Genomic DNA, 498,364 nt, shown 5'->3' with positions numbered 1-498,364 from the left:
ACCTAAATATACCCAGAAGTAATAGGAAGTAGTGATGAAAGCACTCCAGTTGATTGTGCAGTGCTTGCCTGTAGGCATCGGTGCCGCTTAAGTCCTTTTGCATAATATTATCTCAGTGCTTTAGAGGTTGTAGTGCAGACTTTTAAGAAACATTATCCCGAATCATAGATAATGATAAAAGGCAAAAACACACCAACAGGAAACATATTTCCTTATAAATATAATCACTGTATGGGTTCCCTCTAAACAGGCACTAATAATAAACAGTTAAATGAGAATAAATGCTCCCTCTGACTCGCTCCTCCTGCTGCATCAAATTAACAAAATTCCCATTAACAGAATCACATAAAAACAACACAAATACAAATGAGGACTATTAATGTGCCTGCTGCTACTATTGACATCCTGCATTCGACAATGTCTCACTTGCTGTTCCTTCCCCTTGATGTTTGTGTTTGTGCAGAATAATAGCGTTTAGCCATGACTGTGAGTTGACCTGAAGACTCTTTTGTGTCTCTTTTCTCATCTTAAATCAGACTTTATGATGTGTGAGTGTAAATAAAATCATTTCAGAAGGCTTGTGTAAGTTTTTCTGAGGACTTGGCACAAAAGGTGTTTGAAGCATCTTGGAGAATTTACTGCAGTTTTTGTGGGTTTAGTTTGTTTCACAGACTTCTGTCCATCGAATCCCAGATTGAGACCCACATGCAGGCACTGGGAAAACATGCAAACTCCACGCATCAACATCCCGACAGCCTGAGGGTGAAACCAGAAACCTTCTTGCTGTCAGGCAACGCTGCACTGCGCTACCACCGTTTTCCACTTTTATGCTGTCTATACTTAAACTTAGTTATTCTGCATAGAGCTACTGGGTGTGTACAGCATGAATAAGTGTGCTGCAACTTTGAGGAAACCACTCTGTTGGATAAACTCAGTTCTGCTGTATTGAAAAGCCCTCTAGACTCAGTTTATAATTCCAATTCGATCAGACCACCAAACAAAGGCCTAAATGAACACAGATTTTTCTAGAATATCTTAAAGACTACTCGACAACATGAGGAATACTTTCTTTTTCAGTTGTTCTTCTCATTTACAAAGAGACCCATTTATAAAACAAATGAGAATAAAGAAGATAAATAAGCACAATTTTAAGAAAATGCATCAGTTTTACCACATTGATTGAATCTATTACATTATAGTTTATAACAGTGGAAAACCACAACACCTGCACATGTGGAGTTTTTGGAATGAAGTATTACTATTTTATATTTTTATCATTTAAATAAGTTGTCTAGCTCTGGAAATACTTTTAACTTTCTATGCGCTTCCACTCCTGTGTAGCAGGCACATGGAAGCTCCACCACATGGGAATAGCAGTTCATTTTATTAGAAAATTAGAGTAATTTTGAACTTCAATTCAATTTTCACACTTTGCAAAGCCAGCGGGCTGAACTGGATTCGTCGGCAGGGCAGTTCTGGCAGGCCGTTGTCATCCGCTGGGATGGCTGTGGCTCAGAGCGGGTCATCCACTAGCAGGAAGGTTGGTGGTTTAATTGCCGGCTGCTCCAGTCTGCATGCCAAAGTATCTTTGGGTAGAATACTGAACCCTGAGTTGTGCTTATTGGAGTGCGGATGTTAAATATAGAGTTTAAACGTAGAAAAAGTGCTTGTATTAGTGTGCATGTATATGGGTGAATGAGATATAATGTATAAAGTGCTTCATCTCATTCATGCTATAAAGTGCACATAAGCTGAGTCCATAAGTGCTTTAGAGACAAACACATTTTCATTTCAGGTTTTTACAGAACCCTGTTTCAAAATACAAGAAAATGTCAAAATCATAGTGTGGTTATTAAAATGTGTTCAGAATTTGCAAATTGACAATGAATCGTCTCATTAATTATGACACTGCTCTTATTAATAACCTCTGGCCCTCTTCCACAGTGTGTGTTTTTTATCCTGTCTTTCTGCCATCACCCCCAAATGGTCGAAGCAGACGGCTGCCCCTCCCTGATCCTGGTTCATCCTGTTAAATAGGAGTTTTTCTTTGCCACTGTCATCAAGTGCTTGCTTGAAGGGAATTGTTTAATTATTGGAGTTTTCTCTGTTCTTGTTGGGTCTTCACCTTGCAATAAAGCACCCTGAGGTGACCGCTGTAGCGATCTGGCGCTATATAACTAAACTTATTAAGTTTATATTATTGCTTGTACAGGCATACACAGTATATTGCTACAGCGCTCAGTTATTATACAGCTTTACTTAGATTTAGTAATCAGATCTATACCAAACTTTGTAGTGCTGCACAGCACCAGCATCTACCGCTCTAACAGTATTTTCCTCGCTTTTTCTTAACTTCAGGTCCTGTTCACAGCTCTTTGTGAGAACAGTTTAAGCTGCTTTTAAATATGTTGCTTTGTTGTTTGCCCTGTGTTTGAGTTTAACCCTTATTTGTCTGTTAAACTTCTGTAAACTACTTTTACTGCTCACTGTGCGGCAGTTTGGCCTGCTGAGCTTGAGTAAAGTGGCTAGCCCAGCTGTGACACTTGCGTCGGGCCTCCTCCTCCGGCCGGGCCGCTCCTGCTCCCGCTGAAGGCGCCCTGGCCCGCAGCCAATCGGGGCGGGGCAGGACGTGACGTCGCTTCTCGCACAAGGAAGCTCCCGGAGTGGCGCGCCAAATTTCAAAGGACTTCCTCCTGGGAGGAAAGACGGCGAGAAGACCCACCGAAGTCCGGCAAACAGCGGCGACAGAATACCGCAGAAAAATAAAGTTAAGCCGGTGTTTTATGGGTGAAACGCCCCCGCTGAGCCGTGGAGTGAGTCAATCTGCGTGGATCTGAGGATTTAAAGACATGAAGTCGGTGCGCAGCTTTGTCATTGTTGTAAGTGGCTGCTTTGACTTTCACTCCACCTACAAGGAACTAACGTCAGCTAGCTTCAGCCTGCTTCTGATCGGCAACCACTGCTTATCTTAAACCTCATTTTAACGCCAGGCAATCAGGGCTTCGTCAAATATGCGCATTTAAACGAGAATATATTGAGTTTTTATTTGAAAAAGCGAGTTTTTTGTGTGAATTTGTTTCGGTTTGTGTGCTTTGCTTTGTGTGCTGATCCCGTGATTGTCAAGGAGTCTGCAGGCAACTGATGCACGATGCAGCCACCTCTTAAAAAAGTGCAGCTGACAGGGTTTTTCTGCTCTGCTGTACAGTTAACACAAGTGTGATATCCTCTTACTTCACCTGCTGCACCGTGTGATGTGACAAAAGGGGTTTTAAGCTTTTCTGTCCTCTCTAAGTGTCAGATAAGTTGTATTTCTCAGCTGTTTTTTTTCCTCCTTCAGACACGAAGTGGAGCAATTAAGAAAAAGCACCTTACATCTGAGTGACTTTTCTCTTGTTTTCTTTCAGATTAGACAGTCCCCAGCTGGTGCACCCTGTCAGGCTTCCCACATGTGAGTCGGCTCATGTCAATTGATGTCAGCGAGCCTGGGATTTTAATCTCCTCCACACACACAAACGCACACGCACAGAGATCAGGCCTCTGCTGACAGCTGCTCAAACCTGAAAAATATTAGTTTTCCAGCTAAAAGTCACACCTGTTACCACCAGGTTTACTTTTCCGGGGTTTAATATTTGCGGTACATTAGCGTGGGCTCGGTCCGCATCACAGCAGCTCTTTATTCTTGGGCCCACCGTCTTCTAGCCTCCACTCCACGGGGGATTTAGTCTGTTTAAACTGGGCCTCATAACAGAGTGTGGGAGCTCATTTCCACACTTCACCGGCTTATATGCTACTCTATATCCTCATTACTTATTCATGTATGCACAGGAGGACACAAGAAGACATCAGCTTTCCATACTAATGCAAACACCTGTTGCTCAAAGCGGCTGCACCTGTCTGTAACTTTCACACTCGCTGCTTTCTGGTGCATGTCAGGAATATTTTATCGTCAAGTATAGATCGCTGGTAGCTGTCAGTGCTCTTGGGTCGAACGCAAATGGCTTCATTTTAGCTCTTCTTCACTAGCACAGGTTTGTTCAAAAATGGATCGTAACTTGCTCTAACTCAGGGCCTGTCACAGATCAGGGGTGGCCTCTGGGTGGGGCAGGTTGGGGGGGGTTTCGTGGTGGCAGACAATCGCAGGCTTCAGCCATGCTGGCTGGGGTGCAGCCGTGCTTCCAGCTGCTTCGGATCGGGTCGTCGGCAGGCGAATCTGCGCGGGACCTGTACACCTTCAGGCCGGCGCAGAACCACTCGGTGTTCCGCCTGGGTCGAGCGGCGGAGCTGTGCGACGTCACACTGGACTCGCCGTCGGTGTCCCGCATCCACGCTGAGCTCGAAGCCGAGAGGGAGACGGGCGAAGGAGTCGAAGCTCAAGAGGAGGAAGGATGGAGGGTCCACATTAAGGACAGGAGCAGCCATGGTGAGACACGAGGGCTGAATCACACACAGCATCACAGTCAACCTGAGATTCTCACACTTTCACACCCTCCCTCAGTCATTGTGGAAGAGAATGAGGTAAAAACACACCTGTTTACAGGAATAACACCACTTCTACTGAGAACGGAAGAAGTATTTTATTAAAGTCAGGTTGAAATGAGTGTGAAAACACATTTCAGTGAACTGACATGAAAAACAGTCCTCAAAAAATTCTAAGAATACAGTAAAAAATGTCCTTTAGTTTGAAACTTTGACAATTTATTCAAAGTTATCAATGAGGCTTCAGCACGTCTGCAGGACTCTCACTCAGCAGCCTTCAAAATGTGTCGCATCTTCTCTGGAAATATAAAAATCAAACTAAAAAAAATGAAACTAAACTGAAACAGAAATCTTAATTAACCCTCCCCTAAAGCTCTGTTGTGCACTCGAGCAGTGAAAACATTCTTCTTCTTATTTACCGACCGAATTATCAAAACGAAGTGAGCCATTACGCTCCTGAACACAGCTGTAGGCGTGCAGGTAAAGACTCGCGTGCATCACGAACAAAGAGCATCTCTGGAACCTCAACTTCAAAAACTTTTCTTATCGCTGCCCCCAGAACTTTTATTTTATCGGAACCGTTACAGTTACAGAATTTTTCAGCCCACCGAGAAGCATTTTAGTTTGATTTGTTTAAAAACAAACAAACAATCAAACTCAAATTAAAGCGTGTTGGTGATAAGGAATTAATTAAACTCAGTTGTTCCTGATCTTTGACCCTGATTTTACCATCCATGCAAGTGTGAGCACGAAGCATGACGTTAGCTTCAAATGGATTGTGTACACGTTTTATTTGTAATTATAAATTTGAATGCATGTATTTCTCCTCTGCAGTGCTGCAATTCCATCTGTTTTAAAGATGCTGCTTATTTCTGTGCTGTAACTGATCTAAATGGCAGTCCCACTGTTTGGTTTCAAAACACCAAAAAATTTGATAAAAAAAAACAAATCAGCAGCCGTGTCCTTCTTACACAAATCCTCACCTGGTTCCTCAAAAACATCCACAAACCTTGTTGTGAGCAGTTTCGTGTAGGAACTGTTTACTACTCTGTTACACCTGCTAGCGTATCATTCTGAAGGAAGTAAATGGGCATTTAGTCGTGACGAGGGGCTCCTGCTAATGACAACGTGACAGGATGTAAACACTGACGGGGTTGCCCCTCAGCTGTGCTGTAATGTTGGTGCCATGGTTTGTTGTTGTAGTTTTTAGAAAGCAAATTGTCCTAATATGAAATGATTTAAAACAAGCTCACGATTTTTGCAGATGTATTTATTTCTTTTTGGGGTAACTGTGCATTCTGGGAAGAGACTTGGCTCCACTTTTGGTACTGCAAGACAAGTTGCCATCTGGTTCAGTTAAATTCAAGTGAAAGCAGCATCTCTACAGCAAACCAGCAGAAGATAAAATATGCATTTAATATAGGGGAAAGTTCCTCTTTACATCTTAAACGAAGCATAACGTGTATCAGCTTTGAGGTGCGCAGTGTAAGACACCTGACCTGTGAGTGTATGTTTCAACACCTGTTATAGGTGTTGATTAAAGAGCACAGGCTTGGACTCTTTCATCCAGAGAGCTTTCTTCCAGAACCTCAGAGCAGTCCAGCGTTTGGAGGAGTTTCTGGATTTCTTCTTAGCAGCTGCTCTCTTTAAGCATCGTTTGTTCAGTCGTCTGCTCAGGTCTATCTGGAGATCTATGAATATGATCTAGAAGCAATTACCTGTAAAGGTCAGAGGTAAATGAGCATCCTTCTGTCTGGTCTTCTTCCTTCTAGCACTGACTTTTAGCCTGACATTCTCTTCAGCCAGCTTTCGTTTTCTTCTTCCTTGACGTATTTTTGTAAGTACGGCTCCCGGCAATCAACTCCGAGGCATACTTGACCACACTGCAAGAACACTTTTTACCCCATTTGTTTCAAAGGCCGGCCTGCATCACAAAGTGGTTTAATACAGCCTCTTTCCTGTTCGGCACGTTCTCTGCATTTTAGACACTTTACTGTTTTTGAACAGGAGAGAGAAATTTCTAACTGAAGTCGTGTTTTTGTAGCAAAATTCGAGCCAAAAACACAGAATCTCTCTGAGAAGTCAGAAATCAAACAAGCATAAAATTCAACCACTGAAACAAATGTATCTGCTCAGGAATGCAATTAAATAGTTTGGAATTTGACATCTTAACTAAAAAAATAATGATGCGTGTTACTTTTTTGTAAAGCAGTATATTTGAAAATTCATGGATAACAGTAACAACAATGATGTTTTAGCATTGAAATGATGAACTGACCAGTACAGAAACATGGAGTGATTTTGGTAATTACCAATACTGTGGTATAAACCTGACACTGGGTAGTGATAAATATGATAAATTTGTCAAGCTTCTGGTTGTCAACTCAAATATCTAACGAGCCAATCACACGGCAGCAATTTATTTAGTCACATACATGTGATCAAGTTGATCTGCTGAAGTTCAAGCTGAGCTTCGGGTGAAAGGTGATTTAAGTCAGCGGTCCCCAACCCCCGGGCCTCGGACCGGTACCGGTCTGTGAGTCGTTTGGTACCAGGCCGCGAGAGTTGAGGCTCAGGTGTGAAACGTATGGTTTTCAGGGTTATTTTATTATCGGTTTTTATCGTTTACCGTTTTCCTGGGTCTTTTCACGTGTGTTATGAATAAATTTTCTTTTTTTCGGTACCGGTACTAGTTTTATTTTGTTGTATTTATCCGCGACACCTTAAAGGCCGGTCCATGAAAATGTTTTCGGGCATAAACCGGTGCGTGGCGCAAAAAAAGGTTGGGGACCGCTGGTTTAAGTGACTTTGATGATGTTGGACATCAGAGGACACCAGACTGCTTCATACAAAGGAAACGGTAGCTTAAATAACCGTTTGTTACTAGCAGTGTCTGCAGAAGAGCATCTCTGAATGCATAACATATCAAAGCAGATGGGCCGCAGCAGCAGAAGACCGCACCACCTGGGACGCCACTATAAACAGGAAACTGAGGACACAGATCCAATGGGCTGTATCCTCAGAACTGCACTACAGAAGAGACTAGAAAGGGAAAGGATGACTCTATCCTGGCTCGTATCAGTCGTTGAGGCTGCTGGTGGAGATCTAACGGTGTAAAGGATATTTTCTCTGTACACTTTGGGCTCCTTAGTACCCACCGAGCCTTCATTAAACACTACAGCTTACCTCAGTGTTGTTGCTGAACATGTCTATTCCTTTATGACAGCAGTGTGCCCATCATTTGATGGCTGCTTCCAGCAGAGTAATGCACCGTGTCACAAAGCTCAAACTGGTTTCTTGAACATGACAATGAGTTCACTTTACTTGAATGGCCTCCACAATCACCAGCTCACCTTCAGGATGTGGTGGAACTGGAAATTCACAGTGATGCGCAGCAGCTGTGTGAAGCTGTCCTGTCAACATTGACCAATATGTCTGATTAATGTTTCAGCACCTTGTTGAATTTGAACCAAAAAGAAGGCAATTACTGGTATTAACAAGGTGTACCTAATAAAGTGGCCACTGAATGTGTGTATGCATTGCTTCACACCATCCAGTGAGGTCGCAACACGTGATTCTATATTATTAACAGGATATATATCTGATCAAAAGATTACCTTTGTTATTAAAATGTCAGAGTCTATGAATATCTGTGGCGGCGTTATCAGATGATGCCGACCGGTGTCAATGCGAGAATGCGCGCGGCTGCTCTGTGCAGCTGAACGGGCCGCAGGCTCACCGTATAAAAGAAATGTTACGCTTAAGAATAGAGCTGACAGAAAATATTTGATTAATTGTTCAGTTTTCAGACGGAAAATAAATTAAATGTCAGGCGTTTCATAAATGGATTAATCAGCGATGTCAGTTTACAAGCAAACATGCCAAACATGTCTCCGTTCCACATCTTTTTCTACTTACAAATCACATTTGGTTTGATTACAGCTGTTGGTCATGCAAATAAAAAGAAAAAAAGTTTATAAAATCCTGGCTGATTCTTATAGCCCGGTAAAATAAAAGCTTTAACTATTGCGTATCCGAACAGTCGGGGCTGACACGAACAGATAGATGCGTAGATTTCTGTCAGATGCCGTAATGCAGAAGCATCATCTGTCACTGAAAATGGACCGACTGTGTTTGCTGCAGGACCCCAAAAAGCCCATTCAGAGCCTGCAGGAAAGAAAAGAGCCATCAGCTTCAGCCTTAGTTAGAAATAATAGGACAGCCTGATGGATACAAAATTGTGCAAAAAAGGCACCACAAAAACAGGAGTTTAAGACATTTGGTTTGAAACTTAATACCTGCCGCCAGGTGCATTCTGCTGTGAATGAAGACAACATGTTACGCGTTCACACGCCGGCTTTGAAAAGCAGTCGCACCGAGGAGGTCCATTTCATTCGGTCTCAACGGGTCGTTCACAGCTGAGAGTGTGAAATGGACCAGTAAACTCAACTTTCAGGAGAACAAATAAAAGCAAATGTACAAACAGAAGAACCAAACAAAAAAATTCATGAGTAATTCAGGACACAAGATAGAGTCTGAACCTCAGGTTGCTGAGAGTCGTCAGTGCAGTCTGAAGTAGACAGGAAGATGCACGGAGTGAGGAAGGGGGAGATTAAGAGTGAGCGTTGCGTCTTCATTCAGTCGCTGTCCGACAGGCTCAGAATCTAAACTGCACCCTTACTGCCTAATTTTTCAAGTAATTTCACAGTCTGTTTCCCACATTTTTCATTTTTGCTATTAAAGTTACATTTTAGTATTCGCCCCGCATTTCTCATTTTGTGCTGTGCTGTCATGGCCGTGTGATTGCCTTGTAGCCTTCCAGCTCCTCAGTTCTGGGTCCATCTCGCAGACTGTTGTACATTTCTCCTAGATTCTGGAAGCTGTAAACACACAGTCACCGAATGACTTTATTTCAGGGCTCTGCTCTCATGATTTATTCTTTTTTTTTGCCCCTGTCAGATTCATATATTAAAAAGCTCTGTGAATATCTAGCCTCCGGTAACGTCGGCCTTCAGTTGTAAAACTGTTGCTCGTTTGTGTCTTCAGAGAGTTTCCCACTACTTTACATGTCAGTGTGACCTCCTAGAAACCTCTAAAACGTTTTATTTTGAGGGCTGATCTGTGCCCGGCAGTGTGTAGTTTAACATTTCTTCAAATCTTCTTGGTCTTGTGTTTCTAGGCACATGGGTCAATGAAGTCCGCCTCCAGCCGGGCATACAGTGGGAGCTCTCGGACGGCGACACGCTGATCTTCGGAGGCCAGACTGATCCAGGGAACCCGGAGTTCTACTTCCTCTTCCAGAAGGTTAAAGTTCGCCCGCTGGACTTCGATGCAATCACGCTTCCAAAAGTAAGTTCGTGGTTTGGAATCAACTATTTACATTCAGTATGAAGCCAGACTCATGGTGACACTTTTCTTAAAAAATAAAGATATCGAAGGTTCGTGTTTCTCACCAAGTCTGGGGTCAAAGGATAAATCTGGACATGTTCTGTCTGCTGCATGAGTAAATGCACCATGTGACACTGCTAATGTCCATATGTCAACATTACACAGTTCAGACATTCCTCAATATTATTTTTAGCAGTCTGCATTGATTATACAGGAGGGAGAAACTTACTAATCGACAAGTCTAAAAGTATGAAAATTTAAAAACTCAAGCCAAGTTCAACAGACGAGGTTAAACAGTGAGTTTACAGATATTTTGTGTCTATTTCAGTCATTTTAAACCTTTCTTAAAAAGTTAAATTGTTCTGTTGAGTAAATCTCTAGCCTACAGAGCCACTGTTAACAATTCACTCCTGCATTAGATTAACGGGTGCTTGTAAATCAGCTGTAGGTGTGTATAGTCGTGTGGCAGCCAGTCCAGAGTGTGCCGTCCTGATACTCTGTGACAGACGGGCTCCAGCTCCTCTGCAACCCTGAACTGGAAAAGCTTTAAAGAAAATGGGCGGATAGATTCGGGTAGTGGGCTCAAAGTCTTTTTCCAGCCTCTGTACTATGTTTGCTAATGTCTGCAAATGTTAGAGGATTTCTGAATGAATAGTTTGCAGTAACATTAACGGTAGAATGACGGCCTCAGAATTGTGGTGCCCATGGATCTGTAAGCTTGTGTGCTTGCTCTGATTCTCCTTTATGCTAAAAATACAACAAATATTCCTGAAAGTTACATCTGAGTCTCGTTTTCTTAATGCACGTAAGAGTCAGATTCTGTAGCACCAGCAGCCTTCTTTGCTTGCAGGCTAACGTATATGGGGGAAGAAAACGAATATTCCCCAGTTGCGATAAGGACATTAATTTTAGATGCTTGTCAGAGACTGTTATTATAGCTTCTTGATTTGGTCCCTCACAGCCCTGCTGCTCTAAATACTCACTAGGAAACCAAATGTCTTTCAACAAATGCACTTTATGTGTTTCTGTTTGAAGGATTTGTTAGAAATTACAGTGACAGCTTAAGATGGGATTTCTTACAAAGATGAAAGATGTCAGTGGTTTTTAAATTGTTGTCTTTGGTCTGAGTGCCACAGACAGGTGAGTCGATACAGAAACTAATGAAAGGACTAACATGCCTTCTTCTACCTTCTTTTTTTTCCTGTAATATGTTGACAGTAATGAAAATGTTGATGTCGACTCTACCCTGTAATTTTCATCCCACTCCTGTGTCAAAGTGTGTGCAGCCATCGTTCATTAGGTGGTGCTGGGCACTATTTGTATTCAGAATGCCAATAAAAATGTACCACAATGTCTGGTAAACAATAACAAGCCCACAGAAAATCCCCAAAGCATTTTATCTATGAAGACATGGAGGCATACTCTCACTAAATGAAATTTGAAGATTAAATCATGTGCAATCGTACTTTTCTACTTCAATTAAAAAAGTGCTGATGCATGGAGTTGATTTGCAGCAAGAGGCAGAAGCAGATTTATTATCTCAAAGGTGCCATGACTTTTCTGGAAAGAAATGCATCAGCCAGACAAATTAGACTCGCACCTCTGGATATTGACATTTGGCCTACGCTTCGTGAAGGTTTAAATGAAATATTTATATCTGGTTTCCTAGGCGGGAACCTTCTCGTCCGACTTGCAGAACAGGATTAGGACCAGCTTGGACCGCAAGGTAGCTGCCAACCTGGACCTTTCGAAGCTGTCCATCAACAGAGCCACGGTCATCCTCAACTCCATCGGCAGCCTGAGCAAGATGAAGGGCAGCGCCTGGACCTTCAAGAGGAGCCACAGCCACGAGGGAACCGTCTCTGACCCCGGCACCTCGACCTCGCCGCCTCTTGCCGTGGGCTTTTCCTCCCTGCTCCCACACTCCACTCCTCCATCATTCACCTCTGCAGCTTCACTGCCTCAGACGAAGGCCCTCCCGCAGACCTCCAGGAGCAGGAGGAAGTCGGCTCACACGGTGCTGCTGGAGGACGACAGCTCTGACGAGCCCAGAAGTCGAGGAGGTAAAGCACAGCGGCGTGCTGCAGAATGACACTGCTCACTTTCTGGAGCTTTTTGACATGAAGCTGCAGATTTTTACCATGAAATTGTTTTTGGCAGCTTTTAAAAAGACTTAATATTAGTTTATGAAGTTACTGCTTTCTTTTCAAGGATTTTACTTGCAAAAAAAGGAGGGAAAAGAACAAATTAGTGGTGTGATTAGCTTCTGTCTCCACTTACATTACCTTGCTCTCTTTCCGTTGATCTTAGTTTTGGCAGGAGTTGTGGAGGATGGACAGAGAGCACGGGGGAAGAAGAGGCGGAGGCTCTACAAGTCTGAATCTGAAGGTTTCAGCTCGCTGCCTCCTCCTCAGCTGCAGCCCAAAACTCACAGCGACATCCGCAGGCCGCTGGAGGCCAAGCCCTTCCCCGTCGGTATCAGGACCATCGGCAGCTTCCACGGAGCCATGACAAACAGCAGACTCAACGAGCACCTCTTCCAGGCATCCTTCACAAGCAAACAAGAGGCGGAGAAGGTGAACAGAGTCAAGACGGTGGTGCACGGAAACATCGCGGCCTTCCGCCAGCAGAAGCCTGCCCATTGCTCCCCGACCGCAGCGAGAGGGAGGCGGAGAGCCAACAGCTCCCCCGTATTCTCCCCATTGGTGGTGGGAGGGGAGAACTACAACCTGGCCTCGCCGTCGGTGAGGATCCGCGCAGACGAGAGAGTTAGCGTGCAGTTCAACCGATTTCATCATCCAACAGGGTGAGTTTGGAAGGTTTTTCTAAAAATTCTCTACAAAGCACAGCCCTGTATGATTTTCTGTCATATATACAAACTGTACAATGTTGGAGCTTCATATTAAACAAGGCCTGAAGCTCCTCTGTGAGGCATGGAGTGGCAACAGTTTAAAAAAAACAAATGTATTTGTTCCTCCTTTTTTTTTGTGATGTCACCTCCAAGCCTTCTCATTTCTTCCTGTTTATATTTTCCTTCCTTGAAGTAAGCGACGCGGCCGCCCCAGGAAACACCCCCTCCCCCCACGGCCTTCCCTGCCCTCTCCGTCCTCCTCGTCTTCATCCTCTACCTCCTCGGCCTCCTCCTCCTCCTCCGGCTCCTCCTCTTCCTCCTCGGACGAGGACGAAGACGACGAGGAAGAGGACGACGTGATGGTTGGCACGGTGGAGCCGTGCGCGGCGCCGCGGTGCCGGCTGCCCCAGCAGGACACGGTGCAGTGGATCCAGTGTGACGTGTGCGACGCCTGGTACCACATAGACTGTCTGCACGTCGACCGCAAGAAACTCCTGATGGACCCCAACGCTGACTTCCACTGCGGCTGTCGCTGACGGCAGGGAAGCCAAATTCTGGATGATTAAATGAAATCAAAAGCCTCACTTTGAACTTTAAAGCTGACACTTTCCCTCCTTAAACGCTTCTTTTCCTTCAGTCATAAAGTGGAAATTAAGATTTTTGCCTTTGAAGACAGGCTGCGACTTCATCTAATGACCGCTGAGCCGCTCTGCACGAGCACGCGGCGCTTTTCTCTCGCCTCAAACACGGCTGTTAATTCAAGAAAAGAATTTCCTTTGATATTTTTTACATCCTGATTTTACAAAGTTTGAGCATTTGTGACCCGACAGTAACAGAGTTACTCCACGAACCTGCAGCCCACTCAGCCTCAGAGCTTAGGCTTTTGGAGGAGGAGGCAAAACTCTAATGAAATGTCTCAGTTTGGATTTCATTATGGCTTTGACTGCCTGGAGAGGCGCAATCAGAGCAGGAAAACACAATGTTTGAGCACATCTCCAGCGTGGCTGTCCAGGGAGCAAATTGCATTCAGGAAAATTCAGGCCATTGCTGGACTCTATAAAAAGCTCTTTAACGTCCTAAATCTTGTTCCGCTGCCACCTTCACAATTTCAAAGCCATTAAAAACAATGTTGCTAGGTAATCAGACTTCATTGGAGATTTGAGTGCGGCTTTCTTGAGTGGTAGCTGCTGTGTAGGAGTAGATCTGTAATCATTCGACGTGAAATGCCAAGAAATGTGTCAGCAGACTCGTGTTGACGCTGCTGATGAGAAGTGCTCCTGGGATGCTAATCAAATGTTTGAAGGCACTTCTGTAGCAGCAGCTGCTGGTTTCTGGGATGTGTTTGTGACTGAGTGCAGGCTGGCAGTGTGGCTGCTGCTGAAGGCAGGACTCATTACCAGTCAGATGTCATGTCGTATAATCCGCTGATGTAACAGGAAAAAACAGACTCTGACTGGTGGGATGAGTTTTGATGTCACAGATGATTTTTAGGGTCGTCTCTTCAGCTGTGCTTCCACTTTCAAGAGACTCTTCACACTACTGAACTCTGTGGCCAAAATGGGTGCTTCAGTCCTGAGTGAAAAGTGCTGGACCTGACTGAACTGTCTCTGAACAGCAGACATCTTCACTTCGGTGCTGCGTGTGAGTATGAAATCAAAGTGTGGAACGCCAAAATCTTTCTCAAGCACCTTGCTTTTTATTTAATTCCAAATTTCTACATGTTCTGGCTCATCTGGAGTGGAAACGTCCTCTTTTTCCCACTCAAATCTGCTCCACTCTTACAGTCTTTATAATGGCTCCATCTCTGTTCACATGCGATATGATAGTGTTGTAATGAAAAGTCTGTGCTGGTGTTTTATGTGTTTTTTCCCCCTTTTATTGTACCACAAATGGGAGCGCTGCAGCGAGCTTAAACTGGGAAAATTTCATTTTTTTGAGCAATAACATCAAAAACAGGATGATAAAAATACAGAAATATATATATATTACATGCTAAAGTCGATAAAGGTTGATGTGGAGTGCAACATTGATTGCTTGCAGTTCACTTAACCTGGATTTAGTCAGTTTCACTGGTGCTTGGACGCTGACACAGCCTCTCTTGCTGCTTTGCTAATTGTCAGAAATCCAGCAGATGGTTGAGGGAAAAATATATTTGTGTGTGTATATATTAAAAAAATCTGTGCACTGATTTATCACTTCATTCTCAATTCAGTGGATTAGTTAAAAAAGAAATCCAAGCATCTTAATGTGCGCAAACTGTTTTTAGTAGTTTGAGTATTTTTGTCCGTTTTAATGTTCAACAACATATCACAATAAAATGAGTTTCTGAAAGACCTGAGGTTTTTTCACGCTGCTGCAATAATACAATATTAGTTATACACAGATTAACAATATGACCTCGTGTGAAATGCAAGGTTTTTGTTTAACAGTCTTAAAAATAAAAGGTTTGTTCTTTCTCTGCAGATCTTCAGGCAGTTTTGCTTTCTGGGGTCTTAAATTGAGTTTGTTTGCAGTTTTCTCTCTCTCTCGATATTTAAACGTCTGTTTACGCCTTCATGGCTTCTCTTACACGTGTGTCGTCTCCACCTGTTCGGCGTCGTGCTGCTCTGATAACGGCACCTTGGCTTGCACCTGTTTTTCCGCTTTCATGTGGCTCACCAGACAGTTAGAGGTGTCTTTAAAAGGATGCTTGTGTGACCCTCGCAGTTACAACTGTTTTAAAATGAGCCGTCAGTGAGGGCGTGAAATGTTTTAATTGCTGAGAAGTTAAAACGGGCAGCGTGACACAGACTGTAAGTTTTAAATGACATAAATAGAGACTCAAAATGTGGCAACGATGAAAGTGTCGACTGAAGACACTTTTAATCTTTCTCTTCTTCTTTGAAAGCAGCTCATGGAAAAGGTGAAAATGAAGCAGACACAATTCCCCTCATAGATGTTAAAATTTACTCTAATGTATGACGGATGTGCTGTTGTACTGTAACTAATGTAACTAATTGCTGCCTTTACAGCGAAACCTTCCTGATGTAAGTTTGTTGCAAATTTTGTGCAAAAATTGCACTTTTAGGTTTATTTTTAGGAAAATCTGTTTCCTTTGACTTGCAGTGCTTTTTACGGCTGTTACTGCGCAAGTTTTCACGGTGAAGCAGCTTTAGAGACGAGTGCCTTCTCTTTAATATAATGGGCCTAGATGGCCTTTGCCTCGCAGTTCTCACTGCAGCGAAAATTCAATCCGAAAAACTCCGCGTGAAATCATAAACCAGTTACTCTGGGAAAAATCCACAGACGTTGTCACGAGCCGTTTCATGTAGAACTTATTTTCTCCTGCTGAGCTGCATCCAAGCATGTGGCTGACTGTCATTACGGCCCACAACACGGGGATACCTCTAATATTTACATCCTGTTGAGCCATCTCAAGGACGAGCCTTTTGTTGTGCCTATTTTTTGTACAGTCATGGTCAGCGGATGTATTTCTATAGAAAGAAAATAGTTCCCGTATCAAGCTGCTCACAGCACAGAGTGTGGATTTGTTTGAAGGAGCTGTAAAGGGACGTTGGCGTATTTTGGTGCTGTGAGCCATCAATAACTGACGCTACAGGCCAGAGGAGAGGTGCTTAAACCTGCTCGGATTCATCGCATCTTTCAGATCCGCAGCAAAATGCTCTGATTCAGTTTCTGAGTGACGTTTATAAGAAAAAACTAAAGGATGAAAGATGAATTCTTGATTTGACTGATTTGGGAATCCTTTTTAGACAAGCAGAATAAAAAGGGAATAGGAGATAACATCAAGTACAATTAGGAGCTCAGCTCTTTGCCACCGAGGATATTTTAGCACAATCAAAATATGAGTTCTTTAAATATTCAGTGTTTACTTCCAACATTATTCTTTTTTTTTTGTTAGCGTCTCTTCAACAACAACAATCGCCTTCATACATGTTTAATGTGAAAATAAAACTTCCTCGGTTTCTTCTCTGTGGTCAGGAAGCAAACATCATCGAAGCCACGAGGGAGCCGCATAAGTGGCTGTTTTAATAAATTAGCCTCGCGTATGCTAAACACATCAGAATCAGTCCTTTATTTTTTCCATTTGTGGTGCTTCGCAGATAAACACGTCGCTCGTATCGCCTTTCGCAGATTAAATGAAGTTTGTAGCAGGCAGACTTTCTGATCATTACGCCGCTGTGGTCGCCTCATTGTGCTCAGTGTTTCCTTCGTGCCATCTGCTAAAACTGCAGCACAATCAGGCGCTGGCTTTTCCCCCCTTTTCTTTAAATTGAGTTAATTCTGGACGGGACTCTTGAGGTGAAGCTCCATTAGCAGCGAGTGCAGATGTACTCAATCAAAAGCATTGTTTTGCATTACACAAACTGGTTCGTATGAGAGCTTCATAGCCCTGTTTTACGCTTTTACCCTGCCTTCACTTTAATGATCACATTAAAATACGGAAACGGTTTGACTTTATTTGTTTTCTGTCGGTCTACAGAGTTAAACCATTCGTCATTATTCTCTGAGATGCCGTTGACATCAAAGTTAGCTGGAAAGAAATAAAGAAAATTCACAAAATCCTGTTTGCATTGTCTGTTTTATCCTAACAGGCTCGACTTTTTTCATGTTCTCACAGAAATCGTTCCCCTTTCTTTTGGGAAGAAAGAGGCTGTGATCTGAAACACATTTGGTTTATTATAAATTCTTATGCATCCGGCTCAAGTCGTGACTGATGAAACATTGATATTAGGAATTTACATTTTGTTTTCCTCCGGTCTTTTGTGTTGTTAGAAGGAAAAAGGAAAAACTTCTGATCTCAAGCAGAGATGTGAAATATGTGGTTATTATTTTCATTGTTGTTGTTTCCTCTGAAACAATAATAGAGTGCGATTCAACACACAAAGGAAACATCCTCATAATTGAAGCCCATTATCTCACATATTTTAATTTTTTTTGTTGCTTTGCTTCATAATGGAGGGGGTCTTATCTGAGCTACCCATGCATGAAGTTACATTTATTCGCAGAATTACTGCTTACAGTGACGCCGGTTTGGTGGCTCAGATGAGATGAACGTGAAACGTATTTGTGATGTACAGCACAAGGATCCAGAGTGTTTGGCACCATCACAGGAAGTTGGCTCTGGATTTCAGCCTCCAGGTCCTCAGGCTTCCTCCCGCTGTAAGGTTATTGGTGAATCTGGGGAGGCTGGGGATCCATTTACTCCTAAAGACCAAGGATGAGCTAAAGGACAGACCAGTGTGAAGTGTTGGGTCAACATGTATTATCAGTGCTCTGTATCGGTGATTGTCCACTGGATGGGTCGTGAACCTTTTCCCCCAAAGAATATTCCCTCACACTTGATGGTGGTGGAATGCCAAACTCATTTTACCTCGCAGGCCACGTGCAGACAACACTCCCCTCTCTGTCTGTGTAAATGCCTTTAAGTAAACATTTAACTCCCAATTTTCTGAATATATAAAAAAAAAAAAGTGCAATTTTAACACAATGTCTCAGATTTTCTACATGATAAATGTGTAAAATTACAGAAAAAGTCCTGATAGCTCATTGCCCGGGCTTTTCTGTTCTGGTTAATTTACTTAATTTATTTGAAATTAAAAACCTTCAAAATCTACGTCCTCTTTCACATTTTCCAAAAATTTTCAGTTGGCCAGTTCAGAGTCTTTGCCTGGCTGATTCTGGCCTCAGGGCCTTATGTTTGACACCCAAGGTGTAACACATTGATTCTACAATGGCCATGACCCACACCGACTCTCCAAAAAATATTTCACCAGTCAGCCTTTAGCCTTGAGGATTCGCCATGGTATCGTTTCGACAACTTTATGCAATATCACAAGTTTTATTTCTGTCCAGAGTTGCATAAATTTTTCACCAAGGTCTTCTATTGATGGTGGACGAGTCAGACCGCTGTCCAAAGCCTTCCCCAGCACATCGCAAAGCTCCTCACTGGAGTTAAATTCTGGACTCTGTGGCGGCCAATCTGTGCATGAAAATAATGTATCATCCTCCTTGAACCACTCAGGGAAGGAAGAAAATCCACTGAAGCAAAAACCTGGTCATTTAGTAGCATCGCTGAAGCCAGACCTCCAATCCAGTGGAAATGGGATTGGAGGCTTATTTAAATTGAGGTGGTGAATGTTGATTTTTTTCCCCCTTTTGTGAGGATTTTGTGATTAACAGCATTTCCATATATTCAGTGTGCATATAGAGACATTGCCATAATAGAAAAAAAATGCTTCCAGCTGGAAAGAGTTGGCCATTACATGTCTTTGAAGGAAGAAGTGAACCCAAACCATAGCAGACAGAAAAATGTCCCCTCAAAGCGTAACCTTCCACATGTCCCCTTTTGTGGTATCCTACAGAAACATGTTTAAGGAGGAGTTCAACATATAAAATCCCTCTAAGAGTCAGTGAGTGGCAATCACCACAACCTCAAGCATGTAGGACCAAGACTGTGGTTTGGGGAAGTCCTTACTGAGGATCGACGGTGGTTTCCGGGTCAGGCAGATCCTCTTGGTGCCACCGAGACGGGCCGATAAACCGAGAAAGGAGGAGGGAAGCTGGGGCATGGAAACGACAACAAACTGGCATGTAGGGCAGGAAGGGCATTCATAAATAATACAATCACAAGCAGAGGTTATAAGCTGTGGTCCGACTCCTGAAATTGAAGTAAACTATCTCCATATGAATCCTCATCAAACAGTAGAGAAACAAATGCACACCTGCTATACATGACTGCATGATTATGCAGTCAGCCAGTTGTGCAGCCGGAGTGACACAGATATAATCGTGCATTATTGCAGCTGGAGTGACACAGATATAATCGTGCATTATTGCAGCTGGAGTGACACAGATATAATCGTGCATTATTGCAGCCGGAGTGACACAGATATAATCGTGCATTATTGCAGAATTGTTTTGTCACAAGTTTATCCATCCAGTCAGCTAAGAGCAGAGTGTGGGGCTGCAGTGGCTACACTCACACCAAACACTCACAGTGGAAGTCTGGAAATAAAGCCAAGCCTGATGAATGTTTGCTTCAACAGCATTAATCCACGGATCCAACCTGTCTCGTGTCAACAGTCCAGACTGGCGGTGTAATGATGTGGGGAAGGTTTTCCTGGCATGCTTTGTGCCCGTTGAGACCAATAAATCATCATTTTAAACCCACAGCCAATTCTGAGGATTGCTGCTGACCAGGTGCATCCCTTTATGGCTCCGGTCCCATCTCCTGAAGGATGCTTTCAGCATAATGATGCGCCATGTCACACAGGAAAGTTCAATGGCCTCGTCAGTCTCCAGATCAGAATCCATTAGAACACCTCAGGGGGATGGGAGAAATTGGATTCTCCAGTGGGTCACACAAAATGAATTCACAGATGCCACAAAGAGGTGCGGCAGCTTTGAAAGCAGTGGGAGGCCCTGCACGGTTTGATGTTCCTACTAAAAGAGCTCAGTGAGTCTAAATTTGCTTGGGGGAGTTGAAATAAATGTAAATCATCAATATATGTAAACAGCCTTTCAATATACTGCGTGATCCACTTCAATAGACTACTCCCAAAGTTCAGCCTCACCATTCACACAAAGATGGACTCAGCAGAGCGACCTCAGTAGCTTGTAAACAAACGCATCAATCAGTGTAGCTGCAAAACTCCACTGCAAACTGTCACAAGGACACACACAGCGCAGAAAGTCGTGAGAAACGGTTTGCAGTTACAGCTTTGGAGCCAGAGACATCTTTTCCATTTTACATGACTTTGTGTGGAACAGTGGTGAGCCTTAAACATAAACTGCGTGTTGTTTCCCCGTATCAGTCAACACATCAGGAACCAGGATACTTTTGAGCAAAATGAGCTGTCACACCCGCCTGCTGGTGTTTTGTTGTGACAATCCACGTAACAAGGACATGAAAGATTAGTTATGTCCTCTTCTCCGGTACGGCTGCAGGAGAGGCTGCTCAGATTTGTTTGCATTTTTCATTGGTCACAAAGCTTTTTGTAATCTCTTCTCATTCCAGGTGTTGACTCTTCACTCGTTAACCTCAAACTAATTGGATTTGCTGCACAAGCTGACTTTAGGAACACTTAAAGTCTGTTGTTTCACCATTAGTCTGTGTTGTTTGTCAGTTATAAAGCTCTTCTAAGACCGCAGTTTCTGTCTGAGTTATCAAAAACACCTGCTGGTTTGAGAGTTTGACTATTGCTCTGTAAAGAGCCATCATATGGTGCCAACTTGAATTCACATAATCCATCATTTTACAAAAGAAACCATGCGCTGATTTTCAAATAGAACTGAAAATAATGACCTCATCTATATTTGAAGCTAATAAGAGACATTAACAAGGACATGCAATGATGTAATGCAAAAACTGAGTCAGCTAATGGGGTCATTTCTAATAAAATGTCCTTCAGTATCTTTAAGATTGTGATAAGTAGATGATGAAAATAAAAATGAAAGTTTTCCTGTTTAACGGAAGTGAAAGGTTTCTTCTAATGTCACCATGCAAAGAGGCAGTAATAGAGCACGCACACATGCACACGCACACATTATGAAATCACCTTATGCATCACTCAGCTTATTTGTAGCTCACGACTCCAAAAACCCTATTATGTGCTCATAGGCCAGTGGGCAGATGGAGAGGCGATGGAAAGATTATGGAGCTGAAATGTCCACTGCCTTGACCTGCAAAGATGGAGGGAGACAATTACATTTGTCTGAACTGTTTCCATAGCAACATTTTCCCTCTCTCTCCCTGTCTTTCTCTCCATTCCTTCTTATTTATTTATTTATTGGAAATTGAAGAGTTGCAGGAAATCAGTCAGCCTTCCATCCTTTAATAAGCGCCGACACCTTCTTTGCCTCGATGATGCATGGCGCGAGGCAGAGGGCGCACAGCTGATCTGCTCATTTGAAACTGTGGTAGAGGGAGTGGAGGCGCATGTGTGTGCGCTGGATCCAAATCAGTAATAAGCGAGTGCGCTCCCATTGTGTTTTGAAGCTGGCAAAAAGGAGAGGTCACGTCGAGATGAAAGCAGAAGCAGAAACTGTAAAGTCCATATTCCTCTTCCAGCAGTTTTCCAGCCTGTCTTTCATGCTCACTCACACGGTCATTTTCCCTCTCTCGGTCATCAGAGCACAGCAGAAACAAGCCAGCACTCCTGGGCTCTGGGTTGAATGTAATGCTGGCATTGTGAGATTCTGCTCCTACACTGATAGTGCAGTGTCACTCTGACTTGTAGTGCAGGTAGATTGCACCATTTCTACTGGATTCAAATCAAATCCATGAAAGAAAAGTGCTGAAAATGTAAAAGTTTTCAGCCTTTTTTTGTTCGCCAAGAGTCAGAAACTGCTGCTTTTCAAAGTCACCGGTGTTTCTAAATTATGAAGGTGTCCCTTGGCATCAGCGTGTAAGCACTCCAGGTTCAGACAATAATGAGATGGGTGTCTCACTCTCAAAACATCCTGTGTGCTTGTAAAAGACCCCACTGTTTCACACTAAAAAGCAGTGAGTAAGCATTGTTTTTCAAAGTGCAACTAACATCTATACTTCAATTCAGACTGTGTTTTAGCCTAAACTCTGATCTTTTCTTAAACTTTTTTGGTTTTTGCTTCCTAATTCTAACCAGCGAGTGAAAGCGACAATGTTGATTGGCTGACTTGACTAACGTCTGACACCCCCAGTTTTCTAAAGCCACAAGTTATTTCTGGCCAGGTGTGAAAACAGTCATGCTGAAGCAAATCATGTGTGTAATTTGAAGACAATCAGAGTGGTGGTTTTTGATGCTGTGGGATGAGAATGTTTTGGATTTTAATAAACATTTACATTTGCAACATTAATGCAAAAATGGACACGAAGTACATTAGTCTAAAGATTTTTTGTAACTCTGATTAGTCTCAGAATATATAAAACTGGCTACACATACACTTACTTTTACAATATAGATGTACTGAATCCAAAGAAATGCCAGAATGTTGCAGATTTTATTTATACAGAAGAGATGTGAGAGCAATGAATAAAGAGGGAAGTTATCATATAGGTACAGAGCTTAAGAGGTACTTCACTGATTTTGTTTTGTATGGGGAATCTTTGAGAGGCTTTTTTTAATGCCTCGTCTGAGTACGCCAACTGTATGGATGTGGAAAAAACATCACAGAAGCCCCTTTGAAGCTCTCAAATGCAGCAGAGATAAAATATAATCCTTTCTGCTTATAAGCAAAGCATCTCGCAGCAGTCGTTTAAAACACTGCTTCGTTCAAACACCACACCTTCAGTTTTGCATGCAGGCTTTCAGTCAAAAAGCAAACTACTCTGATGGCATCATCTTTATGATTTTTCATATTATAGCCTACAGCTACTGTCTCGATTTGAGTGGCAGAGCAAAACCAGCTTCAGTGTGTAAAATCAGTGAAAAGCTCCAGGCGTTTGAATTTTTTAAAAGTGAGCTTGAATTTTTTAAAAGTGAGCTTCATAAAAAACACAGCCAGACCAGCTAACAAATACCAAACTGGTGCAACTCCAAGGCAGCCTCTTCTTCTTAGATTTTCATTGTCGTTTCCTTGCAGACCAGCAGGGGGCAGTGCTGTCCTGGCGCGCTCCAGCGGACACCCACAGAGGAGCGTTAAAGCAGGCAGCAGAGGACGAACACAGAGAAACAATGTGTGGAGCCACTCCCTGCACATTACACCCAGAATGGAAATCATAGTTTTCATTATTCCTCTCAGAGAGTGCAACTGATGGCATTTTGAACGTTTGTGAGTGTGGGTGGAGTGAGCAGTGGGAGGTGTTGGGAGGGAGGGAGGTGGGTGAAGGTTGTATCTAAATGGTTTTAATGGATCACAGAGTTCAACTTACTGCCATTGTCTCTTCATTCAGATGATGCTAAACAGACGCTGCTGGAGCCGCTTTAGCTCACCTGCGTGTTTTCATTTGGTTTATATCGGAGCTGATTTGTGTGTGTGCGTCCTCCTGAGTCTGATGATGATGATGATGCAGTGTGTCCTTTTGGATGCTGCAAAGCTGAAGGCTTGCCTGCATCATGCTAGTGTGTGTGTGTGCATGCCTGCAGCATCTCTGTGTGAAACGTGTGACTGTGTGTGAGTTTCCCATTTATGCCTATAGTATGCAGCCAGTTGAAAAGCAATGAGGCGTATTTGTGTGTGCACTGGTGCTGAATGTCTGCGCTGTGTAGTTAAATGTGTGTGTGTGTGTGTGTGTTACAAGCAGTCTTTCTCCAGACTGAGCCCTAACAGGATCTCAGGAGCAGCTGTCGATTTGTCCCAATAGCCTCTCACTTTCACATTTTGCTCTCTTCTCTTCTTTCATCTCCTGCTTTCTCTCCTCTCATTGTCTCTTTTCATCACCACTCTCCTCTTCCCTTTTTACTTTATTTTTTCCTCCTCCGCTTTCATCTCCTGCCACCCCTTTTCATATTGTTGTTTCCTTTCACCTTCTCTCTCCATGTCTCCCCTCTTCTTTCCTTTCATCTGATCTTTTCCCCATTCCTCTCCTGCTGATGTTTTCTTTCGCTCCTCTCCTTTCCTTTACATTCCTCTCTTTTTATCACTTCACTTCCTCTTTTATCTCAAATCTCCCTCTTCTCTCATTACCCCCTCACTCTCATTGTTTTCTCTCTCTTTTCCTCTTCTTTTGTCTCCTCCTGTCATCTGCCTTTCTGTCTTCCTTGTTTGCATCCTCTCTTCCTTTTATTTTGCAGATTTTCCCTCTCCTCTCCTCTCCTCTCCTCTCCTCTCCTCTCCTCTCCTCTCCTCTCCTCTCCTCTCCTCTCCTCTCCTCTCTCCCCCCTAACATTTCGATATTGTCTCACTTTCACTGTGCCTTTTTGCTCACCTCTTCTATTCTGCTTCCCGCTTCCTTTATGCCAAATTCGATCGATGACATTCTTCTTTCTCTCTTTTTCGCTCCCCCCTCCCCCTTCTCCCCTCCATCTCTCACTCTTTCTCCCTTTCAAGTGACAGGAAATGAGATTCTAGCTTACTGGCTTATTTCCACCTGTCCCCAGTTTGACCTTTGCATGTGCCTTTCTCTGTTTCTAACACACACACCTATCCACCCCCTGACACACACTCATGCATATACCTTCCTCAACTTTCCCCGCACGTACGCTTCCCTCAGCGGAGACAGTCGGGAACGTCGGCTCACACACTCGCGTGTCTGTGCACACACATTCGCAAAGCAACAACCATTTTACTTCGACACTTTTCCACCCACATTCGCGAACACATGGTTCACTTCATTCCACTACATTGTATCACCTCACAAATCGCTCTCAATTGGCTCCAGCTAGAAGAACACACAACCTCTCTAAACTGTTTAATAACATCATTAATCATTTTGCTTTGACTTCGCGTTGGCACAGCCGGCTCCATAAGTGGTCTGAAAGTGGGTTACCATTTAAGGGGCCCCCGAGCTATGACAGGGTCTCCTAAAAGTTCTGAATTAATTGGTCTTTCATCTTGTGCTACATGGTCTTATGTATCGCTATATACACGGACACAGACTGTGCGGAGAGAGGAATGAGAACCAATCGCAGCAGATATCCCAGTTTTTAAAATTTGGTTTTAAAGGCTGTTTTGCACGCTTGAAAAGTGCAACTCAGTCATGTATTTTTAATAGTCAAAGATGGAGAGAGATATTCACCACGTCCTGCAAATTATATCCACCAAATTGTTGTGATTTAACCCACTGATGTCCACTCTGCAGCACCAGTGCAATGAAAATATATCAGACACAACAGAGTTTTGCCACTATTCACGAGGGATTGTCAATTTAATCAATTCCATTTATGTTATATCATTCCAAATCACAATAATAGTGGAGAAGCAACAAGACAAACCCTGAAAAGGGAGAGATTTTTCCTTGGTTTTGCTTTCTGCTATTATCCTTGTTTCTGCTGGTGACATGAAACAGTATCTGCAACCCATTCAGATACTGGTCTCCCAGGGAGGCACATCCGGAGGAGATACCAGGACATGTGTGTTACAGGAGGAGAGCCGGACAAGTACCAGCGTCTGCTCCGTTGTGTGAGAAAAAGCAGCAGGAGGACTACGTCCTACTAAATGAACTCACGTAGATAGCTTAAGTTTAAGTTTCTAACTGTTAGAAACAAACTCCGTGAGGCTAGTGTGACAGTCAGACATCCTTTAGTGGCAGCTGTGCTGACAGCACCTGTGCAGGTGAAACAAACACACAGTGGTTTATGCTTCCATTAGAAACACTGATATCCCTGAAGTTTAACTGGCTTTATATTTCACTAGCCTGGCCCACGTCCTCATTTAAGATTTGACAGTGTTTTAGTAGGTAAAAGTGAATGCTTTGACATAAATTGAGCTGCGGTTTGGGGAAGGCCACGAAGGGGATTGGCGATGGCTCCCGGGCCTGGCAGATCCCCATACTCTAAATAGAAATGAAAAAGTTAAAGAATTGAGAACAAGGAGGGAGGGAGGGTGGGGCACGTAAATGAGAATGAACATCTTGCAGAACTGGGGGAAGCTATGTAGATGACAACTGGAAGGAGCGTGTTTGGAGGCGTGGTCCTGCTCCTGAAATTCCGATACATAATCTCCAATATATGGAGGATCAGTTGTTCCCTTAGTTGAGCAGTCTATGTTGATATATGAAGCACATTTGCTTTCTCATAGCTGTATTTATAGTTAAACTTAATTTCACAGAATTACATTTCTTTTAATTTTCTGCTATGAAAGTGCTTTGAAACTTTTTTTCATAACAAGTCTTTATGATTTAAATCATACATTTTCCTGAACATGAGATCATGGGATCTAGAAGTCCTTGTGCTTTTAACATATCATTGCTGTGTTATGGTTATAATTATTGGTTTTGTGATGTCTCTAGTTTCCCGTACATTATTTCTTCTGCTGTCTCTGTGGTAATTATTTGCCTAATTTCCCATTTTGATTTGTTTAGTTTGGTTTCTCATGTGTCTTGTTCTTGCTTTTCAGCTCTTTCCGCTTCACTGTGATCACCTGTCCCACCCTCATTAGTCTCACCTGTGTTTGGTCACCACTCGGTCTTGTATTTTGGCCCCTACCACCAGCAGAGATGCAGAAAAGAACATCAACCACAGAGGAACCCAGTGTCCTGTAAGTGGCAGGATTGACTGAGTTTTATCCAAGTGTGGCATCTCCATGAACTTCAGATCCAACATCGCCCTCACACAAAAACCGATTTGACCCTAAACACCGAAGCACAAGCTGAACAACATCTTGTACCTGTGCAATGCAGTAAGAATTGCTCTGACCTTTCAGAGGAGACCAAATAACTACTTATAGGAGGGCCAGCTCTCCAGGACAAGCCTCAGCTGTATATTTCCACTTAAAAGAGACAGCAAACTGTTTTCAGGCTACAAATGTTCACATTTTGCAGAGGAAATAGAAGAGTTAAGGAGGCCATTCATGTAACCATCACTGAACAGAGGTGATGGGCTACAACACAAATTGTAAACCACCCAAGCTCAAGATCCTAGCCCAAGGTGCTTTTTGCATATTTCAACCGACACGATCACACAACGAACCAGCTCATGAGCATGTCGTGGTGGGTCAGAACCATCTGCGGTTAAATACCTGAGAGTCGCCATCAGCATTTAGAACTGAAGAAGCCTTCTGGATGAGGTGAAACATCTTCATGAACCTAAAAGAAGTCCAACTGCCTTCAGCTCAAGCACCCACGCAGACATATTTTTACCGCAACCTCCCACACAGCAGCAAGTGTGAAAAAATGGGTAATTCCTTTTTGACTAATGACTGAGAAATAATTCCAGTGCTGAATAGCCAAAGGTTAAAATGCAGCAGTGCCACAAAACTTTTTACTTTGTTTCCTATAGATTTGAGAAGGATGCACAGTTAAACGATATTACTTTGTAATGCCAAACCAAAGTTATGTATAGTTTGCATGTTCCAAACATCAGCAGGTAGCTTTGCTTTGTTTTGTGAATGCATTTTCTCTGTTTAAAAAAACAAAAATCAGATTAGTCGTCAGTGATTTTGTCACAGCAGCATGCTTGACATTTTCTACAGTGGATTTTGTGTTCCCACCTAAGGGGGGGGGAAATCTGTGTTTTTTTTTCTCGGCATACTAAATATAGTCGTTACTCATTAATCAGTAAAGGGAAAATGGGTCACGTATCACATTTCCTACCAATTAAATTTATACAGTCCAACAGTTTTGATCTGTGGGAAGTTCTAAATTTGCTTTTTTTCCCCACTGTGACGTGTGACTTTATTTATTTTTTTTGTTTTGGGGAACAGAAAGCTGAACAGATGGGTTCTACTTGTCATTTTTGTGCAATAAGAGGGTATTAGGCTCATTCTCTCCACTGACTACTGTTGGGCTACAAGAAAGTCACCATGCTTGATGCCAAGTTGTCGTGATTCCTGTACATCCAGCGCAGAGCCTCTAGTTTGTCCTAAAAACCTCCGTTGCCTCTCTCTGTTAGGGTGTCTGTATGTGAGTTCCCTGTTTGTGTGGAGCCCCACTGCTTCTCAACAGATTCAAATGCACACCTGACACTCATCAGCTAATCAAGCTCGTCTGTAAATGTACACCGGCTCATCCATCCGCTCTCACACTGATTTTTTTATTTTTGTCAAACAGCAAGTTTGATGAGATGTTTTGGCTCCATATTTAGTTCTCTAGTGCTTCTTAGCTGTTTGCTTCTTTGACTTTGCTCATCCTGTCTTCATTTGCTCGAGATAACAGCATGTCAGGCTTACAGCTCTTTGTTAAGCCTGTCAACTCCCTGTTGACAAATCCTACCTGCCCACTGTCAACCAGCTCCTGTTCATTTGGACGTAGCATTCTCAGTGGGAGAAAAGTTTCGTCTCTCATCCAAATGACTTCAGTCTCAGCTGACTGCAGGTTTCTCCAACCTTATAAACTGTACATTTTACAATGTACAATGACTGAAACTAGCCCACTGAATGACCAATGGGCTGTGAGGTCAGTTCGTTGATCATTAATATGCAAATTGTCATGACCAGTAATCAACAACCACTCATCTAAGCCCACTGATTCATCTGGAAAACCCTAAACTTCCTGCTTGGACTCACACTGAGGTTGAATCTAGACTTTCCTAAACAAAGCCCTGCTGCACCCTGGTTTTATAAAATGAAGAAACAAACCCAGGTATCTTTGTTATCAATGGGTGGGTTTATTCACCTCAACAGTGGAAACCGGGCTAAGGGGCTAAGCTGGTTATTAACCCAAGCTTTATCAGCGTAGCTATGAGCACATTCACATGAAAGAGGTGAGGATGGCTGCACCTGAACAATCACAAATATGGATAAGTCTGCTGACAGCAGAGAAGCTGATCGTATGAAGGAGGATAAAACTATAATTTCAGAAAAATAGGAACAATTTAAATGGACCACAGACCGAAAGCAGCAGTATGAGTGTATACAAGTATTGAATTAAAGTGGCGTATGAATATGTGTGTGTTTGTGTGCATGCTTTAAACACTTTGGTCCGTCCAGACTGGAAAACACTACATCAAAACATTTAAAGCCACAAAGTATATCTTGCAAAAATTCTCCCTTTTATGCAACTTTAGTGAAATAAAGTCACATTTAAGAATCTGCAGGAGAAGACAGAGACACTCATAAAAACTTTTGACCTCTGCAACATCAGAGTGATGTTGGGGACGTTGACCGAACTGCTGATGTGTAACCTGGAACATAACGTGTTCTGGAGCAGGTTATGTACCAGGATTAACCCTGAAGCCCAAATCCTACTTCACAGCTGCCAGCTCTTTGTGTCTTACACTTTTTCAGATTTGCTGTTCTCTGACTGCTCCCAAGACGATTTATTGAATAAATCACTTGTTTGAGGAAACCTTAAACAGTTTACACTCAGTTAGACACAGTTTGCAGAGCTCATTTAATCTTTTCGAAAAACTCCAAACACATGGTTACTCACTAAAACACATTTTTGCACAGTTATTCACATGAGGCAGAAGTTAAACGTGATTACACAAAATTGTTCACACTTGTAACAGATGTGATGAAACTCAATTTTGCAGGGGTGAGTTGGAGGACGAAATCAACAACGGATGGAAACAATGAGAGACACGAAGAAGAAAGATGGGGGAACACAAAATCCAGTAAATTTAACTGTGTTAGACCATGTTTACCATGTTTGTTTATGGAGCAACAACCCATATGAGATAAATCAGAGGAATGTGCAACATGAGACTCGAGTGTGTCCCAGGCTACGATTTACTCATGAAAGTTTTTCCCCACATTGTGTTTACTTGATTCATACTATAATTATGTTGGATGAATTTAAAAAAGAGTTGAAATCTCCTACTTTCACAAGTAATCTGTAGTTTGATAAAGGTATAGCGGTGTTATACAGACACAGCAAATACAAAACATACACACGTTACTCAGGAAAGCCCAAAGTAAACAGTTCAGTTCACATGATTTTGAATTGTTCTAGTGACACTTCTGCACATCATGTTGTAAATAAAAGACGTTTAGGGCCCTACTTTCATTTTGTACTCCATGCTTTGTAACTTTAAGCGTAGAGGTTTGGTGTAGCTGCCAAAAAAAAAGCAGAAGATCTGAGTTTGATCCTTGAAGTTGCATCAGGAAGGATATCAGGGGTAAAAAATCTGCCAAGTCAAACATGGAGGTACACACTGTTTTTCTGTGTAACTTTTATAGAAATGCACAATGGCCAGCGGAAACTGTCAAGACTTTGGTTGCATGTTGTGAACATTGCTTTTAACTTATTGTTGCATTGCGTAACATGTGCTCGGTAGTGTTTGTATTTTGACTGGCTGTGTGTGCGTGACCTGATGCTATGGTGTAGGTTTTGGGTTCAGATAAAAATGTTTTGATGTGTTTGCAAAGTTTTGCCAAGTCAGAGTTTACAGACTGCAGTTTAAAAATTGGATTTTTGTGCTTACAGTGTTGAGAAAAAAGGTGAAAGGTTTCAAGAGATGTGTCTTAGAAACTGTGAAATGTTTTAATAAGATAAGATAAGATAAGATAACCTTTATTAGTTCCACACGTGGGAAATTTGTTTTGTCACAGCAGGAGTGGACAGTGCAAAAGTTATGAGGCAAAAATTAGAATACAATAAGAATAAATACAGTACACAACTGTACAGAATAGAATAAAATAAAATACTATATACAGTAGAATAAAATAAAATAAATATACAATAAGATAAAAATAGAATACAAATACAAATACTATATACAACTGAGTAAAATACAACGATGACAGAAAGGATTATTGCACTTAGTATTATTGCATATGTATGGATGTGTGTGCTTGATCAGTTAAAGTCTTTATTATGGAGTCTGACAGCAGTGGGGAGGAAAGACCTGCGAAATCTCTCCGTCCCACACCGTGGGTGCCGCAGTCTCCCACTGAAGGAGCTGCTCAGTGCTGTCACAGTCTGCTGCATGGGGTGGGAGATGTTGTCCATCAGGGATGACAGCTTAGCCGCCGTTCTCCTGTCACTCACCACCTCCACTGGGTCCAGAGGGCATCCTAGAACAGAGCTGGCCCTTCGGATCACCCTGTTCAGTCTCTTCCTGTCCCCAGCAGAGATGCTGCCGCCCCAGCAGACCACGCCATAAAAGATAGCAGAAGCCACAACAGAGTCATAGAAGGTCTTCAGGAGTGGGCCCTCCACTCCAAATGACCTGAGTCTCCGCAGCAGGTACAGCCTGCTCTGCCCTTTCCTGTAGAGGGCGTCTGAGTTATGAGTTATAATTTAACTTCTGATACTTCTGATATCTCAGTACTGCAATAAGAAAAACACCTCTGGTATTTTTAGGAAACTTCTTTTGGAATGACACCTTTTAATTCCTGCTTTTATCACTTCTAGTACAAAAACTGCATTTTTTCCAAAGTGCCTTGCAAGGATCTTAATAGAACTTTTGTCTTTGCAAAAAATATTTATAAATTTATTGTACATAATCTCCTGGTTTTATAAACTGTTTAAATAGTTATCATCTTCACTTTTAAGTTAAGATAAATTAAAGAACATGTGATGCACTTGAAAGCAGGAACTAAGTTTCAAAATTGTCTCCTGTTCAGATAAGATTATACAGTGGGGCAAAAAAGTATTTAGTCAGCCACCGATTGTGCAAGTTCGCCCACTTAAAATGATGACAGAGGTCAGTAATTTGCACCAGAGGTACACTTCAACTGTGAGAGACAGAATGTGAAAAAAAAATCCATGAATCCACATGGTAGGATTTGTAAAGAATTTATTCGTAAATCAGGGTGGAAAATAAGTATTTGGTCACCTCAAACAAGGAAAATCTCTGGCTCTCACAGACCTGTAACGTCTTCTGTAAGAAGCTTTTCTGTCCCCCACTCGTTACCTGTATGAATGGCACCTGTTTGAACTCATCATCTGTATAAAAGACACCTGTCCACAGCCTCAAACAGTCAGACTCCAAACTCCGCCATGGCCAAGACCAAAGAGCTTTCGAAGGACACCAGGAAAAGTATTGTAGACCTGCACCAGACTGGGAAGAGTGAATCTACAATAGGCAAGCAGCTTGGTGTGAAAAAATCAACTGTGGGAGCAATCATCAGAAAATGGAAGACATACAAGACCACTGATAATCTCCCTCAATCTGGGGCTCCACGCAAGATCTCATCCCGTGGGGTCAAAATGATCATGAGAACGGTGAGCAAAGATCCCAGAACCACACGGGGGGACCTGGTGAATGACCTGCAGAGAGCTGGGACCAAAGTAACAAAGGTCACCATCAGTAACACACTACAACGGCAGGGAATCAAATCCCGCAGTGCCAGACGTGTTCCGCTGCTGAAGCCAGTGCATGTCCAGGCCCGTCTGAAGTTTGCCAGAGAGCACATGGATGATACAGCAGAGGATTGGGAGAATGTCATGTGGTCAGATGAAACCAAAGTAGAACTTTTTGGTATAAACTCAACTCGTCGTGTTTGGAGGAAGAAGAATACTGAGTTGCATCCCAAGAACACCATACCTACTGTGAAGCATGGGGGTGGAAACATCATGCTATGGGGCTGTTTTTCTGCCAAGGGGACAGGACGACTGATCCGTGTTAAGGACAGAATGAATGGGGCCATGTATCGTGAGATTTTGAGCCAAAACCTCCTTCCATCAGTGAGAACTTTGAAGATGAAACGAGGCTGGGTCTTCCAACATGACAATGATCCAAAACACACCGCCCGGGCAACAAAGGAGTGGCTCCGTAAGAAGCATTTGAAAGTCCTGGAGTGGCCTAGCCAGTCTCCAGACCTCAACCCCATAGAAAATCTGTGGCGGGAGTTGAAAGTCCGTGTTGCTCGGCGACAGCCCCAAAACATCACTGCTCTCGAGAAGATCTGCATGGAGGAATGGGCCAAAATACCAGCTACTGTGTGTGCAAACCTGGTAAAGACCTATAGTAAACATTTGACCTCTGTTATTGCCAACAAAGGTTATGTTACAAAGTATTGAGTTGTATTTTTGTTATTGACCAAATACTTATTTTCCACCCAGATTTACGAATAAATTCTTTACAAATCCTACCATGTGGATTCATGGATTTTTTTTTTCACATTCTGTCTCTCACAGTTGAAGTGTACCTCTGGTGCAAATTACTGACCTCTGTCATCATTTTAGGTGGGGGAACTTGCACAATCGGTGGCTGACTAAATACTTTTTTGCCCCACTGTATATATTTACAGCAAATTTGCAACAATTACATGTTTGAAGAGGAATGTATTGCTGCTGGAAATATTTTACATAACGAGGAAAGTCTTTAATGAACAACAAGACAAGTGCCCTTGCAAAAAAAAAAAAAAATCCACCAAAGGCAATTAACCTTGTTTATGCTAATGGTTTGCCACTCGGTTCTTGGTTAACGATGGACAAAGAAAAGAAAAAAGTGGAGGCACGTAAACATTTAACCCACGCTTCAGTTTTTCACCATCCTTTAGCAAAGTGTTCTCGATGCTTAAACCTAAACGGTGGATTGTGCATAAAAGATAGAGCCTCCTACTTTCAAACAGCTTAGTCACTGAGTGTAATCAATAAAGCAATTATGCTTCCTTACATTTACTATTATAAAAAAGTAATTTGTAGGCGTCAGTGTTTATCAACTTAATAACTGCACAGGCTCCAAATGACTCCAGCTGTACAGACGAGTTGACAAAACATCCAAGCTGTCTGGAAGTGATTAAGTTTTAACCAAAATAATTTATCGTCTCAAGGGCTGTAATTTCACTCCTTTTAATTAGTGTCTGGTTTGAATCCTAATAGTATAATTTAATTATATATGTGTATGATATTATATTAAAATTTATTATTGAGATATTGAAATTTTAGCTGGTTTAAGTGTCACACCCTTCACTTTTGCTGCCTCCTAGAAAGTAACTCTTTCCCTGTATATCTCTGTGCTTCTGCGTGTGTGTGTGTGGCTGCCAATCTTCTGCACTGTTATATACCATAAATACCAGTCTTCAACTCCACCATGTCACAAGATTGTTGACTCGGCTTCCCAGTTAGTCACAGTCAGGCCATTCTCGCTTGCTTGGTAAACTGTTTGCTAATCCTCATCCCTCTTTTCTGGCAGTTTTTTTCCAGCCTGACTCGAGCTATTGTTTCTTTTCTGCTCCAGACTCGCACACTTCCTGCACTCTGGATTCTCCTCAGCTAATGTCTGCCTTCGCTCATTCTCTGGCCCGTCTAATCTCAGCTCCCCCGTCTCAACATCAGCCTCGGCCACAAACTGCCTGCTCCAAGCCTCGTTGCTGGCTCCACGCGTCCCTACCTCAGCTCACTCCAGGACTTAAAGAGACTCTATAATTCATTCTACCAAATCCATTGCTAGTTTCTAATAAATTATTCCTTTGCCTCTACTTCCTGCCTTAGATCCCATGATCTGCATCTGGGTTTGCCTTGACTGACAGCTGCGGTCAAGTCCTGGATCAGACTCCATGCTGTCCCCCCAATTCACATTTTCAGGCTCCAAATCTGATAAAACGACAGTTTAATACCACACCAAGTTTAAGCTTGGAGAGATCTCTGAAGGATATCACACACAGTCTCTTGCTTATTCACAGTGCAGTAAAACACTGAGGAAAACACTGTGTTGCAAAAGATGTAATTAATTTCCAATTACCGGCAGTGAGAACCACAACTGTTTCCAGTAAACACAACAGTACTGTTTGTTTAAGCACTGATAGCTAGAACGGAAAAAACACAAAATTATGCATCCCAGTACGTGAGCCACAACCATCTGCACTTGACTTCAGACTAGATGAATAAGGCATGTTTGGATTAACTGAAAATTAGCTTTATTTTGCTAAAACTGGATGATATAACTTGTTTATCTCTTGCAGTCCCATGTGTCCTACAATTAATCCTCTCAATAGCTGAAAAAATGGTGACAGTGTAAATGATAACTGGTTACTATTAAAGACGCATATTCAAAAACAGTTTGATTTAATGTTCAGAAATATCTGAGCTCGATTTGATATTTCTCATAATAACAGAGAAAGTTTGGGACATTACACAAAAACACTTCCTGACTAGGGCTTGTAACATGCTCAGAGACCCCACTGCTTACTGTTTTACTGTTCTCACTGCCTCTTAGCAAGAGGCTTAGCAGCATTTAAAGAACAACAGTTAAATTGTGCCCCTTCTTTCCCAAGCCATTAGACTTCTAAACTTATGCTATCTATCTATCTATCTATCTATCTATCTATCTATCTATCTACCTACCTACCTACCTACCTACCTAGCTAACTAGCTAACTGGCTAGCTACCTATGCACAGAAACTTACCTACCCAGCTGCTACACCAGTGAAGCAGTCTGGGAAGGTCAGCTGCTTCTGTATGTGAGAAAGATGAGAGAGATCCAGTTCAGAAGAAAGAAGACCTACATGGCCCATGTCTATCGTGGGACAGGATGTGATGTGGTTGGGTAGTGCAAGTACCTGGACATCCACATCAATTCAGGCTGAGCTGACCAACACAGAGGCTGTACACAAGAAGTAGATGAGTAGGCTCTATTTCCTAAGGAAACAGGAGTTCTTCAATATATGCAGTAAATGGAAGATTATCTATCAGCCAGTTGTCGTGAGTGTGGTGAAATTAGCTGTGGTTTTTTGGCACTAACGTACTCAATTAACTGATCCGGAAGGCTGGCTCTGTGATTGTTGTGATCTGTGATTATTTCAGTATTGCTTGAGCCTCTGCAACAAAATAATTTCCTAAATATGAGATAAAGTATTTCTCATTTATTCTCATTAATGAGCATTCACATAAAGGGAAACTTAAAATTAGAGTGTGGATACAAAACAAATAAGAATTAATAGTTTCAATAATTATCACTGACACATTGTAAATTTAAAGAAAAGCAATAAATGATTAGGAGGAAGTGATTTTCTGGCTTAAATCATAAAATGTTAATTTCATTTCGGAAGAAAATGCTAGAAAATCCTCGCGGCCAAATTTCAGCTCGTGACCTTTACTTATTGTCCCTCTTATTTCCCTTTCTTCCTGACATTTTGCTACTTTCACTATCAAACAGATGCAAAAACACCTAAAAAATTAGTAAAAAAAAGTGTGTCAGTATGGATGAGACCGACTTTTTACATCAGTATGCTGATCCTAGGGAGGGCTCCGGCAGAAGCAGATCCTCAAGAGATTTAGCAGTTCAGCTCGGTACATCCCGAGAGTCTTTCACTACAGGCTCAGATTTTTAAAACTACTTTCCTGAGAGGCAGAAACATGGCTTTCCACTGCAGAGGGACAGGAGCAAATTAGTAAGACAAAGAAACCCAAGGCTAAATGTGTTAAAAAGAATTAATAATTTAAAGGGCAAGTCCTTCCTCTGATATGCTCAATCTGTGATGCTCGGCTCAACCCACAGGTTATTTTGTAATGAAATGTTATTATTTTATTGAGATCGCTAGATAGAGAGACAGAGGCAGAGAAAAAGTGGTTTAACATAATAGAACAATCCTAGTTTGTGTCCAGTGTACCCTGCTCTGGTTGGTTAACGGTGTCTGTTTCGGGCCTGTTAAAGTGCAGCCTGATAGCTGTGGGGACACACGAGTCTCTGTGGCAATTATCTGTCAGTCTGCAGCAGAATGAGTTCCTGCAGAATGTTTGCAGTAAAGTGGTTTAGAGCCGCAAACTCAGGAATAACTCATCTTGGGGAGAGACAATATGCATTTAGTATGCACAGAGCTACCCACAATGCATCTCCAAATTGTACTCTTTAGGAGGATTGAGATAGAGAACTTTTGTTTCTGCACAATCTTCTTGTAGCGGCATCAGTTTGGAGCGCATTAAATGTTTTCTATCAGCCAAGGCAGACAGATATTTAGCATAAAAAGCGATTTGAATCAGGATTTGCTTCTGCAGCAAGTCAGTTTTTATAGAAATCTGATTAATTTTGCTAGTTTTGTTACTTTTCACCATAAAAAGAGATGTGAATTCTTCTAAAACTAATCATGTGAGGTGTATGTCATCATCAGATGAAGGAATCTAATCCTGTGCATTGAGAATATTTCTTAAATTTGTTTTTTGGCTTTTCGGAATTGTTTTCCTAACTCTTAGCAATTACTAGACAACAAATAAGTTTATCCAATTTGTGAATGCACGGGAGGCTGGTGCCTATCCCAGCTGTCATGGGACGAGAGGCAGGGTACACCCGGGACAGGCCACCAGTCTGTTACACAGTTAACACAGAGAGCAAACAGGAAAGAAAGAGATATTCAATTAGAAATTTTAGATTTACTAATTAACTTAACCCATGCATGAAGGAAGTACCCAGAGAGAGTCCATAGAGACACAGGGAACGTGCAAACACACAGAAAAGCTTAATCCTTGGACTTTCTTACTGTGAGGAAACAATGCTAACCACTACAGCACTGTGCTCTTTTAATTTCATTACAGGGGGTTGCTACTTTTTTAGAGCAGCAATAATGCTGAGAGAAATGAAATTCATGAACTTGGAATCTTGGATCTTATTGTTTTCACCTAAAATCGGTTACTATTTGATTTGTTTGTTTTTTTTAGAGCTCATTGGTTTTTATTTCTTCAGCCTTAAGTTTAATGGTGGACCGTTTTGAAGAAGAGGAGGATGCAGATGTAGCTTCTTACCAGGGTGCCCTGGTTCCTTAACAGCTGACACAGAGCTTGTTAATCCAGGTAAACTCCAAGGTGGTATGATATCAGTTCCAGATCTTTTGCAAATACTCCGAGGTCAGCAGCACAGGAACCCCCAACTGATGTTTGGAAGACCTGTAGTGTTACCATTGTGCCTTTTTGTCCCGGGAGGCTTCAATACCGTGATTGCAACTTTGTGTCCAAACCTTGAACTTATCACAAGGCTGAGAAAGAAAAAGGATATGTTAATGGTGTAAGCAGACGGTGGGATTTCATCTTGCTTTTCTCTCTCCTGTCGCTAGTGAACAAGACCCTGATATACTTGAACTCCACTCAGGACAGTAACTGGTCCTTGACTTGAAGTGGGCACTCCCCCCTATTGGCTGAGAACTATGGTCTCAGACTTGGAGGTACTAATTCTCTTTCTTGACACTTAAGAAGGTCAACACCACATCATCTGCAAAAAGCAAAGATGAAATGCTGAGGCCAGCGAAGTGGAGACCCTCAACCAACGTGGCTAAGCTGAGACATTCTGTCCAAAAACTATGAATGGATGACGGTGACAGCAGAGTCCAACACCCACCGAGTCTGAGAGACAGAAAAGAGATAACAACAGCCATCTGTTTGCGTATCCTTGTGTGTAACAGTTACATTAGATATCCTTGTAAAAATAGATTCATTTGACAGATCAGGCAACTTTGTGATGATTACTTTTTGCTGCTATTTAAAACTCTTCTGTGCGCCAATTCATGTAAGATAGGTCCAACAAACCAACTTTATTATATGAATTTTAACAACACAATTTTTGTAGAAAGGAAATAAAGCCTGAACATGAGAACAAGCTGGTCAGGTTTAACCAGACGTTTACACTCAGGGGTCTGTAACCTGATGGGGCGTGGCTGGTATACAGATTTGCCACAAAGATTTTTAGCTGTTGTCTCCAGCTGTATATCCTTTATTATGCAGCCCGCATACAGTTGGTGAACCGACTCCATCTGCAGAAATTTTGACAAAGAAAACAAAAAAAAACCCAGACAAAGCACACTGTCATTCTCAAGTAATATATGCATACCGCAGATTTCATCGTTATACTTGCACAATCTGTTCGTGTCTAGGTGTGCAATTAAAATAGGCTCCACTCAGTCTCAACCACCTGAGCGTTCTCACTAAGTTTCAGTGCACCTCGGCCATACTTTGTATTGTTTGCACAGTAAATATAAACCTTCCTATAATACCTATCCATATTTGATAAGTATGATCATCAATATTTCCTCCAGGTGAGTGGTATTTTCCACAGGAGCAATAACCACACAAGTATTCGAAGGCAGACGCTAACATTTTTGCTAGACAAAGATGATCAGTTCAGATTAGCTGCCTGTTTATCTTGGACGAGATCTCAGCATCCTCCTCACATTTGAGCCATTTTGCTGACACTTTCAGCACTGGAGGCAGTCGCAACAAATGCTGAAATCAATCTTGCAAACCCGGTGAGTCGATAAAGATCCACAGTCTTTCAAAATAAAGTCAGATGATAACATCTTTGTTGAGGGCCGTCACATTCCTGGGAGAAAAAAAAAATTGGTTCTGTAGATATATAACAATAAATGGCACTCAAATCTACTTTATCCACTGTGATGGAACAATATACCTGAAACATCCCTATGCCCCCAGGGATCACGTAAGACAGATAAAAGCCACGCAAACAGAGCACGAGGCAGGGATAAAAGGCAGGTGCAGCTATTTTTAAATAAACAAACCAGACAGGAGCGTGATCAAGTCCTTTCCAGTTAGTGGACACTCTGCAGTCTGCTGTCCCTTATCCTCCAGCATCACATTAAAGCAGAAGAGAAGCACGGAGGAGAGAAGCACCGGCAGCGCAATTTTATGCCAACGAACAATCAAGTGAGCTGGCACTTGGAGATCACTCATGCAGATGAAATAGGGACCTTTCAACAATACTTGGTTGTTTTCCTCAAATTTGGTCTGTTTTCAACGATTCACGTGGGAAGTTTAAGTTCCCTCTAATGGGGCACTTGCGGCAAACAAAGGCTGTGCTGTTCCCCGAAAGCTTTTGTGCGTGTGAAGTAAGGCATCAATTACTGTCAAAGCAATTCAATGGTAGGTGAGCAGCAGTGTCTGATTGATATGACTATTATGATAGTATTGTACGGTTGGGCTAACTTTTTATGCAGTGATAGCTCAATAATATTCTCGTGGAAGAAGTCAAGCAGAGAGAAGAAGAAAGAAAGGAAGACAGAAGACGGGGAGAAAAACAGAGCGGGCTGATGGGTTAATTGAATGGATTCAAATTCCCATTTACTCAGAGGAAGTTTGTAGGGGACAGCCTGCCATTGGAGAGTAAAGAGCGAGAGGGATAAAAAGAGAGGAGAGTCGATGAAATTGAGAAAATGAGACGGAAAAGACAGAGAGGCTCAATTTAAACGAACAGAACAAGGAAGAGCGAAAAATATGAAGATGGAGACAGAAATGTGGGGACATAAAAATTGTTATGCGTGTGCGAGACATAAAGCCTCCTTTCAGACACGCTTCAGTCTGTAAATCGGCTTTTAAGAGTACAGTAAGTGAGATCATTTTGAGTAAAAACTGAAGTCAAGCACTTTTCATGTGTGATCAGGTATTTCCTTAAGGGTTTTTCTCCCTTTGCTAAATAGGTTTTTTTCATATCATCATCTGTCTTTTCTATATTAAGCGTAACGAAAACGAGGCGTTTACGAAGCGTGGCAGTTTATTTAAACTCTCTTATGTGTTCCCTTTGGGAGGGAAAAACAAACGATGCATCATCAAATCATGTATCCATGTATAAATAATTACATTTTCAAGAACAAAACAAAATGAATATATAGTGGTTTGAAATGATATTACTGGATCAGATGTGCCTCGTGTAAGTAAAAAACCCAAACACGAAACACAAGAGGCTCCTTCTAGACTAACACAGGCACAGACAAGATTTTTCTTCTTTTCTTTTTGTTTTGACTGACATGTTTGCTTACTAAATCTGCCCATCTTCATGTTTTACTGTCTGAATCTTACATATCTTTGTTTGACTCTGTGCGTTTTCTTTTCTTCTTGTGAATCATAGCCACTCAAACTTAGTTCTCTTTCACATTTTGAGCAGTTCCAGAAAAATCGATGTTTAAAACGTAACATTGCACTAATTTAAAAAGGTTTTGTGGAAGAAGTATTTAGATCCTAAAAAATACACAGCAGTGTAAAAATAGAAATCAGTAATAATGCTTCATTTAAACATCCTGCTTATCATCTTCAGATTCATATATACGTACTGTTGGATCATAATTATTGATTCAGTAATTAGTACATCACTCTCATCAGTGCTGTAGGTGTAGATAATTATAATGACTGTGTTTTCTCTTAGTTAGATTGATCTATAATAACAAAGTATAATTATCCCCCTGGAAGTAGGAGATGGGTACACAACAATCATAAAGGGATGAACATAGCAACAATACTCAGGTAGGCTGTAGCATTTAAACGATGCTCAGTTGTGCTAAGGGACTGAAGTCTGTGCCAACAACATCTCCCCACACCATTACACCACCAACAGCCTGAGCCGCTGATGCAGTGAAGGATAGATTGATGCTTTATGCTTTATGGCTTCATGGTTTATGCCAAATTCTGACGTTACCGTCCCCGCATCACAGAAATTGAGACAAGATACTTTTTTTGGCCCGTGTGAACTGTAGCCTCAGCTTCCTACTCTCAGATGGGAGGAGTTGCAGCTGGTGTTGTCTTCTGCTTTTGTACCATATCATCTTAAAAGCTTGATTTGTTGTGCTTTCATAGATGCTTTTCTGCATACCTTGGTTGTAATGAATGGTTATTTGAGATGCTATGGCCTCCAGCTTGAAGCTGTTCCATTCTCCTCTGGCCTCTGGCATGAACAAGGCATTTTTGCCCAGAGAACTACTACTTACTGTATGTTTTCTCTTTTTTGGACCATTCTCTTTAAACATTAGAGATGGTTTGCGTGGAATATCCCAGTAGATTACAGGTTTGTGAAATAGACCAACTTATCTGGGCAAATATACACCCCTGGTCTGGTTCATATTTAAGGGTAGCAGTGCCACCCTGTACCACTCGTGTACATACGACCCTGCTCACCTTTTACGGCTCTGTGCCCTCAGGGTGGCCTAACACTTGCCTGTGTCTTCTGCACTCATATACACATAAATGATGTATGACACATTAGCTCTGCCACGTTTTTAAAAGGGTTTGTGTCAGACTATATAAAAGGTGGAAGTAGCCACAGTGACATTAGCCATCGATGAGTGAAATAAAACCGTCAGCTACAGATTCTGCAGGATCTGACTGAGGATCTGAGACACAGGATGCTCACACTGTAGCAACACGTCAATCACATGGTAGTTCCACCTTAAAACACACCATAATTTTACATCCTTTGACCGTTCTGGGGAACGCAGTTTACAAAGTTAGCTTAATATCGTATTCAGTAAAACTTGAGACTACTAATTAAGACCATAACTGTTTACAGTGGTCACATGATAAGGGAAAAGGTGCCTTTGCAAAGGTTTGTATACAACTAAACTTCTTTGTGTACTCAGATGGGGGCCCCCTATTGGCATTTAGAAAGAATGCATGAGTACCGACTTCACTTTTGAAATTACTGTTGTTTACAGACTTTACAAACTTATGTTTACTGTCTACTATAAAATACTGCAAGACTCCCAGTATGTCATTTATGTATAATGAAATGCGACTGTGACAACAGCCTTAAAAATATTCCGACTGCTTTGCCGTAGAGTGATTTTAGTTGATCAAATTAATGGAAAAACACACAACACAAAGTTTTCTTTTTCCTCTTCTCTTTGGTGGTTCAAGGAACAACCAGAATCATATTAGGAATATTTCAGTGGATTTCAGCTTCAATCAAGCTATATTGTATGAAACTAAAGTAAATTGAATTGAAGCAACTTGAACGGAGCCGAGACAGACATCAGCTCAGACTTGATTTAGAAGCCAAGAGCAAAGAAAGAGAACAAGAACATTTGATAGAGAGGGAAAAAAAATGCAAACGGCGCACATGTATACGTTCAGTGTCCTGTATAAAATAGTCCAGCTGTACAGTGGCTCACAGGAACACGGGAACGCCCAGGGTCACGCTGGCTTTGTCTTCCTACTTTACATGATGGTTAACCGAGGTGGGGGGTTTGGAAGGACATTAAAGTTTTATGATAGCTTCTGGTAAGGGAGAATCACAGTGTGCTAATACATCACCGAATGACTTTGTGGGGCTGAATATGGCTGTGCGTGTCAGATTAAGTGGCTCTGTAATTGGACGAGACAGTTTAATGGCTTCGTTTCAGCCATTCTGGAGTCAGCCGGTGAGAGGGGTTAGTTTGAGTTCGCCACAGGTTTGGAGATTAAAACACCGGCAGAGCTGAAATGACATGACCCACTGTGACATGGCAGGTGAACAGGGTTGATGCACAAATTCAATTTCAGACCCATAAACTACAAAGATTGCGCTGTTATTGTTTTTGTCCTTTTTTGAAGGCTTTCTATCTCCTTCTCGCCCACCTGACTGTGATGAAAGATTTCTGCTGCTCACCCACACAACTGTAAAAGCTTGTACGCACACACCTACACAAATTAAAAACACACCAAAAGAAATAAATAAAATAAAATAAACAGTTTCCCAGCACACACACACACACACACACACACACACACACACACACTCGCAGCTTTTAGAGCTAAACTGAATATTCCTCACATGCACTTTAACCCTTTAATCCTTAAACACCTTTTTTTTCTTGCATACTCATCCACGTAGCTTGACTTCCTCACATCTTTTCTGATGCACACACATGCACTGAGCCATCACTCACTCAGCAGCGCTTCACAGCAGGTATATGGCAATCTTCTTCAGGCTTCAGACCGCAGGTGGTAAACCAAACAATCAGCAGTTCTCACCATGATATCAGAGCAAACTGTCCTCATGCAGCTCAATTGACTTTCCCGTGACAGTGTAGGAAAGACAGTTTTCTACTTTTTCTTTCAGTGACAACTTGAAAACAGAATAATAACAATAGCACCAGTGGTCAGTTTTATCTGGAGTTTGAAAACAGTGATCTATTCATCTTTGTGACTGGGAGACAGAAACTTTGTTTTGACCCAAAAACTTCTGGCTTCTCCAAAAAAAAATCGTTATCCATGACACCAGTGACCTGCAGTCTGCAACCCTTTTCTTCCATTTATATATGCTGCTTACGCTATCACATGTTCCATGTATGTGCTGCATGTCACATGGTGGATGTGTTGTGATCACATTACATGTTTCATACTTTGCAGCTTTATTCCTGTGAATTTCTCATCTCATGCTCCTTGTCCTCCAGCTGTTTTCGTCAATGTCATATATCCCATTTAAACACTTTGGAAAGCTGTGCCCTTTCCTTCTCTGACACTATTATTTAAGTTTCTTCAAGCATACTTTTCCTTTTTTTTTTTTTTAGCTTAGTGGTGCAGGCTCATATTTTATAACATTGCTACCGTTTTCTCCAGTTCACCTTATGATAAACTTGCTACCTGATAGTATGAAGATTTCAGGCAGTGAGCGCAAGCCAGTGGGTTTGAAATGAGTTTGACTCACTATGACACCCATAGCGGTAAGAACGTGTCATGACTCTGACGGTGATTTTGTGTGCAAGTTCATTTTTTGTGCAGGGTAAGAGCATTTTCATGCCAATATACTGAATGTGGTCCATCATCTTCTGTGCCATATGAAGTATCATAAATTCTAATAAGCCAATTTCCATAAACTTCAAGAAAAGGAAAACCTGATAGCACATAAAGAGCGCTCAGTCTGTTGCATTACTCTTTCTTATACCAAAGTAGGCGTTTCACTTATCTGTATTCATCCAAAGAGCTTTATACATGAAAGAAATATGAAGCTGCAATTGACTTTTTCCTGTGTTACAGCTGTAACCCTGCTAGCAGTTTTCTTTTTCACTAGTTATATTGGTTTGAGTTTAGCTGACACAAAAAAGGCCAACATGTGCAACTCCGATGCCGATAATGTCAGGGTTTGCACTGGCAGCCTGTGCAGAAGGAGGAGGAGGACCCAAATGCAGACGCTTGGAACGAAACTATAATTTAACAATAATATATATCATTTAACAAAAGGCGAGCTGTTTGTGGCTCGGAAAAGGTACAAAACAAAAGGCAGATGCACAATGACGCAAACTTAACTAGAGCTAAACTAAATGCTAAACACAAGCGACAACGAAAACCTTGAGCTTAGAAAATCCTGGAAACAGACAACCTGACACTGCAGAAAGGAAGACAGAGGACTTAAATACACAGAACGGCAATGAGGGAAGTGGAAACACATGAGGAACACAGCTGACACAAAGGAACATAATGACAGCACAGAGGAAGTGAAACTAAACACTGAACATGGAACACCAGACCTCTTCAAAGTAAAACAGGAAACATAATGGGATGCAGACATGACAACACATGATTGACGACGTAGTTCATGCAGACACGGAACACATGACAGACCAGGACACGCGGACTTAACATAACAAACTGACGAGGAGCACGCACACTAAAAATACACACGGAGGAAAAAGGGAACTGGAGACATCACAAACACATGAAGGGCGAGGGAGACTTAAACACAGGGGGCAATGGCACAAAAGGGATCCAAAAAACAATGAACTAACACTGCAGCATGGCAAAATAGAATGAGCTGAACTTAAACATAAACCATAAACCATCAAAATATAAGACAAATTAAAAACTGGGTCACACGACCCAGGATGGTGACAGTAATGGTGTGGTGAAAATAAAGCAAAGCACTAACATCTAAATCAGGGGTCTCAAACTCCAGTCCTCAAGGGCCGGTGTCCTGCAACTTTTCCATGTGTCCCTGTTGCAACACACCTGAACAAAATTAGTAGGTCATTAGCAAGACTATAGAACGTGACTGAGTTTTGATTCATGTTATAGCAGCTCATGAGTGAATGAACATGGTGCAATAAAAGTACTTTTAGAAGTACATTACTTTACTTAAACTCACTTGAGTAGGGTTAGGGGTTGCCACTTCAGCATGCAGTCTTGGTAATGACCTACTAATTATATCCAAGTGTGTTGCATCAGGGAGACATGGAAAAGTTGCAGGGCACCGGCCCTCGAGGACTGGAGTTCGAGACCTCTGATCTAAATAGATGCACCCCAGGCAGTGTAAACACATTTACAATTAGCTTTGTTTTTCTTGTAAAGTCACTCATGACTAACTGTAATCACACAATTGTTGGTCACCACTCAGATTTAGATTGTTTAAATTGCACTCGATTGGAGTTGTAGCTTGTCAAAACCCTGCACCTTGTTTATGTTAACCAAATGTTTATTTACAGCTACAAACTCCCGTGGAGCAGCCGAACAATTCAAAATTGTTTTCTCATGCAAATATGACAGAGCCTCAGAAATACAGGCGCTCTATGCGTGCTTTTAAATGCCGCCTATAAAATGACAGTTTTTGAATTTCTAATTAATCAGAGCGCTGCCCCGCATGGATATTAAAACTGGCATGAAGCTTTGTTCATGTGTCACATGTACACTTTAAATAGGGAGCTTTTCTGAGGTACAGATTTACATAAAAATAATTAATGTTCCTCTTTATGCTTTTATGTAGGTCTGTGCTAGAGCTGGAACAAGCACCTGAGGAGGATGAATGCACACAGAACCTGATGAATTTTTACTCCGGTCTTCTTAAGGTTGGCCGCACTGAAGGCTTTGTTTTGGACAATAACATCTTCTTGGCATAGACTATAATAGAATTATGAGAAACATTAAATTCTTTGTCCCCATGCAAATAAATCCAATCAAACAAGTTCAAGTGTTAAACGCAAGCAGCTTTGAAGTGTAAAAACACAAAATCCTAAGAGTGAACAGGGAACAAACCACCACATTAACCCTGAGCAGGGACGCTGCAGCCTGAATTAGACAGACCCAAGAAAAATAATGGTGCATTTCTCTCGAGAGAACAGGTAAAAAAAAGAGATTCGATTTGAATTCCCTGAAAAGCGGTGGCATGGTGGAGCGCACTGTTGCCTTACAGGAAGAAAGTCCTGGGAGATTTCAGGGTTCCCTTTGATTGGGTCCTCTCCCCTCAGGGGGTTGTCAGATGGCTTTCTGGATTCCTCTCATAGTCCAGAGACATGGATGTTAGATTAGCTTCCAATTCTAAATTAACCGTATGTGAGTATAAATGATTGTCTCTGTGTATTAACCCTTTGAAAGAAAGCTGATCTATCCAGGATGTATCCTGCTTCCCGATCCATGGCAGCTGGGATGGGTTCCCCTGGATGGATGGATGGATGGTCCATTTCTTTCAGCTTCCAACAGTCCTGATTGGAAACTGCATGTTTTCCTTTTTGCTTCCAACTGCAACAGAGGTTTTTCAAAAACAGGTAGTTTTTTATTACACCTTTCCTTCACAAATTCATTGATCGATCAAGATTCTTTCTTGTGAAAAAATGATAGGTGATTCTCCATTTAAAGGTCGCACTTCTTTAAAGAACAAGCACAGCAGGTTAAACCTCTTTAGTGCCTCACCAGTGCTCACTTTTCTTGGTACACGTGATATTTTAGATCCAGACAGGCGTCCTCAGCGATGGGTCACTGTTCCCATGGCTTCACATTCATAAAGCTCTCTCTTCACAGCATGTCCTGGCTTCTTTTACAGAAAAGACCACTAATGAGTTCTTTATAATAAATAGGTCTAAAAAGCTCTCCGATCCTACACCTTTTCTTCTAAATTTCCTCTCAGTGAAAGGTTTTACTGTTTGCCTTGTTATCATTCAGACAAAGGATCTTTTCTTTTTCTGCTTTTCTTTAGAGATTTAAGCGACGTGTCTACAGCAGAGCAGGTCATTGCATTTAAAAACTGGAGCCATGGTAGCAAAAGCAGGAAAAATGTGCTTTTAGACTTTGTTTTTTCACAAATGAGAAACATGTAAGTAATCTCATGAAAAGTGATGCACAAAGACCATAGGTGAAGGTATTAGAAAAAGACTTCTGTTTTCTCAGGCTACCTTTATTGCTCTCTTTGTGAACAAGAAAAATCCATAGCTAAATAAAAAAGGTTCTTGTCTGTCCTCAGGGTGTTGTCAGATGGCTTTCTGGGCAAATGTAGGTACAAGCAGCAGTGAATTAGGCAGGCTGTTGGGGAGCAGATAGACCGAAAAGAGAAAAAAAACATTACAACACTAAAAATCTCCTGGACTGCAGTGCGGTGTTCCAGATTGATTATTCTCTACATAAGAGTTTTTAGTATCTGAGAAGAAATTTCTCCTTTATCTCCTTTCAGCATTTAAAACAAAAGCAGATGTCTGTTTTAGCTCCGTATTCTCACTGGTGGATTGTGTAGCCTCAGGAGTGCTGCAAGCCTCTAAACACAAAACCAGTTAATTGGCCATGTGCTCTAATACTGTTACAAAGGCTATTTTTACCTCTCAGTGGCTTTGTATATAGCAGTGTGGAAGAGTTTGCTTGTGTTTCCAAGTATACATGAAAGTGTGCTGACAATCAAGAGCTCATTTTCTCTTCATCTCCTCTTCTTTTTTTTGTCAGTTCGTGCGTGTGTGTGCGTGTGTGCGTGTGTGTGCGTGCGCGCAGTGTCAATAGAAGACAAATATGTTCCGCTGTTACTCCCACGTCAGTTCCAAGGATGATAACAAATCATTATGTGATAATGAAATCCGATCACATGAATTACTGAACTTGCTTTCCTTCATTATAGTCTGTGGGATGAGACGCCAAATCTTTAATCCAAGTTGAAGCAGCCTGCAAATAACTACAAGAAACAAAATGCTTTTTAAATAGAGAGACGTGACAGGAGGATGAATACATGCATCTGTTCGTCAAAGTTTTGTTATTAAAGATAAAATAATAGGAAATAATGTAAATAATCTAATCATATGATGATTAAAATGATTAAAATAATGATGTTAGTTGTGGTGACACTGAAGCCTCAGCGTTAGCATTTTGGTTACCACCATGTTGTTTTTGGGAAGTTACAGTAATCAACAAATCTGGTTCTAAGTTATCTGCTAGCAGACTTCTTAAGCTTGGTTAGCAGCATGAATCCATAATCTGTACTGATGCAACGAGCACCAAGTGGGCTGCATCACACAGTATTCTGGATTATTGGTCAGATAATTCCCTTAAAAACGCTTCAGAAGTCACTGACACAGTCAAGAGGTCCAATTTGGTGAATTAATGGACATTTGGCTTTACAGACAGCTGCTGGTTACACCTCCCTGTGTCAACACTCTTGTCATTCAGAGACATCCATCTAGACTTCGAGCAAGCAAAATCCAACTTGGCGAGTTATAAATATTTAGCCCATATTCAGTTGTTAAATAAGTGGGAAGTAGTCCATAGAAACCCAATTCAAGCTTATAAACAAGGTTAGGAAAACCTGCAGGCAGCTGAGTCTGAAGAAGTCACTTGGATGAGTGAGAAAAGGTTTCTTCCTCTGAAATTTCTACATCCAGATGAATATAACTTCCTGGGATTTTCTTATCTGGGTGATTGAGCATGCATCAAGACACCTTCAAGTAGCCATTTAGGGAGTCACAGTTGAACTTGTTGTGATGCTAAAATTGTTTAAATATTTGCTCATTACAGTCATTGTGCATAGAATAGAACCACAGTTAGCTGCTATTCCACCTGCATGTATCCAATACCTTATATTACTGACACGCAGGTAGGGGCGTGAGGTGTTGGTGGTGGTATAGGCAGCGGTGACAGCAGATTAGATTGTGATGGAGGAGGTGAGGATAGATACAGTGATGGAGGAGTAGAAATGTACCATCATTAACTTCAGCAGGTTGAATTTCTTCAGCTGCTGCAGGAAGCACATCCTCTGCTGTGCTTTTTTTGATGAGGGAGTTGATGTTGTTGTTTGGGAGACGACACTTCCCAGGAAACGCGAAGACTTCATAGATTCAACTCGGCAGTCATGCAGGTACCTGGGATCTTGTGGGGAGGGTTTCATCTTGAAGTCTACAGTTATCTCCACTGGAGTGAGCTTCAGGCATAAGTCCATACACAAGGTCACCAGACTGTCAGTTTGCCTCCTGTAGGCAGACTCATTCCTATCTAAGAGGAACCCGATGAACTGGCACCATCTGACAACTTCAGGAGTTAGTTGCACCGATGACTGCAGGTGTCAATGTTAGTGTGCAGAGACGAAAGTATGAGATTTGAGGACTGAGCCTTTCACAGACAATCATATTTCCTTTTATTTGAGTGAAATTCAAGCGTTCATCTTGTGAAGTTAGTACAACTTCTGTTACTATAAAGTCATACTCTAATACTATGTAGCTTCTCCTTATTAACTGATTTGTTAGAGTCAGATGAGATTTCATTATTGTGTGGAACATGGTGGTATAGCACTTTTTGATAGGTCATTTCACTTCTGTAGGTGCGATCCAGAAAAGATTCATGTTAAGTTGGATTCACAGTAGCTATAAATCGACTTGCTGTTAGCTCTGATCATAAGGTGTGTGATAAAGTCACAAGGAAAAAGTATGCTTCTTGAGGTGAGATGGAGAGTGAGAACTGTGAAACATGGGAAAAGTGCTTGTTAATTGGCGGCACTTATGCTGCTGCCAGCATTTCTGCTCCCTGTCAAATGCATTTTGTCTGTGGTCTAATTATCCTTTTAATATGTTTGAAACCTGGTCATTTGAGTAACTCTGTGATGTAGCTGCATTACAGGCACAGTCCAGAAACAGCAGTTAATTACATTGTTATTGAATGCATGCACAGAACCTCTTGAAACTGAAGACAAGGCGAGACTTTATTGGAAACGGATACTTGTTTGAATGGCTTTTTTGTTAGCTCCCCAGCTCCTACTCGTTCCATTGATTGGGAAAGCTTTCTGAATTCACTGGTGCATTTTGTACATTTTGGAGATAACCATTGTATTGCCCTTGATATGATACAGTTTTTCTCCTGAATATTATGCTTGAAGAAGTCATCTTACATCCACCGACAGGACTAGAGACATTATGTGTTGACAGCCTGAGTTGTTTATGAATGCAGGAAGAACGACTGTAACACAATCTTCTACAAAGAGTGTTGCATTATCAGCTGTTTTATAGCCTTAATGCTGGCTGTCAGGCTCTAGCCTCAGCTGTAGCTGCTCATACACAAGTCTGTGCTGCAGCAGTTACAAAGATTACTAGAGGAGCTAGTTCATCCGGCTCCTGCATCAGCTGCTCCCGAGGCTGATCGAGACAGGCGGTAGCTGTGATTATAACTATATCCATGGGTCGACGTGCTGCAGCTGATGATATGGCTGTAGCATTGGTTTTGTTTTGGTTGTTATGATTATGGCTATGATACATTAGCTTAGATGTGCCAAATGGCTAACTGCATGCACGTAGTACAGTGGGGCAAAAAAGTATTTAGTCAGCCACCGATTGTGCAAGTTCCCCCACCTAAAATGATGACAGAGGTCAGTAATTTGCACCAGAGGTACACTTCAACTGTGAGAGACAGAATGTGAAAAAAAAAAATCCATGAATTCACATGGTAGGATTTGTAAAGAATTTATTCGTAAATCAGGGTGGAAAATAAGTATTTGGTCAATAACAAAAATACAACTCAATACTTTGTAACATAACCTTTGTTGGCAATAACAGAGGTCAAACGTTTACTATAGGTCTTTACCAGGTTTGCACACACAGTAGCTGGTATTTTGGCCCATTCCTCCATGGAGATCTTCTCGAGAGCAGTGATGTTTTGGGGCTGTCGCCGAGCAACACGGACTTTCAACTCCCGCCACAGATTTTCTATGGGGTTGAGGTCTGGAGACTGGCTAGGCCACTCCAGGACTTTCAAATGCTTCTTACGGAGCCACTCCTTTGTTGCCCGGGCGGTGTGTTTTGGATCATTGTCATGTTGGAAGACCCAGCCTCGTTTCATCTTCAAAGTTCTCACTGATGGAAGGAGGTTTTGGCTCAAAATCTCACGATACATGGCCCCATTCATTCTGTCCTTAACACGGATCAGTCGTCCTGTCCCCTTGGCAGAAAAACAGCCCCATAGCATGATGTTTCCACCCCCATGCTTCACAGTAGGTATGGTGTTCTTGGGATGCAACTCAGTATTCTTCTTCCTCCAAACACGACGAGTTGAGTTTATACCAAAAAGTTCTACTTTGGTTTCATCTGACCACATGACATTCTCCCAATCCTCTGCTGTATCATCCATGTGCTCTCTGGCAAACTTCAGACGGGCCTGGACATGCACTGGCTTCAGCAGCGGAACACGTCTGGCACTGCGGGATTTGATTCCCTGCCGTTGTAGTGTGTTACTGATGGTGACCTTTGTTACTTTGGTCCCAGCTCTCTGCAGGTCATTCACCAGGTCCCCCCGTGTGGTTCTGGGATCTTTGCTCACCGTTCTCATGATCATTTTGACCCCACGGGATGAGATCTTGCGTGGAGCCCCAGATCGAGGGAGATTATCAGTGGTCTTGTATGTCTTCCATTTTCTGATGATTGCTCCCACAGTTGATTTTTTCACACCAAGCTGCTTGCCTATTGTAGATTCACTCTTCCCAGTCTGGTGCAGGTCTACAATACTTTTCCTGGTGTCCTTCGGAAGCTCTTTGGTCTTGGCCATGGCGGAGTTTGGAGTCTGACTGTTTGAGGCTGTGGACAGGTGTCTTTTATACAGATGATGAGTTCAAACAGGTGCCATTCATACAGGTAACGAGTGGGGGACAGAAAAGCTTCTTACAGAAGACGTTACAGGTCTGTGAGAGCCAGAGATTTTCCTTGTTTGAGGTGACCAAATACTTATTTTCCACCCTAATTTACGAATAAATTCTTTACAAATCCTACCATGTGAATTCATGGATTTTTTTTTCACATTCTGTCTCTCACAGTTGAAGTGTACCTCTGGTGCAAATTACTGACCTCTGTCATCATTTTAAGTGGGGGAACTTGCACAATCGGTGGCTGACTAAATACTTTTTTGCCCCACTGTATGTGTATGTGTGCAGTAGATTAACTTGGCTGTGTGGACTGAATGTTGTATTGAGTTACTTGTAAATTTATTGCTGTACTCTCCTGACTTCTGCAGTGTGCTGGTAACACATCTGATTAAAAGCACCGCAGATTCAAATCCTGGGTGGCTTAGTGTTGCCGCCTTGCTAATGTTCGATACTGCACAGACATACTAATAGCACCCGGGATTCAACCACAAATGCAGCCAATGTCCAAGCAATCACCATATTACAACCTCAGCCATTAGAGCCAGGCAGAACAGCAGCAGTGCAGCGTGTGCTTCCACATTATCCATCCTGACTGTAGTATCTGATTTAACCGAACAAGTCCAACACACCAATTATTCATATGAATGAGGGAGAATAAAGCTTAATGTGAGGTAATGCAAAATGCATGTACAGAAAAGAGAAATTGTGTACTGGGAAAGAAAAGTTAATTTAAGGGGATGTAAAGTAGTACGAAGGAAAATATGCAGGATTTTCTAAAGGGTAGAGTCCCGTGTTTTGCTTCCAGGGAGAGATTTTTCATGACAGCCAAATACAGGTTAATAGCATTTGCCAAAGGTCTTTATTCCAAAAATGAACCAGGGAGTCACTCTGATCTATAAGCGCAAAAAGTACAAATAAAAAAGTCACATTTTTCCAGAAGTTTCTGTTCTATTTTGATGCTTTTTTGCTGTGAACCCGGGGCCCCGTTGGAATTCATTGTACCCACTATGAATACAAGATGACCGTAGCCACCTCCTCCAGCGAAGGAGAAAGCTAGAACCTTTTAAAGGCACCTTTCAAATCCACAGGGAACCACTGTTTGTCTCAAAATAGGGAGTATTACTTCAACATATTTTTCTTCCCAATAACGCTTTCATCTCAAAAGACTGCTGAAAACCATGAGTGGATGTATTGATGCTTAAACTTGTGAAATTTTTTCTCCATTCTGGCTCACTGTGATCTCCTTGGGCCTCTAAAGTATAAATTTCTTGTCTTTTTAACTTAGGTCATTGCTTTTCACATCACAGGTTCCCCGGGGACACCTTAATACAAGCATGAGCTCAGTCTCCACGTGTATTTAATGTTGGCTTTTAATGGAAAGAAGTGGTGATTATTAAATTATATTATACCAAAACAAGCACGTGTTTGCCAAGTTTCAAGTCATTATAAATGCTGAAACAGAAAAAACATGGCACTTAATGCTTTGCGCATAATTTGTATTCCCATCAAAAGAGATACACATCTGCTCACTTTACCTAGAGCACAGGCTCTGAATCATCAAGTATTCATGCTAAACGTTCTCATCTGTTTTTGTCGGCAGAGTCCTCAGTTGCTGCAGACAGCAGATAAATCCTATTTATTTAGGCTCTGTTTTATAATATTATATTGTTTCCCAACACTTCTTTTGCTGAATGCTAATAAAGAGTACAAAAAGATGAAAAATAGACTAGACTAGTAACATTAAAGTGACAGGAAGAGGAATCGATATGATATAGCACGTGTTATGGCATTTTAAATGACTGTAGTCCTTTCAGTGTTTCAAAATATGGTTTCATTTTATTCTTAAGACACTGAACACACTTTCTTTTAGACCATTTGCATTTATAAATGGTCTAAATGGTCCATTTGCATGTAAAATGGTAAGATCACTGCCTGATTTTAAAATATTTGCTACAAAATCCTAATTGCCAAAGCATCTATTGAAGGGCAATAAATAAAAGTGGAATATATATTGTTTATAAAAAGTAAAGAAGCACATAGATTCACAATCTCTTTCTAAGACATGATGTTTTTGAATAGCATTTCTGGTGTATTGATGTGCAGGCATGAATGCACCAAATGATGTCCCTGAAAATTCTGTATTTTTATGTAAGTAACCTTTCATATTATTGAAATATAAGGTTAATATAAGTTTTCATATCAACAAAATGTGACTTTTAACCCATTTAGCACAGAAGATGCACCATCACATATTGCACCAGTCTTCTGCTTTTATAGTGTCTGCATAACTACTGTACTATAACAACCTGCTGCACACTGCTCTGTGTCTGCTCATGATATCTGGATCCGATTTTTATTCACACTCGCATTTTATTTGGTCTTATTATGACAGGCTGTAAACCTATTGCTGAGTGTGTTTAAGAAAAAAACCCCCATAAACTTGGATAAAAATTCTTTTTTAATTAGACCGGCCTCTGCTTGAGACGCTGCAGTATCAAATGAAAGATAATTAAAATATAAGACCTGTTTGTGTTTCACAGTTGTTGACAGGGAAAGTGTAATCAGTGCTTTTGTTTTCTCGCACTTTCTCCACACTTGTCTTTATCACGTCTCGACTTGAATATGAAGAGTGCTGCTGCACTACTTTCTTCAGGGAATATTAATTATGGATACTGGCTTATATACTACTGTACATGATTGTGTGCCTGCGGTCTGCTATCGTTCTCAACTGCTGCAGTGTAGAACTTATTTATATGAATATGAGGAAACACCGAGGGCAGAGAGAAGAATACACGAGTCGGGTACTAAAAGGACATCTCTGGATATCTGCAGCCAGCATCACAACAAGATAACAAGATGAATAGCAGCACGATGGAGCATATGTGCATAAATTACAACTAATAGAGAAGATCAATTAAATAATGATTAAAGATAAAGTGCATAAATATTTCAGGCTGGTAACATGACATCATTAATTTCAGTTGTCATGCAAGTTTAATAAACATTCAGATGTAATTAAATGGACAAGACTGGCAGACTGATGAGCATTCCTGTTTTCACAGGGAGTCACGTTTGTTTTTAAAGTGAAAGGATCATAAACGTCGTATATTCTTCCTGATTTGAGCAAAAACACATTTATTCTGCTTGTCTGCTTTCAAGAACCAGCTCTGAGACAATTAGATGATTTGCTTCCTTTTGATCAACTACACACTTAGCGGGTGCATGACATTTGCTACTTCTATACTGCGGTTTCAGAGTTTCCTGCTTTTATTTCTCATGAATTAAACGGGGCTGGGTTTTGGACAAAAAATAGAAATTTATTACTCTGGGAAATTGTTATGGCCCTTTTTTCACCCCCTTTTTCAAATACCAGTAAATGAAAAAAAAAAAATAGATACATGAATTGGTTATGAAAATTAGCTGCAATTATATCTAAATATCAGTTGTGAACCCTCTGCAGCTTTTTTAAAAAGACCAGCATCATCAACACCTCTGCACGTGTGAGTTGCAGACAGTTGTCTCCTCTGTGGTCTCATCTGCTAATGGTAATTACACCAAGTGTTTGTAATTACCCTGACAGTGATCTATTGATGTTTAAAATGCTCTTTTACCATGCTACTCACCAGGGAAAGTTTTTTGAGGTGCACATGTTTTCTATCAGCCACGGTCTGGTACACACTCACACAGCCACTTCACATTCATTCACACCTGGCCACTGCAACCAGCGCTGCACAGCTGGCCGCGGGGACAGCGAGGCAGTTAAGATGCACCTCTGTGGTAACTGCTGAAAGGGAAGGTGACCTTGATGTGTCTCCTCACGTTATTCTTCCAGTGCATTACCTGCAAAGCGTGCGACAACGCCATAACAGAATCAGCAGACACCTGTTTACAAGTCCCAGCACCAGCGGAGATGAATGAAATCAATACCCCGGCTCCTGTGCAATTTCTCCGTCGCATCGCCAGCCACAAGTTTATATTATCGTGGATCTTTACAGTGCAGAACTGATTATGAGGCACAGTGCAGATCTGCTTACTTGAAAGATTGGTAATTATGGGCGGCAGAGTGCGGTATTGGTGGAGTGCAGATACTGTAAGCCGTTAACCATCCTTTGAAACTGTTACAGTAAGCATAGAGGAAGCACCATGCCTCAGAATCAATGCTCATCATAAAAGCTGGTAATGGCGGGGAGGTGCTTAGTAGAAACATCTTCAGATCAACTTAATCGAGGCTTGAATCAAATCCACAGCATAAAGGAAAAGAACGGCAAGAGTAATACATTTTACTTGGCTTCTATAGTGCTCTTTACAGCACTCAAGCACTTTACATACTCTGTAAGATCTTATATAACGGAAAAACCGGCTTACTCTCATGTCTCCATTAAAATGTTGCAGGGCTGAGCAAAAATTTGAAACCATCAGCAAAACAAAGCATGAATAATTTGGCCTTTTAACAGCATTTCCTTATAAATATATTTATCTGATGTGATCGGTCATGTTTTTCATCCCCTTCAATGTTAAAATTTGAGAGGAACTGCATCATGATTTGAACTTTAACCCACGTTTAAAGCCCCATAGAGTTTTCGGTCTTCCTTCTGAAGTGAAGATGTAATCTTGAGCAACTGGACTGCTTTGTGTACAGTAGACCACTACTGCACAAGCAACCACTTGTTTCTTCACCCCTTTTGAAGTCGTCATTTCTCCAGTGAAAAAGTGGCTTTCCTGTTGCTTGCTGTTCATTTTGGGATGTTGTCTTCCTTATCCGTGGATTCCTGGAACTGTACCTTGCAAGATGAAGCCTGAGGAATTGGAGACATGGCTGTACTATCTCAACTTCCACTTTGTGAGAACTCTGAGATTAGCGTGACATCAGGATTGTTTACATCCCGTCTTTTGCCATCTTTTCAAAAACAAACATTACTGAATGATTTTAAGCTTTGTTGCTTTTCTGCACAGATGATTTTATGCAAAAACCTATGTGTGGAGGTGTAATATATAACAATAATTTCTGTCTAGTCATTGTTTAGTCTTGCTTTATCTTGTCCTGTTATCACTACAATCTGCCACTTGGGAGTGTGGGTGGGAATGAGTCTCTATTCCCTCTAAATTATGTTTTTAATGAAGCAAATCCTCAGTGACTCCTCTAGTCTAGGCACTGACAGAGACTTTTAGAGATAGAAATGTCAGCTTGGTAATGTTATCGGTCATTGATAATGAACTAAATAAACACCCCGTCCCCTCCCCGGTGACGTTAAAGTCTGTCTGCTCGCGAAAACTTTTATGAAGAAACAAAGAGCTACAAATCATTAAGGCTTGTATGGCGGCTCTTGGAACTCGATGATGATGTTGATGAGAGGGAGAGTCTGTTTATGGTTGTGCCAAAGTAACGCACTAGCTGGGAGACAGAGAAGCACAAAAAGCAGACTAATGAGACAACAAATGGCAGCTGAACTCCACGAGCACTCTTGTTATACTGTATATTCCTCTTAGGTCATGTCAGGAGGCAGCCGAGTGCTCAGAGATGAAGGAGCAGAAACTGAGGTGCCACAGTAACACCGCCTAAAGAGTCTCTTTGTATTATAAGTCGGCTGTAACTTTTAAAAGCGAAAAGGAAGACACCGCCTGAACTGAACTCTTGCTTCCCTTTGAGTTCCTCGGTTAAATTTTCTGTAGCAGTGATCATATTTCTTTGCATTGCGAGTGAGGTCCTGTTATTTCGGCACTGTGTCTATGAATTATGTAAATTGTTACGATAGCTCTGCATCAGTGCTGCTGAGACAGATTTTTGTGCGTGTTTGGATACAGCACTTACAATTCTGCACACTTCTTTTGAGAACCGACACCTGTGCCAACATGTTTTGATAATTGGAAACAATTAAGCTGTCTTGCAGAGGTGAGTTTTGAAATGGTCTTCCTGACGTGCGGTATTCATAGACGTTAATAACTCCTGTTCTTGGATTGACTGGGACACACCTGAATGGCAATTTGCTGTGGATAAAAAGCTCTGCGTGCATATGCTGACAGGTGGCATCAATGTAAAAGACTGATGAAATACACATTTCTCCTACTAAACTACTAGCTACATTCAAAAATATGTTATTATGAATATGTCATGCTGCCTCTCATGTTCACTTTACCCACCTTCAGCTTGTTCGTGTCCACTGTTGCTTCTCTCTCCTGCATTATTTTTCTCTTAATCCCTCTCAGGACAGCATTAGTATTACTGCATGAGCTCAGCTGATTTGGTCTTTTTACCTTCAGACCCTGAAATTCTGATTTATTCCGGAACACATATATTAGGGACTTTCTCTGGCAAATGTGCCAGAAAATTCTGTCCATCGTACCCTGACTTCACAGAGAATGAGATTCTGCCCTTAACATCATCCGGTGTTTCAGACGTCTGACATTTCCCTTACAAGACTCATACAGCTAGTGCTGTAGAATGGCTGTATCAGGTGGGGTGCCCCCGGCCTCTCGGCCTGGGGCTCGGTCACTCAGGCGCAGCTGGCTGCCGGCGGAGCTCACGGGCGCGTCACTGCAACTCCCCCTGGCTTCTGCTCCGCGGCTGCTGAGTGAGCCCTCATCTGGGACTCTCCTCAGCTCTTTCCGGGACAGTGGCGCGGCTGCCCCTCTGTTGGTCTTCCTTGGTCTCTTGTGTTCTGGGGGCCTCTGGATGTCTGGAGTTTTGATCTCCTCCACACCTGCTTCAAGCCCTGGAGGACGGGGCTGTGGCCCCCCCACACCCTCTAGCAGATTATTACATGAAGGAACCTTTTAAAAAAACAAAAAACAAGCGCGTCCATGCTCACAGGTGTACACACGGGTGATCACACCCACAAACTACACCCTTTTTGGCTCCTACCTCAAAGCACACTGTGTTCTGTTGATCTTATGTGCTGCACAATAATGTTTAACATTTAGTATTTACTGTCATATTCCCATATATCATTGTGATGTTGTTTATTCTATTACTCTTGTTCTCTTCTGCTTGCTTTCTTTTTTCTTTCTCAGCAGGTGATCCAGGTGATTGATATATGCATTTTTTTTTCTCTGCCCGTTCTGTTGGTTTTTGTCTTTTGCCCTTCTCCCCCGTCCCTCTTCTCAGCTGTTTCTCTTTCCCTCTTTCTTTCTCCCCTTCTTTCCCCCAGTCAAGTCTGTCCCGTATTCAGTAAGTGAAAATAAAATAAACAATAAAAGGTGAATCAAATGGACCATTACGGCAAGGCTGGGATGGTCAGTTTGGTAAAGTAAATCCGTTGGGCATCTTTCTTTGCCTTTAGACAACAATTCTGATGGCAAAAGAGCCAAACGGGACAGGCCAAAAAAAAAAAAAAAAAAAAAAAAAAAAGAATGGCTGTATCAGTCTTTAGGGTAGATAAAACTCAGAATATCTCAGCTCGGAAATTATGTTGCTGCTGCACCAAAAGCTGGAGTATATAGGCATGTTTGTCTTTCTGTTTTTGTGAGGACATTCATTGACACTGATGCATTCACAAGCCAAGTTTAACCATCACAACTAACTGTCAGACCCTTATCATAACTTTAATATAAGCCTGCTTCTAACTTTCTAGCGTTCATAACCCTCAAACAGGCCCTGAGTGGGTGTGAAAAAATTAGAGCCAGCCGAGAAGTTTTACCTTTTACAATATTTGGTGACTCAGATGGTCTAAAACTCCATGAAGATGGCTGTACATACACTATTTTCATTTATCTATTTAACTGATATCATTTCTTTGTTTATGGTTCTCAAGAAAGCTTCGCAGCCAAGGCACAATCACACATCTGTAAACTGTGGCTATAAAAAAAAAGGCTACACACTCCCACAGATGAGCATTGCATGTGTTAATATAATCAAATTAATTGTATTGTGAGATATATACGTAGAAAATGAAAGGCCTAAATTAAGTCATTTTTTCCTCATGTAGTGTTTCTAAGTGTAGGTTAGTTAGAATCTGTATAGGCTCAAAGTCATTAATTTCTTGCAGCAGCTCATTAACCAACGTATTTTTAGGCTCAAAAGCAGAAGCGAGACATCAATAATCAGTTTTAAAAGGTTTAATGAACTATCACAGAAATTCAATAGGGCGAAGGCTTGGAGCAGGTAAGTGATTGCAGGTGAGAGGGTTTTAGGCCAGAAGAAGTTAGTGCTTGGCCAATGTGACGACAGGGAATTATCTGTAGATCAAGCTGTGGCTGCTGGATCGGAGCTGGAGTTTCAATTAGTGATTCGAATGCTCTTTTGTTTCTGTTTTGGTAGCAGGTGGTGGGGTGGGGGCTGGATGCTTGGAGAATACAGAAGTGGTGTAGGGTGGGCAGACATGCCAGGAAAATAAAAACGGTTCTGTTAAAGCCTTTTGTGTTGACCAGCTCAGGTGTGCTCAGTGTCCAGGGAGGAGTTGGAGGAGCTTTTTTTGCAGGATTCAGTTTAATTTACGTTAATTTACACAGCGCTAAAATTACAACAACAGTTGCCTTGAGGTGCTTTATACTGTAAGGCAGGCGTGTCCAACTCCAGTCCTTGAGAGCTACTGTCCTGCAGCTTTTAAATGCATTCCTACTCCAACACAGCTGAATCAGATGATTGGATTACCTCTCCAGCATGCCATCAAGTTTGGCAAAGGCCTGGTAACAAGCCATTCATTTGATTCAGGTGTGTCGGAACAAGAATGCATCTAGAAGCTGCAGGACAGTAGCCCTCAAGGACTGGAGTTGGACACCCCTGCTAAAGGCCCTAAAACCCAAACAGCTCTCTGTGAGCCTTCACAACCGTGGGAAGGAAAAACTCCCTTTTAATAGGAAGAAACCTGGAGCATAAACAGGCTCAGGGTGAGGCAGCCATCTGTTACAGCTGATGAGGGGAAAGAGAAAAGAGAAAGCAGGGGGAAAAGATAACAGTCTTTCTCCCAGCTCATGGTATTACTGGCTTGTGCTGCTACTCTCTGCTAGTCACCACGACGGTGGTAATTAAGCCTGTTGTGTCTTATACTTCTTTTATTTTTCATCCTGTAACCCTTCTTTGTTCTCCAGTTGTCTACCAGAAACCTGTGTGTTTCCTCTGTGTTTGCAATTCTAAGTTTAATGGTCACTTCGCATTTTCTAACGCAGACCCTCCAGCTGGATGCTGCACCAATAAAATAAGAACAGACTTACCTGAAAGCTGCCTGCTCGCTGTTTGCCGAATCTCCCTCTGCTCCCTGGGATCCTTGCCTTTCTGCCAGTTCGTCCTCCAATTGTCCTGCTTAAGATGCCAACAAATAAGAGTATTACATTGTGATGCAGAATTCTCGGCCAGTATCAGCATAATAAAGGGATGGCTCAGGACCATATGATCCAGCCTTAAATATAACATTTATCACAAAGTGCCTTCAAAAAGTCTTGGCTCTAATTTTAAAAGTAGAGAAGATCTCTGCATCTTGAATTCAAACTGGGAGCTGGCTCCAAATGAGAGAGGCCTGATGGCTGAAGGCTCTGCCTCCCATTTTATCTTTATAAACACAAAGAACCACAATGAAACCAGCAGAATGAATGCTGCGGAGGCTTCAGCTTACAATGTGCAAGGGATTTCACACTAAATAAGGGATAACAATCAGGTAGGAAGTGAAAGGATGAGCTGGTCCATGTATACTGCAAATAAGTTAGATGATGGTGAACATGTATGACAGCTGACGCACAGTTATCCAACAAACTCTGCCTGTGGGTGGGGGTGAAAGATGAGCTGGCCCAAAACCAGGCCTGTCCTGACAATGGCAAACTCTCAGAACCTCTGATGTCACTGATTCCAGTCTTGGGCCGAGCACCAGCACTGAGTCTGTGGAAAAGATATAAGAGCATAGTCAGATATTAACTCTGAGTTGGTTCACTCAGTGAAATTTCAATTTAGGCTCATTTTCAGTCAGCTTAGATTCTGCTCTTGGTTGGATGGATTTCTGGTGTGTCTAAATTATTGTCTGGCTGTGCAGCAATTCGTGCAGATTCGAGATCAGATTATGAATGATAAGGTTGCTTTGATTTTATTTGATATAGCTCAATGCAGCTTTGACTCTATTTTGCTTTAAACAGGCAGATTGTGTCTTTTTTTTTTAATTCACCCCAAATTCTGTTAACTTACACTAATCAGCAACACTGCATTCATATTATTTAACCTCCTGAGAAATGGAAAAAAGAATCTTCCCATTGAACTAAAAGAGGCCGCCGAACACATGAGATATCAATGGAAAGCCCAGGATGTCCTCTATTTAGTACATCAGGACTTAGGGCAGCTCAAATAAGTCAAAAGATAAAGACCAAAAACAAATGTCCAATACAGAGGATATAAATGAATAGGCCTGTTTGCGCTTTGTGTAAGCTAGTGTAAAGAGTGACTGTGAGCAAAGATCAGACAGAAACTAATAATAATTAGAATCTGAATTTTTTTTCATGTGGGATTCAGCAGTTCACTCTAGCATTCATAAATTTGTTGCTGTTTGCATTAAGTAGACTTGTTAAAATAATAAAACAGCAGTACACGTAAGAGCTCTTTTAAAATCAGTCAAAACCAGAAACCAACACGTAGCACTCTGAGAGCACAGACCCGCCGAGGCAGCTCACGCTCTGTGTAGGACTTACTTTCAGTGTGAATAGTGCTGTATTTTCTGTATGTTTGTTTGTTCTTTTTAATTGTACTATAAGAAAATTGTAGTGCAATAGAAATAGGTGCAAATTGCAGGCTTTTGTTATTTGCCCTGTTGAAACCCATTTGAATACACTGTCAAGGTTTTCCTGGCCGACTCACTCAGTTTCTCTTTTTCTGTTGTAGAATAGAATTGAATAGCCCTTTATTTTCATTGCACATGTATGCACATAATGGGTGCTCCATGCCAACTGTGGCAGAATAAAACATAAATAGTAAGACAGCAGGAATAAATAAGAAAAAGGAAAAATATATTCATTCAAGATGAATATATACAAAACAGGAGGGAGGCACACATTTGAGAACAGGTTGCAAAGTGCTTCAATGTATAAAAGACTTGGTCTGAAAGAGTCTGTGTGTGAGTGGCCTGAGCGATGAAGGTTACTAAGACCATGGCTCAGATTGGTGAGGTGGGGGGTAGTGTTTGTTAACAGTGCGAATGGCCCAGGGGAAGAAGGTGTTTGTGAGTCTGGAGGTGTGGGACCTGACTGACCTGAGGCACTCACCAGAGGGCAGCGGGTCAAACAGGCAGCCAGGGTGCAAGGGATCACCTGTGACCGCCCTGGTTTTCCTGAGACAGGAGGATTTGGTGATGGCTTCCAGGGGTGGCAGAGGGCAGCCAGTGATTTATTTTTTTATAAAGGTGGTGTTAATTACCCTCTGTGCAACCTTTCAGTTCTCGGTTGTGGTCCCTGCGTAGCAAACACCCAGGCAGTAGGAGAGCACACTCTCCACTGAGGACCGATAGAAAGCCAGCAGCAGCTTCTGGTCCAGGTTCTTCCTCCTCAGGACTTCTTTATGGTGTTGTGGATCCAGGTGAGATCCATGGAAATGTAGGTGCCCAGAAACCTGAAGGTGGATTCCACCTGTTCTCCATTTAAAATGAAAGGGGAGTGGACCACTCTGTGCCTCCTCAAGTCCATGACGAGTTCTTTAGTTAAATCAACAATTTAGCAGAAGCTGAGAGTAGTCAAATCATGAAAATCATCTGATACGGTTAAAACAAACACCAACAGGACAAATTCTCTACTTCTGTTACCCCCGTCATACCTGACAATGACGTTGGTTGGATGGATTGGTGTACAGTCAACAATGTGTGTTGTATATATGTGCATGTGAGGTAACCATGCCTTGTGCTCCAGGGATGGGTCTTTCTGCTGCTTCCCCACCTTTCAGCTCCATGCACCTGGGATGATTAACTCACCTGTGAGTAATTTTGTGATCAGCTGTCTGATTGTTAGACTGGAAACAGTTGGTGGAATTGTTGCTTCTGAAATCTGCATGTTTGACTCTGTGACCTCAACTTACTTTCAGTTTGTCTCTGCGCAGGAAACCTGGAGCTCGTGAGAAAGTATTCCTGTGGAGAGACGAAAATATGGATCTGTCTGAGTTAATAACAACATATTTCATGTACCTATATGTTGTTAATTAAAAAAAAGACTTGTAAGAATCCTAGTTTCTAAGTTACAAGAGTAATAGTAAAATAGTATTTCTATTCTTGTATGAAACACAGCTCTAGATACCACAATTATGACCTTCATATCAATCTACTGACCAAATGTGACACATTTGAAATCTTTACACAATACGTTATGTGTTAACCATACACAACACACTTGTAAAAATCATAGTTTGGAGGTAGAAGCATTTTTTTCCGTTTTAAACCAATAAATTATTTACCTGACCTTGGAGACTTTGGTAGATGTAAACCAAGTTTCAATGGACCGTCAACATGACCCCACTCTACACCCCTACACAGTTTTATTGGAATTCATTTAAAACACGCAAACACTACCAAAGACCTACCACAACCTTCTTGGAAGAAGTAAAAAAAAAAACATTAAATGAAATTCAAAGCATTGCACTGAAATAACCGAATAACTTTCACTGGACATCTGAAGTGGTGTGTCAAGTTCAGAGCTGTTAAACTCTTGTTTACAGAGTTTGAAAATAACTTTTTAAAAGATTCTTGTTTGTTTAAAACTCTGCTCTGTTTACTTTAGCCTGCCTTCTTAGATGCTTCTCCTGTGGAGCAGTTGATTGTCTGATGATCTGCTTTTTATCATTTTTTTGTTTCTGTGTTTTGAAGCCTCGGGTGGAAATGCTCAGTTGGCTCCTTGCTCTTGCCTTGGATGGAGTTCCCCCATTTGAGCAGTCCTTCCCACTCCCACCTTTTATCTGGAAATAATATGTGTGGACTGTGTCAGGCTGGAGGTTCCAACTGTTCTTTCCCATATTGTTGTTGCAGCTATGTTAACAGTTCTGAACCTCCTCACACACCTTACCTGGAAACCTGTTCACTTGTTGCCTCCAGAAACTCCCAGAACTACTCACCAGCCCCATGTAGTCTGTCAAAGAAAGTACTTAGCCGCTCACCTGCCTGCCCGCTCTTCAAGCGCTTTCTTCCGCCACCTGTCTGATACTCGCCAGCTACCTTCACACTCCCTCTGAGCCTCCCCTCACTTCCAATGCAACCAAGACCTCTGGTTCACTCTCATTATTCTCATCATCCTCTTGGGTTCCAGGTAATCGCTTGTCTTCTGTCTAACAGAGCTTCCGTGTACCAGTCCAAAGTGTCTCTGAATTTGTCCACCAACTGTCTGAACCCATTAACAATTCATTCTTTCACCGCAAACAGTACAAACCTTTCTGCCGTTGTCCGAGTCTGCTCTTTGGGCCCGCTTTTTGCCATAATACAACATTGTTGCTGTGTGGACTGCCTCTATAGTGATGAGCATGTAAAGTCATTATGTTGCGTGAACCTGGTCTTTATTTCCTCTTTGTGCGCAGCAATGCACAACATTCAGAAAGCACTATGGCGGGGGAAACAAGCGTGTCAGTACACCCTACTGGTCCCCTTGTGTTTTCAGTTAACTACCAGTGCAGCACATGCGGTTATGCGAGTGAACAAATACTAGTCTGCTGTTGAACTGATGCTTCAAAGCCCCGGCCAATTTTTAGTTGTGTTATGTTATGTTCAAGGAGTGTCCTGGCAAATTGCAAACCCCGTTAACTCTATCACACATTCTGTGTAAAGATAATTATGGAAAGAGGATTAGAGGGTTTGTTACTCAGAAGACCATTTACAGAGTTGCAGGTGTTCATTGCAAAATGTAGCTCTGAGGAACATTTGTGTTTGCATGCAAATAATTGTAACGACTTCTGTATTTTTTACCTTTTCCCATGAGCACCTTTATGGCTCCAAATATAGCAAAGTGGTGTGTGACCATGTGACGGTACTCAGAATATATTAAATTTGCTTTCTGAGCATTTGGCTTAAACCACTGAACATATTTCTAAGTGTGCTTACTTTCTTTCCATCTCTTTTATATCCCTCTTTTAACCTTTCTTTATTTACTCCCTTGATCCCTTCTCCAATTCCACCTAAACTCCAAGGCTCCCCTCATTGCTCCTTTCTCTGTCAAAGTTAATTGTTTTCTGTGTGTTTTTTTTCTTTTTTCTTTGGTTTTCCCTTCATGTTGTTTGATTGAATTGAGAGGACTTCTCATCGTCACTGCTGCAGGGCTAAACAGAGAAAGGGGTGCCAGGGATAAAGATGGCAAGCCAGAGGGTGACTCAGTCTTCCTTATTCCAAGACACTCACTCACTCCCTCTCTCTCTGTCTCTCTCTCTCACACACACACACACACACACACACACACACACACACACACACACACACACACACACACACAAGATAACACTGATACAAGTAGTTTAACACATCCAGACATGCGTTTGCAGGCCGACACAAAATGTAAAGTGCATTGAGGAAAGAAAAAGTTTCATCCTCATATGACCCATGAGCCTCACTAGAATGTCCTTACGCAATGTAATACACAATATATAAAACAACGCCACACATGTGCTCATGTGCTCACCTCCACGCTCAGAAACCCCCACTTTAATCTGTTCTCCAAATGTTGTTTTCTTCCCTGCGGTGCTGAGCCAGTTTTTCTATTTATGGGGGGGTGTTGAGCTGATGTGAGATGATCGGAAAGTGCCTCGCTCCCATTGTGATTCTCCTTGAGGTGTGTGTGTATGCAAATGCATGTGCGTCCATGTAGATGTTGACATGCATGAGTTCGCTTCTGGGATTGTCTGTGTGTGTACTTGCATTCGCGCCTGTTTCCAGATCTGCCAAGGTGTTGTATGTCCCTGTGTGTTTGTGTGTGTGTATTTGCATTGTGTATGATGGGGATATAAACAGGACTCGGCTCATAGAGAGCAGATGTGCCTCCAATAATGGCTAAATGGAGATGCAGGGAAGCACCAACAGCCAGACTAATCAATGCCTTGAAGTGCACAACTTTCCCTATAAAGGGGTGTGTGCATGTGGATGTGTGCACGTGGCTCTATGTGTGTGTGAGATACAGTTGCTATTAGTTTGTAGCTGAATGTCCACGTCTTCTATTAATACAAGCACACGCACGCAGAAATTTGAAGGAGGTAGCATTAAAGCACACAATGCTGCTCCATGTATTGTATGAATAGCATGCACTAAAGCTAGCAGGCACTCTGGAAATGAAATTTAACCAGCTGAGATGGTGAATTTGTGGAGATACTTTAATCCAGTCTGAGGTCCTGAGTAGTTTTTTATTTTCAGCACTATATTTGAGAGCTTTGGGAGAACTAACTTGAAGCTATTTGGTTTGGATTATAAATGCATTAGGAAATCCAGGTAATCCAGACACGAAGACATGCACAAACAAACAAAATCTACAGAAGTCACGCAGTACCTGTGCTGTGTTTTTAAATTTAAGGTATCAGTGCTCGCCTTCTGACAAGACCATGGAGCCGTACTGGTTTCTTGAAAATCGACAACAGTCTTGTGATGTGAACCAAACTCACAAGGAAAACACTAATTACCGGTAAACAACGTCCTAAGCATCAACGCTAATGAAGCCATCTACGAGCTGTGTGCCAAGAGCGTGCTGCAGGTAGTCAAGGGAAGAAAGACATGAAAAGGTAAAGATGGCGAGGAAAAAAGGACTTAATGGAAGAGAAGCAAAGGGATACTGGGAAGAAGGGAAAGTAAAATGAATGAACAGCAGAAGAAACTGAAACAGGAAGGAAGAGATAGTAGCTGTAGGGGAAATGAGGGAGCTCGAGATTCAGCGCAAAAATAAAAGAATCAAATGAGCAATAGCAAAGGAAAGAGAAGAAAAAAGTGATGGAGAAGAGAAGAGAGAAGTATTTCGGGAGGTGTGAGAACAGAACATATCATCCCGGGGGCTCTGTGACTTTCCAGGCCTTTAATGTCTTTAATTAAAGCCAACAGTATTATCGCCGTGCTCCCTTGGAGTGCCATTAGCAAAGCAACAGCTACAGAGCCAACTAATAGAGGAGGAGAAGGGATTGGGTTAAAATGCCTAATGATGGGAAGAAGCAGCAAGAGGGGGGTGGATGGAGGAGGTGTGGGGAGTCATCGAGGCCGCAGGAACGCTGGAGGTCAGGATAGACAGGGTGAGAGTAGTTATTAAGGGTGAAGGGGAGCTGGAAGCCACGATGGACAGAGGGACACACAGGGTGAAGATGATGGAGGAGGATGAATGGAGGAATGGAAGAGGAGGAGGAGGAAGAGGAGAAGGCTTGGTGAGGAGGAGGGGGTGGATTTGTGAAACTTCAAAAGGCCAAAGCTGGAGAGGAGACAGGCTGCCATGGAGAAAGAATTATGGAGCTAAACGTGTGGGCTGACTGATACATGATCACATTATCCCGGCAGCTTGTTTAATCAATCTGACTTCCCGGTCTCTCACATGACCCTGCATCAGAGTGGGGAGGCATGGCAACCACTGCAGGGGCAGAAGGCTGCAGAAGGGGTTTGTCTTGTGACATTTTAATGGGAAGAAATGTGATGGCTTTGGGTAAATTTCACCAAAATGAAATGCGTTTCAGTGCCACTGTATATAAAGATTAATGTAGCGAGCTTTGACATCACCCATTGGTCTGTATTCAGGAAATGTTTTGTCTCGCATGGCCTGGAAACCTGGATCATAACCCATTATCGTTTACTGTCAGTTCAAAGCGAGGATCCAAATGCAAGACAACACAGAGGCAAGGAGGGAGGTTGCAAAAAAACAGGTTCTTTAATGAACTTGCTAGTGGGTGTAAACAACAAAGGGCGCTGCTGAGGAAGAGCGGGCTGAGTCCAAAATATAGTCCAAAGACTAAGTGCAGCCAGAAAGCAGGAACACAACAGAGGAAACTAAAGCTCAAGGAAAAACTCAGGGGAAGAGGAGGAAGCAACTGGAGAGTAAACAAAGACAAGACGAGACACATGTGAGAAGAGTTAAAAAAATAGCAGAGATGGAGAGACAAAGAAAGCAAAACAACAAGGAAACAAGGAAGATCAGTTGTCAAAACAAAGGAGGAAGTCACTACATCTGGGACATGAGAATCACTCAGACACAGACTCGTAGACAGAGAGACGAGCAGACAGGGAAACATAGGGGCAGAGCTCTTACTTACACATGATCTAACAGGTTAACGACTTTACCTTCATTGTCTGCAATAACATTAAAATCAGGTGAGAAACCAATATCACTGACCTTTTGTCCCTCTTTGGGGGGACACTCCCACTGGGTATAAATCTGGGACTCGCCGCCATTTGACCTTAGAACTGAAGAAGCTTCTCGGATGAGAGGTGAAACGTCTTCAAGCAACTTAAAGTAGTCCAGACGCTTTTCTTTGCAAGCTCCTTTGACTACGATGACCTGGATGACTGAGAACCTTCACAGACACAATATCACTGACATGTTTTTGATTCTTCTCAATGAAGCATATCATACGAAATGACCAGCAGTAAAACTTATCAGAGGTCTGCAGAGCAGCGAGCTAATCTTACAGAGCAGCTGAGGGGGGATAACATTAATGTTTTTATCCTGCCGTGCCATCCTAAGGCCCATTTCTCATTTATCACTTTGTACATCCTCGATTCTTATCCTCGCCTCTTTGCCTTGCCTCTTAGTTCCTACCGTTAGAGATGCACAACAAGTTATCATTTTATTCAAGGAGGACAATCTCGAAATTCCAGAGAGCTGCCACTATAAAGTGGTGTCAGTTAAATATGACATTTGGCACAGCTGGATCATAAAGAGTTATTACTGCTGTATTTTATGATCTCAGAGGTAACAAGGTTCTCTTTTTTAATCACACACACACAAAAGGGTGAAGAGTAGAAGGGAATATTCCCCTTTAACTGAAGCTAAAAAACTCCTCAATCCTTCTCTCTCTTCTCTCCTCCTGCTTTTGTCCTCCAGATTAATTTTAGACACTGGTAAATCCTTCAGTGTGACGTACTGAGATTGATTTCAGCGTCACAGAAAGAGAAAGAGATGAGGAAGCTTAGATTAGAGACACGAGGCAAGCCTTTCATCCTGGGTAGATGCTGACTGAGGGATAGATTTGGGGGGTGTAGTTCAGACTGACTGGATTGTTCCCTTTCTGGCCTGCATCCTGCAAACCTCTGGGAAAACTGTTCTTTGATCCTGGTAAAACTTTATTCAACTTTTTACTGTTGAAACACTGTTTTGTTCTATGTGTGGCGCACGTTTCTTTTAACCTGAAGTTTGAATAACTTGGACAACTGTTTTTTTAAATAATAATAAATGATTTAATTGCAGGACAAAGGTGGTGCATCATGCATGAAATCTTAATTTGTATTAGGAACAAGCCCATTTGAGATTTTCTAATGCTTTTAATTTTTTTGTGTTAATCTGACAGCTGTGATAAACATGCACTATGGCTAGTTTTACACACACACACACACACACACACACACACACACACACACACACACACACACACACACACATATATGTATGTAAGCAATTCCATCACTAGTCATGTTTCCTGTATTTTCTATTGTTGTTTCCCACTGCTCTGGTTTTTAAATTTGAGCACTGTGAGATGAGCAGAATATTAAACAAATATTTTTTATGGTTGACTGATGAGCAGGCTTAAAACACATGAAAGCCAAATGAAATCTTTTCCCACACGCCTTCAAAACCAGAATATCGGGGAGGTTTTAAGCTCCCTTGTGAACTCTCTCGCAAGGAAGATGTTTCTTTCCTGCCACAACACAGAGTAGGTAACAACTCAGCCTTCACATCGTAGCTTTAATTGTGTCGCTGTATTTAAACAGCTGCTGAATCAACATCTGTTTGCCATCAGATTGTATGCTTGGGGAGATGCAACTGCAGTGGAGTCACAAAGTGCAACTTGGAAAACAGTCTAGAAAGTAAAATGAAGGAAAAGTAAGTGACCGAGCGAGTGTGTGGGTGGGTGGGTTATAGGTTTTTTTTTAAAATGACTTCCAGTAGGTGCCAGTAATCCACTGTCAGCTGCTGAAAGTGTTCCAGGTCACATATGAGATACCAAGTCGCAAAGTAAATAATGCATTGGGCATAACACTGCCACACCCTTTAAAAGGTTGGCCTGAGGCATTACTGAAAAACATAATATTAAAAAAGCTTTAGTATTCCCGAGTCTAGCCTGAGACTCACTTAAACCAGTAGGGCCTTAAGGTTTTCAAACTCAAGATGCCAGATCTTTGAAGGATTTTTCTGTTAGTGCTAGCGTTAGCGCTGTGATGGTGACAACCTTTTTTCTTAGTTTGCAAAAACGTCTATAGTCACCTCTCAGAGTGAGGAGCCACTGCAGTTTAAGCTGAGAAGAAAGAGCAGGGAGCGGTTTAAATTCATGGTAGGTCGTGCCTTACCTCCAAAGGACAACCCGGAGCTTAGAGAGTGACTGAAGCTGCAGCCTAAAGAAGAGACAACAGGGTTGAAACTGGGGGCCCTCTGTGCTCATGCCAAAACACATTGTGCAAATATGTGTGACTTTAATCAAAACCAAAGGCTGGGCTGTGAGACGGCAGATGTTGGTCTGGTAATATTGGTTGTGTTGGTTTGGCATAGAGCTGTTTAACTGGGTGTTCTTTAAAGCAAAACAGGAAAAGGGGATGGGATTTGCAGAAGTGCAGAAATAAGAGGTTACAGAAACAATTACGAGAGGGCAGAAATGGATGATTCATAACCTTTTTCATTGGTGATTGCATATTGAGTCCAGAAAACAAGACTTTAACTGAGAAATTATGTGTTCACCGCAGTTTAATCATCGGTTCGTCACAGAGGACAGTAACCTTTTCTGGGAATGGAAAAATCATTCTTTGCTTTTCAGCTCAATTGAACTGCTTAGTTGTGTCAGTGAGGTTTTGCTATTTTTACAGCAGCTTGTTATACGTTACCAAATTATTTCAACTCTGATAACACTGTCCGATTTTTATTCTAATTACTTCATCCAGTTCTACACCAGTGAACTACAACACAGAAACCACTGAAAGGTGAAGTGAGCAACAGAGATGTAACAATAGCAACTGTCAAGGATGGGATGTATGAGACAGCGAGTGAACAACAAGTTCTTGAAGTTGGACAGTGAGAGATGGCACTGTGGGAGGAAGAAGGCGGTACAGTGCTGTCCACGGTGTTTTGCTGGGAAACCGTAGACTCTGGCACTTATGTGAATGTTATTTTGGCGCATATCACCAACCTAAACACTGCTGCAGACAGTTTACATCCCGTCATGGCAGCAGTATGTTCTTTTTTCAACAGACTAATGCTCCCTGCCACAATCCAGAGTTAAGACAATTTCAGGGTGTTGGCGCCAAAGCATCAGTACACTAGAAAAACAATGAAGGCACACAATGCAACCAATAAGACCTAAAGAACCTACACAAAACACTTTCAGATGACTCGTGGAGTTGATTCTTTGACAGGTCAGGGTTGTTTGACATCAACTCCAAGTCTGTGTAATGCTTTTTATGCACATAAAGCGGGTTCCAGTGATTCATCTGGGACACTTTTAGAGTTCAGTATCTCACTAAAAGACATATCATCTCCTGCAGAACCCAGAATGAAGTCACATGAAATAAGCAAACCACTTTCCGCACTGCCTGGGAATTGAACCCAGGTCACAAGAATGGGAATCTTGTATGATGCCACTACACCAGCAGTGCTGCATGACTGGCTGTTGTGATGAATCATTAACCATTTAGCATACGTGACATTTTATTTTTCCAGGTCCACAGCAGGTGCATATAATTTCGTGAAAGTGGTAACCACTACTAAAAGGGAGCTCAAACACCACTAAAGTCAACATATATAGTAAAGTCTTGGATGGCATGTGCTTGGACTATCTAAATAAGGGGTGCTATAGGAGACGTCATCAAATCCAGAACCAAAGAAATCTAAAAGAGACTTGTACTTAGACACTGAACAGTGACTTTCTGAGGACGTTGGGCATTTGGCATGCATCAGATATGGTCTATGGATCAGTGGCTCACTCCCATGAATCACTTTTTTATTATACACATACAGAGCAGCTGATCTGTTTGAAGGATAGTGGTGGACTCTTAAACACCACATGAGGAAATCAGGAACTAAAGGCATCACTTACTGCCTGCCTTGGAATTGAGCACAGGTCATTCGAATGGGACTTTTGTGTCTATATTGGACCATAGACCAGGTAACAAGATAGTCTGGTAAAGACAGTATGTTGCAGTATTATGCAGCATAAAGCTCTCTGCAATTTTTTGCTTGGAAACCTTGGCTCCAAACATTCATGTGAATGTTACTTTGACATGTGGCACCCAGCTAAATGCTTCTGCAGCGCACCCCAAGCAAATGCATTTCTAGCCTTCTTTTAGAAAGGGACTACACCTTTTAGAGGAGACCAACATTTCCCAGGTGATTGTAGCCTCCAAATTCTCTGTTCTCAGTCTGGCCAAGTGATTGTAGTATGTGCTGGAAAAAAAAGTCTGACTGATGGAGGCCATTTTGCAACCTAAAGGTCTTAAGACATCTGCTGCCAAGGCCGTGTTGCCTTGTACCACCTTTGTGAGGATGTGAGGCATAAAGTCTAGAGAATAGTGTCTCAGCCACATTAATAACCTTTGACTTTACAGATGCATAGCAGCTGTGTATGCTGAACTCTTAAATGCATTTGAAGAAGCGTAAAATGTAACTTAAAGCACTGCCAGGGAATTAAACCCAGGTCACAGGAATGGGAGTCTTGTATGATATCATTACACTAGCAATGCAGACTGACGCACAAGTATATGCAGTAGTAGTAGACAAAGGTCTAAAGATTTCTGAAGTTTTGGGAATAAAACCCAGGTCACAATAATGGGATTTTTGGATGCATTCACTAACAGTCTTAAGCTTGAAAGAAGGAAATTGGACTTCTTTGAGTTTTTTAAGACGTTTCACCTCTTATCCAAGATACTCCTTTAGTTTTTTGTTTTTTTTAAACTATAAGAACTCCCATAATCCCAGAAGGTTGATTCTGATCATCTGGATGTTGCATTTTCAGGGACAAACGTTTCAACACTCATCCAAGTGTCTCATTCAGTCTCAGCTGCCTGCATGTATCCCAGGTTATAAATAGTATGCTTGCATAATGAGTTAAAATGGCAACACTGACTAATAATGGGTCGTGAGGTCAATTTCATGATCATTAATATGCAAACTGTCATGACCATTGATCAATGGCCATGAGTACCATTCACAGAGTTGCAGAATGGCTACCGTCAAAGAGGTGTAAGATGGTCTCTTTAAAGTTGAAGACTGATCAATGGTGAACTTTCTTTAACTTTAGAGACAGCTAATTTAGCAACCCAAACGTCCTGTTGCTATGTGATGCATTTGGCATGGCCCACTGAGCAGTCTTAGAACTCATAGTTTACTTTATGATGTAAGTCTGAAGTAGAGGACACATAAGATTTATGTGCACTGCCTGGGAATTGAACCCAGGTCACAAGAATGGGAGTCTTGCATGATACCACTACACTAGCAGTGCTGTTGCAAGCTGGCCACATATGTAGTTGCATTTTTCTGTTACCTAAAGGTCTTAAAGCATCTTTTGCTCAGGCCTTGGTAACTAGTGCCACAGCAGAGTCTTGTCTTTTTCCTTTTATAAATCTACTTACAGTTTTTATTTCTGTGACATTATCTCGCTAGATGATCAGTTAGGATAGAATTATTAAAGACACGAGCTGCAGAGAAGGGCTAGAGGTGAGATATAGCACACTGCCTGAGAATCTTATATGATACCACTACACTAACAGTGCACCAATCAGCTAAAGGTCTCAGCATACAATGGTCACTGCACACGGCTGGTAACATCATCATATACCCACATCCACTTATATTTGCTATTACGGCTCAAGTAGCCACTGCAGTATTCTCCTGAACAATTGAAGCAGCCAGTCAGACAAAAACTCTACATCAGCACCGATGCAGGAGGAGGAGAGCGAAAACGTGAAGCAAAGTAACCTGGTCATGTACTGTACTTGGACATCAACACGAGACTTTCTGAGGATGTGACGCACTTGACATGATTTAGTCTTAGAAATCATAGTTTACTTCAGGATGTTAGTCTAAATTAGAGGTGGCATAACAGTCTTTGCACTGCCTGGAAATTAAACACAGGTCACAAGAACGGAAAGCTTGTATGATATCACTACACTAACAGTGCGGTCCTGGGTTAGCCACATATCTTGCCTTTCGGGTTATGTGCTGTAGAAACAAGTCAGCGAGGTGGAGGGCAATTCTGTCAAATGAAGGTCCTAAATGATCTTTTCCCAAGGCCTTGGCAACTAGTGCCAAAGAAGAGTGTTACTGGTCTATTTCCTTTTATAAATCTGCAGTATTCTCCTGAACAGCTGGAGCAGCCAGTCAGACAAAAGCTCTACATCAGCACTAATGCAGGAGGAGGAGAGTGAAAATGTGAATCAAAGAACATCGTCAACTGTATCAGACATGGATGGTACTTAGACAATAACATGAGATTTTCTGAGGATGTGATGCATTTTGCGTGGACACTGCATGCATTCAGTCTTAGAAATCATAGTTTACTTTATACTGTTTGTCTAAAGTAGTAGGACACATGAACTGCATGATACCACTACACCAGCAGTGCTGTTAGAGGCTGGCTGAACATGCAGTTCCATTTTGGGTTGTGGATGACAACAAGTCAGCGAGGTGGAGGGCAATTCTGTCACCTAAAGGTCTTAAAGGATCTTTTGCTAAGGCTTTGGTAACTAATACCACAAAAGAGTCTAAATCTACTTGCACATGCAGCATTTTTTAATGACATTGTATTTACCAGAATATACATGATTTGGGATGGAACCTGCTACTTTGGCCAATTCTTTTCTTCCCATTGTTCCATGTAAACACTCATCATGTTTGAACTATGCCTGGTTTAACTTTTCTACACACATGTGAGTTTATTTATCTAAATATAAAAAGTTTTAGTTTACTACAATGTATCCATAAGAAACCCTCCCTTATGTGTCTTTCAACGCGGACTTTGGTTTTGGTGTAGCTTCAGTTGTTTACCTCAAACCCTAATTTGGCCGTTGAAGTGTTCTCCTAAGTCTTGACAATCAGAAAAAAATACTGGATCACTTCACAAACCATTAACATTTTTCCACAGAAGTCTCTTTGTTTTTCTTCCAAATTTCAGGGCTTTCATCATCATTAAATCATTGTTGACTAAATGTTTATCTCTGGATGTGTGCAAATGTATGTGCATTCATGTGTGCCTGCGTGGAGATCTGAGGTTGGCTGGTAGGGTGGACCTCTGCGCATAATCACATGTGTGTGCAATCAGAGCCACGTCTGGATTTCTTGGAATGTGGATTGTTTGGGGTGAGTTTATCTCTGGATGTGTACAAATGTATGTGCATTCATGTGTGCCTGCGTGGAGATCTGAGGTTGGCTGGTAGGGATAATACCAATTGGGATTATGTGCATACAGTGGTATGATAACAATATAAGATATAATAACTTTGTCTAATGCCTTTAATTGATTTTTTTCTGTCTACTTCTTGTACTTTTAAAAGGTTCACAAACTTTCAGGCAACAATGTTACCCTACAAACTTTTGCTTTTTGTTTAACCCCATCTTTGACCTTAAGAGTTGAGCAGACTTTAGGGACAGAAACTTGTGCTTATAAAGCTGTACATTAGGGAAGTTTAGTTTTTCTTTGAAAACAAAACAAAATAAAGAAATAAAGAAAAAAAAATTCTCATTGTAGAACCCACAATGTCCCAGGAGCCATATTTCTACTGTCTCTTTTTTAACTTGGAATTGATTTGGATGTTTATGAACAGGCTTTTGTTTCTTAAAGTTTTATGACTCTTTACAAAAAGAGATATCTAGTGCTCATTTTTTGATTCTTAAGCATTTAAATTAGATTATGAAAATGTAAAATTGCTGACGTTTTGTCTGGTAACACTTTTACTTTTTTAGTGAACATACTATACATAGTTTAGGAGCAGGGTTGGACCTTTTTAAAAAAAAATACACAGCAGTTTAGAAACTGTGAAGGTAAATAGAGTAAGCAGTACATAACTTTGATTTTTAAGAAAAAAAATAAACATTGTCCAAACACCAGAATAGTATATGATGTCAGAGTTTACAGGTCAGCCAGCACGAACCCATTTCTCAGAAGGGTGACATTTTACAACAGAGCCTAGAGGAAGGTAATCACTTGTTTCTGGTGTTTTGCTCACTCATTCGGTCTCTGAAGGACTCCCTCCTCTCCCTCCACCCTCAGACATCCACATCACCACCATCACACATGCGAGCTGCACACATTCACCCTAATCTAAGTAGCTTGACCCTAACCCAAGGCAGAAGTAAAACATAATTTCAGAATGAATTTCCTTTTAACCCCTGTACCACCGGGTGAGATGCTGTGCCACCATAAGCCTGGCCCTCCACTTCACCCTAGGCTGAGTTGTACTGATGCAGCAACAGTTTCCATTCTGTTTAGTCTGAACACATCAGCTATAACTTGTGACTGAGAACTTTACAAAGTATCTTTTAAGTTTGGTTTGGAAATAGCATTAAACCCAGTTGATAAGATTTTATAAAAGCCCACAGACTTATAAATGCTGCTACTTGTTTGTCTCAGGACCCTTCAGTATTGCATATTCTCTCACTGGTGCCTGGTGTTGAATTTCACTGTGCAGCACATATTCCCCAAGTGACTAAAAAGTTTGTGCTCAACCAACCGCCGCGGAGGTGCAGCTTTTAATAAACAAAATCCTACAGGGATTGTAGCACTTGGCTATTTCTCAAGAAACTTTTTTTTAAAGTTTTAAAAGTGAGACACCTCTCTCTGACTTTTGCACAAAACACCCACAAAGCTTTTCTCTTTGCACAAAGCCTAACTCAGTTTCTTTCCACATAGTGGAGTTTCCACATCGGGATCTTCTTTTTCTCCAATTTTCTCTCTATTTCCTGATCATTCAGAAGGTTGTCACCTCTGCAAGAAGGTATTCAGCTATTATTGTATGAGTGGTTGTATACAAGCTTGTGGATAATGTAAACTATCACTCAAACTCTGTCAGTAAACAATTGTAATATATCATGTAACTGCATAACAAATTTAAGTTTAATTTACAAGATGTAATCAAACTTTAACGTGAAAATTAATTTTCTGTCCAAAAAAAGCATAAAAAGCTATGTAGTCAGTTTTTAAATATATATCTTTTTGGCATCATTGCTGAAAAGAACTAAAAGCTAATATCCATCCATCCATCCATTCGCTTCCGCTTATCCTTTTCAGGGTCGCGGGGGGCGCTGGAGCCTATCCCAGCTGTCATAGGGCGAGAGGCGGGGTACACCCTGGACAGGTCGCCAGTCTGTCGCAGGGCCAAAAGCTAATATATTTTTTTAATTGATTTTCCCAGGTGATAACATCATACATTCAGCTTTTTTAGAGGGACTCATAGCCAGCTAAAAGATATAATCTTTCTCGCATATTCTGAGTCTGCCTCAGGGTCTCCTCCCAGTTCACCATGTTTGAAACACCTACAAAATGACAGCAGGCATCCTGGTCAGATTCCCAAACTGCCTCAACTGTTTCCTTTTCAGAGTAGAGCAACAGCAGCTCTCTGAGCCACTCCCAAATAACTAAATTCCTCACCCCATCTCTAACACTGAGCACAGACACTTTTGGGTGGAAGCCTGTTTACCTTCGCTTGCATCTATGATCTTGTTCTCACTTTGCACAGCTTGCAACCATAAGGTGGAATGTAGTTTGGCAAACGTGGCACAGGGTCAGCATTACTGCAAACCATGTGCCCATACTTCTGTCCAAAGTTAAGCCCGATTAATAGTTCTGCTATGTTTGCTTTGGCCTAACACACAACCAAAACACTAGATACACAGTAAGAAAGCAGAATATTGGCTATTTCATTTCCTTGTCACCGTCCAAATACAATTAAAGGCTTCACAGAAGCTCTGTAATATATTACAAGCTTCATTAGTACTAAGTTGACTGATCACAAGTAACTGCATCACCCCGGCATATACAGCTCGAGGGAGATGTATGTCAGGCTATGGTGTAGATTTAAAACAGTGCTATGAATAAAGGTTTACATACAAAGCCATTCAACTGATTTGAACACCCCCCCACGACTTCAACCACCCCCACTCCCAATTAATTTCTATTTTAATTTGCATTCTGACTTGTGATCGTGAGATAACTGATTCAGTTCTTGTAGCTTATCCTTGTGCAAATCACGCTTATGAAGAGGAAGCTTGAGCACATGGTTAATGGAATATTCAACTATTTATGCATCTGAGAAAAACAGAAAATCTGTAGATAAATTCAGAAAACTAGCAAATATTCACAAAAGCACAGGGATGACTATTTAAATATATATTATATATTTCTTGGTTGCTATGTGTAATTTCCCTTAATTATTGCTATGATAAAATTTCACTTAACTCATCACTTGTCATGCTTTTGGGCATGGATGTCGCCCTGCTTCTGTTGAGAAAAGACTTCCAGTTTACTAATGCTACTTGAGAAGCTGTCCTTCTGACTAAGTGCACTTGAATGCATGGAACGTCATATTTACCACTTCAGGAGCCTTGATGAGGGGCTTACCAGCATGACTGGAAGGCAGCATTAAATCAGGAAAGAGCTCTCTCTCTCTTCAGCTCCCTGAAAAAGAAAAGCCACAGAACTACCACAAAACCTTGGCACAGAAAAATCTCTTACATAGAGTTTTGCATTTGATCTACATCATCTGCCATATGCAAATGCACCATGGTCTCCTATCTGGACATATAAGAACAGGTTTCCTCAAAATGAAAACAAAGTATCCCACCTTGTGCCTTAGTTAAAACAACCCCTAATGTTTGCAGGATGACTGAAGGCACAGTTGTAAGCCTGCATAGCTCCATGTCCTGCTGCCAAGCTATCAGAGTTGGCACTGCGTTCTTTCCTTGCTTCCAAAAAAATACAGAAATGTCCATCAAATTTCTCCATGTTTCTCTGGTGGATGTCAGCAAGTCTGTGCATTTCTGAACTCCAACTTGGCTACAAACATTGGGAACGTAGAGTACAAGCTGTTTGTAGAGCTGTGATGTATATGTTTGGCCTGTGTTTTGGAACTGTAAAAAGATGGCTCATTTGGAAAACAGCTGAGATGCAATTAGAGGGCCAAACTCACGCTGTGTTTTGGTTTTTTGCAGAAGGGCTCTGTGTAAATTAACTTGCATTTCAAATGGGCTGCAGGGATATGAATAGTGGGCATGGGTGGACTTGAAGCTATCACTGAAAAGATTTTTTTAAAAAGTGGGGTGGGTGGAGGTTTCACCAACAACCCAACTTATTAACATATTAACAGACCAATTTCAGTGCGTATAGACACAATCTACTTAAATTTGGATTTTGTATAATAACAATGCAATTTTAAAAAGCTCTGCAGTGTTTTGAGCAAAATGCTAAACACTAATTGAGCATAGCGTTAGTTTTTGCATGCCATCGAGTCAGACACAGGCAGCAATCCTGACAGATCGTCTGCTGATGATGACACTGACATTAGTTGATGGTTCAGCTGCATCTTAATGGTATACAAATGGGGCATGTTATTTGGCAGCTTGCATACTGCCTGCATATAGCTGCTGCTGAAAAATCCCCTCTGCCCCATCTTCTTCGTTTCTTACGTTCATGCCTGTTTGTTGTTTCTGCTCCTTTTGGCACCTTCCATCTTCCATATATGTGTAGAGAAGGAAAGGGGGTCCCAGTACAGTGACATGCTGCCAAATATAAATTCTCTGAAATGAAACAACTTTTGAATAAGAAAATACTCACATATCGTTAAGGGCAGACATACTGAGACTGATAGGAGTCCCAGCTGTTCTGCAAGTGTTCGACACACATTTTGTCCTTGTGTTGTCATTAACATTAAATATTTAGAGATTCTACTTTAATCTGGAGGTTGGGACATTACACACTCACACACACCCACACACACCTATACAAACACAGACATTATTAGGTGTCATGTGTTTCATATCTGTTTCTACCATTTTCTTCCATCACCCCTTGTTCTTTTGTGGTCTCCTTCTCTTTTTGTTTCCTGTTTATTTTTTCTGTCTGTGCTATGACCTCCCTGGGCTTTGCCTTATTTCTCTGTTTTGTGCCTCCTCGTCTCCTCTCCCTTTTGTCCTCCAGCCTGTTACCCGGAAATTCATCTCAGTGTACCTTTAAGGATGTCTTATTTCTTTAAAAAGCCATCTGGAGGAGAGAGAAAGCTTACTCGAGGAACCATAAGTCAAGAAGTACTTGCACTGGTACCTCAGTTCCCACGCAGCTAGAATATAGAAACCATGGATACGACTCTACAATACTTGTTCCCTAAAATATTTACGAGTTGTTAGTTATTAAAGATGATGAACTGTGGAAGGAAACAAGCTATCCTTCTCTTTCTCTACTACTGCAAAGCTCATGTGCCTAGCCATCAGTGGCCCATCTGTCTGCCTGCCAGCTCTTCTACCCTGGCTCTGATTTCTTCATCCATCTCAGCCTGTTCACTTCATCTCCATCGACTCACTTCATCCTCAACCATACATTTGAGAATTTAGCAATAAAATCCTTCGTTTAAATCTTTTCCAGCTTCCAGTTAGGGTTAGAAATTCTGCGGTACCATTGAGCACTGAGGTCTTCTGGTTATCTCCCCTGGGCCTCTGGTTAGCTCGTGCATCTACTTTGTTGTAACATAAACCCTAACCTTCTGCATTTTCATGTCTTTGCTCTCGCCCTTCAAACAGCTCCATCACTGCAGTGTTATTGGATGAATTTTCATTTAGGGATAATCTGTTTGTCCTAGAAGTCCCCTCTCAGAGTGTATTGGTTTCCACTGACCCTCCTCATGTAACAAACCCATCCCTCAACAAACCTGGGTTACCTCAGTGGGGACTCCATGCAGTGACTGACAGGCACCTCTAACCCTCTGTTCCACTGTGTTTAGAGACTGAAGGATTATCTACCCAGCGGCAGCTCCCCTTCCTTGCCTCTTCAGAGTACCATGCTCATATCCATCTGTCCCCTCCCCCATCACCTTCTCTTCCACTACGAAAACATACCAATCTATAACCACACAAATAAAAACCACCAGCTGTGTGTGAGCACAGGCACGCATGGATGCGCGAGTGCCTGTGTGTGCAAGTCCTTGTTGGCTTATAGCTTCAAGAATGAGGTGACGATACAAGAGCAATGGGACTGTGCATATAAAATTCATGGGCTGGTTGTGGTGAAAATAATAAGGGAGAAAACTGCTCCCAGTTCCTTTAATGCAACTAAATAGATTGTGTGTGTGCGCGCGCATGTGCATTTGTGTGTTAGCTCTTAAGTGTTCTGTGCTGATATGTGAATATGTAAAGTTGACTTTGTGAGAGTTAACGCAAGTTCACTTAGATCAAACAGTGGATCAGAGGCATGCTAAAGTAAATAACACAGTAGGTGTCCGGGCTGGCCAGCTGTCACTGAAGTAGGTTTTGATTTATATTGGTCCCTAGAATGACAGAGGGAGGGGTGGAAAGGCAAAAGAGAGAGATCAAAGAATGGATAGATGGAGCATTGGAGGGATGGATGTGGCAGAGGTGATGGCAGGAAGAGAGACGAGATGATTGATCTTTATTAATCTTTATACGAGGCAAAAGCATGAATATAGAGCGGTGGATGAAGAGATGATGATGGTTTGTGTGTGACGGGAAGGAAGCAGCTTAGTAAACCAAAACGTCTGCAGCCAGAGGACGGCCGACAGATCTGTTTCTTTTAAGTGTTTCTTAAAGAACAGACACTTAAACATTCCCAGATCTGCAGTGCATCTGCAGCCTGACATGAGTTGAGTGCCTCAGTACAATATCATGAGGGGGTTCAAACGCTCTGTTCAAAGCTTATCAGCACAATCTATGATGGAGAAGAGAGGGACTGTGTTGCCTCTAGTGATATTCCCAGTCAGACGCCCATTTTTGTAATCTTTAAACCATTGGCTCCCGACTGTTTTGACTTCTGAGCACATATTTAAAAGTACAGAATGCACTTTTGACCTCACTGTTTGAATTGGGAGTAGTTCAAAAAAGTGAAATTGTCTTCGATGATTGTTTCATTTTAATACATTTTTAAGCCTCCAGAGGCTAAACTGCAAACTATTTCAGAAAAGAAATAGAAAAACATGAGACAAGACAAGAAAGTTCAGGAGAAAATATTGTTGTGAGTTGCAGAAATGTTTTTTTCCTTCTCTTTTCTGCTAATCATTTTGTGGCCTCTGATTTGATTCACAGTCCCTTGAGAGTAGCAATCTTGAACCCCATGCAGTGAACCTCTGGTTTAACACAAGCTCCTGGGAGACTGAATGGATCTAGTAAAGCATGTTTTTAGTTTTCTCTGCTCTTGAAAATACTGTTTTTACTAACTTTGCCAGTGCACTCTTTGTTTATGTAACAGTAATTACGGTATGTTTGAGTAACAAGTAAAGGATGAATCTTTGCATCAACGTGCCTGAGATAAATCCACGTACCGCACTTGGCATATGAGTTGACATAAAGTTGTTCTGATTTTGTTTACGACATCGTTATAGCAGGGGGAATTAATTTACTCTGCTTTCTCCACAGGGCCACACAGGCCTGGAGCCAGGGCTTACTCATTATTTATGTCACACAAATTCCCCCCAAATTGCATTTATGTGGCCTTTTTGCATTTTGTTGCCAAAAGAGATTATCTGTCAGCCACGTGATGGTTTTGAATATAAAAAATGTGTTTTTTTTTTCTCAAGGTTGAGCATTCACACTAATAATATTAGCACACAGCTGTAGTAAATCTTAAGTACTGGTTTTAAAAGCTGAACTACAATGTCCCAACTGGAAAGGAGACATAACCACTACTGAAAATAATAATAAGTGTTTATGTATTTGCAGATTCTGATCTGACTTTAAATCCAGATGCCTGTTGTTATGTAAGTCTTCCTCGTGCCACTAAAACAGATCTGCAAAAACTCAGACGTTGTGGGTTTGGTGCTCAGCCTCTGGGTGATCACTTGAGATTGCATGGATATTGTCTCCAAACAATCACTATCTGACTTGGACTATAATCACTCACAGACAGATTGGTGAAGGTTTGCCAATCATTGCCATCTAATGACTGATTTCTAACATGTTGCAATCGATCTGAGTCAGCCTGCACCAGTTAGTGCAACTGGTCTGTGATGCATCTCTTTGCAATAGAGAGCTTGATTCAACTGGTTGCCAACTGGTTGTAGTTTGGTTTTATATAAAACAAGTTAATTTATCAGCATTCTGCAGCAATGATATCCAGAGGAATTTCTGAATTGTTACATGTTTGGAGCTGGACTCTGTATGCTAGTAGTGCATGTAAATTTCTATTTATTGTACATTTCTATGTATGTAAACAATATTCATAGAGTGATCACAGTTAATTGCTGCATTATTAAAAACAGATTCTATTTAATTGTCAAGCTGACCCCATTCAATTGCAATTAAAAACACAATTTATGCTTAATGCAGTTTTATTTCCACCTCCATACACCAAAGATGCTCTGAAGCTGGGCTTTTTTATGGTGCATCTCATGGATGCTGAGTCATACTGGCGTTTAGAGAGTTTGGGGGATGAGGCAATACTTTGGGCTTTTTCTCATGTTTCATGAGCTGCAGGAGGATTGAGCTGTAGGGGATTACTGTGGCCAAGGGGGTGGGCTTTGTTTTCAAAAACATTAAAGTTGATTTTGGGTTTCAGAGAAACACCCACCAGCAGTACTGTACTGTAAAATATTGCCATCCATCCATCCATCATTGCTCTGTCTGGATCACAGTTTTCCTTCAAAAAAAGATAATGGACTATTCCACACCCTACATGTGACTTTCACTTTAAGTTCACTGACTTTTTTAGTCTGTACCTGCCTACAATAATGTCATTCTATATTAAGGACTTGGGTCCAGTTGTAGTGTAACATATTTTTAGTACTTTGAAAGTTCAAGCAGAATAATATAAAGACAATCTTTCCATGCCCTTTTGTAAAAGGTAGTTGGCTCAAAATGATGAATTCTTCAACCACATTGATAGTTCGTGCAAACACTCTCAGGAGCTGAATTTGGACTAACAACAACCACTTTGTTATTTAATTATGAAGACTTGCAGTCATTGCGTGCTATATTCCATCTGTTCTTTTGCTGAGATAAACCTTGGATCACGTAATTATGTGTTTAGATAAAGATGAAAAGACAGACAGAAAACATCATGAACTTTGTGTATGTCAGTGTAGAAGCATTACTTTTAGCAGTCAACAGATGGCAGGATATAGCTGGATCATTTGTATGCTGCAGCAGGACCATACACACACACAGACACACACACACAGCAGGGGCCAGCAGAATACATTGCGAGTCTTCAGAGGACAGAAGGTTTCCCTGCTCTGCTGTGATTAATGGGCTGATTGAGGCTGGAGCCAAAATGGAGGGTGGGCCAGTTTGCAGCCCGCTAATGAGTTGATAATGGAGAGGTGGGCGGCTGGGTACGCCACCCAGCAAAATGGTGGGAGCTTAGTGGGGATGGTTTTAGAGGTATGCAGGGAGGTGAGCTTCTCAGAGGGCAGTTGTGCATGCTATTTTTCAGTAAAATGTTTTGAATAGTGAAGGTACAGGGAGACCTATATTCATTTTCCACTATAAAAGAGGTGGTTATTTGGTTTTCTTGAAGCAAAAATCATGGTGCTCAAGCAGAGAGTGCATTACACTGTAACACTGCAGCTGGAAAAGACAGGTGGGTGCTGTGACTGGGTGATGAAGAGTTGTTTTCACTGTGACAGTGATTGCTGGTTTTGGAATAAGTGGGATTGTTGTGATACTGCAGATGGTGTGGGAGCACGACGGCATCATTGTTACTGTAAGCTGCAAAACAAGATCTTTCATCATATTGATATCAGTATGGGGAGGCAAAGCATAACTTACTCAATGTTTTATTTAAGCCTTTAAATACGTTTTCACCACAGGCAAGACTCTCAGTGTTTAGAGTATAAAAAAAAATATGTCTTATTTTATTTGTTTGGTGTTGCACTAGAAGGCAGCTGCAGCTCAGATGGAGCTGGATGACCGTTATTTGTGAGGCTGGAGGTTTGACTCCTGGGTGACCTTCCAAAAAATGCTTTCCAAATGTGACTTGCTGAGCAAAAACCATTTACCAAATAAATATTTTAAAAGCGATAAGTACATCCTCGTTAAATCTGTTTTCCTTTTATTTTCTGTCAGACTGTGAGACTCATTCTAAGAAAGACTGTCTGCTGTAAGTCCAGATTCTAATTATGTGGGTGAACAGGTAATTAGTTATGATAAAACACATACAGCCTGATTACATGAACATAGTTTTTGGTCACCACACCTACAACTACAACATAAGCACTGCTCAGTGACCCTAAAACAGGAGCATGCAACACCTTCAGCCACTTTCACCGGTCACCTGCAGGGAGACTCTGGGTAACTGACTGCCAGTGTTAACAGATCTGGTCCCTGTTTTTAAACTAGTTAACTATTTAACTACTATTTCATAATTGTGAACTCTGATTTACCTCTTGTAAATCAAAACCCTGATTATTTAGAGGTAGCTGCTTTCATTTACGTCATATGAAAAACACTGATTTGGTGGGTACGTACAAATGTTACCTGATATTTGAACAGCATTTTAAAAGTACACTTAAGGGATCAGACAAACACAAAGACATCAAAGGCAAATCTGATTACTAACCTACCCCACTTGTGCGTTTTACAGAAAACCAGTTCTCACATTACCTGCAAAACTTTCAGCATGTCCTGTCTGGGTGCCACATGAATCACTTTCAACGTGCTAGGGTTGCAAATCCAAGAGGTAGACTTTTATTTACAAGTTTATTTACAACTTTTAAATAATTTAGTCGAACTGTCTGTTTGTGAAACGACTGAATTGATGTTACCATTATTCCATCTAGCCATCCAATGTGTGAATAAACAGTCACCTGTATTATTCACTGGCATAAACTAAAGATTTTATATTGGATAGTGTTTTATTTTAAATCACTATAAAACACAAACAGCATTAGAAATATTTCCCACTGCAGTATTTTGGAGTTATGACTCAATCACACAGTTAATTGAGCTTCGCCTCTACAGTGTGTTGCTGTGAACAGAGTAACTTTCTCAGTCAATCTGCTGGTACAACTTATTTCAGCAGAAACTTTAAAAAGCACTGCAGTGGATTTCAAAGATGGTCCTTATCGTCTTAAACAGACAGGCAAACGTCCTCTGTGTGTGGAGGAGAACCATTTCTGTCTTTAAAAAAACCCGCAGCATCACTGTTTCTGTGGAAGGGACAACAAAGTAAATGACGGCATCCATCTAGAGAGACTTAACCCCCACCACTGCAATCCCTTACGACTTTTTCGCGTGTGTTGCAAACCTGAATTTATGTGTGCAATTTCTTTTGTAGTTCTTTTGGACAAAGAAACAAAATACATCATATAAAGTGGAAATCTGAATGTTTATGCAGACGATGGAGCTTTGAGTTGTCTCCAAAGCTTTTCTAGAAGTCAAATTGTTGCTGTGCAGTACTTTGGGACTTACTTACACTACGACAACCAAAAAAGAAGCTAAATGAATATGTTTAACATCAGATATCATTAAAAATACACCTGAGAAAATAAAACAGCAAAAATCTGGATTCTATAAATTGAAATCTGGATTTGAAAGTTTAGTTTTCTCCATTTGATGGTTTGCATTTGCATTAATAGTAGCTCATAATCTCTTTGATGTTTCCTTGAGATGTTTCTTTTAATATTTTTGTCTTCTTTTGAGCCATAATGATGGGATATCACACTTATATACATTTCACATTCTCTTTAATCTTCTGGAATATTGGATTTGTGCTGCATTAGTATTATTATTTTAACATATCAATATCTGTTTACATTTTTTTTTTTGGGGGGGGGGGGGGGGGGGTCACCTTGTGTAGTTGTAGAAGGATGACTATTCCAACTACAGAAGGGTTTGTCTCTCTTTGGAATGCCTTCAACAAGGCTTCCCCTGTGAGCTGAGCACCTGCTTCCGCTCAGTTCTTAGAAAACTTTGGCTAGAAAACCATTACAATAAGCATTATGTGAAGTCCACGGAGACATCACATCTGATGTGAACAATATGACCTTTATTGATTCATAGCAGGCACACTAAACCCCCCTCGGTGATGTCTACTGTTTACTATATTCCTCACTCACATAGTCAGATGATTTATCACTAAATCGAAGGGCAGAAGTCAATAATGACTTTGATCCATGATAACCAGCTTCAGTTACCATTTGCTGACAAAGCTTCTCGGTGATTTTAATAAATTACTTTGATGATTTCTTGGCTGCTGGTCAGACAGAGTAACCAATGTGAAGACACTGCTTTCATTGCAAACATTTTCATCATTTCATTTGTTTCTACATGATGAACAAACTGTGATTAATCTGTAGTAGAAAATGTGGCAATAGAGGTGGTCTGTTAAAATTAGTATAACAAAAGCTATTATCATAGATCATGTAATTATTAATATAATCCAAAAAGCAACAATTAAATGTTATAGATGGTCTCTTCCATAAAGGGAAATTTGCTATCAAAGATTTACCTTGAGTGCACGAGAGCTCAAACTTCTGATGGTTGAGTGCATGAAGTATGTTACAGAGAGTTGGGGAAACGCAGACCTAAAACTCTCACAGTTTGTAGGACATTTGTTCAGAAAATAACAAGAACTGTGGATGAAATAAATGTACAGTAATGTAACCTCCACACGATTAAGGGTTGCAGAAAATATTACCCAGAAGCCTGGGGACTTCAATTTAAGGACTCTGCTTGTAGAGTATGAAAGGCTACTTGTTTTTGCTTGCCCTAAATAAAAAGGTGCGATTGGATTATAAGTAGTTCCCCAACACTAGTTTATATAGTCATATGTGGGAAATCCGGAAATAACCAGTAACCGTGTGAATAAGCGGCAGCTCCGGGGAAAGTACGGAATCTTCGCTGAAAAGTGAAACAGAAACAAATAAAAAAAATATTATAAGCATGAAATTAAAATACTTAACTGCTTAAAAGATTCTATGTCGTTACTCTGTATCACGACGATGCTCCATCTCCAACAGTGAAAATCTGCTCCAACACACGCACGCACACGTGCGCGCGCACATATACACAAACAAGCGGCAGGTGTCAGCAGAACACACCCGGAGCTCACAGTACAGGTATGCAGATGCGTCCCTTCTGTATTTCTAACCTTTTAAACTGCACCGCGCTCGGATTGTGCGTCTGTGGCTGTGAGGGTTCAGTATTGCGGCTGAAGTCCTCTTGGTGACGCTCTGCTGACATCACTTTGATATTCCCCCACTCAGCTCTCCGCATCAGACACACGGAGCTCCAGCACTCTCACACACACTCCGTCCACACTTTGTTTCCATTTCGCTCCGCTCGCCTTGTACAAGACGCACCGGCACAAAAACACAGCCACCGGCTGCCTGCGCACTGCGGCCGGTCCACGTGGGGAGGGCTCTGACTCTTCCTGTCATTAACAGAATTAAAGCAAAGGACAGAGAAACTAATCACGGTCCAGACTGAGGAGAGGCGCGCTCAGAGCGGCAGGAGGAGAGAGAAGCTGTAACTTGGCTGCTTTCAGCGCAGGCGGTCTGAACTGAGCTCGAAGTTTCTTGGCTGATCGGAGAAGGAATAATTTGGAGCCCAGCTGAAACACACGGCGCTGTTGTGGATATTACGTCCACCTTATCTCCTGTGTATAAGAATGGCGAGAGATTACGCAGCGCGCTGCCCGGTGTATCCGATGAGAAACGCTTGGCTGGTGGCAGTAGCGGTCCTGCTTGCAGCCCAAGGTAAGTGTGAACGAGCCCAGCTGTGTTTCTTACAATGGAAGTCCCGTCAGTTCTTCGCCTCCTGTAGCCTCTTGTTCTCTGAATGTAGCAACCCCCGGCACTTTTCCAGCAGGGCAGCCCGCGTTCCCGGAGTGCTGGATGTTTGACGGTGTCACGTCTCCGCGTCCTCTCTGGCTGCTGCTCAGAGCGCCGAGACCTATTGTAAAAGTTTATTGTCCGAGCTCTACATCAGATCTGTGTGTGCATGTGTGTGTGTTGAGTTTCGGTAAGCCACGACGCGAGGTGTGGCTCTCCTGGTTTGCGGTGTTTGTCCTAATTCCTCGCCGCTTTCGTCGGCAGGTGACTGTTCAGGAAACCTAATCCTCCCTGAGCCGCTACAAACCCTTACAGCACGGCTGACCTGAAATCTGTGTTTACCTGTCGGGAAGCGTGGCCGTGAAATGGGGCGCTATCACAACTGCCGGTCCGTTTACTAACCATTAGAGTAATGGCAAAAATTGGTCCTCGTCGTGTGGAGCAACAGGGTGTTGATGGGGAAACGCGTTCTCTGCGGGGGATGAGAATGGCTCGGCCCCTGCTCTTGAGGTGGCCCTTCAGGAATAAATACCTTGTCAAGAGGGCTGCATGAATATCGACTACACGAACTGTATGAAAAATACACGAACTCCAGAATCATGGCAGAAGAAGCAGCCTTGCGAACACGCAGTGCATACAAATTTAAGAAGATAAAATGACGTAAATGTTAATATTATGATAAAAGGCACCCTGTAGTCAATTAAGAGACCAATACCAGAACATTTAGAGTAAAATATCTGAAAAAATTAATTCAGTGCTTTTCTTTTTTCAAATTAGACATCTTAAACACAAATAAAACACATGTAAAACACTCAGAGTTGAATAAAGTGAGATAGGGGTCATAAAAACTTTAACTCCACTTTCTATATATCTACCTCTGTGCAGTGATGCATGTAACTGTGGCCAATATTGACTGATGGTATCAGCAAGTATCAGCCGAATGGTGCTGTGAACTTACTGTTAAGTGATGTAAGCACAATGCAAGACACTGTGTGAGTGTTTTATAAAACCTATAAGAAATAAGTTAGAGCAATATCCTGTGTTTGGGTATAGGAGGATTTACAATGATTGTACGCGAAGTCCCGGATGCAGCACAGTGAGCCACAAAGAGCAGCTTGTTTGATGGATTTCATCTATAAACTAAAAAGCTTCCTGATCAGCACCTTTGACACTCAGCGAATAAACATGTGCCAAAAATAACGTCCCTGTGAAGTTGTTGAGTGGCGCAGAGACATAATGGGATTATTAAGGAAACGGTGACAACGTTTTCCATAAAATAAAAGCAGGTATAAATAAACCTGCTCATGAATAACAGAAACACTTTGCTGTCACTATAAAACACACCTTTGATGGATAGAAATAACAGTAATCGCGTACGGGAAAGGTCACTAAAAGACAAGGTTATCGCTGCATTTATGAGGTTTTTTCATGATTCTGTTTCCCTGTACTGGAATGTCTTTACTCTGATTTTGTTGTATTTGTGATTTTAAGTTGAGATGTTAAAACAACACAGATTAGGTGTTGTAGTTTATTGCTGTTTAGATGGCATATTGACGTACCTGACTTGTTATCAGCACTGTTGCACTTGAATGGCTTTTCTAACTAGTCAAAGTCAGTCTGCACACTGGAACTCTCAGTTATGTCCTTTTACCATGTTACAGATTAAACATTAGTGAAACAAACAATGCTATGTGTCACATGAATATGCACGGTTTCTCAAAAGTACCTTAGATTCAACTAAATATTTACTTTAATGTGCACACTCGTGTACTTTCTTGGGACTTTCCAAAGTCTTTACCGACTTCAGCGGCTGTTTATGGGAATTTTCACAGTTGTAAACCAGTGTTTCAGATTATTCAGACAAGAAGAACCACAAGAATTTACAAATATGCTGTAATCCCCAACAGAAACTACTTTGAAAGTTTTTTCCCCCCACTGGAACCAGCTCCAATATTTATAACAGCAGGTAGTCGGGCTATAGTGATCGGCGTTAGCCTGCTCTGTCAGCATGAATCTGTCAGCCTGTTGTTTGCACCTGGGTATAACTAATATCATCTGTCAGAGCTCTCCAAAATTTTCACTGAGGAAAAAGAAGATGGGTCATTATGGAGCTGGAAGATATGTCATCTTGTGCCTTGACGTGCCTTGACGCACCTTGGAGACATGCCTGTGAGATCAAAGCAAACGGGAGGGCAAGTTATTTCGAGCCGGGGAGCCACAGAATCCTTCTTTGCATTTCGCTGTAGCATCTGTTGCATAACCGGTGATGGCGTGAACTGTTATTGGCGCCGAGTTTACAAGGCAGGAGGAAGATTTAATCTCGATTAGAACTAGCTGTGTAATGACATCCTTTCTCTTCCTGCGTTTTTGGAGCAATGTAAGAACGAGAAAACCCCAGTGAAGGAGAGCGTTCTGCTTTAGACCCCATGCTGTAAGCTCTCTAACACAGGTTGGAGAGAGGATGACAGATATTCAGCTGAGACTCTGCTACATTGGGTCTGTATTGTTAAAAAGCTGTCAGATTGTCATGACAGTATCCCCACAGGTTATGAATTCATTTTAACATGCAACAACACAACTGTCTCGTCTGAGGAAGAACATCTACACTCACGCTGCAGCTGCTTAGAAAGCGAGCTGCTGACAGAGGTTTGATTTTTCCAAGATTGCCCTGGCATATGAGGAAACAATTCAAAAGCGAGTTGTGTGCATAGATGATCGTTGTATGTTTACATGGCAAATGCAATTGCGTAATTATGTGGAAAATTAACAAGCACTTTGCAAAAGGGGTCAACGGCAGCCGTGAAACCTTGACTGTAATATTGAAAGAGGAATGTTAACCTTCATAAAAAAGGCAAAATAGAGTTAAGAGGATATCATTGTGCAGCAATGATAATTAAGTCTCTTCAGGTAACCACCCCCTCCCCTTCGTGTCTCAATAGGCCCGATCCTGTGCTGAAATGTCAATGATGATGAGTCCCCTCGACGGCTCTGCAGAGACGGAGGGCTGATTAGCTTATCACTTGGAGAGCAGGCGGACGATGATTATCGCCCTCAGAGCAGCACAGCCTGATTATCGAGAGCTCTTATTAATGACTCATCTTTAGCTTTGCATTGCGCTATGTTGTTGTTTGCATATTTGTGTAGCGAGTGCTACACAAGCTCCAGTATCCATCTGTGATGGCTTTACTCCATGTGGGAATCACTGCAGAGGATCTCAGGGATGAAAAAGTCTTAAACGTTCATGTTGACCTACCTTCTTGCCTTAAAGGGCAAAACCCAAAACATACATCTGCATTTCTTTTTACATCGTCACGCCTTCAATTAAAAAAAACAAAAAAACAACATTTTAGATGTAGCTCTGTAATTTTTAAATTAACATCCTGATATGCACTAGAGACACTATATAGAGCATCTCATCTGGCCTGGGAATGGCTCTGGATCCCCCAGGAGGAGCTAAAAATTGAAGCTGTAGACAGCGACAGCTGGACAACCTCGCTTTGCATGCAACCGCTGCAGTCCGACTCTGGATAAACGGCAAAGGGTAGAGGGACGCGCAGCCAGTTTTAGTGCTGTAATTAAAATTCAGAAACAACATAAAATTGAAAAAAGCAAGAGTTCAAGACGTTCATCTGTGAGCTGCACATTACAGCCGATTGTGCGCTCTTGGCCTTTGGGATAGGCGCACAGTTATTTTAATTTTTCTCCATGCAGGATATTTTCATTTATTAATAACTGGAATAAGCCTAGAGGCTTTAAAAAAATCCAAATTTTTTTGAAAGCAAAGGGCAGTTTGTATAAAATATTCCAGCAATTTTCTCAGTTTAAAAAACATATTTTGCTTCTTTGCATAAATCCTGGTTGAATACTATGTAGCAACCTGACCCTGGAGCCTCTGTTAGCTTTAAAAAGTGGTCTGTAGCGCAAAGGTCCCAGGCCCACTGTGGTCGATGATGTCAGACAGACAAAATGTCAAGAAGTGTATCTGGGGAGAACTGATGCTCTGTGTGTTTGTGGAGAGGTTTGAGGCAGTGGTTGTCATTGTTGCCATGAGAGTTGATCATAGGTATCGTTGCTGGGTTAAAATGTCAACGACCGTGCAAAGCAGCTGGATGCTCTGCAAGTTCCTACTCGGAAGGGCTTAATGATGTGTTTTTAGCATGTGATATTTCCCCCATAACTGTTAAAAACCTTCATATTCATAACACTAATGACCTTGCTGAACAGAATAGTTAAGGACGCACCAGTCGGGAAAGTCTAGGCTGATGCCGATGTTTAAAAATGACAATTTAGCAGATGTGCAATGTGAATGGTTTTTAAATGTCGTTGTTATTTATTTCCCCATTTGTCACGGGAAAAAGAGAAATCAAAAAGCAACTGCACTGTTTTCAGTCTTCCAACTCTTCGTCACACAATCACGCATTGAGTGATTGATGTGACACAATGGTTTAGCATCAGCCGCTGCCATATTTAAATGTCTTATTTGCTGAAGAGCCAATGGCTGCTAAAGAAGCCATTATTATCCAGGGCATGACTACAGACTCGGTAATCAAAACTACTGAAACGTAAGAAAAATCAGTTGCAAAGTCATACAGTAAACTTATTTTCACACATGCGTTGGGGTCCAAAACATTTCAAACATAATTTAACCATCTGACATCTTTAGCCTGTCAGCTTCTTTTTACTAAGCCTGTGTGATATTTGATCGAGAACTGAGTCGGTATTTTCCTGGAGATTTTACAGAAAGCTGGTGGACTTTGCATCCTGCCTCTTGCATGTTTTACCTAGCCAGCACTCTTGCCAGGACTAGACTATTTACAGCTGTTGAGAGTGTGTCCTGTTGTCTGCTAAATGTGAGAAAGAGAAACGCTGTCCTGAGTTTGTCTGTGAAAACAGCTTAAGTCAAGTTTAATCTGACACCCGCCACAATACAGGCTGCTCTCACATTGGGACCTGCAGTTAAAAGGCTCAAGACTCAAATGCCAAAGGCTCTTCCTGCTGAGGGTGAAAATCATCAGGAGCAGATCGCTGATGCCCGTTGAGAGCTTGTGAAAGATTCGCACACTACACACGCTGTTTAGTAATATGGACTGCTGTTTGTGTTTGCACGACTTTGTTTTTGTCTGTGTCAGAATCGATACATGCGGCGATGATTATCACCCAGCATAAAATGAAGTCTTATTGCTTATAAAAAAACTTTTCCTTTTAATTGCAGCTTTTCACTTCTTAATTGGTTCGAGTTGCATCACACTGTGATTTGTTTGTTTGCATTTCTGGTAAAGTTGGACTCTTAATTTTTGGCTCTAGGTTTTGTTATTGATCAAAGATTAAAATCTTAATGACTTCCCACGACTCTTTGTGGGCCAGTGAATGATGAACTATTGAGTTTGTATTGCGGGATCTTGCATAATACGTTTGGCTTGTGTTTGTGCCATCAAAGAAGTAGTTTCAAAAATCTCTAGTGCAGCTCTTACAGCCAGGGGTAGACTTTGGCTTGGTAGGTCACTCTCAGAAATTTTAAACTTGTTGCCATGGATACAGCTTTTGTGTCCGAGACAATATCACAAGCCTGTGTTGTGTGTGTGTCTTTGCATGTCCTAAAAAAGAAGGTGTGCAGTTATAATTAGTGGGAATATTTCGGAGTTTGGGTTGATGTAAGAAGCTCAATCCGCCCAGCTTACTACAGGAAGCAGGTTTTACTTCATCACCGTGGGTGCCAAAGAGCCAGCAAGCATGTGTCTGCACTTGGTCAGCAATTTTCCTTTTTCTTTTTTCTTCTTTTTTTTCCACCTCTGAGGAAACGGGTTACTAAGCAAATTCCAGATCACATTTCTAGACATAAAGCGTATCATGGCTAACACCTTGGCATTCCTTTGTGATTCTACAGCAAACAGGTGTCAGTGGGAAGAGGGATTACAGAGCGTAGCAACAGGAAGAGGGCCATGAATCACAATGGAGCTGATCCAAGGATGGTCGGAGCACGGTTTATTCTTACAGGGTCCAGTCAGGTTTCACAGCATCACGAATGCCTTTGCAGATGACGTTAAAATGCACACACAAAGTCTCTTGCATACATACTCACACGATCAGTGTGGCCTCCTTTGCTAGTTTGACTTTTACCTGCATGCAGAGTAAAAAAATGGCCTTTCATACCCTGCTCAGTTTTCATTTTCCCATTCTTTTATTCAGGCATTCTTCCTCCCTGTCTTATTCTCGCTCCCTCTCTTTCACACTCATTCTTTTGCTCACGACCCTATTTTCAGTCGGCCTGGCTGGCTGCTGCTCCGTGGCGGCTCCCAAGCGGGGGCCCTTTTGTTGGAACAGCTTTGGTGGAATTAAAAAGGGTGCCAGGACAACCCCCCCACCCCAACTCTACTCTTCCTCTCTCAATCCACTCTTCTGCTTTCAGTTCTTCTAGGCCTCATTGTTTAGAAAGGGAGGGAGGGAGCTAGAGGGGAAATTCAAAAGTGTGAAAGTGTTTAGACAAGCGTCCCTGTTCTCTGTCCTAGTCTGTCCTCAGCATTCCGGTTACACAGACCACACCGACCTGCGTCCTTCCTTTCCTCCTGTTTATTCACCTCTCCAGATATAGCCTGCTGGTGACAAAATGGAAATTGCTTTTTACCATTTGTGTGCGAGTGCAGCGACCGGTCAGGCTGCGGCGTGACTTTGTGACATTTGCAGTTGTACCCATGTGGGCGATTAATAATTACAGTAACATTGTTTGCTTCACTTACATCATTATGGAGCTCCTGCAATGACTTTTTCCAATTGAGAAATTTAAGGCAGCGGTCTTGCTTTCCAAAATTGGACCATGTTGGCAGTCACTAAATCACTACTGGCACATTGCTAATCGTTGGTGAAAAGAGCCATTCTGGACAATGTGCAAGATGATTAAAGTGTCCATGTCTTTAATGAACAAAACATCAGAATACATTTTAAAACAGGAGTAACTGAATCATCTGACATTTACGATCCTCATAAAATAAAAAATTACCTTCTTAAACCAGATTGCAGTAACTGGAAAAAAGGGTCTATTTCTCTTCCATTACCTTTTACCACTCTGTCAACAGGTCACATGATACCATTTATTTAAGCAATGAAATGCATGGTTTTAGATATACTTCTTTTTATTTGACCACTAAATAAATCCTTTTTACCATATTATTAGAGATCCATAAGGTTTTATGAGACATGGTCAAGGACACGCTGTAGCCTCAAAGGATTCTGGGGGTACTGGACTGAAATGGGATCTGGGGAGGCCGGAGACCGTCTCAGTGCTTTGGGCTCTTGGTGGTGCTTCCTACACAGTTTTTGTGGTTTGGTGGGATACATAGTTATATAGTGATGTGACCTGCTATTGGAGTGCTTTTGCTATAGTTTCATTTGCCTGCATCCAAGTAGCATCCAGATCAATGCCAGGACCATTTGTTTCCCTGCTGAACACTGGATTATAACAAGACGATCAATGTTATCCCCATCACCTCTCCGTGGTTCTAATACTGTGGTATATTGGTGTAAAAATACAGTATATTTTCTTATTAAGTGAAAGAGAGGAATCTTATATCATAGCAGAAAGACTTCTTTCTCAGCGCAAGTGAGAAAATGAAATGGCTTCAGCCTTAATGCAGTCTTTGGCCTTGATCACAGATTGCTTTTTATCTCAAATAACAGAGTGAAATTTATTTGCTAAAAAAAGACATTGAACATAACATCACCTACTATCAATCTTTTCGTGTCTGCCAGTTTCAGAATTGGTCATGTCCATTCTTCTAGTTGATTGAATCGAAATTGAAACCTACTTCACTGTTGTGGATTTTTATTCCTGCAAACCAGTATGATATATATATAAAAAAAGAAGTTCATTTCCTGTTATAGTTCAAGTGCAAGCTCTAGAAAGGGCAGGGCATTTCGGTGTTGTTCCTGGATCCTCTTCTTTTTTTTCTCTTATTTGTAATAGCAAATATTCATTTTCAGTTCTTCATTCAGTGTGGCATAATGTTGACCTCCTAAAACTGTTGAACTCACTGTTGAACTTCAAGAGTTTTACAACTCCTGGAATTTCCTGACATTTGGTGAAAAAAAGCATGGAAAGGAAAATCTGTGTCTTAGGGGAATGAAGAACGCTAACATCTCACTAAAGTAATCGATTTGATTTGGAAGATTATAAAAAGCGGTTTTATCTTGGCTTTTCAGCCTGGAGACTGTTCTAGCAACAAGTTCTAGAGGTCAGTGGCTAACCAGCCAGTAGAGAGTGAGCAAATGAGCAAAAGAGAGAGAGATAAAGAGATAGAAAGGGTGGGTCGGTGATGGTGGTGGGAGATCTGTTTGTACTGATGAAATGTTAAAATGAAACTGGGCTGAAGACAAGGATTTGTGCACCTCTAACACTCTGGCTCGTCTCTCACCTCTGTTAACATCTTCAATATCACTGCCTGAACCAAATGCATCCCCGATGCACGCACATGCATGTGCACGTCTGTCGATGGGAGCCATCCTGATCAGCTGCGTCTGCTCTGACAGTGTTGTTTCTTATTTGCATAATACAAGCTAACATCTCTTCCCCTTTCCATGTTCACAAGTGACTACTGTTTAAACAGCCCATTTGTATTCAAGTCACATGCACATTAAAAGAGAATACCAGTGTCATTTAGAGTTACAGCCCATTTACTACCTTCTCTTTCTAGTGTATGTTTCCCCCCGATCATTCTGCAATGCATGCCATATGTAATTAAATCATTTTTAGGTCATTTTTCAATATATAGCCTGTGGTTATTTCAAACCTGGCTGCAAATGAATTGGCTGTCCTGGCAGACAAAGCAGTTGCATGCAAAAGAAGCCATGGATATGACAATTAAGTTTGTCAGGCTGCATATATTTCAGGGATTATTTCCTGGCAGAGACTGTCATGCCTTATGTGGCTGTCAGTCACCTGACAGGAAACAGTCTACATTTATATTAACAACAGGACTTGGTTTCCTGTCAGGCTTCAGTGAGAGACATTGAAATATTCTCTTTGCTAGGAGAGGTCACTGAATGTGCAGAACGATAAGCAAACGGATGCTTGAATGTGCAAACAGTAATCTAGAAAAACAATAGAAACATCCGCCTGCATATAAGTGTACCCTTTAAGAAAGTTAATAGTTGTCTTCCTATAGTGCATTACTTCTGTTACCTTCGTGCATGCCTTTATCCTCACAGCACACTTTAAAACATTTTAAGGCTTTTCTTTAATGTTAAGATGTCATCCAGAGATTGAAATATCTGCATAGCTTGATGCCTCTAAGTGCATTTCTATATATAGTCTTTTTATAGCAAGAGTTGTAGAAAGGGTTCAATAGAGCCTTTTGTGGCTTAAGTGGAAACTGTGAAAGATGTGTGTGTGTGTGTTTGGTGTCTGAAGTTTAAAATCTGTATGGATGGAATTAAGGGAGCCCGCTAAAGCTCTGTAACTCTCGCCTCATCTGCTCTTGTGGCGAGGGGCTCAAGGCTACATTAGCTACTGCTAAGACTAAGCTGAGTGTTTGACCGAGCTGTTGGAAATTACGTTTGGGTAAATTTGGCTCTGTGTTTTGACGGGGCAGCACGCATGTAATAAGATCTGTTGTGTTGATTTTAATCTAAAAAACGGTATGATTATAGGAGTGCTATAGGAATGTAGCATTCAAGTAGTGAAGTCTAGCAAAAGTACAGATGATGGGTCCGTTATCCTCAGGTGGCATAGTCGATACCTTCCCATGTCTATTAGCACAACTCTAAATATTATGTATATGATAAAAATGTTGTAATCTGAGGACTGTATAAAGCCACAATATGATATTTCTATATGTATACTGAATTCTGTCCACGTGACCCAAAAATAACTGCTTCATCTCACATCCAAACAGTATATCCCGATGTGGAATCAGGCTTCCTCATTCCTTGTCTTTTCCTTGGGGTTGCTTCCCAGTCTCATTACGTGCTCCTGCATCTATGCTTCTGCACCTCCCCAAGTCAGATGTTGGTGGAAAGTTTTAGTTTGACAGCTGCAGAACAATGTTTTGCCTTTCTTAGTTTCTCAGTTTCTTCTCCATCCCACTCCCCGCCTAGAGCAAACTAATTCTTGACTTTCCTATCTCAGATCTAAATCTGAGGGTCAACTCTTTAAATACACAATTCACTGAGCTGAATTTCTCCCGTGAATCCAAAACTGAGTTTTTCTCTTTTTGCACAGAAAAAGGTTGATGTTCTTTTGACATTAAACTAATCAGTATTCCAGACAGAAGCAGACATCCGGTCTTTTGGTGGCCGCCAATAAAGGTTTTCTTTTGCATGATAGAATTACCGGGTTTATTCAAAAGGAGGGTTTTCCTTCTTTAATGATATATTATTGTCAAATGACTCGATATTGCCCGGTGCTTTTCTACAGGCCCTGTGGGCTTTCTTCTCATAGCTCATTTCATTATTTCTCCTCCCTGCTGCTTTTGATGCTTACACTTACCTGTCAGTTAGTCAGTTTAAAGTATGTTTGGCTATTTCTTTCTGTCTTTCTGTCTTTCTTTCTTTTATCTAAGAGAGGATTCTGTCCAAGTCCTGCTTAATTAGACCAAATGAAAGTGCAAAACAGATTAGTGAGGCTAGTGCTTGTAAATAGCTTCTGCTGAACATCTGTCACCCTTGTAACCACTGTGTCCTTGTCGGCATCATGGGGCTCAGGATATACGTGGTGGTCAGATGGCTCTGCACAAATGTCTGTGTGTGTGTGTGTCTGTGAGAGAGAGAGAGAGTGTGAGTGTACTTGTAAGATTTTCTCTTAGGATCTGTATAACTTTTGTAACCTGAGAGTGAAGCCTGTTTTTGAAAATTTGGGCTATTTTTGCCTACTTGAAATTTAGAATAAGATTCTGTTCGAGGGTTCAGGTTAGATTTACTGAAGTTTTAAGTTTGCAGATTTTTGGCCAAGCACTTAGTTGCAATTCTTTGGATAAAGTGGTAACAAAGAGAACATTGCTATGATAGCGTGCAAGTGCATGTCTGCTATTTCTCTGTGTGTGTGTGTGCGTGCGCTTGTGACAAAGGCCCTCTGTTAGCTGCACTGATACAGCCACTGTGAACTATGTGATGGGTGAGGATGTGAGTCAATGTGACACACAGAGGCATGCACACACATCTTTAACCATCTTTTCTTCCTCTACCCCTGAGATCGTTCTTTTCTCATCTCCTAATATATATTGGAAATGGATCATAGCACATGGACTTAAATAATACTGCAATTGTCAAAACCCAAAACTCATTAATGACATAAAGCGCTTCACTGTGGCTCAAAAGACTTGTACACTCTAGTCACACATGAACTGCTTCCATGGGAGAAAACATTTATATTTCACAGGTTTTCACATTTTTTTTAAAAAGCACAGAAGGTTCTGATTTAAATTAGGAGACTCTCATTCCCTGAATGTTTTCTCCTATTTTAAGAAGCCTGGTTCATTTTCAATGCATTTATTAGTGCAGATGCATGCTCATTATAGAAAAAGAACAATAACTAAAGAGTTTAAACTGAGCAGTGTAAATCTGAAGCTATGGTTGATAAATGGTTTTAAATAAGGTTGGGGACAATGAAGGATAGTATAGCTGACTAGCAAAAATGAATAATGTGCTATTGTGAGCCAGGCAATTATGGCAATAATCTGCTAATCTGCCTGCCACATTGAAATTGGAATATCCTACCATCCATTTTCTAATACGCTTATGCTGTTTGATGCTGTGGGGAATGCAGCACATTTAAAGTAATGCACTGACTGAGAAGCGGTGCGCGCCCTTAAACCAGGTTGTGATATTTTACCTCAAGTCTGCCAAAAGTCTTAAAATTGAAAAATTTGAATAAAAACAACACCTTTATTTAAAAATGCTGGCATACACATATTTACCTGCTGTACTTAAAAAATACAGTGCCATGTTTATTAAAACATTTTATGTTCTTCTGTATTTGTTTGCATTGTTGCAAGCTAGCAGTCTTAGCAACACTAATAGATGGTCAAAACCTGCATAGGGTCATTTTAAATAAGAAATAATTGCAACCACAATAGGCCCTGCAGTCCATGGCGGGCAGTTCTTAACCTCTGCATCTTATTTTATTTAGTAACCGCACATCAGAGTGGATTAGCCAGCTGTCACAAATGAAGATTTTAGTGTTATTCTGGGGGGAATAACTCTTTGAATCTAAATTCTGAGTTTGTATTTTTTGTATAAATTTAAGTTGAGATATGAACCATGTTGTTTCCCAAAAATATGACATTTTCAAATAATTTAAAACCCTAAATAATACTCCAGGTTAGCAATATATTTGAGAAAAGGTAGTTAGCGCTAAAGATACCTGAAAGAAGAACTCCCAAAATTTTAGCTTTATTAGTAAAATGTTCGGTATAAAAAGAGAATCTGAAAGAAACAAGAAGTAAAATTAAGTGGGGCTCAGCATTGTGTGAAAGCCTGTGTGTTACGCCCCAGTCTAGGCAGCCGGAACGCAACACAAGATTGAAAGAATTGCCCCGCCCTGGTCCCCAAAACCATACACAAAGGGAAACCAATTTCTTAGTGAATCGTGATTTATTTTTCTCCACTGCAAAAATGAAGCTCCGGGGTGAACAAAGGCCAAAATAACAAACAAAACCAGCTAAGTCAGGAGAAGGTGTTATCTAAAACCCTATGTGAAATCAAACAACAAACAAAAGACAAGCGCTACACCTAACTCCCTAACTGAAATAAACAGGAGAAAACAGTGCAAGGAAAAACAATAAGGCAGCTCACCCCTTCTGTTGCAGTGCTAATTACAAGGTGCTATTTACAATGAAAACTAATGTACACACTATATACAAAACTCCAAAAAAGTCGCACAAAGTCACAGGCACAAAAGTCTCAGGTTTTGGAGGCCAGGGTCAGGTCTGCTGCTGCTGTCAGTGGCTGCCCCGGGACAACTGCTGGTGAGGGATTTGAAGAAGATCACATGGCCAGGGGACCAATCAGCAGCCGTCAGCTCATCCACTCCGGGACCTGCAAAGACTTAAAGGAACAGACAACAACAGCCACCAAAACAGATTATGGACAGGGCCATAACACTGTGGCTAAATACTTTAACAATGTAGGGATAAACAAAGTGTAACCTTTGAAAAATCAGAATCAGAAATTGACTTTTTGTTGTGAGCTTACTGACAGGAGCTGTACATGAATTTGATGAGGTTTTGTAAAACTGTAACTTTAATTTCTAATTACTGTCAACTAAAGCCAACAATAGGTGTCAAGGTGACAAAGGAGCGACTAAAGCATTGATACTGTTACTGCTTAAAGTTATAAAAACAGTTTGGAAAGTTGTATTGCTGTTTTATAAGTACAGTTTTAGCCATCGCCACAGCATGTAATTTTTTGAGATGGTCTCTCCTTTCATATTCGAGAAAGTGAATTTCACTGAGCCAGCGACTCTCCTCCTCCCTGCCATGGTGTTTGTGCTTACCTCAAAAAACTCCATTAACTAAGGAGCTTGGATTGGAAAATAGAAATGACTTGTGTGCCTGGGTTTCTGACCTCTCCACCCCCTCATCCCAGAGTCTATTTCCAGGTAGTGGGCTTTTCGAAATGTGAGGATGATTTCTTAATCCCCAGGGGTGCATCTGAGGATGGAAGCGAAATGCTTCAGCTGTTCTCGTTTCCCACCATGCAAGCGGCCTGATGGGTGGTAGACTGCCGACTGCCCAGTTAGCTGGACGGAGAGAAAAGTGTGCTAATGAGATGTGTGCTGCTCTTTCATGTGTGTCCTCTCCTCTTCGCAGCATGCCATTTCTCTGTGGGTGTCTAAGCTATAAGCTTCTAGGTTTCTGACTGTTAATGTACAAAGTGACCGTGCCTGAACTGAAAGTTAAATACGGTTGGAATTGAATCAGGCGTTTTTCAATATGAAAGGGAGTGTAAAGGGCCGTGTGCTAATGAGAGGGTTTGGATCATCATTCGTTCCTTACAGTCATCAGTGGCATAAAACCGGCCAACAGGAACAGAAGATAGAACAAGGACCGGGATGACAGCGCTCGCTAAAAGCTTAAACAAAATCAGTCGACAGCCAAAGTAATTTATTAATGAGTAAAAGGAATTATGGCACATCTCTATAAAAGTCTTCTTTGGAGGATTACACCTTTAAAAACAAATTACTAAATTGCAGGTCACTCGTATATTAGGTTTATGTGTTCAATCAGGGAGATCTGTAAGGACTCATCTGCCTGCTTCCTTGAATCTTTGGCTTTCCCACGCTGTCAAACATTACACTCGACTAATCATCTTCTCGCCCGCCTGCTTTGAGCTAATCAGCCTCTACTCTGCGTGGTTTAAATCTTTGGTTTAAGCCATGATGGTGCATCGAAGTCTAATTTACAAATAGATTATATAAGGTCTCATTTACAGATGTCCCATGATAACTCCTTATTTAAGTTACATAATAAGCTCAGTTATATTGTTGTTGATATAAAAGTGACTGATACAGGCTACCTCTTTATCTCCACACCATATAGTATGATATTCAAGATGCACAAAAATCCCTCACAGATAAGAAGAATGTTGATACAAATCCTTAAAAACACCCCCAAAAGTCAAGATTTACTCCAGGTTGGGGATTTTGTGGAGCAGCAGACAGAGTGGAGAGCCTGCTTACTGAAGGGTTTTAAAGTAAGTATTGCGTAGGATTTTATCCTAGTTCACTTTCACAAAGTGAGTCCATGATTTCATTTTGGTGAGGCTGTTGGTGAAAGTGGATTGAGTTTCATGGACGATGGATTTAGTGGTAATGTAGAGCTACGTGTCACTGGTATAGCAGTGGAAAAGACCATGTTGATGGATGATGCTGGTTCCAAGTAGAGAATGAGCAGAAGATGACCAAGACCCAAACTCTGAGGATGTCTCGGCACATAATGGCGAGGAAGTTATTTGTTCTGATCTCTATCAGATGGAATTTCAACCAGAAGTTGCTGGTATCTGCAGTATTTTCTATTAATTTTTTTATCACAACATCCAGTCAGAGACTGTGCAGAGGCTTAAGATTGCAGAATCAAAGGAATCATTGTTTTTTTTGTTTGTTTTTTTTAATACCGTTTTTTCCCCCCCAGACTCTCCTGAGTACCTAAAGCACCTAATTCTGGCATTTGAGTTAATGTCTGCCTTCTGCATTTTTAATGCAGGAGGCAAAAAGTTCAAAATGAAATTTCACAGCATCTGTGTTTACTTGTTGGCTTTGACTTCTTCTTCTTTTTTGTTTTTTTTTGTTTTTTACTAGACAGCACTTTTTTTCTTAGCTTTGTGAATCCTCTGCTTTTTGCAGCAAATGAAGGATGTTTATTATCTCTCATAAGTTTTAAGCGTCTACAACCTCTGTGATATGCCGGTATTGGTATATTATCCAATATCTCTACCTGAATCTAATTTCAAACTGGCATGAAGCAGACTTAATAAAAAGTTTGGTCCTTTAAATTTTCCTGTTGTATCATTTGCAGATTTGAGAGTTGGTTGGCAGTCCTGGCATGTTCCCATCAGGCGATGGGGAGGCCTGGCATACATGAGACTGCGCACGAGATTCTACTCCATAATCGTCACAGTGGGATCAGCCTTCCAAGGACAGTGGATATAATGATAAACATTGTGTGTCTGTTTTACTTAAATACATAGTACCACAGTAAAGCATATGTTGTGTTCATCACAACATGTGTAAGAGAAAGAAATTCTCTTACACAGCGATTGGTGTTATAAAACTAAACAGACTTTTATGGGCAGCCATGCAAACCTTTCGCATACTAAACATTATTAACACCGCAGAGAATAGAGTTGTCCGTCAATGAAACGGTGTCGTGATGAAATCAAATTTGCTTGTAAATGAAAGTACATTGGTTAACTTTCCAGCTGATTTTCTTTGCCGTGGTTGCACAGAAGGTGCCATCAAGCTTGTAATTGCTCCATAAGATCTCATATGGTTTCAGATGATAGTACGTCAGATGTAATTGCTTGTTAGAACCAAATGGGCAACGGCCACGAGGGGTTAAATGCCAATTAACACAGTATGAGCGTGAGTCCGGATGCAGCCAGTTGGCGCAGAGGGATAGCCATTTGCTCACTATTACTTAGGGCTCTGGGTTGACTCTGTGTTTGACTTGACAGGTCTGTCTGACCCGTCATCCTGTTGATTCTATTCTTGGTTCCTTTTTAAAAAAAATAATAAATTTCTGGGATCTTGAGGTTAGTACGCTGTGACAACTCTCACACTGTCTGTTGAGTGTCAGTTTGCTGGCTCCTTTCTTTCTGAAATGACAGGGAGTGAGCGAGGACAGGAGGACTGCAACACGTCGAAGAGGAGAGTGAGGGTCCTAACCTTCCCCCACACTGTCCTCTCATCCTCGCCTTATTCTTGCTCTCTTTCACTGTCGCTCTCATGTTTTATTCTGAGAGTGTGGCTGCTGGTGCGTTTAGACTGGCTGATAGAAGGCCGTCATACATGTGAATACTCTTTCACGTGCAGCATTGCATGCATAACTGACTTCGGGCGCATGCGCCAACCAGCGTGCAGCCTGTTACAGTCGCTCCTGCTTTTCTCTTAGTTTAGCTCTTTTTTCTTACGTATTCTTTTTTTTTCTGACTTGTATTTTCCTCCGTTTTCTATCTCTTACTCAATCATGTGGATTGAGAGAGTTTTTGTTCTTCTGGTGGCCGTGGAACTGTTACTTTTATCATGGAACGGGACCGCGGCACATCTCCTACACGCACGGACTGTTTACTCCAGAGATCAGCTGATCGCCCTGATGCCGGCCGGCTCGCTGGCCAGGCCCGCAGAAGTACCAGCTGAAATTTGGAGGAAAACACATCGGGGATGCAGAGGTCAAGGACAGAAGAGAAGAAAAAAGGTGACGGTGAGACAGCGGAGGCTCGAAGCGAGGAGGAGGTTTAAACCGTGTCTGCCGTCTATCGTGATGGGAAATGTGCGATCGTTGGCAAGTAAAATCGACGAGCTCTCAGCACTGGTACGGAGTCAGTGGGAATACCGAGAGTGTAGCCTGATGTGTTTCACCGAATCATGGCTGCACCAGGTCATTCCCGATGAGAATGCTTCCGTGGAAGGCTTCCACACTGTTCGGGCGGACAGGGACAGCATCGCTAGCGGTAAGCGTAAAGGAGGTGGGCTTGCTGTTTTAGTTAACAACCGGTGGTGTAACCCTGCCAACATAACAATCAAAGAAAGGATTTGTTGCCCGGACACTGAACTGTGTGCTGTTGGACTCAGGCCGTATTATTTACCCAGGGAATTCTCTCACGTCATCTTGGTGGCTGTTTATGTTCCCCCCTCTGCTAACCCCACAGCTGCATGTGACACTATCCACTCTGCCATAGCTCGGCTACAGACTCAGCACCCGAGTGCCTTTATTGTGATCTCGGGTGACTTCAACCATGTATCACTGGACAATACACTACCAACATTCAAACAATATGTGGACTGTCCCACCAGGGGAGAGAAAACTTTAGACTTACTGTATGCTAACGTCAAGGATGCATACAGCTCCTCCTCCCTCCCCCCACTTGGTAGGTCAGATCATAACCTGATTCACCTCACCCCCTGCTATGTGCCAATTGTGAGGAGGGAACCTGTGACCACCAGGACTGTTAGGAGGTGGTCAGAGGAGGCAATAGCGGAACTACAGGGCTGTTTCGAGGTGACCGACTGGGAAACACTCTGTGAGCCTCACGCCGAGGACATCAATGGGCTTACTGAGTGTATCACAGACTACATAACTTTCTGCACCGACTCCATTGTTCCAGCTCAGACTGTTCATTGTTACCCAAATAACAAGCCGTGGGTGACTAAGGACATCAAAGCCCTCCTCAACAACAAGAAGAGGGCTTTCAGAGGGGGCAACAAAGAGGAGGTGAGGAAGGTCCAGGTGTTACTAAAGGACAAGATCAGAGAGGCTAAGGACAATTACAGGAGGAAGCTGGAGTGGAAACTCCAGCAGAACAGCATGAGAGAGGTGTGGAGGGGCATGAAGACCATCACTGGATTCAGGCCAACCAACAGCAGGGGAGCTGAGGGAGGTGAGAATAGAGCCGACGAGTTGAATCTGTTTTTCAATAGATTCGACACCACAGTGTCTGCTCCCACCCCCACAACCTCACCTGCAGTCAGCCTGGAATCCAGAGCCACACCACTGTGCCAGCCTCTCTCTTCACATGTTGCCTCCTGTGAGATTCCTGACACCCCTCCCCCACCCATCACCTTCACTCAATACCAGGTTGAGATGCAAATGAGGAGACTTCACTCAGGCAAGTCTGCTGGACCAGACGGAGTGAGTCCCCTTGTCCTCAAGGCCTGTGCCCCCCAGCTGTGTGGAGTCTTTCATAAACTGTTTATGCTGAGTCTGAGTCTGCAGAGGGTCCCGGTGATGTGGAAGACATCATGCCTCGTCCCTGTACCAAAGACGCCTCGTCCCAGTGGCCCCCAGGATTACAGGCCCGTGGCACTGACCTCCCACATCATGAAGACCCTGGAAAGGCTCATCCTGAACCAGCTGCGACCCATAGTAAGACCACATCTGGATCCCCTTCAGTTCGCTTATCAGCCTCGTCTCGGAACAGAGGACGCCATCATCTACCTGCTCAATCGTGTCTACACCCATCTGGACCAGCCGGCGAGCACTGTGAGGGTCATGTTTTTTGACCTTTCCAGTGCTTTCAACACCATCAGGCCGACCCTCCTGGGTGATAAGTTAGCAGCGATGCAGGTGGATGCTTCTCTGGTGTCCTGGATTGTTGATTACCTGACAGGAAGACCACAATATGTACGTCTCCCACAGTGTGTGTCTGACAAGGTGATTAGCAACACAGGGGCACCACAGGGGACTGTCCTCTCCCCCTTCCTCTTCACCCTCTACACCACAGACTTCAGCCACTGCACAGAGACCTGCCATCTTCAGAAGTTTTCTGATGACTCTGCGGTGGTTGGATGCATCAGCAGGGATGATGAGACAGAGTACCGGGCTGTGGTCGACTCCTTTGTCACGTGGTGTGAGCAGAATCATCTGCAGCTCAACGTGGCAAAGACCAAGGAACTGATCGTGGACTTCAGGAAGACCAGGAAACACTTGACCCCTGTTTCAATCCAGGGGGTCAGTGTTGACATTGTGGAGGACTATAAATACCTTGGAGTACACATTGACAATAAACTGGACTGGGCTAAAAACACCACAGCACTTTACAGGAAGGGCCAGAGTCGTCTCTATTTTTTGAGGCGACTGAGGTCCTTCAACATCTGCCAGAAAATGCTGAGGATTTTCTATGAGTCTGTGGTGGCCAGTGCGATCCTCTATGCTGTTGCATGCTGGGGGAGCAGGCTGAGGGTCGCAGATGCCAACAGACTTAATAAACTGATCCGTAAGGCCAGCAATGTTGTGGGGATGGAGCTGGACTCCCTCAAGGTGGTGTCGGAGAGGCGGATGCTGTCCAAGATAAAGACAATGTTGGATAACACCTCCCACCCACTCCATGACATGTTGGTCAGTCACAGGAGCTCGTTCAGTGAGAGACTGAGATTACCGAAAAGCACCACTGAACGACACAGGAAATCATTCCTGCCTGTGGCCATCTCCCTGTACAACGCATCCACTTAACACACTGTTTGCTGCTACAACTACACATGTTTCTTTCCAAATATTTATTTATAAGTGACTTATGTATGTATGTATGTATATATATGTATATATTGTACTATTCTTAGTTAGCGTATTGTCTGTCTTGTCTTAATGTTGGTTTATAATGGAGCACTGTAACAAAAAATAATTTCCCCCAGGGATCAATAAAGTATTCTGATTCTGATTCTGATTCTGATAACTGCTTGTGCACAGACACGACAATGGTCCCCACGCCGTTCAGCACACAGATTCAATGCCACATACATGAAGTAATTACAGGCACAGATACACACATACTCGCTCTCAGTCTGGTGGAACCACTCAATGGCGTCCCCCTGACAGCTATCCAGTCGCAGTCTCTTCTTGCAAAAAACAGATAAAAGCTGTTTTTTAAAGTCTTTTCCCATGTCATCTCTCTCAACTCCTGTCTCTTTTCTCTCTGCTGGCAGTGAAGTGTGGGCGTTGGCAGGATGTGCGTGTGTGTGTGCCTCGGTGTCTGCGTGGATTTGTGTATTTTGTTATACGTGTTTGCACGCATGCTGGGAATCATCTTTTTATGTCTGTGCAGATGTGTGGATGATGGATTGAGAGAGAAAGCGCCAAGTACTGACTAAAGCATCCCATGTACTTGCGTAAGTCACGAGTAGAAGCAGTAAGACAGCTGAATACCATTTGTCCACTGATACACACACATGTGCATTAAAACTGGAGCAAATTCCAGCTCTCAAAGGGTGAAAGGTGATGCATGCTCTGGATAGGTTGCTAATCTATCACAGACAACCAATCATGCTCATATTCACACCTACAGTAATTTTAGAATCAGCAATAAACCCAACATGCACGTCTTTGGAGACTGTTAAAGTACCAGGAGAGAACCCATGCAGGCATGGGGGCAACAGCTGGCCAGTGGTTTCGAACATAAGAGGTGACAGTGCAAAAACCCTGCATGCGCCTGTTTGTAGTCATCCTACAAAGTTATTAATACTGGTACTGTGCCTGAAGAAACAACTGGATACCCAGATGGACTAGTTCAAAATGTTTCATCTGAGTCATTCTGTGATTTCTATGGACTAGTCAACTGTGAACTTCTCAGTTGGATGCTGACCATACCATAATATCCAGTGAAAGAAAATGATCTCTAAAAACAAATATTGGAGCTGCGCAGCCGTAGCTTTTTGTTTTGGGGAAAAGTCAGAGTGAATGTCATGGATTCCTTTTCGTCTGTTGTGCTGGCTTGTTAGTTTAATGGCACGACTACTGCCAGTGAAAGAATTACTGTCACACAGATGTCGACTCACCCACCCCTAGTATCATCTGCACGGCGTAACAAACACATACACAGAATAAGAAAGGGTGCCATTTTCTGATATACAACCACAGATGGATTAATTACGAGCTTTAATCATCCCGTTATCACCAGTGTAAGCCATACAAGTGTAGACACACTACTGTGCAGACCTTAATAAACACTTGCTTAAATGATACCATAAATTATTACACTTGTCTTCACAGATTGTATCTTAAAAAAGGCTGTACATAGATGGTTTCAATTTTTTTCCAGCATTAGAAATATTTACAGACTGTCCTTTACAGACATGTTCAGCCAATCGCAAGACAAACACAGCTGTCATCACAGAATTTAAATAGATCTTGATAATTTAAAGCTTAATCATTTTCACAAGAAAGGCGAAGGTGCTGCGACATACGCCTTCGAGCGACAGCGAACGGGTCGTGGATATCAAGAAGATGTGACGCTCAGAATGGCATTCGCATTCAGAGTTAATTAGCCTGGTGCCATATTTGGAACGAGGCGGGACAAAGAGGAAGAATTAAACAAGAATGGCACAGACAGCAGCTGGTACCTAATCCAATGAATGATTGTGTGTTATTAAAAAGCTCGCACCAGCAGTGAGATTAAAGCTTGAGCTTCAAGTCAGTTTTGATTAATAAGAAGCATGATTAATCAAGTCTGTCTCCAAAATGCACACAGAGATGGAGGGAACTTGGATACAGGCATGTATACAAACCCGCATCCACACATGCACATATATATGTACAATAACTTAGTTTGATCGTGACATTGGATGATATCCTTGACTACTGTAGCATGTGAAAGTGGGTCATCTGTGGCTCTGCCAGCAGGAGGTAATCTGTTCACCTCCTGAGATGTGAAATACTTCCTGTTTGGAGCACAGTTTCATATTTGGGTTTATGTCCTTTTGCTTTTGCAGGTCAGGTGTGGTTGTACAGGTGTTGATGTGGGTAAAGACTGTAAGGTTTTGTTTTTGTTTTCTTTGAGTAGGAAAATAAAAATAGAGGAAATATTTGATTTGAAATTGTTTATGGAGAAGGCCTATACTTTTTATATTTTGTAACTGTAGCTGAGTATCAGTCAATATTCCCTGTGATTCAAAAGCTTAGCCTTCAGATTGCTGTAAATCAGGGGTCGGCAACCTTTCTGATGATGAGTGCCATCTAAAATTTCCTCAGAAGTCAATGTGCCATATCAACCATTGCATTAGGAATAAATTTAATAACACTCTATATCAACAGTTACACACTACATAGAACAACTTTACAGAACTATATTTGCTCCCAGATGTTGGCAAAGTGCAGTATTGTATTTGTGTATTTCCGCAGTGCTGATGCTGTGCTGAGAGGAAAGCTCCTGAAGCATTTAAAGTGTCGTAATATGGCAATTTCAACATCGCTTGAAAAAACTGTCAGCTAACAACGTCCCTCTCACCAGTAGGCTAAGTGATTTTTAACCAATTACAAGTTGAATCTGGTAGTTGGGGTTGTTAGCTAAGATATCGTCATTAAGAAGTGAAGCAGCTAATGTGTCTATGCGAGCTAATTTGCGATGTGCACCGGTGGCCCAGCCATTTTTTTTTTTAATGCACCTTCTCAGATTAATTCACTGTGTGTCATGCCATCAGTTAACCCCTCGTGTGCCAGCTGTGGCACGACTGCCCAGGGTTGCTGACTAGGGATGGGTATCGTTTAGGTTTCATCCGATACCGGTGCCGAATTGGTACTTTTGAAACGGTGCCGGTGCTCAAACCGGTGCTTAAAGAATGGAGAACACAAACTTTGTCCAAAAACCTCTTATGTTTTTATTTTTAGCAGTCTCTTTTTTTCTGGAAAATGATAAGCACCGTCCAGCCCCATGCACGGGGCTATCCGTGCTAACTTGCTAATGGAGATTTACCACACCCGCAGTAGATGTGCTCGGTGTGAGGTCTTACAGCAAGCTATCAAATACGGTGCATTTCTCTGCTTTTAAAAAAACGCTATGCATCGCCAGGTGTTTCATCAGATTCGAGCTGTTACCTCCTTTGCACAGTATCACCTTAAAGGACTTGTTGCAGGCTGCTGAGTTTGCATCTTTTGCTGTGAAGTACAGCCAGACTTTTGACCGCTTCGCCTTGGGCATTTTTAATCTGTAGCTCTGCTCTAAAAGAATGTACGTACCTGGGCCCGCCTACTATCCTTGGAAAGGTAAAATGATTGGCTAGAATCCAAAGTGTATCACAGCTCAGGGAAAAAAAAAGGCAATGAAATAAAGCACTGAAATGTGCGCTGCTTTTCGGTCTGGTTACTACCGTTTATGTCAGAACCGATACCGGTACCCATCCCTATTGCTGACTCCTGCTGTAAATGCTTCTTTTTTCTACTCTTTGATCTTTATGATGTCGCAGACAAGGATTTTTCCTAACATGGTGATCTTAGGCACACAGATCTGGCTGTTAACCGGTTAATTATGAGGGGCAGCCAATCAGATGATAGTTGATTTAAAACAAAAACAAAGCTATAATAAATTGTATTTGGAGAGCGTATGATCTAAGAGGATGCACAAAGGCACAGAATAAGTTAGATTGGTAAACTTACCTGTGAACATACAAGCTTTTCATAGAATAGCTTTAAGTAAATAATGCTTTAATCTCTAAGTATATCAGCCCTTTTTTACAACCACATCCTGTTTGATATCTAAGGCTCTGACTACTTTAGATGCTATTCCAGTGTGGAAGTGCACAGTGACAGTTGCAGAAGCATGCACATTTTGTGCCCTTTTGGTGTTTTGTTTTGTTTTTTTTTTGTTTTGGACAAGTATGTGCAGTCACAGCAAATTGGAGGGTAAGAGGATGTCCGCTTAGAGTCAGCACCTTGAATCCACCTTCTAATGATAACATCTAGATCAGTTGGATGGTGCTGTAAAAGTTCCACATTAGCATCCTATAACGCTAATGTGGCTTTCTGATCCCACTTTTATATCTGTTTAATGAATTTTTTAAAAACCAGAATGAGAAGTTTTTCATTTTGCCCCAGAGGTAACTCATCCGATACCTCAGCGCATTTGTCTCTGCCCTTGATTTCACCGTGTGAGCTCATTTGCTTTTGTCAGCCTGTCTGTCCTTGATTTGATCACAGGTTAGCCTCTATGTGTCTTTGTGCACAGAGTTCGTTCTCAGACACTGCAGGCCAAGCTTGTGTGTATTTGTGCGGGTGTTTTTGTCTGCCAACAGCAGCGGTCTGATCTTAGATCAATGCGTTTTACCACAGTAGCTGCATTCACACATTCCATTTCCATAAATGGGCAACAGTGCACAACGCAAATTACTGTCAGGCTGCAGGCTAGTTTAGTGTAATTACTCCCTTCTCCTTTTCTCTCCTCATAAAGCTATCCCTCTTCTCCTCTGCAGCTCACCTTCTCCTCCCCTTGTCATTTTGTCATTTCATTTCCTCCTTTTTTCCTGTTGAGTCATCTTTGCGTTTTTTCTCCGGTTATGCCATCCGTCACCTTCATCTGCGTTATGTCACTCCCACTTTTTTCTCATGATATTTCCTCATCTTTAATCTTCTCCCTTCTGTTTGTCTCTTCTCTTCTCCTACTTGGCATGCATTTCTTTCCCCCTCCTTCTCTTTGTTATTCTTCTCCTTTCCTCTCACCTTTCCTCCCCATCATTGCGCTTCTCTCTTTTTATTTGCCATTCATCACCCCCACTCTCCTCTTAGCAGTATTCTCTTCCTCGGTTTGCCAGTCATTCTCTGTTCTCCTCCTGTCACTCCGTTTCTCCTCACATCCTGCCATCCATGTCCTCTCATCTCCTTTCCTTTCCTGACTCCACTTCTTCAATCTTCCATTTAATCAATTCATCATACCAGCTTTCCTTACTGCCCCCACACTTGAATTTTCCATCTTATTTTCATTTCCATTTTCCTTCTAAATGTTTTCAGTTACTTGCCTAAATCGTCCGTAACAAATAAGTCAATTTTGCAGTAAAAATCAAAAGAAACTTTGTCTTTCCCTTCATCCCAGGCTGGCATCAACAAACATTTACTCTTTTGTTCAGAGACTTCCAGGGATCTCCATTTGTGTCAAGTTTAACTGAGTCTTGTTGACAAACCGCGTCCGTCAACTGACCAAAGCTTCTGGCCAGCTAAGAATTACTGATGCTTTCCTTCTAGCTTTGTTTTTGCACTTATCAGCTATTAAAGAGAATGTGTCAAGCTCCGCAGCCACTAAATGCAACAACCAGCCATTTACTTTGTCCCCCTTTTAAGTGCTCAATGTTTAATGAAGCGTATCACAGTCATTCTTTGTTTTTTTCCTTCTGCCAGAAGAATACCAAAACAAGACGTCTGATAGTTAAAATGAAACCAAGATCCGAATGATACTAAAAGACTGCAGAGTCGCAGTTCTGAGACACTTTAGAGTACGTGAGCTCGACAGTCATTCAGCTCCTTTCACATTCACAGTCTTTTGATCGATTGCCAGTGAAAATTGACTGAAGCAGCCTTAAAGAGTGAATGAAATACCAACTTCTTCAATATGTCAAAACAACACTTTAAAGGAAAGGTTTGGATGGGAACTCATTGAGGCATAATTTTAAACAAAAAGCTTTGTCATCCATAAAATTAAACTTACAGAAAAGTGTAATATTGTGTATATCGCACGGACTGTGTATAAAAGATGGATATTGCAAACAGAAGTGGCCTAAACCTTCTATTGGTTGTAAAAGAAATCCAGCTGTATAGAAGTCAATAAGAGAAGGGGAAACCTAAACCAAGGAGAACAAACACACTACTCACTTGTTTTTAATCCCTCAGTGAATTCCTAATTCTAATTAGCTTAGTGTTCCCGTGGCCAAGATTCAAGTCTTATTCAGCAAACCACAGGATATTTTTGCTATTATGATCCAATTTATGGTAAAATACACAAAAAGAGCAAAGTGAGAATTAGGGGCTGACCATCTTTTGATTGACAGGTTGTATTATCACATGACGGTCAGTTGATGCATTAGTCCAGACCTCGTCGTCTTTTAAATGCAGACTGTGGTGGGTCCTGTTTGTTCTGCTGAAACCACTCTGACCTTCTACGGCACGTCGTTCAGAAGATCTTTGAAGGTATCCCGAGCCTAGACATTATGAGCAGATGTTTATTTTGAGTTCCGAGCCATGGATTGGACTTGTTTTTCTTTCATATCCCACACATGTTCGATTGGATTGAAGTCTGGGGAATTTAAAGGCCAGAACAACAACCTTAAACCAAAGAATCCACTTCACCTGCCAGTAATTTTAATCTTGGACTCATATTTCATATTTTTTTGCTCCGATTAGTAAAACTTGTAGTTCTATCGTGGAGTTTGCCAGCCGCTGTATAGACAAAGACATCCACACACTTGTTACTCTGTTAGGATTTAGCTGTCATTGATCTGTGTTGCTCGTGATATTCCCCACAGCAGCAGATATAACTGTGGCATCTTATTGGTGGGTTTGAAGGGAGGGGGTGGGGGGTGGCAACTGGCTGTGAAACATGGCAAGAATTACCCAGACTGAGAAAAGAAAGGAAGGAAAAAATGAGGGGAAAAGAAATGGAGGGCGAATGCATCTCCTGCTCTGCTGTAAGAAAGGCTTAGCGGGAATGATTACTGGTGAAAGCTAAATTGGCAATGTGCCCTTTCTTGTCTTTTGTGCCTCTGGTTTTCTTGGCCTGTCCTCTTTTTTTTCTTCTGTTGCTTCCCTCTATGTTTTACTGTCTCAGTCTACCTCACTTTGTCACTCTGCTTCTCTTGTTTTTTTTTTCACGTGTATTTTTCTTACTTCCATTGTCTGTTTTTTCCTTTTGTGGTCTTCTCTGCCCGGTCTGCTTGTTTTTCCTTTTGCCGTTTTTGCTCTGTCGTCATCATCTTCTTTGGCCCCTCGGTATCCCGATACCGTAAGCTCCAGTTTAGCAGATAACGTTTTTATATCAAAAAGTGTTGATGTTGTGAACAACAGTCATTTCACTTACAGGCCTATTGTGTTCTGCCGAAAGGTAAAAACATTTAATCAAAAGCAATTATTTGGGCTGGTCGGCTGCATTTAAAGACGTAAGCCTGTTATAGGGAGGGATGATGAGATCGAGCTGATGAGATCGAGCAGAGTAACTGGGCTGATTGTTCTTTTCTTGACGAGATGCCTTTTCTGTACACATTTACAGAGCAAAGGAACTCTTTATATTTGTATATTTTGGTACGAATGAAGACATCAGCCTCTCGCTTTCCTGCACGTGGTTTATTTTTTTTCTCTTTCCTCCATCACCTTTAAACTTCCTTTCTTTTCCGTCTTGCTTCCTATTCGCATCATCTCAGACCTGATTCTGATTCTGATTCTGATTAAAGGGTCAACAAGGTTAACCCGATCTCTGTTATGGATCTGCCTCTCTCTTCTATATTTCTTACTCCGCTCTCTGTTTTGTATCCTGTTTTCTTTTCACCTTTTTTCTGTGAACTTACTCCATCTCCAGCTGACCTTATTCCTGCAGTGTAGTGCAGGTTGGGTCATGTTTATTTTAGTGGCTGTCTGTAGCTGAGACCCTTCACCCCTTACCTCACACCCCTGTCTCTTCTCATTCCTCTTCCCGATGCCACTTAAGCCTCCATTTATCTCTGGTTCTTGGTGTCTCTCTGCGGCTTTTTGCTGCTGTTTTGTCAGCCACTCCCCCTCTTTTTTTTTTTCTCTTTTTTTTAACTTCAGGTTTTAGCTTGACCCTTAATGCTTTTGTGTTTTCTGGTTAATCTCCAGCCTTGCTCTCTAGTCGTTAAGAGCACATATTGGTACTGAAAGGAACAAATTTTTAAGCTTTTGAATTAAAATGACTGAAATTCCTTTATAAAAGGAAGCATGGCAGCATGCATATTTTCATACTATCATTTCATAGGTAATTGTATTTCAATCTGTAATGATGGTAGATTACAAATTACACATACCCCTCTTTTGTCTGATGGTTTTTTGACCTCTGGGCTCAAGTTTCCTACACCATGGAGTCTGTTTAAGGCAGATCTAATTCTGTTACAGAAATGACGCTGAATAATGAATTTAATATGTCGTGTTGAAGAGCTCATGATGAAGTATTCTTGGGCTATTGGCGTTCAATTAACAGGCTATTTTGAATTAACAGTGATGTAAAAGACTAAAAAGCAGCAAATCTTCACATCTGAGAGGCTTCAGCTTGTAAAATGGTTACTTTTATCCAATAAAGGACACATTTTTCTGTATATTACAGTTTTTCTTGATCACCTTGATGCAATTTTCACATGACGAATGTTTTTCTCTTTATTCTTAAAGCAGTTATCAAATCAGTAATGAACATTAGCATTTCAGATTCTCTTTGTATCCACTGCTATTACCCGACTAGAGATGTTTTGTCATTGTGTCGATGTACTTTTAATCTAAACCTCACAACTCACCAAAACAGTTTGTACTTTTGCCAGTCAGAACCGCAGAGCTCTCACTTACCGTAATGCTGTCCAGCATTGTGTTAGCGTTTTCAATCAAATCAGTTTGAACTCTTCTTTCAAATATGTATGAAAGACCAAGGCCAGTCAAACACTGAGAGCGGTGAAAGGGAAATTTCCCTTCACCTGAAAGCGAACACTAAACCTATGCTCAGAAGAAGAGCGAGTATGTGCTTCTGTAATTAAACATTATAGAAACACATACTCTCTCTGTGTCAGTCAGAGATGGATGCCATGACATCACTAATTTCACACGTGCATATACTGTACATATTCATGGTGTGACTATACTGTACAGTAATTATGCTCCAAGTTTTCATTCTTGTGTCTGAACTCTCTTTACACGGCATTATTTCTATATTCTACTGCAGTACTCTTTTCAAAGTAAGTTTTTTAAAAAAAGTTTAAAAGGTGTCTAAGTCTTAAAAGTTATGGAAGGTTTTTATTCATTGGTCACAGCGTTGAAAGGATTGAATGACTTTGTATGTTTTGACATGTGGAAAAGGCTTTGATCATTTTAGTGCCTTTGGCACAGGTGAGTCTGTGTTAAGAGAAACTGTTTTGAGAACTGCATTAAGAGTGGTGAGAATCATATTCCTGATCAAATCTGTTGAGATAAACTGTAAATGGATGAAGACGGCATTCTGCACAATTTAGATTCATGTTTGGGTTCATCATTACACAGAATTGGCCAAAGTAACAGAAACCAGCAGCTATTTTTGAGTGAATGTCTGGAGGGAAAACAGAATGTTTTATGGCTCAGTTGACTTCATCCACCTGTCATCATTTACATGTGCAACTGAATAAAAAAAAGCACTTAAAAACCTAAATTAAAACTCAATCATATCTGATGGGTTTGAGATTTTTGGCAAATGTAGTCCATCGTTTGCTCTCCACATACTGTGTTTACCTGTATGCAGCCAAAGCTACTTAAACATGGTTTGCCAATAAAATGTGTACTACGAGTGGACGCCAAAGGAACACCAGAAAGCTTCCAGTACCAAATATCTTGTCAATTGCCAACAGATTCTGAAAACGTTTGTAGAGAAGTGAAGTCGCCTGGTTTCTTAGCTTGTTTTAAGTATAGATTTTAATTAATTTGATGTTAATTAGTTTTTTATTAAAATTATTAATATTTCAGGTTCAGGTTTATCCGTCCGTCCATCCATTCGTTTATCCATCCACTTTTTGTACATTTGTGGAAAAAATTGGATTTCCCTGGTCCCGTGATACCAAAGCTTTCCAGAGCCAAATCTCTCCAGCGTGTCTTTGTCTGCCCTAGGGCTTCCTCCCAGTGGGACATGCCCAGACATCTAACCTAGAAGGCACCCAGGAGGCATCCTGGTCAGATACCTGAAGCACATGAACTGGCTCTTTTCAATGTATAGGATTAGCGGCTCCCCTCTAAGTCAGCCCCTCTCCCTGTCTCCAAGGCTGAGCCCAGCCACCCTTGAGAGGAAGCTCATTTCCGCCGCTTATATCTGCAATCTCATTCTTTTGGTTACCATCCCAAGCTCATGACTATAAGTGAGGGCAGGAAGGCATATCAACTGAGAATGAAATTGCTGGGATGTAAGTTAGTGACTCAAAGTCTAAGAGCTTTGTCTAAGTTGGAAAAGCGTAGAGTGTCCTCTTCTATTTATTACGGTGTGTTCAGTGAAAGTTGGGCATCTGAATGTTAAAATGTTATCATCTTTGGTGAGTGTTAGAGCTGCATGTATTTGTGCATTTATTTTTGTTATTGGAAGTCGGTTTCTATAAATCTGGAAGTGCCTTGCATGATTTTTTTTGACACGTTCTAGTGTTTTCTGAGGTGCATAATGTGATGCGTTTCATTAGAGAACATCATAAGCTGTCGATTTACATCTCACGGACTTTAACCACATTCACTTTACTTCTGCTATTCTCCTGTTTATCTGCCTCTATTTCATTTTTCCCCATCTCTCAGCTTGAACCCCCCCCCCCACCCTTCTCTTTTAACTTGATTAACTTCCTGTTCACTCACTCTCATTCCCCCTGAAGTCTCTGATTTCATCTCTGTTCTTCTCTTACTGTTGTGCACTTTGTAAATCTGCTCCTCCATCAATTCCTCTTCTTTCTTCTCAATCAAAGAGCTGCTAGCTGCTCCACACATGCACAAAGAGATACACGTCAACATGCAAAACAAGCATGAAAAATAGTTGGTTTCAAAGAGTAAAACTTGAGACAAGATGGCAAGCAGACAGCGGCTGACGGTTAACACCACATCCACATGAAAACATAACAGCACTCAGACTAACTCAAATGGGAACATGCACATAAACACAGAAAATCAGACACCTAATCATAAATTTACACACAAATAGTCATGCACAGGACAATTGCATGACAATCTGTTTCGTCCCCTCGTTCTCATTCTTTCTCACTCTTGCTCTCTTTTTCTCTCCGTCTTTTTTTGCTCATGCATTCAATTTAGTTCGATTTACCATCCTGTCAGGCCTGTGATGCCCTCATTTCAGGCTAGCTATGTAAATATTATTGTTGAATCTAGGATGAGATGCAGTTCCCCGGCGAATCTCCTGCTGCTGTTTCTCCCAACAGTCTGTCACATGGGCCGACGTATAATCTATCACACTGACAAGCTATACCCCCTCCCACCAGCCCCTGCACCGGCGTCTCTTTCCTCCTCAACTTGATGCCAGCTGGGAGGGAGCAGACATGTCAGCACCTAGCTAATGCACCTGTAGATTTTCTCATTCCTAATTTAGGATTTTTGCAATCTGTCTTCTCCTTTTATTCCCCCAAGAGAGATTCTCTCAGTCTGGGATATTTTGCTCTGCTGATGTGCACTCATGTGTGGGATTATGTGCCTCAGGTTTGCAAAGCCTGGTCTTTATTTTAAGAGTGTGATTGTTTTTAATGCTATGTGTGCTTGAGTTTGGAAATGAGTGTCTAATGAATCTAGCTGAGATCAGATCTCAGGCTCAAAGGGAGAGAGTTCCGCAATCTGGGGGCCACACTTCCAAAAGCTTTGTCGCCTTTTGTTTTCAGCCTCATGTGTTGGACAGCAAGCAAGCCCTGGTCACATGACCTCAGGGACCTGCTGGGAATGTATGGATGTAATAGTTCACTTATATATGTTGGTGCTTGTCCATGCAGAGCCCTGAAAGTCAAGGTCAAAACCTTAAACTGGATTCTGAATTTAACGGGGAGCCAGTGCAGCTGAATCAGCAGACATGGGAAAACTTGGAGGACTTGGTCAGAAGCTTTGCAGCAGCGTTCTGAACAACTTGCAGATGCTCCAAAGAGGCTTTACATAAACAAGTAAACAAAGAATTACAATAGTCCAGACGAGATGAAACAAATGCATGAATGACAATTTCTAATTCGGAGCGCGATACAATGGGACTCAGCTTAGCAATGTTTCTCAAGTGATAAAAACAGGAGCGAACCAAAGATTTTACATGGGCATCCAAAGTCAGAGCTGAGTCAATACTAACACCAAGGCTCCTGATAGACGGTTTTGCAAATGTAGCAAGTGGACCCAAGTTTTCCATAACACTAGGTACAAAATTTTTAGGAGCACAAACAAGAACTTCAGTCATTCTCCTCATTTAGTTGAAGAAAGTTTCCAGCCATCCAACATCTAATGGAGTCTATGCAGGAACTGGTGTATCATTGAAATTTGGTTGGCTTTTAATGAAAACTTGTGTTTAAAGCTGATGTCTACAGCAAAAATGTAAACACTGGCATATTTAAATATGTTTGGTACAATAATTATTTAAAAACGGCAGATTGTCTCCCAGTAGCAGGAGGTGCAGCAGACCAACCTGTGTGAATCCTTCTCTCTCATCAGAACAGAAAAAAATAAAATCACCGAAGCGTTTGTTGCTCGTTGCTCCCCTTGCGTCGTTCCTTAGTGGCTCTTGTGCTGGGATCACCAGATATAGTTCTGTGTATTTGGACAGGTGCACGCTGGACAGCCCTAAGCCTGCTGTTTTTTTTTTTTATTTTTTTATTTTTTTTTTATTTCAGTATGAACTAACAAGATTAAAATGATTTATTATGCTGCCAATACCAGCTTTTCATGTTTATTTATAATTCATTTGGGTTAATAAGGCTGCATGTAGAGTTCACTCAGTGCACTATAGCTGTTTTAATTAATCTAGAGATGACGTGCAGTAGTTTTCGCCCCCCTGTGATCAATCGCGACCAAGACTCTTTGGTTGACTACAGCCTCTGTTACTTAGTGAGATTTAGAAGTGCTGGAAGGTAGGTTTCTTTAGCCGTTTAACCCGACTTTTAGTTTTCATTCATGCTGAGCTAATCTAATCCACTGTTGGACATGGCTTCATGTTTAACATACACATATTGATATCACATGTTTCATTTAGCCCATTGCAAGGAAATGTTTTTTCTTTTAAGTAATATATTGGTTTAATCTCATCTCTCTAGGTTTGCATCCCTTGACAGATTGTAAAGTCGTGTGCGCGTGTGTGTGCGTGCATACGTGCTAAGAAAGGGCCTCTATTGATGTCATCTGCTCAGAAAATGGTTCCAGGAACTGAGAGCAATGAGAAAATGGGGAGAAAGCTGATTGAGTTCCAAAGTCAGTCAGAGCAGGAACAAATTAGAGTACATTAATGTTGGAAATGTCATTTTTGAAAGCTCAATTTATTTGTAATATTTGTAATTTTTCTTTTCAAATCCATTTTTGTCACGTAAATAAATAAACATATTCAATGATTAAAATGCTGCAAATTCTTTACAGCATGAATATCTGGAATATATATGAGTGTGTAATTGCATAGCACTACCTCTAATCCATGTGTGTTTGCATGTGTCTGTGTGTGCGTGTGTGCATGTGTGTGCATGTGTGCGCATGTGTGCTTGCCATGTGCACCACTAAGGGACATGAGTACATTAAGATAATGTATCTTTCCTGACCTCATCTCTTTCTAGCCCAGCCCTGGCTGTGATCAATAACCTGCTGTGTGTTTGTGTGTTTGGTCTTTTTGTTTTTAATTATATATATTTGTGCGTCACCAGCACGGTTACAACAGCTACGCGTGCGTCTACTTGCCAGGTCGTTGTCATGCCAATCACAATGTGTTGAATAGATGAGCAGAACTTCCCATTTGTTTTAATGGGGCCTGTCTGTTTAGCAGCCGCTCGTTCTGTTTGTTTTCTTAGATTTCAATTAGAAGACAACACCTCAGGACTTGCAGTGGTGCAACTACACACGCATAAGCACACTTGCGCACACGTTATTGATAAAACGCCTCTCGGATAGAAATAAAGGAGCACAGATTACGTGCTTTCTTCCCTTCTATCTGTATATGAATCTATATGCATTGTGTGTGTTGCAGCTGAGTGATTGCATTCCTGTCTGCTATCAATCAGACGCAACGCAGCGTGTCCTAATTACAGTGTTGTATGATGATTTATAAGCAAAGCAGCAGCAGCTTAGTCACAAACCGCACTGTCAAGCACCACATGTATTTGTGTGTGTGTTTTCCTTGTCACCATTTAAGACCATTTTCAACATGGTGATTAACCTTTTCTTTTACTGTGAATATACAAACCATAACACAGCATTTGTGCTAACAGCTGTATCCTTTTAAGTTTGTGGCCACGTGCACAAACACAGAATAGATCACGTGCAATTTTTGTCATTAGGAGGCAAACTTGGAGTCAAATTACAGAATTTAACACTTGATCACAGTTAACAGCACTTTCTCTGCTATTCTACTCCTTTGTCTCCCCTATTCATTACCTGGAGTGGTGCCTAATTAACACTGAGCGAAAAATGTTTATCTAGGAACAGAAGATTAGCAGTTCTGCACCAAGGGCGTATTATTCAACGGTATAGAGGTATATACCTCTGAATATACTGCATGAATATCCCTTCTAACAAAAGACTATACGTCCTCTCAAATGCTTTCATTGCATTAGCTAATGTCGATTATAAAATGGAAATTACCCCTTCTGTGAACACATATCTGCAGGAACACAGGTTTTACAGGAAATTCTTATGTTAATTCAATTATCATGTGTTGATTTAATTTTCAGTGAGAGCCATTTATGGTTTTGATTCTCCAGCTGAAACACCAGCAGCGTGTGCATCTTATATCACTGTTCTTGATCATGTCTGCTGAGCAGCTGTTTTGCAAAGAAGAACAAGTTCTGTGTTTTTGATCAGCGATTCTGCCAAATGGGAAGTTCTGCTTACTCTGGCCTCACGCCGCCATTCGTTAGTGTTTTGAGTCACTCCTTTAACACCAGGGGAGCAGACTTTAAATTGCAACAATAAGCCTGTCTGCATAGCCATAGTCAACACTGCTGATATGCATCAAAGTTATTTAATCTTTCGCAAACTCTTTTGAGGTAATTTGAGTGCTATAGGAGTTCAGGTCAGAACATTTCACGTCTCATCTGGGGAATGAGAGCGAGTCTTGTTTGTTCTAAATTTAAATGCTTTGCCAAAATTGGATGTAAAAGAGAGATGCGTTTGAGTAAATGCTTACATTGGAACAAGCCATAGTTCAGCTGGAGACAGGAAAGAAGGATTGAAGCTGTATGAAGGCCAATATAACAATGTTTGCTTTTGCCTCTAATCAGACAAGTATTTCCACTTAATTAAAATACAGTTTTACACATGTGACTTGAATATCGGTCTGGTTTGGGTGTTAAGGCCCTGAGTGAAAACCAGTTCTTTCTTTTCTGGGATATGTTATTTTTGTTTAGATTTTTTTTTTAACCTGACTGCTTTGCTGGGGGTCTGTTTGCTGCATGTCTTCCCATGTAGATTATTCAGTGCAGTGACTTGCAGAAAAATCTTTCTGAAACCCATTTTTGAAATGTGGAAAGTTATACTGTGAACTATACTGTGAACTGTTTCAGACTCATTTTATAATCCATTTTCTAAAGGTTTCACTGTAGGGAAAAATGACTCTGCTGAAGTTTTTTAGAAACTATATTCACCTCTTTCTGCTGAGTTGTGGCTTTTTATCAGGCTTCATGGTTATCATCACTTTCTTGGCCTTATCAATGCCAAGCACGAGCACACCAAAAGTTTCTGCTGGTGTTAATATCTGTTTTGTTATGAAGTGCTATAAAGATTGGTATTCTTAATGGTTTGCCCAGTAAACAATCTCTATCTGTAGATCAGTATGCATATAATGGGTTTGACTGGTAAACAGGTTCAAAGTAAAATAGGTTATAATGCACGAATTTGCAAAGACCAGAGAGCTTAAAAACACAGTTTGACGCCACAAATAGTGGAGACGTTTTTGATCATCGTCAGCACCATCTGTGCCATCAACGGCTACATTTTGATGACGTTTGGTAATCTTCAGGTCTGTTTTCATTTATGCAGCTGCAATGGAGCAGTTGTGGTGGCTCAGAAAGCTTCTGGATGTGACAGTGCTCTTGCCAGGGTGGCTGGTTTTCATTCTGAGCTGCAAAACGCTGTATGTCAAGCATTGTCATCATCAAACCTACTCAGATTAAACAAACAAGTAGCGCAAATGTCAAGCATACCAAATCATCTGAAAACTCAATATTAAAAATTCTTCCTAAAGTTCAAAGACCAGACGTCGTTTGAAATGCAAATAACTAAGTTAATGTTTAGTGGAAGTGGTCATATTTCTGCTACTTTAACCACCAAGGCATCGGCAGTCTTTATGATGTTTCATTCATAGTCACATCAGGTGAAATATTCAAAATTACTGTGATCTTGTTGCCTTTGAAATCTTTGATTGAAAATCGGAGACCAGGTCTGCAACCACTCGCAGTCGTTACTATCTTCAAAGTGAATTTGATTCATCAAGATGGTGATTAAATTGCAATAAGACAATCAGTCTATTAGTGATCTAGCATCCATCCATCCATCCATTCACTTCCGCTTATCCTTTTCAGGGTCGTGGGGGGCGCTGGAGCCTATCCCAGCTGTCATGGGGCGAGAGGCGGGGTACACCCTGGACAGGTCGCCAGTCTGTCGCAAGGCTAACACACAGGGACAAACAACCATTCGCACTCACATTCATTTGCACATTCACACCTAGTGACAATTTGGGTTATCCAATTAACCTATCCCCACAAGCTGCATGTCTTTGGACGGTGGGAGGAAGCCGGAGTACCCGGAGAGAACCCACGCAAACACGGGGAGAACATGCAAACTCCACACAGAAAGACCCCGGCCTGATGTTGGAATTGAACTCAGGACCTTCTTGCTGTGCGGCAACAGTGCTAACCACCATGCCACCGTGCTGTGATCTAGCATTTTATAATTAAATCTTTGTTCCAGATCTGTTACGATCTATATGTACAGTAAGTGACATTAACTTCATGCATCCAGTTTCTGGCCAGAACCTCACAGAATTTCAGAAAGTCCTCCACAAATAATGATCTAGGTGCTGCAGGATGGTGATACAACTGCAAAATTACATAGGTTATCAGCAGCCTTGCTTTTATATAGGAACAGAGCCCAACCAGATGGCAACCAATTGACTCGAATTCCCAGTTGCAAAGGGGTGCATTGTATACGAGTTGCGCTCATCTGCACAGATTGACTGAGATTGATTGCAACATGTTGGCAATCTGTCTGTGTTCATATACAGTTTTAGACTGCAAAACCTGAAGTCGCTCCAAGTCGGACTGCTGTTGCTTTGAAACAGTTTGCCTCCTACCACTTGGCTGGTGGTCACCTGTTTCCAACAGCAAAAGGAAGTTTCAGTGCAATCACCAGTTGGTGGTAAGGAGCTTCCCATCCTATTTGTACTCTTGAATGTGGGTAAGAGGAGGTATAAAGACTAAAGTTATGGTTCAGTCACACAAATCTGACACTGTCTTTATTCCTAATACCGATGTAATTTCCCATTCCTAACCTTTGGTTGGTTTCATACTGTACACTGCAGGCGTAGTTCACTGACTGTGCGAATATGAATGACATAATGGGTAATGCGCTGTTGACATTGTTGGTATGAAATGAACAAATTAGTTCCTGCTTAGCATTTAGACATGCCATCTGCTTTTCTAAATAGTATCAGGCCATGCTCAATTGATTTCCATAGAAGCGAGACAGGGCCGGCAGTGCACTAAGTGCGCTGAAGGTTGTGTGTTAAGGCACCGATTCTCATTACGTTGAATGCAGCGGCATACTTTTACAAGCCAAAATATCACAATAAAACTAATTACGCGGTGCTTGGAAATGTCACACAAAGGCTTGTTTGTCCATACAAGAGCAGGAGTGAAATTTAAAAAGCTGCCACCTAGAAGAGCAAATTGCAACTGCTCTGAAGGTGCTGTGGTAATTAAGTATCAGGGTTTTTAAATGGACAAATTATCATATAAAATACATTTTGACCTTTTATTTATTCTGAAAAGCTTGATTGAACATGGGTGGTTTTTCACTGTGGCTAAAAACACATTTAACACATTCACACCTGCAAGCCCTGCCGCAGTGTGATAGTATAATTATGTGGTAATAACACATAAAAAGTGAGTCTGTACCTGCAGAATTGATAGTTGTTTCGTACATGATCCACTTTCTGAAGTGCAGTAAAAACAAAAGAACAAAAGAATCATTCAGATTTTATAGAGCTGTTTTTAAGGCTGCGGCAATTCTGACATTAGCTCAAGTACCCACAAGTATGCGAGTACTTGAGAAAACAGTTTTGTTTAGTTTTTATACCATTAACAGATCATGTGACAAACATGTTGTTTCCATACTGCAGCTCTTAAACAATAGGCAGTTTGTCTCCAGCACTGAATGGACTCCAAAACAAGTGCATTGTTTGCAAAAGGTCACTTCACCCAAATAACTGGAGAGTTGTATCCTTTCACAGTAGTAGTTACAATATAGTTACATATATATTTATTGTTATTACATCATTGTAACCGGTTTGAGATGAATTAATCTTTGTGACATGTTGGATGAAACCAAATGAAGATACACACTGTGGTCATAAGGGGATGGTACTGTTCGCAGTACTGTGATAAATTAAATAAAACATTTTTTATGTGATATAAAAGTTTCATATTGTGATATTACTGATATAGCAATACCGTGCATTTATTTTCCTACAGCGAAACAAGCCCAGGCATGTCTGAGAGGAGGAGCTGCATGTCAGCCTCTGATGAAGTGTCAGTAAAAAGGAACTTACTCAAACAACTTCCAGTGAAACACAGTCAGTTAGAAAATGTGCCAGAAAACTGTTCCAGCTATAGGTGCAAACTATAAACTTGTTTCACCACTTGAGACAAAAAACACCGAGTACACAGACCAGGAAGCCACGGAGGAGACTGGAGAAGCTGGTGATGTGTGACCCAAAAGTAAACAAATGACTCAACTGAGCATGGGTGGGGCACTCGCTAGTTACACTCCTTATAACAGGAAGACTAAATGGTGGGTGGAAATTACTGATGCAGTTACATGGTGGAAAGGCAGCATCTGGTTAAAGACCTTGACTGAAGATACAGCATCCAAAGTGTAAAATATTTGTATTATGTGCCAATACAGTGGAACCCCAACTTACGGAATTAAAAAAATAGTAAATGGGTTTCAGAAAGATTTTTCTGCAAGTCACTGCACTGAATAATCTACATGGGAAGACATGCAGCAAACAGACCCCCAGCAAAGCAGTCAGGTTAAAAAAAAAATCTAAACAAAGTCTTTCGTAAGTCAAAATTTTCGTAAGTCGAAGCACCTTTTTCCATCGCCTTTTGAGTGAGGCGATAATGGCTGAAGACACGCTAAAAGTAAAATTTACATTTACGTTAATTAATGTACGGGCATTTTCGTTATGCGGGCATTTTGCCGTACCATGGGCAGAAATATTGCCGTTAAGTGCCTTTGTAACTTGAATTTTTCGTTAAATGGGGTCTTCATAAGCCGCGGTTCCACTGTATCATTCTGCTCCAGAGGAGGCAGAAGGTTAAGTTACATTTTTGTTAAAGTGTTAAGCAGTTAGGGCTGCTCGATTATGGCAAAAATGATAATCACGATTATTTTCACTGAAATTGAGATCGCGATTATTTGACGATATTTATTTAACCCTTTAAGACCTACCATAGAACCAAGTCCGCCAGAGCTTATATTATTTTTTTACATGTTGTAGTGCCATTTGTGGGAGCATTTCAAGTTGCTATACAACTGTTATAGCCCATATTTTAATAATATGTATGCATTAAGTCCATAGTAACTACATTAATTGCAAAAAAGTGCAATAAACTACAAAAAAATTGAAAATTGTTTTTGTTTTTTAACATATATTTCTACTTGGAGAAATTTAAGAGGTTTATCCCTCAAAACTTTAAATACAAAAAAGTTTATTTTGAGTGTCTTCATAGTTTTATTTTGGAGATACAGCAATTTTTATATACTGCAGGAAAAACAAAAACAATCCTATGATGCAAATTTGCAAAGAAAACAGCAGGTGCATCAAAATAAACTATTTCCAGCAGTGCAATTCGAGTTCTAAGCATCCCAGAAACTATTCAGAAAAGTCAAACATGACCAGTATAGGCTTTTAAGGCCTACAAGTAAAAAAAACTACATTTTCCGCAAAAATGACATCACTTCCGGTTTCGGGCAGGAAATGGCGGACATGTGATAGTTAGCGGTGACGTCTGTTTCAATGTGCGAAGTGTTACGAACAGCTGATCGGATCGGCAAAGCGTGTTTCTGGAATATTATGTTTTTGTTCCTGCAAGCGCTTTTTATGCAATTTATGTGGAAGGAAACCGTGACCGAGGACAAGCTGATGGCATAAGATGTAAGTTTCATATTGTAACGTTCACAAGAACCAGACGGTTGGGGTCTCAGTTTGTCCGTTTATTCGGCACATAAGCCAGCGGGTTGTTAACTCAGGGGGAAGCGCTCTCGAACTACACCTCTCTTCAGCCTGGCACACACACAGAACAACCAGGTCCCCCCACCCCTTCCTGTACACCACCCTCACTACTTCCTGCAGCCCAACCAAACATGAATCTTAAAGGAACAACAACAGTGTGCAGAGAAAACCAACATGTCACTGTCCAGTAACACTTAACCATCGTTACACTGCCCCCCCAGCAATAAGTTCCTCGTCCCCGAGGGAACGACACAGTCTCTGAGGCGTTCCCTCCTTGACCTCCTGAGCCCCTGAGGAGGACGCGGAGCTTCGGGGCTTTGGGGTGAAGAGTCCGAGGGGGGGGAACGCAGCCCTGGTCGGGGGCCCCTCTGAGCAGGGTCATGGACGCTCTGTACACGTCCCTCTGGAAAGGAGGGGAGGGACTGTCCTCTGTAGGGGGCCATCCGGTCTCTGTGCAGCGCTACTATCCTCCCCCTAGGGGGCAACTGCACCCTGTAAACAACCTCCCCCACTCGCTCTAGGACGCTGCAAGGCCCCACCCAGCTGCTATCCAGTTTAGGACACCGTCCCTTCTTCCTCTTTGGGCTGTAGACCCACACCAGCTCCCCAGCACGGAAGTGCCTCCCTTTAGTGGTGATGTCGTAATTCCTCTTTTGGCGCAGGCCTGCCTTCGCCAGCTGCTCTCGGGCGTAGGAATGTGCAGAATCCAGCCGGTCCTGCAGCTTCCTTGCGTAGTCCCGGCCCGGTGGTGCCTCTGGCGCGTCCGGGGGTTTCCCAAAAGCCAACTCTGCAGGAGTTCTCAGCTCTCTCCCTAACATGAGCAGGGCAGGCGTACATTGGGTGGAGTCCTGCACTGCCGACCTGTAGGCCATGAGGGTAAGGGGAAGATGGTAATCCCAGTCCCGTTGGTGTTCTGAGGTAAGGATGGCTAGCTGCTGGGCCAGCGTCCTGTTAAACCTTTCCACCAGCCCATCGCTTTGGGGGTGAAGTGGGGTGGTGCGGGTTTTCTTAGTCCCAAGGCGTTCACACATGGCAGCAAATACCTTGGACTCAAAGTTACGCCCCTGGTCACTGTGGAGGGTCTCTGCTGTTCCAAAGCGGCTGAACATCCCCTCCACTAATACATCAGCGACCGTCTCAGCCTCCTGATCTGGGATGGCGTATGCTTCCGGCCACTTGGTAAAATAGTCCATGGCCACAAGAACATAGCGGTTTCCTCTGTCTGTGCGAGGAAATGGGCCCATGACGTCCACAGCTACTCGCTCCATTGGGGCTCCTGCTGGTTGCTGCTGAAGCTGAGCCCGGGACTGGTCTTGTGGCCCTTTGTGTGAGGAACATGCATCACAGCTGCGGCAAAAGTCCTCCACATCCCTCCGCTGTTGACCCCAGTAATAGCCCTGGCGGAGGCGGCGAAGAGTCTTGGAGACCCCAAAGTGGCCAGAGCCAGTGCTCCCATGGCAGGCTCCCAGCACAGCTGACCTCAGCGACCTTGGCACCACAACCTGCCACCTCTCCTCCCCCGTGGCAGGATCCTTCCAGGCACGCTCCAACACCCCCTCCTTCAGCCTGAGAGCTGCAAACTTGGCCCACAGCCCCCTGGTACAGATGGAAAACCCAGTGACCTCATCCCAAAGGGGTTGCTCCCCCTTCTCCAGCCACTGCAGGACCGGCAGCAGGTCTGTGTCTTGTTCCTGCCGTGCCCTCCACTCCGCTGCATCCACCACCAGAAGAACCCTGCAGGCGAGCTGTGCTGCTCCGTCTATTGTCGTGAGTTCCCGCTCTATTTCCTCTCGCTTCTCACAGTAACGGCAGCCAGCTGCAGCACATGGGCGGCGAGAGAGGGCGTCTGCGTTAGAATGGTGCGTCCCTGCTCTGTGCTCCACGGTGAAATTGAAGGCTTGGAGCTCCTCCAGCCAGCGAGCCACCTGTCCCTCTGGCTCCCTGAAAGACATCAGCCACTGAAGGGCAGCATGATCAGTTCTGACAACAAATGCTGTGCCGCACAGGTAGTATTTAAAGTGTCTCACCCCCGCCACCACAGCCAACAGCTCTCGTCGTGTGACACAGTAGCGCCGCTCGCTCCTGTTCAGGACCCGGCTGAAGTACGCCACCACCTTCTCCCCTTCCGGTCCAACCTGCGACAACACCGCTCCCAGCCCCACATTACTTGCGTCAGTGTCCAGGACAAAAGGCAGGGCGGGGTCAGGGGGGGCAAGGACTGGGGACTCTGTCAGCGATCTGCGGAGGGTGTCGAACGCCTGCTGACAGTCCTGGGTCCAGATGAAGTCACGGTCCTTCTGCAGCAGGTGGAAGAGTGGTGCGGCTATGGAGGAAAAGCCCTTCACAAACCTCCTGTAATAAGACGCCAGTCCTAGGAAGCTTTTGAGCTGTTTCTGGTCTGCTGGTGTGGGCCACTCGGTAATGGTGTGAATTTTTTCCTCCAAAGTGCTGATGCCCTCACGACCCAGCTTGTGGCCCAGAAACTCCACCTCCCTCCTCATGAAGTGGCACTTGTCGGGATGCAGCTTCAGGCCTGCAGCCGCCACCCTCTCCAACACTTGTCTCAGGGCATCCAGGGCAGCATCAAAGGAGCTCCCGTGCACTAGAAGATCATCCAGGTAAACCAGACACCGTTGCCGTGGGACGCCAGCCAGCACACTGTCCATGAGCCTCTCGAAGGTCGCAGGAGCGTTGCAAAGGCCAAAACTCAGGACTTTGAACTGCCATAGTCCCCTGTTAGTGCAGAAGGCTGTCTTCGGTCTGGATTCCGGGGACAGTGGCACCTGCCAGTAGCCACTCCGCAGGTCCAGGGTGGAAAACCAGGAGGACCCGGCTACTAAGTCGAGGGACTCATCAATCCTGGGAAGGGGGTAAGAGTCTTTCTTCGTCACTTTGTTGAGTGGTCTGTAGTCCACACAGAAACGCATCCTAGGACTTTTTTTCTTAGGCACCATCACCACCGCGGAGGCCCACGGGCTATCAGATGGTTCTATGATGCCCGCCTTCATCATTTCACACAGCTCCCTGTCTGCAGCCTCCTGATGAGCCAGGGGCAGGCGGCGGGGGCGCACTTTAATAGGCTGGGCATCCCCGGTCTCAATGACGTGCTCTACCAAGTGTGTCAAGCCAACATCACTTTCTTTCAGGGCAAAAATGTCACTAAACTCTTTTAGTACCTGCCATAGACTCTCTTGCTGCTGTGGAGTCAGCCCCTCACAGTTCTTTGACCAGATACTCCTCACTGCTGAGAGCCTCTCCTCCTCCTCCGCTCGCTGTTCTGCTGGCGGGTCTGCAGGGGTCTCTGCGGTGGAGGTGGACGCCGCGGCAGATGCTGTGCAGACCGGGGGAGGAATAAGCGGCACCTTCTTCCCATCAGGGAGTACGAGGAGGCCTTTGCCTAAGTCCAGTACACCACCAATGGCTCGTAAAAAATCCAGCCCAAGGATGCAGGCGTCCTGCACGTTAGCCACCCAGGCAGCATAAGACACACCGAGGTCCCCCACCTTGAACTGGAACACTCCCTTCCCTCTCATTGGGGCCAGATCACCGGTCACAGTCTTAAGTTGCACGTTAGTCGGTTGTACAGCAGCTCCGGTTGGGACAATATCGGGTCGGACCAGCGTTGCATTGGATCCCGTGTCCAGCAGGGCCGTACAGGACACCCCCGCAATCGTCACTGGAACATGGCAAAAGCCGCCAACCTGGGTCCAGCCCACAGTGATGGCCGCACCGGGTGGAGGTGGCGGTGGTGTGGGGATGTCGTTCTCCCAGGCCCGTGTACTCCCGCCTACACGGGCCCGTGGGCGTTTCCCTGAACCGCTGCAAGCTTGGGGCACTGCCTGATGAGGTGTCCGACTTGTCCACATCCCCAGCAGCTCTGAGGTCGGCGGTGTGGGCCAGCCCGAGGGGAAGGCGACTGCAGCGAAGCTGTCTGCACCAAACTGCACAGGCCCGCTGGCGTCTCCATCTGTTCCACAGGTGCTGACACAGCCCTCACCACGTGTGCGTCGTCAGCGCCCCCAGAGGATCCTGCAAGCATCTCCCTCTCCAACGCTAGCTCCAGGGCTGCACTGAGTGTGGCCGGCCGAGCAAGCTGAGTTTGCATGTGTCACGGGGTGGAAAGGGACAAGTTATTTAAGTTTTGCATGTTTTGTTGTTTTACCTTTTTAATATTTTAATATGAAGTGTATTTACTTGGTTTTTATATTGCATGTATTGGTCATGTTTTGTGCAGTGGTTATGTTGTTGCATGTTTTCGTTATACTGTCAAATTGTCCTGGAAAGACTCCGCCCCTACCTGATAGTAAATTGATCACACCTGCGAGAGATCCCAGAGAGGCCAATAAGAGGGCCTGGCAGACCATAGAGCACAGGGGGAGAAAAAGCTTGAGAGAAGGCTTGAGAGGAGGAGAGACATGGCATGGTAACCGGTGTGGGCGACGGCCGCGCAGAGCGGCACAGAGGCCCGGCTATAGGCAGCTGGCCAAGGCGTGCGGCAAAGGAGAACGAGACCAGAGATCGCAGACGACCGCGCACTGGAGGGAGTGATCGGAGCTGAGCGGAGAGGTCTGTGTTGGTGTTGACGGGAGGTATCTCCTCGCCGAGAGAGGCCCACGGCAGGGGATAGAGAGGCAGCGGGATGGCGCCTTATGTCCCCGGGACGGCGAGTCTATGGCTACGCGTGTGAAGCACAACACAGTGGTGGGCGGAGTTAGGAGCTCTGCCCATCTGGGGTAAGTCCCGATTCATCCCGTCTAAGACGAACCTCCAGTGGAATTTAAGAATGGTGACTGCCGCTGGCCCTCTCTCCTTTTTCTAGTTGGCATCAGAATGAAGAGGCCGACAGGACGGCGACAATCCTGTTGGTTTCTGCACCGTTTGGACTTTTATATCGTGGCGGATGCCACTGGACTTTTAATGTTGTGTTTTATTGATTTTTATTGTGTTACCCCTTGGCCAAGGTTGTTTTAATTCATTTTGCATTTTTAACTATTTAAATATAATAAATTATATTTTAATTATACAGTTTTTTAATCGTGTGCTTTCCCTTGGCGGCTCCACTGCTCTGTCCGTTTGGAGGAAGGTTTCCTTCCTTTAAAAAAACGACACTGTGGGAATAAAATCAGCCCTTTCCGCTCCGTTACACATGCGGAGCTCTTTAGGGCTCAGGGCCTGCAGGAACTGGTCCCGAGCTAACTCCGCCTGCACTGATGGTGGCATGCTGTCATACGCCCTCCGGCAAAGGCACTCGACTTCATGGGCCAAAATGCGGAGGGGCTCACCTGGCAATCTGCGTCTGTTGTGGAACTCCGACCTCAGCAGCACTGGTTGGTTATACTGCCCGAAGCGCCTCTGAAGTGCTCCGACCAGAGCATTATAATCTCCCCTCTGCTCCTCGGTCAGCAGCAGCAGGCATGCAGCTGCATCCTCACACAGGCACAAAGCCAATTGGAGAGCTTTATGTTCCTCAGACCAGCCAGCTGCAACAGCTAACAGCTCGAACTGTGCGATAAACACTTCCCATGGCGTCTTGCCGCTGAACTTAGGCGTTTTTATATTCGCTGCAGCTTGCTGGGCGCCGCCATGTTTGTTTACATCACGTGACGGCGCGCCAAGCGAGGTCGACTCCTTCCCGCCGGAATCGCGGCCGCTGTGCGAACAGTTCCCGAGCCTAGTCAAACCTGGAGAAAATCCAGCCTCGGCAGACAGCCGCAGCGCCGCTTCCCTCACTCCATGGGCGGGCGAGCGCGGACGAACCTCCCTCTCCTCCGTCTCCTTCTTAATCCTGCCCGGCAACATCCTCGTCTCGTAACGGCAAGCGTCGCCGGCAACAGGGTCTCGGGCGTTCTGGGGTTCTTTTTTCTTTCTTCACTTCTGACACCAATGTAACGTTCACAAGAACCAGACGGTTGGGGTCTCAGTTTGTCCGTTTATTCGACACATAAGCCAGCGGGTTGTTAACTCAGGGGGAAGCGCTCTCGAACTACACCTCTCTTCAGCCTGGCACACACACAGAACAACCAGGTCCCCCCACCCCTTCCTGTACACCACCCTCACTACTTCCTGCAGCCCAACCAAACATGAATCTTAAAGGAACAACAACAGTGTGCAGAGAAAACCAACATGTCACTGTCCAGTAACACTTAACCATCGTTACAATATGCAAAACAAATTATTGCGCTAGCTTACACGGTTCAGGTTCTACAGGGATTTAAAAATAGTTACACAAAACAGAGCGTGCTGCTCTGACCGGCTTTAAAGGGTTAACAATAACAATGTATTGAATAATGACTTTAAAAAATAATATAAAATAGTGTGCAACACCACTGAAGTTTTTTTTACCTCTCTTTTCAACCAATGGCAGTCACTCTCCTCTCCAAATAACTTCTGCTTAGCTTTCCGAGCTTCCCTCGGGTCCTCTTAATCAGCGGTCTCCAACCTTTTTTGCGCCACGGATGGTTTATGCCCGACAATATTTTCACGGACCGGTCTTTAAGGTGTCGCGGATAAATGAGGGAGGGGCTAATAATCGGCTCAGTCATTTTTAATGATCGTTGAAAGCCCAGATCGTAATCGTGATTAAAATTCGATTAATTGAGCAACCCTATAAGCAGTTGTGTTATATTTAAAATTTCCAGGAAAAACACTATCTAGGCTACTTTTATGCTTACACTGGGCTTATGCTCTGTCACTATTGCAGTATAATGCTGATGCTGCTGGCATCTTGTAGCTGTAGATTCACACTTTGTATTAGGTAGCCTGTCATCAGTGACAGTAACTCATTGGAAAGGAAGGATGGAAAATGCCCTTATTTTTTTCATGCAATAACAAACTGCATGCAGGCTGCTGCCTGCAAACTGCAAGCTGCGATCACTGATAAAACCTTCAGGTTTTTTTCCTGTATTGTCACGAATATCATTATCTCAGATTCCCTTGAAATGTTGGGAAATAGCTTTGAGGCTATATTGTCCACCCTTAGTGTGGGAGGATGCGCAACAGAGACCCAAAGTGTCTGTTACATCATCAGCAGCAGCCTAAGCTGCTGATACAAGGTAGGATGGATCTATGCTTTCATGTTGTTTACACCAAATTCTGACTCTATCATCCGAATGCAGCAGAAATCAAGACTTTGCAGACCTGAAAATGTTTTTCCAATCCTCTATTTTTTCATTTTTGGTGAGCCTCTGCCATCTCAAATACCATGTAATTGGCTTATTAGATAGCTGTGTTAACAAGTAGTTGAAAAGGTGTACCTATTAAAGTTAGTGAGTGTACATTGTTACCTTAGTAGTAGCTAAGATCAAAGAGGGCGATGTGCTCACAGATTGTCCTCAGCTTGACCCTTGAGTTTGCCTTATAATGAAAAACCACAAAAATGGTTAATATTCGTGGTAAATTGATGCAAAATCATAGAGTAGCAGCCGTGCTGCTGACAACCATCCATTTTCTACCCATTCCCTTTTAGTTTGAATATGTGAGTGGCACCTGTTATAGACTGTACCCTCTCCAGTGCGTAGCCTGTCTCTCGGCCAAAGTCTGGGACAAGCTCGAGACATCTACCATCCTGAAAATGGATGGATGTCAGCTGCCTGTAGATACTGCAGCAGAGTTCCTTTATGTTATGAAAAAGTTAAACTTGTCAAATCTGCAGAGTGCTTTTCTTTACATTAAGTGGCACTGAGCTCAGAATATGACTAAAGCTAAGTCTTTCCAGCCACCTCTTGGCTGCATCTAATTGACTTGAAAGTTTAAAAAGGCACTGGCAGTTTGACAAAAGCATGCCCTCACCAATTACCATCAAATTACCTTAGAGCAAAGCACTCAACTCTCTGCAGCTGGGTAGAAGGAAGCTGTGGTCGCAGTGGGCAGCATCCAGGTGTGAAGTGGATGTTAGATTGAATAAGAAAGCTTGGCTGAAAATGGGCAAAGATGCACGGCAAATCCTTTGTGGAGTAATTACAGATAAATAATTCACGGTAAATAATTGAGACATCAATTTACTTCTCATCTGAGCAAATCTCCTGCCAGTTGAACCGTGGAAGAGAAGCCAGCACTTACACTCGCTAAGAACTATAAGGCGGATCAGGACATAATGGACGGGCAGTGGAGCAACTCTGCCCGGGCTATCAAACCTCGCCAGACTCATCTGACAGGTGGGCGCATATGTCATTCCTCCGCAGAGCCCCGGCCATCACAGGTGCGTTTGTTTTCTGCCAGACAACTGCCCTCTAGGGTGGATATTTAATTGTAGCCTCGAGCCAGTGTTGGCGCCGGTTGAGATAGTCGAGGGTCATGCAGGTCGATGAGGCCAGTGTGGCTTCTGACAAACACACATGACCAGACACAGACATACTAATCTGTGTATACACACACATCTGTGTATTTATCTGCTTTAGAAAAGCACACAACCACATACAGTAGAGGCACGTAACACAACTTGGCACACACACACCAGCTGGGAGGTTGTGACAGGTCACAGAAGAGCCATTTATCATATGCTACGATAAGAGAGAGGAGTAATAGGGAAATAAAAAGGTGGTGCGGGATGAACAGAAAACAGAAGAAACTGATGGAGAACCCTGCTAAATGTGGATAGAAATTCAGCAAGAAAACAAAGATGGAGGTACCGATAGGAAAGGGGTAGAAGAAACGAGGAGATTGGGAGCAGAAAGACTAGAGTGTGCACAGGTAAAGAGCAGGAGAGTCACAGAGTGAAAGAGGACCTGCAGTAAAGAGAGAGCAGGTGGACAAAAAAGCTCAAATGAGAAAAAGACTGTGTGAATGATTATTGTTAGACGCACACGATGACAGATAAACAGTGTTGTCTCACTTTACTGTGAGGGACATTTCTGCACAGAGCTGTCAATAGGAGACTTGCTTAAGATGGTAGTGTACCTCACACACAGTTGGCTCCCAGCCCTGCATCTTGTGTGCTGCTGTTGTTGGTGGAGATGTGGCGACATCTAATAACAGGGATGTTATGCTTCTTTGTTGAGATAAGCTTTACTCTACTGTTGGTCCTCTTGGACAGAAAGCTGAGCTACTTTCTTTATTTACTAGAGAGCAGAAAATAAAACTCAACAGGAAAAAAGAAATCACAAGATAATGGTAAGGGCAGGGAGAGATGGGGATGGGAAGAGCCATGTATGATATTTAAAGTGCCGTGGTAATGAATGAAAATAAGCAAGGCAATAACAGCAAAGCTTTGCCAGTGGGATAGTCACGAGTAAAGTGCCTTGTGTCCTTCTCTTTCTTTCCTCCGCTTCATGTGAGTAAGGAGTCTTCTGTTACTTCAAGCGGATTGTTTTTGCTTTGCATTTTTGAGACAGAATACCCTCTAGATTTCCTGACATTTTCCTCCAGCTTTTTATAAACACTCTGGAATCTGTGCAGGGCGCAGTGTTTTGTTTTTTTTGTTTTTCCTGCCATAATGAAGGACAAACATGACTGTTAGTCATAACCTTTCTCTTTGTAATGGAACCAGTGGCACATCAGAATATACTAACTAGGAAACAATTGAGCTCCAAGGCGATTGAACAATAGCTGGTATTTAACGATTCATGGGCAGATTTTAGTCTTTCATCCATTTATTCTCCTTTTTTTTTTTCCTGTTAAGAAATGCCAACATACTTTCTTTACTTCACCATTTCCCCCCCATTAAAAATGTCCTGAAGACTGTAAATTCACACTTAATTATTGACTACTAATTTGATTAGAATGTACTTAATGATTAACATTTAACCATCACAGCTACCATCAAATTACCATGGCTTTTTAGTACGCTGCTTCGGCATTTCATTGAGGTATCTGATGTAGTTTTTGTGCATTCATGTTGCCAAAATTTCAAAAAGCATGCAATTTGTTTTTATTAAATAAATAAAACAATCGCAATTTGGAAAATTGTGGCTACAACATCACTAAATAGAATGCTCAACACATTTATTAAACCAGCTGCCATTAAGACAAACAAATATTTTAGAAAACAGTTGAAAAGTTGTTTTGAACTAAAATTAATGTAATTTATCGGACAAATAATAATAAACTGAATCTGAATTTGATTGGGCAAATGAATCAAGTACAGCATTTATCACCAAAATGAATTTTTCTGTTCAGGAACCCAAACAACTTACTGTAATTTGGCATCTTAATCAAAAAATAGTGCTTTTTTTTTTTACAGCTTTTTTGTTAAACGGTAAAATTGGAGAATTCATCAATAACAACAATAATTATATTTTAGCATTAAAAATATAATTTTGTTTAAAGCGCTTGTGCATGCTGGTGGATAAACCTTTACATAAACGTTTCGTTGGACAGTACCTAATAAATTTGTTAACCTATAGTCATATAATTTCTTAAATAATGTTCATTCTCAACAAGTTTAAGGTCAATATTTTTATGATGTTCAAACTTATTAGGCTAAATTTGATCCCTTTATTACCTTTTTTATTGCCCTTCGTGCACAGCCACTACTGTTTCACCATCAGCTCCATATATAGTTCCTGTGTGATCATAAAGCTTACAATGGCATTTACTGGCAGATGATAATGACACACGATGAAGGAATCACACATGAAAAAATGTGACCTTCCCACTGGGTTTTTTGAAGAATGCAGCATGTGTTTCAACAAGACCAGACAGATCCTGACATTACAATCTCTTTGCAGAACCCAACAGTGCTACTGGGTATCTGCATTCTATGTATTCATTATTTCAATAATAAGAGTTTCCTTTCATTCCAGACTTGGTGGCAGTCTGTAGATTGCAAATAGCCGTTTTAACCAAAGTCTTATCAACTTGTGGTTGAAAAATATTACCTGGCTGCACATATGGCACCTCAGGCTGATCCACAATGGCATTTTTCACTATTTTAACGAATGATAGATGAACCCATCAAGCGCCAAGAAGTGTGCGTAGGGGGGCTGTGGTGGTACACTATATCAAAAGAATTGTCTGAGCTGAGAGGTCTTGTGTGTTACTTTGTGTAAAAATGCCATCCGACTCTGCGCACTTTATTCCTCACTGTAGTGTCGTTCTCTGCTGCTTTTCCGCTGGCTTCACCTAAACAGGTGCGACATAGCATGCGCTTGATCAGCAAGGTCACTCGTGGGCTGTGATGGACCTCTCTTTCTGTCGCTATTTAGTTGAGAAATTCAGTGTGGGCGACCCTTTATGCACTTTCAAGTAGCACTTCATTGACATTTGGACCTTTTCAGAGAGGATTTATGGGAGGTGTGGGTTTGCTTTTCTGAGTTGCTCTGGAAGATTTAAAACAGGGAGATGACAATATCAAGCAAATAGGGGTCAAGGCAGGTCAAAACTAGGTCAGACATGTGCGTGAAGTGGATTAAAGAGAGTATGTAGGCACAGGGGGTAGTAGCTGATAGTAATTTCTTTATACAGAAGCATTCAGAGCTTACAGGGCACATGAAAATGAGCTGTTTTATTTTATTATTTTTTTAAATGCACAAATGCTTTAGCTTTGTCAGACAAAGAAAATAGCAAAAAGACATGCAAAGTGAAAACTGCTGACACCTGCTTCAGTTTGTGGCCTGCATTCAAACCTATGGATAGGCCAGCGTGCTGAGAGCTTAACCAGGACTTCAGTCTTGCTTATGAGTCAACTCAGCGCACATTTGAGAAACCCCTCAGCTAGTGTGGTGGACAAAACCCAGGAAAGGCAAACACAGGCAGCTCAGTTAGAGCAGATAAAACGAAAAAGGGAGGAAGTGAGGATGGAATAAGAGAGGGATAGATGGGAGGAGGAGAGGAGAGAGCAGCGGCTTGCAGAATGAAAACAGCATGTAACGACAAACAGATATGTAGTAATGATTGTGTGCGAGTTTTTGTGTGTGCGTGCGTGTGCAGCCTGTTTGTCCTTGCTTGCCTGGTTTATCATTAGACTGCACATTGCAGCTGTGCATGGAGAGCATTGGTGCATGTTTTAGAGACGATAGAGGGGAGTGATATGAGGAGGCGGGTGAAGAGATCCAGCGAGGACCTCAGTCTCCAGACCTTTGCCTTTATATCTCCCCAGTTTCCTCTGTAGTTCTCTCTCTGCCTCTCAGTATTCCTGCATCCCTAGCTGTGCATTTTGGTGAGCTGTGTTTGTCATGGCTAAATGGGAGCTTGGCAGCAACACATGCCAGCTTTGTTGTTCTTTTCTGGAAGCTGCAGGGGGAAACGAGGAGCGGGGGAAGCAACTGAGGGGGAGAAGAAAGGCAGGATTGCAGGAGACCTCAGGACATGGTGTGCGCCACAATGTGCAGGCCATGGTAACAATAGAATTACAAGCATTGGCATAAACTCATAAACTCTTTCAGTGTTTCGGGATTGTAATTCTCACCGCACACATGGAACTGTGATGCTAAGTGAGTGGAAAAACACACGAGCAGGGTTTGAGATGTTTCCCGTGCAAGGCTGAATCAGTACAGCAAGGTGCTAATGTGGCATTCAGCATCTTATTGGATGTACTTTAAGATATCTTAGGTTGAGAAATTCATCTAACTTGACATCTATGTCTTTATTGGTAAGAAATGAAACCAATGTAGAGTGATGATGCATTTTATTTCAGCACACAGACACAATAAAAGGAGTTCCTGTTGTCTGTAAATCTTCCTTTGCTACATTGTTTTTCATTGTTTCACTGTGGATGAAGCAGAAAAGTGATTTCCTGTTAATTATTCTCATAATAGTCTAATTACTGGGTCTGACCATGCAACAGTGTTGCAGTCATTTCTGAGCCCATAGTGAAGATGCTGCTTTACAGTTTACTAACTCTGTTGGTTCAAACTGAGAACACACTATACAATATGCAAGCAGTTACCACAAGGCTCGGGCTAGCTGAAGCTATAGTTTCAATTCAGATGTCTGACTATATCAACATGTCTGAATGGTGACCAAGAACACATTAAAGACTGTAATTTGTAGGAGTTTGAGACCAAATACACCATAAGCCCCTTCAAAGTTGGTCAAATTCCAGTTCGCGTGTGTCGCAAAGCTGCCGAGAAACAACTTGGAGGAAAACCGATGCAGTATGAGAAGGATTACTACAAATGGCAGCGATTCATGCAGTTTGGGAGCATATGTATTCCAAATGTGGGAAACACAGAAGACGTATGATAATTTAAAGTTAGTATTGTGCTGGGCTACCGTGATCCACCAGAACAGCACGTGATTCTCCAAGTTTTTGAAACGGCATTTTTCTATAAATGTTTTCCTTATTTGGTGTTTTGGTGATGGTGCAGGGTAGCACTGTCCGATATGTTGACCACAAATCTCCTATAGATGTTTAACTAGGTTGAGATCAGGATATTGCAGTGGCTGCGGCACATAATTTGCATCATTGTCTCCTTTCTCAAACCATTGAGTGATCATTCATCCCCTATGTATGGGAACCTTTCATTTTGGAAAAGACCCTTCCCACAGGGATACAGATGTTTCCTCACACGATAAAGGTGGTCACTCAGAACAACTTTGCACTGATGTGCGGAGCCAAATCATTTTTCCAGATCCACTCCCTGTAAAGGTCGGAGGTTTGGGTTTTCTTTTCTTTTCATTTTGTCACCAGTCTTTAGGACAGCGATATCAAATTCATGTGTGTTTGAGAAGTAAAGTCTGCATTTGACATCTGAGACAAAAGCAGCTCTGAAAGCTATCACCAGGGAGGAAAATGTGGTGCATAATAATTGCTTAGTTTTGTCTTGGCAGTTGTCTAGGTTACCCCTGTTTCCTGTCAGGGGTTAATCACGGATATGCAGCTCTTACCCTGACTTGAATGTGGTGAGTTTGACTCATGTTTTTAGCTAAATAATACACTTAATAAACAAGAAAATGGCAAAGCTTGCCTAGAAAGAGCTAAGTTCTACATTTAACATTTTGCCATAAGACCGAGTTTATGCTAACATTATCCATGAATAAAAAAAATACATACTCGATGATTTGCTTCAGGCGCTTTGGTGAAGCAAAGTTTTGGTGTAAAAATCAACTTTAACAAGAATTCAAGGCAGCACCGCGTGGCAAGAGGCGACACCAGACGAACACAAACATGTCTGCGAGCTCAGATAAATCACTTGGCAACAAAAACGCCATATGTATTCCTTGTTATTGTTGAGATGAAAGATAGTCTTTCTTCTATTGTGAAGTCCCATAGCAGTGGAACGGAGTGCAGTGCTTGGAATCTCAGATTCATCAATCCCTGTGTCTCAACCTCCTGTGTAGCATGTTTTATGATCTGAGCAAACTGTTAACTTCATTTGTTGGATACACTGGGTTTGACTTTTATGTAAAACAGCACTATTACCAGCTTTGAAAGAAAATAGAATTTTCTACAGCTTTGAATGTATTTGCTGAAAAAAACTGATTTTGAACATGTCCTCAAGGGCTCAAGACTTGACTTGTGGTAGCCTTAAACAGCCTTAACAGCTAAAACTACTCTGTCAGTAAGTAAACTATTTATGATCCACATCTTTGAGTTCATGTTGACAGTGTAGAAATGTGGTGTTGAAGCGATATTTATTTTTTAGTGGGTGAAAAATAAACACTTGGCTGTTTTCATTTATAGATAGGCGTATAATTAGTTTGACGATAAAAATCGACAAATAAAGGATCGTGTTCAAACTTATGAAACTGCTTTCCTCTTCAGTTGTGATGCTACTCTGCTAAATGTAATGTAAACAAGAGCCTGTACCAAGTATGTGAGTCTACCATTGCTGCATTGCTCCAGACGGTTTAAAGGAATTCTGAAGCACAGCTGCGTTGGTAAAAAAAAAATGTCTTTATCACAAAGGTAAAGGAATTTGAATACATGATGAAAATACTCAAATACAGTGAAGATGCTGCTGTTTGATGTAAATAAAATCTACTTTTCAGATGCCATTTTAGCATGCTGAGTCTGCCTAAACACGTTTACAATCATTAAAATGTTGAAGGATTTCTGGGCGAGGGATGGAATAAACCGAAGAGAGGAAGGGTAGCTGTGCACGAGCCCACAGACTACTTTCAGTGTCACAGCAAATGCACTTTCCTGACTGTAAAGTCGCTGCACACACACTCACGCAAGCACATACAGACAATGGCATTGCCTCTGGGAACGCCTGGCTGACTTAGGCCCCCGACTCTGTTCCTCCTCATTCTATATGCCACTTTTTTCCCCTTTTTTCTTTTGCCTGTCACATCCACTTTCTCTTTTTATCCGTCTCCATCTATTTCTTACTGTCTTGTGGGCCGTTTCTGCCTTTTGACCCTGTTTACTGGCTTTTCCCCTATTATTTCTTACTCTTTAGAGCCCTTATTTAGTCTCTTTTTGTTTCATTGATTCCCGTGTTTTTCATCCATCTCTGTTAATCTGCTTCATTCAGATTCTCCCCATTTTTCCCCTCCCTTTCTTGTCCCTCATTAATTACCCATCCCATGTGTTTTATCTTTCTGTCTCTCTGTCCCCTGCCTTCCTCCCGGGCCCTTGTGCTTCCTTTTTCGCTTTCCTTTCATTTTCAGGCTTCTCCATCTCTTTTTCTCTCGCTACCTTTTTTTGCCTCATTCTCATTTGGCCTCTCATCTTTGCCCCTTCCGTGTCATCTTGCTCATTAATTTTCTCATCTTTAGCTGTCTGTCTTTCTGTTTCTCTACTGCCTAGGCCTCTGTCTGCTTCTGGCTTACCACACAATGATTTCATTAATTCATTATGATACCCAGTCAAAGAGCTTTACGTGAATATTTCCTCCATTCTCCCTGCCTGACTTTATATGGTGGCCTTCATGTGGAAAAAATCAAACTATGAAACAAAACCAAAAAAACCCATAATAAATACGTTTCCTGTGGAAATGCATTTGTTACACAATGAAGTTGAATGCTTGATATTATCATGTGTGCTCAGTGTTCCATCTCATATTATCACTGTACCGACATGCCACCTGTCAATCAAAGTTAGGCTGCGCTGTGGCTTTTTAATCCTCACATAGTTTTACTGTTGAAATGTCAGCCTCTGTGGTTGGAGCTTCTTCCTCTGAGGCACTCTTATGTTACAAAATAACAACTTTACCTTTTTGGAAAAAAAAAACCATGGTAACATTGAAAAACACATTATTCTGTGGAAAAGCTGCAGACATGCTAATGTCACGTGTAAATATAACACAGGTAAAGGTCAGAAACATGCCTTATATTAGGTTCTATGACAGGTATATACTGTATAGTGCATTTTATTTTTTGCAACATTTCACAAGCCTGCATCTGTCCTCTGATTCACTTTCTTTCACAATACTTTTTCCTCTATTTTCGAGTTTGCCCCACTCATTTATCTTACTCTGCTTCCATTGTTATTTTCCTTTTCCAGTCATTCTTTACTCTTTGCTTCTCCTTTTCACCTCTCAGACTCTCTCTTTCTCTGCGTTGAAGCAGAGCAGCATAAAGGGCATTAATGGACAAAGACAATCACTGTGAGAAGAAAGAGAAGAGAAACGAGTTAGTGTAGGAAGTCCAAAATCTAGAGAAAAGGGTGAAACGACAGATTTTCACACTGTGGTTAGCTCTTCAGCTCACAAACTAAAAGGACAAACAACTGCCGAAACTGTTGTTTCTCATGTTGTTTTACCAACAGCAATTTTGAAGGTCAAGAAAAAAAGTCTTTTAAAAAGCTCAGAATACTGGAAAAATCTAGGTCTGCTGAGGACGATCATAATGGAGCTTTCAGCTTTCAACAGACACTTTAATGCAGGATCTAATGACACTGAATGATGCATACATCTTGCCATAAATACAGAGAAAAAAATTGCATTGAGACTCACACAATGAGGATGAGGCGTGGAGAAAGCTTTGTTGAGTACAAAACATGTAATACAAGTTGATGATTTATGAATGTGTGTGCGTTTTTTGGTGTAAAATCATGTATTTATCATACAACATGCCAGGATATTGATATGGTGCATTCTGTCACAGATTGGAACTGCGATTTTATTAGAGCCATTTCGCTCAGCGTGGAATGCAATGAACCAGCGAGATTGCTGTTATCGCGCAGTGTGTAGGGGCCATAAGAGAGAGATTTACTGTCACATTCGAAGCAAAAGAACAACTCAATAACAACTTGTGCCACAAAGACACAGCAAACAAAAGACACCATATTTAAAAGCAGTTGAGGGAATGAAGGGGGGAAAAGAGGAAGTGAGAGGAGGGAGGATGAGCGTGTTGGCTGCTTTCAAGGCTCACAGGAGCGATTTTCTCCCTCAATAGGAGTACTTAAGGCTCCATGGATTATTAATGGTCTATCTCTGAGGAGCAACCCCCCCATCCTCCTCTTTCTGTTCACGTCACTGTTCTCTTTTTTCCCTTTTCCCTCTCCTTCCTTCTTTGGCACTCTCCTGTGTGTGTTTTCATTTATCTCCTCTTCTATTCTGCTCATTGTCTCTCTTTCTGCCGCCTCCTCCCAAGTTCATTTCTGCCTTCTTCCTCCTCAATTCCCACTTCAGTTTCCTCTTCTCACGTGCTCTTGACCCACCGCTGCCTCCCAAGTTCATCAGTTTTTCACTTATTCCCCTATTTTCAATCTCCTCTTCCATCTAATCTCCATCCCCTCTCCCCTAGTCCATTCCAGCCTCGGTTCATCTTTTTTTTTTATCATTCTCTTTGTCTCCCCTTTTCAATACCTACCTCAATTTCATCTTCCTGTCCAGCTCCTTCTCCTTTCGCTCCTTATGCAGCCTATTCTGCAGTTGATCTTTATTCCTCCCACCCCACATTTCATTGTCAGTGGGCTACATTTCAGACTTCTATTGTAAATTTGCCTGTGTCACATTCCTGATGGATCTCGCAGAAACTCTGGCTAATAAAGTACCTTACACAGTCAGTGTGATTGGCCAGTGGGGTTCTCACTGCATGTTTAAACAAATTGACATTTTGACACCAAGTAGCTCAGGCTGGTGCTCCTTATTATCCACCCTGGCCTTCCAAGTTCATCACATTATCTGTGAGTGACTAAGGGATGTTCAATGACTTTTTACTCCTTCCACTTTGTTAGAGGATACTACTTTTCTTTTCAAAGCTCTCCGTTAGTCTTTTATGGTCCGTCTCCACGGTGTCTTTTTAAAAAAAAAAAAAAAAACTTGTACCACTGTCATAGACTGTATATAAAAGATGGAAAAGGCCAACATGGTGGCACTTATTTGGTTTGCAAAGTGTGACAAAGGTGTGACATGGTGACAATGATTTACAACGAGCCAAGAACTCATCAGGGAAGAGTTTACTGAGGTCACAGAGTAAGGGACCTGAAGGCTGTTTTCCTATAACTTTTATACAACTGAGAGTCTCTTTGCAAGCGGAGAAGTTTCCTCCTACTGGCCGGTGAAGACACTTAAACATTCGTTTCATTTTTCAGGTCGAACGTTACCTCCACTGTCTTTTCTAGATAGTCTCATTGGTTTCTTATCAGTTGAGTAACTGCAAAAGATGCCTGTTAGGTGCTCTTCCTCCTCTATTCAGTTTAACTCAATTCAATTAAATAGAATTTTATTTACATAGTGACGAATCACAACAACAGTCACCTCAAAGTGTTTTATGTTTCCCACCAAACAGTGGGAAAGAAACTCCCTTTTAACAGGAAGGAACCTCTGGCAGAATTGTGCTGCGACCAGCTGGGGGTCTCACAGCTTCTTCCATGCATGCACTCACTCAGTCTGTTGGACGAAGGCCTCTTGTGTGTTGTCTACTCCAGCATTTCAAACTAAAATCAACAGAGTGGCTCATTTGCAAACTTTCTGCAGATGTTTCTGAGTCACGCAGGACAACCTAATTTGCATAAACCAGCCTAGTTTACAAAAATGAGGTTTGAGAAAATCATCGTCCTGTCGCTCAAAATGCGACACATTACCAGAGTGCGTTGCATCATGGCTGTTTACATAAACAATGAAAAAAGTGTGTGATTGAAATGACAGGTTCTGTGGGCAAGTTCTGCACCAGCTGTCTCTTCCTTAAGTATGTGTGTCACTTTAAAATAATAATAGTAGTGCTGAGCACTGCATTGTTAACAAATTGCTCATGACCTTGAGTCTGCTAAGGCGCCACTGTAAGCACACAGTTTATTAGGTTGAAAGCTACTTAAGAGCATTTTCCAACATGCTCTATAATGTTTGTTTATGTTTCCAGACCAGACCTCTGCTCCTCTTATTCACTAACTCTTGTTTTCACATTTGTTTCCATCAGTTTCGACTATACATGCAAAAAGACATTAAAAATGTTTCATTGCACGAGTTTTGGTAAAGTTTATATCAGTATTTCTGGAGTTCTGTCATTCCGGTATCACACTGTGTAATGTCGGCTCAGTAACGGCCTGATATGAGGTGTGAGGAATGAAAATGAGCTTTGGGACTGACAATTTATTTTGTTATCTAGTCTAGTGTTTAATAGCCAAGACAACCAATTTTGCTTCAGTGGCACCTTCCCAAGGCCCCGGTGGAGAGGCTGCAGCAGGTCAGAACTTTTTCTCCTCTCTTGCCTCGTTTAACAAGTATATGCTGACACTGCTGATCCCAGAAGTCTGCCCGAGCCGCCTCCTCTTTGTTAACTTGCTAAAGACTTTAAGCTGTGATTGGATGAGGTTCAGTGTGCGGATGGGCCCGTTCGTGTCATAATGACCTAAAATGAGATCTTAAAACATATATTCTGTGGTATTAGTCGTCTCATGTTGCTTTAATAATCATGAATCTTAGGTTTGAATCCTCGCTGATATTTGCCATCTCACTGGAATGTTTTGTGTTTGAAATGAAGCTTGTAGATGATGATTATTCTCATTATAGATTAACCTCTTTATTGTTATTATTATTTTTAATTGCCGGTTAAACTCTTAAGTCTCTTAAATTGTTAAAAATGCTGAAAATGACTTCACGGTATCAGGAAGCCCCGGGTCACTTCTTTATATTGTTTGTTTTGTCCGGACAACAGTCCCAGAGAAAGGAATTCAATTTACAAAGAAAAGAAAAGCACAATCGAGAAGCTGGAACCTGCAGCTATTTGCTGTTTGTTCTTACTTTCTTTGTGTTTAAGTCATTTACAGAAATTATTAAAAAACACTGAATTAATTTTCTGCATCCTAGCGACTTAATGTGTTCAGGTTGAAATGCAAAGGCACACAGAAAAGGAAAGATGACAAAACAAACTATTTTCAGCTTTCAGTGTTTTTCTCTGTTAAGCAACCATTTAGTTTTTCAGTAAAGAGCTAAATTGGGGGTTGTGGTCGCGGCCTCTCTCTCTCTCTGTCACTTGGTGGTCCAATTTTCTACCCTTGCCTCTCCCTCTCCCACCTTGCTCTGTCCATTTTGTCATTTTACCAGCACTCTGTCCTTCTCTCACTTTGCTTGCTCTCTTTCCATCCCTCTCAGTGGCTCAGCTTGTCAGTCCATTTTGCTTGTTTTCTCTAAGCCATCCCCTCTTTAGTAGAGATGCTCTTAAGCTCCTTGTTTTCCTCCTCCTCTGTGCCGCACTCTCCATCTGAGCAAATTGCTTTGGACGATGCATCCAGGTTGGAGTGTCCTAGTTTCTTCTTCCCTCTCTTTCTTCCTCTGCCCATCTTTGCATTTATTTATTCAGAGAGGAGAAAAGACAAGGAAGAGGGAGACGAAGAAGAGGAGTGAATGAGAAAAAATACAAGCGAAGGTCAAGCGAGAGGATGAGGGTGAGACTAAAACAAATAAGAGGATAAGAGGAGTGAAAATAGTCTTAAGGGGCTATAAATTGAGTTTCTGTCAATATCCCTTCCTGCTTGCTGAAAGAGGATTGGTAGCAGTTTCATCTTGATGTCCAGCAAGCAGCGGCACTGCTAAGCTTTACAAAGTGGATGCCTGCTGTTCATGTACTGATCGCAAGATATTTAATTCCTCTAATTTAGATTATTAAAAAAGGAGTTAAATAATGAAACTTTTTTGGAATAAATGCTTATTAACTACCCAGGATTTAAGAAGATTAATGCCATTGTCAATTACCCCCCAAAATACAATCAGCTGTATCCAAATGTGTCACTGACTGCTTTCTACATGCATACAAGGATGACTATAATTGGATTGCTCGGCTTTTTTCAGTCAACAAATTGTTCAGCACATGACCTCACCAACATAAACCCAGTCACTTTTAAGCTGTGAGCTTCAATAGTTAGCAGGCCCAACGGATCAGCGGGTTTCCAGTCTTCATGGTGATATTTTGCAAATTTATCTGTGGACTCCCTCTTTCTGTTAACCTTGTAGCAAGAAACACATTAGCCAGCAATGTCAGTGGTATGCTTCTTAGGAAGTTAGAGATGTTTTTGTTCAGCCAAAATCTTTCTAGTCTCCCAAAAAGAGGAGACTGTAGCCCACTTGGTATCTTTCTGGAAAAGAAACCGAATTAAAGGAAAACACAAACGAGTGAAATGACAAACAGAAAAGCAAATTTATCTGTTTTTTTTGTTTGTTCCAGTTTTACTTTTGGATTGAAAATAGCGGGAGAGAAAAACAAGATTCTAGTAAAACATGGTGTTGATGTTTCACTGTGTAGTTATCAGATCTGATTAAATATAAACGTTTGATCGTTATGGCCCATGTTAACCCATTCATCACTTTAATATAGGTATTGGAGACTGTGCCTGACAAAAACTTGAGGAGTGATTCCTCTGAGACTGCTTGGTGTAAAATTGCATCTCTTCCCAAGTTAATATCCTGAAGTACGTATTCAGTCAAAGGTCATTTATCATTTTCTACTGTGGTGTGACATTTTGTTATCATCATATCAAAGAAGACTTGAGTCTGATTTTGATAAAAAGTCTTTTTTTCCGTATCACTGCGGACCATCTTTTTTTATTTCTGTTGACTTAAAAAAGAAAGTCTATTATACATAAGCAAATGAAATCTAACTTAAGATAAGCCACTGAAAACTTGCTTTTTATAATGCTGATGATTTTCCTGTTGGTCTGGTTAAAACCTCTCTGGAAATATGCCAAATATTTCTCTCTGCAGTAAAAACCCTGAAAACTTCAGATCCAGCTACTGCAGCAGAGCATAATCTCAGACCGTAAGGAGATTGTACTGTTAAGTTATTAGTCTGCAGACCTTTCTATAGAGAATTAGTAGTAAAGGAAGTAAAACCGTAACCTTACACAGTTGTATGGCTTCTGGGGCGCTTGCAATTTCATTATCCCGTGTGAGTATGTTTAATGAAACACAAAGGTTGGAGAGTAATTCATTAACACTGCACCAGGCAAGGTTTTTATGTAAGGAAGCATTTTGCTTATCAGTCTAAATCCCAAATTGGGGCCACGACAGAGAATAGCTTCCCATTTCCACTAATTGGGATGCCGTAGACTCAAACAGTGAAAGCATAAGGAGAGACAGCATGGCAGTTGAAGAAAAGGTGCCAGTTATGAAAAGAGAGAGTTTGAAGAGGAGAAGGTTGAGTTCATCAAATGAAGACAGAAGGGGAAAAATGATTTGGCTGATTGGCAGAGAGGTGGATCTGCTGTCTAAAGCTGATGAAGGCAAATGATTCTGTCGTGTCATTTTTTGCTAGGAGCAGTAAGCACTCTCCCTGTGAGGCTGGCCACAAAGAGTTAAAAAGATTATTGCAGGTATTAGCGCTGTGCAGGGCTTGCACTCATTCGTTCATAGAAGGGGAAGGGATAGAAACCTCATTTTGCAGGGACAAAAACTGTAGAGAATAATGGAGGTCCACTGTGTACAATTAGTGCTTTTATCATGACACTACCTGCTGCTAACTGGGAGCAGAATAGCGACAGATCTGGACCCAGAGTGAAAATGTTCTCGGACTACTGCTGGAACAATACAGTATCACTGCACAGTTGAATGAGAAAAACCCCAGAAATTGGAAAATCCTGACGAGTGATCTATTCTTTTTTATCAGAAAGTACGGAGCTTGCCTCTGCAGATTTTCATCTGTTTGAGCACTATTTTAGTAGCACATATCCGCCTCTGTGTGGACATAAAACCCTCTTTGAGATTTGATTGTCACTTTTGATTCTGCAGCAGATGTGATGGAAAGACTCTCTGGTGTTTGTGTGAAGTGTGCATTTCGCTGTTTGGAGACTGCAGGGATGACACCGCTCAGTTACAAGGTCCTGAAGTGGATTTGTACTTTCAGGGGAAGTCTGGGAAGTGCTCTCCAAATTCTGTAGTAAATGAATATGCATGAATATTGTAAAAGCTGATGCCTGTGAAGGGATAATCTATACTATACTTTTCTGGCAAACGTCAAGACTGGTGGGAATATAAATGTTAAAGTTGAATTTATTAGTGTTGTGATGTTATTTTAATGTTTTGTGTTTATATAGCAATTGTGTGGTCTGTGTTGTGGTTTAACTAGCAATGGTCCACCGAGATGAAATCTCCTGCAGCCATTAATCACATTGGCCAGCAGTCAGTGTTTAATACAGCAGCAGTGCCATGCTGTAACTGTGTGCTGCCAGGAGGAGCGTAATCACATCAAGAGATAGTATTTTGTCAAAATGACAAATCTGAATTCAGGGTACAGGGACGGTGCTTTGACAGTTTTATGTGACAGTTTATGGAGATTTTGTTGAGAACACTAACATCACAGTATAATTATAGTGTTTTATTTTTTCACATAGAGAAACCGCAGTTACCGTAGATTGCAGGAGGTGCACTGTTAGAACACATGCATACTTCCTAACCTTTTTTTTCCCCCCTCCGAAAGTTTTTCAGTGCATGGGTTCAAACTTTGTTGCCAGTAATCATCTCCAGTCTAGTCGTACTAAAACATTTCAGACGCACTAATTGTCTGGGCTTCATTGCAGGACCAGCCAAAGCTTAATTATTAGCACAGAGGAGCTCTTGTGTCCAGCGGTCCTCTCTGGTCATAACTGGCATCACCTAAACAGAAACACAAAACGTAGGTGCTGCTGTTGCTATGCAACTGTTGAAAAGTCATTTGAAGTGCAGGGCTCTTTTGGCTAAAGTTAAAATTTGTCATAACTTCATCCTCTTAAAGCATGCTTAGCCGTGAGGACCATACTTCGAAAAATAATGAGGTAAATTAAGGCAGAGCACTGTAAAGAGAAGTCCCTAAACACCCGGCCCTCACTCATTATCACTCTTGTCCTCGTAACAACATTCCTGTGGTTATTTTGTGAATCCTATTGCCAAAGAAAATAGCAGGTCAGTCGGGTTGAGGTTTAGAAAAACACACATTGTGCTTCACACACTTTGATGTGGCCCAGGCTCCAGCTAATTCCTCCTGAGCCTCTCCGTGGGCTCGAGGCCATTGTATTATACAGTGTGCTGTATTCTACCAGAGTATGAAAGACCCCCATTTCACAGGCTTTTTCCTAGTCAATCTGTCCTGGCCAGAGGCTGCTGCAATGTTATGTTAGTGACCTTGGGGTGCATTTGCATTGGCATGGATTAAAGGCTGCCTCAAGCGGCCTCATCACCCCATTAATATTTCAAAGCTTCACTCAAAAGTGTCCATTTGTAAAAGCAATGTCTGATTATCTCTACCTCTCCTGATTCCAGTAAACCAAGGGCACACACCATGAACGTTATACGCCTCTGAATGTTTTGCATGCAATGTCCGTCTGACGCTGTTCAAACTGTTTGTGAGGTGGCTGCAGGGCTTAAAGATAGCACTAAACCAGTGCCTCGGAACAATTTTCTACCTTCAGGGGCTCAGAAACCCAGATCACAAATGATAAAATCCGAATGTCTCGCTTACAGTTTATTTTGTGTTTTTATTTTTGGTTTCATGGCTTATTCATTATCGAGAAAATGGTCATCCACTTTTCTTTCCTAAAGCTGATTTACAATGTCAAGGCAAAGCCAATCTTTATTAAACTGTTCTGTAATATATGATATTGTAAATATTCATTGGTTCCTAATTTTAGAAAATTTGAAAATGAGGATTGTTGCTGTTTTGTGTTTTTTTTGGACACTTTAAATCTCATACTTTTTCATTGTAGTAGCGTCGCCACATCATAAACTGTAGTTGTGCAGTTTAAGGAAAACTCTGTATTTGCCTTCTTTTTGCCTTTTTTCCCCTCATTGTTCTCAACGACAGCCGCATGTTTGATAATTAAAGCACAAATGCAACACTTTGCCCATGTGTAACACTGATGTAGCGCTAATGAGTTAATACAGGCTAGGGATTGAGTGTGATTATTATTAATCAGAAGAGTTAGGAATGCTACTGGAGCTGATGGGCAGTAATTAAATACACACAACACAAAATGCTTTTGCAGGTACCATGTATTTAACCGAAAGCAAAGAAAATTAAGAAAAGAAAATGAAAGCTTAAATAATCATTCCTGCTGTAGCTATTTAATTAATAGAAAAACCCAGTGGGGGTGCACAAAAACAACTAAGCAAATTCTTCTGGCTTATACCAAGCAATATAGATTCTCAAAAAAAGTTCCCCATAAATAACACATGTTAACATCGAAAACACTGATCCACACTGAAGTCCATGAGTTTTATCTGAATATCCATGAGAGATGTCCAAGCGCTATTGTCCATAAACGGGGGAACTGGTGTGTATGATTGTGGAAATCAGTGTATTCGGAAATTACGGGACAGAGCGTCGCCTTTGATAGCTTCCTACCAGTCCAGTGGAAGCTTCAATGCAGAATGAGTCCTGCTCCTAGCCGTTCATTGGCTCGCCATCCTTTTCCATACCCAAAAAAGGTTCACCTGGCCTGCATTAAATAAACAAGGCCAATAAGAAATCACAAGAATAACATACAAAAATGTCAGCCAATTAAGCTAAATACATTAAGTTATTCTTGTTCCTGTGTACACAATTTATAAAAATAAACAAACAATATATTGGTTAAATATAATATTTCTAACCAATAAGGAGTTAACTGAAAACATTTCAACTGCTACATACATACATACTATGTAGCTCCACAACATTTGTTATTCAACAACTATCAGTCAAATCAAAATCAAATTGTTTGGACCGGCAGCAGCCGATTAGGGTCAGCTGGTAGCAATACAAACAGTCAATTAAAAGTTCAAACTCACCAATTCCGTTCTGTTCAGTGCACAACAACATTATGGCTCTGGCTCACAGTAATCAGCATCTAAGTTGCATAAGTTAGTTGGTGTTAAAAAAAATGCATTAAAACGGGAAAAGCAAATGTTTGCCAATACACACCTGCAACAGCTCTGTCACCTGGCTTGCCTCCACGCATCTGACGGGAGGAAGCCGGGACAGGCTTACTATGACCTACATGCCATTCGATTGGCTGAGCAAAGTCATGTGGTTGGAGTCATGCATTTGTGATGCGTTCAATGGCAGGAAATAAGTGCAGGAAATTACTCTGGGTTACACCTGTTTTTGTCTTCTGCAGGCAAAAAGGACAAAAAGTATCCAAACTCTTTAATCAAAGTTATTTTCTGATGCAATAATGTAATAAATGTTGTCATCTATGAAGTTTAAATGTTTCTGTTTTATACAAAAGCAGAAAAAACACAAATGGACAATATAATTTTGATAAAATTACAGTCGTTTAGCTGCATTCCTTAACACACAAAAAAGTTTTCCATAGATAGATAAATAGATACTTTATTGATCCCAGATGAAATTCCAGATTCTCTGGAACTCACATAAACACATACGCTAACATAAAGCAAATTAGCAAGAGATCTAAAAACTCATGTTATAAGTAGTTGAATGTTATACTTGTTGTTCAACTAACAGTTGACCAACTAACTGCTAACTAACAAGTATAACATTCATTTTGCAGTTAAATGTTACACTTGATTAATTTCTGACTACTTGAAATCTAGTGTGGTGGCTCAAATTTGGGTATAAAAACATGAATTCAGTGTATTTTCCTAATCAACAACAATATCACTAATTTTTGGTGGTCTAATAACTTTACTGAGCACTGTAGTAGCAAGGACATTTGATTTTCTATTAGTTAGTCGCACAGGCTCTCATTCTGCAGTCAAATGCATGTGTTGGCTGTTTATAGCTAAGTGTTCTTACCAAATTAGTGTGAATTAACATTGAAGGGTTTAGAAAGCATTTTCATGTTTGGCCTCTAGAAGAGAAGAAGCCACTTCTAAGCTGTAAGAGTGGCAACTTGAACCACATGTTTGTGCTGCTCTTGTTTAACTACTACAGTCTAACTATTGGGTGGCGTTGTGGTGCAGTGGTTATGGCCACTGGTTGGATCTCTCTGCGTGCGCTAAAGCTCTGCTAGCATTAGCTGCTAATGCTAATGTAACTATGCTGCTAACCTTGCTAACTGAAGATTTGAAAACTGAAGATTTTATTACAAAGTCTAGGCATGGATATATACTTATGGCATCTACTTATAGCTGAAGATAGAGGGAGGTATGTTAATACTTAAAAATGGCAAAAATATTGACTCCTCTCTCTCTTACTTTCTCTAAAACTGAAGATTTTTCCCTTCCTTACCAGAGCCCATTCGTTTCTCTACTTTCATATTTATACATGCAATGGCTTAAATCTGTTATTTTTTTTCAGCTTCACATTTTCTAAGAGGTTGAAACTGAACTGCAGTTATATGCTCTGAATTGAAGGAAGGGACATATTTGAATGTTTAAACTTATGACATATGGTGAAGACAGGGTGCATCCATTTTTAATACTTGCAGCTTCTGGCAAAGTGCGACCTCAAAAAATAGAAGAATATAGATATTAAATTAAATGTTTGCAATGTTTTAGCAGCTTATACAAATCACAAACTTTTATATTGTTATTGATTATACTCTAGCTTGATTCCACCTAAAGCTATAAAAATGTAAAATGTAAAAAAAATTATTTCCATCACCAAGTATGACCAGAAGCCAGAAGAACTGAAATTGAATTTTAATGTTATGCGGTAAAAAGAAACAAATGTGTCAATTTACAAGAATGTTTTGACAACATAAATCAGTGTTTGCATTTGTTTTTGTGATGGGTGTGACTGGGACGGACATGTCTTCCTCAGATTAGCTTTGTTTTTGCTCTGTGTTTTTGTCTTGTGTTGCCAGTTCTCTACTGGGTAATTTACTATTTTATTAAATGACTGTTTTATTTTGAACATGAAAATATATAAAAAGAAACAGAAAATCACTGTAAACGGGAAAAAAAGTGAAAAGAAAAATATGGAGTTGCCATGAATAACTCTACATATCACAATTCATGCTTGAAAAGGAGAAATACTAACTAATAATTTAAAAATCAGTGTTTATCAGTATATAATCAGACAATATACATGAATAACTATAGACAAGTCCACACACATAAAACAGTACAAACATCACAAAACAAAACAGCAAACTACGTTTTGACATGAAATGCTACACCCTGTAATTAACATCCCTCTAAAGTTTGGGGAACTATTCCTAGCCAAATTAATCTCTTTATGTTTGTTTGTAAACTGAGACTAAGTTTGGACATTGTTGTAATTCCACAATCAAACTGTTTCACAATTTTACACCACATAAGGATAGAAAAATGTCTTCTGGTCACCTGGAAACTGTGCGTCTTTTTATTTAATTCATTTATTTAAATGGTTACAATGGCAACAAATTGCTTCTTACATTATACATTATTAATGCTGTTTTTAGATCTACAAGATCAGAGAATGGTGTTTAAACGTGTTTAGTCATTTGAAATTCATGTTTAGGGGCGATGCAGACATTTGCTCAGGAGAGCAGAAGTCTCCTTAAGCTGTCATTACAAGAAGTCCTCTGGAATGCACTCAATATTACAAATCAGTGGTGCAGCATATGACTGATAGATGACTTTGTAAATTTGTGTAAATGTAATTTGCATTTTTCAAGATCACTTTACTAAATTTTGTAATTAGACAAACAGTTACAGCGGTGTACAAATAACAGACCTAGTGAAGGAGAGAGCATAAGTTGTCTATAGAGTAACAAAACCAGAGGAATTAAAATGCTAATTTTTATTTAGCGAACTTTTATTTTTTATTCAATACAAATGTATCTTTAGAAAATAATGCAGGAAGAATCAGTCAAGTAATTTATATATGTATAAATGGTGCAATAGTTACAGTTACCTTGCTTTCAATGTGCTATTTCACTTCTGCTTGAGATGGAAAAATAGAAATGCATTTGGTCATTTTTAATAAACACTGACTAATAAATTTCAGGTCATTATAAATTCAGATGATGATTCAAATTGAAATATAATTTCAATTTGAATGTTTTATTCCATTTCAAGCTGTTCCAAATAGGCAACATTATCCCCGATGCCCTTCATTTTTTCAGTTCTTTTGAAAAGGACGAGTCATTTTAAAAAGCATTTTACTGTTCATAATTTAGAAGCAACATTTCACTGGTATTGATTTGCTTTCAGACAGTGACTCCACCAGACTTGACTCACTGCATTACAACTTGGGCCTCCTCTTGAGACCTGACCCCTTTGGCTTAATATTACTGAGACCTACACCCTGTGACATTTCAAGTTTAAATCTTTATGGTGGAATGAAAGAAAAAGTAAAGATGTGCTAAAATTGAGGTTACGGGGAAACCACATCAGTAATTTTAAATGGGGGCCAAAGGCGCACCAGGTGCATTTGTCTTTATTGAACATCTGCAGAAGGGGTACATGTGAAGGTTGCAGAGATTAGAAAAACTTTATGTGTTGGTAAGTGGCTGAGTCACTCTAGAGTAAAATTCAGTTTGCAACCTTATGGCTGGGAAGATGAAAGGTGTCAGGGGCTGACCGCAAACGGTGACCAACAGGTCATCCAGAGGTTGAATACCCTCAAACTCTGGGTGATGCCAATAAACTTGTATGAGTGAATCTAATTGCATCTAATGGCATTATAAGCTTTACCCTCCATTCTTGAAAGCATTAGTCAAATATAATTTTCTCTTGGTTACACCTTTTAGAGAAAAGGTCAAGCTGGATACTTGTTTGTTTTACATCTGTTATCAACAGCCTCTGTTGATTTCTTCTCAACAATGAAGGTCACTTTCATGATCTTTCCCTGACCTTATTGTAATGGCATTAACGATAGGAGTCACAAAGTAGAAAATGTTATAGAGTAATCTTGGCGACAGTCCTAAGAGTCTTTATTAACAAAAACAAATAACAAAAAAACAGGTTGCATTTCTAACTTCCCCAAAGAAGCAAAGATTTTATTTATAGATGCAATGAGAGATTTATACTGTGTAGTATGGCTGTAAACAAGTATTTCTGACATCCAAGAAGGAAATTTTTAAATTTAATTTAAAGGATTTCCAAAGTCTTCCATCCATCTGTCTCTTTTGCATTAAAAAATACTGGTTAAGTATAATAATTATGACATAACAGCTGGGAATCCCTGTGTTTTGAAATCAGTGAAGCGTATGCAGCTGCAGTGAAAATGCATCAGCACGTCTGCATTGTCTGCTGGGTGGTTTGACACCCTGCAGTCGAAAGCAGCGCAAAGTGTTCAGTGAGTGAGGCAGCTCAGACAGACCTCAGACACTGGAGGAATAACACACTGTGACTGTTCTATTAAGCCTGGTGACTATACCGCACCTCATTAGACGCGCTGTATGTGCCAACTGGAGGTTTGTCGTGTGTGTGTGTGTTTCTTATATTTCACCTGTTGGTAAGACGGAATTCTGTTAATACAGCACATTGTGGGGCTTGCTGTCCTTTTGGGAAGGACAATGGAAAAGGCCCTGTGTGATAATTATTACAGTTTAACATGAACACTTGGAATTGAGGTCAATTTTAGATTTTTGGGGAACTCAATCTAATTTCCTCTGAAGTGATGGAATCACGTGTGTGTGTGTTCATTGTTTTGCTGTTTCTTTCTGTAGTGTGTTCATTTGTTCATAATTTAAACAATGAATGCTAATTCGGCGAGTCGCCCAAGTATATTCACAGCTGCCAATGTATAGGTGGTGTCTCATTTTGCAGTATTTCTTACTTTATTTTTTCCTTTGTTTGAGAGCAGACAGCCATCTAGTATTGATTTAATAGTTGGCTGTCTGCTCAGTCATATTTTCAGTTCCCTTCAGCTCTTATGTTTACCTAAAGGCTGGCTTGCTGGCTACATGACTGTTATGAATTTACTTATAACATTTAGCTGCTTCTCCAGTGAGTCGACTTTAACTCTGCTGTTGGGGCTGGTAGTCTGTCTTCTGCTTCAGAGATACGCTGGAAGCTGGAGGGCAAGTCTAACTAGAGTCTGCCGCAGGTGTAGAACCAGCTCGAGTGCTGCTACATTGAGTTCACTGATATTGCAGAGCAGAGGAAGGACTACAGTCAGCAGGTGCAGTCCATTGGAAACAGTGGGGTGCAGCTCTATGGTCCCCAAGAAATATTCTTAGGAGACAGACATATTATTTTATTATATATTTGTCAAAAATAACTTATTGTTTTGATTGTAGTTCAGTTAGGGAGGGTGGACGTGACATTTTGCAGCTGTCACCTGAACGCAGTGATCAGGACATCAAAAACATGTGCATACAAATAAATGAAGCAGTAACATACATATGTACAGACAGTCCATAAACACTACTATATGTTTACAACCCCTCCAGGGCTTTTTTGCATATTTGTGTCCATCTTGCAAACTGTGCTGATGTAGATGGGAGAGCACACACGAATGACTGTTGACAAATAGCTAATTAGCAATCAGAACAAGATGCCTGGGCTGGAAAAGAGATCTCTGTTTCTCAGTGACACACACACACACACACACACACACACACTTGCGCTCTGTCTGTTTTCCCATGTCGCTAAGCGCTTCCTGAGCTCTTTGGGGACCTGCTGTCACTGATGTGGAATCTGTATTTAGAGTGTCACACTAAGCGAAAGGTTAAGGAACGCACACATATGCAGACACACATGCTCTGTGTAGGCAGTGATGATGATTTTGATCATGGCTGGCGGATGCTGGAACTGTTTAAAGAGGCCTGTCATTTGGTTTCTGCTGTGATAATGACATCCAGGTGCTTATTCTAATGAGGTGTGAGTGTTTTTATTTATTATTTATTTCCTGTGTGGTGAAAGTGCGCGCAGTAATCATGACATTTTTAAGCTAAAATTAAACACCACTGCCTTTACGGCTAAAAACTATGGTTTGTTAAACTATAATTAGTTGATATATTCAGATTGTATTGATTTCGTTTATGGATGGTGGTGGTAGGGGTGGGGGGGCGGTTGTCATGGAGAGTTCAGCCTGGTTCAGTGATACGTTTTCATTACAGCATTTCTGCTTTTCTCAAGCTTGTTGTTCTCATTGGGTACAGGTAAAAAACTGAACTGAAACAGAACTAAATTCAACAAAAGACATGAAAACTGAACTGAAACAGAACATAATTAGGATGTTTTTATGCCTCAGTGTCAGAGACAATCATAGCCTGAGGTATTGTGATTTTGGCTCGTCTGTCTGTCCTATTTTCGTGAACATCCCAAGAATTTTTCAAGAGAATTTTCTTCAAATTAAGCACAAATGTCTACCTGGACTCCAGGAGGGAGTGATAATAAGCTGGTGGCCAAAGGCCAAGGTCATGGTGACCTCACAAAATACATTTGTTGGGTAAGAATTCAGCTCTAACAAGCAAATCTTTAATAGGGTAAAAAATGAATGCATGACAAGCAAGAACACTTGCTTCTCATTCGGTGCATTGACTAAATGCAGCATTAAAACACAAGCCAATAATTCTTGTTTAATTTTCTGAACATTTCCAGAAACATGGAAAGTTTAAACATCTGCCAAAGTGGAACAATTCTCACAGATGCACCAAGAGACACCGCTCATGTTAAACTCACCACTCAACACTGCAAACAAACATGCCCTCAACACATGTTGCCGTTTCTGTTTGTGGCTTGGGTTTATAATTCAAATTTATTTTTGGCAGAAGAATAAATAAAATTAAATGAGGGTAGTTGGGCAGAATTTAAAAGACAACAGAGCTTGGACTTTGATGAAAAAAAGAAATCGAAATCTCGTTGTTGGTACGCTGCTGTCGTTTATTTCAAAATCTCTGCATGTAAAGCTCAGTGACAGTGTAGCTCCCAAGGGGTGGATTTTAGGCTGCAAGTTATTTTTTATCATTTCTTGTGTAACAGATAATCTAATATGAAAAGTTCAAAGAAGCTATTTATGCCGGCGGGTCAGGCTCGAGGAGGCCAGATGCAGTTGCAGAAAACCCTTAAAATAAGAAGAGAATCTGCATAATTTATTCAAATGTTAAATTACTCGAGCTTCTAAATAGAAATGTAATCTTCATCAGTTTGCAGAGTCAATGTGAGCATCTCCCATCTGTATTACTACAATACAAAAAGGCTGCAGTGAAGAAGCTTGAACCCAACTGGCAGCTTTGTCAGTAATATGTGGCCTTGGCTTTCAGCCTTTAGAAACAGTTGAGAGCTTCCTGATTGTTGAGCTCTCTCCAGTAGGCACCTGCTAAATGTGTGGCTGAAGGTGATGAGTAGTATCCAGAAAAGGTTACTGTTTGCAGGACACAGGACAGGAGCCATGGACAGTTTAAATGCCCATCCATTTACCCTGTAATTCTCTCTGACACTCTGTGTGTCAGTACAAGGAACATCACTACTGCACCACTCAAGGTGAAAACCAGCTGTAAACAAACAAGCATTTTCGTTTTTTTTCTTCCTGTTTTTCAAAAGATCGCTTCAGCATGCGAGTTATCAGAATACTAAAGCGACTATGAGGACAAATATGAACGTCTCAATTACATTTGGTTTAAAGTCTTTGTGCATCACTGAGTGGTCACTGCAGACGAGATAGATGGATCTGACATTGAGATGCAAAGAGAATTACAAACTAAACAAGGAAACATAAAAGCATAAATCACTTTTACAAGGTCAGCCAGGCATAGGAAGGTTTCATCTGTACAACTTTCACTTGATCTTCAAAGCAGAGATTTGTCTCTGATACGAGTATCAGCTTTGAAGCGGCTTTCAGTCTTTGACGGCGATCTTGTGTCATTTAGCTTCACCGCCCATTTCTTCTTTCTTAGATTCAGGTTTTATTTTCCCACATTTTTATAGCTGATGTCATTTAGATACATCATTCAGTCAGTTTTGTGCTTTAGCAATACAGATTACTGTTAACTGGGCAATCTCATACAGATTCGTGGATGTGGCAAATGTTTTGGAGGTGGCTTTGATTGTTGTTTTTAGTTGTTATGTAATTAATATTAAGTAATATGACATATTGATATTAAAAACTCAAATGTGCCAGATCGAGTTTGTTTTGACTATGATGCACAAACATCAGACCATGTAAGGAACTCGTTATTGTTGCTCCTTCTTATGTTGCCAGTGTGAAGTACTGTACCTCAGTCATTTCAGCACCAAACTGTAAACGGAACTTCATATATGAAACAAGGAGATATATTATTGAAACTAAAATCAGGAAATATTGTAAGCAGTAGGAAAAGAAATGGAAGAATCTAAATAAACCCGACAGCCAAGCGAGTCAGAGAGTACCAAAGCCACCTGGCTGAAGGTTACAGCAACTGAAGGGCGAGTTCAGTGTTAACGAAGAGACGTGCTGTCGCTGAGTTAGAGGGAGGAAAAGAAGACATTTGGGGCCAGTGTGGAAAACTGTAAGGATGTGGAGCAAGGAGGGAATTTGTGTGGCCTGAAGAGATGAGATGAGGGAGACATGAAGTGACAGAAGGAGGAAAAGAGGCACAGAACGCGCCGAAGTCTCAATGAAATGAAAAATGACTGTCCTTTTCACCTTGTCAGCTAATCCTCCACGAAACAGCATGCAGCCCCCTATGTTATATCATTCTTGTAATGAAATACTATTTCATTATTCATCATAGGCCACACATTTGAATTAGCTATTTAATAGCAGACCAAATGTGTAAATTAAATGAAAAGCAATATATAATATAATAGAGATGTTATGGACTCTTGGACATCTTGGTTATTTCTAATGCCTGGAATTCAGAAACATTTAGGATTCATGATAACGCTAGTTTGGTTTGGATACGGGTCTACTCATGACATTCAGGCTTTATTACTGTCTCAGTACAGAGTGCTGATAAATGAATGTGCAGCTCATCCCAACTGAGCTCTTATCAAATCCTATGTAAACTTACACATTGTGGATACGGTAGCCAAGACAAACAACAGTACACTCACCTACATACACTCATGGCCTCTTTAGTATTGGGTTAAACCCACTTTTGCCTTCAGAGCTACTTTGATACTTCACAGTATAGATTCAGGAAGGTGTGTGAAATATTCTTCAGAGATTTTGATCAGTCAGTTGCTGCAGATTTGTCAGCTGCACAACTATGATTTAAATTTCTTATTTGGCCACATAACAAAGTTCTCTATTGGATTAAGATCTGATGACAGTGGAAAAAAACCCAAAACATTTTGAGATGATTTGAGGTTGGAGACATGACACGTTATCCCAACCATGTAACAGGAGAATGCATAACCACCAACGATTATTGATACAAGGCAGAATAAATCCTTGCTTGTTTACACCAACTCTGACCCGTAAAGTCCCAGCAGAAACTGATCTTCTGCTGTCCAACAGTTCTTAGCTGACAGGAGTGAGAACCTAGTTTATTAGAGAGAGATGCTCTTCTCCATACCTTAGTTGTAACGAGTGATTACCTATCTATGTAAACCCTAGAGATAGTTGTGTGGGAAAAGATTACCCAGTAGATCACTTACTAAAATACTCAAGCCAGTGCATCTGACACCAGTTGCAGTGCCTTCACCTTTCTTCTCCATTCTGATGCTCATTTTGAGCTTCAACGGATCATTTTGACTGTGTTTATATGAATAAATGCATTAAGTTGCTGCCATGTGTGGCTGATTTTTAAGAGATTTAAAGCAAAAAATGGGTACAGGTCGATAAAATTATAAAAAATAATTCCCGTTCTAAGTTAACTAAAGTGCCATAGCAGCATAGACTGTTGTTTAGCTTAAGGCAAAATATTAATTAAGAAAGAACGACTACCCTGTAACAAACTACAATATTTTCAAAAGGTTTAAAAAGTCTTTTTTTTCACCTTTAAGACACATTCGCTATCAAACTAATTTCTGAGCAGAACAATTGAGCTAATCAGTTTTGTAAATCTGATTTGGGACCCTCAATTTTTCAAGAAAGCAAATTGAAAAATTAGGAGTGAAACGTTAAATCCTGCTAAACATTTAATATTCAACTCATCTAATTTTAACTTCTGCCTGGAGTCAGTTTAAGAATCGCTAATGAATATGGTTCATATATCAGTTACATCTCTTAATTTACTTAAAAATCCGCAGAGCTGGGTTTAAATTGATTTAAGAGGGTATCCACATGGATTTCAATCTAACCCTTTGCTTAATTCTTTCCCCCAGATACTGTATGCCAAACAGCAGAACTCAAACACAACCAAAATCCTTTTCTTGGTAACTTTATGAAAGTTGCTGTGGCTGAAATTAAGAGAGAAAAATGAGAATAGGTGAATGAGAAAGATGGAGAAAGCAAAGCTGAGAGATTAGCAAAAGGGAACGAAGTGAAATGAAATGAATCCGTGTCTTACTATTGGAAGGAATGTCTGCCTTATGGGAAGAGAATGGAAAAGCAGTGACTTGGGTAGGGAGGTTAGATATGTAATGTTGTTAATGAGCGAGGGGCTGGTGGTTGCGGGTGGTGAGAGGGGAAAAACAGAGCTATTGCGAGAGAAGAGAAAACCATAAATGACAGCAGTGCTGATACAAAGGTATCACATGGCAGGAGGAGAAAACATAAACGAGAAGTCACAAAAGACTCAACAAGAGTTGAGATCAACAACTTAGAAAGAAAAGAAAAATGATTTAGAAACAAAAGAGATGTTTGTAAATGATACCAGAGATTCCCTCCGCATAATAGGAATGTGTCTCATTGTGTCTCTGAAATACTGAATAGATGCAGGAAAGAAAGGAAAAAATGACGACAAAATTCTCCAATAGTGTCTTAGAGAAAGGGCACACGGAACGTGGCATGTCAGTTCTCATTCCACAACATTATTAGATCTCGATATCTGCACTGTAATTGTTCTTTTATACGCATCTCTAAATATTTCAGAAGTACAGGTGTATGGGCATCCTTGAGATTGTGGCTATTTCTGTACCCAAAAGGAGCCTGATGATAGCTAATGGCTTCAATTTCAATAATATAGCCTAAATAGGTTTCACTTTCTTGTCTGCAGTCATTTAGTAATAGTAGTCATTATCCTGTCAGCTTGCCAGCTCCTACCTGGCTCCACAAAGCCCCAGTTGTGCCTCACAGTTTGCACGAGTACAGAAAGTTCAAACATGCTTGACTGTATTGCAGTCGATGTTGGTTTATGATGGCCTAGAATCAGTCGTTGGACTCTGGTACGCAGGAAATGGATTTTGATACGTTTTTTTGCATCAATTTTTGTTTTTCATTCGATATCTCCTCCAGGTGTACATGTCGTTTCAGGTTAATGGATTCTTCCAGGCTTCAACTAAGTCTGGCAACAGCTCACATGATGGCTTAATCCGTAAGATTCAGACGTGATCCCTCATATACGAGAGCCCCTTAAAGTGCACTCAGATGTCTGAAAAGTTGGATTATGAGCCATGGAAGATGAGTTTGTTTTCTTTATATGCATAATTGATTTCTGTGCTGAGAGATTTCGCTTCGGCTCTTCACTCTCCTGATATAATCAAATGAAATGTGGAATAAAGTGGGTGATATTGAGTTGCTGAACCTGTTGAAAAAGAAAATATATGGCATTATTGTTTGTTGGCCCAAACATTGTGATACAATATTGTGATTGTATTGTTTAGGGAGGTCTCTGATGAAGTCAGCCAGAGTGGGTTTCACAGGTCTGAGATTGATTTCACTCCTATTTCACTCAATAAGTGTGTTTTTAATAATAGAAAAAATTATACAAATGGAGAAAAATATTTGAGATCAAATAATGGACTGTTTTCTCACTTATGCTGAAATGCTAATGCTAAACAGTATCTCTAAATAGAGATAGGCATAATAAAACTCTTAATTAGCAGCAAATGCATAAACAACAAGGCAGCTTTATGCAATGCGTGAGGCCACCTGCTCAGACGTTCATGTGTAGCCCCAAAACTCTGACTATTCAGATTGTGTGCATGGAAAAATGACTGCACACGCGGCAGGGAAACAAAAATATTTTTTGTTTTAAGAAGAGGTAATGCATTATCATGTTGATGTCACTGAGCAATACAGTGCCATATACTGGAGCCTTAATCGGTACCTTATGTTCAAATTCCCATCCATGACGTCCAGTGACAGGAGGAAGCCCAAAACTCTTGTAACATGTTCTTGAACCAGCTCAATCTTTAAGATGTTAAAAACAAAACAAAAAAGGTTACAAAGTTACAGCTAGCCATATAGGAATTCACACAGGAGCTGTGTGTGTGTGTGTGTGTGTGTGTGTGTGTGTGTGTGTGTGTGTGTGTGTGTGTGTGTGTGTGTGTGTGTGTGTGTGTGTGTGTGTTGTATGGGGTAATGGGACTAATCCACATTGCAGACTAAGATTATCCTAATTCTATTTCATCAGACCTGTTGGTTCTAGAGCAGAGGTCATCATAGTGCCAAAGTCTTCAGGAGTTGACTCATTAGGACATCGTGGATGCTTTATAAAAAGTAATGGGAGTACATCTAGTAATTAGAAAACTCTTTCACTAAAAGCCAGAAAACGTCAAGATGAGCATCACAGTCAGCTGCAGCTGAGATATTGCACCAAAGTGCCAGAGTGACACAGGACTTGCCATCCCAAGAGCTACACTTGAGGTTTGGCTAAAAAAGAACAATCATAATTAAAGTGGCACAAGTCCAAATATCCTGACATTTCGTGGCAAAAACGTCAGCCTCAATAATGCGGCTAGATCCAGTGTAGTCACAAGCTAATTATGGTGCACTTTGTGTTTAAACAAACGCACTTTTACCAACCACACACGGGTACAATGAATTATTTTAGTATTCAAATTAAGACAATACCTAAGATTACCTGTAAATTTTTGCTTTACAGTAAGTGTGATGAATTAACATTGAGAGGCAAGGTTCCAGTTAGTGCAGGCAGAGATTTAGTTCAGGATTTAGTGAACACAAAGTTTTATTATTTTTCTTTATCAAACCTTAATTTTACAAGCCTAACATGGCAAATCTGTGGCATCTACCAGCAGTAAAGAAAACCAAACCCTTCTCTTTACTCCATAATAATCAGTTACATTTGTGGTTAGTAATGTCTCTTCATCTTACATCATCTGTCCACTCAGTAGCTGCTCAAGTGCCTGGAAGACAGAATGACACAAATACTTAATAAATAATCTGTAAATATTTATAAGTTCTCATTTGTAAGCATCTTTCTAAATGTTTTGCTAAAGTGCAGACTGCTTCGTGCAAATGTGCCCAGAAAAGTGCACACCATTACCTAAAACAAATGACTCTACACAAGTAAGGAAACGCCTCTTATTTACAGTATGAATTCCACTATAAATGAAGCCTCAAGTACATTGGAGTCAGATATAGCTGTCTTCTCTTATAAACTGAAACTGAAACTGAATCTAACTGAAACACATCAGACTCCCTGAGTGTGTTTCTTAACTGTGGATGGCTTTACACTCAGAGAATATGAATAGAATTTCAGCAGAGATTCAGATCTAATGCACTCCGGCAGCGGTGTATCAAATTGACGATCAATAAGTTCAAGTTGCACATCGCTCGGAGCCCGGCCATATCACAAGTAAGGGGAAATAAGATCCAAAAGCATGTTACATTCTGACGCTTTTAAAGTCTTCAATTCACCTTGGAAAACGTCCCATGCAGGGTGTGCATTTTCCATGTTTGTCTCCAGCAGTGGTGAGAAAAAAGCTCAACAGAGAAGCTTTTACATGAAGCTGTCAAAAAGTGAATTCTGTGATTTTTCTATCATTGAATAAGGGCAGTAATTCGACTTCCCTGATGCGGATGCAGCTGTGCGATGAGCCCTGTTTGCATGTTTACCATCTTTCAGCAATGCTACACACTGCTCTCCTCTTAATGAAATTTAAAAATATCAATCACATGGTTAATTTAATTTTCAGCAAAAATGAATTGCTGCATATAACAGAAAGTGAAAACAATTCTGTTTTTGGTTAATTTGAGCTATTTAATAAAGCCACTTTCACAGAGCGAGAGAAAGACATAAAGAAGCGGCACATTTTTGTTAAAGAGAAAACGTTGCAAAAATAATTTTCATGTGAAGTGTCCTATTTTCACTGTCCACCTGGCAACCACTGATTCTGCTTTATGCTTTCAAAATAAGTCATCATTTATTTCAACACGAGCAGGTACTTCATAGTTTATAAAGCCTTTTTTCTGGCATTCTGTCTATAAAGGACACACATGGACTAATTTTGATTTTGATTTGTTTCGACCTTGTTCAGCAGATAAGATGTGTCCTCCAGCCAGATGTGGCCTGGGAGCTGTTCATTGTCCAGGACACTGCAGAATGTGCTCAACAGCAAAAATATAAACCAAAACTCAACACTTCCCAGAGTGTGATCACAGGGGAAGTGCCTCTCTCCTATTCAGCTGCAAAGCCAAACTGTGTGAGCAACATGGCAGAGAGCTCAAAGGGTGTGAGGAGCATTACATCAGATAATTCTGGGGAAACTCTGCCTGCAGCTATTTATGTCATTCACTGTAAAATTTCAGGCATGTTAAACAAAGACAGCCCATGCTTGCTTTGTCCTAAACTCAAACTTATTCGGAGATGTGTTTTCAGCAGCAAAACTGTGAATTATTTTCCAGCTAACTCTTAGCATTTAGCATCAGCTAACTTAGCTTAGCATAAGCTAACTTTCTGCTTGTGCAAGAGGCAATAGCAGGATTTAAAGAGAGCAGTAATTGGCACATTTCACTTTTTGTACTGGGAAAGGCCCTCGCATTTATCAGGTATATCTTTCTAGTACTGGGCCGGACTCTCTTTTGCCTTCAGAACAGTCCTTCAGTCTTAATTCACAGATTTAACAAGGTGCTGGAAACGATCCTCAGAGATTTTAGTCCATATTGACACCATGACATCACACAATTACTGCAGATTTGTTGGTGCGAATCTTCCATTGTACCACATCCCAAAAGTTGACTATTGGATTGAGATCTGGTGACTGTGGAGACCATTTGAGTACAATGAACAAATCAGTTTGAGATGATTTGTGACAAGGAGCGTTATCTTGCTTGAAGCAGCCATCAGAAGATGGTACTCTGGAGTCATAAAACAGTGAAGATAGTCAGCAATAATACTCATGCAGGCTGTGGTTTTGATGCTGTGTTAGTATTAAGGGGATCAATGTGTGCCAAGAAAATATCCCCAACACCACCCTGAACTGGCATTATGGAGCCTGCTTTCATGTGCTTTACTCCAGAATCTGACCCTGCCAACTGAATGTCACAGCCAAAAATCGAGACTCCTCAGACCATGCAACATTTTTCCAATCTCTTTATTGTCCAGTTATGGTGAGCCAGTGCAAACTATAGCCTCGGTTTCCTGTTCTTGGCTGACATGAGTTGAAGACTCTGGCTGTTCTCCTCTGACCTCTGGCATCGACAAGACATTTTCACCAAGAGATCTGTGGCTCACTGGATGTTTTCTCTATTTAACTCCATTCTCTACAAGCCCTAGAGATAGTTGTTTGGAAAAAGCCTAGTATATCAGCAGTTTGTGAAATGTTCAGATCAGCTTGTCTTTCACCAAAAACCATGCCACGTTCAAAGACATTTAAATCACCTTGAATCACCATTCTGATTCTCAGTTTGGACATTTTGACCATGTCTGCGCTCCTAGATGCACTGAACTGCTGCCATGTGATTGTCTGAGTTGATATTGATGCTAAAGAAGTATTTATACATGTCTAAAATGTATAGAATTCAGATTTTGGTCTTCTGAATGTCTCTCTGTGTTCGTGTTCGCGACTTTGGTTGATGATGATGATGAGGAGTCTGTGTGAACTGTTGAGACCTCCAGCAGACTTACATATTTGTTGTTCCTTGAAAACGAATGGACTATCTAACACTTTATCTAACTCTATGGTTCCTTATCAACAAATGCACTGATGGCTTTAACCAAAATATTCATAAGCTTGATAAGAATGAAGCTGTAACTGTACAGATCCCTAATCCTATACCATAGAAATGGATTGGCAGAAGCCCCAGTTATTCTCCAATCGACCAAAGTCTCTGAGATCGACACTGAGTCAAATCAAATGTGCATATAAACTCACCAAGTGCGGAGCAACTGCACACCTCCTTTTTCTTGGTTTTATTCAATCAGCCGCTCATGTGGCAACAGTGAAATGCAGGCAAACATAAGAACCGAGAAGAAATGCACACTCTGGGAATATGGCTAGAAACATGAGAAAAATGAAAAACTGGTAGTAACTCAGATCACCACGCTGTACGTCTGCGAACAGAAAAATATCTCAGAATTCATATCACGTCCAGCCTTGAGGCAGATTGGCTACAATATCATAAGACTACGTCATGTTCCGCTTCTTTCAGCCAAGAACAGAAATCTGAAGCTGTATCGGGCACAGGCTCACCAACGCTGGACAGTTGAAGGCTGGAAAAATGTTCTCAATTTCTGCTGAGGCACAGAGGTAGCATGTTCATAATTCAGGCCCCTTTGATACAAATCAATCATTGATTGAGTGTTGTAGCCTTTCTGTTAGCATTGCTTTATGGCCACAACATATCAAATATCTAATAAACTTTTCCAGCCTAATAAATGACCATGCCACAAACCTCTATTTCACGTGGAATTATATGGACTTCAATGGCCATCCTGCTCTCCAGATCTGAATCCGGTAACGTAGGTAAATTATTCCATTGTTATAGGAGCAGTACAGACATGTGGAGAACTATTAGGTCAGCCATGACCTATTAGTTGGCTGGTGTATAGTCCTCAACCTTATGGTGACGTTCCAAATCTGTTTTACATTTCCAAATGAATAATATTGCTTAGAGTGTGTAGCAGTGTAATAATGTCTAGATTCTGTGTATGTGGGTGTGTGGCCAGGATGGATGACCTCAGTTGTTTTAGGAGGACAGGGGGTGATGCCGGGCACACACACACACAGACACACACGTCCTGACAGAATCTCACACCACAGCTGCCCAGTTAGTTTTGGCTGATGTGACAGGAATTAGGGAGGGGGGGCGAAGAGTTTGGCTAAGCAGTAGCAGCTTTAAAATAGTGCCAGACTTGCAGTTTATGTGTATGTGCACCCACACACATATACACACTTTGAACAAAGTAGGTCAGGGCTAATTTGTGTGACATGTACAAGGTTGAGATACACACATTTATAGCCCATCACTCTATCAGTTTCAGTTTTTCTGTTTTTGCCATGTGTAAGTTAACACAGGGTCTGTCATTGTGTTCAATGGGATGAAAAATTCACTCAACATCTTAAAATTTGATTAGATAAAAATATGATATGATATAAATAAGATAAATAAGTAATAAATAAGTAAACATTCTTGAATTTGCATGGGGTCTCTCACATTATTTCACTTTTTCTCTCTATTTCAAACTTGATTTCTTGTATGTTTTTCTACTGTTTCCCCTCTCGTGGGCTCTTGTGAATGTGCCACAGATGGTATTTGCACGGTAATCTGCACTCTTTTTTGTTTTTGCCGATAATCAAATAGAGGGTATTGTTTAGGGTATTCCGTTAGTACTCTGAGGATGCTGAAGTATAAGAGTCCTGTAGCAAAAACTGTGTGATACAGAGCAGTTAAAAATGCTGTGGAAAGCTTAGCAGAAGAAAATCTCACTAATCTGTGTTGTTAGATCAACAGGAAGAAGACGTGGACTTCCTTGTTCTTTTGAAAATGTGAAAAACACATTGTTTCAATCTCAAACATGTAAATCATGCATACAGTCAATAGTATAAGAGCTATAAAAACATCCAGCTGAAGAACTCAGGTTTGGGACTCATTGAACTGTCACATTCATCATTTCTGTGGTCAGTAGTTTGCATACATTCATCATGAGCATAAATGTCATGGTAATTTTTGGATTTTATGATTTTTTTTTAAACTAATATTCTCTACATACCAGCTCAAATCCACTCGGTTGAACCGTTTAATGAGCAGTTCTCAATGTTCTACAATGTATTTTAACTTGACAAAGCCAAGGCCCAATGACTTCTAGTTAGTGATTATGACTGACTACAAATTCTTTAACTCCAACAAGGATCATTGTCCTGTTGAAACACTCAGTTGTGTCCAAGTTTCAACAGCTACAGTAGCCAGTTGAAACTTGGACATAACTGGTGTTTCAACAGGACAATGATTCCAAACATGCATCAAAATTGGTTGTGGAATGGATAAAACTGCTAACATGAAGATTATGGAATGGACTTTCCAAAGTCCTGACCTCTACCCTATTGAGAATTTGTGGACTATCCTTAAAAGCTGGGTCCCTACCAGCAAACCAATACATTTAAATAAAGTCTACCAATTCTGCAAAGAGGAGTCGTTAAATATCCAGCCAGAATTATGCCAGAAGCTTGTTAATGGCTCCCAAAAGCATCTGGTCAAAGTGCAACCAGCTCAAGGATATTTAACCAAACATTAATGGGCCGCATGCATGTGTTTGAATCTGTATATATACTTTTGAGCTGCACTGATTAGGGAAAATCCAAAATAAGTCTTTTGTGCCCGATTCTTGTTTTTTTTTTTTTTTTTTTTTTTAAATGGTATTAAAATGTATGCTGTACAATCATTTCACCATGGAAAAAACAACAGTTTAAAGAAATCATTAAAAGTTATGAAATCATGATGAGTGTATGCAAACTTCTGACAGCATCTTCATAAAGTAGCCAGTTATGAACATATTAATTGTATTCTTTTTTGCTTTGGTTGAGTACTTTATCTCTTTTCTTTTTTCTTAGGAGCACAATGACATACTTCTTGTTGCAACAATATTTCTTTCCGCTTTCTACTCCTCACATTTTTTTCTTCTGATGCCTTAGGGAAGTCCTGACCTTCAGTGGTATGCATGGATGCTAGCAAATTTATTATTGTTAAAGCAAGTGACAAGCTCATTTATTGTGCATGTTACAATGCTGAGAGAATGTTAATAAAAGGAAATGATAATAATGTTTATTTTAAAGAAACCACAACTGGTCTCTACACTTGTGGCCACAAACACGTTTCCCATCATCATTCCTGTCAGCCTCTTCCTCGCTTTAACATTAGGACCACTGACCGCAGATTTCAGCTTTCAGAGTAAAGGAAGAAGCTGTTGAAATGTTAATCAGGTTTTTCCTTTGACTCAAACCACAACCTGCCTGCAGAAAACACCACACCAGCCAAGTGTAGGTTGTGATGTGGTTCCAGTAAGTTAGCTCCTTCTCTCATATTTCAAGCCAGCTTATTGTGATGCACACTCTGTAAGAGATTTCACCCTGAAAATGGTTTAGGCTCTTATGTTTCATAAAGCCGTAATGATCGAGTACAGGGGATTTATTTGTACCCTCTTACCTTCAGCCTACCTCTTGTACTTTAATTATTGAGCCTCTACACCAGAATTACATTTGAGAGTGTGCCAGAACGGAGACATGCAGGTAGCTTAATAGCAGAGTCTTTTTTTTTTTTTTTTTAAAGGAATCAAATAGTAAAAAGACTTGTTTCCATCACTCCAAACACATCACAGTTTCTTCCACGATTATAATCTGGTCTATTGAGGCTGTTGTTAGTACAGAAATTGCTATCTTTCCCTTTTCTATGATGGATTTTGCTCCCTCTGTGTCTTTTGATTGCTGCTAAAAGAAGAGAGTGCTTGCTTTCCCTTTGCTTTGGAGGGGATGACACCAAAAAGAAATGCTTATCATCAACGTTCAAGATAAACAATGAAAATGCTGCCTTTAGATTTTATGATCTGGTTCACATTGTGTGTGTGTTTTTGTCATTTATCCATGAGCAAGAAGTGAAATAAAACATCATCAAATACTGTTTTTTTTCTGTTTATGCACTGTCATACTGTCAGACTGCTTTTGGTAGATGTTTTCTTTCTTTTAGACTGACATGGAGCTTTTTCCAAAAAGAGGGCAGATGTCACAAGATGAATTGAGTGTATAAGGCATGTCTTTAAGCCTTTAAATAAGCCCCGAGCCTTTTAGATCTCCACAGTTCTTCACTCTGAGTGAGTGAGTGAGTGGATTGGCTTGGTATCATTTCAGGCTCTGTGACCTTTGGAAGTTTTCCAGTTTACACAAACCACCATGTTTCTTTCGTGTGTGTATGAGGGCTTCGCGGTTAGCTGCTTAGCATGTGTTCAGATAACGGTGTTTGACACTTTAAGCTGATGTTATGCGCCGCCTCCACAATCTATCATGTTATATAAACAGTTATTAAAAATGGCTAACAACAGTGTTGCATTTATTGAGTCAATCTAACAATAACAATATTGTTAGATGCTGTCAAACAGCAGTTTCCGTTACCGTTACCACTCAATAGAGTGCGTGCATGTTTTAACAGTGTAATAATCTGATCAGCTCAAGAACTTTTTTAGCACTTTTTCATTTTGTTTTAAGTGTAGGTTGTTGAAAATAAGTTGACGTCTTATTTTCTTTTAAAATATCTCTTTTGAGAAATCTTAAAGGAAGAGGAGTATGATAGAAACGGACAGCGATGCTCGCAAACATTTCTTTGCTTTTGTTTTCGAGGAGTAGAGTGATGTATTGCAGAGAAGAAAGGGGAGATGAAAGACAGAAAAAGATGAGAGGCTGCAGCGGCAGGAGACGACTTGGTTAACAGAGAAGATGGGAGAGGAGAGGATAATATTGTGGAAGATGGAGATGGGAAGTGGCAGATGATGAGAAAGAAGAAAGTAGCAGGACTCTGAAGTGATGGAATGACAGAAACCCACAAGAGATGATGAGGGAGATGCTATAAGAGGATGAGAAATAGATGTGAGAAAAATGAAAGAACAAAGAGCTATAAGAGCATCACGGATATGAAAATGGAAATTGAGTGTAAAAAATAAAAAAAGGATGTGAGGATATGTGATGACAATGGAGAGAAGATTACATTTGTTGAGAAAGAAAATGTCCAGATGAAGAAATTGAAGATAAATTAAGAAAAGAATGAATACATGTACTGTAAGAGAACAGCAAACTTAAGAGAAAGTGAAAAATTATTCATAAGAGAGGACCTAACCGAATATGTCAGAGAAGTGGAAAATACAGAAACCAAGTACTGCAGTAGTTCAGGCAGGCCAAAAAGTCAAGCTTAAGCTAATCCTGCATTGATATCAGCTGAGCTCAGTGGCAGCCCACATGAGCTGATGACTCAGCCAATGCGCTTCTAATCATACAATTGGCAAGTATCTCATAAGGCACTTTGTTTAAGCTGCTTTAACCTAACAACAGTTGCTGCACATCTGCAAGCAACTCCGCTGTAGCTCCTCCCCTCACTCTGCGTTCGACTTAATGTCGTGTCTGTTAAGAGCTATATCACAGGAAAAACAGCTGCTGGAAAACACAAATAACTATGCAAGCCTCAGAGGTTTTAATGTCGATAAACATAACTTTAAAACAGGCAACACACATTAGAGGAAAACGGAGATGTAATGAAACAATACACTGGAATGTGAAACAATAGAATAAAAGTAAGTAAGATTTGGCTGAGTAAACCAAACGAGATGATAAGAGAGCGAAATGAAAGCTGTTTCATTTGAGCATAATAAACGACACCTATGGATGACAACACTACAAAATGAGAAACGGCAAATGAGGTAGAAACTTAATTTTAAAAAATTCCATAAAGGGAGAAATTCTGGAGGGAAAAAATAAAAAAGCACCAGAATCAACAAACTTAAATCGTAGTAAAGATAAGAAATGAGTGTGTGGAGAAAAATGGGGTCACTGGAAATATGCAGATCCATTATATAAGAGAAACCTGTTTAGAGAGCAGGTGTTCTTCCCACCCCTGAGATATTATGGAATGTTGTGTTGTATTGAAGTGCACCTTGCAGCTGTGGACTATTGATTCTTGTGCTTAAGTCCAACAGCAGGTCCTCACACACAGTGTTTGACTAGACTTGGTTTGCTCAGACACACTTATCTCTCAGCTGCTGCTCCCCGAATGAAAACATGCCTCATCGCTCTCCGGCTTTCTGCAGCTTGCCGCCAACCAAGTGTGTAAATGGATGTTTTACATAATTATACTTTTCATCTGGGGCGAGAGGAGGGTAAAACAATAAAATGGGAGTCATATTTCTGAAAATGAAATTGATGCACCACGCGTAGGTTGTCCGGGAAGGTGAGAAGACACTCCTATGACTCTTGCCCAGTACTTTATTATATGCGCACTAACACTGACACAGACACACACACACCAACATGCCTCTTTTTCTCCGGAGACCCTTCCTCGGCTGTTGGCATGTGTGTACGTGGACTGAGAGGAGATATTGCCAGATGTGGCTGCAAATGAACAGCTGTTACTCTCTAAAGCTGCCTGTTTTGTTGCTGTGACACCCTTGCTGTTGCCTTGGTGACCAGAACTATGTGTAACATACGTTTTACATTCGGGAAATCCTGCCCTGTGGAATTTGAGTTCACGTCCTGCATACTAATGTCAGACCACGTACCTCAGGGAGTCAGTTTGATTGGCGAGTGCTGAAATTTTCTATGCCGGTCATGTTTTGTGTGTGTTTGTGGAAGTGTGTAAACTTGCCCGCGATGTAATTAAGTGCATGTTCCGACAGTGAAAGTGTGAAATTGGAAGCATTATAGATGGATTGGAGGGAGAGGCGGCCACATCATGAGGGAGAAAGAGGAAGAAATGAAATAATGAACATTCTGGCGGGGAAGCAGACTAACTTACTGAGTGAATGACTGGCTGATGAACTGGCAGATGGACTAAGAGCCACACGAGAAGACAGAGAATAAGAAATGCTGTGCACTTTGGAGTGATGTGTTTTTCTGCAATAAGTGATAATCAGATCTTCATCAGTGACAAATAAAGACAAGCATCAAACACAATGCTCTTAAGCATGTGAAGGATTTTGGATACTTATTCTTTACTGAACTGCCGAAAAACACAAGTAATGTTAGAAAGTTGCAGTATCTGCATTTCAACTCTCTTTTGCAAAAGATGGAGTTTGAATAGTTTTAGATAACAGGTTTACTTTGACGATTGGGGTAATTTTCCTGCAGTATTATCCAGATTATACTGATGCCGTTCCACAAGATAACCCCAGGAAATAATCTCCACCTGATGATAGCAAGTTGTCCAGGTCCATTGGATTCAAAGCAGCACAAGTAATCACTATGGCTTATATTTTGTAGGTATGCATTTTCCTTTTCATTGCTCATTTTGGTCATGCACCATAGTTTTCATTTGATATACTAATGAAAGAGTTTCATTCACTCCATTGCAGCCTTTAGCGGTTTCTTTTATTTTCACCTTCTTGATCATGCACACATAATACTCGTGCATTTAAATGTATATACAGCTTTTCTAACTGTCAATTGAGAAATGTCTAAATTCTCTGAACAGGGTTCATCTAATTACAGATATGGCTTTGTAGCATAACTATATGAGTGTTTTGATGTAAGTCATTTTATGTAATTTTGACCAAGGTCACTTTTAGGTCAATGTTTTTAATACCATCATTCAGCTATTCCCAAAACAGAGATGGCCAGAAGATGTACTGATGCATACAACCTGAACATGAGCACTCTTTGAATTTCTAGTTATCTTCACTTTTCACTAAACTGTATCTGTATGTGTGCTGCACGGTGCTGCAGAGCTGCTCCTGTGTCACAGTGTCTGAGAGGGCTTTTTCTCAGACACCCTGGACAAAGATCTTTATTTTAATGCACATTAGATATCACAGTGGTGATATAAAATGTTATTATTCACATGTAATTACTGCTAAGGCTATCTTCTAGTGAGCTGGCCTGTTTACAAACACACACTAGAGACATGCACAGTTTTGCAACTGAATGCAGCTCACATCTGTGCAGTATTGAAGGTGACTGATCTTACTAGATTTTTTGTTTCTTTTAGTTTTGATCCAAATAAAAGTTCTTTTGTTTTCAGAGGGCATGGATTCCATAAGCAGATGGAAACTGTGACTAGAAAAGTCAATATGTGCCTGTGTTTTGCCAGTCAGAAAAGCTCGGACTTCTGTCTTCAATCTTGTCATTGATTAGAGTTGAACATTGCAAACTCTTGACTGCAATTAGCTTTTCTAAATGTTATTAACCTATGGGTTCACTTACTGTATTTTTTCTGACCTTAACTGTGGATGTTTGTACCATGATTCCAATTATGGGCAATGTAGGCTTCCAATCTTTGATGTACCCAGTGAGATACAAAAGAAGGTAAAAAAAAAAACAGAAAAAAGAAGGTCAGAGCAAAGACAGATGCCAGAATGAAACAGAATGAATGGGGTTTGTTTGATTGTCTGGTTCGGTTAAATCCCTTGGAAGGACGTGCTGTCGCCCGGCAGATCAGCACAATGATGCTGTGATTGAACGGTGTCCCATCTTCCAACATGCTTCACAAAAGTTGCATGCACAAAGGATGGATCGAGTGTTCACGCGGTACTGAAGACGTGCTGGAAAAATGCGATACAAAACCTTGCATGTGATCACACGCTCAGACGCCTCAACGATGCACCTGGGTGCTAAAGTGTTTGCATATACACAGACGTGCGTGCCCACAACAGGCAGATTGGGAGCATATTGTCATGATTGGAGGGTGACGCATTCCTCTGCAAGGTGTACATTTGATAGGCTAGGATTAGGCAGATGGAGATGGGGGCTAGAGGAGGTGCTGGGCAGAGAGAACAGAAAGCAGAGAAAAACAAAGCCCAGTGCATTATGTGTCCTCAACAGGACACAGAAAAGCTCCAACCCTGCAAAATCAGAATCCAGCATTCAGCGGAGATGGCATAGAAAAATGCAAAATGTGCCTGAAAAGGAGGAGGCTTGCACAGAAACAAAGGAGGGATGCATACATTTATCGATTGATTTTCAGTTATTTTGTTTATGTTAAAAGCAAACACATTTGACCTTTTTACTTTATCAAGCCGAAACCTCAGTTTTACTGTTTTATTGCCTGAACAGATCGTTTTTGTCTGACGTGACCGTCGACTCGTTTTATTATTTACTGGCTACCAAGAGTTTTATGAGGATAAACTGTCAAACATCATACTAATGAAGATGTTTTTATAGCGTCAAATCAAACTGCACACCTCTGCCTGTACAACTGTCTGCGGCACAGCTGGAAACAGGCGATAGTATTGGTGACACAAGGCTGAAGTTACACTTGTTGTGAAAGCTACAAAGCAAACAGACAGACAACTCCAGATTAGATCTTGACTTTGTGGGACTCTAAGCCACACACAACCAGGAGGGATTAAAAACCTGATTTCCCAGGACTACTGCTAAAGGTGGAGTATTAAGTGAAAATAGATTCCAATCCTTTCATGTCTGTATCGCAGGACATTAAAATACACCTTGCAGCTTTAGAAAATAGGCTACTGATGCAATGTGGAGGTGTCTGTTGTTCACCAGCTTTCTCTGGGAACATTTAGGTATAGCAGGGTCACATCCCTGCAGCTCAGTCTGCAATCTAGACACACCCCGGCTTCTCCAGAAGCAGTGACATGCATTAAACACAGATAGAAAACACAATCCTGTTGAGATTCTCACACATTATAGACAAATGTCTAAAATGCAACAAACATCTGACAACCACCACAATTCTCAGAGGAGTCGATAAATCGCAAATTCACTGAAAGAAAATTAATCACCAACAATTCGCCACAGTTTCTCAAACTATAAAGCACTTCTAATTTCCATCGTGCACTCTCCCTTTGTGCATAAAATTAAATAATTTGCCTGTAAAATCATAATTTATGGGCAGAAAACTGTTAAGTGTGTGTTGCACGCATCTGCTTCTGAAAGCAGTGAACTCGCCTCACTATAATTTGTGATTTCTGTCAATTTAATTCCTGTTTTGCCTGAAGATAGAAAAACAAGACCATTTTAAGTAACACCCTAAAACCTTCATGTATCACGTATTTGGTTTTTAGTTATTATCAGTGAACAAACATCACTTAGATGTTCCTAATACATTCCAGGCTGCTCTTCACCATCTATTCTTAATTGCGCTAATTTTTATTATCTGGAAATTTGAGGATGGGTGGGGTGAATTTGTTGCGTTTACTCAAGCACAGGGATGCATCATCAGTGTGTGTACTTGCGCCTATTAAGACTATAAAGACTGAGGCCCATCGTCACAATTTGTTTCCTGATTAAACCATCGCCTTTTACAGATCTGGCGACAGTTTACAGGCCTGCACAGAACAAAAAATGTCATATTTGACAAACATGGAACAATAGGCGTCTTATTTCATATTGTTGTACAGCCTAGAAGCATCCTGTGACTTCACTGATCATGTCTGGCCGATGATGAATACAGTCGAGATGTAAATTCTCAAGGATTGTCACGGTGTCTCATTTATTGTTTATTCGCCACCAATGTTCTGTCTCTTTGATGCAGCTGGTGCTCACAGAAAAAGCCTCCAGGAAGTGTTTGGGGCGGAAAACATCTCTGCAGTGAAAAGATAAGGTCAAATTAGATTTACTGGATAGTTCTAGCATACACGGACAAATGTGTGCTTTTATCGTGGACGCCTGAGTCCGCGTATGTGTGTGCAGGATAGAATATATTCCGGTTCAGTAGCCCTTGCTGTCCAAAAAAAAGAAAAAAGAGTATCCTTGGCTTTTCTGAAGTGTCCAGTTGTGTTTCACCTTTTACGACAGTGGAGGTGACTGCATTGGGATTATTGTCCAATCACACAGTGGTTATTTTTATGGTGGTAAAGGTTGCAGAGGACAGGGATAACCCATCCTTCACTGAATATGTGTAGCAACAGTGCCGTGTGAGTGTCTGCCTGTGAGACAGAAAGAAACATAGGTGTTGTGTGTGTGTGTGTGTGTGTATGCCTTAGCCCAAGGACCTTCTGTTCTGTAATTAGTTTTTCCTGTGGTATGTTTTCCATCCCTCCCTTCCTCCCTCCCTCCCTTCCTCCCTCCATCCATCCATCCATGCAACAGATTGCAAGGGTGATTCTGGAAATCCGGAGGATCAGGCCACACACGCACAGGCGCACGCATACAGCCATATGAATGCAATCAAGTCTGCAGTAGCACATGCCAGGAGAGTGGCAAGGCAGGGACAATAGTAAGAGAACATTGAGGCGTCTGTATAATTTGTGTGTATGCGTGCGCACACACGTGTGTGTTTTTCTGTCATCCCTCAATAGGGCAAAAATGGCGGCAAGCTATCTAATTTTCAGGACTTATAGTCACAAAGCCAGCTTGATTTCACCAGCCGGGAAATCTGAGTGAGCGTGTGTGAGTGTGTGTGTGTTACTTATTGACACATGGTGTAGATAAGCCTGTAGGCTCAGGTTGGCCGTGATTCCTCTCTGATTTGTCCCTATATGTGTGGGTGCACATTTAATAAGTGCGACTAGATGTGTCTGTACGCGTGTTTTTGTGTGTGCGTTTGTCCCAAGAGTTTGCTTCACATTACACATCGCTGCCTTGCAACACACTTTGGACTCCCAGCTGTAAACTCCCACTCCTGCTCTTTGAGAGATGTTTTCTCATGTGTCTGATTTTGGTGTAAAGCAGTTTGTCGTCACAGTGCGCAGACTGAACGATAAGTATCGCTAATCAGTAGGGCACTCTGCTCATATCTTCCTTCTCTCATGATTATTTTTTGTCTCTTATGTTTCATTTGTCATTAAATATTCATGTCCACTCTTAGTTTCTAAAGCACTTTGTGATAAACCTTTTCTGTTAAAAGCTCTTTATGAATAACATCACCATCAATATTTAGCATTCTCCGCTCACCCCTCTTTGCCTCCTTTGCTCACCCAAATGATCCTCTCCTGTACCTCAACCCAGCTCTCAGCGCATTTAAAATTCAGAATTTGTGCCTTCTGATTTCTCGAGGGCATTGATTGCATTAAATTTCATTCTTTTCAATCAGCGTTGTTACGGAAACAATGAATTGTATAAACCCACACCTAGCATCGTTTTCAAGCGGCGCTCCAGAGGCAACAGTTACAGATTAAATGAATTTATGGAACCTGCGCAATTATCTGATAAGGAAGATTAAAAGTAAAAATGTATTTCTGGCGGTTGATAAAAGCAAGAATGGGGGCAGCTGAGGATGTTGAACTGCAGAAATTCTCTTAATGAAAGTCAAATGGAGCACTTGTTGATAAACCAGCCTGCTGATAGTCATCACAGAGGTTTTGTACTGTGACTTTTCTGCTCGCTAACTCTAATTCAGTTTCCATTTCAAGACTCATTCATTACATTTTCATGCAAAGCATTTTTATTATGACTCACGTAACTATCTCACTTTTCATCTGCTCAACACTCTTCTGGTCAGAGAAGTTTTCCAAACGATCTCAAATGAGTTTCAAATGAGGCTCATTGACAGGATACTCCACATGTCGGAGTGAGAGTGAGATGCAAAATGAGGAGTTTAAGTTTGACCCTCACCCCTTTGTCCTTCCTGCTCTCATCCCTCTCCCCTGTTCTTATCCTTGGACAAAGAAGATGAATACAGATGAGGGTTAATGCGAAGTCTTGTGGCTCGTCGCTCAATCATTTATGCTTAACATGAATATTTTATATCTAAAACAAAGCGGTACACACCTTAATCTCCTTTTAATCTCTTACCTTCATGCATAATTTTAACATCGCCTTCTCATCCCGGCCTGAATTGGTCTGCCGTGACCACACCCTTGAGTATTTGTCTCCCCATCTCGCTCTCATTCAGCGCTGTTGCATTATTCTTCCGGGCAAGGTCTGCACGTTAAACGTCTACGCTGTAATTGTACGACGGCGCCTGCTAGTTGAAATGCTGTCGCCCCACTGGCAGCTATGCTCTGATTTATTTGGTTGAAGACATTTTATGCACTCTAAGTGATTGAAGGAGCCCTTGGGGCCTTTCAGAATTGAATGCTTATGACGGAGAAACTAAAGACTTAGTGTTCATGTACATTTGAGGCTGTAATTGGTTTGTTTACATGAAACAGATGAAATAGGAACACATCATTTATGCGTAGTGAAAACCTCAACTCTTGTGTGTGTGCGTGTGCTTGTTTTAGGTCAAACAGAGGATCGTGGTTTTCTAAAAATCCAGTTTTGCATTTACTTTTTTAGCCTTGTTGAACAGAACCTCCTCAGATAGATTTAACTGCATTTTTGAGGATGATGGGTTCAGGAAAAAGATTTTTGGATCAAGTGGTACATTTATTTTTGATAGCAGAGCACTGGCTGGCAAAGGGAACAAAGACCGTGCTCACTGCTACACAAATGCCCCAACAAATATAAATAACAGTGGGTGGGAGGCCAATGAGGAACTAGTTCTTGGTCCTTCACTTACAATGGATTGTCAGATAGAGGGGTGATACAGTGAGTGTGCATGAACCTCTATTTGTGTTTTCAGGAGAGAACACAATTAAGTCAGTGACTGCAAGTGTTGTGCAGACTTCCTTTTCCCTCTCATCTCTGCCTAACATGTGAGCAGCAAGGACTTCATTTTCACATGAAAGACACAATTTCTTACCATTTAATAGAGCAGAAGAATGATTTCGGAAATCAAGATGACATCCTGAACCCAAGTCTGTATCGCTGACTGTGGTGCATGTTTTTTTTTTGTTTTTTTCACATTCAAGCCCAACTTCTCAGTAGCCTTTATTCCCCTGATATTCCTCTTTCCAAATAAGATGCAGAGCAGTTTTTTCTTAAGGTCAGATGATGTTAATTGGTATTTTAAAACCGAACACGAGCCCCGTTTACTTGCTTTTGCATCATGCTTCGGTTTATCGGGGTGTCAGAAAGAACAAGTGCTGTCTCCTTGTTACTCAGGTGACAACGTGACGTCACTGCTATTGAACACCTCTGGCATATCAATGTCTGTGTAGGGCATGTATGTGTAATAATGCACTGTGTGTGCTTGCAGTTCTACATGCGTGTGTGTGTGTGTGTGTGTGTGCAAACTGTATGCATGTCATGGTTTCCTGTCCGAGCACAAACTTGGGCCTGGGCTACAGCTGACCTTTTATGGCATTTGAGCAAAGTCAGGGCACACATACAGACACACTAACACATGGATGACCTATAATCTGCATAAGTCACTCTCACTTGCTCTCTCTCTCTTACACACACACACACTCACATCATAGTTCATCCAAGTCCTCCATAACTCTGCAACAGCAGGTAAAGTTTAATTTCCAGGTGAGACCTGTAGGGTGCCAACCTTCAGGTTTGCTGCAGCTTTTATACACACAATGTTTTTTTTCCTTATAAGCTTGTGAAGAAGAGATAACTACAATTGCTTATATGGGAGGGTACATTTATGCCTGTGTGTGAGTGTGTCAGTGGAGGGTTAACTGGACTAAATCAGGTGGAGGAGTTATGTGCTATCTTCTCTGCAGGCCAGCCTTGACACCCTGCTGCCTGTGTGTGTAACTGTATGTCAGCCTGGAGTGATTCACCTGCTGTCTGAGTCATCCTCCCACATACTCACATATGCACACAAACGTACATGTTGGACACAAACCGATACAAATACACAAACAGACACAGTTTGTTTCCACCTACACGGCACATACGTAATGTACACAGAGTGTCTGCAACCTTGGTCCCTTGTGTTTTAAAAGACAGAAAGACGATATTATATAATCTGCAGAGGAGTTTTTTTCCCCCAGTTTCACTTTAATATAAACTCAGCAGCAGTGATGAAAAACATCTGCTGTATGTGAGGTCAGATTAGAGGTCAAACCCTTTTTAGAAATGCCTTCGCTCTTTCATTGTTGTGCTGCACTCTGCACGTCTTACATCTACCACACAGTCCATTTCTGCTTGACCTGATTAAGTCTTACTAAGGTCTTTTTATAAGAGGATACATTCAAAATTCCTTTTCATGCTTCATCTCTGTCCAAACTCAGAAATGTGTTTGGGTGGTAAATCATTTCTTGAGCCTGTTAAATATCAGATAATCAACATATGTGTTAACATTTGTGAATGCTAAACTAAGCTAGTCAGTGTTTGCATCCCCTTTCTGAAGGCTGAAGGTTGAAAAATTGTCATAAAATAATAAAATATTTAAAAACTATCAATGTTTAGATCGTTTCTTTGGTTCCCTGCTCTAAAGAAACAAACGAACAAAAAGTCTATCAGCTGAAATGATATTTTACGGATACTGATACTTACTGATTCATTTGTGGTGCATCTCTATTGAATCAAAAACAGCCTTTTGTCTTATGACGTTGCCATGTGGCCTATCGGGGTTGGTTTGATGGTGTTTTAAAACATGAACACAGTCTACCCAATGAGAGACAGCTTCTCATCAATGGTTTTGCAATGAAATTTGTAATAAACATTAATATATTCATGAATGAAAATTGCATTTCTTTTGTAACTTAATTGTATATCACTACACGCAACAAGCCAGACGCTGCTTTACATATTTCTTCCTCTAATGTAGGACTAAATGGAGGCACCGAGTAGAGTTATTCATGCTACAAGCTGACATTTTTCTCATACTGTGTGATCTAAATTCACCAGGGTGCTCTGTTCAAGGAAGTCTTGAACATGAACTGTATCACATTTGTTTAAATTATGACTGAAAGTGGTCGATTGTGCGGTAGCTTCGAGTCCTGCTGTGCAAGGTACTAATGTTTGCATGTAAGCATGGCAGCATTAACCACCACAAGTCACAGTGAAGTTTGACATGGCTTTCATTTGCTTGCAGACGATATTAGAATGCACTTGAGCTTCCATCTGCTTTATGCACTGATGGATTTCCAATGTTCTCTCATCCATGCTTTTGGCACTTAGGGTACACACCCTGCCTCCCTCCTGCTATCCATCCATCACTCTTTCAGCTCTGTCTAATAATTACGAAAAAAAAGGGCTTCAAACAGATTAAAGATGGAATTGACATAAAGAAATTGAAATAATACTACTTTGGAGACGATAATGTCATTTCTTTCAGCGGACTGTGTTCCCGGCTGCGGCAGAGCAGGTAATTGAAGCAAGAAGCCCGGCCCTTTCAACCCTTCCCTCGGTGTCTCAAATGCAGATCAGTTACACTGTGAATCCCCGAGGACCAGTATCAGGCTATAGTCATAATGACACAAATCCTGGATGGATAGATTGTAATCAGGAGGCACAAAGAAGTGCAAATCCGCATGTAAATATATGCGGTAGGCACTGAACTTCTCTCATCTAAAGGTGGACAGAGATGTGCTTGATCACAGCTGAAACATTTGCAGCTGCGTGAGCAGAAAGACAACTTTTATGTGCTGATCAAACCACAGCACATATACATATCAACCAGGTGTCGGCCAGGAAGCGACATACTAATCAAAAATGGAATATTAGGACACCGTGCATATGGAAATGAGTAGATGGGTAATGGTTACTTTAATGCAAGCCAAAATCACAAGATGAAGCACCTGTAATAACGTGAGTTTCTGCAAGAGGGAACAGAAATGCAGAGGCTGTTCTGCCTTATATGTGGGCACAGCCCTCTGGTAGACAAATTTAAAACTAGCCACAGTTTCTGGCATCGTCATGTATGTTATTTATTATTTAGGAATATGTATGAATCTCAGTAAACTCTTTCCTCCTTCATCTTGCTGTCGATTGTTTGCTGGTATTTCTTTTGAGACAAAAACTCCACCGCAGAAACCTTTACTTGTAAAAACCCCACATTAGAGCCATATATCATTCCCTTTGTAATGGAAAGTAAGTGCTTTCTAAATGAGAAGCTAAAGGTTCCCATATTGCCACTCCACACTGCCTGACTGACAGATGATCTCAGGGTGAAAAACTGTAGTGAGGAATACAAAGTTAGAGGTCTTCACCTGCTCACTCAGCTTATCTGAGCTTTTCCCGAAGGGTGTGAGGCTGTAAATATTAAAGATTTCCTTTCTGTGTGATCTAGAAATTAGCTGTGATTTCCAAACTCCTGGTAATGCCATGGTATAACTGGAAAATTATATTGTTTGTCCTAAGGGATTAATTACAGCAAAATCTTCTAATATGCCCTAAATGCTTTGATTGACAACACAAAAACCCTGTAAAGTTGACCTAATTTCTGTGATTGCTTCACTCCTTCCTGCAGTGTCTTCCTTCTGACTGTGCGTGCTAACTGTCTAACCACTGTGTGTTGGGACAGACTTTGTTTTGAGTCCATTTACTAATGCTCCAGCAAAGCACAGAATTTTAACATGTTCAAACCTACAGGTCAAACCTATGCATACACTAATGGAAAGTACTCGCAAGCAGAGCCTGAAGACATGAAAGCTTACTTTTTCAGTTACTCTCTCTTCCCTTTTTGCCCTGTGCTTGTCAGGGAGGATTATCCCCCCCCCCCCTTTTACATTAAAGATCCAACCCCACATACTTCTTATTGTTACTCTGTTTTCTGCTCTTCAGTCTCCTTTAAGCCCTGCCCCCCAGCTCTAATGTTGTATTTCTCATTGTCCTGTTTTTCACAGGTACCGTTGTGAGCTATTACCCATCTCTTTCACAGATAATGCGATTAACCTCCTGATTCGGGAAAAGGAAAATAGCCTTTACTAAGACCACAACATTAATCCTCTGCACATAAGATTTACACCTCTCTGTCTGTCTACCTCTCTCTCTCTGCGTGTCTCTCTCTCACCTGTCCTCTCTGTCTGCCCTATACCTCCACTTCCTCCTCCAGCTTTGGCACATGTCAGCCCTGCCTGAACGAGCAAGCCAGTAATGAAACACACACAGTACAAATGTACATACATACAGTACAAGATAGACTACTCGTAAGGATCGCCAACCACTCTCTCAAACACACAAACTCATAGTCACATAAAATTCAGACTACATGGTACACAAACAAGTCATTCACAAAAGTAATGTCCTGCCAGAGGGGACTGTGGGAAAATGAGTTTTTGGATGGATTATTATTATGTTGTGTAGTCTGGCCCTCTGCCCTGGTCTCTGTGCATCTTGTCCTCTGAAGTGGTCCACAGTACATACACACAGTGCTCTAAACCTCCCGCGGTGGGTGTAAGAACATAGGATTAGTGGAAACACAGGCTTTCATGCCTATCCTAAATGTTTTGAAATCCATGCAGGGATTTGGTGATCTGACTTACTGTGGGCATGTAATTATGGGTTGTGATTTGCGCAGCTCAGTGGGGAATCGTGGGGTTTGCAATTAAGTTGATATACAGGACACACATCACAGTGTCGTGGTCTTCAGAGGCGCTCTGTCTCTAAAGGCAAATAAGGTTAGAAAATATCCAGGCTTATAGGACAAGAAGTTTTGTCAGGGTAACACATTAGCTTTAGTATGAATGCATCATCAAGTCCTTCTGAGATTTTTCCAAAAAAATATCTGAAGATTTGCTACAACTAGTCTAGAAATGAAGGCCAGATTAAAAAAATAAAAACTTGTCTTTATTGATGTATAAAAGAAAACTTGCGAAGCAACATGGGAATCTCAGTTTTCCTTGATGTGTCCTTGCAGCTCTATGTGCTGGATGTTTTTGTGAGGGAATGTTTCTCTTGGTATGTGTTGTCATGTTCACCACCATGGAAGCCTTTTATGGGTGCTGGACTGTAATTGCAGTGGTGTGGCTGCTACTTCTGCTTACACATGGGAATAAAGAAAATAAAAAACACTGTCTCCCTCTGCCATTTCTGACTTTTTCCTCTCCCCTTCTTCCTTCTTCTTTGGGTTTTTTCAACATAATAAATCTCTACAGAATCATTTCTGTTCCTTGCACATCTTTCTCATCATCTGCCTCCATGTTCTCCTATGCATTTATTGCAAGAACATATGAAATCATTGTTTTGCTGGGCAGCCTATTAAAAGTGACAGCCTGTTGACGAGCATATACTTTTACATTTTGAAGGACACAAGTTGCTGAATACCTTTAATTCCGACAATTTGTTTCAAAACCAAGTAAATGTATCTTTAATTAAGGATAAGTGCTTTCTTGATTTCTCTTTAGTGTTGCTTTTTGTTTTTTGTTTTTCAGACAGCAGATGTGCAGATGTCTGTTTTGCCATGTGCCAGATTGGTGGAGTCTATTACAGCATTTTAATGGAACTATTTCCTTAATTTTCTAAACAGACATAAGCTGAGTAATCTGAACCACTGTCTGTTAAGTGAAATATTTAAACCATAAAGAGTAAATATTTTTACCCGAGTAAAAAAAAGTGAATTTTCTTCACGCACAAATGTTTTTTTTTTAAATGTACACTGAAAACTGAATTTCTGCTTTGTTTGTATTAAGTCAGTTTTCATGAGACGCTTTAAAAATGAAATTTTTAACAACCCATCAGGACAAATCAGACTAAGTTTATTTAAAGAGATTATGTTATGGTGAGAAAAAAATATAGCATTCATTTTGGAGAAATAGTTTGACAGCCTAGCAGTCAGACTGCCTCCTATCCCCTTTTAAGTGTATTGAGTAGTGTCAACAGCAATTCCTTCTGACTGTGTGAAGCCAAAAGCAAAATGGAAACCACCCAGAAATGCAGAACTCCAGCACGGTGCAGTAGAAAACATTCAAAGTCCTTAAGCAGTAATGGGCCCTAAACTGTAAGTCATCACTTTGGACAAATTTTTCCTGGCTTTGATGTAAACAGCAGCGAGCTCTGAGTGAAAGCTTTCTGGGGAGAACGTACATGCACAAACTGCAGAATTACTACAGCAGGGTCAGTGTGGAGCAGGGGCACCAGGAACGACTGGACAAATGCACAGATAATCCAATGCTACTGAATGACCGTACCACAGATCAGCTTAATAGCTTCACAGGCAGCCTGTGAGGTTGACAGATCAATAACACCAGTGCAACAGCACTTTCTAGGCTCTCGAAGGCGGTATGTGTGCCTGCTGGCTATCCGTGAAAGGCATGATGAAACTCTGCTGACTTGTTAAAATAATCTGTTAATGTCGGTGCTGCTGGAAAACTCAGCTTTTCAAAGAGAGGTGAAGAAACATAAATGTTAGGAGTTTTAAAATATCCACTGTGCTCTCAATGTAAAAAAACAAAAATGAGATGACTGATTAAAAAAGACAAATCTTGAAAAAGATGTTTGCATTTTGCAGTCTTTAAGTTCAAATTTGCCAGTTTTGGTTGCATGAAGAAAAGTACAACCTTTTTTTTTTTTTTTGCATCTATATCAGTGTTTGGAAAGTTAGGTAGTACCAAATGAATAGCCAGTCTGAATAAACACCATGTGGGCAGCATGGTGTTTATTCAGTGGTACAAGAAGGTCCTGGGTTTGAATCCACTATCTCATCAAGACCCTTCTCTGTGGAGATAGCGTTACTCTCCCACAGTCCAAAGACACTCAGTTAGTCGGGTTAGGATAACTGGCCATTCTAAATTGCCCAAAGGTGTGAATGTGAGTGCAAATGGTTGTCTGTTTCCACCTGTTAACCTCATAAGCCTAAATTGGATAAGCGGGAAAGAAATGGATGAATGGATGGATCGATATAAATTTATAAAAAGCAAAACTGCAAGTCTTAATAGGGTCCAAATAACTAAATCAAGCCCTTGTAACTCAGGTATGTGTTCTATTCTGAGTGTGAGTAATAAATGTGGACAATGACTTCTGCAATACTCAAAAGTTATTATCAATTGAAGCCCATTGAAAATGACATGTTACATCTCAAAGGTTTTATCCAGATATAAAAGCTATAAGGGCAAGAATGCAATGTCCAGTCTGTCTCTCATTAATAAAGGGCAAATATGCTGCTGGTTAATATTGACAGCATACAACACTGAATGTATTCATGTGGCATGTTTATGCACAGAAGTCCTAATTTTAATGTAGTTCTAATGCAAAATATTTTATGTTCCTTATTGAAAGGATTTACCTTAATTTACCAAGAGAAAAAATATTTATTTATTTAATTTATTTTTTAAATTCCATGCACTTCAGCGACAGATGGACAGATATGCAGGTAAAGTGACAGGCTGCCATCCATTACTTCCAGACAAGGGAGTGGGGCAGCGACAAGCTGTAATTGCTCTGAAATGAATACTGTGTGAACCAACAGCTCTGCAGCCCTTGGCAACAAAGAGGCAGGCAGGCTGGTAAATAAAGCATAAATACAGTATAGAGCTGCTGCAGCTTTGACCTCACTCCATCTCTCTCACTCCGTCTCTCTCACTTCTATTTAAATTCCAATTTAAAGGCTTTCAGGATTTATTTAGAGTGCACTTGTGTTCTCCTGCTTTTCTGTGATATCATGCAGCCATTGTCTCTTGTTTAACTCTCTCCCATGTTTATTTCTGCATTCCCTTCTTCCACAGCCATTTTCCCTCTCTCCTCTCCCACCCATATGTTTCTCGTCCTGCTCCTCCTTCCTCTTGGTCTCCTTTCTTCCCTCGCTGCCGGCCTTCCCTCAAGTCTGCAGCAGAGTCTAGATGTTGCTTGTCAATAATTTAATAAGGAAGGAACGCTCCCCTCTTAACCAGGGCTTTGAATTATTAACCTGCGTGTCCGTGTGAACCACACGTTTTGGGGCGCACGCTACCCCTTATATCAGATGTGATTGTACATTAGCCCATGCATATGTTTTGGCTACCCTGCTTCCATATGAAGTGTGATATAATGATTGCCTGTCCAAGAATGATGGAGCATGCTGGTCGAGCACAAATCGGTACTTTCTGCTGTTGTGTTCGGACTGTTTTGAGTGTGTATGTGGAGGTAGATAGCTGAGGAAAACATGGCATGCATGTTTTATAAGGGTCTGTCTGCACTGCCTAGTAAATGAGGTGCAATCTTCATTTGTCTATTTGAGTATCAAAAAAACATGTGTATTATTATGAACATACGTTCACTTTTGAAACAAGGCTATCTATTTTATTTTGCATCTCTGCAGGACTGGAGACATGGAGCTTAATTCAGTTTTATTGGTCACTGCAGAGTTTAAGTGAGTGTAGGTGTAGCATTGCTTATTAATGCTAATGTGTGCGAATATGTCTATGTGTAGGTTGTGTATACTTGTCTCTTTACTTACTATGGCAGAAGAGTGGGAGTGTGTGTGAGTTCCTGTGCTGGAGGCCAATGGCTACATACAGTTCATCTCAATGAAAGGCGCTGCATCCATCATAGAAATAGCAGAGCTGTGCTGAGAAGGCCTTAGTGGGTTTGACAGAGCTCACTCAGGCAGATGGATGTTGTTTATGGCTGCCAAAATGTTTTAAATGTTTTTATTTATTTATGCATTTAATTGTGGGTGAGAGCACTTAGTTACATGTTAATGCTGGAGCTGGCCTTGTAAGTTGAATGCAAATCATCTGTGTGCAGGAATTGTGGCGATTTATAGACACAGAATGCAATTCGACCATGCCCACACTGTAGGGTAAACAATTTACGGCTCTTCTTTGAGCTGGTAATGGTACCTCCTTGTTTATTCCCTCTACTGGCAAAAGCAGCCTTAGAGCTGCTGTATGAGGCACAACCAGCTGATTAAAGAACCCAGAATTAAGTTTTCATAAGCTGCCAAACAGGAAAGCATCACTTTTGATGAGAATTGTCAGTGATGATTCAAACAGCAAAATATCCATTTTAGGTTACTGTATAAAGCATTTTGCTAATTGTGGATCATTCAAGAAGCTATGAGTGACGAGCTCATGCTGGCCTTAGGCCTCAGTCACACAGGCCTAGTGACTGGTCAACAACCCCCTGGAAACTTCTCATTGCTGGGGAAAAATGTGCAAACAGATTTGTGTAGTTTGCATTTAAGACACTAACTTGTCTGCAAACTATCACTGAGCAGTAGAGAAACCTTTTTCTTCTTCACTCACTGTGTTTATACAACACTGTGCATTTAATTATAAGTTATTGTAAACTCTGTCTCTCTTCCACAATGTGTCTCCCTTCCTGTCCCTCTCCTCTCACCCCCATCTGGTTGCAGCAGATAGCTCACCCTCCCTGAACCTGGTTCTGCTGGAGGTTTTTTTTCCTGTTAAAAAGGAGTTTTTCCTTCCCACTGTCACCAAATGCTTAAGGTTTTCTCTCTTTTATTGAAGGGTCTTTACCTTCAATTAGGTGATTGTTGTCATGGCTTGGTGCTACAGATGGAAAATAAAAACACTGAATTGACTTACATTTCAGAAAGTGTAAATTTTACTTTGAAACTAGTCTCAATTTGCATTTGTTAATTCATTTATTTAATCACAGTATCGCTCCCACTCTGGAAGGAGTTGGTGAGCATTTACAGACAATTTGGCATTTTCAATGCAAACTATAGCCAACTGTGGCAACCGTGTTAGCGACCAAAGCAAGAAAGTTTACAGTGGTGCACCATATACCGCCTTTGTGACGAATTTCACTTGGCAACTGCCAGCAACTTTCAGCAAAAACTGGCCAACCAATCAGGGAATAGAAATTTTTTTCCCCATTGAACTATCGTCACTGGGTTGCTAACCAGTCTGCAGGCCTATGTGACTGGGATCAGTGTCTTTATCCAAGGATACTTTGACACACAGAATGGGACTGAATCACTGACCTTCTGGTTAGTAGATGACCCGCTCTCACTTGTGAGAGACAGCCACCCACTCACTATGTACATCTATACTATTTTTCAGGTTAATTTGTTTAAAGAGCTGATTTATAGTGCTAATAACAGTTCTGGTACCTTCCTTCCTGTGTTGTCGCCTTAAGGTCGGCCTTTTTTGTTAGTGTAGAGTGTGCTGATGGATTCTGCATCACAGTTTGACACCTCTCAGACACAACAAAGAAATTTGTGCAGGAATGTGTTTACATCCTGCAGGACCACACAACCTGCCTTGCTATGAATTTTAATTGGCTGCATTTGTAGGATTTCACAGAGGTGTTGCTGCTAAGTGAGGGGGAAAAGGCTTATTAGCACTCCACCTTTAGTGAGTCAACATGATACAGTGAACGGATCACTAGTTAGTTATATTTTCAGCGACTAGCTTTCCTTTGAAGCTTCTTGTAAAGATGGATACATGGAAAACTTTTTTTTACATTTAGATAGGTAGTAATTGATCACTTGGGTACAGATTAACCATAATGAACCTGAAGATTTACGATAATGCTTTTATAATGTCAGTGGGGGATTAATGTGCATAATGTGCCTGAGGTCTCCTTAAACAAGCAAACACAGAAAATTCAACACGCTGTCAGCTATTTACTGCAAAGAAAAGAAAAATCAGCATGTGCAGGGAAGTGATCTCGTTGGCTTTTCCTTTGAGTTCTCAGGGCTTTGCTGTAGAAGCTAATTAGCGTTATGTTTAGCACTCTGGGAGATGTGACAAGTTGAATGTGGAGGTAACTAGATGTGGAAGTGGCGGGAATCCTTCCTTCTTGGTTGGATAATTTTTCACATGCTTCAAACATGTTAATTCTTGATTTTGTGGAGAACTTTAAAGGAATGCTATGATTTACTTGTTAAGTGTGGACAGATTGTGTGCAACCTGCTCTCCAAGCTTTGATGTGCTCACTTTTATATCAAAGCTGTGAATATTGCTGCGCTCATTTGAGGAGTTTTAAAGATCCAGTGCTATTATTACACTCAGCATCTCAACCGAAGTTGCATTTTCAAGCTATTTTGGTGATTACACATCTACAGAATATGGACATAGCCAGATCAGACATTAAAATCCGTCTGAATAAGGCAGTGACAGTGAGCTATCTACTTGTTTTTGCATTTTGCATTTTGTTCAGACATTTATAAGTCAGTGGGAGACGCTACATAGTTAATGGACTGCACTTATTTAGGAGGTGACACTGAGAGATGTAGACAGAAAGAGCCACCACCATCAAGCCAGCACCTACACCAGGCTAACATGAATAAACTACACATGTAAAGAGTAGAAGAGTTTTATCTGCAGCCAGATCCAAGCTTACATTTTTACATGGGGAGGTGTTTATTTTGCATAGATAAACTTACTGCAGTGTACATTCACACCGCATGGATAATTTAGTCTCTTTAAATCAGCTTTGATTAACATTTTCATATAACCCTGAGCTCCATGAGTAAGTGAATATGTGGTAGGTGTTAGTGGTACGCTGGTACTGAACCTTGCAGAGAGTTTTGAGGTAATCACAATTAATATAATCTGGTTTCACAATCAGCAACTGCCATTTACTCTCACGGCATGTGATATAATTTCTATCCACAGCAGGCTGCTCTAAAGAAACAACAAACACAACAAATCACAGATGCGAAGAGTGCTTAACCTCCAAAGCGGAAGTGCTTCTCCTCAAAGTACAAATGAAGATTGCAGGTTCAACATTTAGGAGGGATGAGCATTCGAGGGTTTCAAGAGCTCTGAGCTCTAAGTTTTACCTTCACATATCTGATGCTGGTGAATCACATAATGATGGTGACTAGACAGAGCCAGATAACATTAACAATTACCAGAAAGCAGCCCCTGTTTCTCAGAATGGTGTGTGTTCACCTCACGACTGGGCTAAGGAAATAAATGAAATGATAGTAACACATGCAGAACAGAAAATATGGTCCGATTACGTAAAACTAGGCTTTCAGTTTTGGATTGATTTCAGTGGATGTGGATCAGTGGATATGATGTTCAACTATAGATCAAAACCTTGGCCAGTGGCATAGCAGGCTGGCACACCCAAACTGCCTTCAACCTCTAAAGTTAAACTAACTAAAAAACATGAAATGAAATTTTTTGAAACTGATTTGATGAATCGTATTGAGCAACTATTTTCTTCCAGTTTCACTTCAGTTTGCTCCCAAGTGGGAGCAGTGTGTTGTTTTTCCCTGTGCTGTGTTAGGCGCTACAAGTGCAAGTCAGAGGCCACACGTTTCACACGATTCATAACGTTCTGGAAAAGCAAAAGTACTTGTATGTACTGCTTAATGATGCCGATGTCCACATTGTACTCCAATCATTCATGCTCCATCGTGCTCGAGGCATTATAACTCTCTCGTTTACCAACGGAGTTTGTTTTTGTTTATTTTTATGCCAATTATTTATTTGAAACTCAGTCATTATTTCAGTGTCTGCTTTCATTTGGTAATTTGAAGTGTGGTGCAAAAAACTACATTCGACATGGGTTTAAAAAGCACAAGCAAGACAGATTATTGTACTTGCTTATCCCAGCATACATTTCTGAAGAGGCTCTTGCTGAGGAGCTGCACTCTGCAAAGACATCCCTCAAGCCTGCTTTGAGCACATCTCTCTACTCACAATTAGGTAACAGCATGCAGAGCTGAGATATTATTACTTCTCGGGATTATAATGACTACTTGCTGAATTCCCACCTCTAACCTGAACCTAATCCTAACCTTTAATCTCTGAATTATTTAAGCTGCTGGGAGCCGCTGACTTCATAAACAAATGTATGTCCCCCGACGTGAGAAATACGAGCGTACACACACACTGCTGTAACCTACATGCAAGTACACATGTCAAACCAATTTGTGCAGTCGCGTCTGCGCTCATGCATGCATTGGCTGTACTTTACTCTCTGTCATGCTCAAATCCCTGCATTGATGTTATTTCCTCTTTCTCTCTCAATCACACAATTTCTTTCCTGCTCTTGCTGCTAATCTTTGTCAATGACACACACGCGAGCACAAATATAATACTTTGAATTTGTTTTTACGCATCAGCATGCACTTCATTTTCCATCTGTCACACAAAAACCGTTAAATCTCTTTTTAATTTTCTCAGTATGCTGCTTTTATATAGCTTAGGCTCACAACCAGTCGCATGCACGCATAGACACACAGACACACACACAGACATACAAGCAGTGTTGGCCTCAAAGGAGACCAATGATGAGAATGAAGTGGCATAAAGGTAGAGATAAAAAAAAAAAAAATAGGGGGGAAGAGGGAGATGGGACCAAACAGTGCAAAAGCAACTAGGAGTGACATGGAGTGAGAAAAAAGAATGACACCATAAACAATAAAAAGGAATGAAAGACATAAAACTGAGGGAGGAGAAGACAGAGAAACTCCAAAAACAAGAGCGACTAAGAGGAAAGAAAGTGATAGCTGTGGAGTGAAAGGATTCACAGAGACTTAGGGACAGACGGATTAAAAAAATACTGGCATGAAAATGGAGTGACAGAGGGGAAAAATGAGAGCGACAGTTGCAAATAAAAGACTGACTGAGAGTGAGACAGAAATAGTTAAAAAGCTAACAGTGACAGATTGTAAGAAAGAATGACATGGTGAAAGAGCCGTGAGTGATGGAGAAAAGACAAGCGTGTTATAAATATATAAGTCTAAATATCTGTCTCTAAAAATCCAACTATATATAAGTAAGACTGTGATATGAAGCAAGATATTACTTACAAGGCTACTGTTTATTTTTTAAATGATTTATCTCATTACATTACTTGCAAATCAAGTCTCTTTAAATTATTGTTGATCGTTTTCCAAACCCCTTGTTAACAAGCTAAAACATGCTGAATAACTGAAATACTCAGTATAAAACCTGTGATATCCTGACAAACATACATGTTTAGGAGCTGAGAAAATCAAGTTTCCTCTCTTGATTTTTTTTTTTTAAGATAAAAGTAAATAAAATGTGTTGAATACAATTTGTATGCTAACAAAGTGGCTTCTTTTTACACAATAAATAGATTGTTCTTTTTAAACTCTGTTTAATCATAGCTATTTGCAATTCAAACAGCACATGTTTTAAAAATACATTCCCTTTAAAGGACCCAATGTTTGCACATTATGAGGCTTTTTCTGCTCAAGAAGGATTGACACAAAAAAGAAAAAACAAGAAAACTGTGCAGTGGTGAATCAAAACGCACTGTGGATTAATGGTCCAGATGTTAAAGAGCTGACCATGAGCTTCAGTGACCCCGGTTCACATCTTGGGGAAGCCATTTGTTGCTTAACACATCCTGAATCTGTCATATTTGTGCTTGAACTCTTAAACAAAGGCACGTAAAATAACTACTAATAAGGAATGATTATGAAGATGTTTTCTCTGCTTCCCCCACGCTTCCATCTCTGATGAATTAAAAAGATAAATATAGTTGTTGAAGCCTTAATTAATGGCCATTGTGAGCATTTGGGCTGCTCTGCCTCAGCTGCTCAGTGTGAATTTACTAGTAAAAATTCTTCAAGTCAAACAGTTAACATTGCTGGACTGCAAATTCTGCTGCCAGTAAGTGATCAAGTTTTCAATGGCAAGATTAAGTAAGTTTGTCTTTGCTCGCACACTGCATGTACAGTATTCTGCAGGATATTCATCCATAAATGTAGCATCAACTGTAAATATAGGAAAAGAAAAGGCTGCCTGGTTATTTTCTGCTTATGCAACTTGTCCTCACTTCCAAGCTGTCAGATCTGGTGCTTGGTCTGGACCTTTTAGGCGTCACGTTGTAACACGCTGGGACCCGTAGCTCTTTGGTGCCAATTTTCAACATGCAGTGCAGTCAACAAGAGCCTCCCAATATCTGGAATAGAAATCATAAGACCAAGATGAAAAATGCTCTGCTGGTTTGTCACTGTCATGCAATTTGTAACCATGGCAATCAAGAACTGCGTAACCATGACAACCAAGGTAATGTGAGAGAAGTTTGTTGCAGGTGGAAAAAGTTGCAAAAATGCACCCTTTCATAATGTTAAACATTCATTAAAAGACAAACTAGGATTGCCTCTCTAAATCTGATATAGTACTAAAGTTGCCTGAACCCATGGAAAGCTTTTAGTGTTCAGTTAAATAAAATCAAACTGTAGCAGAAAAACTAAAACTAAAGTAAAGCAAAGAGGAGAATCAGCAGCTTAACTCTTTACCCTTTGAAAGCCTGCTAGGAGTAACCATCGAAGCTCTTTCCTGAACTGAGCGGGTTCTGTCATATTTCAGGCCTTGCTATAGAATAAAGTGAGTGGGTGTGCATCAGAGTTTTGTGAGGGTCGTCTATGCCTATGCAGCTATCCTTGGAAAAAATTGAAATTATTCTAATGGTCATCAAACCACGTCTTTATTCATGTATACTGAGGTGTCAGAATCTTTTTCATTAAGGGTAGGGGAAAGTTGTCAAAGCTCATCTTTATGGGGGAAAGGCTTCAGGCATTTTTGACTTAAATCATTTATTTCTTTGTGTCTTTAAGTAAGGCATGTGCCAAATTTGCCACAGCGTCCTTAATAAGCCAGAACTGCTGTATTCTAATCATGTGTTTTGATGTTAAGCTGTGTTGGAAGAGCTGCATGTCTTAAAAAAGTTCCATACTGTTCGTTTGAATAAGTGGAAGACTTGCACAGAGAATCTGCAAACGGCAGTGTTACAAGAAAGGAAATGCATTTTTGAATGGGGCTGCAATTTAATAAGGATAGCAGGATTTTACAGCACTCAGTGGAATTTATAGGACACATGGGTCACAACCCTCAGGCTTTTTAGACAAGTATCTTATTGAAGGATCTAACTATCATTGTACTCGCACTCTGTGACATGAGATTGTGTGGGTGATTGTTCTTTTGAGAAACTTTCAAAAAGGAGAGGAGATACAAGGGGCAGAGCTTTGATGGAAGTCAGCAATGCAGCAGGCCAGTGGATCTGAAGACAGCCGACTCAAGGCTAGGAGCAGATGAAAGCTGAGAAAAGTGGCATGGAGGATAAGAGAAAGAGGAACACCCAAAATAATGGAGATGAAAGAGAGAATGTGAGAAAGGGAAAGGTCCAACGGCATCTTGGAGAGGAGGAGAGCAGAAGGATGACCTTGAGATAATGTGGGCGAGGAGGTGGACAACAAAGAATAAGAGTGGGGGAAAAATAACAAGGAAGTGTACAGGAGAGGAGTGAAAAAGAGAGCCAAAGGGAAGGTGAGGGTAAATGACAGACAGTGACTTTCTTTAGTTTGATTGCATGTTTTGTTTGAAATTTTCTGAGTATAATAATTTGTCTCAAAAATGAATATTTGACTTCCTTCAAGCTCTGACAGCTTGGACATAAATGTGTCTCTCCAAAAATAATCTAATAATCCGTTTATTTATATATTATTTATGATACTCTGGGTATCCACTGTACAGGCTATCCAACATACTGTCAAATCTTGCTGCAGGAACTTTCCACCATTAAGTCACTCACCAGTATCAGACCAAACTGTTCTTGGGGCAACCTCGGGGTAAGTCACCAGTGGTAACGTCCCCTGTGAACTACACACCTTCCAAGCCATTTCTGTTTGCATTCCCAAACTAATATGAAATCTGTAGTGATGCAATAGCTGTTCAGGGGCTGGTAATATGTTACCTGTTGTTGACTTGTATTTCATATTTTCTTATTTTCTTGCAAACCTTTTTCAACCTCTATTTTCAGTCTGGCTGCTTTCAAATTCTTGCAAAGATTTTAATATTTTGCTTCAACAAGTGAAAAATATGATCAATTATAAGTAAAGTAGATGTTTAATGAATCTATCCCCTGATTTCCCTGTGCTTTATTCATTTCAAAACTAACATTAACAGCTTTTACCAATACTTGGACCTTTAGCGATAGATAGATTAGATTAGATGAAACTTTATTAATCCCTCGGGTGGGTTCCTCCGGGAAATTCAGTAATTCAGTAATGCCAAATACTTTGGCATCAGTACCTATGCCACAGTATTTGTCCCATAAATGAAGTTAAAAGTGACTGTGAAACATACTGATGAACCCAGTTTTTGAAGTCTGGCTACAGAAAAAACAGAAGGTAGTACCCAGCTGCAAAGTTACCAGGACTATGAAAAAATCCTGAGGTGCTGAAATAGACATCATACCTTTTAACTAATGTTTTTTTAGTGATATGGGCATCACAATTTCGTGCCACTAGACTGTTTGGAAGCAAAAATCTCTGTGGTGAACTGACTCTTTTACAAAATGTGTCCCAAATAGACGTACAAAATAATATCCCCCCTTTCCCACGTTCACTGCAATATCAGCAAGTGCATTTATTGTAACAGTTGTGAAATAAAACATTTCTACATGGAGTCTCATTTCCAAGGAAAACATAAATGAGGCTGCAGCCTCACCGCCCACTATAGCAGTTTAGCTCGTCTACCCTGAGGCTGATAAGACATTCAAACTGAAAGCAGAATGTGGCGACATATTGTGGGAGTCAAGAGGCCAGCAGACAGATAATAAGTGGCACAATACGTAGTGCAATTGAAGGAGGAGAGTGCAAGGCTTGAGTAAGTGCAGTATTAGAGCAGAATGTGGGGATTTGACCAAGAACAGAAGAAAAATGTTTTATGATTTCTTTCTTTTCTCTCTTTTTTTGTTCATTATAAGTTTCTTGTTGCTGAAAATGTCGAGATTCTGTGCTTTTATATATACATGTACCTTGATTCTGAATGCCTTTCAAATTGGTTCAGAAACTTTCTAGCAGGGGTTTGAACTTTACCGCATGCTGTGAGTATATAATTCAAAGTGCAATTTCTCGGGGTTGCTGGTTCTTAACACAGGATCATTTTTGTTAAATCAACCTTGAATTTTCTGGTAACCTTAGACGGACTAAAATTTGAAAGAAAAAAATAAAAACTTGCTCCTACCAGCTTGAATATCTGAGAATATCTGTGTTCAGACAGTCATGGCCTTCAAAATGATGAATCCTTGGCTTTGGGATCTGGGACTTTGGTGATGCCACAAGTTTTTCCTTGAAATATCTCATCAGTTACTTAGTTTAGTTAGTTTTTAGTTTTACTCTCAGTTTGTCAGGAGCTATGAACAAAAGCATTGTACCAGATTTATCTGCCAGCTCATTTCCATTTGCAGTCCCTGGATAGAGATGCACATTATTAAATAGGGTACAAAAACAATTAAATGCGCAACATAAAAGACACTAAACTGATTTGTTTGGATGTTCCTGAGTCATGAATTCCAATGACTTTCCATTCTCCTGACATTTCCTCTGATTCCACTAGGATATTTTTTAAAAAAAGAGAAACATCTGATTGGCTGTTGGATTGCCATCCACTACAATTGTTGCTCTATAGCTTCAAGTTTAATAATTAAATTTTACAGCCGCATAAATTTGCATTAATTTATGGCCAAATGCCTGGAAATCAAAACTTTCTAACAGTTATTACTGTATTAAGAACGAATGGGTTTACATGCCTTGAGTAAACTATGATGTTTACTAGGATAACAGTAACTGAGGAAAAACAATACATGAGACAATGTCTGAGGAGGAATAGGAAGAAAAGAGTTGGGAGAAAGAAACATGGATTTCGAGAAGGGAGGGGAAGAACGGAGAAAAATGGAGTGAGAATATGGGGAGAAAGACACGAAGCAGGAGCAGCGGGTCAGCAGATGACAAGAAAGCCAGATAAAGTAGGAAGTTGGGAGAAAGGGGGAGGGAGTCAGTCAGAGGGCAAGAGGGAGGAGAAGAGGCTGACGGCTCGAGTTGAGGAGATCAGTCTGCTTAGTGTCTGTCAGTTCGACAGGAGAAAGACGGAAAACAGCTGGGGGCTCTCACTGCATGCGTGTGTATGTCCATGTGTGTTACTGCCAACTGCCAAGACAGGCTGCCCTGTGTTTGGTATATGTGAGTTTACACCAGAGAGAGAGAGAGAGATGGGGGGGCACGGCAAGGACAGCCAGAGATCAAAGACACACCCACACATGTGTGCACACACACGCACACGCACAGGGAGCAGCCTGTGTTGGCAGTGACTGGTCAGCCTGCAGGACTGTTGGATGTGATCTGGATACCTGCAGAGATAATAGATTCAGAGAGGTCACACTCACACACATCCCACCTGCAGATGCCCAGTCACAGCAGTTCTCACATTCTTAATATGGTAGAGCTGTCATCACTGCACCAAGAGCGAGGCAGAAGGAGAGGGAGACGTTCTAGGATATGAATTTGATTGTTGCGGGGAGAGCGAGAGACAAATGGGAATCCTGGGTATGAATTGAATTGTGGCAGGGAGCGGGGAGAAATTGCGTCCTGTGTAATTTCAGACTAAAATGTGCTCGTACACTCTGTTTTGTCCCCTTCACCTCGAGCTTACATCCATTTTTTCCCCCTCATTTCTCTTCATTCCAATCTCCCCCACCCACTTCGCATTATCAAGTTGCTCTGTTAGACTGTTTAGCTTTTCTATATCTGGCATCTGTACTTTCCCGATTTGTATCTGTGTCCTGTACTTCTATTGCTTTTTGTCGTGTTGTGCATGCAACGGTCCTGTTCACTGTGTTTTTGTTGTTTTGTTCTGCACTGTTGCCTTTTGCTCCCTGTGCAAAAGCTTCTGCCTTTCCTTCTGGTTATTTGAGGTCAGATAATGTTTCCCAAGAGTGTCTGATGCAGCTGTATTAGCCTGTGGAAAATTACATCAACAAGTTACCATCACAAGAAATACTGGTTTTGTTTTGTTCATTTGCACTACAGTTAAACTCATAAAAAGACATTTAGTTTACCAAGCAGATTTCCTGTTCTTTGTCATAAATATGTTAGAACTCAACTTACTTGTATTGCTTACATTTGCATGCATCTGGCTGCAAATTCTGAAAAAGATGGAGGCGATTAACGGTTGAATAATAAGTGATCTGTTCTGCCCTGGTGGTAAACATAATCATGAAATTCTAGGAATCAACTGGCTATGAATCAAACGCAACCCAGTTCATGTTAGGACTGGCACAGAAATGTAAGAATTTAATCCAAGCAATCAACAAAAAACATCAGATTTTTTTCCCATGGTCAAATTGGAGCAGTGCTCGACTTTGAAAACGGAAACAGAACTTTGGCAAAGGAAAGTTAGCCATTTGGCATTTGAATCACTAACAACAAAGTAAGAACAGAACACAGCCAGTAGTTACAATATTATTTTTGTTGGCCCATATCATTTCTATCTTATTGTTGACCTTGCTATAATTACTTTTTCATTGTCATGCAATGGACTGGACAACTACACTTGTACAAATAAGCAAGATTTTAGTAACTTGATGACCTAATTCCGCCAAATCTATGGTATGGTTTAGCGTATAGAGCAGGGGTGGGCAACTCCAGGCCTCGAGGGCCAGTGTCCTGCAGGTTTTAGATGTGTCCTTGATCCAACACAGCTGATTCAAATGGCTAAATTACCTGCTCAACATGTCTTGAAGTTCTCCAGAGGCCTGGTAATGAACTAATCAGTTGACCCCCGGGTGATATCTTAAACCTGCAGGAAACCGGCGCTCGAGGCCTGGAGTTGCCTACCCCAGTTATACAGAGTCCGTAACATGATTTGGTACATTTGGCATGGATCAGGGATCTCTCTACTCTATAGTCGGTGCTTCCTGTATAGCCAGTATACATCCTGTACAAGGTGACCTGTTCTGTATTCATAAACAATGTGTCAGTCATTGTTCATGAATACAAAAAAGTTATTAAAACTAAATGATCACTAAGCAGCAGCTGATGGTTTGTGAACTGAATTTCAGCAGATGCCATCTTTCTTTTGATCTTCACAGCGATTGTTAACCTGCACACAGACAGAGCCTGTTGAAGCGTGACCAGTCACTGATCATATTTTCAAATGAATCAGCATCTACTTCAGCAGCTGCTGTTAGCAACAGTAATCATTTTAATAATACACTACAGACCTCTGTGGTTTTAGCAAAGTCAAGCAAAGATGAATTGTATACACAGAGCACTTTGATGTCCCATGAAAATTACTGTTATTATTATAATTTAGTTTCGCCCATATGTGTAAAAACCTCAAAACAAACTTTTTTATACTTTTAGTTCTGCTTCCACAGTGATTTGTACCAATCTTCTGCTGACGTTACAAACAAGTCTGAACTAACTGCAACCTCTTGGACCAAGCACAAACAATCCTTCCATAAAGGGAGTCAGTGACGTGTTGTTGAGAAAAAAGGAAGAGCTGCCTGTTCAAATCCATAATTTTTAATTAATAATATAATTTCATTCAGGTGGTGAACTTTAAAAAACACAAAACTGTATTTGCTTCTCATCTGTTGGCCACTGATCTTAATGTTCTTTCTCCGATGAGACAGACGTTGATTATAAGTGCATAAATGCATTAGCTGATCGTACCTGTCAGATAATTGTTTCAGTGCTTGTGCGCAGCTTCGGAGCGAGGGAGGCTCTTCCCTGAAGCCTGTGAATTGAATGCCTTGTGTTTGAGTGTTATGACAACTGACTAAGTGGGTAATGAGGATTCATGTGAGGAGGTGGGCCTGTGGGGAAATGTGCTGTATTCACCAGAATTGCCTGCTTTATCAGTGATCTGTGTGCCTTCGAGCTCAACAGGATTCCTGCCTGTGAGGGCTCATCTTTTAATGTGTTGCTCATAGAAAAGCGAATTTTGATTAAAAGTGCTTTTAATTTGTTGCACTGTTTACCCAGAATCAACAGTGATGTTTATTGTGTTTATCATAGTTTGCAAACCCAAATAGGATAAAAATGTTAATGTTCTGGATGAAATACTCGCTCGTCTCTGTATTACAACCATGATTTGTAATGATATACATTACATGAGAAGGTCATGGGATTCTGGGGCTGATCTCCCCTCGCGCAGCAGATCTGTCGCTGTCGGAAACTAAAGTGTTAATGTTTGTATTGGTCCCCTGATCCTCCCTTATTAATTTGTGTTCAGCTTTGTAATCTGGTTATTTGCCACTTGCTTCTCATTCTGGCAGAAAATATCAGTAATTAGGGCTCAGTGCTTCACTGGCCACAATGCTCTCTTCTTAGTGTTTTACTGTAGAGTGCTTGTTAAAATGGACTTGTGTCGCTTTGAAATGAAATGAGCCAAATCCACCCCCATTGTTGGAATCCACCCGTCTATCTCAGTGATTCACAGCCTGAGCCAACCCAGGAGTGATGAGTCACAAGCTGATTTTTAGAAAAATTAGCAATTAAAAACGGATGTAAGCAGTGAAACGTGATCACTAAGTCTGCATCGTATGTTTTTTTTCCTTGTAAAATGTTTGTAATTTCCTGGCTTCCTTCTATAATTGATAATTAAACTTGCTCTGCTGCAAACCGTGATGCATATTTATGGCTCCAGTAGGAAGTCGCATGGATTATTTCTGTCTGTTTTCAAGCTGAAAAGGCTGAGATAAATGACTTTAAAGTCACTTAGTTTTAGACACAGGCCAGATTGACACGTGGACTCTCACGGTATGGAGGAGGCTTTTAATTATTCTCCCTGAAATATGCACAATTGAGATAACAAGGTAACATTAAACTGTTTCTGACAGGGTCACGGCTCTTTGAGAATATGGGTGAAATTGAGACTGGCAGGTGTCATGCACACACACTCACACAGGCACACGCATCAATGAGTCAGTTCCTTTTGTGTAATGAAGCCTTTTACTGTGCCAGACAACAGTTAAAAAGCCGGTCATACAGCAGGAGTGGAGGCGCTTGCATGTAAGCAGTCGCTAATGGGCTTTTAACAGGGCTGCTAAACACACCTGATTGTAGTGCTGGATGATAGCGGCGAGACTGGCATTCCTGGACGGCATTCTCACAGCAAGCGCTGGGCAATAGCGGGCTAAACAAAAATGGGGACCAGGAAATGTGTCCAAGCGATTGCTGGTGGATAAATGCGAGGATTCTTGTGCCAGGAGCAGCCTGTCAAAAACTGAGAATTAAAATTAGCAGGCTTGCATGCCAGCCCCTTTACTCACACTGAATGAGTTAGTCGACTAATCTGTAAAAACAACTTACCCATCTCATCAATTCTCACTCATTTCCCAACCACAAGTCTAACGGCGCTACTCCAAGATAGTAAAAACGGTTACTCTACTTTAGATCTCGCTGTTATTTTGCTCATTACACAATTATTTACAGAGATTACTCATTAGACCGAGAAATTTCATTTATTCGAGGTTGTTTTTTCAATGCCGGGCTTCCTTGATATGTTATTTTGATTTTTCAATAAAACCCAAATTAGTAAATGAAAATTAGATGAGTTGAAGGCGACGAGGGACAATGGGTCTGACTGTAAAAAGGGTTGTTGACCAAAGGCTCTTTATTTAATTGAAGTTTCCAGTGACGGTCTGCTCCAGATTTAAGAGGACAGGTGTTATTTTAATCAACCTGCATTAAAGTGCAAAAAGAAACCACAAAGAGAACGCACTGCCCTGTGGCAGGTCAGCAGCCTATCAGAGGGCTTCTGTCAGAAATTCAATTCAAGTATTTTTAAAACTTTTGTTCTGTTTGATAGTCCTTTACCTGATCCAATAATACCAAGTGTTACCAAGTTCTGCTCAGGACTTTCATAGTATTTCCTAATATTAGCCTTATTGTGTTCTTTTGCCTTTTGCTTGTCTTTTCTTCCAATATTGGATAACCATCTAATTTGTTCACAGCTACATCTCTTATATCTCGAGCCTCTTCTCCTCTTTCTTTTTTTGAATAATTCCTTTTGATGAATTCCTCGCTGGCCTTTGATCTTCGCAAGCAGATTGCAAGTGTATTGAGCAGTGGAAATATCAGATAGAGGAGGCAAACTCTTCAATGGAACTGTGGGGAGAGCCACAGAGCCTTGATCAACAAGGCAGGGGCATGAAAAGAAATGCACTGCTCTTGAAAAAGGAGAATGGAACAAAAGCTATTGACATCAGCGCTTTGGATTCTTTGTTTTGTGATATTATGACAGACGTGTATCATTTGGTGCAGCATGGACAGAATCATGCTCGGCTTTCTCCCATCTCCAACCTTTTCCCCAAAAATCAAAAACAAAACAGGAAAAAAAGCAAATATAGTGAATTCTCTGTGCAGTTGCTACATTTGTTTTCTCCTGAATATGTTGTTCTCCTGTCCTGTCATTGCTTTTCAAACGTACACGGCTTTGTTTATGTTGTAGAGGAGGACCTCAGGGCTGGAGCAGCAAAGGTGGGCTTTTGAAAACAGAGACCTAAAATATTGAACCTTCTGTTCTTTACCTCGGCATTGCTGTCGGTGTTCTTTTTTTAATGCGTAAACATAACCTGCAGTGAAGAGGCTTTGTTCGCTAGATTACATACTCCGGCTTCTCTCTGGGTGCATTATGCTGGAACAACACCTGGGAGAACCTATGCACACATCAAGAGCTGAACTTTGATCTTTATATGGGCAAAAGGCAACATTTTTTGCTTTGCTTATCATTATTCACATCTGTGATTATTGCACAATGTGATCACAGTAGAGTAATGACACCATCTCCATTCGGATTGGTTAAAATGCAATATTTTTCCTGCTACTGGGTAAGACATCTTAAAGGAAACTGAAAGGTTGATTTTTATAACTAAAAAAGAAAGAGGGCAGCGCTTTTCTTTAGTTGTTGGTATTATTAGCTTTGCTGAGGTAGATGGGATAAGAATGCTGGAACAGCTGGAGCTGTAGAAACCAGGCAATAAAAAAAACTAATTGCTAGAGGAATTTAAGAGGAGTGTGTAAAATAAATAAAAGTATTCAACTTCAACTTAGGAGGAACATTTACTCGATGGAGGAAGTAAACCCTTTCAAGGGTTCATCAACATTATTCCCAGCAGATCATTAAGAAAGTCTAATCCAACTGTGTGAACTTGAATGTTTTCTTTAAGCATCACCTGCTTCTGCGTTCACAAAGACAGTACAACACCCTGAACAGCTTTAAGGGGTAAATACCTTGCTCAAGGGTGCTTTCCCCAGTATTTGTTGAGGAAGAAAGAACCACTCTCGTTCACTTTACCCAGACATTTTCAGCCTTTCCTGGGGCCTTTCTCACAAGGCGGGATTAGGGGGTTATCTGGACACCATGTAACACCCAGAACAGCTCTTCTTTTTTACTTCAGACTATGTTCTGGCTTTGAAGGGTGTTCCGGGTTTTGCTCATCAAAGATATACAGTTAACTTGGGAATCCTCCTTTGTGAAAACAGTCCCTGGGCTTAAACCAACATATTTTCAGTCCAAAACCGACTGCTATGTTGTCAGCTTTAGGACTAAAACACTCAGAGTGGGATGAAATTGTCCGTGCCTGTTTTGATGTCACACCTAACAGGGACACACACACACACACACACACACACACACACATATCTATGGATCAATCGATCTATCTATCTAGAGAGATCACCCCTGAATGATCAGATTCCATTGAATTATTTTCATGTATTTGACAAGTACAGTGCTCATTAATCTACAGGAAAATAACTGTAAATGAACCCTTTAGACTTTTTTCCCTCTGTATTGCAAGACTCTCAAGGTTGCATTTTGAGAAATTACGCCAAGAAAACAGCAATGCAACCTCTTGTTGCCTCTCGAGTACTCTTGTGTAGAGATCCATCTTTTTGCCATCTTTAAACATTCAGCACATGCAAATAACAGGGACTGCTCCTTTGTAATGTCATGTCTCCGTTTTACCTTTTTCTGTTGTAGATTTGCATGCATGAAATACCTGAGCAGTTGGGAGATAAGCTATCTACACTAAGGTGCCCTACAAATTATACTGTGTAACTAAATTGCATATCTGCCACCTATTCATTATTGTAACAATGGCTTTTGTGTGGAGTATCATGAACCTTATCAAGCTCTCGACGGTGTAAGGGTGTCAGAGAGAATGGAAAATCCCTGCTACATTTATCATCAAAAGGCCTTCAAACCTGATTAAAGATGACTATATGCAGCACTCATTTAGTATCAAATACCAATTACTGGTGAGTCAGTTCTCATCGTGAGACATGCACAGAGACACCACAGCTGTAAAACTGCTTTAACGCTTCTTTAAAGATACAGGTGAATGAATATGGTGCCTTTGTAAAATACCAACTTTCAGAAATGAAAACCAGTACAGTCCTTATAAGATTGTCCACTGGGCGTTTTTGGAAATAAGTGCCAGAGGATTTTGAAAGTGTTTCATAAGCCCATAGGCCATATCATTTTCTCAGCCCACAGAGGATTATGCAGCCCTTCAGTTCCAGTTAAAAAAGAAAAAGAGAAAAAAAGAAAAGAAAAAAAATCGCTATAACTGGAGTTAATAGGTTGTCAGTTGACAGCACAGTAACACTGAAAAGCCACCCACAGTGTAAACATGCCAATTATTTCAGCTGTCAGCTACCCATTAATGTTAAACTGAAAGTATTTTTTTTCTGCCTTTGTGACTCAGTCTATCACCTCGCATGCCTGACAATTAATGCCAAAAATAATTGAAATTACAGTTCTTTAACCTATTGAAAATTAAGGATTATCATTCAAAATTGGAACATTTTTGCTGGTAACTTCACAGATTTTTGCAAATCCTTTATTTCTCTCACATAAAATTACCTCTCCTTCACTGAGAACCGCGTTTCGCTTTGTAGCGATGCGCCGCAACTTAATTTTCTATTTTGACATAAAAGATTGACTTGAAGCAGTATTATTCCTCCATTTCAATAAACTGCTTACTGTTAAGACAATTGAGTTGTCACAGTATTCATGGACGCTATTCAGAGACCTGAATTATCGCTTGCCTGAGTGTGCCTGGTGGCCGTTATCATTTCACCGTTACATTTCTAGACTTCTTTCCACCTGCAGATGCAGTCTGAGAAAAATGAGTTTGAAATCACACCAAGGAACTAATCACACAGAGCATTCATCATCAAACCAACAGTTGCACATTTACAGAGATTGTTCGGGGTGATTCCAGCTGTCACAAGCATAGCTAATTTGCTATTTCAATTCCTGTAAACAACCTTGTGCACTTTCATCACATGTGCTGCAAGAACTAAATCTAATTAACCAAAGACTAGGTGCTTCCCCTGCAAGCTCGAGGTAATTAGGGGTCAGTGATGTGCAGAGAGACAACAACTTGCAAAACTTTTTTGCCCTTTTCTATAGCGCATTTTGTTTTTTAACAGTTGCATGTTGACTATTTTTGTCTGTTTTAAATGAAAGGACCTGAACCGTTAATGATCCTTAGAAAATTTGGTTTCATGCAGAATGAAAATCACTACATGGTCTGCTCTGTAGTCACATCATTTGTTGGCAACAGTGATATAAACTGAAGTGTAGTGGATGGTGCTTGTTGTGGTTACATAAGGAGTTTTTTCAGCGTTAATGATAAATATCTGATTTGTCGGATTCGAATCGGCTTTTTCTCAACTTTGATTCGTCTGTGAGTGAGAAGTAATGATGGCAAGCTTTTGCTTTGAGGACTTTGAATGTTGTCAAGGCTAAGATTCATAGGAATTGTACAGAAATAAATGCTGCCAGACAGAAAAACCGCCGTCTACAGACCATATCAGTTCACCTTTTTATAAAACAAATACCAACATTTTCGAAATTGAAAACCAAACATCTATGAAAAGAATGAGAATGTATACAGCCTTGGTATTTAGGTGACATTTGTTAAAATGTAGCAGAAGCTGTCGAGTGTGAGCTGATACAGTAACTGTTTGTGTGGAACTAAAGCTGTCCTTGTGACAAGTAATCTCCCTTTTCGCTTCCCTCTGCCGTGTTGTTGATCAGTGCTCTGCTACTGAAAAGATAGCTATGATTATGAGCTGTCAAATACCAATTACCGGTAATTCAAGTCCCCAGTTAGTGGTGGATGAGACAGTCACTCAACTCCAACGCCTTCCTCTTCTCTTCTAATTCACATGACCTTTGATGAATTGTATTTTTTTCATTCATGAAAGTCATGAGGAGATTTTAATGGCTGCTGACGTGCTATACAGTGGATCAAAATGACTGATATCACACACTGTTGTCTAGGGCTGCCACGATTGGTCGACTAGTCACGATTACGTCAACTATCAAAATCGTCGACGACTGATTTAATAGTCGACGCATCGTTTGAAGGTTTGTAAGATCACAAAAGACGAAGGAATAAGTAGTAGGATTTAAGAGTGTAATAACGGACTGAAACAGAAGATGGCAGCACTGCATGTACAAGGATGCCAGCTGCCGTTAAACCCAGAAGAAGAAGAAGAAGCTGTGTCCCAGAATTCATAGCGCAGCCCAGCTCAGTTTACAACAATGGCAGCAGCTAGTTAGTTTTAATATTACTCGTATTATTCTTTCTGGGTCACAAAATAAACGTTTAACATATTTTCAGGCGAGAATGTAGCTGTGTAAACCTCAAATATCTGCTCAGTTTATCAAGACACCACATATTTTCAAAAGCGCTTTTCGGAGACGTCTGTTACCCACTAGCTCGATAGCTAGCCGGGGGCAAGGCTCACTAGAGCCCGTGAGAACACCGGACTCCCGGCAAATCGTTTTCAAACCCACTGCCGTCTTTCACTACTCAGGTTAAATATATATAAGTCACTTAAATAACTTAAAAATGTTATTGTTTGGCTTTTTTTTTGTATTTTATTTGTTCCTGAGTAAATCGGTTTGGCTGAGATTAAAGTTATAGTTTTTATACAGCTGAATAAACGTCAAGACGACAACTGATTATCAGAAGTGTGAGATGCTCGAGAATATACTCCGGTGTCTGTTATATTTTAGATAGCAAGGAGTTTATTAAACTTCACCGAAACAATCTGAAAATTTCATTAAAATTTAATAAACTATCATCTTGTCTTTATTTTTAGTTAGCACATACCGTAAACACTTAAAGCTGTAAGCTAATGATAGTTATATAAGAGCAGATGCATGCTGGTGCAATAAGCTGTACTCCAATGGATGCATGATCTGATTAGTCGACTAATCGCAAAAATAATCTGTGACTAGTCGACTATCAAAATAATCGTTTGTGGCAGCCCTACTGTTGTCCTGTTCTAACTTCAGACTCTGCGACTAAATATAAGCAATAATAATGTGATGCTTTCAAGACCCCAACCCTGTTATCAGCCAATTACACGACCACTTACATGAAGGATTATAACTTATCCATCCATTTTCTTCCACTTATCCGGGGCCGGGTCGCGGGGGCAGCAGCCCAAGCAGAGAAGCTCAAACCAGTCCAGAACACCCAGGTGCTCCCAGGCCAGCCGAGAGATCTAATCTCTCCAGCGTGTCCTGGGTCTAACCCGGGGCCTTCTCCCCATGGGACATGCCCAGAACACCTCACCCAGGAGGCATCCTTGTCAGATGCCCGAACTGCCTCAACTGGCTCCTTTCGACGTGGAGGAGCAGCGGCTCTACTCTGAGCCCCTCCCGAACGCCCGAACTTCTCACCCTAGCTCTAAGGGAGAGGCCAGCCACCCTTTGGAGGAAGCTCATTTCCGCTGCTTGTATCCGCGATCTCATTCTTTCCGTCACTACCCAGAGCTTGTGACCATTGTTGAGGGTAGGGGCGTAGATCGACCGGGAAATAATGTCTTCACCACAACAGACTGGTACAGCATCGCATCACTGCGGCCACCCCACCAATCCGTCTCTCGATCTCCTGCTCCCTTTTCCCGACATCTTAAACAATACGCTGTGATACTTAAACTCCTCCACAAGGGCAGGAACTCGTCCCTGACCCAGAGTGGGCACTCCACCTTTTTCAAGATGAGGACCATGGCCTCAGATTTATAACTAAACTCACCTTCATTAGTCTAAAGCCCATCTTTGGTGTCTCACATAGGTGTACTGGCTCACCTTGTCACTGCTGCCTTCCTCTCCATCGTTCGCCTCTTACTCCTCCTTCGTCTAAAAATGTATTTTCCATTGTAACCGAAGCTCTTATATAAAATTCCAATAATGCCATGAGCAATGCTGAGTGAGGAAACTGTGATTAAACCTTCATTGCATGAATCTTTCATTTTCCATCTCTCGTTAGCAGCACAGTTACAGTATATTTGTGACGATATTGGCAGCCTACAGCTCAGTTTATGCTTGATCACTCAACGCTTTCGACAGCTGTCTCTCGACAAAGAAGGTATGTTGCACCTCCACCTACATTCATACCCGAGTGACAAAAGCTGGAGGATAGAGATATGATTAAGCGAAGTGATCGCGCATTTAACACCACGTACCTGGGGGCTCTGCCAAGACAGATGTTGTTTGGCTCGTGAATGAGCACAGAAAAGAAACAGAAACGAAACAGGCAATTTTATATTATATGAATCAGCGATGTAGAAGAATACTTATTTCAAGACTCCAGACCTGTTATGGACGGAAGTCTATAAATTAGTGCCTTGTTCGGTAAAGTGCTACTTTTGTTTCTGAACTACTCAGTGGGGGAAAGAAGTCTTCAGCTAAAGTTTGAAGTATGGAGTCTATGAAAAAGTGAAAGGTACTTCTAGTCAGTTTTATTCAGTTTGGATAGAGGCCTTTCTTCTTAGTCCTTTGATCGCAGAGAAACAGGCCATAAAAAATGAAAACAGAGTATAAAACACTAATAAGAGAACTGAAAGTGAAAATACTCAGTTGTTTTAAACTATAACAGTGAGAAATAAGCAGGGGGACACAAAAAACATTTGTAAATCATACACTGAAAATCAGGGTTGGGCAACTCCAGGCCTCGAGGGTCGGTGTCCTGCAGGTTTAAGATATCACCCTGGGTCAGCACACCTGAATCAAACGATTAGTTCATTACCAGGCCTCTGGAGAACTTCAAGACATGTTGAGGAGGTAATTTAGCCATTTGAATCAGCTGTGTTGGATCAAGGACACATCTAAAACCTGCAGGACACCGGCCCTTGTGGTGTTGGACACCCCTGCTGTAAATAAAAGCTGGATGTAGCTACTTTAACACCACCCACTGGTTTTCAAACTCAAAGTTTAAATATAAACTGTAGCATTTTGGACACCACCGTGTTGATTTCTTGGTATCAGGAGGAGAGGGTTAAGTGTTGTTATCAGCTAATGCTAAGATTAGTTTGCAGGTTCCATCCATAGACTGATTCCACACACGACACATGGACACCTGTTAATTAGTGCCAAGTAACATATAAAGAAACATAAAATACTAGAATTTCTCTCACAAAACTGAAGCACGTGCTGCTACTATTATTAATCACACAGTGAGCCACATTATTAGACACATAATTCCTTTAAAAATGCAAAGTGACTCGAATTAGGTGAAACGTAACAAACAGCTAGAGGCTATATCTGCCTCAATCACCATCAGCCTCTCAGTCTAAGGAGCCGTGACCTAAAAATAATTTTAAAGCCTTCTTGGTATAAATGGTTAAATTGGCTCCTGGGACCAAAGCTGTCCTTTTACACAAAGGTGTCAATGTGATTATTTCGTCTGTAAAGCTGCTTCTATAGGGATTTACCTCCTTTAGAAGCAGCCATGAATGAAAATGCACTTTTTGGCATTTGCTTCATTTTTCATCCCTCAAGGTTTTTGCTTGGTAAAAGTAGTAATCTGGATTTTCTGCAAAATTACAGCAAATGGTACAGCTTGGGAGGAAAATAACCTCTACTGATTGTTACCTTGGTCAGCCATAAATATATCCCCTGCTGCCAACAATTTGTGATTTAGTCACAAAGGGAAAAATACAGCTATGGATTCATAATGTACCGCTGATATGTTTAAAGTCATTCTCCATGCAGAAGCCTGAGCTTTTCAAATGCATCCATTCCTTCACTTTTATCAGCTGACAGCTGCTGGCAATCAACCAGATAAAAGCTGACATAGCTGACATCATGACAGGCTGACAGAAAACTCCAAAACAAAACAGCTGTGGTTCATTGCCTTCTATAAGCATGTGATTTGGATGTTAATGAGCACCCCATCAGCATATTCCTCACGTTCTTCCTGCATGCCTGTCTACATGGGGAATCTCCACATAAACAGGCAAATGCCACAAGCCTCTAAATGTCAATTAACTGTGATTCATCTCCCTGGTGCTTTGAGAGAGACGCAGAATGTGGCTGTTCACCTACACCTTCCCTTTTTGACTTTCTGTTTGTGTTTAGCTGTTGCTCCAATCCACAGTGACTTCCAGTAGGAATAAGCTACAAACTGTGGGATCACTGGGGTTGCAAGCTGGAGAGGATTAAAAAGATAAGAATTATTGTGGTGCACTGACACCAATTTCCTTGATAGCGGGACAAACATATGTACGTTATGCTTCCAGAAAACAATACAATTAGGCATAAGCAATGATGACACTTGATTTCACAGGGCTGAGTGTTTTCTGTAAGCAACTTACTTTAGCAACCTTTAAAGTTTATGTTTCAATAAAGCTGAAGAAAAATAAAATATATACATACTTGGACTGTTCATTGAGAGCTTTCCCCAGTTTTAGGCGATAGAAGAGCAGGCTCCTGATCTTTTCAGATTGCTTTTATTTAATAAAAATTCTATTTGATTTTTTTTTAAAAATCAAAACTTCTCTTTCTTGGCTATTAGCTGAGGTCTTTTGAACCTCACCCATCTGCATCTTTAAAGATTTAAAGACTGTTGGAGATGCAGTGGCCTAGAAGTTGGGGTGAGTGTGGCATGGCCCAAAACGCCCTCGGCAGCTGAGAACCTACTTCATGTCCCGATGGGCCTGACATTTGCTGCATGGCACTCCCCTGCTCTCATTCCCCACATTTCCCATCTGCAGTACTTGCATTCAACATGTTAATTACAACTATTCAATAAAGGCAGTTACTGATTGCAATGTCTCTATGCACCAGAACTACTAAAAGCAAATAACAGAAAACAACTCAAGTAGAATTTTGACTTTTTTTCTTCTTTTTTGGGGAGTTAAAGCCTTCACCCAATATCCAAGTATGCAATTACACCTTTTTATTACTTTTTCTTCTTCTTTTTCATTTGGGTTTCTTCCTTTAGGAGTCAAAACATTAGATCATCCGCCTCCGCCTTTATCACCCCAGCTTTCTGCATGTATTCCTTCACTGTTTCCATAAACCTCTGAGGTCTTTCCCTTCTCCTCTTGTCTTTCAGCTGCATATTCAACATTCTTTGTCCAGTGTATCCGCTGAGACTTGTTAGACACTTCTCTGCACATGTCCAAGCCATCTCAGCCTCGCCTCTCTAACTTTGTCTCCAAGCCATTCATGCAAACGTGCTCAAACAAACAGACTCACAAATAGCTTAACATCTTCAACTGGGCCACCTCCAGCTCCACCTCCTCTCTTTTTTTAGTGCCAGTGTTTCCAAACCACATATCATAGCAGGCCTCATTTTGGAAACCTCCCCTTCCTCTCTTTCTGCTATCCTTGCTGCTGTCCCACCCCTGACACTAATGTCCACCCACTCCCCCCCTGCCTCTGCCGTCCTCTCCTGTGTGCCGTCCGTTTGCTTATGATGGTTGACCACAGGTCGCTGTTACCCATCTCCCCTATTCTGTCTTGCTTCTGCTGACTTTCATTCCTCTTCACTCCAGAGCACACCTCCACCTCTCTGCACTCTCAGTACATATCACAGTGTTGTCTACCTTACTACTTACCATGAACCAGGAAGCTGCTGTGGAACTATTTTTTACCTTTCACTCTCACCTAGTGTTTGATAGTCACGTCTCGGTTTCTTTTGCTATCACTACATTTCCAGAGATACCATAATCATGCTGATAGAACTGATAGAACCAGTATTTAGTGTTTTCTTAACATAATTTACCCACTTTTTTTTTAAATCTTTTGAGACTGATTTCATGTTTGACAACAACTTTTGTGAGCTTTCATTTTTTTTTCATGCAAGTCTTCTGTAGCTTAGATGATATTTTTCCACACGATGTATTATATTTGCACACTCTGACAAACTAAATGTCAGTGTTTAAAACGTAGCCTATACACTGCAGCAAACAAGTATCAGCTTGGATGGTTAACCTCAAAACAAGCTGCAACTTTGCTGCAGCTGAGATCACGCTGGTCTGTATGTACGGTCAGAATGAAAACTTTCTCACCCTCTCACTCGTCTCATCTCAGGGAGCCAGTAGGTTCGGTCTCCATCTGACTCTGAGGAAATGAATCATCTGTGGTGTCATCTCATGCTCTCTGCTCCCTTATTTTACTTTTCAAGGATTTAGCTTTTTCTCCTCGTGTCGCTTTTTGACCATTTTTAAAACTTCCCCTCTCTCCGGTTTTCTTTATTTCCTCCTCCAGTCTACCAGTCTACTCCTCCACCTCTCTCAGCTTCAGACATTCCTTTAGTCGCTTTTCCTCATTTATTCCGTAATATTTATTCCCCTAAATAAATGTTTCTACCATCCTTCTCAAAGCTCCTTTCATATTCTTCCTTTCTTTCACTGTTTAGCTCTTTTAACCTCAATACACCTCATTTTCCTTCACCATCATCCCCTCTTCCTCTCTTTTCTCCCTGTTTCTGTTTATTATATTTTTCCCCGTGCGTCACAGAAGAGATTTCATTGACCACTATGAATAACCCAAACATTTATGTGGTTCATGGCTTTGGTGAGACCATCTGGTGTGTCTGTGTATTTCTGCATTTTGGTTTCTTTATGAATAGTGGGAGTTGTGTGTTGATGTGTTTAATTAAGTGAAATTAATCCGCGTTTTTGTTTATGAGAAAAGAAAAAAGCAAATGTGAACAAAAATGACATCGAAAGAGAAGCAAATGGGGAAAACAGATTCAAACTCTGCTGTTTTCGTTGTTGTCGGGTTGTGTAAAAACTTAATTTATTTTATTTGCATGTCTATATGTGTGTGTGTCTGTGTGTGTGAGTGTGTTGGACCCACAGTAGGAATGGATAAATGGTTTGACAGCCCGTTGTCTCCCTTGGGGTAAAAAGTGTGCTTCAGTGACTCAGTCAGTCTTATCTGCACTCACATTACAGTGAGATGCTGTGATTTATGCGCACACTCTGACGTACAACGATCACACATGCACACATCAGTCCTGCGCTGTAAAGCATGCATATGACTTCACACACAAAATCCACTCCCGCACACATGGTTGGACACGCGGATGCGCGCATGCTGTAAATCCAAAACAACCCAAGACCTCCTGCAGCACACAACCTTCACACTTCTTTTGTTAGTGTGACTGCGTTTTACAGCTGATTTTCGGGCTAAATCCCGGCCAGCCCATTCACCTCCATGGTGCAGAATGTAACATATTGTCCTAATCAATCCCTCACACACTAAGAGGCTTTTTCCAAACACACCCGAGGCTAGCTAGCGGTTATAGCTAGCGGTTAGTGAGTGCTTATCCCCTTTTTCTTGTGGTGAGAGTAAGAGGCCGGCTCCCCACAAGAATTTTATCTTTACAGGCACAGAAGCTGGCTGAGAGGGCAGAGACTAAGGGGAGGTAGACAAGAAAGGCCTTGGTAGGATTTGATCCCGGGTCAGCAGGGGATCTGGAGCTTGAATGAGTGAAAGCAGCAGGTCAAGTAAAAAAAAGAAAAAGAAAGAGAAAAGCTTCATTAAGTTACTCCAAATGAGTGTTTGATGGCTCACTGTGAAAAACAACATTTTGACTGCAAAGCATGAACATTTGGACACGCTTAAAATGTCACTCCCAGTCTCATATGATTGTTTATGGATGTTGCCAAACACTTTGAGCTGCTGGATTTGGCCCAGATTGTATTAAGAAAGGATTACAAGTTCTCTGATCCTTTGTCTTTTCATTTTTCTTTCTTATTCTGGTTGAGCCATTTTCTGTCTTTCTCCCTCTGTTGGCTACAAGAATTACAAGTTCATTAAAGTCCTTCAATTTTAAGAAATTTATACAGCAAGTGAATATTTTCTCACTAGGGGGAAAACAACACAACAAAGAGCCTACATGCAGTTTAAAGCAATGTTCTGAGGAGCACTTTTTTAAACCTGCTGTTTTGCAGAATGTGTCTAGCTCAGGGTTTCCTGCACTTCTGTTGCAAGCCTGAAATGCATTTTCTGCAACATCAGTTCTGTTTGGCAGATCAATCTGAAATTCAGTTGACGTCCGGCTCTCCTGTGGAGAGTATTTGAACAAAGAAACCTGATACATGGGTAGGAACACCAATTCTTGTTGGCAAGAAAATAGCGTATCACAGCAGCACAGTGACATTTTGTTACAAATTGATAAAAAGGGATAAAGTATAGGTTTGAAAGGAGGTCTGGCAGCTGCATAGAGCTGAGTCAGTCAATTACAGAATGACGGATGAATGTTAAAAAACTAATTCCTCTTGTCCAGTTTAAACTCTGTGTTCTGACACAGCCTGCGGGTCAACAGGTGGCACACAGTGTTGAGGCATTGCTTGGCTGTTAGCATATGTGTTTGATCTCTGTTTAAGTTTGATCGCAGAGGGCGGCTCTATAGGCTTGTTCTCATTAAACCTGTGCTGGTCTTGTTGACCTTCTCTGCTCCCTCAACACTTTTCACTTCAGCTTGAAAGGAAAAGTTACAGGTGCCTTCCTTTGAATTGCAAACAGATGAAAGGCAAAGTAACCAACCGTGTTCCTAGAGGCTTGCCCCCTAGCGATGTCTCCTGGTAGACAAGCTTTACTGTAATGAGGAGGACCCAGGTGAAGGAAGCCTCTGCCTGAGGCTTTTTTACCAAAGACTAATGATTCTGAATTTTTATTTCTTTCTCTTTAAGGAGCTTCTCTTTTCTCTCATGGTCTCCTGTTCGTTTAATCCTCTTTCTCGCTCTGTTTTGAGTATAGTTCTCTAAATTATCTATAATGAATGAAGGAGGTTGATCCTTCACAATCATGGCAAACAAAACGTGGGAGGGGAAAATATCAGTCACAGCAAGTGCATTTAATTAAAAGCCCACTGAAAATGCTTTCCTCTCAGATTCTTACCTCTTTTAGTCCCTGTTTGTTCAACTTCCTCTTTTAAATTTATTACAAAGAAATATGATGATATGAATGATTGCATAATCTCTCTTCTCCTTTCTCTTTCTTCTGCTTTCAGAAATTGGGGCTCCAAAAGTGCAAGTTGCGGAGGAGCTGGAGGCGTATCCCACAGAGTCTGTTGAGCTCAGCTGCCAATTTAACGATGGAGGCGGTCTGACCAAGCTCACACAGGTTAGCAGATGAAAGACAACATTGTTAATAATTCCAAAAGTGCTGAGATTCAGAGCTTAAAAGTAAGGCGTGCACTGTAGCCTAATGGACACGCTTATTTAGGGGTCAAATGGCCAGTCTCTCCTCCATGATCTGTTCATTCGACCGGTAACATAAAGACATGCCAATAAGGAAACTCATGGTAAAAGTTTCCAAGAAACTGAACAGTTTAAAAATAAATAGATACAAAAAGTTATCTAGACTGTCTCCGGTAGGAAGACTCAGGTGGCAAAACAAGAGAGACGATAAAAGGAGGAAATAGTTTCTAAGAGAACATAAGTAAGGGTAATTGCCACATGGCATCTGATGTCAAATTGTTATTCTAAACAACCTTTTAAAGAGGAAGGGGCTTCTTGAGCTTAAGGCTGTCTAGCAGTGGTCTCAGAGGATGAGAGGCAATATCTAAACCACATCTCAGGAGAGGAAACAAGGCCAAAGCCATAACAGCATTTCAAAGAGGATGATGAGAAAGAAAAACATTTGTACTGACATATCCAAGTCTTAGATTTATGGCAAAAAGAGAGGGTTGTGAGGAGGCGAAGAGGAAAAAAGAGCGATAGTGCAGTGTGAGTGCAACAAGGTGGTGGGAATAAAGGATTGAAACGACATTATACAGGTGGATCTGGGTTGGGAATCCCACTACTGCTACCTTGCGACTGAAAACCAGCGCCTTACTGTGTACAACACTGCCACAGTATAATTTTGGTATCATTTAGAGAATCAGTGGCGGTAAGGGAACCGAACATTTTTGTGATGTTGACAGCGTGACATGAAACGAGATGTGAAAAGCTGGAAATGCCCTGACACACAAAATGTCCCTAAACGCGACACGCTGTGATTTAAAAGTTAGGTTTCATGTTGATTAATGATATCCGTGCTGTCAAGCAGCTGGATCGCTTGGATGCAGAGACCAAGCTCCCACCTGGTGTTACTGGTGATTTGCTGTGAAGTGCTGTGATCGGGCACTTGCTCCGGATACAAAGCGCTCTTACCGAGAAGAAGTTGCACTTCTCGATACTCCATCCTCACATCTTGGAAATGGATTCACACTGCAGCAGAATAATGACCCAAACACACATCAAAGGTTTGCAAGCACTTAAGACCAAAGACCAAGGAGTCCTCAGCTCCACTGAATCTTTTTAATCTCATTTGAAGACTGAGAGAGCCAAACATTCCTGACACCATGAGAACCATTCGAACGAACGTCAGATCATGCTGAGATAATGTGGGTTATCAGATTTTGCATAAAACTGTGGAGCCGATGCGGCTCGAGAACTGCTGTCAAAAGGGGGGCAAAGCAAATACAGATTTAATCTAAAATTTATGTAAATTTTGTAGAGATTCACTCAAAGCTGGTTTTATCATTTGGCATGAATATTCTTGAGATAAATTGGGAACTAATGCAAAATAGAAGAATGTTTTGGATCCCACTGTACATCCTAAGATGTCTTATTATTTATTGCTGCGTGCATGTTGTAAAGCATGAATAAATTGATAAGGCTTCCATCCATCTCCATATGATTTTATGCTTGGCAGACATGGAGAAATAAAAACAAGTGCAGGAATGAAGATGTACAGTGAGCCTGCTACTTATACATCCACTAAAGCTGCTGTTGTTCTGTTGTGGTACTTGCAAACAAACTGTAATCAGTGTTGTAACAAAGCCCTGCACAAACCGCTGAAAGCTAAACATGTGAAACATCATCTTGTTTTAGCTGCTTGAAGCTTTGTTGACACAGAATCAGAATATATAATATAAAAGTCCGCAGTAGTCGAATATGTACATTTTCAGCAGCCTGAGTAATGGTTTGCTAATTGAACAAATAAAAATCATCAACGCGACAGAGAGGAGGGGATCAAAGCTTTGTCAAGTTTTCCAGCTGCAGATATGAAGAAACCATTCTTGTGCTATGAGGTTTATATTCCTCATGGACCACAATAATGGACCTCAGCCTCCTGCCAGAGGGGAGTGACTCCAAAAGTTTATATGTGGGGTGCGAGGGGTCAGCAACAATCTTTCATGCTCGACTCGGTGTCCTGCAGGCATACAGGTCTTGTAGAGAAGGCAGATTGCAGCCAATCACCTTCTCACCAAAACTGATGACACGCTGCAGTCAGCCTTTGTCCTTGGCAGTGACAGCAGCGTACCAGATGGTGATGGAGGAGCAGAAGTACACCATCAATGAACTCAGCTGGTTGAGTTTCTGCTGCAGGAAGTACTTCCTCTGCTGTGCTTTCTTGATGAGGGAGCTGATGTTTGGCTCCCGCATGAAGGCCTGTGAGATTATGGTTGCCAGAAAGGGGAAAGACCTCACAGCGTCTATGCACTAGGCAGTCAATTCAGACCTTATCGATGGCTGATTGGCCCATTTATTAAAGGCATAATGATTTCTAGATGTCATCCCCGCCTCTTTTTCTCCCCATCACCTTGTCTGACACACTATCCCTCCAACAAAGGCACAAAATTCCCCAAAAATTAACCTTACAAAAATGTTTGGCATAGCATTGCAGAGCACAGACTGGGATTTTCTGTACTTGAAATAAGAAAACGGTGCACATTTTTAGAAACTCTCTTGTTAAAGACACTCACTGCGTTGCTCTTATTTGTAAACACAAAAATAGTTGTTGTTGTGTCGAGAATGAAAGGTTGGAGCTTAAGAGAGAAATTCAAATGTTACCTAGTTCCTGATCTGACGCACACAGACACAAACAGGTTTTTTTAAAATCTATATTCTTTTAGTCATTGTTGTTTCTATTACTGGTTCTACTTTACTGTTTGTTTTGTGCCGTTAGTTTAAACCAAACTTGGGACAAGGTCTGCAAATGAGCTGTGTGGGTTAGATTTCACTTAAATGTAACAACATTTATAGACACTGTTACTGATAAAAACAAATGCATACATAGATGCACACATAAGCCAAACTCTGTGTGGAGTTGGTCTGCTGATTAGGCTTTTAGAGGTTTTATTATTGGATGCAGTTGGCAACAAAGAGCACCGTTACTTTCAGCCTTTCAAAAATGAAATGATCCTCATGTAGAAACAATTAATTCACCACATATGTAAGTTTTTTTCCAATTAGAATTCACATTTAAACTAGAAATGTACATTTTTAAATGATATTTTGGCAGTTTGCATCCATCTCAGAAAGATGGAAGCAGCTATTCAAGTTCCAACAAACACTAAGCCGCCAGTTTGCCACTCCACAGAAAACAGGCAAGGTTACTGACATACATGTGAGCTGAAAAAGATTCAACATGTTAAAACTGATACTTTGGAGCTGATGGAAAGTTAACAGTGTCTGTTTTCCCTGCTAGCAGTCTATCTTTGAACACATCCTCGACCACTGTGTCTACTCAGCATGAGATTGTAAATAAATTACCAGCAATCTCAGCTCGAACAATGCTGTCTCTTTCTATTATGCAGTTACTTCCCTGCAACAAACTCCTGCAGTTTGTCAGCAGCAATCAGAAGCGTGATGTGGGACTTTAACTAATCAGCGATAAGTAACTTACGATTACTGGGCGGTGTTAGCTCTTTGCTTTTTTTCTGTCATAATTTTAGCTCGTTTAATTCCAACTTGGTCTACAGAAGAGAACTGCTCGAGGACACACGGCGTAAAATTAGCTCAGCTGACTATTTGGATGTCAATTTATCTCATTAAGTCCCAGTTGAGCTCGTATCTGACGCCACCTGAACGGTTCAGATGTCATTTTCAACGCCGAGCAGAATAAGCAAAGTGCTACGAGCTGTTTACGAGTTCAATTTGATTCTGTGTGATCTGTCTGAGTTGTGTATGAAATCAATAGGTAATTTGTTCACAAGTAAAATCTAAAAATGCAGACGGGCTAAATTGCCCTCTGTGATATTTTCTCTTCAATCAGCAGAGAATCATCCTCTAATTTGCAATGACATCTGGGTTACAATCCATCATCCTTTTCACAACCTTCAACCTCCTCTGCTTGCTCTCTTCCTTCCATCCTACATGTCATACATTTAATAGATGTTTGCTAAATGTGTATTGATGAACTTTATTCCCTTTGCTCCCTGGTGTACCACTTTAGCGAGCAGTTTGTTATTGACTGTCACTTTGAAAATTGCAGAGAAAAATAAAATCAATTTGGTTTACCATCACAGCGTTCTCCCTCGTGGAAGTGTCTCTCACAGGCCAGATATCGATATCTTTCGCATATTCGAAATCTCTAAGATGATCCTTTTTTTTTTAAAAATTGTGTTTGTTTAAAAAAAGCAGCGGGGTCTTTGAGCGAGCGCCTGCAAGTCTAACAGACATTTAATTTAATCTTGCAGCAGATTCTCGGCTTCTCACTCAGACAACTTTAATTGTACTCAACGTTTTGCTGCTATAAGCCAAATGATTTCATGTTACAGGGACAGCAGTTTGCAATATGTATTCAGAGAAATGTCAAAAATGTTGGCATCCATAAATATTCATGCATGCCTTCTGGTTTACAAACAAACTGTCAGTGTATTAAGGGAAGACGCCGAACAACAGGAAGTTGGTAATTGTTGTCTGAACTGCTGATTTTTTTTCACTACTTACCGACATGGTCAACAGTTGGACCTGTGGCTGCAAACACAGCTTAGTGAGGCTGTTTTAAAACTCTTAAAACCCAAAATGCTACAGTTTATAATAGACTTTTGTTAGTCTGCCAAAGACCCGATGAACATAATTTTAGATTCGGTGTGAATCTAATTAAGTGCAATAAATTCTATTAAAATAACACAAAAGACGATTCTTTAAAAATGATTACTGGTATCCCAGCTTCAAAGTAATCAGTTACTGTAGGAACAAAAGGAACTTCTAGTATTCAATTTGGCTAACTATAATGGGGACAATTTACTGCACATGTAGAACACTACGGCATACGTTAATCCGTGGCAACATTATTAATCTCCTGGTTACAGCCCTCCAGTGTCAGTATTTAAAGACCTCCTCATTAGATGATTGAAAGAGCTGCTGACTGCTTAAGAACCTTGTTAGGATGATGTGAGTCAAAAGTTAGTCTGCTGCACGAATTTATCTTCTTTAATGAGCTATAGTTGTGTACCATAAAAATAAAAGCAATGAAAAGAATAATCGGGCAAACTGTAACCGCTGCCGTTTATAAATTCTTGATTCTTATCAGGTGTCCTGGATATGGGAACCCTCTGACGGGCACAGGGACAACATTGCTGTGTACCACCCGGTGTATGGACAGAGTTTCCCTAATGTGGCCTTCAAGGACCGCGTTGTGTTCCTTCACAACAGTCTGGAGAACCCATCCATCAGGATTTCTAACCTGAGAATGTCCGATGCCGGTCGCTATACCTGCGAGTACGCCACCTATCCTACTGGAAATGAACAAGGGACAACCACCCTCATCATGCTTTGTAAGTGTCCACACAAGATTGCATAAAATCGTTTTCTCCCTCTGATAAAAGCTGCAGGCATTTATACGTTTCAGACACAGCTAAATACGAAGGGTTAAAGCGCATTAAGGTCAGCACTATTTACACTTTTCTGCAAAGGAGAGCTGCGCATAAAACAAGCTTTCAAAAGATGTTCTGCTACATCAGCCTTGACAAGTGCCTTCCCAGCCATCTGCTTATCACAGCTTTCTGAAAAAAACAAGTTCCCACTGGATCCAGAGTCTAAGAAGAAGCAGTTTAAAGCAGCTGACGAGTATTCTCAGGGGTAGATGCTGGTTACACATGGACTGAAAAACAAGAGTGACCGCCAAAAAAGATTCTGTGGCTCTACAGATAATGGCCTTTATGTGTACAAACACTGTTAATTTCTGAGAAGTGGTTGATGAGAGTTGATCAGTACGAAGTCTGCAAGATCCAATAAATGAGTTGTTTATTCTAAGGCTCAGTTTGAGACTTGAGTATGTGCAGTACTTTTCATGTTGTGCTTGTATTTATTTAAACAAAGTTTTGTAGTAAGTTTGAAGCATTGCTGATATGTTGTTATTTTGTTACGTAAATTGAGAAAACAAGTAGTTGATTTTTATATTCATACTTCTGATGATCTGGACTTTTCTCAAGAAATGGACAAGATTACTTTGATTTTTGATTGTTAATGCCAGGTTTAATTACGTAAAAACATGTGTAATGTTATTATTACATGATTGTTAAGCTGTAATTAGCCAGTTTCAGTCTCTTCTTGTGTAAACTTTCTAATATGGAGGCATATGTGCCAAAGCTGTGCGCGATATGGGACTGTGGTGGGGTTGATATGCTCTGCCAAGATCACTGTTCCTACCTCGGGGCATTTAGAGACATATGCTGAGAGTATAGTTCTTTTTTTAATTTCTCGTTGAAAATCACAGTTTAGTTCATAATAAGTCAGTTTTTTTGTTCACTTTTATACTGAATTTTTTCTTGTACATATGCTATATTTTTAAGTAGTTTAACAATGATACAGCTTTATGTAATTTTGCCTCTGTGTCTACACCGTCACACTGGCTATTAAATCAAACAATGAAAATGACATTGCACACTTTCAGCTTTAATTCAAGGCATTCAACCATTGTATAGGAATTAAAGCAATTTTTATATATTTTTCCCTGATACTCAGGTATTCAGAGTAACTGATAAGCAGGTTCATGGCCAGGTAGGAACTGAACAGAGAAAAGATCTGGAGTTTATTTCAAGCTTTGAACTTGTATTTGGTATTTTTTCACTGGAATCTACAACATTAGGTCTTAAGAGATGTCAGTGTAAGCTGCAAAACCTCGATCAGAGAGATAGCAAAAACCGCATGCTTTCAAACTGATGGTAAAGCACTAAAAGGTTTCTGTTGAAAGTATTATTATCTTTTGAATCACCTTAGTTTATCCAATTACTTTTGAGTCTCTGAAAATGGCAGCCTTTGTATAAAAAATTTATTTAATTTCACTACTCTTAGCACTTCATGCAATTCTCCTTATCAGCGCCTCAAATTGAAGCAGAAAGTCTGCATGTCCCTTGTGAAACATCTTAACTGGTTTAGAATCCAGTCCAACTGGTTTAGAACTTTGCTTGTGAGCAAGAAAAATTACAAAGTGTTACAGAGTGTATGCAAAAGGAACTTTGTGATGGTGACGCAGATGCTGAGAGCCGATACAGCAGAGAAATCCTGCAAAGGGTCTGCTCTGTACAGCTGTTTGTGTTTGTTATGGGGCTGTGTGTGGACATGAGATGTTCAGCTGTTGCTTTTGTTGCTTGGTGCTTTTGTTGGCTTGCTTACTCAACTTTGTCTGGACGATTAGTATTTCAGCATGAAACAAGTTCAAAACATGCTCTGCCCTGATAACTTATCAACAGACTCTGATTCTGTGCATAAACACAACATCAGCATCCTCTGCTATCAAACTCTTAACACCATTGAAAATGCAAAAAGCAGTTTAATTGTTCAATGTTGTGTTTGGCAAAATAATACATTTAGTTATTTATTGAGTCCTTATTGTGATTATTCGAAGACAATGATTAACATAATATCAGAAACCTTGTATTTCAGAAATCAGACTGTTATTTACTTATGTAAGTAAAAGTGGCTGATAGGGCTGCATAATAATCACTGTCTTTGACTTTAATTATAACTTGTACATGTTACATTCAGATCACATCGTGAGCCTCTACAGTGCACTGAATGAAGATAGATAAAGATGTCAGCGCTGCATCCCACTTCGTGTTTGGATCAGATGAATGGAAAAGGAAAATTAAAAAAACAAAACAAAAAACTGTCTTTGGTTAGCATGAGATTTTACAGGGAAATGGAGATTCAGATTCAGAGGACAGACTTAGATCAGCGGTACGAGTTGCAGCAGCGATGATGACACATGCCTCGTTGACATAGTTAAGGTACTAACCCTATTGTCACGGTGCATGTTAAAACATGGCCCTTGTTCTGACAGTCAAATATGGCCTATGCATATGCATGTGTGATTACCATAGTTTTTAGATCAGCGTGACTTTAACTCTCTTCACAGCACGTCAGTGTCCACTGCAGCTCAACGTTTAATCAGCCTTGAAATCAGCAGAATTTGTGTAAATCCACAGCTTCTGTGAGAATCATCACATTCTTTACTTTTCCTCATATCAAAGTAAGTTAGTTATATTTGTCTGCACATTCATGGGTGGACAAAAAGCAGAAGCAGAAAACCGCTAATAAAACACACCTTTAATCGTGTTATTTTGCCAAGATATCCCCCAAAAAAGGTTTGCTTTGCACCACCTGCGCAACCACTTACAGCCAAGAATGTGAAACCTGAAGGAATGCTCGCGTTACCTCAGCGTCTTGATTTCTGAAAGTGAGTGGAAGTTTAGTTGCTTCTAACAGGGGACACATCCTGTTTGTAATCGTAGACAGCTGGTGTTATTCATCCACCCACATGTCCTCCCATTTGCACTCCGCTTACAAAGGAATCAGATGCTGCTGTCTTTCTCTTTCAGTTAACGGCACTGAGGAGGCTTCATGCCTGAATGTGAATAACAACAGTTCCCTTGATTGTTTTGTAGTGCCATAAAAATATGGCCTACATCAGTGCTTGTACAATAAAGATCTCATACATTTAGCACTGCTGTCATAATGGGAGCAGGAAAAGGGAATGAGCTAAGATGACAGACTTTGAACTGAAACATTACATTTACTAATTAAAACGTCTGTCTGGTAAATTTGCCCATCACTCGTTGATCCTTTTAAGCTACAGCATATCTTGAGTGCTTTTCTTTTGCGCAAAGTGTGAGTTTTAGTTGTGCTTAGCAGTCCTGTTTCAAAGAGTTTCTTGAAACTGAACTGGAGTGGCGACACAGTGTAGGCTTCAAATGCTGGCCCCTGATCTGCAACATTAAAACAGCACACAGACTTTATGCAAGGCGCTGTAAAAGGCGACTGTACAATAAACTGCATTACACTACCTCATTATAGAAGCAGCAGCTATAATGGTTCATGGTTTTACACTGCCTTTCATGTGTTTATGCATTTTACTCAGTTGTTTTATGAGAAAACCTTTGCAAAACAATACAAAATCCGTCCTGGAACCTTCCCTCACAGAAAACAGAGGAGATACAGAACTTGGCTGTCTTGCAGAGAAAACATGGAAAGATATTCTGGCTTACTTGCAGATGGATGTGGGCTAATCCTCCTAAACTACTGCTTCTGCTGGCGCAAAGCAGAGCTAGACTGGGAAATACCTGCTGGAAAGCTCACTGACTCGCCTTTTGTCTGGAGCTGTGGCGTGCCAGGCTCTCTGGGACAGAGTCCATGTAAAATGCACTTGGAAAACAAAGTGCCTCAAAGTCCCTGGAAAACTGTCATATTTTACCTTATGGGATATATAGAATCCATATGAGCCAATCAGATTAGATCTTATTGAATCCGCAGCTACTGCCAGCCAATCATATTACATTTTATTTGATATAGAACCACCAGCACTCCAATTATATCACAACTTATTTAAGTGTGAATACATAATCCTGACAGCCAATTGTATTATAACTTATTGGATGCAGTGGCATAGCCAGCCAATCTTATTACCACTTATTGTGGTGTGAATAAAGAATCACTCAATTGGCAGTGAATTATATCATATTGTCCTGGATGGGGACCATATGAAATGGATGGTAGACAGTTATACTGCATCTTATCAGATGTAGTATAGCCAGTAGGACAGAAATACAATTGCAGGTGAGACGCAAATGTAGTAGTCTGTGAAACTTTGAGGAGGGAGTTTCGGTCCAAAGGTTAAAACAATGGACCAGAGACTGGAGGGCCACTGGCCTGAATCCATGAGCAATGGAGTGAAATTGGCAGAAGTTACAGATTTTCAACAGCCAGCAATGATTAAGCGGTGACCTGAATGAATGGATCTAGCTAAGTTTTTCTTAACTTAGTACCTGAAGACTAGAAATCTCTAGAAAATGTCAACGTAACATGTACACCACACTGCACGAATGCAATAAATAAGCAGTAAAATCGGAGTGATTTGAGTTGACTTTAGTTGCAAGAGTCGTAAATCCAATGATAATATATGATGTAACCACCCATGCCTTTTAAGGTTTATTTGTAGCAACAGTTTACTTTCTGTTTATTTTAAGCACTTGGCAGGTACTCTGTTCCAAAACATCTTGGAGAACTTGCCCCAGTGCTTCTGTGAGTTTAGGCTCACTTAATTGCTTCTGTTATTTCATGTAATCCCAGATTGACTGGATGGATGATGTGGAGATCAGATTTCTGTGGGGGCCATACCATCTGTTGAAAAACTCCTTGTTCCATGGTGCTGGTGCATACTGTATTTTAGTGCTGTGTGTATTGAAATGTGGTACTGCTAAGTTACTACTAGGTGATCTTGGGTATATCATTTATTTTTGTATTTGTAAGTCTTTAAGTTGTGAGCTGCAAAATGAGGGCGTTCAATTATAATACTGAATATTGTTTAGCAAACATAACTTTTTGTTGATTTCCTTTGGATCTTTAATTAAAGCGATGTTTCTTTTAATATGCTAAATTACATATCACTGTTTTGAAAAACAGGTATTGTGACAGCCACAGCATTATACTCTCACCTAAGGAACCAAACCTGCCTGTGGGCTTTGGGTTTTTGGCAGAGCTGGTGACTGGAAACATGCTTTCGCTAACGATATCTACATGTTATTAGCTGTTTAATAATATAATCAAGTAATGGGCCCAAAGTCCTGCCAGTTTAATTATCTGTTTTTATGATACTTGCTAATGCAAGCAATCCTAGTTAGCTTAGCCCAGTGTCTTAGTTAGCTATTTGTTTAAAAACATTTGAAAAAGTTGGTGGAATTATAAAAAAGAGAGAAATATCATGACTTGCTACAGTTTTAACTGTTCAGCTCATAGCCGCCTTTTCCTTTGTTTTTGTGGTAACCACTCATCATTCTTTGTTAATGACATCAACCGTTCCCTCGGCGTCTTTCTTTCTCTCCTCGCAGCAAGAGAGAGTAGCAATAAAACCACCAATGTATTTGTTTGTGCCACACAGTACATGTCCTCTGGGTTTGTTCACATCGATTGGTCTTAAGTTTTCTGGCAGAAATCCTGTAAAGACTTGTTATCTATTTCTATAATTTATTAAATGTTGCAGATAAAATACTTCCAGTCTAATACTCTGACTTCTACGCTGCCCTGTATGAATTTTCTCTTCAGAACCTTTTTTAGTTTGAACAAATATAGCCAAATTACTCCAATGCAGCATGGCATTTTCTGACTTAGGTGTAGTGCTACATTGTTTAACACCTTTTCAAGTTGCTGGTAAGAAACAGAGAGCTGAGTTGAGAAAGAGCCAGGAGCAGAGACTCATATCTATATTCATATAGATATTAATAGAGCAAGACCTAATTTAAAAAAAACAGATATGTAGTTACTGCACATCTAACTAATTTTAACTAATATTTTCTTAAATAAGAAAATCGAAATAATCTAACAACGTACTTATTAGACCAACTGTCATAATTAGAAACAATAAGAAAACACAGATATTTTAGAAATCTGTCAAACACATGTATAAAACTGAAAACTGTAATTTTATTTATTGGGTAACTAAAAACATAAACAAATTAAACAAATCACTAAAATTAAACTAACTGCACAAATACGAGCTGGCACACTGAATAAGCCACGTTTTTCTGCTCGGGAATAAAATATTCTTTAACTAACTTTCAAACACTGGCTATAGAAACATAAAAAATATTTTCTTAATTACTCGTAATGTAACAATTTGGTTTTTAAATATCAAACACAGTGCCCTTAATAACTCCAGCAGTCGCTACAATTTCATTTGTAAATTTATTGCAGCTTTATTCTACTTTAACTCTGCAAATCAGATGTCTGTGAGGCACTTCTTCAGCTGAAGTTTTTGTTTTTTTTATTCAAAAATGAGTATTTGACTTATTATTTCAAGTGATACTAAGAAAATGACTAAATTAGCCTGGCCACCCTCAGCTTTGTTTGTCTCAGGCATCCCTTTGTAGAGTATTATGACCTCAATAGATCCACGCAGCTGCGTGGTGGCCAGCAGCAGTGTTGGGCAGCTCCCAGGTGAAAAGACAAAGTAAAGCAAACCTTTGCTGGATGAATAAAGGTTAAAGAGAGAGTTTAGTCTGTTTGGGCTACAGGGACAGTGCTCATTTCATGTTCAGTGTATTTATGTATTTGTTTTTTTCCAGAATCTGTTAATTAAACTGAAATTTTGATGTGTTTATATAATATAGCCCATATAAAACAAGCACACAGGCAGCTTCTGAATGCCAAGTTTGTCAGTCAGCATACACCATAACAAATATTGCAATGTAGCAACAAATTGTATGAAATGGAACAGTATCCATTCTCCTATTTCTGAGTTGTTACCTGACATGGGAGGGTAAAATAAAAGGGAGAAATGCTGCTGAGTTTACAATTGGCCTCGAGGAGAAACAATGAATCAGTCAAAATGCTGTTAAATGCAGTCGAACACAGTCTTGAAATGTGATGCCTCAAGGTGCTTTTAGATTTTGCTTTCAGAGGCAAAAGTGAGCTGAGCTTAGAAGTCAAAATTAGCTGTTTTCTGCTTTCACTGTTTGCATAACAATACCGACTCTGGAAATTATTTATTTATTTGTTTCATTCATGGCACTTAGCCAGTGCTCTCAAGCTTAAATTAGCTAAATTAGTCTCTTGCTTAAATTAATGCATTTTGTCAACATTTAGAACAGCCAATAATGAGTTGTCAAAACATCACAAACAGCAGAATAATTGGAGGTTAAATTATTCTTGTGTTGCTTGAATATTCATGTATTGTTAAAGTTGAGCTGAGGTAGAGAACTTAACAGAATTTTTTCCCCAACACTGACTGGAAATATTCAGCAGCAGTGTGGCAAGGCAAGGTGTTTACAAACCTGGGCAGCCGATGAGACATGAATTCCAAAAATTTAACAAGTTCCAGAAGCCTTTATTGATTTCCGGTTAATTTATGCAGCAGAGTAGAAAATAAAAAATTACATCACTTGTCTGCCCTTCATCAGGGCACGGCACTGAATAAATCTGTTTTTAAAGAAGGAGACACAGAGGAAACTTGGATACCACCAGGCAGTGCTGCTCAATATGTTCTCCTGGCTCTGTTTCTGTGTTATTTTGTTATAGTAGCTTATATTAAAAATCTCCATTGGAAGTGGTTAAAAGGCTAAAAAGCTGCAGTTAAGCGTCACATGCATAAAAGTGGTCAGATCAACTAGCGAACGCGGTGTGGAGTCTCAAGCTACATGCTACAGTCACACTAAAGACTGCAGCACAACCAAAGTTGTTGTAACAATGTGCAATGATATTACCATCTCATTGCCTTTGAAATAGTTGCTTCAAACATGGCAATTATATGCGTTCTGTTGTGTCTTTGATAAATCAGCGGAAATTTCTGATGCACAAAATCACATTTACTGCTTAAAATTTGGAGTTCATCCAGAACCTCGTAGATCTGAAACATAAGCTCAGACATTCCTCTATGAATAACGTGGTAGTTGCGGTAAGTGTTTTATTTAACTGCAAAATGCTATATATTCAGCAAGCTTGCTTTTATTTTGAAAAATAACCAGAATCCAGCAAGTTGCCAGCCAGCTGAGTAGACTGTCCGATTGCAAAGAGTTGCATCACAGACAAGTTGCACTCAGTCACTGACTCCGATTGATTGCAGTGTGCTGGCAATCTCTCATGCATTCATAAATTAGACAGCGGTTTTTTGCAAAACGAGAGTCACTGTTTGGAGGCAGGTTACCTCCTGTCAGGTAACTGACAGTCGCCTTATGGTTGAAAATGGTCACCCAGAGGTTGAGGTTTAGTTGAGTTGGTCACCACAACTATTGGCAACCAGTTGCCAAATGTAAAGAATCACCAATACAGTCATGTGGCAACCACCTGTTTTTCCTACTCTTATAGAGGATGTTGTCCTGCTTTTACTGTGGTGTGACTGACACATTAGGTACATAGTGCTGTCTGCTGTTGTAAAATATGAAGATTGGATATAGTAATTTTCATATGTGAACTTCTGAAAGTTTTTAGAGAATTAGATTAGGACAGGTTCCATAACCATCGTGGTTTCAAAGATGTATGAAGTATAAACTATGTACATAAAACCACTTCTAATCTGATCTACACAATTTGAATATTACTCTCATAATCAAACTGTTATGGTTCCATAGGTATGTTTCTATGGTGGAATCTTCAATCTCCAAATATAAGCAGTAATATAGGTCAGTACTTGGCTTCACTAATTTGCTTTCTGGTGCTTGGTTGGTTTCAACACAAGCTCTGCCACTATGACAGATGTCAGCTGTCTTACCCGAATGCCACCTTAATTCAGCAACAGTTGGCTTCACACTCTCAAATCTTTGCGTTTGGCAGATAGCCCCATCGTGTTTATGATTCAGTCTGGCAACCTTCCAGTGAGAGGCCTTCTTCTGTGAAGAGACAATCTTAGAGAAGTCATGGGTTCAAGTTAGGGTAGGTGTCATCCCTGCCGAACAGTGATGAGAATCTCTATCGGTACAGTGACGGCTTCACAACAAATCTTTATATAAAGGAAGGCGAGAAAATGGTCTCTTCTGAAAATGTGTTGCTCTGAAATCTAATTGTTTCTAGAGGGCAAATAAATTTGCTGCTTTGGGAGAGTTTAGAAAAGTTTTTAACTGCAATGCTTTTGTTATGATTACCAAAGTCTTTGGTCAAAACACGAATTGAAATGCAATTGGAACACTTAAAATGAAGCATGTGGGGAGTATGATGCGTTCACCTTTTGAACACATTTCTTTCTAAGTGCTTGGTTTTATAAACCAAACACCTCATGCAGTTAACTGTGTTTGGAAACATTATTTTAATGCATTTTTCCTTTCTCCCTGTCAATTTCCGACATTCAGCCTTTTGATATTACCGCCGGGGGGTGGTGACGTGTTCGGAGGTCTGTGATAAGGATGGGTGTTGGGGCTGCAGCGTTTGTTAACTCTGTTAGCATGGCTTCCCGCTTGCCTTCTAATTGCTCTGTACTCGCCTCAGACTGATGTGAGGAGTAGCAACAGGCTCAATTGAATGCAGTGTCACGAAACACATCAGGGACGGATACTCCTGACTCGTCTAAACTGCTAGATCAATCCGAACCCCTTTCTGCCATCCTGCTTTACTCTCTGCCCGGTCAGTCTCTTTCTGTCTCTTTCCTCTGTTGGCTTCTGTTTCCTCCAGTTTCTCCCTCACCTCTCTTGTCTCACTTTATCTCTGCTCGTTTTCCCTTCCTTTTGTTTCTTCTTCTATATGATTTTCAGGTTTCAGAAAAAAATGTGCAAGTATGTAATATGTGATGCTAATTTTGGCTTACGTTAGATTTTCTTGTTATTAAATTTGAAGTCAATTAAAATAAACCTGTCAAAGCTAACAGACTCATCTGTATGATGATTAAGACTACAAAGTGTCATAATAGTGTGTGAATGCGAGAGTGAATGAATAGTGGCATTGTAAAGCGCTTTGGGTGCCTTGAAAAGCGCTATATAAATCCAGTCCATTATTATTATTATTATTATTATTAATAAGAGTAGAGAAATATAAGAAGAAGAATCTAAATGAGTGTCTGTCTGTCTACCATAAAAAAAACTCCAGATAATTGAGCTATCTACGCTTGAAACAAGTACCAATCTGCATAGTAGCATGGAGCCTTGATGTGTAATTATGTTGTTATGACTGACTTTAAGGGCTGGAACATAAGGAGGGAGGTGAAACTGGATTAGATGCTAAGGATGATAGACAGACAGAGCTGGCCTCAGTCAATCATCAGTGAGCAGCTAGAACAGAAACGTAGAGGAAAAAGAAAGTTATAACGGCACACAACCGTGTTCTCGTCAAAGAGGTGATGCAGGCCTTACGACACAAAGGCAGTCCAAAAGAGAGGCAGGGAGTGTTCCCCCATTCCCCCAGTGCCCCCTGACCAAATCTAATTGGCTTCCCTCGGTGGCCCTCAACAAAGCCACTGGACTGGAGTTAATCTGAGAATCCCCACCATCGTTATGAGAGCCTGGATAGGACCAGAAGGAATGCAACAGTTCAGTTACTCATGTCCTTTACTGAGGTTTAATGTACTTGTCATTGAGTTAAATATTTTTATGTTACCCTGCTTTCAGCTTTTACTCTGTTTTATTTCGGATGCAATTATTGCACTTTAGATTTTTTTGCAGATGAACTCCCTTAATATATGTAGGTAATTAAAATCATCAACAACTGCAACATAACAGATATACAGATCAAAAAATCCATATTAGGAGACAATAATATTATGTACATGAATCTGGAAAGTGTCATTCTGCATATTGACTACATTTATTTTGGATAGTTTAAATATATATTAATTATACTGTGCATTATTAAGCTGCTTAAGTACTTAAGTTTTAATTAAGTTAAAAGTCTAAACACTTTGCAAAACAATTATCCAACACAGAATTATGTTTAAAATCTCGTGCAACAGAACTTTTCACATAATAAATCTGTAATGACACACAAGGCTGCACATGAGCATGTTCATGGTCTCCCCTTTTGGCACCCATTTAAAAAATCTTGGAAATGCCCAGAGGCAGCAGCAAGATAATGATGTCTAATTAGCAGTGATTGACAGGCTCGTTTAAAGAAAATGAGTTCATTCATTTTTTCCAAAATACGTGGTCCTTGAGGTTGAAGTGGGCACTGCAAGCATAGCCAGCAGATACTGTACCTTGTAACCAAGAGTAAGTAAATGGAAACAACAATGCTTCTGTGTTCAGCTGCTAGTGGAAGCATTTGTCCATAAATGATTCCAGATACATATTTTTATTCTATAGTTTAACCTGCAAACAAATCTGTTTTTGTTCTTCAAGACTGGTGGTTCACCAAATTCCATTTAAGATTCTGGATGCTACATAAAATGCTTTAATTTGAGGGGATTTATTTCAAAATTGAAAGAAATGCACATTAGATGCAATCCTCCTCACAGTTACACACTACCCACACTGCTAGGTTTCATGAGTACTTGGACAGTAGCCCACTAGACATTTCTTTGGCTGCTCTGTGCTATTTTAAATGTAACACTCGTCGTGAACAAGTTGATTGACAGTAGCCATTTTGACTGAAGCAGTGTTGTCTATCCATATGTAAGTGAGGCATTGAGCAGAATTAAAGAAAAAAAATGAGGTTAACAAAAGCAAAAACAGAGACAAAGGTAGTGGGTTTGCCAGAATCTGCTGGTTATGCTCCAGCACCGCAAATGTGCACAGGATAGTTAGGAAGTGACAGCCAATCTGGTATTTACATGGAGCACAGCATGTCCAGAATGCTCTCCATGATTTAAGTGGACATGTTCCCTTGTCAGTGATAATGACAGTTTCTGGTTAAAACCTCAGAGGATTCTGGTGGACTAGAAACTAATAAAACTGACATCTTCATTGAAGGCATATTTATTCACAGCTAGTTTAATGTAATAACCATGATTACATTTCAAACTAGTTTGTAAAGAGGCAGAAAAGGAGGAAAAATATCTAACTGTTCAACTACTGATGCTGTGCATTCTAGATTCTTACTTTACACCCAAAGTTTAAACTTTGAGAAAGAACATGAAATAAAGTGGGGAAAAAATAGCCAGTTACGATGACTTACTATGTATTTTCTTTTTAAGGTCAGCGCCGTCAGACTGCTCGCTGTCATTACATACATGTCATAGGAGCTGAATTTAATGTGAAACATTGTGCTGCACTTTATACCTGTGATCAAATCAAAGTGTGGCGTGAATTTATACAACTTCATTATTATTTTAAGTGCTGGTCTTACCAGGCTCTGAAATTAACACCTTTAATGGGTGCATTAAAAAAAATTTAAATTAAGTATTAATGGAAAGCATTTACCACTGTTGGAAAGGCTAAAGTTTGTTTTGCAAGTTAATAGTACCTTGTATTTTTATTCTCATGGATATTTGGTTGTTTATAACATTAAGGCACCAAATGACACTTTTTAAAATTTAGAGTATAGCAGCAGAGATAAAGATTTTGTCTGTCCTTAGAGTGAAGGACTTCTTTCTTGAGCCATTTAATGAAAAGAAATCCACCGACGAGGACAGACAAAACAGAAGCCTCAGTGAATCAGGAGGCGATACGCTGTTTTTGGTAACTGCCTCACTTTTTCTTGATATGAAAAATCTTTCAATTTCAGCATGTCCATTACTGTCTCTCTGCATAGCCTACAGACACATAAAACAGATTTAAAGGCGTTTGGGGGGAATTTATGAAATCATATTGTGCAGTACAAAATGATGCATGTTTGAGGTGAGTGGGTGTAACAAAACAAGGAAATTTCAAGACTTAACATCACAAAATAATGGAATTCGGTGACATTTGCTGATAGATTGATAGTGTAGCAGTTTGTTCTAAGAAGGGGAGGACGTTTTCATGGAAAATTGGCACTTTCTAGAAGTTCTATACAGTTTGACAAACCTAACGTTACAAAGATGGAAAGCAATTTCGTGCATTTTGCTGTTGAAACTACTAGAATGATTTTGGCTTCAATTCAATTGGGAATTACCAGCAAAGCAATTTTTGGTGACAGTAACTCAAAACTGATTGTTTTATCCAAATAAAATTGACCATTTTCACACGGTTTTCATATCATATCATGGTATAAACATTATGATTCTTTATAACACTTGCATTGGCTGGTGTATGCGGTTTTACGGATCTATGTGTGTTTCCTCTTTCTGTCCCTATGAAGTGGACTGGCCCAGAGTCACACCAGAGGGCCTCCTGCTTCTCTCGGTATTTCATTACAGCCACAGTAGGATGCCGCCACAGTATATATGCACAACAAACTGAACCACCTCCTCCTCTTATGCTTTCCCTGCCCTCCTCCCTCTTCTTCTCTCCCTGGGCCTCTTGTTTGATGTCCCTTTCCATTCACCGCCCTTCTTTTATCTTTCTCCCTGCACTGCCACTTTTCTTTTCTCTCTGTTTCCCTCTCCGTGCCTTCTGTCTTGGACTCTCCTACTTAACTCCCCCCCTTGTCTTTTTTATCTATCATCCCCCCAGCCAAGCCCAAGAATTCGGCCAATGGTGTGACTGTCCAAGCTGGCACCAAGTCGGTGGTGGTAGCCCGGTGTGAGGCAGCGGACGCCAAACCAGCAGCCACGATCGAGTGGTTGGCGCCAGTCGGAGGCAATCATTCGACCAGCACCACGAGCGGGCCAGACGGCACGGTGACGGTACGCAGCGAGTATCGGCTGGTCCCTACACCGGCAGACAACGGCAGGGAAGTGATCTGCAGAGTCAACCAGAAGACACAGAAGCAGCCTTGGGTTTACCCTATCAAGCTATCTGTGGAGTGTAAGGAAGACACACACATATATACACTCTTGAACAAAGCACTTAGAATTGTGTTCCCTAACGGGGTACTTTATTTCAATGATCACAAGACCAACTAAAGTTTTAAATAACTTGAAAGTGCATGCAATTTCAGACGCAGATCAGTGCTTTTCAAAGAACCTGGAGCCCTTAACTTTCACAGTCACTTGCAAGTGCTTTACCACTAACTGAGAGGCATTATATACTGTTTCTGTAATGCAGTGTTACTTGAATTCACGGCAGGGCCCCACTGGTGGGAACAACAAGGGGAAAAATTGCAATTGAAATAAAGTTGACTAAACAGTAATTTTCTAGGGAAAATAAACAAATAAGAGTATTTTGCTATATCTTACATTGCCATTGTCGAAATAGTATAGCAAACCTGCAGAATATGTGACAACACGTTTGGGATAGTGGTGCAAATGAACGCAGAAAGACTGCGAACTGCCTCGTGAATGCACATCATGATCTAACAAGGACAAGTTTTCGCTGACAGTATTTGTGTACTTGGAATTGATTAAATTACAGTGGTATATCATGTTGCAGTCCACTGCTGGAACTCTTTGCTGAATAACTGAGGTAATGAGCTTAAAACCAGCCAAAAGCAAACTCAGCCAAGGTTGGTTTATTCGGTATGTCTAACTGTACCACAAGATCCTTGGTTAGCAACTAACGCATCCAGCAGCCTGTTGCTTATATCCTGTTTTGGAGTGTAATCCTTTGCTGATTAGCTATAAAACTGCAGGATTTTGCGCACTATTAATTGTAGCATCCTTAATGGGCTCTGCGTTCATTGCTGGTTCTCCTTAGTTGTTAATTTATCAGCAGATTATGACAAATGCATGCACTTAGAAATCTTTAATTACATGCAATATGAGGACAGATGAAGCAAATGCGTATGGAAACTCAGAATGTTCAATCTGCAGTAAACCCAAACTGTACAGAGAGCGCTTAAGAAGTAAGATGAAGAAAATGCCCCCAAAGAATTTTCTTTAATTTGTCCTTTTAGGTCTTTTGGCCCTCGGGTGCATAGAAAAAAATCACAAACACACATTTTGCACACAAATAAGCACACACACACACACACACACACACACACACACACACACACACACACACACACATTGCTTTAAATGAATCCATTAAATTCCATTCTAATTTGCATGGGATTAAAATATTACACAGGTTCAGCGTGGCTTTCAAGAGATTTAGGGATGCCGCCAGCATCGTCTCAACGGTGTGACCTTGCTGCCGGTTACTGCAAAGATGGAACAGATTGTCTTCTTTCGGCTTGGTTTTGTAATCTCTAAATTTTAGGTGGCATCCACACACAATCAAAGCGTGCATGTCAAATGTTGTTGTGAGAATTGTTGTTCTTACATGCACTTGTCTTACGAGGACAAGACCCCTGACTGTTCTGTGACATTCACAGTGATATGGCTGCAAGTCAAGCTTTTAAATTATCTTAACTACCTTTCAAGAAGTGTACATCTCAGTATGTACTGTATGCACGTGCCCAGATTTAGTATCTACAAGATGCATTTTCTTAAATAAAAAGCAAAAACACCTCCAGATATGTATATCTGTGGAAGTCCTGTACTGATCACTTGCAAGTGTCTGTGATTTTTATCATAGCATTTATTATGTCTGCATAAAGTTTTGAAGATTACTGCTGATAAAAAAAAAAAAGTGTTGGGTTCAAATAGCAATTGTCACTTTTCACTGACTTTACTTCCCAGGTTTGGCTACCTGTTACTTAATCCTCTGGCTGAAATGAAATTCAGGTTTAGGGGTTGCCTTTGTTGCATGGGATACTTTCTGCTGATGGGTATGTGCAAGTGGTCGCAAGAAAACTCTCAGGCAACAACCTAAATAAGCAGGAGCAGTCCATTGAAGGGGATCCACCCATCCATCAGTGTTTTTTCTGCTTATTCAGTTCAGGAAATAGAGGTCAAATTTCATCAAACAAGGTTTATGCTTTTTATGGAGTCGAGGAACTTTTTCCATCGTGCCCTGTTTGTGTGTACTTTATGTGTGTGTGCATGTCATGCACATGTAGTTCTTTTGAGGGGACACTCATCCATCTGTTTGAAATCCCAACTTAAACTTAATTCAAAGTAAATTTCAAGTAGAAGTAGCCTTTAGTGAGGAGTGGAAAAACATGTCCTTGTACTTAAAATTGGTGCTCGCAGAGATAGGAGACCTGCAGCAGGCATGCTCACACAGCGTGATTCCTCGCTGTGTTTGTGTTAGTTTAGTGATGGTGTGAAGGATCATGTCTCCTGTCTACTGTGTAACTCAGATCAGCTTTTATAGGTCAGCGCACTCTAGGAGGAACACACACATCACACCACACACTTACCATCCTGTCCTGCTTCTTCTTACTCTCATTGACACACTGTCCTCTCCTCACACCTATAGTCCTCTCACTTGCTTTTCTTTTTCAAACCTGAAGGGAAAGAAAGCCACAAGGAAGGCTTTTTTGAAATTTCCACACACACACAGCCTTCTTTGTGCTAAGATTACCTTGTTTTTTTTTTTTTAATGCCCTCTGGATACACGAGGATTAAATCTGAACTTGGTTTTTGTTTGTTTGAGTTCATGAAACTGATGCAAAACTTTAGAGCTGTTGCTATTTTCCAACATTTTTCTGTAATTTAAATGATTAAATTCAAAGTTATTGTGACTCTTTTCTGTGTTTCAGATCTACCCTCTGTGTCCATTGAGGGATACGACCACAACTGGTACGTTGGCCGTTCTGATGCCACGCTGGTCTGCCTGGCTAACGCCAACCCCGAGCCCACAACAATCACCTGGACTGCGTAAGGGTCACACTTAATCCATCAGGATATCTGGGATGCTTTTTGTCTTATTGCCTTCTGCTTTTATTTACATTTTACTCCTAACCTTCTTGTAAATTGGGTTTTAGTTGTAATCCCTGCAGAAATGTGCCTGACAATCTTCTTTTTCGCTGTAATGGTAGTTAAGGGCAAATGGTGAGCCAGGTGTATGAGACAGGTGGGGTTTTTTGAAGGCCTGTTTGCCTGGTTGTTTATCAGCAACATTACACAGAAACTTCTCCGAGAGGAAGAATATGGGCAAAGGAAAAACCCACTAAATTACGTACAGATCTGGAACTTTTTCATTAAAATCACAAAACTGGGGCACTGGCCTTGGCAGAGGATGTTTCTTTGCCATGCTTTGGCAAAATATTTTTTTTAAGTAGACATTCAAATGCATTTGTGTTTTTTAAAAAAAGAAAAAAAAGTCGTTCTGATGGACAGATGGCTTGCTTTCTCTTTATGAATATTGAGCAGGGAGACAGAATGGCTGTTCGCATGATTTTTCACACATTACTGCCATCTTTGAATATTGCAGCAACAAACCATGTTCCTCAAACCACATTTTCTGTCTTTTCCCATTTTTTCTGTTTTTTTTTCTTTATTCTCCTTCTTTCTTTCATGATTTTGTCTTTTCAATTTTCCCCCTCATCTTATTTATCCAATTTCTCCAAATATATGACCTCGTCACTGCTTCCTTTTCGTCCCCACCGTCTCGTCTCGTCTTTTCTTGTTATCCCTGATTTACACAATGACTTACTTCTCCTGCTTTACTTCTTCATTACTTTTTTCCATTCCTCTCTGCTCTGATCCTTTGTGATCTCACCAAAAACCTGTACTCACGACCTCACTTTTATGTCCTCCCTGCTTCGCCTTCCTTCTCATCTTTTCCCCATCAACAGGGCTTCTGGTCCTTTGCCAGAAACAGTGGTGGTGGAGGGCAACAAGCTGACAGTGAGGAAGGTGGATGATGCTGTCAACACCACCTTCATCTGTGAGGTCAAGAATCGGCTCGGGTCCAGCAGGAACCAAATCACCACTGTTGTCATTGGTGAGTCTATTAACACAGTGACAACACACACACAAACAAGCACACACGCCTTGTATATGTGTGGACGTTTGCACAAATGAAATGGAAATCCATGTATATTTACCAGTCAATATGATGAATACACACTGGTGACCCAACACAATACTCCATCACACCCAGCAGGAATACAGCAAACAGCATGTGATCACTGCTTGCACACTCATACACTCACATACACACACACACACTGTGAGCCATGCTAGTTCCCTGACAATATTCCACATTGTCCCAGTGCACATATGCATGCACATATAGTCTCATACGCCTCTTCCGGTGGATGGATACACTTGCAGACACGCATGCACAGAAACATACATTTCTCTCTCACCCATGCACACATTCTGGGATCAGAGCTGATCTGAGAGCTGCAGGGATGCTGATCTCTCTCAGTCTTCACATCGGATTGTTTTTTTTAAATGTTTTCCTCCTCACTGGCCAAATTTTAGCGAGGCACAGTGGAGGCCTTTGATTGACCCTTTCCCCACAGCAGGGCCAAAATGCAAGACAAGGGCCGGTGTTTATAACCTCCGATCGAAAGCACTCTCTTGAAACTGAACTTTGCACGGCTACACTGCAGCGGGAATCTGTAGCTCTGCTGGATGCAAATTCAAAGTGAATTGTGGTGTATGATAGGCCCTTCTACAAGAGTTTTGGCCCTGCAGTGGATGCAGCGGTGCTGGGATTGTTGGACGATTCCCAGATTCTTTCAAGGGGTTCAAGTTGGTGTGAGCCAGTTTGCCCAGGTTTGGTTTTCTTCTTGTTTTTCTTTTTTTGTTTAGTTTTTTCTTACCTTTTCCTTTCATTGCATTTTTTTTGACTAACACTTACTAAACAAGGGAACTGAGTCGTTCACATTTTCTTTCCTCTTTCACCTTTGAATTTCTCCTTCTGGTAACAGTATAATGGTGGTGTCTGCATGCAGTCTTGATCTTTCTGCTGGGTCTTGACTTTTGACATTTACCAGTGAGATGATTTGGTCACTGTTGCCACGACTTTCGGTCACAGTTTCTTCTTCTACCCCCCCGCCTTCTGATGCTTCAATATACGAATCCTACACACATGCACACACCTCTAAACTCACAAGCACGCAAACACAAACCCAGGAACAAGTCTGGATGTTGAAATGCCTCATTGCACGTCAGCGGGCAGGCCTCAAATCTTGTTAGTGTCATTTTAATCACTGTGTGTGTGTGTGTGTTTCTACAGTGCACTCCACACTGACTGCTTGACTGGTCAAAATGTTTTTCTTTCTTCCTTCCACATTTTTTTTTAGAAGAATTTGTTAGCATAATCACCATGTGGAGCTTTACAACAAAGGAAGAGAAAACATAAAGAACAAAAATCATACACTCTTGCCAAAAGAGAGTGTGAAAACTACATTTAGAAAATCCGTGGGAAATCGGAGAAGGAGATTGGAATTGTTTCCTCTGAGAAAAAAGATTCTTTGTAGCCAGACGGTGCGCTGGGAGTGTGGGAGGTTCAGAAGTGGCTAAGCTGCTACTGTTCTTGCTCGAAGCATAGCATTGAGACTGACTCAAAGTATCACGGAGGGTATACTTTCCCCTACTAGCACACACACACACACACGCATAATACACATAAAATAAGAGTTAACGCTCTAAAATCCTTTACAGACACAAGTAAAACCTTCACGCTATCCGCACACACTTTAAACTCTTTGAGGACAGGCAAATGTTTCATCTTTCTAAGTAACTGACATCAAGCCCAGACTTTGTGATGGTTAAATGTGTCCTTGGTGTTTCAGGGTTTGCCTGTTTTCGACAGCAGCAAAACAGCTAGATGATATAAAGTAACAAAGCGACTTAATCTCTCATTTTTGGAATGCTTACTTATAGAATTTGAGTCCAGCTCTCAGAAGAAAAAGGCTTTTTGTTTGACTGCTTAGTTCTCCTCCCTTTTCTGCAACGTGACTGCTTGTGATGAATTATACAACTGAAGTAAAACTCAACAACGTGTTGATAGAATTTGACAGAGAACAGCCAAAGTGTCCTTAAACACCGTGGAAAATTCCCTTTTTTTGGAAAATGCGCATTCCATTGTTTCCACACAGGTCCAACATATCAGCTCAAGAATTTTCAGGCATCAGACATAAATCTTTGAAATGCATTTCATTTCAATGTCGTTCTTTACAACTGCTGGCCTATAATCAATAGGAGCTGGCAATGAAAGGAAAAAATGTCCTGCGCTTCTGAGTTAGACCATCTCATCAAAACCCCATAAATGACTTCGGCTGTCCAATCAAGGTTAAAGCACCTAAATTAAGGACTGAATTAGAATTACAATCACAGTCACTGATAAACCAAAACTAAAGCCTTAACGTCTGCTGGAGGTTTTCTACCTATCTAGCTTCTACAGTGTGACAGAATGATACAGAGGAAGACCTGTTATCAACAATAACATTTATCTGATAAAGCAAATAAATGATAAAACTGCCACAGCTTATCTGGGGAAGAGTGTTTACTTCTGTTTACTTCTGAAAGCTTTGATTAAATTATGTAAGTGTATAAGGCATTTAACAAAGGTGGAACTTATTTAATACATTTTATTTATTGAATTAGAAAATGGAGCCAGATCATCCAGCACCTGGTTGTGAACTGACAGTTTTAAGCCCAGACTTTGAGATGGTTAAATGTGTCCTTGGTGTTTCAGGGTTTGCTTTTTTTTCCACAGCAGCAAAACAGCTAGATGATATAAAGTAACAAAGCGACTTAATCTCTCATTTTTGCAACGTTTACTTATAGAATTTGAGTCCAGCACTCAGAAAAAACATCTTTTTGTTTGACTGCTTAGTTCTCATCCCTTTTCTGCAACGTGACTGCTTGTGAGGAATTAAACAACTGAAGTAAAACTCAACAACACACCATCAGGCATGAGCATGTTCAGTGATCTTTCTATGCTTATAATACTTTATATAAATATAAAAGTAATTTATGATTAAATCTTTGCCCCTTCAAGACACTGTGGCATTTATGAATATTGGCATTGTAAATGACATCAAATAAGCTCTTATTTGTGGTGAAAGCAGGTGAATCATGAACTGTAATGAGTCTTCTTCACTCCACCAGGTCTGTCATCAGATCCACGGCCCAGTGAATATTTCAATTTCTGTTCTTTTGCATTGGCCCAATTCGAAAAGAACCCTACCGGGAAAAGTCACAGCACTCCAGATGGCCAGTCTGCCACTGGTAGTGAATTACAACAGGAATGGATCATTTGATTCACCTTTGTAAAAATCATCATCAAACATTCGGCTCAATGACCGATTCACCGACATGTGAGTGGCTAATGAAAGCACACACCGAGAGTTGAACCACTGACTCTAGTGAGCTAATTAATCATGCTATGAGCAAAACATGATACTGTCAGTCTGATATGGTTTGAATCAAGCGATTTAACTTCCGGTGCTTTCAAATTTATGTGCAACTCGTGGTTTTCAGGAGGGAAATCATGCAACAGTGTGATATTCACCTTAATTATATGTTGGAGTGGTGTTCCTTTTTATACCGCCGGTATTTATGAAAAACACAAACCTCGGTGTTCCTTTTTGCCTTTCATTTTATACAGCTTCACGGTAAAACTCGTCCAATCATTCAACAATTACACCTTGCGCTGAGACATTTTTGGCATTAAATTGTGATTTCTCTCTAGTGACCCGTATCAACATGCATTTATTGAGCCAATTAGTTCAGCTCAGGCTACAGGTTTAGTCGAGGAAGGAGACCATTACAAGTAACCCTTTCACCAACGAGGTTGGCCGTATCAAAGGTCAGCGCAGTTATCGAATGCTGTGGAGGCTGGAGCCGTAATGAATTAAATTGTGGTTTGGTATGTTGTGATATAGCTAAACTGTGCTATACAGATACTTCACATTGTGACTCCAAGCTATAGCTATATTTAAAGAACTTCTACAGCACTTCTATAGTAGAGGTTTTACTGACTGTTGTTGAATTTATTAGGCATCATGTATTTTAAATTATTAAATCAGAGCGATACTGATTGTTGTTCTGCAGCTTGTGCTCTATTATTACAAATTCACCACTTGCCACTTGTGGCAGAAGCCAGTTCCAGTCTCTCAGCATGAGTTGTAAACCGTTTGGCATGGAAGACCCCAGCTTCCCATAATGTAACAGTTAATATCCCAGGCACTCTGTGTACACGGGCTCATAACGCCCTGCTAATTTCCCCGCTGAGAACTGTTAACATCTTTTCTCTGTTCTGCTAAATGGTAGATGAAAGTATCATGCTGTCTCGCTTTTCTGCTGCCGTCAAACAGCCGTCACGTGTCGTGATGTCCCACAGCCTCTGTTGCTTGGAGAAGGATGGAGAGGAGCTGTATTGTGGTAGAATTGGCTGTATATAAAAGATCGACTTGATTCTGGGAAAGTGAAGGAAATTTTGAAGTGATTTAAACCTGCATTTCTTCTGATTGTGACATTAAACTACCTCTCACTTTAAGAACTCAGCTCTCGATAGTTAGCTTGGTGCCTTACTTATTCCGAAATGATGCTATTTTTTGTAATTTTGTATACTATAGTCCCTTGTGAAATGTGAAAGGGACCTCTCGCTGATAGGATGCTACTTTATGAGCCTGGATAGAATAGGTTCATGTTTTAAATGCAGTCTGGATCGACTGTATAAGAAAGACCACAGTGATGGGGAAAGGGAAGTGAGGCAAAGGGAAAAGGGGTTGGAGAAAGGAAGGAAAGAAGGGGGGTCAAGACGAGTTAAAAGAAGAGCTTGAACCACTTGGAGGCATTTTGAGAGCCGTAATAAACACGGACACCCACACACAGCACACACTCTCCTGGCCCATTTCCCTCTCATCCATCTTAAGCTCTCAGGAATAAATGTTACTGTCATACAGCTCGAGATTTTTGTTTTTCGCTGATGAGAGTCAAGTGTGTAGAGCATCCCCCCGCCCAATATCCGCAGAGACTGATACACACAACTAAACACGCACACTCCAGCCCCACCCTGCATCCCATCCGTCAACATGCACATGATGCCAGCTATGCATGGCTTGCTTGGTTGCCACTGCGCCAGCTGGATCTGCCCAGTGCACCGTGCCCAGAGAGGAGAGTGGGAGACGGTATTGGCAGGAAAAAAAAAAAAAGATTGGCTTGGGGGCGAGGGTATGAGTTGGGGTGGGCAGTAGAATAAAGACAGCATGATTGCAGAAGGGCTCGAAACCGAGATAGAGGCAAGTGTTTGGGGCGAGGACGCTGTGATGGGGAGGTACAGACGGAGGTAACAGCAGGAGGAGAGTGGCAGGAAAGTCCTCCTAGGACTCTGATGGCTTCTGGTCCAGTCTGAAAGAGTGAGCTGGCAGGAGGCTGTGACCCCCTCTGTCCTCTATCCCTCAGCCCATCACTCCACCTCCCACACCCCCCCATACAAAAAAGTCCTTTCATGGGGGAGTCCAGCTGGCAGTGGGCTGGGGGCGGTTGTTGCTGTTCAACACACACACACACACACACCCTCATATTCACACCCTTATACACATTTATACACACAGTCACATCTGAGTGGACCAGTGGAGAAGCATTTCCTGGATCGCCTGCAGCAAGTGAGATAGCCGTCCACTGGAAAGATACATACTCACTGTGCAGACACATCACATACACAACAATGTTTTACACATGCACACACAGACAAATTGGACCGTGGCGCTCTGTGCATAAAGTAATCAGACGATCTAGCCATAGGGGAAAATGCTGGCACCAACTCTCTATGACATAAAGCCTGGGTTAACCTCTGTACAAGCTAAATGAATCACACATAGGTTTGAATCACACATTCAAAGATTAGGTACAGGTTAAGCTATAGTCACTTGGTGTTCGCTCGCTCTGTGGTAGAGTATCACTTCCTGTTCCTGCTCAAACACAGTGGTGTTTCTGAGTAGCTTATTTGCTTAGCGATTTAATTAACAACTTTTAAATACATTCTTCTTTCATAGTATAATCTTCACGTGCTTCCTCCGAAGCACACTTTCTGTGTACTCACTACCTAATTTATAGCCAAAGTATTCACTCACTGTCTCTGTACTGTCTCGCTAGCCTAGCCTAGCTCGTAGCCGACTCATTAGCACCATGGCTACTTCACCTGTCCCTCCTGCACTTTCTTGCTCATTGTGTCAGATGTTTAGTTACTCCTCGGCCTCCTTTAGCAGTAATGATATCTGTAACAAATGTAGCATATTTGCAGCGCTGGAGGCCAGGATTACTGAATTGGAGACTCGGCTTCGCACCCTTCATTCACCCGCAGCTAGCCAGGCCCCTGTAGCTGGTGCAGCCGAAAATAGCGTAGGCCCCGCTAGCTGTTCCCCGGCAGGTCCCAAGCAGCTGGGGAATCAGGGCGGCTGGGTCACGGTGAGGAGGAAGCATAGTCCTAAACAGAAGCCCCAGGTACACCACCAACCCGTTCATGTGTCTAACCGTTTTTCCCCACTCGGCGACACACCCGCCGGGGGTCAAACTCTGGTAATTGGCGATTCTGTTCTCAGACATGTGAAGCTAGAGACACCGGCAACCATAGTCAATTGTCTTCCAGGGGCCAGAGCAGGCGACATTGAAGGAAATTTAAAACTGCTGGCTAAGGGTAAACGTAAATTCAGTAAAATCATAATTCACGTCGGCAGTAATGACACCCGGTTACGCCAATCGGAGGTCACTAAAATCAATATTGAATCGGTGTGCAACTTTGCCAAAACAATGTCGGACTCTGTAGTTTTCTCTGGTCCCCTCCCCAATCAGACCAGGAGTGACATGTTTAGCCGCATGTTCTCCTTAAATTGCTGGCTGTCTGAGTGGTGTCCCAGAAACGATGTGGGCTTCATAGATAATTGGCAAACCTTCTGGAGGAAACCTGGTCTTGTTAGGAGAGACGGCATCCATCCCACTTTGGATGGAGCAGCTCTCATTTCTAGAAATATGGACAAATTTATTAAACCCCCCAAAATATGACTATCCAGAGTTGGGACCAGGAAGCAGAGTTGCAGTCTTACACGCTTCTCTGCAGCTTCTCTCCTCCTGCTACCCCCCCAAAAACCCATCTCCATAGAGACTGTGTCAGCTTCCAAAAAGACAAAAAACAAACTAAAAACCAGCAACAAACAACTTAAACATAAACAATCACAAAGAAAGAACAATACAGTATCCACATCTGAACCAAAGAGTAAAACAGTGAAATGTGGATTATTAAATATTAGGTCTCTCTCCTCCAAGTCTCTGTTAGTACATGACTTAATAATTGATCAACAAATTGATTTACTCTGCCTTACAGAAACCTGGTTGCAGCAGGATGATTATGTTAGTTTAAATGAATCAACACCCCCGAGCCATTCTAACTACCAGAAATCTCGAAGCACAGGCCGAGGGGGCGGTGTGGCAGCAATTTTTCACACCAGCCTATTAATTAATGAAAGACCAAGACAGACTTTTAATTCATTTGAAAGCCTGATGCTTAGCCTTGTCCACCCCAGCTGTGAAACTCAGAAACCAGTCTTACTTGTTATCATCTATCGTCCACCTGGGCCTTACACAGAGTTTCTGTCTGATTTCTCAGACTTTATATCTAATTTAGTTCTGAGCTCAGATAAAATAATTATTGTGGGTGATTTTAACATCCATGTAGATGCTAAAAATGACAGCCTCAACATGGCATTTAATCTGTTATTAGACTCAATTGGTTTCTCTCAAAATGTAAAAGAACCCACCCACCACTTTAATCACACTCTAGATCTTGTTTTAACATATGGCATCGAACCTGAACATTTAACAGTGTTTCCTGAAAACCCTCTCCTGTCTGATCATTTCCTGATAACATTTACTTTTACAATAATTGATTACACAGCGGTGAAGAGTAGACTTTATCAAAGTAGATGTCTTTCTGAAAGCACTGTAACTAAGTTTAAGAATATAATCCACCCACTGTTATCATCTCCAATGCCCTGTACCAACACAGAGCAAAGCAGCTATCTGAACGCTACCCCAACAGAGGTCGATTATCTTGTTAATAATTTCACCTCCTCACTACGTACGACTCTGGATACTGTAGCTCCTGTGAAAACTAAGGCCTCAAATCAGAAGTACCTGACTCCGTGGTATAATTCTGAAACACGTACCCTAAAGCAGATGACTCGTAATCTGGAGAGGAAATGGCGTGTCACAAATCTAGAGGATCATCATTTAGCCTGGAGAAATAGTTTGCTGCTTTATAAGAAAGCCCTCCGCAAAGCCAGAACATCTTACTATTCATCACTGATTGAAGAAAATAAGAACAACCCCAGGTTTCTCTTCAGCACTGTAGCCAGGCTGACAAAAAGTCAGAGCTCTTTTGAGCCAACCATCCCTTTAACGTTAACTAGTAATGACTTCATGAACTTCTTCACAAATAAAATTTTTATCATTAGAGAAAAAATTACCAATAATCATCCCACAGATGTAATATTATCTACAGCTACTCTTAGTACCATTGATATTAAGTTAGACTCTTTTTCTCCAATTGATCTTTCTGAGTTAACTTCAATAATTACTTCCTCCAAACCCTCAACGTGTCTTTTAGACCCCATTCCTACAAAACTGCTCAAAGAAGTCCTGCCATTAATTAATTCTTCGATCTTAAATATGATCAACCTATCTCTAATAATCGGCTATGTACCACAGGCCTTCAAGCTGGCTGTAGTTAAACCTTTACTCAAAAAGCCATCTCTAGACCCAGCAGTCTTAGCTAATTATAGGCCAATCTCCAACCTTCCTTTCATATCAAAAATCCTTGAAAGAGTAGTTGTCAAACAGCTAACAGATCATCTGCAGAGGAATGGTTTATTTGAAGAGTTTCAGTCAGGTTTCAGAGCTCAGCACAGCACAGAAACAGCTTTAGTGAAGGTTACAAATGATCTTCTTATGGCCTCTGACAGTGGACTCATCTCTGTGCTTGTCCTGCTAGACCTCAGTGCAGCGTTCGATACTGTTGATCATAATATCCTATTAGAGCGATTAGAACATGCTGTAGGTATTACAAGTACTGCACTGCAGTGGTTTGTATCATATCTATCTAATAGACTCCAATTCGTGCATGTAAATGGAGAGTCCTCTTCACACACTGAGGTTAATTATGGAGTTCCACAGGGTTCAGTGCTAGGACCAATTCTGTTTACATTATACATGCTTCCCTTAGGCAGTATCATTAGAAGACATAGCATACATTTTCACTGCTATGCAGATGACACCCAGCTCTATCTGTCCATGAAGCCAGATAACACACACCAATTAGTTAAACTGCAGGAATGTCTTAAAGACATAAAGACCTGGATGGCCGCTAACTTTCTGCTTCTTAATTCAGATAAAACTGAGGTTATTGTACTCGGCCCTGAAAATCTTAGAAATATGGTATCTAATCAGATTCTTACTCTGGATGGCATTACCTTGGCCTCCAGTAACGCGGTGAGGAACCTTGGAGTCATTTTTGACCAGGACATGTCCTTCAATGCACATATTAAACAAATATGTAAGACTGCTTTCTTCCATTTGCGCAACATCTCTAAAATTAGAAATATCCTGTCTCAGAGTGACGCTGAAAAACTAGTTCATGCATTTATTACTTCCAGGCTGGACTACTGTAATTCATTATTATCAGGATGTCCAAAAAACTCACTGAAAAGCCTTCAGCTAATCCAAAATGCTGCAGCAAGAGTCCTGACAGGGACTAGAAAGAGAGAGCATATTTCTCCTGTTTTGGCTTCCCTTCATTGGCTTCCTGTTAAATCCAGAATTGAATTCAAAATCCTGCTCCTCACATACAAGGTCTTAAATAATCAGGCCCCATCTTATCTTAATGACCTTGTAGTACCATATCACCCTATTAGAGCGCTCCGCTCTCGCTCTGCAGGCCTACTTGTTGTTCCTAGAGTATTTAAAAGTAGAATGGGAGGGAGAGCCTTCAGTTTTCAGGCCCCTCTTCTGTGGAACCAGCTTCCAGTTTGGATTCGGGAGACAGACACTATCTCTACTTTTAAGATTAGGCTTAAAACGTTCCTTTTTTCTAAAGCATATAGTTAGGGCTGGACCAGGTGACCCTGAATCCTCCCTTTGTTATGCTGCAATAGATGTAGGCTGCCGGGGGATTCCCATGATGCATTGAGTTTTTCCTTTCCAGTCACCTTTCTCACTCACTATGTATTAATAGACCTCTCTGCATTGAATCATATCTGTTATTAACCTCTGTCTCTCTTCCACAGCATGTCTTTATCCTGTCTTCCTTCTCTCACCCCAACCGGTCGCAGCAGATGGCCGCCCCTCCCTGAGCCTGGTTCTGCCGGAGGTTTCTTCCTGTTAAAAGGGAGTTTTTCCTTCCCACTGTCGCCAAAGTGCTTGCTCATAGGGGGTCATATGATTGTTGGGTTTTTCTCTGTATCTATGAAGCGCCTTGAGGCGACTTTTGTTGTGATTTGGCGCTATATAAATAAAATTGAATTGAATTGAATTGAACTAAGCAAAGGAATTGTTGTAATGAAGTGTTTTATATTAAAGATGAGTACTGTACAAATTTTGCATTAATCTCAACAGCAGCCTGGAAAAAAGTCGTACATCTTTTTATAATGATTTAAAGGCCCTTCTATTCAACCTTGGAAATTAGTGCCTTAAATGCTGTGATGCATTGCACTGCAAAATTACTGTGCTGTTCTCCCTGTAAAAATGTAGTGTTAAATAGAAAATGAAGAAAAAAATACTGAACATTTTCTTTTCCATGAGTCTCAGTGGCCAGCGAGACTTCAGATAGCTTGGTTTTATTCCCTTCATTATCATCATCATCATTCACAAAGATAACAGGAAACACGAAGAAAGGAAGATGCTCAGACAAGGACTTTATTTGTGGCTCTTCAGCCTTTTTAACAATGAGGACACACATTTTGTTCCAGCAGCTAATAAATTTGGGGGTAACTCCAGGACTCTCTCATTGGATTAGAGATTTTCTAGCTGATCTTCTGCAGAAAGTCCGTATTAATCATGTTTATCTGGTGAAACCATTGTTGATATGGCAACCAATCTTTGGTATGTTTTATCACCATTGTTTTTTTTTTTTAAATATGACATAGAGCTACAGGTCATGTTGCTGATTGCAGCAAAATGGAACAACCTCCACAGGATTTTCAGAACAATCATTAGTTGGCAACAAACCTCATTAGATAAGTTGCCATTTGAGGGAAGCCTAGTCCATTGTTGCTGACCTACAACAGCCTCTTTGTTCTGATTTTAAATGCCCTCAGAACATCATTATGGGATGCCTCCACTAAAAAGGTGCCTGAGCGATCATTTGTGCCAAACGCAATCAGCGCACTGAATAATAAGACGAGGCAGGCACAGTGAAATAAACCTCATCAGATGACCTGACTATCGAAGTTGCCAATAATTTGTTGCTGATCAGTCTGTTGATTAATTATTTAACTATTTCAGAAGAGAGAAAAGTGGAAGGTTAATGCCCAACCTTTAGCCTCTGTCTTTAGTGCCACATGTATCTGAGGCTCTCGTAACTGTACAGAGGAGCATCTCTGTAGTATGTGATACACTATGCATCTCAGGCTTTGGTAAAGTAAGTAAAGACTTAAACCCTTAAACTGTCCTTCCAGCTCTTTGGGGCCTCCTGTATAGCTGATGTCTTGCTGCAGTAACAGACAGAGAAAGACCGCCTGTTTAGACTTCTAGTAAGATCTTATCTAATCTTCATGCCTTGATTAAGCTGATTCAGTTTCACTTAATTTGCACCCGAGGGTATAAAACTATAGCGTTGAAAAGAACAACACTCCTTCCTAGAGAACATCTTGTAGCTGTGGGAGGTGTGGATGAAAAGTTCAGTTGTGGTTTGTGCTTGGACTAGATAATTGCCTACTGCTTTACAAAGCTGGAAAACTGAGTGACTGAGATGGGGACGTGTGGCAGTATTCAGTGATTAAATACATATACTATTTTGTAAGAAAATCCTTTGCTTGCTTTATTTAGTCTTGAAGCTTCAGAGAGATTTCCCTATTGGATGATTTAGCTTGGCGTTGTTTCTTCTCCAAGTAGTTTGTGGAAATTTGTGCACCTTGCAGTTTCTTTGTTTTTACCTTATTATTATCACGACCTGTCTGTGACTGGCCTGTCTGCTTCAAAACATACAGCTGTGATTTATCACTGGTTCTGTCAAAATTGCAAGAAAAAAAACAAACAGAGCTGTCAGAGCTCCACTGCAAGACAGCGTGGTATGTCTGCGTGTGACTATTAAGAAATGTGTCTCCCAAAGCAAGATGTGCCTAAAATAATAACACATTCTACATCATTTGTTTTTTTCACCGAGAACAAAAAGTATGATGTTAGAGAAGCATTAACGAGAAGATTGCACTTGTCCTAAAGTGCTTTAAATAAAATAAAAACATTTTACAAGGCAGCAAGAAAAAGCAGAACAGAAACAGAAAGTCTTTAAAAGTGACTGATCTTTTCTGCCAGGTCGTTCGACAGCTGAGAGTCATTGTGATGTATGAACAAATTTAGTTTTGCTCAAGAGAAGTTGTAAAATTGTTTGATTTTTAAATAAAAGCAAGATGGATAAAAGGTTTAAATACAACAACAAAACGCAGTTTGTTCATATCCTCGACGTAATCAAGTATAATTAATGTCCATGATGTGAAAATTCATTTAGGATTTCACTGTGACTTTCAGACTTGGTAATTACTGATCTCCTATCACTTGTGTTTTTCTAACACCTCAGATGAATCTTGGCAGTAACACGGGGAGTCATTTAATCTAGATGAGCTTCATTTCCACTCTGAAATCATTTTACAGTTGAGCTCAATTTCCCAAAAATATATGTGTGTGTGTGTGTGTGTGTGTGTGTGTGTGTGTGTGTGTGTGTGTGTGTGTGTGTGTGTGTGTGTGTTATTTTCCTGGACAATCAGAAACAAAGCCAAAAAGATCTGATAAAAACTTCCAGAAAGCTGAGAGAGAACCCTGCTTTCGCGCCCTCAGAGTGACTGCTGGGGCCGCAGCCATGCAAGGGTAACGTCTGTCAGGGAGATAAGAGCTGAGGAGAAGGCCTTCAGGCTATGGCTTATCACACACATACCTGGAGGGAATACACAAACACACACATACGCCTTAGACAGGGGTGAGAAGTCTTTCACATAGAGAGATTTGAGTTGGGGGGAGGTTTATATCTCACCTCTGTATCACTGGGCACCCGACAGCTGTAACTTTAGTCTGTTTCTCTGTCTCAGAGCAGGATGACCTTCCAGACAACAGATTACCACCACCAGTGTGGGGCCTCCAAGAAACAGAGACTGTGAAACTGTGAATTTCCACTGCTACATATTTGTTGTCTATGACTAGAGCTTTTTGTGTGACTGACCCAAGGCGATCAGTGGAAAAGGTTACTGTGAAGTTTGTAATAATTGAACACTGGTGTAAAATCGTCGTATCTCCTGTTCGTAGAGTTTCGGCGCTCAATGGCAGACTTTTGTAGAGCCACAATGACCTTAGGACTCAAAGGAGGCTATCCCATGAAACGTATTGGTGTAATTTGTCGTTTTAACTTTTTCAGAAAGATGTTGGGCTAACAGCATTCTTCTAATGTTTTTTAAAAAATTATATTATAACACAGTTATACTCCATTTGTTCTCTGGGGGCCAATCAAGTTTCACTTTGACAACTTGACCATTTTCTGCCTCACTAAGTAGGGATGGGAATGATCAGAATTTAATGATTCCAATTCCATCATCAATATCACATATCAATTTTATTCCTTATCGATTCTCTCTGGCTCCGCTTTGAGAGTCACCACCATCGCTAAGCAGTATATCAAAGACATTAGACATTAGATTGCTTTAGTGTTTCTATGTAAAATGACCAAAACACATCATCTCATAATTACCAGTTATAACAATATAAACCTATAGGCTACAGTCCAACACCAAGAAAATGTCCATATGTCCATATCCACGCTTTACACTGTGCTATTATTTTCATCCTCTGGCACATTAACTGAAATCAGCTGATTTTAGCGCAAGTGCAAGTAGAGATTAACAATTGGTTCTCGATTCCCATCCCTGTCACTAAGTTTCCAGTTAATGTTCAGCTGTAACCAAAGCCATTCCCAATGACATGCAGTAGCAGCTATTAAACAGAGTGAAATAAGGTATTTGCCTCTTAGGTTTATTGTCAGTTCTTGTGTCAAACTAATATAGTTTGGCAATTTTTTATGAATTTCATAAGATAAGGGAAATGCATTTAATTTATTTAGATTCAGTCATTGAGGACTAACCCTTATTTTCACTGAATTTTCACTAAAATATTTTTCTTTGTTCATTAACCGGCCCCTGACCTGCTGTAATGCTTAGAAAATGGCCCCTGGCAACACAGGTTTAGCATCCCTGAGTATTGTGAAGAATGCCAAGTAAAACTGAAGCACAGAGTATTCGACAGCAGCCTGTAGTAAATGCTGCATAACAGACCTTACATTCAGTTTAATATATAATCAGTTGGTGCCAAAGCAACTAATAAACTTTAACGTAGTGTGGCTAAAAAGCATTTTGTATTTTGAGCTCTACATAAAGTGACAGTCATAACAGAAGAAACAGAAAAGGGGAAAATTGTGAGCAAGCAAGTAAATCACAACACATAAGTGAGCAATTATCTGCTCTGTCTCTTGCAGTTATCGAATATTATATGTGTATATATAATGTGGAGACTAATTACGCCTCTCCAATGCAATGCAGAGGCTGCTCTTGCTCAGTAGGATGTTTATACAACTGTGTGGGAGTAGACTTTCTGACATGCTGGCAATTAAAATGTTTATTATTATTCTTTGGAGGCAGTGTGCTCTTTAAATGCAAAGGTTTGGTATAATTTCATTAAAGTAAAAAAACTTACTCTACTACTATGAAAAGTGGAGATGCACCATCCAAGTTAGAGCAGAGTGGAGGCCAAGAATCAAGCATTAAGATCTCATTGCAGCGTAATAACTCTCTGTGTCTGTAATTCATTTAACATAATGTAAGTATAGCACAGTGCCTCTTGTTCCTCTCTATGTAGTGCAAGACAACAGCATTGGAATGATAATAGATGTGTTTTTGAAGCAGGAGGGTAGGTAGAGACATGAGGGCTTTTAACCAAAAGGTCAAAAGTTTAGTCCCAACATCAGCCTGTGAGCATGTGCCAGCAGCTGCATGGCCTTTCCAAGGTACTGCATCTCCACTCCCTCAGTGTGTCTGTAGACACTGGTTAGAACTAAAATGTCAAACATATCCATGTAAACTCCAATGCTGAATTACAGGCAGAACATCAGAAATGAAACTCTAGTATATTACATGGGAAATGTAGCAAAAAAGCATTTAAAACAAGGTCTCTGGTCCAAAGAGTTTACCATTCAGTAAAACTATAATTAACAAAAGTGGGTAGAGTGATATTTAGGAAAATTCTTGTTCTGTGTTGTAGGTACAAAAATGACACCTAATTAGGATTAGGCCTGTAATTAGCTTAAAATACTAACATGGAGCATAATGGCTGTAAATTTGTGAGAGTGGCTGTGTGGTACAGGAACAAATTAGCAGAATTAACAGAGGGATTAGGCCTTTGATTAACTGAAAATGAACCAAAATAGGGTTCAAAAGGTGAAAACACAGAAACTGAGAGGATGCTGGTGCCACAGACTAAAAAGTGTTGTTATTCCAAGTCTCACTGCTAGATTATTTTCTGGGAAGCAAGCCAAGAATTTTGTGTTACACTCTTAGCTGTCTGCGGTCCTGTTTTTTGTCCTTCAAGACAGTGACAAAGAATAAAACTGAGATGCCACATTTTTCAACAACGGAGCTTTTTTGGCGGTTCTTTTCACAGACGCAGCAGCATCGCTTCCTACAGGTGGTGTTTGTGTTTTGTTCCCTGGAACAGGCAGGAGTCAGACGAAAGCCACCGCCAGCTGAGATTAAGCAAGCGTCGAGTTGTGAATAAGAAAAACTGTTTAAAATTGTCTGGAATTATTCTTCCATTTCTGTGCTCCTGTGATGTAACTCTTTAACATTTGTTGCAGATAAAAAAGCTTTCCCACTGTGTTGTTTAAAAGTTTTTTTTCCCATTTTTTAAAATTCTACTTAATTGATATTACATGACCCTGTTGGCCAGTTTTGAAGCGTGTGATATGTCGACGAGACTTTCTCAGGATTACAGTATTTCATTCTTAGCTTTGAAGTGACCAGTGTGTGGACTTGGCTAGCTGAAATGTTAATGTTGTTCTTTAAAGGAGCCACTTGTGGTTAAATTCCAGTCAAGAACCTTCTCTTAATTGAATTCCAATCAGCTAATCTCCATCTCGACTTTGAAATAGATCCATCTGATCGAAACGGGTACATTATTGATATGAGTCAGAGTTGGAAAAGAAGCCGAGGGGCCGAAGGGGTTGAGTGTTGTGTGGTATGTGGTTTAAATATTTTAAAATGGGGTATTCGTTTTTTTACCTGAATATTTCACGCTTGGGGCCCGCGTGGGTTGATGCAGTCAAGACTTTCCCTTTTACTACAGCAGTCAAAAGAGAAGGGTGAGCTCATTGAGAGAGCTGAGCCAAGCCAGGCACTGCTGGTTTCAATCAGGGAGAGGCAGCATGTGGGTGACCCTTGAATGCACAAACGAGCACACGCTTACACATGCTCATGATGCACTGTATCCACCTCCCCTGGGCTTTTATCCCATTTCTTCGTGTCTCGCTTTTCAGTGTTTGTGGGTTTCTGAATCTCGCGTCCAAATCCAAACTTCTTCAGCTGTCTGGCTCCAGGCAAAATTACATGTAATAGTTGACTAAATACATTTCAAATAATGTATACAGCACATCATGAATATCACCCATAGCCTGTGTGCTCTATATACACCGCTGTGGATTTTTGTGGTACAAATCACCATCCTGCGATTTAAATGCACAAGCCCACAGTGTACTTATGTTTCGTATCTGCTTCGGCACACACGTTTATTTTGTTTTATTTTGTTATATGCACATTTGCTGTTGCACAGGCTCATTCTTCACTGGACTCAGGGTCAGATGTTACCTGCAACTGAAGCTTGGTGAGGGAGCAGTTCATGATTACCTCTGTGCTTCTGCGGCTGCTTTCTATTTCAATGTTAAAGACCCTGGGCCACAACTCAGCCACTCTCTTAGCTTTGTTTTTTTTTATTTTTATTTTTTCATTTTTTAATGCAGTTCATTCCTGCACACAGGTGCCGATAGTCACAAGAATACACACACGTGCACAGACACTTACATAAGCAGATAGAGCGCATGCACATACACACACTAACAAACTCCATCGAGACAAACACAAGCATGCACAGACACACAAATACTTGCAGAAGATCCAATTTGTGTTGAGGGCTTAGTCACTTTTCTCATTTCTCTCAGCGTTGCAACTGTGGGCTATTCCCTTCTGGCATGACGCATCCAAAAAGCTCAATAAACCGCCCATCTCGCTCTCCTCGTGTGTATGTGTGTGTTTATTTTTGTGTGTTTGTAATAATGAGCCAGACAGACTGGGTAGTGTCTAATCCTGCAGACCAGCTCACTGTCTTTCAATTAGCTAGCAGGGCTTGTTCAAGGCCAGGCTGGGTCAGACGGCTATCACAAACTGAAGCTAATCCACTATGAACTGATCAATGCAGAGAGAGGGAGAAGGTGTGGGAGGTTAACAGGGAGCGAGAGAAGGAGGGGTGTAAGGTTAGACGATTTGCATATAGACCTCTAGGCAGGTAAATGAAGGCAGGAAAGAGGAAATGAAGGGAAAACTGACCAGAGAAAATGAAGAGGGCAGGAGAGGATTGAAAAAGCTCAGTAAGTGCTGCATACGGACAATGGTCATCAGGCCAGAACTTAGTACTCAGCATCAAAAATTGATTCTTCATCCTCCTGCATAGCTTGCTACCTGTCTGATTGTATTCATGATCAATTGTAGCAAAATAATAGCCACAAAAATGGCAGCCATAGTAGAGTTGTACCTTGGGCGCTGTGACATTTTAACAATTGTATTTCTTAAAGCATTGAACATCCATGAATATATCTTGATGTCTGCTCTCACAACAAGATATACCATAGTCGTTAATCAGGTCTGCAGTGCAGGATAATATTGCTGTCTTGGTGTGTACATTTAAGTTTAGTGCCCCTGATCATATTCATGGGCAGAGGTGGACAGGGAGAGCTGGATCTATCTGAACTGAGCAAAAGTATGCAAGCACACACTGGTTTCCTTTCCCCTCGTTCACCTTTGCTATTTCTCTCTGCTCTCTTGGGCCCCTTTAAACCCCCCCCGCCTCCTCCCTCACTCACCCTTGTCTTTCACTCTCCTCTCTTCCGTGGTCCAGATTTGCTTAGAAATGAGTCATCCAACCACAAATCGCCCCATTTAAGAGGGAGGGAGCAGTGGAGGAGTGGTGGGTGACTTGGAGAGGGAGATGAATTGAGTGCGAGTGGGTGAGAGGGATTGAGAGAGAGAGAGAGGGAAGAGGGAGGCTGATGGCTGTTTTTCACTCAGCTGGTTTTGTTGATCAGTATCAGCAGCCAAGGTCTGGATGCAATCAGCTCCCTGCATTCAGCCAAGCAGAATGAGGCTAAAAATATATGTGACAGTGCACAACGCTGGCGCACACGCACACACGGATACTGTATCCAAATGGCATACGCACAGAGTGGCAGCAGTGCAAGTTCAATACATAATGCAGCACAGGCAGGGTGTAGAGGTAAGAGGACTTACCGGGGTTTTGGATTATGACACATGAGACTGCCGGTGCTCACATGTGTGTGCGTCTTTGTGCATGTGTCCGTGTCTATTAGCCAGGCTGTGCGATGAATTAATGAAGCTACAGACATGTAGGTGTGAGACATCACACTAATTATGCCAGCAGTGCTGTAGCCTCGCCATCAATAATGTTCATTAAACTACTGAACCCACTCAGGTTGACAGCTCTGGGTACGAGTGTGTGGAGAGCGAGTGTGTACGTACTGTATGCGTGTAACTGAAAAAGACTTACGCACACAAGCAGTGAGTAAGCACCACACTTGGATGATGGATCACCGCAGATTTGCATTAAACGCTTCTTCATGTGGACACGGCTGGCAGACAAAGACATTTTTTTATCATCTCTTCGTGTCCAAAGTTTTAGGCGGACTCCATAATCAATAAAAAAAAAAGAACTAAAACATCCCACTCATAGCTGTCTTTCATTTACATAATATGCAGAATTTTCATAGTCGGAGAGGTGATGTGATTCTTGACAAATAAATGCATTCACACCACACATGGGTGGAGCATTTAACTAAAACCGCTTTTTGTATGCTTTTGGCATATAAGTGAAAACAGTGTCATTAAAGCTCCAACAAAAAACCACTGAAAATAAGACTCACTGCCATGCTGCAAGACCATGTGGTTCAGTTTGTTAAAAGTATGTTCCAACTGCAGCACTTCACCCAAAATTCCAGGGTTGTAGTACATTTATTTTGATACCTAATAGCAAGCAGTTTCTCATCTCTGTAAAGCTGAGTGTTAACAAATTGAACCCCTGGGAAGCTGCAGCCCTGACCAATACTCAGTTGTTGCTTCATGTGTCCTCTCAGTGAGGGCTATAAACACAAATGGTAGAGGCAGTGAAATCTTTCCTTTCTTTCCCAGCAATTCTCTAACATGACAGCATGTGAACTACCGAGAAGTGTCCGGTAAATGAGCTTGTTGAGAGTGTTGTGACTTTTATTTACAAGCTGTGGTTTTCTTGTAATCAGGGAGCAAGAAAATAAATGAACAGTATAAAAAAATGTAACAAAGCAAACAAACCGGAGGTGCGATCACGTCCTTAGGCAGAACTCAAGAATCAAACTGCCTGTCTTTATATTACAGGGTTGTCTCTGTAATCACAGACCACCCTGCTGGCCCAGTGGGTAGTAAGTGCTCATTTTGCAAGCAGCAATCTGGGTTTGATTAAATCAGACTTACAATGCACACACGATTTCACTGCAGTCTTTTACCTATAATAAGATTTAAAGGCTAATTGTAGAGACAGTTACAGTGAACATGACATCTTACAAGGCATGCAGTGATCCGGAGGCTCTTGACACCTCTAAGGTCAAAGCACTCATCATACAGGAGACACATATTTCTAAGGCATACCTAATTATCTACTGCTTGAGGATGTCACACAACCCTGTATAGTCATGCAAGAGAAGGTAGAAAATGTTAAGATGTGCTGCCTGAGAAGACATTTCCATTACATCTTAGGATGTGTGTGTGGGGAGGGGGGGATCTCAGTGGGTTATCCCGGCCTTTTTGTCAGATGACACCTAAACCAGATGTAAAATGCATATTATAAATGTATATTATTTCCTGATGAATCCACATGAAGTGCAGTCTGAACATCAAGCTTGGCAAATGAAAACCAGTTGAAAGTAACCAGTTGAATGTTGAGCTTTCATTGTGCAGCACGGCCTTGTAGATTATATTACAAGTACACTAGAAAGATTGAATGAACGTTTTGGTTAAGAACCCAGTTCTTAAGCAGATTTAACCCATGGATGTTTCAAACTGAATTGACACTGTTGAAAAGCTTGAACTGACCTTCATTTTTAGAGACTGAAGTTCTTCAGATTCGTTAAGGATGCTTCACTGTGCTGCGTGTTGTCCGGGTCCAGTTGTAGTGAAATAACATGTTAGAGCCTTTTTCGATGCACAGCTAAAACTGCTAATGGCCTCAGTTTTTGGCACTGCAACATGCACCACAGGTGTTCAACTCAACTCACCCAAATGGTGTTAGTGGATGTACATGTACTCGAAATCAATATCCAGTCCTGTTACCTCCATGCTGTTCCCTTACAATGTGTTTTTATGACTGCATTTTACAACTGTACAGTTAATCTGTGCTCAGTAAAATTGCTGGCTGGAGTTTATCCCCTCGGAGGCTTTACATTCCTGTGGTGTTGTGTCAGAGCTTGGTGTGTGTGTATGTGCGCAAATGTTAGCGTTTGTAAAAAGTTGAGGCGCTTTTGTTGTGTTCATACATGCTTGTGTGTTTCGCAGGAGCACACGCTTTCACCAAACGGGTGTGTACAGGGTGTAATTTTTGTGCACTTCAACTTCAGGCTAAGGGTGGTTATTAAGGTGAATGGAGCCAGGAGTGGGGGAAATGTGTGTGCTTTCGTGTGTAAGTGAGCCAGTTATTGAGTGTTTGTACGAGAGACTGTGTGCGCAGCAGCTGGATGCTAAATAAGCATTGAGCTCGAACAGGAAAGTGGGGAGGTACTTGGGAAACCTCGTGAAGTTCATAACCCCTGCAGGGGGCCGCAGAATGGGGAAAAATGTAATTAGACTGAATGCGTGTGCGTGTCTTTGTGTAGGAATGGGTTGCACTGATGTGTGTGTGTTCATGCATGCAAGTTTAAATGTGGTTCTGTAGAAAAAGAAATGCAATACAATTTTCAAGGTGAAAGAAATAATTAACTTCGCCCATTTATTTCCACTTATACCCATCCTTCTATCTATTATCTGTCCAAGTGGTCGTTTATCGACACCCGCTACCTACACCCCCCGTCCCTGCCTTTTCCACTCTCTCCCTCCCATCTGTTTGTGCTTTTTCGTTTTCATGCTATCTGTTTGCTCTGTGTCAGAAAGCATCCATTTGAAATCCTGAGAGTCTGAGGAGAAAGAGCACAGTGAGGCTCAATGGGCCAAGAAAAAAGCCAAAAACCACATACTTTAAAAAAGCACTGCCTCTCCTCTCCCCTCGCCGACCCCTCCCTATGTCTCTTTTTTTGTAGTTTACAAGTTGTTTTTTTTTTCTTGTCTTTGCCCAATCTCTGATTATTTCCTCGCTGATGAAAAGTGAGGGGAGAGAGAGAGGCAGAGATGAAAAGCACCAGCTAGAATCCATGATGAAGAGACAGAATCGAAGATGATTTAGGAAGGAAATTTCCTCCCTCACTACAGCATCAAGGGGTTGCATGAGAAAATGATTGAGATCGTCATGGAAACACCGGTAGTTGGATTTGTGTAAGACTTTGGTTGCAGGGCAAAAGAAATATGTGCGCACACAGGCATGTGTGCGTACAGGACCTGTCTGTGTGTGTATGCGTGAAGCTCGGGAATAATATGAGGGTAATTGAATAGATAGTGTAGCTCTGTGTCGTTATGTGCGTCTGCATCTGTGCAAGTCTATGTCATCAATGGTAATTAAGCAAAGTCTGTGTGTGCGTGTGTGGTGTAGTGTGGTGTGCAACCACTGCAGCTGAGTTCAAGATATGACACAGAAACACACTGAAGGCTTTTAGTATCTCATTGCTAATAGCTGCTGGTGGGGGTTGTGCATTTGTGAATGTGTATGTGTGTGCTACTGTCTCTATGTATGAGTGATTGGGAGAGAAATGAAGAGCATTAATCGCTGACAGAGTATACATATGTGTATGTGTGTGACTGATGGTGTTTGGATGTATCGGTGTGTTTGTGTACAGTGGGTGGACGATAAAAGACAACCTGGATGTTTTTCATTAAACTTCAATGATTAGCGCACAAACTGTGACATAAAAGTGAACTCAAAGCCCCATTAAACATGGCACTACTACTTTCTTAATGTCATGTATTTCCCAGTGAGACACTAAAGGATTGTCCTTCTAAACTATAAAGAATTGTGTAACATTAAACTTGTGTACCTTTTAGTTTTGTCTGCAAAAGTAAAAGTATGCTTTGAGAGTATTACGCAGTCACTGTAACAGTACTAATTAAGTTAGAGGTTGTTGTGATGACTCCGGTAACTTAAGGAGAAACCCTAAGAGTTTTAGTTAATAAATAATAATGTGTGGCCTGCAAAGACACTTAAACGCAGTTTAAAGTGTTTGAATTTAATGTTCAGTTAATTATTACACGCTACAATTACTAACTTCAGGGAACCACTTATTATTTTCTGAATGTGTTATTAATTCTAGTGCACAAACTACTCTTCGTGGACCCAGGTTAAACTCTAATTTATTCCTGACACAATTTGTGCTCCATACAAATCAGATAATATTAAAGAGAATAGTTTGAAATTTAGGGGATTTTTTTATAGCACTCTCACTTCTGAGCATTAGCTGAGATGACTAGACAGCAAAGCGAAATTATATTTCATTATATTATCTTCTCTTGGCTATTGGCTCCCTGTAAAATACTAATAATTCAGTAATTGAATTTAAAATTCTTCTCCTCGTGTAGAGTCCTGAATGATCAGACACTATAATATCAAAAAGACCTCATAGTGTTATAGTATCCAGATAGGTTGCTTCTCTTAGACTGTAGGCTTATTTGTGGTTCCTAATTTCCAGAAGTACAATGGGAAGCAGAGCTTTCAGCTATCAGTCTCCTGTCGTGTGAAACCAACTCTCGATTTGGATTCAGGAGACGGACACCCTCTGCACTTTCCCTTGTGATAAAGCTTATAGTTAGGGCTGGATCAGGTGACCCTGAACTATCCCTTAGGTATGCTTCTGTAGGCTCAGGCTGCTTAGGGAGCAATCCTTTCTCCCTCACCTCTCTCCCACAGTTTGTGTTTTGCCCTTGATCTCTCTGTACTCCTCTTTTCTCCCCTCACCCCGAACCAGTCACAACAGATGGCTGCCCCTCCTTGAGCCTGGATACGCTGGTGGTCTCATAAAGGGTCGTCTGATTGTTGGTGTTCTCTCTTTCATTTTGGGATCTTTACCTTACACTATAAAGCGTTTTCGAAATGACTGTTGCTGTGAATTAGCACTATACATCAGTAGATTTTAATATATCACAGGGATGCACTGCAAAACAAAACTCCAGTTTGAAAAAAAAAAATGTCTGTTGTGAGTCTGAATTTGAAGCGTGGTGTGCGAAATCAGTCAAGTCCTTCACTGATTCATTCAGAAAAGAAAGGTTGTTTGAAGCGGTTGCAGCTAGAGAAATTCAAATCCGCACTGTCAGATGAAGTTTTTTCTCAAAGGTGATGGTTTTTCAGGAAGTAACACAAGAGCATAGAGCTGGGCGATATGAGATTTTTTCATATCACGATATGTTCTTTTCATTTCAGGCGATAACGATATCTATCACGATATAAGCCAAATAACTATATTTGTAAGATTTAAATGTGCTGTTGCTCACAAGTAAAATGTGAAATAATCAGCAGCTTGTTTTTATTTAAATATTTATTTCCCATAATAAGTTCAACAGGGTAGATGTACTTAAGGAACATGAGACTTTTTCAGATAAATAAAGGCAAATATTGCAAACTACACAAAAGGCAGCCGCTAAAGCGTTTAAGTTTCAAAATAGAACAAACGAAACAGACTAAATTGTCAATTCCACTTAGAAACAAAATATTAATTCTAAAAATAAATCTTAGTTTGTTTTACAGAAGAACAGACAAAACTGACTAACCTTTGTCAATATCAAATAAACTGAGAACTAAAAGGAAATTCTCAATCTCTCCTTGTTGTATAGCTGAGCTTTTCAAACAGTTTTAACAGTTACTTTAGTCTGACAAAAGCCGAATGACGAATTAGCGCTTCCAGTCAGAGACTGAGGCTACGTCCACACGTACACGGGTATTTTTGAAATCGGAGATTTTCCGTTTTCGTTTTAAAAAATAATCCCGTCCACACATAAAGGCAGAAATGAAGGAAAACGCTGCTATGAACATGCCAAAGCAGCAGGTGGCGCTAGATTCCTAACCGTGCAGAAATGTTGGCCAATCAGAAGTCTAGAAGCCTCGGTGGGAAAAAGTAAACAAAGCTGGGGCATAGAAGCAGAACAGAGTCGTATGTGTGGAGGGACAGTAACTGTGTGTATATGTAAGCATTTAAACACTGCAGAGAGTAGAATTAACAGTAACAGTATTGTAGAAATTCATTTCACCGAAACAATAACGTGGCGCACAGTGTGACACATGCACCAGTTTATTGTATTTCCAGACTTGCTTTCGGCACATTTACAGTGCACGCTACTCTGTTTTTGTCAGACTTGAAATAGCCGAAATACCTTCACACTACGGAACTTCTATGGCTCTTCCGTTCGACAATCTCTCCGGCATTGGAACCATCATCTGTTTTCTCTTCGGTCACGCTCGGTTGATTTTTCTAGTCGGCACACTCATTTCCTCCATTACGCGCTGGCTCCATTACCCGCTGGCTGTTTCCCAAACAAACACACGTGCGGCTTGGCACTTGTGCTGTACGTAACAAGTCACGCGACGTGACGCTGCGGCTGTGATTGGTTCGGCTCTGCGCTGCTTAATTTGGATTGGCTGACCTTTTTTTTTTTTTTTTTTTTTTTTTAAGAGGACAAGAGCGGCGAGGTCTATCGCGATAGCTTAATTTCTCTATCGAGTAAAAGTTATATCGCGATACATATCGTTATCGTTCTATCGCCCAGCTCTACAAGAGCACCCCAGAATAAATGGATAATTATGAGACAAAGTAATTACAGTGATACCGAAATGCTTAAGGAAATGACCAGAAGCGTGACGAGTCAGATGCCGTTTGCATAAACTAGGTCATTAGATCGATAGATAGATAGATAGATAGATAGATAGATAGATAGATAGATAGATAGAACTTTATTAATCCCTCGGGTGGGTTCCTCTGGGAAATTCGATTTCCAAAAAGCACAGCACCGACAGAAGTTTCAGAGTTACAGAATATTATATATATATATATATATATATATATATATATATATATATATATATATATATATATACATATATATATATATATTGTGCTGTAGTGTGTGTTTATGGGCACTATATGTGCATGTTTATATGATTGTTTGTATAAAGCAGACAATAAGAGAGATAAAAAATACTTGGCTATGTTTTACCTGTGTAAACTTATACAAGCCTTCCAATTAAAGTGTAAATCAGGTTTGCGTATGTGCTACATAAACACCTATGTATAGTTTGCCGTAATCGTATTCATAAGAACTCAGTTGGTTTGCGTTGCCATCCATGAGTAACTGCTGATGAGAGTCAGCTAGATGCCATTGTTGATAAAAGTCCTTCATGCAGACCCTTGTGTGTCTCTTTAATCATGCTTAATTTTAACCAGTCGACTTGCCCAAATTTTACAATCAAATCCCAGGAGCAATCATTAAAAGTTTCCCTTTGTCCTAGTCAGCAGTGTTTACCTTCAGCTTGCTGCGTCAGTGGTAAAGGTTACATTAAAAATCTCTTCCTACAGTACGTCTGTGATTTCCAGTCCGTGCTGCCTCTGGGCCTCATTATCCAAGCATGATAACATTTAGCGTCTCCCTCACCTCTTCCACCTCCGCTCACTTCTGCCATGATTGTGAGCTTGTGCCTCCCAGACTGCTTATACATGAGTAAATCACAAGTAAACCGCGGGTTGTTTGTTCATGACTAATTTCATAAAGCACAACAAAACACGGTTTGAAGGTCATCTAGTTTCAATTAAAATAATTTATCGGTGACTTGGTTTAGAAACTGACTAAAACTCGTGTTTACAATTTCTTCTGGGAATAAAAATAAACCAAAGGTTAAGTGTGTTTAAAGCACAAGAAGGTTTTCATTAACTTATTATAAAGTGGAGCTTCCTGATGTTTGCCTTTGGGATGTGTTTTAATTTGGAAAAATAAAGTGACAACCAGACTGGCGATACCCACTCAGTGATTAGCACTGTTGCCCCACAGGAAGAGGGCTCTGAGGTTTTGGACCCAGCGTGGAGTTCTCTGCATTCTTGAACATTTTCCTCTGAGTGGACAGTTTCTTCCACCTTCCATCTTCTACGTTGATACTGCCTTTTTTAACATTCAGCTATTCAAGTAAAAGTTTAAAAAATGTTTTTAAAAAGAGGATATCGTGGGTAAACACAGAGGCCTTTTTGTTGCTAAAGATGGTCATTTGGTAGATCCTTCATCTTATCTGACTGCATTCAAATTGCTCCGGGAAAGCCGACGGTTAATGGGCATGATGGTGTGTGAATGGGTCAGAGAGAAAGACACTGAAAAGTGTTTTGCAGTACTAAGCTAAGGCTAAGAGGCCCTATAAAAGTGTAGAACACTTACCACTTTTCACTTAGTAGCAGAGTGATGTTTCCATGTTTTATGCAGGCCTTCAGCGTAACCTTATAAACCACTAACTACAGTTTATTGGGTTGTTTGAAGTCATTTACATTTTTTTTGCCAAGATTTGTTTAACAAAGGTTAAAGATCGCCTTATTTATTCAGCAGGCACTTTATATATTCTGCATTATCTCTGATAAACTTGGAAGCAGTCTTGCAGAAAATGCTCCAGCTGAGCTCCGGAGAGCTGGTGAACTTTCCCTTAACATTGCAATTACTTGCATTTTTGGACCTTCTCAACCATCTAAAGTTTATATCACTTGGGTAGGAGTTACATTTTCTAGACATATACTGGTCTACAGATAAAATAATTACTGCAGTCATGTAAAAGATTTAGTTTTTCAAAGGATCTCTACGGTGGCCCTGAAAGGCCAAAACGGACTGCAACTTAAGAAAACACCAGCAATAAGAAAAATGCTGCAAAAGCACACAAAACACAACGGAAACAGGAAAAACGAAAATGGAAATAGGAAGAAGGAAAACAGAAACAGGAAAAAACAGATTTCCAAAAGCACCAACGGACCAGTTGCAGGAACCAAAATATGCTAAGAATTGCGCTGGGAGACACTTGAAAGAAGTGGAGGATCTATCGGTTTTGTGAGGAAAGAAAAGATGAGAGGTAAGTGTGTTAGCCTGACTATTAGCCAGAAAAACCGTCATCAGTATTATATGAATCATGAGATTAAAACACACTTACCTAGCATATTTTGGTTCCTGCAACCGGTCCGCCGGGTTATTGTCTCCCCAGAAACACTTCCCTTGTGCTTTTGGAAATCTGTTTTTTCCTATTTCCGTTTTTGTTTTTCCTATTTCCGTTATGTTTTGTGTGCTTTTGGAGTGTTTTTCTTATTGCTGGTGTTTTCTTAAGTTGCAGTCCGTTTGGCCTCTCAGGGCCACCGTAGATCTCTGCAAAAACTAAATACACCCTTACTGATTCCTGATAGCAACCAAGTGCTGCTAATCAAATGCACATGATTAAAAGATCATCAGAAAGTGTGAGCAACTCTATGAGAGCAGAGGAACTCTGTTTGATTGTTTAAAGAATTCAGAAAAATAAAAAGCTGGTACTTCTGTATGTGGTCCTAATCTGGGTACCCATTTGACTTTTTGTAATCTGAATTTAGTCATATGTGAATTTCTTCAAATTCTTCATCAACTTGCATCAACATTTCCCACAATTCAGCAGGAATCACTTAGTGGAAAAAACTAAATGTCAGACAGATGCTCTGTCACTGACAATGGTTTTGCTCATTTTTGTTTTGCCTTTTTTGGGAGGCTGTTAGGGTTTTTGGGGTATATTCATGGATGCGCTTTTACATGTCCTTGACCAAAAGCTGCTTTTAATTAGAATCACTCCTTGCTGTGGAGCTTCAACAGTGATGGCCTCTGGCTCGTGCTGTATGAGTGGAGCCTTCAGTTCTGAGAATCAAAACAAGGAGAAAGGAAGGAGAGGTGTGGTGAAGGAGATTCATGAAAGGTTATTAAGTTTCTACTACTTTCATACGCCTTACACCATTTCCCCCCCTCCCTCTGTTTGTCTCTCTCGCTCAGCCCTTCTAACTCTTTCCACCTTGCCTCCTCACATCCTAAATCTTCTCATTTAGATTATCCCTACTGCAGTGAGTGTAACTGAGTAGCAATGGGTAGTTTTCATGGTTTTCTCTCTCTCTTTCCTTTACTCTCCCCCTTCCTTAATCTCCTCCATGTACATGACACTAATACAGAGACTGATATAAGCCCCCCTGCCTCTCTCTATGACATTTATCACTGTGCTTCTTAATGCAGGCAGGCTGCCTCTGTTGATGAGAAATAAGGATGACAAGCATGGCCTATTTTCTAGCTAACGGTCTTTGCTATTTTCCACTTTTTTGGGAGGAAATATGCTTGCAGAGAAGTGTTTACTAAAGCATCTCATAAGGCAGTTGACAAGAATTTGACAGTCATGTTGATCATACATCTGGCACGTTTTTTGTCAGAGCTGATGGGATCCATTAGTGTTTCAGATCATGCAAAATGATTTCAGACAGTGCCTGGAGAAACACTAAATCTGATAAATGAACATTAAAGATAAATACACTTCTACCATTTTTATAAGCCATTCACTATCCTGGTGTCTTTATGAAATCAAATGTACTTATCCTAGTGATTCATCTGTCACTTCTACCAATTTACCATGCTCTGTCCAGCATAAATGTGCTATGTTATAGCAACAAAAAGTTAAATCTGATAGTAAGTTAAAAAGTCCATGTATAAAACTTGTCCATCGAGGAATCAAAACTTGACTTTTTGAAGAAAAACGTACAGTATTGTGTCGAGATCCAGTCACATTAATCATCTGATCGTTTCCTCTCCACCTCATAGTAATTTCAGGACTCATGTGTGGTAGGGATCTTCATGTCTAACTAAGCTAACATGAAGTCAGATTCACCGCAGCTGCAACCAGAGGTCCAAAATATGTCTAAAGGGATCTCTGTGCTTCCCACTTCACTTCCTCTATCACTAAACACATTCCTTATTACTTTGTCATCCCAAACACTTATCTTATCTTATCTGATGATCATTTCCTTGGTTAGTCAGTGAGTGATCCACTGCTTGCTCATCATGTGACAACAACCAAGACGGCAAAGGCCAAAATGACAAACTCACAGCTTGAAAATGGGAGTTTAAAAACCTGCATGGTGATTTTCATACAGGTCTGTGGGCCGCCCTTTGGTTCTGTCTGAAGATTAATCATCTCCTACAAGGTTTTTTAACACAGTCCATCCCATTTTTAAGTCAAACAAACCCTGTTTTTTCATTGCTTTGATTTAATGCTATGATTTTTTTTTGGTAAAACACTCGTGCAGTGAGCATAAGTTTATGCTTTTGTTTTACAATGTGCATTTGAGAAAGCCACAGAGAAATTTACAAAAGAATATATAAAAAATTGTAAAATGTATAATATATAATTATATATTAACCTCTAAAAAAAGAAATGTTGCTTGGCTTTCCCTGCCAAAAATTCCCCGTGGTTCACCGACAGCTGGTTTTAAGTGTGTTCATTAAGTTGAACCTGTTCCCCTACTCAAAATGACCTTTCAGACATTTAGTCCTTTTCATTAATCTGACAGCAAAATTATGTGTGTTGGCTTCATGTCTTAATGAGCTGTTCGTTTTCTGTAAAAGCAGCCCCGCATAGTAAAATTTACATATCGCTCTCTACATTTACACACGTCTGAACAAACACCGTGACTAGGGAATTGCTTATTTTACTGGAGAATGCCACTAACAAGCACAACAAGCAAATAATAGCACATTATCTCACCAAATAAAATTAAGGCATGGTCACGTGCATTGTGATGCATTTTCCCAGTTCCAAATCAAGAAGAGCGATCTCTGTCTTGCATACAAGGATCAGGGCAACTCATCTCTTCAGCGCACACATGCACAGGCTCAAGTGACAGCTTTGAAGAGAATTAAACATTCAAAAGTGTGGCTACACTTTACCAGAGTCGCTGCTGACAACGCTTAATAGCGAGTACAAGTGCTGAATGAAGTGCAAAACATCAACATGATTTATGTCCGAATGACAGAATGTCACCGCTTTAACAGATTGATGAAGCCAGCAGTTTTACATATCCTGTCTGAAAAGGGCAAAAAAGAACAAGACGACTGGCATCCGGCTGTCAAACAAGCAACAAAGTTCCCATCCGCGAGATCATTGCTGTTTAAATATCAGCCACCACCCCTTAGCTATGGACTTCGAGAGAAAATTGGAAAGATAATCACGCTGCTCCTGCATGTGACCTCAGACTTAATGAAAAATGAACATGCCAGCTCTAATGGGCCTTTGTAGGAGCATTGTTCTTTATAGCCTCTACAGAATAATAGATTTTTAAGCACTTGATTAACAGAAGGATGGCAGCCACCAAAGACCTTCCACAAAAGGCCATTATTCAGCTGTCTCTCACTCAGGCACTTGATAAATGCCACTAATGCTTAAAATATAAATGGCACAATAAATATAAATAACACTTTGGCCCACATGTTGTGTTTCCATGCCAATCTGTAAGTTTGCAAAGAGAGAGGAAACTAGGACAGGGAAAGTTGGATTCATCATCCTTAATGCCTTCTGTCACTTCAATTGGATATTACCAGACACTGTCCCCTAATTTAGACATCATATCCTGTCCCTAGAGCCCCGCCTCATTCGCCCAACCCGTCTGTCTCACCCTGGCATAACCCTAATGCATCCCCATGTGAGACCAGAGCAAGTGTGTTTGAAATCAAACTGAGACCTCTCCTTTTATCTCCCTTCCCCTCTTGTCTGCTCTTCTCTGTCTCTCTCCCAAACACTCTTCCTAGTCCTTTTTCTCTCCTCTTGCTCAATTCCTCTCTGCTTTTATCTCCACTCTTTTTTCTCCTACACCATCAGAATGAACAATTTGTATGAATCACAGGCTCTCTATCCAGGCTCACTTATAGTGACATCCCCCCACTGGTTTTGTTAGCAGAACTCCTGCTCGCTAGCTCCATACACATCATTATTTGATGTCCAATGTGATTTCACTGAAAGAAAAAAGAACGTCACTGCCTCAGTGGCGCTGCCCTGGCATGTAACCCCACACAATGATCATTTCAGCCAACCTCAGATTGTTTGATTGGCATTCACTGCTGTGTTTGCCAGGAGTGCTGGCAGTACATTGCTGTTATTTGCATAAAACAGGAAGGGGCTCAGATTCCCCTGCTGTTCCACGTTTCGCTGCCCTTGCTGCACCCCAAAGAAATATCTGAATGTGATTCGCAGACAAGAAATTATAAAAGAAAAGAGAATCATATTAGCTGGCCTTGTGCAGTTTTGCACTAATACTCAACACTTCTCCTTTCCTGGTTTGAGACTTTCTCTCTCTCCACTTTTTAGCCCAGCGTGAATCTTTCCGTACAAATCCTACCCATTTTTCTCTCTGTCATACTCCTACATAGAATCCTTTTAAACATGTCCTGGTAGGAGTCTTGCTCCACAGTGTGAACCTTTTACCTTCGTGTGCTGCTGATCAGTGAGATCTGGATTTGGTCCTGGGTTGACAGCGGGCGATCGCTCTCCCTGTGGTTTGACTAGCTGACCAATAAGGGAGGCAGACGAAGGACGCGGTTCAAGCAGAGGATGGGATGATAAGCAGGAAGGAAAGGAATAAGGAGGGGTTTTAATTGAGAGTAGGAAAGAAAGAGAGGGTAAATATAGAAGGGATTAAGCATTGTGGCACTTAACAGTAATGACTGTGCTCTTATTTAACCCTTTCCAAGTAACTCCTCTGCCTGTCTGTCCTGTGTATCTGTCTCTGTGTGTCTGTCTGTGTGACTCTGCTGGCTCTAAACCTCTAACCTGTGGCAAAGTCGGCACAATACTCGAAATAAACCGCTTTTTTTCTAAATCCTTCTCTCATTTTTGTTTCAATCTTCAACTGAAACGTGTGGAGAGGCAAACCTGGCTCACACCAACATGAAGTATAGAACCAAGGATCATCTCAGTAGTAAAGGCTTTGCCCCAGCTGGCAAAGGGGGGAAGGGCAGCAAAAACTGAAGTGCCAGCAGCTGGACTGAAATGCATATAGAGCAAAATGTCTGAAAAATGCAGCACAACAAGCCTCTGGGAGAGAATGAATGAGTGCCATTCAGCCTGATCCCAGCAATGACTGACTGCACCCTCACCAAGGGATTACACTGAGAAGAACATTACCACACACTTGTAAGAGGATTGTAACACACGTAGAAGAAGACACTACTCCTATCACTACAGCACACTCACAATAAGAGAAGAACTGTCAATACCTCCTCCAAAACAGCCGTCATTTCCTTCATTTTTCTTTTCCTCCACCCATTTTTCCATCCCTCCTTCCAACCCCTTCATCCCCTCTGCAGAAGCCTTGGAGGATCCATCCAGTGCCGGTGTAGTGGCAGGCGCAGTGATCGGCTCCCTTCTGGCTCTGCTATTGGTTGTTGCGCTCATTGCCGTCCTCCTGACCCGCAGCCGCCGGCAGCAGAGGCGCGGGTACCCCAGCAGTGGGGACTCCATTGCAACAGGCAGCGGTGGAAGCAATGGCGGAGACTATGGCAACAAAGCCCGTCTGCTCTTCAGCAACTCCGGTAACAACAGCAGCAAGAATGGGACTGGCACAAACAACAACGGGCCCATCTACACGTATCGGGAGGGCTGCGATGCCACGGGAACTCTAACAGAAAAGGCCAACGACTACCACCATCATCATCTCCACCACGCCTCAACCGGCAACGCTCCTACTGCCCATGACATCCTTCTTAGCAGTGAGATGGATGAAGCTGAGAGGAGGAAGTTTGACCTCGATGACAGCATGGAGGAAGAAGAGGAGCGATACGACAGATTTGGAGGAGCGGGCGGAGGCGGAAACATTCTGCCTCCAGCCTATCACGTCCACCGAGGCCACGCTGGCGAAGAAATGGATGTGTACCTGGACGACGACATGGAGTCTCAGAGAGACGGCTCTGTTATTTCCCGGACTGCCATTTACGTCTGAGGAAGAAGGGGACGGATGGAAACGGCAAAGGCTGAAGATAAGGAAAGGAGATGTAGTGGAGGAAGTGGTGCATCCGAGCCAGCCCCTTTCACCTCTAAACAAATCAGCATCACCTCCATTAGCTAGACACCTGCCTGCTTATCATTCAACCTGATTAAAGATCTGCCATCAGTTATATCCTCTCAGCCTGACAGTGACCGTATACTTTGATAAAAGGTGGATTTAGCGAAAAATAATAAAAGGTTGTTGTTAGGCTGATAAAGGAAGACTTGCAGTGGAAATAGTGCACTGTGGCTGAATATGTGACTGTGTTTAACTGTGCCATGGAGAAGATTGGATTCAGTGTCACGGGAATAAAAAAATACTGCCAAGAGCAAAAAAAGCTACAGTAACTCTGACGCAATGCTGCTTATTGCTACGTTCTTGTTTCTTCAGCTTTGCTGTGTGATTATGTGCTGAGTGACTAAACTGTTTGTATTTTATACCTTACCAGAAAATGTAATCAGCAAAATCTGAAGCACCATAATCACTTAAGAAAAAATCACCACTATCCAAAACTCGCCTTTCTGCTTCAAAAGAAAATAAAAATCGTCATCACGTTGAACTCTGTGTTAAACTGTCCGAAAGGCTTCTGTGGATCTTGCTGACGCGATGGAGATGCCAGCTCTTCTGACTTCACTCGAGGCATTTCGAAACTTGAAAAGGCCAAACTTGTTTCTGTTAATCCCAGAGACGACTTTGTTTGGGCTTACTGTGACTCCGGGTTCCCGCTGCACCCCGCGACACCACATGGTTTCCTGATGGGTGCCACTGAAGCGAGAGCCACCAAACTGAGTAACATAACAGACTTAACAGTATGTGCTAATGTGTGGCTGGCTGTGGTGTTAATGATGTGCATCATCTATATATTGGGCGCCGTTTCACGATAGCACAGTTGTTGTTATTGTTGTTGTTGTTGTTCTAGTTGTTGTTGTTACTGTTGTGTAATGGTGTTGATCTCGCTAAGGAAAAGATGCACCGACACACTCGGGGGTTTCACACAGTTCCACATTGGATCGGTAATGACTCATTTAATGAATTTAAAAAAGATTATTTGTTTCCGACTCAACTTTTTCCCTTTCCAGTTTAGTTTTCTCCGTGTTATCGCCATCTTTATTTCCCCCCTTTTCTATCCACGCCATCTCGTTCTGTTCCACATGAATTCTAAGCGATTTGTATATTGTCCTTTCACTCTGTCCCACACACATTACATCTCTCCCTCTCATTCTGGGCTTTCTTTATTTACATAATGGGCGGCTTAGACTGCCGCAATGACTGTGTGCAGGGAGAAGGGGATAACTTGTATTTATATTCCTATCTGGGTCGCATTCAATAAGGCAAAATATTCACCGGCTTTGTTGGGGGCTGCTGTATTTCATGTATTCATTTTCCATGTCCCGCCGAATGTTCTTACGCCATGTAGCGGATTATTCCGTGTTCGGAGCTCTGATTGGACAGAAAGACACAGTCCAAGATATATTTCAAGAGAGGATGTGAAAACATTCAAAATTAAATCCTAAACTCTCAAGCCTTTGTTTCTTGTCCACTGCAGAAGTACAGGTAGTGGTACATGTCTGGTTAAAATAAGTGACCCATCTGTTGACGGGGCGCAGACGTTTCACTTTTCCGGAAGATAATAGTGCCGGGGAATTTCTTGAACGTGCAAATATGCATTGGAAAAGGTTACATATTTTCATGATTTTTGTTTGACTTTGTTTTATTAAGGTACTTCTCTGAACTGTTGGTAGAATGGATTTTTTCCAACACATTTGTTAAGACATAACAAGAATTGGAAACTGACACTGAGCTCATATATTGTTGGAACATTTTTGCCTTATTGATTCAAAGGTTTTTCCTGCTCATATTTTTATTGTTAGACATCCAAATGGTCTTTTGTGTGTATGTGTGTGTTTTTTTTAATTAAGTCTTGAATCACTTGTCTTTATTATGCCAAACTGCTTGCGATGGCACAATTGGAAGATCTGGGCAGGGAAATCTTACAGCTCAGACAGACGTCTTTTGAGATGCAACGACAGCCAACAAGGACACAGTTAAAGCGTAATAGAGGAGTGGTGCCTAGATGCTTCAGCAGCTGAACTGAGCACATCTTCTGCTTTTCAAGCTCCCTATGCTACATCACAAACACGCACTGGATTACTATAGATGTGCTGTGTTTGATTCGGGTGGTGTTTGTTTTGCAGCTGAGAGTACAGTCAGTAAATCCAGAAATGAAAAACAGTTTGGTATTAACAGTCATTTACACTATAGAGTATTTTAGAAATATTTATGAAAAAAGGGAATCTTTAAGGAATGTGATTATAGTTAATCACGGAGCAGTCAGTACATTTAGAGCGGGGACCGTTTATAGAAAGTTATTTTTCAAATTTACATTGTAAATCTATCGTATTTCATTATGATTATTTTTTATGTCTAAGTGCTTTGTAAGAGTATTTTGTCATGAATAACGAAGACATTATTGCCCAACATGGAATATCTGTGGGTTGTAGATCTGAACATGGACTTGTTTGTGAAATGAAAGCAGAGATATTTAAAAGTCAAAACCTTATTGATTTTTTTTGGTGTGTGTGTGTGTGCGTGTGTTTTTAAGAAGACTGTATCAGCTCTACTCCCACCCAAGTCCTGAGCAGGTCCCTTGTTGTTGATTGTTGTTGAACATTATGCGCTGTGCAATCTGTTGTTCTGTAATTGAGACAGTCCTATCTGCTATGTTACAAAGCATTTCAGTGCAGACATTTCATGAAGCCTCACAGTGTGTTTTGACAAGTTGCCAATTAATCTCAGAAGCAGCCATGGTGTTCTTTTGGTTGTCACATGTACTACATGTAGTAGGACTTGTTTATTGTATCCCTGGAGAGAAGTTTGGGTTTAAGTATTTAAGTGTATTTTCTACTCCGTCGGGTGCATGCATGCTCCAAGGTCCTTACTTTTAAACTCTGGAACTCCAAAATATGAAAAAGTCATTTTCTGATTGTCATGCTTCAGATACACTGTATCGTCTAATGTATCTTATTCAGTACTTAGAGATATTTTTTTAATGCATTTCTGTATTTTCCAAGTGAAAATAAGCCCCTCCTCCTCCTTTTTTACTGTATAATGTGTTAATGATTTTCACCCTGAAAATGAAACTTTTTTTGGAGGCACTCGCTTTCATCCCCCTCCAGCATATTTACCCTCAATTTGGCCAATGCATGCCTCGACGCATCTTTTCTCTTAGGGGTTCTCACAGCGCCATAATTTTAAACAGTTGACTGTGATCACAACTTTGCGCCTAATTAGTCCCGGAGTCTTGTACCATGGATGCACCCTTAGTGAGAAAACTCATCATCATTCATAACTTTTGTTTTTGCACAACCCATTTTCAATAAAAGAAAATCTTTCTGAGATAATTCCCTGTGGAAAAACTGGTAATTAATTAAGCAGAGCTGTCTTATTAGACTATAAATATCAGACTCTCACAACTCTTTTAGGGTTTTCTTAGAACTCAGCACATTTCACAGCACAATGTAGTGCAGTGCACCTGCTCTGGATATTTAGCCTCTTTAACAGACGGGCCACAGGACCCACAGGTTTTGCGATTTTAAGGAGCAGTACGCTCTATGTGTTACAACAGTGTCCTTTAAGTTCATACTTTTGCACATTGTTACATCTGCTTACACAGCATGTAATACTTTTGCTTGCCATGCAGCACAATGCCCCATTTAAAGCTGGCATTAATGTGGGATTTGTATCTGGATAATGGCTTTCAATCCACAGACCTCTGGATTTAGACCTTTTATTTAAACATATTCTAACAGTTTTGATTCTAACTGCATGTGCATGCAAAGAAGTGAGGAAAATGTGACTAAAATGACACTTTTGTAAACTGTTACTGAACAAGGGACATTGTGCATTAGAAAGACATTTAATTATACAGTAATCACTTTTTGTGCAGACTTATTAACCAAACCTAAGCTTGCAGGAAGAGGCAAGATTACATCCTTAGGTAACATGCTTAATTACTTTCCTCAACTCCTCTCTTCATACCTTAGCCACCTTAGATGCAAGCAAAGAAGACAAGGAAGAGACCAGAGGAGAGACGAGTTGAGGCATTTGGCATATATTGAAACTGGACAAACTAGCTTCATTTTAAAGGTTTATATCAGTTAAATAAGACAACTTACAAAAACAAAAGAAACATGGTTTGTGTTTTCCAGCTCCATGTTGCACCTGTTTTTATACATCACAGTTAAAAAGACTTTCACAAAAGATACACCCGTGCATCTTATCTGGCATCTTCTCCTGTAAGCCTTCTCACTTCTTAAGATTCATTTCTGGAACCTGCACAATACACAGGCAGGGGGAAAAAAGGCAGGCGAACAGGAACAAAATGAAGAAATGAGAAAAGACCATTGCATTTTCACCTGGAAGATTTGCAATCGCAGTTCAAGTCAGACAACCTCCAAAAATGTCAGTTCTAATAATGCATTCTGTTTGATTTCGCACCTTCCAATACTAGGTGCTTTTCCATCATCCAGATACACATCAAAATTTTATACAGGATGCAAAAAGTTTTGTAGCGTCCCTCAAGAACATCTGCTTATAGAAACTTAACAAGAAGAAGAAAAAAAATCACACATCGAAATTCTGTTTTCAGATTTACTGTATATGATTTAAAAATATGCTAATATGACTTTTTTATATTAAGTGAATCGGACTACTCTTGGCCTTTCCAGTGAGTTGGAAATGGGGCCATACTTGTTACAAATGTCCTCTTCTGAGCTTTTGTTTGCCACCCTGACTCACATGGTGCGTGCTCTGGGAGGTTGTGGTCCTGAATGCAACCCCTGTAAAGTCTCGTCCTTGCTGCTGTGTGTGCGGCACACAAGCTAAGCAAAGCACACTGTAACAGGTCACTTGGCTCTGTCGGAGGGAAAGAGACTGGAACGAAGGGAGGGGAGGATCGAGAATGAGGGTGGTAGCTCAATGCTCCGCCTGGGGAATGCCAAATAGGCCTGGAGTGAGGAGAGAGAAAGGAGGACTTTTTCTTCTCAGATCAGAGAAACTGAGAGTCAGAAAAGACGAGACAGAACAGCAACTGAAACCTCAGCTCCTGCAGAGAGGATGAGAAGACATCTCCAGGTTTTTTTTGTAAACCACCTGAGACCAGAAACATTTGAAACACTGTCATTTATTCACCATCAAGCCTGGAATTAGAGATGGGCAGATTTGTTGGTTGTGGAGCCCAATTGGTTGGCTGCAGCACAAAGATGGCAATGTGTGTGAAAGGAATAAGAGATTGGCAAGATGGAATTTACAGCTCTGACAATGAAAGCTTGAGGTGCGTAGGAAGTCTCTAAGGAGTCTTTCTGAGTACTATGCCACCTCTCCACTTGGCGATTGGCAGCTTCCACCCAACAACAACTGACAGTCCTTTTCAACCCGGCCAATTAGTGAAAAAAGCCTGTCCTGTTTAGCTTTCTTCAGCGCAGTCTATCTGCGACAGATCTTTTTAATTGTAAAGAAATGTTCAGCAGTCCTCCAGAGACCCTTGTGCAGGGGCGGAATTGTATATATTCTCCTTTTTCATATTCCATCTCTCTTTGCTTCTGCTTTAGCACCCAGTACAAGCTGTTCCTGGCATGTTTAATTCAGTAGAAGGCATAAAAGTGTTCTGCATTATCTTTCTCTGCTTTGGTTTAAAGGAAGAGGAAGACGGCAAGACAGAAAGAGAAGGAGAGGGAAGGGGATAGAGGGGAAGAGAGTAAAGCGAGAAGAAGAAGAGGCCTATTAGTTATTGAGCTTGGCTTTTCTTGTTAATCCAGTTAAAGCCGAGCCTCTGCCGGGCCAGCTGAGACTTCAGCAGATGTGGATAAAGTTTCTTCCTCCCAACACTGGTTAGAGGAGATCTCATTGTGCTCTGTAACCAATTTACTTAACGCAGCACTGTCCTGCTTTCCTGCTTCTCCGGATACCTTCCTCTTCTCCCACAGTGCTGCTCTTGCAGTGTTCTGTGCTATACTTAGGGATGTAATTCGTCATGGCTTTTTTTTTCATCCAGGTTATTTCAGGTTCTGGAGATGTGCACTCATATGAATGGCTATTCATTTCAAATGAAAGCTTTTCACTTGTGTTTTTGCATGCGGGAAATCTTCAATAGATTGAGATGAATCACTTCACGTATTTCTCTCATTTTTTCACACACACAGCCCCGCAAGATGAGTTGAAGTGCTCATTCAAGAAACTCTGCATTTTTCCTTTTGTATCCATGTTGTTTTTTGTGGTCTCCAACTAGTTTTGAAAGTGACTCGACTCAACACAATCTCAAACACACATATATTTAGATACATTGTTTAGAGTTTGCTGAACTTTTCCACAATATTTTGGGCACCTCTTGACCTCAGCAAAAATAACTCCAATTCAGAATCGCTGCTGTATAAGATATCTTTGCACATGTTCTTCTGCACATCATCTGCTGCAGATTAATTTTAAACATTTGGCTTCATTGGTAAAGCTTTTTTTTCACTGCTTATTCATTTCCTAACATTCCTGTTTGCTAATGTTTTTGTTGAAAATATTGGGAGAATCAAAAGAGTACATTTGCAAGCCATTAAACCAAACCAGTGATCTGAAAAATGTTAAAAACAGGAGTTGTTCAGCTACACTCCTGAGTTACACACTTACTTTCCACAGTTAAAAATGGTTTTGGCCTTTTTTCTTGTCTGTTTTCTTGTCTCATCAGAGTTAATAGCAGAACTAGTACTTTAACTGTCAAGTTTCCTTGACAGTGGACAAATGTTTTTTTGTCCTTGTCTCTCCTCAAGACATCATGGCTTCACAAAGCTCTTCAGCTTAAGTACTGCTCTGCATTCCTTCTTCTCATCAGGGTAAAGAGTTATCTTCTATTCAATGATTTTCAACAAAAAAAAGAAAAGAAAGAAATCTCAATACACTAAAGATTCAGGGAGCGTTTCTTTAATGAACTGGATCAAAATAGACCCTTGTGTTGCAAGAGAGCCAACTCTTTCACTTGATTTAGAATGAACATGGCAATGTATCAACTGCTAAACCTTTTCTTTGATGGTGACCTTTACATTGATGTTCAGACAAAGAGAACTCTGTAAGCTTTTTATCCATTGCCCTAATAAAGCCATTTTTAATCATTCATCTTTTCGGTGAAAAATATTCAAGCTTTTATTTCCCCCTGCCCGAATGACCCTTATAATCTCTTTGCTTTGCTTTGCTTTGAATCAAAAGCCTCTCTGATGTTTCAACTTGTGTGGAAAACAGTTCTAATTTTATGTTGTGCCAACCAAAAAACATCATGCCCAAAGCGCTGACATCACTTTGCTAGTTTTTGATGTAAAGCAGCCTTTAACTCCTTGTGAACCTAAATATATCTTTGGATTTCTCATTCATCCTAAATGCAAAATTGATGCTAAGGGATGAATCTCTCAGATCTTCGAATGACTCAGTATCGTGCTTTTAAAGGCTCCAAGCACTGTGATTTGGCAACTGCACAAATGAGAAGCGTTTAACCAAAACATCCTCAAAACCCAAAATGTGCTCCAACTGAGAATGACGCACTTGTGTAAAACAAGAGAGCTGGTAATGGTATCAGATTTTACATTCTGGATTTCAGCATCCTATTGGCAGTTTAAGATTTCATGATCTGCTGGTTACAGGTTTTCTCCATCTGTCTGCAGAGATGCATTCTCTAATGGTGAAATCACTATGTGGTTGTGGTTTGCCAACCCAATATATTTCTACAAATATTTAGCTTGAAAACGATCTAATGAAAAATAAAGATGAATGCTTTAACTTTACTGTGGGCACGCCAACATGCTCAGCATTTAAATTGCTTTCAACAAGGCAAAGTTGTTGGTTCCAAATACACAGGTCTGCATATTTTGGAAACTGCTTATCTAGTGGTATTTTCACACACAACCGTCTCTAGAGTTTGCAGGGAATGGTCCAAAAAAAGGCGAACTACCCAGTAAACAGCCCGGCTGATGTCAGAGGAGAATGGCCAGACTGCTTTGAGCTATAAGGAAAGCAACAAAAACTGAAGTACATGACTACTTGTTACAACCAAGCCATGCAGAAAAACTCATCTTAATGCACAACATGTTAACCCTTGATGGAAATTTCACAATAGAAGATGGACAACTTTGCCAGGTCTGGTAAGTCGAATGGATTTCTGCTTCAACATTCAGACAGTAGGGTCAGAATTTGGCACAAACATCTTGAAAGCAAGGATCCAGCCTGACATATATCAGCAATTCAGGCTGCTGATTGTGGTGTAATGGTGGGGAATATTTTTTTGGGTTTATATTTTACCCCTGAGTACCAAATGAATATTGCTTAAACACAACAGTCTACCTTAGAATTGTTGCTGACCATTTCTGTCCCTTTATGGCCACAAAGTGTTCATCTTTTGATGGCTAAATCCAGCAGGATAACATACCATATTGCAACGCTCAAATCATCTCAAATTGGTTTCTTGTGCATTACAATGAGTTCACTGTAACTCAAATAGCCTCCAAAGTCATCAGATCTCAATCCAATAGTGCACATTTGGACGTGGCATGGATGTGAAAATCTGCAGCAGCTGCTTTATACTATCATGCTAATGTAGACAAAAATCTGAGGAATATTTCAAGCACCTTGAAATTTTAGGCATCATGACCAGGAAGATTTAAGGTAGGTCAGGATTGCTTGGTCAGGGTCATGGTTTTATTTTAGTGGGTTTCACTCTGTTTTAGATTGTAGTTGGTTTCGCAATTTTTTTCTTGGTTTCATAATGGGGTTTTGGATCAACTGGTCAATGACACATCCTGGTTAAAACTATGATTACAAATTATTTCTGCTATGGGTTATTTTTTAGATTATTACGTTTTAATAAAATACTTTTTTTCCCCCAAGTGACTGCCCCAAACATATACTGGGACTCATCCAGAAGAAGCTGGTATATCTTTATAAGAGATCTATTTGATGGATCTCTGCCTCTCATTCATGATAGAATCCCAATTCACTGTTGGGAAGCATTTTTTTAAACTCTAATGCAGTTTGGCAGGAAATGCTTCAGGAAGTGCGCTAGACCTACAATCACAACATAAAGAAGTGATCAGAGACACTGAGAAATGAGAAGCCTTGAACCTAATATACAGTATAGAGCACTTTAATGCAGCATATGTAGTTTTAAATGTGTGTTTCCTGATTTGAAGATCAAACAGATAAGAACAAAAGAGGTGAAATCAAAGCAAACTCCCTGTTTGAACTTTAAGTTTAAAAATGTTCCTTCAGCTCATCGGTTGGTCTCAATAACCAGTGGTGTTACAGGTGATTTTGTGAACAACTACATAACAAAGTGCTTCTCACCAGTTCAATAGGTGCTGATAAGGCAGAAGATTCTACAGCAAAGATGTTTCCATATCAAGCCAGGAACAGGGAAAGCACTGAAATAACAGTAATAAATGGAGCAGATACAATTGGACTCTTGCACTGAGAGTGCTTGGCCTCTAGATATGAAGGCGATAAAAAGGTGTGCTGCTGTTAATTGTGATTTACGTTTTAAATGGGATCACAGAGTCATTGCTGGAAAAGAAGCAAGCAGAGCAGAAAAGTTGATTCTGAACACCTGCAATGCTTCACTCACAGTAAACAAACGGATTTGATCAGATATTGCAGAAGTTGACTTTCAGAATATTAGCTCTCAAGAAGTGATGTTTTGGAGGGGGTAAAATAATTTAGTCAGAACTTAATTTGATCGTGTTTTCCAAAGGTGTGACTGGAAGGATATATAAATGTTTTAGTAGTAAAGTTGTTACTTGCCTTAAGATTCCTTAATATTGGCTGAAATCTCATAAATAAGCCTTTTAGATTTGATTTTCTATATAAAATATGGCACTAAATAAAATATACCCCAAAAGTGAGTCAGTCTGTGTACTTCTAGCTGCCCAAGGATCAGCACGGAGTCCTGAGTATAGATTTGTTTTCGCTTATAACAGGTTTGAAATTATTTCACTGGAGTTTTCATTACAGGAGCAGAAACATGTGAGCTTCTCCTCACATCTGACTGCACAGAGCCAAATAAGTTTTACAGGTTTTGAAACCTGACGCCAGAACCTTAACTTGTTTACTTATTATTGACAGCATACACATCATATAGAAAACAGTTCTATATTCTTAAAGGATGATTGATCTTTTATTTGTTGCCATGTTATTGTTTGAGACAAGAAGAAACCCTTAAAATGTAATCTTTTCTGAACAACATGTTTTTAACAGAATTCTCATTAATCCCATTTAAAGTGCATGCAACACATTTCAGTGACATTTTTAATTCCTTTAACAAATAGAACTACATGGAAGCCAGTGATGTTATCGCTCCCCATGGGTGAGATTTCTTTTTTCCCTTTACTTGGAGTAGAGTATTTTTTCCTTTTCATTGAATAGAAGACTACAGCTCTTATAAACTTGTATTTTATATATATATATATATATATATATATATATATATATATATATATATATACACACACACACACACACACACACACACACAATATATATGTACAGTGAAAAGGCTTGTTGTGTTGGACGGCAGCCCGGCTTGCATCTTCCCTGCTTCTTTGGGAGTGAAAGACCACAGGGCATGAAGGAAAAGCTTGACCCTTAACAGATTTAATATGAAGCCTGTCAAAGAATTCTTTTGCCTCTTTGACAGAATAAAAAAACTGAAGGAAATATTAAGGGTTTATTTATAATGATCGAGGGGTTCATTCGCAAACACCATCGGAGATGTGCTTGATGCTGCACATGTGACTGAATTCGACATCAAAACACCCCAGCTGAAAGTGCAAGGCTTTTACAATTAGTCAGAGTATCTCTCTGCTTGAGACCAGTCCCTCTAAACTGCGGCACAGAAGTCAGAAGTGAGTGGAAAAAAATAGCCATGTTTTCTCTCTCTCTCTTTCTACCGTCAAAAGAAACACATTTACCAGGGTTTTAGCTCCTTTATTATTTGTCATGTGTCAAGCTGGGCCATTTTCCAGTAATCTTCTTTATGTGACAACAAATGGATGAAAAACATGTTCCTTTTTTCAATTCCTATTTAAGGCCACAAGAGGCTAAGGTGCATCACTACCTCAATTTGGAGTAAAAGCATTTTATTGTTTCGGCTTTCTTTCAGCTCAGCATTATTGATCTGAAACTAATTAAGAGCGTGACGTCAATAATGACGTCTTCTTCCACAAAAGCAACTGCAAACCACTGGACACAGTTTAAATCAACAGAATCTAAAGATTAGTCACACAAATGCGAGTCACTAAAGTTAATTACCATCTGTAGTGATTCAGAGAACAATTTACATTAGTTAACTCCGTAGTCAGTGTCACAAAACATGCAGGGGAAAAAACTCTCTCTACATAAACCAAACTCACTTTTAGCAACAAGAAAGACATCACTGCAAAGGTAAATAACACAAAACATATAGTGTTTGTGCATTGCATTTAAGAGTTTATTAAGAAATTAAAAGTCATTAAAACAAAAGACATGAAATCTTTTTTGCCTGAAAGCACTTTAAACACAGTGCACTTTATTGCCCTGTGGCCAAAATGTATATCATATTTAATTAGAGTTTTTTGCATCAAACAAATAAAGCTTTTCTTCCCCCAATCTTTTCCCGGATGAGAAAAAAACCATGTTTGTTGGGCAAAAAACAACAAATAGTATATTGGGGTTTTTTTCATTTGGGAACCCTTTTTTTTTTTTTTTTACACGTTTCACAAATGGAAAATGGGGAACTTGGAAACATTATCCTGGCAAATTTCTTTTTTCATATGTTCTTAAATCATAAACACAGGAAATAAAACTTGCTGATTTCATTTCGACTTTGATAACAGAGCACCGTAATTATTTTTCTTGTATTAACCGCACAGGGCTGTCATCATTTTGCCACAACTTTCTTGGTCTTATTTAAAATAAAAGAATAAGTGTTTCTGAGGAAATGACATGAAATGACAAATTTATCTCATTTTGGACAAACTCCTGAATTGCTACTAATATGCATTTCTTAGCACTCCGATAACCTGCAACCAAGGTGTCTTTGTCACTGTTCAGCACACGTTTTCTGCATCCTTATATTTTATGCAATAAGATATTCTCTTTTTTCCCAACATGACCAAACAGTTTACTACATGCCTATCACACCAAAATATAACAATTTCTTACTGAAGATGATTGGAATTCCTAAGATCCATCAGCATCCTCACCTTTTTTCCCACCTCCACACACATCAACCTACTTTCCCTGCAGATGTGCTTTGGAAAGAAACATAGTTATATTTGTGCATGTAGCGGGCTGTTATGTTGTAAACTGTCTGCATGTCCCTGGGAAGATTAAGATTATTTTATTGCATTAAATAGTGCTGATCATATCAGTTGATTGTGCCAGTCTGGTGAACAAACTGTCACCTGGCTCAAGCAGGCTCTCCTCCACCCTGTTCTTTTTTATAAAGTGCTTTTCAAACCCAAACATTATGGCTAACAGCTGGATTTTCCCCTGTGAGTGCAGCTAACTGAACATGAGGAGCCACTTCCTGCAAAAGAGGCAGAGATTGAAAGTGGACAGTCCCAACCAGCCATGTGACACCATGGTCAGTGCTGACAGAAGATGGCACTAAACATGTGTTTCAAACTTCGAATTCGAGCACTGATTTCTTAAATCCAGCTTCGCAGACAGTGTTACATCTACGTCAGGTTTTCAGAGTAGGGCTTATTGGTGTATATCAGCCTTTATTTGTGTAGACTTCATGTCCCTCTGCAAAGTTATAAAATCATGAAATTTAGGTTTTTGGAGCGACTGGCCAACTCTGCAAGTTTGAGGGTTCCAGGGCTGCTGGATCTTCAGTGCAAAAGTCTATTTACTTCCAGTACTGAGCATTTTTTGTTATTAGCTGTCTACGAAAACGAAAGGTCACATTCCTGAAGAAATCCTACATTTTTATCGGTTCCTCAACAAACTCTGAATGAATTTTTGGAAACAAGTTGGAAATCCACAGAGTTAGTAAAGAAAAAATATAGTAGTGGTCTTATTTTCTCATGAAAACAAATGTCAGTGCTTATTAATTTACCTGAAAAGATCGGACTAAACCATTATGACCTCATCAAAAGGTTTGTTTGAAGCTACAACCCACATTTTTGGTTTTATACAAGAAAATAATTAAAAATCAATGCCAAGTTAGCTGTCTCAGTTCCAGTCTTATGTATTGCAACTGTTCAGAAAAAATTTAAACTTTCAGATTTGTAGTAAGGATCAACCTTAAATCTGAAGATAAGTGTAGTTTGGCCCGGAAAATAGGGAGACTGCCGGGCAGATAACGGATTCCCACTCCAGCCACGTTCACACTTTTAACAGTGTAACATATATTTTCATCAATGAGTGTGAACCGAGAGATCTGAGAACTCTCCATCTCACAGAAAGTCAACAACAGTCAATGCCAAGAGTGAAGTCCACTCCAAGTTAGCTGTCTCTTCTTATCTCCAAGAAATCAACTTTCTTGTGTGTAGTTAGCCACTTTCATATTATATATATATTAATTAATAAATGTGATCTGAGAACTTTCCAGCTCAGACAGTGAACCAGTTGGTCTCAAGTGATCAGCGAGAATAATCACTGGTTTGCACTTTCGATTCTATGACTTGGAGTTTCACTGTGACAAATGGCTGACTGCAGTCAACCTGCTGTAAGTTTCACTTACAGTGTGGTTTCATGGCTGCTGTGTGTTTGCATCAATGTGCAAATGAAACTGGTGGAAGTTCCAAGTGTTGATTAGCGAGACAGTTAAGGAGGAGAACTAAAACTTACTACGCTGTGTTTCACTGCAAAATTAGAAGTGTTTGCATTAGAGTGCTTTGTGGTTTAGACTGTGTGCATTAATTAGTGCCTTAGTATGTGTTGGTGTGTGTATATGTGGACTGTATGTAGTCATGCGGCAAAGGTGCAAGGATGTTTTGTATAAGGAAGCAAGCTCACTTCCTTACTGCAGGAAGCAAATTTGACAGCTGAGTAATTGTGTGTGTGTGTGTGTGTGTGTGTGTGTGTGTGTGTGTGTGTGTGTGTGTGTGTGTGCGTGTGTGTGTGTGTGTGCGTGTGTGCGTGTGCATCTGTGTGTAGGCTGAGAATGACACCACAAATTTTATTTGCTTTTCTTCAAAGAATGAACTTGACAGCAGAGTGGGTTTTATTGTGAGCATAATCTGCAGATGTGTTTTCACTCTATGTATTTTTCACCTCAGAGTTACTGCTGACATGATGCAGCAGCAGCAATTAGCATAATTTCATGCACACATATATATCATGTTTGTATCTGTTCATCACACCTCCAGTTATTTCATGCAACATAAATTAGAGAGCGAAGAGACAGAAAACCGGAGGAAAGAAAACTACATATACACAAATTAGCACAATAAACTGTTTAAAAAAAGCTTGATGTCACTGCAGCAGATAGATTACAATTTGTTTTCACTTTATCTTACTTGTTCAGATGGCTTTAAATAACTAAAGTTGAACAGAAAAGTGTTTGTGTGGGTCCGTGTGTGTGTGTGTGTGTGTGTTATTCTGTTTTGAGCCAAACTTTATCTGTGGTCAAAAACCGAAGATTTTAATTTTAAAGTTCTGCATAGATGCAAATGTTTTGCATCATAGTTTTTTGGTTCTTTATGTTTAAGTTTTTAACCTTTTTTTAGGTCTGTTACTATACCAGGTAACCATCTCACTGGTATTTTAAGTCTGTTTTCAAGAGCGATTTGGTAAAGTAGGCACAGTTGGTATGAGTATAACAACATTATATATAATATAATAAATATTACTGTCACACTACAGTACAGATGGGAGGAAACAGGATTTACAGCTCTTATATTCAAGCAAAATTTCATTTCCATTTTAATTTGGGAGCAAAAACACTAACCAATAAAACTAATTTTGCCATCCTTTAAAATTGACTTAAATGCCCTCGTAATAACCTACTCTCGCAATTACAGGTCATTCTGCAGAATATTTCAAGAAAAAAATATAAAGCAGCATATTTAAAAGTTTGTTTGTTTGCTTGCTTTTCTTCTAATTTTACCCTGACCTCAGGATAAAGAGAGAACACATGGGGTACTCATTTGGGACTTTTACACAGACTGGAGTGAAGCAACCCAACGAGAGATTTATGTATAGAAACCAGTCAACTGGAAATGCTGCAGACACACAGAAATGGTCACTTTACAGCTAAGATTCAAAGTGATTAAATAATTTCTGTTGAGATTTAATTTGTTTACCACGTTTTTGACCTAGTAGGAAAAATTTCAAAGTTGTACAAAATCTCACGATTTCATTATTAGTTACTTCATTTCGACTCCAATTTGCAAAATGTTAAATTATTTACTAACCATGATTTCAGAAACTGGCAAAACCTGATGAAATCTGCTGAAAACTCTTTTCATATTAATCCCTAAATCTGTAATTGTTATTGTTAAACATGCTGCTATAATCTGAAGTCTGATGATGTTCGTTCATGTGCTTTTTCTGTGTAGAGTTTTTACAGTTTTTAAATGAGTCTTTAATTAGTGTTTTAATAACTTACAGTGTTACAAAAATTGCTTTAAGGCCTTTTCTCTCTGCTAAGATGATTTTGCTCCTTTGATTTTCATTTATCGGTTGTACTTATAGTGACTCAATGACTAAATCGTGAACATTTCAGAAACACGTCCTTTTATATAGAACAATGTTATCAGTCATTTTGGCAGTCACTGATAAAAGAAAGGAACTTCTCTCGGCGACCTTATATTTACCTGTATTTAACGCCATATTACTGTAAGCTGAGTTAAATTACACTAAACAGGCTCTTTTCTAGAGACTTCTCAGCTCACTTATACTGTAAAAATGTTATTTATACATTTCTGTTACAAGATGATGCAGGCTCTCTCTAGGTGACAAACTGTTTCTCAATAAAATAATGTGATAAAAAAAATCATTTGAGATGTGACAATATTAAATATTGAGTTATAACAGCAGATGTCGTGCGGCTGGTAAAGCACTGCTCTTCGAGTTTGCAGCCTCTACCCGTGATTAAATTCTGGCTCTATAAAGCTTCAGTCTGCACCAAGCGCCATCTCCCCAAGATGTTTTATGTTTACTATGGAGTGAATACAATGCAAACCTAACTTGAACGCACTGCCAGCAGTATCAGGTGCTGTAAACCAGCCACAGACTGCAGCTTGAAATGTAATTTGCAAGCGTGTCAGTGGATGCTGGCATTTCACCCAGAGTTAAAAGGAGATGGAGTGCAAGGTACTGTATCTAGCTTTGTGGTGGGTGCAGTCACACAGATGGTTTCTGGAATATTAACAACATAATGGATAGCAGGTTCTTTATTTATCAGTGCAACTTTAAAGGTCAGTGCATGTCAACTTTAAGCTGAACATAGATTGCATAAATAGATGAGAGAAAGCCTCTGAAGGTAATATAAGTGATAGGCCTGTGGTGTATATTTGAATTTCACTGCTTGTACTGTTGGTGATACACGTTAGCTTTGTGTCACAGTTATTAAAAAAAAAGTGGTTTATATGAAAGTCTTCCATCAAGACAAATCGTCCCACCTTATACCTGAGAGTATATTTCTAGAAATCCACAGGAAAGGAGCCGTACCATGAGGGGTAGAGTGTGATTGACTGAATCAGGCCCGTGTGCACAAATGCTTTTCTGTATCTGAATTGTATCCAGTGTAGACAAAGTATGTAAGGATCTCAGGTAAACCAGACTTTTTCTTTTGCAGTCAATGGTAAGAGGCCAAAGTCTTGGCCCAAGTACGACCTTTGCAGAATATAATGGAAGTGGGAAAAAAAGGAAATGCAGCTGAAAGCTGCATTTCTACCAAGTTTTTCACTTTCACATAGTATAAAATATTGCATCAGTTGGCACAGTACATGTTAGTCCCACAAGAACTGTGTGACTCATAAAAATCTGCTAATCTATGCATCAATACTGAAACCCAAAGATAATTGCCAAACAGCACAGCAGCTGGAAATACAGTTTTAAAAGTTAATTGGATTTAAAAAAAACAAAAACAAAAAAACAAAGTAGAATGCATGAGCACACAGACTATAGCATGAAAACAAACATTTATTTTTATGCTTTTTTAAATTTGCTTTGGTATTGAGGAAAACAGCATTCACATAAAACATGTTTGTTATTAAAAAAAAAAAAGATGAATCTGCAATCTGTGCCACAAAGTGGGGAAAACACAGGAAGTAAAGCTCCAATAAGATACCACAGGAAACTAATCTTCACAGTAAAACAGGAACTGAAATTGAATTAATTAAATAAGGGGGAATGATGAAGGGCAATGTTACAAAGAGAGAGACACAACAAAGGGGAAGCAAGTAAAACGAATGCAAGAAAACAATGAAATTTAACCTTGAAAGTGAAGCTGGACGTAAACAATAAGTGACACTGGAGACTAACCTAGCCATGATAACGGACAGTAAGGCAGAAAACAGATAGGGAGAGGCTGGGGAGGCTAGAATAACAAATAAAATCCAAACAAAAACCAGAATTCTACTCAATAATTCACAAGAACAAGAAACAGAAACATCTTCAAACCCTGGAATAATGCAAAAACCTAACCAGAAACTCCTATCTACTAAACTAATGACCAATCCCAATGACCAGAGCATTTTAACACGGTTCCCCATCATTTTCCCATTTATTTCTCCAAACCTGGGCCATTTCAATATTTTCTTTTCATGTTTCTTTAAGAATTTCTTCTGCCATTAAATAGACTGTCATTCAAAAAAGTAGTCAAGGTGTTTCATACAGTTTCACTTACAGGTTGATCGATGCCGGGGTCACAACGGGACTTGTCAGATTTAACAAAACTTATGTTGCAAGGTAATTAAGGCCTACATGTTTTATTATTCTTAGTGCTTTCATGGCATATTCATTTATTTATGTCATAATTTATTTATTTAGTTCCTGCTTTTTTGCAGTTTTAGCTCCATAATCAGAAACTGATCGACTGCAGTCAAGATGTGCATGTGCACATTTGACCTTCACAGCATTAAGTCAAAAAAAGCTCTCATTTTCTTGGTTTAGCCAACGAGAAAAGAAAAATAGAGAAGAAATGAGAAAAATAGGACAGTTATTCTCTCACAGTAACCACCAGGAGTCGACTTGATGAAATGTAAAATGGTAGCCATTATGCTTAATGTGGATCATTTTTTCCTTTTTATTTCTTCATTTCCTTTTTGTTGTTTTTTTTTTCACTTCTTTTCTCTTGACTAAGCAGCCGAGCAGAATACAGGAAGGACCTGTAGAGAATGAAACAGCTGGCGGTGAAATGAAAAGTGCAATTTGAAACAATGGATTTTGGAGAGAGGCAGACTGTGTAACCATGGGACACCGATGAGGGCTGCAAGTGCAAATCAGTGACGCATTTATTAATTGAAAACTCTTTCAATTATCTTCTAGGACTTGCTTTTGTCCGGCTGCAGAGAGAGAGAAAAGAGAGAGATGGACAAAAGAAACGGTCCCAATTGGCTTTATCATATGGCACAAGGAAAAAGCGTGAAAATGATTGAATAATTTCTAAATCCCACACTGATCATCATCATATATTACACGTCAGTTTCATTGCAGTAGATAAATGTATGATGTATAAAGATATGCTTATGTTTCGCTCTCGCCACATTGTTTTTCTACTGTGAAAATTAGTCTGACAGCGTCTTATTTTGGAGACTCAATAAAGATGCAGTTATGTTCTCAACATTATGTAGTGTCGATAGATGTGTTTTCCCATTTAAAAAAGCCAGTAATTGACACAGTAACTCATCTTAAATTCCCCTCTGTGCTGCTTTCTAAACTGACAGCAAAGTCTCGAAGATCTAAAGAACTGCAGATGCCAATCCATTCTGTCTTTGGCATGGCAGGGAGGAGACAGTAAACAGATAAGGAATAGACAGGAATCCATCTACTTCTCAATGTCACTTTCAATCTCCAATCAATACGAGATAACCTTTTGGTGAATGATCGCGATATAAATACACACACGCGTGTATTTATATCCTTGGGGACATCTCATTGACATAATCCTTTCCCTATCCATTTACCCTAACCGTCAAAAATGAATGCCTAACCCTAACCTAATTGTAACCCTGACACTAAAACCACATTTTGAGGCTCAAAAATAAAAATTCAAACTCGTGGGGTCTGGGATTTTGGTCCCCACAAGGGCTGTCGGTCCCCTCCAGTATAGCAAAGCTCCAATTTTTGTTCCCCACAAAGATGTTAATACTTTCCACATCTTACGTGTGTGTGTGTGTGTGTGTGTGTGTGTGTGTGTGTGTGTGTGTGTGTGTGTGTGTGTGTGTGTGTGTGTGTGTGTGTGTGTGTGTGTGTACATGGAGTGTGTTCTTTGTTGGGTCACTTGTTTTGTACTCTACCAATGCTGTACAGACCATGAGTATCACATGTTATCAATTAATATTCATCATTTAATTCATATTTTTGGAAAATGATTGATGACTACATTTTTACTTATGTATTTATTTAATTAGTTATATTTAAATATTTTAATTGGAATTACTTGAGCTACGAGGCTGAGGCAGATAAGAGAGATCAGTCAACCAATAAGCTAAATCAATTGAAAAATAATATTTAGATAAATAACTTTCATCTAAATATTTTATATAGACTTAGACGAATATAAAATATTGTCACGGCGAGTGAGGTGAGCCGTGTGGAGGCAATGAAGGAGGATCCAAACGCAGGCAGTCGTGAAGGTGTGAAGGTGGTTTATTGAGCATGAAAGTAAATACAAACGGCAAAGGGAGCTATGACTAACTAGACTGGGAACAAACTAACTACAGAACACGAACCTGAACATGAGCAGAAACACTTAGCGGTTGACAGCAGGGAAACACACAGATGACGCAGGGTGGAATACACAGACGGACCAGCAACTACAATGACGGCAGACATGACTTAAATACACAGAGAATCACAGGGGAATTACACACAGGTGGTGGACACAGCTGGGAATAATCAACAAGACGAGACAAAGGTAAAACTGAACACACTCACATGAGACGCAGACCATCACAATAAAACAGGAACAAGCAACCATCACACTAAGACACAAACTCGACATAGAGAGACAGACAGAAAATGGCACATGGAGCTAGACAAATACTAAGCAGACACAACTGAAGAACAAATCCTAAACACCACAGAAACATGAAACTCAAATAATAAACATCATCATAATCAACACTACAAGAGAACAAGAAAACAATCCCTGATGCAAACTAAAACCAAAACATAATAAAACTCAAACTACTGGGTCCGACGGACCCAGAACCGTGACAAATATAAAAATATAGACTATAGAATTATTTTATATTGTATTATAATAATATACACAGTGAGCCTTAGTGTTGAATATCCATGTACACTTCTGTTATTTTGAAGCGCTATGTAGTTTTAACAATTTAATATGTGTCAATGTTTATTTACTACAACTCAGTAAATTCAGCACTCAAGATCTTTGTATACTCAAGCAGATTGACTCATGGTGTAATTGTTGCTGTTGCAGGGCTGACTGAATAATCACAATTAAAACATGCAGCACTTTGTTTGACAAGTACAATAAATGTACAGAAATGTGTCCTTGTGAAGGTTCTCAAAGGAATAATACACCGTATAAGACCTATTCCCTGAATTCATTATGTTAGTTATCATCTCATATAGTTTTAATTTGCACACATGAGCAAGTCTCTGCAGACACAGGAAGGTGAACCTTCAGACACACTCTGAGCTTCTTACAAAACAACTAATAATGATTTCTAAAGAAGCAGGCCACATGATGGTAAAATGGTGTTAAAAATCCATGGTGTTGAATCCAGTGCTATTTTTTCACTTTAATTCCCCCAAATCATGAGTTTCTCAAACATTCTGATCAGTTCTGTTATGAACATTGCTCTTAATAACACTGAAATGTCTTTAACCAACGTGTTTTTGTCAGGAAATCCTAATTACTTTCAAGACTAAAAATCCAAACCTCAGTCTCTGATTTTGAATTCCTGCTTTTTAGATGCCTAAATCTTATAAAAGACAAACAAAAAAAAAAAAACATGACATCTGCTTATGTGTAAGCAGAATCTGTAGGGAGAAGAACAGATTTGAGGTACCAGAAGGTTTCTGGTTTCTTTTTCCCTGCTGGTAGCCTAATGTAGTACTCAACAATCACATTTTACCGGGCCTATGTTATATGCAGGTAAGCAGTCCATGTGAAGAGGGCAACAGTGACTGCATTTGGTGAGACGCAATTCAATTTTTAAGGGGTCAACCATCCAATGGATGGTGCACAAGACAGGTGAAGAAGAGGGTGCAGGGAGGGTGGAGCAGATGGAAATGAGTATCAGGAGTGATGTGTAATAAAAGGACAGCAGCAAGACTGAAAGGGAAGGTTTACAAGATGGCAGTGAGACCTGCTATGACGTATGGCTTGGAGACGGTGGCATTAATAAAAAGCGGCTGAGCAGGAGGGGGCAGAGATTTTCACTGGGAGTGACGACAATAGACAAGATTAGAAATTAGTAGATCAGAAGGACAGCTCAGCCTGAGCTTTTGGATTCAGAGTTACAAAGGCGAGGCTGAGATGGTTTGGATATGTGCTGAGGAGGGATAGTGGATATGCTGGACAATGGATGTTGAATATGGCGCTGTGGGGCAGGAGTTGATGAGGATGATCAAACAGAAGATTCATATATGAAGGAGGACATATTAGGAATAGGGTGAGATGGAGGCAGATGATCCTCTGCAGTGACTGAAAGGGAGGGAGAAGCTGAAAGAAGAAGAGCATTTTATTGTGTTTCGTTTAAATTATCTGCATTAAAAACACGTGGGAAACACCAAGACTCGGCCCAGATATCCACTGGTTAGACCAGGAGCCCTGAAACACTGGCCGTTGCCCTTGAGAATAAGTCAGCAGACTAGCTCCAGATTGAGATCAGTCATGTTATATGATTTCTCCCGGCTAACCTCAGAAAGATTTCATTAAAAGAACAATTTCTCTTTATAATGAAACTCGAAAAACTTTTTGTTGTATGGGCAGCAATATCTTCCCATATAGAGTAATGGACCATCTAACATTATTATAGCTGTGTGTTTGAGTCAAACTGTGTTGTAACTTTTAACTTTTACAACTGCGATAAGTCTTGACTTTAAGAACAACTGGTGAAACTAGGAGCATAAACCCACGCATATTAACAGATGTTCATCACTTCAGACCTTCTGTCCAACCAGGAGTTGTTTCCTCCTCTGGGCTCTATGAATCTCCCACTGCAGTCAGGAAGGGTGACTCACTCCCATCTAGAATAGGTTTAAACCTATCTCAGTAAAAACATCTTGTGTTGTGCTTTCTGACTCTCGCGCATATTTTCCTATCTGCTGGCAAAAAACAGTCCCTTTTCTCTCCTTTTTGAGGTTATTGTTATTTATATTCCTGTTATCAAGAATCCCTGCACTACTGCAGTGCCTTTAACCCTGCACTCATTACTGTTCGGATTGTCGTTGAGGCAAATACGATTGTTTCTCTCTGTGAAAAACAAAACAAAAAACCTGAAAAACAACACCTTAACCTTAAGAAAAATACAGAAAAAGCAAACACTAAGCTAAATTATCAGCTGTTAGTAAGGATGCAGGACCAATGTATCTTTGTGAGCTTAATTCACTGTTATTTAGTGCTGCTTGAGATGAAAAGCATTAAAAGAAATTAGGATTCCTGCTTTGACAAAATGATTGCTGACAGGCAAGAAAAATGCATTATTCTGAAGTTATGAGTCATCCAAAAATGTTTGTGGAAGGGAGAGTGAGAGAGTTTTTGGTGGTGGGGGAGTTTTTAGCTCTCTTGAAACATGATGTGCCTCACTACAGAAAACCTCCCTACTAATAAATTGGTATTGACATAGTACAATGGCTAAAACCATTCAAATAAAGCTTTTTGTGCTTTAAGAAAAATCACAGTTAGAAGATGAGCCTGCTATCTCAATATAGGTAAAAATTAGACCCGAATATATACTATAACTGTCATGAACTAGCTGTGTGCAGACAGGAATTGGACCTAAACGCAAATTACTAAAATTACTAAACTAATTACATGGGGAGGCACACGAGGAAGCACAGCCAAGAGGGAGGACGCAACGCAGAACTGAGGGAGACGCGGACATAAATACACAGAAGGATAACGAGGGAAGTCTGAGCACACGGGGAACACAGCTGATACTAATAATTGTAACGAGACAGGACAGGAGCAAACACAACGTGACGTACACTGATGGGAGACTATCAAAGCAAAACAGGAAGTACACAGAGACGCAGACAGGAGGGGTAGAGAGAACACGGGGAGAGCGCAGACCTGATGGGCTGGGCAAGTCATGGAATAAAACACAAGGAGGGGAAACAAGGTATGAGAATTCACAGATACACGGAGGGAGACACAGGAGGTAAAGACACGAGGGGAAATCTAATAAACGGCATCTAAACAGAATAACCTTTAGAATAAAAAGTGGACCTAAAACAAAAATACAGGAAAACACAAAACACCGGGTAGAAGTCCCGGGACCATGACAATAACGTGTTTTCACCAGCCAAATATCCCATATGACAAAATTTCAACCCACCCCTATGACAAGTTTCAGAATACCGAGGTAAATCTTTGCATATGGACAAGTATAGCTTTGAGTTTTAAGTGTACCACACCAGAAAAAGCAGGGGTGGGATATAGCTTCTGATATCGTCCAATGACCCTATCATTAAGGTCATTTATATGGACATATTGCATGTTATGTTCATACAATAAAAGCTTTTCATGGGTAATTTTGCTCCACTTTTGCCATATTGAGATAACCTGAAATTACTGAATTACCAACACTGGCATATAGCCCTATGTATCCTGACCACTCCTGACATGTGATGTATCATCACAAGTACTTGTTACATTGCCATGAAAGTAGCTGTCTGTTTGTGCTGCCTTGATAGCCAATCCCAAGGACTTTGATAATACTCTTGACTTCTGCAGTCCGGCCACTAGATGGACAAAATGAATATTTATTTATTTTTGTAAAAAAAATGGATTGGTACTTATGTAGCACTTTTCTACTCTAATTGAGCACTCAAAACACTTTTTACGACAAGCCTCATTCACCCAATCACATACACATTCATACAGCACTTTTATTCTATGCCTGAGCACCTTTTCGAACATTCGCACGCTCACACAAACGGGGGCTACTTGGAATTCAGTATCTTGCCAAAGGACACTTCAGCATGTAGACTAGAGGAGCCCGCAATGAAGTTACCGGCCTATAGATTAGTATTCGTATATAGAAGACACATTTAATCCATTGAGCCACAGCCCCATACATATATAACAACATTCATGATTTTTATAGAAAGAATCCTGAAAGCACTTTTCTGTAAAACGTCTTGGAAAAAATGCAACGTTGAAAATGATCAGTATTTTCTCTTTTTAAACCCTCTGACATTGGCCTACAAAATGGACTGAACAGTAGATCCGTTTTTGTTTTTAGCTTTGCAAAAATATGTGTGAATTTGTGTTGAAGGTGCATTGACTTCAGGTCTAAGGGTGTTGTGTATCCACACATTCTCCTTATCATCACACAGACTCACACCTCAAAGCCAAGCTCTGCATTGCAATCTGCATTAAAGATGTTTCTCCTGCATCTTCTGCGCTCGTATCTATCAAGCCACCTCTTTCTGCCGTCTCCCTCATTATTCATTCTTTCATACCTCTTTCTGTCGGTCTCTTTCAAACACTCCAACTAGAACTTATCTTTTATCCCACCCTACACACCTCTCCTCTCACGTTAACAAGAACAAGACTCCTGAGCTCTCGCTCCCTTTCTTCTTCTTTTACTTTTCCTAACTAGTTCCTTCTCTCCATCTGTTCTGCAGATAAAAGGAGGCTCTGGTCTCTGTCTGCAGGGGTTTAAACTTCCTTTTTGATTATTCCAAGGAAGCTGTCGGACAGCTGCTATCTCTCGCAAGATGTTATCAGGAAAAAAACAAAACGGCTCATATTTACTGAGCATGCTGACCACTGGTCTATTTTGAAAGTCAGGAAGTGTTGCTTTCTATGATAACGCAAGCTAGTCGTGTGTATTAGATATATATGCTGCTCAAAAAAATAAAGGGAGCACAAAAATAAGACATCCCAGGTCTGAACGAATTAAATAGTATTATTAAATACTTTGTTCTTTACATAGTTGGATGTGCTGACAACAAAATCACACAAGAATTATCAATGGAAATCAAATTTAGCAACCCATTGAGGTCTGGATTTGGAGTCACACTCCAAAAATTAAAGTGGAAAAAAACACTGATCCAACTTTGATGTAATGTCCTAAAAACAAGTGAAAATGAGGCTCAGTAGTGTGTGTGGCCTCCACGTGCCTGTATGACCTCCCTACAACACCTGGGCATGCTCCTGATGAGGTGGCGGATGGTCTCCTGAGGGATCTCCTCCCAGACCTGGACTAAAGCATCCACCAACTCCTGGACAATGTGTGGTGCAATGTTGGTGGATGGAGCGAAACATGATGTCCCAGATGTGCTCAATTGGATTCAGGTTTGGGGAGCGGGCGGGCCAGTCGATAGCATCAATGCCTTCATCTTGCAGGAATTGCTGACACACTCCAGCCACATGAGGTCCAGCATTGTCTTGCATTAGGAGGAACCCAGGGCCAACTGCATCAGCATACGGTCTCACAAGGGGTCTGAGGATCTCATCTCGGTACCTAACGGCAGTCAGGCTACCTCTGATGCACACATGGAAGGCTGTGTGGCCCCCCCAAAGAAATGCCACCCCACACCATTACTGACCTGCTGCCAAACTGGAGGATGTTGCAGGCAGCAGAACGTTCTCCACAGCATCTCCAGACTCTGCCACGTCTGTCACATGTGCTCAGTGTGAACCTGCTTACATCTGTATAGAGCACAGGGCGAAGTTGTCAATCTTGGTGTTCTCTGGCAAATGCCAAACATCCTGCACGATGTTGGGCTGTAAGCACAACCACCACCTGCGGACATCGGGCCCTCATGCCACCCTCATGGAGTCTGTTTCTGACCGTTTGAGCAGACACATGCACATTTGTGGCCTGCTGCACTGTAAACCCGAATCAGTTGACTGAACTTAAAACATTTGTGGAAACTGATTACCTCAAAAGTTTTAAGTACACAAACTCATCTTTTCTAAGTATGGGGTACTCAAAATTTGTATTTATTGTTAACTTAAAAATTTTAAATTATATTTTTATTTTATTAATTGAGCTTTACTTAAAAACTATATACTTTAATTTTAATATTTTTGTGTTTTTTGTAGTTTACTATTTTGATCCAACACAATGCAATTATATTACAAACTAAACGCAAATTATATGATTATTAATTAAAAGAAATTTATTATTAAATGTTTGAGTGTAGACTAGTAAAAAAAATTAGAGAAATTCATTTACTTTACATTTTGTTTATTTAACATTTTTTATGGAAATGTAAAAACATCACTTAGTGTTTTTATAAAACCACTAACATGGACATTGGCACCATAAAGTGAGCATTATAAATTCAATGTAGAACATGTATCTTTTTATAAAATCACAAAGGACAACATCAGTCCTAATTGCATCTTTCTCAAAATACATAAATTCAAAATAAAAAGTCAAATACTAATCACTTTTGTTTGAAAAAGAAATGAAAAACAATTTTATAAAATGGGTACAAATAAAGATGATCATCTTCCAAATAACCAGAGCAAAGTTAGGTAAACTGATGGAATTAAATCCACCCAAAGTCTGTAGTAAACTTAAAGTGCTTTAAATAAAGTGCTTAAAACAAAGTGCTCAGTAACAGAGTGCATGTCCTAACAAACATTGCCTTATATTCCTTCCAGAACTACTCTTTCAGCAACAAATCATTTTTAAAAGCATGTAGGCAGGGTTTCAGAGGTTTGCCGTCAACAAGCCCCATGAAGATTTTTTGGACAAAGGTAAATGTGTGAACGAGCTTCCTGGGGTAGTCTAAATGCAGAGCATAGATCAAGCCAAACAATAAGGCAAATGCATCTGCAAATCTGGGAATATCACGCATCACCAAGTCGCCTTCCACCACAATGGCCATGCTTGAGGAAGTAAAATGGACTGGACTGGTCTGGGAAGCGCCGTCGGTAACCACTGTGAGAAGGGCAACTGGAGTGTCAATGAGGGTCGACTCATCCAATGTGTCCGCCTGGAATAGACACAGTATCAATAAGTAAGGTTGGTTTGAGAGAATGTGACAAGCAAGACCTGTAATCTAGCAAAAAATTCAGCAGTGTAGTGGGTTACTTTGTAACGGGTTAGGGTACTCTACTTTTTTGAAAAATGTACATTAACGCGTTAGCTTCTTGCATTACATAATTAGTATGTTTGTTATTTTTCTAAAAAAAAAAAAAAAAAAGAAGTCATTTTTTATTTTATGACTTTATCTCAAAAAGAAACTAAATCTTGACTTCAGCCTTGTTTTTGGGGCCACCTGCAGCATAGCCGAAGTGCTGTGATACGCCTGTGCCCTGCTCCTGACCCTGTGTGTGTGTGTGAGGGTTTTCTAAAGAGAGGGTATTTTGCTTGTACAATTTGGTAGCTGCTAGGGTATTAAATTGTATTTAAAAAAATCCATGGTGTTTTATCTCACTGGCAGAATTTAAGTGATGCAAAAATACACTTACATTACATGTCTTAAAGAATTCTGGGTCCTCCTCCCGCAGGTATACAGGAAGGGCACGAAGCACTGCAGTGCGTTTCACGTTGATATCAGGCGCCTCCTAAAAAGGGAAAAGAAAAGTTCATTGAACACAAAGTTTTCAGGTGTCATTCTTTTAGGGAGAATACATGTTTATGAAACTGCATGACATGTGACTCTACATAATTTTGGAGACATTTCTTTTAAGACACAACCTTTCTGTCTCTTATGACAAAGAGTCTGTATCTTACTCATTTGACAAAAATCCTACACAGTATTTTAAAGTAACATACCAGATCAGAGCTGTAATCTGTATAAAACACAGATGTTCAAAGCAAGGAAAAATTGAGTTTTTATCAGTGAAACTTTTAATTTGTGTTAATTTTATCATTATCAATATTCACCTGAAGATCATAATGATTCAGGATGGTTCGCAGAGCCTCTGATATCTTGCCAGTCCGTGCAGCCTTCTGTCTGTATAGAGCCATAAGTCGTGGTGTGTGTCTGTCAAGTTCAGCGTAGAACTGGTCAGTGATAATTATATACTCAGCCATCATTACAGCTTTCAAAAATTTCAAAAGTACACTGTACATTTCATGACAAAATAAACACTTAGCATGGTAAAAAAAAAAAAAAACCTTACAATTACTGCTGTTTACTTTGAGTGCAGTCTTGAATTCTATGGCCGATCATCCAACAGTCCAAAACATAGGTAAGAATTTCAGATGTTACAAAGTCACAGGCCATCATTCCATTTAGTCATGGTAAACAGTAACCCTCTTTTAGTTTTAAGTTTTTACCATATAATCAACATTGTCTCACCATGTATAAATTCTGTTAAGTTGGAAAAAAAAAAGCGAAAAAAAAAAAAAAAGCACAGAATACATATGAATTTACACTGCAGTTATTTTAAAAAACCAAGCCAAACTGCGGGATAAATCTTTGCAAAGACACATTGTTATGCAATAGTACATAATACATCAGTGAGATACTTGTAATATTACACAGAACTTCTACTTACAAACTACTTCTTTTACAGGCTGCTGCTTAAGATAGAAGTTGCCACTGCTAGCTAAGTCACTTTTGAATGATGCTAATGAGAAGAAGAAAAAAACCCGGCCGAACAATGAGGCTGCTGTTGTAAAAACGCCAACTTTCTTGCGTTGGCAATGGGTCGTTAAAATATCACTAAGACACTTTCTTTATGTGCAATTCTTATTAAAACTGTGTTTTAATCGGTTAAAACTGTAAAACTGACGATATCATCGGTTTGAAAAAGAGCGCGAACAACAGCGAACAACAATTCACTACCTGGGTCTGTGCTGTTTAACACAACGGCGCATTCAAAAACAAGTTAATGGCTGCAACATATTAATATACTTGCTTTTTTACGGAAAAAATAAACATAACGAAGGTTCCGTTTTACTTACAAGTTTCTCCAAATGTGCTCTCCGGTCGCTCGAGAAGGGCAGCCATATTGAACAGAATTTTCTGTCAACGTCGTTCAGGTTAGAGAGAAAACGTCATGACGTCATGACGTACAAATGCGGAGCTCGAAAAAAAAAACATTTACTCAAAAATCATAATTAAAAAAGCAGTATTTACTCTTAACTTCTAAGCCATGTACAATTATAACTGTTTGAATCGTTAAGAGAACAGAAAAGTTTTAAGTTGTTTCAACTTTGTGACGCATTTTAATTGTTGTATCCACAAACTTTATAAGTCAGGTGGACTGTTGGGGTTTACAGTGTGGTGGTCATTTTGCACGGCTCTGGCAGTGCTCCTCCTGTTCCTCCTTGCACAAAGACGGAGGTAGTGGTCCTGCGGCTGGTTTGTTGCCCTCCTATGGTCTCCTCCACGTCTCCTGATGAACTGGCCTGTCTCCTGCTAGTGCCTCCCTGCTCTGGATACTACGCTGACAGACACAGCAAAACTTCTCGCCACAGCTCGCATTGATGTGCCATCCTGGATGAGCTGCAATACCTGAGCCACTTGTGTGGGTTGTAGACTCCGTCTAATGCTACAACTATGCTACCGAGAAGTGGTCTGTGGTCACCATCTGCAGAATCACTCCTTTATTAGGGATGTCTTGCCAATTGCCTGTAATTTCCACCTGTTGTCTATTCCATTTGCACAACAGCCTGTGAAATTTATTGTCAATCAGTGTTGATTCCTAAGTGAACAGTTTGAATTCACAGAAGTGTGATTGACTTGGAGTTACATTGTGTTGTTTAAGTGTTCCCTTCATTTTTTTTGAGCAGTGTAGATAAAAAAATAAAAAACAACAACATATAATATAGACTTACCAGTTTCATTTGTTGTGAACAATGCAGTTACAGGGAGGTATATCACAATCTAATTTTCTGTTTTTCCGCTTTCCTCGTCTGGTGTTTTCAGTCATATTACACAGTTATTAACCTGTAATTTTGAGACAGCTTCAATCTGCCTGACACTAAAATAGAGAGGAAGAGGTCAGCTGTAGAGAAATTGGATAAACATGGTTGTTCTTCCCATAGAGGTAGTGATGGCAAGGCATGTCAATCAGCTGTCATCCAAGATTTATGAATGCGAGACGAGGATGATAAAGCTATCATCGCTGGTATTAACTGTCATTTCTAATAATAACATGAAATCAAAACAAATCAGCTTGATGCTGTTCACTGTGTTTGCTTACTTACCTGCAAAAAATACATCATACCTGGAAAAAAAATTAGATTTGAATTTAAAGTAGAAGGCACCTCATTTGTGGTGGAACAGAACATGACCAATCAGGCTTAAATAGCAGTGCTTTCAAATACTGTCTTTATGAAGTCCTGCGAACATGCTTCGTGTTCCACTATGCGTGAGTGCACCTGTTTCCACTTCCAACACGTAATAACTGTAATCCTTTCACTCTGCTCAGCAGGTTGTTTTCTCTCATTTGTACTGATGAGCGGCTGTGAACAATGGTTGTGTGAGTAGGTGAAGAGCCTGAGAAGTTTTGTCTTCTACACACAAACGGTTGTTTTCAACTTCAGCAGCAGAGGTTCGAGTAGTGATTTTAGAAGACAAGCCAGGTGTGCGGCAAGCACAGTTGTCTGCTGGAGCCAGCAGGCCACAGCCAGCAGACCCAGCCAGGCTCCACCATCAGCCAGCAGGCCACAGCCAGGCTCCACCATCAGCCAGCAGGCCACAGCCAGGCTCAGCAGGCCACAGCCAGGCTCCACCATCAGCCAGCAGGCCACAGCCAGGCTCCACCATCAGCCAGCAGGCCACATCCAGCAGACCCAGCCAGGCTCCACCATCAGCCAGCAGGCCACAGCCAGGCTCCACCATCAGCCAGCAGGCCACAGCCAGGCTCCACCATCAGCCAGCAGGCCTAGCCAGGCGCCATCATCAGAAATTCCGCTTCCGGGTCCCTCGTGGTGGCCGCCTCGTGCTCTCGCTTCAGTATGCCACCCAAGAAAGGCCCAACACCAGAGGAGGTTGAGGACATTAAAACCTCCCTCGGAGCGCTGTGCGGAGACGTGGCCGCAGTCAGGGCACAGCAGGAGCTGCTTCTGGGGCTTCTGGAGGAGGTAAAACAGCTACGCCTCCAAAATGCCGAGAAGGACAGACGGATCATGGATCTCGAGCGGCGGGTGGATGAGCTGGAGCAGTACACCCGTACGAACGACGTGGTCATCAGCGGTATTAAAATCAAGCCGCGCTCGTACGCGCGCGCGGTGGCCGGGAACGTCGGGGAGCCCAGCGACGAGGAGACCCGCTCGGTAGAGCAACAGGTGGCGTCCTTCCTCCAAAGCAAGGGGATAGAGATGGACCTGGAGCACATAGAAGCATGTCACTCACTGCCCAGGAGGAGTGACAGACTGCCGGCCATCATTATGAGATTTGTCAATCGGAAGAACAAGGTCGCACTGCTGAAACAAGGACGCAAACTGAAAGGCACGGACGTTTTCATTAATGAGCATCTGACACGAAAAAACGCAGACATCTCGAGGAAGGCAAGGCAACTGAAGAAGAACGGTAAAATACAACATACATGGGTAACAAACTGTAAGATTTTCATTAAGCTAAACGGGACACCAGAAGAGGCAAAAGTACTGATAGTGAGGAACATGGAGGATCTGGACAAGTATAACTGACACCAATGTATCAATTACACCAGGAAATGACATGGACACGTTGAAATTAGTTCTTCAACAGAAAGTAATTGATCTAGATTGTGAATATAAGGAGCATAATATAATAGATCCAGAAATAGATTCTGAAAGTAACTTTCTCTCTTCTTTTGTTAAAAATTGTAATTATTTCACTCAGGAACAATATGAAAAAGAAATTAACCTAGACGGGAAGCTCTCATTAATTCACTTTAACAGCAGAAGTATGTACTCTAATTTTGATTTCATTAAGGACTATTTGCAACAATTTTCTCGCCCCTTTAGTGTTATAGCCATCACTGAAACTTGGTTCAATGTCGATAAAGGAATAGATTTTTGTTTGAATGGATATGATTTAAAATACATGAATAGATTAAATAAGGCGGGCAGCGGGGTTGCTATATATGTTCATAACTCTATAAAATATAATGTTGTAACAACTATGTCTATGGCTATTGATGGAATTTTGGAATGTTTGACTATTGAGATTATGAATGAAAAAAAGAGAAATGTTATAATAAGTTGTATATATCGGACACCCAGTTCAAGTATTGACACTTTTAATGAATGGATAGAAAAAACGTTTGCTTCGGTGAACCAAAAATTACTATTTATCTGTGGTGATTTTAACATTGATTTGCTAAATCCAACAAGGTTAAAAGCCATTGATGACTTTACTGACACAATGTACAGCTTATCACTATATCCAACAATAACAAAGCCAAGCAGAATAACATCACATAGCGCCACTATTATTGACAATATTTTTACTAATGTCATGGATTTCCAAATTAATAGTGGTCTGCTTGTCTGTGATATAACTGACCACTTACCAGTTTTTACTTTGTGTGACTGTGATTTAAAAAAAATAGATACCAAGATCATGATAGCAAAGCGAACAATAAATGAAGAAGCAATTCATGCCTTCAATTTCGATTTAGCACAACAAGATTGGAGTTCGGTGTATGAAGAGTCAGATGTGGACAAGGCTTATGATAATTTTCTAGATATTTTTACTATGTGGTACAATAAACATTGTCCTGTAAACAAACACATGACAAAGAAAAAAAAGATAAAAAGTCCTTGGCTCACAAAAGGAATTATTAATGCTTGCAAAAAGAAAAACAATCTGTATAAACAGTTTATCAAAGTAAAAACAAAAGAAGTGGAACAAAGATATAAAGCATATAGAAATAAATTGACTGATATTATAAGAACGAGCAAACAACTTTATTATAGAAGAAGATTATATGAAAATAAAAACAATATAAAAGGAACTTGGGATGTGTTAAACAACTTAATTAAACAAGGATCTTCTGGAACATCATATCCTGAATATTTTACTGATGCAAATGGTGAAAATCACAACATGAGTAATATTGTCGATGGGTTCAATAAATTCTTCATAAATGTTGGCCCTGAACTAGCAGCGGACATCCCGTGTCATAAAAATGAAAATATCAGTAATATAAAATCAAATCCCTTTTCACTGTTCCTCTCAGCTACAAATGAGCAAGAAGTAATAAATATCACATTAAAATGTAAAAGTAAGTCTTCAATGGATTATCATGACATAAATATGTCTGTAGTTAAACAGGTTATTCTGAATATTGCTAGTCCCTTAACATATATCTGTAATTTATCATTTCAGTCCGGTTGTTTTCCAAAAAAAATGAAAATTGCGAAAGTAATACCACTATATAAAAGTAATGACAAACACAGTTTTACCAATTATAGGCCTATTTCTCTACTGCCTCAATTCTCAAAAATTCTAGAAAAACTTTTTAATTCAAGATTAGAAAAATTCCTTGAAAAACATCAAATAATAAATGTTGGTCAGTATGGTTTCAGAACGCAAAGAACCACTTCAATGGCGATAATTGAGGCAGTAGAAGAAATTACTGATACACTGGATAAAAATAAATATGCAGTTGGTATTTTTGTTGACCTCAAAAAGGCCTTCGACACAATCAATCACTCAATTTTACTGGATAAATTGGAAAGATATGGTATTCGAGGGAAAGCTGGTAACTGGTTAAAAAGTTACCTAACAGGTCGGGAACAATATGTTAGCATAGGGCATTACCATTCAGAGAAACTTGGTATTACATGTGGTGTTCCCCAAGGGTCAGTGTTGGGACCAAAACTTTTCAATGTATACATAAATGATATTTTTGATGTTTCTCAAGTACTTAAACTCATACTGTTCGCAGATGACACCAACATATTTTTCAGTAGCGATGATTATACTGATCTTGTAATGACTGTAAACAGGGAGCTAAAATTAATAAAAAAATGGATGGACATAAATAAATTATCATTAAATATAAATAAAACTAAAGCAATGTTTTTTGGTAATTTAAAATATAATATAGAATTACCAATTATCATTGAAGGTGTACCAATTGATAATGTGAGTGAAAACAAATTTTTGGGAGTTATAATTGATAACAAAATTTCATGGAAACCCCACGTCAGACACATAAAAACCAAAATTTCCAGAAGCCTCGCAGTTTTGAACAAAGTGAAACAATTCCTTGATAAAGATGCACTTCGTACTCTGTACTGTACCCTGGTTCTTCCATATCTTACATATTGTGTGGAAGTGTGGGGAAATACATATAAAAATACAACTAATCCATTAGTCACAGTACAGAAACGAGCACTGCGTATTATTCACAAGGCTGGTTATCTAGATCATACTCACAAATTCTTTCTTCAGGCAAAGTTACTTAAATTCCAGGATCTGGTTAATTACAATACATCCATAATTTTGTATAAAGCTTTTACTAAACTTTTACCGGCAAATTTACAAACTAGATTTGAAATTCGAGAAAAGGTTTATAATGTGAGAGGCTTTGGAGAATTCAAATTACCCAGAACTCGAACAACCCGTAAAGGCTTTTGTGTGTCTGTATGTGGTGTGAAAATCTGGAACAGTCTGAGTTTACAATTGAAACAATGCAAAAATATTCATAGATTTAAATTTCTCTACAAACAGTTGGTCTGGTCACAGTATACTCAATGATGGGTTTTAGTGTGCTCTGTAATGTCTGTCCTCTTACCATTGCTGGTATGGATTCCAAAATAAAAAATAAAAAATAAAGTGTGCGTATGTATGTACATATATGTACTTGTGTGTGTAGATATATATGTATGTATATGTATGTGTGTCTGTTACTTGTAGTTATTAGTGCCTGTTACCTGTGGTAATGCAATTTATAATTTATATATTCTGTATTCAGTTATGAAGGCTCTAATTGTTGGTTGCGAGCTGCCGCTTAGATGCTTGTATCTGCCCGGGGCTGTTGATGGGTCTGTATGCAATGATGGGCGTAGCTGCGGGAAGTTTATTGTTTTTTTTTTGTTGATGAGTGAGTATAGGGGTGGGATTTAATAAGTTTTCTTCGTCCCACTCCTTTTTCAGGCAAGTTTTGTTTTTTGTTTTGTGTATTTTATGTTCAATATAGGTATTTGTTGTGCCTGAAAATGAATAAATAAATGAATGAAATGAATGAATGAATTTCTAGCTTTTCACTCTGCCTCAGTTGTACCAGAAAAACATGCTCCATTATATTTATTCTGTTTAGCATTTGTATGTTTTGATTAGATTTACAATATAGTTATAGAAAACATCTGATTTCCCTCGTAGAGGTTAAGCATATCATCTACTGAAACTTGGCAGTTTGGGTTGTTTACGTCCAAAATTAAATATAGATAAATTGTTTCTGTTTGTGCCATTAATCCGTCTAGATTGTTTTGGTGTCAGCTGCCCAGTGTTGGAAATGTTTGTCTTCTCTTCAACCTGATGGAACAATTTTTCCAGGAATTATTACTCAGAGAAATCTACAAATCTTTTTCATGTCGTAACTGTTTTCTTTTGACTGAACACAAAGAAATGTGCAGCCGGTACGGCTCAGGGGATGGGGGACAGCATAAATTTTTTTCATCCTGTCGTGCTGTCACAAGAACGAGATTCACATGGTTGATGCAACCAGTTATTCAGTTAGTTTGGTAGAAACATATTTTTTGAGCACCACCGTGCATGGCATTTATTGCCACTATATTCAAGAAAAGTAATGTAAGCCAATAATCTGCACAAAGCAATCCAAGTCTCTCTCTCTTTCTCTCTGTTCATGCATATATGATTGAATCTTAATTCATAGTGAACAATATGCATAGAAGTAAAGAGTCGCTGAATTACTTCCTGATACACGACAACATCATTAGCTAATATTTGCATTGGGTAAGTTAGCAAACCTCAGCTGTTAAGTAAACAAATGTACTAAGAATGTCTCATTTGTGATACAAACAAGAGTGTCCTTTTGGCAGGACACTTCAAACTGCAAACAGCCACTAATTATTCAACATTATAAATCTATTTAGTAGGAAATATTAATCAAAAGGGGGGAAAAAATCACATCCTTAATAACATGTATTTATTACCTTCCTCCTTAAGTTGTTTTGAAGTCTCATTATGGTCTGTCAAACAGATTTCTGACACGTAGAAGTTTCTTTTTTTAGTCTTTTTTTAGTCTTTTTTTAGTCTTTTTTTTTTTTTTTTTTTTGCATTTTGGCAACATCTTGCATTGAATAACAAATAACTAACGTTTAATGCCTTGAAAGGTTGCTATAGCCTGCTGAACTGAGCAGTTTATGTCATATTTTTGCTTGTAGAAGACAATGACTGGATCGGTCATGGTACTGGGATTTACCCACTGAGTGTTTTATGAGTTTTAGTTTTATTCTTTGATTATTGTTATTTTCTCAGTGTTTCCTGGTTTATTTTGAAAGAGTCTTGTGTGTCTTCCTCTGTCTTGCTTTGTTCATTGTCAGGTCGTCTCTTTATCCCACGCCACAATTCTCTCTCACGTCTCATAGTTCTTAGTTCATAGTTCATAGCTCCTAGTTCTTAGCTCTTAGTTTATGTTTTTCAGTTTTTCGTTCTAATTTTGATGTTTTGGATTTAGTCCTTGCCTCACCTTTTGTTTTGTCATTTTTCATTAGCCACAATTAAAGGCTCGCTTTTTGTTCTAACTGCTCTGGTCTCCGGTCTGTCTGCATTTGGGTCCATCATTCTCAAACACACCTGTATACCCCGCCGTGACAGGGTCTGCATCAGAAGTTAATGAGGGTGGTATTGGTGTATGCAGCTACCCTTGTAACAACCAAAAGTTCATTATCTGGCATCTTTATGGGTGAAAGGACTAAAACAAAGAAGTTATGCTAAAAAACTCCAGACCCAGGGATCGATGATCAGGAGTGTCAGTAGCTCTAAACAACAAAAACTTCAAACTGATTTGTGCCTCTGGGAACTTTCATTGACTTCTTCTAATTAATAACTCTGTGTAACCTGAGAAAGAATATGATGCGCAATCAATCCATCTACAGGGGACTTGGATGATAGCTTTGGATTTTATTAATTATAATCGTATCAATGCAACAGTTGAGTTCGGTGGGTAACTGACATAAGTTTATAATTAAAATACCTCTGTGAGCAACAGAAGGCTTAAGTACACTCTGTTCAACATTGATACGCATTTTTACACCGTACTGTACCACAGCAACCTTCACCATCGCTGTCATCTCCTGTAGAGCTGCAGGAGGGCTTTCTGTATCCATCAATCATTGTGCTTTCTGCAGGGGCGTGAGATTTCATTGTTTTCCTTTTTCTTCTTCTGCTATTTTTTTCATTTCAAATCTTTCCGCTTTGCCCTAGTCACATTATTTTTAAATTCTAGCATTATTACAGTGGGACGGATTTAAAAAGAAATTGGTTCTGAGTTTATAGTACAGACTTTGATGGTGTGAGTGGCACTGATGCGACGGTAAACAATAGGAAATTGGGTTTTAAAATAAGACACCAGGGGATTTGATGCATGGTGGGAAACGGCGGAGTCGCTTTAGGGAAGGAATGACAGAGATTTAGATCAAAATGAAGGCAGAAGACACAGACAGACCTGCAGTACGGAGATCGCACTTCCAGGAGTGTATCTGTTCTGTTGTGTCCTCGGAACAATGGCGGGTTGACCTTCATTTGAAATTGGGTTTATCCTTTAATGTTCTTTTGTCATTTGTATTTCCCCTTGAGGAACTTGAAGAAAAGAAACATTACCTTTGAAGTCAGATACTCACAACCAGGATTTCATGTTTTATGGTTTCACAATTTATAGCAAATATGCTATATTGTATCATCCATTGTTGGCCCAGACATAAGATTGAAAAGCAATTGTGTTTAATTTTTCAGTCACATACTGTGTTCACGGCTGTATTTGTTCTACAAAGGCTTATTTTGCAATCAGCAACATTTGTCTGTCACATCTACATTATTTTCATTCAGCTCAGATGTGTTGGCAGCGATGGAGACATGTTAACTTTGTGTAAATTGTATTTATTAAAGAGTTATTTTCTCTCTGTTGCTCTTGAAACTTTCTTTCTGTACTTGTCAACCACCCGTGACATCATTTTCTTGCACAATAACAAGAAGAACATCCACATTCTTAATCCCATCTGCAAAATATTCTAAATCCTTCGTACCATGCTCCAACAGAGGAAACAGCTGAGAATGAGCACAAAACCATGCAAACATGCAAGTGAGATAAAGGCAGAAAGCTGATGGTCAGGAAGGAGCCAGGCATATCTGCAATTTCTGGAACCTGTCGGATGACTAGTATATATTGTTTTTTAAATGCCAGAGTTTTCGGTGGAACATTATCAATATTGTTTAAGAAAAAGAAAGAAGAAGCCCTGCAAAAACAGGAGATTTTGCATTGACTTTGTGATTCATACTCACTGGTACAAGGAGCTGTAACTTTCTTCATTTTTGAATAGGTCAGTCAATCCACTCATGTAAAAGCATTATATTATTGCATATATAAAAACAAGAGAAAAGTAAAAGCACATAATTAGCAGGAAAATGCCACTATGTGGGTGAGACAAATACTCCTAATTTACTTTTCTGCTTTTGTGGGTTATTTTTTAATCATAACTGTTTAATGCCCGAAACACATCTTAAAATTCACCTCAGGAATTTAGATGAAAAACAATTCTTTAGATGTGGATACTAAATTAGGTGTTAATTTATGTGTGTCTGGTGTGCTGTCGCTCTGCCCCAACCATATAATGGATGCATGGATGGATGGATGGAGGGATGGAGCATTTCTTTACCTAAGCAGTTTGGAATGACCCAACTAGTGGGTGGAAAAATGTGGAGGAAGAGTCCAAAACTAAGTTTAATGCTGCTGAAGTCATGTTTATTGTGATTGATGAGGACATGTCCTTTTTTTCAAGCTGTTGTCAGGGAGGAGGCCAGAAACACATTTTACAAAGCGCCACTTTAGTGGAGATAGTGGAGCAGAGGGCCCCAACCCAAATGTTCAGAAACAAGAAGGTTTTTGAGAAGTGCACTGACTATAAGCTGATTCATGTAAATCTGAAAAGTAGTACAGCATCTGAAAATAATTAAAAAGTAGTGGCGAGGAAGCACGAGTGAGCATATATTTGAAACCTTTATTGTCGTCCTGATTATCAAATAGACTGTGTGCGTTGATTTTGCATCTCTCCTTCATGCTTTATTTCAAAGGTGATGTCCTCCATAAGTTGAAAAACTGACCATGAACCATAAAAGGCTGATCTTCCGAGTCCTAAGCTAAAGGATTTGCATATTTTTTACCATAAATTGCAGTTTTTCTCTGAACAGTGTGCACTGACTCTGTTTAGCTATAGCAACTCTCTGAAAAGCCATGAGAAGAAATGAATTGAATAATGAACGTTCCTCATTCAAAGCTTACCTTTTTGTACACACACCTTTGATCCATCAGTAAAATCCAGGAATTTCTAATCCTAATCCCTCTCTTTCCTAACTGTTCCTGTAGCCAAATGTGTCCTATGATCATCCCTTCAGACTCAATTTTATTTTAGCACTGTCTGGATTTTTTTTCCCCTTCAGCTTTTTAATTATTTAGCTGATGTTGTTGCTGTTGTGATTTTGATGCATCTGTGGCTTTGACATATGAAAGCTGTTGGTTCTTTTCCCAAAAGTATACACACTTGACAAACACCAGAGGGATGTTGAAATCCTCAGTGCTGCTTGCAGTTTAGAAAATTATTTCAACACATCTCCACTTCAATTTTAATTCCTAAAGCTGTTATCTTGACATATTTTGTTGTGCGTGTGTCAGCGCTCGTAAACAGTCCTTCTTGCTCTCTGCCAAGCCGATCTTTTATTATACATAAAAACAGAGAACATTTAAATGACTTGCCTCACACACATTTAATAGCTGTCCTCATGGATGCCACTTTCTTTCACCTTGTGTGTTCTTCTCTTTTTTTTTTCTTTTTTTTTTCTTAAATGACATCAGAAACAGCAGTATGCGACATTACGTGATGGCAGAGCTTCAGTTCATCCTTTGTCATTTTTTTTTTTTTTTTTTTTTTTTTTTTTTTTTTCATAAATAGGACAGGGGGAATGAATGAGAGAAAGAGGGGGAGAGGAAGAAAGAAAACCAAAGGGGAGAAGAGACGGTGAGAGGGGGGGGGGGAAGAGAGAGAAAAAAAAAAAAAAGAACTCCTGGGTCACCTGTATGGAGAAAAAAACAAACAAACAAAAAAAACAAACAGAGGAGACAGCAAACAACAAAGAGCAACATAATAATAGAGAAAATAAAGCACCATCACAATAAACTAGCTAGTCATAGATATCAGTATTTACTAAGTAATAAACGATATTGTGCAGCACGCAAGATAGACAGCGCACAGTGTGCTTTGAGGCAGCAGCCAAGAAAGCTTTAGTCCGCGTCTGTGAATACCCATGTGTGCATACCTGTGTGGATCAGCATGCTTGCATTCCAAAGGTTTCTCCATGTAATGATCTGCTAGGGAGTGTGGGGGGGCCACAGCCCCGTCCTCCAGGGTGTGAAGCGGGTATGGAGGAGATCAAAACTCCAGACATCCAGAGGCCCCCAGAACACAAGAGACCATGGAAGACCAACAGAGGGGCAGCCGCGCCACTGTTCCAGTAAGAGCTGAGGAGAGTCCCAGATGAGGGCTCGCCCAGCAGCCGCGGAGCAGAAGCCAGGGGGAGTTGCAGTGACGCGCCCGTGAGCTCCGCCGGCCCCCAGCTGTGCCTGAGTGACCGAGCCCCAGGCCGAGAGGCCGGGGGCACCCCACCTCCAAAGGGGCCCGAGCGAGCCCCAGGCCCCGACAAGCGGCCGCCAAGGAGTGAGCCGGTGTGTACCCGGACGCCCACCCCCAGACACAAAGAACCACCAACACACCGACACCTGAGGGAGTCCGCCACCGGCAGGGGAAGTGGTGGTGGGTGGAGATAGGCCTCCAAACCTTGGAGGGCCTGAGGTGTCCCCAGAGAGGTGGCGTCTGATACCCAACCTGACATATAGACACAGACATACAGGCACACACAGACACAAACATCCATTCCCACCCTCATGCTCTCATATGCACTCACTCCACACTCAACCAACGTGGAGACAGACATAAAGAGACGCTGTACACACAATCACACTCCCCAAGCGTACTCTACAAACCGGGTCTAGGTACCCTTGCCCCTGGAGGGGGGAATTGCACCCAGACCCAGGTGGTGTTACCCTTTTCCCTGCGGTGGGGAGAGGCAGACCACCCCGACTCCGCAGCAGCAGGGAGGCCCCACACCCCAGACCGCAGTCGGACGGCCAACTCCTCCTACTAGCCCTCCCGCTCCAGCAGGTCGCAGAGAATGGGAGTGGGAGAAGACTCCAAACCTCCCTCCACCCGCTCATTGTAGTGTTGATGCATATGTGTTCTAAGGTGTGTTCTTCTCTGAATATATGCATTAACTTGTAAAGAACACACGTCAATTTCATGAAATTGTAGACAGCTTTTCAAACAGTGGGCATTACTGTTTCCATTCATCAATCTGTCACGGCTTTCAGGATTCCCTTCACTGAACTCTGTTTTCAGCCCACCATGACATCCTTTTCACTTTGCATAAAATGATCAGTATCACACAAAAAGAAAACTCAGGGAAAAAAATAAGAGTTAAGTAATGTCAGTGAGTAATTAAGCTCAAAGTGACTATAATATGAGTGTTTTATCAGAATTAATGAGCAATGAAGCAGAGAAAAGGGGATGACAAAGGAGAGCATAACTGATGTATGTAGGTGGATATTCCAAGGCAGCTGACTTTCTCTTTTTACATGAGAAAATAAATCAAGTGGATTTCTTGCATATACATCTGTGTGTGTGTCTACTGTATATATCTATCTATCTATAGATAGATATAGATATAGATATATTACAGAAATGAAGTTAAAGTTGAAGATTAATTAGATTCCATCACGCAGAGCACACTGTTTAATGATCCTGTCGCTTTGGTTTGAAAGCAGCTGTTATTTATTCTCACATGAATGCGGAGGGCTGTGGTGCTCCGGTTGATTTTCTGTGGTTCAAACCGTAGTGTGGATTTTGTTTCACACTGTCCGAGTAGCTTGCAAGAATTTGCAAGAAAAATGCACATGGTATCTCCAGCATTATATTTATTTGCCGTTCTAAACTGTCAAACTGTCATTTTGTTTTCTATTTTAGGCCTAGGTAAACTGCACAAATTTCCTTTCCACTCTTCTTCTCTGCTGTGCATACCAATGAAGAACACAAGACAAAATAGTTCAATGTCAGCATCAGTCAATACTCTTGTGTTTTGCTGTCTAGGAAACAAATTGACCGTGGCTAAACAACAACTGCCCAATCATGGCTTATCAACCATAACTACTCAGGCATCCCCGTAAACTCTGGATCAAAGTGGTATTTGTGCTCTTCTTTACCCACTGAGTTTGGCTTATCATGTGATACTGCAATCCTAATGGAAAAAGTGAGCAGGCAGCATCCGCTAGAACAGAGGTGGGAACATAAACAGAGGATTTATTTGAGACAGCAATAACCTCTACCAAGAATAATATCAATGATCAGACCATGATAAAGAATTATTCAAGTTAACATATAATAATTTAATTTTGTAAACCTCCTTAAGTGAGATCCCATCTATAGATGGGTTTAGATTAGTCAGCACAATCCTGCTATCCAATCCGATACATTTAGTTTTGGTAATGTTCGATACCCGATTGTTCGTTTTGACCCATTTGGTAACGTGCAACTCGACAATAAAAACACTCACTGTGATCTGCCAGAAAGATAACCTTTCATCAAACTAAGAGCTAAGTCTGAAAAACCATAACATCTGAGTTTAGCAATTTAAACACACTGGGCAATTACATCAGAATCTGTAATGGTAAGTGATTTCCAAGTATTTCTAAAACTAATGACTGCATGCGACCCAGTCTCCTGGCAGAAAGCTGTGTTCTCTACAAACGAAGCAAACTGGTGCTCATTTGGCAGCCATCTTGGGTTTTGGGGGGGATGTGAGGTCCAAGAGCTGAATCTGACTGAGAAACTGAGGGACAGGAGAGCCTCATACAGGAGCAACCTCTCAGTCATAAGGCCATAATAATAATTACAAGTATAATAATAATAAGTCCATCCTAAACATGCCCTGCTTTATTCTCCTTTTTGATTCTAAGGATGACCATAATTTGAAAAAAATATATATATATATATATGCTCTTCAAAAAAAAATGTAATTAAGCAGTTGATACTAGCAAGTCAACTGAAAGGTAATTGCCCGATAGATTTCTATACATTTAAGGTTTCTTTGCAAACAGAAAAGACACTGGCTTCACCTTTTAGACTTTTGTATTTGCTCTATGATCTACTTATCTGTATCCATCTATATATACGATATATGATATGTTGTATATATTCTTAAGCCTGCATGTTTTACTGATGCCCCAAGCTGAACTGAAACACTCATTGTGCGTCTAATGTAAGTGATGTTACTACATCAGAGTTTGCTCTAAAGTCTGCCGTGCTCCTCATTATTAAGTCTTCACCCTAAAAGCCTGCCTTTATCAAAATGTAGAGGAGGAAGGTTATCTGGATGGTTAACTGCAATTCAATGAGTGCTGGTAAGCCTCCTAATTAACTGCTGTAACTGTTGTTTGTTGTGATAAAATAAGACTTTATTACCATGACAACACTCCAGCTGGAGTTTTCCTCTTAAAAAAATGGTAGCATCCCTACAGGCACTAAGACAACAACTAATTTTACTTTTTGTATCACTAGATATGACATCTGAGACACACACACAAAAACACAAAGTGAAATATGATTTAATATTAGCAAAAAAACAAGGTTAATGAGAATATCTCTGCAACAGCAATAAAATAAACTCTATTATCTTTGTTAGGTACTCTAGTGTAATGATTCGAGTCATTTTCTATTTGTAATGACCAGTGTTGTGACTATTAATCATGAAAAGTAATGTATTACATATTACTTGTTACTTTTCCTGAAAGTAAAGGCCCTTACACACCAGGCATGGTGTGAAAAAGATGACAAATGTGTTTTACATTACTGCTTTACTCAAAAATGCAATTTGAATGCAGTATGTATGGCATTAAAAATGGATGATTAATCCATATAATGTTTCAGAGAGCAGGTTAAAGTGTATGTTTTTATGTAAATGATGTACTCTTATACGACATCATGTCCTGTATAATGTTTTAAATATATTCAGTTAAAAATGATGCAAACATTCTGAAATTCTTTGGATTATTTATATATTCATGAATAACCAACACAACCATTAAACGTGTCGTCACAGTAAATCATAAGAAAAACTATCATCTCTAATTATCAATATTAATTCAGCATGAAATAAAATGTAATTAAAAGCATAAAACGTGAAAAACAGCGCTTATTGCAAATTAGTCTGTGCATTCAGAACAGCGGTAGGACAGCTTGCATGTGTGGGACGTGCACTTGTTTCATGCAGTCACTTAAATGGCAGCTCACCCCCTCCCAACTCCTCTTATGATCTCTGTTAATTTCAGTCAGAAAACATGGATTTGACCATTTGTTTCTTTTCAGATTGTTTTATTTCATGCAGGTGCCTGTAGGTGCAAACGTAATCTAATTTACTCACATATATATTATGTTTTTCTGCTCTTACTGAGCACATACAGGGTTTTTAATTACAAGCTGCAGTTTAACCATACATTCATAGAGCACTTTATGTACCTCACATCCACAGCCAATTTAGAATCACTAGTTAACCAACCTGTATGTCACTGAGTGGATGCTGGAATAGCTGGAGGAGAGAACATATGGATGACACACTGAAATGCTCCTGCTGAGATATGAACCAGGATCCTCTTTGCTGTGAGGCAACACCGCTAACCGCCACCGTGCCGCCCTGTTTCAGAGCTTGTGTCTTGCCAAAGCCCTCTATCTCAAGACACCATGTGATCTGTGTATGACCTCTATTCCTTTTGTGCATCATAGATGATCATTCCTCATTTTCTGTTTCCTTCTACTATATCCTTCAAAGACCAGCAGGTGCAGGTGTCTCTGTGGGAGCCTGGGCATATGTGGTAGGAGGACAGGCAGTTCTGTGACAGTGTAGCACCTGTACAAAACGATGCACAAACTTTAAAGTATTTCAATTTGTGTGTATTTTGGGTCACTTTAGGGGAAGTCAGCAAACTTCCGGGTAAAAAAAAAAAGACAGGTCAATATTTGGTCCAAACAGTACGTAAGGTTTAACGTACCTTGTTCTCACTTAGTTTTGTTGTCTAGCTGTGAATGAACCCTTTGCTGTTTGTTGACTTTGAAAACAAAAAAAAAAAATAGAGAGAAACATTGTGTTCCCATGTGAGCCTGAATTGGTGAACAGGTAAATAGGAATGTTAAAATTGTCTGCAGCAGCAGATTTGTCACTTCAAAACTCAATTTCTGCTCTGCTCTGAAATCAAAATAGTGCTTGAAAACTACATCCTCAAATTACCTCCGAGTTCTCTGGTTAAAGTTGAAGCTGCACAGTTTAAAAACAATCAGAGGTTGACATGTGACCTGTCCTGGGGCACACCCAGGACAGGTCACATGTCATAAAGCTAAAAACAGAGAAATAACAACTATGCACGCTCACATCCACCCCAAAGGCCAATTTAGAATAATGGATCTCTGTGGGTTGTTAGACAAAATCCATAGAAAACCAAATAGGAAATGAAGGCGTATTTCTGCAGCTAACTGTGAGGTCATGTCAAACTTTAAATCCCATTAAAAACATTTATAAAACCTCACTGTCAACGAGAAAGAAGGAAATTTGAGAAAAACAGAAAAAAGTGTTAGGAAACTGTGGAAAGAGAACCCAAACGCAGGCTAATGTAGGCTGCACATAGAAATTTTAAGTCAGTGAGGTTTTCATTTGCCAGACTGTACTTTTACACTATAACTGAGGATTGGCAAACCATCATATTAGTATGATAACATCTGCTAATACATTGTGGAGTACAGTTGGCTAAATCCATCTCAGAGCCACAGCAGCAGCACAAATCTGATAATGAGGCTAGTCCAAAAAAAGGAAATGCTGGAACTGATTCTGGTCATCTTGACTCACAAAGACGCATGATATTAAGGTTCCCCCTCTAGCCAAATTCCACTTTATCCCCTGAATGATACCACTAACAGGTGGCACAGTGATCCAGTGGTTAGAAGCACTGTGACCTCACAGGAACACGGTCCAGGGTTTAAATCCACTTGGCAAATTGAAATCCAGGGGCCTTTCTGCGTGAATTCTGCAACCTCTTCGAGTGCCTCTATAGATTTTTTTCATAGTAATTTCCACAGAGTGGTGACCTGTGACCCTACAGGGTGTACCTTGCCTCCTGCCTCATAACAGCTAGGATAGCCCCCTGCAACCTTGTGTTACCACACACAATCCATAACTCAAACTATTTCATAAAGTCACATTTTTAGAAATTGTTCATTTATACGAACACATTGGTTTTATTACTGTTGCTAACATTTCTTTGGTTTTAGGTGCAAAAAGTTGTTGCATGTTACAAAAAATTGGGGTTTGCATTAGGTCAGCGCACATTTACAAAGGATACTGAGCTGTAACCACTCCCTTCAAAAAAAGGAAATTAAGTTTTATTAAAACCAGTCCAACTTCTCCTATCATTGATATTTTAGAACCAATTTTCACAATTTTGTTTGGTTTTTGTAGCACAATTTATAAAAGCAATCACTGAGCTATTTTATATCTCTTAAATTCCATTTGATTTACATAGCACCAAATCACAACAACAGTTGCCTCAGTGTTGCTTTTGGGGGCTTTCCAACAAAATCATGTCTCATACTTAGGTCACTTATTTTTAAGGAATAAGTAAGGAATGTGTATTACCTCTAAAAAAAAAAAAAAAAAGCACTATGCAAAGTGCTTTTAATTTTCAGCTGTCACTCATATTGTATGTAGGTGTTTTAGTTATTTTGAGCTTGACTATAATGCCGTGCAAATGCACATTTCTATATTTTAACTCAGTGCATATGTGTACACACATGTCTAAACTAAGGATTAATTAACATTGACAAAATATAATTTAACAGCACTACTGCTAATTGTAAAAGTTTCACTGCATTTTAGTTTTAGTAGTTAGTTTTAGTCTTATTTTAACTTTCTAAATCCTTCAATAACAGGCAACACAAATAAAATTTAAATAAACAATTCCTCCCTCCTACCTGAATAATATAAACTGTAGATGTCCCGTCTTTATCAGACAGCGGAGGCATCAGTCGAGGAAAATGTTACAGGAGGTTTGCAGCATCTAACAGGTCCAATCTCTCTGCAGAACCGCACTACTGTCAGTTTCACTTTACTTCAGCTCACACAATAAAAGGCCAATTACATCATAGGAGAAAACAAACAAAGGAGGAATCCACATGAGAAATAACTAGACCCACGAGAGCCTTTTTTAAAAACAACCAGCCCCTGAGTGTTTCACTGAAGGGTAAATTTAATGTTTCTGCTCATTTCATTCAACTGCATGCACATCCACTCTGAATCATTTCTCATGGAGATACTGAAGTTGAAATGACAGTGGACAGCTTTATATAGATGCAAGGGCATTTTACAGGTGCCTTTACATTTAGCTAGGTTTGCTAATTTAAAGGTGTGTGTGTGTGTGTGTGTGTTTGTGCACTAAATCCTGGTTATTCTCGTGTGTGTGAACGTTCCATTATAGACAGTCTATTTGTGTATACCTTCATCTAAAACTGATCACGTGTGATTGAGCTGCAGCGATGGAGATGCCGATGACTGAATGCAGAGAGATTCAGCAAGGTCGAGTGAAAAAAAAAAATTGGATTTGGTGAAATGTTTTCTGCTTTGAACCCACTCACTGCTGTGGAAGAAAAAAGTGTGGGGTTCTCTGCCATGTATCTTTGCCTTCAGGCTGAACTGCCTAATTCACCATAAGGGTTTTACACGAGCACACTCCACACTTACATGTTGGCCTCTATCTGCTCTCCCCCTCGAGTAAACATGCTCATTTCAGGAATTTCACAGATCCAGAGATTATGAAGAGGTGAGATGTAGGCGTTTGGTATCTTTCATAAAGAAATGTTAATACGTTATTACGGGCCAGATCTGTGGATTTTCTTGATTGGATCACCTTGCCACCTTTCCTTTCTCTGTGTTGTTTGGCAGTTTCAGTATATTCTTGTTTGCAGCCTGTCCTCAGAGAGAGTTTTTTTTTTACACTTGCATAAAAGCGAGAATTTAAAAAGAGAGGTGGATCAAAAAGCAGACAGCTCCCATGTCTGTATGAATGAGCGAATGTTGGAAATGAAGGGGAAAAACTAAGGGAAGCGTCCCCATCATATATTCATGAACTGGGTGTAATTTATCGTTTCGTAATTATATATCGCAACACCACCATTGTTGTTTTCTTTTTAATTTGAACTTCATCTTCATCTTGTTGTTAAGCTGTAACACCTTCCTGTAGATGTTCACAGTAGACTGCTTCTCTGGAAAGACGAGGATCATGTTCACAGTAGTGGCAAGCAGCTAAAAATAGCAAATCTGCATAATAACAAAGAAAGCATTAAAAAAAGAGAGCAAGCAAAAGTTCATCTTCATGTACAGTAAGGCTAAGATATATTTGTCACATAGAAACGCCTGAAAACTAAACAAACATAAATGCCTAATGTCAACTTTATTTAGTTTAATTAATAGCTTCAATGCACCATATTTTCAATTTTCACACAAGCATTTCAGTCCTCAGCATTCTGATTATCCTGTGACATGTATAGATCATTAACTTGGGAATACGTCCCATCTGTTCCTCTCCTCCCACATGCCGTGAACATGGCATGAAACACGAAATTAAGCTTCGGCATGTCTTTGTTAGTTTCTATCATATAGCTTCTATTATTCCTGATTAATTTATTTCTTTAAAGGCAAAAAAAAAGAATTAAATGTGGTATACTGAGGTACTCCAAAGGTTGATTCTGTTCATCTGACATAACATTTTCCCACTGAAAACGCTACGTCCAGATGAACAGAATGAACTTACTTACCTGCATGATTGAGAATGCATCAAGACAGGGGGAGAAATGTTTCGTCACTCATCCAAGTGACTTCTTCAGTCTCAGCTGACTGCAGGTTTCCCCAACCTTATAAACAGTACATTTGCCCTATGACTGAAACTAGCACCACTGAATGAGCATTGGGCTGTGAGGCCAGTTCCTTGATTATTAATATGCAAATGGTCATGACCATTGATCAACAACCACAGATCAAGCCCATACTATATAGTCTATACTGAGGTATATACATTGCTCTGAAAGTGTATTAGGCCACCACACAGTTTAAGCTGTATGCCACAGCTGCCCTAAATTAACAGTACTGGTAATTACTAAATGATTTTTTAAAAAATATTTTTATGCTTAATCTCCACCAGTCTGCACAAGTTATTTAATCAAAATTATATATTTCATGCCACAATATAATTATTGTTGTTATTCATGAAATTTCAAATTTACAGAAAGCAGAAAAAATTGTGAACCATAATTTTTTTCATCGAGATGCTAAATTGCAGTGGTTTACTTGTATTACAGAAATATTTGTTTTAGTGGTTAAATGTGCTTGATTAATATCTGACTCCTCTTCATATTCATGAAAGGTTTTCTGATTTGTGCAGCTAAAATAAGTCTATAGCTCTCTATACTTTCAGGATTTCAGCCCCGTATGTTCTTTGTGCAAGCTGTCAGTGTTATGGTTCCACGTTAAAGTTAAGTGAACTCCAGCATTTTAAAAGCCAGATATAGAAAATGTTCATTTGTTCTTAATGGAGAAAATAACCTGCTCAATTTTAACATCACAAGTTTTCACTTGTCATTTTCAGTCAGTTTTGATTTCCAAATCATCACCTCACACCTTATTAAAGGCCACGTGTAGATCTAAATATATATACATATCAAACATAAAATGTAAACTTTAATTTCATGTTTCCACTTGTCATCTTTAATTAAGTTGTTTTGTAGCAATCTGTTTCCTTCATCCCACCTTGATAACACCCTCAATTAGGTATTAATAGTTAATGAATCACACTTTATAAATACCAAACTACATCCTCCATGAGGTGAAAGCCGCAAAAAGCACAAAACAGAACAATTACACGGTGAAAATGAAGCGTTTATGTAAATAATTAAATGCAGAGTAAAATGCACACTGGTGTTGTCATCTTCGGGACATTTTTTGAGTCTAACCCTAATCAAACAGCAAGTCAATGTGAAGTTTAAAAATGGCCCAAGATAAGATTTTCTCCTGGTGTATAGACACGTGTGACTCTCCCTCGCCCCACCGTGCTCGGAACGCTTTTTTCCCATTTTGACTGCAACACTCTTTAATGGCATCTCAGGAATGCTTTCATGGATTCTTTCAGATAGGATGGGCAAATAGAATGATCTTGTATTGAAATACATTGAAATTTCAATATAACAAAATGGGTTAAATTAGAATCTAAAGCAGGTCTCTAATGATGGTCTGTCACAAAGAGAAGCAGAACCTGCAGCTGAAGTAAACACGTCTTGAACACTATTTGAGAAGCTACACATTTGGCAGGTGTTCCTGGACAGCCTGGACTTACTTTTCCTGCACCTCTGGAGGCCTTGTCATCTCTGCCTTTCTACTTAGCAGTGAAGGTGATGACTTGGTGATGATGGTTTTTATCAGCCCTGCTGATGTTTCCTCACCCCCGAGGACATTTTCCCACCAATGTGAACACCCGGGTGACCTGCTGAGGTGCGATCACCTACAGGGGACAAGTCTGACAGCTCTGTTTTTACTTTTTTTGGATAGCAGTGGGTACTTTGTGCCCAGCTATGTTGCAATAGGATAAGTTTAGTTTATCCACATCAAAAATAAGTAGGACCAGCAATAGATAATCTTTTCTATTGTGTAAATGGAGACTCACTGTCTCTGACTTACTCTCTCTCAGGTTTTCTCTTTTTATATTAGATGCACCTGCAGTTTGTGCTGATGAGTTGGAATTCTTCAAGCCTTCTCTTTGCAAGTTATAGGAGCAGAAATACAACTGCGCTATAAAACTGGAAGGTACTTTAGTGATGCATTGGCCTGAGCATGACGTGTCCAAGCACAAGTGAAGAAGAAGTCATAATCATAAAAACTAAGAACTTCAACTATTGCAAAGTTTTTTGATAATTTGCCACAGTGCAAATCTTTACTCAAACATAGGATGTAATGATGTAGGGCAGAATTTTAAAACTTTGATTTTAAAATCATTATGGCTCAAGTCTTTGTGACTCTCAGAGCAAATCATGCAAAGTAGGATCAAATTGGAATAAGAACACTAATTATAATTATTAATTAATAACATAGTAACACTTACTATCGAGTAGATCGTTGTGTTTTGATTTTCAAAGAAAATGCATCATGGGAGACTAATTAATACTCTTTATTTACCCAACATTGCGTGTTTCTTTTCGCTGTTTTCTGATGATAACCCAATATCATGCATGTTAAAAAGCAGTTATGAAGGTAAATTGCAACTCTTTGGTGATTTTGTTGCATTTTGTTGCAATTACTCCAACAGAAACAGCAGAAACCTAAAGCATGAAGCATTGAAAAAGATGCTAATGTGTCCGTGACATGATCTAATGTGAAAAGAACCTATTCTTCTTTCTTTTATCACTTTTCTTCATGCTCAAAACTTGTTGTAATGTCAACATTTTAGTCAATCTCCCTTTAGGTGTATAAGTGTAAGTACATTTACACTGGTTTGATTGGCTGGAGTTAGGCTCATCTTTTTCTAGATGGGTGCTTAGAATCTGCAGAGACCTCTGCACTGGAATCTGATTTTGTTTTGAAAAGCATTCATGTCATAGCGTTCAGTGCAAGGACCTTTCTTGTAGCTGATTAATCTTGAGAATTCTTCCAGATTTGAAATCATTTCCCTGCAGAGTTTTAATCTTTGAAGGGTTCTGATAAATTCAAACATATAAGCTTGTACTTTTAGACAACAGGAAGTTAACTGAGTTCTTTCTGTCGCAATTCCTGCTGCATTCATGTCCCTATCTCTCCCTGTTTTCCCTCTCTCCTCTTTTTGTCAGTGTTAAAGCCGCCTGACTCAGCCTGTAAAGCTTTTTGAAGGGATGGATTTTTTTTTAACGTGGGGTAGATAAGCTGTCAGAAACGTTGAGTAATGAAAAGGTGTGATAACTGCCGCCTCGCCCTTCCTCCTCATCAAGCTGCAATGGCAGCAATTTGTTTTTGGCACAGGCAGCTCAGACGGGCACCTCGGCCACATCAAACCGCAGCAGAAACGACTTTCATGGCACTTTAAAAGATGAGGCGCATCTCACCCTATTTTTCATTTAGACTGTCATGTAAAAAGCTTATGTCATGTAAAACGCACTTTAGCTGTCTTCCTTGGGTACACAGGTAACCCCTACCCCATCCCCACACCCTGAGTCCTTTCCACAGTGTTTTCTCAGACCACTTTACATAGCTAATGCTGTCAGGAAATAATTGCACACATCGTGGAGTTGGAGATGAATTTTACATTAGTGTAAACATTTTGTTAACATTGTGTCGACATTTCTTTGTTTTAATGTAGACTTTTGTAAAACATCTCGCTTTAGACTGACCTTAACTTTTTATGAGCCTGTTTCACTTTCATGTATAATGACAGGATCTGACCTATGAAACAGACTGACAGACTGTCAGTCTGTTTCTGTCAGTCTCCGTTCTGCTGATATGATTTCAGCCGTCTCTTTGATCTGCTTCTTTATCTTACTGTCAGACTCAGTGGACCAGAGCGCATATGGCCTCAGGCTATCTTTATGTGTGTATATGCATACCACCTTCATCTCCTTTCAGTTCCCTCAAGTCCTCTTAAACATCCCATCAGCTAGCTAGTTATTGAAATGATGTCATACGACAGCCAGGACTCATCAAAAGCCAAACGTATAAAATGTTCATTAGTTCCACAGTAAATGGTAGAAGGAGGAAAAGTTTAGGAGGAAAATCAGGCTAATGTAGAGTGGAAATATAACTCTTTGAAATGGGAACTTCAATCAGGCAGGTTTTCACTTGTCATTTTCAATCACGTTGTAAGTGAACGAACAAGTTCTTCACATTCCACCTTGTTAACACTTAGAATTAGTCATAAATCGTTAATGAAACACTCTTCATCAACACTGAACTACATGTTTGTCACTCCGCATGAGGTGACAATAGCAAAACGCACAATACTGAAAAATGAATTGGTGCGGAAATGAAGAGCTGGTTTAGAGGTCGGGCTGTTTTGTTTTGGATATTAGCAGCAAAGAAGATGATGTGTGATGGGAGCAATTAAAGTTCTGCAGCTCGGAGAATAGACCATTTTAGAAAGGAAGGTTAAAACTAAAAGGGCATCACAGATCAGTGGACTGACTTTAAGTATTTCTCGTTGGGGGCATATTTGGCATATTTGTCTTGTGACCTGGTATTGAAATGGTCAACAGATGCTGGGTTGCAGCAAAGATGGCTAACCCTGTGACCTTGAGCCCCGTTGCTTCACACCTTCAGATTGTATCACTTAATTGGAGTGCAAAACTTGGCCTATAATGAGAGTGTGCAAAAGATGCAAAGAATCTCCAGAAAAATGGGAACCAAACATTGATAATTAAAAGAACAAGTATGTGGCACTGAACTTTAATGCAGGTTGGACGATACTGCAGAGGATCAGAATATCTTGACGTTTTGGTAAAGTTGACCTTTATTATTATTTTAGCTGTCAGGATGTCTACAGGAAACACTGAAATATCTGCAGGAATCATTGCAGGAAATTACTTTATTCGCTTTACTTACAGTGTTTTAATTTCTCAGTGTCAAAATCTCTATACAGTCTGGCCGATCTTTGAGCACATACATATACAATAAGTAAGTTAAAATTAACTTGCTAAATCTGGCAACTTAGATAGAAGTTGTTGCGATGAGATATAGCATTTACAGTTCACAGTAAGAGTGTAAGTGCAGGGGTTTCAGCACAGTGGTGCAGTGGTTAGCACCATCACCTCACAGCAAGATCGGATTCGCTTCAAATCCACCAGCCCCCGACCGGGGCCTTTCTGTGTGCAATTTCCATATTCTCTCTCTGCCTACATGTGTCCTCTCTGGTACTCCTGTAGTCCACAGAAATGCATGTCGGTGATACTAAATTGGCCGTAGGAGTGAATAGTTGCCCTGTGATGGAACAGTGACCTGTTGAGAGTACAATGATAGGTGGGATAGGCTCCAGTCCTCTTTGCAATCCTGAATTGGATAAGCATTAAGAAAATGGATGAATGGGTGGAATAAATGCAGGAATAATGAAGCTGGGGAGTTTGGACACTAACTTCCACTGTAGTGGTCAGCTAGCTGATCAGTGAAGCAGGTGGTCCGGCTGTCTGCCAGAGCACTTCCTCTAACTTGGACTTTTAAACACTTTGAACATGTACTGTATAAAAGTTTGATCTATTAGCTTGCTTTTGAAAAGGGGATCAGAGGGAAGGTGTCGGATGCAAGCAGTTTCAGCTTTGCTCTTTCCAAAAGACAATTGGAACTGATGGGTCTTAATACGCCAGCTACAATAGGTGCAAACAGAATTTGACTCGGTTAATTGGGGATGATGCATTACAAGGAACATCACAGCTGACGTGGAAAGCAGGGTAAACTGTAACAGGACTTCACAGTTAGTACAGACAGAACATAAGGAGTGTCAGTAAACTAATAATAAAGCCTGTCAAAGTCAAACAGCCGCCTCACTGAAGCAGGCAGCATTTCCAGAGCTGGTGACAGGCAAGGTGAGTGAGTGTCCCTTGAGGGAAACGGGCCAGAGTGAGATTTTGAATGCATATTTAGAACATTTACCTTGAAAAAGAAACTGTAATTTAGTGAAAAATGACTCAATCTGTTACTGTTACCGCATGTCCTCTAACCTACTTACAATTCAGCCTAATTCCTGAATTCTGTTAACTAATTTTTCCCATTAGGATTAATAGCGATAGACTCATCCATCCATCCATTATTTCACTTTTCCATTTCAGTGAGAGACCCACATTTGTTTTTTCTCTGACCATGTGATCTCCACTTGTGAGGCCAGGATCTGTTTTTTGGCATATGCAATCAAACTACTTAGTAATTCACATGGGAGAAAGAAATTACACAATGAAATTTAATTTTGGAAACCACTAAACATGGTCCATATGTAGTTTTAAGATCCCATTAAGTGGAATGAAGAGGTTGACCAAATAATTCTGCATTTTGAAAAGACTAGAGGTAAGACTTGGTCATCTGATCAGATGTCAGTCATATGATTAGTAACACAGTGATTTCTACAACCAGGCAGCCAGTCAGTCAGTCGCGCAGTAATCAGGAAGGGATTTGTGTCAGTCAGCCCATCATGAGGTCAGTTTGGGCTGCAGAGACTGACACAGATGGACTCGACTCCGTGTCAATCTCTTTATTCCCTCCCGGTTTTACCTGCTAACTTCTAACCCGGTTTTCCCTCCAGAAATTTTCTCTTCTTCCCCCAGTCTCTCTTTCCCTGCCTCCCTCCTTTTGCCCACCTCCTTTGTTTTTTCTGTCTTCTCTCATTGTTTCAGTCCTTCTACCATCATTATCAGGCAGAATACACAGAATCTGGACCCACCTGCATCCCAGCTGGCACCTTTTTTTTTCCTGCCTCCCTCCGTCCATCCTTTTCTCTTTTGCTTTTCTTCTCTCTCCCAGAGGAATGGTGTTGTTGTGTTTAGCTTGTCACAGCAGTTGAGATTTTCCTCACCTGTTCACAACAAGTCCAGACAAGGGAGCAGGTGTCTGCTCAAGCCTACTGCAAAGCGCCGTGTGTGTGTGTGTGTGTGTGTGTGTGTGTGTGTGTGTGTGTGTGTGTGTGTGTGTGTGTGTGTGTGTGTGTGGGCAATTTGTGTGTGTCCTGATGTGGGCAGTGAAATATTCAGCTGCCTCAAACCATTGGTGCTAAAACCAGAAAGGATGTTTTCCAAAGATAGTGGAACTTGCCAGGAAAAGCTACTTGTATTGGCAACACTTACTACATATTAATACTGAATGTATTCTTAAATCATTTTAGTCTTTTGACTGCTATTGAATATTATGTTATGTTTTATTTATCATAACTCAAATCTCAAGAGTTTAAGTAATGGTGTAAACTGGCCTCACTCGAGAGTGTCTCTGTTCTTGTTATATGCTGGAATATACAAAAAACTTGCCATAAACCTTTATATATCTATTTTTTCTCAACACACAATGAGTTTCATTAATTTCTGTCGTCATCTGTCCACTCAGGTCATATTGCAGTTACCATAAATTCCAATAAATATTTTTCCCACTTGTAAAAAGTGTTCACTTTGACTTTCATGTTGCAGTTTCCAGCCCTTCTTCATCTCCAGAGGTTTACATTTTTTGCTGTTTTGTCACAGCTGTTGGCGTCTCACAGATATGCACAAAGTGTCCTCCTGTGTTTCCTGGATTGCATCGGAGTTCATGGCAATAATGACCATAGTTTCACTCCGTTCTCATCATATAAGCACACTTCTAAAGAACAGCTTGGTGTCATGTTTAAAATCACTGGTTAAGCTTGACGTTTTAACCTGCGGTGTTAATGCTGTGAAATCATGATTGTGGTAGGACTTGACTTAAGCGGCCAAAGAAGTGCAGGAGACTGTTGCTGTCCAGTGTAGCAAGTGATTTATTCACCATTTTGTAACCCAAACAATATTTACAAAAAATAAATAAGATCCTCAACTCCATTATTAACTCAGCTCAAATAAACAGGGAACACGGCGGGTCTGTGTGCCGCGCTGGTTTCCTGTTCTCATGCTGTCCTACCATGGAAGCATAGCATGAGTAGGGGTCTCTTTTTTTCCTCTTGTACTTTCCCCATTGTAGTGTACATTTCAATGTTTTTTTCTCTGATTCTACCAATCTCCGACCTGTATCCCCATGTAATGTTTGTGCTATATGTGTAAGGTCGGGGGTCGGGGTCGTCACCTGCATGTGACGAATAAAGCTTTGATTGATTGTTGGAGAGCGGAAGTCTGACATATTAAAGAAGAATCAAAGTGCCACACACTCATTAACTTGATGTAATTGGGCCATTAGTGTTTTAGAATAATTAAGAACTTTCCCATCAACAGCGCTGAAATTGGCCTTTCGATTCACTAAAAAAATGAAATGCAAGGAACAACATAATAGACAGTTTATAATACAAAAATACAAACTGTCTCAAAAAGAATCAACTTTTAAGTCCCTGCAGACAAGCTAGTCCAAGTCCAAAGTCCCAAAACTTTAATAACACACTATAGGCCATGTGTATGTAATAAGTCAGCAGGGGAAACAAATCCACACAACAAGCAAATCACAAGATTACAATAAATACAAAAGTACTGCCTTGAAAAAATCCAAGAAACAGGCCGAGAAAATTAACCTGCAATGTGAAAACACCAGGGAGTGACTGGGAAGCTTGACCGCAATAAGAACTGGAAACACAGAGTTTAACTGCAAGGTGAGTGATTGGCTGAGGAGGGGAAAAGAAGAAAAAAACATAACAGAGACAAGAAGTAAAACTATCTGCGAAAACAACAGATTTCAAAATATAATAGGAGGCAGTAGAGTAGAATTTAAGCAACAACAAAAAATAACCATGACATAAACGGAGAACAGATATTAGAAGCAAAAGGAGAGACACATTTATCTACACATACAATCTTCAGTAAAGCTCATGCTGTAGTTTCCAGGGAAGTTGTATATATATATATATACATATATATATATATATATATATATATATATATATATATATATACACACACATACAAAAATTGACTTTTTTGTAAGTTGTTAATGATTGGATTTAAATTTTTTCATTAAATTAGTTTTTTTAATACATTTCATCTTTTAAATGCTGACTGTTTGTTGGAGAATCCTGAATCTTTGTCAGTATGTATTCATAGAGGCAGTAACTGTTCAGAATTTAATAAAATTACGTGATAAAGGGTTTTTTATTCTTGTATGAAAACATTGTTTGCTTCAGTTTATCCACTGTAGGCGAGTCTATACAGCGAATCAAGGACCTCGTTGTAGGTTTGTTAAGGTGTTTCAGTAAAGGTTCGTCTAAAAAGCTGAACTTGAGTAACTCTCACCCACATACGCACTGGTGGGTTAAGAATGTGAGTTCATTGCAATAATCCAGAGTTTAGCGTTGTTTTCCACTGATTGGCTCTCACATGACTCACTATGTGGCGACTAGCAGGGAAGGTGGCGTGTAACGGTGGCGTGTAACGGTGAGCATCAACCGATTCCTGAACTTTGTATGTGTGTGTGTTTGTCACATTTAAGTGTCGGAGAGTTCGGCCACTGACACACTGACCATGTCTTACACGCTTTCCTGCACATCACTGACAGCACTTACTCTCTCTCCATCTCCATCTCTCTCTCCTTCTTCCTTATTTCTCTCTATGTCTCTCCCCCTCCTCGCTCTCCTTCTCACCCCCTCTCTCCATCCATCTCTGTCTTGCACTTACCTTGTCTTTCGCTCTTTCTTTCTGGCCTCGGGAGATAACGCTGACACCTCTGGGATGGATGCTCTCACGGACACACACACACCTCCTCCACACACACATACATGCACGCATATAGCCCTCATCCATTTGTGGCCCGGTATATATACTGATAAGCAGCCCAGGTCTTCTGTGGCTGCCTCTCGTACACAAGGTAGCTTTGTGTAAGTGCTAAGCGCCTGAGGAGCACTATCTCCCACCTCCATAGTCTGAAGCTTGTTGTATAGCAGGAGAATAATTGGCTATAACTCACCGTTAAGCTATACCGGATTACAGTCAGGGGACGGCAATTTGTGCATGAGTTGGAGTCTGAGTATGGCGGATGTTTGTGTGGAAATGTTGGCATATGTTTCAGTGGGAGCACAAATGGATAGAAGCAGTGGTGGAAACTAGCTTTTAATGGAATTAGTGTAATCTTTAGTGAATTTTACCGTAGTTAAAACTGTGTTAAGTGACAAACAGTATCTTAATAACCTGATATGGTGCAAATGTAGCACCTGTGGGAGTGAGGGAAGTAACAAAGTGTAACGTGAGCAGTTTTGGATCACCAGGGGAATGGTGTAAAGTTCAAAGTTAAAAAAGTTTGTGACAGCCGCCTCAGGAAACGCTGTTGTGTCTCCTTTCACAGTGCAAAAACTAATAATTGAGCAGTAATCTGCCCCTCCGAGTAGACATCATTTTTAATCCCACAAATATACACGGCGTACGCGGCTGTGTTTATAATAACATGTCAGCCAAAGGCACAATCCGAAATCCAAATATAAACCTAATCATTGCCCCTCAACCCAAAAACCAAACACAAGATTGCAAGCTGATAGAAAGCAGTTACTGTAAATCACACCCCTCAGGTTTAAGAGAATTATGTCATTTACAATGCCTTAATAATAAGACAGCGACTAAATAATTTAGTTTTGCCAGATTGTGTTTGTAACACGTTCATTGTGCACAGGAGTAAAGGTGACATTAACTGGACATGGAGAAAAGGGTTGTTTCAGTTAAGCATGTGGATATTCAAATTACTTTAAATTATATGGTGCTAACTCAAAACAGCAGTCACCTCTAGGCAGTTAATATGGTAAATTAAAGATGCTACAATATTATAGCAGCAATGTGATGATACCCTATGAACAAGCAATGAGCGACAAGGGAAAGGAAAAAACTCCCTTATAACAGGAAGATGTGAGGATAAAGAAACAAGCAAAAAATGTCTAATTTCATGCTATTTTGTTATTTGTGTATTTCTGAATAACACAAACAGGACACGCTTTTTGCCCCTTCCCCAGTTTAAAATGAGGATCTTTATAGATGCAGGGATGGGTCATCAGGATGGATGGAGGTCTAAAATATGAAATTCCATTTTGATATTTAATTGGTTTGTGTGACCACAGGGTATTGTCTTCATTTGATAGTGCGCCCCAAATAAGCTGGGGATATTAAGGTAACTCATTTACTCTAATGAATATGAACTTGAATATCATTAAAAGTTTTCCCCATTTGGAAAAGGTCATCAAAAGTCATCAGTTGTGTAACAGATAAACTTTAAAAAAAAAAAAAGAAAAAGAAAATACCAGTACATTGTATACTGGTACTGTGAAATATCTTAATATTAATGGCACATAGTATATATTTATAAGTAAATAATGGTTTACAAAAGCTGTATTTCTTTGCCATGTGCAGTGTGCGTCTCTGTGTAGCAGTATCGGGTGGGTGCTGATAAAGGCAAATAAATTGAAGCGCACAGTGGGAGGGCAGATTGAGCCACGCACGGATCAGCATGTTGCTGGATTAGCTGAAGTTTCCAAATTGTGTTGCTCCTTTGCTGCTTCAGGCAAGCGGAGGGCTGACATAAAAAAAAAAAAGCTTAATTGAAATAACTACAAAATGCAATCACTGTTTTTTTAAAGAAAAAAATCCATCTTTCAGATATGCTGTTAGATATAATTTGTTCAAGGCACTCAGTGTATTCAAGGCATCAGCGTGTGATAACAACTATCAAAGAGGATGATGCAGTTCAACCTCTATGACTTAAACTCTTTAAACATTGAAGCTGTGGATGGTAATACCTGTATTAATGTTTAACACATAGTGTAGCGACACAAACTAAAGATAAGAGTTATGATTTTCAGATTCAAGTAAAAAAAAAAAAGTATTTTAAGCTGGATTTTTCCTTTATTTTAACAGAATTACATTTTCAGAATCCCAGAGAATTTATCTACAGTCTTCGTGCCAATATGATGGGTGAGCAGAGGTTGACAAACATGCCTTCAAGGTACACAATCATCTTCTGCTTGTTGATTTCCATTCTGTTCAACAGGAGGTCAGCAGTGAGCAAACTCTAAACATCCATCCCAAATGTCAACATTTGTGTGTGTGGATTTCTGTTTACATGTTTGTGCATTTCAAAGATTTGGATGGGAGGTTTTGATAAATGACAAATATATGGAATAATGTAATATTTGAGATGACTAACAGTCTAATATTAGAAAAGTAACTAAATGTGAGGCTTGGGTTATTGAAAAGTTGATTTTTCATCGAGATTCAAACTCATTCAGGCTGTGAATGTTTAATAAATCTTTTGCTATATACAACATATCTGGATGTATTTGCTGTATTGCTATAGATTATATTTGGATCAAAACAACAATATAATATGTTTTGTGATCATAAAGTTGGATAAAGAGACAGGAAAGAATATCCCATTGCCCAGAAAACAAGATTAGAAGAAGTTAAGATGGCGCCGGTGAGGTCGGCTGCCGTCACGACTGCTCCAACCACTTTTTCTTTGTCTTTGTTTTTTAAGTTAGTTTTCAGCGTTTCTAAATCGGCAAAATCATCACCATTGGGTACATTAGGTATGACAGTGACACTCTTGTTTCTATTGGTATACAATGTACTCACAATTCGAAGTTTTTAACTCCGGATCCGAGCTGGCCGAGTGAGATCTCGAGGGAGAACAAAGGGAAGCGGCGGCGGCCTAGAGGGAAGCGAGCCGGCGTCAGGAACAGGCTGAGAGCTCGTGCACACCGCACACCTCTGCCTAGCATCCTGCTCGCCAACGTCCAGTCACTGGAGAACAAGCTTGACGACCTCAGGGCCAGGATAAAGTTCCAGAGAGACATTCGGGACTGCAATCTCCTCTGCTTCACCGAGACATGGCTGAACCCAGCGGTGCCGGACCACGCCATCCAGCCGGCCGAGTTCTTCTCGGTTCACCGCATGGACAGGACACGGGACTCGGGGAAGTCAAGGGGAGGCGGCGTGTGTTTAATGGTGAACAACAACTGGTGCAACAGTGCGAACGTTGTTCCTCTCACACGCTCCTGCACACCAAATCTGGAACTACTGTCCATCATGTGTCGTCCTTTTTATCTACCTCGGGAATTTACATCGGTCATTGTAAGTGCCGTTTATATTCCACCACAAGCGGACACGGTCACCGCCTTATGCGAGCTGCATGAGGCACTCACACAGCACCAGACACAACACCGGGACGCTGCGCTTATTGTGACGGGGGACTTTAATAGCGCCAACCTCAAACGCGCAGCGCCGAACTTTTATCAACACATCACCTGCCCCACCAGGGGTGAAAGGACACTGGACCACTGCTACACTACGGTCGAGGACGGCTACAAGGCACAATCCCGCCCCCCGTTTGGCAAATCTGATCACGCCGCCATCTTCCTCATGCCAAAATACAAACAAAGGCTGAAACAGGAAGTTCCGGTTCAGAGGAAGGTCGCGCGCTGGACGGATCAATCGGTGGCCGCGTTACAGGACGCACTCGATGACGCAGACTGGGGCATGTTCAGAAACAGCTCCGACGATGACGTCAACGTGTTTACGGAAGCGGTTGTGGGATTCATCGGGAAACTAGCGGATGATACCGTGGAGACAAAGACTATCACAACGTTTCCCAACCAGAAGCCGTGGGTGGATAAAACCATCCGCGACGCTCTGAGATCCCGCACCGCTGCCTACAACACGGGACTCATGACGGGGGACATGGACCCGTACAAAGCCGCGTCATATAACGTGCGGAGGGCGGTGAAAGAGGCGAAGCAGCGCTACGGGAGGAAACTAGAGTCACAACTCCAACAGAGTGACTCTAGGAGCCTGTGGCGGGGACTAAGGACAATAACGGACTATAAAGCACCAACAACCGGTATGACGAACGCGGCCGTGACTTTGGCAGACGAGCTGAACACTTTCTATGCTCGCTTCGAGGCTGCAGCTAAGGTCTCCAACAATGCTAGTGTTAGCGGCGCTAACGGCTGCAGACAGGAAGATACTGCCAGCACCGGAAACGTGCTCGTCATCTCCGAGCATGAAGTAAGGAGAGCCTTCAAGAGAGTGAACACCAGGAAAGCAGCAGGACCAGACGGCATCCCAGGTCGTATCCTAAGAGACTGCGCATACCAGCTAGCTCCTGTGTTCACTGAGATATTCAACATCTCTTTATCTCAGTCGGTGATCCCCACATGCTTCAAAGAGTCCATCATTGTTCCTGTCCCGAAGAAACCCCACCCTGCTTCTCTCAATGACTATCGCCCTGTAGCCCTCACCTCAGTAGTGATGAAGTGCTTTGAACGCCTGGTCAGAGACTTCATCATTTCTTCACTACCAGACACACTGGACCCACTACAGTTCGCTTACCGTCCAAATCGTTCCACAGACGATGCCATCTCTCATCTCCTCCACACATCACTCACTCACTTGGACACTAGAAGGGGGAATTATGTTAAAATGCTCTTCATAGACTACAGCTCTGCATTTAACACCATAATTCCCTCCACACTCACCACTAAGCTGGAGCATCTGGGACTCAGCTCATCTATGTGTCAGTGGATCTCCAACTTCCTAACTGGCAGACCACAGGCAGTAAGGATGGGCGGACATGTCTCAGCCTCCACCACTCTCAGCACTGGAGCCCCCCAGGGGTGTGTTCTGAGCCCCCTGCTGTACTCTTTGTACACATATGACTGTGTGGCCACTACCAGCTCCACCACCATCATCAAGTTTGCTGACGACACCGTCGTGGTGGGCCTGATCTCTGATAACAACGAGACGGCCTACGTGAAGGAGATTAGGAATCTGGAGAACTGGTGCCAGAGGAACAACCTCCTTCTAAACGTCAGTAAGACAAAGGAGCTGATAGTGGACTTCAGCACTAAGCAGGAGAGGAACTACCAGACCCCCGTCATCAACGAGTGCCCAGTGGAGAGAGTGGACAGCTTCAAATACCTCGGAGTTCACATCACGCAGGACCTGTCATGGTCCTGTCACATCAACACCGTGGTGAAAAAGGCCCGACAGCGTCTCTACCACCTCAGACGCTTGAGAGACTTCCAACTGCCCTCCAAGGTGCTCAGGAACTTTTACTCGTGCACCATAGAGAGCATCCTGGCGGGAAACATCTTAACCTGGTTCGGGAACAGCACCATGCAGGACAGACGAGCTCTACAGAGGGTTGTGCGGTCAGCTGAGCGCACCATCCGCTCCGAGCTCCCTGACCTGCACTCAATCTACAGCAGGCGGTGCTGGACCAAGGCCAGGAAGATCGTGAAGGACCTCAGCCATCCCAACAACAGACTGTTCTCTCTGTTGAGGTCAGGAAAGCGATTCCGCTCCCTGAAGACCAACACAGAGAGACTGAGGAGGAGCTTCTTCCCGCAGGCGATACGGTCTCTCAATCACACCACCACACAGTACTGACCCACACATATGGTTCTTACACACACACTGGACTTTCTGGACTTTGTTTTTGCACAACACTGGTCACTATATTCTTCATTTCCAGTTAATACTTGTACAGCTGCTGTTATTGTGTATATATTTATTTATATTTAGATTTCTTCATACATTCTTATATAGTTCTATATTGTGTATTGTGTATTTTGTTGTACAGTTATTTTATTTTCAACTTTAATTTATATATTTTATCTTATTCTTCCCAGTTAAATTTACCCTTCATTCTAATTTGTGTTGTACAGTTATTTCATTTTTAACCTTAATTTATATTTTATTCCTTCCTAGTTAAATTTACCCTTTTTAATTTTTCATATTTATTTCCTATCTTATTCATAGCCTTTCCTTTTTTGTTTTCTTTAGGTCACGAGCAGTTGTCCAAGCATTTCACTACATATCGTACTGTGTATGACTGTGTACGTGACAAATAAAATTTGAATTTGAATTTGAATTTGAAGATGGCTGGAAAATATATGCAACCGTTTGCCTCCCTGCCAAGAAAAATATATTTGTACTTCTATTGTACTTTCATTTTTGACTTTTATTTATTTATTTTAATTTAATTTAACCAGTATTAGAAGGCAGTTAGATCCATCTAACTCCAGCACTGAATACATTTGGTTACGGCCTCAAAACATCACTTTCAGATGTTTAAAGCAGCCTATTTTCCATATTGTTATTCTTGCATTCTGCTAGTGTCATGACTTACTGTTGCAAAAAATCCTTGTTTATGTTGGTGCAGCTACTTTATGAAACATGCTTGTTACAGTATTCTCTCTCAAACAGTTTACTCATTAAAGTGCACATATGCAGTCCCATACAACGAAAGATAAATCAATGTTCTAGAAACCAATAATGCCCAAGACTGAGCTGGCTGGTTTTGAAGTGCTAATACTGTAACTGCTAGCTTGCATATTCTTTTAGCCTGCTAGCTACACACACAAGGAGCTGGGCACTGCTCTGCTAGCTAAGTTTACTCATGTTAAACATCAAAGTAAATTAAAGAAACAATGTAATGATAATGAAGTTAGTCAAGTGCCTCTCTCTAACACTGAACATTTATTTTTTTAAGCTTATTTTGAATCATTATTATCTGTCTACTCACCTTGGCCTTGCTCCTTTCTCTCCTCTTCCTCTTTGTTCTTTTTTCATGCTTTTATTTTCACCCAGTGGCTTTTGTTGTTGTCACTGGAATAGTCAGGTGGAGTCCGATTAGGTAGGTCAGGTCTCTTCAAATGTCATTGCAAACTTTGCATATTCCCACTGCTGTAGTTTAAAGTTTTTCAGCTCTCAGGGTCCCCCACTTTCCTGCTTGGGGTCCCCAAGCAGTTTTGTGCCTTGTCTGGTGGAAAGCAGAGCGTGGATGTCCATGTTAGACATCTCCAAATAATGAGGTCATTCCATGATGAAGTAATCCGTGTGAACTAAAACTTCAGGTTTCAGACTTCTATATATTCACCATTTCAGACATTTTTTTCTTACTTTTTTAACCCATGTTAATCAGATATCCTTAATGTGATCAGCTCACACATGTTCAATTCAATTTTATTTATATAGCGCCAAATCACAACAACAGTTGCCTTAAGGCGCTTTATATTGTAAGGTAGACAATAATACATACAGAGAAAAACCCAACAATCAAATGACCCCCTATGAGCAAGCACTTTGGTAACAGTGGGAAGGAAAAACTCCCTTTTAAGAGGAAGAAACTTCCAACAGAACCAGGCTCAGGGAGGGGCGGCCATCTGCCGCGACCGGTTCAGGTGAGAGAAGGAAGACAGGATAAAAGATATGCGGTGGAAGAGAGCCAGTGATTAAAAACAAGTATGATTCAATGCAAAGAGGTCTAACATACATGCAACCCTATCTGTGACCACAGAGCCACCTGCTGTTCAGAACTCCTGCTTCATGGGATAGCCAAACAGCAGAAAATTGGTTTAAAGTGAGGGTAGCCTTTAAGATAGAGATTCTAAAAAACACAAGCGCAAAGAAATACAACAAAAACTTACAGTTTCAGTTAGTTTGGGGGGGGGGGGTTCAATTTCAGAGTTCTGGGCAGAAGCTCCAGGGAGAACAGCAGAAACTGTCAGAGCTGTACTTTTAACACTCGCAGGCTCTTGGAAAGTCATGCAGAGTGATGAAAGCTTGTGGCATTTCATGTGTAGAATACCTGAATACGCAGGTAATAGACCTCAATAAAGCTGTTTAATTCAAGCGTATTTTAATCCACCCATTTATTTAAGGGAGGGGGAAAAAACTCAATTCCCTATTTGTCAGTCCTCTTTTTTTAATTCTATCCCTCATGCACCTCAAAATCATTATGAGTCTTTTAAAAAATTATGTGATCCTTAAATTCATTCTCTCTCTTATAGAGATACGAGAGTCTCCATTTGTTCAGGCACCGCTGCTTGGCTTAAATTAGCTCTTACAGCTTTATGGCGGCTATTTTAGTTTCCTCTCCCGCTGCTTACAGCTCTGCTTCCCTGCGGCCTGAGTGCCACATTCAGCCTTCTCAGATGGAGCAAAGATGTGAAATAAATACAGGTGATGTATACTGGAGGGAAGAGTATGGATGTTTACAGGAAATTCTGGGCTATTAGCTTAGACGTGTGAACCAGCAGCTCAACAGCCAGATCTTTGTGCTTCTTATGCAAGCAGTAAAATCAAAAAGTAAAGAGATATCTGCATTTTTACAGTTATTCCTGATCAATCATTCATAAAACATTAACTCATTAAAATGCATAGTAAGGAAGTTCAAATAAATGATCTTAAAATAAGCAATACTTGTCTTGATGCAACTAAATCAACAAATTGCGTCAATTCATTTAATTATTTAATGAAAAACTAAATAACATGCAGCCACATGTTATTTAGCACATCACAATCAGAATTAAAAAAAAGTTACATTTAAAGCGTCAATAAAGTCAAAACAGGTTTTGAATCTTCTTGTTGTGATGCAGCAGAAAGGAGGGTGTCATGTTTGCCTCATGTAGTCTAATGAGAACAACCAATCCCTGAAACATTTATCTGCACCTTCACAGTTTAAGTCAAGGCTTTCTTCTACTGCCTGCCAATTATTTTTACCAGCTTTGTTTTACCGAAACGCCGATAGCTGCTATATTAGATGCACTAAAAATTACTGTTCTTTCACATCTGCCAGCAAAGCGGCAGAGTAGAGCTGTGCACTTCTCCCCTGTTATATAAGCACAGTGGCCAAATTACACCGATCCATCCTTCCCCACAGCACCTCAGGTTGTGAATGGTGGTTCATTTAAAGTGACACCGGAATAAGTTCATATTAGATTTATGTCATAACTGATTGTGTTAATCTAACTGAAATATTACTGCCCTGTCCCTCCTAACCACTCATTACAGTGACCCTGAAACTACCTGAAATGACCCACAGATCTACACTGGGTAGCTGTGTGAAGTTGGCTAATTAGCCCTGACCTTTATTTTTACAGTAAGGAATTTCATGCCCTTCACTTCCCAGGTGGCAACATTACTGAATCTTCCAGACCAAGAACACCTAGAAGTGCGTATATTTCTGTATGGCTCGTGATGGCACTGTAAGTGGACTGATTCACCACAGGATAATGTATAATTGTCACTAAAGCAGAGCTCTGTCTGTCTTTTTGGACACTTGTTCACATACCGTATTTTTCAGACCATAAGGTGCACCGGATTATAAGGTGCATTAAGCGAAACAAAACAGTCAGATAAGTCAAACTTTACTCAACTCATTCTTCTTGCTTCCTCCACTTCCGTACCATTGATTCATTAATGTTGAATTCTCTCGCAGCTGCTCTATTCCCATGTTGTTGCAGTATATTAATGACTAACCTCATATTGTGGATGGATTATCTCAGTTGTTCTCCTGACTGAAGTTTGGTCCGTTTACAGCATCCTGCCAACCCTCACGTTAACTTTTATTGAGTGGAAAAAAGTTAGCATTCCTCCTCCAGCTTCACTGTGTTTATGTTAAGCTAACATAGCGATCATGTAGCACATCATTATGTACCAGCTAGTCCAACTTCAGTAACCCTACAAAAGTCACTGCTGTTTAGTTTTCTGTCTTCATTTATGTTGGAAGTGATAGCAGAGCTTTACGTTTTAATTTTTTCAGAAATGTCTCAGTCAGAACATGGCGTATCATGTTTAGGTGGAAACTAGCGAGCTAACTTCCTGCTAACTTCTAACTCCGTTAAATTTAATAAATTCTGTTTTCATGGATGCCTGGATGTTAAACTTAATTGTTACACCTGGTAAAGAAGCAACGCTGATCATTTTATGAAAGATGAAAGAATGTAAACAGTTTTTAACTCTCAGTGATGCCGCAGTGTTTGTTTGACTGTAAAACCTGAAGCGGACGGAGTTTTTCACCTGGATTAGTCTGCGAGGCTCCTGACAGTTATAGTAATGCTCGGACAATCCATCAAGCGGTGTGGCTTCGTAGCTTACAAAAGTCGTACTAAAACATTTTTTGACAGATTTTTTGAGTGCTGTGTACCACATAAAATCAATTCAAGGTCAGTAAACTCAACCAGAATTCATACATAAGGCGAACTGTTGATTTTTGAAAAAATTAAAGGATTTTAAGTGCACCTTATAGTTTTTATTCTTTTAAGAGGTGATCTACATATATGTGATTTGAAACATGCAAAGATGACAGGCCCTTACTGTAGTCCAGTGTTGGCCTGCAGTGTAATGGTGCCCTCCAGAAGTCCATGCCAGTCATTTGGCTAAAACCTACGAGCCTCTGATGAAAGCCACAGAGCATAAAGCATTCATTTGCATTTGTTTTAATTATCTAAGAGAATGTTAAAATATAAATGTGTTGTGTTCATGCGCTTCAAAAATGTCTAAAATCTCTGTCTAAAATCAGATGTTTAATGTTTGTGTTATATTGATCTCCAATTTCACTCTAATATGTGATATATATATAATCCCTTAGAACATAATTATTCGATTTATGATAATAATTTGGTAAAAACACATTATAGTCTCTCCTTTTCTCTTTTTTATTTTTCCTGCTTGGCTGCTACCATCTTGCTCGTCTCTTGTGACCAGACCATAATATGAGCAGCATCGTTGCCACGGCAACCACCAATCTGGCCAGCCTTAATTGGACCTCCTTAATGAAGTTTTCTAACAAGAGCAGAGAAGACTGATGAAGAGAACAGAGGCAGAGAAGGAGCGAGGAGGGTGAAGAGGGTGGGTCAGATGTTGACAAGGGTTTATGGGTAGTTCTTTTAGGATGTCGGCTCTATGCGCTGTGTAGGTGAGTGGAAGGAACGTAGGAGGGGAAAGAGGATAGTCTTGTTTCTAAGAATAGATCTTGGAGACAGAAGCAACTGTGACGCAAGGGTGTGTGTTGCGGGAAAGTATGTGTGCGTGAGCATGTGCTTTGGCTCAAGGCATTTCTGTGGATCGTTCAGTGTTTAATCCACCGCTTCGCCGCCCTCGTCATTCCCAAGTGGCAGCATCCAGTATCTGCCAGATCCCCAAGGGAAGGGGTGGAGAAAATGAGAAAGCAAGAGAGGAGAAGAGAGAGCGATAAAACACAGCGATGAGAAGAAAAAGATGAACACAAGTGAAGGGAAGATTATGTGTGTAGAGATGTAAGGAAAAGAGAGGGGATGATAGAGATACAAAGGTGAAAATTAGATAATCACTGTTGCACAGGGAGCAAGAGTGGACGTAAGCATGTGAGAGAAAACGCAGTATTGAAAGCATGAAAAAACAAACATGAACAGAGTGAGGAAAGAGGGACAGAAGGGCAGAAAGGAAGACCGAGCGATAGAACGAGTCTCTTCTCAGTTCACTGGATTCCTTTCATGTTTCCAACTCATCATGTCCGCAAAGGGAATCAAAGATGAAATGAATAGTGCGATCCGCGGAGAGCGTGGGCGGACTAGAGGATGGTTCTCTGTGGGGGTGTGTGTGTGTGTGTATTGTGTTTGCGTGTTTGCTTGTTTTTGTATGGAGCATTTTACTGTATCTGTGTCTTTCTGTAAAGTTACATCCGTCATTGCAAAATTCATGGATTTTTGCTTGAGCTGCACATGCAGGTATATTTATAGGAGGCGTTTTTCAACTCTTTCTCCCACAGAGAATCATTAGAATTTACGTTTCGAAGTAGGTTTTTTTCTATTTGTAGTGACGATAGTGCCCAGGGGGCAGATTGAGAAGCACTAAGACATTAAGAGCCAGGAGCTTTAACATCAGAGACCTGGGATTGGGTCCGGTTTCAAGTGTTGCTGTTTGGTTTACGCCAATTTCGCATGACTTACCGCTGACACTATTACTCAAGCCCTCCTTTGTCTCACAAGCTGTTTAAGTGACTAGTTTCTATTTTCAGATGCTTTTCTGTTTAATACGAAACATCCATTCACTGTCAAGAATTCATACAATTCAAACAAGTTCATTTAAAGTACTTTACAGTTACATATGAAGCTCTTGTTTCAACATTCACGGCAGCTCACATTTCTCTCATTTAGCCTGAAGTGTATTTCTTGCTGACTGAACTTGAAAGCAGAAGCAGTGAGTTCAGTCCTCCATGAGTCTGTCTTCTTCACTTGCAGCCAGGATGGCGGTACAGGGCTGTTTGAACTGCCAGTTTGACATTAGGTTCATGAGACTTCAGTAGAGGAAGAGGAGAGTGACAGTGAGTGCATGAGAGAGCATCGCGGACCCTCTCCAGACTTGTCACATACATACTTGGACACATGTTATTGCACATCGTTTTACAAAGTCCACTGTAAAAGGTGATGTATTTTATCCCTAATCGTCCAAAAATAGTTTTGGTGCCTAAATCTAACAAACAATGGGTGAAAACAAAGTTAAAATCAAAGATTAAACAAAAAGTTGATGAAGTATTAGCAGTTTTAAGCTCTACATACTGAGATTTCAGAGAAGAAGGCTGGCTCTACTTGTGTTTTATACTTGTTGCTGTACCACAGTGAGGCAGGATCACGGGTGTGTGATCAGCTTCCTCGAGGTCGACAGGCCGAAAGACAGCGTAATGACTTTTTAAGTAAATCAACACTGAATTCAAAATCAGGGTGTTGCTTATGTGGGAAAGATATCAATGGACATTCATAAATGTATGGCTTTTGGGCTGACCTTTAAAGTGACAGGAAAAGAAAGTGAAATGTGGATCAAATACTCTCACCGAACACCGATTTAGAGTCCGGATATGGCGCAGCCTCTGCTAACATCAGATATTTCAAGGTTAACAGTTTTTGAGATGCTATTAAATGAGTTAAACGCAGCAAGGAACTGTGAGATTTAGTCATTAAAGACATAAAAGTGCATCATTATACCAAAACAAACAATGGGGGAAGTAATAATGGGATATTCTTTTAGAGTAAATATGTTTCTCTTAAAAGTGTGGAGTGAAGGGAAGGAGGGGGCGGAAGGAACGGCTGTTTGTGTAAGGGAACGGAGATAGAAAGACAAAGATCATTATGTGTTTTAATCTCTGTGACTTCTTTGTTCTTTACTGAGATGAATTTCAGTGTTTTGAATGAAATATCAGTTTGTGCTCCACGGAAAATTCTTTCTTCTTTTCTTTGTCAAATCCCTCTTTGATCCAGATGGTCATTATATAGTTCTAAAGTACTCCCTTGAAAAATGAAGCTAGCTGATGCAATGACACCAGCATCAGTAGGCAGTGTGAAGGAATAAGTACTTCCCTAAAAAGTTGCCCTTACTGGTTTCCATTCACCAGTCACTCCATTGTTACTCCAGTGGCTTGTATGCCAAAGAGGTTTTTTGCAGCGCTGGCAATGAGAGCAGCATTAAGAGGTGATAAGCACTTTCACGCTGACTGATGAACATTTTCTGCTCGCAAAATCGAGTTGGTGTGCGCGCCTCTTTAAACTGACTTCATAGAGCCAGCTTTTACTTCACTGCAGCTGCAGTGGGCCTACCACTGAGCCTGCAACAATCTGACTAATCTCATAAATACTGCAGAAATATCGATCTGCACAGTGGACAAATACTCTTAATGTTGACTACATTTGAAATGAACAGGAAGAAAAACAGGGTTTGTTCTTATTTATTGATTCTGCCTACATATTGTGTCGTGTGCAACTGTAATCAAAGCTGAGAATCTCACAGAGAGCTGAACGTCTCGATTGATCATCATTGATTTAGTAAAAAAGCTAGCAGTAGGAGATTTACTGGATCTTAATGGCTGCCTGTGGAGATTGTGCTTCACCAAGCTCACTGGAAATAAATAGATTTGGAACAGAATTCTTTCATTTATTTATTTATTTTTTGGTAAAATATTGAAATTTTCAACAAATTCTGTCTCATGTTCCAAGTTGGTGGTAGCTTTTTCAGTATTTTCTTAAGTAAGTTGTATTTCGCTTAGTGTTTTGAGCACTGTCTGGGGCAGGGGTAGGCAACGCCAGGCCTCGAGTGCTGGTGTCCTGCAGGGTTTAGATCTCACTCTGGGTCAACACACCTGAATCAAATGATTAGTTCATTACCAGGCCTCTGGAGAACTTCAAGACATGTTAGGAGATCATTTAGCCATTTAAATCAGCTGTGTTGGATCAAGGACACATCTAAAACCTGCAGGACACCGGCCCTCGAGGCCTGGAGTTGCCCACCCCTCCCTGGTCTGGGGAAACTGTACTCATTTATAGAAACCACCTGGTGGTAGTTAATAGTAGTGCAGCCTACATGAGATAGGTAGTGTACCAGTGTGGCAGAGTGGCATCTCCCCATCCTTCAGAATGAGACTTGTTTTTATTATCTTAAATGTTTGAAGGATACACTGCACAACTCTTTAGGAATTTATTGGTGCAGAAATACTATTTTACGCCTGCTATTTTGTGACAATTTTTTGTATATTCAGCTAAAGAAATGGGAAGAAACTGCATATTTTTGCAACAGACTGCTAGAAGCAAAAGCTCCTTTTCCATTAGTGCCTACTCGGGTTGACTTACTGGTTTTCGTTTACAATCGAGTATCGTGGTCGTCGTCATAGCAACGCAGCTGAGTATACCGTGATATACTTTGTATGGGGTACAAATTGGACGTCGAGGCGAATATATACCTGCCGCTCGGTCTGTGGCTTTTCATCAGACTTGGCGACCTCAGCATTGTTTTTTTGTACTCATTTCCAAAATGGCGGTTTTGATTTTTGTGAACGACACACTCTCATGACTCATCAAGTGATGCCACTGACCAGCCAATCGGTGGCATGCAGTGTGACTTACATCATTTTAGTACCTGCTCGGATCCCTTGGAACCCCGGCTGAGCTGGTACTATTTTAGTAACTTTACCTGGTACCAGGTACTATGATCTAATGGAAAACCCTGAAAACCATAGTGAACCATGGCGATCGAGCCGAGTAGGTACTAATTAAAAAGTGGCTAAAGTGCCTAAAGATACATTTTAATAGTGATTCTTTGCCAAGTTGTTTATTCTTGTATATCTTTGATTAAAAAAGCAGCCATTGTCCAAAGACTGTTTAGACAAAATTGCCAGAAGCTCTCACTCCTGAAAGGCAAAACATAAAGAAACACAAGCTTCTAGGAAGAGAGCCAGAGATTAATAACAAGCATGATTCGGTGCAGAGAGGTGTTTAAACTCATAGTGAGTGAGAAAGGTGACTGACGAAGAAATGCTCCATGCATCATGGGAATCCCCCAGCAGCCTACACCTATTACAGCATCACTAAGAAAGGATTTGGGGTCACCTCATCCAGACAGGAGATAGCATGACATTTAAAATCCCCAAATATGTAATAATTTATATGCCTATATGTTATAAATACAAAGAATTGCAGTAAGAAACATAGCTCATCTATAGCTCTATATCAGGCTTTTTGTCAGTTTTTGACCAATAAATCAGTTGAGTTGACCATGGTGGGTTTGGATGGTGTAAGCCAAATTTAAGGGATTGTTAACACAACTCCACTCTATCATGTTTACACACAGAAAGAATGACCCACACAAATAATAGCAAACACTACCAAAAGCTTCTTGTTGAAGATAATGAAGCGTGGTTCGGGATTTTGGGAGAGTACTGCAGTTTAACAATCCTCTATTGCTCCTAATTCATCACAGACACACAGCAGGTGAGGATATTTTTAATGAGCAGGTAAGTTTGATAGAGTTCAGCAGGAGCTCCTCAGAGTCTGAAATAGATGGAACAAGACAGCAGACAAAAGTGCTCAGCTGGTGTGATGCTCATAACTATCACCACCGAGGATGCGTAACCATGGTAACCGTGAAAGAGTTGGAGAAGATTGTTGCAAATGGGAGAAGTTTTTCTTTTTATGTGTGTTTATTGTATGAAAGAGCGTAACCAGCACCTAACCAGGTCCTTTAAGCGCCTCGATTTAACCAAATGGAAACAATTTATTCTATTTTTCTTTTGATTAAGATAAAGTCCTAATGTTGACAGAGTAAATGTGTGATGTCGGTTTGGATACATGGTGTCAAATCTTCGACTAGAAAACGAAAAAGAATATTTAAAAGTTTTGGGGACCTTTCGAACCTCGTGAAAGCTTTGTGTCTGGCAGAGAGTCAATCAGAAGGGCTCTTTGTTGTTTGTGGACAATGCAGAATGTTCTTTGTTTTGTTTTCAGAATCAATGAAAAACTTTTTTCACTTGTGTGTATTTTCAAAATTCGGTTTGCCAGGCAGGAAATTGGGAATATCTCTTTTCTATTTGTTTTTGTTGATTCCTGTTTTCTTTTTCTGGGTTGGTTGGTTTGTTTATATATGAAAAATGAAAATGCTATATAAAAGAAGCAAACCCACAGAGGCTGAGGGTCCTGTGACATAGTATTTAGGTTTTTTGGTCTTTTTTAGTTTGGAAAATTACACTAAAATCAACGTTTTAGTGACAAGATGGCAGTGGGAGTGATAGATTTAGTTTGAAGCATGCAGTGAATGAAAGGGTCCATTCAGAAGATGGTATGTGTCAATAGTTAATAAAATAGATCTGCTTCTGCACATGTTTTTGTGGTTATATTGAATGTGATTTTTGGTCACTGACTGAGCAGCAACTGAAAGAATACATTGGTGTGGATGCGTTTGTAAGAAATCGATAGTCCGTCTTTGACACTTATGTGATATTTAAAACCACTTCAATGCAACCAAACCCCTTCTGGTTTGTTTACTTAGTCCCTTTTATCGGCTTTGCTGAGAGAAAAGAAAAAGTCATAGTGTGTAAGTGCATGAGGAAGGAAAACAGAGAAAAAGATTGACTAAGAATATATTTTTCTCCTCGTCTTGACTCTCTCATACCACGTCTTTCACATCCTTCTCCCCTCCCCTCGTTTCCTTACGTCAGACTTCCAACACCATCTTCTTTTCATCAGTCTGCAGTTGTCAGTTTAACCTGGATGGCTGTACATGCAGACACAGGCTCAGACTAATACGCTTGGAGTACACCTGGAGTAAAAAGCATCTACATTCCCCTCCGCACACACAGCTGCACTCTGTTTCTTGTACTCCTTGGCACAAGTACACACTTTTTCATTTTAAAAAATCTTGGCTTCAGGGATGCAGTCATGTCTTCCTTTATATTGTCTGCAGTCTCACCCTCTCTGTCTCCGTTCATCCATCTCCACCTGGCACACTAGATTATATATCTGCTTGTGTCAGACCTGGAGACGTCTTCACTCAGATTATAAGTTTCATTTCCTGTGCATCCATCCATCCGCCCATTTGTCCATTCACACCTCCACCCATCCATCCATTTCTTTGAGCCTTTATCGGCTCATCTCTGCACGCCGGGAAGAATGTGCTACTACGGCAGCTTATCTTCTCATTTCACACTTGGACCTGTCTATTTTACCGGACTCATTTTTCTGCACTAATGTCATACATACTAGTGTCTGGCACCTAAACAGATGGATTTTCGGATAATCATACAGAGGCGGATGTGAAGTTACTCTTTGAACAGACCGAATACCTGCGTTGTCCTTTAATATGAATTTAAATTTAAATTTTCAGATTTTCCTTTTGAATTAAGAAAAAATCATTTGTACTCTTGAAATATTTACTTTCTGCTTTTTCTTCTAACAGACCTGGTGAGTAATCTAGCTTTCCTATTAAGTGCTGCACAATTAAAAATGTTTATTTATTTATCTTTTTTTTCAATAATTTTTATTTTTCTATTCCACTATCAGGCAAAGTAAAAAAAAATCTTGGCATCTAAAAAACACAACTGTGTTTTTTAATATTTATTTTGTCAGGAAGTCCTATGAAAACATCTAAACTAACAATCCGTGGCCTGTTTGTCATACTTACTCCTGCACATGTTAGCTCGTAGTGAAGATGCTAATCTGTAAAATCTTCACTTGATACAAATATATTGATGAGCACGGTAGCTTTTTAGCAAACAACACAAAAATAAAAGAAAATCGTAAAGTAACTAAAAGCATTTATTAACACTTGTGACTCGTTAGATTCAAACTGTAGTTACTTGGTTGAATTCTGTGTGTGTAAAAACTCCTGCATATGTGTCATTTCCTGTAGGCTTACACAGATAATTTCCAATTATAGAAGCAAATGGCCGATATGATTGTTTAGCATCAGGACTTGTTGTTTGCTGGAGACTAATTCTTTTAGCCTCTGTGGCATGACTGTTATCAAAGCAGAGATACTCACAGAGGTCTAAAAGCTCTTTTCATTATAGATTAATTTAAAAGGTTTTGTTGAGATGAATAGGATTTGAACTGTGAGATAAACAATACTGCAGGTATGAAACGTGTCAGTGTGGTGCAGAAGATTAAAAACAGAAAGGGCACTATATTGCCAGACTTGTCTTTTAAACTCGATTTAAACTGGGAAAACGCTACACGCTTGGGTGGCTGGAGCTACATGGTTACTTTAGGCCGTATAGATTCATATTATCTTGACAATCAAGTAAAACGCCGTCAAAAATAAGCTCTGAGTTTATTTCTACGGTTTCAGACATTGAGTCGTAGCAAAAACCAAACCCCTTGCAGGCTGTGTGGTTTACACCAGCTACCTCCAGCTGTATCAATAAACTGTGGCGCTGTTTAAAACTTTGTCAATGCACATGAATTTTAATGAACAGTGATTCACTGTGTGTGTGTGTGTGTGTGTGTGTGTGTGTGTGTGTGTAGGTGTGTGTGTGTCTGTGTGTGTGTGTGTTTGTGCATGCATGTGTTCTTTTTTTTCCTCCACTCTTGACTAACTGTGAAACCTGTGACAAGAGCAAACTATTTAGCATTACGCTGCAGAGTGCAGTGTGTTTGGGTATATTATCTCTCACTGATTTAGTCTCTTAACTGTAGCATATTAGATTTGAATAGAATCTCTGAATTTTGAATAGAATCTCTGAATGTAAGTTGAATATCTTCAGCTTAATCTTAAGTGAACTTGGCAGTAATATTTTCCAGACTTGGTCAGTTTAGCCTTCGAACAGTCTTTGCAGCAGGACAAAACACACATTTTTCCCAAACCAAAGTAATTATTGGTTCCTAAACATTAAAAAACAGCAAGAAAAGTCGTGTAAAAATGATTTCAAACAAAATGTAACACACGAGAGGTCTCCTGGGTGAAACCCGCAACCCAGAGCTGATTCAGTTCATTCACCAAACATCTTTTGTTAACAGTTCTTCTTCTTTCCCTTCTTTAATCCCTAGCTGGCGTAAGGCCTGGATCAACTCCTAAGCCCATACGCTGTCAAATTTCCTTCCCAACTCGTTTCCATGCATTGCGATCGTTGGCGATTGTCCTGACCTCGTCAAGATTTATTCTGCGATCTCTGATGTCATCTTCGACTTGTTTCAGCCATGTTTTCTTCGGTGCCATTCGTTGGATTCTCCACTGGGTGGGTCATTTACGCCAGAGGAGTTGGTGTGGTAGTCGGCTCGCATCCATTCGACACACATGGCCAAACCATCGCAATCTGTGTTTTCGAATTTTCTCCTCGATCGATGCTTGGTTGTCGCATCTCCGTCAGATGTCCTCATTTCAAAGGCTGTCTCAAAGTGATACTTGTAATATCTGCCGAAAGCAACGCATCTGGAAAACTTCGAGTTTGTTGAGGTCCGCTTTGAGCACCGTGCATGTTTCGGATCCATAGAGTAGAATCGAGAAGAATGCATTACTTTTGTTGCAAAAAATAAATGTCAGTCAACACCAGTTTCTTGTGTTCTGCTGGAGACCATTCGCTGCAGGTTCAGCATGTTGTGCATTCAGGGATGCTCTTCTGCAGGACTTGGTGGTTTTTTTGAGTGAGTGTTGCCTTCTTATCATCCTATGATTTTCACCCAGACAACCGACACTCACTGGATATTTTCTCTTGTTCTGACTATTCTCTGTAAACACTAGAAATTGTTGTAGGGGAAAATCCCAGTAGATCAGCGGTTTCTCAAATGCTCAGACCAGCCTGTGTAGAAACAACAACCATGCCACATTCAAAGTGGTTTAAATTGCCTTTGTTCTCCACGTCTTTATGTAAAAATGCATTAAGTTGCATGCATTGGTGAGCGTAAACAGTATATCCGATGCAAAACAAGACAGAAATTGTGTCACTGTGCTGACTGCACTGTAGTCTCACATGTGCGGTTACCTTGTTTCATCTCGTCTTTTGTTCTTGTTTATGTGCATTTTTTGGGAGAGAGAATGAGAGAGCGAGAAACAAGAAGCTTTCAGACCGTTATAATCCCCTGAAGGATGTTATTTATTGTGATTATGTGCATTTTGGTGTCAGTCTGCCACCTGTAATCCCAGTGAATACCGTACTCCTGGGTGTTATTATTAGAAAATTTCAGGGTGCCTTACATGATAAATTATGAATGCATTTCTTTTTTCAAGGTTTTGATCGTGTTGTGTCAGATGTGGACCACCTCCCATGAGACTAGCACGCATTGCATTCATTCTTATATCAGAAAAAGGAAGTACAGACATATTTATCTAGAAAGCTGCGGTTTTAAAGCTACCTCTGTTTTTAAATCCAGTAATTATGGGATTACCATAGCATAAGGGATTTCTGGTCTCGGTACGGGGTAATTTTAATCCACACATAAATTCTAATGTTAGAAGCAGCATATTGTGAATGGAACTGAAAAGAAGCTTCTAGTCAGTACCTCAGATTGAATTGTATCCTGTGTCCTTGGAAGTTTGACTGTAATACAGTTTTAATTCCATTTACCTTTTTCTTTATCAATTTTTGGACTTTCTCTTAACAGAATAAAAGTTGTATTTCTTTATTAGATGCCTATTGTACGTCAATAAGCAGCTACTGACATACAGTAATAGAAGATAAAAAACACATTAAACAGCCCTCTTAAGGCCTTGGAAAAAGGAAAGCAAAGGAATTGGGGATTAACAGCATGTAGTAAATGCAGTACTCAGTATGGCTTTTTTACATAAGCACACTAACATGACTGTCAATCACAAATGAGTCATGGCTGCTATAGTAGAAAGCTCATAGCAGTGATTTGTATTTGTAAGAGTAGCAGCAAGATGGCTGTTACATAACAGATCGGGTATTGGTGTCAATAGAGATGCATTAATTAAGTCGGGGACATCATAAAAAGGAGGAGCTGTGCGGAGGTGGGTTGCAACGCAGCTTGCAGAGAATCATCAAATGTAGGCTGGTTAAAGCAGCTTAAATATGCTCTTCATGAGGTTTGGGTACAAATGTGGGTGTCAGCTGAGTCATCATCTCACACAGGCTGGCATCGGAATAACCTAATCTGCCAGTGTTGTGAGCTGATCTTCACATGTGGCCTACACAGATTTAGGCAGTAAATCTGCTCACTTTTGTGGCGGTGTCTGGTTAAGCTGAATGTAAACCTAAAATTACAAGATTCATTAGAAAGACACTTGAAAGAGATGAAAACCAGTTGCTCTGGGCACCATAATGCCCTAATTTCCTTCGGGATTAATAAAGTATTCTGATAAACTAAAATAAACACGGTTCAACTTGAGTAAACTCTTAACCTGATGCTTGATTCACTGAAACGGATAAAACAGCCACAGAGTGAATCTGCAGTGATTTTGCTGCAGGTTGCAGTTATCAGCTGGTCAAATCTGCCAGTAACAGTTTTCAGTTTAGCCACCAGCATTCGTAGGTGCCAGCTCGAAATTGTCATGCTTTTATCTACCTTTGTTTAATGGCCAGGGGCCAGTGCCACCATTTTCACTCTAAAGTGCACATTTGCTGTGCAAATGCTGAAAGCCTGACAGGTGTGGAAACATTAAATAAGGGTAAGGGGCTTAATGAATGATCAGCTGTGTGGTTCTTTTTATAATATATTTCATTTTAAATTGTTTTTTTTTTTCTGAGTCAGAGAAAATATTTTTCACCGATTGGGCCACTCCAGCTTAGTGGGTGTTTAAAGAAGAGCATATGAGAGCTTTCATGACAAATGGATGAATCACAATTGTGTTTTATGTAGTGGCAACCACAAAAAACAATATAAAAAAACCATAAATTTACATTAGAATGTCTCATGAATTATTACCTGTCACTAGTAAGTATCATACAGTATATATGGGCTTTACGATCCATCCTTCTCCAGTACGTCAGTCTCATTTTTCTCTTTATTGCCTGTATTTTCCTTCCTCTCTGACTACAGCGCTGCATACACTCCCTCCCAGGCCCTGAACTGGGCTCAGCTGAACGATGTCACGCACTGTCACTCCTTTATTTCATCACTCCATCATTCTTTTTGCCCCTCTGCAGATCTGGGTATTCATCTGTCCATCCATTTGTCTGCTCCCTTTAGCCTGACAAGTGGAAATGACTATGAGAGACAGCGAGGCGAGGAAAGAAAAAAAATGTGGCAACCTGTGGGGGGGAGGTGGAATACTTGGGAAAATAGCTGAAAGGGATTTTGGAGACAGTGAGAGAAAGTAAAGAAGGTGATAAAAGAGGAAGATGGGCAGAAAATGAGCTTGGAAAAAAGTACAGATAATTAATAAAAGGCACACACAGTGATTATATCAAATGGACAAATAGGTGTAAATGAAAGGATTAAATTTGAGTCTTTGTATTTTTAAAAATCCAAAAAGTCCAAAAGCAACTTGGTTACATTGTGTAGATTTAGCTGAAAAGGCTGAATGAGTGCTGCTGTGTAAGTATTTGTGAGGTTGTTATCACTTTGCCTTCCTCTTAAAGCATGTTCAGGCTCAAAACAGCCCTTAAAGAAACTCAAGGGGCTTTGTAAGTGGAGGTTTTGTGCTGCAGGTAAAGCTGTAAAGTGATAAAATATAGCACATTTTGACAATTTATTTATGAGACTCTGGGCTTTTTTTGTCACTTCCTGTTAGTGCTGTGCATTATTTTACATTATTTTGAGTTGCAGCTCTGGAAGGTTATTATATATATATATGGTCATGACAATTATGAAGTAAACAGCAGAACTGCACTGTTCAAATAACAAGTTAGAATTCACCAGTAGCTTTGTTGCCCAGCATGTCTTTTTACAGTAAATGGCAATGCACTGGGTTACACGAAACACAGGGAGCCAATCTTTGTACTGTTTCCTTCCTTCCTTCCTTTTCCAATCAGAAAGTTGTCCTATCAGTAAGGCTTCAGTCATCTGTGCAGTCTTCACCTTCAAAGTAAAAGCTGTGCCTTATTGTCTTAATACTGCAATCAGTGTTTCACAAAGCACAGCTTCTATTTAGAAGCCGAATGGTCTCCATTTCCACTTTGAACTGCACCACTCATAGTTTCACTACCTCTCAGCGAGTCATTGGCTGTGTTTTCAAACAAGTCTGTGTCTACTATACTATGGCTGACCACGGGAACCTGCTACCAACCAATGTGATAGCACATTCCTTACAACCTCAACTAGTGACTGGCTGCAGCGTCCAGTAACCACTTGTATGTGAATACACATTTTTCCCTAGCGACTAGTGGTTGCAAGGGAGATGCTAACCACACTGCACCACTGACGTCTAAGGGAGCCAATCACACAATTAAAAGGTGAGTTACTTTAGAGAGCAGTGACAAACAAGGTGTTTGTGTATTCAGTGTTTGCACTGCAAAAATACTGATCTAGCACGTGAAGCAGTAAGTAAGGATGTATCAGTCTGCAGATTTACAGATCACAAGCCAAAACCAGTGCTCCTTTTACTGTATACAAGTCAGTGAAATATTTTTGAATTTCATATGAGGACAGAAGGTTTTGTGATGTATTTATTCATTTACTGCATGGCCGATAACCGCTTAGTAAGGTCAGGAAAAGCAGACACACTAATCCGGCTTATTGCATCACAGCACCACTGCCTGCAAGGTTTCTTTAAAAGGTATCTTCTAATTTTAAAGTTACATTTTGGTTTTATCGCATTAGGTTTCATAATACTTTTACTGGTTGTTCCTGATACTTTGTCTTATATAGTATGCTTTTTATGTTTAGCTTATTTTCTCTTAGAACCACGTTTAGATTTCATATCTCCAATGTTTTCTTTAGCTTCCCATATAAAGTTTCAAGACTTTAATTTGGCCCTGTTCAGATATCATCAAGCTGTTTTGAATCTGGTAATTGTTCTTTATTGTTCGGCTCCTAAATTGGTACCAAATTTAATCGGGGTCAAGGGGTTAACAAGGCTTGAGAAAAAGCCCACTCTTGGAATTTCACACGTTGCCTTTGGAGGGTGAAAACAAGAGGAACAGAAATGCCGGCACATCCTTTTTTACATTCTGCCCTTTTCTCCTGAATGCAGTCACTTTCCCCTGTGGGCCACCATAGATGATTCACAATAATTTATGACCTGAAGATTCCATCCAGTGTGCTCAGAGTGTGAAAATGAAATGGTTTCTGAGGAGAGAGTGCACTCTGTTCGGAGCCTAGAGCGCAGGGATGTAACTTTGTTTATGTCATGATATATGGTGATTTAAAACGAGACAAATGTCAGTGACAGAACACAAATAAACGGTTTTCTTGCCAATATACAAGTCATTTAATTCATAGGTTAACAAAAATCCCCACAGAGGAGAATGAATTCTGTTAAAATCAGGTTGAGATGGTAAAAAATGTCCTCTGGTAGAAAATGTACTTTCTTACCTGGCTGGATGGCTTTAACAATGTCTTTAAAGAAAAGGCTTAAATTTGACTTTATTCCCTGCAGAAAGGGACTGAGAGGAAGAGGGACACAAAGGATACATATACAGGAAAGAGAGATAAAGAGGGACAGTGGAGAAACACGGAGCAGTGTGTACCTGCATTTGACGGATGTGGGGTGAAAGGCGGAGGGAGTGGGCGGTCGGCTGGCCCCACGGCCCTGACGCATTGCCTTGTGGGGAATGGCCACTGATGCGTAGCGGGCTGGTTGTCATTCTCAGGGGTCCGGCTCCATTAGAGAAAAGAAAAATAGGCTCAGTGATGGTGTGATGGTGTGTGTTTGTATCCAGCATGCGTGTTAGAGAGGCAGAGAGATGTATGTTTGAGAGGATCGGCTTCCATTAGGGAACAACCTGTAAGATGCTGCTGTGGAAATGTATATGACTGTGGGTGCGTACAGTGGGCCACATTTATTACCATTAGAAAAACTTGCACATTATATCACTTTGCGTGTGTCCTTGTATCCATATTTATTTAAAGAGACACTGGCGAGCGTGTGTGTGCTTTGTGAGTGTGTGTGTGATAGACATCGTCCATTAGGAGCTACAGTAATGTGATCTAGTTTGAGATGATCAAACATCTGTCTTTCATGTCCTGTTTGTTCATTCTGACTTTGCCTCCCTCCCCCCTCCCTCTCTGCCCTTTATGTCTTCCACTTTCTCTCACTTTGGACTTTAAAGTCGCCTCCCTGCCTTACTCACTTTAATATTACCTTGCTCTCTTTTCTTGTTTCTCTCTGTCTGCCTCTCTTTCACTTGCTTGCTAACTCTGACACACACACACACAGATCTATATCAGCAACCAGCGTGGAGGGAGCTACTTTTCTTTTTGACAGAGGGCTAATGGGACTTTCTGTCTCGTCAGGACAATTACCCACCTGTTGGATCTCTATTACACACACGCACTTGCATGCACACACATACCATACCACGCCCAGCCCCACATTGTAATAAAACTCCTTTATTATATTGTCACCCTCACAACCTCAACAGTGTATAGTGCCACCAAAGTTTTCGTAGCATATCGTAATCCCGGTACATTCTGTATTCTGTGTCAGTCACTTTAAGTGTGTTTACTTTATTTTATTTATTTAACCTTCATTTGTTTAAGGATATTATATTTAAGGGTATTATTACTCTTGAGAATACAAAATCTATTTTCGCAAGAGTTTCCCAGCCGAGACAAGCAGCTGTACAGTCAACAGTGGTTGCACAGTAATGCGCACAAATACACAAAGCAAAATTACATGAAATAAGTTTCCCAATGTGCAAGTAATAAAGAGCAAATGGAAAAATAAAATTACTAAAATTTATGAACAGGGAAAACATTTACAGCCTGAGGTAACTTCCTCCAGGTCACCTAAAATCACCTGAAGCCCATTCAGTGACCCCTGCTCCTCACCTTCAGACCAGAAGAAGGAATGAGACAACTTCGGTCTCATACTTATATTCATGAAAAATCATGAATATAAGTTGGTAAGTAAAATGTTAACATTTAAATCTTAAAATAACACACAAAACCTCTGTGTGTCTGTGTATTCGTTCTCGGTCTGTCAACTTCTCCTATTACACAGCTCCATGTAACCCCCTTAATATCCTTATCAGATGTTATGATGTCATCATGATGAATTGCAAACTCTACAGACTGAAATTACCTCTTTTTACTGTTTGTACGCCGATAATTCCTTATTGCAACATTATACCATTTTAATACGACAAAATTAACATCTACAAAATCTTTATGTCCACAATACTACCTTTATAGTAGAGTATTTGACTAATCAGTTCCATATTTGTTATTATAGATAGATAGATAGATAGATAGATAGATAGATAGATAGATAGATATAAAAATTCCCCTCTTGTGGGTAGTCTGTCCTTCAAGCTCGGGTCCTCTACCAGAGGCCTGGGAGCTTGAGGGTCCTGCGCAGTATCTTAGCTGTTCCCAGGACTGCACTCTTCTGGACAGAGATATCCGATGTTGTTACTGGGGTCTGCTGGAGTCACTCGCTTATCTTGGGAGTCATTGCACCTAGTGCTCCGATTACCACTGTGTAATGTGTGTGTAATGTGTGTGTAAAGTGTGTGTAGTGTGTGTGTGTGTGTGTGTGTGTGTGTGTGTGTGTGTGTGTGTGTGTGTGTGTGTGTGTGTGTTTTTACCAACAGCTCAAATAGACCCAAAGAATACTGTAGCATGTGCATACACTAGTAAATATTAATGTTCCAGCAGGTAAATCTACAAAAGGACAGAGCACACTACTTACCCTTTTGGGTAAGAGCTTTAAGGTTTGCAGTAAATCTCCAGACATTATGCAGCATATATATATTTTATGTACTGGGAAATAAATAACATCACCATAATCCAGCTCTGCCATCAAAGTAGACACCACAGAGAGACAGTTGGGACTTGACTGTAAAGTAAAAGCCCAGTTTCGGTTAAAGTTTTCTCACTAGTTGCTCAATGTGCGGCCAGCGCAGTCAGTAAGGCTAGAAAAGTGTTGCATACATAAATGCGAGTGTGTTACATTGCATGAAGGGCGTGTGTACTGTGTATTGATACGTAGTGTTTGAAATGCGTTATCACATTTCTAAGCTGCATTCTGGACTTTGCAAAAAAACTATTTTTGTCACAGGAAATGTCTCTCTCTGCCGAGTCTGTCAGTCGGAGAGTGACCTTGAGACGGAGAGAGACTGAGAGATATAGAATCAATGAGGGGAGAGAGAGGGTGAGTGAGAACTTTAATGCAATTCAGGGTTGATATAGCGAGACTGTCCTCCACTGTGCTACGTAATAGGCTGTAGTGCTTTCCATTTAAATCAAGGTTTCAGTTTATTTGATTGGATTTGGTTTAATTCAGAGGCAGAAATTACCTCTGTGTCTAGATTGAAGACACATTTACATACACACACACACACACACACATACGTGTTTTCGTGATATATCAGTACGTATGACAAAAATGTGACAAATGGGAACGTGCCTTTCCGAAGGTCCTAGAGGCATGGGGATCTCAAAAAATTTGACCCATGCTTCCAGGAACACACCCATCTGTTGAGATTTTGGCTAGGGCTAAATTTTGGTCAAACCTGAATTTAATGCTACTTGTGAGGACACTGTCAGGTTTATGTGACTTATGAGTACCATAAGGTCACACACAGATATTTCATGTTTAGGTGAATTGTGAAGCCCATGGAAACACATAATTTTCAAGTATACATGACTTATAAGGACCAGGTAACGGTAGGTTCTGCATTTTTAGCTTGGCTCCTTTTGAGATTACAATATAATAGACATGGATGCACAATAGTAATGCTCATCAGTTGGGTAACTTCTGACAGAAATATCAGACATTTATGTGTTAATAAAACAGTAAATCTGAGCTGTGTAAAGACTTTTAAAAAAAAAAAAGACATGGGTCAAATGTGGTCAGTCTACTTTTTAAGTCTTGATATTGTAATGCATTAATTCATTTTGTAGTGAATGTTCATGTGAATAAAAACGTGGAACATTATCTGCCTTTTTTATCATTTAATTGCAAAAAGCACCCAGCATAAACCACAGATTTATGAGTAAGAACAATGCAATACAGAAAACTGCAATACTGACATAACTGTGGAAGTAACAAAGTATCTCTCTTGCTTGTTTCTTTTTTTCTTGCATCTTTCTTTTAATGCTATGATCCTGTTGTGGCTGTAGTACCTTATGACAACCCAGTCTCTGCCTTTCAGAGCTGCCGGCTCTGCTTGGAGGCAGCAGTCACATTCCTTTTTACCTGGTACTTTGCAGCTTTTTATGAAGTGAAACATGCCGCTCAGCAACCTTCACTTCATCATTTGTCCACTTGCTTCTCACCGTCCCAGCTGTCATAAATGGAAACAAAAGAAAATATCTTAATGTGAATGCAAGAAAAGATAGAAAATATTCTAGTTTATAATGTGAATACAAAATGTTCTTAAACCTTGCTTTCTACTGGAGCACTTTAAAGGAGCAATAAGCACAATTCATCATACTTAGGTTGAAGGAATTAAAAATGACTATGTGAAGAACTAGAGGTGTAATTACATCTGGAGTACAGCATGAAGTCACAATCCCTCTCTCTGTGTTGATCTCCAGCCATAGACTTTGGTTTGGTTCACAGGCAGTGCAAAACAGCACACCTAGCAGTGAAAAGATATTGCTTATTGCTCCTTTAAGGATGCTTGGAATGAACCATTTGAAGTGCTGTGTTCTGCTGGGAATCAAATAAGATGAAATGATTTATGATAAAAGCTCTGAATAGTGTCATGTCTGAAAACAAACTTGTTCTTTGATCACAAGTATATTAACCTAAAACATTTTGTATTTTGGTGCCTTTACCCCTTCTTGGTGAAGTGTTGCTAATGTTTTTGTTGTCCAGGGTGATTGAGGCAGAGGTGCCCTTCATGTTGTCCAGGGCAGCTGAGTAAAGCGTGTGGCTTGGAACCCCCGGAATACTTGGTCCTTGAGCCTTTGAAAAGTAACAGTGAAATATGAGAATCAATGCATGCAATAGGTCTGTTTGCTTTTTTCTCTGCATTGTAGGCAAAGTCAGCGTTGGGCAGTGTGTAATTCTACATTAAGGGGCGATCGTGGCTCAAGAGTTGTAATCAGAAGGTTGCCGGTTTGAGCCCCAGCTCCGACAGTCTCGGTCGTTGTGTCCTTGGGAAAGACACTTCACCTGTTGCCTACTGGTGGTGGTCAGAGGGCCCGGTGGCGCCAGTGTCCGGCAGCCTCGCCTCTGTCAGTGCGCCCCAGGGTGGCTGTGGCTACAATGTAGCTGCCATCACCAGTGTGTGAATGTCTGTGTGAATGGGTGGATGACTGGATGTGTAAAGTGCTTTGGGGTCCTTAGGGACTAGTAAAGCGCTATATAAATATAGGATATTTACCATTTGATATGAATATTTTACATGTGAACATAATCTACTAATAATACTCATCACAGTGTGATTGTTTGAAATCGGATAGAGTGTTATTATCTTCATGACAAACATCCCTGCTGTTCAGTTTCAATGTAACACAAACTAGAGTTGTTGGTTCTACCAACTGAGAAAGGCTAAAAACAAAAAAACAAATTCATGTCCTTCACAGCTTAAAACAATCTGAGGACAATGTAACACAGAAATATCAAATTTAGTAGGAATAAAGATCAAGCTGATGCTTTAAAGGGAAAGTTAGGACTAACAAATGATATGCCAATTTCTTTCTCCTAAGATGTTCACAAACAAGTAATGCTAATGTTGAATATGGGAAACTTTCAATCAAACTGATTATTTTAATATAATCAAAGGGCACTTAATTTATGCACTAGGCCCAACTGACACATATACTTGATGCCAAATACAAAAAAATAATGTGTAACCTGTTGGAAGAATGAAGTGGGTGTGTCACTCACCAATTGGTCTGAAGGAGGTTGAGACAGGACCTCGGCACTTGGTGTCTGCAACAAAAGACAACAATATAACGTCAGAAACATTCTCTAGTATAAATCCCGACTATTTAATTAACTACAGATCATATTTGTATCAGTGAATATTATTACAGAAGGATCTGACTTCCTTATACCAGATTCTATAGAAACTTAACACTGTACGGTTCTGCTACCCAACGATATGAGGACAGTGTAACACACACTAGAGTTGTTGGTCCTACCACATGAGGAAGGCAACTGAAACACACTCCTGTCCTTCACAGCTTAAAACAATATGAGGACAGTGTAACACACACACTACAATCACTGGTCCTACCATATGAGGACTTCTACTTAAACACACTCCTGTCCTTCACAGCTTAAAACAATATGAGGACAGTGTAACACACACACTACAATCACTGGTCCTACCATATGAGGACTTCTACTTAAACACACTCCTGTCCTTCACAGCTTAAAACAATATGAGGACATGACGACTGAACACATGTAGAGTTCACATTCCTGACCTCTAACTTCTCCTGCTGTTGTCAATAAAAGCTCTAAACCCAACACTGATGTACAGCCATCTATTTCCCCAGAAATTAAATCATGTAAACTGATCAGCGGGAGCTTATTTTGACAAAAACATGTGTAAAACGACAAAAATATCAAATTTTGTCAGAATAAAGATCAAGCTGATGCTTTAAGGGAAAGTTTGGACTAACAAATGGTATAGACAATTACTTTATCCTAATGCTAATGTTGGTTTTGGTTAACTTCGACTAAAACTGATTGTTTTAGTACAATTAAAGTGCATTTCATTTATGCACTAGGCCCAACTGACACATATACTTGATGCCAAATACAAAAAAAATAATGTGTAACCTGTTGGAAGAATGAAGTGGGTGTGTCACTCACCAATTGGTCTGAAGGAGGTTGAGACAGGACCTCGGCACTTGGTGTCTGCAACAAAAGACAACAATATAACGTCAGAAACATTCTCTAGTATAAATCCCGACTATTTAATTAACTACAGATCATATTTGTATCAGTGAATATTATTACAGAAGGATCTGACTTCCTTATACCAGATTCTATAGAAACTTAACACTGTACGGTTCTGCTACCCAACGATATGAGGACATTGTAACACACACTAGAGTTGTTGGTCCTACCACATGAGGAAGGCAACTGAAACACACTCCTGTCCTTCACAGCTTAAAACAATATGAGGTCAGTGTAACACACACACTACAATCACTGGTCCTACCATATGAGGACTTCTACTTAAACACACTCCTGTCCTTCACAGCTTAAAACAATATGAGGACATGACGACTGAACACATGTAGAGTTCACATTCCTGACTTCTAACTTCTCCTGCTGTTGTCAATAAAAGCTCTAAACCCAACACTGATATACAGCCATCTATTTCCCCAGAAATTAAATCATGTAAACTGATCAGCGGGAGCTTATTTTGACAAAAACATGTGTAAAACGACAAAAATATCAAATTTTGTCAGAATAAAGATCAAGCTGATGCTTTAAGAGAAAGTTTGGACTAACAAATGGTATAGACAATTACTTTATCCTAATGCTAATGTTGGTTTTGGTTAACTTCGACTAAAACTGATTGTTTTAGTACAATTAAAGTGCATTTCATTTATGCACTAGGCCCAACTGACACATATACTTGATGCCAAATACAAAAAAATAATGTGTAACCTGTTGGAAGAATGAAGTGGGTGTGTCACTCACCAATTGGTCTGAAGGAGGTTGAGGTAGGACCTCGGCACCTGGTGTCTGCAACAAAAGACAACAATATAACGTCAGAAACATTCTCTAGTATAAATCCCGACTATTTAATTAACTACAGATCATATTTGTATCAGTGAATATTATTACAGAAGGATCTGACTTCCTTATACCAGATTCTATAGAAACTTAACACTGTACGGTTCTGCTACCCAACGATATGAGGACAGTGTAACACACACTAGAGTTGTTGGTCCTACCACATGAGGAAGGCAACTGAAACACACTCCTGTCCTTCACAGCTTAAAACAATATGAGGACAGTGTAACACACACACACTACAATCACTGGTCCTACCATATGAGGACTTCTACTTAAACACACTCCTGTCCTTCACAGCTTAAAACAATATGAGGACATGACGACTGAACACATGTAGAGTTCACATTCCTGACCTCTAACTTCTCCTGCTGTTGTCAATAAAAGCTCTAAACCCAACACTGATGTACAGCCATCTATTTCCCCAGAAATTAAATCATGTAAACTGATCAGCGGGAGCTTATTTTGACAAAAACATGTGTAAAACGACAAAAATATCAAATTTTGTCAGAATAAAGATCAAGCTGATGCTTTAAGGGAAAGTTTGGACTAACAAATGGTATAGACAATTACTTTATCCTAATGCTAATGTTGGTTTTGGTTAACTTCGACTAAAACTGATTGTTTTAGTACAATTAAAGTGCATTTCATTTATGCACTAGGCCCAACTGACACATATACTTGATGCCAAATACAAAAAAAATAATGTGTAACCTGTTGGAAGAATGAAGTGGGTGTGTCACTCACCAATTGGTCTGAAGGAGGTTGAGACAGGACCTCGGCACTTGGTGTCTGCAACAAAAGACAACAATATAACGTCAGAAACATTCTCTAGTATAAATCCCGACTATTTAATTAACTACAGATCATATTTGTATCAGTGAATATTATTACAGAAGGATCTGACTTCCTTATACCAGATTCTATAGAAACTTAACACTGTACGGTTCTGCTACCCAACGATATGAGGACATTGTAACACACACTAGAGTTGTTGGTCCTACCACATGAGGAAGGCAACTGAAACACACTCCTGTCCTTCACAGCTTAAAACAATATGAGGTCAGTGTAACACACACACTACAATCACTGGTCCTACCATATGAGGACTTCTACTTAAACACACTCCTGTCCTTCACAGCTTAAAACAATATGAGGACATGACGACTGAACACATGTAGAGTTCACATTCCTGACTTCTAACTTCTCCTGCTGTTGTCAATAAAAGCTCTAAACCCAACACTGATATACAGCCATCTATTTCCCCAGAAATTAAATCATGTAAACTGATCAGCGGGAGCTTATTTTGACAAAAACATGTGTAAAACGACAAAAATATCAAATTTTGTCAGAATAAAGATCAAGCTGATGCTTTAAGAGAAAGTTTGGACTAACAAATGGTATAGACAATTACTTTATCCTAATGCTAATGTTGGTTTTGGTTAACTTCGACTAAAACTGATTGTTTTGGTACAATTAAAGTGCATTTCATTTATGCACTAGGCCCAACTGACACATATACTTGATGCCAAATACAAAAAAATAATGTGTAACCTGTTGGAAGAATGAAGTGGGTGTGTCACTCACCAATTGGTCTGAAGGAGGTTGAGGTAGGACCTCGGCACCTGGTGTCTGCAACAAAAGACAACAATATAACGTCAGAAACATTCTCTAGTATAAATCCCGACTATTTAATTAACTACAGATCATATTTGTATCAGTGAATATTATTACAGAAGGATCTGACTTCCTTATACCAGATTCTATAGAAACTTAACACTGTACGGTTCTGCTACCCAACGATATGAGGACAGTGTAACACACACTAGAGTTGTTGGTCCTACCACATGAGGAAGGCAACTGAAACACACTCCTGTCCTTCACAGCTTAAAACAATATGAGGACATGACGACTGAACACATGTAGAGTTCACATTCCTGACTTCTAACTTCTCCTGCTGTTGTCAATAAAAGCTCTAAACCCAACACTGATGTACAGCCATCTATTTCCCCAGAAATTAAATCATGTAAACTGATCAGCGGGAGCTTATTTTGACAAAAACATGTGTAAAACGACAAAAATATCAAATTTTGTCAGAATAAAGATCAAGCTGATGCTTTAAGGGAAAGTTTGGACTAACAAATGGTATAGACAATTACTTTATCCTAATGCTAATGTTGGTTTTGGTTAACTTCGACTAAAACTGATTGTTTTAGTACAATTAAAGTGCATTTCATTTATGCACTAGGCCCAACTGACACATATACTTGATGCCAAATACAAAAAAATAATGTGTAACCTGTTGGAAGAATGAAGTGGGTGTGTCACTCACCAATTGGTCTGAAGGAGGTTGAGACAGGACCTCGGCACCTGGTGTCTGCAACAAAAGACAACAATATAACGTCAGAAACATTCTCTAGTATAAATCCCGACTATTTAATTAACTACAGATCATATTTGTATCAGTGAATATTATTACAGAAGGATCTGACTTCCTTATACCAGATTCTATAGAAACTTAACACTGTACGGTTCTGCTACCCAACGATATGACGACAGTGTAACACACACTAGAGTTGTTGGTCCTACCACATGAGGAAGGCAACTGAAACACACTCCTGTCCTTCACAGCTTAAAACAATATGAGGACAGTGTAACACACACTACAATCACTGGTCCTACCATATGAGGACTTCTACTTTCCTGTTGGAGGTTGAGACACGACAGAGGGACAGCAGGGTAGTAGCTTGCACAAATGATTCTATTGACACAACAGGGAAGTGAGATTAATGAACTGAACGCAACAGACTCTTTCAAAATAAAACAGGAAACATGGCATGAAAATACAAACGTGGTAATATACAGCCCTAACATAAACTCCTTAAAACGATATTAATAACGTTAAGCCAAACTCAACTAACCCGCCATTAAACATAAGAAACTCAAAAACCTTAGAATAACATCAGAAACGCTGGGCCAGAGACCCAGACCGTGAGCAAATAACTATAATATTATTGATTTGTGCTGAATAAGAAAACATTAATATTATCATTTAAATCTCCCCAAGCATATCTTGTGTTGAAAAAAAAAGTGTGTTGCAGTTAGCTACACTGAGCTTAGACTGACTGTCTCTGCAGTTGAAGATGCAGAGCACATGCAAGGCCGCAGGTCCCTTTAACTCCGGTGGGAATTTAAAAACAGTTAAATTTAACTTCTAATATCTATTGTTAAAGATAAATCTTAAGTAATTTTTTAGCATTTATCATCATTCACCACTTTCAATTTGTTCAAATCGGTTGTGTATTGTTTTAATTCCGTTTAACTAACCTTAATTAGCTTGTTAAACATACAACTTTACCTCGCGGAGCTTTCGTCGACGCATGGATATCAAAGGTAAATACATACCTCAAGATAAATCTCTCCTGAGTGCTGAAGGTCCCGGATGTGCCGTTCACGCAGAGCTCCGGCGAGTTTGTATCTTGCCGTGACCAGCAGCTCTTTGGTTGACGCTTTCGAACAATCAGATGCATCTTTACTCACTTTTTGACCAATCAGAGACGTCGTTCTATGCTCCACTGACGAAATGCTGCATCCTCTCACCAGCCACGGTCTCTCCTCGTCCATTTAACAACAAAAACACAGCAACACGTGCTGGATTTGAGGTAGGAACACTTGAGAACTGTCACAATGTTTTGCAAACTGCTGTTACAGTTAATTTCGTTCCGTTAATTTGTTTGGTTCCTATTCTGAAGTAACACTTAATACACATGGGGTTAGCTTGCTGGTCTAGTTTAAGTTAGCATGGGCATGCTGTTCACTGATAGAGTAAGGCTAAAATTGTCCTGATATTGTCAGTGTGTTATCATAAACATGCAGCACCCCTAGACCCCCAAGTTAAAATACAGATAATAGATAAGCAATTTAAGAAAATAAGTATAATGTGTATAATGATTTTACTGTCACTTTCCTGGGTCTGTTGACCCAGCGTTTTAAGTTTTAGTTTGTTTAGATGTCGATGTTTATTTATAAGTTCTTTAGGTTTGCTAAGTTCATTTGTTTATTAGATTACCCTTGTGATGTCTGTTTTATTGGGAAAGTCTTTGTCCTAAATGCAGTGAGTCTAGTTTTGTTTCCCCTTGTCCCAGCTGTTCCTCATCCCCTCATTATCTCTCTGTGTACTTGCAGTGGCTTGCAAAAGTATTCGTCCCTCTTTTCCACATTTTGTCACATTACTGCCACAAACACAAATTGTCATGGTCCTGGGTCGGTGACCCAGCGCTTTTAGTTTATTATTATGATGATGATGATGATTATTATTGTTTGAGTTCTATGTGTTATATTTGGTCTGCCTCTGAGTCTGTGTCTCTGTCTATGCTGTCACCCCGTCTGTTTGTGAATCTGTCTGTTTAGTTCTGTGTCTTGTTTGGTTCCCCGTGTCTGAGTTTCCTGTTTTATTGTGAAGGTCTCTGTCTGATGTGAGTGTGTTCAGTTTACGTTTCCCCTGTCCCGTCAGCTCTGATTCCTCCCAGCCGTGTTGCCCTCCTGTCTCTCATCCCCTGATTACTGGTGTGTGTATTTAAGCCCTGTGTGTTCTCCTGCCTGTTACTCGGTGTCCTGCTCGGCGGCTGCCGCACATCCCTTTGTCGTATGCACCCAGGTCTGTTATTTTAGTTCTTCCCAGTTTAGGTGTCTTCAGTTATTTGTCATGCCCCACTGCTTGTTTGCCACTACACCTTGTAAATAAACTTCACTAGCATTTTCATCCACTGCTTGCATCTTGGGTCCTCCTTCCTCCACACCACACGGCTCGCCTTCCCAGCCGTGACACAAATCAATTTTAATGGAATCCAATTGCAGCAAAAGGTGGTTCTACAAAGTATTGACTCAGGGGGCTGAATAATTGCGCACACCCCACTTTTCAGTTATTTATTTGTAAAAAATGTTTGGAATCATGTATGATTTTTGTTCCACTTCTCACGTGTACACCACTTTGTATTGGTCTTTCACGTGGAATTCCAATAAAATTGATTCATGTTTGTGGCTGTAATGTGCCAAAATGTGGGAAAGTTAAAGGGGGCCGAATACTTTTGCAAGCCACTGTAAGTCCTGTCCTCATTTGTTCAGTGTCAGGTCATCTGTTGTCTTTGGTGCCACGTTTCCATGTTCCAGGTATCTTTGTATCCATGTCAGGTTTCATGGTTTGTTTGTTTTTTTTAATAAAAAATATTTTCCCCAGGTTAGGTTATTGTTTAGCTTCACCTCTGCCTTTTGTTTTGTAATCTTTTAATTTCAATTCAATTTTATTTATATAGCGCCAAATCACAACAACAATCGCCTGAAGGCGCTTTATATTGTACAGTAGATCGCACAATAATAGATACAGAGAAAAACCCAACAATCATAGGACCACCTATGAGCAAGCGCTTTGGCGACAGTGGGAAGGAAAAACTCCCTTTTAACAGGAAGAAACCTCCAGCAGAACCAGGCTCAGGGAGCGGCGGGCATCTGCTGTGACCAGTTGGGGTGAGAAAAGGAAGACAGGACAAAGACATGCTGTGGATTAATAACAAGTATGATTCAGTGCAGAGAGGTCTATTAACACACAGTGAGTGAGAAAGGTGACTGGAAAGGAAAAAACTCAGTGCTTCATGGGAATCCCCCGGCTGCCTACGTCTATTGCAGCACAACTAAGGGAGGATCCAGGGTCACCTGATCCAGCCCTAACTATATGCTTTAGCAAAAAGGAAAGTTTGAAGCCTAATCTTAAAAGTAGAGATTAATAAACGGCTTGCTTTCTGTTAATATTCAAATTTTCTTTCACGTTCCTTTGTGTCAGCATTTTGGGTCCACTCCTCAAATTCATACATATGTCTAACCGTTTTTCCCCACTCGGCGACACACCCGTCGGGGGTCAAACTCTGGTAATTGGCAATTCTGTTCTCAGACATGTGAAGCTAGAGACACCGGAAACCATAGTCAATTGTCTTCCAGGGGCCAGAGCAGGCGACATTGAGGGAAATTTAAAACTGCTGGCTAAGGGTAAACGTAAATTCAGTAAAATCATAATTCACGTCGGCAGTAATGACACCCGGTTACGCCAATCGGAGGTCACTAAAATCAATATTGAATCGGTGTGTAACTTTGCCAAAACAATGTGGGACTCTGTAGTTTTCTCTGGTCCCCTCCCCAATCAGACCAAGAGTGACATGTTTAGCCGCATGTTCTCCTTAAATTGCTGGCTGTCTGAGTGGTGTCCCAGAAACGATGTGGGCTTCATAGATAATTGGCAAACCTTCTGGAGGAAACCTGGTCTTATAAGGAGAGACGGCAGCTCTCATTTCTAGAAATATGGACAAATTAATTAAACCCCCCATAATATGACTATCCAGAGTTGGGACCAGGAAGCAGAGTTGCAGTCTTACACGCCTCTCTGCAGCTTCTCTCCTCCTGCTACCCCCCCAAAAACCCATCTCCATAGAGACTGTGTCAGCTTCCAAAAAGACAAAAAACAAACTAAAAACCAGCAACAAACAACTTAAACATAAACAATTACAAAGAAAGAACAATACAGTATCCACATCCTAACTAAAGAGTAAAACAGTGAAATGTGGATTATTAAATATTAGGTCTCTCTCCTCCAAGTCTCTGTTAGTACATGACTTAATAATTGATCAACAAATTGATTTACTCTGCCTTACAGAAACCTGGTTGCAGCAGGATGATTATGTTAGTTTAAATGAATCAACACCCCCGAGTCATTCTAACTACCAGAAACCTCGAAGCACAGGCCGAGGGGGCGGTGTGGCAGCAATTTTTCACACCAGCCTATTAATTAATGAAAGACCAAGACAGACTTTTAATTCATTTGAAAGCCTGATGCTTAGCATTGTCCACCCCAGCTGAAAATTTTTAGAAACCAGTCTTATTTGTTATCATCTAATTGTCCACCTGGGCCTTACACAGAGTTTCTCTCTGATTTCTCAGACTTTTTATCTGATTTAGTGCTCAGCTCAGATAAAATAATTATTGTGGGTGATTTTAACATCCATGTAGATGCTAAGAATGACAGCCTCAACATGGCATTTAATCTGTTATTAGACTCAATTGGCTTCTCTCAACATGTAAAAGAACCCACCCACCACTTTAATCACACTCTAGATCTTGTTTTTAACATATGGCATAGAAACTGAACATTTAACAGTGTTTCCTGAAAACCCTCTCCTGTCTGATCATTTCCTGATAACATTTACATTTACAATAATTGATTACACAGCAGTGGAGAGTAGACTTTATCACAGATGTCTTTCTGAAAGCGCTGTAACTATGTTTAAGAATGTAATCCACCCACTGTTATCATCTTCAATGACCTGTACCAACACAGAGCAGAGCAGCTATCTGAACGCTACCCCAACAGAGGTCAATTATCTTGTTAATAATAATTTTACCTCCTCACTACATATGACTCTGGATACTGTAGCTCCTGTGAAAACTAAGGTCTCAGATCAGAAGTACCTGACTCTGTGGTATAATTCTCAAACACGTAGCCTAAAGCAGATGACTCGTAAGCTGGAGAGGAAATGGCGTGTCACAAATTTAGAGGATCATCATAATTGGAGAAATATTTTGCTGATTTATAAGAAAGCCCCCCGCAAAGCCAGAACATCTTACTATTTGTCACTGATTGAAGACAATAAGAACAACCCCAGGTTTCTCTTCAGCACTGTAGCCAGGCTGACAAACAGTCAGAGCTCTTTTGAGCCAACCATCGTTAACTAGTAATGACTTCATGAACTTCTTCACAAATAAAATTCTTATCATTAGAGAAAAAAATTACCAATAATCATCCCACAGATGTAACATTATCTACAGCTACTTTTAGTACCGTTGATGTTAAGTTAGACTCTTTTTCTCCAATTGATCTTTCTGAGTTAACTTCAATAATTACTTCCTCCAATCCTCCGTGTCTTTTAGACCCCATTCCTACAAAACTGCTCAAAGAAGTCCTGCCATTAATTAATGCTTCAATCTTAAATATGATCAACCTATCTCTAATAATCGGCTATGTACCACAGGCCTTCAAGCTGGCTGTAGTTAAACCTTTACTCAAAAAGCCATCTCTAGACCCAGCAGTCTTAGCTAATTATAGGCCAATCTCCAACCTTCCTTTCATATCAAAAATCCTTGAAAGAGTAGTTGTCAAACAGCTAACAGATCATCTGCAGAGGAATGGCTTATTTGAAGAGTTTCAGTCAGGTTTCAGAGTTCATCACAGCACAGAAACCGCTTTAGCGAAGGTTACAAATGATCTTCTTATGGCCTCTGACAGTGGACTCATCTCTGTGCTTGTCCTGCTAGGCCTTAGTGCAGCGTTCGATACTGTTGACCATAATATCCTATTAGAGCGATTAGAGCATGCTGTAGATATTACAGGTACTGCACTCCAGTGGTTTGTATCATATCTGTCTAATAGACTACAATTTGTTCATGTAAATGGAGAGTCCTCTTCACCCACTAAGGTCAATTATGGAGTTCCACAGGGTTCAGTGCTAGGACCAATTCTGTTTACATTATACATGCTTCCCCTAGGCAGTATCATTAGAAGACATAGCATACATTTTCACTGCTATGCAGATGACACCCAGCTCTATCTGTCCATGAAGCCAGATAACACACACCAATTAGTTAAAGTGCAGGAATGTCTTAAAGACATAAAGACCTGGATGGCCGCTAACTTTCTGCTTCTTAATTCAGATCAAACTGAGGTTATTGTACTCGGCCCTGAAAATCTTAGAAATATGGTATCTAACCAGATTCTTACTCTGGATGGCATTACCTTGGCCTCCAGTTATACTGTGAGGAACCTTGGAGTCATTTTTGACCAAGACATGTCCTTCAATGCACATATTAAACAAATATGTAAGACTGCTTTCTTTCATTTGTGCAACATCTCTAAAGTTAGAAATATCCTGTCTCTTAGTGACGCTGAAAAACTAGTTCATGCATTTGTTACTTCCAGGCTGGACTACTGTAATTCATTATTATCAGAATGTCCTAAAAACTCCCTGAAAAGCCTTCAGCTAATCCAAAATGCTGCAGCAAGAGTACTGACAGGGACTAGAAACAGAGCAGATTTCTCCTGTTTTGGCTTCCCTTCATTGGCTTCCTGTTAAATCCAGAATTAAATTCAAAATTCTACTCCTCACATACAAGGTCTTAAATAATCAGGCCCCATCTTATCTTAATGACCTTGTAGTACCATATCACCCTATTAGAGCACTTCGCTCTCACACTGCAGGCTTACTTGTTGTTCCTAGAGTATTTAAAAGTAGAATGGGAGGCAGAGCCTTCAGTTTTCAGGCCCCTTTTCTGTGGAACCAGCTTCCAGTTTGGATTCGGGAGACAGACACTATCTCTACTTTCAAGATTAGGCTTAAAACGTTCCTTTTAGCTGAAGCATATAGTTAGGGCTGGACCAGGTGACCCTGAATCCTCCCTTAGTTATGCTGCAATAGACGTAGGCAGCCGGGGATTCCCATGATGCATTGAGTTTTTCCTTTCCAGTCACCTTTCTCATTCAGTATGTGTTAATAGACCTCTCTGCATTGAATCATATCTGTTATTAACCTCTGTCTCTCTTCCACAGCATGTCTTTCATCCTGTTTTCCTTCTCTCACCCCAACCAGTCGCAACAGATGGCCGCCCCTCCCTGAGCCTGGTTCTGCCAGAGGTTTCTTCCTGTTAAAAGGGAGTTTTTCCTTCCCACTGTCGCCAAAGCGCTTGCTCATAGGTGGTCATATGATTGTTGGGTTTTTCTCTGTATCTATGAAGCGCCTTGAGGCGACTTTTTTTGTGATTTGGTGCTATATAAATAAAATTGAATTGAAATTGAATTGTACTTCTGTGACATTTACAGTTGCTTAGTTAATTAAGTGACTTAATTACTCACTTTTATTTACTAATTGAATTACTAAATGAAGCTGGAATTGTGCATTCTGCAGTTTTTAATAGTGTGTTATTAGTTTTTAAAGAAACAATATGCATTTTATACTATATTGTAAAAAGTATAAGGTAAGTTGAATTTAAAATATAATTAATAAAGTGTTGACTTTTTTCATCAATTCTTGTAGATACACAGAGTCGAGACTGAGCCTGATGATCATACTGAATCAGATGACAGCGGCAGGAATCTCCAAGTTCAACTGCAGATTGCAGATGCAATTATATTAATGTAGATTAATATAAACTCTTCAAGGGTCAAAATCTGCACACACATCATTCTGCATAGTGAAGGTCAGACAATTTGTGCATTGATCTTGAGAAGTAAGACTCATTAATTAATAGTAATATAATTAGACAAATGTTGAAACTTTATATTTCGATACATTTTGTCAACAACAAAAGAAACCAAGCTGTGCAGGTACTGATAACTGAATCTAAAGACCTTCATTTTTGTCAAGATTTGCCTGATTTAACTGTTGTTACCCTTGCTTATAGCTCACCTTAATATGTATAAAAATGTGAAAAGTTTTTGATGTGTGTTAGAATGATTGTTTAATTGGCAAGGTTTGAACGAACAATTTTCAGAAGCCTCAAAATTCATCTGTTACTATTCCACGAATGATTGAAATAAAGTTCACCTCCATTTCAACATTGAATACGACTTTGGACATAAGAACTAAAAGGTGCTGTCCACGCATGTGTCCGCTAAGCCCCAGAAGGGTATAACCTGGGTCAAATGTGTTATTGTGTCTGACACACCTACAATATGAGGACTCGCAGAGTGACGTCACTGAAAGTGTGTTTAAAGTGTGTTAAGTTCCAAAACTGGCCAGTAGGCGGCGAAACTGAAAGTGAGCAAAAACGCTAAACACACTTAAACACACTTTTTCATAAAATTGTGATGTTTCAGGACTTTCGAGATTTTTGGTTTGGGAGCATGTTGGGAGCCTCTAGAACACTTTAGAAGGCTCAGAAAAATGAGGACCTCAAAAATGTCCTCATTTTTCTGAGCGTCCTCATTTTGTGAGTGTGTTATCATAAAATTGTCCTAAGATGTCATGAAAACAAGTACACACACACACACACACACACACACACACACACACACACACACACATATACACCCACAGAGACACTGACTAAAATCACATTGCCATATGTTTACAGTCAGAGTCCACATACTTACAGTTTGAGTGCTTTGTGCTTTTGGTAGTTTCTTAATAATTCTGTTCATACACAACTAATCTGCGTCAGATAATAACTTTTTACAAAAAATAAAACGTCAAACTGTTTATAACTTGTCTTTACTACTTGCAGGGAAAAAAGAGTACCCAGCAAACAGCATAAAGAAAAGGAGATATCTCCTAATTGAGCAAATAAGTTAGCTGCAAATGTTCTTTTAAAAAGTGCAGGCAGAGTTTGTGGCAGCGTAGTAATCTTTAATGTTTAACAACACAACAGTAAAATTCGAGCAAAAATAAATTTTGCTGTGAAGACTGTTTGATCCTATTGTGGGATGATTATTGGACGCAAAGGCTTTTCATTTCCTTTGTTGTTTTCTTTAGTTTTCTTATTTGCACTTAACTCAAAATAACGGCCTCTACACTTCTGATTTTCCAGTTTTACCCGCATATTACATTTTTCTAGGATAGCAGGATGAGAACTTTATTGGAGACATCGTTGATATTACTGCAAGATGTTATCAGTAGTTACAGGATGCAGATTAGTATCTATGGTTATGGGGGTTATGGGGCTATGTAACTCATTGATTAACAGTTTCTCTTTTCCATTTAACTGCCAAGTCGGCGAGTACGTCTTTTGGGAGATGTACACTCATGTTGTCTTACTATTACTCATTTATTTGTGTTTGTAGTAAAATAATAGTTTTTAGCAATCTGAAGCTAATAGCAAAACAGAAACCAGGCATTTATTATTATTTTTATTTCCTTCCAGCCACTTTTACCAAAATCAATATGTGTGACAGTAAAATACTGACAGATTCTGTAGAAGTCAAAACTTAATTTTAGCACCAATGTTATGTTTCTCTGGAAACCTTCATACCAGAAGAAAGTCTTAAATGATAAAAAAGTACAAGCTTTTGCAGTGATTTCTAATTTCTGAAGGAGACAATTTTTAAAAAAGAATTTGTCTCCTGCTATTAGTTATTGGCAAATTGAGGAGGAAACACTCAATAGGTTATGTTTTTAAAAGCATGAGTCATGTAAACCCCTTTTCATTGGGGAGTGACAGAGAGCATTTGAAAGGAGCTGACCCCGTTTAAAAAGCGATTGATGGTATGAATATAAATCACGCTGGCCGCTTTCAAGGCGCCGAGTCTTTGTGTGTGTGTGTTTTTTCAGTTTCTGTTTGCACCACGTTGCAAAACAGATCTTTTTTTTTTTGGCTTAAATGGGAAAGCCACATAGAGGCATATGCCAATCACAGTTAAGTTGCACGGGCCGCCTCGGAGCCAAGCCCTGGCAGACGGCTAAAAACTTGACCAATGACCTCAAGCACAATCAGATGAGATGAGGAGATGCTCAATTTGAATGTTAATTTCCACACTGGCACTTAGTCAATCAGATGCTTTTTATTTTACTAATGAGCTCACAGCAGTATGATGCTTTTTGCTGGGCTGAGCTGGAAGAGTGCCAGGTCTGATTGTTTTCTGTTTCGCGCTGTAAAGATTATATGTGCTTCCTTCATGACCCAAAGGAGCCACAACATGGGGAAATATCTGTCTTTCTTCAAGCCAAGCTGTGAAAGTGTTTCTATCATAATTTGTACTAAAAAAAAATCATTATTATTTATTGACAAATGCTTTTGTCCAGGAAAAAGTTCATTCTCCCTCTCACACACAAACACGTCAGGATCAATTTGAGATCTTACTCAAAGACACGATAACATGTGGGCAGGAGCCATAGCTTCAGAGATATCTGCGGCTGTAGGGACTGATAAGAAAACAAAACACTTAATACATGAAAGATGGGGATAAAATTGGAAATAATTCTGACTTATGAAGCCATCTCGCTGACAAAAAGAAAAAGCCAAATGGAAAGAAAAAAGAATTGAATTTCACTACTGAAATTTGACAGAAACTGAATTCAATCAATGAACAAACAAACAAAATTAAAAAGTTTCTAAAAGCAGAAGGGCAAAATAAATGGAAAAACTCTCTCGTTGTTATGAGGGATTGACAATCAGCTAAAGTAAGAGAAAAGGGAAAAAATAAAGTGCTGTACTTGATTTAGTTTGATGAAAACGTTCATCATTTAATCTCCAGCCATCTTTTAAGTCTAATGATCGATATTTAATTTTAGTCTCTTGGCAACATTGACTCTCGTTCTTTTTTCTCCTGATGTATATGTTTGACTTCTAAACCGCACTCGTGTTTATCCAGTTGGTGTTCTGTTCATTGTATTTCAACCCTTCTGTCTTATTTAAGTGATGCTGGTGCTGGGAGGCTCAGGTGTCGCTATGCCCTCATCCATTTTACCTGTGAAAGCCCGCACACCTGCAGGATCTTCTCCTCGGGATGTCTCAGTGTCCCACTTTCAAGCTCCAACATTCATCATCTCGCTGGGAAAGCAGAAATGTTTCTACTCAGAGTGGCACGTGCTTGTCCTTTGCTATATATTCTGTTTCTATGATGCATGCTAGTACAGTTCGTGCTATGTGTGCCACCTGAAGTGTGTCAAATGTGACGTGACATCAGTCTCCTGTGTCCCTGGTTCCTTGTCATCAGTGTCAGAGGATCATTCGGGTCATATGTTCACTCATTTTTAAAATCTGAATTATGGTTTTTGGACATTTATATCACCCATAAGATGACTGTTATTAAATGTTATTAGTCTCATACATATAGTCCGTAGGTGGTCTCCTTCCCCTGTCGTTAAAAAGTCAGCTTAATCCTCTAAACAAAAGTTTAGAGGATAAGTAACAGCCAGGTATTTTTTTTAAAAAGCACCTGATTATCAGCGACAGTGAGCACCTCTGTGAGCAGATGTTTTGGTAGTTTGATGGTCTGAAGCATTCAGACGTGTGTTGGCACAATGCTACAATAGTCCCAGGAGAGGAAGTCCCGGCAAATTCACCCCAAGGTCAAACCATGCAACACTCAAAGGAATTGTAAAACATCCATGACCTCCATGTCAGACTCTGCAGACCTCAGTTAGCATGCTAAATGTACTTCATGACTACATTTGTTTGGAAGGGTTTCCAAGAGAAAGTGTGTCTAAAAGAAAGTGGTAGTATGTCTTAGGTTTGTAAAGTCGCATCTGACCAAACCACAAGACATGTGGAAAAATGTCCTTTGGACAGACAAGACCAAAGTCAATGTGTTGACCATGAACTCCTCTGTGTACCGAGGTATTCAAGATTCATGTTTGTGTGACAGCCTTTCATGTATCAAAGTAATGAGCAAAACTACCACAGAATGGCTGAAAAAGAAAATAATCAAGGTACCATAATTGTCCAGCCAAAGGTCAGACCCCAAACTGAAATGCTGCTGTTGTGGGATCTTTAAAGAGCTGTGCATAAACAAACAGCAATACCAGAGGCTGATAGAGTCATGGAGAAAATTACTGCTGCTAAAGGTCATTCTACAAGCAACTGGATCACAGGGCTGACTTGGTTTCACTTTAATATAGTTATTAGTGGTCCACCTTGTTAAGCAAAAGTATATAATGGTCATCATGTTTCCAGCACAAGCAGCCAATGTGACTGTCAAACCTCAGCACATGAGTTTAATTTCACCTTTGACATGTTTTTCACTTCCTTACATTCTCTGTTTCTTTAAAGATAACCACTCAGTTATGGTTAAAAACACACTGCAGTTTTGTTTAAACTACTCCTTTTCAAAACTTGAAGCTAATGTTACAAAACTACATCTACATGACCGTTGTTAGTGGTAGCTATTTAAGATATACGCCAGAAAGTAGAAGTGGAAGCAACTGTTCAGTTTTTTTATTAGTGTGTAGGTTCTCGTGGCAGTAATTTAAAAAAAAAAATCGTAAGTATAATTAATAATAATTGACATTTACTGTTCTTTGTTTCAGTGAGAAAAAGAACAATACTTTGCATTTTGACTTGTAATTTACTTAGAATGACACGAACTTGCGTAAGAGACTGGCTTGTTCCTTCTGCGCGTCAAAGTATCCTTTATTCCGATGTATAGTGTGTGAGTGTGTGTGATGGGTAAAACATTTAAAGTGCAGAGTACTTTATGAATTTTTAGGTTTGACTTTCAGCGGTCCGAAAGCCTAGAAAAGCACTATATAAATATCAGTTGATTCATCATTTGCATTACTGTTTGTATTCATGTCTTACCTGACGTCATATTCAGCTTATACCGATACAGTTATGGAACAGATCAAAAGGTCACTCAAAGACCAAAAACCTAAAAAGCATCAAAAATTAAGACCTTCACCCATAATGCCTTGCTATATGAGAGAACACACTTCCAGTCATAGTTGACAATAGTGGAAATAAAACCTCGCACCGAGGCATCGCTCAATCAATCAATACCAGAAAACAAACCAACACGTGACTCATGTCAGTGAGTGTTGCTAGTCTTTTTGTTTCCAGAAACTTCTGCAACTTTATGAAATCTTTATTGTTTGTTGCTTGTAAACTGTTGAGAACACATATGTTCAACTCAAACACGCAGACATATTAGTGAGAGCAGATGCCACCCTACAGGCTTTTCATTGAGTTAGCCAGCACTGTAAAGGTCACTACAAATTACAAGTGGTCAGCTTGCCTCTGTCTACAGCAAACAGAACAGTTGCACTCAGTCTGTCAGCAAAGAATTACACCATTGACCTTTTTGTGTTTATGTGTGTGTGTGAGGGTGTCTGTGTATGTTTCTGTCAGTCTCTATCTTGTCTCACTCTGGCTTTACCTTTAGGTCACTGGCATTCTGCCCGGGCCTCTCACTCATAGCGATACTGAGATTATTACTATTGGTGCCCAGTGTTATTTATTTCAATCTGAAGTGTGTGCATGTGTTTGTGTGCAGGCTGTGTGCATCTCTGGTTTGACAAAGGGATTTTTAGCATAAGCAGCAGTATTAAGAGAAATCGTTGCATATGTTTATTTATTATTTACATCATTTTATGTTTAAGTCACTGGTTCGGTGTTTTCACCTTGCTGCTTGGCTCTCCTTGTCAGAGTCTATTGTCTAACTTACGAGTGCGTGTCTCTTATAGGTGTGTAGTGCATGCAATGTACAGTATGTGTGAATGAAGCAGCTGTGTAGCAAATCTCTCTGTGTCAGCCCTGACTGGAGCCAAGGTTGTTGATGTGGATCTGTGTGTAAGCACTTCTTATCAGTATTGTAACATTCATTCGTGTGCACACAACTCACTCTCCAGTTACGGCTGTGGACTAAAAGTCAGCTGCAGCTGAATATCCATCTAAGGTGTTGATGTGAGTTAATTCAAATTAAATGTGTTTATTTATTATTTTTTTTAACTCTATGCCGCTGAATGCACCTGTGTGTTCTGTATATTTATGTGTTGGGTGGATCTATCCAACGGAGAGCAGATCATGTTTACTCAGGTTTGTATTTCAAAGCATGTGTGTGATTGATTTAGAGCAGGAGCGCCATAATCAGCAAGGGTGTAGCTTTGTAACTCAGCAGTGTTAGTTCTTTCTTTCTTTCTTTTTTTCCCCCCTTCTCTCATATTTCTTGCTCTTTGTGCCTCTCCCCTTTCCCCACCCATGAATAATACAGTCGACCAAGACTGCCTATGAAATGTATAATTCTATTAGGCAACAAAAACCAGAGGCATATTTTTTGTTTTGTTTTTTATTGTGGCTGTTAATCCGCAACTATTTCCAGTAACTTTTCCTCCCAGTGAAGTCCATGTCAAGTGTGCTTTGCCCTTCGTTTAATGTTATTTCCATGAGTGGAAAAAGAGAAATGAGCAGAATGAGGACAAAACACCAATTTCATTAGTGGTGCTGTGACATGTGCACTTGCCTGAGGGCACAAACACATGGCAAATTCATACTGACATTGCATTACATGTGAAATGTAGAAACAATAACAGCCAGCGACATAAATTCACATATATACAGTATACGAGGCAGATGGTGAGGACGATGAGAATGGCAAAGAGCAGGAGAACATGAAGGAGAAGAGGAGGACGAAGGAGGAAAAGCCATATGGAGGTGTAAAGATGGGGAGTACAAAGGCAGTTCAGCTCCCTTTGACATCTGAGGGTGCACGAGGTGATACTTTACAGTGAGCTGTGGGTCATAGAGATTCTGGGGAATAACAAAGGTCCATTATTTTGGCACATGAATCCCAAAATCCTAAAATTTATCTGGAATTCCTGGCACAGATTTACATTCCTTTTTCAGTTATTCCTGAATATAAGTCTGGCAGCAGTTTGACTATCCATACAGCATCATTCATTTATCAAGCTCCTGCTGATGTGCAGACAGGGTACATAGTGAGGAAACAAGAAGGGAGACACGCCAGTGCTGCTGAGCCTCCATTCTTTCTGCAACATCAATTCCACATCTGCACAGATCTCTCTCTAGAGTCTTAAGAAATATGTGTATCAACTGCAGGGGGACCAAAAGACAAAAGAAGCATAAACCTTCAGTATGCTGTGAACTCTGAATAATTTCTATCCATATAAGAAAGAGTATTCACCACAGACATGATTCATAGGATATAACTGGTTTTGGAGCTTCATTTCAACACTGCACAGACATTAAACTAGCAGCTACTAAGTGCTGGGGACAGTTAAAATGACAGCTGTTAAAACATTTTATGTCTTTAATATACGTAAAATGTATGTTAGCAGGTGTCCTTGTAAATGGAAAATAACAGGCCTCGTCCTCACATCTTATTTTACTAACAAAGACATCTGCCAAAAAATGGATCGCTTTCTTACAGCTGGGGAGAGTTCTGGCATTTTACTCAGGAGTGGTCATAATGTGGATGTTTTTCCAGACCTTTGCACTAAAGAGAGAACTCAGATGGAGACAAAGCTTTTGATGTACTAACGGATCTACGTTTAAGCCCTTACTTATAGTTATAAGCTTTTGGTAATGACAAAAAGATTGAGGTAGCAGATACAAATAACAAAAATGAGTTGGCTCCATAGAATGGCTGTTTTACCTTCGCGATAGGGTGAAGAGCTCAAGTTCAAGGAGCCAGCTGAGGTGTTTTAGACCAGCGGTCCCCTAACTTTTTTATAATGTCGGACAATATTTTCACAGTCCGGCCTTTAAGGTGTTGCGGATAAATACAACAAAATAAAATGATATGACCGAGACAAAAACTGTGGTATTTTGTAAATATAATAATAAGTGCAAATTCACTGTGTAATTGTGTAACTTTATTAGCAGTGTCCTCCTGAAATGCGCCGACAACACTGAGAGTAACATCCTCCTCTCTGCCCCTTAATGCTCTCTGGTTGCTACGGTAACGCGTAAATATTTCTTTCAAAATAAGACAACCAACTTCAACATGGGAAAGACCCAGGGAAAGTTAAGGATAAAATCCCTAAAAACCATAAATTTCACACCCAAGACTCAATTCTTGCGGTCCGGTACCAAACGACCGTGGCGCGGGGTTGGAGACCGCTGATTTAGACGCTAATAAGGATGGGTCCTTCCCAAGCAAGTCCAGCTCCCGAGATCTGGTCTGCAGCTACCGCCTCTGGATCTGTCAGAGAGAATAAGAACAGCACATCTGGATAACCCTGTTTAGCTGCTGCCGTGGTGACCAAGCTTTAGAGTAGCAGAAGATGGATAAATAGACGGAAGGATAAACGATCAAGTCTGTTATGTTGGTATCTTTTTAACCCCTTTGTCAAAAAGGAAAATATTGTCGCCTTCGACTCAATACTGACATTAAAAAATGTGTGGGATGTTCAACATTTTGTCTCTCTGTCTGAGGTGATAAAAATGGGAAACAGGTGTGCTGAGAGACTGTGAGGCTGTCATGGTCCTGGGCCATGTGGGCCCAGTATTCTTAGTTTCTTGTATTTTTGTATTTCGTTCCTTATTTAGACCACGTTTTCTGAGTTGCCCTGTTGTGTTGTTCCCTAAGTGTTTTCCCTTCATGGCTTTTACCCCCTGTGTGCCCCTCTGTGTATCTGTGAGCCCTCGTCTCTCCTTATGTTTTATTTCATGTTTCCCCAGCCCGTTATGTCTGTGTTTTCCCCATGCTCTCTCTCCTCCTGTCTGAACCTCTGTGCCTGTACCCGTCAGTGTTATGTTCACCCCGCCCTGTCTCGTTATGGTTATCTGTGTCAGCTGTGTTCCCCGTGTGTTCCCACTTTCCTCGTTAACCCTCTGTGTATTTCTGTCTGCGTCTTCCTCTGTTCGGCGTCGCGTTCTCCCTCATGTTGTGTGGATCTTCCTGTGTCTTCCTGCGAGTGTTAGGTTACTTTTCCCAGTTAGTTCTGTATGTCCTGTATTCTACCGTGCCAGCATTAAAGCTGTGTTCTTTAAGTTTATCCCCGTGTCTGTGAGTCTGCATCTTGGGTCCTTCTCCTGCCTGCCACACAACGAACCATGACAGAAGAACGCGACCTCGACATGGACCCAGCGATTCACAACCCCTCCGCTGAGCTCCGTGAGGATCTAATCCACACGGTGGTATATGACTGTCAGAAGTGGTTGACGCTGCCAAGGGGAGAATACCGGGAGATCTTAGCCAGCCGTCTACAGCGGATGGTGTCCGGACTCCCCTGGTTATTCGGCGCGCTACACCCCCGCATCCGGGACTTCCTCGTGTCCACCATGGGCATCCGCCCGGAACTGCCTCTCCGGTGGGAAGAGTCGGAGGACGTTCAGTCCGGTCCGCTGGAGGATTCGCGGCCCGGCTCAGCTCCTCCACCATCCCGGAGAAAACGGCGTTCACGCCGCCGTCGCACCACCCCACAGCCGGACATTCGGACTTCTAATTCACCTGCTGTGGTGAGTGAGGACTCTGTGTCTTTTCCAGACATTATGACTGTTCATTCAGGAGCTGTGTCTTGTGTGGCGGATGTCAAAGCGAGCTGCTTATCGCCTGTGCAGCTACCAGCGGCTCAGTTAGCACCCTCGCAGCCACCCTCAGTTCAGTTAGCTCCCTCGCAGCCACCCTCAGTTCAGTTAGCTCCCTCGCAGCCACCCTCAGTTCATTTAGCTCCCTCGCAGCCACCCTCAGTTCAGTTAGCTCCCTCGCAGCCACCCTCAGTTCAGTTAGCTCCCTCGCAGCCCTTCACAGTTCAGTCAGCTACCCTCCTGGAAGCCCCCGCTGCCTGGTATTCTCAGCATCGGCATCTTTTCCCGTCAAGATTTATCGCTAAATCATTCGATCCTCCCTTAAGAGAGAGACTGCATCCTCGCTGCCTTCACCCCAGTACACCAGTGTCACCTGGGTCTCCAGTGTCACCCCCAGTTCAGTCTCCAGTAGCTCCAGTGTCACCCCCAGTTCAGTCTCCAGTAGCTCCAGTGTCACCCCCAGTTCAGTCTCCAGTAGCTCCAGTGCCGCCTGTAGCGCAGGCCCCAGTAGCGCAGGCCCCAGTAGCTCCAGTGTCGCCTGTAGCGCAGGCCCCAGTAGCTCCAGTGCCGCCTGTAGCGCAGGCCCCAGTAGCTCCAGTGCCGCCTGTAGCGCAGGCTCCAGTAGCTCCTGTAGCCCAGTCCCCGATAGCAGTACGGTCCGCTGGTCAGCTTAACATTCAGCCAGGGGTCTCAAATCTCTCTGGCTCTGCATCAGCTCCTGCTGGGAGCTCGGATGAGCTCATCCAGGACTCCGCGGCTCCCACGCCGCCTTCTACCTCGTCAGCTGGAGGGTCCGAGGGGCCCGTTCAGCCTCCTGTCTCCGCTGGAGGGTCCGAGGGGCCCGTTCGGCCTCCTGTCTCCGCTGGAGGGTCCGGGGGGCCCGTTCGGCCTCCTGTCTCCGCTGGAGGGTCCGAGGGGCCCGTTCAGCAGCCTTCCTCGTCAGCTGGGGGTTCAGGAGAACCGCACCAGCCTCATGCCACGTCAGCTGGAGGGTCCGAGGGGCCCGTTCAGCCTCCTGTCTCAGCTGGAGGGCCCGAGGAGCCCGTCCGGCCTCCTGTCTCAGCTGGAGGGCCCGAGGAGCCCATCCAGCCACCTTCTGCTACGCCTGGCCCAGCCTGTGCTTCGTCAGCTGCAGCTCCAGCCTGTGCTTCGTCAGCTGCAGCTCCAGCCTGTGCTTCGTCAGCTGCAGCTCCAGCCTGTGCTTCGTCAGCTGCAGCTCCAGCCTGTGCTTCGTCAGCTGCAGCCTCAGAGCCTTCGTCAGCTGCAGCCTCAGAGCCTTCGTCAGCTGCAGCTCCGGCCTGTGCTTCGTCTGGCCCAGCCTCAGAGTCTTCGTCCTCGTCTGGCCCAGCCTCGGAGTCTTCGTCCTCGTCTGGCCCAGCCTCGGAGTCTTCGTCCTCGTCTGCTGCAGCCTCGGAGCCTTCGCCTGGCCCAGCCTCGGAGCCTTCGCCTGGTCCAGCCTCCGAGTCTTCAGCCTCACCTGCCGCAGCTCCGGCCTGTGCTTCGTCTGCCGCAGCTTCGGCCTGTGCTTCGTCTGCCGCAGCTCCGGCCTGTGCTTCGTCTGGTCCAGCCTCTGAGTCTTCAGCCTGTGCTTCGTCTGGTCCTGTGCCCACTGGGCCATGGCCAGCACGCCGCTGCCTTCCGCGCGGCCGGCCCCCTGAACTGCTCCGTCGTCTCCTCCGCCGCCGCCGCCGCCGCTGCCTTCCGCGCGGCCGGCCCCCTGAACTGCTCCGTCGTCTCCTCCGCCGCCGCCGCTGCCTTCCGCGCGGCCGGCCCCCTGAACTGCTCCGTCGTCTCCTTCGCCGCCGCCGCTGCCTTCCGCACGGCCGACCTCCGGACCAGCTCTGCCACCTGTGCCACCCGCCTGGTCGGCCCCCCGACCGTGTGACCCGTGAACTCTTGTGCCTGTGGGCTCTGGGTCGGCCCCCTGAACTTTATTTTGACTATGGTCATGTGCTCCTGTGTTTTCTGTTGTTTGTTTTGTTTCCCGTTCTGGTCCCTCCGTCCTGGTCCCCCGCCTCCCGCCCTGGGTGGGTTGTTTTCTGTTTTTGTTTTTGTTTCTCGGGTTTGGGCTGTCAGGAGCCAGCCCTTTAGGGGGGGGTGATGTCATGGTCCTGGGCCATGTGGGCCCAGTATTCTTAGTTTCTTGTATTTTTGTATTTCGTTCCTTATTTAGACCATGTTTTCTGAGTTGCCCTGTTGTGTTGTTCCCTAAGTGTTTTCCCTTCATGGCTTTTACCCCCTGTGTGCCCCTCTGTGTATCTGTGAGCCCTCGTCTCTCCTTATGTTTTATTTCATGTTTCCCCAGCCCGTTATGTCTGTGTTTTCCCCGTGCTCTCTCTCCTCCTGTCTGAACCTCTGTGCCTGTACCCGTCAGTGATATGTTCACCCCGCCCTGTCTCGTTATGGTTATCTGTGTCAGCTGTGTTCCCCGTGTGTTCCCACTTTCCTCGTTAACCCTCTGTGTATTTCTGTCTGCGTCTTCCTCTGTTCGGCGTCGCGTTCTCCCTCATGTTGTGTGGATCTTCCTGTGTCTTCCTGCGAGTGTTAGGTTACTTTTCCCAGTTAGTTCTGTATGTCCTGTATTCTACCGTGCCAGCATTAAAGCTGTGTTCTTTAAGTTTATCCCCGTGTCTGTGAGTCTGCATCTTGGGTCCTTCTCCTGCCTGCCACACAACGAACCATGACAGAGGCAGCAGGATTTGAACACACTGAAAGACACTGGCCTAGAAAGGAAGCTGCAGGAGAGGGCATCTGTCATCCACAGAGACGTCACTGCAGCCCGCGGTCACGGCGTGGTGTCGTTTTATCTGCATAACGTGACAAAGACGAACAAGATATGGGTTTGGGCGCTGCAGCTTCTTATCGCGTATCTTTACACGTTTGTGCCCCTTAAAAATTTTACTGTTTGGCGGAAGCATTTATCCACTTTACGGGGCTTGGACTGTGTGGGTTGTTAGTATGTGCAGCCAGAGTGGGTATGGGAAACCGATCCTTGGCGGTGTTAAAGCCCCAATTACTATTCATTTCATCTCCTTCTCCTCTCATCCTCTCTGTTCTTTTTTTCAGCTTTGCCTCTTTCATCTGCACTTCTCTCATCAACTCCTGGTTCATCACCTCGTTTCCTCCACCAACTCCCTCATCCTCTCGTCCTTTCACCTCCCCTCTCCTTCTTTATTCTTCCTCCTTCTTTTATCTCTTATCTACTCTAACTTCACTGTTCCTTCTCCTGAATTTCTCCTTTCTTCTTCTTCTTACTTTGTCTTTTCCTCTTCTTCTTTCCAACCTCATTGCTGCTCCTTTACTAACCCCCACACCACCCACTCCATATCCCCCCACCTCTGACTATAAATCCAAAACTGAAACTGTTATAGTCCATATACAACTTCGAAAGATTACCAAATCTCCAGATATATATTTTCTGCTATTCAACTTTAACCTTTGCTGCTTCCACATTACCCTTACCAACACACCAGATGACCATGCACACACACAGAAATAGGGGACCCTTGGGTGTTGCTGCTCAATAGCTAAATAGAACATATCCTTGAATTTCAGCCATAGTAAGCTGTTCAGTAGGCAGGGCCACAGGGAGACTGAAATCCTCTCTGTTTGATGTCGGATGCTTTCACCTGCCCCACCTCTCCGCCTCGCACTCCTCCTCGTCCTGCCTTCATCCTTCAGCCCTCCCTCTGCAACAACTTATACTACTAGGCTTTGTCAGCAAATACACACATTCGCCTCCCACTCAATATCTTCCCCTCCTTTGTGGGCATTTGACACTTTGTACCATCAAGGTATTAAACTTCTGAGCTTTTTTGAGTCCTTTAAACTGGGATCACACAAGCAAAGAACAAAAATCCAACCACACACAGAAATACGCACATACAAATGAAATAACACCCACATACTTGCACAGAGCACATTTGTGACACAGAGATCCATTCCTCTAAAAACGCACATGTAGTTTTCAGTGTTTTTCCTCTTGCTGAAAGCTTTGTTTTCTGGCGACCTCAACCTCTCACAATGAATTGAGAGAAATAGCTTCAGATGTAATTGAGGCAGAAAGCAGCATGTGTCTGTGTGAGCTATGCTGAATGGATTCTATGATCAAATGTAAACTATAAAAAATTATTTAGTTTTCTGAAATAAAAACTAAAGATAAAAAATGTAAAAATATTTATATAAAATATACAAAAATGTCTATTTTCTCTCTTTGGACAAAGAATTAAAGTAGTCCAGAATACAGCCACATGTATTTGCACATGTACACGCACAAACAGGGGTTTACATGGTCTTCAGAGAAGCTCAACAAATCCAGCGTGTTTGTTACAGAGTTACTGGGAGCGACTCAGATGTCTACATGACAGGCCTTGAATACGTTATATGAACAGAAATATTGAATTCAGGTGTTTTCAGTCCCATTGCCACAAATATATAATAAAAATCAAGAACATACCCATGCTCTCTGCTCTTACTATCACTTGGGATTGAATGGGTCGTTCTAAAGATTTCACTGAATCCTAGCAACAAGTCAGTTTCTGAAATTCCTGCACAATCAACTGTACGTGATATTATTGCAAAGTGAAACCACAACTCAGCCTAGCTTGGGGGTCATTGCACTGAGAGCTTCTTGAGTTCTTCAGTCAGTCTTTGGTATTTCTCCAAGTTCTCGTGTTCCTTGATCCTGATGTTTATATCACTCGGTATGGCTACATCTATCGCTACAGCTGTCTTCCTCTGCTTGTCCACCAATACCACGTCCTGTTGGTTAGCCATCATCTTTGTCTGCCTGTATCTGCAAGTCCCACAGGATCTTAGCTCGGTCATTCTCCACCACCCTAGGAGGCATTTCCCATATTGACCTCTGGACTTCTAGTCCATACTCGGCACAGATGTTTCTGTATACTACGCCAGTCACTTGATTACGGTGTTCCATGTATGCCCTGCCTGCTAGCATCTTGCACCCTGTTGTTATATGCTGGATTGTCTCAGGGGCATCTTTACATAGCCTGCACCTGGGGTCGTGCCTGGTGTGATAGACCCCAGCCTCTATGGATCTCGTACTGAGAGCTTGTTCCTGTGCTGCCATGATTAGTGCCTCTGTGTTGTCTTTCAGTCCAGCTTTGTCCAGCCACTCATAGGATTTCTGGATGTCAACCTCCTCTATATCTGCCGGTGGTACATACCATGCAGGGGCCTGTCCTTCCATGATGGTTTTTCATCTTGCTCCTCCTTTTTCTCGGGTTTCTGCTGCCTGAGGTATTCACTAAGCACACTGATAAAGGATTATATTATGACCAGCTATCTAATAGTGTGTTGGTCTCCACTGATGTATATGCATGCATGCATAGACAGAAAGGCAGATTCAACAACAAATTAAAAGCCACTCTTGAAAACTAGATTGTAACTAAACTGAGCAGCCAATTAAAATAAATGAAAGTACAAATTAATAGTGTAACTTTGGAATTGGAGCTGTCTTGGTCTATCTATTGTCTATTTCTATAATAATTTTAAAAAACCAAACAAACAGCAGAAACAAACAAAGTGGAATTTGGATATTTTTTTATTATTACTTTTACTGCCAAGTAGAACTAGAATGCAGCAGATTGTGTCTTGAAAAAAAACAACATTTTTCCTGGCAGAATGGGAAGTCAAATAATCCATGCAAATGTTGCAATCAACAGTTCATATGCTGCACACATAACACACCAACCATCTGTCGGGCTGAAAACTCGTGTTGAATTTAAATGCGGCGCATGGCGCGGCACTAAGCAGGCCGTTTGTAGGTAACTTTAAAAAAAAAAATCACAGCACTGTCGGACAGAAGTGCAGTTCATGTCAGAGATGCATGAAACTCACCTGACAGATTTTATTTGTCATTAAGCTGCAAATCAAGTACCAAATGTTCTTTTATTGAATGACAGCCTTTTCAACGTAGTCCCTCACCTTCTGACTAATGCATGCTGGGTGAAGCTTCTCTTTGAATCACTGAGAGGATAAATGAAAAATGAAGCACAGGTTGGGTCATCGGTAACAATGTTATTACGATGCATCAGATTAGATGAATGTACTCTGGCAGATGTGATTTATTGGTCTTTCTGCAGACTGTTAAAGAAGAACATTGATACCACTGTCACAGCTCTAAGGTTCTACATAGCAGCTAGCCTAAAGACCTAAAACGTGGGGAAGGAGCTGGCCGGGCTCTCTTCAAAGCTTCTTTAAAGCTAAATTATACACTCACTGGAGACTTTATTAGGCACTTTCTACTTGGTCGGGATCCCTTTTGCCTTTAGAACTGCTTTAATCATTCATGGCATTGAGTCAGCTAGGTGCTGGAAACATTCCTCAGAGATTTTAGGCCATACTGACATGATAGCAGCAAATAGTTACTGGAGATTTGTCAGCTGCACATTTATGATGCAAATCTACAAATCTATCACATCCCAAAGGTGCTCTATTGGACTGAATACTAGTGACTCTGGAAGCAATCTCCAGAGTCACTAGCATTCAGAGGTTTGACATTATTATCTTAAACTTTGATGGCAATCAAACAAGTGATTATTTTTTTGCATCTGAAGCATCTGAAAGTTTCATGCGGCTCCATTAGGATTTATAGCCTGTGAAAAAAAGGAGAAACAAAAGCCAATTAAGTGTAGAACTACTGGAAGTTTTTATGTTGTATGTATCCCAGTGCATTTTCTCTTTGAGGACATTAAAAACTACCTTTCCCACCCTGCCTGCTGCTTTTCTGCCCAAGGTGAGACTGTATTTATAAGATGGATGTAGCCACTGTTATGTCTCTCTTTGGGTCGTTTTTGGCCTTCATGAGCAAAAAACTGAAAAACAACAAGTAGCAACTTAACTAAAATATATTCTGCTTCATCATATATATTATTCTGGAGCAGACCATAGTTTACAACATAATCCCATATTGAATTAGCTGTGAAACTAGTTTTTGGACTAGTTCATGAACTGTTTTAACTCAGGATCTTTGATTAAGTGAACAGGAGAAGGAGGAGCTTCATCGTGTAGTTGCTCTAAGCAGTAAGACAAGCAGAGAATACCTTCTTATTCCATCCAGTGGGGAAAATGTATGTTTTAGATATCAGTCCTGTGAGATTTATATTTGTCGCACTAAGACGTCTCCTTTACATTTTTCTCATACAGCTTCATTTATTTGATTCATACATAATTCCTGCATGAGAAAAATGTGAAACTGTCATGAGTAAATAATGCACTCTACACATAAATGAAACATTTTGGTTCTCCAGCTTTTTCTTTATGGCCAACGCTCTTCCCCAAATAGAAAAAGTTAATGTGATGGTCAAACGACAGTAAACGCCAGGAAAAGGAAAAAATGCATTCATCATATTCTTCAAAAGGAATACAAACAAAACCTGTGTTGGCAGACAGACTGCTGATCTCTTCAGTGGCAATATAGTTGTTTTACAGTAATTATACAAATATTAGTGTTGTAATGATTTATTGATGTCAAAGTGCTACAAGTAAAAGGTTTAAAAATTCAGGAGAGGATATGAAAGATCTCTTCTCATGAATCAAACATTTTGCCGGCAGGAAAACAAAACTGCCTGTTGTCGACATGAGGGTAACTATGACAGATGGTTGTATTTGTGTACCTGAAGTAATTGCGAGTGCACCGTTGTGGATGGGTTTATATGCGTATACCATATGTTTGTGTGGTGGGAATGTGGTATGTGGTGCACCTCGGGCGCTATATGGTCTGACGGGGGAAGAAAACATTATCCTGCAAAAGAAACATGGAAAGTGATGGGTGATGTTTCCGTGTGACACTTTAACTTGTGTTTTGATTTTGTTTTGTTTCACTTTGTTGTTTTTTTGTTGTTGTTTTGTGCTATGGCCATTGGCAGCGGTACCTGCTTGAAATGCAGCTGCTCCCTGTGAAGCCTGAGGTCCCCATCTGTCTTTCTGTCTGTGCGCCTGTGTGTGTGTGTTTGTGTGTGTGTTTGTGTGTGTGAGATCAGCTTCAGCATACCAGCTAACATAGATGTGTGTGTGTGTGTGCATTAAAGAGGCAGAGATCTCATACCTGCTTTGCTATACCTTTCTCTTGCAGTCTCAAACTTCCGTGCTCCTAGCTGACAAGTGTGTACCTGCACAGTACACGTTTTCACTGCATTTTATATTGTTGATTTTCCAAGGATTCTCTGTTTTGTCTCTGCTTGTCTGCTGTGTACCCTCCTGTTTCTCTGTGCATGTCATTTTGTGTTATCGCACCCCGCGCCTACAGAGACCACAGGTGAAGACAGTTTGACAGGCTTTCCAGAAAACAGCCAACTCTTGGGGGCTTGTCAATGCAGCACTCTGGATTTCTTCTCATTAATTTATTTGTTTGAATAATCAGCCTATGCATATCGGCTGTTTTTCTTCACTGTTCATAAAGCTACACATAAGTGCACATAAGTATGAATGACAGTATATACGTTGCCTGTTTTCACGCAGATTCAGAGTTGTGATTACAGCCTATGCAAGCTGGCAGTTTGAACAGCTTTCACCCTAAAGGTAGTGCAGTGAAACTTGTGCCCACACACCTGCATACTAACCTGAACTCACATATACACACACATAAATACACACAGCTACATTTGCCCCAACAGCTGCACACAAACACCAGCTGGAAAGTAAATGTCACAGGAATTAAAGGAAAACAGCCGAGTCCTCTGTAGTGCATTAGCTCTTTATCACTCTCAATCTCTCTAACTTTTTCTACCACATAAAAAACAATCCCGGCAGTTCTTTAACCACTTATACATTTCAGTATTTCTGGGGTGGCTGGCCTATCCTAGCTGTCACAGAGCAAAAGCAATAATGCACCCTGAACCGGTCACCAGTCTACTGGGTTAGCATAACAAACCAGACGATCATTCACACCTATGACCAGTTTAGAGTCACCAATTAACCTAACATGCATGACTTTGGGAGGAAGCCAGAGTACCTGGAGAGAACCCACACAGACACGGGGAAACACACAAGCACCACACAGAGAGGCCCCAGCTGGCCTGCAGGTTTGAACTCAGAACCTTGTTGCTGTGAAGTGATGGTGCTAACGACGGCACCATTGTGCCACCTAAGTAACCTTGTAGTTGATTTTTTTTCCCTTTGCTTTCTCTCTGTGTGTCTCCTTCTCTCTTTGACACTCATAGATATTCACACACACACACTGCTAACCTTCGTGGACGGCTTCTGTCAGCAAGGTGACAAGGTGACCAGAGGATAAGTCAGCATACATTAGTGCAATTGACACCATCCTTTTATTATGTTAATAAGCCCCATGATTAGCATGAGGAAGATGCAGTGTGCGCCTGTCCCCTTCTGTGTCAGCTGAACCTCTCCACTAATGCAGACCTGCTGGTCTTCATACAGATGAACCTGTAGATGCTTCTGCTTAGATTTCTGGTTGTATTTTTATCATTATCACCTCTACATTTGGGCTCAGAGTATGTTTACCTTCTGCTTTGTTTTGTTCATTGCATGTGTAAACAAACCGGTCGCTTGTCAATGCAAATACATTATTAAACATGCAGATCAGGCAAGCAGTGACTCTGGCATATTGGTATTGGTTTGATCCAGCTGCGGTTCATTTCGCATTAAAGGTGATAAAGGCTGCTCTGGAAACAGCCATACATCATTGTCAAATGAGCTGTGAGCTGTTGATATAATTATTGTAAACATAAAAGACCCTGACAGAGAAAATTGGGCACTTCTGTCTTATCAGTGTGTGTGCTCCTGAAAATTGGAGCCACATTTCCTATATACCTCTTTGCTATTGGCAACATATGGTTGGGAAAACGCAGTCAATGAGGTTGCTGATCTTGTCAGTGGAGGTCTTGTTTGTGCATTGCAATAGCACTAATGTCTCAGTGGAAGTGGCAATGATTTATTGATGTTAAAATGTTATACTTAGCAGCTCTAACTGGTGTAATACGGCATCATTAAGGTTGCAGTTGTAAATCCCTGTTATGTTATTTATTTCACTGTGGGCTCACTGTGAAGCATGGTCACATAACAACCTACCAATCAATTTTAAAATATTTTCTTTTTTTTATTAAACATACTGGAAACATGTTTTCAGAGATGTGTGCTGTGAGCAGTGCTGTGTCAATATAAAAAGGTAATTCCTTTAGTAGTAACTGGAATACATTGAGAGTACCCCCACTGAAAAAAATATAAATGTTGCAAAATTGAATTAGTCATATGCACTGGTTTGAAATGATCTTTTTCAGTTCCAGGAAGTCCTGGTAAAACTACTGCAACTCATTATATTTTGGTCTCGACCAGGCCTCCATTTATCGTCTTCAGATGGTCCAAAATCCAGCTGCTCGTCTGCTTACCAGCACCAAACGGAGAGAGCATATAACCCCAGTTTTAGCTTCTCTGCCTTGGCTTCCTGTCTCCTACAGGATCCAATTCAGACTTTTATTTTTTGTTTTTAAGTCACACAATGCCCAAGCCTCTTCTTACCTGTCTGAGCTCCTTTCTGTTTATGCTTCAGAAAAAACAATGAGGTCCAGTTCAAAATTGTTGCTATCCCTCCCTCAGACTAAACTCAAATCTCACGGCGATAGAGCCGTCTCTGTGGCAGCTCCCAGACTTTGGAACAGTCTTGCCCTAAATATTAGATCTGCACAAACACTTGATCAATTTAAATCGCTTCTAAAGACACATTTTTATGCCCTGGCTTTTAACACATTGTGACCCAAGCATTTTGGTCTTATTTTATAGTCTTAGCTGATGTTTTAATTCTCTGATTGTTCTTTTATTTTTATAAATAAAGGTCAAATAAATTTGACCTTGACCTTTGACCTTAACTTGAGGCATCTATACAACATGCAGGAATTCAAAATTTGTACTTGACTCTTTCTCTCTTGGAGTCTTTCTAGGGTTGCTTCCAGAACAAAGTGATTGGGTATTGTTACGTTCCCCTGAGGGGTCTAGGCAGGGTGGGGGGGAAGTAACAAAAGTGACCGGTTCAGAAAAAGGAGTCAAGGAGACAAAAGGGTTAAATTAAAGAGTTCTATTAAAGTTTAAATTTATACTAACTAAAAGAGACGGACAAGCCGCTATCACCATTTAAGAAACAAACAAAACTCGGGCGTTGGTCAATAAAGTAAAACGTAAGTCAAAAAGAAAGAGCAGCTCACTAGCTGAAAATCACCAAAAACGCACACAGCTCACTAGCTGAAAACCACCAAAAAATACAGCTCACTAGCTGCAAACACAACAACCACTCAGCTCACAAGCTGTAACCACACCACTGGCACTCTGGCCCAGAGCTCACCTTTCCCTGGGCTTAAATCTCCTTAATTATTGACGTCAGTCAGCTGTGTAAAAGAGAAAGGTGGCACCTCAGGCAGAAGAGGTAGTGTGACACGCCCACACAGGCACCTTCAGGAGGAGAGAGGCCCTGCTAGGGCCGTAACAGTATGGATCAGAAGTTAGTGTGGGGGATCAGCTTCTTAGGGATACCCTTAGAATAACCTGTAAACTATACAAATAGATGTCAAACCATCATCAAAACTCATCATTAAGGATTCAGGAGACGTCCCGTGATTGCCCAGACTTAGGTGCAAACTTTTAACAAAAACAAAAATACAAATTCTGAAGGCACAGAGTTAGTGTTGCAGTTACTGTGTGTCACTGTGGTGAACCGATTTCCTTATGCAGAAAAATGGGGATGTGGCAGTATGCTGATTGCAAATACCTTGCTGGCATATCAGTTTAAAATGTTTCTGATTGACTTATATATGCACAGTACTGAGAAGAAAACAGTCAGTGCAAATGTTTCATTAATCCAGCTGTGGTTTTGTATTCGTCCTCATTCTATAAGCAAGGTAAGCACATTTCCAGACACATAAGTGAATGAGCCGCAGTATCCTGTTTATGTTCCCCTGTTTCACTTTGTATAAGAAGTGTGAGGAGATCTGGGAATATTTTTCATACTTCCATACTGCCAAAATGTAAATTTTCTCTTGTAGTCTGCAGTTGCCCATTAATATTGTTATTTCTTGCATCTCTGGGAAGTTCTAGGTTTGCAGTAGCAGAGCTTAGCTTTAATATTAGCTTTAATATTATGTATCACTGTATTATGGGTCTCTAAGTTTACTCTTTTTTATAACCCTTCACGATTAGGATGATCTGATATCCTCGTGTTGGTGTTGTTCCCAGACCATCATGAAAATGTTGTTCCAGGTTCAACATTGCAAGTGACCAATCACATTGTTGTGACGTTATTCCTTTGCGCGCCAAGCCATTCGTGCATTTATGAAATTCCAATGTTGCAAGGACAATATCAATTCTGCTTACTGTTTATTAAAGGGTTACGGTTAGGGTTAGGGTCAGGGTCTGTTGATCGGCGGACAGAGGTGGTTTCACGCAGCTTAAGTACAGTTTTTTGTTTTACGCCGGTTTTTCCCGAAGTCGCAAAAGTATGACGTCACAACATTCTGATTGGTCACTTGCAATGTTGATCCTGGAACAACATTTAGTATGATGATCTGGGAACAACACCAACACGAGGATATCAGATCAACCTCACGATTACACCATGTTAGCATTACATTATGTGCTAGCATGCTTAAGCATTGCTTTGAAAGTGATTGCGTTATTGAGTAGTTCAAAACTTATGCTTCACATTTTTGGTTTATGTAAAATAAACTGCTTTAGAGGCTATAAGAAATATAGTGAATGCAGTTCTTAACAGAGAATCTTTTGGAAATATTGTGCATGTGCATAATTTCATGTGAGCGCTGAAACCGAATTGATTGTTAATGTGGTGCAGAATCTACAAAGTGTCTGTTTCTCCTCAATTTTGAATAAATATGCACAAAGGCATTCAAAGAATTGTGAACTGAAATCTTTGGGAGAATTCTGTAACAGATGGTGGCTTTTAAAAACCCTGTTTTGGGGTAAAATTTGATTAGACTTGCAGATTCTTATGAAATCATTTTTTTATGTCCGGCCGACCACTGAAAGTTCAGTTTATTGAGATAATACTTGAAAATAACTGCCCAAATAAGTGCACAGGGGAATGATAAGATTGAAGAACTTTTATATACACTTGACCCCTGTTTCAATCCAGGGGGTCAGTGTTGACATTGTGGAGGACTATAAATACCTTGGAGTACACATTGACAATAAACTGGACTGGGCTAAAAACACCACAGCACTTTACAGGAAGGGCCAGAGTCGTCTCTATTTTTTGAGGCGACTGAGGTCCTTCAACATCTGCCAGAAAATGCTGAGGATTTTCTATGAGTCTGTGGTGGCCAGTGCGATCCTCTATGCTGTTGCATGCTGGGGGAGCAGGCTGAGGGTCGCAGATGCCAACAGACTTAATAAACTGATCCGTAAGGCCAGCAATGTTGTGGGGATGGAGCTGGACTCCCTCAAGGTGGTGTCGGAGAGGCGGATGCTGTCCAAGATAAAGACAATGTTGGATAACACCTCCCACCCACTCCATGACATGTTGGTCAGTCACAGGAGCTCGTTCAGTGAGAGACTGAGATTACCGAAAAGCACCACTGAACGACACAGGAAATCATTCCTGCCTGTGGCCATCTCCCTGTACAACGCATCCACTTAACACACTGTTTGCTGCTACAACTACACATGTTTCTTTTCCAAATATTTATTTATAAGTGACTTATGTATGTATGTATGTATGTATATATATGTATATATTGTACTATTCTTAGTTAGCGTATTGTCTGTCTTGTCTTAATGTTGGTTTAAAATGGAGCACTGTAACAAAAAATAATTTCCCCCAGGGATCAATAAAGTATTCTGATTCTGATTCTGATTCTGATAAAAGTGAACACATTTTATTTTTTATGTCAATTTTTATAAGCACCGACTCACTATTTTGTAGCTGGCTCGACATTTGGCTTGTTATTCCTCTTTTATCGACCATTAAAAACACAGATCCAAATCGAGACTTTTACGGAGCAGCCAGAAGATTCAGTTGGATTATCTTTTTGTTCAAAATCTCTTGATCAATGGTGCGCAGTGGTGTTAAACACATGATTTTACAGTGTGACTGTGCTGTGGTGCTGGAGGGAGTATCTCTGTTTTGGTGTGTGTGCATGTGGTGGGAAGGGGGGGGGTATACTTTAGAGAAGATGCCTCCCTTCATGCTAAGTTAGTCACCACAACAGTTACTGTCCGTATCATTACCCCTCATTAACATCATACAGGCCTTGATGATACGCACACGTACACTGTGGCACTGGGCTGATAAGAGCTCGTCTAATCCTTCATTAGTAACAACTTTGCATGAATGCAAATGGTCAAAGAAACATCAAACAAGCTGGTAGCTCCATTTAGAGAGCGGACATAAACTACCGACACATTACCAAAGCTTCTTTTTCCATTGGGTCGACGTGTGTCATTTGTGGTGTGCACGCTTGTATGCAGGTGTTTGCATGTGTGCCAATTGTCTGAGTCTGAATATATTTCAGTCATGTCAAGGCACCACTCTTTTCCAGTCCTTTAAGCAGGCCAAGGCTGTCTGGCTAGCTAAGTGTTTGTCTTCTGAAGTTGAAGAGCTAATTACTGTCTGCCTCCTGCAACATGAGATTTGAGCTGCCAAGGGCTCGAGGCAGGACCTGCTCTCCTTTCGCTGTGTCGAACCGCCTTCTGTGATGTTACCTAAGCAAGTAAAAAGAGCTTCTCATGGGTGTTAAAAAGCTTTAGAGAAATCTTGGCAGTACATTTTGGGAGAGAGTCCAGTTCTTCATTTGTCTTGCCTTCCCTGTGGTTCCACTCGTATTATGTCGTAATGTGGTGCTGCAGGATGTGCAGTATATGCTTCTGTGCTAGGTTTCCATTTTGTATTTATTGCTTTTTGTGCTTCCACTCTTTCAATGCCTCTTTGAATCTTCTCTTTAAGCTCTCTGTTCAGATGCTGTATTATATGTTCATGTTGTATTCCAAGCTGAGTTCAGGGTTGCCACTTCTGTGCAATCATTAGCACTTTTTTCTCTAAGTAAACATAAACTGCACATCCCCGATCTCTATTCTACAGCAGCAAAAACCTCTGGGTGACATCAAATTCTTTGCTCCTGAGCCTGTTGTTTTCCACTGTATAATATCATAACCACACAAACCACAGCAGTAAGCCACTTGCAGCCACTGGTATCATGCATTTTACTCTGCAAGATTTACACAGCTACTGTGTTTCAAACTGCATAGTTTAAATGATAACGGTAGGAAAAACAGAGTAGGAAGTAGAGACAGAAGCGACAGACTCCTAACATCTTTATTTTAAATGTTGTACAAAGCCGAAGTGAGAAGCACTTCCACCCCATAGACAAACCATCTAGAGTCCCTCTAGTACTGCTTAAAGACAGATACCCAGAACATCTGCTTCCAGAGTATAAAAAACATTATTAAAATCATAGCACATTAAAAAGAAATTGGAAAGACTACTGTTGTCACTCCAGGGAGCAGTTTACAATACCCCTCAGCAAAAACATTTTAAAAAGTACTTGGGTTTTGTTTGTTTTTTTGCTTTAACACCATCTAAATAACTCAACTAACTGCAAATACAAGTCTAGACAACTGTTATTTGGTAATAGTTATCTTGTTTCTTTTTTTTTTCAAGCTAAATTTAAAATTTTGGACTATAATTAATTTTTATGCTGCAATAGGAATTTTCCTCAGCCTCCCCGGGAAAGTCTATGCCAGGGTGCTGGAGAGGAGGGTTCGTCCGCTAGTCGAACCTCGGATACAGGAGGAACAATGCGGTTTTCGTCCTGGTCGCGGAACACTGGACCAGCTCTTTGTCCTCTCGAGGATACTTGAGGGTGCATGGGAGTTTGCCCAACCAGTCTACATGTGTTTTGTGGACCTGGAGAAGGCATTCGACCGTGTCCCTCGGGGCGTCCTGTGGGAGGTGTTGCGCGAGTATGGGGTGTCTGGCCCATTGCTACGGGCCATTCAATCCCTATACAACCGTTGCAAGAGCTTGGTTCGCATTGCCGGCAATAAGTCGGACTCGTTCCCGGTGGGTGATGGGCTCCGCCAGGGCTGCCCTTTGTCTCCGGTTCTGTTCATAATTTTTATGGACAGGATTTCTAGGCGCAGCCAAGTGGCGGAGGGCTTTCGCTTTGGTGGCCTCAGAATCTCATCTCTGATTTTTGCGGATGATGTGGTTCTGTTGGCTTCATCGGGTGAGGGCCTCCAGCTCGCACTGGAGCGGTTCGCAGCCGAGTGTAACGCAGCGGGAATGAGGATCAGCACCTCCAAATCTGAGGCCATGGTTCTCAGCCGGAAAAGGGTGGAGTGCCCACTCCGGGTCGGGGATGAGTTCCTGCCCCAAGTGGAGGAGTTCAAGTATCTCGGGGTCTTGTTCGCGAGTGATGGGAGAAGGGAGCTGGAGATCGACAGACGGATTGGGGCTGCGGCTGCAGTAATGCGGACGCTGCACCGGTCAGTCGTGGTGAAGAGGGAGCTGAGTGTAAAAGCGAAGCTCTCAATTTACCGGTCGATCTACGTCCCTACCCTCACCTATGGCCACGAGCTGTGGGTAGTGACCGAAAGAACGAGATCGCGGATACAAGCGGCGGAAATGAGCTTCCTCCGAAGGGTGGCTGGCCTCTCCCTTAGAGATAGGGTGAGAAGTTCGGCCATCCGGGAGGGGCTTAGAGTAGAGCAGCTGCTGCTCCACATCGAAAGGAGCCAGCTGAGGTGGTTCGGGCATCTGGCAAGGATGCCCCCTGGGCGCCTCCTGGGGAGGTGTTCCAGGCATGTCCCACCGGGAGGAGGCCCCGGGGCAGACCCAGGACACGCTGGAGAGATTATATCTCTCGGCTGGCCTGGGAACGCCTTGGTATTCCCCCGGACAAGCTGGAGGAGGTGGCTGGGGAGAGGGAGGTCTGGACCTCTTTGCTTAGGCTGCTACCCCCGCGACCCGACCTCGGATAAGCGGATGAAGATGGATGGATGGATGGAGGAATTTTCCGGCTTTAGCTTTGTCTACCATATATTGGATATGTGGACTTTTGCTACATGTTAAACAGTTGTAATGCACCTCGGTCACTTTTTATAACAGCATGCTTCAGTACTTGGCTTGTTCATTCTGTGACAAACTAATCCCCACAGGTGTCTTAGGTGGCCTGTCAAAGCTAAACCTTTACACATGTTTCAGCCACACAGATACCAGAAACCACATCGCACATCCACAAAACTAAAGTCAGTATAACAAAACAGTGATTGCGTCACTTTCAATGTACATGTTTTTAACAGAAACACGACAATCAATGGCAACTTTATTCCAAAACATGCAAGCAAACAGTAAATATACCTGAATAAAAGACATTTAAAAACTAAATATATAATAGTTATGGTGTCAAATGTAATCTGTTTATTTACAGTGAATATATTCCTTGTTTCCTTTCATAGACTGCATACAGTATGTTCCTGCTTCATAAGTGATACGCCTTCTAATGTGGTCTGAGTGGGACTAATGAACTGCTACAGTTTCTTTTTTCAAACACACAATAACGTGTGTGTGTGTGTGTGTGTGTGTGTGCGTGTGTGTGTGCGTGCGTGTGTGTGCGTGTGTGTGTGTAAAGCATGTTTAGCACCCCTGTGCTGATTTTCATTCAGATATAATGAAGCTTGTTGGTAAGCACCACTTCTGGCATTTTAGCAGGGACATTGATGCAGAGAGTAATATGAAAAACAGAAGTAAGAGAATGCAGACATTACCAAGGAGCTTGTGTCCCCTGCATGATAAACAGAGAGGAAGAGAAAAAGAGCAAGCTACAGAGGAGATAAATGTGATAGGGTTGTGTTGCAGAGAGAGAAAATGAGGGAAAAAAACCTGCAGTAGAAGAAGAACCGATTTTTGTTTCCCATCGCCTAAAAACAGCCATCTCTACATTTTTCTGTCCTGAGAGGTCTTTTTTCCTGTATGTCCTTTATTTCCTTATTTTTCCAGTGATACTATGTTTACAGTGTTTACATTCAGTGGCAGAGCAGGAAATGGCCTGACATTTCCATGCTGCTGTAAGAAGTCCTAGGGGGGATGATGGATGAGTGTATAATGCATGAAGGTTCACACTCTGTCTCTTAAATTAACACCAACTTTGCTTTCTTTTAAAGGTCCCATATTACCACCTTAATGTGATGTATTTCCTCTTGAAATGGAACAATGAGCAAGGACAGTATGCAATAAATGCTCATTCTTAAATGTCAAACACTGGGCTATTAGTTATGGAGAGAAAAGCACTTTGGTTTGCCCAAAAAGGCAGAAAGGCAAGAAAGTGAATGATGCTGCATCGCCTGTCTGAGGTTGCACATTCTAGATAATGTAGTAAAGGTTTCTGTGAAATAATTTGATTTGTCATAAAACTGGAATAGATGGTGAGCTGCTCTCCTTAGTGGCAATACTCTGCCAATGATCGTAAAACAACATGCAGAAAAACATGCCTAAACCAAATTCAGTGGTAACCACTGATTAGCTGTTATTTCTAATTATTGTAAAGTTTGTAAAAACGTACTGGTGTAAAATAGTCACTGTTGTGTTGGCCCTTCAAAAAAAATCAACCTGTTCTTTACCTTTAAGCTACTGGCGCGCAGCAGTGCAGCTCTGGTTGGCACATGTCTTTCTGTGTGTTTGTTTCTAGTTTGCATTTTTCTTCCTTTTTTCACAATTTTCACAACCATAGAGATTTACAGTTACAGACAAAGCTGTGGACGTGGCCATGAGTGCATGTAAACTTCTCACCACAGCTGTATGTTAAGCTAAATTGTTCCTTTACCGAGTGGTTGGTTGATTCTCTGATGGATTCTACTTTGACAAGCATTTAAGGAAATGGATGAATAGTAGGGTTTGGCGATTGGACGAATATATCGACCATCGACAATAGTCTGAGCTCATCGGCGATCATTTTCACAAGGGCGATTTATGTTTTTGTTTTCCAATGAATATGTTTGCTAATAATGATGAAGCTAATAGAAGCAGTCAACAGAAAAATTGCAATAATAGTAGTGCTGTTTTAACAGCACCCTCTTTCATCTGCGAGCAAATGCACCCTCCTCAGAGTGCGCCCAAATGCTTGTTGATGGAGCTGCAGAAGCTGGTGATAGCCTAGCATACTCCCATATGGAAAAGATATATATAAATCTTATAAAGTTTGTATCTGTCTTGTGTGAAACTTGTATGACAAGCATACAAGAGTGAAAACAGACATAAGATCCCTTGAAAAATTATATAAATGAAACTTGTATGTTTTGGATACTTACTAAAACAATATATGAAAGTAATGAGAAAGTGGACACTTTCATGAGTAAATCATCAAAGTTTTTACTATTTCTTTTCCATATGGGCTCAGCCGGATGGTGGACACATAGATGTTCATGCAAGTTAGTCATGTTTGAGTACTTTGCTCGCACTATACGTCTGCACAAGCGGCACGCTGCTTTGATTACATCCTTAGGTCTCTTTCTATTGGTTTAAAGCCAAAGAAATCCCAAATTGGGAACTTTATATTTTTTTAGTGCTGTCAGCATTAACACGCCGTCATCAACTAACGCGATTAACAATTAACCCATCTGGAGCGCAGACTGAGTCAAAATCCCTGAAATGTCTCTGTAAACGCATTTCGGGCAGTTTGTCCATTCTGCGCTCCAGATGGGTGGAGCATGTTAAAAATTTTAATCGTGTTAATCATGATGTTAGCATGCTAACACTGACAGCCCTAATTTTTAGGGAGAAATTAGTGCGTCCATGTTTGGACTTCTTCTGTGTTGTAAATACGCAAATCACTCTGTGCATGATTACATTGCTCAGCCCATCAAAAAGTCTGCACATGCGGGAATGTATCACCCATTGTCCATTATTGGACTGACGATTGTCAGTTGGAACATTTTTACATATCGCCCAACCCTAATGAATAGGCAGAGTAAGCTGTTTGGGTGCAGAGAGAATGCATGTGTATGTAATTGTAGAAACCTGCAGTCTGGCAGTACAGTATGTACTCTACTCCAATGTATTGCCATGGCTAATGTAGTACCCATGGTAAATTCTGTTCACACTGAGTATTCTGATGACAAACAGTCAAGCAATCCATCTTCACAATTCAGTACTACACACAGTATGCCAGTGTTGTGAAGGCTTTCAGGTGTTATTTTCCAAGAGGTGGCCTAAAGTGTGTTTAGAAATAGACATTTCATATACAAACTTTAAAATCGATTTTGCTTGTCTTATCACTTAATACACAGAAAGACTAAAACGATCTGTAAATTATTTGCAAAGATACAGTGATCGTGTTTGCAAGTCCTTCATTTATTTTGTGACAGTGAGTAACAATAAAGTTTGTGCAAATTGCTTCGATCAAACTCATTTTGTGTTGCAGAAAAGAAGATAATAACACTGCGACAACTTTATGAAATTTCTAGGACAAGGTAGTCCAAAAGTATTTTGCATTGTGAAATAAGTTATATTAAAAAATGTCTTTGAGCTCAACATTGTACATGTAATTCAATATTTAAAACCACAGCAGAGCTCCAAATCAATGTTGCACCCTTTGGTAAAGTGGCTCCTGAAGCATGAGAGATTGAAAGAAAAGGTCAGGTACAACAGCACGGGGATGGCCTCACCACACTGGAGTGCATTTGTCCTAATATATCCTGTGAGTGCAGAGATTCAGTGCTCTGTCTCTGGCTTTTGCTTTTGCCCCCTTTTCGCTGTAATTAACAATGGAAATTATTTCCCATGTGGACGAAATGTTCCGTGACCAAACGAAGCCATTACTAATACGTCGTAATGTGATAATTACATGGTCATCAATTGGGAAAATGGAGCATTTTTAATCTCAATTACACAAAGATCCTTTTTCTGGAGTCCCAGCAAATTTATTTATTTATTTGCTTTTTTTTTTTTTTTTTGCTGGCTCCCACCAACCGTTAAATTTCTTTTTCTTCGGGTATTCATTAGTGGCTTCTTGGTTATCCCTCCTCAGAAACATGTTGATTATCCAGGGATTGGGTTTGTGTTTGGGTGTTATCAATACCTTAGTATGTGACTGCGTGCATGTGAATGTGTGTGTGCTTTTTCCCCAGGGAAGTTATTAGTGTAACTATCCTTTGTTGAGTTTCTATTTTAAAAACAATTCTTTTGTGCCTGACAGTTGTGTGGTTCTCTGTTCACATGTAAGCTGGATCTAGGTGTGTATTTGCATATCTTGGATTAGTTTTTCCATTCATAGCTTTGCTATTTGCGATATGTAAATGTGCATAAAACTGAGCACATTGTGCAACTTCACCTCAGCTCCTCCTCCTTCTTCTCCTTCTTTCAGCTGCTCCCTTTAAGGTCGCCTCCATCTCACCCTATCTTCTACCATTCTCTGTTGTCACACCAATCCTGCATGTCCTCCTTTACGACATCCATGAATCATCTGTGTGGACTTTTCCTCTTTCCCTTCTACCTGGCCGCTCCGCCTTCCTCCATCCCTCCTCTGCACATGTCCAAACCATTACAGCCTTTCCCCTCTAACTTTGTTTCTAAATTGTTCAACTTGAGCTGTCCCTCTGATGTACTAATTTCTAATCCTGTCCATCCTGGTCCCTCACTCTTTAAATCCTAACATCTTCAGCTCTGCCACTTCCAGCTGTGCTACTGTCTCCAAAGCATACATCATAGCAGGTCTCAGTAGGAACTGAGAAATCTTAAAATCCGTGCTAAAACTAGTCTATTTTTCCATTTATTATTATTTTTTAACTATTGGACAGTGTCATTAATGTATTACAAGTACTTTAGGCTTATTTGAATGTATTTCCTTTGCACAAACATGGGTTGAGAACAAAGAACTGCCTGCGTTTTACACCTGCTTGTAAATATTGATAGAGTAATTTATAATTAGCAGGTAATAATTGCTCAAAAATTGTTCTTTTGATAGTAAGCATGGCTGACCCTTAGTATAATTACCATAGCATCTAACATAGATGGCTAGTTGATGTAAGCTGTTCATCTTTCCAGGAAGGTAAAGCCAGATAGACACTGTAAAGAAACTGATCTAATAATAGATGAAAAACTTAACTGGAGAGCTCACGTAAGATATATTCATTCCAAAGTATCACGAAGCATTGCAGTACTAAACAAGGCAAAACAGGTATTCGACAGAACATCACTTCATATTCTCTACTGTTCACTGGTTTCACCATACTTAAGCTATTGTGCAGAGGTCTGGGGCAATAACTATAAAACCACATTACATTCACTTTTTACTCTTCAAAAGAAAGCAATTCGAATCATCCACAATGCAGGTTATAGGGAACATACAAACTCACTATTTTTGCAGTCTGAAATATTGAAAATTGACGATATAGTGAAATTCCAAACAGCACAAATTCTATTCAAAGCAAAAAATAAAGAACTGCCAGGTAATATTCAGAGTATGTTTTTTTTGAAAGAAGGAAGTTATAATTTAAGGGGTTTTTGTAACTTCAAAACAATGAAGGTACGTACTACAAGAAAAGGCTTTTGTGTTTCTGTTCAAGGAGTGAAACTATGGAACAAACTGAATATGGAATTAAAGCAATGTCCAAACATAAAACTGTTCAAAAAGAGTTATAAAAATATGATCTTCTCGATCTATAAAGAAAAGGAAAATATTTAAATTAAGTGAATGTCTCTATTTAAAAACAAACAAACAAAAAATTCATGATGTGATATTATAGTATATAGTATATCAGAAATCTGTTCACTATTTTTATTACAAATTATATCAGTAAGGAAGCTGACTAAATATTCACTGATAATTTATGGGACAGGGGTGGGATTAAATAAGTGTATACTTCTTCCCACTCCCTTTCAACATGTAAATTAATCAGAATGTTTTTTTGTATGTAATTTGTATAGTATATTTTTTTTCTCTCATTTCTTTTCTAAATGTACTTGTATATTGTTCACATGTTGAAATAAATTACCAATCAATCAATCAATCAATCAATCTTGGAAGAGAGCTACTGGTATTAATGTGATATTTTATAGCCTTTAGTGTGATCATAGCCAGAGCTGCCCTTTGTCACCTATTCTGTTCAGAATTTTATGGACAGATTTTCTAGGTGTAGTGAAGCGGTGGACGGTTTCCGCTTTGGTGCCCTCCTCTCTTCACAGATGATGTGGTTCTTTTGGCCTCATCAGGCTGTGACCTCCAGCTTGCAGTAGAGTGATTAGCAGCCAAGTGTGAAGCGGCCGCACCTCCAAGTTTGAGACAATGGTTATCAGACGGAAAAGGGTGGATGCCCACTTTGGGTCATGGAGGAGTCAGGCCCCAGGCAGAGGGGTTTAAGCATGTCACAGTCTTCTTCATGGGTGAAGAGCAAGGGAGCAGGAAATGACAGACTGATTGGTCTGCATCAAGCATTGTTATGGGACACTGTACCGGTCCCTTGTGGCAAATAGACACCTGAGCCTTTATGGAAAAGCCTGTTTAAGCCACCTTCTGAACCTCCCAAACAGCTTACAGCATTTACAGACTTTCACACCTCTGTGTTCTCGTGTATTCAAAAATTTACATTTCAGGGCACATCTGTACTATAAGCCGTATTTAAAACATGAACGTTGATCCAGTTGTTGACTGGAATAACATCTTTTCAAGGTCAGTGTTTAGCTACGGCTGGTGGGTGGCTGCATTACTGCAGGGAGGTTGTCATGCTTCAGAACAGTAGAGTTTAGTGTCAAACAGACAGATGCACTCTCTCACGTGAAGGAGAATCAATGCAGGAAATCAAATAAACTACCGAAAAAAGAATCCAAGTAATAGCTAGTAGGAATTGAGCAAAAATATTGATTCTATTGTATTTCTCAATTCACTTTGTTGAGAGACAGTATATTTGGCACTTGTTTTAATCAGTTGAACGACTTTTTCTATTGCCTTTAGTATTATTAATTTTCTCCACCTTCTCTTTGAAAGCTTCCTGTTAGTTCTTTTTTTTTTAGGATCCTACTGCGGGCTGTAATTTTGTATTGATTTCAAAAGAGTGGAAATCTAGAAGGAGGTAAACCACCAAGTTAAATTCCTTGTAAGAGTAAACATATTTTGGAGACAAACCAGCAGCTGATCTCGTTCTTCCCGCTTCTACTAGGTTATTTTGGGCTTTTTGCCCAAATCTTCCCGGCCAGCTTTTTCAGTCTCAGGATTGATTTTGGATTTGCATCAGTGTGTTTTTCATTCTGGCCATAAATGCACCCCCAGTTCACTCACACACTGAGAATATACAATTCCCTCAAATCAATTTCCTTGTCTATTTTCATGTTTATTAGATGTGGCTCTCAACATGTCCGATGCTTCCTGAAGCTATTGTTTAATGGTAAATGAAGGTTTTCTCTTTCATTTCCACTATTTAAACACACAAACACACACACACATTCTCATTTTAATATCTTAGTGAGGACATCTAATTGACATAATGCTTTCCCTAGCCTCTGACCCTAACCTTAAACCTTAGCCTAAACCTAACCATAACCTAATTGTAACCCTGATACTAAAACCACATTTTTAGTCTCAAAAATGCTTTCAAACTCATGAGGACAGGCACAAATGTCCTCATAAGTGACTGTTGGTCCCCACAAGTATAGTAACATTCCAATTTTTGGTCCCCACAAAGACATCTAAACAGGTACACACACACACACTTCGTTTTTAACCTCTTTTTTGTCATATTTTAGCACTGGGAAATCCCCCATGTAAGGCCATTTATCAGCATGAAAAGGGCAAATAGCTAACAACACTACAGATTATTGTGCAGGTTGGGTAATAAATACCTCATGAATCTTATTTTCAGACTTACAGTTCATATTAATGTCAAGAAGGTCGACAAGTAGCTTCCATATGTATATGTGGTGTCCCTCAGTTTTTACAATCAGGTTAAGATGGCTACTTTCAAAATGGACAAATTAATGGGGAATATCGCGGTGTCCACATCCATCTTTTATGTACAGTCTATGGCATTTAGCACATTTAGCTCCTACTGACTCCATCAACCTACTCTACATGTTGAAATATTACACATTACTTGTGTCCCATCTTCCTCCCCTCATCCCAAACTGGACACGACAAATGGCTGCTTCACCCTGAGCCTGGTTCTGTTGAAGGTTTCTTTTTGTTAAAAGGGAGTTTTTCCTTCCCACTATTGCTAAGTGCTTACTCAGGGTACGGTTTTGATTGTTGGGGTTTTCTCTGTTTTGTTGTAGGGTGTTTTCCTTATACTGTAAAGGTCCTTAAGGTGACATTTGTTGTTGTGGCTCTATATAAATACAACTAAATGGAGTTGAGTTTCACTACAGAAGTATATGATCAAACTTCAGTACTTGTACTCACACCCCATTCTCACCCCAAGTCAAGCATGAGAGTGCTAAATCACATTTAAAGTTTTAATGCTTTCAGTTTTGCAAATAAAAACATTTAATCTTCATTTTTTTGGAGAAGTTCTAGATTTTGTAAGATATTTACTGTATCCAGCTAGTGTTTAAACATAGAGCAAGTCATTAGATATACTATAGCACCCAACAAATTAAAATCCAATATTCACATATTATTTTTTTAGCTTGTTTATTGTTTCTGCTGTGTCCTGTGGGGAACATATCTGCCTGCTTATTTGTCGTGATTGTCTGCCGTTTGGTGCTTTGGCGATGTGCAGTTGTTTATCACTGAAAGCAGCTGCCTGCTGCTCGCTGAAACGATGCTGATGAAGTGATGAGACTGAAATAAAAGGGCCTAGCTCTAAAGTTCTGGAGTGCCTGTGTGGACGTCAGAGTTGGGTGATAATTACACGTGCTGTAATCACGTTCTGATTACAAATTGTGCAGCACATCGCTTCAGGCGGCCACATGGTCAAGATCAGCAGGTGCCTTTGCCCCCATCGCCCTGTGGCTCAGGTGACACCCTTTCAAATTAGCAAATTTAATATGTGACCTGCTATTGAAGTTGTTTTAACAACGCATACAGTTGCTGTATGTGTAAAAGCCGCTTTGCAATCCACCTCGACCCCAGCTCAGTCTTTATGGGGGGGGGGTCTTGCAGCTGTTCTCTGCACCTCTGGTGTTCCTCGGTTGAGGAACTGAGGCGAGCTGACTGAAATAAAACCCACTTTTGCTGTAGTGAGCCTGAGGAGGCTGTTCATGTGTTAGTTTTCACCTAACCTTCCATTTCTTGGCCACCCGTTCTCCCTCCTGTAACTCTCAGGTCTCTCGGCATCCTTGTTCCTTCGCTTTCTCTCCATTTTTAGACAACACTTTCCCTATTAGACGGTCTTCAGTTGTATCCTCCGGGGTCCTGGCCTTGTCTGATGCCCTCATCGTTCTCCTGTGTGTGTTTTTGTGTGTACGTGTGTTTGTGTGTGTGCATGCAATCCCTATACCCTCGTATTTCTGCCTTTATGTTTGTGTAGTAGTGTGGTTTGTGTAGTGTTTTCCCTCCGTCTTAGAGCTTTGGGCTGTTAACCCTGCAAACACTATCGCTCATCACAGTACACAACAAGAGCTTAAGAGCTCTCAGGGAAGAGTTCATCTCCCTCTGCTTCTCTCTTTTCTTTCTGTCTCTCTCTCACCCTCACTTGTTTTTATCTGCTTTCTATTCCCCCTACTCTTTGCTTCCTTCCTTCACAGCTCGCACTTAATACTTTTCTTACTTTCAAGTATTGAGGCGTAAAGGCTTCTCTGCCCCTCTCTTGTCTCTTGATCCCTGTTTTAGTAATCACTTTCTGCTTTCTTCTTCATGTCTCTATACTTCTTCTCAGTGGAGTTGGATCTTCTTCAAGGAAGGAGAGATGCTTCCAGCCAGATAACATGCAAATGTTGGGCAAAACATAAATTTAAAATCACTTCCACCTGAAACTGGAACGCTTTCAAAAAGATTAGCGACATTCGTGTTGTTATTGTTCCTTAATGTCAGCTAATGTTGGACATATTTCATGCTTTTATCAGAACAGAAAAACAAATAAATGAGCTTGGCTATAAAACAGGAAAGAGTCATAAAAACACACTAGATGGGATAGAAAGGCAGCAGGTAGATGCATTTCTAAGACACGGTGATGAAAGGATATGTTATTGATGACATTTTAATGATGTCCGAAGCCAATTTTCAGCTGATGCTGAGCTGTTCATCAGCACAACAGGGCCCAGGCTGTTTATCACAGAAATGTGTTGCAATCACTCTTCAACACATAATTTGTTATCAAAAACAAAAATGTTCCTGACACGGCTGTTGATGGGTAATACTTTAGTGGATGGGACGGAGCTTTGAGAAGAATTTATGCAAGGGAAGATTTAAGAAGGTAGTTACAGGATGGAGATAAGATAGAACAAAGGATTGTGGAAGGAGGAAGAAAAAGGGAAAACAAGAAAGATTTTACTTTAAATAGAAGGAAGGCTAGAGAGGAGGAGGAGGAGGGGAGGGATAAAAGGAGGGAATGATGTCAGGAAGAGTGTGAAAGAAGAAAAAGACTTAAGATGAGGAGTCTTTAAAGGTGGCACGGGATGATGGATGAGTTTGTGGGAAGTGTACAGAATGAGAAAACAGCTGCTTTGGTGCCAAAAGCCAGTGAAGAAAAATCAGCTGTTAGCCCTGCGGTGTGCGTTTTTGAGTGTGTCGGTCTTCACCCAGGATGTTAAGTCAACGGAGGATATTGTCTGAGGTTAAAAGTTTCATTCCTAGCTGTTGGCACTGCAACTAATCACTTCCAGACATACACATACTAAAGCAGCTCTCAAGATTGTGGGAGTTTAGGGTGTAAAGACCTCCATAGCTGTCATGTACAAACAACCTATGGGATGTTTTTTTTTACTTATCTTCACTGTCAGCGGAGGCACCTGGTGAGTTTTGTATTCTAAGATACCCACATTACTGGTACAGCACATTTTATCGAAGCAGTAATACACTGGGGGGGGGGGGGTGCTGATATGAGGCTGTGACAACTTCACTTTACATCTGCAGAGGAAATGTTCATACATTCCCCTGAAGAACAACAAGTCCTGCATTCAAAGTGAGACTTAAATATAAACTGTTATCAGCAAAGTGTCCTTCAGCTATAGAAAAGTAAACATATTCATTATACAGTCCTTTCAGAGAGCAGTATTGTTATTATGCATTGAAGTACCAAAGACTGGTACATCACGTTGTAACGCAGCCTCTGTGAGACACTTTGTAAATTGTTTTCCGTGTATATCTTAATTTGGAAAGAAGTCATTAACAAGAGCTGTCAGAAAAATGCAGCGGAGTGTAAAATCAAAATGTTATATTACATATATTGCCTTATACAAGAGGTTACAAGACAAATTCAAATTCTCTGGATATTGTTTATTTAAATACAACAACTCTGGTTAACTCTTGGTCATAAATCAGACTTTGCTTTTTCAAAAGAAAAACAGTTGTAGTCACAAGAGCAGTGGTTTGGTTCTTTAAAACTGTTGGTGCTGTAATCATACAGTATCGGAGCGTATTTGCGTGGTCACCGAACTATATAGTACTCTTTTGTGGCTGTAGCTCAGGAGGTCGAGCAGGTCATACTGATTGGAAGGTTAGTGGTTCGATCCCTGGCTCCCCCAGTCTGCATGCCAATTATCCTTGGCAAAATACTAACCCTAAGTTGCTGACCGATGTGTCCATTGGAGTATGAATGAGTGTGAATGTCAGTTAGTGAGCACTTAAAAGCATAGAAAGTAGTGCTTGTGTGATTGGGTGAATGTGGCATGTTGTGTAAAGCAGAGTAGAAAAGTGCTATATAAGAATCAGTCCTCATCCATCCTTTCCTCTTTCTCAGATTGTTCCTGAGTTTGCTTTAGTTCAGGTTGTCCTTATTGGATATTAGATTGAGCTTTTGTGTTAGTAAATGTAGTAGTAAATGAGTACAATCTTGTGTTCTGCATTTAATAACTTTTTATACTAAAAGTACTCTTACATCTCTGGGTACAACCCTAATCCTAACTCTAACAAGCCAATAATAACTCATCGTTGATGGTGATTAATCCTTTGCCACATAACTGTACTTAAGTTCATTTATCAAACAGGTCACCTGCTGCCACCAGAGGCACCAAGCTTCTCTTCTCAGGTTTGATTTCCTACTAAAAGTTGCTCTTGGGATCTTTGGGAAGTGAGTGTGTCTAAAGTAGAGATGGCACGATACCACTTTTTTATGTCCGATACCGATATCATAAATTTGGATATCTGCCGATACCGATATGAATCCGATATAGTGTTTTTTAATCAACAAAACTGTTTTTTAAATATCTTGCTGCATTTTGTATAAGTTCATACTCAAGTTTAAAACAACAACTACACTAAAGCTATTCTGTTATACCTGTATGCAAAAAAAAATATTTCATAGTTCAGCAATACTGATCAATCTAATAAACTTAAACCTGCACCATCCTCCCTATTCTGGTATTTTAAAGAGTACTTAGCATAAATATTAAGCAACCTAACTAATAGGGTTCCAACTCCCAGCAACAACAAAAATAAATAAATAAAAAATAGGGAACCACCCCTCACGCTCCACCTCATGATGCTTAATCGACGTAATCAACCTTAATTTGATGCAGTGTGAAAAAAAATGCACAGAAATCAATTATTTTTCAGGAAATATTAAATAGATTCAACATCTTTCTTCAACAAAATTGCAGACTGCACAGATGGTACCTTCCCAAAGGAAAAAGTACTATAGCTTACTAGGGTATATTAGACTTAATAGTTACTATATACAGTAATGGACTTCTATTCATTTTGCATCAAATTAAAACTTTGGGTGTCAGATAATTATTTATTAAAAGCTAGACATTTTAAATGAGAATAAGAAAGAAAAGTGTGTCTTTGTGCCCCTTTTCCCTGTTAATGCCCTATCGGCCCCCCTGGCTAAACTTTGCTAGATCCGCCCCTGCACAGTTACCAGCGTCAGCTACGTAGAAAAAGATCCTGGTGTAGAAAGTAATATTAAATACATTCTAACAACAGCTGATCAAGCTTAAACGTGCTGCTGTTGTTCAGCCGCTGGTTTCCTCTTTCTGGTGCAAAGTGTGCCAAAAACAAACAAGAGAGACTCGCGACAGAAAAGCCGATCAGCTGATCGTTAAGCAGTTTCATGATTGAAGTAGCAGCAAGAAGAGGCAGTGGTTTGTTAAGCTTAACGCAGGAATGCTTTACAAACATTCAGAGATGGACTTACACACTTGCTTTACTTCTCTCGGGGATAACTTTGTCGGAGATGAAATGCCGGGTTGCTAGCGAAGCTCCAAATGCTATCCAGACCACTGACAGGTCGGCATGCCACAGCCGCTCTATCACGTGATGCATACTGCTCCGACGTGCTAACGTTCTGAGGTGAGTTACGGCGTGTTGCAAGTTTTGTGAGGTGCTTTCGTGATATTTAATGGATCGGATTACATTTTTTATTTTTCTCCGATATCCGATCCAGTAATTTAGGTCAGTATCGGACCGATACCGATACGTAATATCGGATCGGTCCATCTCTAGTCTAAAGAGGAAACGCTTAGTTAAACTCCTAAGGAATAGGTAATGGTTACATAAGACTTTGTAAAAGTAGCCCTGAGAGCCTGATTAAATGTTTCCTGTCCTGAAACAGGAAGAGAAACCACAATGAAGCTTATTAAATAATCACATAGTCATTCTGCCCCTGCTGTAAAATTTTCTGATTACAGCAGGTCTGTTTCACCAGTGGCGTCGACTGGTAAACGGAGGTGCTGTTGTTATGGTAACCTAATGATTTTTGGGGGGGGCCAGCTTGTGACTTTTGTCAAGATGTTTCACTTTGTTTTAAAGGATATTATTATAGGGCATTAACACTCATACCTATCAAAAAAAATGTTATATCTAAAATAAAAATGTAAGCTGGTAATTTGTCCATATGACTATTATGAGTCATTATAAGGGAAAAACAATCCAAAGGCCATGAAGCTCAGTTTAGGTATAGTTAATAATTTATTATTAAATATTTAATGAAAACAGTACATTTCCCTCTGCAGTATCATTTACTGCCCTCACTTTGCATATTGCTCCTAAACGGCTTAATGTAGGTGTTTGTATCTCACACTGATATCCTCTACATTAAAGGTATAATGCTTATTAGCATTAATTATTAGTATTAATTATAATATGGAGGCTTACAGCAGGCCAAAGCTTATACTGTAGGGCTTTAATGTGAAATGCTGTGTGCAGTTTTGTGATGTTTGTGTTCTTTCTGTGCTTTTTTATGTTATTTCTGGTTATCCCTGTGCCCTTTGTGTGCAGTTTTGTGTATATGTGATATTATGATGTGCGCTATTTTGGGGTTGTGGCTATGAGTTCATTCACTTTGCTGTTGTATGCATGCGTGGATTTGTTTTGTGTATGTGTGTGTGTGTGTGTGTGTAGGTCAGCAGTGAGGGGACAGATGACCGATAGGGTTCCAAGGACAGCGAGGCCATGAGGGCCTTGGGGTTTATGCGTGTTTTTGTCTATGTGTGTGAGTGTTTGGGAGTGCGTGTGTGAATGATTCGGTGTGGCAGTGGATGGCAGGAAGCATACGGTTCCCCGCTAGCAGAGAACAGTGTCACAGTGAGTGGAGCTAATACACACACAGACACACACACACACACACACACACACACATATATTTAAACGCTGACAGACACAGAAAAACACACAGACTTTACTCAGGGAGACAAAGAGGCCACAAAAAACTAGACAAACACAGACAAAGGTTTACACACAGACGGAGGTGTGAACCATCATTCAAACATATTCATTTACAAGGACAGAAAGCTGAAAAATGCACTCAAGTGCACGCTAGACAAACAGAGACCTTCCCAGTGCTCCTGTGGCAAACAAACATGCTCTTCCTTTTCCGCACACATATTAACGCTCATTTAGCAGAGAAAGGTGGGAAGGGAAATTAACCTAAACTGTCAGCACAGCCTTCAGGAAGTAGTAGTTTTTTTATTCTTTATTAATGTTTTGTGTTTGGGATCGAGTTTACTTTAGATCGGATAGAAGCAGCTGCAACCACCTTTTTATAATATTCTGCAATGACTTTCATGTGGCATTCTGTATTTATATGGTTGAAATCACACATCAATTTACAGCTGCAGGCCTTTCATTATTACATAAGTGAATAGGACATGCAAAAGTATAAAACACATCAATATATTATGATGTTTTTCAAGGCAATTGAAGAGTGTCCCACTGATATCGGATCAGAAAGAAAACTCTAATCAATACTTAATTTGACTGTATCTGTGTCAGTTTAAAAGTAGATTTTAATTACCATATATGTGTAAATTTTTAATGCAAGCATATGGAGATTTTCATCAGTGAGTGTTCATATATGCACCGCTCTCCTGCTTTTGATCATATTCAGGATATGATGTTAAGCTGCTTGGATCCTTCCAAGTCAAGGCTGCATAAAGTAGCAGGGATGGTGTTTATCTGCAGAGCCAACCTGGACTTCAGCTTTACCCTGGTTTGCTCAGCACAAAGCTAATAAGACTTTCAACAAGCTTTTGGGTTAGTGTGGATATGAAGCATATTTAGTTCAGCAAGATGATCTTGAAGCGTAACTGCACTCACCAAAAAATAAAATGCTAGCATTCAGCAACATCACCACTAAGCACCTTTTTCGTCCCCAACAACTGCTTATGTAGTCTTACTTATATGCCCTCAGCCACACAGCCTAGAGACCTGGTAGTGACACCACACTCCCACAGCAAGGGCGAAATATGTGAATTCCCAAAGAGCACCATGAAAACCTCCATGCATTTGCTTTGGTTTCCAGTAGACTGCAGCATTAGCTGATAGTCTGCATGGAAGACCCCAACTTTTCTGCAAATACTCACCAAATAGTAGTGAAATTGTGAATGTCGTGCAAGTGTGGAGGTTTTTGGCACAGCATCCTCTTTGCAACCCATTTAACCTGCCGACAAACAGCAGCCACTTTACAACTGGTCAGGCAATATCTTCCTAGCAACTGGTGGTTGCTTGAGAAATATTTACCAGTTTCTTAGCCTTTGTGAACAAGGCTTCAGTCACATCTTAGCACACTTGTGTAGTATTTATTTAAGTTTTACACTTAACTAAGACAACAGGAAAATATCTAAACTTGTTAGTTACAAGAAAACTTAATCCAGGCATTTAATCGATAGATTATGTTGAGACCTGTCCATAAAACACAGTGACTTTAAGACTAACTAATTTCAGGATTTTACCGCTCCTCCTGCAGTGCCTCAACCTAACTCTTTGCAGCTGAGTTGCACTATAAGAAGCCTGAAATAACAATAATGATATATCTTCTTCTACTGCTACAATACAACATGTCTTTTATTTAAATATATTTGTTGGCTTTGACTGACATTGTTATTCCAGTGCTTAACAAAACAGTTTCCTATGGACTATCTAAGCTTGCCAGGTTTCGTGCATGCTCGTGAATGATTAGCAAGCCCAGTGACCTCACATTGACCTTAATTAACCAGGCCTAGAGTTAAAAAAAACAAAGTTTGGTTTGGTTTGTTAACTCATCATGTTTTATCCCCCGTTTATCCCAAACAATAGTAGTTGATTTGGAACGGGAACAATAGTTGTTAAGGAAGCATTTAAGCTCCGAGCTTAGGACACTAAACAACACATTCAGCTGAGCAGGACTTGAACTTGAACCTGGCTTTCAAAATAGATGTGTCCATGGCCAACAATCACAATAGTCGGAAAAGCACTACAAGACTCCTCCATCATGGCTGAAAGATCCCTTCACCTTATGAATGAAATGCATCCCTGGATCCATCAGAATATATGAATCCCTATTCCTGCTTCTGAGAGCATTAAGAGTGTGTCTCTTAATCTGTTCACATTTATTAAGAAAAAGTAATTTATCCAAAAATAACAGATTTAGTCCGATAGTTACACACACACACACACATACTGGAGCCATTATTGTAATACCCGGTCCCTTGACGCTCTGAATGCGACAGACCATCTACAGTAAAAGGGTGAGGAGATTAGTCAGAGTGGGTGTGGATCTGTTTGAGTGTAGTTATGTCAGTATCTATGCATGTAGTCGGACACTATATTAACTGTATCAGCACAGCTATGTGTGGCTGCAGTTTTACTATTTTAACTGCTCTCAGGTTTATCCAGTGTATTGTGTGTACTTTATAATGTGCTTTCACCTTTTTGTGCCTGTGCCTCTGCACAGATCTGTGTTTTGTTTGTTAGAGCAAGAGCAGAATGCCCGAAATGTGTGTTTGTGTGCTTCCACGGCGCACGTTTGAATTTTCAGATCGTCACACGCCACCTGTCGACACGTTTGACCTTTCCACCCTTTGATGTGTGGCTGCATACGCACCTCTCTTGACCTGTGCTTCTCCCACAGTGCCTCTGTTTCAGCATAAACCCCAAGCTCACTGGTTAGCTACAGTTACCTGGTAACAGACAGCTGCTGTTGCCATGACGTTATGGGGCCACTCAGGTGTCCAAATTTGTTTGAATGATGGATGATTGATTGTCAGTGATTGGATCTCAGTGATTGGATCTCACTGATTGGATCTCACTTTCTCTTCCTCACACACACACACACACACACACACACACACACACACACACACGCACACACACAAGCGTAAATAAACATGAGTCTAAGTAACAGGAGGTCAAGCACGCACAAACAAGCTTGAGCACACACACACACACACACACAGTCACATCTTCATACTTGGGGGTGTCATGATTGGTTGTCAGGAGAAATGACCCCAATTTGGGCCTGTGGGACTTGAAGTTGTAGCGTGAAGAGTGTTTGAAGTGGCTTGAAGTGACATGTGGTGTGTGTGTGTGTGTGTGTGTGTGTGTGTGTGTGTGTGTGTGTGTGTGTGTGTGTGTGTGTGTGTGTGTCTGCAGGAGTGAGTGAACAGAAAGTAGGCTGAATATTAAAAGTGCTCCCTTGGCTCTAGACCTGGGCAAAATAGCACTTGAATATATTCAAAAAGCTTGAAATAACCCAGGGAGTGCTTGATATAACTGGTCTCTCTTCCACACTTGAGGTCATTTCAAGTTTCTGCCAAGGCTGAAATTGAACGCACCCCAAGTCCTTCAAATATTACAACCCACTTTTGCATTCTTCCATTTTTGAGCAGGTATTACCCCACTAGCTTAACCTCTAAACTGTACTGCTCAGGCAGCTGGTATTAAGTGCCAAATTCACTCCTGGAGTTCCTTCTCACTCCTGCCAGGGTAAAAAGCTGAAAACGAGTGGATGAGTGCGCAGTTGGCATGGCAGCCAAATGTCAGCTATAGTGTAACACTGCTATGATCTCTTAATTATCAGCTTAGCGCGCAGAATGAAAAATGGTCTGGGTCCCTGAGATTACAGTAGTTAAAATAATTTGAAGTAATCTTGTCATTTTAAACAGTTTCCTTTATGCCACATTAGTGCTTTATGGCTCACGCACACTTGCTTTGCGTTTGTTTGTTTCAGGGCATAAAAAAATGCGTGCTACAACTACTAACAAAGTTTGTGCATACCTGTATTTTTAATTGTCAGTGATAACTTTACATTCAGCTGGCAGGAGGGATGATAAAAAGGTTTTAAATTGATGCATACACAAGGGGAATAAATTAAAGGCAAAATCAACATAAAGTGACTTGGTAAGATATTGAGCCAGCACATGCTGCCAGAACAGCTTCAGTCCATTGATTTTCCAAGACTTCAGAAGTCTGCTAGAGGGTTGTTACACCATTCTTTAAATGATGTGACTTAATTAGGTGTTTAGATGATGATGGTGAAGCGCTCTGTCTAACACATCAGTCTGCTACCTCCCATAGGTGACTGTGAAAGTCAAAGCATATGATTCCCATTATTATAATGCTCATTACCCTTCCTGCTCTATGAACCAGGGGGCTGTCATCCTGGAAGAGACAACTCCTGTGAGGATAGAAGTGCTTTATCTTTGAATAAAGTTGATTATTCAGAGCGGCTTTTTATTGATTTAGTAGTTGGCCTTTCGTCTGAGAGGACAGCTACACACAAATTCCCAAACACACCGCCTCACGTTGACATCAAGTGTTGACATTTTTACTTCAATCTATCCCGCATCACACAAAATCCCATGGTTTGTGCGCTTTGTTTTCATGCTACAAATCGCCATGCCAGAGCTATCTTGGTGTAAGACCATGACCCAGCTCTTCACAAACGTTGGCCCAGTTATTTGGAGCCGTGCCATGTTTTATTGACAGCTTTCACTGCAAGCGCTAAAATGGAACAAAAGCAACCTGTTCATCTGGACTGAACCAAACTGAGCAGGTTAGCTTTGACAGCAACTTCAAACTACGAATGGTTCGTGAAGAAGTTCAGATTCTAAATATATGAAAGAACGTGTGTAGACCTGTTTGTTTTTCAAGTGTTAGGGACTTTTCTCAGGGGGAAAAAAGCACATTTTCATAACACACATGATCAGAAAGAACTGATCATTTCTTGTACCAAGAGTTTGTTTGGTTTACATAAGTAGAAATAAGGTGTTTGACACAAAACTAAGACCTCTGCAGCAAGTTGGGAAAGTTTAAAAAGTGCTTCTGGAAAGGAAAACAAAAACAGGTGATTAAACAATACATGGTTCAAATGAGTCTGACTTTTTTTATTGCCTAGTTAATACCAATTATTTACACACATTCTCTAAAATGGGCTTTGGACACACAAAATGGAAAAAGCTTCGGACCATGTCTGAGCTCTCAAAGCAAACAAAGACAAACATCCTTGGGACACACGAGGGTAAAATAGTAAAAAAGTTGGTACGGAAAATTCAGCGATCGCCTCTGTCAGCCTGGGGCACCATAAGTACCAAAGGGGGTAATATTGTGCGTTGCAATGAAGAAAAAGTGGGCACAATTTGTAGAAATACACACAGATTTAATCCAGCAGTGAAGATAATAAGCCTTTAACACATTTAAACCCTCTCGTATGGATGAATCGTTCAATACCTGTGCGAGTCGGCTGATATTAATAGCAATGCATCTTTTCAACAGCCAAGATTGAAAATCAGCCCTAATTCTCATTTCTTTAATGGCATGAAGCTTTGTACTTTTTTGCCTTTGTGCTCTTGCTTCTATCAATATTTCCCAACTCTCTCCTAAAAATCTATTAAAACTTGCTTAGATAAGATTTGGTATTATGAACAGAACCTGCTGGTGCTCTTTCAGTGTTTAACACTCTCACTCCCAACCTGCTTAAAACACAGGATCATGAAAAAAACATTAAAAAAATATTACAGTGCATTGGACAGAATACATAATCTTACAATGTAAGTTGCATCACATGAAACGCTTTGTGACTTTGTTGTACTTGTACTGGGAATAACAAAGTTCTGATAGCGTACTGTTCACCCTACTGTGGCCCAATTCCACTGCACCTCTGAAGTGCCTCCACAAAGAAACAATTCACTCTGTTGTTGGTTTAAACAGCCGATTTTCCACTCCATACTGAGCATGTCCTCAGTTCTTGGTCCCTCTGAAAAATCTCCTTTGATGCACCTTCCTTTGCACACCTCCCCCCCAGCCCCCCCACCCCCTCCTCCAAGTGGTTTGATGTAATTTGACTAGGTAGGTGACATCTCTTTTAAGAGAGGGGACAACTTGAAATGTCAGCTTCAGTGTGTTTACACAAAGAAAGGAGAAGAGGCAGAGGTACCAAGGAGGCAAGTCAGTAAACGTTTCACTCCTTTTCTCTCCTACTTCACATCTGTTTCTCCCTCTTCATTTGCGTTTTCTCCCCCTTTCTTCCTCCAGCCGATTTCTCCCTCTCTCTCTGAGTGTGACCTAGTTTGATCCTGAATGGTTTGGGGCTGTCTGTCTCTGAGATAAACTCATTTGCTCTGGATCATTTGGAGAGCAATGCCATTTCGCTCCCTCCACACGCTACCCCCGCTCTCCTCTACCCTCGATGTTATTTGGGGTTGCAAGCAACAGAATGCGTCGAACATGTCTGGGTGTGCGTGTGTGCATATGTGTGTGTTCTTTAATCTGTTAAGTGCGGGGAGACATATGGGGAGAAAGGACAGAAAAAGCTCACACACAGAGCTGTCAGAAAATGAAAGGGGATCTCTGGCTTCAGATAAGGTTGTGAAGTGTTGCATATCCAAACATATCTGTCTCACAAACACAGAGCACTGATAGGCAGATTTATTCAAAAAGGTCATGCTGCGCTTGCGCTTGTCTGCGTGCTATAGTGCGTTTGTATGAGCTTCAATATGCAATGGGATTTTAAAGATCCCATCAGATCTGCTTCCCTATTAGAGACACGTGTAGGTGCGCATGTGTGTTTCTGCGTGTGTGCTTTGTTTCTCTGCAGGCTGCCGAAGCTGCCGTACTGTAAGAGAGAAGCCGTGGGTTGGACGGCTCTCATCTAGTCTCAGAAGGCTAATTACACTGAGTGCACAGTGATGGAGCTGCCTTGAAATTATTTATGATTCTTCCGTTGTCCCACTTGTTCTTATCAGCCAAGTCATCATCTGATGTGTCCTCAATTGGCAGATAATTTCTGATCCTCATCCTTCCGTTGTCCTCATTTTCTTTTGTTTTCTCCAGCAATTACAGTGCAGCCACCTCGCACACACATCATTAAAACAATTTCAGCTATAAAACTCTCTCGTACCACAGCTGCACTCAATACAATCTCTCAACCTCTAGCTTTTTCCTGGTTTCCTCCTCAGGGAGAACTCCAACAAAAAAGGACCCTGAAACATTATCAGTGCAACTATCAGCCTTTCAGAACTGTATGCATTTGTTTTCAACATATCAGAGATAAAACAGGCACCTGAATTTGAATTACAGAATCTTAGGAGCAGAAGAAAGCAGCCCCACTGTAGCCTGAGCAGCAGCACTTCTTTTTAGGCTGGTTTGTCTCATAGAAATCCTCAAGTAATTAGTGCAAATATCTTCAAATAAAGCACACGCTTGTTCACATCATTACCATGATAAAGCTCCAGTTCTTTGAATAATTCAACCAAAAAACACATTTTTGCTCAATAAAAAAAATGTAATGATTTGAAAAACTCCTGCGTTAGTATTTCTAATATTCACTCCAAATCTCCAGCAAACACTCAGCTTAAATCAAAAGAGTGATGAAAATGGTGCTCATTTAGCTTAGAAAATCTGGTGACATAAAAGGAAGAAAAGTGGTAACTTTACAGTTTGGACAATCAGCCTATGTATTCTGAGGACAGTCGCCAGTAGGAGGCGACTGTACTCAGTGGCTAAAACTTTACCTCTGGACAGATGGGATGACACCACGGTGGCTATGTGGAGGACTATATATGCAGGCCGAGGGTCTTGAACCTGCTGCTCCAGAACCACATGTGACGCTCTTGTCCATTTCCAGCAGCTCCTTTTGATATTGATATCAAATTAAATTAATATGAATATGGAAAGATTTGTTTACTTTCACTGCCAAGGCTGCTGGCTTACCAGTGTGTTTTATTTGCTCTTTATTTGTTTTAGTCTAATTTCAACTGAAATCCATTTCTTCTATTACTTAAAAAAAAATGAAACCATATATTTAATTTATTATCTAAGTGGGTTAAAATTAGGTAGGATCTTTTGTACAAACACAGGTAGAAAACTTTGCTTGATTTAGCATCATCCATCCATTCGCTTCTGCTTATCCTTTTCAGGGTCGCGGGGGGCTGGAGCCTATCCCGGCTGTCTTAGGACGAGAGGCAGGGTACACCCTGGACAGGCTAACAAAGACAACCATTCGCACTCACATTTACTCCCGCATTCACACCTATGGTTTTAGTTTAGTGTTAGTGTTTCCAGTTAACCTAACCCCACTCAGTGCATGTCTTTGGACTGTTGGACGAAGCCGGAGAACCCACGCAAACACGGGGAGAAGATGCAAATTCCACACAGAAAGACCCTGGACTTGAACTCAGGACCTTCTTGCTAACCACCGTGACATCAATTTAGCATCAGGGTAATCAAAATGAAACGTTAACATACCAAATAATCATCTAACGCTAACATTAGAGTAGTGAAGTGATTTTAATTTACAAGTACCAGAAACGTTGATAGAGTAATTCATAATTGGCAGGCTGTGTCACCTTTATTTTAAGCACATAGTGTGTTTTGGAGCAACAACGAATGAATCCACCTGTATTCAGTTGCATATATAGACAGACTACTCCCAAAACATGAAAATACTGTTTGCCTTTTCTAATCAATTGGCTGTGTCTGTGGATTTGAAGTCAACAATAATTGCATGTTTAACCTCTGATACTACACTCGCTGCAGGGGGAGGTGTGCCAGAGGAGAGGTTTCTCAATGTAAAACAGCTGCAGTTATACATAAAATCCGCTTTAATGTGCAACACACCATTTAATTATGCAGATCTTCGCAGAGCTCTTTCTCTCGTTCTGCTTCTTTCTCTCCCACTCACCTTTTCCTTTCTCTTCCCCGCTCTCTCTCCCTCACTCACCATCTCTTGGACCTCTTTTCTGAAGTGCCTAGCAAAAAGGAAAGACATTTTTAGGTTCTAAGATTATAATCATTTCGTTTTTATTCATCATAATTGCTTGCTGATTGCAGTAATTTCTCTGCACTTATAATTTTAGAAGTCTTTTTAGTGCTTGGTGGCCGTATGCAGCATGCCATATTTATAGATTTATGTTTATCCTGTCCGTGTGTGCATGCGTGTGTGTGTGACTGTGAGTCAGTTTGTCTTTTCAGAGCTGGTAAATACAAGAGGGCGCACTAATGTCGCTTTTTGTGAGTCAGAGTTGTTGTTGGTGATGGTGGGAGTGGGGAGCCTTGGGAAAAATAGGTGTTTTTCTAAAGGAAGGATAAAGAAACACAGGCATTTCTTCATGTTGGCACTCCAGCAGAGAGCAAGTGAGCAACAGACTGAGATATAAAGCGACGGAGAGGCTGTGAAACAGAAGGAAACAAAGTGAGTGAGTGTGGCTTAATTGGAGGCATAAAGAAGCACAGTGCAGTAATCTGATGAAGGACTGAAGGACGATAAGTGTTAAAAGAGAAAAAGTCGTTAAAACATGGCATCGGAAAGAATGAGAAGATACAGAGAGGAGGTGAAAGGGGAGAGGAACTATGAGCGGCAGTTGTTTTTCCAGTGTCACTCACGGCCTCCCTCGGGAGTGTTTAGACCTTTAAAACCTCCTCTTTTCCAGAGGCCGCTAACACTCCTATCACGCTTTACCCCTCCTCTTCCCTCCATCGTTTCACTGCTACACATCTCTCCATCGCCCTCCTGCTTGAACTCCAGCACTGCTGAGTTTTCTCTCCTCCATCCCCGCCCCACTTTCATTCTGCTCTCTGTTTTCCTTCCTTCCTTCTGTTCCTTCCTCTGTTTTCCTCTCCCGTCGCTCCTCTTTTGTTCCCGCCGACTCTCAGATCTTCGTATTCTTTTCTCGACTCCCCTCCTGCTTCCCACCTTTCCTCCGACACTGAAGCCGCTATTTATAAATTGACTAACTGTACGTGAGCGTGGCGTTCGGGGAGAGAGGCAGGCAGAATGAAAGGAAGTGCGCGAATTGTTTCGTGCTGGTGTGCAAAAACAAAGCTGTGCAACAAACTTCAGCTGCTGAATCTGTAACAGTCGTTCATATCCTGTCACGCTGCATCGCGTCATGTTACATTTCAGGCATGCAGCCGCGGCAGTTTGTAGAAAAACCTGTTTCTTTTAAAGTTCTCGGAGGTCTTGCGCAATTTTTCTCAAAACATTTGGTTAACACAGCTTTAAAAAGTGTGAGGCAGCTATTCAATCAACTGTGAGTTTAGCGTTCACTTCTTGAAATGGCCTTTTATGGATGAGTGAACAGCAGCACCAGCCTTCAGTTCTGAGTATAACATCATTTCACTGGTTATTGTTACAACTCCCCATTTTCTACAGGACTGTGAATCTGTGCGACTTCTGCAAGACAGACATTGTTTGACTTGAAATTACAAAAAAATAGGCTTTACTGCTGGTGTGTGTTGCTTCACACACATTTTGAACGCTGTCTTTCACTCACAGTCAACAAAGTCTGCAGAGCCCATGGACTGTATATAAGAAAAGGCATATAGCCTTTTATTGAGACAAGTGACGCCGATGCTAACGTGTGTTAAACCCGCTTTCTTTCTTAAACCTGCCAGCAACTACTACTGCTCGCTTGATCAGTTACATCAATAATAATCTAAAGACTTTTTGAATATACAAAGTGATGCTAATTTTCTAGCTCAGGGTCCCATTCAGACTCCCATGCAGCATGATGAAGAAGATGAAGGAGGGTATGCTTCATGGGGGGGCTTCCTTGTGACTGACACGTCCCCAGTGTATCAGCTGGCAGTGTCCTTGGGCTGTCAGTCAGATGTGTAATGTCTGGTGTCAAGAAATCAAGACTGCAAAAGCCAAAATGCTACAGTTGAGGCTCAAAAAGGTTACAGTTACTATGCTGTATATACGTTAACATAACAGTAAAGGGTAAGCTTTTGAGGTACCACAGCTGTCATAAATCCCTCAGGACTGCTGATTAACCAAAGCACATGGTTTAAACATAATGCCATCGCTGATGTTATCGACTGTTGATGCTGACCTGGAATTCCTGAACATTATAAGCAGACTTTTAGTTGAGCACTTGTTTTGCTGTGTGCTGTTTTTTTTGTTAAATTTTTATTTTTTTTTATTCATGTTGTGTATCAGAGAGAGTTAAGAGCGGGCCTTGGGCGCAATGTGTTTCTCTGTTGGCTAATACAGCCCACACACTGGAGCCTTTCGCATGGGAGAGAAATGGAGCACTTTACACAAGGATTGTTATTTCAGTTTCATTTAAACTCCATGTGATACAGTAGCAATTTCTCACCACTTGAGTGTCACTTAGATAATAGCATTATATCTGCAGATTTGGGGTGCTCAGCTGCCAGGCGATGGAGTGAAAAACGGACAGAAATAGACGGAGCTAAAGGAGTGAAGGTCTGCTGTGGTGCGCTTGTGCACACCAGTGAATTCTCACCCACTCGTTTTTTACATTTAAAAAGTGTTCCTACAGTGTGAAGCCTAGGCTATTGATTTAAGAGTATAAATGTTTGATAATTCAGATAAATATTCTACAACTCCAATAGGAAGCAGCGCTGATGAGGAAATCGGCCGCTCTGTTAGATAAACATTGAATGTAATGGATGAGGTGAGTGAACGTGAAAGGAGAGGTTTTCTACGGTTTGTTTGAACCAAAGAAATAGAGCAGAATTTGTGTTGACTCACCACAGGTGAAACATCCATGTGGGGATTTAAAAAGTTGAAGTAAATAAACAGAATCAAATGGACTTGGCCCTGCGGGTCATAAATAAGTGATTTTAAAACTTTTTGGTTCTGTTTTTTTCTGTTTATGTTGAACTTTCGGCTTGAACTAGGAGCTGGAAATAAATGTATATTGTTATGTTAAGGCATGTTTCCATCCATATATGGTGGAAATTTTGAGAAAAAGCATTCCCTGTGATGTCCAGGAACCACTGCAACACAGTGGGAATGAGGCAAGAAGGTCCTGGGTTTGAATCCACTGGCCGGCTGTTGGCTCTCCTTGTTGAGTTTGTGGATTTTCCCTCTGCCTGCATTGGTTCTCTCCAGGCACTCCCAGAGCTTCCTCCTACAGTCCAAAGTAATGCTATTAGGTACACTGGTGATCCTAAATTGGCAATAAATGTGACTGTGAGAAGGTTGTCTGCCTCTCTGTGATAACCCTTTGATAGACTGGTGACCTGTCTTGGATGTAGAAGTGAAAGATTTTGGAAAGGGTTATATATAGGGTATTTCTAAGGTTTGGGGACTGCAGCTAGAAAATGGAAAATGGAGAAGCTGGAGTGGCTGGCCTACCAAAATGATTCACAGAGCGCAATGACAACTCATACAGGGGGAAACAAAAGAACTAAGAACAACATCGAAGGAACCGCAGGCCTCACTTGTTTCAGTTATGGTCAGAGATCGTGATACAACAATAAGAACTATAATAACATAAGAGGCTGGACAAAAATTGCATCCATAGGAGCGTTCCAAGGAGAAAACAACTGCTGACCAAAAAAAACACAAAGACTCGTCATCTTGATGATCCCCGATACTTTTGGGAAAATATTCTTTGGACTGATAAGACAAAAGTTTAACTTTGGAAGGTTTGAGTCTTGTTACATTTGGCACAAAACTAACACAGCAACAGTCAACAAGTGTTAGCGTGATGGTCTGAACATCAGTTCATGCCCTAAAGCTAAATCACATTTCGGATATGCAGCAAAGCAATGATCCGAAATACAGCAGCAGGTCCAACTCTGAAAGCTAAAAAGCAAAAACCAAATGAAAGTTTTGGAGGTTTGGTTTTGACCAAGTCAAATGTCCAAAATAAAATCTGATTGAAATGCTTTGGCAAGGCCTTGAACACACTGTTCACGCTCAAAAACCTTCCAGTCTGCCTTAATTAAATCAGTTCTGCAAAAAAAAAAAAAGAGTTAAAATTCCAACAATGTCAAAGACTTATTGAAAGTTATCCCAAGAGCTTGTTCGTGCTGCCAACAGGGGTAGATTTGAATAGCTTTTTCCCCTTAATACGAAGGAAGAGGCCTCAAGGCAGACACAGGACATGCTGGAGAAATTATATCTCTCGGCTGGCCTGGGAACACCTTGGTGTTCCCCCAGACAAGCTGGAGGAAGAAGATGGATGGATGGATGGAATCATCATTTGAAAACTGCATTATGTATGTTCTCAGGTTGCTCTTTCTCTAAGGTTAAAATCTGGAATATGTAACTGTGACAAACATGCAAAAAAAAAACTCAGCAAGGCAGTTTAACGTGAAAGTAAAGCACTATCCTACAAAACCCGACCTTTTTAATAGCACCAAGCTGGCAAATAGCTCGCTTCCAAGTTTTCCAGACGACTATATATTTTTTAAAACCAGCTGGCATGAGCCAATTTAATATTCTAGTTGCTTTAAATCTAACCAAACAACCAGATAAAATCCCAAACGCAGAATGCAAAATCAAACATCCATAATTGAGCTGTCATAGTTTGCTCTGCTCTTTATATTCTGACCCTGTGCTCTCATAGTCATGGCTTGCAAATTGATAAGAGCTCTGGTTTTCTATCTCTTTCCATACTTATGTAAATTAATTTCTCTCTTGTGTCCACACATACTGCCTGGCATTTCCTGACCTTTTATTTTTGGGACCCTTTACTTCAGGGCCTCTCTTGTGGCCATGTAAAGATGGACGGCTGTCAAAAATGAAAAGAACGGTTAGCGATTGGTCCTGTTATTACCCTATTTATCTAAAAATAGAATATTGCCCTCGTCAGTGACATTTTCAAGAGTTAAACGTGAAAACTTTGTTGAATATTCAGCTGCTCAAAGAAACTAGAAGAAATTGCATTCAGTTTATCTGCCTCTATTGAAGTTGCACATAAAGGCAGGTGGATAGACACAAGTTTACTGTGGCAATGTGCAATTCAACATCTCTGCTCCGCCTGCAGTCAGAACAACAGGTGGGTTTGACGAGGATATTGCCTGATGCTTTTTGCCTGTTCAGAAGTGGATTTCCTGAGAGATTATTAAGACCAGTTTTGCATCTGCCCTGCTAGAAACAAACTGCTTTCCTCTTCCATCCATCTTCCCTTACCTCCAGGGCTGTACTCTGTTTCACATCCTCCATCTCTGACCAATCAGGTTTCTGTGCCTCTCCCGGGTGGGAAAAAAAATAAAATAAGCCCATTCCCCCACCCACCACTTCCATATTTTCCACGCAGCTTCTGTTGTGCGCCACCGTGACTCATTGTTTATTGAAAGGCAGTCTGTTATTGACCACAAAAAAAAAATCAATGGCAAACATCCGCAGTGTAAACTCTGATAACACCGTGGAACACATCAAACGAGCATGCAAAGAGAAAAGAGGAAGTTGCATTTATGTTTGTGTGGTTTTACAGTTCGAGCAATGAGGAAAGGCTGGTGTTACCCTCTCCTCCCCCTCCCTCCATCTGCCTCCCCTCATTTTCCTCATTCCTTCCCACATCTCCCATCTAGGTTTATTTCTTCCTCATGTTTACCCCTCTTTCCCCTTCTCATTCTATTCCTCGCCTTTTCCCTCAGACTGTGTATGTGATCATGCATAACTTAGACTTGCTACCTCTTCTGTCTGTGACCAATATGGCAGCCATGGTAACTGTGAAGACACACACAAACACACACACAGGCCTGGATTTATCCAATTAATATAAAATACTTGCCATATCTATCTATTTATCTATATATCTATAAGGTTGGAACAGAGTGCCACCTGCTGGCCAGGAAGAGCAAATGGATCCTTATTTTATTCATGGGTAAAATCAAACACTGGTTGATCATATGAACAACTTACAATTAAGGGGTTTGCTTATATAATTAGCAATAATATAGTTTATCTTTACCTTTTTATTTTTACAATTATTTCATGCCTCTGAAACCTCTACAGCCATTTTAATAGAATAATCACCTTAATGAATGATCAAAAAATATCTATTATTGTGTTCCATTTTTTGTTTTTTCATTGAAAAGTGTCGTATTGATGTTGTTTTTGCCTTATCATTTGCATCAATGTACTCGAGGCTAATGGCTTTAAACCCAGGAAACACATTTGTGTGATTGTTGCAAATATGTTTTCAGTCTCAAAAGCTACGATTAAAGAGAAGAGTCAAGCAGTTCTGTGTGCTGTATTTACAGCGCCGTTTTTTCTTGCTGCAGCAGCAACAAAGGTTGTTTTTTTTATTTATATATTTTTTTAGATAAACACTCAAACATCAGCTAAACATAATGCTAAACGAGTGGAAATTGTGTGGGCTATTATCCTTTTATCATCCCCTTATCAAATGCAGTAGTGTGTGTTTACTTCAGTGTTACTGATGAAATAGGTCTTCATAAGGGGAGAACAAAAACCTGTGAAAAACAGCTCAACCCTCCCTTTTGTTGTTTCTGCCAAACTCCCTGTGATAGTCAGCAGTTGAGCAGAACGATCCATGCTGGATATTGTGTGCCGTTTGCAGCTGCTGTCAGCCTGTTCTTCTCCCTCTCTCTCGTTTTTTTTTTTCTTTTAAATAAGAGCGAATGGTAATGAAAGGCTTTTACAGTCAATTCAGATGCCTCACTGCCCTCTGGAAATCATAAACAGGCTCTTAATTGAAGGGAAATGTCGAGGTCAGCATGAGGCTCAGCTGAAGATTTACAGCATTCATGAGTGTTGGCGTATAACAGAGACCTTAGAAGTGCTTTCATTTACTAGAATTTCTATGAATTCTTTATGTCTCTCCTTCTTTGTATCTGTGTTTCCGTGTCACCTTTTATTGGTGCATACATTGCTGACACCGAATAGAAAGTTGGCTTTGATTTTCTTAGTCGTGTACAGCTTCTTGTGATGGCTCATTTTACTCACGTGCCATTTTTGCGTCTGCGTGTTTGCTGTTTGTTTAACATGTTTTCCTCAGTTTCAGTTTTATGTTTCTCACAGCTACAAATTATCTTCTTTCATTCTATCTTCTTGCTTCTGCAAAAAAAGGAAAAAACACATAAAAGAACAAATTTTTGCAAGTGAGCAACATTAAAGTGCCAGTAGCAGCCCCATGAAATTTAAATGAACTACTGATAATCTTCTCCCTCTTTTCTCTCTGTTTTTCATTCGCGTCTCTTCTCTGTGTCCCCTGCAAGAAGAGGAACGGCAACTCATCCAAGGTCCATCAACAGGTGCCGTAATAGGAGCGATCCTCGGTGCTCTCATCTTCATCTGCATAGTCATCATCGGCACCATCTTCTTCATCCGCAACCGGCAGGAGGACGCAGAGTAAGTCTTCATTAGCAATCCTGTATCTACTTAATCGTTTATTTAACCTCCTGAGCAAAACTAATCCCCCCTCGAGGACTAAGGCTCATTAAGACTTGTTACATGTCATGAGGGAACCCACCAGAGGAAGCTCTGTGATAAATCCTGACCTGAAGTTTATAGCATGAGGCTGCTGGGAGATTTTATTCCCAAAATGTTCTGCTCTGAGCTCCCATTTCAGCTCCTGCAGTTCCCCTCCTGGGCTTCAGCTGTAAATGGAGATTTATTAAACTCCAGTTTGAAGGAGGGGTTTTCCAATCTGAGGCTTCTTGTAGAGGCCTCCAGTAAATTAACAAACATGCAGCTATTGTTTACCGCCTGTTTGCTGAGTCAGGGGTTAATTAGATTTCGTTGGAGACGCCTTGCTGATGCCGTGCAGCTACTTCCAGTAAACTGATGCAACAAAAAAGATGGAATTTATGGTGATTACTAAGCATAAATGATTAACCATAAATAATGCTTGCAGAGTCAGGGTCAGAGTAAACATCTACTGAGTGATTAATAATTCTGATTAAGGATAGGAAAAGAACCTCTGTCCAGTGGCGGTCCTAGCCTGTTTGGCGCTCCGGGCTAACACTCCCTCTGGCGCCCCCCCCCCCACACACACACACACACACACACACACACAAATCATATTATGGATTGTACATTAACATAAAACTGTTGTCAAAATTCACCAGAGAAACACACACACACACATATGAAGAGAGAGAGAGTGTGCATAGTATGCAAACGGCTACCAAACAGCCATCATAATTCGTCATACAATGAGAACAGGACAAATCAACAACTGACAATGACTAATTAATATTAAAATCTGTAACATAATGTATTGTTTGGAGTTTAGTCTGTTACTGTTACTATTTTTACCATTTCTTCTTGGAGCAACTGTAACGCACATAATTTCCTTCCTGTATCTTTTGCTCGTTTCTCCTCCTCTTCTTTTCCCTTTTTTCTAAACTGAGGACCTGATGGCTTTGAACTTTTCTTGTCCATCTTCCATTGGTTTTAATTTTGCACTCCAGTATGAACACCCATTCCCCAACCCGAGGATCACCACAGCATAACCTAACAGACCTACACCTTAGTTCACAGATTCACTTTGTCTAGGGTGTATTTCTGGGATTTCACACAACCCAGGATTCAAATCATGAATACATAATTTACAACATTATGAATGAAATGTGCTCTACTTGGAAGCAGCCGCCCCCCTCCCCTTTCGACGGGTTGTGTGTGAGACTTTAAATCATCAAACTGTAAATTATAAATTTTAAATTGTTATTGATCCCTTTACCCCGAGTCCTAAAGCATATATTTATTTTCTTACTGTTCTTAAATTTATTGTTTGTTTACTTGCACTGCTGTAACTGGAGTCTCATCGTCTCGTCTCTCTATAAACTGGACTGTATGTAGCGGAGATGACAATAAAGTTTACTTTGACTTCAGCAGCGAGCAGGCGCACCGAGGGCTCTCGCGCTCACTTTTCACGTATAGAATTTCGAAAAACCATCGGTGCAAATTATAAGTCTGTATCATAATGTCTGGTGTTTTTGTGTTTGTTGTTTTGTTTTTATTTTGTTTTATTTTGCGAGTTGGTTATTAGATGCTGCTCCAGCCAGCCAGAGAATCCCCCGCCGCCCCGCCCTCTCCTCCCTGTGCCGCAAGGGAGTAGAGGGCCCCACTCACCTCTTCACGGCTAACTGCCCCTTAGTTTTATCTGCTCCTCAGAAATCAAGAGTTTTGGGGAGGAGGTGTGGATGTGCGCTGTTGCCCAGCAGTCAGATGTTCATGTCACATTCACCACACATATCACCTCTGGGGGTAGCTAGTGCGTCTTCTTACACATCTGTTGGGGCGGAGGTATGTGTGTGTATGACTGGGCCTGAGTTTGGGACTTGTTGCGCCTTAACCCCTGTGGGACATGGCGGAGGGTTGCTCCTCTTACTGCTCCCATTTGATCGTTACTGCCTCTTTGTGGATGTCAGTAGTTGGTGGTTCGGTGCACATGGTCAGATGATCTGGCGTGTTCACTGACCTGCTTCCTTGGAGGTTGTGTTTCAGGGTGGCTCAGGCCTTGTTGTGGTGGGGGTCTCTGGGGGGTGTTGGGCTGTTATCAGGAGCCTGGGGCACAAGGCCTCTGGGCCCGGTCCTTGGCTCGTGTCTGGTGGATGGTCAGCTGCCCATTGCTCCCAAGGAGCTCATTGCTCCTTTGGAGCTCTTGCCCTGCGGCCATGGGGGATCTGTCTTCCTTCTGCTTCGCTGGGCATGCAGTTATTATTGTGACGTGCAGCCTCTTCAGTGCTCTTGGTGGGCTGCGGACGGCCCGGGTCTCCTGGGCCTTCCTCTGTCTGGTTCTGGCTCCCAGGGGCCGTGTTGCGGCGTCTAATCCTCTTTATCAAGTACTTTCATGACAAATGCACACACACTTTGTTTTTGTTGTTATTTCTCTGTCAGTTGGTTTGTCTTGATTGTGTTTTGTTACGAATGCAGCAACTGATGACCTGTCATGTTTTATTTGTACTTGGTCCTTTATTGTTATGTTTATTCCCTATTTTTCTCTTTTTTCTTATTCTTTCTCTTTTCTCTTCTCTTTTCTTATGCCTGACAGCTCTGCATTCTTACACTCCACATATATAAAATAATTAAAAATAAATAAAAAACAGGTGAACAAGAGAAGCCTATAAAGTTCATAGATCTCCTCTCCTCAGATGTGTTTGGTACAACGATGCACTCAGACCATGGTTCTGCTTGTCAAAGCTGCCGGACAGACCGGGTTACTAAAAAATAAAAATAAAAGTTGTGTCTTACCGGTGTCAGCAGCAGCTTTCAAAAGGAGCAACAAGGTGAGCAGTCTCCATTTTGGCTTTGCATCACATTTTTCACAGTTTCTCTAACACTTGGTGAGTAGTTTGGCTGTTTGCAGACAAATCGTTGTCTCTGGTGACCACAGCAACCGGCTCACAGCCAAAGTGATCACACGAAGATTTTCAGTCCAGTACTGCACACCTCTTTCTCTACAATTACTCACCAACTGGTCACAGAAAGCATTTTCCCAAGCAGCCAGAGGTCTCTGCAACCAGTTGGGGAACATGTTTTTCTATTGTGACCAACAAACTGGCCTCTAGGCTGGTGTGATGGAGGCCTAAGGCTACCATCTGTGATTAGCATCTATATTGGTTGATTGTACTATGGTTGCTATGTACAGACACGGATACCTGTAGTTATTACTTAGTAATGCTATAATTTCACTCTTCAAACCTGAAGAACAAATGTTTTGGACTGCATATCAAATAGCATAATTTGCTATTAAAAAGGCTCAAAAAGCACCAAAAACATGGTCAAGAGGTCGAGTACTATGACTCATGTTATTACCCAAGCCCGAGAGCTGCTGGCATTTGTCAGTCAAAGCAGCCACAGCCAGAAAGAAAAGATAAGTTATAAAAGGAAATTAGGTAAAGAGACCAAAACCTTTTTTGTTTGTTAGCCACACAGGTCCACATGTTTATTTCTGTAGTAAAATTAGACATTTTAACATCACAGGCTATGGTGGTAGATGCTCTTTTGTAACCAGCTTCAAGTGGCCACTCCAAAAACTTCAGTTTTTGGCAGTTTAGCATTGGCTTCATTTTTCAGCTCTAAGCATGATGCTTGGATGAAACTAGGGTGAATATTGGAGCCCAGAAACACAACTCCACGTGAATGAATGCTGGTACTGCATTATTTCTGCTGGGTGATAAGGTTATTGTTGTTATTTTTGACTTGTTAGGAGAGGCTTTACTGTGTCTGTGGTTTCGTAGAGGCTTTTAAAGGTTTCTTAAATGAAGCTGTGGATCTTATTTTCAAATCCTACGTGTTGACGGGTTCTCCAAGTCCATCTACGGTAGCACGCATTTTTAAAAACGCTTTCTAAAGTTGATTTCTTAACCATCAGTGTTTGTTTTTCTTTAACTCAAAATGTTTGGGGTTTTTTTTCCCTCATAGTGCTGAATTTTGTAAGAAAAGAATCTAGATTAAATGATAACAGCATGTGACATCTTTGCAGTTTGACATTTCAAGACTTTATATTTCTGTGATCTCTCAGTGGCCCAAGTTGTTTCTCCGTTGAATACAAAGAAATCTGTCTTAACGAAACAGAGATCAATACCACATTACCACTTTGTCTTTTGTCCAATCAGGGGCCCACCCAAGCACAAGCCCCCTCCCCCAGTGAAGGCAGGCAGCTCAACAGAAATGGTGAGTGGTCGGCGCGGTTTCAGATCAATCCTTATTGTCACCACAATTATATTCCACTCACACACACAAATACACACACAGTCCATTTGGACACTCATGATGGGGCTAATGGCTATTGATCGGAGATCCGAGTTGGCTTACGTGTGCCGAAATAATTAGCTTAGATTTTCGTAAAGAGGTCCATTAGAGCACTCCTCTCCTCGCCATGTCTGTTACTTTACTCCATCACTCACATTTTGATACGCTTGAGCCATGTTATGTAATGTGACTAAAACTCTATAATTTTATGTTGATTAGATTGTATAAAAGATGTCTAAAAGGCTATAAATGCCTTGGCTGAAAGGAAGGTTCACAGGGTTCAACAGTGGAGGTTTATTAGGCATTTACAGGATTTTCTACAAAGCGCCGACTGTAGAACATGACCAAATGACAGCATTATCTCTGTAGCTCTATATTTATGCATAACTCTTTGAGGGCAAGTCTCGGCCAAGTCGCAAGGCTTTTCTTTTAACATTTTTCTTTCAAAGTTGCTATCAGTGGGAGTTTTTTTTACATATCTTAGATGGTGTTCTTTTGATGCCTAATGATTGAATATTCCAGCCGTATGATCGTGCAAATGCAAATTTTGAGGGAGCCACATCTGTTATCTTGTTAAATAAAGATAAATGTATTCAAACTTTTAACTTTTTATAGTTAGAACCAGCATTCCTATCAATTATGATAACCCTGTGCTCGCCAGTGTCCTGTAATTGAAATCTTGGGACAAGACTGCTACCGCTGGGTGTTTATAGAGAACGTAAGAAGTCAGCTTCCTTTGGAAGAAAAAACTTCAGGGAGTTTTGTAATGCCTAATTAAACAGGAAAGTGGTGAAAGCTCCATTTTAGTAGAATTTTGCTATAAAATGTGATAAATGTTCTCAACAGCATCAGTCATTTTTTGAACAGACCTTCATTTCCTTTTGCAAATAAAATACGCCAAACTTGTCAGTGCAATATTTAGTGGTCTAGATTAGATTAGATTAGATAGAACTTTATTAATCCCTCGGGTGGGTTCCTCTGGGAAATTCGATTTCCAAAAAAGCACAGCACCGACAGAAGTTACAGAGTTACAGAATATTATATATATATATATATATATAATACACACACACACACACATATATATATATAAATACAGAGACAATATAAATAAAATATACGAAGGGGATAAATAGAATAAATAGGAATAAAAATAAAAATACAAGTGAATTGCACATTTCAAGTATTGAGTCTATTGCACCGTTGACTATTTACAAAAGTATTGCACAAGGTATTGTACAGTGAGGTGAAGAGGCACTACAGCTTAGTTGTTCCCCCTCCTTTGTCCTCCTGTTTCCCCTCCCTCTCCCCTCCAGGGAGGAGTTAAACAGTCTGATGGCGTGTGGGACAAAGGAGTTTTTAAGTCTGTTAGTTCTTGTCTTTGGGAGAAGCAACCTGTCACTGAACAGACTCTTCTGGTTGTTAATGGCCGTGTGCAGAGGATGCCTGGCATTGTCCATAATGTCCATCAGTTTCTTTAATGTCCTTTTCTCTGCCACTGTCACCAGAGTGTCCAGCTTCATGCCGACCACAGAGCCAGCCCTCCTGATCAGTTTCTCCAGCCTGGATGAGTCCTTCTTTGCTGTGCTGCTCCCCCAGCACACCACAGCATAGAAAAGTACTCCAGCAACCACCGACTGGTAAAACATCCTCAGGAGCTTCCTGCAGATGTTAAAAGACCTCAGCCTCCTGAGGAAGTACAGTCGGCTTTGGGCTTTTTTATACAGGTGCTCTGTGTTGCATGACCAGTCCAGTTTATTGTCCACCCACAGCCCGAGGTACTTGTACTTGTTGACCACCTCCACCTCCTCCCCCTCTATCTGAACCGGCAGTGGACCTGCTCTAGACCTCCCGAAGTCCACAACCAGTTCCTTAGTCTTTGAGGTGTTGAGTTGCAGGTGGTTTGTGTGACTCCATGCGACAAAGTTCCTCACCAGACTTCTGTACTCCTCTTCCTGATCATCCCAGATACACCCCATGATGGCTGTGTCGTCTGCAAACTTCTGAATATGGCATAATTCAGAGTTGTAGCAGAAGTCAGAGGTGTACAGGGTGAAGAGAAGAGGGGACAGCACAGTTCCCTGTGGTGCTCCTGTGCTGCTGACCACTGTGTCAGACATGATGTCCTTCAGCCTGACGTACTGTGGTCTGTCGGTGAGGTAGTCGGAGATCCAAGCCACCAGGCAGGGGTCCACCTCCATCCTGTTCAGTTTTTCTTGAAGCATACAGGGCCGGATGGTATTAAAGGCACTGGAAAAGTCAAGAAACAGGATCCTGACCGTGCCTTTTCCCCCATCCAGGTGTGAGTGGGCTCTGTGTAGGAGGTACAGGATGGCATCCTCCACTCCGACACCCGCCTTGTATGCAAACTGTAGTGGGTCCTGGGCATGTTGTACCTGTGGTCGGAGGAGGTTGAGGAAGAGCCGCTCTAGAGTCTTCATAAGATGTGACGTCAGTGCCACCGGTCGGAAGTCATTCAGCTCATTGGGCCGGTTCCTTTTAGGGACCGGGACGATGCAGGATGTCTTCCATAGGGCGGGCACTCTCCCCAGTCGCAGACTGAGGTTGAAGACTCGTTGTAGCGGCTCCCCAAGTTCAGCAGCACACGCCTTTAGCATCCTAGGACACACCTTGTCTGGGCCTGCTGCCTTTCTGGGGCGAAGCTTCCTCAGTTGTCTCCTGACCTGATCCACTGTGACACTGGGAGATGTTTGGGAGGAGGGGAGGGGGGGAGATGTCTTGCTGCTGAGAGAGGGATTGGAGGAGGGGGGTGTCATGGTGTCAGGAAGGGGGGGAAGCGAGGGAGGTAGGAGAGTGGGGATTGGACTCTGTAGTGAAGGTGAGGGTGGGGGGGTTGTGGGCTGGTCAAACCTGTTGAAGAAGTTGTTAAGTTCGTTTGCCTTCTCCACAGTCTAATCACAATCTAGATTACAGCAGTTACTTTGACGTTATTATAATCAATAAAAACAACTGATAAGGCTTTAAAACAACAGCTGAATCGCTGTAATAATCTTAGATCTCTTTTAAAAGTGGAGTGCTCTTTAAGCATCTGAATGCAAAAACTGTGAGCAAGTTTCATAGTGCTAGGATCATATGTGAGCTAGCATGGGCAGCAGAGAGCTAAACTTCCCACGTGAAAAGCAAAGAAAGGAATAGAAATTGAATTTTATTGGCCTTTTCATTCATTTAGATTCATAACAAATTACCAGCAAATGAAATTATTGAGGTCTTGAACTGGATGTCTTTCAATCATAATCTGGATATCATGGCTGCACCTAAAAACTGGCCTTCATCAGCTCAAGTTTCATCACTTTCCAAACATCAAATTAAGTTGTGCAGAAACACAAGTAGACTTGAGCCATTAGGTGAGGACACTTGCCTGTTAACCCTCTAAGTCATCCAGTTTTTGATATGAGTTGGTTTTAAAGATTGTTTTTTATTTGTTCCCTGATTGCTAAGACATCTGAGAACAATCTAATAGAAACTAAAAATGCATGTTGCGTAGGGTTGCAATTAGCAATAGGACAGGTGGCCTCACATTTGACTCTGTATACTGTGTATACTTACATACAGAGCAGTTCATGGTCAATTCAAACACTGCACGTTCATCTGGCTGCAAAACAATCCCAAATCATCACCCCTTCATCATCGTGCTTCACACTTGGTATAGCTGGTAAAAGGTGCATGAGCTTAAACGCTGTGTGGCACTACCCATTATGCCTAAACATCTCTACTTAGCCTCTTCTGTCCAAACAACATTGCTCAAAAAATCTTGTGGTTTGTTTAGATAAACTTTGCAAACCTAAGCTGTCCTGTCGTGTTCTATATAGAGAGAAGAGGCTTTCTCCTAGCAACCCTTTGAAAAAAAGCCATACTTGTTCAGTCTTTTTTAATTGTACTGACATAAAGTCAAAAATCAAATAGATTAAGATGTAGCTCTGAGATGTTTTGCAATTACTTTGAGCACTGCATCGTCTAACATTCAGATTTTTATCTGCTGGGCCATCCAATCCCGAGAATATTGTGGCATTTTGTTAACACACACCTGAATGGTCCAGACCAGCAAGCTGCCAAAACCTCACTTAGCTGTTATTTACCCTCTTAATTGCTATAGAAACATGTGGGTGTTGTTCACAGGGCCGCACAAAGTCCTGTGAAAATTCTTTTTCACATGACTGTAGGGTTATGGTCGCCAGCAGTCAGTAGGATAAGCCCAGTACGGTCAACGTGCCGACACATTTACACCTCAGACGATGTTCAGTTTTTCAGTCAATAGCCCTTTTGTTCCATTCACATGCATTTGGTTTGTTATAGAACAATGCAGCCGACTGAAAAGAGCAGCATGCATTTTCTATAAAAATCATCTGAAATGGCTCAGCCATGGAGATAACTAAGTAGACTGCGGTGATAATTCAGGCAGACTTTCGTCCTACATTAATATTACAGATGTTTTTACAATCCGTCACTAAGTTTTTCAAATGAAACATAAAGTAGTCAGCTGAGGTTTCTGAGGAGATAACAACAGAATGAAAAAATAAAGACAAAAGTAAGGTAAAGACACCATGACGTAGTAGCCAAATAATCTTCTCTGAGTTTCGGGTTCATGATATCATGGTAACCCTCCCTAACCTACCACAGCTTGACTACAAGTACTGTTCAGCTGGTGTAAAAAGAACCAAGGGAGACTTCAAAACAGATACACGATAACCTCCAGGATAAAGGTACAACAGTGCAGACACACCTCCCATGGCTTTCTGAATGAAAATGGGCTCCATGGAACAAGACCCCACTTTTGAAAGAGAAACATAAAAAAAGCTCAGCTGTTTGTTCAAATGCATGCTGACAGGCCACATTGCTTCTGGGAGAATATTCTTTGGACAGAAAAAAAAACAAAATTAGAGCTTTTTGGTAAGTCGCATCAGCTTCATGTCCACAAAAGAAAATTTTCAAAGAAAGATCAAAGGAAATCCTCCCTATGAAATATGGAAGAGGCTTACTCATGTTAGAAGGTTGCTTTGCTGTGCCGGTCGCAGGGGTGCTTCAGTCTGTGCAAGGCAGAGAGAAATCATAAAAAAGACGAGTATTTGTTGAAAAAGCATCTGAGGCTGCCTAAATCACAGTTCATTGATTGTCCAACAAGCTAATGTCCCAAAATGTACTTCTTAAAGCACCAAAGGATGGACATGAAGGAAACCCTGAATCTTTCTGAAGTTTTATGAGTCCCTATTTTAAAGCAGTGTAACTGCTCTTGCTTGAAAGTTGCTGATGTCTTGAAGATGTACGCAAGTTGTTCTTTGGCGTTAATGCACGACAATACACTAGTCGTGGCAAAACTGAAGCCGATCTCACTTCAAATTCATCACATGTGAACGCTTGTTTACAGTGCCTTAAAACGTTACTGCTATTATTTACGGACAGTTAGTACATTTTAACCTCAATCTATGATAGTTTCCTAAACAAAACGAGGAGTTTTGGTGACTAAATGTAACCAAACAGTGAGCTAAAACCAACTGAACCAGTCATGCTTTCTTCTTATGTGGACGTATGTGTCACTCAAGAATCAACATCAAAGGATATATTGTGCATGTTTCTCTGGAGCCAGCCGTTTCTGAGACAACAGCAGTATTTCGATGCACTAGGTTGATTTAGCATGTATGGAAAGCGGTGAAACTGGCAAAGTACAAAGAACAAAGCATGCATGAAAACTGGAAGACGTGAAGTTTGGTCAAGCAAAGTTAAACTGGACTTCAAAGTGTAACCCCATTACAAGTTACCGAGAGAAAAAAATACAAGAAAGGCTTGATTGCAGTGATTGCCTTTAAAAAAGGTAAGCTCCAAAATTTTAGGTTAAGCCTCCTGAATTTTTCTTCCCTGCCCCTTTCATTATTCAAAATAATGTTATGTTAAAATCAAGCGAAAGCTCTCTCGACAATTGAATTACTGACATGTGGAACCCAATTATTTTTTTCAATTTTAACTTATTTTTGTGAAAATTCTGATTATTGGCCGTAGTAACAAAACGGCAAAGGTCGTGTGCTGAAAACATCTTTTCATGCTTGTAAATGAAACCACTATGAATCATTGTGCGTGTGTGTACATCAAATACACACACGTGTAAGAGTGTGTTATTCTCTCACAGGTTACATATTCTCACTCTAAGATCCTATTTTATTGCACTGTTTCCACTTTGCTCTCTTCCCTGTGTGTTGATGTGGTTTCTGTACATGCAGCTCAACAAGCCATCAGAGCCTCCCACAGCCACAGAGACGGCGCCTCTCAGCCCAGGAGAGGTTTACTACGAGCCCACAGGGAGAGAGCCTGTCACTGTAACTATAACACACATAAATATGCACACACACACACACGCACACAAACACGCTCGCAGATACAAAAGCATGTTTTGCTCACTGACACATGAGCCACACTTCAGCCACAGGGGCTCCATATCTGTTTGGACAGCTACACACTGTTGTGGGGACCTCATGGTGTTTTCACTTTGTACCAATCAATCAACTGTTATTAATATTAAGCTGTGAATAATTACTTGAACTTCATAAAATGGTATTCTAATTAAATGTAAAAATGAAAGTCTTCACAACTTCCTGTGTTATTCCATAATCCCTCTGGTATGTAAATGAGTTGTGATAATTACTTAAGAGACATTCTGTAGTCTTCAGGTCAACTGATTTACATATATTATTGACAATCACATACAGTTAATTCCAAAAGTATTGAGACCTCTTTGCTTTCTGCGCACTTTACTGGACTGTAGGTTTAATTTTAAATGGATAAAAATTGTGCTTTTACCCTTTAGTCTACGCTTAATATAATAATAATCAAGTAAAAACATGCATTTATGTAAAGTACTCATACTTTTAATTCAGTGTAGAAGCCCCTTTGGCAGAAGCTTTGAGTTTTCCTGTAACTGTAGATGCTTGCACACATGGATTTAGGCGGTTCATCGTGGCGGATCCATTTCCAGACTGAATGAAAGCAGATGTTAAACATCTTCAGTCCTTCCACAGTTTGGGGGCAGGAGGGGTTAAATTTGGGCCACTTAATGAAAGTTAGAGATTCACATGTGTAGCAAAACTTACAAGGTACTGGCGTGATTGTTGGGGTGAAAAATCACCCCAGTCTCAGGACAAGCGCACGCTTTAAAATGTTTTCTTCAAGGACTTTTCTGTGTTTGGCTCCATTCATCCTTCTCTCTTCAACCCTCTATTTCTGCCCAAAAAGTTCAATATTTGCCTCATCAGATGCTTTCAGAGTGCATTAAATGCCATTTGGCAAACTCTGAGGAGGCCGTCATGTGCCTTTTAGTCCAGAGTGGCTTCTGTCTAGCTGTTCTAATGAACTGCTTTCCAGCATGTTCTCCTGCATCTGCAGAGCAATTGCGGAGCCAAAGGTTACATAGTGTTTTCTATTTTAAAAGACGGGGCCAGTTCCATTAACATCTTTATGGGAGGCAGGGAAACGTTGTACATTTTTTTTGCATGGCCACAGCCAATGACATCAGTGGATGCAACTTTGGGATCACTGATAGCACAGTAACAGCTCTACACCAACACGTTCGTCTGTGAATACTTCCTCACATGTTGGTTTTTGCAACTTTACTTGTGCGATTTCACATTCAAGAATTGTACCTAAACTATATCCATTCAATTCTATTTACCGCATGTGGAATCCAATCAGGTTTTTAAGGATTAATTACAGCAAAAATTAATTACAACAAACACTAATTACAGCCTTCAGGATCCCACCAAGTGCCGGACGTCCACGATGGTGTTTTGGGGGGTAAATCTGGTCAGTTCAGCCTTTAAATAGATGTCACTTTATGCTGAGTTTGATTGCAAAGTTGCACGTAAAAAGTTGTCTTTATTGCACATTAGAAATAATTCTAAAAAGTTTTCTTGATGTCCTGCTAACAATCTGAAAGGACTTTGGTAGAGGATCATTAGGGGGTCCTTTGTCCCTCTTGGGGGGACACTCCCACAGGGTTTAAATCTGGGACTCTTCACCATTTGACCTTAGAACTGAAGAAGCTTCTCGGATGAGAGGTGAAACGTCTTCAAGCAACTCAAAGAAGTCCAGACACTTTTCTTTCCAAGCTCCTTAGACTTCGATGACCTGGATGATTGAGAACCTTCATAGACAAAACCTGACAGGACAGCTTTTCATCTTTTACCATTTTAACAGTTGTTGTTTAGCTATGTAGCAACACTCTTAAACAAACATCATTTCACCTGAGCGCAGTTTGCATTAGACGACAGCGAGGGTCTGAATTCTTTGATGTCACAGATTATTACCTCCACTAAGGAGGCTGCTTTCTTTTCTGTCTGCAAACTCGATAGCTCAAAAATTTTGAATGAATTCTGATAAAGCTTTGTAGGATTTCAGATTGGGGTGATGTTAACAAGAAAATGTGGCTTATTGGATTAAAGTTGACAAAAAACCTTATAATTGATTTTTACTGCACTATAGACTTAAATTATGTTTTAAAAGTAGGTACAGTACTGCCCAGAGCAAGCTGTGGTAAAAAAACAAAATTTACAATACAGTAAAGTGTGCAAAAGCTGAATGCTTTTCTGAATCCACTCTTTACATAATATCACCTTATAACAATTATAATAGTAACTGATAAAGTATGGGATAGTAAGCCTGTTTATGTGTCCACTTTGCAGAACCTGGATGATGAGACCACCGGAGCCCTGAACGGCAGAGCCCCTCCAGTCAAATACGACAAAGAGCGCAAAGATCATGCAGCAGACGGTCACCATAGCAATGATTTGGATTCTTCTAATCACGATGTGCCGGCTGCCAACATTTCTCGTGGCGAAAGCTTTGTTTCTCCTGCCATGTACGTCTAGTTTTGGCAACCGGAACACCACGTCACAGGCATATGGGCAAATTCCAGGTCACGTTATTTAGCATGAAAAGTAAAGGCAAGCACACGTTTCCGCCATTTTTCTTGTAAACATTTACAAATGTTTAAAAAGTTTTAGTCCACACATGATGAATGTTTTCAATTTATTTTTATTTACCTTTCTTATTTAGTGGGTGTTATGGGTTTAAATATTTTCTCACTTAATATAAATAGTTTTTTTTTAATCTGTCGTAATGGTACTTGAGACAAAGAATTCGGTCAGTTAAAGTAAAAACAGCTTTTTTTAAAATTAATTTTATTTTTTAACCTCTGCCAACTGGAGCCAACTGGAACATCTTGCCATTAGCTTTCAGACAACCTAGAGCTACAATACAAAACATCGTGACAGACACACGCACATAGTAATCCATGATATTAGAAAACCAGAGAGCCAGTGAAATCACAATTTACAATAATTAAAAAAGTTAATTAGATGGTCAAGAGCTTGTGTAATGCACGTGAACTGGACTACACAGTGCCCTACTTCTGTGTAGTGTTAGCAAATTGTTTGATTTGCTATCAGACGCAATATGCAACATCTCGTGCGATGACCACACGGTCAAAAAATTCTTGTTGTATGTGAGGCTGCCAGTCCTGAGCTCTTCAGTTCACATCTGTGGAAAGTAAGTTCCCCTCTAAGTCAAGATGAAACACCAGGGAGCCGAGTACTACAGGGGAAGTAAAACAACCACATCTGAAGTCCTTTCAAAGCACTCCTCTTTTGCCGCTGCTTGAGTTTAGACGAGGCTGAATTCAACCCCAGGAAGTCCAAAGCCTGATCATCTGGCTCTCCAGGCAGCTTCATTAATCGCTCAAGACATTTGAAAACACATTTCAGTTATTTGTCAAGTCCCAAAATAACTGTAAAAAACCCCCCAACTCATCCTTGCCCAGATTACGGTCCAATAGAGAAACATTCCACTTTATTATGTTGTCAAAGAGCCTCATCTGTCCCTGCAACTGTCAGAGCGACGGGGCTGCTCGTTAGCGCTAACGAAGGGGAAGTGACATCGTTTTCAAGCTCTGTAACCTGGCAACATCACATCATTTAAAGTCCACGATTCATATTTGTTCTTGTTAATTGCAAGAGTCGGTAAGAGTGTGGGCTGGGGAGTGAAGGAGACTAAAGAAAAGCACACACGCAGGAGTGCACACACACAAACAAAAAGCCTCCACCAATTTTTGCTTTCAGTCCTCTAACAAATCACACAGTTAGAGTTGAGGAAAACATCATAAGGAATGTATTACAAAATGTGTAAATGCTCGGCATATATTAGAAGGATACTGCCATTACAGCCATTTTAACAGATTAGAATGGTCACAAAATCCGATATATGCAGATCATTTCGCACATGTCGAAAATATGCAGTCTGCATTTTATCCAAGAGTCGACTTGAAAGGGAAAAAAAACGCGAAAAAGAAGGCGAGCGACAACTTTGCCTTCAGGCTGAATCAAGAATTGGTCTTTACAGATGTCAGATGATGGTACCAAATCATGGACAGTGTAAATAGTATTGATAATATTGATGAATAATATATTGTTGGTGAAATGTGTACACATAAAAAAATAAACAAGTGTAAGTGTCATCAGTGCCTCTGTACAGGGGATGGAAGTTTGTTAAATGTCAAACGAGCGACTAAAAAAAGACAAAACAAAGTGTATATTACTATTTTGCTTTTCACGGGTGCATCAAGGTTGTCACTTAATACTAAAATGTTTTTGAGTATATAAAAAAATGATGTGGATTTTACTCCGTGTTCATATTACTCTGCATGGCATGATCGGTGGCTTGTTGAAACATTTTCCCAAGGCTGTTTGCGGAATAATCTTCATTTGTAAAAACATTTCTGAATGTCAGAAAAGAAAGCTGTTTTTCATTTCTGTCTCAATGCATCTGTCATACTCATGCACACCACGAGTCCAATTTAAGTTGAGAGAGCGGGATATTTTTTTGTTTTTATTTTTTCCTTTTTTTTTCCGTCTCACGACGGCTCCGCGAGCTGCCTGTTTTAGTCTCGAGCACTAATCTTAAAATGCAGTCAGCATGGAATCGTCGTCTCTTACGGCCACTGAGCCCAGCTCACACAAAAATACGCCAACTTTTTTTTCTTAATCTTGGGTTCTTGCTTCAGACTTTGAGCCGCACAAATCTTTCAGAGCCATCGTGTTTACTGTCAGAGGGCAGAGAAAGGCGGGCAGCTGATAAACTGCAGATTTGTCAGCAGGTATAAAAGTTAATGGAGGTGTCACGTAGACATAGATGGAAACAAAAGAGAGAGACAGGGATACAGTGGTGCATGGTGAACGTAGATTGATAGAATAATAACATAAGATTAAGGAAAAACTGGAAGACTTATGGGAAATTAAAACAACAAAGTAGAAAAATTCTGATCACAGCTTTCACTCTGCACAGTAGACGCCAGATGATATTTGTTTTGCCGACATACAGTATGACAATCATTTGTTTTCTTCATATGCACTATGCTTAGTCATTATAATAGTCCCACTTTATGCTGCTACATTATCATTTGTCCCCAAAAGAGGCATGCGTGTTTTCCAAATTATGTTTACAGTTTTCATAATGCGACAATTAGCTGAAATTAGCTGATTTGCTAGCTAATGTATAGCTAAATCCGGCCAGATGGAGGATAAAAGAGGACTTCTAAAGCAGCAAATAGTGTTAAAAGTTTTTGTTGCATACCTACTTTGTCCCACTAAGATGTTTATTCTCATTAGAGGAAATGTCTGCATGCTGCATGGGCCTATTTCCATATTTTATAAGAAGAGTCGCCCCACATTAACAAGTATACGGCCTTTTGACTCGCTTATATGGTGCAGTGTCAGACAATCGTATATGATGTATTTTATAGCCCCGACACAGAACAAAACTGTCATAAAGGGAAGTCAGTGTAATGGTTTTTCTTTTTTGTTGCTAAATTATTTTCACAAAATGAATGAATATTTAGTTTCCTGTGGATTTATTGTGTTTAATGCGTTAGCCAGGAGGCTGTTCTTGAGAGATTGAGCAAGAGGGAAAAGACAATCATTGGGACCCATTATATCAGAGACCAATGACTCAGCAAACCATTCAGTTCTGAGTTTCGACTCTGCCGTCTCATTTAAGGATCATTCGGTTTTTCCCAGAGCCTTGCGTTTAATAGAGTTGCTTCATTGTGAGGTATCTGGAATTAGATTGTTGCCATTTCCAGGAATAGATATGAAGCTGACTCATAAAATGCAAACTGCAAAAACATAATTCGGTTTACACTACAGGCTGCCAAACAGCATGGGTCCACAGTTACAAGATGGTTATCGGAGGTAAGTGCAGTGATTTTACATGGATTATCTGTCAGATAAAGGCTTCCTCCCTCTGTGAGAGGTGCAGTGTTGCCTTTTGGCCCAGGTGCTTTGCTCAGTCTCCCCACTTCCTCTGTTATTAGTTCAGCTCCAGAAACACAAGCTGTGAATGCCAGTGGTAATATTGTTCAGTCTGTATTCAGTCTCTCATCCACCCTCTTTGTTTTGTTTTTCTTCTCCGATCTCTCGTTCATTCATTGTCATCACAGCTTTTTATCACGGAGCCAGACGTGCCTTCTTTATGTTATTTTTAGCTTTTCAATTCTCACATTTCTTCTCTGACAGTAGAACAGATGACGAAACTGGGAAATACACAAACACGGGATGTGTTTGACATTGATAGTGACAGTGCTAAAACAGAAAAAACAACAAAAACACTGGAGATCAAATCATCTTATGTGAGTGTTTATTGGGTTTTCTTTCTTTTATTTTGTGTATCACAGATCAATTATCATTTTGTATGCTTTTTGGGAATCCTATTGTACATGTTTTACAACTCATTGTCTTGTCAAATAAAATGTAAACCCAAAAGACAAGAAGCCTGTGTCATTATTACCTCTAACATCTTCCCAGGAGCCAGAATTAATCTGAACGGTTAAAGATGTGGCGAGCCCAAAGATTGTGATTAATATCTTCAGGTAATGTTTGTCGAACATCTGGCAATGTTTGAGCTTCGAATTTGTCATTTTGCAAAATTTACTTGTGAAAAGACAACTTTTGCTAATGATTGTTAGCAATTATTTTATATTCTTGTATTCAGTTTATTAAAAGGTGGCAGTGACAATCATCATGACATCACCAGGAGTTTTGAAACCTCACAAATGTTAGCATTTTGGCTAAGTCAAAGGGGATCATATGTGGATGACAGGTTAAAGTTACCAGCTATTACTAGCAAGTTTGGCTAACAAATGCTAAAGTTGCAACTTGAGATACACATCTGCTAATTACTGTACTAATGTAAACTTTTAGCATACTGACTTATAACATCTAGGCTTGTTTTCAAATTTAGAGGAAGAAAGAGACCCTGAATGTGTGACGTCACTCCTGCAACACGCTAAAAAAACAAATGCACGTGGCTGTATTGGTTGTGGCAGGCAGCAAGCAGTATCATGTGTGGCTTTACTTTTCAAAATGTGATGTAATTCTCTCTGCAACATTTGTGGTAGCCATGATAACACATCTAATCTGAGGAAGCGACTGGTCAAATGCAAAATATGTCTAAAAGCTGAAGAGTGTACCTACTTGAAAGCCTGAAAGCCAACCTCAACAAAGGACGAGCAATTAACGTTAGCACGCCTGTTGTCAGTGTACAAGAAGTTGAACCCATGATGATAAAACTTTTAATGAGGCATCAACAGCTTCATTGACATCTTCTTCAGGTAATTAATTAGGTAGTTAGATAAGTTGGCAGAGAAATGGGGCTCTTTTCACTGTTTTGTTTGATGTTTTAATTTAGCACTTCCTTTTACACTAGCTGCAGTCCAGCTGAAGGGAAGTCAGAATTTCCCAGACTGGAATACTTCAAGTTGGATTTCCAACTGGAAAAATGGCGGCTGTGAACGTAAATGGTACAAAAACTGTAAAGCATTTAATCTGTAGTGTTGTATCCTTGTGACCCACTAAAAACGCAGGACGCAGTGGAACACAGCAATCGTACATCTGAAACCTTTGTATGTAGCCATTACCAATGGTAGTGAAAGATTACTATTTAATATTGTATAATGCAAATGGTATGATATGACCCTGGTAGCTGGTGTGGTGTCTAAAAAGCTACCCAACCCTAAGTAACAAAATAAAATATATTAGAATTTCTCTACCCAAACCTGAAGCACAAACTAGTCTCTCTTAAAAAAAAGGGCAGTGGAGACGTTTACTTCAGTGCCTCCAATTAGTTGGTGTAGCCTAGCCACCCATAACTGGTTACAGACGCCTTTGCTGGGAAACAAAAACTCAAAGTAGCCACTAACTACAAGCCTTACTTGTAGTTAGTGGCTACATCAAAATACTTTTTTTCCCTCGGTCTCAGGAGGATAAATCAGCAACCAGTTGTTACAGGTGACGAGCGATGAAGCTTCAGTCAACAAAAATCCGGCAAGGTCTTTCCTCTTTACACGTCAAATTGGTGTTGCTAGGAAACCAACCAGGACCCTGTACAAGGTGAACAATAACATCTTGTTTGTCGCAAAAGAGATAACACCTTTATAACAACATATTTCATACAACATATCATACTATCCGGTTTGAAGCCTTGCAACCTTTCAAATGGAATTAACAGCAAACTCCTCTCAAAATAGAAACGTGCATTCCAGTTGGAGTTCACAGATTTTTGGCATCTTTTTTTTTTATTATCCTTCTTGAAATGTTTTTATTGATTCCTTGTTCACTGTGTTGTTCTGTTTGCCTTGAAAACTAGTTTGAAACCACCTTGTTTAAAAGAAGATGTGGAAGATTAGGTTCAAATAAAAAGCGATCTATTTTGGAAAGAAAACATCAACTTTTAAATGATTTTTGTAGTTATATCTGGGTAAACTCTCTTCTGCAACCTTTCCTTATAAAAGTATTGGCACTCCAAAAGAACACTTATTACACTTATTTATTTCCAGCTCCATATTTGTATTATTTCTGTTCTTGCAGAAGCGTAGAACAATAATCACAAATAATCCTTAGGTGTCTCATGCTGCACCTTAAAGCACCCCTCAGTTCATCCTCTGTTTGGAGAAGCTAAACAGGAAGTTGTAGCTTCTCCTGTTTTAATTCTCACTTGAAGCAAATGTTCTTCTGATTAAGTGTCCCTCATAAAGAGTAATTTTAGACTGAAAGTGGATTTCTGTGCTCATGGGACAACTGTGCATCTGAAATGACCATATGGAAGATGATATCCCGTCTCACTGACAGAGATGGGCAGTAAACAGTACTGTAAACTGATTACTTTTTTCAGGTAACGAGTAAAGTAAGTGATTACTATTGCAAAAACGGTAATTAGATTACCGTTACTTTCCCGTAGGAACGCTGCGTTACTGCGTTACTAAAACCGTGATTTTTTTGCAAGAATGTCTCATGACAGTGACGTAAGCGAGTGCGACGTTTGTGACAACAGCTGTGTGCAGATCAACAATGGATCATATATTGAGTGCTGGAGAGAGTATGAGCATGCAGCGTTTAAAGCGTGGAAGTACTGACCTTACTTTGAGTTTGATTCCATAAAAAGTGACAAAAACATTAGCGTCCATCGTGCGTGGGAAGAAAACTTATTTTTACAGCGAAAAAAACCCCTAAACTTCCAAGCAAGCACCGAGTAGCTACGACGTAATGGGAAACTCACAGAGAAACTCGCGGATTCTTCAACTGACCGCTGCGGCACACCTGCACCAGGGTAAACCTCCGCCTACCCCACTCCTGCTTTACAGGTGAAAATAGAGTAAAAGGACCGCTAGTCTTTGATGTTATTTATTTTCTGCTGTGTTTTACTTGCATCTATTTGAAAGAGTGAGTGTAAACACAAAATATATATATACATATTTTATGTGCTGGAATGTGTAGAAAATAAGTTTAAATGTTAAACTAATTTCTTCCAGTCAGAGAATGTTGCATATAATTACATTTTTGCTTGATGCATAAAGTTAAAAGATTAAAACTAATAAAACAAGTTTTAAAAAGGGACTTTTCCATTTGATTACATTTTGTATGATGGATTGTAGAAAAAGTAGAATTGGGCTGAAAGATCTATCGCTTTATCACCTATTCAGGTTGTAAATCGTGTTTTAAAAAAGTAACTAAGTAATTAATTACTTTTGAAAATAAGTAATCAGAAAAGTAACAGGATTACTTTTTTGGGGAAGTAATCGGTAATTAGTTACTGATTACTTTTTTCAAGTAACTTGACCAACACTGCTCACTGATAACATCAAGCAGAAGAACTGAAGTTTGGGGATTAGCTGTACATACACCAATCTTATTGTTTGAATCCCTGGTTATGTTTAACAGCAGCTTTCACTACTTTAAAAATGTATATATGAGAGAAAACAAACTGTAATATGTCCAATTTAACAATTAACTCTAACCAAGGTGAAAATCTGCTGCAATGTCTGTTAAAAGTAAGCATCAAACATTTGCACATCACAGTGTCCTTAGGCAAGATATCGAACCTCAAAGTACACCTTGAGGCATCCATCGGTGTGTGAGTGTGTGCATCACAGGCAATAGTGTTTAAAGGCAAAGAATAAAGCCCTGCATTATTGTGTGTGAATGGGGCGAGTAGTAAAAAGTGATTTAGGATTAGAAAAATCCTGTTTAAGTATTTATGCCTTTAAAAAAACGGATCAAAACATTAGACTTTTAACACAAAATGAATCATCAATAACAACTGCTTATTGTTACTAGACCTGATGTATTGTAATATAGTAACAATCTGTATTTCAGTGCTCACTTTCCAACAATTTATGTCAGTGTTTGTATTTCACTTTTTGATTAACAGTTGTCATTGAGTGGAGCTGATCTGAAGCCGCTGTGAGCTCTGCACCAACTTAAAAGTCATAAACAGAAAGATATTTATTAAATCTGCAGGGTGCTCTGTCTATTGGAAGGACTTTTATTTACGGAAAACTGATAAGCTGTAAGTAATCGTGTCCTGCAGCTCCATCATCAAGTAAACTAACACAGGATGTAAAATATGGCTCTTTAACTCTTATTCTCCTCTGTTCATAAGATCCTATATTCCTGTTCCCTGGCAGCAGGTCTGCACTTTATTTTAAGCTTATAGTGTGGCTTCCGCTGTGCCCTGTCAGATCAAATGAGATGAGACACACTCATTGTCAGCGAGCATTTGTTCACTTTTGTAGCTAATTAACCGTATCTTAAGTTCATCCTGGTCCCTGCTGGGCTCTGCTTTTGACAAAGATATAAAGTGAACGAGGAGAGGGTCAGGCATCAGATGTTGTTTCGTTCAAATCGGACCGAGACGCATGCTGTCATGTGATGGACGGTCGTAATAAATTTTTAAGAGCATGGATGATGAAACCGCGAGGCCAGAGCTACTGTAGAGAGGCTTGCCATTGACTTGATTTACGTTTCCCATCCAGTGAAATCAGGAAATCAGTCAAAGCTGACATCTCTGGCATCTGAAGTTTGATTCTGACAAACCTTTGATGGATGATGCATCTTCACAATTTGTCTGTGTCCTGATAAATTAGACTGGATGTTATACTGGGGAGCAACAGGAAGTTTAAGGCAGGTACATCAGCCTTATTTGATTTCGTAGTCTGAGGCTGTGTAGACAAAACGGCACAGCAGGTTCACGGCTCATGTGAGCTTACTCTCTGTTGTTAGGAACTGACACATTTCTTCCAATAGCAGTTAGATTATAATCTATGAAAATGTGAAGGTGTAAATGAAGCACTGTCTGGTATCCATTTATATCTGCTTCTTCCAATAGTTTCCCCATCTGTATTGGAGTTCTGAACAACCAAAGAAAGAGACTGGTCTCACTGGTGTGTCGCTCCACCAACATTTTGTGGCTTCCCTGATTTATGCTCTCCCCATGTAGAATAATCTGCATCCCTTCGTTCAGTGCATCAAATCTTTCTCAATCTTTGTATCTTTAGCTTCAGTAATTAGTCACTCGCTTAGTTTTGCCTTGTGCAAATGTAATTACACTTCAGTTTGTTTTCAGTGTCATTTTTTTGTTTGATTTGTTTATTTACCTTCATATACTTGGCCTTTGGTTTAAAGACTACAGCTCATATGGGAGCGCTCACACTTAGTCTGGGGTCTGCATTTCAGTTTTCTTTTCAGTACAAGTACCAGTGTTTTTATTTTCAAGGCACGTCTCATCTTGTACTCTTTTTTTTTTAATTTACTTTGTTTTTGTCACTTGATTTTTATTTTCACCACCTTGTGAAAAATCTATTTGCTAGGGTTAAGAAATTGTTGGGTCTTTTTACAGCTCTGGACACCTTAAACGCGCTCCATTTTCTACCCCATCTAAGGATGATGATATCAGAAACCATTCCCAACCCAGTGAACTCTGAACTTGACAAAAAACCATGAGACATGACAAAAAGTAAGTGAAAATAGGTCTTTTTTTTTAAATGTTAACTCTTGGACAGGTATGTAAGTAGCACTGGGGGGAACACCAGAGAAAGGTTGGTACCTTTGGTGGCTTTAAAGTGAGACAAGGAGAATGGGAGGAGTTATTGGGAAGGTGGCCTAAGCAACCTGGAGGCGTCTTGTGATCCATTGTCCTTGTGCCATCCCACTGTGTTTTATGTGTGTGATGCTAGCAGGAGAAGTGTGTGTTAAAGTACACATTTGTACAGCAGCTAATCATCTGGCTAATCTCAGAATTTACCAGGCTTTTCCTAGAGTCTTATTTCTTTCATTCTTTTTGATTACATCAGGCTTATTTCATGAATATAAAAGCAGCAATCCTTCCCTTCATAAGCTCATTAACTAACATTAGATTTCCATTGAAGTCTTTATTTCATGTTGTATGCAGCCACATCTTATCAAACAAATTAAGGCGTTAATGATCGCTAAACAAAGACGTGTTGCATTCAGTTCTACACAGCTAAATTGTGTGGCGCTTGCATATTTTGAGATTTGATAGTCTGGAGTTTTGTCTTCCTGCTATGAATGACAATTAAGAGAAACCTTCAGATTTACATTTTTATGTCCGATTTGAAAGATTGTTGCCACTAATGTGATTTTTCTAAATAATGCGAGTTGTCTTAAAATAATGTGATAAGCGCCTCAATAGATTTGCTGTCCTTTAATTCATTTCGGTTTATAATTTTGATTAAACTTCAATTAGGCTTATTTTTATGCTAGATCCGCTTGTGCTAAATGCAGTCTGTGTTCTATAGCAAGCAACTTCAGCCTGCAATTATTCACAGTAATGAAACCACTTACTGCTGAGTTTCCCAATACCGTGAGTGAGGAGTAGATTTAAGAAAAAGGTGGAGGAAGAGAAATGATTGCTGAGATGAAGAGAGAGAAAAGGTCTGTGATTCAGAGTCGAGACGTGAGAATGGGAAAGTAACGAAATTGCAAGATAGAGGGATTAGTGTAAGCAGGTAGAGAGGTAGACTCAAAGAGATTAAGAGAGTCAGATAGACAAAGGGACTGTGAATCAATGAGGTAGTCAATAGCGAGAGGGAGAGATGTGATGAGAGAGAAAAATGGCATGGAGTAGGAGGAAGAAAGGGCCCCCTGTTGTGTCAAAGTCCCGCCGAGAAAAATGGCACCAGAGAAAATGAGAATCTACGGCACTCCAGAAGTGATTGAAAAAGCCTGTTTTATTTTGCCTTATCGTGGTGAACAGGTACAGATTCAGGATAATATGGTGACAGTTATTCTCCCAGGAATCCACAGGAAAAATAATAAGGCAACAGAAGCTTTGTGTTTGATTTGGTAAATTACAGAGCGCTATATAAAATAAATACTTAATATCAGTGGGAGATTAATTACTGTGCTTAGGATGATAGACAGCCATCGTGATTGAGGTCTAAATAGAAGGAATGTAATAGTATAGCTGTGAGGAGGAACGCATGAGATTGTTATTACTGGACACTTTAAACAAGCAGCATCATTGGAGAATCAAAGAGGGAATGACTTGTGGTATGTGCTTGAAAATAATTTTGCCTGAAAGAGACTTTTTGTTCAGCAGCATTTTGAACACCACAAGTATGGGCTGTAAGAAAACCAGTTGTTATGATGGTCTGACATTTTAAAAGTCATTTTTGAAATGTTTCTAAAAGGAATGTTTTTACAAGCTCACATATCAAAAAGCTGCTGTTGAAAATATGTTCTGTGGTATTCATGTTACTCAGCTCAGGAATAACTATGTTTAAAAAAATGACCTAAAACTTGAAGCGCAAAATGCTGTCAGTCTACCCAGGCATCGTGTTCCACTGTTATTTCTTAACCCCCAATCGATCACAGCAGATGGCTGCCCTTTTTTTCCTGGCTTGTCTTCCTGTTGAAAGGACGTTTTTCCTTCTCACTGTCACCAGATGCTTGTTCATAGCGTAGGGCCTTTTCCTCCAAATAAAGCATGCCTTGAGGTGACTGTTGATATGAACTGCCATTGTAGAAATAATACAAAATCGACTTAAATCTGTAGACTGCAGTAAGGAAAGCCGGAGAAACCCAAACATTCTTTGAAAGGTTTTGGTAAGCGAGTGCTATTCTTTGTCATGAAATGTGGAAAAGCAACATTTGCCGCGAGCCCTTTTGTTGTTGGTTTGCATGTCAACAGCAGCACACAAATCTAATCTAATCTGTAATGTGAAAAAGTGCTTAGGTCTACACCAGTGCTAGCAGCCCTGTGAGGCTGTGAGCCAAGATCTGCATACTAAGAAGCTTTTACATCTTCTGCAGGAGCAATATGAGTAAGAAAAGAAGGAGGAACGTCGCGCTGTCAAGTACCATTACAGTACCACACAGACAACAAGGGATTGTCTGATTGTTGGGGTTCTCTCTCTAAAAATGCAAAGATGTGGTTCTTATCTTGCATTATAAAGTGCCTGGAGATGGCTGTTGCAGGGAGATGGCATTATATAAGCAACACAGGATTGAATGAATGAAAATCTGCAGAGTGCAGAGGTCAAAACCAGAAGAGTACATTTTATTCGAAAGGTTTTGGCACAGTGGTGCTAATGTTTTTCTCTGTCATGTAGTTTAAAAAAAAAATAATTTGTTAGATGAAGGCTGTATTGTTACTTCCATAACCATCGTAGCACTCAAATCTGTAATGCTTATTATCTATAAACAGCAATAACAAGTCTATGGACATCATTATTAGTTAGGTACACCAGTCAATGTAATTCAGTTTTATTTATATAGTTCCAACTCACAACAACTGCTGCCTATGATAAGGCAAAGAGCCTTCAGTATTGCAGCAAAACCCCAACAATCAGACGAGCTGCTTTGAGCAGCACTTGGTAATGGTAGTAAAGAAGACCCACATTTTAACAGGAAGTGACCTCTAGCAGAACCAGGCTCAGTGAACGGCAGCTATCAGCTGTGACTGGTTATAATCACCCCTGTTACTTATTTGCACTTCAGCATTTTGGGTCAACCAAAGGTCCCTTTGCAGGAAGCTTTTAGAATTCAATTCAAATCACTTTATTTATGCCCAAGAAGCACAGAGAGCACCACATAAGACACAGACAGAATATCAAACATGCATAAACACAAAGCATCAATATAAATAAGATCTAAAATGACCAATCACCATTCACACTAACTGTGATAAAAGGGGACAAGAAAGAGCAGAATATTGGGCAGAAAAGGGTCAGAGTTAAGATGCTGAGGCACGGCAGGCCTTACATCCTGGACAGCGTAGTCTATGTCTTGATGGGAGCCAATCAAACGCAGAGTGTAAGATGTGTGAAGGATCTCGGAGAATCCTGTGGGTACTTTTAATTCTCTGGTGTTCATAGAATTCAAACATGGCTCTGACAGGATTTCCAGTAATTTATCGGTCTTAATAATGGAGTTTGTCTGGTTTAAACACCATTACTGAGAACCACCTGATAATAAATAATTACAGTAGTACAGTCTAGATGTAACAAATGTGAGTCCTGGTTTTTCAGCATCACTCTGAGACAGGATGTTTCATATTTTAGCAATACTGACAGAACACAGTCCGACACATTTATTCAACATAATGTAATCAAAAATAAGATTTCTCACAGAGGCCAAAGTAATGCCAACCAGCATAAATATCTGGTTAGACACCATTTCTGAGATTTCTTTAAGGCCAAGTACAATAACTTCTAAATTCATCTGATTTTAAAAGGAGAAAGTTACAAGTCATCCAGGCTTTTATGTCTAACTGATCGATTTGTGTCATCTGGCTTCATAGAGGAATACAACTGGGTGTGATCTGCACACAAATGAAAACATAAACAATGTTCTCTTATGATATTACCCAAGGCATCCATGTGTAACTTTTAGATTAGATTATTATGATTTGCTTTTAGTTTCCTTTTTTAACTTATTATCAAACAGAAGTGTACAGCCGAATAAAATACCAAATACAAATTTGATCAGATGACAGAGACAGAAAGTCAGATGTTGGAATTTCTGATAATTTATCTGTTAATCGTAATTCTTTTTACAAATTTGATGAGAATCCATCCAGTATTTTCTTTAGTCCTGACCAACATGGACCAACCGCACCAGAGGAAGAAGAAGAGGAATGAAAGTCAGTAGAAGTAAGAAAGAAAGAGTGACTGAGAGGGCAACAAGTGGAAAGGTGAAAATGCAAAGAGTGAAGCTGGTGAAGGTTTAAGTACCTGTGGTCAACCACCCAAAGCAACAGGCAGTGTATAAGAGAGGTGAAGAAGAGAGTGCAGGCAGCATGAAGTCGGTGGAGATGAGTATAAGGTATGATTTGTAGGTGTGATTTGACAGAAGGATAAGAACAAGAGTGAAGGGGATGGTAGTGAGAGCTGCTATGATGTATAGTTCGGAGATTATGGCACTGACTAAAAAACGAGAAGGCAGAGCTGAAGAGGTAAAGATTTTCACTGGGAGTGAGCAGGAGGGACGTGATTAGAAAGGAGAAAAGCTCAGGTTGAACAGTTTGGAGATAAAGTTAGAGATGGTTTGGAAAGATCTGCAGGAGGGATAGTGTAGACCAGGGGTCTCGAACTGTAGTCCTCGAGGGCCGCTGTCCTGAAATGTTTCCATGTGTCCCTGTTGCAGCACACCTGAATAAAATTAGTAGGTCATTAGCAAGACTATAGAGCTTGACTGCTGGTGTAGATGATGGATGAAGTTCATGAGTGTAGTGAAGGAGGACATGCAGAGGGTTGGTGTGACAGAGGAGCAGGGATAGAGTGAGATGAAGGTAGATGATCCGCTGTAGCGACCCCTAAAGTCGCTTATTATAAATACGCTTGACTGAGATTACAGTCATGAAAGAATCGACTGTTCCTTTGTGGTTTGCTGCCACACTCTATCATTATTAAAAAAAATATACTGTTCAGAAGATTAGTTGATGTTGTTCATGAGTTCCAGTCTCCACCTGTGGTGAACTTCAAGGAGGATGCAGCTATAACGACAATGGCAAGTCTTAAAAGCCTCGACAGTTCGTTGGATTTGTAAAAAGCTGTTTATTTTCCAAGCTCTGTCCTCACAGTCCTCATAACCGAATTAGAAATTATATCAGCTGCAACATTCCCTCTTGCTGTCTGACATTTTGTCTTTCTCAGTACTGAGGAGGTGAACGAGGAAGAAAATCCTGCTGTCTGCACAACAGCCGCTCCTCAGCAGAGATGCTATCGCCGCAGGCTGCATCAGAGAAGTCTCCAGGCGGAAGGGGACGCCGTCTTTATCTAAAAGCTTAAAAGTCCTCCCCATAGCTGTCTCTTCCTGCCTTTACACCACCTCATCATGATTTACCAGGTAACATCAATGATGGATGGTGGACTTTACTGGGATTTCTTGGTTTGGTCTATTTTATAGGGGGAAAGCAGCCAGCGCCTGTCTTTGTGCTTTTTAAATTTCCATTTCACAACACAACCAGGATTACATCTGGCATGTACCGACATCCGTGCTCATCTCAGGTGTATTTGTTTTCCTTTTCTTTGAACCTCATCTAATTACAGCTATTTGACACAGAACAACTGTTCTGTAGTGTCTGTGTCTGCGTGCGCCTGCACGTATGTAAGAATCAGGAAAACAGTTAAACTCAAATTGAATTCAGACAACCCAAACAAAGAGGCTCTTGTAAATTATAATTTAATTCAGTGGGTGCCAAGCATTTTAAATTGCATGTGCATGTGTGTACATGATAATCGTGAACTCCGCGGCTGCTGTTCTTTTTCCTCTCTGACAAATCCAGGTAGATTAGTTCTGTATGTCTCAGCAGGAACAATGTGAAACAGTTAAGGCACAGGAACCTGTTTTAGATGCCACAACACACACACACACACACACAAATGAGAAAAGGCGCCATGCTGACATTTAGACTCTCGGATAAAAACCGCAAAATGCACCTTCTGCCCACCTCTACACATCCTTGTTCATGCACTCTCATGTTTAACATACAAACATGTACTCCATCTACCCACAGCAGTCACCCATACACATAAAGCACACTTATTCACATTACAGAAACTATTCCATGGATCTCCAAACACCCACATATAATCATCCCATATTGCAGAATTGACAAACACCTCTGGTTCTGGCTTTTTTCATCTTCTGCGGGAGCAATTTGAGTAAAGAAAGGAGAACAAGACCGACACGCTGTCAGGCACCATTACAGTCCCACATACAATAGACATTATTTACTGTGTATGTGCTGGCGCGCAAGCATGTGTGTGTGCTTGACTGTGAGTGTGTGCAGAAGTGTGTAACCGCCCGTCATTCCTCTCAACAGCCATCTGTGGTAACACTGCCCCCTTGTGTCTAAGTTGAGGAACTGCAGCGTAGAGCAGTCCCCAGCCTGAGGCACTTCATATCTAATTATGCTGTCGAATCAAATTTGTTTAAAGTTAATATTACACTCAGGTCTCATAATGTACAAACAATGGGAACAATAACAATAACAAAAGGTGAAATGGGGAAATGAAAACATGAATAAAACTGTCAAGAGCAATAGAATTCAAAGGGTTGCAATTAAAAATGACTGGAGTAAAATGTCACAGATCAGATTTAGGTGCGTCAAGCTCTGATGACATATCTGAAACCTAACACAGGAGAGCCTGTCTATGCAGAGATTGTTTTTAAATGACAGAAAAGTTATTGTTAGTTTCAGCAGGTTCTTATACAATATACATAAAATATTATATTATGTTTTTGCCACTGAAAATGGGTTAGATCTGCACAAAATTAAAGGACCTATAACACTGGAGTTTGATTTTGTGTGAAAAACTAATGTGGAAAAATTCCAAGTGGAGGTGATGTAGCTATTCAATGGTTGCACCCACCTTCCAGGCATTCATTATAATATACTTCACTTCCTTGGGAGATTTAATTAACACTTAGACCCCCGGAGAGCAGTCATTTTGGTTTTCTACCTTAGACCCCCGCGGAGTCATCATTTTGCGTTTCTACCTTTAAAAGCCGGAGAGCAGTCAGTCAAATGCTGGAGTCATTCATATGTATATTAGGTCGTTACCTAGGAATTCTGGAGGGAGGGGAGTGGGGGTGAGTGATTGAGGGGGTGGGGGAGTGGAGTGTTTCAGTTTGCCATCTTAGGGAGAAATCAACACATGTCCTTTGTATGTCCTTTGTTGCTGACATTTATTGATGAAAACAGTACAAAAAACCAACCATTTGTACACATATTTACAAATAATGATAAAAAGTGAGTGAGTACATTTCAACATTTTCAGCAATCACTCACATAACATGCGGGGGGTTTGCAGGCTTCCATCTGTAAATGACTGCTGGTCAGCAAACCTGGGAAACCCACAGATAATTGGAATTGTGGCACGAAACCGCTTCCAAAACATCATGCAACACCTACGCTTTGATGACAAGTCCACCCGCTGTGATCGAGCAAAGACTGACAAGTTTGCTGCAATTTCCAGTGTGTGGGGATCATTTGTCACCAACTGCATCACGTGCTACAACCCTGGTCTACATATCACCATTGATGAACAGCTTTTCCCATCAAAGACTCGGTGCTGTTTCCTGCAGTATATTGCAAGTAAACCTGACAAGTTTGGGATCAAGTTTTGGGTGGCTTGCGACCTAAAATCCAAGTACATTTGCAATGTCTTCCCATATCTTGGCAAGGACCCCAGTCGTCCCACTGGGGAGAGACTTTCTGAAAATGTAGTAATGAGGCTGATGGAACCATTCCTAGACAAGGGCAGAAATGTTACCACGGACAATTTTTTCACATCGCTTTCACTGGCACAAAAACTTCTTAGACGGAAAACCACCATCCTCGGCACAGTCAACAGGATTCGCAGGGAAATTCCTCAATCCACTAGACAGACAGATCGCAATGTATTCACCACTCAGGTATGTTGCAGGTCTTTTGTGGTTCTATGTTTATGTGTTTCATTGTGTGTAAAAGGGCTATGAAAATAACAATTTATCTTATTTCTTAGGTGTTTTCAACCTCTGCTGCCACGCTGACGGCGTATGCGGCCAAACGGAAGAAGACAGTCTATATTCTTAGCAGCATGCACAGCGTGGTTCAGACTGATAACACCACCAAAAGGAAGCCAAACACTGTCTCCCTTTACAACAAAACAAAGTGTGGCGTGGATGTGATGGACCAGATGGTTCGGGAGTACACTGTCCGCAGAGGAACACGGCGCTGGCCAGTCGCCGTGTTTTATAACATGATTCGTGCCATAGTTCCAATTATCTGTGGGTTTCCCAGGTTTGCCCACCAGCAGTCATTTAGAGATGGAACCCTGTTAATCCCCCGCAAGATGACAATTGCAATAAATGCCATTAGTTCAGGGAGGTCCATGAACCAATGAACATGCTCCATGCACCACTCAGCAGGCCATTTGTAAATATGTGTACAAATGGTTGGTTTTTTGTACTGTTTTTATCAATAAATCTCAGCAACAAAGGACATACACCCATGTGTGTTGATTTCTCCCTAAGATGGCAAACTGAAACACTCCAAGTTGGTGACTTTTGGAGATTTATTTCCCTGGATGATTGAGAATGCATCAAGATGAAACACAAAAGGAAGTGCACAGCTTTTAGCAGCTCCCCCACGCCCTCAATCACACACCCCCACTCCCCTCCCTCCAGAATTCCCAGATAACGACCCAATTTACATATGAATGACTAGCCAATTTAGCTTCCACTTCCACCATTTGACTGCTCTCCGGGTTTTATAGGTAGAAAGGTAGAAGCCTGGGGATGCTAGAACAAGCTGTGAAATACATGTGTAGTATTAAAATTGCAGGCTCGTTCCTCCAGCGCCAGTTCATGCATTGATAATGCTGTGCTTCACAAACATGAGATTTAGCTAAATTAGCAGCGTGGTTGTCAACTGCAGTCAGCTGAGATCTAATATTAATATTTGATCAGCTGTCAAGAACTGACATTCATGGCACTCAAAAATGACTCCTAGTAACTCTGGTGATCCCTGACTTTTATATGCCGTGAGATCTGGATGTCAACACCCGATTGATCAGTAGTTAGTAGTTGTTACTAGTCACACAGATGCTGGCAGAGCTGTCGGTAGAGTTATGGTTTTCAAATATTTTGCTCAAAGAACAAGAGGCACACCTGTATTCATACTTGTAGAAAATACTCTCTGTGCGATTGCCCAGTTTTCTTTTGATTGTACTGTTGAATGAAAGCACCTAGCATGACACTAGCAACAGTTTTGCTCTCAGTCCAACAAACAATCTTTCTGTCTCTGGTTCACATTCAGCACTGTAGTAGACTGACTGTTCAGAAGGATTATTTGGTCTCCAAATGCCTTTTTAGATAGCTCAGCACAATGTTAGCATTCACCAGCTTCTACCAAGTACTCATACATAGCGCTGTTGATGTCCCGTTCAATAAGACAGGTAGTTTTTGCTGTATTAATTTCTTGTTGTCTTTAGCTGGTTGGTGTATTGTCAGTTTGGTAAGGTTTACATAAAATCCCAGTGCACATCCGGACTTTCCTCCAGTTTGGCTCTGCACATCGTTTGAGAGCCACTGTTGTAGCTTCGAGGCAGGGCAGTAATTTCTGTTAGACAGCAAGTTAGATAAAAAGTTATTCTCTAGCACAGCGGTGCCACGGACCGGTTTTTGTTAGACAATATTTTCACAGACCAGCCTTTAAGGTGTCGCGGATAAATATAACAAAATAAAACCAGCACCAGTACCAAAAAAAAAAGAATTATTCATAACACACGGGAAAAGACCCGGGGAAACCGAGTTAATGATGGAACCCATAAAAAAATAACAATAAAAACCCTGGCAGCCATAAATTTCACACCCGAGCCTCAACTCTCGCGGCCCGGTACCGGTCCATGGCCCGGGGGTTGGGGATGGCTGCTATAGCATGTCTCCTAGAGAATGCAGATGCTATTCATAACCTGGATTTTGTGTTTTCTTTTATCTTACTTGTTGACTCTGACTTGCTGTATTTTTTTTTCCTACAAGTCTTATTCACCCATTCAGACACATATTGATGCAGCACTTGTACCGATATTGATAAGGCAGTCAAGTATTCCTCTGTGCTTTATCTCACACTCACATGGATGCATCGGGAGTAACTCAGGGTTCAGTTTCTTGCAGAAGGATACTTTGACATGTACAAGCTACATGAAGTGCAGGTGACCTATTTTTTTCTCTTTCTTTCTTTTCCTAATCCTAATCATGTGATTTTGTTCTCCAAACAAGGAGCAAGGAGTTTTTTTAGCTTAACAAAACTAAGCTGTGCATGAAAATAAAGTAAGCAGCAAGTAAAATGTATGTCAAAACAAAAGATTCATGTCTCAGGGTTCATAGTTGATTCTGTTACAGCTCTACTACCTCTTCAGCCTCCTGATGGGAGACAACAAAAAAGACAACTGTAGCTTTCATTATGCCAAAATCACTCCCACTAAATTAAGCAATAACAAAACATTTTACTACCTGCTGTTTTGTGGGTAAGCCGCCTACAGCAGACATGTATGGGACTGTATGGGATGATGGCCACCAGTGTACTGATAGCATTTGCAGTGAATGCATAGTCACATAGTAGTACAGCCGCTTCCCTCAATTGTAACTCTCTTGACTCCAAATTTCATCTTTCTGTGTTCTAATAGGACAACAAGATAGTCCTAAAATCATATATAATCTGTATAACAGTGCATTAACAACATTTATTAGGTTAGAGAGACACTTTGTAACTTAGAAATACTTTTTAACAAATGTGTCATGAGGTACAGTTTTTTAAAAAGTTGCCCAAGTTTAGACTATATTAACTTTAGAGGCCCAGCTGTTGATTTTTCATAGCGACATTCTTGTGCAACATTAATTATAACGTTCCGTCAGATATTCTCTGTGAATCGCTTTCATTAGGTTTCCTGAAAATCATTTAGTAAAATAACTGACAGCTTATAATTATGCCATAATATCCTGCAATTAAACTGTAATTTCATCTATAAATTAATTTTCTGTCTACTGCATTTAGCATTCGTTTTAGAGTAAACAACAACAACAGGCCTACACACATTTGCACACTTGGAAGTTTCTCATCACGGAGGTCTTTCTACACAGTCATTTCTGCCACCGAAGAGCCATTGCAGTCTCTTGATGCTAATTTCACTGGGTTAATTGCTCCCTTTGCTTCTTCTCCATAGCTCAAAGTTTGAATCATTAACATGGCGACAGTAATTCACATTCTGTCTGCTTGCTTGAGCCTTTACTCAGCTGTAAACCAATCAGTCAGCTGTATTTAAATGAGAGGGGAAAATGACTGTATATTTCATGAATTTGATTTTCTGCCTGAAACAGTTGCTTTAATGACTCTCTTGAGCAAGGAGTTGGTGGCGGGGGGGGAATAATTCGCAATCTATGTCAAGGTTAGAAGAACATTTATATTAGTTAATCCAGCCTTGAATGAAGTAATCATATTGTGAAAAAGTAATTTAGATTACAACTAATGTATGCAGGCAGTTTCTTAGTAACAACATTGGGTGAGAGATGACACACACATACACGCGCACACACACACACACACACTGTGAGTTGCTTTCATTTTAAATCTGGTTTGGGAAGCCGGGAAAGATCTTCATCATTTAATCAAAAAATGCCTTTTAAAAGTTGAAGCGGAAAATGAAATGAATTGCAGCTGGATAACAGCCATCCTCCCTCAGCATTAACAAATCATTGTATCAGAATAGTTGAACATATTATTTACTATTTTAAAAAAAACTTACTCATGTCTGGCCTGAAGTTATGAAATTAATCCTATTAGTGTGACACAAGGTAAATTTAGCATGTTTGCATATGTTATGGTGTCAAGTATAATTATGAAAATCTAGAATCTAAATCTAAGTTTCGCTTTTATTGTTTACATTTTCTGACTTCCGTGTTTGTAAGACAGGTGAATGTCTGTAATAAGTATATTTAATGTAGCCATAGAAAAGTTGCATTAATGCAATGAAAATTGTAGGAGTGAGTTGAAATCCGTCACCTTTTAGGTCACCTTCTTGTTTCCAGCACATTCCAGCTCTCATAATTATGTAGGTACAGGAAAAATGGATGGTGGTGAAAATGGAGATGGATGGTTTGATTGAGTTGGGAACCCTGCGTTAAACTCAATTGCCGCGGCATTTGGATGTTCCCTTTCAAAGTTTAGCAAAGTGAGTAAAAGGCACGTTCAATTTTTTAAATGGACGTTTCATATTATGCCAAAAAGAAAAGGGGTCTATGCTAAACAGGCAATGAAGCCTGAAGCTGCAACGATTCTCTGGGATTGAGGCCCTTTTGTATGAAGCTAAATTGCAGAATTTTGGAGCACATATACAGCCCCAAATGTTCTTTGATCAATATGATATGTCCAAACTATTGTATAGAACATTTGAACACCGGCTTTGTTTCAACATTTCACAGCGTTAAGCTACATTCACTAGTGTTCATTTATGCTATAAAGCAGCGGTCCCCAACCTTTTTTGTGCCATGGGCCGGTTTATGTCCGACAATATTTTCATGGACCGGCCTTTAAGGTGTCGCGGATAAATACAACAAATAAAACCAGTACTGGTACTCAAAAAAAAAATCATTCATAACACACGGGAAAAGACCCAGGGAACCCGAGTTAACGATATAAAAAAATAATGGCAAAAACCGATAAAAACCCCGAAAACCATAAATTTCACATCCGAACCTATCTCACATGTTGATATGATTGTTTAAACTTGGAACAAAGTCGATTTTTTGACATTTATACCCTTTAAAATTCAGAACTACAAAGGATACTAGGATGGTCATGCTTGTTTCTGTCACTATAACTCACAGATATCACATTGGTGCAGTTCTGCTGAGATAAATTACACACAATTTACATTACAAATAGATATCTCCTGTAATTAAGAAGTTATGACAGGTCACACACTGATGCAAAGATCACCTTGTGGCCGACAGGAAGACACTGCAGATTCAACAAAAAAGCAGCAAATGGCAACCTAGGAATGAGAATTTTCTAAAAACATGGAAAGTCTAAACTTGATATTTTCAAAACTCTGCAAACCATGCAATGTATATTTGATTTGGGGGCGAACTATCTCTTCATTTTAGAGGTCCAAGATGCTGTTTCAGCAGTCCTCCAGCAGAGAGAGCAGTTAGCTACAGAGTGGATGCCATAAGAGAGATGAAGAAAGGAGGAATTGTGAAAAAGGAGACAGAAGGAGAGAGAGTGTGTTGCAGAGAGATAGAGGAGAGGGAGGATAAAGGTCAGGAAGAAATGGGGAGAGCTCATTCACACCCCACCAAATACAAATGCCCCTTCAGTTATGGTTGAAGGTCACAGACAGATAAACAGGAAGAATAGGGGGATTCTCCATCTCCTTGCTTTTGTCCCTGCTATCATTTGACAGATACTAGCAGTCTGTATTAACTATTCACCGCTAGAGTCTCAACATTACAGAGAGCAATCTAACCTGGGCTATAAAAGGAAATTTCCTTCCCAACATCTTTCTGCAGAGCAGCAAAGTGATGTCCCCACCTCATGATGCAAGACATTATGCAACCCATTAAACTCATATTGTTGCAAGCATATGGCACATTTGGGAATTTATGCTCTTATGCTTGCTGATGCATACTAAGTGTCTCTGGCTGGCCTTTAAAAATGCCCTTTAATTATCATGCTATTTAATCAAAGAATTTAAAGCAGCAGTCTGCACTACAAGAAATAAAATATAAAAACTGTATCTAGACATGAGCCGACAAAAACAATATGTTGACCCTTGTTTTTCTCCAGATATATTTCCATTAAGACTCAGTTTCGGGTAAGTTCCAGTAGATAAAGTCAAGTCTAGTCAAGTGGCTTTATTGTCATTTCAACCATTTGCAGTGGTAGAGTACACAATGAAGGGAGACAATGTACCTCTAAGACCACGGTGCTACATATAACATATAACAGGTAATCAACAAAGGACTACATAAAGTGCCAGTCTGCAAAAATAGCTAAAAAAACAAACCAAAATAACACCAGACAGAACAGAACGATACAGACACAACAGTGCGATAGAAAAGTGCATCAGTGACACTGGGTTGTGCAAAAGACTGAGCATTGTGCAAAAAGAAGCTTGACGTATGAGATTGTGCAGATAAGTGCTTGATGGATAAATAGCTTGTTAGACTCAAACCAAATGACATTCACTTGAGAACTGTGTATTCATACAAGCGACAGAGTTGGTGTACTGGAGCAGCCATGACCACCAACAAGCTTCTAAGAAGACCACAGACATACTCACAGAACTGGAGTTACAGTTGAGGTCAGAAGTTTAAATACACTCATTGTGGGCATAAATGTCACGTATACTTTAGGCTTCAGTGTAGTTTGAATGTATTTGGGATTTTCTGAAATCCATGCAGGGTTAAAATTATACATAGGCTCGCATATATACAGACATCCTCACTAATATCTATTAAATGTTCCCTAGCTAGTTATATCTTGACCTGATGCTTTTAGACTTAGACTTAGAGACTTGGAGCTTTTTATTGTCATTGTGCAGTTTCTTGCACAGTAAAATTGGGTAGCTGAACCACAAAGGTGCTAAAGTAAGAAGAAGAGAAACCAATATACAACGAAGGCGGAAAATAAATAAATAATTAAATAAATAGAATAAAATAAAAAACAGTGTATACATATGTGAGTGGAACTATATACATGGTGTATGTGTAGGAAACATTGAAACAGACTGGGACCAAAATAATTGCACATGAGCCAAAAATATTGCACAGAACATGGAAAGACTGAGATATTGCACATAGATGATCAACAGCAGTGTCAGGGTGGATGTGTTGGGGAAGTCTTTACACACTCTTAGTTTGCATTAAGAGTTCTGACAGCCCACGGGAAGAAGCTGTTCTTTAGTCTGCTGGTTTTGCACCTGATGGATTTTGACCATCTGGCAAAATTCTGCCTGGATATTTGAGTGTGATGCTACTCCCGCCATGCTTAATCGCTGGTACGATATGTGTTTATGTTTGAAAGCCTCACCTTTACCCATCCAAACATACCTTTAAATCAAAAGCAGGACCATGAACTCATCTTAAACAGTTTCTTTTTGTATACTTGTCAGATACTATGAGGCCTACAGTGATTTGAAAAAAATTAACAAGACATCTGTTTCTGTACAAGTAAGGACCTATAACACTCAGCCTCTCTGTTTTTATTTATTTGGCAAATGGACTGGTTCTTGGATAGCGCTTTTCTAATCTACCTGAGCACTCAAAGCGGTTTGTACAACATGCCTCATTCACCCAAGCACTATTTTCTTTGCTTAAGTGCTTTCTGTCTAACAGTCACACTCTGATGTGTGAGCAACTTGGGGTTATCATCTTGTATATTTGGCATGCAGACGGGAGCAGCCAGAGATCGAGCCACCAACGTTCCAATTAGTAGATGACCTGCTGCACCTCCTGACCTTTAGCCACCCAAACAACTAAAACAAAAACAAATAAAACTGGACTAGCAGCTGAATATGATAACGATAAATGTTTGTATATTGTTTAAAAATGAACAACATGGCTTCTAAGGTGCATTTAAAGTCTTGCTGTCCTGGGTTCTGTACCTCGTTTTGATATTACATTTGCATACATTATGCTTTCATTCTGATCTTGTTAGTTATTAAGGTTTTCCTGTCCTCCTAGTTTCCTCAAGCCTAGTCTGTGTTTCTGTGATGTTTCCACACAACGCGCTCTGTTTAGACCTAGAGCAAACAATATTGTTTGACTGATGGCCCTTAATATAAAGACTTCGGACTTTACGTTTCCCAATTTTTGCTTTAAGTTATTTTGTTATTTACATAATAATGTGAATAACCTAATAATTATCCTTATTGCTGTTTTAGAGGAGCGGTGCTTCAAAGGATAGTTGCAGATTTCTGTCAGAATCTGCAGATTATACAGTACAAATAAAATGTTCACGTTTCTCCAACGTTGTCTTCCCAACAGTTTCACTGACATCTACACGGGATGGCCAGGAAGCGTTCACGATGTCTTCTCGGGAGCTGATAATTGGCGTCTGTCTTGTGTCAGTGACGTAAAAGACAGGTTTAATGCGACCTGACTGTTCAAACAGCAGTCGCTTTCTAAAACATCGGATATGTATCGGATTCAGTACCACATACGAAAGTGACCCAGATCGGATTTGGAAATATCGTAATGTGTCGTTCACACTGTCATACCATGATCGGATATGGGTCGCATAGGGTCAAAAAAATCGGATTTGATGCGCTTTCACCTGCAGTGTGAACGTAGCCTAAGTTTCCCGTGTGTTCAGTTTTCCTTCCCTCTGACTCGTTACTTGATTCTGTTCACCTGTGCCTTGTTTTCCCAGCTGTGTCTCTTTCCCTGATCACCTTGTGTGTATTTAAGCCCTCAGTTTACTTCATGTATTACCAACTTTTGATCATTTTTTTTAACCTTGTGGCCTTCAGCTATGTGGCTATGCCAGCTTACATAATAAAGGTTTGTTTTTGTTTATTAAATCTGTCCTTCCAAGTCTGCATTTTGCGTCCAGATCTTCCACAACCTCGACACTTTCAGTTAATTCCTTAGATTTCCAGATCTGCACCTTTAACTGCACTTTACATTCCAACCATTCTCATCAGTATTGCTTCAATGAAATCATGCAGCTGTTTTATAAAATAAAACTTGATCTACCTGCTCTGCACATACAAATTGCCTTATAGCTGTGAGTGAAGCGTTTAATATCTAAAAAGCCAGATATTTCCCTCAGGAGTGAAGCTAGCAGAGCAAATATTGGACTTAAGATATAGACTTAAACTCCTCATGTCATGAGAAATGGTAGTGAAATGAATACTAATGTTGCCCCTTAATTGCAGGATCAATAAGTAACTGCTTGCAATATCACATGAGAATTTGGCAGACGGCAAATATGGCAAGTGGATTATTATTCATTCATATTTAAAACCCAAGATTGATTTGCCTTTAAATCCCAGTCTCAGTTTTGCTTGCTAGCATAATAGCTTTGGTATTTCAAACACACATACAAAATCTGCCTGCTGGAAAAATGCAGCTTACAATGACCCAGAGTTTAACCACACATGTTGTCAGCGTGGTATCCTCGAATACCCTGACTATTTCCTTTCCTTATGCATATTAATTTGCCCCAAACTCAGGCCAAGTGTTACTTTTTTTTTTCTCTTAACTGGAAGTGGATTAGAATACCAGTTGTATTTTTTTGTAAACATTAATCTTGAATTTCCACTAGTATCGCTTCAGTTTGCTTCTATAACAAATTCTGACACTAAGAAAAAAAGAATAAGCAGTGCTCTCTTCACCAACATGATCCCTGTGATCAAGGCTCTGCAGGAGAGCTGACGGATGTCTCACCAGCCTGGTTTACACCTTTATTCTAACAAACAGAATCTGGCAGATCTGATGAATGTCTGCACTGCAGGCTACCAGACAAACTAATACAAATATTCTCCGCTGTGGGAAAACAGTTTCATCCAACATTAGAGAGGAATCTCATCTATAGCATTCATATGCAACATGTGCAATATTTCAAGCCCATAAATCAGAACTCAGCTGTAAATTATAAAAACTGAGTGCGTGTCTTTGTGGGGCTTAAACTGTGCAGTGCTGTTATTCTGCAGCTAATTAAATATGCACAGTTCCTTTTCTTTGTCAGCCCCCTCACCTTCCCGTACTGTAACATCTATCACTGCCTCCTGCCTTCTGGTCATGTATTCACACATCTTCTCTTTTTTTCTCTTTTTTTTTTAATGCTTCAAATATCTCTAAGCAGACATGTCAGCTGGGCTACATCACTGGATCTGATATTGTTTTTGGATCGCCAAAAAAAGCTGCTGGTTTCTTCAGGCTGTGCTGTGCCGTGGGTTCAGATGAATCGACTAGACGCCATTAGGGATTCAGTGAGATTAGCTACAGCAAAAGAGCTCTGAAGGAGAACATACTGGTAAAAATGAAAGATGCTGATGTGTAATTACGCCACATGATGATGCTGTTTAATAGACTGAAAGCTTGCTGTTATAATTCGTCACAGTTTCATTGTAAGCACTAATTCACTAACATCTCTCTCAGATGTACTCAGGGCACTAATTTTCTATATTCAGACGTTTTTATGTTCAGGCAAATTGATATTTGGACTTGGCTCTTCTGTTATCTAATAATAGCACATTAGACTCGTATTAATCTGTGTGAGTATACCATTGAACTCACCTCTATAGTGAGTATGCTGGCATGATTTCAGAGAGTATTACAATCTTGTTTTCTTATAGGTCTGATTCTTTGGATGCTCTTAATTTGCCTTAGAGAGTAGAACAAGCAGAAATGGGAGGGAAGGTCCAGGATAAAGGTACATGGCGTATGAGGACATGCCTGCAGCTGCTGTCAATATGTTGACTGCATGTCTGCAAAAAGAAACATCATGATACAAGAAATTATACAGAATTCCTCAACATATGTGTCCACCTCCACTCATTTTTAACAAATTTTTCTCCTTACTGCTTCACTGACACACAGACAGACCCTTCCATCTCTGTCTCACCCTTATTCCCAAATCTAATTACTCTCTTTTCATTGTCATCATTTGTCACCATCGTTCCCTCGCTCTCTCTCTGTCTGGATGAGGCGAGGGGAAGAGGCGATAGTGATCTCCATGGAAACAGCCCAGCAACAGGCTTGGTCCTGGCAACCAATCAGAGTATGCTTTGGCACAGTCTCTCATCCAATGAGAAGGGCAGAGGAGGAGGGTGTGCAGGGGGGAGTTGTGGGTTGTCAAGGTGAATATTCGGGGAGGTGTGAACACTTCCTGGTTGGTCTGAGAACATCGGCATCTCAGAGTTGAGGAGAGGCAATTTTCCAGTTGTTTATAGAAGTAATCAGCTTAGTTAATTCAGTTTGAATTGAAAATAAATTTACTTTTCAGCAATTATGCAGGACTAGTGGGAAACAGTTACACCACGTGCCAGCTAACAAAATGGATTGTGCACATTAGAGCTGCTCAGATCTTATTCTTGCCAGGCTCATTGAATCCCAGCCAATCTGCCAGGACGCTGATCAAGTAATGGGGAGGCCTTCTGCAAAGGATTATGGGACATGTAGCAACCAATGACCCATGGTTTGATACTAAACTCAATTTGTACAGTGCAACTTTACTTGTGCAAAGCATGTACATTTAAAAGTATCTTTTTATTTTTTGTTCCAAAATGACCGCAGTTGATTTTTAAAGAATCTAACATCCTGTGGCGAACTGAAAATGTCATTTTGACTGTACACGGTAAAGGGAGATATAATTTTCAAACTGTTAATTTTGTGCATTTACCTTCTCTGAAGTGATTTTTATAAACCCAGTAATAAAAGAAGAATTGCAGTGCTTACCCACCATTTGTGTTATCATTTTTATGTCGTACTACAATCATGCTTTGGCAGTTTGAGAATGTTCTTCCATGAAAAGGTATTTATCACTGTTGGCCGGGTGGTTTGGCAGGGATGTCAATGTAAAGTAATTCAAGCACACACGAGTTAACTGTTTGGTTCCCATTTCCTACCAACAGTTATGCTGGTCTCTGAAGAAGGTGCCTGAACCTGAAGTAAGTTCTTATTCTACCCACACAGCTGCGATCTCCACTTAAAGCTCAATAATTCCACCTACAACACAGTAAGCATTTATCTGTGATAAGATCTAAGTACTTCTATGCAATGTTAGGGTCATTACTCAAAAAAAGCATTAAATTTAATTGCTCAGCAGAGAAAGTAAACTGTTAACTACACTCCATTAAACTGACCTGAAAGCACTGTCACATAATTGCCATTTAACAAACATAAGGCTACGGTTCTACACACAAGGAGTCCTTATCCTAAACGAGGCTACATTGCTGCAGGCCTGACAGCTCATCACTACCTTTGTTACCTGTTAAAGATCGGGCTGCTCGGCTGGGGGGTCCGCATTCATTCGGCATACATGGTTCATGCTTTATTAGAGTTTTTTCACTTCCAGCAGTTTTTTACTGTAGCGGAGACAGATACTACAGATTCAGCAAGAAGTTCTAAAAACAGTGAATACATAACCTATGCATGAATTTGAAATCACTGTAGCTCATTTATAATTCATGTTTGTGATTTAGAGGCACAGTGCTGCAGCTCTCTTACTTGCATATATTTAAACAGCCTCCAGACTTCCCTGAAAGTGCCTTGTTAAAAGGATTTAAAATGCAAACAGTGAATCAGCACTTAGTCAGTGTGCCAGTACAAATTGCCAAAACAACTGTGACTTCTAACTGGACCGATCATTCATTACAACCAGAACACATACATGTAAAGCAAGATGTTTGTGAAATGAACTATACACAGGTACACACACACACAGGTCTTTATCACCAGGTTCCACATTTATTTACAGTTTTCCCAGGTTATGACTGAAAACAGTCTGACAGCTGTCAGTCCCAGCTGATTTCCCTCTCCCTCCGCTCCTCTCCGTCTCACTATAGAAAGGGAAGGAAACCATTATCAGTCCAAATCGCCATCAGCTGTTCTCACCGGCATCTCCAGCACCGCCCCGTTGAGCCCACTGCACCACTCCTCCCCTGCAGCCGCGCCCAGGACCACACCTCCGCCACAATGTTGTTTTCAAAATGCAAGTAATACCAGAAAACGTTTAATTTGTTTTATATCAAACATGATAAATATGACTTAGCCAACCCTTGTGGGTAGTGCAAAAGTCCAAAAATCCCCTGATGTTTCTCTAGGGTAGCATATATAAATAGCACTTTGAAGCTTCACTCTGAAGTGATCCACTAAGTGACATTTACACAGTGCAATGATGCTAAAACTTTTACACAGGAAAGAGACATCAACAGTAATGTAGCCCACTGAGGTGATAAAGCAACTAGCACCATCAGCATATAACATGTGACAAGCTCTAAAAAATTAAGCCAACATGGGAGCTGCAAAGCTGCAATTCCTCTTATGGCCTCATTAAATACCTGAGTAGCCATATTCATGTCTCATATACAGTCCACAGTCAGGTCATTGCACTCCTAGAGGCTCTGCTGAGACTGAATATTTTTTCAGGACTCATGAAATGTGGAAAAATTACACTCTTCGTAAATGCAGCCTGTTTTTAAAAAAATTAAATTAAATTCAAACTGTAAAGCACATATTATCTGCCACATTTTTCTAATTTTCTAATGTAATTATCTCAGTTTAAAGGTGTTAGGTAAAAAAATACTCCTGTAAAGAAACAAACATCTTAATTGCCATCAACAGTCAGTGGGTAAAAATCCTGACTCTGACAGCAATGCTTTACATCACTGTGACACTACAAGTCCTGATGCCAGTGATTCATTAGGAAAATGGACATTCCCCCTTTCTCCCCATTTGTAATGGCGCTCATCACATCAATTTCACTATAATGTTGTTTTAGGCAAAGTGTTGTGCTAATAGGCTCATGTACAGTACATTCAGTTCTCTTAGTGGTCCATTAAAGGAGCCACACACCCATTATCCCTCCTCCTAAAAGCCTTGAGACTCCCTGTTACATAACATTGCAGTTAAACCAATCTGGAAGCATCAGGCGGTCGCAGACGTTTCTCTGTCAGTCATGTGTCACTGCTCAATCTGACTGATTTATCAACATATTCAGTTCAATATATAATCAACATGTACAGTTAAGGTACTATTGTGACAATGCCATCAATGCATTAATGGTTAACGACATCAATTCACTCTGTAAACTGAGCCTGGCTGAATGAGAGAGAAGATCTTACTGTGTATATTTCTACTCCTTTACTTTTATGTCTCCATGTTTAAGTGTATGTGTGTGTGTCTGTGTGTCACTATGCATGTGTCCTGCTCTGAGGCACAATTGTGCTACTACCACATACGGTGCCAGTCATTTCCCAGTCACATGACTTGCCAAGTCAGGATACAGTTGCTAAGCAACACCCCCACCCTCCCTTTTTGTCCATCAAACAATGATTGCGTGGGCAAGTGGGGGGTTGAGCGGGGGGAGTGAGCGGAGTTTATTTATAGAAGCCATGCAAAAGAGGGGAAATTACGTGTCGTGTCTAAAATTAAACTTGCCATTTCCCCTTCTCTCCCTCACTCTCTCTTCTATCTACATTTCACTCACTCACTCTTCTTGGCTGATTCATTCATAGATGCAGTAAGGAGAAGGGTGTAAGATAAGATGACAAGGATGTATGACAATTGTGGGAGTGAGAATTCAGAAGAACTAGTTGTAAAATACGATTCGGTCAGTACAGATAAATCACTTTAGATAACAGCAATCATCTAAAAACAAAAGCACCTCTTTACATTTACATAAAATATGTAAATATTTGCATGTTAAAGTGCTTCTCATTAACATACTAGTCATGCTGTAATCCTCCAACTGTAAATCACACAGCGACACAGATTTCCTGCCTGCCAACAAAGCTTCTAAAACACAAACCCTAAAACACTAAATCATAGATTTTCCCATTAACGTTCCTGTCATAGTGAGTTAAATCACCCTGCAGCTTCCACATCCCACGAGTCCTGCGCAGGGGAACCATTTTAGACGGTGCTGTTTGGGAGCTGGTGTTAAAATGGAGTGCCCATCACAGTGTAGCCACAGCTGCATGTGTAATGGATGGATGGGATCTGCAAGATGACAGGATGACAGGGTAGTAGGTGGAGTAAAAGATGTGAGGAGACAGCAGAAGAGAGTAACTAATAGATGTGTAAAAAAAAAAAAACAGGATGGAAACAGATACACAGAAAAAGATTGACTGAAAGATGACGGCAGGAAAACACGAGGGCCAAAAGTGCACATAACATAGTTCAGATAATTGTGCTTCTTCCTCATTAAATAATATAAATGTGAGATACTTTTTAAAATTACACAAAATAAAGGTTATGGCTGATAAGTGTATATTGTAAAGTAAAGACCCTGCAATAATAGTGAAAAAAAAAGTCCTAGCAATCAGATGACCTATTACTAAATCCTTGGTGACTGTGGGAAGGAAGAACTCCCTAACAAAAAGAATCCTCTGGCAGAACCAGGCTCAGGGAGGGGCAGATCTACTGCGACCAGATGGGGGGTGAGAGGAGGGAGATAAGCATAACAGATAAACTATAGAAGAGAGCCAGAGATGAATAATAACTTATTATTTAATGCAGAGTGATGTATAAACACACATAGAGTGAAAAGAGTTGAGTGAAGATGAAACACTCAGTGCATCATGGGAAGCCCCCGGCACTCAAGGCCTACTCCGGTGTAACTAAGGAAGAGTTCAGGGTCACCTGATCCATAAACTTTTTCAAAAAGAGAAATTTTAAGCCTAATCTTAAAAGTAGAGAACTTGTCTGTCTCATGAATTCAACCTTGAGTTATCAGTCTGATAAATGCACTGTAGATGAAAGATTTAGCGTCTGGATCTTAAAACTGAAGCCAATGCAAAGATTAAAAGATAAAAGTAAATAAGTGTATGGTCATTAAATACGACATGTTTGTTTTGTATATTAAAATCCTCATTAGTGTCCAGAAACATGATAAAGCTTTAGGTCAGGCCTGCCTTTTGAATGACAATTTCTTATGATGTTGACAAGCAGGATTTTGCAAACCACTGGGTAATGTCCATCATTTATGTACAGTCTATGGTCAGAATGAGTGGCAAAAATTCTCAAGTCAAGGCTTCAAAACAGGACTTAAGAAACCATAGGTGACGTCCAGGTGTTTACATCCATCTTTTATGTACGGGTTATATATACAGCAGAAAAAGGCATGTTGTTACATGTTGCTGTGTGCTGTTTGATACGATCTTTCTAGACTCCTTATGTCACTTAAGCTGGGATGAAGTTCCTCCCAAATTATGTGACTTCTGGATTTCTGATTTTGAACCTAGCAGTTTTTTGAGTTTGTGCCAGTGTGAAAATGTTTGAACAAAATGAGCAATGGAGAGTTGTAACAGTTAGTGAGTTTAGAGGAGCTACAGCCCGCATGTTTGAAACAAATTGACTGAAATGTGAATAAGTTCTGATACGGCCCCTTAATGAGGACTGAAGGTTGCTGTTTTTCTTTGCAGGTTTGTGGTGACAAATGTTTGTCGTGACTGTTGTTTCACAGCTGGGCTCATTCTAGGCTGATTCGTGAAGCTTTTCACTGAGTCACTGCACTCGTTTGTACTTTGAAAATGTACTTTAAAGCCAAAATAGCAGTCGGTTTCAAAAGCAACAGCATCACAGCTTGTTTTTCCTGTGGTCTGTCTTGCGGTCTCTCATCTGTCTTTTTGTCACCTTCATTAAGACTCTAAAAATGAGCTGTACATGCATATGTATGGAGTAACACCTGTACAGTTTGATGCAGTCCAACATTTCAGCATGCAAAAAAACACCAACAAATAGTTGGTGTAGAAAATAACTAACGATGGCTGATTTCCATTAATTGTCCTTCAAATTCGAACGTGCAGAAAAGGGCTCACATACTGTCTGCTGTGAGAGAGTGCTCATATGCCATCAATAATTTGAGATGCTGTTACACCGTGATGCATTTAACTTTAAGTTATTATTGTGTCCACTGGCGGCTTTTTTTGTTTTTGTTTCCCCAAACATGTCACACAAGACAAATGCGAAGACATTTCAGGGCTCGTCCCAGAGCTGCTTCTCCTCATTACTTTGGAGGAAAGGCCAGTGAGTGAGAGGCGTTGGTGTTTATCAGCCTGCACAGGAAGAGTGCAGACTGACAGGTGGATGCAATCTTTGAAGAGATGATTTATTCAAGATGTGGTTTTGCACTTGATTCTTCTGGCACGTGCCCACTGGAAGATAGCGAAGCATTTTCAGCAGCCGGCCCAAAAATACTTCATTACTAACCCTTCCCTAACTCCCTAACCCTAAACCTGCTAGTTTCTTTTCAAAAGCATTGAACTCAGTACCCTCTGATATTCAATAATACATAGCATGCTGTCGTCAGGTGATAAACAACTACTGCAGGACCAAACGTACGTTTTTAATGCTCTCAGAGGAATACATTACTCATGCCATTGCATGTGTTACACTAATATTGCTGAGCTTCAGTGCATAGAAATTCTGTCCTTTAAATGGCTTGACTTTCATATTCACTGAACACATTTATACACAAACATCTTTAAATCCACCGGCCTAAACAAAAGCTGTTATTTTCGATTTCTTATTATCTGTACCTGACAGTTGGTCATGATTCAAAATGTAGCCTATGCCTTTCACAGTCCAGAGGGTTTTCTCAACACACTGATGGAAAACCTTTATTTTTCAGGTCAGCAAAAGTAAAATCTTGTTTTATGTGATGTTGTAAAATATCAAATGGCAGCACTCTATAGAAAAATGCTCATAAACCTCTTATGTAACACACAGTGGGCTATAACTAGCTTAATGTCTGCCACCCTCTCCGATCCCCAAGTGGCCTTGCAGACATAAATTGACCAAATTTATCTCAAGGTCTTATCAAATCTCCTGCTCCATGCACCACTGGAGCCATAACATGATAAATGACCAGTGATTTCCTCTGCAAGGTCATCCTGACACCTCTGAATATCCGTGTGTGGGTGTCGATGTCAGTATGTGTGATTCCCAGGGAGACAGAGATGGCATTTGTTTTAGAGGTGTAATGAAAGAGCAGCATCATAGAAGATGAGGAGAAACAGAAGAGATTTATGTACTGTAGTAGTAAAAAAAAGGAAAAAAATGAAACCCAGAGAAACCAAACACAAGTAAATCTGTTTATAATTCAATTATGAGGGAGGACTTTTTTTCTCCTTGTGGTAAAAACCGCAAGACTTTTACAGTGGATCCCTTTCGAGAGCTCAGCTGTGACTGACAGTATGTTACTTCTCTGCAAAAGTGCAGTTGCAAAAGCTACAGTCCATATGATACAAGGCTAATAATATAGGGAGTGCAGAATTATTAGGCAAGTTGTATTTTTGAGGAATAATTTTATTATTGAACAACAACCATGTTCTCAATGAACCCAAAAAACTCATTAATATCAAAGCTGAATGTTTTTGGAAGTAGTTTTTAGTTTGTTTTTAGTTTTAGCTATTTTAGGGGGATATCTGTGTGTGCAGGTGACTATTACTGTGCATAATTATTAGGCAACTTAACAAAAAACAAATATATACCCATTTCAATTATTTATTTTTACCAGTGAAACCAATATAACATCTCCACATTCACAAATATACATTTCTGACATTCAAAAACAAAACAAAAACAAATCAGCGACCAATATAGCCACCTTTCTTTGCAAGGACACTCAAAAGCCTGCCATCCATGGATTCTGTCAGTGTTTTGATCTGTTCACCATCAACATTGCGTGCAGCAGCAACCACAGCCTCCCAGACACTGTTCAGAGAGGTGTACTGTTTTCCCTCCTTGTAAATCTCACATTTGATGATGGACCACAGGTTCTCAATGGGGTTCAGATCAGGTGAACAAGGTGGCCATGTCATTAGTTTTTCTTCTTTTATACCCTTTCTTGCCAGCCACGCTGTGGAGTACTTGGACGCGTGTGATGGAGCATTGTCCTGCATGAAAATCATGTTTTTCTTGAAGGATGCAGACTTCTTCCTGTACCACTGCTTGAAGAAGGTGTCTTCCAGAAACTGGCAGTAGGACTGGGAGTTGAGCTTGACTCCATCCTCAACCCGAAAAGGCCCCACAAGCTCATCTTTGATGATACCAGCCCAAACCAGTACTCCACCTCCACCTTGCTGGCGTCTGAGTCAGACTGGAGCTCTCTGCCCTTTACCAATCCAGCCACGGGCCCATCCATCTGGCCCATCAAGACTCACTCTCATTTCATCAGTCCATAAAACCTTAGAAAAACCAGCCTTGAGACATTTCTTGGCCCAGTCTTGACGTTTCAGCTTGTGTGTCTTGTTCAGTGGTGGTCGTCTTTCAGCCTTTCTTACCTTGGCCATGTCTCTGAGTATTGCACACCTTGTGCTTTTGGGCACTCCAGTGATGTTGCAGCTCTGAAATATGGCCAAACTGGTGGCAAGTGGCATCTTGGCAGCTGCACGCTTGACTTTTCTCAGTTCATGGGCAGTTATTTTGCGCCTTGGTTTTTCCACACGCTTCTTGCGACCCTGTTGACTATTTTGAATGAAACGCTTGATTGTTCGATGATCACGCTTCAGAAGCTTTGCAATTTTGAGACTGCTGCATCCCTCTGCAAGATATCTCACTATTTTTGACTTTTCTGAGCCTGTCAAGTCCTTCTTTTGACCCATTTTGCCAAAGGAAAGGACGTTGCCTAATAATTATGCACACCTGATATAGGGTGTTGATGTCATTAGACCACACCCCTTCTCATTACAGAGATGCACATCACCTAATATGCTTAATTGGTAGTAGGCTTTCGAGCCTATACAGCTTGGAGTAAGACAACATGCATGAAGAGGATGATGTGGACAAAATACTCATTTGCCTAATAATTCTGCACTCCCTGTACTAGTGTAGTTTATAGGCCACATGCCAAGAGGACTGGACTAGTAAAATTGTTACATAAAACAACATCATTTTCTTTTAATGTAAAATTACAAGTTTATGTCACATCTTAACTTTTCTGCATGCATAGTGTAGACGAACACAAAGTCCTTGATGATAAAATACCCTCTGGTCCTTTCCAAAGCCTGATGGTTCAGACGTTCAAGGTACTAGTTCAGTTATTTGCTTGAATTTACCATTTCTTCCCTTTTATTTTTTATCTTTTTACCACTTCTGTTATTATTAGAAATACACTAGTACTTATTCCTGAAAAATCTATTTTTCACATCCTTGTTCTCAGTGGACACTTGGAGCCAACGCACATATTTCTTGTCTAAAATTGTAGCTGCATATTAAACATTTACACTTTCTTGAATAATAGCTGCAACACATACAATAAGTCACCTTTTGTGTAATATTTCTAAAGTGAGAATAATCTGTTTTCACACCACGTGACATCAGACGTCTCATCTCTTATTCATGATCCGTGTTATGGCTCTGCTGAGAAACAATCTTTCACTCCTTATTGGATTTCTAACGAAGCAGGCATGCAACACATTAAAATTCAAGCATCACTTGCTGAGCTGAGAACAAAGCTTAATTAGTCAATGTGAATTGTTGCCGCACTGAAAACCTGCAAAGAACATTCATCCAAAAGACAATAAGCAATGCAAGGATAAGTGGAAAATTGCTCCCTGATTGTGATAAACTCTGTGACACTGGATGATTTCAATAGTTGAGCTGAGTGTGGCGTTGTGGTGCATGTTGCATCGTGAGTCATTCTCCCTGCTGCCTCTCTCGCCCTTCTTCACCTCCATCCCTCCCTCCCTCCATCCGTCCTGTCCTCCCTCCCCCACGCTGGGAATTATGCAACACTCTGCAGGGCTGACAGGAGAGAGGATTGAAGGGAGCACTGTGCGTATATGTGAGTGTGATAGAGTGACGTCGGAGAGGGATGGAGAAAGAGAGTATATATGAGGGAAAATAAAAGAATAACAATGAGCGACTCATCCTCATTTATAAACCTTCGTCTCGATCTTTCTCTTTCATTCATTCACATCTGCTCTCACACATCTTCCATTCCTTCGTTCCGCTTCTTATCAAGGTCGTTGACAAGGACAGTCTAACCACATTTTCTGGCTTGTGATTGGTTTTTGCAGCAGAGCCGGGCCTTAAAGAGACAGCAGCATAGTGGGGCTTTTCACCTCGACAGCAGCCATCTTTACCACAGTAAAGGCACCAGCTGGGGGAGGCGTGACTGCATTTGACCGCTCCTGCCTCACAGTCACGGATTTTCCCAAAATGCTCTTTTTCCTCCTCCTGAAATATTAATTATGAACAGTTAAAATAGCTTTTAGAGCAGACAGTTAACTTTTGTTGCACCTCCAAACAATTAAGGTCAGAGTAATTTCCTGCCCTTCAGTAGTTATTGATTGTTTTAGACTCACTGCGTATTTATAGTTACAACACATTAACATATAACTCTGCAGCCACACACTGTCTGAAACCAGGAAGACTCTGGTGTCTAAACCGTGTGGGCTGACAAGTTCCATGTTTGAATGCAGAGCAGCTGAAAAAGTGAATTTAAAATTGTATCAGATATTCTTCATATGAATGTTTATTTATTTCTCGCACCATGTCAGTGTCTGTGTTAATACTAAAGGAGGGGGAAACATGGAACAGCTGTAATAGATTGCAGACTTTGCTTTCAGCACACAACACCTGAAAGGGCGAGGTTGAAATTATACCTGCCAGCTTTTTTGGAGACTAATGGTTGTCTCATTCTTCAGACCAAAGAGTGACAAGAACATTACAAAATCTATTCGGAGAAGCACAAAAAGGCTCTTTTTGACCTGAGAAGAATCATGAATACTCACTAAAGAAAGTTATGAATCCACTGCCAACAGTCAGCAAATACTCATGACGTAGTTTCTTGTAAAGCATGAAAAGTAGGACGTACATGTAGTAACTCATTATTCAGTCCTATATTGCTTAAGTGTCTGTGTAGCTTGGTTTATGATTATAAAAATGGCTTCAAGATGTACCTATGGTTCTAATTCCATAATGCCTTAATACTTTACTTAGTTTTTCCACTGTACATATTTTTGAGGCATTTGCATATGACAGGAAGTTAAGTTAGACAGATAAGGAATCATATGCAACAAAGATCTCAGTCAGATTTCAACCCAGGATGTGGATTATGGTCAGCACTTTGAAATCTGTGACTTAAGCTATACGTAGCACTAAGTTTAAAATTGAGAGAAACTATATTTTATAATGGAAAGAAAATCACAAATGGCCAATAAAAAGAAAAGTCCAGATATAGAAGCTAATTTTGGGTTATCTAACTGATAATTTTTTTTTTTTAAATGTACATTAAGTACTTTATAGCAGCGGTCTCCAACCTTTTTTGCGCCACGGACCGGTTTATGCCCGACAATATTTTCATGGACCGGCCTTTAAGGTGTCGCGGATAAATACAACAAAATAAAACTAGTACCGGTACCGAAAAAAAAGATTTATTCATAACACACATGAAAAGACCCAGGAAAACCGAGTAAACGATAAAAACGATAACAAAATAACGCTGAAAACCGATGAAAACCCTGAAAACTATACATTTCACACCTGAGCCTCAACTCTCACAGCCCGGTACCAAACGACTCACGGACCGGTACCGGTCCGAGGCCCGGGGGTTGGGGACCGCTGCTTTATAGCCTTTAATGACTACAAAAGCAATGCATCAGTAGCAAGGAGGAAGACTTGTTTCAGAGAGTCGGCAGGCAGGTGTTCAGGACAGATAAGGTGGCTGGTACACCAGCAAGTGATTCCTGAGAGCAGGAAAAGAGGCCAGGTAAGTGCAAATGCTAAAGAATCAAAATCACAAGTGATCCCCTATGTATGTTTTTTTAAATCGCCAAGTGACTACCAATCATAGTGGCATATGATTTGGCAATAGTGCTTTATCTAAGGTTAGAAGTCATTGGATCAGACAGAGATCTGTGTTCAATCTCGGAACATCGGGTAGTGAAGAATACATTGTTAACCATCATGACCATGTTTTGTTCAGAAAGTTGCTCTAAACTACCTTGTACACTGATGTAGAACAAATAGATATTTAAAATCTTTAGTTATTAGGTCACTTGACTGATGATCATGTGAATATTAACATGCCCATGTTATTTTACGTCTTTGGTTTTGTTTCTTACATTTATGCAAAAGTATTTGTGATTATTGTTTAAAGACTGTAAGTTGTGTGAGTAGGTTTTGTGGGTCAGCTGAAAATAAACTGCCCTTCTGTGGGATTGATAAAGTTATCTGAATATGAATAGATGGAACACTTCACCTGGGCTTTAAACTGTAATAGATAGACATGCCCAGGCAGAAATCAGCAGAACTCAAACACAAAGGGCATACTTATACAAATAGAGAGGAGGGACAGGAAACAAGGAAGAAAAGATAGAGGAAAGAGGAGACCATAACAACCAGCACTTCCTTTATGCATTTGCCATTTGTCTTTACAAGAAAAAGCATTCCTGTTGTAAATCCAGATCGTTGCAGTATCTTTCCCAGTGTTTCTATAAAAAGATCAGAAAACTGACTGGAGCAGAAAGTGCACTAAGCATAGGTGGGGGAGAAGGATGCTTAGCCAGTGGTGCTCACACACGGATATACACGTCCACACATACAAAACCACAAACAAGAACTTCCATATGTTGATGAAATATTCATTTGGCAGTGCAGCAATTCCAAAAAGAAAAGGGAGGGAGTTTTAAGGCGAAATATGGGAGATTGCAAAAAAAATCAACCAACCAGGTGCCTAAAAAGCTGACATTAGATGAAGTCCCAGCACATTCTTCTTGGCTAAGGTAAGAGAAATAGAGACATCAGAAAATGGTGTATAATGTCCAATGATAAATATTATGTATACATTCTAAGCTCTAACACCTTTAAAAAGTTATCCAACTCTAAAAAGAATATTGTCCTTGAGAGCTCGTCTCCTTCATACAGTGTATGTGTCACTGGTATTGGAGAAGAAATGGGCTGGTGACTCTGCTGATAATGTGACCTCTGGAGAGGTAAATGAAACTACCATATCACTCCAAAGGGGCCCATGATGGGAAATGATGGAGACAGAAAGGCAGATAGAGGGTATTTATATCTCTAATTGTTCAAACAAAGTCAGTCAGCTGCTACTGTCATTGTTCTGAAACAACAGGATGACAGGAGAAGGCAAAGAGAGGCAGAGGGAGGTTGCAAGTCGTGGGAAGACAGTGAAGAGCGAGATCAAACAGCTGGAGGCAGATTAGGTGCAACAGAGGAAAAGAAGAAAGGCAGAAAGGAATTGAAGTGGAGAGAAAGAGGCCAATTAATTAGAACGCACAGTCATAGTTGCTGTAAATGTCTCTGGGTTATGTGCTCATAAATTATCATACATATTGACTGTTCATTCTCAAACAACCTCCACAATCCTCTTCCACCGAGTTGTCTATTTAGATAGAGACTTACAGAATAGTTCCTTGAGGCAGATGTGTGATGAGCGCTGTCCAGAGTGCTGAACTTTGAGCTGGGCAGGATATTTGCCATTATATACCACAGTGACTGACATCAGTAACCTTTATGGCATTTAGATACAGTGTTTGGAAGATACTACATCTATTTTCTAATATATGTTTCAAATCCTCTTTTCTCTGGTTCCAGCTGAACGACTCACTCATGTCTGTTTCCAGGTATGCATATTGTTGTATAGCTGCTTATAAGAGTTTCTCGCTACCTTCGGGTGTTTTCTATAATTTCAAAACATGCCCATCATGAGGATGAGATTTTGTCCACTTTAATTTCCCCTTTTTTTTACCTTAATTTTATGACACTCACCATCCACTTCAGGCCTAAGGGGCCCAGAAGAGCCCCTTGTTCTAAGTTGTCAGGACATTACACAACACACAATTGAGTGTGTATCTTTGTGTGTGTGGATCCTGCAATTACCTGTATCTCTTGGACTGTGCCATCATTACAGCTGAACCATGCTGTAAACACCTGTCATCTTAGTATGGCTGTGTGTCCACTCATTGGCCTCTCAGAAGCATGTACTTGGGTGCATTTTTCTCTGTATGTTTCTGTTTATATCTGCAGGGTATGTCTGTGCTTAGTGAGGCAGTGATAATGTTCATCAGAGCAAACATGGCATCCTGCCCATTTCCAGGTACTGACTCACACACGTGGATACATTTACACACACATACACTTGAGAGAAACATATCAATACTTTGGTATTGGGTTTTTTTTTTATTCTGTACTGTATGCAAATAACATGTTTTTTCTTTTATTTATGAATTTAAATGGGAATTTTTTTATATGTAATAGGAATTGTAAGGTACTATGGATAAAGACACACCCACAATGCACAGTATGTATATTTATTATATGTATTTAATTATGTACTTTGATAATTAGAGCTTGTGAATATTGTTTATATCCCTTTTATTTTGTTCTGTATTTTGTTTGAAATGCTCGATAAAGAGGTTTGGTTTTCCTTTAATTACTATTTCAATAATAAGCTAAAATTGGTGAGAGGTGATCCAGCACCAGCTTTAGTAAGGGAATAAGCAGGACAGATACTGTGGCATTTACAGAGTCTCTGAGCTAAAGGTTAAAGCTGCTGACCTGAATCCTCAGAGAAGCTGGGAATGTCTTGGCAAAGGAAATGAGAGAGTAACAACCTCCACTGAATGAATGAATAGCACAGAGTTCCCCTGAGCAAGGCACTTAACCCTGCAGCTGTTCACAGAGTGGCTTCAAGGACTTCTTTTCAGAAGCCCCCAGATGTGAAAGCTCTTAAGTGAATATAAAAATATAGTTTGTAAATAGTAAATGCTGTTAGTATATAACAGATTCTATTAATAGCAGTTTTGATCAGTGAACCATTCTAGTCCAAACTGAAATTTTCCAGCTGCAAACGGATGAATTGGCAATTAGTAGCCTATAAATAGTCATGATTCCCAGAGGATTGATCCTAGTGTATTTAATGATCCCTTGAATTTTCCATCTTGCATCACCAGGTCAGGATAAGTCACATTACATGTACAGCCCAAAGACACTACTCACATTTTCAAAGATCAGAATTTTCACTTTTTTCCTCAAGAGATTCATGATTTTACTATTGAGTTTTTTGCACCTCGTTTCTACCTGTTTTATGATATTTCTCAGTCTCTGGAAAATGATTTTGGTTCTTCTTGTATGTGGAAAAGCAGCTGTGACTAAAAGGCATTCCCAACTTATCTAGTATGTTATCTACTCAAAACGATACAAAATTAGAACTTTCTCATTTCTTTCACAAGCAAAGCAAATCGAAGGTTCGGGTAAAGAAATTGTTCTAGGTCCTTCAGCTGTGTGTGTGTGTGTGTGTGTGTGTGTGTGTGTGTGTGTGTGTGTGTGTGTGTGTGTGTGTGTGTGTGTGTGTGTGTGTGTGTGTGTGTGTGACAGCAGTTGTCTCCTGCTGTCATCCGCTTTGTGATTATGAGAGAAAACTAGTATTTAGTATTTAGTATTTATTTATTTATTGTCATTGTCAAGAACAATGAAATTGCGTTTGGGGCTTCCATACAACCCAAAAAAAAGAAGAAAATAATAAATACCCCTTAAAACCCAAGTGTACATATTTAACCCAGTGTGACTCCAATGCAATAAGACAATCCTTAAAACTAGCTCCCATTTGTCTGCAGTAATAACAGTGACAAAGCTTTTTTCACCACAGGATCTACATTTTACACCTATTTGCTTAGTTTGTTCTTTTACAGATAATTAAAAAACAAAAACAAATTACAGGGTTTTTTTTTTTACCATACACTTGTTTTCCACTGCATCTGCTTTCATCTCTGTCCTTTCCTTCATCTCATCCAATTTCCCTGATTTTGTTTTGCATCAGCTAGATGATTAGGAAGCCACTGTACCTGGCAGTTGTTGCTATGGTTACCAGGTCTCTGAAATGTTTTTCTTCTGTTCTTTTCGCTCTGCCTGGCATCTCAGCTTTTCTCTCAGACCTTAAAATACACTCTTTGTTGTCTAACCTTTATGAAACGATGCAGTGAGCATTTCAGATGCTCTTTTTCTCTGGTTATTTTCAGCTGCATGCTGCTTAAACTCTGCTGTGCACCTGGGAGTTGCACAGAATATCCAGACTGTACGAAAGAAATAAAGACAGAACGAAAGAAGAAGAAAGGGGGAGATGGGTAGTGGTCAGTGAAAAGAATTGATCTTTTGTCTTGTGGAGAAGAAAGATTCATGACTTTGCAGTGGGTCATTTCAATAACAAAGCCTTGTGGTCAAAGAAACCATCCATCACTTCCAACTCTAATGGAAAAACTGGTGAGACCAGGTTTTCCTCAAGCAGAAATAACCCTTTTGGAAATTTAAAGTATAAATGAAGAGATAAATCTGTTATGGAAATGTTCTAGATCAATAAAAAGAAAGATGAGCACACGTTACTGCAGGAGTGCTCATTCCATTCTGAAGTTTATCCTTCCACCGGGAGCTTTCTTTATGCGTTGCTCCATATTTTTTTGTCATTTTATGTATAGCACTTTGGTCAGTGCTAGCTGTTTTTTAAAGTGCATTATAAATAAAGTTGGCTTGGTGTAGCTTGGCCCCAGATAAGGGATCACACTGAACAGCCAGGCTGACTTGAGGCTTTTGGCAGAGGCAGAACAAAAGGCGCCAAACATAAGACAGTGAGGTCACTGTGCACCAAAATGATTCCTTTGAGCCTCATAGCAAAAAGTCCCCAAATAGAAGTGCCAACTCAAAAAAAAAAAAAAACTCCAACACCACTGATGTCTCCACACAGTTAAGTTGTTTTCTGAATGGGTTGGTCTGTCGTGCTTAGAAAGAGTTCAGATTGTAAAAAAAAAGTGAACAACTAGTTTAAAACAAGAGCCAAGTTGATGCTTTGTAATGCAATAATATGTTGTTCACTTCAGCTGATATAAAAAACCGTAATATGAAGTCAGAAAAGACCTGAAATCTGAGCCCAAAATTCTGTTTGGCTGTTTGCCAAATTAATCTCCAAAATCTGGAACTGTTGTGTTCGTCCACAGCAGTAATTTCATTTGGAGAAACAAATTTGCAAGTGAAATAAGTGATTAATTGCCCTTTCTGACTTGGGTATTAGCAGTTGTCTCAAGCAGAGGAGTTCAAGTACCCCGGAGTGTTAGCACCACTGTGGATTCTCCTAATTGATCTGTTCCCATCCTCATCTGTAGCTGGTAGCTGTGGATAGTTACTGAAAAAGAAGACTGCAGATACAAGAAACAGAAATTGGCATCCTCTGACGGGGGCCTTTCCTCGCCCTTAAATATAGGTTGGAAGAGCTCAAGCATTGGGAAGGACCT

The 498,364-nt window shown here is 40.6% G+C and overlaps 4 protein-coding genes and 2 long non-coding RNA genes across 11 annotated transcripts; 2 read left to right on the top strand and 4 right to left on the bottom strand.

Moving 5' to 3' along the window:
- The first annotated feature begins 2,642 nt into the window (after positions 1-2,642).
- tcf19l (transcription factor 19 (SC1), like) lies at positions 2,643-15,470 on the top strand. The gene is made up of 6 exons (XM_082521875.1): positions 2,643-2,879; positions 3,405-4,420; positions 9,656-9,825; positions 11,534-11,927; positions 12,175-12,670; positions 12,909-15,470. Exons 2-6 carry the CDS (start codon positions 4,150-4,152, stop codon positions 13,249-13,251), a joined length of 1,674 nt encoding a protein of 557 aa, XP_082378001.1. The 5' UTR covers positions 2,643-2,879; positions 3,405-4,149; the 3' UTR covers positions 13,252-15,470.
- Positions 15,471-57,030: 41,560 nt separating this feature from the next.
- LOC309698701 lies at positions 57,031-72,103 on the bottom strand. 3 transcript variants are annotated; one of them, XR_014274154.1, is made up of 7 exons: positions 72,057-72,103; positions 69,886-70,066; positions 64,643-64,691; positions 63,841-64,538; positions 62,337-62,473; positions 61,816-61,903; positions 57,031-57,464 (listed from the first exon to the last, which is right to left on the bottom strand). It is a non-coding gene; the product is annotated as an uncharacterized lncRNA (long non-coding RNA). The 3 variants fall into 3 exon arrangements; XR_014274152.1 differs by having other exon boundaries at positions 63,841-64,691; XR_014274153.1 differs by having other exon boundaries at positions 61,816-61,900; positions 63,841-64,691.
- A 17,977-nt stretch (positions 72,104-90,080) lies between these two features.
- LOC309698698 (poliovirus receptor-like) lies at positions 90,081-456,900 on the top strand. 3 transcript variants are annotated; one of them, XM_082521330.1, is made up of 10 exons: positions 90,081-90,599; positions 223,601-223,713; positions 228,898-229,141; positions 242,807-243,100; positions 245,823-245,940; positions 246,861-247,009; positions 439,572-439,701; positions 443,916-443,973; positions 450,282-450,377; positions 452,736-456,900. In XM_082521330.1, the coding sequence occupies exons 1-10, from the start codon at positions 90,512-90,514 to the stop codon at positions 452,919-452,921; spliced, it is 1,476 nt and encodes a 491-aa protein (XP_082377456.1). In that variant the 5' UTR covers positions 90,081-90,511; the 3' UTR covers positions 452,922-456,900. The 3 variants fall into 3 exon arrangements, with proteins under 3 accessions (XP_082377456.1, XP_082377454.1, XP_082377455.1); XM_082521329.1 differs by having other exon boundaries at positions 90,096-90,599; positions 439,569-439,701; positions 452,736-456,899; XM_082521328.1 differs by lacking the exons at positions 439,572-439,701; positions 443,916-443,973; positions 450,282-450,377; positions 452,736-456,900 and adding an exon at positions 280,080-284,157 and having other exon boundaries at positions 90,095-90,599.
- On the bottom strand, positions 156,133-157,260 carry LOC309698703. Its single transcript, XR_014274155.1, has 3 exons — positions 157,095-157,260; positions 156,962-157,020; positions 156,133-156,630 (listed from the first exon to the last, which is right to left on the bottom strand). It is a non-coding gene; the product is annotated as an uncharacterized lncRNA (long non-coding RNA).
- LOC309699143 (uncharacterized protein) lies at positions 307,313-309,202 on the bottom strand. Its single transcript, XM_082522019.1, has 3 exons — positions 308,989-309,202; positions 308,571-308,666; positions 307,313-308,092 (listed from the first exon to the last, which is right to left on the bottom strand). The coding sequence occupies exons 1-3, from the start codon at positions 309,175-309,177 to the stop codon at positions 307,760-307,762; spliced, it is 618 nt and encodes a 205-aa protein (XP_082378145.1). The 5' UTR covers positions 309,178-309,202; the 3' UTR covers positions 307,313-307,759.
- On the bottom strand, positions 368,071-375,476 carry LOC309699628 (uncharacterized protein). Of its 2 annotated transcripts, XM_082522733.1 has the most exons (9): positions 375,253-375,476; positions 374,530-374,608; positions 374,180-374,224; positions 373,435-373,479; positions 372,595-372,639; positions 371,752-371,796; positions 368,919-369,048; positions 368,625-368,719; positions 368,071-368,422 (listed from the first exon to the last, which is right to left on the bottom strand). In XM_082522733.1, the coding sequence occupies exons 1-9, from the start codon at positions 375,375-375,377 to the stop codon at positions 368,411-368,413; spliced, it is 621 nt and encodes a 206-aa protein (XP_082378859.1). In that variant the 5' UTR covers positions 375,378-375,476; the 3' UTR covers positions 368,071-368,410. The 2 variants fall into 2 exon arrangements, 1 of the variants encoding a protein (XP_082378859.1); XR_014274418.1 differs by lacking the exons at positions 368,071-368,422; positions 368,625-368,719; positions 368,919-369,048; ... (2 more) ...; positions 373,435-373,479; positions 374,180-374,224 and having other exon boundaries at positions 374,234-374,608; positions 374,974-375,359.
- Positions 456,901-498,364: the final 41,464 nt, after the last annotated feature.

Source organism: Aulonocara stuartgranti (genome assembly GCF_965226115.1).
Source record: "Aulonocara stuartgranti genome assembly, chromosome: 22".
Lineage (NCBI taxonomy): Eukaryota > Metazoa > Chordata > Actinopteri > Cichliformes > Cichlidae > Aulonocara > Aulonocara stuartgranti.
Note: the sequence above shows the minus strand (reverse complement) of the source record. Positions and strands in the feature narration are given on the sequence as shown.

Coding starts and splice junctions, on each gene's coding strand:
- tcf19l (XM_082521875.1), top strand. CDS start 4,150: ATGCTGGCTGGGGTGCAGCCGTGCTTCCAGCTGCTTCGGATCGGGTCG. Junction 11,928..12,174: donor CGAGCCCAGAAGTCGAGGAG/GTAAAGCACAGC, acceptor CGTTGATCTTAG/TTTTGGCAGGAGTTGTGGAG. Junction 12,671..12,908: donor CGATTTCATCATCCAACAGG/GTGAGTTTGGAA, acceptor CCTTCCTTGAAG/TAAGCGACGCGGCCGCCCCA.
- LOC309698698 (XM_082521328.1), top strand. CDS start 90,512: ATGGCGAGAGATTACGCAGCGCGCTGCCCGGTGTATCCGATGAGAAAC. Junction 90,600..223,600: donor GGTCCTGCTTGCAGCCCAAG/GTAAGTGTGAAC, acceptor TTCTGCTTTCAG/AAATTGGGGCTCCAAAAGTG. Junction 245,941..246,860: donor ACAACAATCACCTGGACTGC/GTAAGGGTCACA, acceptor CCCCATCAACAG/GGCTTCTGGTCCTTTGCCAG.
- LOC309699143 (XM_082522019.1), bottom strand. CDS start 309,177: ATGTACAGTGTACTTTTGAAATTTTTGAAAGCTGTAATGATGGCTGAG. Junction 308,667..308,988: donor TGAATCATTATGATCTTCAG/GTGAATATTGAT, acceptor TTCCCTTTTTAG/GAGGCGCCTGATATCAACGT. Junction 308,093..308,570: donor AATTCTTTAAGACATGTAAT/GTAAGTGTATTT, acceptor TGTCTATTCCAG/GCGGACACATTGGATGAGTC.
- LOC309699628 (XM_082522733.1), bottom strand. CDS start 375,377: ATGCATCTGATTGTTCGAAAGCGTCAACCAAAGAGCTGCTGGTCACGG. Junction 374,609..375,252: donor CAGGAGAGATTTATCTTGAG/GTATGTATTTAC, acceptor TTGTGTCAATAG/AATCATTTGTGCAAGCTACT. Junction 369,049..371,751: donor AACCTCCTTCAGACCAATTG/GTGAGTGACACA, acceptor TACTTTTCAAAG/GCTCAAGGACCAAGTATTCC.